This window comes from Macaca mulatta, chromosome 8 (assembly GCF_049350105.2).
Source record: "Macaca mulatta isolate MMU2019108-1 chromosome 8, T2T-MMU8v2.0, whole genome shotgun sequence".
Classification (NCBI taxonomy): domain Eukaryota; kingdom Metazoa; phylum Chordata; class Mammalia; order Primates; family Cercopithecidae; genus Macaca; species Macaca mulatta.
Genome location: NC_133413.1, coordinates 128,555,763 through 129,132,478, shown reverse-complemented (window position 1 = coordinate 129,132,478; position 576,716 = coordinate 128,555,763). Strand labels below are relative to the sequence as shown.

The 576,716-nt window shown below is 39.5% G+C and overlaps 1 protein-coding gene and 1 long non-coding RNA gene across 10 annotated transcripts; one reads left to right on the top strand and one right to left on the bottom strand.

The window, feature by feature from the left end:
* Nucleotides 1-105,606: 105,606 nt before the first annotated feature.
* On the top strand, nucleotides 105,607-572,886 carry SAMD12 (sterile alpha motif domain containing 12). Of its 9 annotated transcripts, none has more exons than XR_013396953.1 (6): nucleotides 105,607-105,777; nucleotides 148,634-148,812; nucleotides 284,920-285,049; nucleotides 340,119-340,259; nucleotides 478,312-478,574; nucleotides 519,385-527,570. XR_013396953.1 is itself a non-coding variant. In XM_077942863.1 (6 exons), the coding sequence occupies exons 1-6, from the start codon at nucleotides 105,765-105,767 to the stop codon at nucleotides 519,405-519,407; spliced, it is 603 nt and encodes a 200-aa protein (XP_077798989.1). In that variant the 5' UTR covers nucleotides 105,607-105,764; the 3' UTR covers nucleotides 519,408-527,570. The 9 variants fall into 9 exon arrangements, 8 of the variants coding, with proteins under 8 accessions (XP_077798989.1, XP_015001395.2, XP_077798992.1 ...); XM_077942863.1 differs by having other exon boundaries at nucleotides 284,920-285,019; nucleotides 478,428-478,574; XM_015145909.3 differs by having other exon boundaries at nucleotides 478,428-478,574.
* LOC144330627 (uncharacterized) lies at nucleotides 423,144-449,881 on the bottom strand. Its single transcript, XR_013396954.1, has 6 exons — nucleotides 436,907-449,881; nucleotides 434,714-434,863; nucleotides 434,550-434,621; nucleotides 428,800-428,936; nucleotides 424,602-424,720; nucleotides 423,144-424,029 (listed from the first exon to the last, which is right to left on the bottom strand). It is a non-coding gene; the product is annotated as an uncharacterized LOC144330627 (long non-coding RNA).
* Nucleotides 572,887-576,716: the final 3,830 nt, after the last annotated feature.

Here is a 576,716-nt window from a genome sequence, read left to right as displayed (position 1 = left end):
TAGAAAACCCTATTGTCTCAGCTTCAAATCTCCTTAAGCTGGTAAGCAACTTCAGCAAAGTCTCAGGATGCAAAATCAATGTGCAAAAATCACAAACATTCTTCTACACCAGTAACAGACAAACAGAGAGCCAAATCATGAATGAGCTCCCATTCACAATAGCTTCAAAGAGAATAAAATACCTAGGAATCCAACTTACAAGGGATGTAAAGGACCTCTTCAAGGAGAACTACAAACCACTGCTCAGTGAAATAAAAGAGGACACAAACAAATAGAAGAACATACCATGCTCATGGATAGGAAGAATCAATATCGTGAAAATGGCCATACTGCCCAAGGTAATTTATAGATTCAATGCCATCCCCATCAAGCTACCAATGAGTTTCTTCACAGAATTGGAAAAAACTGCTTTAAAGTTCATATGGAACCAAAAAAGAGCCCGCATTGCCAAGACAATCCTAAGCTAAAAGAACAAAGCTGGAGGCATCATGCTACCTGACTTCAAACTATACTACAAGGCTACAGTAACCAAAACAGCATGGTACTGGTACCAAAACAGAGATATAGACCAATGGAACAGAACAGAGCCCTCAGAAATAATACCACACATCTACAACCATCTGATCTTTGACAAACCTGACAAAAACAAGAAATGGGGAAAGGATTCCCTATTTAATAAATGATGCTGGGAAAATTGGCTAGCCATAAGTAGAAAGCTGAAACTGGATCCTTTCCTTACTCCTTATATGAAAATTAATTCAAGATGAACTAGAGACTTAAATGTTAGACCTAAAACCATAAAAACCCTAGAAGAAAACCTAGGCAATACCATCCAAGACATAGGCATGGGCATGGACTTCAGGTCTAAAACACCAAAAGCAACAGCAACAAAAGCCAAAATTGACAAATGGGATCTCATTAAACTAAAGAGCTTCTGCACAGCAAAAGAAACTACCATTGGAGTGAAGAGGCAACCTACAGAATGGGAGAAAATTTTTGCAATCTACTCATCTGACAAAGGGCTAATATCCAGAACCTATAAAGAACTCAATCAAATTTACAAGAAGAAAACAAACAACCCCATCAAAAAGTGGGCACAGGATATGAACAGACATTTCTCAAAAGAAGACATTCATACAGCCAACAGACACATGAAAAAATGCTCATCATCACTCGCCATCAGAGAAATGCAAATCAAAACCACAATGAGATACCATCTCACACCAGTTAGAATGGTAATCATTAAAAAATCAGGAAACACCAGGGGCTGGAGAGGATGTGGAGAAATAGGAACACTTTTACACTGTTGGTGGGACTGTAAACCAGTTCAACCATTGTGGAAAACAGTGTGATGATTCCTCAAGGATCTAGAACTAGAAATACCATTTGACCCAGCCATCCCATTACTGGGGATAGACCCAAAAGATTATAAATCATGCTGCTATAAAGACACTTGCACACGTATGTTTATTGTGGCACTATTCACAATAGCAAAGACTTGGAATCAACCCAAATGTCCATCAGTGACAGACTGGATTAAGAAAATGTGACACATATACACCATGGAATACTATACAGCCATAAAAATGGATGAGTTCGTGTCCTTTGTAGGGACATGGATGCAACTGGAAACCATCATTCTCAGCAAACTATCATAAGAACAGAAAACCAAATACCGCATGTTCTCACTCATAGGTGGGAATTGAACAATGAGATCACTTGGACACAGGAAGGGGAACATCACACACCGGGTCCTATTGTGGAGAGGGGGTAGGGGGGAAGGATAGCATTAGGAGATATACCTAATGTAAATGACGAGTTAATGGGTGCAGCACACCAACATGGCACATGTATACATATGTAACAAACCTGCACGTTGTGCACATGTACCCTAGAACTTAAAGTATAATAAATAAATAAATAAATAAATAAGAAATAGTTATACAGCATGAAATATGCAAGTATGAGTATGTATTGTGAAAAATTTTCCATTGAATATAAACTTGTAGTTGTCAGGGATTAATGATATAAAACTTTGCATTGTGCCAACATCTACAGTGACCAGGATTGAGTCTATTTCTATAGGATAGAAGCTCTAACATGATGGTTAGAAGTTCAGCCTTAGAGTCAGACTAGGATTACAATATCAGCAATGCTACTTCTAACTGTCACTTTGGAAAAGTTATTTTATCTCTCCACATCTGTTTTGTCACTTGTAAATGCAGAAAGTAATATCTCAGACTGGTTGTAAGGATTAGTAGTAACAAATTCAAAACCTCTGGCATATGGCATGGAGCCAATGGATGTTAGCCGCTGTTGTCACTCATGTTGCTGTCACCCTTGTCCACAAGCAAGCCAGCACTACAATGCTATTCACAATAACAATCATGAAATCAGCCTAACTGTCCATCAACATTTGTAGTAACAAGTGAACTGGATAAAGAATTGTAGTATATATACCACGGAATACTATTCAGCCATAAAAAAGAACTAAATCATATCTTTTACAGCAACAGGGAGGCCATGATCCTAAGTGAATTAATGCAGAAACAGAAAACCAAAAACTACATGTTCTCACATATAAGTGGGAGTTAAACAACAAACATGGGTACTTACGGAAATAGAGATGGAAACATTAGACACTGGGAACATCAAAAGGCGGGGAGGGATGGAGAGGAAAGGGTTGAAAAACTACCTATTGGGTGCTAGTTTCACTATTTGGGTGATGAGTTCAATAGAAGTCTGAATCCCAGCATTACACAATATAACCATGTAACAAACCTGCACACATGACCCTGTATCTTTTTTTTTTTTTTTAAGTTTTGGACTACATATGCAGGATGTGCAGGTTTGTTACATAGGTAAACATGTGCCATGGTGGTTTTCTGCACCTATCAACCCATCACCTAGGTATTAAGCCCAGCATGCAACAGCTCTTTTTCCTAATGCTCTCCCCCCACCACCCTCCCCAGACAGGCCCCAGTAAATGTTGTTCCCCTCCTTGTGTCCATGTGCTCTCATTGTTCAGCTTCCACTTATAAGTGAGAACATGTGGTGTTTGGTTTGCCGTTCCTGCATTAGTTTGCTGAAGATGATGGCTTCCAGCTTCATCCATGTCCCTGCAAAGGCCGTGATATCATTCCTTTTTATAGCTGCATAGGATTCCATGGTTTATATGTACCATATTTTCTTTATCCATTCTATCATTGATGGGCATTTAGGTTGATTCGGTGCCTTTGCTATTGTGAATAGTGCTGCAATGAACATACACATGGATGTATCTTTATAATAGAATGATTTATATTCCTTTGGGCATATACCCAGTAATGAGATTGCTGGGTCAAATGGTTTTCCTGGTTCTAAATCTTTGCACAATCACCACACTGTCTTCCACAATGGTTGAACTAATTTACACTCCCACCAACTGTGTAAAAGCATTCTTATTTCTCTGCAACCTCACCAGCATCTGTTGTTTCTCGACTTTTTAATAATTGTCATTCTGACTGGCATGAGATGGTATCTCAGTGTGATTTTAATTTGCATTTCTCCAATGATCAGTGATGTTGAGCTATTTTTCGTATGTTTGTTGATTGCATGTATGTCTTTTTTTGAGATGTGTCTGTTCATATCCTTTGCCCATCTAGGCAATACCATTCAGGATATAGGCATGGGCAAAGACTATGATGAAATCACCAAAAGCAATTGCAACGAAAGCAAAAATTGACAAATGGGATCTAATTAAACTAAAGAACCTCTTCACGGCAAACAAAACTGTCACCAGAGTGAACAGACAAGCTACAGAATGAGAGAAAATTTTTGCAATCTATCCATCTGACAAAGGTCTAATATCCAGAATCTACAAGGAACTTAAGCAAATGTACAAGAAAAAAACAAACAATCCTGTATCTTTAAAAAAATAGTGCCACAATGATATAAATATGGCCATAGAAGACATGATGGCGTCATCAGCCTTGGAAAGTCAAAGCACTTCTGTGTAATCATTAGGGATGTATTTTAAGCATTAGAGTAATAAACGCCTCCTTGTATGATGAATTTAATGCAGATTACAGTTACATGAAATACTACCCCAACCCTCATTTGGGCCACATAGGAACTGCTTTCCCTTTGAGAGAGAGGCTGTTGTGGTGGAAGTTTCTTGTTTTTTGTTATTCATAGTTGTGTTGGTTTTGGTTTTCATTCTTTGTCTTTTTTAATGCCCTGGATTTGAAGTCTAGAACCCTAGTTTTGAATTCCAGCTCTGTCATTGACAACTTGTGTGACCTTAGCTGCTAAATCTCTTACCTTGCTAGATCTCAATTTCCTCATCTGTAAAATTGGGGGCCATTTTGAACATGAAGGAACTTGAGCTTTTGAAAGTGCTTCGTAAACTATGATGCTAGTTACAATGTGGATTAAGAAAAAGCCACCAGAAAGATGTTACTACAATACAACTGTGTTACCAAAGAAGGGCACAGGTGCCCTGGGGCTTCACTGTCTTATCACATTTGCCTGTTCTCACTTTATTTATTTACTTATTCACTCACTCACAAATATCTATTGAATGCCTACTGTGTGCCAGATGCAGCTGTGGAAGTTGGAAATGCAGCAGTGAAGAAAGCAGATGAAGTCCTTTTCCTGAAACACACACGCTGGGTGAGGAGACAATTACAAGGTAAACGAATACATGCTGTAATCCCAGGCAGTGGTAAATGCAATGAGAACAAGTGAAGCGGCTAAATTAGCGCATTAGTTTGTTTTTGCGTTGCTATAAAGAAATACCTGAGGCTGGGTAATTTACTTTTCAGAGAGGTTTACTGGGCTCATGGTTCTGCAGGCTGTACAGGAAGCATGGTGCCAGCATCTGCTTCTGGTGAAGGTCCCAGGAAGCTTCCAATCATGGTGCAAGGTGAAGGGGGAGCCAGCATGTCACATGAGAGAGGTGAGAGAGGAAACCAAAGAGAGGGAGCAAGAGAGAGAGAGGCAGAGGTGCCAGGCTCTTTTTAAACAACTAGGTCTCGCATCAACTCAGAGAGAGAACTCACTCATTACCATGGGGATGGTGTCAAGCCATTCTTGAGGTATCTACCCCATGACCAAAACAGCTCCCACTAGGCCCCACCTTCAACCCTGAGGATCACATTTCAACATGAGATTCGGAGGGGACAAATATCCAAATTATGTCAGCAGCCTTAGGAATAGTTTGGGCAGAGTCTTCTGTGAAGAGGTGACATTTAAGCAGAGACTTATATGAAGTGAGAGAAAGGGCCACGTGACTGTCTCAGGAAGAACATTCCTGGCAGAGAAGACACCAGTATAAACACATTGAGGGAGGAGCATACTTGGAATCTTGGAGGAACATCAAGGAAAACAGGGCATTTGACGCCTAGTAAGCCAAGAGAGGAGTTGCAGGAGAGGGAGCCCAGAGCATTTTGTACTTGTAAATCATGGTAAAAAGTTAGGATTTTATTTGGCTATGTCAAAAGATCCAAAAAGCAGAGATCGGAGGGCTAGAAGAGGAGAAATTTGGGTGAGGGTGGGGAAGGGAGATGGAAGGAAATACAACACGGTGCACAGAGGAAGAGGGTAAATCAAAAATGGAGCCACAGCGGGCAGTCCTGGACTCCCAGATCCCTCAGAGCTTGGGGAGTGATCAGGTAGGTGCAGACAAAGGCAGTCCTTCCCTAGGCTGGCCAATGCCTTCGGCAGGAAGCATGATCAGCACTGAGATCTAGTACAACATTTGCAGAACAACATTTGACACAAGTATGGTCAAATAAATTAGCATTCATATTTAAAGTGGCATTTGGCAGGAATGAGTTCAGATGATAACATGAATGAAGAAGAGGCCACACGCATTCACAATAAAGAAAAATTAAGAAAGACATTGTATATCTCCCAAAAGGTGTAATAAAGCACAATGTTTTCGAGATGGTGTTTTATTATTATTGTTACATCTCTAATCCCACTTGCCCACTGTCTATCACATAGTAGGCACTGAAAGTTTTGTTGAGTGCATGAGATGGTAGGAAGGAAGTAAGGGAGGGAGGGAGGGAGCGAGGGAGGAAGGAAGGAACGAACGAAAGAAGGAAGGAATGAAGGAAGGAAGGAAGGAAGGAAGGGAGGAAGGAAAAAGGGAAGAAAGAAGGGGAGAAAGGGAGATAGGAAGAAAGAAAGGAATGGGTAATATATTAGTTTCCTAGATCTGCTGTAACAAATTACCAAAAACTTGGTGGCTTTAAACAACAGTTATGGAAGCTAAGAAGTTCAAAATCAAGATGTTAGTAGAATTGTTTCCCTCTAGAGGCTCTTAGACTATATTCCATGCCTCTCCTAGCTTCTGGTAGCTGCTAGAAACCCTTGAGAGTCTTGGTTTGGGGCCATGTAACTTCAGTCTCTGCCTCTGTCTTCATATGGGCTTCTCTCAGTGTCTGTGTCTTCCCTTCTTACAAGGACATGTGTCGTTGGATTTAGGGTTCACCTAATGGTCATATCTGAAGATCCTTAATTATATCTGTAGATACTCTTTTATAAAATATGTTCCTACTCAACAGGTTTCAGGTGTAGATGTCTCCTGAGAGGGCACCATTCAACCCACTATAGATGGTATATATATTTCATATGAGGAAAACCACTGATAGGTCAGATTTTTATATTGGGAGTAGCACCACGTTTATTCCTATAATTTTTGCTAATTGATACATAGTATAAAAATTTTATTCTATGCAAGTACATTTTCAAAGGAAGAATAATATGTTCTAAAATATTTTGGTATTCTAGTATAAGATTGCCCCAAAAATGATTAATTAGATTCGAAAGGTTTAGTTCCTAGTTTTAAAAGAAATTGAAGACATTGATTAGTATCTCTCCTCTGAAGTATTCTACCTTTTGTCTGGTCCAATTTAAAACAGTTTAAGGATGTTTATATTCTGATTGCTATGTTAAAAAACCTTCTATTAGTCACAGATGCATGGGAACAAGTTTGCATAGTATAAATATGTAATAGTCAATAAACATTAACTATCACAGATACATATTTACATTCTAGAACAAGATATATAACAGTCCAACAACCACTTGATAGGCAACATATATCAATATGATTCTCAGGTTGGTAGATGCGACTCATAAACAATATTAAACATAATGCTTTCATGCGTTACATGGTCTCTTCTGCAACTTCTTGACATTCTTTATATGGAATATGTACTGATACATTAAAATAAAAACTACATGTATACACATAGTTTAACATTATAATATAGTAATATAATAATTTAGTATTAATAGTACAGTTTAATATTTCTTTTTTAAAAAAATGTTTATGTCCATAGGTTACTGGGGAACAGGTGGTGTTTAGATACACGAGTAAGTTCTTTAGTGGTAATATTTCTTTCAGACCTATTTATAATGAATGTTAAAAAGAAAAATACGGCTAGCATTGATTTCTTAAAACAGAATATCTAATAACATACTTTAGAGCAGTTTGAGAAATGTTGGTCTGGGATAATTCTGGAGCATGAACTGCCAGTTGGATAAACTTTAGGGATGTGCTTCCAATGGAACAAGACCTCCAGAGTTAGCCCTAGGGCACCAAAGACTTTAGAAATTCCACAGGACTGTGAACTTAACGTACCCCTGGATACATCCAAAAATAGCCAAAGGCATCGAATGAGCAATTCCAACTCTTCCACTATTTTCTCAACAAGAAACCTTTCTCTCCAGCTGGGCAGATACATAACATGCTCATTTTCATATTGCCACACTATTTCCAACCCAACCCAAATAGAAATATACTTACTGTCTCTTATTTCTCTCTATTCTGTTTGTTTTTATCCATGTTTTCTTTCTTTCTTTCTCTCTCTCTCTTTTTTTTCCCCCCTCAGGGTGTCACTCTGTTGCCCAGGCTGCCTCCCCAGGCTCAAGCGATGACCTCATCTCTGAGAGGCGGGAACTACAAGGTGGGCACCACCACACCCTGCTAATTTTTGTATTTTTTTATAGAGATGGGGTTTCACTCTGTTGCCCAAGCTGGTCTTGAACTCCTGAGTTCAAGCAATCCAGCCACCTCAGCCTCCTTAAGTACTAGGAATACAGGCATCAGCCACCATGCCTGGCCTTCATTTCTATTTCTATTGTGAAGCATTTCCCAGGCACATAGCCTCTACTAGACTTCTCTAGGTTTTATTATCACTGTCACTCAAATGGCAAATTTTCTACGTTTCTACAATTTTCTGCTTATACTGTTTAGATTTTCATTTGTGTCACCCTTGTTCCCCCAATGAGTGTAAGCTTCTCACTTATGTAAACCATGTCTTATGTCTCTATGGCCATCCCAATTAACAGTGTTTTGCACATAGTAAGAACTAGAAATATGTGTGAAATTAATAAAAGAATTAATATACTAGTTTGTTCCTTATTAAAATGTCTGGAAACATTAAACAGTACAGAACTGGCATAAAAGAATTAATGAAACTCTCCAAGGATTAGTTGGTGATTAGGTATCCACCATGAAACCTACATCCATTACTCACCAATGTCTTTCAGCAATAAGTAAGTCTCCTCAAAGGAGAGTTTATGTTTAGGATCTTGTGGGTCTGAACTTATAAGATACTGGCTATGGTCTATGTAGAATTGAAAAAAGAGTGCTAATAATTTCCTATGTCAGATAAATTAAAATGACTTTGTATTCAGCTTCAACCAGTGTCCATCAGCCAAACAGATATGAGGAATTCGGGGTGGAGACAGGCTGCATTAGGAAGTCCTCCTTTTTCCTAGGACATTAGGGAACGTCCACCTTTATGCAGTTTCATCTTAGAAAAGATCATTTCTTAGCACCAATTGAGAGCCACATCCTAAATCAGAGAATGATAAATTTGTGGCATCTGTTTGTTTCCCTCACCTTCCCGAACTGTGGCAGCCATCATTAAGTGACCACAGGATGCTTTCTAATGAAATGTGGACTTTGTCTCAGAATCTATCTCAGGCCAACTCCTCAGGGCCATCACCAATCAAATAGATTTGTAAGTCTTCATTTCCATTCCTGGGTCTAAAGCACCCTCAAAGTGTTAATCTTCTCTTCCAGTTTTAATTCTTGCCAAATTATGACCATTTGACCATAGCTATCTGACATTTTTGCCTCAATTCTTCTGCTTAAAGTTTACTTTTGCTGCTGTTTTTTCATCTCTCAGGTTCAAAAGGAAAATACCACTCTTTCTGATGGTAGTCTCTCTTTCAGAGTCTCAGAAGCAGTACAGCATAAACCCACTCCCTGCCAACACTTTCATCTGCAGAAATTTTCTTTTCTTCTTTAAAGGACATGATGTGTCACAGACTCGCACCAAAAGAGGATCATTAGTGAAAGGGGAAACCAAAGGGGAAAATGAGAACCAAATACCATTAAGAAAGCCCTAAAAGTTATTTTTATTCAAAATAATCCACCTTAGCATGCTCTTCATACTTAAAAGTGTTTGTCCTCTTCGATGCAGAGAGAAGGAATTACCCTAACAGGCTGCAGTCTCCCACTTGGTGACTTAGTCATTTGTTCACATGCATACGATCTTTCTTCCCCAGACCTAATATACTGAAACAAATGATTACCCTTGGAATATAAGAGGGGCAAAGTAGTGCCAAATAAAAGTAGTACTGAAGAGGGGAGTATTTAGGAAAATTTGTTAGTCAAAAGAGGAGGTGTGATAATCAAAGACATCAATATACAGTTTGCAAAAGAAGAAAAAACAACCAGTAAAATACAATAAATATTTTGAACTCAAGAAATGCAAATATAAACCACTATTAATTTTTTTTGTTTTGAGTATTACTTTGCCAAAGTTGAAAAATATTGACCGTACCTACCAAGCCCCAGTGTAGAGGTACCACTCTGATGTACTGCTGTTGTTGGGAGTTTCTTTAGGACATATTTCCTGAACAGCAATCTGGCGATAGATGCTATATCAGTCAAGGTTCAATCAGAACAGAAGCCATTCTAGGAAAGAAGAGGATTGATAGGGAGTATTTATACTGAGGCTTACACAACAGCTTGGAGTCTGGAGGAATGTAGATTGGGAAGGCTCCTTTCAAGAAATCTAGCAGTGTAAGATTACAAGGCAGTCACCAGTTATATCTCAGCTCCCTGCAACACTGAAACAGGTGATTCTCCAGAGAGCACCTGGAGACACGGATGACCTCACTGATGGCAGTGCTGATGTGTGGAGTTCTCATGAGGATGCCCAGATGCGATTGGAAAACTTCGTGGTTGAGTTGACCCACGTGTCAGCCCTAAGTTGCTGCCAGAGAATAACAGCTTTTCCTTCTCCATCTCACAGGAGTGCCTCTCATTAGCGGATTCGAAACTGAACTTTAACCCAAAGGAGTCTGGGAAACATGTTCTCTGGGCTTTAAGTCCCTATGTTACATGGGAGAAGAGCATGGATGAGCAGTCTAGGTCCAGAACCTATATTAATATTTTAAATATACTTTTGACTTATTGATTTCTTCTCCAGGAATCTAAACTGAGAAATTAATGGGTGAGAGTATCTAATACATGTGGAAGGATGTTCATCAAGTGTTGTTCATAAAACAGAAACAATGGTAACTATGAATCCAGAGAAAATTAGCTAAATAAATGATACATTCCACAGAAGAATTCTTAGGTGGGAGACATTACCAATTTCTGGTTCTCTTCACCTTCCCTGAGACACACAGAAGATTATATATCCCAGGCTTCCTGAAGTTAGGTGGCACCATGTGACTACTTCTGGTCAGAGGACCAGGAACAAAGTGTTTTGGCTTTATTTTTAGACCAAGGCCATGGAACCCTCTGTGTAATGTTCCAGCACTTTTCCCCTGCTGGAGTGACTAGAATTCCCTCAGCAAGATGAGAACCATAAGATGGAAGAGGTATGGATCTGCGAGTCACCACTTAGGAACACTGGACCCACAGCCACCTGTGTAAGCAAGAAGTAATTCTTTTTTCATTAAGCCACTGAGTTGAAAGGGGTTAATTTGTTACTACAGAATAACCTTGCCTATCCTGACTACTGCGACTTATTACCCATAAAAACATTGATATTTCTGTTCATTGAAATAGAAAAATGAACACAACATATTGTTTCAAGCATATCATTTGATAAACGTTAAGCTTTCAATAAGTATTTTGAATGAAGGAATGAGTGGATAAAAGCAAGTTACAAATAATAACTATAGTAAGATTCCATTTTCCTAAAATTATATGATTGCACATACGGTACATTCATTAAATGCATAGAGAAAGTAAATGTAAAAATACTCACCAGAGTATCAACTATGGTCATCCAAGACTGTGGGGCTTCTGATGATTTTCACTTTCTTCATATTCTTCTATATGTTGGTTAATCTTCATAAGATGCCTGTGTATTATCTTAGTAAATTAGAAAGTACACATACATTAATACCAATAATAGAACATAGTACATTCTAGTTATCATTAGTATTATTTTATAACATATAAATGGGAAATATTTTAAGCAGTTTCCCAAAACATCTAAACTCATAATTTATTGTCTATTCTTTGAAGTATAAACACTGACTTGGGTGACAGATCCAAGTGTGCTTTTAGGCTCTGCCTTCAGCAGTAGTGTGACCTTGGCAAATGTATCCCTTAAAGATTCAATCGCTGCTATTAAGACAGGCTTTTGACCCTGAATAACTGAATGTGAATTCATATTCTTCATATTCTCCCCGTTAGCAGTGGTATGATTTCAAGCAAATACTTAAATGCATTGGACCTCAGTTTCATCTTCTGTGAAGTGGAGATATATTACTTTCCTCCTAGGGATGATTAAATGAGGTGCATTGTTCATGAGTAGTAGATGTAGAAGTAAAGAGCCTTAACTCTGGGACCAGACTGTCACTGTGCAAACCTGAAGCCTGCCACTGGTTAGCTGTGTGACTCTGGACAGTTCTCTTTACCTTTTGGGCCTTAATTTTCTTACCTGGAAAATGGAGGTGATAAAAGGAGTACCTCTGTGAAGGTTTTTTGCAAGAGTGCATGAGTTAATATTCACTGAATTCTTAGAAAAATTTCTGGCACTTTTAAGTATTTGTGACTAAAAATAAATAAATACTATATGTGGTGTGTTTGAAAAAGTACCTGGCACATAGTAAGCATGTTCTCTTTCAATTTCAGTTATTTGACATAAACTCAGCCTGATGGAAAGTGAGAACATCATAGAAATGATGTGTTTCTGTTAAGAAAAACTAAAATGCATAAGAGGACTTCCCTATTCTTTGAGAACGTTATTTAGAAAGTGGATGCCTCGTAGGAATCTTCTTTCAAATATTCCACAGTTCTGTTACAGAGGGCACCAAAGTTGGCCAGCTTGGTAATGGAGCTGCTCCTCTTTAGCCATGTTTACATTCTTAGGTCAAAATGTCATAATAAATGTGTGTGGATATGAAAAGACGTTATCAGAAATACCAATTTTAAATGGTTTTAAAATTGAGATCTATAGATACCACAACTGCCTGCCACCCACCAGGGCTCCTGGAGGTAGTTGAGGAACCATCAAAAGTTAGGGGGATGCTGGGTTTGAGGAGGGCTTCTTGCCACCAACCATATCCATCACAGCATCTCCAATTCTGTCTATTTTCCATATCAATAGGCCACATATATGCGGTGATTTGTTGAAAAATTAATGTAATAAGACTGCTTATTAAAAGATTAAAGAATGGTACTTTCTTTTCTCCTAGATAATCTCCTATGAAAGAACAAAAAATGTATTATCCCCACACCTCAAAAGAGTGACGGGGCCTAATCCTTAGGTCTACATTCCAGGTTGCAGAGTCAAAAGAGCTTGCACTGTTGCTTCCTCCATCCACCTCTTCAACACTCAGAAGCACGAGAACTCCCTAATGATAACTCCTAAAGAGACACTTAAAGTTCAGAGCTCTAGCATGTGATGAAACTAAGTTAAATGAACTAAAGAGGAGAAACATGGAGATATGGTGCGTCCTGATGACTAGGGAGGGAAGCTCCAAGGCTTCTGAAAGAGTGAATCCCCTGAACTTAAATAAAATAATGATGCTAGATGCCCTACACGAAATCGAATCACTCTGAGACAAGCCGGTCCTCAAAAAGCCTGGCAACGTGGGCACTTACAAGGACTTGGTGTTGAGCACAGAACCTTGGTAACCTCAGCAAAGACACTTCGTGGCAGAGATGGAAAAGTGGAGCCATCTTCTCTTGATGGATCATGAAACCATGGCAGGGAGCCAGGGCCACAGGGACTATTGTGCACTCATGACTCATGCCTTGCCAGACATAATAGACCAAGAGGAGGCAGTGAAATGAGTGGACTTCCCATTAGTATTGGCAAGCAGAGGCCTGGAGCCAGATCTGATTTGGTTAAACAAATATATAAGTATGATATCATCTGTATCCCAAGTGTCATGTAGTAAATAAAAGTGTTAATTTCATAAGATTTTCAAAAAAATAATTTTCCTGCTTTAAAAAAATGTTAGAAAAGCACTATTATTGGAACCCACCACTCCCTCTAGCCACACTATGCTTTACCTACCCCAGGAAGGATTCCAATGAAGGAATTCTTAGTTCTCGTGGGTTTAACATCAACACACAAACAACCTGGATAAAGTCTAATGACATACTCCATGATGTACATCCCAAGCCACCACAGCGAAGAAGAGAGGAACATTCAGGAAAATGGAAAGATCAGAGTATCAGCATCCATAAGGGTATTGAATATTATCTCATAAGGGTAGCTGAGTTTCAGTAAAATTGTAGAATAGCTGCTTTCCATCCTTCATCTAACTCCCCACTAAGCCTTTTTTTATGTACCCCTAGACTTTTCAAAATAATAAAAATATACCAGATTGCAGCTGAAAAATATGGCGAACCTAGGATTTTTACCCTCTGATTATTTCCACCCCAGGGAAGAGCTACCATGAAAGTGCTGTGTCTAGTGGCTGAAATTGAGGCCCTGTAGGATTTAAAACATTCCAAGGAAAATAAAAAGCTGATGGCACAAGTCTAGAGATTAAACTCTCATTATCACTTTTCTCTGAGAGTTCAGAAAGAAATGTGAAATAAAGTCACTGAAGCAGAGCCAAAAGCCACTCTCATTTTGGTACAAGCAACTCCAGCTGCCTTTTTTTTTCTGTGCAATTTATCATGAAAGCATGGCTTCTATTCCAGGGCATAGGGGAAGCTGGAAGTCAATTTCATCCACCTCTTTTGAAGAGTATCATGGGTGACATGGGAATTAAAACAAAAGAAAAAAAATCACATCCTATACCAGGAAAAATAATAGTCAGCAGCATAAAGGAGATAAGTACCACTATTATGGTCTGGAATTAATGAGGACTCCAGGCAGCCTGACAAGCTTTTCTTTCAGAAAACTCAGTGGTGTGTTTTCAGTGCCCCTCTGAATGACAAAAGCAAGGTGGACACCCCTTCTCCAGCATGTTGAGCACTAGGAGAGGTGGTCTTCCTTGACAACTTCTTCCTTTGTAATGAATTATCTCCATTTTTGATGCAACTCTAAGGGCAATGGAGAGTAGGGGGCTGGAAGTGAGAAGCTGAATTATTTTGGGAAAAATATATCAAGTTAGATACATGCATCACACATACATCAGAATGAAATCCAAATGGATTAAAGTATAAAATGTAAAAAATAAATAAGACCCAGAGATAATTGATTATTTACTGGATATCATTAGAGAAAGCCTTTATAAGCATAAAAGCAGAAAGTGCAAAGGAAAATGTTAATAGAATTTGTTATATGAAATTTAAATTTTTATATACCATGAAACATTATAAATAAAATGAATAGGCAAATAAACAACAGAGCAAATACTTGCAATATTTAAGATGGACAAAAGATAAGCATCTGTATACTTAGTTTTTTTGCTTTGTTTTGTTTTGTTTTGTTTTTTGAGACGGAATCTCGCACTGCCGTCCAGGCTAGAATGCAGTGGCATGATCTCGCCTCATTGCAAGCTCCGCCTCCCGGGTTCACACTGTTCTCCTGCCTCAGCCTCCCAGGTGGCTGGGACTACAGGCGCCCGCCACCATGCCTAGCTAATTTTTTGTATTTTTAGTAGAGACGGGGTTTCACCCCGTTAGCCAGGATGGTCTCGATCTCCTGACCTCATGATCCGACTGCCTTGGCCTACCAAAGTGCTGGGATTACAGGCATGAGCCACCGTGCCCAGGCAATTAGTTCTTATAAAGCAATAAAAAAAATCTTCAGTAAAAAAATAGACAGCATACTCTACTCTCAAAAATACAAATTATCAATATGAACAAAACTTTACCTCATAAAGAACCCAAGTGTGGAAATAATAAATAACATTCTCATCAAATGGCAAAGTTGCTTTTTTTCCTTTTTTTTTTTTTTTTGAGACATAGTCTCACTCACTCTGTCACCAAGGCTGGAGTGCAGTGGTGCAATCTGGGCTCACTGCAATCTCCATCTCCTGGGTTCAAGCAATTCTCTGCCTCAGCCTCTCGAGTAGCTGGGATTATAGGCGCGCACCACCACGCGCGGCTAATTTTTTTGTATTTTTAGTAGAGATGGGGTTTCGCCATGTTGACCAGGATGGTCTCAAGCTCCTAACCTCAAGTGATCCACCTCTCTCGGCTTCCCAAAGTGCTGGGGTTACAGGCGTGAGCCACTGCGCCCCACTGCAAAGTTGTTTTTTCATGACAAATCCATGTTGATAAAGCTTTGACTCTTTCTCAAATAAATTGGACAACGTATAGTCTAACAGAAGCCTAATTATGATGAGATTGGCAAAAATAGGTCCTGCTAGATCATGGAGAGCTGGAGCCATAGAGACTTTCTCTGTGTACACTCAACCAAGCCAGTCAGAAATTCCAGCATCACTACCACCCTGCTAGGAAGGACATATTTCTAGGTTTTTGATGTAACCTCTTCCCTTCCCCCAGGATAGCACTGCAACCTAAGGTCAGATCACGAAGTAAGGGAAGGAACTCACATACACCCAGTGCTATAGGAATTTTATCATAATGAACAGTCTGCAGGTACTTCATACCATGTGTCTGCTGTGACACCAAATCTGGGGCCACTAAGCTCGGTAGGCCCAGCCATGAAGGTCCACAGCAGGGCATATCACACATCTTCATATTCTTTGACTCAACCATTCTACTTGTAGAAATATGATGTAGCAAAATAGAGACGCATACAAATTCTGTCCAAGGCTATTTGTGGAAGCATTTTTTATTATTGAGAAAACATGGAAATAGTTTAAATGTTCTATACCTGAGGGATAGCTAAATTATGGAATCCTCAAATGATGAAAAGTAATATTTCTAATAAAGTTTTAATGACTTGTGAAAGTTCTCAAGATATATTAAGTGAAAAAAAGTTGAAACAAAACTCAGTGCCACTGCACTCCAGCCTGGATGACAGAGTAAAACCCTGTCTCAAAAACAAAACAAAACAAAAAAATGAAAATCAAATGCTTCCTATGGTTTGATACAGATGTTTTAAAAAGAAATGCCAGAAGATAAAATATTAACGCTGGTTATTGTTTTGTTTAATTATAAATTTATAATTAAAAAATATTTGTAACTAAAAAGTAGAACATAATGGTGAAAATTAAAACAATCTACGAATGTGTAAAGCACAAATAAAGCCCCTCACATGTTTCACTCTTCATCACTGACTTACTTAACACAAGATTGAATTGGTATATGCTCTTTTTGATGTTTTCCTAGGAGGATTTACATTTACTTATTTTAGGAAAATTGAGTCATATTTAGAACACATTTAGTGTGCTAAAACTTTACTTGCATCATTCAAAAGGATATCGTGAATGTCTTCCATGTGCTCACATTTAGGTGGATATTCTTGGTTATGTTTTAGCAGCAAACTAAATTTATTTGACTATTTTTTATTTCTTTAACTTTTCATAATTCAAATTTCTCCAAAATGTTCAATAATTCTATAATAAGCATATATTACTTTTAGGATCAGAAAAAAAAAAGTACATTTTTTTGTGTGTGTACTTTGTGAAGAAGGACTGCCTGCTGCAGTGAAGACAGGGAGGGGGGCAATTCCTTGCCAATATCCCCTCATTATGGGAATGGGAGAGCCACCTACTGGAGAAGCATACCTTTGTTCAGCTTTGTAACAGACAAGCACTGAGGACCTGCTGTGTGTCAGCCCTGCAGGAGGCGCTGGGGAGACAGAGCTCACTGCCCTCCTGCCCCGTGTCTCATCTTGTTGTCGAGATCTAAGCACCTGCCTCGGAGTCAGCTCTCAATAAATGACAAAACTGAACTGTGCTCCTGCTGCTGAAATGGAGCAAGGAGCTCCCCACCAGAAATAAGAACATTAAAGGGGGAGAAGTGACTTTGGGGTTCCCTTCAATTCATGATTTTCTGTTAATGCCTACCAGGAATGGAATAAATGCTTTTCCGTGCCCCATAGCTGTTCTTAATCCAGTGGTGAGACAGACAGCCTCGTACGTGGATGATTCTGCCTTATAAAATAAAATGTCCTTAACCCTGGAGGCAGACAGACTTAGATTTGAATCCAGATAGTTCATGAGTTTTAAAATAAGAATGATAAAACTGTCTTATAGAGATGAATAGGAATTAAGGGAGAACTTGGGGGAAATGCCCGGCCAGCACACAGCACAGGGTAGATTTAATAAATGAACCTACTCAGAGCGGCCATCCATTCTCTGACTGTCTTTTCCCTGCATCGCCTGGGCAGGGAAGATCAGCATCTTTATCTAGACCCAAATAGCCACTCTGATGGTGGCTAAAGGGCCATGTTCTGAAGGGTCTGACACTGTGTCTAGGTTCCGTGCCTAAACTCTGCCACAGGCATCAGGGGAGGGGGTGGAGCTGTTGCTTGTCCTCCCTAAACTCAGGTATTTTCAGAACTGCATGATCATTTTTAAATTGCCCCAAGGCAAATAAAAGCAGGAAAACAGTTCTGTTACTACTAAATAATTTTAAAACATAGTGACAGGATGTGGGATTATCTGGGATTTCGCATTCTAGACATCATCTCTCCTACCCTGGGAGGCATGTTTCTCAAACCCATGCCTGATTGTGCAAAAAAAGAGAAGAGCAAAAGAAAATATTGAGTTAGAGATGAGCCTAAATAAGACTAGAGAAAGTGGTCTTCGTGTAGCTTTGAAATAAACCTACTGTGGGTCCTGTGGTTTTTTCCTACCTGCCATTAACAAAGCAAAACAGTTGAGCATTTTATGAGCAACTGTCATCCTTGTTTAAGAACACGACCTAAACAGGAAAGAAGCAAGTTGCCACACTCAAAGTGATATTGTCTCACTAGGTTGCAAATGAACCCTAAACAAGATTTTTAAAAGCAGCATTTTAAAAGGATGTAATCATCACTTGAGGTCAGGAGCTTGAGACCAGCCTGGCCAACATGTTGAAACTCCCCCCATCTCTACTGAAAATACAAAAATTAGCCGGGTGTGGTGTCACACCTGTATTCCCAGCTACATGGGAGGCTGAGGCAGGAGAATCGCTTGAACCCAGGAGGCGGAGGTTGCAGTGAGCCGAGATCATGCCACTGCACTCCAGCCTGGGTAACAGAATGAGATTCCATCTCAAAAAAATAAATAAATAAAAGAACATTCAGCATCCCTGGATACACTTACTTTGTGTGTAAAGATATGTTTGCTGAAGTTAAGGTAAACTGAACCACTCTGCAACTAGAGTTCTGACCAATTCAATCAAGAATGGTCTTGCCTGGGAAACATACTTATATCAATGGAGTTTACCTAGGATCAGATGTTTCTGCATGAACCACTACCTGTATGAAGATCTGGAATCTCTAGGGCATTTAAAAATAAGCCCACTAATTTAAAAAATAAACAAATAAATAAATGTCTCCTCTTTAGTAAATGCTTCTTTCAAGTTCCCTCGGATTAAAGTGATGTCGCCCTGCTCTGAGTTCCCATAGGTCTGCATTGACATCACATTACACATTGTATATAAGTGATGTGTGTGCATGTGGCATAGTTCCTTCAGAGCCTACGCTCTTTGAGAGCAAAGCCTAGGACTGCTGTCTTTAGCTTTCCCAATGAATTCAGCTCAGTACATAGTAGGTGCTTGGTAAACGTTTGTGAAATGATCAAAGAATGAAAGAGCACACATACACACACAAATTATTCTAGACAAATGATATACAAACTTTGTTACAATCACCTCAAGCCAGAGTGTCCTTCACCAACTCGAATGGCTAAGAAGCCACGTGGCTAAGGTAAGGGAGTGAAGCAGGTCTGGGACGGGGCATTTATTTGGTGAATTGGTGAAGGGTGTGTTCTATCTAAAGACAGCAGCTGCCACTCAATTCCATGTACTTGTTGCTATATAGAAATTTGCAATGGATTTCCCAAATCCTTCTTTTTCAGGTGCCAGAAATCTTGACCTATGTGAAATATTTTTGGTTTTAAAATCTCATCACCTAATTAATACATTTTTAAATACAGAGCAGAACAAATAGAAGCTACCTGTGGGCCAGACACAGGACAAAGACTTACACTTGTAAGTCAGGTATGTTACAGATTCATTGCACCATGCCCTTCCCTTGGGATGTGTTCTTGTTTAATCTCTCTCTGCCAGACATAAGTATTTCCCTTTAGTCTGTAAACCTCTACCCTGGTCTTCACTGTTCTTGTGATCTTACTGGGAGGATTTTCTCTAAGACTGGGTTTATTGCTGTTTGTCTGTCTTCCCCCGGTTTTGTTGACTCTTATTAGGACAAACACAATTTTCCTCCCCAAACCTGGCCCTTTCTACTATCTTTCTTGTGTTTTTGCCAAGTGAAGGCCATTTTCTCTCTTTGTAATCCAAACCACTGCACACTTTTTCATCTCACCCTCTTTGAAATTCATTGATCTCAACTCAGCTAAGTTTCTTTCATTCTACTTGCACTTGAATTTCCTTCTCTTGTGTCAATCAATTCCCTTCTACGTTTTAAGTCTGGGCCTTCTCTTTTGACATTTTTCCTTGTGAATACAGTTTAGGCTTCATGGTTGTCCGGGAAACTATGCCTTTGACTACAGAGCACTGCTTTCCTTTTTTCCAGTGGACTCACCAGTCCATGTTGGGGATCCTTTGTGAGCAGCCACACTGACTTACATAGGATGTCATTTAATACAATGTATCCTGATCAGCATTTTATCAATACCTTGTGACTCTTGGGACACAGAGATGACATTAATCTATCCTAATCCTAAAATGTCACTGAAATTCTGGTCTCTTCTCTTAACATGCTGGGAGTTGCTGTTGATTTTTATTCCATAGTTTTTAGCAAGAAAGAAGTTTCTGGGGAAAAAAATATAATACACAGATACTTTTTTTCTGCAGAATAAAATTCTTCCTGTAAGACCTCCTCTGATTTATCTTTTCAAAACCTCTCCCCTGTTCCCAAAGCCATAGAGCCAACACAACCTGACATACTTAAATACAAATACTGATGTTCACATTCAGACTGGTGCTACTCAGCTGAAAAGGCCTCTCAAGCTGACTTTTTTTTTTTTTTTTTTTTTTTTTTTTTGAGAGCGAGTCTCACTCTGTTGCCCAGGCTGGAGTGCAGTGGCGCGATTTCAGCTCACTGCAAGCTCCGCCTCCCGGGTTCATGCCATTCTCCTGCCTCAACCTCCCGAGTAGCTGGGACTAAAGGCATCTGCCACTGCACCCGGCTAATTTTTTTGTATTCTTACTAGAGACGGGGTCTCACCGTGTTAGCCAGGATAGTCTGGATCTCCTGGTCTCGTGATCCACCCACCTCGGCCTCCCAATCACGCTTGCCTTTTTAACTATTCTTGTCCTCGTCTACATGGGCTGTAGACCCCACTTTAAAATCTTATTTTTCCAATCTGTGAAAGGTAGATCTCTTCAAATGATTGGGCTTGAAACTGAAGAGGATGTTAAAGAAGATAGTTGGGGTTTTTAAACTATAAAGAACTGGAGATAAGCTAAAGACATATTTCAGGGCATTTTATAAACATAAAATAATAATGGCAATAATAAAGATGTCATTAAAAGATACATGAAACTACTATGCAGGAAACACACACATTCAAGAACAATCTTCCTAGGATACCTACAGGATAATCAAGTTGAACTAAAATGTGTTGCATATTCACTCCGCAATTAGTCTGAACTCAGTTAAATGATACTCTTTACAATTTTAGTCAAAGAAAAACAGATAATGCTAGAGTAAGATTAAGGGTGCTGACGGGCAAGGGATGGAGGGGGTGAAAATTAACCAAAATTAACCAAAATTAACCCTCAGACTTCTAAGTGGCCTGGTGACCTTCTGAAGGTTATCTGCCAATATCTGAGCTTGAACTCAAACTTGAGTTTGATAAACAGAATTGTGGTTTTGTGTAAATTTCCAAATCAAATGTCCATTCAGAGGCTGTGTATTTTTCAGGTGTTTCCATGGTTACATAAAAAGAAAATTGTAATTCACATCTTACTACCCTAGGCTTTTAATACTAAAATCTTCAGAAGTCTTAAAATTGTAAGCCACTAATGTAATTTATTTGCCCCATTTCATTTCTGGTCATATAGTCTGAATTATAGTGGCAAACTACAGTAGCTCATTATTGCTTAATACCAACTCTAAATCTGATTGAGTGGTTCAAAGAATTCCCTTCTTAGACAAGCTAGAACCACCAGAGACAAGCTAGACCCACCACTTGGTCTAAACAAACTAGATCCATCCAACCCCAAAATGTTGCTGGGTTCAGTCCTGAGATTCAGAGTACCTGAGTCAGTACTCAAGTACTGACTATAAATGTTGCTTTATTTGTTTTTGAGTTTTTCCACCATTTTTTTGCTCCTTAATATGACAAAGTAACAAGGTTTTAAGAGAACAAACATTATCCATATATAAAAATATATTAAAATATTCAAGCATCAAAGCTATGCCTATTTTCAGGCAACACAATGCTCTTATTTAAGCATGACTCTATTCCCCAAACTGTGTTACTTCTAGATTTTGGTTTAGAGATTTTGTGTTTGGTATTCAAGGTTAACTTCCTAGTTGATTCAATTATTAACAGCAGCAACTGCCACTGTGAAAATGAGATGCTACACAGTATTTGGCCTTACAAGTTAAGAACCTATGAGTTAACTAGATGATCTAATCTAGCTTCAAATTAACCACATTAAAATAAACTAAATGCTCTTTCCTCTTCATGTTGCAAAACATTAAAATGTCATATTCTGTAACTTAAGAATGACTGTTCTCATTTGATTCAGGAGATGGTGTGGCATCTTTAATTCCTTTATCAATATCATCTCAGACCAACAGATGGAAGATCAGGCAATTAAGAAGAATGAGCATGCAGTGTACTTATCATGCCTCTCCCACTCCCCTGTGAAGTTTGCTTACTGAACTTTGTTTTACCTTAGCCACCAAATAGGGATTTTGGAGCCAAAAATTATTAAGAAAACATTAAAGAATTTAGGGAAATTAATGATATATTATAGAGGCAGAGACAGAGAATAAATTCACCACTCTTTTCTCAGCCTATTTCTCTGTTGCAAGATTTTATTCTAACAGACAAGTATACAATATTCCTTGTTCTTTGTTCTTATATAGGGAAATTGTGACATAGATTTTTGTCAATAGTAAGTTAGTCAATAAGCATGTATTAAGCACCTATAATATACTAAGCTTGTAGGCCCTACAGACACATTGGTGACAACAGATACTGGCCCTGTCCACTCCAGAACCAGTAAACTCACAGGAAAACAGGCAATAAGAAAATTACTTCATTTATTAAATGTAAAAGAGTTGAATTTTAGATCATAGCTCTAGGGATCAAGACATGTTATGTGCTGTATCACTTTTGGTTCCAGCAAGAAACAGATGGTAAAGTCAAGCAAGTAAATGGGAGGTTTTAATAAAGGGAATATTTATAGAGTTGTGGGCAGGATTTAGTCTCCTAAAAGTAATAGTGTTATACTCCAGTGTGGTAACAAGGAATGGTGGAGTCCCCCAGGGCAATAACAAGGAATGGTATGGTACCCTAGGTCTAGTAACAGCAGGGAGCCAGCTGTAACAACCAGGTTCCTCCCTTGCCTTCACTGGCCATCCCTTTACCCCCACCACACACACGCACTGAGAGAAATAATAAGGACAAGGTTGAGGGACCTGGAAGAAGAACTGTATGGAGAAATGTGCTGATAGAAACCATTGCCTCAGTGGAAGAAAGCAACAAACCCTCATAAATCCAGCAGAGAGGAAGCTGGGGAATTAATACCGCATCATCATTCTCTTCTATCCTGTCTCCTATTGGTGAATACAGGACCAGAACTAGACATACAATTTAAAGAGGCCCTCACAGTACCCTGGGGTCCTCATTCCTTTTACCCTAATCCCAACCCTGAGCAAAACCAATTAAAGCTGGAGGACAAAGCAGCCTGTTGAAATTTTGCAGGGCACACAAAAAGTCTGAGAGAGTAGAGAGAAAATTGATAGGAGAGCAAGTAGACTACTTAGCACACCTCCCTTTATTTTTCTAAATCAAATTATACCTAGTCTAAGTTTCCATTCTTCTGGTTGCAGAGAAAATCAATTTCAGTAAATGTCTGGCTCCATTCACTTCCTTCATGGGATTATAATAATAGAAACATCCTGAAAATTTGTGGCAGAAATACTGGAAGAGGTGCCAGGTCTTGATGGTTGTAGCCTCCTCTAACTTTTTCCATTACAATACTTGATATTTCTCTACTTTAGGAATTTATGCATCTAGGTACTATCTACACAATGTTATTTTCTTGACATGTTCTTCAAATTCATTTAGTTAGTAGAAAAAAAGGAATAGCCATTCAACCACAGTTTTAACATGTGAAGAGTATATATATTCCCTATGCACATTAAAATAAGTAAGTAAATGGCTGCTTAAAATTAGTCCACATTGTTTGAAGTTGGGCAATATGATGCCCCAGATATATTCTTTTTGCTTAGTCTTGCTTTGGCTATTGGGCTCTTTTTTTGGTTACATATAAGTTTTAGGATTGTTTTTTCTAGTTCTGTGAAGAATGATGATGGCATTTTGATGGAAATTGCATTGAATCTGTAGATTTCTTTTGGCAGTATGGTCATTTTCACAATATTGATTCTACCTATCCATGAGCTAAAGTTATCAAAACAGCGTGGTACTGGTATAAAAATAGGCACGTAGACCAATGGAACAGAATAGATAACCCAGAGATAAAGCCAAATACTTACAGCCAACTGATCTTCAACAAAACAAAAACATAAAGCAGGAAAAGGACACCCTATTCAACAAACGATGCTGGGATAATTGGCTAACCATATGTAGGAGAATGAAACTAGATCCACATCTCTCACCTTACACAAAAATCAACTCAAGATGGATCAAAGACTTAAATCTAAGACCTGAAACTATAGAAACTCTAGAAGATAACATCAGAAAAACTCTTCTAGACATTGACTTAGGCAGAGAGTTCAGGACCAAAAACCCAAAAGTAAATGCAATAAAAACAAAAATAAATAGATGGGACCTGATTAAATTAAAAAGCTCTGCACAGCAAAAGAAATAATCAGCTGAGTAAACAGATAACCCACAGAGTGGGAGGAAATCTTCACAAACTGTGCATCCAACAAAGGACTAAAATCCAGAATCTACAAGGAACTCCAACAAATCAGCGAAAACAAAGCAAAACAACTAAAAAAACAAACAAACAAAAAAACAAAAAAACCCCACAAATAATCTCATTTAAAAGTGGGGAAAGAACATGAATAGACAATTATCAAAAGAAGAGATACAAATGACCAACAAATACATGGAAAAATGCTCATCGCTAATTATCAGGGAAATGCAAATTTAAAAATACCACCTTACTCCTACAAGAATGGACATAATTAAAAAAACAAAAAATACTAGATGTTGAAGTGGATGTGGAGAAAAGGGAACACTTTTACACTGCTGACGGAAATGTAAACTAGTATGACTACTATCAAAAACAGTGTGGCGATGCCTTAAAAAACTGAAAGTAGAACTACCATTCAATCCAGCAATTCCACTACTGCATATCTACCCAGAGGAAAAGAAGTCATTATATTCAAAAGACACTTGCACACACATGCTTATAGCAGCACAATTCATAATTTCAAAAATATGGAATCAGCCTAAATGCCCATCAACCAACGAGTGGATAAAGAAAATACCACTCAGCCTTAAAAAGGAGCAAAATGTCATTCACAGCAACTGGGATGGAGTTGGAGACCATTATTCTAACTGAAATAACTCAGGATGGAAAACCAAATATCATATGTTTCACTTATAAGTGGGAGCTAAGCTATGAAGATGCAGAGGCATAAGAATGACATAAAGGACTTTAGCGACTCCAGGGGAAGGTGGAAGAGGGGTGAGGGGAGTGAGGGATAAAAGATTACACATTGGGTACAGTGTACACTGCTCAGGTGACAGGTGCACCGAAATCTCAGACATCACCACTAAAGAACTCATCCATGTAACCCAAAACCACCTGTTCCCCCAAAACTATTGAAATAAAATAAACTATAAAAGAATATTTAAAATATTAGTACACATTGTGATCCTTGTTTGAATATTTTTGGCTTGCTCAATATTAAAGTCCACCTTCCCAACCACAGCTGCCCTGGACAAGCCCAGGGATGCATCTCATGGGAGTTATTTCCAGATACCACTTTTACAGCTTCCTTCTCCCCACTGGGGCAGAGTAGGGCCTGGTCTCTGCCACCTTGACCTTGTTCTCAGTCTCAGCAGTCATTCTGACACTGCCTCTAACTCTGCCTATCCAAGCACTCTGCCCATCCTTTCCCTTCTCCACTGAGGAATCCACAATTAATCCTCCTGGATGGACCCAACCCTTAAGAGCTCCTGGCTCTACCAGTTCAAGAGGACTCAGAAATTTAGAAACACAGTACTGGCTTCTCTGTTACAGAAAGAGAGAAGGGAATCACATCAGTTATAAGATATGTTCTTCCTAATAATTCACACTGTCACTAAATAATAACAGCTGTTACAACGAAACAAACAGTGGTAAAGAAAAGTGTCTGCAGGGAGGGAGGATATGACCTGCAAAAACTTGGAGAGAATTGGCCACAGGCAGCCTAGAGAAAGGTGTGCAGAAGTCAGAGTGCCTGAGCTTGGCAGGCATTCTTGCTAATTTTGCAGGAGACCTTCCAAGCTTTCTAGGTACCTGCCTTATCACCTCTGCTAATGATGATAAACTGTTGCCTCAGGATTCACAGCCACACTTTTACACTGCATATGGATTTATTGCTATCAGCCTTAAATGGTAGATAGCAATTAAGGGAAGATGAGTATGTGGTATAACATAAAAACTCACAGGTGTTGCTTTGATCCTGAGTGACATCCAAATCTAATGGAATTTCTAAGGGCAGATCTCCTGGAAACTATGTATAGTAACAACGCTATTGATCATTGTCTTTTTTAAATGGAAGAATAAAATTGCCCATGTTGGCATGCCCTGTAATGGCCCATGTGCTAATGCTTCCCACCTTAGTACAGCACCGAAAGAGATGAACTAGTGTAACTGGAGCCCAGTGAGAGCTGGGAACCTGGAAAAGGGACTATCTGGCTGAGGTTGTTACCACAGGACACTGCTACTGTCAAAGAAGTATCACTGACACATGGAGACAGCAGGGAAGAAATTCTCCAACCTTTTTCTCCTTCAACAAGCCCATTTCTTTCTTCTTGCCTCCCATCAGCTTAACCCAATGAGAAGCTAGCCAGAAAGGGAGGAGAAAAAATGTCAACCCCAAGGATCAGCTTTGCAGGGCACAGAGCAGAGCAGAGAAGAACAGGTTCAAGGTGGATGGGCAGAGGGAAGGTGATTTCAGTTATTTTTATCTTCTCTATTTTAGAGTCCGGAGATCCACTTAGCTCATGTGAACCTGACAGAATCAGGAGGAGGGCTAGGAGAGGGCAGAAAATGGTCATTCCCCCTGAGCAAACTCTACAAAAGTCATCGTTTTTTTCCAACAGTTTTGAGGTAATGTACTGACATGGCTGCAAGACGCTGATATAAAGACATAGGAAAAGTGTGTAATTGACCATGAGAGTCATAAAAAAAGTATTAAGGACACATTTTATTATGATTTTATCCCCTTAACCACTAATAGTATAGGTATTGAATACTGAGTTAATAGAGAATATTCCATAATAGGATAGCAAAACAGCATTCCTAGAAAATTACCCTTCTATAAGCACCTTTTTTCAGAATATGTGGGGCACAGTGACACACCATCAAGATTTCTCATCAGAAATGAAGATACTAGTTCTCAGCTGTCTGCACCATCCAGAGATTGCCTTACCTTGACGAGAACCACTCATCCAAGGTCACACACCTTGTCCCAGTCCCAGAACAGCCCACATCCAGTGACTGATTAACACAGGCCTGTAAAGGACCAGCCTTTTCATTCTAACTAGGGACCCAGGGGTCATGCCATCTTCAGAACTCCCCATAGGAATGACTGAGGTTTCCACTGGACTGCATCTCAGTCTAGCCCCTTTCTCTGCACAATCCTACTTATCTTCCTCCCTTTCACAAGTTGATCCCAAGAGCACTCCCTAACAAAAGCCCTTTATGTGGATCTCAGCGTGTGTTTTCCTGGGACTCAGCTGGCATCACAGAGAGATCCTAACAAATAAACATTTGTATTTCCCTATATTGTTCAACATGCCTCCTGTTGTAAAACTGCAAAACAAAGAGATTATCTTCCTGCCAATATTTCACTAACCCTCTACACATTAGTTTCCCTTTTCCTTTTTTTTTTTTTTTTTTAGATGGAGTCTCACCCTGTCAACCAGGCTGGAGTGCAGTGGTGTGATCTCGGCTCACTGCAACCCCTGCCTACGGGGTTCAAGTGATTCTCCTGCCTCAGCCTCCTGAGCAGCTGGGATTACAGGTGTGCGCCACCATGCCTGGCTAATGTTTTGTATTGTTAGTAGATACGGGGTTTCACTGTGTTAGCCAGGCTGGTCTCAAACTCCTGACCTCATGATCTGCCCATCTCAGCCTCCCAAAGTGCTGGGATTACAGGTGTGAGCCACCATACCCAGCCATTAGTTTCCCTTTTCTAAGATTTTAATTTTCCTCTTGAAAAGCACTTGAGAAAATGAATAGACCTGGATTCTTTAAAATAAAACCCCAAATACACCAAGTCTTATACCAGAAAACCAGAGAAGAAGGCAAAAGGAGAACCAAAGACCAAGTTAAAAAGGGATGGGCTCGGTGTGGTGGCTCATGCCTGTAATCCCAGAACTTGGGGAGGCCCAGGCAGGCAGACGACTTGAGGTCAGGCGTTCGAGACCAGGCTGGTCAACATGGTAAAACCCTGTCTCTACTAAAAGTACAAAAATTAGCTGGGCATAATGGTGTATGCTTGTAATCCCAGCTACTTGGGAGGCTGGGGATTAGTTTGAACCGTAAAGGAGAGGGTTGCAGTGAGCTGAGATTTTTGCCACTGTACTCCAGCCTGGGTGACAGAGTGAGACTCCACCTCAAAAAAAAAAGGGGGGGGGGGAGATGAATGAGAATGTAAGAAATCTATTTACACATCCAATGAAAAAAATGCATTGAAAATGGCAGGCAGATGCCTGGTCTCACAGACTTTTTGCATTGGAAATCTACTAAGTGCTTTAATAATATCTTATTTAATGGAAAAAGAGGAGATGCTGATGACTATATGTGTTGTGTTATGGCAGTTATTAAATGATCATATATGTCAAGAAAAATGATGAAATCAAAGAGGAACTATAATGGCTTCATAATGTGTTAACTTACTTGTTCTGGCTGATCTACATTTCTCCAAATTCCTTTCTTGTATGTTTCAAGTTAGAGTAGGCTGCACAGGAGATTCTTAGGAGAGACTTGGAGGGCAGCAGTGAAGCATCAGTCCTTCCATAGCTCACATACATCATTGCCAATCTGTGGCTCATCTTGTCGGCATGAGATAGTGACTGGGGTGACAATTGCTCCACTTTCTTTGGCTCTACCAGCTCTATAATGGCCACACACAGAGGTAGGATGGGCCCACATGAACCTAAGTTTTGATTCAAATGTTAAGACCAATGACACTACACATGCATCAAGAAGTTATGAGAAGGTCTTACCCACATAATAAGGTTTTCTGGGGAGAACAAGAGAGGTTCTCAAGCAGAATCTGTAAAAATGACATGGGAGAAAGCAAGAAAAAGAGACTGGCTTGGGTGCTGAGGATAAGGCTAGGGCTGATGTAGCTTGGACTTCCTGCCAGTGCCACAGGAGGGAACATTCAGGTTTTCTTATCAGCCTGCCCAGATGTGGAGCAGAAGAGGAAGGAGGAGTGGTGGGACTTGAATGCTTTCAGCAATGAAACAACGTGAAATTGGATTCAGCAATGAAACAACAAAAATGGATTCAATGTTTAATACAAGCTTTTTTGATTCATGCACCAGAATAATTTTGTCTGGGTTTAACTTCAGGATGAAGGGCCTTGGCTTCTGAAGCATACCTCCACCACCCAGATCAGAAGCAATAAAAGCACACTTGGGTTTCAGTTTATCCTCATGGGCTCCAGCTCATGCCTGTGTGTTATAGCTTGATCCCGCTCTCCCCTGCTTTACTTACATATTTTCTTCAGGACTGCCTGTGCTGTGGACTTTAAGCTTCAGTAACAGGTACAAAGACAGCAACTTCACACTAACTACTTAACCAGCTCCCATCATTGCATATAGCCAAATCCCTGCAACAAGTATATATGAGTGTGTGTCTGTGGGTCTCCATGTGTGTATGTGTGGGTACACTTATCAGTGGCTTTTCAGATTAAACTCTGACACAGGAACGCCAAACCCTACTTGTCTGGAAGATGGGAATATGGATTAAGAAAGGTTTAGAAATCCATCTCGGACCAGACGATATTCCCATTCAATAGGTTGAATGGTTCCCAATGGACTCCCAATTAAGTATTTAATTCATCCAGGTGTTTAAGATCCTTGAGCCTACATCTGTACCCTGAACTGCAGCCAAACTGAACTGCTGGAATCTCCCTAACCAGACAGCCATATTCACATACACAAAATGCAATAGTGTGGGAAGAAGGCCCAGGACACAGTCTCAGTTTTGCCTCCACCTAGATGAAAGATCTTGGTCAATCTTACCCTGCTAGCCTAGATTTCCTTATATGTACAGTGGTATGTGTGGTCATCTTGGATAATTAATCACCTCTATCAATTCCATTTTGAAAAGCATGAGATCACATGTGCAAATGGTGAGGTTTGTTTTTTCAAAGAAAGAGTCTATACACTGAGACTGTCTTAAATACTATTTTTGTTATAAACAAGTTCTCAAGGCCCTCATCATATAGTGTACTTTCTAAATTTTAGATCACAGGATCTAACTGTGTCAGTCATGATAGCTACACATGCATTAGTTTCCTTCCTTTCACTCTCTCTCACTTCCCTTACTTAATATATTAAATGTCATCACAATTTTCCATCATGCCCAATTTGTGCCAAAGTGCAGATTTTCATACCTGCAGATAGGATTTAAAAGTGCCAGCATTTTAAAGCTTAAGTTCTTATTAAGGCAAATGATGGTAGTCATTTGTGTAAATCTTGTTGAGAGTTTTCTTTAACTTTGGTCTCTAAGTCATAAAAATTAATGTCTATAATTTGCTTTATAGTCCCACAGAGAGGGACAGTGAAGGAAAGGGGAAAAATACCTGCTCTATTAGAGAGTATGAACAGAATTGATCATGTGAATAAAAATCCAGAATTATAAAATTATTGCTACTCTTACGCAAAGAAAGGAAGTGGAAAGAAAAAAAGGATTAAACAAATATACCAAGAGAAATATAAACACTACAGAAGACAAGTCTGCTAATAAAAAGACAGAGTACTAAATTATTATGGCTCTAAACTTAACTAAATGATTGTAGTCATTTTTCAACTCCTGTTTACCAAGTCAAATTAGAAAAATAAACTTGCACAATAAGAATAATGGAGACAATGCAAAATAAGTATTGGCAAAGTGCAGGTGGGGAGTGCTTTGAGTCAGCATGAACATAAACATTTGGTCTGAATGATATGTATTGTGACATAATAAGAAAATTAGCAAACTTCTATTGAATTGCTTATAATTGTCTTTAAACAAAGCACTCAAGACACGCCATATGATTAGAGGAAAACAGATGGGGTATCATTCCACAGAGCAGGTAGGAATGGCTGAGCCAGTTATTATAATTCAGAAATCGTACCTTAGCAATATAATGAAACAAATATAATAAGATGAAAAATCTTTAAACAGTTAGAACACAATGGGATCGTAAGCAAAAGATAAGACAGCCTTATGAAGAAAATATCACTTTAGACTGAAGTCATAGATTTCTGCCAACAAATTAGAAAATCAATGGCTGAAGGAAATGAAGTAGATGTTTCATAATTGCAATGCCTTTGGTGAAGCTTGTAACAAAAATCACATAAAATGTTATTTCTTAAATTGGTTTGAATTGGCTTAAAGATGAATATAGTCACCTGAATGGAAAATTGTTTGCCCTATTGTTTGCCCTATCTAGAAATATGCCTAGAAGATGCTGACAAGGATGAGTATTTACTTATTTCAATGCACCCAAATTTTCCTTCTTCTTTGCAAGGTCTTGATGAAAATGAGGATAGATGTACAAATGCAGGCACTACTCATATGCAAATAGTAAATTATGTATTTATTTTTAGCCAACTAAGTGATACAGCATCCATTTAAAGAATAAAAAATGTAGAAGAAAATGAAAGAATAAGGTAAAATGAAATATATCTAATACAGGCATAGAGTACAAAATATTGGCTATTTCTGATAATACTATGTAAATAAATGGAAGTGCGGTTGTTTGGGGTTTTGTTTAACTTTGGTTGAGTTATCATCTCTACACATTTTGAGGTGACTGCATCTCCATGGGAGGTATGCCCTGTGGGCTCAGGTTTGCATGACAGTTAGAGCCTGTTCCTTCTCTAGATGGAATGACAGCATTCCTACAGATGAACAGAAATGGCTGTCTGCCGAGTGTGGTGGCACATGTTTGTAGTCCCAGCTACTTGGGAGGCTGAGGCAGAAGAATCGCTTGAACCTGGGAGGCAGAGGTTGCAGTGAGCCGACATTAGGCCACTGTACTATTCCAGTCTGGGCAACAGAATGATACTCTGTCTCAAAAAAAAAAAAAAAAAAAAAAAAGGCTCTCTAATTAATCTGAATACCCAGAACACTGCAACAAGGGTGTGATAAGGCGTTGGATCACTTTCCTGCCAGCCTGGTAGTAAAGCTGAGGCATCTCCCTCCCATCCCTCTGCAAAGACGTCAGTACATTTCACCAGGAGCTCCCTCAGCCAATTCCATCAGGGCTAGGACATTTCCCCACCATTGCAGTATTGCATACTCCCACCTGCTATAACTGTAGCCAGCTCTTACCCACGGTCACTGTCCACTAGCATGAGAGCTGAATTGTTCAACCTAGTAGAGAAAAAAGACACCTGAGGGAAAAAAAGTGGAAACCACTGGGGAACAAAAAAAGCTTCATGAGATCTCTGCCATCCTAGCCTGACATGGTTTGGATTTGTGTTCTCACCCAAATCTCATGTCATATTGTAATCTCCAACGTTGGAGGAGTGGCCTGGGGTAGGCAACTGGATCATGGGGGTGGATTTCCCACTTGCTGTTCTTGTGATAGTGAGTTTTCATTAGATCTCATTGTTTAAAAGTGTATAGCACCTCCCTTTTCTTTCTCTTCCTGTTGATCCAGCCATGTAAAGTGTACCTGCTTCCCCTCTGCCTTCCACTATGATTGTAAGTTTCCTGAGGCTTCCCCAGTAATGCTTCCTGTACAGCCTGTGGAACTGTGAGCCAATTAAAATTCTTTTTTTATATAAATTACCCAGTCTTAGGTATTTCTTTACAGCAGTATAAGAACAGGCTAATACAGAAAATTGGTATCTAGCAGTGGGGCATTGCTATAAAGATACTCAAAAATGTGAAAGCAGATTTGAAACTGGGTAAGAGGCAGTGGTTGGAACAGCTTGGAGGGCTCAGAAGAAGACAAGAAGATGAAGGAAAGCTTGGAACTTCCCAGAGACTTGTTGAATAGTTTTGACCAACATGCTAATAGCGTTATGGACAGAGAAGACCAGGCTGCTGAGGTCTCAGATGGAGATAAGAAACTTATTGTGAACTGGAGCAAAGGTCACTTTTGTTATGCATTCACAAAAAACCTGGTGGTATTGTGCCCCTACTCTAGGGATCTGTGAAACTTTGAACTTGAGAAAGATAATGTAAGGTATCTGGTAGGAGAAATTTCTAAGCAGTAAAGTGTTCAAGACATAGCCTAGTTGCATTTAAAATCCTATGCTCATATGCGTGAAGAAAGAAATGACCTGAACTTGGAACTTCTATTTAAAAGGGAAGCAGAGCATAAAAGTTTGGAAAGTTTGCAGCCTGGCCATATGGTAGAAAAGAAAAATTCATTTTCAGGGGAAGGAATTGAAGCAGTCTGTAAAAATGTGCTTACCTAAAAGGAGAAGTACGAATAGCCAAGACAATGGGATAAAGACCCTGAAGGCATTTCAGAGACCTTTGTGGCAGACCCTCCCATCAAAAGCCCACAGGCCTAAGCAGGGAAGAATAGTTTTATGGGCCAGGCCCAGGGCCCTGCTACCCTGTGCAGCCTTGGGACACTGCTTCCTGCATCCCAGATGCTCCAGCACCATCCATGGCTCGAAGGCGCTCAGGGGCTCAAGCTGCTGCTTTAGAGGGTGCAAGCATCAAGCCTTGTGGGCTTCCACATAGTGTTAAGCTTGTGGGTATGCACAGTGCAAGGGTTGAGGCTTGGGAGCCTCTGCCTAGATTTTAAAGTTATATGGAAAAGCCTGGATGTCCAGGCAAAAGTCTGCTACAGGGATAGAGTTCTCATGGACAACCTCTACCTGGGCAGTGCAGAGGGGAAATGTGGGGTTGGGGCTGCCACGTAGAGTCCCGACTAGGGCACTGCCTAGTGGAGCTGTGAGAAGAGGGCCACCATCCTCCAGACCCCAGAATGGTAGGTACACTGACAGCTTTCATTGTGCACCTGGAAAAGCTGCAGGCACTCAACACCAGCCCTTGGGAACAGCTATGGGGGCTGAGTTCTGCAAGGCCATGAGGGCAGAGCTGCCTAAAGCCTTGGGAGCCCATCCCTTGCATCATTGTGACCTGGATGTGAGACATGGAGTCAAATGAGATTATTTTGGAGCTCTAAAATTTAGTAACTGCCCTGCTGCATTTTGGACTTGCACAGGGCCTGTAGTCTCTTTATTTTGGCTAATTTCTCCCTTTTGGAACAGAAGTATTTACCCAATGCCTGTACTCCAATTGTAACTTGGAAGTAACTACCTTGTATTTATTTTATTTTATTTTATTTTAATTAATTAATTTATTAATTTATTTATTTATTTATTTATTTTACAGGCTCATAGGTGGAAGGGACTTGCCTTGTCTCACATGAGACTTTGAACTAAGGACTTTTGAGTTAATGCTGAAATGAGTTAAGACTTGCGGTACTGTTGAGAATGAATGACTGTATTTTGCAATGTGAGAAGAATATGAGGTTTGGGAGGTGGCAGGGGTGGAATGATATGGTTTGAATTTGTCCAAGCATCCAGGGCCGAAGTTAAGCAATCACATCTCAAAAGGGGGGAAAAAGCCACTCCAATCAAAAATAAATTTAAAAATATTAAGAAATAGTCTATCGGGATGAGATTCTGGCAATATGAAAAAATAGAGCTTTACAACACTCCTAGTGGATCACATTAACTCTCCAGCAGTGGATCCAAACCAAAATGAAATCCTTAAAATAACAGGTAAAGAAATCAAAATATTGATTACAAAGTTGCTCAATGAGATCCAAGAGAAAATTGAAAACGAACATAAATAAACTAAAAAAAAATTAAGATATAAATGAAAAAATTTCTAGAGATAGTAAGAAAAAAACTTCTGGAAATTAATATATTTAAGAGACTGAAGACAAAGTTTTCAAAATAATCAGACAAAAATAAAGAAAAAAGAGTTTAAAAAAATGAACAAAGTATCCAAGAAATAAGAGCTTATGCAACATAACCAAACCTAATAATGTAATCATAGGTATTCCTGAGGGAAAAGAAGAAAAAGCAAAAAAAATTGGAAAACATATTTGAGGGAATAATTGAGGTTTTACTAGAGATTCAGACATCCAGATACCAGAAGTTCAAAGGACTACTGGAAGGTTCATTGCAAAAAGAATATTACCAAGGCATATAGTAATTAGGCTATACAGTCAATGTGAAGGAAAGAATTCTAAGAGCAGTGAGACAAAAACATAAAATAACTTATAAAACATAAAATAACTTAAAAAACATAAAATAACTAACAGCAGACTTCTCAGCAGAAACCTTATAAGCCAGAAGGAATTGGGATCCTATCTTTAGTTTCCTTAAACAGAATAACTGTCAGCCAAGAATTCTGTATTCTGAAATCTAAGTTTCTTTTTTTTTTTTTTTTTTTTTTTTTGAGGCGGAGTCTCGCTCTGTCGCCCAGGTTGGAGTGCAGTGGCGCGATCTCGGCTCACTGCAAGCTCCGCCTCCCAGGTTCCCGCCATTCTCCTGCCTCAGCCTCCCGAGTAGCTGGGACTACAGGCGCCGCCACCACGCCCAGCTAATTTTTTTGTATTTTTAGTGGAGACGGGGTTTCATTGTGTTAGCCAGGATGGTCTCGATCTCCTGACCTCGTGATCCGCCCGTCTCGGCCTCCCAAAGTGCTGGGATTACAGGCTTGAGCCACCGCGCCCGGCCTGAAATCTAAGTTTCATAAATGAAGGAGAAATAACATTTTTCCAAAACAAGCAAAAACTGAGGGTACTTGTCACTACTAGACTGATAGATCCAAAAAGAAATGCTCAAAGGAATTTTAAACATTAAAATGTGAGGTCAATATGCACCAGTATAAAAACACTCAAAAGAGGAAAACTCCCAGGGCTTAAAAAACAATGCAATGGAGAATACAAAGCAACCAGGTAACAATCAACATGATGACTGGAACAGTATCACACATATCATTACTAACTTTGAATGTAAACCCACAGTCAACATCACACTGATTGTGGAAAAGTTGAAAGCATTTCCTCTCAGAACCAGAATAAGACAAGGTTGCCTATTTTCACCACTTCTATTCAACGTAGTACTGAAATTCCTAGCCAGAGCAATCAGGCAAGAGAAAGAAATTAAGGACATCCAAATTAGAAAAGAGGAAGCCAAGCTCTCTCTGCTGACAATATGATCTTCTACCCCTTTTAAAAGATTCAGGTTCACAAAGCTCAGGACTCCTCAGTGGTGACACAAACTCACTGCATGTACAGCTGCACTGGCACCCCTTCATGTTACCTCTGTGGGACTTTGGATGGGAGTGGAGGGGTGGCTGATGCAAACATGCAGCTCCTGCTACTTGCTGTGCCATGAGTAATAGAGTCTTTTTCTCTGACCCTGCAGTCTCATATTGTCTGCCAGCCTCTCTAAAAAGGTAACAGGCTAGCCTGTTTGTGTGAAAATAGGATAAAATCTCACACCCTTCACAATTCTTGATACACTCACACTTTCTGAATTCTGGTTATTCTAGCTTTGTTTCCATTTTTTGAAAGTGTCATGTTCCTGGCCATATGTCCCTTCTTTATAGAGTGCTCCTTTGCCCTCCTTGCCAAGTTAATACTTATCCATCCTAAAGATCTCAACTCAAGTATCACTTCCTCCGAAAGCCTTCCAGAGCCTTTTCCCCATAAGCATAAGGCACCTACCTAACCCCTACAGTGTACCTTTAACTTATAACATCAATCACAGTGCAATAGGATGATAAATAGAAATTTCCTCATGTTTTCAATTTTCATATGAGGCGCTGAAGTTTAACACAATACATGATGAATGTCCTATATATTGTAAAGCAAAGTGCTAGGCATATAACCTAAGGACTTGCTTAGAATAACCAAAATTGGCTCATCCAACTCCTGCCTGTATAAATAAAGCCACAGACTTCATCTAGAAGAAGACAAATATTTATTTGACAGGAATTTGCAGATGAGCTGTAGAGAATGTGGGCTGTTTTCCCTGTTCCGTCCTTTTCTTTGCTCTCTGTCTCCAGCCAGGTGAAAGGTCCCCAAGAGAAACTTTCACAGAAATTAGGATTGTTTAAATAGAGGAAATTACCAGCCAGCTCCCTCGTTAGTTGCTTACTTGGCAGTAGAAAGTAGAACTTGCCCCATGCTGCTGCTTAATGGAGCCCATGTGTTCTTGCATAAGCCTTACATGTGTTTTCTGAAGTCAAAGAAAGAAAGTCAAAGATCTGAGCCTGATTCTTCTGGAAAAGCCTGGATGAGAAGTTAGTTGGAGCTGTCCCTGGACCAAAATGGTAAGAGAAGATAGCAAGAGAAGAGTCTTGAATGCCTAACATTTGGAAGGGCAAGGATGCATAGTATCTTTCCAAGGGTCAAATGGATGTGGTTGAAGTTAGCTAGGCAAGAATATTGCTAAAAGAACTTGCTCCACAGGGCTACCTACTGAACCATGGGGATACAAGAGGAAGTTTACTAGGGAGCAGATGTTATAGATCAGTCTACCGAGAGGGAAGGAATTAAAAGAAGCATGCTACCAAGGACAAGCTAGAGAGGAGAGAGGGGAGCAAGGAGAATGAAAGAGCACATCCCTTCCCCACTGCTGGTCTGGGGAGTCACAGGTCTGGTCCAAGCTGGACAAAGAGAAAAAATATATCTTTTAACTGATTAAGAGGGTAAAGTTTTCATTGAGATTAGTACAGACTTCTTAATACCTGAAAACAGACTTTTAAACATGCCTACATGTTTTAAAAAAAAAGTTTTGAGCAATATAAGGTAAGGTCAAATAGATAAGAAAGGAAGAAATAAAGCATCCCTATTTGCCTATGACATGATTGCACAGAAAATTTCGAGAAATCTACAAAAAAATCTCTTAGAACGAGGTGAGTTTAGCAAAGTTGCAAGAGACAAAATTATACAGATATCATTTGTATTTCAATATACTAACAATGAAAATGTGGAAAAACTTAAAAACAGTGAGATTTACAAATGCTCTAATGAAAATTAAATTCTTAGGTATATACTTAACAAAAGATGTGCAGAATGTGAAAGCTAAATGTATTTAATACAAAATTCTGATTAAATAAATCAGTAATATAAATCAATGGAGTGACATATTGTGTTTATGGATTGGAAGACGTAACAAAGTAAGGATGTCACTTCTCCCCATATTGATCTATAAGTTTAGTATAATTCCTATGAAAATCTCGGCAGGGTTTTTGGACAATAGACAATGTTGTCTCTATCTATGTAGACATATACAATTTTATTCTAAACTTTATATGGCAAGGCACATGTCATAGGACAGCTAAAACAATCTTGTCAAAGAAGAATAACGTTGGAGGAATTGCTCTACCTGATATTAAGACTTATTATAAGCTATAGTAATCCAGACAGTGTGGCATCAGCAGACAGACAGACTCATTGATCAATGAAATAGAACAGAGATTTCAGAAATAGGCTACACAAATATGCTTAGCTGATTTTTGACAAAGATGCAAAAGAAATACAATAGAGGAAAGATAATCCTTTCTCAATAAATGGTGTTGGAGTAATTGGACGTTCATAAAAACAAACTTCAACCTAACCCTCACATCTTATACCAAAATAAGCTCAAAATGGATCATTGACTTAAAAACTTTTTAGGGGGATATAGGGGATACAAAACCTTCTAGGGCTAGGAAAGAATTCTTAGATTGGACAACAAAAGCACACACACACAAAAGAAAATGCTGGGTGCAGTGGCTCACCGGCTCACGCCTATAATCCCAGCACTTTGAGAGGTAGAAGGAGGAGAATTGCTTGAGGCCAGAAGTTCGAGATCAGCCTGGGAAACAGTGAGACTCTGTCTCTACAAAAATTTAAAATTTTTTTAAAAAATTAGCTGGTGGAATGCACCTGTAATCCATGCGCCTCAGGAGACTGAGGTGGAAGGATCACTTGAGCCCAGGAGTTTGAGGCTGCAGTGAGCTATGATCATGCCACTACACTACAGTGTGAGTAACAGGGTGATATTCTATCTCTAATGATAAAGAAGAAGAGGGAGGAGGAGGAGGAGGAGGGGGAGGAGGGGGAGGAGGAGGGGGGAGGAGGAGGAGGAGAAGGAGATTATTTATGAATTGACCTCATCAAAATCAAAAAATATTGGAACTCACCAAAATTGAAAAAGTTTTCCTCTGAGAAAGCCCACATGAAGAGGCTGAAACGAAAAGCTACAGTCCGGGAGAAAATGTTTGCAAACCACACATCCAACAAAGGACTAGTACCTAGAACATACAAACTCTCAAAACTTAACAGTAACAAACCAAATGATCTAATTAGAAAATCGGCAAAATACCTAAATAGATATATTCAGGAAGAAGACATAGATGGAAAATAAGCATATGAAAGACATACAACATTATTAGACACCAGAAAAAATGCAAATTAAGACCACAATGAGGTATCACCGCATACTTATCTGATAGCTAAAATTAAAAATAGTGACAGCACTAATTGCTAACAAGGATGAGAAGAAACAAAATTACTTATCCTTTGTTGTAGGAATGTGAAATGGTACAGCTACTCTAGAAACTATTGCAGTTTCTTAAAAAAATAAATATGCATTTACCGTACCACTCAGCAACTGCACTCTTAGATATTTATCCCAGATAAATAAAAATTGTGTTCACACAAAACTAGTACACAAATGTTTATTATACTTTAATTTGTAATGGAAAAAAACCTAGAAATGGTCTTGATGTCTTCCATAGGTGAACGGTGAAGCAATCTGTGGTATATCTGAACTGTGAATGGAACTCAGTGTAATGCCTACATGACATCACTGAATTTCTACCCTGCCCTAATTCTGCTTATCTTTAAGAAAAATTGGAAAAATGTTCCATTTGTAACCAGACCAGCTAAGACTGGTTAAAAATCAAGATACCCAGATAGCTGACCAACAACTTCAAAAAGACTCTAGCCTTCATTATTATCTCATTTCCATTCTAAATGACACTCCAGTCATGCCATAACAGTTGATAACTGCCATGACAACAAGCCTAAAAGAAGCGATAAAAGGGCAAAAAGGAAGGTGACACTCTGGTTCCAGAGAAGTTCACTGCTCATTTTCAGAAAATATATGAATATTCCTACCCTGACTTTTAATGTCCAAACCCTTCATTAGAGAAATCCTATATTTTAGCCCTGTCTCCCCTAACTAGTCCAGAAGTTGATTTGTGAGCCACACTCCTGTTTCTCCATTCCCTTGGCCATGGAATAAAGCTTGCTCTCTACATGATCCTCACTTTCAGTTTCATGTATTGGCTCTGGGACACTGAACAGGAAAGAGCCCATCTTCTGGGGCTACCGAATTTAGAGGTAACATGAATACTACTCAGCAATAAAAACGAATAAACTATTGAAAAGAATCAACTTGGATAAATTTCCATAGCATTATGCTGAGTGAAAAAAGCCAATCCCAAAAGATTACATATTGTACTATTCCATTTACATAATATTTTCAAAATGACAAAATTTCTAGAAATGAAGAACAGGTTAGTGGTTTCAAGGGGTTAGGGATGGAGGTGAGAAACAGGGAGGGAGGTATATATTGTTATAAATGAGTGACACACAAAAAAAATCCTTGTGGTGATTAAACTGTTCAGTATCTTGACTATGGTGGTATATATGTGAACCTATACATATGATAAAATCACATGGAACTAAATACACACACACATATGCACACATGGACACACAAATGAATGTAAGTAAAACTGGAGCAATATGAATAGAATTAGTGGATTTTATAGTGTCAATATCCTGGTTGGGATAGTGTTCTGTAGTTTTGTCAAATGTTCCCATTGGGGTAAAATGGGTAAGGAGTACATGGGCTCTCTCTGTATTTTTTCTTTAAACTATACATAATTCTAATATTATCTCAATAAAAATTTCAATTAAAGACACATGGGACATGCCAAAGATTCCTTATTTGGATAAGAAAGGTAATTTACTAAAGTGGATTTAAAGGCAAAAACAAAAAAGATTAATTACTTCCAGTTTATACCACCTCAAGTTTAACCAGTAGCACACACTCTTGCAACATTACATAATTTCACACTTAGTTTTATGTGTTTTGGTGGATGTTTGTTGCCTTATTGTACTGTAAGCCTCTTCATAGCTGGATCATACCTTGATTGCACATTATTTTAGCTCTAAATCCTGACAGTTATTTATTAAGTAATCAAATAGTACTCAATAAATTAACAAAGGAAGTTTTAAACAATAATGTTAAAAAAACAGAATTTAACAATCATTAATACCATATATTAAGCAGCAATAATGCAAAAAAAAGTGCCAGGACAACAGTGAAGTAAGTACTTCCAGGTGTCAGACTGGTCAGAGTTCATGTTCTTCCTCCGGCACGTGTCTCATAGGTGAATAGGCAAGTTACGTGGTTTTCTATGCTTCAAACTCCTCAACTGCAACATGAAGGTATTAATAACATCCATCCTAGAGGGTTGCTATGAGAACTGAGATTTTATAGGTAAAGCATAATAGTTGGAACATAGTAGTTGCTCAATAAATGCTGTTTCCTCTACTAAAATTACTGTTACCACTGCCAAAACTCATGTCACAAAACCAATTGCACCAATTGAGGAACAACAATTGTTACAAAAAGACACTGGCCAGAGGGCAATAGAGAAAATAGTGAAAGAGACGTTTTACATGTTTTTCAAAAGTAAAGGTGTTCTGTAAGTGCATTTTTCTAAAGAGAGATAAAAGTAATAAACATTAATAAAATGACTTTAAAAATCTCATATTTACAAGATACACTACATTCTAGGGCCTAAAATATACCCTAACAAATTTTAAAAAGTAAAAATTATACAAGATATGTAAGAACATACCCCAATAGAATTAAACTAGAAATCAATAATAGAAAGCTGAAAAATTGCCAGATATCTGGGCATTAAACAACACAATTCCAAATGACCCATGGGCTAAAGAATAAGTAAAAAGAGAAATATAAAAAAACTGGGAACTAAAAGAAAATGAAAATACAACTCATCAAAAACTGGGATGCAGTGAAAGCAGAGCCTAAAGCGAAATTTATAACATCCAATGCATATATTAGAATGAAAGAAAGACCTAAAATTAATCATCTAAGCTTCAAGCCTAGAAAACTAGAGAAGGAAGAATATAAGCCTAAAGCAAACAGAAGAAAAGAAATAATAAAAAGTAGGAGCAATAAAATTGAAAACAGGAAAACAGTAGAGAACATCAATAAAACCAAAAGGTGGTTCTGTGAGAGCAATATAATGAATAAGCCTCTAGTCTTAATCAGAAAAAAGGAGGAAAGATACAAATTTATCAATATGAGAGATAAAAGAAAGACATCACTACTGATACCACAGATATTAAAAGGAAAATAGAGAAATATTATGATCGACTTTACGTTCACAAACTTCATAACTTAGATGACATGTAACTATTCCTTGAAAAATACAAATTATTAAAACTCACACAGATTAAATAGACAATCTGAATAGGCCTCTATCTATTAAATAAATTGAATCAATAATCGATAACCTTCCAAAACAAAAAAAAAAAAGAAGAAAACAACAAGCCCAGATGGTTTCACTTGTGAATTCTATGAAACATTTAATCAATATATGATACCAGTTCTCCACAATATCTTTCAGAACATCAAAGTGGATAGAACACTTCCCAACTTATTCTATGAGACTAGCACCACTGCAGTACAAAACCAGCTAAAAGCATTACAAGAAAGGAAACCTAAAAACCAATCTCTTTCATGAATAGATACAAAAATCCTCAACAGAATATTAGCAAGTAAAATCTAATGATATATAAAAAGAATTACACCACGACCAAGTGTAAATATGCAAGGCTGGTTCAACATTCAAAAATCAATTGATGTAATCTGCCGCAATGGACAAAAATGGAAAAATAATATGTCAATATAGAGACAAAGAATTTGGTGAAGTCCAACACCCATTCATGATAAGATCCCTCAGCAAACTAAGAATAAGAGAAGCTTTCTCATCTGATAAAAAAAAATTTATTAAAAACCTATAGCTAATATCATACTTAATGGTGCATATTTTCCCCCTAAGAAGGGGAACAAAACAATGATATCCTCTCTTCCCTATCCTACTTTGTATAACACTGGAAGTCCTAGCTAGTGTAATAAGACAAGAAAAGAAGACAAATAGTATACCGATTTTAAAGGAGGAAATAAACCTGCCCTTATTCTCAGATGACATGATTGTCTATGTACAGAAACCCAAAGAATACACAAAAGGACTCCTCAGACTAATAAGCAAGTTTAGCAAGGTCACAAGAAACAGCATTAATACACAAAAGCTAATTGCTTCCGTATGTATCAGCAGTGACCAATTGGAATTGGAACTTTAAAAAAATATACATTATTTACAATGGCACCAAAAAAATGAAATACAGCTGTCCATTGGTGTATACAGGGGGATTGGTTCCAGGATCACCACGGATACCAAAATCCATGTATACTCAAGTCTTGCCATTTTCCCTGTGGAACCTGGTAATGCAAAAATTCAGCCCTTTATATATACAGACTTCATTCCTCGTGAATACTGATCTGTGTCTGGTTGGGAAAACTGAATATAAGTGGACCTGTGCAGTTCAAACTCGTGTTGTTCAAGGGTTAACTGTACTTAGGTTTAAATTTAACACATATACAGGGTCTATATGTGGAAAATTATAAATTATAAATTTTTTGAGAGAATATAAATCTGCTATACTGTTTCACTCTTCTGTACTCACCAATTTAGTTTCTCTACTTCCTTTCTCTTTGTTCACACTTCCAAGTGTCAGCCCCTCTATGAAACACTTGATGAAATTTCAGGCCATTCTGTAGAATTGACCACTCCTGCTTTTGTGCCCCACTGAACCCAGTGTATGTTTGTATCATGGCATATACATTATTGAATGCATTTAGTTGTTTAAATATATTTATCATTTTACTAGTCAATAAATTATTTTTAAAACGTATTTTTTACTTAAGATAATCATTTTATTTTATTTTTAAATTGACAAATAAAAATTATGTATATTTTGGTGTACAACACAATGTTTTGAAACATGTATATATTGTGAAATGTCTTAATCAAGCTAATTAACATATTACCTCACATATTTATCATTTTTGTTGTGAGAACACTTAAAATCTACTCTCTTTGCAACTTTCAAGTATATAATACATTGTTAACCATAGTTACCATGTTGTACTATAGATCTCTTGAAGTTATTCCTCCTGTCTAATTGACATTTTGTACTCCTTGACCAACATGTTTGCAACTCCACTGGTTCCCCACACCAGCCCCAGATAACCACCGTTCTACTCTATGCTTCCATTAATTTGACTTTTTGGAATTCTACATATAAGTGAGATCGTGCAGTATTTGTCTTTCTGTGCCTGACTCATTTCACTTAATGTAATGTTCTCTAGGCGAATTCATGTTGTCACAAATGACAGGATTTTACTCTCTTTTAAGGTTGAATAGTATTCCATAGTGGATATGTGCCACATTTTCTTTATGTATCCTTTGGTGATGAACACCTAAGTTGATTCCATATCTCTGCTATTAGAAATAGTGCTGCAATTAATATAGGAGTGAAGGCATCTCTTTGATACACTGATTTCGTTTCCTTTGGCTATATATACTCAGTAGTGGGATTGATGGATTATGTAGTAGCACTATTTTTAACTTTGAGAAAATTCCGTACTATTTCCCATAATGGTTATACTAATTTACGTTTTCATTTTCACTAACAGTGCACAAGAGTTCTCTTTTCCACACATCCTCTCTTTTCTCCACAAGTGTTATAATTTTACTTGTAAACAGAAATATACAGAAATTTTAAATTCTGATGAAAGAAAATCTAAATACATATTGTCCATGTTCATAAAGTAGAAAACTTAATATTGTTTAGATAATACTGCATAAATCAATCTATAGATTTCATGAAAACCCTATTAAAATCCAAGCAACTTATTTTATAGGTGTTAACAAAATGATTTAAAGTTTATACGGAAATGTGAAAGACCTAGAATAGCCAACACAATATTGAAGAACAACAGTGAAGGACGCACCCTTGCTGATTTCAAGTCTTACCATAAAACTACAGTAATCAAGACAATGAGGTATTGACTAAACAATAGACATAAGCTACTAGAACAAAACAGCTCAGAAAGAGATTCACACAAATATAGTCAACTGCTATTTGTAAAAGGAGCAAAGGCAATGCAGTGGAGAAAAGGATCATCTGTTCAACAAATGGTGCTGGAGAAATTGGACGTCCATATGCAAAAAAAAAAAAAAAAAAAAAAAAAAAAAAAAAAAGGAGAGAAACATAAAATAAAACACCTAGACACCAATTCAAAATGAATTTACATGTTACATGTAAAATGCAAAACCATACAATTCCTAGAAAAGAGCAAAGCAGAAAATCTATATGAACTTGTGTTTGGTGATGAGTTTTTAGATGCAATACTAAAAGTATAATCCATTAAAAACTTGGTAAGTTGTACTTTATTAAAAATAAAAGCATGTGCTCTCTAGAACACACAGTTAAGAGAATGAATAGGCAAGCTACAGACTGGAAGGAAATATTTGTAAAATACATATCTGACAAGGAACTTATATCCAAAATATACAAAGAAATCTTAAAACTCAACAATAAGGAAACTACCCAATTTTTAAAAATGGACAAGAGCAGATATCTCACCAATAAAGATATACAGAAGGCAGGTGACCCTATGAAAAGGTTCTCAACATCATTTTGTTAGTGAATTTCAAATTCAAACATTTGTAACTTTACAATGGAGAAACCTGACAAACACAACCTCAGCCACATAATCAAGGTCAACATCAATAATGTCAGACTGATAGCATGTATTCTGACCCAAGTCCAATCATAAGAAAACATCACATAAATCCCAAATGAACACACTCTACCAAATACCTGACTAGTACTTCTCAAAACTGTCAAGGCCATCAAAATCAAGGAGTCTAAACATTTGTCAGCCAAGAGGAACCTGAAGAGTCATGTGAAATAAATGTAATGTTGAACCCTGAACAGATCTTGGAATAGAAAAAGGAACATTCGGTAAAAACTAAGGAAATCTAAATAACGTATGGACTTCAGTAAACAATAATATGTTGATATTATTAACTTCAGTAAATGTACCGTATTAATGTTAGATGCTAATAATGGAGGAACTGGGTGTGGGATACACGGGAATTCTCTGTACCATCTTCACAATTTTCCTGTAAATTTAAAACTGTTCTTTAAAAAGTTTTTCTCAGAGGCTTGTTGGATGGATATGGAGTTTTTATTTTATAAGATGAAGAGTTCTAGAATCCTGTTTTACAACAATGTAGATATGTTCAACCCTACTGATTTACACACTGAAAAATAGTTGAGATGGTAAATTTTCTGTTATTTTCCTCCATGATTAAAAATAAAATATTTTTTGAAGTCTCATTTTTACTTTTAGTAAACACAAGTTTCTCAGTCTCTTCAATTAGCTTAACATTAAATACTAATTATTATTATAATATACTAATTATTGGTATATCTTATGGCATCAATAAAATGCTTTATGTATGTAGGCACTGTGCTAAGTGTTTCACAAAAACTTACTGGAAGCTTTACAACAACTCCATTAGGTGAGTACTATTATTATGTTTCCCATGTTACAAGAGGTAACCATGAAGCTCAAAGAATTGAAGTGAATTGCTCTGGTCACATTGCTAGTAAGTAGTTCTAATTCCCAGAGCAATCTGCCTCCAGCACTCCATATTCACAACTACTTTGTTATATTAGCGAATTTCCCTTGCAGCAGGAAGGTATCAGAACCCCAAGGTATTAAGACAAAAAAATCCAACAACAAATACATTCAAAAAAACACAGGAGCAAACAAACAAATAAATGCTAAGCTAGCAGAGCAGCCAGTCACTTAAGTCAAGTGGCTTTCCGTTTCTGTGCATTTCCCATGGCAGCTTTATACCATTTTATAGATGGCTAGTCTCCAATTGGAATCCCATTACCATCAATATTGGCTGTTGTGATGTAATCTATGCTCCCTATCACTCACTAATACTCATTTATGAAAACTGGGAGGAAAAAATATGCCATACCTTACAGACCCAAAAACTCCTAAAGGTTGCACATTTCTACAAAAGTTGTATTTGTAGAGAAATTAAACTCCAAAAATCCATCATAAATGTCAATTCTTTTAGAGGGAGGAAGAATCTTTGAATAAAGAAGGGAAGTAATGTTGCTAAGAAACAGGTTAATCTTTCATTTTGTTAAAAGAAAAGAAAAAAGACCTGCATGTTGCCCATCTGTTAAACTACGAAGCCCCTTGCACATGTCAGGCATGGGCCGTGACTGATGGAAAAGCAATCTCTCTGTTTGCGAAATCTCACATTTCTCTCCTGGAATTTAAAAAAGGCAGAAAGCTCATATGAGGCTAAACTGGATAGTTCCTTGGAAATTAAAGTTGGAAAACTTTGAGGAAAAATATTCCAATCTCCATCTGATCTAAAAATCAGCACCAATGCTTACCTTTAATGTGGAAAATCATAAATAGCCAGAATAGATCCCTGTTCAGGATGGAGCAGGCCACGTGAATGGAATGTGGAAAATACATAAATAACTTTGAATTGAAAATGTGAATACATTTTCTAACTTCGAAAGTGCTATGAAATGTTAAACCAGGGTTCAAACTCTATGATTTTCCCCTCCATCAACTTTCACTAATTTCAGTTCCAAAGACTCTTACATAAAAGGAAGGCGTAATCTCTATTATTAGTGTTCAAGTTTTATAAATATTAGCTTTAACTTATTGGTTATGTTGAGTCTTCTCTATCCTTACTAGCGTTTTATCCTTTGACTTTCCTAGAACTGAGAGAAGTATGTTAAAATCTCCTACTATTAGTATGTCTCTGTCTATTTCTAGTCTCCAGCAGTTTCTGCTTTTTGAAAGTCATTTCTGTGTTACTGGAAGAAAAGATAATTTTTGAATCATCTTTGTGAATTTCTGACTGTAGTATTATAAAATATCCTTCTTTATCTATTTTAATATTTTTGGCCTTAATTTAAACTCCCCTATAAGAAGACCCCTGATTTTTTTAAAATTTGCGATTGCCTATTCTTTTATTTTTAACCTTCAAAATCACTTAATTTTAGGTATGTCCCTTTTAAATATTATAGAGCAAGCATTTTCTTCTTTGGGCACTCTGAAAATATTTTCTTTTCTCTTTGTAATAAGTAAGGTAAGCCTATTTGCATTTGCTGATATGATCTATGTGTTTGGTCTCTGTTCTGTCATATGTTTTATGATATTTTTTATTGAATATAGACAGTTGTTCGCTATGTGGTCCTTGTTCTTGCCTCCTTCTTTTTTAAGAGGCATAATAAAGTATTTGATAGTCAAATGATATTTTACCATTTTACTATAAATTACTTTAAAATATTTCAGCCATAAAAAGTGGTGTTTGCTGGGGGACACATAAAATAAATACAGTAAAATATTGGTGGTTATTCAAGCCGGGTATTGGGGTTCATTGTAGTTCCTTCTTTTATGTATGTTTGGAAAATTTTGTTTTTAAAAGTGCCTTGCTTTTTAAACAGTTACAAAAAAGAATGTCATCTGTTTCGTCTATTATACAAAGTCTGAATTTTTAAAATTTGCTTTCACAATAAGCCAAGTTATATCTTCATGAACATAGACCTGAAATAATTAACACTTAAGAGCTTCATGAAAAGAAGTATTAGTCTCTAAATCACATAAAGACCCTCTCTATTGCCTCAAGCTCTGTACTAAATTATACATACTGTAAATGAGCACAGCTTCTTTTAAACTTATAAGAAACAATTTTGTCTTTGTGAGAGTTTTATAACTACATCCAACAGCCTATAAAAAGCCTGTCTTGATGTGGTTCCCATGGTGACAGGACATAATATATGTGTCCATTAAATTTGGAAATGTAATGAAGTGTAATAAAAATCTACTTCAGAAAAATACACTTCTCAGCATATTTTTATTAATTAAAATATTACATTGAGCATTTTTCATGTCTGCATGCCTTACAGCAAATAAAAGCTTTGCCACAGATTAACTGTGACTCTTGAGTTCCATCCAATATTAATTGGTACAAAATAGGAAAGGCATTTTTGCAGAGAAAATATTTTGACTGGTGGCCCAGAGTGATTAATGAGTAAACAGTAATGCTTCCTGAACTGTGCATATACCATTTCAAATGCCACCAGCAAGACCGATTTTGATATTTGTGTCCACAGGGACAGGAACAAACGAGAAACTGGATGTCTTCCATTCTTGTGGAAGAAGAGAAGTTCCTTATTGGTGATTCCCTACCCCAGCCCTGCTGAGAATATGAGACCATTTTGCCTGTTGGGGAGGCATAGTATCGTAAAAGCAGTTTAAGCAAACCTCATATAAGCTCAGCTATCAATAAAAGCAAAAACCAGCTCAGTACATCATTGGAAACATATCAGTTTCAAAAAACAAAAAAAAGTGAGGGATGGAGAGAAAACCAAGGAGTAATGGGCTAAATCACTCTCACATTCCACTTTGAATAGTTAAAATTCTAAGCAGAGTAAGAGGAGAGGAGACCATCTTATTTTCAGAATGGTTATCTTCAAGTGAAGAATAGAAAATTCTCAAGTATATTCAAATATATTATCTGTGCCTGTCCTCCCAAATTAAGAATATCTGAATGAGTTTGATATATTTGAAATCACATGAAAAATGTAACTGGGGAAAGAATGCATAGTTTCTTACCCACTCCAAAAATCAAGATGAGCATGAATTTCCTCTCATATATTAAATTAATCTGAGAGATACTTATATTTTGAATGATTGTGCCATACTGCAAAGCAATAACTGTAAGAGTCTTCACTGTCGTGTTTGTTGTTCCATGAAGAACCTGACCAATTAAACCACACTGAGCGACTACTCAACTGAACAACAATGTGCTAGAATTACAGGATTATAAACCCTCCCAAAGATACTTTTTAATATTCTTACAGCATTCCTTTACTTAACCACACCTCAGGACCCTCATCACATTTTTGGAATTATGGAAAATACCTGAAAATCCTCTGCTCCCACTGACATTGTGCCATGCTCAAAAATGAAAAGATATGCTTGAGCACGGTATGTATACTAGACCCATCATTCAGGGCCGAATATCAACATTATATTACTACTTAATAGTAGAGATTCGCCTTGCAGTTGCAGTGAAAAAGTAATCAATGGCATCTCACAAATATTTGGAAGCTGCCCAAAGCAAACGTTTCTTCCTTACTGGCTCAGAAGGCTTTTTGAAAATAGGGAACTCTAGGAGTGCACATATTTCGAGGCAAAAATAGAAAGCAAGAGAAGTGAAGAAACCAAAAGCCTTCCAAATCTGGAGGTTCCTGGGGTGTTGAGCTCAGATCTTGCCAGCAGCTCCTTCTCATTTGGTGAGGTGGGGATTTATAAGCACACTCCTTTTACCAAGTGGAGTGTTTCTGTATCAAAATACATAAGAGGACTCTTTAAGAGTTAGCACTCTAGTCAGGGTTCCTTGATTTTTAACACATACACTCCAGCATCTGTCCGTCCCAGGGTTTCTCAGGTACACTGCTAGCTCCGGATCCTTCATTTCACATTGAAGCACTTATCAGACTCTCTCTAATGATCTCCTCTTCCATGCCTCTGGCCCGCCCATTGGACTATGAGCCCCTTGATGGAAGGAAATGAATCTTGCTATTTTCAGCACTTCACCCTTAGTGACTACTTAACACAGAAATGTTGGTTTATGTGGATGGAAAAAGTCTAGACCTATTTGTAAACTACTATATACATATGAACACTGATTCTGTCAAATATGTAATGGCACCCTTCATCCTTTGCAACTCAAGATCACATTATCTGGATAGTAGACACATAAGGTTGTATTTCTTTGTTCTCTGCCCTTTTTTGACTATCCATAGTATTACTGAATTGTTGAAGTGTGAATACAGAAAAAGAGAATATATATATATAGTGTATGTGTGTGTATATATGTATGTATGTGTGTGTATATGTGTGTGTGTGTGTGTGTATATATATATACCGAGTCACTGCCTCTGTCTAATTTTACCCATTTATCTATTTATTCATTTTTTTTGAACATCTATGAAGTGTTAGGCTTTATCTTAGACATTGGGCAAGGAGTAGTGAACAAAGTAGAAATGCCCTTTTCACTCAAGAAGCTTACATTCTGCTGTGCTTGAGAAAAGACAATAACCCAGTAGACAAATAAACGTACCAGGTAATCTTAAGTTGTAAAACATGCATATAAACAAAGCAAACCATATAATATAATAGAGTGACTAGAAGAAGGGAAAGGCTGCATTAATAAGTGGCAAGAAAGGCCTGTTTGAGGGGTGGCTTTGATCATGGTAAATTGAGAAGAGGGATAGCTGATGAGACAGAGTGGATTGGGGTAAGATCCTGGAGGGCTATATAGGTTGCCACAGGAGTTCAGATTTTACTCCAGGGCCACAAGAAGATGTTGGATATTATAAGCAGGGAAGTGGCAAGACCTTATTCTTAGGAAACACTACTCTGGTTATTGGGTAGACAATGGAACATGGCCTGCCACAGGTCAAGTCGGGGATCCTACAGGAAGACTGAGCCACATTTACTCCAGGGTTCTCAGTCAGGGGTGATTTTGCCTCCCAAAGGACATCTGACAATTACTAGGACCATTTTTGGTTGTCACAACTAGGGAAGAGGGGTGCTACAGGCATCTAGTGGGTACACCCCATAGATGCTGCCAAACGTCCTACAATGCACATTCATTCAGTGATGCCATGACTGAGAAACTTTGATTTACTCTACACATATTTGCTCTTTGGCTTCTGGGAAGTATGGTAGGAGCAACAGAAAAAAAAAAGTTAAATAAATTCTAAGGGGTGTGTGTTCATAGGACATAAAGCAGTAAACTAGGGAAAAACAAAGAGCACAGAGGAAGCCATAAAGCTAGACTTACAGTCACCTCAAACAAGGAGTCATCTACTAGTGTCATCTCTTGTATCAAAAGCAAAGAGGCCTTGCTCTAGAGACTAGCTGAAGGCTGTCTAATTTTTTATTGCATCCTCAGCATTGTGACCACCATAGATGAAGAACACAGAATTATTTTTTTATTTTCCTTTTGTTAAATTAAATAGCACTCGATTTAGATTACTTTGTAGAAACACTGAGAAATAGTTCACAAATAGCACATCTTGGCCTTAAAAGTGTCTTCCTTTCAATAAGTTAATAATTTGCTTTCAGACATGTGAATCTTTTACTAATTAGTGATTGAGATAGAAAATATTATTTGTTGTGACATCTGGAACTTTTCTATCAATATGTCTAGAAACAGAGACGGTAACCCACAATGGACACCAAAGTCAGATAGCTTGATCTAGGGTAAGCTCATGAAGAGACTGACGCACCAGGATTCCCCCAGCAGGATTCCCCACTAGCAGATGATTATGCTAGTCTTAGAGAAGGTTTCACACTCAAAGGGAACCCCTGGGATGCAGCTATTATTCTTTGAAGGACACTTGACTTTCACTGAACATCTGCCTTGCTTAATGTATATACCCTACTAAACCTGTGCACCTGAACTGAATGCTAACCAAGGAAAAAAAATGAGCAAGAAACCATTTTGAAAACCCCAGGACCTCTGCTAGTAAGCTAAAATACAACTTGGATCAAAAAAAAAAAAAAAAAAAAACCCTTACTAAAGGATTTTAGGGGTTTCCTACCAAAGAGAAGTTTAAGTTTATATTTCCTGAATAGCCACATTCCATGAGAATCAATAAAAAAATTAATAATGGAAAAACAAGATTATATATTTATATAAGAATATGAAAGTTACACATTCTAGAATAAAATAATTCTAACATGAGGCAATATATAGGCAGATAAATATATTCCTTGGCGAAAATGCAAGTTATGCCGGTGAGAGTTATAAGATGGGTTCCTTCATACACTGATGGAAATTGGGGTTTATAAATCACTAAAAGTACAAAATTGTTTGTTTCATTATGATCCAAATTCTCTTTAAAAAAGTACACACACACACACACACACATGCATACCTACATATATATACCCTGACTTAGGTCTAGAAAAAGGCCTAGGAGGAAAATACACACAATTATTTACAATGGTGATCTCTGGGTGGTAGATTTGTGCATTGTTTTTGTGTCCTTTGTTTCTTTATTTTTCAGATCTTCTACAATACCAGTTACTTAAATACAATTAAGTATTTATCAGTGCTGTAATCAAAAAGAGCTATATTTTTAAGTGGAAAGACAACTGCATACATTAGAAAGGTAAGTCACTATTCTTTTTGGTGGCATTTCCCACTGGCCTTTACTTCATTTCTCTATTGGATCTCTTGAGTGTATATGGGATCAATCAGTTAATTTAGTTTAACAAACATTTGTTGGCTGGACATGGTGGCTCACACCTGTAATCCCAACACTTTGGGAGGCCAAGGCAGGAGAATCACTTGAGCTCAGGGGTTCAAGAGCAGCCTGGGCAACCTAGTGAAACCCCATCTCTACCAAAATACAAAAGTTAGCCAGATGTGGTGGCACACACCTGTAGTCCCAGCTACTTGGGAGGCTAAGGTGGGAGGATCACTGGAGCCTGGGAGGTTGAGGCTGCAATGAACCCTGATCACCCCACTGCACTCCAGCCTAGGTGACAGAGTGAGACCATATCTAAAAAAAAAAAAAATTAAAGTAATAAAAACAATAAAAGAATAAACACTTGTTGATGCCCTATTAGGTGTCTGTCTAATTTGGGGAGACATAAATGAATAGTATACCTCTTACTATTAAAGATATTATAGTTAATATAAAATATGTTATATATTTAATATAAAAATAATACAGTGAAGACACAACTAAAGAAACCTTTTGAGTAGTTGGAGCCAGTGCCATAAAGGAAGTAAGTGGACATAGGTCATCACGGGAGCAAAGATAGGAGTGCCTTCCCCAACCTGGGAGAGATCAGAAGGAGCAGTTAAAGCCATACGCAGAAAACAAGGAGTGCACAGGATTCCAGAAGCCAAGAGAAGAAAATGGGAGGAGGCGGCCAAGTTGTCAGGCTGCCAAAAAATTGAGTAAGACAACACCTGAGATATGAAGTGAACAGACAGCCTGGGTCGCTTTGCTTTGGGGTGTGTATTCTTGTCACATCTTCATCTCTACACAAGGGGAAATGATAAATGGCATGTCTACGGCCTCCTCCAGCCTCGAGGTTAATTTACCATCATTCAATCTAACTCTCATTTGTGAGTGAACCTCTTTTCTCTTGGTTATACCTTCACAACCTCAATCACTCTATTCAACACTCTTTCCACATCTCATAACTTCAAGCTTTCTTCCCAAAGAAACACATCCCATGATGCTTAAGAGATTTAAAGACACTTGAAGACAGGGAGCTTATAATTTAAGCTGCAGAAGAGGGTCAATTCAAAGGGGAGTTATGTAACTGGTAAATGGTAACTTTTGAGCAAGATTGGTAGTCCTTCCCTGCTTTTTATCAATTTGGGCACTAAAGATGGATGTTCTTACTGCCAAGTCCCTTGCATTAATAAACACTGGGTCCAAAGGGAGTAGCCCAGAGCAAAACCTCATTTCCAGTGGGGTTCATGTCAACATACACTTTACTCAACAGCTACACCGATGTAAAAATTACCGATGTAAGACCATATGACCAAGAACAGCTTAGTCCATGTTTGTGGTTTAATGTCATAGATAAGCAATGCAAGTGGGAATTTTATTTATTTATTTATTTATTTATTTATTTATTTATTTAGAGACAGAGCCTTGCTCTGTCGCCCAGGCTGGAGTACAGGGGTGCAATCTCAGCTCACTGCAACCTCCGCCTCCCGGATTCAATCGATTCTCCTGCCTCAGCCTCCCAAGAAGCTGGGATTACAGGCACCCGCCACCACACCTGGCTAATTTTTGTGTTTTTAGTAGAGATGGTATTTTCACCATGTTGGCCAGACTGGCCTTGAACCCCTGACCTCAGGTGATCCACCCACTTTGGCCTCCAAAAGTGTTGCGATTACAGGTGTGAGCCACCGCACCTGGCAGGAATTTTATTCTTAAAACACAGAGATCAGAAGTAACTCAGCAAAACATAAATCTGCTAGTGAATGTGTGAGCCAAAGAATGCTAATTTTATGAAATTATAATAGCTGTTATAAAAAATAAAAACCCTGATTAAAAATTCTGGGAAATACTGGGTGAGAAATGCTTTTACCATTGTCTTTTATGTGTGTGCGTGTGAGACAGGGTCTCACTGTCACTCAGGCTGGAGTGCGGTGGTAAGAGGCTTGCACCACTGTGCCTGGCTAATATTATTTTTCTAATTTTTTATAAGGACAAGGTCTTACTATATTGCCCAGGCAGGTCTCAAACTCCTGGGATCAAGCAACGCTCCTGCTTCAGTCTCCCCAAAATACTGGAATTACAGGTGTGAGACCCCATACCGGGCCTACCATTATCTTTAATGTGTCCAGGTGAATTAGATTTTTCCAAAAGGATGATAAGATATGTAACACTTTTCAAGTTTATTGGACCACAGAATCTCTTGCATAGAGTAATTTTCAGGTCTAGGGGTTTCTTTAGAGAGCATAGCTTTAAAAATCATCAAAGCATATTAGAAGAAATTGCTAATTTTGGTTAGATGAGATTTTAGAACAGCTGTCTTCAACTGTGACTGCATATTAGAATTACCTGCGAAACTTTAAAATCCCAATCCCAAACCATACCTCAGACCAATTAAATCAGAATGCTTGAGGCTAGGACACAAACCTCAGCATTTTTTAAGCTCCCCGGGGGTTCCAATGGGCAGTATAATTGCAAGCCAGTGCCATCGAGTCTCCCACCAATGGAGGAAGCTCTTTTTCAGGATCCTTGATATCTTGTGCTCGCTCTTCAATTATGGGGAACCTTGATGCTCCCATGAGACAGTAAAACATTCCTCTGCTATGTTTAACACAAAATGAAGCACTTTGTGTCTGAGATTGCATTTATCTCAATAATATCTTATATTGCTAAAACTGTAGAGCACACACTACATTCCTATCTTCTATCAAAAAATAAATGGCCAATATTTTTTCCTTAGTTGTTTGAACATAGTGTTCCCTATAAAATTCACACATAGAGAACAAAACAGGCTTCAAATTTATTAATCAAGTTCTAGCAGCAAATATTGAAAAGTAGATATCTAGACAGAGAGTGCAGAATATTAACTGTGACATGTAATATTTAAGGGCAGAAAATTTTTATTAATATTTATATACCTAATATGTACAATCTAGAAATCTAAATAGCAGAGATGCTTTTTGCATTATGCAGACATAGGCCTAGTAAATCTAACCAGCCTCCTGGGTACAAAGGAAGACTATCTTAAAGGTAGAAACTGACACCAAAGATTTTGCCAATCTGCATTGGTAGGAGCTTTAATTAACTTTACTTACAGTTCTCCCAAGTATTACTTTGCTTCTTCTCGGTAAATTCTTTGGAATCCATGTTCTATTGTAATGCACTGCTTTCAGTTGAATAGTTAAAATTAAAAGACTTGAACTCCAGCAACTCTAGTCATACAACCAACCAGTCAAAATCAACCAACCTAGAAAAGACAAAGCACTGATTGAATCCACCAAAAACCAATTTCTCAAGTGACACCTCAAAAAGCAGTGTTCGGGCCGGGCGCGGTGGCTCACACCTGTAAATCCCAGCACTTTGGGAGGCCGAGGCGGGCGGATCACGAGGTCAGGAGATCGAGACAACCCTGGCTAACACAGTGAAACCCGGTCTCTACTAAAAATACAAAAAAATTAGCCGGGCGTGGTGGCGGGCACCTATAGTCCCAGCTACTCGGGAGGCTGAGGCAGGAGAATGGCGTGAACCCGGGAGGCGGAGCTTGCAGTGAGCCGAGATCGAACCACTGCACTCCAGCCTGGGCGACAGAGCAAGACTCCGTCTCAAAAAGAAAAAAAAAAAAGCAGTGTTCGGCTAGGCACGGTGGCTCATGCCTGTAATCCCAGCAATTTGGGAAGCCAAGGCGGGTAGTCACTTGAGATCAGGAGTTCGAGATCAGCCTGACCAACATGGCAAAACCCTGTCTCTACTAAAAATACAAAAAGTAGCCGGGCATGGTGGTGCATGCCTGTAATCCCAGCTACTTGGGAGGTTGAGGCAGGTGAATCAGAGGTGGAGGTGGCAGTGAGCCGAGATCGCGCCATTTCTCTCCAGCCTGGGCAGCAGAGTGAGACTCTGTCTCAAAAAAAAAAAAAAAAAAAAAAAGCAATGTTCATGATTTGAAGTGATTTGATATGTTATAGGTCATTTTGTTAAAATGCATAATAATTTAATCTGTTGCTACTCATGGATTTCATGTAAAATTCTCATCAAACAAACAAAAATACTCAGTGCTTTATCTTTAAAATTGAAAAGGCTTATGACAAGGTAGTTGCATTGTTTATCTAAATTATAAAACTGAGCCCAATTTCAACCTGACTTTCTAAAATCAGCTATCTGATCTTACAGTCACCAATCTTTACTTCCTTTGTAATCCAATTTCCTTTATTATTTGCATTGCTAATGACGGTTTTGATTAAGGAATTAGGGATAGAAATGATAATGTTGCATAATTAAGTATGCAGATTTGGAGCTTTTTGCCTTTAAATGCAGTGTATTCAAAGAGCCAGATCTTGGCACTAGGTAATTTGTCAAATTATGTATTATATTATCAACATATTGGGATAATCGAGGAGCTAAGAATTTTAGGATTATCCCCTGACCAACGGCTGGTGATACATAAATATAGCAAATGAATCTAAGATCTTAAAAATAAAACTTATTGAATTAAGTATTAGGTTTAATAGCCCCATAAAACATCACTGAAAGAAAAATATTGCAAATTACATTGCCCGATTTCAATACAGCAATTCATCAAATTTTATCTCTCTAGGAAAAATAAATATTGCAATTATTTATCATGAAAAATTTGAATCTAATTTAAATGATACTCCTACACAAAACTGATAGTTTCTATAAGAATGGAATAATAACATGGTCTGTTGTTTCTAACACAGTTGGTCAGATATTTTGAAACTTTGAAACATAAAAACGGCCTTAGGGAATGTTTGGCATTTATGCTAAAGAAGAGGAAACACAGAGAAAGAAGCTGAGAGGACAGAGGAAATCTGCTGCTGTGTTTATTTTTGTGGTTGGGCTGCTGTCCTTGCAGAAGGGGGACTAGACCTACTCTGATGTTTCTGAAGGTTAGAGACCGTATAAAGATAAACTGTAGAACAACATAAGGAAATATTTTCTAGTAGCAAAAATTATTTCAAGATGGACAGCCTCCAAAAGGAAGTGAGCCTCTCATTAAGACAATCAATCCCAGGCTTCATAACCACAGCAAGAATATTGAAGAAGACATCTGGCATCAGAACTAGAGCCCAATTGGCTTACTTTTTAAGTTTGTTTCTACCCTGAGAGCCTACAATTGCATGTGATTAACTACAGTTAATTGGGGCTTGTTAAAAAACAAGGTATTTAGTTTACATAAATCGTTTGAAATATCAGAACTCAAAATAAGTCTAAAATAAAAACTTTTAACCCAAGGAGCAGCCACTAAGAGACACAAAAAAATGTAAAAAACATTTTTTTCTTTCTTTTAAAAAAAATTTTTTTTGAGACAGAGCCTAACGGTGTCACCCAGGCTGGAGTGCAGTGGCACAATCTTGGCTCACTGCAACCTCCACCTCCTGGGTTCAAGCAATTCTCCTGCCTCAGCCTCCCAAGTAGCTGGGACTACAGGCGTATGACACCATGTCCAGCTAATTTTTTGTATTTTTAGTAGAGACGGCGTTTCACCGTGTTAGCCAGGATGGTCTTAATCTCGTGACCTCGTGATCTGCCTACCTCCGCCTCCCAAAGTGCTGGGATTACAGGCGTGAGTCACCATGCCCAGACTGTAAAAATATTTTTTATTAAAAATATGTACCTAGGTCAAGCACGGTGGCTCATGCCTGTAATCCCAGCACTTTGAGAGGCTGAGGTGGGAGGATCACTTAAGCCCAGGAGAGCACAACCAGCCTGGGCAATATAGTGAGACTCCATCTCTACAAAAAATAAAAAATTAGCCAGGCATGGTGACATGTGACTGTAGTCCCAGCTACTAGGGAAGCTGAGATGGGAATGTCACTTGGACTCAAGGGGTGAAGGCTACAGTGAGCCATGATTTCATCGCACTCCAGTCTGGGTGACAAAACAAGACCCGATCTCTAAAACAAAAAAAGTTAATTAAATATGTACAAATATGGTCATATTTTTCTATATATAGTCGTGACTTTTGAAAATCTGTACAAATATGGTCACTTTTTGATAATTCACATTAAAAAATAGAGTATGATATAGTTACATGCTTGTTTTCTCTAGATTGCGTGGTTATAGATAATTTTTATTTTTTGCTTATGTTAATATATTTGTTTTCTAAATAAAGGGCACAGTTAGTTGAGAAATAACAAGTTTTTAGTAAACTATTAGAAGTATATTTTGACATATGTGTACATTCATAGAATACAGTTAAAAACTGAGACAAATAATTCTTCATCAAACCTCTCTTTGAGTCAAGCACTATGGCTCACACCTGTCATCCCAACACCGTGGGAGGCTGAGGTAGGTGGATTACTTGAGGCCAGGAGTCCAAGACCTGCCTGGCCAACATGGTAAAACCCTGTCTCTATTAAAAACAATAAATAAGTAAATAAATATAAAAATTAGCTGAGCGTGGTAGTGTGCGCCTGTAGTCTCAGTTACTCAGGAGGCTGAGGCAGAAGAATCGTTCGAACCCAGGAGGCTGAGATAGCACCGCTGCACTTCAGCCTGGGTGACAGAGTGAGGCTCTGTCTCAAAAAAAAGTAAAATAAAAAAAAATTTTTAAATGAAAAAAGTAACATAGAACTTTCCTTTGACATCAATTATCTGGCTATTGTAAAAAAAAAAAAAAAAATTACATTCCTAAATTATAATTCTCTAAATTTGTCCTTTCATTTCTCGGAGCAGAAACAGCCTATGTATTTCATCATCTAAAAGTTCACACAAAATAACGAAATACAGCATTCTGAAAAAATTGTATTTAAACCGAGAGCATTACATTTCCCAGTATGTAAATGTGTTCTGACGAATATTTTAAATGTTATAGTATTTCAGCATGAAATTAAATTATTATTGATAATTAGTGTTATAATCTCAATAGCTATATTAATCATTGGTATAGAAAAGTCCCCAAATTAATTCTGGCAAAATTAATCATTTTTCAAACTATTCAAAATCAAGGTAATAACCACATGGTACAAATACAGGAAAAAAAAAAGATAATTTATGTTGCTACTGCCTGCTAGTATCATGCAATAATACCTATGAAAAAATTCACAATATTTGCTGTGTACGTACCAGCTATGGACACTATTTTAAAATCACAGTTACTTTCATTTAAATGCTATGACTGAAAGTTAAAAGCATCACAGATGGCATTAGGATTCAAACTTCACATGTTTGAGATTATTTGAAACTTCTAGAAACCACTGTGTGAGATAACTCAGCTTTGAAATAAAATTTCTAGTTCCTATCAGCCTCATCCAATGTATGACTCAATTAATTGTTCTAGAAGGTGCAATTTTGGTGTCAGGCCAAATAAATTAGCATGCCATTAAGAAACATCTGATTCCCCTCTCCAGGTTAGCATCATATACACAGGTGGGCAAACAACTAGAAGCAGCTACTTTTGGAAAAATGGTTGTGATTGTCAAATGCTTTTGCCACCACTTGCTTGGTTTCCCGCATTCATATTCTGTCTCTCGTCAGTACCTGGGGCTGCCTGGTTCCCTCCTGGAAGCTCAGCTCTATTCTCTAGATTCTATGACTAATTGGTCCTTCATCAGAGAACACTGAAAGAATCCCAATTTAGAACTCAATAACAACTATGGAGTCTGCTCAACTCTGGCCTGTGTTTGGTCTTTTGCCCTAGTTTTGATGTTCAGTCTTTCAATCAAGACGCCCATCTTTCATCTCTGTCCTGACAAATGATTCCTGTCTTGTTCTTCTGCAGCTGATTATCTGCTTGGATGCATGACTGGGAAGCCAGTCTCTCTGAGGCTGGAACACAACTTTGTCCTTGTGCTTGGTAGAGGTGAAGTCTCTTAGATGTTTAAAAAATGGTGCACACATGCAATTCCAAAAGAGTTCTTAAATTGTGATATTCTTTAAATGTTTACTTTGAACAAACTGATGTTTTTAACATGCAAAAAGTTCAACAGTTCAACACAATATGATTGTGTTAGTCACAAGAAAATTATAGAATTAATTTCTAAAATCAGTTCAAAATGCATTACAAGAAATGTAGCAGGAATGGGACTCCGATATAAAGTGATACAACCAGTGACTACACTCTGATCACCTATGCTTGTGTGTGTTCTCTTTTTAAACTTTTTTCATCTGCTCATGTATTTTCTATGCATGTATTCTCATTGGGAGATGTACTGGATGATGTTCTTTAGTCTCTGCAAATCCACTCTTCACTCCCCTACCCCGCTCTGTGCTGAGGCTGACTTGTAGAAACAGTTCACCATGCTCCCTTGCCCACAGCTTCCTGTTGAGTTTGCCAGTGCAGAACAGTAGCAGGAGGTTGGGGGCTAGTGAGATTGGGGCAGAAATATTTGCCCATGGCTCTAATCTAGCTGGGTCACCATGGGCTGTCTGCCTCTCTCAACCTACACTCAGAGCTCATACAGGGTTGTCTTCTCCGCACAGCCTCTGTCTCCAAGTTTTGCTTACAGCGCTCCCCTGCAACTCTTCAGATCTGTGGATGGTAACAGCTCCTCCACTGTTCTAGCTCCAGGGAAGTGCACTATCTTTGCAGTATCTCTATACGTGGCCCACACCTTAATAATAGTCCTCACCTTAGGCTCTCCAAAAATTATTCAATTTGACAATGCCATTTATTTCCTGATACAACTCTTACTGATACAAGAGATAAAGCAAAAATTCTAAACTTAAGGTTCTACATAAATGTAAGATCAAATTACCTTCCTGGCTTTGTTCCAATAGCCCTGGGTTTCCATTCCTCATGTCCTAAAACTGGAGTACTGGCTCTGACCCAGGCTTGTGGCTAACTACTTCCAAGCTAGAACTCCCAGTTTCAACTTTGGCAAGTTTTGGGCTCCTGGTGCCTCCTTTACCAGGCTTTGCTGCAGTCAGTGCACAACTGTAACCTATGTCATCCTTCAACTGCATGACCATCTACCATTATTTGTCCACATGCCCTTAACATACCTGCCTGGATAGATGTTCTCCCACCTCTGGCAGCACTTTGCACTGCATGGACCTGCTGCAGCCTAGTGGAATATATCTCTGCTTTGTCCTTCCATCCTACTGAATCAAATACTCTGAATCTCATCCACATCTCAATAGATTCTATTTTGGAGACTTGGTGTAGAAACAGTTTATTTGTTCCCGGTCACAATTACTATGAAATCTTTTCTTCATGCATAAAAGTTACAGTGGAATACACATGTGTTCACCATTCACTTTCAGACATATGGTTCACTATGCATTCTCTTACTTGCCTCCCCTAGTATGGGGTATCCACAGCTCTCCTTTCAAGCCTCTGCTTTACTAAATAAACATTTAGAATAAATTCCTATACTAAAAGTCAGTATGTCTCTGGGGCCTTGATCAGTAGCTACAATTATGACTGATAAGAATCCAGGAACACACTTGTGATGCTGGTAGATATTTAGGAGCAATGGGCATTCTGAATACACCACCATGTGGTTGGGCCATACTGATTCATTTTATAACAGGTAAAGCAAGAAAGCTGCTCAGAATTATTCTGTTGCTGTACAAAGTCTACCATCTGCTTTGCTGTTCTCTATTAAAGCTCTTAGAATTTCAGAAAAAAAGATTTGTAGTTAGCTTGAGTGGCACTTAACTTTAAATTGTTTTAGGAAAAGCATAGAAACTTTGCACCCTTGGAAGGGATGGAATGAAAGCAAAACATGTGGGGGGTTTTACACCAAGTTAATAATATAACTGAACCCCTTGAAGAGACAGATCAAGAACTTGTGTTCTACCAACACTGACCTAGATGGTTTTATCTAGTCCTGTGGATTAACTACAGGCTCATGAATCCCAAATTCAAATCTTCAGTACAGACCTCTTGCTGACCTCCAGATTCACTACCGAAGTGTCTCCTCTGCAACTCCACACAGATGTCCACCACATATCTCACACAGATGTCCACCACATATCTCACACTGATATCCAAACCTGAGATAATGCTCCCCTACCCCCCATCTGTTTCTCCTGAAATCTTTCCTGTCTCACTAAATAACACTTCCATTCTTCCAGATATACAGGTAAAAGAAATCTGGATTACTCTCTTTCACAGCCAACCTCTTAGCAAATTCTAACAGCTCTTTTTTCTAAATATCTAAAATGAAACCACCACTGGCCATCTCTATCCCTACAACCCTGGTCTAAGCAGCAGCATGTCTTGCCTGGATGAACACAGCCTCCGACCTATGGCTGCTTTGCTTTCACATCTGCCTCACATTGATTATATGCAGAGCAGACAGATGTTTGAAAAAGGTGAGTCAGATCACATGACTCCTCCACTCAACCCTCTGCAGTGGTTGTCCAATTCACACAGTATAACATTTAAATTCTTTACCAAGGGCTTATCTGAGGCTTGATGGCCCGACTCAAACTTTCCCTGCCTCTCACCAGCATCTTCCTAATGACATCTCCTGTCATTCTCTCTTACTCTCTCTGTTGCAGCCACAGGGGCATCCATGCTTTTCCTTAAAAGCACTCCTACTTCAGGGACTTTGCCATGATTGCCGGAAACACTCTTCCCCTGACATCTGCCTGTCTTGGTCAATCATTTCCTTAAGATATCAGCTGAGATGACACTTAGAGAGGCCTTTTCCTACTCATTCTATAAAACAGTATGACTCATTCATATCACTTCTTATCTCCTATCCCACTGAATTTTTTTGGATATAATTTAATATATTTTTGGTTTACTATCTGTCTTCTCTCAGAGAATGTAAGCATGTTGAGGGTAACAATTTTGTATCCTCAGCACCTTCAACAGTGCCCGATACAGAACAGGCGCTCCTTATATATTTGTTGATTGACTAAATGGATGAATGATACACTCTTCTGTTCCCAGTCTTCCTCCCAATGGAAGCCTAAGTATTTATTTATTCTAGCATCAGCTGGAACATATCAGACCTTGATCCAGGCATTCACAATGCCCCAAGAGTGTGAAATCTGGAGTTAATCATCCTTTAAAAATTGGCACCGCCCCATGGGCATTTTATCATTCCTTATACCAAGAATGCTGGAAAATCCAGATTGAGTGATTACAATGTTCTCCTAAGGAGCCATTTGCTGTTCATAAAATTCTTTAAAAAACAGTATCTATGGAACAAAGAGGCTGATGCAGTGTAGAGATACATTATCCTGAACAGCTTAAGATGGCTTCCAGGAATAGGCTGTACCACGTAATAGCATAATAACCTGTCCCTTTCTCATTAAAAGGGGACCAAGAGTGCAACTGACACCACATATTAATTTTTAAAACTCTTTCATGAAGTTGTTCTCTTAGGCTCCAACTGTGGACTTCAAAAGCAAATATAAGATTCTAAAAGAGAATTTCTAATATCTCAGCAAATAATCAAAATATCCCATGCTTTCTAAATGTGGAATTAGAAAATGAGGTAGAGGAAAACAGGGAAGAAATTGCTCCAGAGAAAATAGCCCATGAATTTTAGACAAGTCTTTACTTTTTAAGTATTAATGAAGTAAAAGATTAGGGACAGAGCAAATATCTCATCATATTTGTTATGTGTTGGGTAAAGTGTTTGACTCTGAGGAGGCACTGAATATTTGGTATTCTTTAATCTCCATAAAATCAGTTAAGATGATACACTTTTATGTCATATACACATGGGATTAATCTGGACTGTTAGTAATTAGCTGTGAGACTTGACCAGTCACTTAGCCTCTTTGATCTGTCATTCTCCTATCTAGAAAGTGGGGGTAATAATAGTCTCCACAATGGAAGGATTAAGGAGAATAAACAAAAGTATGTGTGTGGTGTGGTGTGTAGCACATACATAATACTAACAGTAGATAAAGTAGTATGTGTTACAGGAGGAGAATGAGAAGGAATAGAGGGGATGTCCAATGTATTCAGTAATTACTCTTCCACTCCTTCCAGTCTATACTGTCTATGGTATGTGATTCAAAGAGTTGCTGACAAAGTGAAAGGCTTTGGACTCTTGTTTCTTATGCAATATGGAGGGAAAATTATTTTCCTCTATTTGTCAACTGATTCACCACTTGACTTCACTCTGAACTTAGGATCCCTTCCAGAGTTTGATAATGCCACTCTTTCCCGGGAGCACACGCTCGCCTTCTTAGAATTAAGGTGGATACATCCCTTGGTCGTTCCTCTACTCCTGCCAGATCCACCCCTTGCATTAGATTGGCTCTTGTACCCTTGATACTCTCCATTCCAAGCACCTCGGCTGCTTCTCCCCTGCACTCTGTGTTCCACTTACAGGAGAATCCCCACCACTCCCTGAAGAAAGAGGCCGGGACATCTTACAGCTCATGGCACTTGAACGTGCTGATCCCTCTCTGTGTATCAGATTTATTCTTCAGAATCACCTCCCTGCAAAGATCCTGCTGTCCACACCCACAAACCATGAGAAGATAACTTCTGATTCCTTTGTGTCATCTGTATGCCTTATTATAACTTCATTATGACTTTTAGAAACTGTATTGCAATGACTGATTCATGAATAGCAGAGGATTAGGGTCAGACATAATTTCTAATTTCAACTCCTCACTTACTATATGACCTTGAGGATGTTATTTAATGCCCTTGATTCTCAATTTTCTTGCCTGTGAAATAGAAATAATAATATGTCCCAAAGGATTATTAATGAGATTTTGGAAATTAATGTGTTGCCAATGCCTGCCACATACTAAGTATATTAATGCACAGTGCCTGGCACATAGAACTAAGTCATTCAACAAAAATATATTTGTACAACAGTTGTTATATGTTGGGCTTTGTGTTAAAAGCTGCAGTTCAACAGGAGAAGTAAGACCCAGTTCCAACACTCGAGCTCAGAGACTTGTTGGGGTAGGTTAAGGAGTGTTGGTTCAGGGACACGTATGGCAGAGCAGGGCATGAAGTAGGTGGATGGACAAGGAAACCTGTAATCATGACAGAGTGTGGTAGGTGCTATGATGGAGTGGGATTACATGTGAGTGCACCCATTCACTTCTTGGAGGGGCAAAGTCTTTACAGAGGCTTTGGGATCCAAGCTGAGACCAGAAAGGTGAATGGGAATTAGCCATTCAATGTTGCTAAGAGAGGTGGTAAAGTCAGTGAGTGGGATGGTGCCAGGGAAGGCAGAGCATGGGGAACGTTCTTGGCAGGCAATGTGCAGGGCTCTGGAAACAAAAGAGACCATACTTAAGTTTAAAGAGCCAACAACATTTCAGAGCCAACTCCATTTCAGCCGGAGACAATGAAGATAACCAATAAATACTGAATTAATTAATCAGCTAAGTAATTGATTAACTGGATTCTTCACCTTTCCTACTCTTGCGAAGCTCTTACAGTACTTTTCAGCTACTTGTCACATGCATTTGAAGACTTATTCACATCCAGGATACTACAGTGATTAAGAACAAGGGCTCTGGATTCAGGCTGCCTAGGTCCAAGGCTCACCTCTGTTACTTACTAGCTGCGGGACTTGAGTTACTTATCTCTAGTTTCTTCTCTTGTGAAACATAGATAAAAACAGTTGACTCCTCACAGATGGTTACATGGATTTGGTTAATAGTACGGTAGAAGGAACAAACCAATTATTCAATAAATGTTAATAACACGACATGTATTTATTCATAAGTTTTTCCTGTGTGCACTTCTTGTCTTGTGACCAGATTGCAAGCTCCTTAGGGCCAATGTCACAGTCTCAAACATGTTCCTGATAGGACAGGGAAGTGCTGTCCAAAGATGCTCAATAAATATGTACTGCCAATTCTATTAGTACAGGCAGTGTAGCATTGTGCTTAAGAGTGTGAAAACTGGAGCCAGATCTGCCTGAGCATAGATTTGTAGTTCTGCCATCTGATTCTGTGATCTCGGGAAAGTTACTTAACCTCTCATTTTCCCAGTTTTCTTATTTATAAAATGGGGATAATCATAGTAATGACCTCATTGGTTTGTTAGAAGCATTCAATGGGTAAACATATAAAACTCTTAGACCAGGGTTGGTATTTAAGAGCTAGTATTATTATTACATTGTTTGTATTTGTAGCATTAGAACAGGAAATCAGGGAATACAAGATGTCTAATGAGGCAGCCAACCTAGAGCTATAATGGCATAGAAACATGTAATTGTGTAAAATCACCTGTGCATATGCACAAAGATATATTCCAAGCTCATTATATTAAAAGTAACAGTGTCTAATGTAACAGGCCATTCCCTCTGCCCTGTATCTGATTTTGTCACCTTGATCTTGAGTCCAACAAAATCTTGGCTTTAGTCGAGCCCAAGTAAGAGACTGGCATGCTTTCCAGAAATAAGAAGCCAAACAATAAAAGAAGTCTGCATTTTAATATCCTGATACCAATAAATGCCTATAATTATGGCTTTAAAAAGTTAGATATTAATGATTGATCCAATCCTAAGAGACTCAATGCAATTTGAACCATCAAAGTCAGTTCTAAAGCTGGATCAAATCCACTTACCCATTCCTGATTTAGAGCTTATGGATTTTATTCTTCTAAGGATCTGTAATCCAGATATCTCATTTGAGGCTCACGAGGGAAGATGCAATAAAGTATGCAGAATGCCAGGAATTCAAATGGGAAAATTCCTAACTCCTTAATTAAAGTTGCAGGGATAATGCTTCCTGCATGAATCAGATTCATAAAAGTATAATAACAACTACAGATTTATAGCTGGACAATGGATATATGTCATGCTCCGAGATACAGCTGAGAACAGAGTTTGTTAAAGCTGAATTATGGCAAATGCCTTCAACTGAAAAAATGTATGCATAAAATATTAGCTATGATACACACTTAGAATACTCTGCAGTATAGTAAAGACAGTTTCTTTTAAAGCTTATAAATTAAGACTGCTTTCTTTCAAGTGAATTATAATTACTGCGTTCTTTTTTAAAGTGGGTGAGCATTTATCTCATGCCTATTTCCTATAAAAAGGATATGTCTTTAACCTTAACATTTTCCTATGTAACGTTCTCTAGTTCTTGGACTACAGGCACACCGCTACTATAAAAATGAGAAAGAAATATACCTTAGCCATTACAATCGGTAATTATTATGTTAGCCACCAAGTGCTTCTAGGTATTCTTTGATTCAGTGGGCAGGTTTACAAGTGTTCAGAGCATCTTTTATTTTCCTTTCCTATTATTTTAAGAAAATCCAGGTAGCAATTGCCTAGGCTGTAAATATTCCTTGGACACCCACCATGAAGACATACTTTATTTTCCTCCAAGCTAGGAAATGAAAGGAGAAAAAATTTTAAAGCATTTGAAGGTACATTTTCATTAAGAAACTTGGGGATTTGAGCCCATAACTCACATCTCCAGGAGAGGGAGGCCATTGGGTGGAAAAAGTAACCCCGTAGGGCTGCATGGGGATCTGTCACTTAGCTGGCAGATGACGGAGTGACTTTCATTTCTGCCATTTGTCAGATTTGCAATAATATTTAGCCTTTGTAAATTACCAGCTCCCAAGATCATACCTCTAGTTTTTGGTTTTTTTCTTCCCTGAAACTTGGCTTTGAGTCCTACCAGTCTACTGACTTCAGTTATAGTGAATTTATCCAAAACTCATCAGCTTTTGCTTCATCACCCCTTGGCCAGAGCATGATTAATTTAAGCTTCTTAATCATATGTATATACATCCCCCTTAAAAAATATATACCCCTCTGTGTGTATGTATATACATATATACACACATATATACATGTATTTAATGCTGTTTATTAAAGGATACTCTCCAATAATTAGATTTAAAATTATTTTTTATTGAAAAGTTGTTACTCTTTGGAAGTATTTGAGATTCCCATTCTGTCTACTCAGAAACTCAGAAAAAAATTAAAATTTATTAAAGGAAATAAAATTCATTGATTACCACTTTTCTCTGTATACTTCCTTAATATATATTTTTCCTTCTTTTTCTAAATGTAAGAATAATGTACATGTTTGTGGCAAATTTTGAAACTACAGAAAAGATAAAAAATAAAATATAAAATTATTCCTAATTTAGTACCCTGAGATAATCACCGTTAATATTTTGATATTTTCTTTTAGCACTTTGCTACATGCCTTCTAAGAGCATTAGGATTATAATACCTATAGGCAATTTTGGATACTGTTGTTAAAACATAACATTGTATCTAAGAATTTCTCCATTCCCATATTCTTTGAAAATCTAATTTTTCATGGCTGTATAATACACTCTAATATGAATATATGCTAATGAATTTAACCATTTCTATCTTGTTTCACTTTAAGATGTATTTAATTTTTCCTTCTTATGTCTAAATTCTTTTTCCCATCTCTGGTTATTTACTCAAAGTTTCTATAAGCCCAAATACTGTGTCAAAAGATATTTTAGAAGCCTTTATAATACATATTATGTGGCAGATACTGTTAACTTTAATAATATTGGTTTATTTTATCCTTATAAGAGATCAGTACTATTATAGGTTGTTATAAATTATTTTACAGTTGAGAAAGTTGGGGCAGTGAGATTATGTAACATCCTAAAATCACATGGTGAGTATGTGATGGGATTGAGATTTGAATTCAAGTACATGCTCCTAACTAGTATTCCAAGCTATCTCTTGAGAAAAGTTGCTGGGCTTTTGATAAATATTGTCCAATTTTATTAAGATCATACAAGACACTTGGGAGAGGACTTATTTCACTTAACATCCCCTTTCATTTGCCAACAAAGAATATTATTTTGTTTCATATCTGTCCCCAAATTGCAGATCTTAAATTGGTGTTTATGCGATTCAGCCATTTTATTCTAAAATACGTTCTTTGGGAAAACAGTACTTTGAACATAGTTGGAGTTCAACCAATATTTGTTGGTTGGTTGATTAACTGATGGATTGAGAAAAGGGAAGAATTAATTTGAGTCAGATCAATAAGTATTGATTCAGTCTATTTGAATATAGACTAGCAGGCCTGAGACAGTCGTGTGGCTACCTGAGTTATTACAAGCAAGGCAAATATCTGTATATTCAGGAACTCAAGCAGCCATTCTTCTGTTCAATGGAGTTCCTTTTCTAACTTAGATACAAGCTGATAGATGCTCCCTCAAGATGCCTACTGTTCCTGAAGGGTCAGACAGAAAGCAATTAACAAATAATGCAAGATTGTATTCAGTCATGAGCTAAATGAAACACAAATGTTATAGTGAATCTGAGAGGAGAGAAAACTTAAAAGTACCCTGAACTGAACCCCAACAAACACGGTGAGACTAGTCTTGTATAACTGTATTAAATTAGTTGAGCACTCCATCTGAGCAATGGTGAGCCCACTCTTTTGGATAAAATCTTAATATGGGAAAATAGAAATATTTTCAAATGGCAACACTGTTAATGCCTTTTATTTTTAAGCAGGAAATGCCATATCTACAACTGTACCTAGTCATTTTCCTTTCCACTATCATAATTTTATTTTATGTCAAAAATGTAGGAACTACATAAGTAGCCTGAACTATAGTAAGATTATATGCTGTGCTTTTGAACATATTTTGAGTTGGAATAAGGTAGATTGATGCCGTGTGCATCAGCTAATCAAGAAATGTAGCTTTTCTAGTTGTCCTTTATAACAAAGTATTCTTAAAATTAGAGGTTAGTTTTCATTGCACAGACTATTAACAGTAGCTTTATACAGAACTACTTCTTATGTTTGTGGGAACATGGGATTACTTCTAGATACTTTTCTCGAGTGCAAATATTGCAGCCTTTTAAATACTACACTACTTCTTAATTATGTTTTGTAGTTGCTAAGAGAAACATAATTATAGGATCAGTAAAAATTTTTAAGTATTAAGATACAAACAAATCCATTTCTTCCACTAGATGCCAAAAGCACAATGTCTAGGGCCTATAAAATTTTCACAACACACATGCACACAAAGCAACAAAAAAAGTATCTGCTTTAAAATTGGAAAAGAAAATTGCAAAATAGGAATTAGTAAATGCTACTATTAAATCTACAGAAAGTATCATTTTTAACTATTCAAAGACAAATCTTAAGACAGTTATATATAAATTAAAATGTTTCATTTCCCTTATGAAAATGTATTTGATACGATGTGGGCCTCCAGAAGTATGACAGCCTAAGGCTTGCAAAGATCTTAAATTGGCCCGGATTTTAAGGAGATAAATATGTCTGATGAAGCTGTTTTCAAACACTGCTTTATTAAACATGGTTTTCATTTCTCCGTTAAGTAACATAGTAAGGTACACTTACAATATCAATAGGTATTATAAAATTCCTACATCTGTGTACAGCCTTGATTAATAAAGGTCAGTTGCTTCAGGTATTTGCTTCTGTTCGAGATGTTTGCTTTGTGGTTTCCTCTACTTTAGCCACTGCTTATTTTTCATTGAGTATATAGTTGCAATCTGCTTTTTGCTCAGACCCTGAAAGAAACTAATCACTGCTCCTCTCCAGTAGCCATCCAGCTTGTGGAACTTTGTTATGGCAGTCCTATCAAACTAACACATTTTTCTCTAGGTTGAAATTTCAAATCCCAGGAAGAAGGAAATGGATCTATCTTGATTCAGATGCCTTTAATCAACTGTGATCACACGGGCAGAATTATAACTTCCGCAGACCAAGTGTATATATGAGGTAAAGGGATGTCTTTGCTTGCTCCCTAGAAAATTGAGCCAGAGGAAATAATTAAGAGCTGATGCTTTATTTATAAAACCACGGCAGCGAGGGTGAGGACAAGGTAGGGCTACCAAACATCCCCATTTGCATTAGTCCTGGTTTACACCTGGTTGTCCTGGTGGGTTGCTGGGAGGTGATGAGCAAATGCATCCATGGAAGAGGGAGGCCTTATGATCTCCCATGAGGAGACACAGGGTGATACTCTACAAATGGGGCAGCATCCTTTCCTTCAAGAAAGACTATGCAATGTCAGGTGACCCAGGGGTTCACAGGACTACGGGTCAGGGTCCCATATACATAGTTTTGTTTTGTTTTTTTGTTTTTTTTTTTTTTGAGACGGAGTCTCGCTCTGTCGCCCAGGCGGGAGTGCAGTGGCTGGATCTCAGCTCACTGCAAGCTCCGCCTCCCGGGTTCATGCCATTCTCCTGACTCAACCTCCCGAGTAGCTGGGACTACAGGCGCCCACCACCTCGCCTGGCTAGTTTTTTGTATTTTTTAGTAGAGACGGGGTTTCAGTGTGTTAGCCAGGATGGTCTCGATCTCCTGACCTCGTGATGCGCCCGTCTCGGCCTCCCAAAGTGCTGGGATTACAGGCTTGAGCCACCGCACCCGGCCCCTTGGTTTTGTTTTTGCCTTTCATTTGGCTTAAGAGTTTCTATGGAATGCTAGGTTTCAAAGACATCTAGTTTGGGGTTTACCGACAAATGTAAGTTTTTTATAGTTATGCTTTTATTTTAATGTGTATTACAAAAAATAGCATTAAATATGCAAAATAAATGTATCTAATAAGAAATGAATTATTTAAAGAAAAAGATTCAGTAAATAATAGTACAGAAAGCACTGCTGCAAACATTGTGGGGGTGGTTCACAAAAGAAGTTCATTCATAAATCTGCATGCAAAGTGGGAGACTGGCCGTGGGCAGTGGTTCAGCCTGGCCTACAACAGCTCCAATGACTATAGATTCTTGTGTTTCCCTTCTCCTTGTGCCTCAGCCGGGTCTTTCCTCTTTTTCCTCCTTGCTTTTTCCCATTAGTCCTGTTTAAATCCTGTGGGGTCACATAGAATTATTCTGTTGCTCCTGCTTCATATCTGTCCTTCCTATATTTGAAGACAATCACGGCCTTCTTCAAACATTCTTTTTCTCAGGTTAACTATTTCTGTGGCCCGTCCTCATTGAGAATCTTTTCTCTTAGCTGTCATTTTCTGAATAAAGGGAGAGGATGCCAAATGTCAAGAGCAAAGATTTCTCATGAAACCCACTTGTGTAGAACTCCAAGAGACTAACAAGTCTCCACTTTTAATGTGACTCAAGTATTTAAAATTCTTGCATAAAAATTATTTCATTTGATCCCCTCGAGTTACAGATGCAAGATGGGCAGGTGACACTAACCCTATTTATTAGACTAGAAAACTGAGGGATTAAAATATTAGTGATTTTACTTTAATTAGAAGACCAACATTCCTCAGCGTAAGACGGAGTCTCCACACACATCTGTTGCTTTTTTTTTCTGCTAATCTATTTATATAGTCTCTGCTGTCATAGAATTCACAGTACAAAATACAAGATAGGGCAGATAGACCCTAAGATAATGGGGAATAAGAAGAAAAGAAGTAAAGTAGAAAATTAAAAGAGAACATGTAAGGGATATCGAGTGGGTTGGTAGGCAAAGCAGAGGGAAATGGGTATAAAAGAGAAATAACATTCTATTTGAGTATTTTATAATGGATTGTCTTTCTTCATATTGGCTGTTGAACTTGATTTCCCTAAAGCAAGGGCCTGCTGCTTCTGTGATACTAGGGAAGACGCTCAGAAAATGCGTATTTTCCCCAGAAGGAGCAGCCTCAGGTTTGATCATTTGCTAGAAGGATTTACATGACTCAGCATATATTTGTACTTATAGCTAAGAGCTGTTACAGTGAAAGGATATAAAGCAAAATCAACGAAAGGAAAAAGTGTGTCATACAAAGTCTGAAGGAAACCAGACGCCAGCTTTGAAGGAGCCTATCCTGGTGGAGTCACATAGGACGTGCTTAATTCCTCCAGCAACGATTGTTACAACATGCCTGAACTGTCTACCGGGGAAGCTCACCAGAGACTCACTGCCCAAGGTTTTTACTGGGAGATGGGTCACTTAATAATTCATTGCCTAGCATGTACCCAATCCAGAATCCCAGAAGGAAAACAGGTGTTCAGCATGAATGAAATTGTACAAACAGTTCAGGCACACTGACATTCTTATCAGTGAGGGGCCACTGATATCAGTGCAGGAAACTGTTTACCTAAGTTTCCAGATGCCAGCCAAGGGCCAGTCTAATCTAAGGATAGCAGTCTCAGGTCTGCTTTGTTAACTTTTCTGCACAAACAGTAAATACTCCATCAAGCCAAAATGTTCACTATACTCTCAAGTTGATTACAAAGAATTTCTTTTATTCTCTTGGGAGAAGGGAATCCAGACTGCCCTAATACAGAAATGTAAGTCATCAGAAATATACTGGGATAGTAGATAGAGGAAAACGAGTGATACCAAGTAAATAATGAGTAAACCCATGAGATGGATGCACAAATCTGTAGTTTCCTCAATGATCCTTAAAGAATGTTATTTCCCAATCCCACACGACAGCTAGTGCTTGCAACTGAGATATTTCTGCCCCTGAAATCTAACCTAAATCTTTCCTTCTTATTGAACTGGGTCTTTCCATTCCCTGTGGAAGCTCAATTGGTGACAGCATTACAGATCATCAGGATCTAGGATGACATTTATACTGGGGTGTATCCCTAAGAAGAGAACATTTGATCCTCACATTTCAAGAGTTTTTAAACTTCTGCACATAGAATATAAACATAATAGATTCAGAATGCTTGAGGAAAGCGTGCCAAAATCCAGTTTCTTTCAGAGAAAAGTTAGGCACTGATTAGCTGTGTCTCCTTGAACAATTAAACCTCCAAGCCATCCTGGCCAGCGTGGTGAAACCTCATCTCTACTAAAAAAATACAAAAAATTAGCCAGGCATGGTGGCACATGCTTGTAGTCCCAGCTACTCAGGAGGCTGAGACAGGAGAATTGCTTGAACCTGGGAGGTGGAGGTTGCAGTGAGCTGAGATCGTGCAACTTGCACTCCAGCCTGGGCGACAGAGTGAGACTCCATCTCAAAAAACAAAAACAAACAAACAAAAAAAACTCCAAGCCTCAGTTTTCTCATCTGTAAAATGAGGGGATCAAACTACGTGCCCTCCAAGATTTCTTCTGACTGAAATTCTCTGAGTCAATGGCTTTTTATGATTCTGTCATGTAGACTGCCATTGGCATTGTTTACAAGTCATAATGCTTTTGATTCAAATGTCTTTCCTCCCATTCAGATCTAGGGATAGGAAGGACAGAGGGGCAGAGGGCTGGGGGTTGGAGCTGGGGAGCAATGACTTCAAAATAAAAAGTTGTGGGAACTCAAAGAACTTCTAAGTAAAATGAGTCCTCCAAATATCCTCCCTACTCAGAAACTTGTATTTGGATCACATAAAACTATTTCCTGTGCTCCAGCTGAACTTCCCTTTCTTGGTTTTTAATAATAAAGAAACCAGCACATTAATTTTTAAAACAGGAAATAATAGGGCAAAGACTCCATAAACAGCTGAAATGTTAATCACACAAAGCCTCCCGAAGCAATTTCGCTCTGGACTCTTCATGGTTATGCATTACAATAGGAATTTTCATCAGTACACTGACCCTAGGACTGGCTGCTGGGCAAATGGCACCTAAGGCAGCCTTTATCCCTGTGCCAGCTCTTGAAAGAACAACCAGGGCAGAATATTTCAGAAGAGCCATTGCTTAAGATGGTGCTGGTGGGCTGGGGAATGAGAAACAGTGCTTAAACCATGTTGACTAGGTAGCCTGCTTATATTATCACATATTTCAGTTGCTGACGAGGGAATCTTATTATCATGTTTGTTTTACAGACAAGAAGAACGAGGTATAAAGAAGGTAGGTAACATCCCTGACGTCACACAATGACACAGTGTATTCTTTTTCTATTGCTGTGTTCTTGCTGCATAACACATTACTATAATCTCAGCAGCTAAGGGCCACACACATTTATTATCTCACAGTTTCTGTGGGTCAGGAATCCAGGTACAAGTTATCCGGGTCTTCTGCTCAGGGCGTCATTGGGCTGAAATTGAGATATTAGCCAGAGCTGTAATTCTAACCTGAGTTTGATGTTCTTTCAAGCTCTTTGGTTATTGGCAGAACTCATTTCCTTGCACTTGTATTACTGAAGTTTCTTGCCAGCAGTCAGCCTGGGACCCTTCTCAGATAGTACAAGTCACAAGTAGTCCTTGTCAGGTGACTCCCATGCACAGTTTACAGCATGGCTATTTGCCCCCAGGCCAGCAGGATCGTATCTCTCCAATGTGTCACTCTCTTTAAAGGCTCTTCTGATTAGTCTGTTCTCACGCTGCTAATAAACACATAGCTGAGACTGGATAATTTATAAAGGTAAGAGGTTTAGTTGACTCACAGTTCCAAGTGGCTGGGGAGGCCTCACAAACATGGTAGAAGGTAAAGGAGAAGAAAAGTCACATTTTACATGGTGGCAGGCAAGAGGGTTTGTGTAGGGGAACTCCTATAAAACCATCAGATCTCATGAGACTTGTTCACCACCATGAGAATAGTATGGGGGAAACTGCCCCCATGATTCAATTATCTCCACCTGGTCCCACCCTTGACACATGGGGATTCTTACAATTCAAGTTGAGATTTGGGTGGAGACACAGTCACACCATATCACCCACCCAGGATAATCTCCCTATATTAGTCTGTTCTCATGCTACTAATAAAGACATACCCAAGACTGGATAATTTATAAAAGAAAGAGGTTTAATTGAATCACAGTTCCACATGGCTAGGGAGGCCTCACAAACAAGGCAAAAGGCAAGGAAGAGCAAAGTCACATCTTACATGGTGGCCGGCAAGAAAGCGTGTGCAGGGAACTCCCCTTTATAAAACCATCAGATCTCAAGAGGCTTATTCACTATCAGGAGAACAGCATGGGAAAGATCTGCCCCTATGATTCAATTACCTCCCACCAGGTCCCTCCCATAACACATGGGAATTACAGGAGCTACAATTCAAGATGAGGTTTGGGTGGAGACACAGCCAAACCATATCACTGCTCTTTGGTTAATTTAAAGTCAATCTCCCACACATAATTGCCCAACCCATCTTTCCATAGCCCCTGCACCCCCCCCACACAAATGCATTAATAATTCTTCTAATGACTATTTATTCTTCAGTTCCTATATTAGGCATCACTTCCTCTAGAAAGACTTCCTCCGTGCCAAAGCTTTGATTTAAAATGCTCATCCTAGATGTTCCCATAACATTCTATGCATTTCCTAGCACAGCATTTAGCACACCCTCTCGCACCTTTCTTTTTTTTTTTTTTTTTTTTTAAGCTACTGGAAGATACAATATAGCCAGTTAAGGGAACAGGATATCTTTTCATTCTTTCATCTCCAGTGCTTTTCAGATAGTATGCACTCAAAATATATTAGCTGAACAAATAGATGAAAGACACAGAAGCAACCTTTTGTCTATGAACACTGGAAGAAAATTAAAGGCACCATAGGCTCAATAGAAACTAAATTACCCATGTGTTCCACAGGCTAGTGCCTTCACTGGGGCACCGGATATAAGCATTCTCACTCACATGTGGGAGCTAAAAGAAAAAGTTGGGCTCATACAATTAGAGAGTAGAATTGTAGTTATTAGAGGATGGGAAAGGTAGTGAGGAGAGACGGATAGAGGGAGGTTGGTTAATGAATATAAAATTACAGCCAGACAGGAGAATAAGTTCTGGAACTTTATAGCTTTACAGGGTGAATATAGTTAACAGTAGCTTGTTGTATATTTTCAAAAACGCTAGAAGAGAGGATTTCAAATGTCCCCAACACAAAGAAATGGCAAATGTTTGAGATTTTGGATATGCTAATTACCCTGATTTGAAAACTACACATTGTATGCATATATCAAAACATCACTCTGTATCCCATATGTACAATTATTACATGTTGATGAAAAAAGAAAAAAAGCAGCAGAGAATTTTTGAATATATGAATGTGGCACTGTATCCTGAACTGGTTCCTTCCGGTGGGTTCTTGGTCTCGCTTACTTCAAGAATGAAGCCACGGACCCTTGTGTTGAGTGTTACAGTTCTTAAAGACGGCGTGTCCGGAGTTTGTTCCTTCAGATGTTCATATGTGTCCAGAGTTTCTTCCTTCTGGTGGGTTCGTGGTCTTGCTGACTTCAGGAGTGAAGCCGCAGACCTTTGCAGTGAGAGTTATAGCTCTTAAAGTTGGTGCATCCACAGTTGTTCGTTCCTCCCAGTGGGTTTGTGGTCTCACTGGCTTCAGAAGTGAAGCTGCAGACCTTCGCTGTGAGTGTTACAGCTCATAAAGGTAGTGCAGACCCAAGAGTGAGCAGCAGCATGATTTATCCTGAAGAACCAAAAAACACAAAGCTCCCAAGTTGTGGAAGGGGACCCAGCGGGTTGCCGCTGCTAGCTCCTGTGGCCTGCTTTTATTCCCTTACTTGGCGGCACCCACATCCTGCTGAGTGGTCCATTTTACAGAGAACTGATTGGTCCATTTTACAGAGTGCTGATTGGTCCGTTTTTACCGAGTGCTGATTGGTGTGTTTACAAACCTTTAGCTAGACACAGAGCACTGATTGATGCATTTACAATCCTTTAGCTAGACAGAAAAGTTCTCCAGGTCCCCTACCCGATTAGGTAGACACAGAGCACTGATTGGTGCATTTACAAACCTTTAGGTAGACACAGAGTGCTGATTGGTGTATTTACAATCCTTTAGCTAGACAGAAAAGTTCTCCAAGTCTCCACCTGACCCAGAAGACCAGTTGGCTTCACCTCTCAGCACTACTTAAATGAAGATGAGAATAAAGAGTGAGATACTTCATAAAATGAGTTTGTAATTCCAATTTTTTTGGTTGGAATCATACTCCAGAAATCAGAACTGCTTTCATTAGTTGGCCATTTCTAGAATGCAGGTACATCAGTCAGGAGAGGTTAGGTTTTGCTGCAGAAACAAATGATTCCCAAAATTGCAGAGGCTTAAAGCAAAGGTTTATTTGTTGCCCAAAATACACAACCATTAACTGTTCCAAATATTTATCATTCCAGGACTCAGGCTGATGGAATATCTTCTATCTCAGATATCATCTATGGCCATCAAAACAAACAGAAGAGACACAACAAATCTAAAATATTTGTTCATCTTTGAAGTAACATCAATTCCATCTACATTCCATTGAATAAAAAAGGTTCATATGAGCAAGTTCACTCCTGAGTACAACAGGGCAAGGACATGTAATTCCCACACAAGAAGAGGTTCTTCAAGGAAGAAAAGTAAATTTTTGAGAAACAGTAATATGATCCATCACATTAGAAATCATCAGGCTGCAAACTACTGTTCCACACATTTGGGGTTTCCCTTTTCATTTGTTAGAAATTAAATTTTATGACCGGGTGTGGTGGCTCACACCTGTAATCCCAGCACTTTGGGAGGCCGAGGTGGGTAGATCACGAAGTCAGGAAATCCAGACTAGCCTGGCTAACACAGGGAAATGCTGTCTCTACTAAAAAATACAAAAAATTAGCCAGGCGCGGTGGTGGGTTCCTGTAGCCCCAGCTACTCGGGAAGCTGAGGCAGGAGAATCACTTGAACCTGGGAGGCGGAGGTTGCAGTAAGCTGAGATCATGCCACTGCACTCCAGCCTGAGCAACAGAGCAAGATTCCGTCTCAAAAAAAAAAAAAAAAAAAAAGAAAAAGAAAGAAAAGAAATTAAATTGTATAATACTTCCCAAAAGTTGGAGAAAATAATACAAGTTAGCATTTTAGAGGAAACAGAAATAAAGAATGCTCAAGTTAGAAAGGTCCTTACAGTTCATGTAGTCACAACACCATATTTTATGAATGAGAAACCCAGCTCAGAGAAGCCAATTGAGTTTCCCAAAGCAATCCAGCATTATGTAGAGAGCTAAGACAAATTCCCAAAATACTAGTCTCAGAATTTACAACCATTCTTCTGTTGTCTATCCATGGGATAAGCCAACTTAGTGTCTGTGAGTCAGATCCAAAGCTTCACGTAGCGTAGATGTGGTTCCCGTGCTGGAACCTGATTTATGGTCCTGCTGAGAGAACACCCCAGTGCAACGAGTTACAATGGGCTTTTCTCAAACCAATTCTCCTCGCTCTGTTGAGAGAGGCTGTAATTATACTCACTTCTTTCCTTGTTTTATAGCTTGGTACTGACATAGTGAGAACATCTACAATAAAAATGTCTATGGGGTTTTGTTTCCTTTTGTATAAATTCATTGTCTGGAATCTAGCAGCCACATGTCTTGGTGATTTATCAGAATTAGTCCATTTAGGAAGTAATGCCTTGCTCAACTGAAATCTGTTCTCTTTGTTTTACCCAAACCCTAGTATTGTCATGAAGCTTAAACTAAGCTCTCATGTTTATTTTAAAGTAAAACAACAATAACTCTTTGATCCTTGGTCAATTCTTATCCTAAAGCCTCTCTGTTCAAATCATTTTTGTGCTTTATGATTGTTAATGAAAACTATTCCTTTATCATCATTTTATCTTCCACCACTGACATTCCATCTAATTTGACAACATAATCTGATGGCCGTCTTCACTTATGAATTGCTCATATCTTAGAGATGGCAAAATATATACAATGGAAGAGAGCTATCTTTGATATATAAAGTACGGTTTATCTAGTCTTTGGTCCTTACTTTTTAATATAAGCTTTTTAATGTATCTTGAATTTCATATTTTTAAAATTTTAAAATAGGGAGCACATAATCTAATGTTCTCAAATCTTTAAGAAAAAGATATGTGTATATCAATGCACATTATCAGCATTTTGTTCTCTCTCTGAGTTTGAATCCATTACTTGATCATCTCATGTTTTCTAGTTTTTATTTATTAAGGGTTACATTCTTTTCTTTTGATATAGTCATGGTATAGGTATACAAGGTTTAGTGCTAAGAACTGAGCAAATGATGAAGAAATTGTAGGAGAGATTGTAGTATTCTAAGAAATAAATGCATACATACATACATACATACAGTTTCACTACCTTCAGGGAGGTTAGAATCTAGGTTTTTTTTTTTTTTAAAGAGTTCTCGAACTTTCAGGGCTGGCATCTGCAATACTGTTTAGGGTCCCCTATCCCTCCAATTAGATTTTACCTGCTTGCTCCTCATTTGCTGACTCTAGCAAAGTATACATAGTAGTTTATGTGGTTATCTTAGAACAGCTCCAAGGACTCAGAATTTGATGAGTGAATACACTTTCTAATGATTTGTTGTTCTGCATTTTATATCCACACACATACATATAACATAGGTATAGTATTTTCCCGAGAGTTCTCCAACATAAATAAACTAAATGATGTCAAGCCAGACAAGGGGTATTTTTTCAAAGTAAGCCAACTTGACATACAGAATTCAGACGTGGGGAAGCACATTTGAGCAAATAGACAGACTCTGTGTCTGAAAAACTGTCTCTCTACAATGCCAGAATTGGAAAAGCTAAACAGTTTGGTTACTTGAATAGGAATATTCCTAGAAGACATTACTGATGACTGGACTAGCACGAGAAAGCCATAATTATGCCATAGAGGTCTAGGAACTTAGCCTGCTCCATTGCATAATCTGTACAGCTTAGCTTGGTATGATTTGGTCTTGACTATGAGACCTACACTATGACCCTTTCTCTTGTTACTAAAAAACTGCTGAGATGATATTAAGTCTACTGCTCCTGGTAGTCGAATTTGTGTTGCCATAAAGGAATACCTGAGGCTGAGTAATTTATAAAGAAAAGAGGTTTATTTTGGCTTATGCTTCTGTAGACTTTACAAGAAGCATAGAGCTCACATCTGCTTCTGGAGAGGCTGCAGGAGGCTTAGGATCATGGTGGAAGGTGAAGGGGAGCAGGCATGTCACACAGTGAGAAGGTAACAAGAGAGAAGGGAGCAAGTTGTTGTAGGGAGGTCCCAAAATTTTTTAAACAACCAGATTTCATGTAAACTACTCATTACCACAGGGAGATCACCAAGTCATTTCTGAGGAGTCTATCCCCATGACACGACACCTCCCACTAGGCCCACCTCAAACATTGGAGGTCACATTTCAACATGAGATTTGAAGGGAACAGGACATACAATCATATCACTGAATATTGGTCTCCAGATATGTCCACATCCTAATCACAGGCTCCACATTCCAGAACCCGTGAATGTTACCTTATATGGCAAAAGGAACTTTGCATACCTGATTAAGATAAGGATCTTAAGCCTAAAAGATTAAGGCTAAAAGATGGGGATATTATCCTGAACTGTCCACAAGGGCTCCATGAAATCACACCAGGCCTTATAAAAGGGATGCAGGAGGAGTTGGAGTGAGAAGAGAAGGCAATCTGATGACAGAAAAGACTGAATTGATGTACTTGAAGATAGACGGGGTCACAGGCCAAGGAATGTGGGCAGCCAATAGAGCGAAAAATGGAAAGATAAAAGCCATTCCCTCAGAGCCATTAGAAGGACCCAGCTCTGACACTTTGACTTTAGCCCAGTGAAAACCTGATTTCAGCCTTCTAACCTCCAGCATGGTAGGAGAATAAATTTGTGTCATTTAAAGCTGTGAGTTTTAAAGTAATTTGTTACAGCAGCAACAGGAAACTAATACAGATATTTAGGGTTTTTCTTTCTCTAATTGTTTGTTGTTATAATGATGCTGTGATGAAATTCCTTCTACAGATACTTTCGTCTGCCTTTCCAATGAGTTCATTAAAATGGATTCCTAGAAGGAGAATTCCTGTAACCTTGTATCTTCTTACAATGCACCTGGGAGTGGCTGGGAAAGTGCTGAGCAACTTGGCTGTTTTAGAAGAGTATGATATTTTGGGGGTTTTTGTTGTTGTTGTTTTGCTTGAAATGGGGTCTTGCTGTATTGCCCAGGCTGGAGTTCAGTAGCCCAATCGTGGCTCACTGCAGCCTCAGCCTCCTGGGTCCAAGTGATTCTCCCAAATAGCTGGGACTGCAGGCATGTGCATCACACCAGCCATTTTTAAAAAAATTTTTCGTAGAGATGGAGTTTTGCAATGTTGCCCAAGGTGGTCTTGAACTCCTGGGCTCAAGCAATTCTCCTGCCTTGGTCTCCCAAAGTGCTGGCATTACAGGCATGAGCCACCACATTTGACTGAGTTTAGTAATAATTTAGTACAGAAAATTGTGAATGGTTAACTTTTGTGTTTTCCATGTTTTTCCCCTTTTACCCTCTAGAGTCTTGCAACTTAAAGTGTGTTTTGTGTACGAGCAGCATGGCCAACACTTGGGAGCTTCTTAGAAATCCCAGCACTTTGGGAGGCCGAGGTGGACAGATCACCTGAGGTCAGGAGTTCGAGACCAGCCTGGCCAATGTGGTAAAACTCTGTCTCTACTAAAAATACAAAAATTAGCCGGGCGTGGTGGTGGACGCCTGTAATCCCAGCTACTTAGGAGGCTGAGGGAGGAGAATCGCTTGAACCTAGGAGGTGGAGGTTGCAGCGAGCCGAGATCGTGACACTGCACTCCAGCCTGGGCCACAAGAGCAAGACTCCATCTCAAAAAAAAAAAAAAAAAAAAAAAAGCAGAATCTCAAAGCCTTATGAAATTAGAATCTGCATTTTAACAATATATCCACATGATTCTTAGGCACATTAAAGTTTGAAAACATAAGCCCCACAGCCTAAGTTGCATAAAAGCAAAGTCTTTGTTGGTTTTGTTTAGTGATGTATTTGTAGTGCCTCAAACAGTGCAATGGCATTACTTGGAGGGGCTCAATAAATATTGGTTTAATGAATGATTAAATAAGAAAATGCACTAACGCTTGCATGTTAAAAGATGAATTTGAAGATGGGAATTACCTGTGGATTATTCTCTGTACTTGATACACATACACACACACACACACACACACACACACACATTTTAAATTAGAGAATGTTTTTTATATCCATACCTCAGGTTCATTAGCACAACCTGAAAAAGTGGCTGCAAGTTGAACTATTTCCCTGGCCATTGTGAAAGGATACATCCAGGGAAGAGTTAACACACACAAAAAAAACTGGAATGAGATGGGAGAAGTGACACCCAGTAACTAGTGTAAGAAGTCACACTTCTTCTTGGGAACAAAGGGACCAAGATTCAGAGGGGAATGACCATGCAGGAACGTCGTGGGGACTGAGGGAGGGTTGCCCTTACCATGAGTACCACAGACCTCCAAAAAGATTCCTGGGTCCAGCTTTGGCATAAATTACTTACTTCTTCCTAAGGCTCATTCATGCCAAATAATGACTATATCACTTTGAACTAATGGCCTGAAGATTTTGAGGGTGCCACATAAGACTCCCATAGTGTTGAGTTACCCGAACGAGGAGACCACTATAATGACTGAGATTAAATTTTCCTCCAGCCTCATAATATGTGAACCAGGTTTAATTTCATGTAAGGAAAATAAAGTACTACGATATTTCCTCTTTTAAAATTACTTTTAAATTCTTTTATCATCAAAATTTCAAATATCCACAAAGGGTGAAAAGGAAAACTTACAATGAACCCTCAATATCCATCATCCATTTTCAAGAACTATCAACGTATTACCAAATTTGTTCCACTTATTCTTCGCACTCTCATTTTTATGCTAATTTTTAGCAGCTTTATTGAGGCATAAAATGTATCAAATTCATCCATTGTGAGAATACAAGTTAATGATTTTCAGTAAATGTTTACAGATGTGCAGATATCATCACAATCCAATTGTAAAACATTCTCATCTTCCCCAAGTCCCCGTGTGTCTTTTTGCAGTGAGTGTCTGCTTCCATCCCCAATCCTAGACAACCACTTATTTGCTTTATGTCTATAAATTTCCCTCTTCTGGATATTTTATATAGAGAGAATTATATATTATGTAGTCTTTTCTTTTTGGATTCCTTCACTTAGCATAATATTGTTGAGGTTCATCCATGTTGTAGCATATGTAAGTAGTTCGATCTTTTTACTGCTGAATATTATTCAATTATATGGATATACCACATTTGTTTATGCATTCTCCAGCTGATGGACAATTGGATTGTTTCCACTTTGGAAATTTTACATTATAATAATGCTATGAACATTCATTAATGAGATTTTTGGGTACATAGTTTCATTTATTCTTGGGTAGATACCTAGGCGTGGAATTGTTGGGTGATATGGTAGCATTTTTAAAATAAAACCTGTTTTCCAAAGTGGTTGCACCATTTTACATTTCCACCAGCAACGTGAGAGTTCTAGTTTTTCCACATCCTCCCCAATACTTGCTTCTGTCTCTTTTTAATTATAGCCATTCTAGTGCTTATAAAGTAGTATCTCAGTGTGGCTTTAATTTGTAAATCCCAAGTGACTAATGATGTTGGACATCTTTTCTTGTGTTTATCGGCCCTTCATATGTCTTATCTGATGAAACGTCTATTTAAGTATTGGCCTCATTTGTTAACTGGGTTGTTCATCTTCATATTATTGAGGTGCAAGAGTTTTTTGTGATATATTCTGGAAGTCTTTTTTCAGATAAAAATTTCCAAGTTTTCGCAAATCAATCTGTGGCTTGTCCTTTCATTTTCTAAATGATGTGTTTTGAGCCCCTCTGACCATGGGCAGTTATAATATTTGCTTACTCAGTAGGTGCAGGGGCCTCATTTAGCTACATTTAGTTTATTTGGCTACAATAAAAAACCAATTTCAATGGAAACATTTCAATTTTTCCTTAGCACAAAGATACGCATCTGAGGAAACCAACCCTGGCCCAGCTCTGGCTAACATGATGGCCCAGAGAGTGGATCATAGGGCTTCTCATGAAGGCAGAAAACTAATCCCAGTGGGACACACACTGGGATTTTGAGAGCAATTGAGTCGAATCGGTAGATCAATTTGGAGAGAATTAACATATTCCAATTCATGAACATGGAATTTCTCTCCACTTACTGAGATCATCTTTTATTTCTATCACCAATGTTTTACAATTTTCACCATACAAGTCTCACGCTCCTTTGGTTAAATTTATCCCTAAGTATTTTATTCTTTTTGGTGCTATTATGAATGAAATTGTTTTCTAAATTTCATTTTCAGATTGCTCATTGTTAGTATTTAGTTACAATTGATGTTTGTACATTGATCTTGTATCCTGTGATCTTGTGAACTAATGGATTATTTCCAGCAGTTTTTAAAACATATATTCCTTAGGATTTTCTACATACAACTATGATTTTTTTTTTTGTGCTCATGTGTTTGTGGAATAAGATTCATGGCAACCTAATTTTAACTTAAACAAAATAAGAAGGTACTCAAGATTTTTCCTACTACAGTGGTGCCTGTGCCTAAGGAGCAGGGTAGGAGAGATGCCATCAGGGCTGTGCTGGGAAGTAGGCATCATCTGCCACCTGGCCTATCTCTTCTAGACCCATACAAGACAGCTTTGCAGTTGAGGCTTTTGTCAACATATGCCTTCTCCTATAGGAATGTGTCAGAAGTGGGAAATCACTCAGAACTGGTGCCTTTGGAAGATTGCTTGACCTGAAACATGACCTTGGGGAAGGTTCTAGGAAGACGGAAGAGATCTCCAAGAACAGAAGCGGCATGAGAAAGAAACAAAAGAGACATAGACCTGAAGGCAATGCATTAAAGTGTAAGAAGGGGCATCTTCTCCATTTCACAGAGGGTGTAGGAGATGTTGCAAAATCAGCATTTTGAGTCCTGCACAGAATGTCCAATTCAGAGATCAGATAAAGGCAATGAAAACAGAGAAGGCATGGCAATGGATAATTGTTGCTACAAAAGTGGCAAAATCCTTGTGTTGTAATATAATTTTATCTCAGTACATTGAGTTAGTGTATGTAAAGAATTTAGCACAGAGTTTGGTTAATAACAAATATTTGATAAATGGTAGCTGTTTATATCATTATTATTATTACATTTTCAGCTAAAATTAGAAGCATTCTGTGATTCCTTACAGTCAGTATTTATAAATGCCAAAGGCAGTTTCTTGCTCAATTTTTATTGTCATTTCAGAGAAAATATCATGGGACTCAGGAAGTAGATAAGGCAGCCCAGGATAGAGGCAGATTTCAGAGGAGAACGTGATAAGAAAGAAGACACAAGAAACAAAACTTTGTATTAACCACCCACAGCAATCAAGACTACGAAGTGCTTGTGGAAATATTAATGGATATATCTGAAATGCATACATCTGTACATGTATGTTTACAGCCAGAAAATCTATTTCAAGCTAATCTGCAATCATATTTAATTGCATCTTTTACTTATACTTATCAGATGAAAATATAAACTCCCTTATCATTGTATTTGAAAACCTAACACTGGATGTGCCTGCCAAATGGCAGACCATTGTGTGGCCAGGGACTGCAACCTGAAGGCCCCCAACAGAGGCAGTTTCAAAATGAGCCTCTCCCCTCTACTCCCCTCCCCTCGTTAGTTGAGGGTGGAGTCATCTGCTCCTGCATGGTGACAATATGGCTGGCTTAGGGAGTCATTTAGTTCATGTGGCTACAACATATAACTCAGGACCTGGGTAAAACTGAAGTTTTCAGATCCTACAAAGCATAGGAATCTGTATCTGGAGAAACCACTTCTGCCTGTCCTGCTCTGCTTCTGTGCTCCGAGTAACCCAAACACAAAACCTGGCCAGTAGGAAGTTCCAGGGAAGGGACCCCAGCAGCAGCCTACATGCAGTCAGGAAGCAAGAATGCTCAGGTGTGACCAGGCACAGTGGTTCATACCTGTAATTTCATCACTTTAGGAGGCCAAGGTGGGTGGATTGGAGCCCAGGAGTTTGAGACCAGTGTGGCCAACATAGTGAGGCCCTGTCTCTACAAATGATTTTTTAAAATTAGCCGTACCTGTAGTCCCAGCTACTTAGGAGGCTGAAGTGAGAGGATTGCTTGAGCCCAGGAATTTGAGGCTGCAGTGAGCCGTGATCATACTATCGTACTCCAGCCTGGGTGACAGAGCAAGACTATAACACACACACACAAATGCTCAGGTGGCCAGTACCTCCAGGGTACATGGCCTATGACAGGTAGCTGAGGGTAGCAAGGCAACATCTGACCTCTCAGTTTTCTGCTTCTAAGCAGACAGACAAACCCAGACCTCGCAGACAGAGAGAACCCTAGGTTGATGTAGGAAGCAGTGAGCAGTGAATGGGATGAACAATCTTTTTTTTTTTTTTTTTTGAGGCAGTCTGGCTCTGTTGCCCAGGCTGTAGTGCAATGGTGCGACCTCGGCTCTCTGCAACCTCTGCCTCCCGAGTTCAAGCAGTTCTCTCCCTCAACCTCCCAAGTAGCTGGGATTACAGGCTCCTGCCACCATGCCTGGCTAATTTTTGTATTTTTAGTAGAGATGGGTTTTTGCCATGTTGGCCAGGCTGCTCTCAAACTCCCAACCTCAGGTGATCCACCTGCCTTGGCCTCCCAAAGTGCTGAGATTACAGGCATGAGCCACCACGCCTGGCCGGAATGAATAGTCTTGAAGCAACTTTGCCACTAGGGAAGTGAAGTTATTTCACTTCTGTGAGCCTCTGTTTCTGCTTCATAAGTTGGGAATAGAATAATTCCTACCTGCAGGATTGCATCCAGGTTAAAAAGAACATGCTCTACAGCGCTTTTTTTTTTTTTTTTTTTTTTTTTTTTTTGAGTCATTGCCTAGGTTTGTCACCAGGCTGGAGTGCAGTGGCGCGATCTCGGCTCACTGTAACCTCCGCCTCCCAGGTTCAAGAAATTTTCCTGCCTCAGTGTCCCGAGTAGCTGGGATTACAGGCATGTGCCGCCACGCCCAGCTAATTTTTGTATTTTTAGTACAGACATGTTTTTACCATGTTGGTCAGGATGGTCTCAATCTCCTCACCTCGTGATCCGCCTACCTCAGCCTCCCAAAGTGCTAGGATTACAGGCGTGAGCCACCACACTTGGTCTAGAGTGGTCTTTATGGGGTCTAAGCACTATGCAAAGAGGGACCAAAATCACAGACAAGCTGCCTCAGGAGAGTAGCTGGGACTACAGGTGCATGCCACCATGCCCAGCTAAGTTTTGAATTTTTAGTAGAGACGGGGTTTCATCATATTGGTCAGGCTGGTCTCGAACTTCTGACCTCAGGTGATCCACCCTCCTCGGCCTTCCGAAGTGCTTGGATTGATTACAGGCTTGAGCCACCACGCCCAGCCCATAATAATATTTTAGTGGCCAAAAGCAGGGCCAATTTTCTCATTGACATTTTTCTTAAAAAGGTAATTTAAGCTGTAAGAATGCATATTTTATTTTCTTAGAATTTTATGTTTTTATTATTTGTATGAAGAGTATGATTCATAAACCTTTCTCTTTTGTTCCTGAATGGGTCCCTGTATAAAAAGATTTTTTTATTTTTATTTTTATTTTTATTTTTTATCATGACTCTAATTGGTTCCCTGGTTTCAGTCTGACACTCTGAGCTCTGTGCTTCACACCACTGCTAGCCTGCTCTGGCTCAAAGACAAATCTGAGGTTGACTCCTCTTTTTCCCTAATGACCCATATCCAATCACTCAAGTCTTATGGATTCTGCCTCCTTAATGTCTCTCAAATCCATCCATCGCTCTGTCCCACCTGACATACCTCCATTTTAATCACTATCATTTCTCACCAGAAACTAATGAACCAGCCACCGACACGGTCACTCTTAGGAGTCCCCCTGTGTTAGTCTTTTACCTCCAATCCTTTCTCCACACTGCAGCCAAAAATGATCTTCCCGAAGTGCAGAATTTATCATGTAACTTTCAGTTGGAAACAGTGACTGTCAGGACAATCTAGATAAAATCCCCCACTGTCATGCCTGCTTCTTCATGTCCATCCTTAAGGTTCAGGGTGTGGCTCAGCTCCCTGGCCTCCCCTTGCACCACTTCCTCTATTGCACTTTCCACTCCAGCCATTCCTCACTCTGTAAGAATTTCCTATGCCATGTTCTCACATTGCCTACCCTGTTGCACATGCTGTTCCCTTTATCAGGAAGACTTTCCCTTTAGCATTTTGCACAACTCCCTTCACATACCCACTTCCCCTTTGCAGTCTCATTACTGACATTGCCTCATCTGGGAATCCTTTTCATGACCCCTAAGACTGGGCTAGATGTCTTTGCTGTGTGTCTTCAGATCACTTCCCACACTCTTACACTTATCTCTCTGCACTTGCTTTTGCCCATTTGTTGCTGTGGCTCCTCAGCTGGACTCTCAGCTTCCTAAGGCATGCATGGATCCTTGCCCTATTATAGCCCAATAGTGGATGTTGTGTTCTCACACAGATTTCTCCTAATCTCCCAGCTACTAGGAATATCAATGGCTGATAGTTCAAACCATATCCCTCACTCAGCATTGCCGAGGCTTCAAAAACCTGCCTTGTTCAGGACTATAGCCCTTCTCAAGGAGAATGTGCCACCAGTGACTGGATGGCATGGGCGTATGAAGGCCTGGCATGCTTCCCTCTTTGGGACAACTCCTATTAGGACTGGACAAGGTCTCAGTTGTAACTGCATTAATCATCAGTTCTCTCCCTGTCCAGTTCTGTCATCCTCACTTTTTTTCAGGTGCACTCCTGAAGAATATTCCTCAATAAACCTTGCACACACAATTCACAATTCTCAGTCTCAGAGTTGAATTCCAGGGAACTCAGTCTAAGGCATTCCCTACCACTTAACATAGTCTCTGGCATATAGTAAGTTCTCAGAATATATGTGACGTAGAACAAGTAAGTGGATAAATGCCTTTTGAGGTCAGCTCTCAGTTGGGGGAACTTGTAGTATTCATATTTTCATTTCTAGTGCCCAGCATAGTGCCTACTGCTTACTTGTCTGAATAGTCCTTCAAATGTTCTCTTCACATGACTAAGGAAGCAATCTTTATGAGGCATATGACTCTTTTACCATCAGGCCCAAAGTGATACATGCTGAAAGCACTGAAGGAATGTAATATTACTCTGCATAATAATGAAATCTACTGCCTTCAAAGGAAGAAAAAGTTATGTTGTAAATTACCAAGTAGTTAGAAAATACTTTGCTTTTCATTAGGGTTTAGAGAGACTGTGCTCTCCCTGAGGATTAAAATAATTTTAGAGTAAGTTATGTGCTGTTCTAACCAATCTAATAGTTGGGGTTGGGTTTTTTTTTTTTTTTTTTTTTTGGTGGGGGGTATATCTTCAAGAAAATCTCCAAAGAAATCTACCTTGGAGTTGTGACCAGCCTGGCCAACATGGTGAAATCCTGTCTTTACTAAAAATACAAAAAATTAGTTGGGTGCAGTAGCACATGCCTGTAATCCCAGCTATTTGGCAGGCTGAGGAATGAGAATCATTTGAGCCCAGAAGGCAGAGGTTGAAATGAGCCATAATCGTGCCACTGCACACCAGCCTGGGTGATAGTATGAGATTCTGTCTCAAAAAAAAAAAAAAAGAAAGAAAGAAGGAAGGAAAGAAAGAGAGAAAAAGAAAGAAAGAGAGAGAGAGAGAGGGAGGGAGGGAGGGAGGGAGGAGAAAGAAAGAAGGAAAGGAAGGAAGGAAGGAAGGAAGGAAGGAAGGAAGGAAGGAAGGAAGGAAGAAAGAAAGAAAGAAAGAAAGAAAGAAAGAAAGAAAGAAAGAAAGAAAGAAAGAAAGAAAGAAAGAAAGAAAAGAAAGAAAGAAAGAAAGAAAGGAAAGAAAGGAAAGAAAGGAAAGAAAGGAAAGAAAGAGAGAAAGAGAGAAAGAGAGAAAGAGAGAAAGAAAGAGGTCTACCTTGGGTGATACATGCATACCTGGATGCTGCTGCAGAACCTGCAGTACCAAGAACCTTCATCCTGTACCATTTTGCAACTCTTGGGTTATCAAAAGAAATCACTAATTATTTAAATAAAAACCACAGGATGCTACTCTAAACTCAATGATCTGCATTTAGGAAACTGTCTTAATATGGGAAATTACAATGGGCCCTGGAATGACTCAGTGGGTAGGTATTGGGATTTTCCAGGATATGAACAGAGTTTTACTGGGAATGTCTAGAAGATAAGTCTCTCTGGGATAAAAGGGCAAAACCAGTAAATGGCAGTGCAGTCAGATCCAAAACTGTGGATGTGTTCAAAGAGGACCCATGTAGTGAAGGGTTGACTTCTCAGTCAACGCACATACACACAGGCAAACACATTTTTGGACCTGGGGAAGTTATATTTTTAGTACATGATTTTTAACATTTTTTTTCCTGTGAAGCAACACGCTTTTAAAATTAACCAGTCCTTCAGGTTTACAGCAACACAGATGCAACTGGAAGCCATTATCTTAAGTGAAACAGCTCAGACACAGAAAGACAAATACTGCGTGTTCTCACTCTTAAGTGGGAGCTAAATAGTATGGTATACATGGAAGCAGAGTGTGGAATGATGGACAATGGGGACTTGGAGGGGTAGGGGATGGGATGGGGGTAGATGATTGGAGATTGCTTGGTGGGTGCAATGTGAATGGCTCCAGTGATAGGTGCTCTGAGGGCCCTGAGTTCACCACAATGCAATAATTCAATGTAGCAAAATTGTACTTTTATCCTATGATTATATACAAACAAAAACAAATAAATAAGAAGAAAAAATGAATAAATAAAATCACCCAGTCCTTCAGTAAAGAAAGCTATGTATATGTATACACTCACAAACATACGTTGATATTCTGAAGTGGTGGTTCTGGGACACTGAGGGTTAGACAGTCAAAGAGAAAGAGAGCAACAGCCTATTGAGCAATGACTTTCTGGACTTTCACGTGTTAAGGTACAATACAGTGAGTAGGGGCCTCATCACCAAGTGAGAAGTGTCAGGGAAGAGACATTAGTGATAAGAAACAACTTCTAAAATGACAACCCAAGGGAATTTTATGACCTGAAACCTGTGCTTGCCCACAACAAGCCCAAGAGAGAAAACCTTTTGGTTACATTATCTCTCCTTCAGGAAGACTCATATTGCACATTAGCATATCAAAGTCACCTTGAAATTCTATTAGTAAAGGAAAAAACTTAACTTTTTTTAGACTGTATTCTCCAAATCATGTCTATTGATATGTACTCATATCTGTGGGACCCCCATGTGAGAAATGCAACACAAACAATTGAAGGGTTGTGTTTGAACAATGGAGTGGCAGAATGAAAGAGGACATTCTTGAGGATTTATGTGGCCACTGGACACAAGATAATTTGGAAGTGAGAGTACTGGCCCAGTTAAGGGAATGCTACATTGTGTCGATTTCGGTTCTTATCAGATTCGTAGAATGAGGACAGTGGCTAAGGGACAAGAAAGGGAGAGCCAAGAGAGCAATTGTTGATGACAGAATTGACTGGATTTGGTCACTAACTTCTGTACTGATGGGGAACAGGGAGGACTCATGTGCTCATAAGACGGTAAAGCAGGAAATGACTTCTAGAGATGATCTAATTTGGCAGTTTTCAAACTCTTATGTAGCCACAGGAAGAACAACAAAGTTTCAAGGAGAAGCCTAAAGTATAGAACAGAAGAAAGGAGAAGGGCTGTGGGTGTGTTTTATCAAATGATGGAAAAAAGAAAGAATGAAGGAGAAATTCCTGTCCCTCACATTGTAAAATTTTGGCTGGGAATGATTAAAGTAGTCTAAATCTGAAAGAAGCGCTTCAAGATATAGGCATAACCATTCAGGCATTATTTCTCCCACCTCCAAAGTAGTCCTAGACAAGTAAGTTTCAGAGGCAGGAGTATTTCACATGAATAATTCTGGAGGCCTTGATTGGTGTAAACACCAAGAGTAAGGCTGTTAAAAGCTGCATCCTAGGGTTGATTGCTTGAGAGCAATTCCTGGCTCCATCAAGTCCTCCATGTTAATATCTAAAAAAAATTATTTAACTTATCTGTGCATATTTCAGTTTCCTCCTCTGTAAAATTGGGATACCAATTGACTGGGACCCATTTCCCAGGGCTATTGTGAAGGTGAAATGAGCTATATCATCTAACATGCTTAGCCCAATGCTTAACACAAGAACAAGCAATACATTTTGTTCATTATTTAAGAAGGGCTGTTGGCCGGGCGCAGAGGCTCATGCCTGTAATTCCAGCACTTTGGGAGGCGGAGATGGGTGGATCACCTGAGGTCAGGAGTTTGAGACCAGCCTGGCCAACATGGTAAAACCCCATCTCTACTAAAAGTAAAAAAATTACCCAGGCATGGTGTCAGGCGCCTGTAATCCCAGCTACTCAGGAGGCTGAGGCAGGAGAATCGCTTGAACCCGAGAGGCAGAGGTTGCAGTGAGCCGAGATAATGCCATTGTGTCCAGCCTGGGGGACAAGAGCAAGAAGGTCTGTTATATACCAAGCACTGCTACTACTAGAGGGGAACAGTAGAACAGGATACTATTTAAACCTCCAAATAATAATCAATTCATTTACTCCACACTTATTTTGTTACAATAATCTTACATATGTGGCCTCTTGTGCTGATTCAAAATACGTCCACAAATTCCTATACACCCTCTTCAAAAAGTTAAGCCTCAGCAACCAAAACAAAATGGACAAGTGACATCATATCAAGTTAAAAAGCTTCTACACAGCAAAGGAAACAATCAAGAAAGTGAAGAGAAAACCCACAGAATGTGAGAAAATATTTGCATACTATCCATATGACAAGAGATTGATAGCCAGAATATATAAGGAGCTCAAACAAATTTGTAGGAAAAATCTTATAATCCAATTAAAACACAGGCAAAAGATCTGAATAGACATTTCTCAAAAGAAGACGTGCAAATGGCAAATAAGTATATGAAAAGGTGCTCAATATCATGATCATCACAGAAATGCAAATCAAAACTATAATAAGATATCATCTCACCCCAGTTAAAATGGCTTTTACCCAAAACAAAGGGAATAATAAATGCTGACAAGGATGTAGAGAAAGGTGAACTCTCTCCACTGTTGATGGGAATGTAAATCAGCCACTATGAAGAACAGTATGGTGATTCCTTAAAAAACTAAAAATAGAACTAAAACTAGCAATCTCATTGCTAGGTGTATATCCAAATGAAAGGAAACCAATATATTGAAGAGATATCTGCACTCTCATGTTTATTCCAGCACTATTAGCAATAGCCAAGATTTAGAAGTGTCTATCCAGCAACAGTTGAATGAATAAAGAACATGTGGTACATACATACAATGGAGTACTCTTCAGCCACAAAAAAAGAATGAGTTCTTGTCATCTGCAACATCATGGATGGAACTGGAGAATATTATGTTAAGTGAAATAAACCAGGCACAGAAAGACAAACATCTCATATTCCTACATATTTGTGGGAACTAAATATTAAAACAATTGAACTCATGGAAATAGAGAGTAGAATGATGGCTACTAGAGCATGGGAAGGGTAGTGAGATGAGGAGGGGAAAGTGTGGATGGTTAATGGGTACAAAAATATAGTTAGATAGAATCAATAGGATCTATTATTTGATGGCACAACAGGGTGACTACAGTCAACAATAATGTTGTACATTTTAAAATAACTAAAAGAGTATTACTAGACTGTTTGTAACACAAAGAAATGATGAATGCTTGAGGTGATGGATACCCCAGTTATATTCCTATGATTATTATGCATTGTATGCCTGTATCAAAATATCACATGTACTCCATGAACATAAACACCTACTATGTACCCACAAAAATTTTCTTTTAAAAAGTGGAACTTAATTCCCATTCCCTTGAGGGCTGGACTTGGTGGCTTGCTTGTAGCAAGTAGAATAGCTAGAGGTGACAATGCATGATTTCCAAGACCAGGTCATAAAAGGTACTGTGGCTTCCTTCTTGCCCCCTTTGGGTCACCCTCTCTGGGGCAAGCCAACTGTCCCTCTATGAGGACAATTCAGCCATTCCATGAAGAGGTCCATGTTGTGGGGGCACTGAGCCCTCCTGCTAACAACCAGCACTAACTTTCCAAGTGCATGAGAGAGCCACCTTGGAGCAGATCCTCCAGCCCCAGTCAAGCCTTCAGATGAATTCAGCCCTGGGTGACATCTTGACTGTGACCTTATGAAAGACACTGAGCTAGAACCACCCAGCTAAGCTGCTCGCAGACTCCTTGAGCCACAGAAATTGTATGAGATGATAAATGTTTATTTTAAGCCACTGTTTATCAGTCAGAGTTCTCCAGAGAGACAGAAATAATAGGATATATATATTTCTTTTCATCTCTCTCTGTATGTGTGTGTGTATATATATATATCTATACACATACACAGAGGTGACTACAGTCAACAATAATTCATTGTACATTTTAAAATAACCAAAACATACATACATACATGCACATATATATATATATGTGTATATATATATGTGCAGAGAGAGAGGAAAATTAATTAAGAAATTTATTAGAAGATTGGTTTACTAGATTATGGAGGCTGAGAAGTCACGATAGGCCATCTGTGAGCTGAAGAACCAGGAAAGCTGGTAGTGCGGCTTAGTCCTAGTCTGAAGGCCTCAGAGCCAGGGAAGCTGATGGTGTAATTCTCAGTCCAAAGCCAAAGGCTGGAGAGCCCATGGGTCCACTGGTATAAGTCCTGGAGTCCAACAGCTGGAGAACATGGAGTTCAAATGTTCAAGGACAGGAGGAGAAGAGAGGGCAGCTCTAAGGGCAGCTCTAGAAGCAAGTGAATTAGCCCTTCCTATACCTTTTTGTTCTATCCAGATACCCCACTGATTGATTGGTGCCCACCCACAGATCTTTCCCACTCAGTCCACAGGCTCACATGCCAATCCCTTCTGGAAACACCCTCACAGACACACCTGGGGCAACCCAATCGTTCGAATCAAATCCCAAACCACCTGGGTTTCCATTTCAGCAGATGATGGACAGGCTCAGTGTCTACTGAAGGCCTGATAATAAATAATGCTTTAGCAGCTATCTGTGCATCTCTTAATCCAGTCAAGTTGACATCACAAATGAACTACCACAGCCAAGTTTGGCATAATTTATTGGATAGATAGATAACTTGTCCTCAAAAAGACCTGGTGAGGGATATTGTCCATTTTATAGATAAGAAAACCAAGGCCGGAAATGTTAATTCTTTTGCTTTAGTTCACCCAGCTGGTTTGTGAAGAGACAGATTTTAAACTCTGATCTATGTTTCCAGGGTCCAGGGTATTTCTACTCTATCACTGTGTGGTATCAATTAATATATCCAGCACATGTAAGGCAGCATCCATAAGAAACCACAGCTTCGGGGAGGCTTTTTGTATGTTTGTTATTGTTTTTCATTTCATTTTATTTATTTATATATTTATTATTTTTTTTGAGACAGAGTCTCACTCTGTCACCCAGGCTGGAGGGGAGTGGTGTGATCTCGGCTCACTGCAACCTCCACCTCCTGGTTCAAGCGATTCCCCTGCCTCAGCCTCCCAAGCAGCTGGGACTACAGGTTGGTGCCACCATGCCCGGCTAATTTTTTATATTTTAGTAGAGATGAGGTTTCACCATGTTGGTCAAGATGGTCTCTGTCTCCTGACCATGTGATCCACCCACCTCGGCCTCACAAAGTGCTGGGATTACAGGCGTGAGCCACTGCACCCGGCCTATTGTTGTTGTTTTTTTTTGAGACAAGCCCAGAGGAAGAGAATAAGGAACCTCTAAGCATCCATAGAAGGGTTCTCCAAGGAAGGCAGAGACGACCTTAACAAATGAACCACCACATCACCTAAGACACCTAACAGATACTACTCCATTAGCGTTGAAAACTGTGGGGCAAAAATTAGCCAATAATTTTCCCCAGCACCACAAGGTTCATATTTCCAGCTTTTAGGATCCCTGAATAAAACTAGACCTTGCAGATATACCTTTTGATGCCACATTTTTCACTAAAAGTTATCACAGGCCAGAAAAGGCCAGTCAAAGGTGAAACCCAGGGCTGCACCATGCTGATGCTTGCCTTATCTCACAAGGCACATCTTGGGTGTGCTGCGTCCTTTCTCTCCCAGCTGCAATCTAAATTATCTCCTAGGTCTCATTTTTCTTCTACTTCTTCGAGTTTTCAGACATTAGGATTGAGCCCTAGATCATGCCTTCAGGTTTATGAGGACAGTAATCTGTCATCAGCACCTGCAGAGCCTTTCGTCTTGCTCTGACTGCATGAATTCCCCAGACTCTTACTTTCTGACAACGGATGGACTTTTCTCATCTCTACCCACAAAAGCCCAACTCCATTCTTCCCTTGTGCAACACCACAACATGTGGGTTTTTTATTCTCCCACAGGGAGAACAAGAAAGCATATGGTCTCCTAAAAAGAAAAGGTTCTTTAAGTTTTTGGTCCAGCCTCTTTCCTTTATAAATTTCCCAGTCTCAGGTACGTCTTTATTAGCAGCATGAGAATGAACTAATACACCTTGACTTTTGGATTGGCCACATGACTTGATTCAATAAGTGATGTAAGAGCAGTGAAAGTGCTACAGTTCTGAGGCAGGCCTTAAAAGCCTTGTACATTTCATTTTTCTCTCTTGCTCCTCTGCCATTAGCTGTTGTTGCCCCTTTAGCCTGGGGCAGAGCTCCCCAGCTTACTCAAAAACCTGTAGTGAGGAGCAGAGCTGCCCCAGCCTCCTTGACTGAAAGTTCAGCCACCAAGCCAAACTGAGCCCAGAGCAACGGAAATCTCTCCCCACCACACCCTCCAAAAACAAAAACAAAAATCAAACCACCAACGAAGAACCTTAGCCTGAACCTGGATTCTAGACATTGTTCTGCTATGATGTGACTCTGGCAAGCTTTTTTCGTTTTCTGCCTCAACTGTGAAATGATAGGACTTAGAGTAACTTGCCTCTAAGTCCTTTCTGAACAGATTCTAGATTAGAAAAAAGAAGGCTACTTATAAGAGTATAAAACATTAACACAAACAAAACCAAAATATTAACTTACAGTTTAATCGGGAAAAATAAACACATTTATGATCAAGTAGTTTACTCATTTGCTCCTTCAGTCAGACAGTTCTTATAGACACAAAATACATGTATTAAGTTTGTGGGCCAGATACAGTGCTAGTGGTTGGAAGATCAAAGGGGAGCAAAATCAGAGTCCTTTCTTAATCCCATGGAATCAATGGGGGTACTGACACTATTTAAATGAAAATAATAAATATATTCCCACAAACTGATATGAGTGTTGTGGAGAAAACTAACCCAGAAAGGGAGCCTAAGAAAAACTTTGCTATGGCTTATAGACTTTAACCAGAGAGCAAAGGGATGCAATCAAATGACTTCAAATTGGAGCGAGATGATGAGATTTGGGTCATACCATTCTGTTTGCTCGTGGAGAAAAGCTGCACTGGGGAAGAATTGTATGGCAGATAGACTAATTAGTAAACTGCTGAAATGGTCTTAGTGAGAGAAAACCGTAGCTTAGACTTAAAGAGTACTGAAGATGAATATCTTCCAGCTAAATTCTTCCATTAAGATCACTGTACTTTAAGCTCATTCAAGAAAAGTTTCACTCTTAGAGAGTTCTTTTGCACAATTAAGGTGGGATTTTGTTGAAATGCCTGGTATCAAATGAGATTCTTCATGTCAGAGTGCATTTCAATGTATTTTTGGAAGCCAATAGGGTAAGTTGCAATTTTACACCTGATGAGAAAGTGCACTGAGATGGAATGAAAAAAGTACTGAATGCGGAAGTCTCAAGTGTTGAATTCAGGCTGTCTGGGTGTATAAATTTGGTCTCATCATCTATCCTTGCCCTGCCTCTGTTTCATGCCTATAAAATGAAGTAAATACTATCCACTCACAGCCATTATAAAGATAAAATGCAATAATGTATGTGAAGGCTTATTGTACCCTATATAATGGTTAAAATATAAAGTATATTAGATAATTATTAACAGAGGAACAGAAGGGAAGGGAAAGGACTGGTGAAATAACTACAGTAAGCGGTCAGCTTTAGCATCTCTGCCTAGTAAAGATTTCTGGTCATTTTGGAAGTAGTAGTACAAGGGAGCCCATCACACCTTAAGTTTTTAACCACCTGGCATAGAATAGTTCAGTTGTGAAAATAAGTAGCATCTCTTCTAGTGTTCTCTTGTGCTGATGTGTACTGATGACAAGTAATTCCAGATGACCATTCCTATGCTTTTACGCACAGTTTATAATTTCCCCTGGTTGGGGGAAGTAGGGACAACTCTGCTCAGAAGAGCTGCTGCAAATTTATTAGGTTGGTGCACAAGTAATTGCGGTTTTTATCATTTTTAAAAAAAAGGCAAAAACTGCGATTATTTTTGCACCAACCTAATACTTCAGGGTAGGAAATTCAGAACACAGAAAGATCGTATGCAGCTAGCTGCTACAGCCCACAATAATCCCACACTCTTTTCTATCAACAAAACCTATTTAAAAAGGGACAAGGATCCAGGACACTGCTCTTCCATGGTACAGCCATGTTTTCCTGCCTGTCAGAGGAGGCTCTGCATTGATCAAGTTCATTCTGTGACTTAACTACAAGTCAAACTGGGCAGACTTACTCCACACCTGGCAAGTATCCTGAGGCCCTTGTTACTGCTTAACTGAATTATATTCATGTTCTTTTGGAATGGCCTCTCAGGCTTCCACGGATGATGAAAAGAACAAACACTTACTGGGTGTCCATTATATGCCAGGATAGCTCACAACACTGTATATACCCTCTCAGTCACTGCTGAGCACCAAACTGCGAGCTAGGTAACATATACATTACACAATTAAGGGTATTATGATACATGTGGGAAAACCAAGACACAGAACTGTCAAAGAACTTTGCTAATAACCAACATCGAGTAAATGAGAGTCAGGATTACAATCTAGCTCTGTATGTCTATGAAGCTTGAGTATGGAAGCCAAATATTCAGATAACCAGTTAATACAAAGGTAAATAGATTTTGCTCAAATTTTGGACTCATAATTTAAGTCCGATTTTGAAAGTATAGTTTAGAAGAATGATGCTATAGAATATCACCAACTTATCAATATACAGATAACACACAATGTGGTTTAATTGTACACAATGTGATTTAAGCAAAAACAACGAGGCTTTTGCTTAAATCATGTTCCCTGAAATATGCTTACTTCCTCCAACGGAAGCCTGATATAACTTGAATGGTTGGCACTTTTTTCATGACTCAAGGATTACAGTTATTATTTTTTATCTTAATTACAAAAAAATTTTTTTTCCTCTCAGTTCCTTCCTGTAAAAATTTTAGTCTTTAGGGTTTGAATCCTTTTGGTTAAGTTTAGACGATCTCCCTGAACAGAATAGAAACATAATCTATTTACTTTTTGAGATTTATGAATGTTTTCTGTAGAGGCTTGTGAGTATAGCAACCTAGTTAGAACAACAAATATAGTAAAGTACTTATATGTACTACTTTAAATCTTAGAATCCAGTGAAATCTGTAGCCTCATCTCAATATTTCTTTTTTTATTTAATTCACTATAAGGTAATGGGCTTTTCCCTCCCTTTCTGTGCTCTCTGATATATTCAGAAATTTTTGAATCATTCTAAATATCACAATTTCTGATATTAAAATATTTTAAACCCTTCGTTTTATTAGTAATGACAATTCCTATTTGGCCAAGTGCTTATGAATTCAGATTTGTGATCATGTAATCAGTATTGAAATCTGTATAGACTAATATCACAAAGTTCTACACTTAGGTAGACGTCAATCCCCTTACTACAATTCATGTTTTGGGACATGGGGCAAATTACCTACACTCACTGAGCCTCAATTTCCTCATCTGGAAAATAGTGATATCTGACAATATTGTAGTGATTAAAGGAGATGATGTATGTCAAGGTGCTTAGACAGAGCTTGGCACTTGCAATTTCCCAACAAACGCTACTTATAACAATGATTAAAAACATAACAATAGTAATAATAAATGATTTATTGAATACTTACTATGTAACCACAATTGTGACCAAAAATCTGGAAGATATGAAGCATAAGACTCAGTTCCAGCACTCGAAGTGCTTATATACTATAAGGAACAAATAATAGTATCATAATGAACACAGAATTTGGCTTATGAGAGGTAGGGGATGAGGTCTGGACTTTGCCCCTTACTAAAATTGGGTGTAACTGTTAGGAACTGTACTTGGCTGTTGATTAAAAAAAAAAAAAAAGACTAAAAATAAGTCATTTAAACAATACATGATTGCAGTCTGTGAAAGATACTAAAGCAAAAGCTAAGCTGTGCCCAAATTACTGACCCACAAAAACTGAAGTAATACATGGGTATTGTTATAAACCACTAAACATTGGGATAATCTGTTAACAACAATCGATTAATATATGTGGCTCATCATGTTGTTGTATACAATTGTAATTCCTTCATTCTCATTACTTTATAGGAGGGTTTGGAAAGCTTTTTTTTTTTTTTTTTTTTTTTTCCTGTAAAGGATCAGGTAGGAAATATTTGAGGCTTTGTAGGACAAGAGGCAAAATTGAGGATATTATGTAAGTATGTCTATATAATTTCCAGGTTTTGAAAATTATACCTTTTTGTATTTTCCCAACCATTTAAAAACATAAAAATCATACTTAGCTGGTGAGCCATAAAAAATAAATGTCTCATTGCTCTTAGTTTGTTGGCCCCTGCTATATGGAATTATTTGTTTATACCAGAGTTCATCTCTCCAATCTGTTGTTGATAAATATTTGAGCTGTTTTCCATTTGGGAAACATTAAAATAATACAGCCACAAACATTCTTGCATGTGTCTTTTGGAGAACATGTGTATGCATATTTGTTTGGTGTAAACCTAGGAGTAGAACTACTGGGTCACAGCATAAGCATATATTCAGCTCAATGTTTCAGATGGTTTTCCAAAGTGGTTTTGTGAATTTGCACACCACCAGCAATATATGAGTCTTTACTGCTTCACAATCTTGTCAAGAGTTGGTATTTTGTGTCTTTTTCTTTCAAACATTCTCGTGACAAATGTAATTTTTTTTCTTTAGCACTTCCCAGGTGATTCTAATATTCAGCCAGAATTGAAAACCTCTGCACAACTATTGTTTATCCCTTATTAGGCAGAACCACATGAAACTGCTCTATTTGTAGGTTTTAAAAATGTTCAAACATTGGCTATTTCATATGGTTGAAACTAACATCTCCTTCACATTTTATTTATACTAAAAATAAAACTCGTCTAGAATGCACATCACTGGGAAAAATATTAAAGACTTGAGCTAAGCTGAAGTTTTAAAATTAACAACAGATTTCAGTGACTTTTATATTTTAATATCACCCACATATTTAAAAGCTTGGAAACAGACCAGTGGTTTTCATCCTCAATGAAGACTGGAATCACCTCTAGGTTTTTAAAACCTAAGTGCCTCTACCCAAACCCCCATAAGCCCTGATTCTGTGAGACTAAGATAAAGCTTAGGAATATTTATAAAAGGCTGATGCACAGCCAAGGTTGAGAACCATTGATACTACCTGTCCTATGGTTTTCGTTCATATTCATTCAATCTAAGAAAATACTTAATGCTTTGGTGATTTTATATACATAAAGTAGGTAAGCACCTGGATTTCAGTTTTTTCCAGGTTTTAGAATGCTTGGCTGTGTATAAGGTTGGAAAATTCTTTTTCTCATGGAAATTATGTCTCACTGAATGGGTCTCTCTCTACTGTACCTAAAAGGGAGGCTTAGCTTTGACTTCTACACAGCTCCATGGACTCAGAATTAAAGTATCAACAAGAGCATTTAATGGTTATACGCAAGTATTCTTTAACATGCCTATACACGTGTTATTATTATATATTACCCAATAGGAGGACTAGGCATGTAATTAGTGACCAGAACAACAGGTGTGCATGTATACGCCCAGAAACAAAATTGTTTTGAGATTTTTTTTTTGCTAATGACCAAGACAGACAAAAATGTCTAAGTAGTCATCATGGGAAGAATCCGATTTTTGCACTTCCTTATTTTACAGAGATTAACATTATATATGGGTGACTGGGTGGATGTGGTACCAAATGCATTTCCAAACTGAAGGCCTTTAAAAGTCAATCCAGTCTTGAGCCAGATTTATTCCTGAGGCTATTCCCTTACCCTTTACAGCCACAACTGTATCCGTATTTTCATATGCAGGAAAAAATGTTTAGAAACTTAATTTTTACCAGCTGTCGAATTGTATTGCTATCCACGTGATTCCCCTTATCCTGTCTGCTTATATCATCCCCAGCACCTACAGCTAGGACGTAGTTTTCAGAAGTTGAAGGAACGTGATTCTCAGGCACTGTTAATTATTAGGCCCTATCAAAGGCTGTCAGCAGGCTCCAAGGCTAGCCAAATTGAAAGCCTCCTATCCTGGAAGCCAGGCAGGCTTTCATCTGACCTCCTCTGGTACAATCCTGGTTCCGACTTTGTTCCTAACAACCCCTTGGGGATGTTGCCTATTGGGGTTTAAGCCACTCCTCCTCCCCTACACCCCCATGCCAAGTATTTAGCCACCTGAACCACCCTGTAGGATCAGAAGACGGCTGTATCAACCGGCGGAATTCCCTCACAAAACCCATACATCTCAGGGTGCGAAGGAACAAGTTTCAACCTCAGCCTGGGCAGCGCTCTCTGGCCCAGGTGGAGAACCACAGGCGGACAGTGGTTCTGCTCTCCCTACTAAATGGTGGTTCAGGAGGTCAGGGGGCGGTACCTGCGGCAGAGGCCCGCGGACGAGCTCGGGGGAGCTCATCACACTGCTGACCGGCACCTGCCCACCTCACCACACCTGCTACGTGCCAACCCCCTTGTAATGGACAGGGACGGGCTCAATCACGGGTCCCTACTCTTAGCACCGAAGCTATCTCAGCGCACGGCCTCCTGGGAGATGTAGTCCACACCGCTTCCCGGGACCCCCCCCCCCATCCCACACCCCAGGCGTCCTGGGTCCCCTCACAACTTCCCCAGGAGAGATTACTCGGTCTGGTCAGCTGAAGCTGGAGCTGCTGTCCGAGTGTGGGGGCAGGCGGCGCCTCCGCGTTGGAGTCGGGGTGCTCTCCCGAGTCCAAGTGAAGGGAGGGAACTACACTTCCCAGGACGCCCTGCGCGAGCCAAGCCCGGAGCCGGCTGCCTCGCTTTGCGTGACCGCGGCAGGTTGGTCCTGGAGCAGATAAGCTCAGAATATTTAGGCGAAAGCGAGAGGAGTGGGGGGAGCGCGGGGCAGGAGGAGTACCTCGGCCAAGAAAATTATGCATGCGTTAGGGAAGCTCTGAGAGAATGGCTGTGGAAGGTAAGGGACGCTTGGGGCATTTTTAAGCTCCTTCTTAACCCGCGCACCCCAAGCCACACATCCCCGATGAAGCTTGGCGATCGTGGGGAGGCGAGGAAAGGGGGTGGCGGAGAGCGGGCCCCTTCCTCCTCCACCTCTTGGCACTCACCTGCGCCGCCAAGGCCAGTAGGCGCTTTAATTCAGTTGCTTTGGAGAGACGTGAAGGGTAGGTGCGCAAGACTTTGAGGTAGGAGGTGTGGAGAGGAGTGTCCCTGATGCGAAACGATATCCTGGAAATGGGGGGAAAGCCGGAGGATCCGGCATGAGGTTTGGCCCCAAGATGCCCTTTTTCCCTGCCCCTTCCCTCCGGAGCGGGCTGGGTGGCCGCAGGGCTGGGGATGCTTGGTTGGCCCCCTCACGTGGGAGAGGTCCCCGGCCCAGGTGCGTCATCCGGAAGCTTGGACTGGGATTGGGTCGAGGGCCCTTCGTCCTGTGCACCCAGCAGCGGCGGCCGCAGATGTATCCAGAGGGTAGAGGTGTCCCTACACCTGTCTCTGCTTATACAGCCAGCGCCCCGGGCTTAGCAAAGTTTACAGACATGAAATGTAATCAGCCAGGGAAAAGAAGTGCAACAACCTCTTCGATTTGGGTGAATCCTTTTCTTTGAAGACCACTTTCTTCTTACAGTCTTGAGCTTCGACTTTGCAGTTTTGACCGTACAGTCCTGCCTCCCTTGAACTTCCTGGTTGAAAGCAGGGTCGGGCTGTTCGTGAGGGATCCTGAGTTTTTCATTTCCGATTCTCTTACCTTGGTACACAAACTTCCTTGTTTAGGGTAGTTTCTGAAGAAGAAAAAAAGATTGTGGACCAGAAGCGTTTGTGATGTCACATTAGAGGTCAAGCTGTACCTAAATGATGAAATGATTGTGGGACAAAATGGGAGCCTGCATTCACCTACAGAATTTTGGTTTCTGAGTGCGGTCAGGTCAGAGGGGGTACTGAGGTAGGGAGAGGAGGCATGCTTGCCAGCTGCTTCAGGCGCCTTGCCAAGGGGAAATGAGCCTATTCCTTGTAGGCTAGAGACCAGAAGGAACCACAAGGGCTGGCTTGCTCCTCCCTCTGCTCCCTGCCCCAAGAGAAAGAAACTGAACTAATCTGACTCTTGCTCCCCTTATAACGACTGTCTTAAGAACCCGAAGTAGCAACAACCCAGCTCCTACACTCAGCGCCCATAAACTCGGGAAACTCTTGCCTTTGGGCTATCTCAGGTTCAGAGATCCTCAGCCAGCCACTTCCAGCTTTCCTAACTTTATTAACAAAAATGAAGTCCTCTCGCTTACAACCAAGATTTTTCTAGGTTTTCTTGTCGGTGCAAATGTACCAGTAGGGTGAGAATCTCTCTCTCTTTTTTTTTTTTGTATCGTTATGATTGATAGTGAGTCAAGACTTAAGATGCCAAAAGAAACAAAACAAAAGCCGAGATAAAGTTCATCTTGAGCTTGAGACCAAGGATATGTTGACGTACTCCTTAAATATCCCTTCTACGTCACCCATCAGGTGGCACTGATTATGATCTCTCCTCTTCACCACTCCTGTGTCCCCAAGACAGGGACACTCCCCCTTGTTGCTAGTCCACACTGTTCTCGAAAACAATTTCTTGTCCACTGTAAGAAGTATAAATTCGTCTTATTTCTTGCCTGATGGGTGATTATACCAGTGAAGCCAGACTTTACAAAAACAAGAACTTAGGAAGGAAGTACATGTGGACTATGGAGAGTTTATTTTCTAGTGACTTATTTGGTTAAAGTACCTGTCTAGTAAACAGGAGATCCTGAGTTTGAATCACAGTGAGGTCTCAAAGAATGAAGGAAGTATTTTTAACTTTAACTGCAAATATGATTCTTATCTTTTGTCTTTGCAAAGAGGTCAGCCTGGACCAGTCTCTTCCTGGTTACTCCTACCTGGTCTTTCAAGCCTCAGGGGAAATGTCACTTGCTCTGGGAACCTGTCCCAGCCCTCCTTTCTCTTCTGCCTTCTCAGCACTCTTTCCAGTCTATGGGAGGTGCCTCCTGCTCACATTTATCTTAACACTTATCATACTTAATCTACCTCTTACTAAACTGTAACCCCCTTGCGGGTTAGACTTGGACTTTGTATTCCCAGCTTATAGCACAGTACTTGGCCCATAATAGGTACTCAGTGCTCATTCATTGCATGGCAAATATATTCATGGAGGTTTTGTAACTGGTTCTATAAGGGTACATGGGGCTTTCCTGGAAGCCTAAATGCCTTACAGTTAGGGACTTCTGACAGATTTGAAGACGGGAGGTTTTTTTTTTGGTTTTTTTTTTTTGAGATGGTGTTTTGCTCTGTCACCCAGGCTAGAGTGCAGTGGCATAATCTCGGTTCACTGCAAGCTCCGCCTCCTGGGTTCACCCCAATCTCCTGCCTCAGCCTCCCGAGTAGCTGGGACTACAGGCGCCCGCCACCACGCCTGGCTAATTTTTTTGCATTTTTAGTAGAGACGGGGTTTCACCGTGTTAGCCAGGATGGTCTCGGTCTCTTGACCTCGTGATCTGCCCACCTTGAAGTGCCCTTCTCTTCAGTCTTTTGTCTTGATGCCCAAAAAATCTTTTAGAGCAGTAGTTTACATCTACTGCTGAGTGACATTGTCTCTGGGCACATTTGGGATATGTAGGAACTGCGGCTGGGGGCTGCTATTGGTATTTTGTGCCCATGGCCAGAGATAATCATGGCCTGCAGTGCATGGCCTTCCCATATCATGTTGCCAAGCCATGGTCAAGCAATGACCAGTTTACCCAACTCATTGTGAAATGCTGCTTCAGAGAATAAGGAGTTTTGCCAGAGGAACTGGAATAGAAAATACAGTTCGAATTACTTAACATCTAAGCTTTAGTCTCCACATCTGGAAAAAATGGGCTCACTACTGGTTACCTCCTGGGAACACTGTGAGGATTAAATAAAGGAGGGGGCTTCTGGAAGGGTGTCTGGAACCTGTATCCTAAGTAAATCTCACTCGTACTCACATCCCTTCTCTTAAGAAAAGCTATACTAATTGGCATGTGTTTTATATCCTGAATTTTCACTTATTCATGCCAGCCAGTTTTTCTAATTAGTAACAAATTAGAAGGTTTTTTACTATGTGTAACATTTTTCTTAAGTAAACTTGAACTTGAATTTGTAAAAGTGTTAATAGCAAGTAGTTCTCTCATTCATTTTGCTGAACCTGCAGCTGTGTGATTAAGGTGAAAAAGAGGTGCCCTTTGTTTATTGTTTTGTAACTACCCTGGGTTATGTTTTCTTCTTAGTTTAATTGCAACGTCCTATCTATGTCTCCTAGTCTGGTTGCGACCCATGCTTTGCATTTATGGGCAGCTTACAAGTGTGCTTTCCAGCCCCAGAACAGGGTACGATCTTATGGTCTGCATTTGGATTAGGATTATACTGGCATCCATTGTCTTTTTTAAAAAACAAAAACAAAAGCAGTGTCTTGTGAAACAAATTAGCAGGACTAGGAACTAGGACCTCTTGGAAGGAGGTAGCAGGGACCCCAAACTATTCCATTCTCTATGGACAGACTATGTATAGATGGTTGCGCCTATTGATGTTTTCTAACGGAAGTGGGTTGCAGTATTATTCAGGGAGAAGAAAAATGTGGATTCATTGGGGACAGTGTTGTATTCATCTTTGTATTCATCTCTGTATTCCAGGGATGGTGCCTGGCACTTAGGAGGCCCACAGTCATTTGTTTCATGAATGACATATAAATGCACGAGTCCCTAGATCTAGAGAAGGGTTTTTTACCCCTCATCCCCAATTCCTTTTCTTGCTTCATCCTCAGAGATTTATGAAAAAAGTAGGGAGGATGGACATTGTACATGGTAATTTCTATTCCAGGTCTAACAGAATAGCACCTCTCACATGGCAGAAAAATGATTTCCAATATTCAGCACTCACCTCTCTCCCCAAGAAAAACATGTCAAATGCAAGACTGTATGCTCTGAATGACATCTATATTAAGAAATCTGAATTTTCCATCATCAGTGAACACATTAGCTTACCAAATATCTTCTGATAAGTCATTCAGTGCTCAGGTTCTATGTTTTTTATCCTGTAGGAGAGTGCAGAAACTACCCATCGCCAAAATATTGTAAGGCTAAGTAATAATAACAGTGACTGGGAAAATGGGAAGTGAGATCGCGTCAAACACTTGTGACAAATAGAAGCAGTCATGGTAAACACTGGGCTTTGCAGCCCCATAAATGATGACTTTGTACCCAACTTGAATTCAGAACTGCATCACAGAGAGTAAAAGGAGTCACATGGGAGATAAAAACATCATTTTTATCACAAGGGTATAGTGGGTAATTTTTTCTGACTTTGGGTTGGAGAGTAAGTGGGCTTGCTAATATCGTACCCAGCAGTGAACTTACCCGTCACAGGGATGCCTCCCTCTACACTAGTGGCCCTTAACCTTTTTGGCACCAGGGATAAGATTTATGACAGACAGTTTTTCCATGGGGGATGGTTTTGGGATGAAACTGTTCCACCTCAGATCATCAGGTATTAGATTCTCATAAGAAATGTGCAACCTAGATCTCTCGCATGTGCAATTCACAGTAGGGTTTTCACTCCTCTGAGAATGTAATGCCTCTGCTGATCTGACAGGAGGTAGAGCTCAGGCGGTAGCGCTTGCTTGCTCACTGCTCACCTGCGGCTGTGTGGCGCAGTTCCTAAATAGGCCATGGACTGATACCAGTTCACCACCCAGGGGTTGGAGACCCCTGCTCTATACCACTGACAGCTGGAGAGCAGAGATAACTTGGGCTCCTGCAGCAGGCAGGTGGGACCCAAAGGAAGGGGGGGGGAAGCTATGCTTTGTGCCTTTTCACAGACTTGATCATCAGAGAGTTGACTTCTCCTCTCCTGAGGAGGACCCGGAGGGTGAAGAGGGAGACCAGACGTGTAATTCTGATGGATTTCCCTTCATAGAACACAAGCAGCTCTGTCCTGCCTCTGTGTGACTCTCTTGGTGCTAGCTTACCTATGCTTTGCTAACTAGCTTACCTATGCTTTGCTAACTAGCTTACCTCTGCTTTGCTAACTAGCTTACCTATGCTTTGCTAACTAGCTTACCTATGCTTTGCTAACTAGCTTACCTCTGCTTTGCTAACTAGCTTACCTATGCTTTGCTAACTAGCTTACCTATGCTTTGCTAACTAGCTTACCTCTGCTTTGCTAACTAGCTTACCTCTGCTTTGCTAACTAGCTTACCTATGCTTTGCTAACTAGCTTACCTATGCTTTGCTAACTAGCTTACCTCTGCTTTCCTAACTACCTTTTCTTCTTGAGAACATCATTTGAATGTACCTCTTCTGGTGGCACTTTCTAAGGGCAAGGACTATGTCTCATGCCTCATCCATGAAGCTTGAATGAATGAATGAATAGAGACAAATGAAGGAATGGGTGGGTTTATGACTGCTTTTGATTTCCGCAGTAACTCCCATACACACTTAATGAGAACTTCCAACGGTGTTCTTCTGTAGAGCAGATGTCGTGAAGGCAGTGAGATGATGGACAAGTTTCCCTCATAGGTACTTAACTCTGGGGCAGCTTCATGGTGTGATTGTTAAACTAATTACTCCCTGATTCTCTCCCATTCACTTATTCCTGAGGGTCTTTTTTTCTTATTTTTATTATGTTCTCTAGACCACCAGATTTGACTTTCCTGCATCAGCAGTTTCTGTTGATCACTTTGTTTTAGGAAGGAGATTGACGGCTAGAGGTTCGTCATTGAAAATTCCTGTCCAGTGACTGTGTGAACAAGAATTGGGGCCTCCAACCTAGTTTGAAACTTGCTGTGGCAGCGGTTCCTGCCACCCCCATCTCTTTTGTAGCCCTCTTAGCTAGTTCAGACAGGGCTTCAGTCTAATCGTACTGTTGTATTGCCTAGCCCAGCCCTTCCTAATTCCTTTTATCCCACCCTTTCTTTCTCATCTGCCTTGCTGTTCTCTCATGCCTGAAGAAACAAGGGCTGGTGCTGAGAAGCAGAAACTGGGAAACCTTTGCTGGTGTAGCTGTGTTTTGTAATGCTGAGTCACAGTGGATGATGTGGTGACATGTTACAAAGGTAGGGGGAACTGGGGATCTGAAGCCCACGCTTGAACTCTGGCGAGTGAGTGTCAGATGTTGTGTATTTAATTATGAGAAAGAGGGGATATTGTAAATGCTCATCCACAGGCATTCAGGCAGATTGTGTGTATCTGTTGATAAGCAGTAGAGTAGCACCCATGTACAAGGAACTCTATGAGATGTGGTGGGGAGTGTAATAAGGAAGGGCGCTTAGCCCATTCTGCCCTCTGCCAGCCCAGCCCTTCCCTGCAGCCTCCACTGGGGGAAGGAGACAGAGAAGCAGATTAGACTGAATGATATAAGTGCTAAATAAAAGTACAAGCACCATAACGTGGGAGGTCTGAGAACAAATGGAGCATTTAGTTCTGAGCTGGATGGGGATAGCCTAACGAAAGGAATAGCATTGAGTGAGCTTTTGAGTAGGATTTTGATGGGTGGGAATCCGGGAAAAGGCACAAAACTGAGTAGTGTATGTATAATGTGTGCTTCCTGATGGATTTCCCCCACATCCCAGGGATGTGGTAGTTTAGTCCTTTATAGGAAGGGAAGTGAATGGGGAGCCTCCTAACTCATGTCTGGTAAAGTCCTTTTCCTAAGGGCTGTATTATTTGCCTGGCCAAACCTGCAACATTCCCCACAGTCCAGTTGGATCTTGCATATGGTCCTTTTGAAACCACAAGAGCAAGCGTGGAAAGCTGCTCTCTTATAAATCAAGTTGATTCCTCCCCAGTTTTCTGAAGTGGAATGTAGCAGCACCACCCGCTCTGAGCTGGCTCATGAGAGCAAACTTGGCTATATTTAGTCTGATTTTTCTAAAGTGTGGGTGCAAGAATCTGCTTGTACAGCTTGCCTCCCGTGTGAAGGGCAGGACAGGACAGCAGCTGTCGGGTGACAGCGGTGGCCCACCTCACTGCCTTCAGCAGCCTCCTTCCCAGAGCGCTGGGGCTGGGAAGAGCCCATTGGCAGGTTTTGTTCCTTTGCTCCTCCTTGCTTCCTGCCCTTGCTGCTGCAGAAGTTGTTTGCAAATCCCGACTCAAGTGATTTGACAGATGCTTGTGGATTGTCTATGGGGTGTGGCTCTCAGAGCTACAGCTGCCCTGGAGACCTGGGGTACAGAATGGGCTCAGGCCTGCTCATGGTTTGTCACTGCCTCCACAGTGCACGACTCTTCCCTGGGGATCATAGCAGTCACAGTGTTGTCTTTAAATGCTTTACATGTGCAACATCTGCAACCGGGCTAGATGTGAACCCCAGCTCCTCCCAGGACCTGCTGGGTGCCTGGGTAATTCACTGAACAGCTCGGAGACTCCTTTGCCTGTCTATCAAACGAGAATATTAATGGTAATGACCTCATGGGCATGTTGAGAAGGTTAAATTAGTATAAGGGAAGCTCTTAAGACCTGGTTTGTGGTAGGTGCTCAGTAAACACTGAGTAAGATGTTAGACAAGATGATGGTGATGATGCTGTCTGTTTCACCTTGTCTTCCTGCCATACTTATCAAAGCATCTAAGCCATTTTTATAGCATTTTTACAGTCCTGTGATATTACAGTCTGGCATAATAGTGCATGCTCAATGAGGGAATGTGGGTTATCAGAGTTGGAAGAACACCAACAAAGTGTCATTGATAAAATACAAGGCATCCTCAGCTTAAAATGCATTATTTGATGTATTCATTATCTGACTGTGCAGTTATGAGGCAACAGAGGGAAGTAAAAGTTATGATTATATTCACTAAAGACTCATCACTTACATAATTTTTCTCTACCACAAATTTACTTGCCACTTAACACCAGCAGTTTTGTAGGCTGGCCTTTCTCTGATTGTCTGATCATCATCCATCCATACAATATGTATGCAAAGTAAGTTGATTACAAAGAGAAATTTCAGATCTTGCAAAAGAGAAAATAGTTCATGGACTCTATGAAAGTGACATTGGGAAACTGCTGGAATCATGTGCCATGGCCCAATTAAGATCTGACTGAGTTAGGCCAGATAACCATTAAAGAAGAGAAAATTGATTAAGATATTGACTTGATAGGCATTAAAGAGAAATATTAGGACCTTTTAGGGATTAAGAGAAGTCTTTAGTGAAAAGAGATGCTCTAAATATTTTGGGGAAAAATGATCTCCTTTATAATCGTGCTATGAAAAGTCAAGTATGAAATGAAAGATATTTTGTCCTGCTGATGTAAGTCCTGTTGCTGAAGTTATATAACAAATAAAAAATTGAATCTTTTTTTGTTCTAAGAATTAACACATATTTTCAATTATAACCTAAATTTGGGTAAATATCAGATAAACTTCTCCCTTTTTCTTTTCAAGGTAAATTACCATTGAAACTCACTATTAAATTTGAAACTCTAGCCCCCATTTCAACTATATTCTTTTTCTTCCTTTCTCTTTCATGGTTTATTTATTGGTATTTAAATTGGTTTTAAACCTTGGGTTGTTTAGATACAATTTACATACAGTAAAATCAACTATTGTAGTTCTTTAAGTTTTGGTAAATGTAGTCTTGTAACCACTACCACCATCAAGATAGACAGCAATTTGAACACCTTGTAAAGTTTCCTTATGCCCCTTTGTGGTCAGTGGTCAGGCTTTCCCTCCACTCACAGCCCCTGACAAGTACTGCTCTAAAGTCTGTGCCTAGACTTTTGCCTTGTCTAGATTTCATGTAAATGGTGTCATACACTGTGTTGCCATTTGAGTCTGGTTTCTTTCACTGAGTGTAATGCATTGAAATTCTTCCATGTTGTTGCCTGATTCAATAGTTCAGCTCTTTTCATCGCTCACTAATATTCCATGGAATATCTATACAGCAGTTTATTCACCAATTGAAGTACATTTAGGTTGTTTCCAGTAATTGGTAATTATGAGTAAAACACTAAAAGCAGTTGCTTACAGGTTGTGCAAACCTAAATTTATTTCTCTTGTGTAAATAGCTAGGAGTGGGATTTTCAAGTCATACAGTGAGTATGTTTTACCTTTATTAGAAACTGCTGAATGGTTTTCCAGATTGACAATGTCTCATATGTGTTCTCTTTTATTTGGATTTTTCCCCCTGTGCTTATCTTCTGATAATGACAACCTCACAAGGACAAGAGAGTTAGATTAATGGGGCTATGCAGGTAGTTGGGAGGGAATAGATCGACACAGTTTTCCAGAGGTGAGTTTCTTGAGCTACACTGCTACAAGATTGGGCAGTATTACTATGGCAGATTACCCTTGATTACCAGTTCAGTACAGACATCAAGCATGGATATAACCCACAAATGCCACTTGTTTTGGCATATAAAAGAAGGCTTCTAAATTTTATCTCGTAATAAGAATTTGTCATCAAGTTCTGTTTTGTGATTTTGCTGCTGTTGTAGAAAAACAATCAGATAAGGAAGACAGGTCAAGGAGAGCTTATTTTGGAGGAAAATTAGGCAAGACAGGAAAGGGAATACTAACAGGTCACACAAGATGAATTTAGCTAGAAAGGGAAAAACTTACCTGTCCCTGAAAGGAATTGGTCTTGCCTGCCAAGGTTGGTTATGGACTCCATCTCGTGAAGCCTGAGAAAAGGTTAGTTGACCATTTCACCATTTCTGGTATGGTTAAGTTTTGGGGATGGCAGGGATGAGGCTTATATTTTGCTGTGCTGTGTGATTCTGATTTAGAACAGTGTCTTGTTCTAATGATGTCTAATCGGATGTCCATTTATACAATGGGAGCAGTGCTTGGTTCACTTGCGAAGGCCACATTTTACCCAGCCACATATTGGGTATGGGGCCTGATAGTGGGATTGCTTCTAAGTGAAAAGACTATGTAATTTGGATACTGACGTATTGGGATTTTCCAGGGCTTACCATTGGTCTCTGGGACCATAGAATGGAATATTTGAATTTAGAATTACCACAGAACTCCCAGACAAATGATTGCCCTAATACTTGTTGTCTGAGATTGTAAAATGTGAACATTTCAGTTGAGGGTTTTGTTTTTGTTTTTGGAGAATATGCCTGTGCAGTCCATGGAGGGAAAAACATGATGTTATTAACCAGGCTCCCATAGGTGTACTTTGTACTTGATTTTGTTTGAAGTTTATCTATTTCCTGCTTGATGACCAGTGATGTTTTTGGTGGAGGAGAAGGTGAAACTAGGAACCAAGAAATGGGGACAGGGAAGGGATGGTTGGAGCTGGAGATGGGGCATCCAAATCCTAGCCTCAGTTGAGTCATTATCCTTTTGTTCTCTTTCCATCTCTGAGAGTAGCACCAGGTATGTATCAGTGCTTTGTGATGCCTTAGCTCTTGCCTTTCATTTTTTTTCTGCTTTCTAAGCCTTTTTACATTGTGGTCGTTTAGTAGATACATTTTACATTGTGGCCTGGATAAACTATGGGACTGATAATTTTGTGTTAGTCATCTAGGGAAGTATATGTGGGTATAGCATTCACTTCCCATCACTTAGAAGTACACTGAGTACCTACTATATGCCAGGATCTAGAAGAAATTTGATTTATAGTTAGATAATAGGGTGGATAAGCTTAGGAAAACCAAGTGTGCCAGAGTCTGACATCTTAGGCAGTGTTTCCTTATTTGATAAGATTCTCCTGGGACACTTGATAATATCCATATTCCTACTTCTCACCTTAGGGTAATCTTTTCAGGTAAATCAGAAATGGGGTCCTGAATCTAATATGCATCCTGATTCATTCTTACTAAACTTATTTAGGAGACCCTGACTGATCTAGGGATAGAGTAAGATCACAAGAGGGAACTGCAGGATTTCATGAGATCCTTGACTGCCTTGCAACTGCAGGCATAATTTGTGTTTGGAAATGATGTGTATTTTCATGGGGAGAGAGACTGGAGCTTTTATCCTATTGTCACAAGGGCTAAAGATAGTAATCTCTGGTCCATGAGCACATGTATTTGCCTTTTTTATTCTCTAATCTATCAGCAGTGCCTACAACCATATCTGGCTCATGGAAGGCACTCAACTGTTGAGTAAACACAAGAAATAATGTTATTTTGTGATCCCTCTGAGCCAGGATCTTTATGCCCACTCTCTAAAACTTGGTTTTCATAATGCAGTGAGCTATATGAGTTTTTCTCCCACCTAATCATTGAGAGAATTTAGGTCCAGAGAATATAAGTAATTTTCCTGAGTCCACACTGCTAATTTGTGGTAGAACTGGGCTTTGTAGCTATGTCTGCCATATGCCAGAGTCCTTGCGTTTTCACTGTATTGTGTTGCTTTCTGGTTTGTCCACGTTTGATAATTTGGTTCTGATTTACTGGTTGTCTTTCGGAAACCTTGGTTACTTAAGAAAAACAGCATTATAATAAAACAAAAAATTGCTTAATTGGGCTCTGCAATGGGGAAAATTCTTTGGAGTTTTTAGATCAAATTTTCAGTAAAGTGTTTATCTTGGTATTAGCTTTCTCCACTTTTGCATTCTCTCTTTTTATGGAGCTCTAGGTCTTTGGGTTTTTGTTGTTTTCTCATGCTGCCGTCCAAATTCACCTGTGCCTCAACACAGAATTAGTGTAAATTGCTATTTTATTTGGACAGTAAGTATTCACTGTGCACTTGCCATAAGCTCAACACCGTGAATGACACTGGGAAATACAAAAGAATCTATGGATGTTGAACTTGCTGCTCTTGGAACTTACAGTACAGCCAGAGCTTCAAGACTCCTGTCATATCACGGCAAAAAAGGTTGGAACATGGGCAGGGCATGTGGGCAGGAAGGCTGTCTAGGGGCTCTGCTCTGTCTGTATCAGAGGGGAGCTGCCATACCCACAGCAATGGTCCTCCCACTTCCCTGGACTCCCCTGGAGAGGTTGTATATGGATTTTTTTTTAATTTATTTATTATTATTATACTTTAAGTTGTAGGGTACATGTGCATAACGTGCAGGTTTGTTACATATGTATACTTGTGCCATGTTGGTGTGCTGCACCCATCAACTCGTCATTTACATCAGGTATAACTCCCAATGCAATCCCTCCCCTCTCCCCCCTCAACATGATAGGCCCCGGTGTGTGATGTTCCCCTTCCTGAGTCCAAGTGATCTCATTGTTCAGTTCCCACCTATGAGTGAGAACATGCGGTGTTTGGTTTTCTGTTCTTGTGATCGTTTCCTAAGAATGATGGTTTCCAGCTGCATCCATGTCCCTACAAAGGACACAAACTCATCCTTTTTTATGGCTGCATAGTATTCCATGGTGTATATGTGTCACATTTTCTTAATCCAATCTGTCACTGATGGACATTTGGGTTGATTCCAAGTCTTTGCTATTGTGAATAGTGCTGCAATAAACATACGTGTGCATGTGTCTTTATAGCAGCATAATTTATAATCCTTTGGGTATATACCCAGTAATGGGATGGCTGGGTCATATGGTACATCTAGTTCTAGATCCTTGAGGAATCGCCATACTGTTTTCCATAATGGTTGAACTAGTTTACAATCCCACCAACAGTGTAAAAGCGTTCCTATTTCTCCACATCCTCTTCAGCACCTGTTGTTTCCTGACTTTTTAATGATCGCCATTCTAACTGGTGTGAGATGGTATCTCATTGTGGTTTTGATTTGCATTTCTCTGATGGCCAGTGATGATGAGCATTTTTTCATGTATCTGTTGGCTGTATGAATGTCTTCTTTTGAGAAATGTCTGTTCATATCCTTTGCCCACGGGGTTGTTTGTTTTTTTCTTGTAAATTTGTTGGAGTTCTGACCTCTTCAAGGAGAACTACAAACCACTGCTCAGTGAAATAAAAGAGGACACAAACAAATGGAAGAACATACCATGCTCATGGATAGGAAGAATCAATATCGTGAAAATGGCCATACTGCCCAAGGTAATTTATAGATTCAATGCCATCCCCATCAAGCTACCAATGAGTTTCTTCACAGAATTGGAAAAAACTGCTTTAAAGTTCATATGGAACCAAAAAAGAGCCCGCATTGCCAAGACAATCCTAAGTCAAAAGAACAAAGCTGGAGGCATCATGCTACCTGACTTCAAACTATACTACAAGGCTACAGTAACCAAAACAGCATGGTACTGGTACCAAAACAGAGATATAGACCAATGGAACAGAACAGAGTCCTCAGAAATAATACCACACATCTACAGCCATCTGATCTTTGACAAACCTGAGAGAAACAAGAAATGGGGAAAGGATTCCCTATTTAATAAATGGTGCTGGGAAAATTGGCTAGCCATAAGTAGAAAGCTGAAACTGGATCCTTTCCTTACTCCTTATACGAAAATTAATTCAAGATGGATTAGAGACTTAAATGTTAGACCTAATACCATAAAAATCCTAGAGGAAAACCTAGGTAATACCATTCAGGACATAGGCATGGGCAAAGACTTCATGTCTAAAACACCAAAAGCAACAGCAGCAAAAGCCAAAATTGACAAATGGGATCTCATTAAACTAAAGAGCTTCTGCACAGCAAAAGAAACTACCATCAGAGTGAACAGGCAACCTACAGAATGGGAGAAAATTTTTGCAATCTACACATCTGACAAAGGGCTAATATCCAGAACCTACAAAGAACTCAAACAAATTGTTTTGTTTTTTAAATAGAATGAACTAACTGAAATGGAAAGTTTGTTCACAGTCTGGAAAGATTGAAAAAGCAAGGGGGAAGCTAAAGCAATGTAATAATAGGGTGATAAGGGAAAATAAATGGACAGGGTGGGCAGATGTTAGAAATGTTTCTTAGGTGAAAATGAAGATACGAAGATACGATTTGGGATTGTTTAGTTCTAGGGAGCGGTAGACACATAATTGCTTCCAACTCTTCAGGACTCTCCACTGCCAATAAAATAAAGTCCAAACCTCTTAGCATTCAGGGTCCTTCCCAGATTGCCAGGATCTCCTGCTCCAGGCTGATGTCCCATTCCTTCCCCTTAGGGCTCTTCCTAGATCTTCAGCCAAGCCCAGCTACTGTTTCCTGGGCTTTTGGTGTAAATTTGACTACAGATGATAGTAAAATAAAAATTCGTAAAGTAGACCGTAATGAAACAGATGTGCAACAGTAAACTGCGGTACAGAAGTGCTCAGTGAACCCACTTCATTTGTTCTCCTTTGTGTTTGACCTGCATGGTGGCCAGAGGTGCTTCTGACAATTTTCACTTTGTATACTTTTGTTCCTTGATATAGCCCAACACATTATGACCACCCTCACTCACGGATTCACTGAAAATTTGGGTGAGTCATTATCTTACTTGTTTTTATTCTATCTTTTAAAATGTATGTATACATACTAGGAAAAATGTAAATATAGCTCACATTGATTTCAATGTTTATATTAGAAATGTTTGGGATCTTTAGAAGTTTAGGTTTTTAGGACCAGAAATATGCTGTGGGAATGTAACTCCTGTTTATATCAGTTAACTTACGGTAAAATTGGGTTCATAATATGTTGTGTCACTTAAAGGTGTCATTTCCAGGAACCTATTGAGGACCATTAAATGAGACTTCCTGTACCTTGGATCCCTCCTGTCTTTGTTTAGGCTGTTCTTCCCATCTCTCGTGCCTCCCCACCACATGCTCACACATGGTACCTTTCATATCCTTTCAGCACTTTGGGAGGCCAAGGTGGGCAGATTACCTGAGGTCAGGAGTTTGAGATCAGCCTGGCCAGCATGGTGAAACCCCATCTCTACTAAAAATACAAAAGTTAGCCAGGTGTGGTGGCATGCACCTGTAGTCCCAGCTACTCGGGTGGCTGAGGCAGAAGAATTGCTTGAACCAGAGAGGTGGAGGTTGCAATGAGCCGAGATCATGCCACTGCACTCTGGCCTGGGCTACAGAGTGAGACTCCATCTCAGAACAAAACAAAACAAAACAAAACAAACAAACAAAAAAAACAAAAAACACAAATCCTTCTATCCTTCTACATACACATCTAAGGCAAGAAGAAAGGTGAGCAAGAGCAGGAGATTCCCTCGTGTAAGAAAAGCATGGCTGCTAGGCAATGCAGTGCTTAAGAAATGGGACAGGAGGAGGAAACTAGGAAACTGAAGGAGACAAGCAGAGACAGCCAGTGGTGGTAGACATCCCATTTCCGAGTGGGGTGTGTCATTGTGACAAGATGCACAGCCAGCCAGCAAGGTGTGTGCTGGGAAGTACCCCCTGGGCTTGGCAATCAGTAAAAGGCATTCTGATGAAATGGGGAGGCAAATCCATATCATAATGTTTTAAGGATTAAATGGGTGATGAGAAAGCTACTCTTGATGCAAATTTATGGAAATGAAAAGAGGGAAATGTATTGAGGTGGAAAGAAGGGAGAAATAGTTGTAGCAAGAGAGAGATCAAGGTCAAAGGGGCTGTAAATGTGGCAAGATGCTGAAAGAAGGAAGATAAAGGGTTATACCTAGGCTAGAAACATGTTAAAGGAAGTTTTTGTAAAAGGTAGAAAATATTTGAGAGTGTTTATAGACTATGCACATTGACTTAGTGGAGAGGAAGATTTTGAAGATACAAAGGATAGAAGAGATGACTGATAGAGCAAGGGCCACCAGGAATTTAGATGTAGTAGCCCTTAGAGAAGGTACTGTTCCTGCTGGAAGATATAGGTGCTGGGTAGGACAGATAAGGAGAGTTATAAATACAAAATATGAAAAAAATTCCTGTACTACATGATAGGCACTGTTCTAGGTGCTTGTCATATTAACTTGTTAATCTTCAATCAACCCTTTCAGGTAGGTATCATTATCATCCCTATTTACAAATAACAAAAGAGACTCAGAAAGCTTAACTTGCTCATGGTCACACAGCTAGTAAGCAGCAGAGTTGAAATTTGATAAAGATGCTGCCTAACAAAATGTTCATCCAATTTCCTAATTAGGACATTTGGCCAGATGCGGTGGCTCATGCCTGTAATCCCAGCACTTTGGGAGATCGAGGTGGGCAGATCACCTGAGGTCGGGAGTTCAAGACAAGCCTAACCAATATAGAGAAACCCAATCTCTACTAAAAATACAAAAATTAGCTGGGCATAGTGGCACATGCCTATAGTCTCAGCTACTCAGGAAGCTGGGGCAGGAGAATCAAACCCGGGAGGCGGAGGTTGCAGAGAACCGAGATTGCGCCATTGCACTCCAGCCTGGGCAACAAGAGTGAAATTGCGTTTCAAAAAAAAGGATATTTGGGGAATATTGGATCAGGACTTTATCATCTTCAGCATTTTCTTTAAAATTGTAACAAAGAATGACTTATTCTTTCTTGTGAATTCATTTGTTTTACAATAACTAACTCCAGGTAGGGTAGGAATGGAATAGGAGGACTTCTATTCTCAAATGTCAGGAGAGGATATAATTTTCAGAATATGAGTCATATTCTGGAGAGGTTAGGCCTTGGTAGGTGCTTGCCTATGGAGTAGGGGTTGGGTGTACCAGCCAGCCAGGTGGTACCATGAGAGTGCTCTGACACTACAGCCTGGGGTTGGGATTAAGTGAAACAACAGAAAGTAGAGGGAGTGTCAGAAAGGAAAGGTAAAAAAGATGCTGAAAATAAACCTGGTTAACTTCACAATTTTGCTAAGACAGACACATGATCTCCCTTTCCTTCTCCTATCTCCTGCCTCCTTCCTGCTCTCAGAGGCTTTAAGATTTAGGTTTCTAGGGTGTTCAGGTTTTTGTCCCTGATTTTAATGGTAAGGGAGAGCGATTCTGCTTGGCTGATGCTCAAGTCTATTGCTTGGTAAGTACCACTATACTGCCTTATGAATCCTGCCTCCTCTGACTGCTTTGCCTGGCCAGGGTTTGTTTGTTTGGTTGGTTGGTTGGTTTTTAACGGAAACTCAATAGCTGATGGCTTTGGCACCTGCATGTTTTCTGGGGACACCCCAGGGCCATCATCACTGAGATCATGCCACCCTGGCTTTACATATACTCTGTGCTTTCCAAAATACAGTTTCTCATCTGAGCCACCATTGATGCACTGGCAGCTGGAACGTGCTCTTCTTCCCCTTTCACAAACAAGGATGTTAAGACTCCCTTACCCAAGGTCACATAATTCATTAGTTGCAGAACTTGGATTTAGAACTTGATATATTGAGTCTTTTTCTTGAGGCTTTTATCATTGCTGCCATGATTGGAAGGGATGGCACAGAGCCCACTTTACAGGGGTTTGCAAATGGGATATTAAAAGGGATCGAGAATCTTTCTTAAGTTATGGATGAAGGCAGCCAGACTAGGGCCAAGGTCTTGGGGCTCTCCAAGGTGCCTAGTGCGTGACTCAAGTAATGAGAGTTTTAAGTTCCTTTTGTTTTTCCCAGCATTTTGTTAATTGACTCTCCAGTACCAGATCTTCTAAATTTCCCTATTAAGCTAATATTTTAAAACATTATTATCTGGTCATGAAAATCCTTTGTATTCAGCAGAGCAAGAAAGAAATCATAAAAACACAAATAAGAAACTAACAGTACCAATTGTTAACATTTATTAGGTACTCACTGATATTAGCAGCCAGAATTGCTCTTCAGCCAGTGAACCCTGGTACATACAGCTATACTGGTTGTTGATGGTCAGTGTGTGTGTGTGTGTGTGTGTGTGTGTGTGTGTGTGTGTGTGTGTGTATGTATTCTGATGGGTTTGTTTGTTTTCAGGCCATACTGGTTGTTGTGTATTTTGAATATCCTACTTGCTCACAATAATCCTATGAGATGATTATTAATATTATCTCCATTTCCTTTAAAAAAATTTCATAGCAACATCTTAGAAAATATCTCCTTTCTAGATGAAAAAATTGAGGCCTAAAAGATTAAATAATTTTTCTAAGGCCAGTAGCTGGTAAATGAGAGAGTAAGAATTCAAACTCAAGTTCAGATAACTTCAGTGTTTGATCTCTTGCCACTAACCGAGCCTGCTACTCTGACATACCCCATAGTTACCCCAAGGATTATTAACATTTCCTTCTAGGCTTTCTATAAATGACTAGCTATACCTGGAGTAACGTAAGCTATTCTAGCAAATCTTAATCGTTGTTGATAAAATATTTTTTTAAATAATGTATTTTTTCACTTTCTTTTGGTAAATGTGTGTAAGTACAGTAAGTAATCTCATTTTCCTTAGATACAGCCCTTAATGAGGCCAGTGATGGGAACTTGGGAAAGCAACAAATTACTGTCCAAGTTTGAAAAGGTACCATCCCTTTCTGTTCTGTACCTGGGACTTTTTGATGGTTGTTGTCGAGGCTAGAGACTTAGAAAACACTTAGCTTTTCTAGTGAAAGGCATATCTGTGTTGGACCAAATGAGGGGCCTTTGCAATATGAAGACAGTATCTAAGTTATTTGTAAACTCATTGTTATATTTCTTAACCTATGCTCATCTATCTTTATCACAGCTTACTGATTATCCACATGCATTACTTTTACTTGATTATTTTCATGATATTTTATTGATTAATTGATTGATTGATTGAGATGGAGTCTCGCTCTGTCGCCCAGGCTGGAGTGCAGTGGCGCAATCTCGGCTCACTGCAAGCTCCGCCTCCCGGGTTCACGCCATTCTCCTGCCTCAGCCTCCCGAGTAGCTGGGACTACAGGCGCCCGCCACGTCGCCTGGCTAATTATTTTGTATTTTTAGTAGAGACGGGGTTTCACCGAGTTAGCCAGGATGCTCTCGATCTCCTGACCTCCTAATCCGCCCGCCTTGGCCTCCCAAAGTGCTGGGATTACAGGCGTGAGCCACCGCACCCGGCCGACATTTTATTCTTGTAATCATCAATATATTCTTTTAACAAGGTTTTCCATCCATCATTTTCTTTTGAGATTTCATGTTGATCTGGTCTGTCTAGTCATCCCCCTAATGTTTCATTGGTCTTTTCTTTCTCTTGGTATACTGTGGAGGCTGTTTAGCTCTTTTTATCTTAAAATTTTAAAATCCTTGATTAAACATTCAGAAACACTGCAGCTCTTACATTCAACCACTATACTTCTGTGACCTCTTAGTGTCATTATTTCTAAATTAGGATTCTGATTTTAGGCAATAAAACATCTTATATACAAGTATTTTATATACAAACATTATATATAAATTTCATATACAAATATAGATAAATATTCTCTACCATTTCTTAAATGCTTACGTGTATACCAAGTATTGTGGCTTATAAACATTCTCTCTGATGCTGACAACATTGTAGTTATTCTCATTTTATATATAAGGAAACAAGCTCTAGGTAGGTAACTTACCTGGTGCCATTTAGTGGAAGAAGCAGTTGGAAGTGAAGCCTGATATGTATGTATAGTTGAAATCATCATTAGAATAGTGGCTAAATGTATCAAGTACTTTATGCCAGAAAGTATAATAAGCACTTTATATAGGTAAAATTTAGATTTTATTTTTATTAAAGTTATATGTGAACATAATTTTAAAAATTAGTCATTGTCTTTTAAAACTATGCTTAGTAATTTTTTGTTATATGCTAAGAGTTCTATAAACTTATCACTAATTTAAATAAAAAGTTCCCGTGTTTGTTAAATTTCCTTCCAATACATTCATATATTAGGGATCCTATCAATTTTTTCTCATTGAAGAAATTCCCCGCAAATAATTCTGAAATTTGTTCCAAATAGGTCATTCTGTTCTCTTGACTTGCTCCATAGCTGTTGCCTTTGGATTTCCTTTCACTATCGTCCATGGGATGCCTTTCTTGCTTTTGTGTTAGTTTCGCTCTAGGATCCTGAGTGTTCTTTGTTTTCACCTTGGTTTTGATGGAGTACATCCTCCTGAGAAAAGCTACCTGGGAAGCATAGTTTTGAGAACTTGCATATCTGAAAAAGATTTTATTCTACCCTTGTACTTAATTTATAAGTTGACTGGATTTCAACTTTTTTTTGAAAGTTGGAAATTATCTTTCCCCACAATTTTGAAGTGTCTAATATATTCTAGTTTCCAGTCATGTTTTTGGGAAATCTAAAGCCATTCTGATTTTTACTCCTTTGTATAAAACACACTTAATTCTTCTTGAAATTATTGAATCTTTTCTCTAGTCTTAGTGTTCAGAAATTCCATGATAATATGCCTAGGTTTGAGTCTATTTTTGTCTACTGTGTAGTGTATTTCATAGTGTTTCTGAATGGAAACTCATGTTGTTCATTTCTGGGATTTTTTTTGAATTATTTATTTGATTTTCTTTTATGTATTTTCTTCTTTCTCCAGCTTTTATTTTTGAGATGATAAATTGGCTGGACTAGTTCTTATTTTTTAAAGTATATGTTTGCTATTTTTCATCTGTTATTTTTTATTTGTGGGTATATTTTATTTTCATGTTTCTCTGGCATTTACAATTTCTATATAATTTTTAATTTTTAAGACCTTGGTTTTTGGAAAAAAATTCAGCATCCTATTTTGTGAATGTAATGTTTCTATGTTTTATTGATTATCATTTATTAATGATATTTTTATTTGCTTAAGTGTACTCTCTTCATAGTTCTTTCTTCCTAATTGTTTATTGGTTTTGGTTGTTCATTCTGGAATATTTGACAATATTAGAGACTTTGCTCATATTTGAGTGGCCCACTTTGAAAAAAGCATTGAAAGTTCTCTAGGTATGAATGGGGCTTTTTGATCACAGTCTTCATTGTAAGATGAGTTGACTGATTATATTTAGGGGCAGAGAGAGGGTCTTCTTACATCAGACTGTTTAGGTCTTTTTTAATAGACTGGTTAGTTACCCAGAGAAAAGTCAGTCTTTGAACTCTCAGTTTCTGATTCCAGAGTTTGTACTTCGTCCACACATTTTATTTTCAGATATGTTTCAGTGTCTATGTACATTTTATTGTGTTGTCTCTAAGAAAGTTAGCAATTGAAATGTAGATTAGGCATTCTCATTTCTGAAGATGATTCCTTTAATCAGGGATTCCCTTCTATAATTGTAATTTTTAAAAATTGTGTTTGAGCACCTAGAAGAATGTCTGGGGCACAGTAGGCACTCAGAAAATAATTGTTAAATGAATTCAGATATTGCACACAACATTGGGCTTTCTGAATCATATATGATAGGAAGTAGAAGAAAGCCCAAGAGTCCTAAGTCCCATTCTAGTGCTGTACTGCATGTGTACACACTCAGATTTGACAAAGGCAGTTGTGCAAACCAAAATACCTTCAGCCCTGAAACAGAGGCTTCCTCTGTATGGAACTTCTTGGGGCAAGCATATTTTTTTTCTATTTGGCAATTGGGAGGTATTATTGAAGTGGTACCAACCATAAGTGCGCCTGAAAGGATCAAGCAGAAAAAGAATTTGTGGGGTACAGAACTATTTTGCTTAAGAACTCTGGGGGTACTTGGGCGTGAAGATTGCAGCCTTCTGGATCTTGATTTAAGCATACAGTCTGCTGACTGCTTCCCAGACACCTTCCCATCTGTCCATCTGTTCCTTTCTGCTGAATGGGTCTTTTTAAACTTAGACTGGAGAGATGTCCCTAAGGGCCTCTCCACAGCTGTCTCTTTCCTTCCCTATTAGCTTTCTTTCCTCTCTTTCTCTGTGCTTCTACCCACCAATTCTTCATCTTTGGAGTAGGGATGGGGGTAAGAGATAGTTAATGACCTGGATTTTAGAGGAGCCAACTGCCAAACTAAACAGGCTCAGCTATTGGCATGGCCATTTGCTCTGTGATATTGCTTTTGACATCTGGGTCCCCATTCTTAGGGCGGGGTCAGTGGAGTAAGGCTTCCCCAAAAGAAGCAGGCAGAGGGCAAGACCACAGTATTTCTACTGTTTCTCTTCTGATCATAATGAGTAACGATGTCTGAACTTAATATACTCAGTCTGCCAGCCATGTTAAGTTTTTGTCAGTGAGTGGGATAAAAGGGAGTTGTAGTAGAAAATAGAATAATAATGAGGAGGGTATGGTGTCTGGAAATATTTAAACAAAGAAGAGTCACTGTCTAGGCATGGAGAGAAAAATAATTTATTGCTTTAAGCTATATCATATATTTAGACCTGAAAGCATAGTTTGTTTGTAAACTTAATTTTAACCTAATTTAATATATTCTGGTAATATCCTACAGTAAGATACAATTAGAAATTTAAGATTTTTTTTAAATGCAACATAGTAACATTTCCCTACCTTTTAAATTAACCTTTTAAGATGATTATAATTACATGCCTATTATATATACCTTTTGGAAAATAGGGAAAAAAAACTCCATGAATTCACCTTCAGAAGACGGCCATTGTTAGTATTTGGCATATTTTCTTCAAGCCTTTTTCTTTTTGTATGGTTTTTTGTTTTGCATAGCAGTCATAAGGCATTTTGCTTGCCTTTTAGTGGGATTTTTTGGGTCTTCAATTGGAGTTGACTATGGTTATGTTCTGATAATGCATGTCTGTGATTTATTCTTTTCTTGTCATGAGTCTGAATAAGGAGTGCCTTAGTTCTTGGCTTGAATAAATTCTCTATCTTCTTTTAACATAACACATTGTTCAGATTAGAAAAGTGAATAATTGTTAGAGCAAAGGAGTGTGATGTATGTTTCACAACCACTTAAGAAAAATCAGATCTAAAAAAAAAAGCACAAATGCTTGGGGGAAATGTGCATTACAAAGATAAGACTTTAAGGCTCTTGAGATGGGAGACAGTCCTTCAGAAGCACTAGGACACATTACTGATGTCTAGTAACATGTATTACATGTATAATTATTATTACATGTAACATAGTGGTCTCGAGGCTGAGAGAGAAATATCTTTTCGTCTAGAAGCACGGAAGAGGGGAATGTAGTGCAATAGAGGTACTAGTGATACCAGAATTAGAAATTATGATCTTGTCTGCACTGCTGACTATTAATAGTTGCCACCTCAAAGACACCTTTCCTCAATATCATCACCAATAAAATGGTCTGCAAAGCCTGAAATATTTACCATCTAATTCTTTATAGAAAAAGTTTGCCAACCCCTGATCTAAATGATCCCAAAACCTATCTTCTTTCATCCTCATTATCTTTGTCCTAACTTAGGCCTTCATTTCTTCTCACTTGGAAAACCCAAGAGACTCTAAATATAGTTTTTTTTTTTTTTGACACTAGTTTTGAACCTCTCAAATGTATTGTGTATGGAGACAGTATCATTTTTTAAAATTTTGAAACACCATTTTTGCTTGCTTCAATTATTTGGGGCACCCTGCTGCACTCAGGATAAAGTCTAAGTTTCTTACCTAACACACAAGGCTAGAAAACTAGCACACTTTACTGACATCTAAAGACCCTTACAATTATGAGAGACTAGGTTTTCTTTCACATGACATATGCTATATGAATTGCAAGTCTCAGAAAACCCAATCCAACTCTACCAGGCCTAAGTCAAAAGAGGTGATCTGTTGTCTCCCATACCTGAGAGATCTACGGGTTTCTAATTGAGTCGCCTGGGCTCTGTTTTCTTCTGTTGGCTCCCCTTTTGCTCACATGGAGGCTTTCATCTTGAGAGGTATGGATTGCTGTAGCAGTTCCTGCCTCAGGTTTTTCCAGGTTTACATATGGTGAGAGAGAGAACAGTTATTTCCCACTAATTCCTACACAAGTGGTAAGGTCTCTCTGATTGGACTGCCCAGGTCTTGTGATCAGAGATAGCATGTGCTGTAGCCCTAGAGTTAGAGGGGAGATCCCACCTGAACCATAAAGACTTTATCCCCAAGCGAGCATTGAATTGTTGTGAAAGTGGGGTGATTGGAGGTGAACTGGGACAAAACTACCAGTATTCCCTAGCATCCCAAGAATGGGAGTCTTTTGACAGAAGCGGTACCAGTAGTGAGTATTTGGGGCTGCCTGCCATGGTCTTGTTGACTGCATTCTCATGTGCACATGGTTGTCACTTGGTTCTTCTGAGCACGTGAGAGAATGTTAAACTCGGAATGGTAGAACTGAAAGGAAGTTCACACGTTAAGTTTGTCTCCCTTATTTTGTGAAAGAACAACATGTGGTGCAGAGAGGAAGAGGGGTCCTAACTGTAGGTATCTGTATTCTGGCAGTGGAAACGTGGACACATTGCATCTCTGCTGCAAGATATGCACACCATGCCAAACTCCAAAGTACATGCCATCCATTTTGAGTTCAAAATAGAATTAGGTGGGTGCTTCGGCTGGCCAGGTGGTTGAAGCTTAGTGTATACCTCATTCCTCCTGAGTGCTCAGTAGGGCCTTGCCTGGGATAATTAAAAGTAAAGCAGAATTGCCAAGTACTTTCTCCTTTTCTTTGCTAACACTTTAGTCCAAGAAAATCAGACTTAGTAAAGAATGGATGGCAGTTTCAGACAGAGATCACACGGTTTGGGGATTGTGGGTGCCTTACTCAGTGGTTCTTAATTCTGGCTGCCTATTATAATCACCTGATGCCTGGGCTATATGAGGATCAATTGACTCAGGATTGCTCATGGTTGGCCAGGGAAGAGTGATTGTATACATTCTTCAGATGATTCTAGTGTGTGGCCAAGACTAACTATTGACTGGATTCGGTCCTGACTTCATTGACTGGTTCAGTGACTTTGGGTAAATAACTTAATCTCTTTGAGCTTCAATTTCTTCATCTGTGAAATGGGAACAATCCTATTCACCCAGAAGGACTGTTGAGGGGAATAAATGAAGTGATTTATGTAATGTATACAGCCAACCTATGTGCTCCAATAAATAAGTAGTTTCTTATCAGTGGTTCTTAACTTTACGGGGATATTGTGTTAGTCTGCTAGAGCTGCCATAACAAAATATTACAGACTGGGTGGCTTAAACAACAGAAACTGAATTTCTCACAGTTTTGGAGGCTGGAAGTCCAAGATCAAGGTGTCAGCAGGTTTAGTTTCTCCTGAAACCTTTCTACTTGGCTTGGAGATGGCCTTTGTTCTGTGCTTGCACACTCTGGTGTCTCTTCCCTTATTGTAAGAACATCAGTCATATTGGATTAAGACCCCACCCTTATAACTTTATTAACTTTAAATAGCCCTTTAAAGGCCGTATCTCCAAATGTGGTGACATTAGGGGTTAAGGCTTTCAGCATATGAATTTGTAGGGATGGGGGGAGACACAATTCAGTTCATAACAGATGTGGCTTCTTTGATTCTTGGATGAAAGCTAGGTTTCCTTTAATCAGAAAGATGCAGAGATACACATGTGTATCAGACCTTGCATACATTTACTGGACCTTAAAGAACCTTTTAGCAATAGCTAAAGCAGCCTTACAGAAGGAAACAAATATGAGAGACAGAGGGATGAGAGAATATGTATAACACAGAAGAGGCATCCTATTCTCATTTATTCCTTCATTCAACAATTACGTACAGCATGCTGCCCACTTGCCAGCCATTGTGTGAAGATTATGAAACTGGCAAGGTCCCTGCTCTTAAGTCTTACAATTTTGTTGGGGGAGATAGACAGGAAACAAACACATATGCCATTAAATAACAGAGTACCAACTGCCATGTAGAGAATCAAAACAGAAAGATGTAGTGCTGTTTGCCTGGGAAGCAACTTAAATATCCTCACTGAGATGATGATGGTTAGGTGGAGGCTTGAGTGACAAGGAGTCAGCCATGCAAATGAGGGCATAGGGTTTATGGCTGGTGAAATGCCTGGTACTCTGGTTTATTTTAGTATCAGTTGTCAGAGCCAACTCTTCTCGCACCAGCTGCTTCCCAGATTCAGTTCTGCTGCCTGCAGGGTGAGACTTCAGGGTTTGCTCTGATAGGCATGGCTATTGGGGATTGCATCCCTAGCTTGCAATCCCTAGCTTGTGTTTGAAGGGGCCAGACCCATCAATTCAAACATCTGTTTCTCTAAATCCTCACTGACATTACCGGAGTTTCATCACTATTGTCTTTAGCCTGAATTAAAGCAACCATGGGGGTGAGGGGACGTCAGCACTTGTGGTGTGGCAAATGCACAAGGAATATTTTGCACTGCAGTACATCCTTCTACAATGGTCTGATAGGGCCCTGAAGAATCCAAAGGGACCCCAAACAGCAGGTGACAGGACAGGAAGACTTCTAGAAGCTGAGCCCTAAGGAGACCCCATTGGCTTTAGGATAAAAAGCAAAATCCTTTTGTGGCCTGTAGACTCCTACAGATCTGGAGCCTGCCACCCTCTTCAGCCTTGCCTAGTACTACCTTCCCACACCCTCTGTGCCCCATGCATGCTGAGGGCTTCAGTGTATCACTGTCCCTCCGGCTTTGCACATGTGATTCCATCCACCTAGCTGCCTCTTTGCCTGGTGGATTCCTGCACACTATCAGTAAAGCTTTTCTAGACCCCTGTACTAGGTGGGGGTTTCCTGTCTCCCAAAGACTCTTCTCACCACACACAAGCCTGTCAATGCTCTGTGTGCACTTTTACAATTTAGAGTATCTGAAACCATTCTGTTTGTGTGATATCTGTCTTCTCTGCTAGTTTCTTAGTTTTCATAGGCATGGACCACATCCGATTTACTCACTAATTACTCTTCAGTGTCCGGCAAATTTCCTGGCAAACAGAAGGTGCATATTCAGGAGGGAAAAAGAGATCTGGGAGGTAATAGATGGAGGAGGAAGAAGACAACTGAGAAAGGTAAAGTGCCAGATGCCAAGGGAGGGAGAGCATGGAGTTTGCCAGTGATCAACAATGCCTAAAGTAATTGAGTTGTCGGGCCAAAGGCTGACGCTTCCTCCAGAGTTAGTATTAAGGGGTCATTGGTAGAATCAGAAGCAGGTGGAAGAGCCAGATTATAATGGATTGAGATCTGGGTGGGAGGTGGGCATTAGATATAACAGGTGGATAGGGTTCTTGAGAATGGAAAGATGGAGTGCTTACCAGTACACATGTGGTTGCACTGCTTGTTTCAGATCCTGCCTCTGCTACTTGTAGCATGTGAGTTGACAAATTACTTCAACCTCCTTGTCTCAGTCTTTTCATCTATAAAATGGGATCCTAATGCATCTAGTTCCTAGAATTTAAGTATTCCTGGCAGGTGTATTGGCTATTGTGTGGAATCTGAGCAGCTAACAAGGACACATGTATTTTCTCATTCATAGTCTTCAGTTGGGCACAGCTTGACTCCAGGCTTCTGGCTGGGGTCTGCTCTGTAAACAAAGTGTGTGTCTTATTCTGGGGTCCAGGTTTACAGAGCGGTTGTTCAACAACAATCGTGGGTATGCTCTTCCTCTGGTTATCAGAATTACGTAAGGGGCTGAATCAAACCACCTAAGCATGTTTAACTCCCCTGCTCACATCTTGTCCACTTACATTCATTGACCAAATTCACGTGGCCAAGGCCAAAGTCATTGTATAGGGACAGACACTCTGCCCTAAGGGGAGGGTAGTGAATATTTATCAAACACTAATGTAAAATGCTTAAAATAGTGCCCATAGAGGTCTGTCTGCACTGCAAAAAATAATGTCCATCTGACAGTGTTACTATGGGGAAGGAGGAAAAGAGGGAGGAGTTTTAAAATAAGTTAATAGTCAAGTGGAGAGATTATTATATAGGGCAAGACTTGAGCATGTTAATTGACTCATGGGAAGGAGCCAGTGGGCTGGGTGAAGATAAAAGAGCAAAGCAGAAAAACTCAGATGAGGTTTGGAAACATGAACTTAGAGTGCTGCTGTCTTCCGTATGGCTTTTGCTATCAGCAGTAGCCAAAGAGGCAAATGCTTGGATTGATAGACTTTCTCTGATCTGAGCTTTGTGTACTTGACTTTTTTTCCCTTCTCCCTAATCTTAAGGAGAGACTTAGATTGTAACAGTTGGTGTTTACAATGTTTTAATGACTGTCATATTGAGAACTGACTGGAAGCATCTTTAGAAATAATTTACACCACCATAAAATGAATTGCTAATCTTTCCGAGTGGATTCTTTAGCCTTTTTTGTTTGTTTTTTTAATATACCAGCCAATGAGATCTAGACCAATGAGAGTACTGGTAAAATATTTTAGAAGCATTGTCTGATTTGAAAAGCTAAGTAGGAATATAAATCCTTCCCTAAATATGCAATCACACTGTCTGCCATTTGCTTGATGTTTTGTTTCTTCACTTGTTTCTTAGAGCAGTGTGGATGTATGTGATTAAGAGGTCTGTAGGATGCACATCCACCAGTGCTGGGCTGTAGGATGCATGGGTGGGAACATGAGGGATATGGGATGCGTGTTGATTTGAACCAGCAGTCATTATGTATCTTCTCTGATGGCCCCGGAGTCTAAAGGGATGTAGGTAATGGTATTGATGAACAACAACATTATTTATGGAATGTCTAACTTTATGGCAATGACTTGAAAAAGTGGAAATGCACTGCCCTGGGTAGTGCAGATAAATACTTTAGGAGATTAAGGAATACAGGTCTATGTTGGAATAGGAGAGAAGGTTTTAATGAGACAAATTGCATCGCGAAGGATGCTTGTATATCAACATAGGAATATTGCCAGCCTGTGTTTATTCATCTATATTACTGAAACCACATGGGCTAAGTTTCTCCCTGCTTTAAACATCTATTAACTTTCCACCTGCTCAGTGAAAAAAATTTCACATTTCTTATTCCAATATCCAAGTCTCCATGCACTCATTGTAATGGGTCCTGTATTATTTTTTTCTTGTAGTCCTTCCTGATTTTCTTGGCTTGGAGGTAAACATTTCCTTTTTCAATTTTGCAGCCTCTTATTGTTACTTTCTCTGCAGCTTTTATTTCCACCTTCCCTTACCGCCATTATCATCTGCAAACATAACTATTGGCTAGCTTATTTTTTGGTCAGTTGCATAGACGTACTCAAACCTGTAGCTTTCATAGTTTTCAAAATAGGGGACATAGAGTTTCTATAGATTTTTTTTCTTTTGCTAACATTAAAACTCATGTGCACAGATACAGACACACTTAATGTATCTTATCTAATTTCATAAAATTTGGTTATCACCAAAAAATGCGGACAAGACAGTAGAAGAATAAAGAACAGATCTTCACACTGAAAACATTTGGCCAACAGAAAGCTTACAGAGCTGTTTTTTATTTTTTATTTTTTCATTTTTCTGAGGACCACTGAGAGCTTCCTCACATAATTATTTCTTCTCTGGGAAGACATTTGTGAGCCACTATTTTAGGAGACTGTGAGCTTTACCAGAGCTGATTTATCTCTGAATCCCTATTTATCTCTTCCTCCCTCATAGATAATCTGGGGTCTCTAAAAGCTTGTAACAAGAAAATAACTGTGATTTGTGACACAGAAGCAATCAGTTTGGGGGACAGATTATTCAAAGATCTGAGAGTTGTCTAGAATAAATAGGAAGTCGTTTTTATAAAACTATGTCTAGAATGTATATGAAAGTCAGGACAGTAGACAGGTTATGAAACTGTTTATTAAAGAGCTAAATTTTTAGAATAAAATGTGTAATAATTGCATTTTTTTTCCTAATTCTGAAAGTGTAGATGTGGTTACTTAGATCATTACAAACAATTACATAACTATAGAAAAGAAAATAATTTTCTGAAGTAATTTCTGACCTCAAATTCTACTTTTCTCTGTTCTTTTTAAAACTAACATTTACAGAACAAAACAAATTGACTTTAACATTGGGTTTTCCCAGTGCTGTACACATATGCTGTACACAGCCACCTGTGACTACAGAAGTGTGGCTAGTACAACTGACGAACTAAATTTTAAAATAAAAAACATAATTTAAAATAGTGACTACTGGCTCCTATATTGGACAATGTTATGTCAAAGGATTGACCAAGGTACGTTCAGAAGTATTGAACCATTATTAGTAACACCACCTTTGATGGTATCTTGTCAGTTTTCACGGTAAAATTGATACATGTGAAAAGGAACTTTTTTTTTTTTTTTTTTAAATTAAGGAGTCTTTAGTAACTTGTATACTTATCAATGGCTCCATTGAACTTTGAACTACTTTTAGCCTTTGGACCACCGCAAATTTTTAAAGTGCTAATTCTCAATTCATGAATTAAACTTTGTCCATTTCCTTCATCATTATCTCTCTCATTTTAGAGAACATGATTTTTGATTATAAAAATAGATATATATGTTTTATGCATATATACACACACATATATAGACATTTGTGAAGATCAAGTGCAATAAGGGATGGAGTTCGTTAAACTTGAATGTTCCTTTAGTCTGAATGTTACTATGAATAGACAGAGTAAGCAAACAAAATTGCCTGCTAAGTTTGTCTTGCCCCACCCTCTCTGAGAAGAGAAATGCTCATGTTCATTAAGTCATACCAGAACCTCTCATGCTTTTACATATTTCTGTGGTTTGATAGATACTTATGTTTCTGCCTGGAATTTTCTTATTCTCATTTTTTTTATTTCCAGACCAAAATCTTCAAGAGAATTTTAAGTTTCTCTTTTTCTTCCTGGAAGCCTGTGTCTGACCTTTGTAACCTTCTACCTTTCCTAACAACACTAATCACCTGTTTCTGTTAGTGGAGCTGTGTGTACAGGTATATGCAGATGTATGTACAAATGATCTAGGTATTTGATTTTTGAAGAAATCAGTATCATTAAAATGATACTAATAACAGTAAAGGAAGTAATAATTACAGCAGTGGTTACCGTTTGCTGCGGACTTTCTATGTGCCAGGTATTGATTAAACACTTTTAATATGCTTTTATTTAATTATTCTAAAATCTTATAAAGAAGTTATTATTCTAATTTTATAGGTAAAACAACACCCACCTAAAGGGAAGTAACTTGACCAAGGCCATACAGCTAGTCAGTGGGGACAGCCAGATTTGACTCCAAAGCCCATGATTTACCTACTAAACAATAATTAAAATGCAGAGGAAAAAAAAATCTTATTCCCCAGAGTAGCATGAGAACTATATGGTGTCAAACAGTCTGAATTTCATTCATTTCCCCTTTGTCATTTTTTTTTCTCTATTTGCCTTTCTTTTTTTTTCTTTTTTCCCGAGATGGAGTTTCGCCCTTGTTGCTCAGGTTGGAGTACAATGGCACCAGCTTGGCTCACCACAACCTCTGCTTCCTGGGTTCGAGTGATTCTCCTGCCTCAGCCTCCCGAGTAGCTGGGATTACAGGCATGCACCACCACGCCCGGCTAATTTTGTATTTTTAGTAGAGACGGGGTTTCTCCATGTTGGTCAGGCTGGTCTCGAACTCCTGACCTCAGGTGATGTGCCCACCTTGGCCTCCCAAAGTGCTGTGATTACAGGCATGAGCCACTGCACCCAGCCTTCTATTTGCCATTTTTATGGTGGCCTTAAACATGTTGCTTAGCATCTCTTAGTCTTCTTTTTTTTTTTTTTTTTAAATAGGTATCACCACCTTCATGTTAGAGGATGAAAAGTCCTTTGAATATGTTGATTCTGTACTTTTTCCTTCTTCCCTCCCAAAGTACCCAATTGTCATATGTAAAGACTTCCTAAATGATTAGCGTCACCTTTTTTTCCATTAGCTTGGTTTCACAGAGAATGCAGTCAGCTCGTCAGTAGAAACTCTGTTATAAGGTGGCAATATTTGCTTTTATGTCTTATTTTTAACCTCATTTCCCAATTTGCTCCCAGATTTTTTTTTTATGTATTTGAAAAGCTGTTTTTTTTCCCCCTCTTGTTTTCTTCCTGAATTATACTTTAGTTTGTCTTTTCCAGGTAGGTTGCATTTTTATGTCTATGTTGTATTTATCCTTTAAAAGTGCATGGTACTATTTTGTTTATTTAACTGTTATTAAAATTGTTAGCATGTAATATTTGTCTACTGTGATGGACGAGGACAATGGGTAAAAGTGGAGGATTTATGTTCACTGAACACATTGGTGGTGTCAAGAATTTTATATGTGTTATTTCTCTTTATCAACACAATAATAATGTGAATGTAAAAAGTAGGTAATATTAGTATTGCCATTTTACAGAAAAGAGATGATATAACTTGTCCATACTTGAAAATATATTGTAAGAAAATGGTAAAGCTTGGATTTCAATTAATGTGTGTTGGCCGAAGATAGAATTAGGAATGAAAACATGTAAGCCAAAGGTCATTTATAATATCTTTTGAAAAATAAAATATATCTAGTGCCTGTATTTAATTCTGCTTTGTTATATTTTTGAGATTATTTTATATACAATAAAAGTATATAAGTGTTAAGTTCGATCAGTTTTGATACTTGTATCATGTAACCAAAAGCAAGGTGGAGAACGCTACTGTTCTCCAAGTGCCCTCTACCCTTGCCAGTTGAATTATCCTTTGTTTCTTCCATTCTGCTCTTGAGCCTATCCACTGGAACTTTTAATTTTGTTTATTGTATATTTCAGTTCTAACATTTCCATTTGGTTATTCTTCATGTCTTCTATTTCTTTGCAGAGACTTTATTTCTCAAAAAAGCTTATTTTTTTTTCCATTTGTGTCAAGTGTAATTGCTTAGTGAAGCATTTTTAGCATAGCTGCTTTAACAGTTTTCTCAGATAGTTCTGATGTCTCTGTCATCTGGGTGTTGGTGTCTATGGAATGTCTTTTGTCTTTCAGTTTGGTATCTTCCTGGTTATGAGTGATTTTTTATTGAAGCCTGGATATTTACATGTTGTGTTATGAGATTCTAGATTTTATTTAAACCTTTTGTTTCAGCTTGCTTTTTAAAATGCCAGTCTGGCCAGGGAAAAGAGGCGATACCACTTACTTACTGCCAAGTAGAGTTATAAACCCAGGTTCCCCGCTCAATCTCAGTTGATACCTGAAAGGCAGGACTTCTTCCTTATGGCTGGGTAATAGTGAAAGTCCTAACTGTCTACCTGACGCAATCCCAGGAAGGAAGGCTCACCTCTTATAAACTGGTAAAGGTGAAAGTCTAGCCTTGCCATATCATCTCAACTGACATTTTGGAGATGAGGAGGTATCCTCTTTACCAACTGACAGAGATGAAAACCTGGACTCCCTACTTGGCCTTCTGTGGCATTCTCCTGGGAGTATTGGGGTACCTGAGTGCAGCCTGCTGAGGGTGTGAGTCTAGGCTTTACAATCAGCCTGTACTGATGTGGTGGTTGGGTCACATTTCTTTTCTGTAATGTTCGAGTAGAGCAGTTATTGTCTACATGTTTCCTATCTTGCTACGCTGTCTCTTTCCTGGTCCTTTGGCTAAAGAGAGCAAGCTCTTGTTGTGTATTATTTTTTGTCTGTGCTCAGAGGTGTTCCCAAATTGCAGGCTTCTTTAGTTCTAAGTCTGGGATCTACGAGGCAAAAGGAAGCTGAAAGAACTCACCACCAGGTTATTCAAGGTCCTTCAAGGTCTTTAGATGGTCTGCCTTCTCTTTACCATTCAGTTGTCTTATGTTTGTCTCATATATAATGTCCATCATTTTTAATTTTACTAACTGGGATGAATTGAGAAAAGTATGTCTATTTCTTTTTCCCCGAAGGATGCAAGAGGAACTACTTTATTTAAAAAAATAAAGAGTAGATGATATGTAGTAAAGGAAAATAATGTTTCATAAAAACATGGTTCAATTCATATACATAAAGATGACTGGTCATGGATTCACACTGTGAAATCTGTTTCTGTAGTATCATAGTTAAAAATATTTTTAAAGTCACCAGTGTAGACCACTTATCAGTCTCTCAAAATGATACCTGAATCCCTCGTCTAAGCATCATAGAACCTCTGCATGTATCTGCCCTTGTATTCTCCTCGTGAATAAGAAGAGTTAATATTCATGCCTTGGACATCTTCCAAAGTCTGTCCCCACTTTACTGATGCTGCAATACCTAAGTTAAGCATTATTTTAATTTCCATTGTTTTAGGTTGTCTAGATATCAAGTGTAGGACAAGTGAATATTTGATGTGGTGATTAAACTTAAGTAGTCTTTGGAAAACTGGATTCCATTATAGCCAACTGTTTTTGCAAAGATGAAATTGTTTCTGTAGACAAGTAAACCGGAGTGAGTGAGCATCGTGGGGTCCAGAGAAGACCATGTCCTTACACTGTTGCATGTGGTCTGAACGTCTGGCACTGCTGAACAGTCACGTAGGTCCAGCTTGGGCAGCCACATCATCATTGTCAGGCTACTGTGGGCAGACTTGTGAGGACAATAGCATGAGGTTTGTGGGTTCAGTCTTTCAGTTTCCATTTAGTTTCTTCCCCTGTCTTTCTCATTGCTGTAATAACTTCGTTCTTTCTAGTCTCTTCTTGCATGGAATAGGGGAGCCATCTATTACTGGCCACTTAGACTTGCTGGGGGTGGACATGTTCAGCTTTTAATGCTGCTGAATTACCCTTCTGGACATTTATATATTACCCCTGTTTTTGATAGTGGGAAAAGGACCTCTATAGAAATTTTCATCTTCAGCAAGTATATGTAATATCACATTTAGCTGACCAAGGAGAAATTTGGAAATCATATTCTGTCTCCTCGTTGCCTGACCCAAGTGATAAAATTCAGCATAATTTAGCTCATTTAAATTACCTGGGAGTGGGAAAGTACAGAATAACTCAGAGGCTAGTCCTGCAAAGACCCATAAGTTCTTTCTTGATGTTGCTAAAGGAGGCTGGGGTTTTCAGGTCCCAGTGCCCTTCAGGTTATGGTTATACTCTACCCTAGAACAAGGGCCAGCAAACTGTTTCTGCAAAGAGCCAGCCAGCAAATATTTCAGTCTTTGCAGGCCACATGGTCTGTGTCACAGCTACTCACTGCTGCCATTGTAGCACAAAAGCAGACATGAACACTATGTAGATAAATGAGCATGCCTTATTTATTATTTTCCAATAAAACTTTATGGACATAGAACTTTGAATTTCATATAATTCCCATGTGTCATAAAATGTTTTTTCCAATCATGTTAAAATGTAACAACTCTTTTGGGGTCACAAACCACACGAAAACAAGCAGCAGGATGGATTTGGTCAATGGGCTATAGTTTGCTGACCCCTATCCTGGAAGATATCTGCTGGGCAGATTCCTTTGCCCAAGGAGATAAATTGTGCTCCCTTTCTATTAGCTAAACCAAGCCTGTGTTCCTGAGACATACTTTCTGGTACAGTTGTTATATTTTTATGTTGACACATTAATGACCAGATACACAGGAACACATTCCCATCCCCATTCATGGATGCAAAAGTTTTCATGAATGATCTGGGCACTTTTCTGGGTACCTTAGGACCCCAGCTAAGCAAGAAAGTTCCATCCTCAGGACTTCACAGTGTCATCTGGATTGATTCCACCTCTGATGTCAGTGTTTACTCATAACAACATGTATTGCTAATGTATATCTTCCTTGCTAAGCAATTATTCATACTAAATCATCTTTTTAAGTCATAATAGGAGTTGTGAAACCCAGACCAGAAAATTTTGCTAGGATTTCAGTTTTCTCTTTTTAAAAGAGGAGCTAAACAATCCTATGTTGTTGGTTAAAATGGAAATGTGTCATTTTGCAGTGGTTCATCTGAAAGTTGTAGAAGACTTGACTAACCATGGCTCAATAAGCAGGGAATTACTTTTCTCACAGACTGTCAAGTCCAGAGGGGAACAATGAAGAACAAAGTTCGAGTAGCCCATAATTTCAGAGCCAATGTGACTATTATTCTCTTGACTTTTTTTCATGTTTGTAGCCCTGTGGTCACAGCATGTTCTGTAGCAGTTCTAGATATCACATATGCATTTAAGGCAGAGAGAAAGGGGAAGAGTGGTGTTAAGATCTTTCCTCTTTTGTCATTTCCAGAACTGTTTGTTTCCCATCAAACTTCTGCTTATGTGCCCTAGGGAGGAATCTGTCATCAACCTCACTTGTAGCTGCAAGGGAAGCTGTGAAATATGCTATTTGGCTTTGTAGCCATACTTCAGTAGGTGGCAAAAATGAGAGTGTTGAGAATGTGTAGCCCATCAGAAGTGTCTGCTACAAAGAGTTACAGACTTTTTGTGGTGTTCACATTACTTCTGGAGGGTAGTCTCTGCTGAATTTGAATCCAGAATACGATAAGTGAAGCACCTATAATAATTAAAACAATGAATTAAACATATTGGAGAGTGTTATGTGTATATTATATGAGGGAAGTGTTAAAGAAGGAACATATCTTTCAGGAACTTTAGCTAGAAACAATATATAAACATGAAATTTTAAATAACCTGTCTCAATTCTAATAACTAATGGTGGGGATTGGAGTATATTTGTTTTTAAGGTCATTGATTCATTTAGCAACATTTATTGAGGGTTAAGTATGTACAACTGTGTAGGCTTTGCACGTGCAAAGATGAGTAAGATAGCCTCTGCTTTGCAGGTGGCAGTCAAGTAAATCAGTAGTTTCAGGATAGCTTTATGGTTTTGTGATTTAAAATTTTTGGTGAATTACATAATTAGATTGGAAGCAACTTTTATTTGCTTTTTTGAAAAATATATGTTACGCATCTGTACTGAATGGCAGTGAGTAGGATTGAATCAGTATCTTTCCATCATATCTATGCTCAGTCTATAAACAATGATTGAACACCTACTGTAAGGTTGTTATATGGCTACACACTACATTTGTAAAGCTCAATAAGATGTAGTCACTTCTTCCAGGGGCTCCCAGTCATAGACTTAGCAGACCTGTCAATAAATATTTGCAATGCATGATACATACACACACATGCAGATCATATAAGAAGAAGAGGTGGGCTGGGCATTGTAGCTGATGCTTGTGTTCCCAGGACTTTGGGAGGTCGAGGTGGGCAAATCGCTTGAGCAGATCGCATGATACCTGAATCCCTTGTCTAAGCATCATAGAACCTCTGCATGTATCTGCCCTTGTATTCTCAAGGGCAGATATAGCTGCAGGAGTTCAAGACCAGCCTGGGCAACATGGAAGAACCCTGGAGTTCAAGACCAGCCTGGGCAACATGGCAGAACCCTGCTTCTACAAATAATACAAAAATTAGCTGGGTGTGGTGGTGCACACCTGTAGTCCCAGCTACTTGGGTGGCTGAGATGGAAGGAACACTTGAGCCTGCGAGTTTGAGATTGCAGTGAGCCATGATCACACCACCGCACTCCAGCCTGGGCAACAGTGCAAGACACTGTCTCAAAAAAAAAAAAAAAAAAGAAACAAAGAAAAAGAGGGGAATTGTCTTTATTGCTTAAGAGGATATACTGGGTACAAGACTAGTTAAAGCTTTACAGTAGAAAAAAGAGAAAATTTATGTTTCCTGAAGCAGTTATGTATGCAAATAAGGGAAAGGAAGAGCATATGATGTTAAAAGGTCAGTTCTGTCAAGGCAGAGAAGCACAACACATTTCAGGGCATTGCTAGCAGTTTCTATGTGGCGGTTCCTTGGTTGGGGAGCCAGTTCATTCTGAGGGGCAATTCAGAGTGTTTTCACAGTGTCTCTATTCAAGGCCAAACTCAGATAGAGGAACATTAAAATTTAATAAGTCTCCATCCCTTGTTTCATGACAGAGAGTGTCTGGCGTGGGTGGAGATTGGAAGAACTGGAAGTTGGGTGGCTTCCTGGAGAGTAAGATGCAGTTGTTCTTGGGAATGACAGCGGATGCCAATGCATCCCTCAACTCTTCTTGCATCACTGTGAGGAGAGAAAGCAAGGTCTGGCACTTCATTCCAGATAACCTGTTAGTGTCACCTAAATCACATGAAAATGGCATCCCTCAGCCGCAATCCTTGGAGAGTCCAGGCTCATTTCCAGCAAGCAGCAATCCAAGCCCTGCTTCTGCTGATTAGGATAAGACCTGTTTTGGAGAACATTTCCCTTCCAGGAAAGTTCTGAACTAATCTAATACTTTTGAGCTATAATTTTTACAATTTTATTAAAAAATAAAACCAAATAACATTCTAGCTGAAAATCACGATATTATTCATAAGTAAACTCTCAAACACCTTTGAATAAAAATATCTTTGGAACCTCTCTTTCCATTTTGGGAGGGTATTAGGGAGTTGAAATGAGAGGGAGTGGGTTTTAAAATTTTTATTTTTTAGTGTGACAAAATATACATTAAATTCATCATTTTAATCATCTTTAATTATATGGTTCAATATCATTAGGCACATTCACATTATTGTATAACCATCACCACCATCCATCTCCAGAGAGTTTTCATCATCCCAAAGTGAAATACTATACCCACAACTCACCGATAACTTCCCATTTTCTCTCCCACAGCCCCTGTGTAGCCATTGTTCTATTTTCTTTCTCTGTAGATTTGACTAACTCATATAAGTGAATCGTCCAATAGTTGTCCATTTTTGTCTGGCATATTTCATTCAGCATAATGTCTTCAAGGTTCATGCATGCTGTAGCATGGATAAGAATGCCATTCCTTTTAAAGGCTGCAAAATATTTCATTATATGTATCACATTGTGTTTATCCATTCATGCATCCACAGGCATTTGGTTTATGCCTGCTTGACTGTTATGAATAATGCTGTTATGTACAAGAGCATACAAATATCTGAGTTCCTGTTTTCAGGTATTTTTTTGTGTGTATATATACCTAGAAGTTGAATTGTTTGATCAAATGACAATTCTGTGTTTAATTTTTTGAGAAACCACCATACAGTTTTCCACGGGGGTGTATCACTTGACATTCCCACGAGCAATGCAGCTGGTTTTCAATTTTCTGGGGAAGTAGGTTTTTACATATGAAAAAAAGATGGTGCCTTCAAAGGGGCATTTCAAAACAATGCTAAAATATGTGCATTTGCAGTGAAACATTTCTCTCTTAAATTTTTTAAAGAGCAATGTTTGTGAAATTAATTTTGGTTTTTAACTCATTTTGAAGAATTCAATATTAGTGACATTCAAATTAAGTAAAAGTGACAGCAGCAGCACTTCCCATAAAGACCACAAGCTACCTGCAGTGTCAATTCAATAACTAGGAATCTGTTAGGCACAGGAGTGGTGGTGAAGATCAGGGAAACAAGAAGAGGGCCTCGAAGCTGACCAGTGAGTTGCCAAGCCCATTAGATTAAGTAAATAACTTTAGTGAAAACAAGAAAGGGCAATGATGAGCACAGAAAAGAGAAATCAAATGGGGACACCTTTGACACAAGCAAGGAGATGGAGGTCATGCATTGTAGGAAGCCATTGGAGAGGTGTTTGATTTGTAAATATTAGGGACATGAAATTTCAGGGAAAACAAAGCAAAGTCTGTCAAAAATGGTTTTAAATAAATAATTCTAAGTACAAAAACCTAAATCAACTATTGCGTTTGCAGTGGAGGAAGGAACAGCTATGGAGGATTAAAATATTTGTGTGAAGAATAAGGCTACGTGTGTGGAAAGTCAAAAAACTGTATTCTGCCTCCTGTTTATAGATACCTTACATTTTGAATGCCAAGTATTTACTAGCAGAGAAAGGCTTCCTTCTGATTTAAGGATGATTGTGTAAAGGAAGGGAATTGCTGGTTCATTCTGCAGCTGAACAAGTGTTTCCTTAATGTCTCTTATGTGCCAGGTCCTGGACTCAGGAATGGAAGTCATGGAGATGAAAAGCAGATGGTACCTGCCCTCCAGGAGCTTACAGTTGTGCTGGGCAAGGCAGATAGATCAATTACATGGACATTCTCAGTACTGTGAGGAAAATGAAGCACCAGGGGACTGTGTGCAAGAGGGAGCATAGGGAATGGGTTCTTGCTCTGGTAGCCAGAGACTCCTAAAAGACTTTCTGAAGAAGAGGTCTGAGCTGACATGAGATGAATAGGAGTTAGCCTCCCGAAGAGCAGGAGGTAGGATTAGGTTGGAGTAGGACCAGCATTTCTAGGTAGTGGGACCACCATGATCAGAGGTGAAGGAAGTATGAGAGTCAAATTTGGTGGGGAGGTGATAGGGGAAGAGAATAGGAGGTCTACCAGCAGCTCAGTGGTATTCCTAGGTCATGAATTTCAAGGTAGGAAGCAGCAGAAGATAAAGCTAGACAGAAAGATCAAAGCTACACATTTTTCTTTTCTTCATTAATGTCTGAATCCATCCCATGCCAATCCCCCATCTCCCTACACAAGCACACCTTTTAAAAATAATCACAACTCTGGTGTATTTAATTGAATAGTCATTGTAAGTAGGCTAGTCTTTGGAGATGGAGAAGCTGATTGATATTAACAGTAATTAGCTTCAAGCTCTCAGAGGCTTTGGCTATGAGTTCTCTTTCCAGCACTGCCTAAAGTGGGCATTGTGGTTGGTTTCCCAGCATCCATTCTGCTATAGCCCTGCAGAGTAGCAGCAGTGTGGTTTGGGGAATTGACCTGAGCTGGTCAGTTGGTTTAAGGGTAATCCTATTTCCACTGCCAGGGTGTTAGTTCAGTAATAGGCATGTAATTCACTCCTGGCCAATGAGAAAAGAGAATAAAATTTGAAAGTGGTTTGGGAGAAAAAGCCGTAGTCAACCAAGCCCTTTCTGCTTCAAAACTAAAAGCTTATAGTCTAGATGCTACAAAGGGACCCAGGTTCAGGATAAAGGTGATGCTATGGATAGTAGAATGGAGAAAGAATAAAAATCACAGTGCTTGATGAAACAACCAATAGGCAAATCAGCTAATTCTGAACTTGTGCCATTACTGGACTTCTTATTCTGACAGCTAATAATTTTCCTTACCGTTTAATCCAGTTTGGATTTTTCCATGTGTGATATGAAATCATGTATCCTAAATGATTCATAATTTTTGTGACTTTTCTGTATATACCAGTATAGAATGCCCTTTTGTGAACCTAACCTCTTCGAGCCTCATTTTCCTTATCTGTGAAATGAACATAGTTATGTCTCAGAGTTTTTCATGAAGATCATTTGAGATTCAGAACAAAGCCCAAAAGGGAGATATGAACTAATACATGTTAAGTGCCCAGAATGTACCACTAAATAGGAAGCTTAGAGACTAGGAGAAGAGAAATTCATAAATAGTGTCCACATAAAGTGGTAGAAATAAGATCACATGCATTTGGACCTTTGTGCAATCAGTTTGTTTTTTTAAAGAAATATCATTTAATATTTGAGCAGTATGTTAGGTGTAGAGCTATTGGATTTGCTGATAGATGGAAGGGAAGTGATGAATCATAGAGTGATGTTATGGACGTCTCATCAGTTTCTGTGTAATTTGTGAAGACTGGAACAGGCAAATTGTTTCTGCTGCAGTTTTACTTGTCTGACATTCATAAGAAAGGTCTGTCTAGCCTGCAGTTAATATTTGGAAGTCACCAGAATGTTGATTGGGAACATGGGAATAGATGGTACCTGTTAAGGAGAGAGTGGATAGTGGGAGGAAAACACCACTTCTTTTGGGAAGCCTACCTCATCCCTCAGGTCTAAAGTACTCATCAGAATCCTGGCAAAGATGAGGCAAAGAGGAAACTGTGGCCTGAATGGAGTGCCGAAAGAAGGGTTGGGCTTTCTGAGTCACAGAAGCTGGTTGGAGGGAAAGAATGCTGAGAAAGGGGAAAGCCTAAAAATGTTGGGTAAAAGGAGATTATTGATGAAGTAGAGACCTGGGGAAGATGGGGGTATTAAGTATCTGGCCTTAACTTCTCTGTGAATAAAGGAAAGGGGATGAGGATAGGAGTTTACCTGAATTTGAAGAGTTGGGGTAACAGGGAAATGAAATAATTTACTACCAGAGAAGTCAAAACACATATACCTGCCATCTGCACACAGACATACATGGTAGTTCACGTAGTAGTGGAATGCATATCTTTTTTTTTTTTTTTTTTTTTTGAGACGGAGTCTCGCTCTGCCGCCCAGGCTGGAGTGCAGTGGCCGGATCTCAGCTCACTGCAAGCTCCGCCTCCCGGGTTCATGCCATTCTCCTGCCTCAGCCTCCCGAGTAGCTGGGACTACAGGCGCCCGCCACCTCGCCCGGCTAGTTTTTTGTATTTTTTAGTAGAGACGGGGTTTCACCGTGTCAGCCAGGGTGGTCTCGATCTCCTGACGTCGTGATCCGCCCACCTCGGTCTCCCAAAGTGCTGGGATTACAGGCTTGAGCCACCGCGCCCGGCCTGGAATGCATATCTTACAACATTCATTGCTATTTATTTGATAATACAGAGTACGTAGCGGGGACTCAGTAAGTGTTTGTTAGATGAATAAATATCCCCAGAAAATCAGCTTTAGATTTTATGTGTGGAATATCTATGTTACAGGGCATGGAAGAGAGTAAGATGCAAAAAACTGGAAGCCAAGGGGCTTGACGCCCTTGAGCCCTTCACTCTGGGTTTTTCTTTTTTGTCATGTAGAAGTGACAGTTCTGTTTGAAAATCACCAGTCCTTTTGTTTGCCTCCTTTATTACATTGTGAGTTCTTTGAAGGTAACATCTGTAAATCCATGTTTCCAGGATCTAACCCAGGGATGGCACATAGTAAGTGCTTAAGAAATATTGCTTGAATGAATGCAAGAGAGTGGACTTGAGTGGATTCTTAAATAATAGAGAAGGTCCAGAAGGAGAGAGGGTGAGCACTTTTCAGATGGAAGCAGAGATATAAACTAAACTGCAGGGTTGAAATAATTGCATGTGTGAGAAGCAGTGACAACGTTGCCCGATTTGGTATTCTCATCTGTAATGTGGGGATTCGTAACTTGCTAAAAGTCAAACAACTTGGAATTGAGGGCTTCTGGATTTGCACCTAAATCTTGCTGATTTTCAAACTCAGGGTTTCCCACTATACCATGCTCCCTCCTCACCATATTATTTATCGTAGTAATCACACCACTTCTTGACTCACAGATGCCTCGTTTTTTTCCGACTTAGGCTTGATGAAATATTTTCTGTCATGGACACCGTCTTTATGTGGTTTGTTTTCTGAGTTCTATTTGTTGCTTTTTCCTAGCTCTTCACTGTGGTTTGAATCCACGGGGCATTGATCACCCTGCCCATGCTGAAGGTATTAAACTGCAAATTGAAGGTGAAGGTGTGGAATCTCAATCCATTAAAAACAAAAATTTCCAGAAGGTGCCTGACCAGAAAGGAACCCCCAGGCGACTGCAGGCAGAATCTGAGACGGCTAAGGTGCGTAATATTCCAGTTAATTACGGAGATTTGAAAGCTGCAGCCTTGATATGTTGTAGTCCAGCCACAGAGAAGAGCTGAGTGCTTTCACTAATTACCGTTGTATCTGTGGTCAAATGAGCACTGTATCTTGCTGATAAATAACTATAAATGAAAATATTAACTGTATTCCCTTTGGAATGAAATTGAAACCCATTTGTGGCCAGTCTCAGAGCATGAGGCTCTGAGGTTATAGAGAAGAATGCCCTGTACTTAAAGCTAAAAGATTCACCTGCCAGGCTCAGACTTACTACTCTATGGTGTTGGGCAAGTCATGTGACTTTCTGAGTTGCACATTCTTCATCTACACAAGGGAATCATAAAATGACTTCTCTCATCAGGTCGAGTAAGTCAAATGATTGCATGCTTTTGGAAGCATTTTATAAAAGTCCCAGTACTGGCCGGGCGCGGTGGCTCAAGCCTGTAATCCCAGCACTTTGGGAGGCCGAGACGGGCGGATCACGAGGTCAGGAGATCGAGACCATCCTGGCTAACACAGTGAAACCCCGTCTCTACTAAAACAAATACAAAAAACTAGCCAGGCGAGGTGGTGGGCGCCTGTAGTCCCAGCTACTCGGGAGGCTGAGGCAGGAGAATGGCGTGAACCCGGGAGGCGGAGCTTGCGGTAAACTGAGATCCGGCCGCTGCACTCCAGCCTGGGCGGCAGAGCGAGACTCGGTCTCAAAAAAAAAAAAAAAAAAAAGTCCCAGTACTTCATGAGTATGAGAGGCTTGTGCTTACAGGTATTGTTAATTAGTAATAGCTGATATTTTATGAAATATGCATGTATATCCCAGGTACTATTTGAAGGACTTAATGAAAGAGAAAATCATTTTATTCTGCTGTAGGATACTTAGTTCTTTTCAGTCTTTAACCTAAACATAGGTACCAGAGAACTGACAAAATAGGCATTGGTGAAGTTGTGTGGAAACTTGGGTTCTGTGGGGTAGGTAATATTTTAGTAAGGACAGCCTCTTCTAAAGGCTTCCTCCAGTGGAACTGGCACTATCCGGGTATTTGTCTGAAACCAGTGCAGATGTTCATGTTGGGGGCACAGTGTTGTTGAAGATACTCATATTTGTTTTCCTCTTGGACATGGAGGAAATTAATCTTCATATAGTTTTGTTTCTCCCTTTGTGTATTCCCTGCAAGACAATTTCCTTTCAAATGTTGGTTGAGCAAATGAATGTATGCATGCCTTGGAAAGCAAATGTTGTAAGCACCCAAGAAAAATCTTAAGGAAAAAGGTCACCTTACTGTTGTACAATAACCACCTCCCTTCTCCTCCAAATAAGGTCTTCCAAAATCAGACGTGAATTTTTTGCTTTATCTACAGTTTGGAATAATTACTGTTATTGCTTCTCTTCTTTAGTGTGGATAATTAAAAATTGTTGACATTAAGTACGTGTGTGTTGTAGGGAATGGGGAATGATTACCAAGAAATATATTGCAGGTATTTTATGCTAGACATTTTAGCTAAGAGAAATGGCAAAACATAGCATATTTCTTGGCTGATGATCAATGAAGTTTGGTTTGTGAGCAGCATTGGAAATGAGTGAACGCTGTTAAGACAGCTAAACCTGATCAATCCATGTTGCTACATGGGCATCCTGAAAGAGCCGGGAAAAAAACGCCCTAAGGGTCCTTTTTAGGAAGATAAATAGACTTTCTATGAGTGAGATATTTTCTAAAGGATGCCTAAAATATTAAAAATTAGAGTAGAGATAAAAGAAAAGTTAACTATTGATATTTGTCTGATTTAAATTCAACTTTAAACATTTCTAGTGTGTATCTCTTATATTCGTAGAGATTGGTAATATACAAAATTTGATTCAAATCTGATGTGATTTTATTTCTGAATTATCTTGAATATGTGATATTGTTGTGAATCCTGAAATTTTGTGTCTTTGCCCCTGAAGCATTTTATAGTTGCTTTGCTGAAAACATACTTCAATGAGAGTGTGGATGTGTATAATGAGCCTTTCCTCTGGAACAAACTAATACTGGAAACCAGATTCATTTGAGTTTATGCAAATCATCTACAGTGAATACCCATCCCCAATAAATGAGGTTGAAAGGAGATTCTGGGTTTTTCACACTACCATCATATTTAGGGGTGAACAGACAAGAGGCTTTAGTAAAGCTTAGACAAAGAATTTGTCCACTTGTTTAAACGGAGGACGAGGGAACAACAGTGGCTGCTGGGGGAACAGAGTTAAAATTACTGTAGTGTGATTACTATGGATGGCAGCAGCATGACTGACCCTGACGCTTTTGTACATTAGACAACAGGCATTTGTTTTGTGCAGGTACAAACACACATTTACATTTTCCCTTCCGTTGCATTTAGAGGACTAGTAGAGTTGTGAGCCTTCTTCTCTTTTCTTGGGTGTATAATTGAATCTCTGGTAAACTGACCCATTCTAAACCTACCTTAAAAAACCTGTGGCTAGGAATGCATACCTCTAAAGCCATTCAGTAATGTAAATTGGTACAGCTTTTCTGGATGACAAGCTTGATAATAGTTATCAAAATTTTAAATGTGTGCAATTTGGGAGCCAATAATTTCCTCTCTAGGAACTTGCCTAAGGAAATAATCATCCATATGTACAAAGATGGCTACAGGAGAACACATTGAAAATAGCCCACATGTTCATTCACAGGACACTGGCTAAAGAAACTGTGTATTAATGCAATGGGATATAATTTTTCCTTTGTGAGGATGCAGGAGACCTATAGGTATTTATGTGGGAAAATGTATGTGATAATATTTTAAAGTAGAAAGGGAACGAGAAGGGCAGGTTATGACACAGTAGATATAGTTTGTTTCCATTTATGTAAAAATGTCTGTCTCTGTATAAAGGCATCACTGAGTCTGGGAGGGTTTTCCACAGTTTGAGCAGCAGTTTCTATCTGAAGTTAAAATTATGGAGAAAACGTTTACTCTCTGTACTGCTTTGCTTGAATTTTAAATAAGATGTGTATTATTTTAAGTGCATTTATTTTAAAGCCATTTTCAGATTGTCCCATTAACTTTAGTAGCTCAACCATGATTGTTGGGTTACTGTTTGCTGGGTTAGTATTATGCTTTCAGGGTGCTGAATTTCCTCACATGGCTTCTAATTCTTGCTGGTGGTTTATCTGCCAGTTAAGTGAATTATCGTGGGGTCTTTTTGGCCATGTGTGCCTTGAATTGTAGAGCCTTCTGGTAAGGGCTTTTGCATCTACCTTTACCTAAACTCTGGGATGTGAGAGCTCTGACCAGGTATTACACTAATGTTTCAATTTGGTGTTCTCTCTGTCTGCTTCTGACTGATTATGCAAATCAAGTTCTTCCATATGCAGACTTCTTACTGGGAACCTGGTTGCAGCTCCTTAGTGTGACTTTGGGCCCTGCCACACTGAGTCCTGCCATGTTGGGATTTGCAACCAATCCCTCAGCGCACCACCTGTTCCAGAGGAGCTTAGTGAGCTTATCTTTAATCGGCAGTGCTAGAGTCTGTGTGTATATGTGGATTAGGGGAGGATGGTAGCATGTGCTTAATCTATCCTGTTGACACTGAAATTTGTATGCTTTCATAATTTTAAAATGTGTGTGTGTATCTGTATTCATTTTGGGCAAAATAATACTCTATCTTACAAAGTGACATTTTGGGACCCTTAGCCCCAATTCCTCAAAAGACTCAGAACCCTTATTCCAGAAAAAGGTCATCTAGCCGCAAGCTGCCTCCAGCTCTTATAGACCAAAGAGAAACCAGTAGAGTACCCAGATCACTTGTAAGTCTTATTGGGAAGCATACAGTTTAGTTGGAAATAAAAAATGAATCCATTTGAAATGTGGATCCACAAAAAATACTTACCAATATGAGTCCTAAATTCTTGTGAGTACTTGGAAACTCAGAGGGAATATGCATGCCATGCCATGCCACAGCTATAGTTACCAGTTTAAGAGTAAAATACTCTGTTTACTTAGCTTCATAGGAGGGTACAGGCAAGAAATACAGTTGGCAAAGCATTTTCATCTCATTGGGAGGTCCAGAAGTCATCCAAGTACACAGCTTCTTTTGACCCATCACCCACACAGCTGTCACAGTTGAGAGTCCAGGTGAGGATGCGTCTTTTTGATACAGAGAAGGCACAGCCTCTTTTTTTCACTGTTCTTTTATACCATTCTAGTCATGTAGACTCAAGACAAAGCCACAGCTCCTAAAGACCAGGAGTGGTTCCACGTAGCAGTTTCCAAAAAACCAGCCCTATGGGAGACTGAAGTCCTTCTCAGACAGGCCAGCCCTGAGATTCATTAACCCTTTACTCACAGAGCAGTCAGAACAAGACTGCGAGGGAGCGTACTCTAGCCCAGGAAGAACTTAACCTGTGCTGTGAAGTATGGATAAATTCCAATAGGTAGCCCTAAGAATGGAGGGTGCCTTTAGCCATGACGTTTAAGCACTGTGAGCCAAGGTATGGTAGCAGAAATGCCCAGGTGTGTTCACCATCAGTCTCTTCGAGTCAGAGTTTGTGTGTCAGAAAATGAGTCTGGAACAATAGGTTGGGGCCAAACTGTGTGATGGAATTTGAATGCTGGAGTGAGTAGCATGGATTTACTTTCCACCTCCATTGTTCAATACAATAGCCACTAGCACATGTGGATATTCAGAGTTATTTAAATTGAATACAATGCAAAAATTGATTTCTTTGGTCATGCCAGCCACATTTCAAGTGTTCATTATCGCATATTTCCAGGAGCTGCTGTTTTGGACAGTGTGGACATGGAACATGATCATTGTGGCAGAAAGTCCTATTTGACAGTGCTGCTCTAATCTGTGGGAAACCATTGAAATTCTCTGGGTATAGAAATAAGATGAAAAATGGAATTGTGTTGATATTCTATCTGATCCTCATCCTTGGACCTGAGTGGACAAGTGCTTCAGTCATTTTAAAAAAATATCAAAATACTCAGGAGTTTCTTTTGAAATTGATGTTCCCAAATGCTCTGATGGTTGGAATTTGAGTTTCTATGGCAATTCTGGCTGTGGAATAAGATCAACCCATCAGCCTATCAGTATCCTATCTGTTTCCTATCTTGGAATTCTATAATGTGTCCTTACAAGTGGCCTAAACATGACATTGGGAATTCCTGACTTCTAGACTTGATTTTCTAGGTGTTCATGAGGAAACTTCACCTTGCTGTGTTTTTATGCCTGTCAAATAAGGGTTTCATAAGGTTGATAATCCCTTTTTTTTTTCCTGCCACAATGCTAATTCCTGGAGTCAGAGCTTTGAGTGTTCCTTATATTTGCATGCCTCCCCTGTACCTTTCCTTTATAAAAATGTATCCCCATTTTACAGCTGAGAAACCCAAGGATGTAAAATGACTCACTAAAACTTAGTTTCTGGCTAAAAATCTGGAGGAAGATGTAACTCTCTATGTCTAATGGCTCTAAATTCAAGATTTTTAATGCTCCTAACAGGAAATATACAAATGATCTATTTATTTCAAAATAAAATATAGTCTGTTAAACTGAGAATCTGCCAACTAGGCAAAAGAAGAGGTTAAAATGCTGCATGTATTCATTACTCCTCAGGGAGAAAACAGCAAATCTCGATTGCTGTATTATATAAGGGAGAAGCAATGCCAACATCTAAAACAGTGAATAATTGCTTGCAGTTGGCTTTGGGATGCATTATGTGAATCTTTGGCAGGAGATAGCCTTTTCTCATTAGGCTAATATTAGATTTAGTTTGTATTTCTTTGGCACAGAGTTAAAGGAGCTGGCCTGGAACTTGGTGCTGGAGGCAGGAGGAGGAGAAAGCTGGGTGCTTTGGATAAGCCACAGGCAGATAAATGAGAGTTGACTGAAGGGCAACTTGTGGACATTTGTAACAGTAAGCAGGAACCATTGATCTGGGATTAAAACAGAGAGCAAAAAGAACTTAGACTTAGGTTAAAAGATGAAGGGTTGACTGTACTTAACCTTGATCAAATTACATTGCTTAGCTGCCTTTGAGAAGGTCTGTTGCAATTTAGGGATAGAATGATCTAATTCTTGGCTATCTGTATTTCTTGGCTCAAGGAGCAAAAATGTCTCCAAACGAAGCTGCCAACCCAATATAATGTCACCCATGATAGGAAAGGACACAATGCATGCGAAACATAATGAGCATGTACTTTCTTAAGAATTCTCATGTGAGTCAGAACAAGAGACAAGCAAATATGACTTCATGCTATGTGAGTTTCAGGACCCCAGTACATGTACATTGAGTTCTTGGACAGGGCTCAAATGAAACTACAGTAAACTTATATCTGAAGAGGTAAGCTTTTATTACTAACATGTTAAGCTCTGAAAAGTATGACAATTAATAGGATACATTTAAGCCATAGGTTCATTGTATGATGAACAAAGAAGAAAACCTAGAGAGCATTTGACCATCTAATTTATTTTACAGGTTAGGGAGATGAGACTCAGATGAGACTGAATGACTTCACAAAGATCTTGAGGCCAGCAGTGACACAGTCTACCTAAAACACAGTTCCTCCAACACATGAACAGTGCTTTTCCCTCTTTCGTGCTGACAAATCTATAGGAAATAACAAGTGCTTGGAGCCACTTAGTTAATAGTATTTGTCTAGTGGACGAAGAGTACAGGATATGCCATCTGAAATGTAAAAGGAGGGCAGTATTCAGGCGAGTGTATCAGAGCCCACCAGATTCATTTGAGTTTATCTACCCAAACTACTAAATTACTAAAGTGATTATCTTTGGAGATTATTGGTACTTGCCATCCCTTCTGCCTATAATGTTCTCCCCTTGATCATTGTTCAGCTAGTTCCTTGTCATTTAGGTCCTAGCTCAAATGTGCTTCTCCAAGAGGTCTTTCCAGACCACCCTAACTAAATGAGTCCCCAGTCACATTCTCTGACATCACTTGGTTTGATGTCCTGCATTTAACTTTTTCTGGTCTGAAGTAATCTTGTTTGTTTTCTGTCTCTCCACAGAATTTAAACTATTTGAGAGCAATGATCTTGTCTGCCTTGTTCACTGCTGCAATATCAATGCCTACTACTGTGTCCAGCACATAATAAAAAGATTACATTTTTGATAAATGAATGAATAAGTCAGTTCATATGATACAGAAGCTCCTTGCCTCTGGGTTTACGTCTGTTGCCTCATAGTTATTTCATTATCTTTAGCTCCTCCACAAGTGAGCAGAGGATGTCTTATTGAGTTCTATAGTGGTTGATGATATCAAGGGAATGCTTTTCTGGGTTGGTACAAGTGGCATATTATCCACACAATGGACAAGGGATACTTCCAAAGCCATTCCATTACCTTTCACCCTTCAAAAGTTCACTCTAGGTTGTCACTGAGACCAAGAAAATTCCTTATTATAGTCTGTGGCAGTCATTCTAAACTTCACTTAGATTCACTGTGGAAGACATTATGGATTCCTCAAAGACCAAAAAACAAATACCATTTGACCCAGTGTGTTGGTCTGTTCTCACATTGCAATAAGAAAATACCCAAGACTGGGTAGTTTATAAAGAAAAGAGGTTTAGGCTGGGTGCAGTGGCTCACGCCTGTAATCCCAGCACTTTGGGAGGCCAACATGGGTAGATCACTTGAGGTCAGGAGTTCGAGACCAGCATGGCCAACATGGTGAAACCCCGTCTCTACTAAAAATACAAAAAATTAGCCTGGCGTGGCGGCAGGTGCCTGTAGTGCCAGCTACTCAGGAAGCTGAGGCAGGAGAATCACTTGAACCAAGGAGGCAGAGCTTGAGATGAGCCAGGAACATACCATTATATTCCAGACTGGGCAACAATTGTGAAATTCTATCTCAAAAAAAAAAAAAAAAAAAGAGGTTTAATTGACCGACAGTTCTGCTTGGCTGGGGAGGATTCAGGAAACTTACAGTCATGGCGAAGGTACCTCTTCACAGGGCAGCAGGAGAGAGAATGAATGCCAGAAGGGGAAATGCTAGCTGCTTATAAAACCATCAGATCTTGTGAGAACCGACTCATTATCACGAGAAGAGCATGGGGGAAACAGCCCCCATGACTCAATTACTTCCCACCAGTTTCCTCCCACAACATGTGGGGATTATGGGGATTACAATTCAAGATGAGATTTTGGGTGGGGCATAGCCAAACCATACCACCTGGTGTATTGGTCTGTTTTCAGGCTGCTGATAAAGACCTTCCTGAGACTGCACAATTTACAAAAGAAAGGTTTAATTGTGAGACTTCCCTAGCCACGTGGAAGTGTAAGTCCAATCGTGGTGGAAGGCAAAGAGGAGCAAGGCACGCCTTACATGTTTGCCAGCAGGCAAAGAGAGAGAGCTTGTACAGGGGAACTCCTTTTTTTTAATACCATCAGGTCTCATGAGACTTATTCTCTATCATGAGAACAGCATGGGAAAGATTTGCCCCCATGATTCAGTTTCCTCCCACTGTGTCCCTCCTGCAACACATGGGAATTCAAGATGAGATTGGGTGAGGACACAGCCAAATCATATCATCCTGCCCCTGGCCCCTTCCAAATCTCATGTCCTCACATTTCAAAACCAATCATGCCTTCCCAACAGTTCCGCAAAGTCTTAACTCATCCCAGCGTTAACTCAAAAGTCCACAGTCCAAAGTCTCATTAGAGACAAGGCAAGTCTCTTCCACCTATGGAGTCTGTAAAATCAAAAGCAGGTTAGTTACTTCCTACATACAGTGGGGGGACAGGCACTGGGTAAATGCAGCCATTCCAAATGGGAGAAATTGGCCAAAACAAAGAGGCTGCAGGCCCCATGCAAGTCCAAAATCCAGCAGGGCAGTCAAATCTTAAAGTTCCAAAACGCTCTCCTTTGACTCCATGTCTCACATCCAGGTCACACTGATGCAAGAGGTGGGTTCCCATGGTCTTGGGCAGCTCCACCCCTGTGGGTTTGTAGGGTACAGCCTCCCTCCTGGCTGCTTTCATGGACTGGCATTGGGTGTCTGCGGCTTTTCCAGGCCCATGGTGCAAGCTATCAGTGGATCTACCATTCTGGGGTCTTGAGGATGGTGGCCGTCTTCTCACAGCTCCACTAGGCAGTGCTCCAGTAGAGACTCTGTGCTGGGGCTCTGACCCCACATTTTGCTTTCTCACTATCCTAGCAGACGTTCTCCATGAGGACCCTGCCCCTACAGCAAACTTCTGCCTGGACATCCAGGCATTTCCATACATCTTCTGGAATCTAGGTGGAGGTCGTCAGACCCCAATTCTTGACTCTTGTGTATTGGCAGGCTCAAAACCAAATGGAAGCTGCCAAACCTTGAGACTTTCACCCTCTGAAGTGACGGCCCAAGCTCTGTGTTGGCTCCTTTCAGCTATGGCTAGAGCAGCTGGGATGCAGGGCACCAAGTCCCTAAGCTGCACACAGCATGGGAACCCTGGGGCTGGCCCACAAAACCATTTTTTCCTCTTACACCTCCGGGCTTGTGATGGGAGGGGCTGCTGTGAAGCTCTCTGACATGCCTTGGAGACATTTTCCCCATTGTCTTGGGGATTAAAATTTCTTTCCTTGTCATTTATGCAAATTTCTGCAGCCAGCTTGAATTTCTTCCCAGAAAATGGGATTTTTCTTTATATCACATTGTCAGGCTGCAAATTTTTTGATGACTTTATTGATCACTATCAACATTTTTGTCAAAGCCATTCAACAAGTCTCTAGGGAGTTCCAAACTCCCACATTTTCCTGCCTTCTTCTGAGCCCTCCAACCTGTTCTAACCTCTGCCTGTTACCCAGTTCTAAAGCTGCTTCCACAAATTTGGGTATCTTTTCAGTAGTGCCCCACTCCTACTACCAATTTATTGTATCACTCCTAGTACCAATTTATTGTATTGTATTTATCCAATACAATTTATTGTATTTATACAGTACAATTTACTGTATTATTGTATGTTGCTGATTAAGACATACCTGAGACTGTGGAATTTATAAAAGAAAGAGGCTTAATAGGACTTACACTTCCACATGGCTGGGGAAGCCTCACGATAATGGTGGAAGGCAAGGAGGAACAAGTCATGTCTTACATGAATGGCAGCAGGCAAAGAGAGCTTGTGCAGGAGAATTCCTCTTTTTGTAACCATCAGATCTCGTGAGACTTATTCACTGTCACAAGAACAGCATGGGAAAGACTTGCCCCTATGATTCAATTACCTCCCACTGGGCCCCTCCCACAACATGTGGAAATTCAGGATGAGATTTGGGTGGGGACACAGCCAAACCATATGACCTGGGAATCTCATAACTGGGTATAATATACCCAGAGGACTAGAAATCATTCTATTATAAAGATAAACATATGTTCATTGCAGCACTATTCACAACAGCAAGGTTATGGAAGTAACCTAAATTCCCATCAATGGTAGACTGGATAAAATGTGGTATATATACCCATGGAATACTATACAGCCATATAAAAGGATGAGATCATGTCATCTGCAGGGACAAGGATGGAGCTGGAGGCTATTATCCTTAGCAAATTAATACAGGAACAGAAAACCAAATATAGCATGTTCTCACTTGTAAGTGGGAGCTGAATCATGAGAACACATGGACACATAGAAGGGAACAACACATACGGGGCCCTGTGAGAGTATGGAGGATGGGAGGAGGTAGAGGATTGGGAAAGATAACTAATAGGTACTAGGCTTAATACCTGGGTGACAAAATAATCTGTACAATGAACCCCCTGATACAAGTTTACCTATATAACAAACCTGTACATGTATCCCTGAACTTAAAAGTTTAAAAAAGTCTCCAATTGCCTGAATAAGGCCCTATGACTTCTGCTACCCTCTAGCATTGGCCAAGATTGGCCAAGATTTCAGATGGTGTGGCTCTTTCACCCTTCTCTGCAGCTCTATTCAGGGTCCCTGGTGTAAGCATCAGCTGGCTCCCGTGATTTCTACCTCATCTCCCTGATCTGGCCCAAACTTGAAGGAAATGGAAAACAGCTTCTTCTCTTTATTTTTAAGTGATTAGGAACTCCTGACTTAAACTGAAAAATTGGATTACCAGGTGCCAAGTAAAACCTGAAATATTACTTCCAAGGCTGTATGGATTAGAAATCGTTTTCAAATGTTGATATCACACATACTCTTAGATATATGCTGTATTAGTCAGCCTCAGCTGCTGTAACAAATTACTGGAGACTTGGTAGCTTAAACAACAGACATTTATTTCTCACAGTTTTGAAGACTGGGAAATCCAAGATCAAGGTGCCAGCTGAGTCGATTCCAATGAGGATGCTCTTTCTGTCTTGCAGAGATCACCTTCTCACTGTGTTCTCATATGGCAGAGAGTGAGCGAGCTCAGGTGTCTCTTTCTCCTCTGTATGGATGCCATTCTCATCATGGGGCCCCCCACCCTCATTGACATCATCTAAAACCCTGATTACCTCTTAAAGGCCCTACTTTCAAACACCACCCTATTGGGGGTTAGGGCTTCAACCTATCTATTTTAGGAAGCACACACATTTTGTCTAATGTGTACAGATTAAGCATCCTGTATCCGAAATGCTTGGGATGAGACATGTTTTGGATTTTGGATTTTCTTAAGATTTTGGAGTATTTGTATATTCCAAGTTCAATATCTCATCCAAATGAGATATCTTGGAGATGGGATCCAAGTCTAAGCATGAAATTCATTTATGTTTCATATACATCTTATATATATATAGCCTGAAGGCAATTTTACATAATATTTTAAATAGTTTTGTGCATGAAACAAATTTTTGACTGTATTTTGACCTATAATATGAGGTCAAGAGTGGAATTTTCTACTTATGGCATCATGTCATTGCTCAAAGTTTTGGGTTTTAAAGCGTTTTGATTTTGGATTTTTAGATTAAGGTTGCTGAACCTGCACCAAATTTGTATTTCGGCCAAATGCCAAATGGCTGAGTGTTAAATTACTATTGACTGAAGTTGAATATCACCATCATAAAACGAATGTCTTAGTATACAAGAATAAATCTGAAATATTAATAAGAATACCTATTTACTACAACTTAATTAAACTTAAACCAAGCAGAATTTTTTAAAACTGGCATTGTAGAGCAGTGGTATTAATTTCTCAGCTGTCAGCTCCTGTGGTTGTTCTATTGCATATTTATGATACTGAAAATATGCTCTTTTTCAACTGAGGTCAGTGAAGGAGCAAAATATGCTTTCTTCAAGCTCTGGCATTACTGTAGTAGTGTTAATGGTGATATTCCCCCGAAGTCAATAAGCTTTCCTCCTCTCCAACAATAACTGACTAAAGTCTTTAACTTCTGGACTTGTCATCTTGCTGGTGGTCATGATGCTATTTCATTGAAACAGTCCCATAAACTAAAGCTTTGGGTTGTGCAAGATGATTTTTTTAAATTCTCAAAATCAGGCTTAATTTTGCTTTTCTCACTTGAGGGTTTGCTTCTTAAGTGATGTTTTCACGATATTCATTGTAAAACATGACCCTCAATTCAGCAACCGGAATGATCTTGTTAATGTGTGAGTCAGATCATGTCCCTCTTCTGCTCATAATCCTCTAATCACATCCTGTTTTCCTCAAATTAAAGCCAAAGTTCTTGATGCCCTACCACGTCCTGCATGATCTGTGCCCTGGCAAGTCCCTCCTGTCGTCTGCTACTAGGCTCTTCTATGCTCATGCTGCTCCCAGTTCAAACCAGGTACCTTCCCACCTCCAAGCCTTTATACTGGCTGTTGCCTCTGCCTTGAATCTTCTTTCCTTGGGATACACAAGGTGCACCCCTTCATTTCCTTCAAATATTCGCTCTAGTATCACCTCCTTAGTGAGACTGAAATGGTCAGTTCTACTACAATAGTATCCTCTCTTCCAAGGCCCCTGACCCCTGACTCTGTCCTGTAATTTCTTTAGCCCACTAACACACCACTTTCTAAAATCATATGTAATTTATGTTTATCATTATTTTAGGTTATCATCCACTGGAGTATGAACTCTGTGAGGCAGGACCCCATGTTTAGTGACACGTCTTTGACACTGACCGCCATATCTAATACATGGAAGGACTCAACTATTTGTTTGAATGAATTCTTATAATAATTAGGATACATTTAGTCTTCAACTGGCTGGTAGGGTTTTAAGATATAAAAAAACTGGAAGGATTTTGCTGTTTAAATCACACCTACAATATCTACATTTATTAGAAAGGGAATTTTCATAAAGCAACAGTAAAACCAAAGGGCACTGCTATTTGTTATTGATAATATTACAATAGTTAGATATGATCAAATGATAATTAATTGCACACAAGTTCAGGGTTGCCACAGATATAGTTGAAATGGCATCTGGCTACTTGGCCTGCCAAAAACCAAGGCTGAAGCCGAATCCTAATAGCAGATTTTTGGCTAAATACCATAACTAAAGCTGAACTTCAGTGCCTCTTTGTCCCTTAGATAATTCTTCAGTTTAGGTAGTAGATATTCACATATCTAACTTGTGTATTGTGTAGCTTATCTATTTTGAGAGATGGGAAGAATCTGATAGCAGCCTTTTCTCATGTTGTACTGAATAGATGAGGAAGGATTAACCCTACACGTGCCTGGGTGATAGTAACACCTTAGAGATTGTTAGTTAACAGGTCAGAACTAGAACACATGGATGACAGGAAAACATCAAAGCTTGCGTTTTATATCAAGCAGAAGGTGTTTGTAGAGGAAATGTGATTTCATTATTTTTGACTTATCTTCAAATACCATAGTAAAGAACACAGGCTCTGGGGTCTGATATCTGCTCTGCCACTTACCCAGGGTCAATTTCTTACCTCTCTCTGCTTTAGTGAGTGTCTTCATCTGTCCAGTAGGAATAATAATAATATCTACCTCATGAGAGAGATGTCATTAGGATCATTGGAGTTTATAAGTGAAGTGCTTAGAATAGCATTTGACATGCAGTAAGCACTATATAAGATTTTTACTATTGTTATTTTTGCTATCATCATTATCCTCAGGAAATGTTTTGGCAAGGCGGTTTGGAAAAAAAACATGTATATATTTTTAGCACAGGATTCAAATTGGCTGCCTGTAACCATCTTGAATCCACCACCAAGTTTTGTTGGTTCATCCAAACTGAAAGTTTATTTTTTAACGGTGGAGAAATCCAGAAATTTTTCTTTTAAAAGCTCTAGATTTCTCACTTCTCTTGAAAAATTAAAAGATCTGGAAATGATAAGCCTAAATATATACCTAAATGATAAGCCTAAATTTGGAATTGTCAAGGAGCTGCCCCTCTTGAACAGTCGCTCTGGTTTGGATCTGCCTATGTCTGATGCTCTTCACTCATGTTTCTTTCTAAGCTTCTATGGGCAGTTTAGTTTATGACCTGTGTTATGCAGGATCCTGACGTGGTATAAAATATATCATTTAACCCCTTTTTATTTAGTGAGAGTGGCTTTTATGTCCTTGAAAATGCACAAACCGTTCTAGATTCAAAAGTGTGTATTAGGCCCCTTCTCTGGTAATAACTATATTGAACAAGACAGAAGTGGGTTCTACCTTCACGGGGTTTCTGTTCTATTTGGGTAACCATATCTCAAGTACTATAATGCAAATTCTAATATATATTTGGAAGGAAACCAACTGAGGTTTGAGAAATTGAGATCGAAAATAAAGATGGAGTAGAGGACAGGGGAATGAAAGAGGAAGGGTGTTTTCTGAGATGAAACCGAAATGTTAAAAAGGAGCAGCTGTGCGGGAAGATGGGCGCATGGTCTGCCTTTATAAATACGCTGAAGTAGGAATATAGCCTACTTAGAAAAGAAAGAAGATCGTTGTGGCAGGTTTCCAAATGGTTCAGAATGATGTTGGGGAGATCATGTGGTTTCATCTGAATTTTATACTTGGTGCAATGGAAGAGCAATGAAAGGTTTTACACAGAGGAGGGACTTAGAAAAAGAAGACTCTAGCTGCTCCGCAGAGAGCTGATTAAGAGCTAGCAAGCACAAAACAGGGAGATGAGGAAGGGATTTTTGTAGCTTACACAGTTGAGAGATCATGGTGTCTTGAGCCAGGATGGTGTCAGTCGAAATGGAGAGAAGTGGAAAAATTTGACGTCTATTTTCAAGATGGAATTAATAAGACATGATTAGGTGTAACCTATGGAGGCAAAGAGAGGAATAAAGGGTCATTCAGAAGTTTCTGGTTTGAGCAGCTAACTGGATGTTGGTATTATTCAGTGAAATAGGGAAAACTGGTGAGAGAGAGAGGGAGAATAAGGGAAGCCTCAGGGTGGTGGGGGGAATCACAAGTTTCATTTTGACTGTGCTAATTTTGTAGTTTCTTAGTTATATCCAACAGATGTCAAGTAGTCTGTAACTTGTAAATCTAGGCTTCCAAAGAGATCTCAACTAAAGATGTACAGATTAGAGGTCACACTTGTCACATGAGGTGTGTGTATGTGTGCATGTGATGAAGAATGTAGAAACCAAGGAGTTTTCTGCTGGTCCTTGTCTCTAGGAGGTGTTGGTATCCCTTCAGTTTCCCTGCCCCTGCTGGTGCTACTTCTTTGATGATTATTATCTTTGCTCTGTCATCATTGGACTGTGAGCGGCCTTAGGGCTCAGCTGTTCAGTTTGAAGGGTAATGGTACAACATGAAAGGACTTGGCTAGAAATAGGTCACCTGGCCTTTCTTTTTCAGTCTAATTTTTGATCCTGCTCCCCAACCAGGTTTACCTATGGCTAACCATTTTATACATCAAGTAAAAGGAGACCAATGCATTTCGTAGGCAGTTGGAAAAGAGGAAGAATAGGGCTACTGGGATGAGCTGGTACAGTCTTGGCTTTAAGGCTTATTAATTTCCTGTAGGAATATGAGGGTATATTTGCTTTTCACCAGCGCTGTCATGATAGCTATTACTGGAGTTCACCAACATCCCCTTCTCCTCCCCTTCTGGATTCTTGGGAGACTGTACTTTTCAATCTCCCGGAATGACTAGTTCTAGATAGTGGCCTGTGAGAGAAAGTGGCATGCTGCATTTACAGGCTGGGGCAGCAAAAACCCCAGTGCAATTTCCAACTACCTTTTTCTCTTTGGGGAGTATGGTGGCCACATGTTAAGATGGCAGAACCCAAAGTCAAAAGAGCTTCAATCACCAAGTCACTGCATGGAGGATGGCTGTTCAGAAGCTGACTTATAGCAACCTTTGTTTAAGCAAGAAATACACTTTCATAGTGTCCCTAGATTTCAAGGGATGTTTGTTACTGCCCCATAAGTGTAGCCTAACTAGATTAATCCAAGTGGCATCTGGAAACACTGCAATGCTGCGTACTCTTAGGCTGTAAGCTCTTCATAGGCAGGAATCTTGCTGAACCTCAGATCAAGTGCAAACCCCAACAAAGATGGGTATGCTTAACTGTTACTCTCCAGTCAGTATTGATCATGACTTTCTTTTTACCAGACAGAGAGACTGTCAGTGCTCTTTTCAGTCTGAACTACTGAGCTAAAATTAAATTGCCATTTGAAGATCTTAGAACTTTTCTCCTGGGTCCCAGCAATTGTTCTGATGTCAGGACATTCTAGGGCATGCATTTCTCTAGTGCCCCATTTTGTGTTGTATGTAAGTGATAGCAATTAGCCACTGCTTCCATTTACTTTCATGTGGCTCATGCTTTCTTCTACCATGTGTTACTGGGTACTCAGCACCTGTACCTGGTCTCAGTTGCTGGGCTTGAGACTTAGAGGTAAATGTTGTTTTACCAGCACCATTTGTGTATATGTGTGTGTTGAGGAGTCAGCGGGCGGGTGGCAGTGGGGTGGGGGGGATGGTTAATCTGCTTAAGCAATTATTTTGTTTTGAAGAAGCCGACCTATTTTTACCTCCTCTATGCAAATCTGGTATATATGGCTTACCATTTACACATCAACTTTCTGAGACACAAGTGCTTCTCCTTGAATGACCCCTTCTCCTCTTGAGCTTACTTGGCTAATATTTATCAGCAACATCTGGGGTTTAGCACAATGAAGTTATTTACAGCAGTGCTTATTAGTGCACTTCTGTGAGTCATGGCTGTTTCTAGCCAACTCTGCCATTTTGTTGAGGATGGCACCCAGTGGAACCCCAAGATTTGCAGTCACTTATCAGGAAGCAGAGGCTTGTGTGCATTGATCAACACTCACAGATAATAGAGGGAAAAGGAACGGTTACAGGTGAAATCATCTAATCCAACCTGCTTATTTTACTTCTGAGAATACTGACAGGCAAAGAAATGAGTTGACTTGCAGTAGCCTGCAAAAAGTGAGTTATAGAGATGCGAATAGAAACTAGAATGTTTCCTTCTCAGTCCACCATGTCTTTTGTTTCTTGGGACTTGATTCAGTACTTTAAGCAGGATATTTATGAGGGAAAGGCTTTGTTTGTAGATTATTTCTTAAGTATTTTTTTCACTTAGGGAAGAAAAATATGACAAATTTCAAGTTGTGTTTGCTTAGTTATTTTCAGTGCTCTAAGAGTTTCCCACCCTTCCTCCTGGAGTCCTCTTTAGAGCTATCGCAAGATTAGGCAGAACAGGCCTTTAGCTTTATATTCTGGATATGGATGGTTCCTGCTGACAATGGAATGAGAAGGGAACTGGCATCTCTGACTGCTGTCGAAAGTGATTCCCAGGGTCACACATATTTTTGTACTCAAAAAGTATATGTGATATTTGATCTATATATAACAGTAATGTAACATATGTTTGTATGACCGATAGTAAAATTAACACTGGTGAACCCATCACCAAATTTATGAAGTAGGCTGCTTGCTCTTAAATTCATCATCTCGTGTGTTCTCTGGATGTGACTGACTGACTCAGTTATATCCTTTTCTTTTCTTGGTTTGCATTTTGTCTTTCTATAAAATGTTGTTGTCTAAACATATGTACAATGTCTTCTATCTTTAAAATAGCCACAATTAAAGGCAACCTTTTGTTTCTGTTTTTCACTTCACTCCTTAAATATAGCGATTTATAAGACTGTCAGCAGCCTTTTTCTTATGTTTCTATCATTCTCCTCCTTGGCAATCTCCATGAAGATGACAGCAAGCTCCTTATCTCCAGGCCTGACTTCTCTCCTGAGTCCTCCCAGTGGACAGGTTTATTTGAATGTACTCCAGTTACATCAAAGGACAACATCAAAAGGAGCAAAAGAAATGTGCTTTCTCCTTTGGCCACCATCCTAATTTTTAAAACATCCTTCATTTTAATCCTAAATAAATATCTTCAGGGAATAATTTGTATATACTTCCAGTATTTACTGTATCGTGCACGCTTGTGATTTGATCTGTGGCTACACTGCTGAAACTGTAGTCTGTAAAGTCAACAATGAGTTATGTTTTTTCACCATCATGCCCCTTTTTTTGGTGCTTGTTCTTTGTCACTTTTCTGCAGAGTTTTACATTGTGGATCAATTCCTGTTTTGTGTGTTTGTTTTTGGAAGTGCGCTGCCTTCCTTCGTCTATGAGGTGCTGCTGTAACCTGGTTTCCTGCCTATCTTTCTGACTTTTCCCTCTTTTTTTTTTAATGACCTCTTTTGTTTTTCTTTATTTCTCAAATAGAGTGACTTTTGAGCCTTTCAGCAGCCATCTTCTGGTGTTTCTTACTATCCCCTCCTTGGCAGTCTCCATGCAGGTGACAGCTGATCCTTATCTTCAGGCCTGACTTCTCTCCTGAGTCCTCCTCCTTCACTTTCAGCTGCCTGGTAAACATTTCCACTTGGATGTGCTGCAATTATGTTAACAGGCAAAATAAAAGGAACACAACACAGGAAAAGTTATATCCCTTCTTCAGGAACTCATAAGCCTTTGACACAAAAATCAAGGAGGAAAATCCAATGTGTATTGTATTAGACAGTAGTGAAGCTCATTTCTCATCTATCTTGTCATTCTCAGGGAAGGTCCTTTTTAAAAATGCTGCACATCTAAATTATTTAACATTATTTTTCTAATTTTTTTCTTTTATACTCAATTACTGGATATTGGTTTCTGTATTTGTGGACTCAATAGAGATTTATTATATTTTATAGCTTTCTGAACAAAATTTATTAATCAGATAATTCCATGAACCATAAACTTTAACACACTAATTACTTTTACGTCTAGTCAGGTTGAGAGTTGTAATTTAACATTTGGCTTCTTTTTTATTGGCGAAGGCAGTGTTAAGACTGATACGGTTTGGCAGTGTCTGCACCCAAATCTCATCTCGAATTGTAGTTCCTATAATCCCCATGGGTTGTGGGAGGGACCTGGTGGGAGGTAATTGAATCGTGGGGATGGTCATATCCATGCTTTTCTTGTGATAGTGAGTGAGTTCTCACAAGATCTGGTGGTTTTATGAGGGACTTTTCCCCAACTTCCCTCTGTACTTCTCCTTGCTGCTGCCATGTGAAGAAGGACATGTGTGCTTACCCTTCCACCATGATTGTAAGTTTCCTGAGGCCTTCACAGCCATGCTGAATTGTGAGTCAATTAAACTTCTTTCCTTTTTAAATTACTCAATCTCAGGTATGTCTTTATTGTTGCATGAGAATATAAGAATGGACAAATACAAAGATAATGATAAAGATTAAAGTTTTAGATATTTCTATTTTAAATTAACTGTACAGAAGATCAATGCAGATAAAATTTAAAATATAGAGATGTGATTTTCCTAAAAATTTGTTTTCGCCAAATAGATTTATTTGCTATACGTTATCAAAAGTTTAAATTTTTGTAATATTGTGGTCAAAATAGCATTACTAAATCATTAAATATGTTCATTTTTTAGTCTGTTTTCTTCTGTTTTTGTTTTGCACCCTGAGGAGAGGGTTTTGGGGGGTTTAAAGTTTACATAGTTTGGGAAATTTTCCTACAAAATTTGAAACATTAAAATAAGTATACTATGAGTATTACTTTAGAATAATAAAAAATACACATTTAAGAGACCTGACAAAATACAGAAAAATAAGTTTTTATTATCTGAGTGATATATCCCTATAAAATTTTTTGGCCTTCATATTTTGACTGTTTGCTCATTAACTGTCTCTTTCTAAAACAATAAGTTTGTATTATTTTTCTATATTAAGAACAGATAATGCAATCTTTCCTCTATTGTGTTTGACTAAAATTTCTTGGTATTATTGATATTTGGATTAATGTGACATCTCACATGCACATATTCACTGGTTTTAATAATGATATAGGTTTGAGCCCTAAAACAGGAATTATCATACATTCTACCTCCTACTATTCTGTATAAAATAAAAAAATAAGATATGTTTATAATTGTACGTGCTCTCTTGTCAAGTATGTTCCACATTTCTCTTTTGTTTTGTTATCTATGAGAACTAGGTTTTTAGCTTTCAGTTTTTTATGTCGAAAGGGGAAGGATCTCTCAAAGCCTAGCTCCTGCTTCCTTACATTTCAAAGATTTTTTTCCTCCACTACACACATTTCCATCCACTGTCTCGTGACTCTTAATAAATCCAAATGGGTGGAAGGGTAGTGTAGAAGTATTCTTGGAAGTCATTCATACACTCAGACAGCTAGTAATAACTCTACATGGGTGTCAGTGAACTATATCATATGATAAAGACTATATAAGTACATCTCACTAAACTCAAACTAAATGTGATTCTACCTCAATTTTTCCTTACCTGGGTCCCCAAAATGTCTGTGGATTCTCTAGCATTGCCTGACAATAGGAAGGCATGACTGAGAAAAGTGGGAATTGAAAGAAACAATTATCCTAATTGACTGTGGATGAAATATCTCACTTTTGAAATTTTTGGAAATTTTAGAAATTTTGGAATCCATTGGCAAGGCCCGTTCTCAGCCCTGAGCAAATGAGGGATCTTAAGGCTTAAGTTCCCCTGAGCCTCACCATGTATTTGCTCCCTTTATCATAAATATATATATAATGATTCCCAAAAAGTGTTAGATTTCTGAATCTTCTTTAACAGTTTCTGATATAGTTTTAGTTTACATTATTTTTGAAACTTTATTTTTAAATGTGTATTTTTAAATAAAAATGTTTTGTTTATTGGCATCACTCCTCTCAATAAAGGGCACATAATCAATTTCAAATTGAATTTTTACAGCATCCCACTAGATTTCTCTATAGGAATATACTTTAATTTTAAAATGCATAGTTTTGTATAACCATTCAGTGAGTGTAACACACTAGACTTTCTATGCATGTCACCTAACTTCTACCCAAAGAAGAGAAGAGGAGAGAATGTTTTTAATTACAGCAAACACTTGTAGCAGTTATCAGAGACCAGGTGCTGTTCCAAGTGCATGTCACATGTGTCTCCACCTCTAGTTCTGGCAGAATTGCACAATAGATAAGCGAAAAGCCCTCCCACTACAATCTCAAGAAATGCTAGATAAAATAAAAATCCTAATAAGTGTGTGATGAGCCTTGTAGGGAAGTAAAACAAATCAACAGATGCTTAAAACAAAAGGGAAACTGCAAATCAGAGAGGTAGGTATGTAGGACTGCCCCTGTGGAGCCCTAATATCAGAGGGCTGATATTAGGTGTTAATACTCATTTGCGGTTGGAGGTGGGACAGTTGGAACTGCCATCCCTGCATAAAATAGGAACTCTCAGAGGACTGTATTCTATGGGAAAGAATGGTCTCAAGAGAATGCCCTTGAGTACAGGAAAGCAAAAGGAAATTTATCTGTCTTAATATGGGTTCTAGGTGGGGGAGAAAAAAAGGTCTTCCTGGAAAAACTTGAGTTCATGCACCTGTCTTCCTATGTACTCCAGGAGCTATAAGCTGAATAATTAATTCCTAAATTTGTGTTGTGCTAGTGATAGCCTTGGGACAGATGCCAGAACCAAAATCCACTCTGGTGGGGATCCTTTTGGGATATTAGGGAATCATTAAATATATCTCATTTTTTCTCCCCCTGAATTGAGACCCAACTAAAATGTAAAGTGTTGAGTCAGGCAGATATGAGTCAGAATTTCTATTCCTGATAAGCCTGGTTGAACAATGAACAGCATGAGCTTGCTAGCACTTGGGCCTCAAGCTTGATCCCCTTCTTCATTAAGTCTTAGCTCAGTGTCGGCCGGGTGTGGTGGCTCACACCTGTAATCTCAGCACTTTGGGAGGCCCAGGCAGGCAGATCACGAGGTCGGGAGATCGAGACACCATCCTGGCCAACATGGTGAAACCCTCTCTGTACTAAAAATACCAAAAATTAGCTGGGCGCGGTGGCACGCACCTGTAGTCCCAGCTACTCAGGAGGCTGAGACAGGAAAATGACATAAACCTGGGAGGCGGAGCTTGCAGTGAGCCGGGATCACACCATTGCACTCCAGCCTGGGTGACAGAGTGAGACTCCATCTCAAAAAAAAAAAACAAAAACAAAAATCTTAGCTCAGTGTCACTGTCTCAGACCCCAAAGATTGTATGTGGTCTAGCAGTGCATCCTTGATAATATATAAGAATAGATGTTATCAATATGTTATATCTTACTGGTAAGATGTAACAGTTCTAAAGTTCCATGCACCTAATAACCTCAAAATGTATAAATAAATTGAATGGAAAAATTGACAAATTTACAATCATAGAAGAAAGTTTTAACTTCCTTAATATTTGAGACCTAGGTAGACCACATATAGAAAATATGAATAGAAAATAAAGAATCTTGATTTATTGGGCAAAGTTAAAACCCTGGACTAACAACTAAAAAATATGCAGTCTTCTTGTGCATACAAGGCAATAAATTTCAGGTGACAAAACTAAAGATAAATATGCCATAACCTAGAGATTCCACTTGCATAGAGATCCTTTTTGATATGGGAAAGAAGATATTTATAGAGATGTTAATTGGAGAATTATTTGTAATGGCAAAAAAAGTAAAAAATAAATGAAATTTTCATGAGTAGAAGACCAGATAAGTGAATTATTTTATTCATGCAAGAATACTAAATATTAGTTAAAATTATTGAACTAGAGTTATCTGACTCAAAATAGGTTGGTCTCAACCTATTTTGACAGTCTAGTTGTAGAATAATATATGAAACATGATATTTATGCCAAGCTTTAAAAGGTAGAAAATAGAAGTTACAGGAACATGCTAGAATTTATAAACAACAATATTAGGATTTTATTTCTAGAGGCAGGGTAATATGGAGAGCACAGGCTTTACAAAGGTCCTTGTGTTTGAAATGTTTTATTTCTGTTTTTAAAAGATCTTGAATTTCATTAGGTATAATCTCAAAATTTGGCAAATTTGAATGAAACCACAAAGATGCAAATATACATATTAGCTACATGAAAAGGTCTGTGCGCCACTAGAACTCAGGTCACAATCTGTCTTTGGACTCAGATATACTTTCTGCCCTTCCCTACCTACTGTAGTTGAGATCATCCTTAAAGACTCATTTCAGATGCTCTTTTTCTTTGTGAAAGCTTCTCTGATCTATTGCAACCCCAATCAAAATGAACCTTCCTAAATGTCCCCTGTATTAGTTTGTTCTCACACAGCTATAAAGGTACTACCTGAGACTGAGTAATTTATAAAGAAAAGACGTTTAATTAACTCACAGTTCTGCATGGCTGTGAAGGCCTCAGGAAACTTACAATCATGGTAGGAGGGGAAGAAGCACGTCTTACATGGCAGCAGGAGAGAGAGAACAAGCAAGAGCAGGGACAACTACCTTATAAACCATGGGTCTCTTGAGAACTCACTGTCACTAGAACAGCATGGGGGAAAATGCCCCCATGATCTAATCATCTCCCACCCTGTCCTTCCCTTGACATGTAGGGATTATGGGTATTACAATTTGAGATGAGATTGAGTGGGGACTTAGAGCCAAGCGGTATCATTCCCTCGCTCTTTGCTTGTTTCTCTGCTATGGCCCTTATATCATGAGTAGCTAGACCCATGTCTAGTTCTTTCTTTCTTTTTTATTTTTATTTTTATTTTTTGAGATGGAGTCTTGCCCTGTCACCTAGGCTGGAGTGCAGTGGCGTGATCTTGGCTCACTGCAACCTCTGCCTCCCAGGCTCAAGTGATTCTCCTGCTTCAGCCTCCCAAGTAGCTGGGATTACAGGCACCACCACCACACTCAGCTAGTTTTTTGTATCTTTAGTAGAGACGGGGTTTCACCATGCTGGGCAGGCTGGTCTTGAACTACTGAATTCGTGATTCATCCGCCTCAGCCTCCGAAAGTGCTGGGATTACAGGCATGAGCCACTATACCCGGCCCCCATGTCTATTTCTATCACCAGATTGTGAGTTTCTTGAGCATAAACTCTGTGTGGCTTTGTCATCTCTGGCTATCAGTACCTTCACACTTATTAGATTCTGAAAATAACATATAAATTATATTGACAATTGCAATTCAAAGAATCTTGGAGCCCCCAAATTACTCATTGGCGATAGCCAAAAGGGCTTATATAAACATGTCATTTGCCAGTTGGAAAAGGTAGGTCAAAATGTCTAAAATACTGTGATTCATAAGTGGTATTTACAAGAGAGTCCTGACCTGTTCTGTCACATGAGTTATGAATAATGCCACCCTTTGTTCAATACATCGCGGCCATATTAGCAATTCTAGAAGACCATGCTGAGAGTATAGGGGTGGCATTTTCAGTTCTAGAATTTGAAAGGATGAACGTTGGATTATTGAGAATACTGAAGAATCATACTCTAAGTGGGATTGTTTTCCATTTAAATCTTTGACACTTGTTTATTAAGGTCACTGCTTGATAAATTTCTGTTCTTTAACATTTTAAAGATGAGAATACAGGGGAGGCATAAGAGTGAGGACTCCAAATATAAATTCCAGACCTTGTGTCCAGTGCTCTGTCCATAAGTATTTTGCTCTGGCATCCTCCAGTTCCCCATTCTCAGGATGTGACTTATTCGTCTTCTTTTTTCTAAGCCAGTTTAATAGAACATCACTAACAACTAGGATAGTCACTGAAAAGCACCAAATACCAAGAACTGGTAATCGTGCCTTAAAATTCACTTTACTAAGTGCAAATTGACACACTCCTCAAGGATCCAATTGTAACCATTACCCAATTTTACATTGCAATTGGAAAGGGGCTTCACTGGTTGTGGTTGGGTTGCCTACAGTATAATAAATACTTTCTGATGGTTTGTTTCTCTGTTCAGGAAGTGTAAGGATAAACATACAACAGAGCCAGGAGCTGGTCTGCAATTCATTGGCGCTATAGATTATTTAATAGAAACATGGAGATTTATAATGTGCTGATTTGCAGAGTGGAAGAGACCTCTCATTTAAATTTTATGATGTGAATATTTTTAAAATATTGATTTGGTTGTCACTATGGGCTATAGAATTCATTGGCTTCTTTGATTCATTAATAAAAGGCTTTGTACGTAGTGTCCCTGGGATAGTGTGGAGGAAGATAAGCCTGTTGTTGCATATCAGTAACACAAAGTATTGCACTAGGAGAAATCCTGCTGGCTTCATTTGTAGGGGAGATGAAGAGGATGAATACTGTTGTTTTAGAGAAATGAATTCAGTATCTTTTTTACTGGCACCCACTCAAAAAGAGAGAAAAAACCATCAGAAAACTGTGAAACTTGGGTAGGAGTGTTTTAGTTGTTTTATTAGCGATTTAAAGAAAACAAAGAATGGAAATCAAGTGTAAAGAAAAACAACATCAGGAAAGGAATTCTTCAGTATGTTCCCTGAAAAGGTTTTTGTAAAAACTAACTTATAATTAATTGATTTGAAGAGGTATGCTGTATGTGGCTTACTTTTATTCTCACATTTGCTCTGCTAACCAATAACAGATGAATATTAACCCTTTTGTGGTTGTTGAATTATTATTTTCCTTAATTTTCTTTCCAAACCCCTAACTGGTCATCTTTAGGTGTAAATGCCTTTCTCCCAAATGCACAAACATGGAAAAATATGGCATATTACTCAGGGTTCTCCAGAGAAACAGAGCAGTTAGAGATCCAAATCTAAATCTGTCTTTCTCTGGATTAAGAAAATCTGGCACATATACACCATGGAATACTATGCAGCCATAAACAAGGATGAGTGCACGTCCTTTCTAGGGATATGGATGCAGATGGAAACCATCATTCTCAGCAAACTGTCGCAAGAACAGAAAACCAAACACTGCATGTTCTCACTCATAGGTGGGAATTGAACAATGAGATCACTTGGACACAGGAAGGGGAACATCACACACAGGGGCCTGTTGTGGGCTGGGGGGAGGGGGGAGGGATAACATTAGGAGATATACCTAATGTAAATGATGAGTTAATGGGTGCAGCACACCAACATGGCACATGTATACATATGTAACAAACCTGCACGTTGTGCACATGTACCCTAGAACTTAAAGTATAATAAAAAATAAATAAAATAAAATCTGTCTTTCTATTGAAAGACTAATTTAAAGAATTGGCTCATGTGGCTGACGTGTCTGAAATTCATAGGACAGGCATGCTGTCTGGAAACTGAGGCAAGATTTCTATGTTGCATTCTTGAGGCAGAATTCCTTCTTTGGGAAACTTGTTTTTGCTTTTAAGGCCTTCAACTGATTGGGTGAGACCCACCCATATCCTAAAGGGTAATCTGCTTTAAAGTCAATTGGTTGTAGATGTTAACAAATACCTTTAGAGTGACATCTAGACACATTTGATCAAACAACTAGACACCATAACTTAAGCAAGTTAACACATTAAGTTACCCATCACATGGGATGGGGGGATGTGTGTGTGTATGTGTGTGTGTGTGTATGTGTGTTTTTCTTTTCAGTATAAAGGGTATTATGAACACATTGTAAGTTATTAGGAGACTAGGAAAGAGAAGGAATCATATATCTATTACTCCACCAGAGCCTTTTTTATTTTCTTCCAGTGTTTTTATAAAAGAGTATCTTTTAAAATATCTCGAACATATTTGCTGTATGTTACAGGTGTGAAAGCTTTTGTCTCTTGCTTATATTTGTCCCAGTTGTCAAAGCAAAAGCACTAACACGGGAACTTGAGGCCCTGGATGCTTGTCCATTCTCTGTGTAATTGCATTCTCTGTCCATTCTCTTACTAATTTCATGAGTTGAGAAAGAAATAAGGTCCTCCTGGGCTGTGGTTTCCTTCTCTGTTTATGAAGAGTTGGGTTTGGTAATCTCAAGTGACCTTTTCAGCTTGAAATTTTATTAATCCAGGATGTCCTCAAGTGTCTTACATGTACCCCTCTATTACTATATGCCAGAAGGTTGGAGGTCGTGTGAGGATGAACAATGTTTGATTTAGTAATTTAATATTTTGTATATTTGAAAAAAAATAGAGTTAACACTCTGGTTATTTCTTAGGACAAGGTGAAAACTAATAAAGGGAATTACTTTAAAGAAAAATACTAGGAAAATACATATTTTAGATTTTGTAGAAAAACGGAAATAACCAAAGTTTGAGATGTACACTATAGTGATCTGTGCATCTGATTCAGTATGCTCTCACCCTGCTTTTCAAGAAACCCATAAAGACTGGAATTCTCTTAATAGACAGCAGTGTAGATAGATCATTGCTCAGTCAATACTTTGCCCAACCTGTATTGTGCACATCCTTGTGCTAAGTACTGTGCCAGGTGCAAGAATCTTTGGGTAAATGAGATGTGGATTTGGCCCTTGGTCACTTAGTCTAGTGGGGCATTAGAAGTGTAAATGATTAATTACAACGCAGTACTTTATCTACAGTAAGAGAAGTATGTTCTAGGGACCAGGCTGGGGATAACAGAGGGGAGAGACTAGCCTTACTCAAGGGACACCAAAAAAAAGCCTCACTGAAGTCATTCTTGATCTGGCCAACAAATTGGCAATGGACATTCAGGTGCAAGGAACAGGGAAGAGGATGTCCACAGAATTTCACCAGACTCGTAGGTGTTTGCTGCTACATTTTTTTTTTTAAAGGAAGTGCCTGTGGAACTTGCTGTTGTAAAACTTTTTCCCTGGTCATGAGTGGCAAGCTCGCACTAATCTTTTCAGTATTCACGGGTTAGATTCTGGAATAGTTGCCATCTCTGCATTAATCTGTTACCTAACTTGCACCTTCTATTTCTTTACTCCTGAATGAGTCTCAAGCAAAAGTCTGAATATTCTGTAAACATTCTTTTTCAGTATGGCTTTTGTCATTTTTTTAAGAAAGAAAAGAAAAATGCTTTTTAATGATCTTGGATGAGGGAAAACTTTGTATCCTTAATTAAATGCCTGAGTTTGGTTTTGTGTTCGCTAGGAGCCTACTGTAAAGCAAACTGATGTGGCCTTCTGTTCTCTTCCAGGCACCAAGTGTTTGCTGGGCTCAGTTCCCAATGAGTCTGTGTAATGCATTCCTTCTGTCCCACCCCATATCGCAGATCTGTGGAGGCTGACATCACCACCTTGAATAATAAAGCTATTCCCAAATGTAACAAGTTGAAATGCCTAAATGGAGGAATGGGGGTTAGGGAGGTGCAGTGGGGCTTTCCAATGAGTTCAACATTGTAATTGTGGTTTGCCTGCTATTAAAAATAATCTTCTAGAAATGTCTCATTGTAATTAGGAGAGATTAAACATTTAAATTTAAAGTATTTATAGGGCTAATTTATTGCTCCATTGCCATCTGCCCTGCAAGCAGATCTGTTCATCTGTTCCCTTGACAGCCAGTGAGATTCAAGTTTGCCTCCCCTCCCAGTGGGCCCCTTCTCGACCTTGGAAGCTGATAAGAATCCTATGGACAAAGCTCGGGTGGGCTGCCAGGAAAAAATGTTGGATTCAGTGTTATCTCTGATTGAGAGCAGAATAATGTTCTTCTTTTCACATCAGGGCTAGGATTTACAGAAACCCCTCCCCATTCCACCTCTTCATTTGATGCTAAGTGCTACTCAACATTGTCCAGGTCTTGGCTTAAATGTTAATTGGTCCAGGAGCCTTGCCTGACCACCTAAGGCTTGGTTTAGTTCCCTTATTCTATTCTCTGATACTACCCTGTGTTTTCCTTCTCATCACACCTGGGTTTCTCACTGCACTGCAAGCTGTGTGAAGGCAGGAATGATGGCATTTGTTTAGAGTTTGCTTTGAGCCAAGAACCGTTCTAAATGTTTTATGTGTGCTCCATGGAGAGGTATATGACAGGTTAAGAGTCCCTGTTTCAGAGCTCAACTACTCATGTAAGCTCTGTAGAGTAATTGAAGGCAGTACCTGGGCTCTGGCTTTGCAGTTGGGAACAATCTTAGCTCCGTCTCTCACTAGCTGTGTAACTCAGGGAATTTCACCCCACTTGCCAGGCATGTAACCACAAGACTCCAGCGGAAGCTTGACGCATGTTAACTATATTTCATCTGTTCAAAGATGCATCTTTTTTTTTTTTTTTTTTTTTTTTTTTTTTTTTTTTGAGATGGAGTCTCGCTCTGTCACCCAGGCTGGAGTGCAGTGGCCGGATCTCAGCTCACTGCAAGCTCCGCCTCCCGGGTTCACGCCATTCTCCTGCCTCAGCCTCCCGAGTAGCTGGGACTACAGGCGTCTGCCACCTCGCCCGGCTAGTTTTTTGTATTTTTTAGTAGAGACGGGGTTTCACCGTGTTAGCCAGGATGGTCTCGACCTCCTGACCTCGTGATCCGCCCGTCTCGGCCTCCCAAAGTGCTGGGATTACAGGCTTGAGCCACCAAGATGCATCATTTTTAAGCCTTTTAACATTTCTGAAATTGGGAGGCATCTTACAATTGCTTGCATATTATGATTTCATTACCAGTGGTTTTTTTTTGTTGTTGTTGTTGCTTTTTCTATTCCTAAGGAAAATGTAAAATAATGATGTCTTGAGTTCATCAAGATTCAGTAAAGTATGGTATCTCTTTCTCTTTCCTCCACTTTGGACGAAGACTATGGTATTTAGAAGAAGAAGTAGACACCCTAATTCAGGAGTCCTAATGATGACTTATGCATAAATGCCTGTGTGGTGTTTAGAATTGCCTGGGCTTCTTGTTTTTTGTTTTGTTTTGTTTTGTTTTTGAGATGGAGTCTCACTTTTGTCGCCCAGGCTAGAGTGCAGTGGTGCGATCTTGGCTCACTGCAACCTCTGCCTTCCAGGCTCAAGCGATTCTCCTGCCTCAGCCTCCCAAGTAGCTGGGATTACAGGTGTCTGCCACTACACCTGGCTAATTTTTGTATTTTTAGTAGAGATGAGATTTCACCATGTTAGCCAGTCTGGTCTCGACTTGCTGACCTCAGGTAATCCACCTGCTTCGGCTCTCCCAAAGTGTTGGGATTACAGGTGTGAGCCACTGTGCCTGGCCTGGGGTTCTTCTTTTAAAATACATGTGTATATGTTTATACATGTATGTGTATACATGCACACACACACACATTTATATAGTTTTTGGCCTCATCCAAGGTCTACCGACTTGTAGTTATTTGACTGAAGCCTGGGCACTGGCATTTTATCAGTTACCCTAGAGGTTTCTGTTGCAGCTAGCATGCAACAATTTGAGAAGAAGTGCTCTCATTTGTTTGCTGTTGGCTTTAACTTCCAGTCACTACTTTGCCTTTTTCTATTTAGTTTCTTCTTCTCTTATTTATATGTTGAATCACCTAGCACAATGCCTGGCACATAGAATGTTCTCAAGAAAACTAACATGTTTCCTTAGTCTTTTACCTTAATGTTTCTGAAATTGTAGGGAGGCAAGAGTTGGAGGATGTGCTGAAGAAATAGTGGTGTGGTGAGATGAGCGCTACTGACTGAACTTTCTCCAAGTTATTAGCAGGGAATGAAGGTTGAGAAGGAGGCAGGAAGCCAGACACCTCTGCTTGAATGGTTTTTGGCTATCCCTGAATCTTGGCTGTTTTTCCCTTGGGTCTCTATAATGTCTATCAAGTACTTTAGTTTCAGTTTGATTTTCAAGGAATGTGACCTGGGGTGAAATCCCTGGAGCAACTGTGTACCCTCTTTGACTGACTTTCAGTCCTCACAAATCTAAACATCTTGTGCTTGGAATACCCAGACTATAAGAAGGCCTTTTGATTGGCCTATTCCTGATTGTAGGAAAGTGTGACTCTTACCTCTGAAGCCCTAGAGACACTTCTTATGTGCTCTCGCCACTTCCCAAGCTACTGCTTCCATTTAACCCTATTGTGCATCCTTCAATACTTCAACACCCTTTGCTGAAGGTTTTTGTGGAAGACTACTTCACTTTAACAAGCCCTTTGAGCCTTGTATAGCTATTATTTTGCACTTAAACTATTCCAATGTATTGTGAAAGTGAAATATGACTCATTTTTGTGCTACCAGATGCCTAGAACATAAATGATGATATTTAGTTGAATGTATGACCGGGAAAAGGTTGGAATGAGTATTGCCATTTGGAGAAGAGCTGATGGACTCGCCTAAACCATGGAGAGTTTCAGTTTTGGGGGGGATGGGTAGGGTGGGTTGGAAACAGATGGTGAAAGACAGGACACCAGACCCATGAGCTTATACTTTGTTCTGTATGCAGAGAGAGTCAAAAGATTTTTTTTAGCAGGAGAATGGTGGGATGAAAAGGATAATTGGGTAAGATTCGTTTAGCCCCGGTCATTTGGCATGGGGAGACCCTGGAGATAAAGGAATGAAAGATAAAGAATATAAAGACTATTCTAGAAATTTATGCTTGCCTAAGATTTTAAGTGGTGTCAGAAGGAATGGAGAGTGAAGAATGAATGCAAATACATGTTCTGAAGAAAGACTTTATTGGTGAAGGACAGGGGTATCTAAACTTTTGGCTTCCCTGGGTCACATTGGAAGAAGAGTTGTCTTGGGCCACACATAAAATACATTAATGCTAACGATAGCTGGTAAGCTAATATATATATATACACACACATACATACATATATATATATATATCACACAAAAAAATCTCATAATGTTTTAAGAAAGTTTATGAATTTGTGTTAGGCCACATTCAAAGCTGTCCTCAACCACACGCGGGCCGCGGATTGGACAAGCTTGTCATAGGATGTGGACTCAAGATTCCTAAGGTTTCCACGGTGAACTGAAGTAGAGAAAGAAAAGCTGGCTTTAAAAGCTGCGTTTTTGTTTGATCACATTAGGCTTTGAAATGAAGGGAGCTCTTCTACAGAGAAATACCAGGCAAAAATTAGAGACTCAAAATGAGTGACCAATAGATGGATCAGTAATTGAGATAAGAGATTTGGAAGTTGTACACAAAGAAGTTTAATTGGCATCATGAGTGTGGGAAGCAGGTTTAGGACTAAGTGCACAGACTCTGGGGAATGTCCAGGGTGAGGCGGGACAGGCGAGTCAGCAAGTCTGCAGGACCTTGGACATGGAACAGACCTTTCAAGGGTCCATTTCCTCCCATCCTCTTAGAGTTTTCTTTGGAGAGAGAACTAGGCTTTCAAAGATAACCCGCTTTTCCTTCATTTTAGGGTGTTTAATTCTTATTTTTTCTCATCTTTTTCCTTTTTTTCATCCTCCCATCCTTTTTCCTTCCTTTCTCCCCTCCCTCTTTCCTTCACTTCTTCCATTCCCTCTTTTATGTCTATGTTGGCTTGGGAATTTAGCTGTAGGCTAGGGACAACCTTGCATGTAAGACGGTAGTGTAGACAGAAAGGAAAATATAGACAACCTTGGGAAGTCTGTGGTTCTGTTCTTTATATTACATGCACAAGACTATTTTGTCCCTCAAGGGCAAATCATTCCTCAAAATAGAAATAAAATGCATTTTGTTAAATGGTATTTTACAGGCAGCTTATAATTACCTGAATGTGTACATGTTTGGAAATTAACTTTCACTTGGATCTAGTTATATGTAATCTCATAAAAATGATTGTCATAAAATTGCCTTTCCTTGTTCTCTAGTTTCTTAGTTCTGGAAGACCTGGGAAAGCTTCTCACATTCCCATACAGTGATGTTGGGAATTGAAATCAGAGTGCTCTCCCCATCTCCAAATGCCCTTAGAACCACATTCCCTTAGAAACTGGACTTTAACAGGTATATTTAAGATTATACCATTTTTAGTACACTATTTTAAATATTCACATTTGTTGCAAATATTGTGATCTTTTGGATATTTTAAATTATATCTAAGACATTTCATCATAAAGGTATTTTATTTTCAAAACCAAATACTATTTGGAAAATTAATGGAAATAGATGTATCTGTTTTTTTTTTTCACTGAGAATAAGAGGATCTAGTTATCTTCACAGATCTCAAAGAAAGAGTATCTTTTTGGTGCTCTTATCTTGCTATTTGAGTTTCTTATCCTGCTATTATCTGCAAGTCCCTGACACTTACTTATTGTTTATGCAGCCAGGGTGGCCTATTTCTCACTGGCTTAATAGTTTTTTCATCCTTGCATGAAGTAAAATAGACTGCCCTTTTCAAAGGACATATGCCTACCCTCTAGGATTGCCTGCTCATCTCACCTTTCTTTGGTCTATCCCCACTAAGACGTTTGGCACAGTCCTTTTCAAGAATCAAAATATTGCTGGGCACCATAGCTTGCAACTGTAATCCCAGCTACTCGGGAGACTGTTACAGGAGAATCACTTAAGGCCAGAATTTCAAGACCAGCCTGGGTAACATAGTGAGACTCCATCTCAAAAAATTTTAAAAAGAAAGGATGAAAATACTCAAAGTCAGCATGAGTTAACACATTTCTTGCCTTGATCAATTCGTACCTTTGTGTATTTTGTTTGTCAATTACTGAAATAAGTATGTATATGTACTTGGTCATTGGTAAATTATAAAATAATGTAAAATTGTTTTAACATTTGGAATTTGTCTATAAAGAATTGACAATGTAGTTACATGGTGAGTAATAGCTTAGAACAGCAAGCTTTTCCTGAAAGGCCAAATTCTGCCTCTTCCCACTGTCTATTCCATAAATAAAGTTTTATTGGAATACAGCCACACACAGTCACTTACCTACTGTCTATAATTATTTTCATGCTACAGTGGCACATTTAAGTAATTTTGGCGGAGATTCTATATCCCACAAAGCCTAAAATGTTTACTGTTGGGTCCTTTATAAACAAGAGTTTTCTTGACTCTTAGCTTAAAAGCACTGATGTATAAGTCAGCTGATGCCAAGGACTTGCCCAAGGTATTGTGGAGAGACAGTTTCAGGTTAACTACAAATATATATAAATTATTGTATGCTTACTTGAGGAAGAGTAAGGCTTAGAACCAGAAAGGCATGGATTGAGATCTCTGCTCTCTCTTTCATTCTTATATGACTTTGGACAGTGGCTTAAACTCAAGTCCCCAGTTGCCTCATCAGAAAAGGGGTCTCACTAGCTATCTACTTCCTGGGTCATAAAGATTTGAGGAAATAACACACAATATAGGTACACAATATAGGTACAATATAGGACCTAAACATACCACTATGTGGTAGTTTTCCTTGGCTGGCTTCATTCTCTGGGAAAGATAGGTTCTTGTAGCTCTAGGTTTATGCAATTCTGCCAGTTGAGATTTAAGAAAATCTTGTTCTCTCTCCCAGCATAATTTCAACCTCTGGAAAAGGATCCTGATTTACCCTGTTCAGGTCTCATGTTCACCTCTGGGCCAGTCACAGGATCCTATGACCTGATGGAAGGGTGTGTCCCATCAGAAAGGAATGAAGACAAAAAAATGACATTTCACAGCAGTGTACTTAGCTTTGTTTGATCTTATCATTTGGCTCCTACCCAATCTTTGCATATATTCCAGCTTGAGATAAAAATTTTCAAGGGCTAAGGCCTAGAACATATGTGGCATTTTTATATGGCCAATTGCAATGGTGCAGGCTTAAGGAACAGAAAGGCCCCTTTATGTAGCATCAATAGTGGCAACAGCAACAGTTTATTTAATTCCTGTGATATGTTTAGAATTCTGTAAGAGACACAGCCTGTGAGATTCTTAACTTTCCATCAACCTTGACAAACAGTAGGGATGATTTTCACATAGCTAACACACCCCTGTGTATGTACACACCCAGGGTTATGCACAGTTCACTGCATGCTGGTATATTAGATCTCTCTTCCACTAAGAAAGCATATGGGAGTGCAAGGGAGACTGACAGTATTACAGATGACCTTGAATCTGCTCAGGAAAAAGCAATCATAAAGTGCTAGGCAACTTTAGCACTTTATTATAATTAAAAAATTACTAATGACATACCTCATCACTGATCATAATACTCTGGGGACCTGTGTCATGGCAGTTGAGAACCACTACCCTGGAAGAATTTGGAGTCACCTTAGGATGATGAGAGAGACTTTTAAAATGAGTGACAGTACAAGGTTGAGTGCCTATGAAATAGAACTGGCATCTGGAACAGCCGAAAGTGTGAGATTCTCATAGATAGAGGATTAATGTGTTTCTGGGCCTGTATTAGTTATGGGTCTCTTGTTATAAGAAGTAGAGACACCTGCCAGTTAACATAAACAAAGAGGGACAACTTATTTTAAGGATGGAGCGGTATCCTATAGTACTTCATCATCTGAAATAACATCTTGCACATATTAAATGTGTAGTAAATATTTGTTGAATAAATGCATCATCTCAACCAGAAAGTCATTAGAAAAGAAACCCAGAAAGTATTCTGTTTCCAGGTTTTTCCTCTGCTTTTACATGCATATATCTCTTTTCCCTTTGCTTCCCTGCCGCTGGCTTCTCTGTTTCCCAGTCCACATAGCAGCACATGGCCACCCATGGTGCCTGAGTTTATACTATTCAGTTTTAGTTGTATAATGAGGCTGACTTGACTTCCTCATGCCCAACTCTAAATTCTGAAAGAGAGAGAATGTGATGGCCTGATGAGAACTAGTGGCCCACCTTTGGAAAATCACCCATGACACAAATATGGTGACCAACAGCTCTTCCCCAGGACCCTGTGGCTCTGGGGTGGGGGTATGGGCAGCATTCTCAAATGCAAAGAAATTAATTTCAGACTAGGAAGAAACTCCCAAAAGTGTCCGCTATGAGCCCAATCAGATAGATGTCATAAAGAGTACTAAAACCAACTCTCCATGCAGCCAGACAGGATTTTCTGGGGATTGGTGATTGAAACTGGAGTCAGAATAGTTCAGTCTCCTGATCCTGGGTAGAAGTCAGCCATACTCTTCTTCTAGGGTTATTATTACTCATGTTCTATGCCAGCCAAGAGAACATAGAATTGTCGTTAGAGAAAGTGTCAATTTGAGGCTCCCTAATTTTCATGATAGCAGCTACTTGGTTCTGAATAATAATGGAATTCTATTCCTGGACTTCGTGATTCCATCTCTGAGCAAATGCAAAGCAGATCTTGGCAGGTATATCTATATATGATCAGCAATGCCAAGGCATTTCTTGCTGCTAAAGCAATGCAGCAGACGTGAGTGACATTTTTAGGCCGTTTGTGCTGAATGTAATAATGTTTTAATGTGGAATGTATCACACATTACTCTTGGGAGATGGCTTGAATTGCTAGAAAGGGTCAATAGGTTTATATCCTAGTTAGGTAATTTGCTACCTCTGAAATATCAGGCAAATTTCCTAACCTTTCTGAGTATGGGCTTTGTTATTTGCAACATGGATATAATGATATTTTGGGAGGAAAAAAGAAAATTCAAATAGCTGCCTTATATACTATACACAAAGATAAATTCCAGGGGAGGCAGAGCAAGATGGCTGAGTAGAGACTTCCACCAATTATCCTTCCTTCAGGAACACCTAATTGAAGAACTATCCACACAAAAAGCGCCTTCATAGGAACCAAAAGTAAAGTGAGTTGATGACAGTACCTGATTTTGACTTTCTATCACTGAAACAGGCTCTGAAGTGGGCAGGAAAGACAGTCTTGAATTGCCTACACCACTTCTCTCTCATTCCCCTGAGGTGCCCATGTGGTGGGGAGAGAGAATCTGTGCCCTGTGGAGAGGGAGAGCGCAGTGATTGTGGGACTTAGCATTGGAACTCAGTGCTGCCCTGTCACAGTGGAAAGCAATGCCAGGCAGACTCAACCAGTGCCCATAGGGGAGCATTTAAGCCAGCCCTAGTTGAGGGGAATTGCCCATCCCAGTGGTCAGAGCCTGAGTTCTGGCCGGCCCTGACACTGTGAGCTAAAGGGCTCTGGGGTCCCAAATAAACTTGAAAGGCTGCCTGAGCCACAAAGACTACAGTTCTTGGGCAAGTCCTAGGGCTGTGCTGGGCTGGTAGCCAGTGGACTTGAGGGGCATGTGACCTAGGGAGACAACAGCTGAAGCAGCCAAGGAAGTCACCACCCCTCCCCAACCCCAGACAGCACAGCTTGCAGCTCCTAGAGAGACTCCTCCCCTCTGCTTGAAGAGAGAAAAGGAAGTAGTAAAGGGGACTTTGTCTTACAACATTGATATCAGCTTAGCCACAATAGGATAGGGCACCAGGCGGATTCCTCAGGCCCCCATTCCAGGCCCTAAATAATGGACATTTTTGGATATAACCTGGGCAAAAAGGGAACCCGCAAACCTGCTGTCTTGAAGAAAAGGACCCAGTCTTGGCAGGATTTATCACCTGCTGATTATTCAGGGCCCCAGGAGGCTTTGGATGTGAAAATGCACATTCCCAGCTATGGTTATTACAGGAAAGCACTCCTTCTTGAGGAAAGGTGAGGGAAAAGTAAAGGTGACTTCGTCATGCTGCTTGGTTACCAGCCTGGCCACAGTGGGATAGAGCACCAAGCAGAATGTTGGGGTCCTTGATTGCTCTTGGATGGCATTTCTGAACCTGCCCTGGGCCAGAAGGACCCTTCAGGTTCCTTCTCTACCTGGATGGGAGAGTCCCAGGCACGAAAGCATTTGCCACAAGCTGACTAAAGAGACGTTGGGTCTTGAGTGAACATACTGCCCTGTGGTAGATGGACAGTATTTGCACAGGCCTGGGGTGGTGGTGGCCATGAGGTGAGATTCCTCTGATTGTAGAAAAGGGAGAGAAGGGTGGGAAGGACATTGTCTTGTGGCATGGGTGCCAGCTGAGCTGCAGTAAAATAGAACACCAAGTAGGCCGGGCATGGTGGCTCACGCCTGTAATCCCAGCACTTTGGGAGGCCAAGGCGAGTGGATCACGAGGTCAGGAGTTCAAGATGAGCCTGGCCAACATAGTGAAACCCTGTCTCTACTAAAAATACAAAAAATTAGCCAGACGTTGTGGCAGGTGCCTGTAATCCCAGTTACTCAGGAGGCTGAGGCAGGAGACTTGCTTTAACTGGGAGGCGGAGGTTGCAGTGAGCCAAGATCGTACCATTGCACTCCAGCCTGGGTGACAAGTGAGAGACTGGGTCTCAAAAAAAAAAAAAAAAAAAAAAAGGATAGAACACCAAGTATATTCCTAAGATTTTTGATTCTAGGCCCTGGACAGCACCTATGGACCTATCTGAGACTGAGGGAAACTTGCCACCCTGATGGAAGAAGGACACAAGTCTGGCTAGCTTGACCACCTGCTGACTGTAAAGTTCTAGGGCCTTGAGCAAACATAAGTGGTAGTCAGGGTGTAGTTACCACGGGCCTTGGGCAAGACCCATTGCTGGCTTCAGGTCTGATCCAGTACAGACCCAGTGGTGGTAGTCACAGGGGTGTTTGTGTTACCCCTCCCCGAGCTCCAGGCTTCTCAGCAGAGAGAGAGAGAGAGAGAGAGAGAGAGAGAGAGAGAGAGAGAGAGAGAGAGGACTCCATTTGTTTGGGAGAAAGTAAGAAAGTAAGGGAAGAGAATAAGTCTTTACCTGGTAATCCAGGGAATTCTTCTGGATTTTACTCAAGACCACCAAGGTGGTACCTCTACAGCAAACACAGCATTACTGGGCTTGGGGTGCTCCCTAGCGCAGATAGGGCTGCAGTGATCCAAAACTTAGATTCAACACTTAAGTCCCCTCCAATAAATGGAAAACCTGCCCAAGAAAGATGAGTACAAACAAGCCCAGACTGTGAAGACTACAACAAAGATGTAACTCTTCAGTGCCCAGACACTGACAAGCATCAGTGTAATCTAGGAAAACATTACCTCAACAAAAGAACTAAATAAGGAACCAGGGACCAATCCTGGAGAAACAGAGATTCCTGGTAACTAAGAACAGACATGTACGTGACCTTTCAGATGGAGAATTCAAAATCGCTGTGTTGAGGAAACTCAACAATATACAAGATAACACAGAGAAGGAATTCAGAATTCTATCAGATAAATTTAACAAGGAGATTGAAATAATTGGAAAGAATCAAGCAGAAATTTTGGAGCTGAAAAATGCAATTGACATACTGAAGAATGCATCAGTGTCCCTTAGCAGCAGAATTGATTTGAGCAGAAGAAAGAATTCGTGAGCCTGCAAACAGACTATTGGAAAATACACAATCAGAGGATACAAAAGAAAAAAGAATAAAAAAGAATGAAATACATCTACAAGATCTAGAAAATGCCTCAAAAGGGCAAATCTAAGAGTTATTAGCCCTAAAGAGAAGGTAGAGAGAGAGGGGAGAGAAATATTATTCAAAGGGGTAATAACAGAGAACTTCCCGAACCTACAGAAAGATATCAATATTCAAGTACAAGAAGGTTATAGAACACCAAAGAGAGTTAACCCAAAGACTACCTCAAGACTTAATAATCAGAGTCTCAAAGGTCAAGGATAAAGAAAGGATCCTAAAAACACCAAGAGAAAAGAAACAAATAATATACAAAGGGGCTCCAACACATCTGGAAACAGACTTTTCAGTGGAAAGCTTACAGGCCAGGAAAGAGGGGCATGACCTATTTGAAGTGCTGAAGGAGGAAAACCTTGTATCCTAGAATAGTATATCCAGCAAAAATATCTTTCCAACATGAAGGCAAAATAAAGACTTTCCCAGACAAACAATAGCTGAGGGATTTCATCAACACCAGACCTGTCCTACAAGAAATAACTAAGGGAAGCTCTTGAATCTGAAAGAAAAGGACATTAATGAGGAATAAGAAACCATCTGAAGATACGAAACTCACTGTTAATAGTAAGTACACAGAAAAACACAGAATATTTTTACACTGTAATTGTGGTATGTAAGCTCTTATCTTGAGTAGAAAGACTGAGAGGTGAACCAATCAAAAATAACTACAACAACTTTTCAATACACAGTACAATATGATACAAATAGAAATAACAAAAAGTTAAAAATGGGAATGGGGTGGGGAGTAACCAAGTTAAACTATAGTTTTTATTAGTTTTCTCTTTGCTTGTTTGTTTATGCAATGAGTGTTAAGTTGTCATCAGTTTAAAATAATGGGCAATATCATGATAACCTCCAGTCAAAAAACATACAACACACATCAGGAGGTACATAAAGTCTGGGCCTCTGTATCCATTTATGTGTGTGTGTATGTGTGTGTCAGTCTACATAGCTCAATCTAAACTGTTAATAAAGTGGAAGGAACATTGTAATATAATGCCAGGTATTTTTAAATATATTACAGAGGTAACTAAAAATAGTAAATAGTATCTGCGAAATCTAAAGGTAGAGAGAAAGGCAAGGAAGCATTTTAAAGTTTTTATCTTATATTGGGAGAGGAGGAAAGCTATAAGGGGAAAGAAAACAGATAGAGGTGGTGTAGGCAGGGAGTAAGGGCATATTTGGTATCCTATTTTCATTTAATAGAAAATTAGCATGGTTATCAGGATAATCACTAGTGGAATGGAAAAAGAAAAGTAGAACTTAGAAATTAACTTGGGTATGAGGGAGGCAGTGAACGGTAGCTTGATCAAGCCAGGAACAACAAGGAGAAAAGGAAACAACGAAGTAAAGTAAGCAGAAAACAATGATGATACAAAGAATATAATTAAGAACATAAGTTGCTTCATTATTATGAATACACCATTTCCTTATTATGTTACACAAATTCAGTTAACAAAGCCCAACACCATGAAGCACTTTTCAATCAAAGAGATGAAAAATGGTTTAAGTTACAGGTATATGCAAAGATCAAACTTATGGTAATTTAAGGTTAAAACAATGAACAGGATAAATAGGGATATTACTTGATTATAACAGGCATCATATAAAACAAGATATACTAGTCATAAGCATAAACCTATCAAATGAGTGAAAATGTAAAGCAAAACCTATTAAAATTCAAAGGAAAATTGATATTATTAAAATTTAACTGTGATATCTCCTTATATATCTATCTGTAAATATCTCGCAGATACAGGCAAAATATGCGCTATAATATACAAAATTTACTATATTTTTCTTTGATTTCTATGAAGAGTCTTTTAGAGGAGTCTTTAGGGTTTTTTAGGTATAAGATCATATCATCAGCAAGCAGAGATTATTTGATTTCTGTTTTCCAATTTGGATGCTGTTTATTTTTTTCTCTTGCCTGATTGCTCTTGCTAGAACTTCCATTACTATGTTGAATAGGAATGGTGAAAGTGGGCATCTTTGTTTTGTTATAGTTGTTAGCTACAAATAAAGTAAAATATCTATGAATACATTTAACCAGGGAGATGAAAGTTCTCCTTTAAAGAACTTTACAAGTTCTCCTTGTAAAGAACTGAAAAACGCTGATGAAAGAAATTATAAACGATACAAACAAATGGACAAATATCCCATGCTCATGGATTGGAAGAGTCAATATCATTAAACTGATCATACTGCTCAAAGCAGTCTACAAATTCAATGCAATCTCTATTAAATTACCAATGTCATTTTTCACAGAAATAGAAAAAAACAATCCTAGTATTCACATGGAACCAAAAAAAGCCCGAATAACCAAAACAATCCTAAGTAAACGGAACAGAACCCATGCCACATACCTACATCCAGATGATCTTCAGCAAAGTTGACAAAAACATACACTGGGGAAAGGACTTCCTATTCAATAAATGATGCTGGAAAAATTGGATAGCCATATGCAGAAGAATGAAACTGGACCACTGTCTTTCACCATATGCAAAAATTAGATGGATTCAAGACTTAACTGAAGGTTGAGCATGGTGGTTCACACCTGTAATCCCAGTGCTTTGGGAGGATGAGGTAGGAGGATCATTTGAGCCCAGGAGTTTAAGACCAGCCTAGGTAACATAGTAAGACTCTGTCTCAAAAATAATAATAATAATAATAATCATCATCATCATCATCATCATCCTGGTGAACATGGTGAAACCCCATCTCTACTAAAAATACAAAAAATTAGCTGGGCATGGTGGCAGGCGCCTGTAGTCCCAGCTACTCGGGAAGCTGAGGCAGGAGAATGGTGTGAATCCGAGAGGCAGAGTTTGCAGTAAAGCAAGATCGCACCACTGCGCTTCAGCCTGGGTGACAGAGCAAGACTCTGTCTCAAAGAAAAAAAAAAAATAACCAGTGTAGTGGCATGTGCCTATAGTCCTAGCTACTTGGGAACCTGAGGCAGAAGATCCCTTGAGCCCAGGAGTTCAAGGATGCACTGCACTCCAGCCTGGGCTGCAGAGTAAGTCCCTGTCTCTAGGGAAAATGACTTACCTGTAAGACCTGAAACTATAAAAATTCTACAAGAAAACCTAGCAAAAGCTCATCTAGATATTGGCCTGGGAAAATAATTTGTTACTAAGACCCCAAAAACAAATGCAACAAAAACAAAAGTAGACATATGGCACTTAATTAAACGAAAAAGCTACTGCACAGCAAAATAAATAGTCAACAGAGTGAAGAGACAACCTACAGAATGGGAGAAAATACTTGCAAAGTATGCATATGACAAAAGACTAATGTGCAGAGCTTACAAGGAACTCAACTCAACAATAAAAAGAAAACAAAACAAAAAACCTAAATAACCCTATTAAGAAGTGGGCAAAGCATTATCCTAAGTGATCTAATACAGGAATGGAAAACCAAATACCACGTGTTCTCACTTATCAGTGGGAGCTGGACATTGAGTACACATGGACACAAGAAAGCAATAGACCCTGTGGCCTACTTGAGGGTGGAGGGTGTGAGGAGTGTGAGGACTTAAAAACTACCTATCAGATATTATGCTGATTACCTCAGTGACAAAATTATCTGTACACCAAACCCCTGCAACACACAATCTACTCATGGAACAAACCTGTACATGTACCTCTGGAACCGAACATAAAAGTTGAAAAGGAAAAAATGAAGTAGGCAAAGGACATGAACAGACACTTCTCAAAAGAAGACAAACAGCCAACAAACATATGAAAAAAATGCTCATCACCACTGATCATCACAGAAATACAAATTAAAACCACAATTAGTTACCATCTTACACCCATCAGAATGGCTGTTACTCAAAAGTCAACAACAGATGTTGGTGAGGATGCAGAGAAAAGGGAACACTTATATGCTGTTTGTGGAAATGTAAATTAGTACAATCTCTATGGAAAACAGTATGGAGATTTCTCAAAGAACTAAAAATAGAACTATCATTTGATCCATCAATCCCACTGCTAGGTATCTACCCAAAAGAAAAGAGATCATTATAGCAAAAAGATACCTGCATTCTTGTGTTTATTGCAGCACTATTCAACCTTAACAACACAGTGAGACCCTGTACACATGCACACAAACACACACACACACATACATGCATACATACATACATATCATGGAATACTACTCAGCCATAAAAAAGGATAAAATTATGCCTTTTGCAGCAAGATGAATGGAACTGGAAGCCATAGTCTAAGTGACATAACTCAGAAAAAAAGTCAAAATATCACATGTTCTCATAAATGGGAGCTAAATAATGTGTATGCATTGACATAGAGAGTAGAATAATAGACATTGGTGACTCCATGGAGTAGGAGGGTAGAAGGGGGATGAGGGATGAGAAATTACCCACTGAATATAATGTACACTATTTGGGTGATGGTTATACCAAAAGCTTCACCAGTATACAATATATCCATGTAACAAAACTGCACTTATATCCCTTAAATCTATTAAAATAGAAAATAAATATAAGAGAATGCAGTCTCAAACCTTGTGACAATAAACTTGAAAGCCCAAAGGAAATGTTTAGGATGCAAATTATAAGTCATTTCTGGTGCTGGCCAGGATAAAAGGCCCACCAAGAGGATTTCTGCCCTGATTATGACTAAAAGTTCTGGAGAAAATTTTGAAAAGCAGCTGAGGCCTCTGAAAAATGAATGAAACAGATTGAAAGGGAGGCAAAAACTTAAAGTACTGGTATAGTGGTAAGTTCCTGATTTTCTCTTGTTTCAACCTTGGCTGTGACATATGGGCAGCCCTAGTTGCTGAACTGTGCAGTGGTTGTCTGTGGCCACAATTTCATGGAGAAATCTCCAATTTCTTCCCAGAGGACCAGGAAGGGGTACCCTTGCAAGCTGGAAAGTGTGGGGGGGAATCTCTTTTTATTTTTCTTCTTCTTGTCTTTTTTCTCTTTCTGCCTTACAAGGGGGGTGGCCCCTCATGACACCATATTGAGGTCACAGAGACAGTGCAAGCACCTAAAACTTTGAAAGAAAATTGTCTCTGAAATTAGGAAAAGGAGACCCCGTGGTCTGCAGAGTGACTGGGGCCAGTGGAGGGTGGTAATCTCCATTATTTCTTTCTTCTGGTCTTCCTGCCCCAGTTGCACAGAAGTGCAGATAGGAGAATGTCAAAGTCTGAGAGACTCATCTTTCTGGGCAGAGGAAATGAGAAGACAGACTCCTGTCCTGATAGCTACATGGTTCTGGGCATTGGCCAAATCTCATAGATGCCTACACCAAAAAGGATGAAATCTGCTCTATATGAATTCAAAATTAGGTAACCAGAAAAAATATACATGTATCAAGAAAATTCATTCAGGAAGAAGAAAGTTTGCATAACCTAATTATCATTGAAGATATTAGAACATGATTAAAGGTTTACCATTTAAAAAACACATGGACCAGATTGTTGTACAACAAAGTTGTCTACATATCAGGAAGAAATTAATCCCCATGTTACTATTTCAGACTATAGAGGAAGACAGCCTAATGTTAATCACAAAATATGATAGAAGTATTATAAAGCCTGGGCATGGTGGCTCACGCCTGTAATCCCAGCACTTTGGGAGGCCAAGGTGGGTGGATCACCTGAGGTCAGGAGTTAGAGACCAGCCTGGCTAACATGGTAAAACCCCATCTCTACTAAAAATAAAAATAAAAAATTAGTCCATTATGGCGGCGAATGCCTGTAATTCCAGCTACTTGGGAGGCTGAGGCAGGAGAATCACTTGAACCCAGGAGGTAGAGGTTGCAGTGAACTGAGATCACGCCACTGCATTCCAGCCTGGGCGACAGAGTGAGACTCCGTCTCAGGAAGAAAAAAAAAAGTATTATAAACAACAAAAACTGTAGGCCAAAATCACATGATTAAAAATATAATCTAGCATTGTGTCAGTGAATAAGATGCAATGACTAAGTAGACTTTATTCCAGGAATGGAAAGATATCCCAGTCAGTTTCAGGAAAATTATCAATATAATTCATTTTTCTAACTACTTAAAGAATAATGTCAAATAATGTCAAATTATCATTCTCAAAATCCACTTTCTAAGCTTCAGCAGATATCCCTAATTAAACAAATTAACTCAAGGTTAAGTAGGAATAAGTGGGAATTTCAAAAATATAATAAAGGCTGCTTACCAAAAACAACAAACAAACAAACCCAGTAACTAATATTGTCTTAAGTGGCAAAACAGTCAAATCATTTCAGCTAAAATCAAGAAGTAGGCAAAGATAGCTACTATCGCTATTGTTATTCAGCATTATTTTGGGGATTGTAATGTAGTAAAGAAAGAAAATATAGTTTGTTTAAATAGTAGGAAAAAATACAATTTTATCATCATTGCTGATTATAAAGTTGTATGCCTAGAAGACCTGAGACAGGCTGGTGAAACAAAGTAGCAGAATTAACAAAGGCTTGATCCATGGTAAATATACAAAAACCAGTAGTTTTTCTTCTCTGTTAATGAAATGATATAGAAATGGAAATAAGGAAACACATTGCATTCCCAGTTGGTGTCTGCACTTTACCTGTATGCTGCGTGGGGAGCTCCTGTGGGGTACTAAGCCTGAGAGAAATACGATCAGGATTGCATTTTGAAAGAAAGCTTTGGCAGCTCGGAGGAGAATAGTTGGAGGGTTGATACAGGAAGCACAGAGGCCAATTACGAGGCTCCTGCAATGATCCAGACAGACGATGTGGCCTCAAGCCAGTGACAGGGAGAATGAAGAGAAGGGAAGGATCAGAAATATGAAATAGAGAAAATAGAGGATTCATGATTAACTGATTGGAAAAGAGGGGATATATGAGTATTCAGCTGGCAGGTGATTATATGGTTTGGAGCTGAGAATGAAGGATGCATTCTGAAAGACATTTGGATGTCTTCAGTGAGTTTGTTTGATATGCCTAGTGCAGTTGCTGGACCAGTGTCTATTTCCATAGGAAACTGACTCTCAAATGCCTGATGTGTGGAATGTTTTCCTTTTAGCCCTGCAGATCAGCATACCTCTTCCTTTTTCTGTTCCATGTCTCAGAAGGCTGTGTCTATGGACTGTATGGAGGCTCCTTCCCCCTCTGGCTTCTGATTGCCTTTGACCTTGACTGAATGTTAAAGCCCCTGCCAGGCTGTCTCATCTTGAAGTCATAGGTACTCTGCACTTTCTGATAACTGCTCCCTCACCTTGTCCCTTTCAGCCTAGTGGTATGGACATCTCTCTGCTGGTGCTCCACTTCACCTTATCCCTGCCAGCACCTTTCTAAATAGTCTTTTCATTAAATTCCTCCTAATCATTCCATTTGATGTGCTGTTTCCTGCTTGCTAAACTTGGTCAGTGCATTGACTGCATCAGAATCACCTGGGTGCCTGTTAAAAATACAGATCTCTGGGCTTCATCCCAGAGCTACCAAAGCAGAATTTAGAGAGGTGAAACCAAAGACTCTGCAATTGTACAATAGCTCCGGTGATTCTGATCTGTAGCAAGGTTGGGGGGCTGTTCCTCGTTTTCTTGGTGACTCTTTAGAGACCTCTTAGTATCATGAGCCAGATGGTTGAAGTGAAGGGGCTCTGCCATTCGCCATTATGTGACCTCCGGCATAATTATTTACCTGTACAAACCTTGAGTTCCATAACGTAAAGGGAGTTAATAGTTTCTATCTCATGTTATTGTAGAACAGCTTAAATGAGGTAATCCATGTAGAACAGCAGGGTGCTAATAAGCTTCCCGTAAGTGTTATTTATTATCTATGGGTAGAATTCATTTACTCTTCACATACTCAAATTTTTCCAGCTTTAGGACAAATAAGACTTGGTGTCTGTAATCAGTCTTGTGAAGGACACAGAGAAGTAAAACAATTACAATAAAATATAGTTAGATCCTTTGGTATTTATAAACTTCTAATTTACGGACTTTCACTGATGTCAACAAAGCTGGGTGACATAACAGATGTGCACCAACTCTGTCCTCCGTCTATGGGGTATGGTTAGCAGATGCATGTACAGTGTTGCTTTGAACATAGAAGCAAATGGATTTCTGAGCCTAACTTCAGAGAGACATGTTTTCTTATGAGCTGCTTTAGGAGTACAGAAGAGGTTGGGAGGAGCAGGGCAGGTCATTTGTGAAATGTCAAAGACATTTCAAGCTTATCTGTCCATTGGACAAGTAGGCGGGGGAAGTGTTTCAATCCCAGGGAATAGCATATGGAGGTCCCTGGATTGTGAAAACATGCAGTGACTGAGAATGGGCAGTTTGGTATGAGGAGAACACAGTGTTAGCAGCACCTGATGCACTTTTGGGCCTTTCTTTCCTTCAACTAGTATTTGTTGAGCTTCTATGATGGGCTGGGCACTGCTCAGGGTGCTGGGGACATGGCCAAGTACAAAATAGTGTCTGCTCTGTTGACACTTGCATTCTATAGGGGTTTGAGTCAATGAACAAAGATGTAAATGTCTAATGTGAAATGGTGATAATTGCTGTGGAAAAGTCTTATAAAGCAAGGTAAGAGGAAAAAGGTGTATGGGGCTGGGGATGGGGGAATGATACAGAGTCCCCGGGGAAAGCCTGGTTAACAAACTAACATTTAATCAGAGATCTGAAGGAAATACAGGAGGTAGCCAAGGAGCTATCCGGAAAAAAATCATCACCACAGAGGAAACACAAAGACCTTGAGGCGGAGCATGCTTGATGTGCTATAGAAACAGCGAGGGGCCTGTGTGGCTTCAGCAAAAAGAAAATGAGACACGGAGACAAGATCAGAGAACTGGGTGGGGCTGTAGCTTATGCAAAGCCAGGGAGACTGTTGTGAGCAGTTTTGCTTTTACTCGTGAGGGAGTAAGGCACCTTTGGGTTTCGATATGATTTGATTTAACATTTACAAAAGATCACTCTGGCTGCTGTGCTGAGAACAGACTATCAGGGGACAAGCAGGAAGTAGGGATTCCACTAGGGAAACTGTTGGAATTATCTACAGGAGAGTGGTGACCCAGCATGGAAGTGTAGAAAGTGGTCAGATACTTGATATGTTTTGAAAATACAGTAACATTTTTCAATGATGGATCATGAGGAATAAGAAGCAGTTGACTCAAGGTTTTGGCCTGAGCAATTGGAAGGTCAGTTATTAACTGTCAAAGAACTGCAGGAGGAATAGGGTTGTTGTGTGATAATGGATATCAGGAACTCTCTTTAAGACGTTTTTAGTTGGAGATGTTGAGCCAGTGGCTGAGCGGGTAAGTCGGAAGTTCAAGGGGAGAAGTCCAGGCTGCATGTATATATTTGGCAGGCATTGGCACATGAATGGTATTTAAAGCCTGGAGACTGGGCGAGTTTTCTTAGCGGGAGGGAAGAGCAGAGCTGCAGGGACTGAATACTGCAGCATCCAATATTTAGAAATCAGGGAGATGAGAAAGAAACAGTGAGAAGTCAGAGAAGGAGCAACCAGTGTGGTAGGAGGGAAGGGAGGTGAGTCATGTCCTAGATGCTAAAACAAGAAAGTGTTTTTAGAAGGAGGGATGGTGGAATCAAATGTTCTTGCTTTGTTAATTACAGTACCTGAGAATTGCCCATAGGATTCAGCAATGTGGAGTCATTGGTGACCATGAAGAGCTCTCTCAGTGGAGTGGTCAAGGGGAAAAAGCCTTATAGGAGTGGTTCAGAAGGGAGCGGGGCTCGTGGATTTGGAGAACAACAGCAAGAACAACACTTTCCAAGTTTTTTACTCTAAATGGGGTGGGGGTAGAAAAATTGGGTAGGAGGTGGAGGGGTATTTGGGGTGAAGGGTATATCTTTTAACATGGGAGATATAAAAAGATGTTTATATGCTGATGGAATGATCTCATCAAGAGGGAGAAATTGAGGATATGAGGAAAGAGTGAACATGTTGCTGGACAGTTTGACTTAAAGGAGCATCTACAGTTACAAGAGAAAAGGCAGAGTAAGTGGGTTCAGGGACAAGACAGGTGAGTGGTAGAGATGGTGGTGGAAGGTTAGGAAGTCTTTTCAGATTGCTTCTCTGTTTGCAGATATAATGAGTTTCCATTCAGCAGTGAGGATGGAGAGTAGATGCTAGAGAAGAGAGCAAGAGTGATTGCAGTAGGGGCAGGTATCAGAGATGCCTAGAATACTAAGGTGCCCTTGACTTACTGGCTCTGAATTTCAGGGGAGACCAGTCGATAGGGTTGTGGATTATTCTGTGACCTCTTTCAGTTGAGTAGCTGTAGGTTTTGAGTAGCGACAGCTGAGTTTATGGAAGATTGGGATTTTGCCAGGTGTAGATGTCTACAAAATGAAAGAGGCATGTATGAGAGAGGAAAGTATTCCATATAAGTTTAGCTTTATTCCCGAAGCCCTGGGAGTTACCTCTGATTGTATATGTCATTTACAGAGATAAGCGTGATAGCAATGAAAAGGGGGGAGCACTACACACTGTTATGATAGATTATGGGAGCTGATTCATGATTGCTTCTATTTCAGCCCCTCTGACACTGGTACTTACTTTAAATTTTGTGGGCTATTACAAGTCTGGACCTATCAGTAGACTTGTATCCTTTTGTCCACAAGCAAAGAACAACTTCCATTTCTGCAGGAGGTTGAGGGAGTGCCCCCCGCCTCCCTCCTCCCAACAGTCTTCGATAAACCAGGACCGAGTCACAGTCTCTGAATGGTTTGCGACTCCCAGAGCTAATTTTCAAACTGTTGTGCATCACAGTGCACACATGTTTTGCCACGCCTTTGGTTCAAGTGGGCCACCTATTTTCAGATATAAAATATATTTCATGAGTTAGATATATATCTAAAAAGTACATTTTGTAAATCCCAATAAAATTGCATTTTCAGCTTGAGAAATATCAAATATCAGAATGATCTCCAAGGACCAAAGCAGCCTGGAACATTGTGTATTTTATTAAGTAGAGAGATCTAAACAAAAGCCATTGTGTGGATATGTATAAAATGTCCTTACACCAAAATAATCTATCTTGCAGTTTCTTTTTGGGATAACCTTCTTATGGCTATTTGTTTATGCCCCAAGAAGCAACAAGATGTCTTGTTTTTTGTTGTTGTTTTTATAATTTGTGTAAATAAGAAAAAAGAAGTGAAAAACTGCTTGCTCCGTTAAGCCATGTTGAGTTTGTTCAGATGCATTGCATACTTGATGATACATTTGTTTCTCAGTGTAACAAATCTGGAAAGACATGCTGACAAGGTTTACAATTAAACTGGATATTAACTTATTTTATCTGGAATTGTCCCAAACAGATTAAAACCGCAGTAACTTTGTGGAAAAACTGTCTCTTTCCTTGTGAAATGATTGTTTTCTGTTTTTCTTTGACAACTCCATTAAAGCTCATGTTTGCTGACCGAATGTGATTATTTAGTACCGAACATTGCATCAGTCTTTCTGTGTGGGCACTCATTCTTAATTCAGTTTGGTACGTGAGTTTCTGTGGCTGTGAACCTAGCATCAGTATGCTTAGGTCTCCCAAAATACTGCCAAAAACACCTTTTTCCCCTGCCCACAAAGCCATTTGGAGTGGCCTCTGCAACTTGAACTAAAATCAAGTTGGATGATGTTCTTGGATCCTTCTGGCTCATCCTATCTCTTGCTCTCATTTTTTTTCCTCTCTCTTTTTACCGTGTGTGTGTGTGTATGTGTGTGTGCATGTGTTTCACTCAATCCATAGATATTTAAGCTGTCACCACTGTGCTGGACACTATAAGCAATGCTAAGTTATGGGAAGATATAGTTCCACCCCTAAGAGCTCACAATTTTGGGAATGCTGGACAAATTGTGGTATGGTGATTACCATATAGAATGGAGACCTTGTTAGTTAACCAGTACTTCCTTGGCACACTGTATTTTCTGTTGACAAATATATATACTTACTGACTGTAAGGTTCCTTGTTGAGTAATCCAATGTGAATTTGAAAAACTAGGCAAAAATCTCCCTACACAATGAAGGTGGAAAGCTTCTCTTTTGCATTTGCTCTATAGCTTCTGAGTCTGGTTGAATGCCAACAAAATGAGGTGGCTGCAGGGATATGACATTTAATTACCTGGGAAGAAAGAAGCTTAATAAATTCTGGGCCTTATCACTTAGCATTATTATTACCGTTAAGGAGAATAAGGACCTGGATAGAGATCGTCAGCACAGCCCAAACAGTCTTGGAAGAAGCCCGAATGTGTGTATTAAGCACAGAAAGTGCTGAAGGTCACGCATCAGTCACTTCAGCCATACATGTGCATATCTAGTAGTATAACACTATCAGCAATGGCATTGTCAAATATGCAGGCGGCTGGAGGATAAATATGGAAGTAGTGTGAAAGGTAAAAGCGAGAATGGAAGAATAAATGACAGTGAGCACTTATCTCTCAATAAGAGAAATGATTTCAAATGTACCCTCCTTCAGGCCAGCTCTGACAGGTATCTAATACAAAATCCTACGTATAACACAGCCAGCATCTGAGAGTGAGAGCCCCTGTGCTCAGCCTCCTCTGCTAGCAAAGGGATGAAGGAAATAGACATGGCAGCTGGTGTTAAAGGAGCTTAGCTTAAAGGGAGGATCAAGGGAAATGTGACAGACAGTGAGTGCTGGGTAGAGATAACAGCTGGATGATGGATGTTTAGAAATGTGTGAAGAATTGGTCAATGCAACAAATAGAATGGAGAGAGGGGAAAAACACTACAATTTTTAGATCACTGTGCACAAGGATGCTAGTTTAGACTAAACAAGAAACAGGCATTCTCACTGACATGGACTAGATGGCATGAAGGAAGAGAAATGTATATGTATGCATTTAATATACATTTTAATTATAAATCGACACAGAGTCCAACAAATCTTTAGTGCCTGAGCAAATAAGATTGACGAGACTGATGGCAAATCTGTGCTACATAATAGGTTTACCCTTGTCCTAATTATTTTTTATGGATCACTACCCAGAATACATATAAAAAAGAATGGCTTTAACCTTTCTCTCAGGCTGATTGGAGTTTTACTATCTATCTTTTTACTCTTCTCCTTTCTAAATCAATGAAAAAAAGTTTCTATAAGAAACAGTAAATTGAGCCACTCTGACCTTTGATATTTGGATAAAGCAAAAATGTAAGTGATTGTCCGTAGACATCTTATTGATGAGTCTCCCAGAAGAGAAACATAAGCCACCTGATTTTCTGATTACTTTTCCTGGGCATCCAGTCCTTTATCTCTTAACATTCTGCCATTGAGAGCCTGTATCTTCTCAATTGTGTTATGTTTTCAGAAACAGTTAATTCATGTACATTCCTTGGGTGAAATGTATCAGCATCTAGATTCCACCGAGCATTTGTATTGTAAAATTATCTTTTTTACCCACTTTATCCTCATCTTAATAGTGCGGAGAAAAACAGACTTCTGAAAGTGATTTTTCCCCCGACAGAAGTAATGGCTATGTTTTCAAGTATCTCACACCCGTACAGTATGATCTCTTACCATGCCTGCCAGTTCAGACCTTCCCAGTGTTAGAATGTTCAGGTAGGCTTCTAAATGATTTAAATTGACTGTATTTTCTGAAAAGTCAGGAAATTGAAGATGGAAAGATATTTTTATATGTGTTTTTTTCTTCTTTACTGAAAGCAGATATTGTACTTCAGCATACGGTTTTATGAGAAAATTAAATCATATTCTAGTAATGTATTTTAGAGAATAAACCAAGCAAGTTATAGTAGGAATGAGCTCACTCTCTCCTTCCTCAGTTCCCCTCTCAGCTCTGTGATGCCTTCCTTATGGCATTGTCTAGTGTGGGACCACAAAAAGCTCTTTCATGTTACTGACAATTACCTGCAATTATCAGTAATCACAGAAGAGGCAATTATAACTTATGGAAGCACCAACATAATTATTACATTTTTTTCAATGCTCTGAGCTTAAAGGTTCTCTTATGGCTTGATCATAATGTTGCTGTGGCTTTATTAGTCAAATTATCTAGAATACACAGACTAGATGTTGAGTCATTTTATTTAGTTGTGACCAGTAAAAGCAAGTTCTAATTTTAAAAGTGTACTGCTTTAGACAGTTTGTGGTTCTCTGTTTTAAAAAATGGCAGCATGTTCTTGAAGGCCATACCACAAAGCAGATCATCTTTAGGCAGAGCTGTGTTATTATAAGGGTCGTACACATAGTCATGCGTCAGCATGCCCCGACTCAAAGATACAATCATCCAATGATGTATATCACTTGCAAGCAAAGGTACAGTCATTTAACCTCCATAAGTTACCAAAAAGAGTAAACTTATGATCCATGTACTTTAGAATGGACGTAGATATATTGCACTACATTCATTAGCAAAATAGCCTCAGAGGACTTTAATTTTCTATTAGAGAGAAAAAATGTGAGAATGTCAGCCAGACCTGCATTGAAATTCTGGTATAAGTTAGGCTCACTCTTAAGCTTTTACAATTTAGGGTCCTCCTTGTTAACAATCAATATAATTTAAGATGTCCAGTGCCTGACAAAATGCCTGGAATGTAGAAGGTGCTCAGTAAATGGTAGTTCATCTTATGTGTTGAGTGTAGCTGGAAGACATCCCCCTAGGTGGGAGGGCAGAAATTTAACTTAGGCATTTGTAGAGAACCACAGACCTCCCAAAGTTCCAGAAGGGTGTTGAACACTGAGGGTGTGATTGAGGAGAAAGCAGGCCAATGCTATCCCTCAGTTGGGTTTCTCTCATTCCCACAAGGCTTGCTTGTGAGTATAAATCAGGTTGCTCCTCAGTCCCCAATAACTGTTGGCATTTTTTTCCCTCCTGCTGCTGATACTTAATCTGCATTTCCACGACCCCTGCCTCTTAAATCTAGCTGTATCATGCAAAGCTACCATCTTAATCCCTTGGTTTCCACGTTTTCTTTTAAGAGCTCATACTTTTCTTTTTTTCACAAGTATTTATTGAATGCATGCTGTGTATTCTTCCCTGGTGCCTGACACTGGGGAAATTGAGATAAAGAAGACACAGCTGTGCGTTCCAGGAACATGCATCTCAGTTTGGATGTCTCAGAAAGACCTGGTGGTACTTAAACATGCTTGAAACAAACTTCCTATGCTTTCTTCAGGAGGTCAGAGATGCTCAGCATGATGGTGGTGCAGTAGGGTATGAAAAGCTTATTCCGAGGTGTGTATTATGTCGTCAGGGCTGAGAAGTGTGACTGGGGCTCGTATGTTGCTAGGTAATTCCCCTTTACTCCCAGTTTAACACAATAAACATTTATTGATAATGTAGGAAGTATTAAGCAGGCACTGTGCTAAATGCTTGAAATACGGAGCTGAATCACAATCTTTGTCATTTTATAACCTTTTGGGCATTGGGGTATAGGGGAATATTGGAAGAAGAGATGAGATAAAAGAGGTTATTATCCAGTTTATCAAAATACAAATACTGGCCCCATAACTAACAGAATGTAGATTTTAATGTGAAGGGATATCACCTTTGTTACTTCCTATCACAGGTTCTTGCTTTGCAGATAATGCTTTTTCTGTCTTACCTATCGAAAGAACCCTCTCTTGGCTTATCTGTTTGTCATCCTCCCACTTGTTAAGTAACATGGGACCTCAATCGTATAGGAAACCCATTCTGTGTATTTTGGTGCAGTCAAGTGCCCCCCACCTACAGTGGTAGGCATATGATTTATGCCTGGTTTTTCAAAGAATGCTATCCCTTTGTCCACAGTGATTGCTTTTGGGGTAGACATAAGACACAAGCTGGGCAAATTAGAAATCTTTATAGGAGTTTTTGCCAAAACTATTGAAAGATAATTGCCCCTTTTTCCTGGGGTTTCTAAGTCAGTAAAGAGTGAGTCTGAGCCTGTTGTTGGATGTCTTATTTGCCTATTGGAGAGAAAGAGAGAAATAGAACCTGAATGACATTGTTCAAGGTCCCAGATTCAATCGTGAATGAAGACAACATTTCTAGTTACATGTGTGAATCAACACCCTCCTCCCCCAGCCCATTCTGGAAGTAGTAGGAGTTGATTTAGAGGGGGCTGAGTTGCAACCCAAATATATCTTATAAACTCACCTATTCAAAAGCTAAGACATTACCAAAAAACGATGGTCAATCTTGTAATATCTCCAGCTCTCCAGGTCATATTGCCTTTGGAAGCCACCTAATGTGTGTGTGATTGCTTCTGATCTTTTATATGACAGTTCACATCCTCCTGATGGGCAGCACTAGCAGACTGCATGGACTATTGTGGTTTTGTTAATAATCCCATGTTCTGTCAGCACTTGGATGATCCATTATCTGCAATTCCAACAGGTTGCCCTTATGGATGTGATATACTTCCCTTCCATTGTTGTTTTAAACATTTCTCAGTCACTTATGCACCAAGAACTATTGTTAGACATTGGTATCGTAACCTTTAAAGCAGTCTCCAGCCCTGCGGGGGATGGTACTTTTACTATCCGCATTTTATAAACGAGGAAATTGAGGTATAGAGCAGTGGGATAATTTTTCCAGTTAAGCAGGTAAGTGCTGCAACTGTGATTGACCTTTGAACCCGACTCCAGAGCACTGCTGTAGTCTGTCTGTACCCAAAATGGTTTCAGTTTATCTTTATTCAGACACAGTTCAAAGAATCTTACCCTTTGCTTTTTAACTACTTTATTCTCCCTGGTGACTAGGATATCTTATGCCCCCTTTGATCTAGGAACCATTTGGAAATGAAAATGATTTTTTCCCCACTGATTATTTGTAGGGAGGGCTATTTACCCCTAGAAGGAGAGTCAGAGTCAGCCAAAAAAAGGAAGATTCTCAATCTTCTTAGAACTGTTTTGGAATATGGAACTTGTAGAAATAGCACCTCTACACAAATCCTGTTAGAAAATCAATAGATTTGTCTGAAACAGAAAAATATCGGGTGGGTGCGATGGCTCACGCCTGTAATCCCAGCACTTTGGGAGGCCAAGGTGGGTGGATTGCCTAAGCTCAGGAGTTTGAGACCAGCCTGGGCAACACGGTGAAACCCCATCTCTACTAGAATAACCTCTACTAAAAGGTTAGTCAGTTGTAGCAGCATGGGCCTATAGTCCCAGCTACTCGGGAGACTGAGGCAGGAGAATTGCTTGAACCTAGGAGGCGGAGGTTGCAGTGAGCCGAGATCGCACCACTGCACTCCAGCCTGGGTGACAGAGTGAGACTCCGTTTCTTAAAAAAAAAAAAAAAAAGAAAAAAAGAAAAATATCAATGATAGCAAAGAGTCACAAGTTAGATTTGAGGAAAAATGAGTCAACAGGAAAAGATTACTGGAAACAGAACATTTACAGTCTAAGAAAGGAGAAATAGAAACCTCTGGGCCCTTTTAAGGACTAGTCTGCCCTGCTGTACCCAGGATAGAAATCTATGTTCCCAGAGCTCCTAGGTTTCCCTGCATTGAGCAACTATATCCATTTCATATGCACAATGCATTGTAATGTTGTATAATGTAAACATTATACAACTTCTGTCCAAAAAATTTATACAAAATTGAGATATCATCACAATAACCAACGCCAGCACAAATGAAACAACTAGTGAACTATTGTAAAGCAGTTTTTAGACAGTGCATAATACTAGGATATAAACTGTATAAGTAATACTCGCAAGGTAGGGGGCAGTAACTAATAAGTGTGTGATACAGGTAAGGAAAGGTTGAAGAAGTCAGTGGCAAAATGAAAGATCAAACAGGAGATGGCTCTGGAGATGTGAGTTGCTGTGCATTTGAGCTTTTCTGCAGGGCTCCCTAGAGAGCTCTCTCAGCAAATTCACAGGTCCCAGTGAGAATGGGGAATTTGGGAAGGCCACTGGAAACCACAGTTCTCACATATATCTCCGTGGCTTACCCTCTAGGAGAGCAGGAATTTGGAACTGCTAGTCCTTTCTTAGGAGAGTGCCCAGAGAAGGATTCCTCATTTAAATAGCTTCAGGGCTCAGCAGATCATGGGACTGAAGGCTGCAGAGAGGGCTGGGGACTGGAGTCTACCAGAGAGTCCAAGTCTTGAGTGAAGGTATTCAAAGTACCATGCCAGTTAAACACAACCTCCTGTGGGCAGGATTTGGGATTTGCCAGTTGGTGGTGCCATGCTAGAGTGAGTTAAAAGGGATGGAGGTTTCATATACCAGAATATGAAGGATGGGAAAAGTTGGGATTGAAAAAGGAATTTGTCAGTGAGCAAGGTGTCTGGGGTGGGGGTGACCTAAGATAAACCGTGGTCCCTCAAAAGACCACTGTTGAGTGTCCCTCGCCTTTAGTGAGGACAACTTGAGTATGTCAAGCTCTGGGACTTAGGAGTTGTCTCTGTAATATCTTGCTACTCTCATCTGATGTAAGCAACTGTGTTAGTCCATTCTTGCATTGCTATAAATACATACCTGAAACTGGGTAATTTATAAGAAAAGTTTAATTGGCAGTTCCACAGGCTGTATGGGAAGCATGGCTAATGAAGCCTCAGGAAACTTTCAATCATGGCAGAAGGTGAAGTGGAAGCAGACACATCTTACATGGCTGGAGCAGGAGGAAGAGAGAGAAGGGGGAGGTGCTAAACACTTTTAAACAGCCAGATCATGAGAATTCACTGTCAGGAGAACAGCAAGAGGGAAGTTCGTTCGCATGATCCAATCACCTCCCACCGGGACTTTCCTCCAACACTGGGAATTACAGTTTGACATGAGATTTGGGCAGGGACACAAATCCAAAGCATATCAGCAACTAACCCGAAATACAGATGTCCTTTCCTCAGTGCACAAAAAGACTAATTTACTAACACTGTTTTCCCAATGTTAAGATTTTTCTCTCACAAGCTGGTTTTAATCTTTGTTATTAACCACCACTTGTCCATGCTACAATTTAGTTCAAGGTAGGCATCTAATATTACCTATAATTGTCTCCATTTAATTATTTTATGTGGACTAAATTAGCATTTCATGTGCGAAGAGCATAAGGATTCACAGATGGTATACAACCTAAATAATTGGTGAACCACTTTAAATACGTTATAGATAAAAAGAGAATGAATAATCTTTGAGAATTTGTTAGCCTTCCCCATCCTGTAGCAGTGAAGAGAATAATGGAATGAGAATGTCTGACTTATAGATAGTGCTCGATAAATATTTGCTGTGAATGAATGGAAGTAGGAATATGAAAGGCCTATGGGACCCCTTTTTGCCTTCTCCAGAGCCTGCTGTAAAGCTGATCTGAAAATGGGAATAATAACAGCTTTCTTCCAAAACTGCTTTAAGGAGGAATTGAGAGGAAGCATTTTGTAAACGTAAGGCACTATATAAATGTTTAAAATTTCTATTGTGGTCCCTCAGCCCATCTCAGGGAACTTCATGGTTAACCCATTAGAGAATTGTATGGAAAATTAAAAACCCATTTTAAATGCCGTGTGAGTGGGGAGGGTTGCTGATCTCGTGTACTTTACACAGCAGAGGCTACAAATTTGAAATTTGGCAATAAGTGTGTTTGCCTGACCTCCCCAGTGCTTTAAAAGTTTTATGCAAATTATTTACCAGTATTTAATAATTTAAAAATCCTCTTAAAATATGCATTTTAGCTGTTTGTTAGAAAATCAGGTTTTCTGGAATCATTTGACCTGAATTCCCACAAAGAAATAATAGGCTGGGATGGAATAGTGATGGCTCCCTGTAGAACACTATTCCTTTTTGGTTAGCAATGATTCCCACTACTGCCCATTTTTCCCCAAAACTGAGGGCAAGTGCCATTTGCTGTTGATAGTGGAGCTTTGTTTTCCCTCCTTTTGGCCTCTCTGCTCATTTGCATTATCTGTCTAGTCCCCAGAAGACAATAGAGTTTGTGACCTCTGCCAAAGGTCTCTGTCACCACTACATCCACCCCTCCCCACATTCTCCCAACCCCAATTGTCTGTACTTGATTGAAATACTTGCCTTAGGGGCATTTTCTTATTTTCTCTCTGAAACAACCAAATTATTTCCTTTTTAAAGCAGAAAGAGTCAGCTTTAAAGACTGCTCTGTGTTTGATTTGGTCTGTAACATGTGTATAGGAAGATGTATGTATTTAATGGCTTGTTGGTTTTTCTTTGGGAGGGTAGGTGGCTGTTTGGGGAAGCATCTTCTTTAACAGGGTAGTTATAAGTTTACAGCTTAAGATGTACTCTGTTGGCCTTTGCAATCCCCACAGCTTTTCCTGCATCCTCTAACTTTTAATATGTCTTGATCAATGTATTCAAACACCATTTCCTTTAAAATGTTTTCAACTCTATTTGTCTTTTTTGGGTTTTTAAAATATTTTATTTCTAAAATTTCTCAAATCTCTCTTCTTAGGCTAGTTGCATTTGGAATGGGCTGGTGATTTAATTTGTATGGGTTCTGGTTTTGCAAGAGAAAAATCAAATGACTAGCACATGTCTGAAATGCATCAACTATTTAGTATTTATTTTGCCAGGACAATTTACTGGGCTGTGAGAAAATAAAGATGATCCCTGCCCTCAAAGCTTTCCCAGTTTAGTGAAAAAGATCCACATATATGACATAACTGTAAGAAAAAAAAAAGCCAATATAAGAATTCAGTAATACCAAAAGTAATTGACCTTTGTATGACTCCCAAGACTGCACAAAACATCTTTCACATGTGTTACTTGATATAAGCAAGAGCTTTGCAGAAGAGGAATCATTAAAACTGACTGGAAGACTGGGAAAAGCTTCACAGATAAAATGATACTTAAACTTTGCTTTGAAGGATAGTCTATAGCCTGAACAATGGAGAAAAGGGTTAGAGGTAACGTTTCAAGCCAAAAGAATGACATGAGCAATGTCCAAGAGGCACAAAAGGGCAAGGTATGTTTGAGTGTAGCTAGTAGATTAGTATGAATTGATCTTAGAAACAAGGGGACAGTGTTTTAGTAATATTATTGCAAAAATGAGTGGGACTAAGTAATGGACAACTCGGAATGCCATGCTAAGGATTTAGGGACTGAAATGGAAAACTCAGTATTTCTAACAACCGTCTGATTTTATTTTTCTTTGTTGTGGTTTCATAAAAATATCATTTATTAAGTATCTGGCATGACCGTATTTTAATGCAAGCTGATATATGTTCAAATTATCCAGAATTTGTTCAACTGTAAGTGTCATAAAAGTAACTCAGTCTACTTTATGCAATCATAAAATAGATAGATATTTATTGGCTCACAAAACTGAAAAAGCCAATAGAGCTCAGGCATGGCTGAATTCAGGACTCACTCCATGTCATGAATCCCATTTCCTAGGTCTGTTTTGTCTTTCTTTGCTTTACTCTCTGCTGCAATCTCTGCATATGGTAGTCCCCAGCCACAAATTCAATAGAAAAATGTCTCTTTCCTGGAAGTTCTGCCAAAGTCTTCAAAGTTAAGGAAACATTCTGATTGTATTCACTTGCCCAATTAATATACATGCCTGGGAGTATTAGATAGGTGCACCAAAAACAATGTAGATTCTATTTCCAGATGAGGAGGAGTGGATGCAGAGTTGAAAGGTAAAAAAAAAAAAAAAAAAAAAAAAAAAGTCCTTTATAGTGCTCCAGTTTCCTTTCTTAGAAAAGTCTAACTACTGATTGATTGATTGATTTACTTATTTAGGGTTGGAGGTGCAGATTTCATTGACAATCAGAAAGGGCAAGTTTGATATTTCTGTCCATCCTAAAAGTAGCAACAAGTGTTTGCAAAAGGCTGGTTCTTTGTTCAGTGCAGATTTGTATATGTCCCTCTTGTGTGCTTTTACAAAATAAATGGGCACCTTTAATGTCAACCCAATGGGAAATGATTTGACTACAATCACATTGTGTCTGTCGAATTTTCCACTAAATGATCTATATGCCATTGTGAAGCCCCATGCAAACCTTTATTCCATTGTGGATTTTGTGTTGCATAGTGTTGAGAAATATTTTAAATGGTCTTTTCCCCCCTTTACTTTAAAGCTTGCTATAGAAGCTTGAATGTAAGAAAACTCCTCTTCAACCAGAACCATAGAGTTGCTAGGGCCCGGCCATTATAATTGACAGCAGAGGTTCAGCAAAGTTAGCTCTGAGGTTTGCATTATCAAATCTACCCAGATTTTCCAATCCACAAAACATCTATTCATGTATATTGGGGGGGAAAAAAAAAAAAGAGGTTACTAAATTTGTCAATTGACCTGCTAGACATGGCATAATATGTTGCCTAAAATAATACCATAAACTGTGAAAAAAGTGGAATTGTCAAATCACCTACAGTTTTTAATGGTTTTCTCTTTCATATGAACATTTCAATTTCAATTGCTGTCAGTTCCTCTAAATAAGAATCGATCTTTCTTCCTCTTCCCATTCCCATCATTCTGAGTGCTTTCCAGGGAAGTAACCAAATTAAATTAATCTCTGCAGCTTTGAGTTTGTGTTTATTTATTTATTCTTTTCTAATTTGGTGAATATATTGCACTGACATCCCTTTTGTTAACAGTTCAATTTTCTTCTACCGTTCTAGATGAGTTGTCAATGATAAGCAAAGTAATATTTGAATTCCAAGAGGTTCTTTGTAAAGAAAAATATAATATCCCAGACTGTCACAGTCAGTTTACTTTTTAAATGACAACAGTGTTGTTATACCTTTTAACTTGAATTTCCTGAGAAACTTCAAGCTGTAATAGTGTTAAACTTAGTAGTAAAGTCACCACATTCACAATTTCTTTGCTTGGAGGAAATGCATTCTCTCTACTTAATATTGTGCACTTTTAACTGTTGAGCCAAGCTCTTGATAGGAACTCTGTGAATAATTGTTTAATAAATAGTACTCTTTGCCCCAGCATTTTGTTGGGTAGAGGGGTGCTGGACATTGGGTTCCTAGTAGAGCTAGACTGTGATACCTAAACATGACCAGTAGGTGCCACTCTCCAACAGATGATGCCCCCTTTGCTCACTGACTATGACCATGCCAAGTTTACACTGCATAACCCTGGGGGAGGGTGTTGCTTTCACTTGATTTATGATAGGAGCGGCTCCTCCTGGAATTGTGTTGCCAAGCCCTGTTCTCATAGTTCAAGATTGAGTTGTGTAAATGAAATTATAAACCTACTTCATGGACAGTAATGGGACATTATAAAAGAAACCTCTATAAAACATGTGTAGTTCCCTTTCCTGTTTTTAAAAATTATTGTGGTCCTGAACAATTAAATGAAATACCTCCTTGTTTCTCAGAGTGTGATCTGTATCAGAATCACTTGAGATGCTTGTCACTGATCGTTCCTGGACCCTATGCTGAGCCTACTTTGGCAGATTGTGTGTTTGTGTGTGTGTGTATGTGTGTGTGTGTGGTGGGGGTGTTGATCACCAAGCTTCTCAGAGATTTTTTTGTAAAATGAAATTTGAGAGCAACTGTTTTAAAAGATTACTGATGATTCTTAAGTATTAGCTCAGCATACATTGGAAAAGCGGCTTTTCCATTAAAATGAGGGGAGTGCAAAAAGGAAAGAGTATGCATGTGATTGTGTACTCTAGTGTGCACAGATAACTCTGACCCTCAATATTATCATCTTTAAATATCAAAAGTATGCACAGATAACTCTTACCCTCAATATTATCTTTAAATATCAATAGCAATATCCTTTACTATTACTAAAATCTGTTTTACATTAACTATTACAACGTTATGCTTTAGAGTACAATCATGCTTTATTACACAGACATCACCCTTCCATCAACATTTATAATCTAAGACAATAGTGTTGGATATTTAGGACACATGTGAAGGACACAAATCAAATAAATTAAACACCTAAATTGTGTGTAAATGTTGAGACAACTTAAAGCTCTTAATGATGTAAAATTTTCATTGAAAAATAAACTAATCATAATCTAGACTCCACCATACAAAAGGAATGAAGCAAGGGGTATTATGTGTGTGATGCTCCATTTAGAGTTTTAGGGAAGTAGTGTCCAGGATTTTAGCAAATCATATACATCTACACTTCAGAAGTAGAACCATTTCAGAAGCAGAACATGTATGGATATGTTCCTTCCTGCCCACAGAGTCAAGCCTGTTTCACGAAGACACATAATTTATGTTTCTCGGGGAAGTGGTTTATGAAACCCTCAAGCTATTTTGTTGCATTTCTGCTGCCAGCCAGGCAGGCCCACCCCAACTTCCTGGCCCACCTGTACCTGGTCTGGCCTGTGAGTTTAATCAACTTAGATGTGGCAACTCTTTTGGCTGTGAGTCATACCTTGAAAGTTAAATAATATTAAATTTTGGAGAGTTGGCCACATTCATTCACATAAGAACTTTCAAGGCTTTAATGTAATTATTTGGCACTTATGGGATATAAACACACGCCGAGACACACATTTGACTAGACACATGATCTTTTTCCCTCTTCAGAATGATCAACTCAGGATCACCCAAGAAAGTGATACATTTCTTTTACCAGGCAATTATTGAACCTTAAGGGAAGAAGGCTAATATTCTTGGTATATTTTTTTATCATCCTCTTGCCTCCCAAGTGGCAACTGACTGTCAATATTTAGACTAGAGTGTTATTAAGCATATGAAATGTTATTATAGAGCAGATTTTGTGAGAAATTTGACCCATCACTTCGGTATGATACCAGACTCTCAATCATGTTGTAACATTAAAGTTCCATTTTTAACATTGCCTAGGCCTGGAATTATGTTCAAAGTTAAAGGATAAAATGAGTTTTGAGAAAACGCATTCATTCATCCTTTTCATATCTCCACCTCCGTCATACTCTGCCTACCTTTTTGACTGCTCATGGGAATTCGGTTGAAAATAAAAGACAGTGCATATTGATTCAGCTCTTGCCGTGTGCCCAAAACTGCCCCATATTTGATAATAATGGAAATAAGCACCCCCTCTGCTGCTCAAACTAAGAAAGATTAATACAAATAAGCAGGAATTATGCAAGTGATATGGAGGTGAGACTGTAAAATGACACGAAGGTGTCTTTCTTTATCTTCTCAGACATGCAGAAATCATGGGTCATTTGAAATGACAGTAACAAGTTAAGGCTTATTATTAGTTGTGAAAATGGTCACTTCCTAGACGACCAAAAAAGAAACAAAACAAAACAAAAAAGAAACTTATGAGAAAAGGCTGCTTTAGTCTTTTGATTCCTTAATTTTTAAGAAAAGGGAGCCGGGCACAGTGGCTCACACCTGTAGTCGCAGCTACTCAGGAGGCCGAGGCAGGAAGATCCCTTGAGCCCAGGAATTCAAGGCGGCAGTGAGCTATGATTGCACCACTGCACCCCAGCATGGTTGACAGAGCGAGACCCTGTCTGAAAAAAAAGGAGATTGTACTATCTCGGAGTTTGTTCAACCAGTCATCGCCTTCCCTTTGAAACAAGTAATATCTGGCCTTAAAGAGTACCATTCCCCCATCAGTGTACTGGGGATTGGTTCCAGGAGCCCCACGTGTACTAAAACCCACACATACTCAAGTCTTGCAGTCGTCTGTGTAGAACCCATATATACAAAAAGTCAGCATCAGCTCTTCTTAGCCCCGAGTTTCACATCCCTCAAATACTGTGTTTTTCACCTGCGTTGGGTTGAAAACAAATCTGCATATAAATGGAGCAGTTTGGCTCAAGGATCAGTTGTACTACTCTCATAAGTTTAGGTTGTTTTTCACTTGTTTTGGGGTCTAGGTCTCTGTACAACAGCTAATGTACAATTCACTAATTATTATTGATATTGTAGTTCAGAATTCGAATCCCAATTAAGTCTGAGACCTTGGACAAATTGCCGAGCCTTTCTGAGCCTCAGGGGTTTTTTCCATGTACAAAATAGGAATAATAGGGAGTGAGATGAGGTCTTACCATGCTTGGTATCAGGCTTGGTACATAATAAACCCTCAATATGGGCTTTGTGGTAGATATTGTCATGTTAAATTTACAAGGAGTTTCGAATCTAGTAATTAATATGGGACATGTATTCAGGTGGTTATAATTTAATGCATGGTAAAGTTCAGAGGAGGAAAAGATCACTGTAACCCAAAATACTTAGAGGAGAATGTGTCATTTCACCTGAGCTTTTAATAAAATGAGTAATATTTAAACAAGTCGGGGAGACTTTCTAGGTGGAGGAAATTGTACAAGCAGAACTGGAAAGGTGAGAAGGTACAAGGTATCGGTGAGGTGCTCGGTGCGTGACTGCATTGTAGAATTCATGAAATGCAGTGACGTAAGTCATGACCGGGAAAAATGAAGTTGGTTATAGCTAGACTGATTATGTAAGACATAGAATGTCTTATGTTCCAAAGTTTGGTCTCTAAGCCATGGAAAATAGATTTTCACTCTAATAATTTGGAGGGGTACATCACCTCTTTATTTATGACCACCATACCCTCCCATGAGTGACAGTACTACTCCCAGACAGCTTCATGATGGCAGACAGTATATGCCCGTGATCCAGTGGTTGAAGGTTCTTGATCAGCTGTGGACTTCTACATCACCCAGCCAGTCACACTTTCCACCACACCAATGTAGTCATCTAGTACGAGAAACCATTATGTTTAAGGCTGAGTTAAAGGCTAACATGTTCTAAATTGGCTGTGGCTGATTATTTTGTAAACGGTGTCAGCCTAGGAAACTAACATTGGAATGTGACCGTGGTGCCTGTCAGGCAACGTTGGTGATGGTATCAAATACACATGACTCTTCATGCCTCAAGTCATTTACCAGGTACTTTTTTTTATCCATTTATGATTTGATAAACTCAGGCTAAAAGGTTGTGTAACTTTTTCTAGTTCTCGTAAACATTGTTGACATAGTAGGAAGATTAATCTATCCCAGTTTCCCTTTTCCCCATGGAAAATTGGGAATTAGCACCAATACTTGCAAGACAGAGACTGTCAGAAGGGAATGGGCCCCTTCAAAATGGCTCGTAGTTTTACCCAAATTAGAATTCAGGAGGTGTTTTACTCACTGAGGACCAGAGCTAAGTAGGAGTCCTAAGCTCTGAAGTACTCAAGCATAGGAAAATGATTAAGTTATTAGGCTTCATAAATAAGATATCAAAAACTAAAGATAACAGTGCAAAACCATTGGTTAGCATGTAGATATAACCAAAAGTAGATAAGGAGTTAGGAGTTTAGGAAAAGCAGGCTGCCGACCTTCAAAGCTGGAACCTGGTCTCTGTCATGTCAGTGCCTCCTGATCCATACTGCTAGTGTATAGGGACCAGTGTTCTGTTAGCAATTAACAGAGACAATGAGTGTGACCGCAGGTATGGGTACTAAGTTCTGTTAGAGACTAGAGCAATAAGCAAGGGAGCTAACCTTTACTAAAAGGTTCATTTTAGGGATGATAATCAGACTGGGATGATAATGGATGATGCCCAGGGCACCAAGGAATACCCAAATTCTGTTCTGGGGCCTGAGGAAGATATCTCAGCAACTAGAACATGGGAGGCATAGTAATACATCCCTGATGGTTGTGACTTCCCCACAAATCCTGATGTGGAGAGTTCTAGTAATTAAGTGAATTCACAAAAAGCATTCTGCTTTTCAAAGCTGGTGGACATACTAGAATTACATCTGGTATAGTTACAGAAAACCCAATTAAACAGTGGCTTAAACATCTCATGGGATATGAAGCCCAGAGTATGTAGTGCAGGACTGACTCACAAATGCACAGTATCTTCAGTGCCACAGGCTCCTTCTGTCTTTCTCCTCTGCCTTCCTTAGCATGTGGCTTTTACATTCCCATGGTTTCAGTTCAACTCATCATATTTGCATGTCAAGTCAGAAGAGAGGGGTGAGACCCAAGGGCCAAAGGTGAGTGTCAGAAGAGTCTGCCCGCTTTCCAAAGGGTTTTCATGGAAGCCAACCTAACAACTTTACTTCAGTCTCTCAGACCAGAGCTCAATCACATGGCTAGTTGCAAAGGACCCTGTGATGTGTAGTTTCCATGATACTGCCCGGAAAAAAAAAAAAAAGAACTCTGCCCATAAAAAAGGAGAGAATAGATACTAAAGAAGCCAACAGCACCAATTGCCAATGTGAGTTAAGTCTGAGTAACAGCAGAATAAAGTCAGCCCTGAGACTTACTGAGCCTGTGCTCTTGCTTCCCAAAACCCAATCTCAGATTCCATCATGATGCCATCTTATTCCAACTAGTGCCAGATACAGCAGAAGTTGGAACCAGAAACAGAAAGAGGAAGCACATGTATGCCTTTGTATAAGTTTTCTATGCCTGCCTTATCAAGTTATCACAAATTGGGTAGCCTAAAGCAACAGAAATGCATTACCTCACAATTCAGGAGGCCAGAAGTCCAAAGTCAATGTCTGGCCAGATCATCCTAAAACTTTTAGAAATAGCAAGTCAAAGCCACATGCCCCAGATAGTCACACCAGTTGTGAGAGAATGATTAACAGCCAGGCCCCCTGTGCTTGTGGCTGGACCTTGTAGGGCTACACTGTCTCTGGAGGCTCTAGGGGAGAATCTGTCTCTTGCCTCTTCTAGTTCCAGACCCTGTTGGCCTTCCTTGGCTTGTGGCCATGTGTCTCTCTGTTCTGTCTTCACTTTGTCTTCTCTTCTATATGTTTGTGTTTTCTCTTCCTTAGTCTGTCTCAAACCTCTCTGTGTCTTTCCCCCACAGAGACACTTGTCATTGGATTTAGGGCTCATCAGGACAATCCAGGATGGTCTCATCATCTTAAGGTCTTTGACTTCATTGTATCAGCAAAGATACTTTTTCTAAGTAAAGGCACACTTGCAGGCAACAGGGATTAAGACATGGGCATAGCTTTTGGGGGTCACTATTCAACCCACTACATCCTTTGCTAAGCGCTGAGTTTTGCCAGGTCACCCGAAACCTTTTAGAAATAGCAAGTCAAAGACACATCCTCCAGACTGTGTCACCATCTGTGAGAGAATGATTGACAGCTGGGTCCCCTTGGCTTGTGGCAGGACCGTATTGGGTTGTTTTGAGGATTAGATGGACCTTGTACTTTATGTATTTATTAAAGAGAGCCTATCCATTATTACTGTGTTGTTTTTCTCTGGGCTTCTTTATGATGCCTGGCCTAGGAGAGGAAGTCACAGAGAAGAGTTGGATGTGTTGCTGTGGGCTGAAGAAAATAGTGCAAAAGTTGTTTGCAGTTGGCCTTTTCTTCCCACTCAACTGTGGTTTCAGGATATAGGTGACAGTGAGTATGAATTTCATAATATGCTGGCAGGAAAAGAGGGAAGAGTAAGGGAATAGGGGATGCCTGATTTAAAGGAAACAGGAAATAGGAGTAGGGCAAGGAAGTCGTGTGACACAGACTGTTACTAGGGGGTGGTTAATCTACAAGACTGTTACAAAATTTAGCCTATGAGATACCCCAAAAAGAGTTTAAATAAGCAGGTTTGAGGTATGAACCCTACTCAATATGACTGATTTGTAAAATGAGTGTTCTTGTTCTCAAACTCTGCAAAATCACCTCTGGTAACCGTTTTGTGATGGGATTAATTTTTCTTTTAGTTCCCCTTTGAGTGTTTAACTGGATTTCGCCTGCGCAGAGAAAGGGGCGGTGGTTCTAACAGAGGATTGACAGAGAGAATGAGAGAGAGGGGAAGAACCCAAGGAGGGAGATGGCGGCAGAGTTGTAATTCCTTCTCCTGACTCCAGGTGGCGCTTGGTTTCTGACCAAGGTTTAGCCTCAAAACACTTTCTCAATTTCCGTAGAAAGGATGAAAGGCAACGTAATCCTGAAGCAAGTGGCCACCTATCTGTGAGTGAATTCTTTATGCTTTCGGGACGCATTTCAGCCTCACTTGAAGTTTTCTAGAGGGTCAGAAGGGCTTAGCGGGATGAACCTTAGAAGTGCTCTTGCCCGTGAAAAGGGATCCCTGAGCACTGTTCAACTCTGTGAATGTTTGTTAAGTGAATGGATGACTCTAATGCCTTTCCATTAAAAAACCTGCCCCATTAAAGACCCATTCCCAGCCCCAGAAATAATCACTTAAGTTTCTTAATTTCTCTTCATAATGCACTACTGGTAGGAGAGCTCATTTTCTAGTATTAAACCAAACTGCAGTGCATGATACATTTCCTTTTACTTGCAAGAAATCCCTACAGACGGCATTAATGGATTTATTTTAAATTGCTGTTTGTAAACTCCAAATAATTATATAAAATTGTTTTTTAATGTTTGCATAATTTTTTCATCATTAAAAGCCACTAAGCTCTTTAATATTGAGGCAGAATCAACCATCGAACATAAAAAATGGTTACCTTGATGTTTTTAATATCTCTGCCTCACATACACAGACATTCTTTGCCTGCATGTTATTTATAGTACTTGTCACATTAGTGGCTTTTTCTGGCAAATGTATTATTTTGGCGTGAACTTCCATAAGAGGGGGAGAAATCCTTATCCTGAAATTTCCTGGAAGCCAAGCCTAGGTACTTGGCTGACATAGAGAATTGGGCAAAGGTACTCTTCTCATTTTATCATTTGAGAGAGCCTTGCTACACTTAGCCATTCCTCCCATTTTCAAAATCATCCTCTGCATAGGCTATAGCTCAGTGCTGCAAAAGCCTACAAAATCTACTTATTAGGATCAGGGCATGGTTTTAAGATGTTGTCTTCAAAATTATAGCGGTGGCTGAGGAGTTCAACAGATGTTTGCTTTCAATTTAATTTTACATTTTTATTCATTGAAAAATGTAATGAAAATGTGCTCTTCAGTATATTCCAGGGTTGAATCCACTGGAGACCATTAGTGCTTTAACTTGCCCTGACTTTTACACAGTTATTAGAAAAAAGATTTTCCTGTCATTTCTGTTTCATTAACACCTAACCTAAGATTGTAAGACCGGCTGGCACATAGTTGTAAATGATTTTTTTTTTTTTGTCCTGTGAATTAGGACATTCATCAGGGAAACAACATGCAGAAATAAACTACTAATGCTGATAATATGCATTTGTCTAACATAACCTGTGATTTCAAATTTTGTATTCATCAAAAGTCTCACTGTTCTTATGAATTGATTGGTTTTAATAATAAAAAGATGTTACAAGTTCAAATTTCTATTTATATGTTGAACCTAAAAGATTGCTTCTCTCTGTTATAATATAGTCCCTGGAAGATATAGTTTTAAAATAGCCTCCTAATAAGTACACTAACAAACAGTTAAAAATGTAATCTTAGTACAGAAAGTGAGGTCTGTACACCAGCAGCTTGGAAGCTTGTTAGAAATATACAAGCTTGGCTCTCACCCTAGCACTACTGAATCAGAATCTGCATTTTAACAGGATCTCAGGTAATCTGTATGCATATTAAAGTTTGAGAAGCACTGCGCTGCAGTAAACAATAGAAGTCTCTGCTAATACACTTGTAGTCTACGGGAGTCACCCATCATCATATGTGGTCACATATGGTGAAGGTGCTTTCCAAATGCCACTCAGAGGGCTGATGTCCAAGCTGGAGAGATTCCTAGGCCACATCCACAAAATAATGATGTAATAGGTCTCTTGGAGATGAGACATTTTAAAAAAAATTCTAATTAATTTATTTTTTAGTTGAAAAAATTTGTATATATTTATGGAATACAGTATAATGTTTTGAAATATATACACATTATGGAATGGCTAAATCAAGCTAATTAACATATGTATTACATCACAGACTTATTTCCTGTGGTGAGAACAAATAAAATCTTTCCGAGTTTGTATATATTTTAGAAGGCTTCCCAGGCAATTGTTATGAACATCTAGTTTTGTGGAAAGTAAGAATTGAGAGAATAAAGCAAGATATTGGGATATAAAACTGACAGTTTTTAAAGTTTTGGTGAAGAGAGAATAGGTAAAGGGAAGGTTCACACTAAGTAAAACAGCTCATGCTAGATTGGCTTGCAAATACCCAGTGCTAGTCAGGGGCCGTATGAAGACAAGAGAAAATGGAAATGACAGAAAAAAGTGACTAGAGAGGCATCCCTCCATTCCACATCTACATCTTCCACACAGACCACCATGCCAGGCATTGCTGGACAATGAGGTGAGTACCCAGACCCTCTGTCCTCTTACACTCTCTAATGTACTAGAGGAGACCAGAATGTCAACAACTCTAATCCAAGCAAGAACTAAATACATATAAATACAAGGTAAAATAACTGTATTCTGATCATAGATGAAGGAACAATTGATTATTTATTTATTTATTTATTTATTTATTTGAGACAGAGTCTCCTTCTATCACCCAGGCTGGAGTGTAGTGGTGCAATCTCGGCTTACTGCAACCTCCACCTCCTGGGTTCAAGCGATTCTTCTACCTCAGCTTCCTGAGTAGCTGGGAGTACAGGCATCTGCCACCACGTGCAGCTAATTTTTGTATTTTTGGTAGAGACGGGGTTTTGATATGTTAGCCGGGCTGGCCTTGAACTCCTGACCTCAGGTAATCTGCTTGCCTCAGCCTCCCAAAGTGCTAGGATTACAGGCGTGAGCTGCCGCGCCTGGCAGGAGCAATTGATTTTGATCAAAAGAATCACGAATGGCTTCACAGAAAGGAACCCATGTCTCTATGTCCTAGGTATGGTTCTAATCACATTTGAGAACAATTGATGTGGAAGGAAAAGATGGAAGAGGAGATTCAAGAACAAGTGCAGGCCGGGCGCAGTGGCTTATGCCTGTAATCCCAGCACTTTGAGATGTCAAGGCGGGTGGATCACCTTAGGTCGGGAGTTTGAGACCAGCCTGACCAACATGGAGAAACCTCGTCTCTACTAAAAATACAAAATTAGCTGGGCGTGGTGGGGCATGCCTGTAATCCCAGCTACTCGGGAGGCTGAGGCAGGAGAATTGCTTGAACCTGGAGGCAGAGGTTGCAGTGAGCCGAGATCACGCCACTGCTCTCCAGCCTGGGCGACAAGAGTGAAACTCTGTCTCAAAAGAAAAAAAAAAAAAAACAAGTGCAAAACTCAGAGGCATGTATCCTGGGGAACAGATCAACATATTATTGCATGTGGGGGGACCATAAAAGGGCACTTTGTTGTCCCGGCGTAGAGGACCATGAAGCCATATTAAGGACAGTCTTCTGTAGATATTGGCTACCCCTGATTAAGAAGTTGAGGAAGTGAGCTTTAATTTTTTTCATTACTCAAGGAAAGAGATCCTTGAAGCTCTTGGCCTTCAACTTGGTAATCTTGGAGTCCATGGCCAAGATTTATAAATTATGTGTGCTTTATCCACACTGGCTTCTTATTTTTAGCAGCCTCCAGTTTCCCAAATTTTTTCACTAGCCCTGGCTGACTGTGTTCTCCTTGAACACATAGATACATGAAACTATTCTGAAAGCCTACACTTGCTCTAGAAATGTAAACCAGTATTAAACAATATCTGCTTCACTGAAGCTGCAGATCCACTCTCTGAGATAGGCAGGAGAAATATTATTACCATGTAACTTTGGCTTGAGGAGGTTACATGACGTTGTGAGCATGTGGCTAATAAGTCTTGGAGCTGGAAATAGGTTGTGTTAATTGTCCTTGCCACAATTTTTTCACTTCCTCTTATTCTTTCCAGTAAATCACTGTTGTAATCATTAGCTCTAGGTAACAATATTTGCTCCTTCTCTCCTTCTGGGCTTGTAGAAAACTGAACTTTCTGTTCAGTCTGGTTGGGTGGTTATGGCAAATGAGATAAGATGTGCGCCACACTCAGGCTGGAGCAGTCAATTACCAGTTTGAGACCAAGTACCCCCTTTCTCTATTTGTGTTCATTATGGAAGCCCATGTTAGCATGAGCCTCTGGCAGTCTAAGTCCCCAAGTAACTATGATAAGGTGAGCCTCTACACTGGACATGTAGTGTCAGCAGGAAGTAAACTTGTGTTAAGTCATGCATATGTGGGGGTTGTTCCTTACTGCAGCAGAACCTAGCCTATTCTGACAGATAATAGCCTCTATCAAATTTCTATCTAGATAAGCCAGCATGTATTCACTGGAGAGTGCAGGGGGTGTAAAGTGAACTTGGTGGGGAGGTAAGGCATATATGGAAAATACTTCATAGCACAAGACACTATACTGTCTGAGGAAAGGTTCTGCATTTTGACCATCCTCTAGTCCTATCTACCATTTCTGTGATATATGTCACACCTAATAGGTGCCATGTCTGTATTTGTTGAGTGAATGAATAAACATATACTTTTATGTTAACGTGAACTCTGTATGTTCTTTCCATCAAGACATGTCTCGGCAATATCATGTTTCCTAATCATTTCTATTAATTTTCATATTTTTTATGCTATACACCATAAGCCATGAAAATTCTAGATGTGAACACTGATCTTTTCCAGGAATTTAGTTTGGGTAAAGTATATCTGCATTATTATTAAACAGCTAGCATCATAGATTTTAGAGGAAGGAGAAAGGGGTGCAGTCGTGACGTTGTTAGAAATTCAGAGCAGTGATTTCCCATTCTCATTTGGTGATAGGCCTGGAGCTATCACATGCCTCTAGCAGTGTTGCAAAGTAATAAATGCTACAGGCATAACATGCCAACAAGCAGATCTTAAATAAAATATATTCGTGTATATTAAGTTTTTTATTTTATATTTCATTGCAAACACAATCTCATTCTTCTCTATATTTTTTATACCATAATAATGGACCTGTCTTCAAGGGAACAACGTCTTGTTGTGTACACAGGACCCTTAAACAGAGACTGTTTCTGTGACTCGGCTGTCATTGAAAGGATTAAATGGGTTGCAAAACAGCATCATTAAAAATGAAGGTAAATTTGTCTCAGCTGGAATCAGAAGCCAGCTGGGCCTAAGAATGGTGTCTATGTCTACGTAGTATATCCTGATATAACACATGCCTTGCCTTGTTTCAGTTCGTTAATTATCTGCTTCCTGTTCTTCTGTTTAATTAGTCCTGTGTTGTTTCATTCTTTCCACTTCCTGACTTTCTTCCTTTCTTTCATATTCTCCATCTGTTTCTGCCTTTGAAAATTTCATTTTGGTTTTTAAGTTTAATTGATGTCTCCTCTGACATTTCAGATTTCATTAGCATTTCTTACCAGATTTGTTACATTCAGTTTAGCCATTTTTACATGTCTGAAAACTTCTAAATCCCTGATTAAGTGTATTCATCCTCAAAATGGCATCTTTTTTAAAAAAGTAAATAAATGTTCTCAAATGCTGGTGTTCTTTTTTTTTTTTTTTTTCCCCCCTACAACTGTTATTTTAGATTCCAGGGGTACATGTGCAGGTATGTTACATTGGTAAATTGTGTGTCACTGGGGTTTGGTGTACAAATGACTTTGTCACCCAGGTAGTGAGCATAGTACCCTATAGGTAACCTCCCCATCCTCCCACACTCCCCTGTCAAGTCAACCCTGGTGTCTGTTGTTCCAATTTTTGTATCCATATGTAGTCAATGTTTAGCTCCCACTTATAAGTGAGAACATGAGGCATTTGGTTTTCTATTCCTGCATTAATTCGCCTAGGATAATGACCTGAAACTGCATTCATGTTACTGCAAAGAACGTTATTTCATTTTTTATGGCTGCATAGTATTCTGTGGTGTATATGTACCACATTTTCTTTATCCAGTCCTCCATTGATGGGCATCTAGGTTGATTCCTTGTCTTTTCTGTTGTGAATAGTGCTGTGATGCACATATGGGTGCATGTGTCTTTTTGGTAGAATGATTTATATTCTTTAGCGTACACACCCAACAATGGGATTGCTGGGTCCTATGGTAGTTCTGTTTATATGTTCTTTCAGAAATCTCCAGATTGCTTTCTACAGTGGCGGAACTAATTTACATTTCCACCAGCAGTGTGTAAGTGTTCCCTTTTCTCCGCAATGTCACCAACATCTGTTATTTTTTGACTTTTTAGTAATAGCCATTCTGATTAGTGTGAGATGTTATCTCATTGTTTTGATTTACATTTCTCTAATGATTAGTGATGTTGAACATGTTTTCATATGCTTGTTGGCTATGTATATCTTCTTTTGAGAAGTGTGTGTTCATGTCCTCTGCCCATTTTTTTAAATGGGGTAATTTGTTTTTTGGCTTCTAAGTTTAAGTTCCTTATAAACTCTGGATATTACACTTCTGTCAGATGCATAGTTTGCAGTATTTTCTCCCATTCTGTAGGTTGTCTGTTTGCTCTGTTGATTGTTTCTTTTGCTGTGCAGAAGGTCTTCAATTAGGTCCCACTTGTCTGTTTTTGTTTTTGTTGCAATTGCTTTTGGAGACTTTGTCATGAAATCTTTGCCAAGGCCTATGTCCAGAATGGTGTTTTCCAGGTTTTCTTCTAGGGTTTTTATAGTTTTAGGTTTTATATTTATGCCTTTAATCTATCTTGAGTTGATTTCTGTATGTGATGAAAGAAAGGGTTCCAGTTTCAATCTTTGGCATATGGCTATCCAGTTACCCCAGCACCATTTATTGAATAGGGAGTCCTTTCTCCATTGCTTTTTATTGTTGACTTTGTCAAAGATTAGATGATTACAGGTAAGCACCTTTATTTCTGGGTTCTCTAACATGTTCCGTTGGTCTCTGTGTCTGTTTTTATGCCAGTACCACGCTATTTTGGTTTCTGTAGCCTTGTAGTGTAGTTTGAAGTCAGGTAGTGTGATGCCTTCAGCTTTGTTCTTTTTGCTTAGGATTGCTTTAGCTACTTAGGCTATTATAGGTTATTATTTCGTTCCATATGAATTTTAGAATAGTTTTTTTTCTAATTCTGTGAAAAATGACATTGGTAGTTTGATAGGAATATCATTGAATCTGTAAATTGCCTTGGGCCGTATGGCCATTTTAATATATAGATTATTTCTATCCATGAGCATGGAATGTTTTTCCATTTGTTTGGGTCGTCTCTGATTTCTTTCAGCAGTGTTTTGTCATTCTCCTTGAGAAAGTAGGAAGAGTCAAGACATTTAATGATTAATCAGTAATAAGTAGTGATTAAACAGGTGAATAAGAGAAAGGTGTTTGGGACTGAGGGAGCACTATGTACAGAGGCACGATGTCCTTGATTGATTAATTTGACAAATATTTTTGGTAAGTATTTCAGTGAAGACACTAGGGAATGCCCTTATGGACTCCGTACTCCAAACATGTAACAGCAATGAATGTAATTTCATGAAATGCATGATACATTTAGCACATAGCTACTGCTGGTGTTTGTAAAGTGAAGACAGGTGAAGCTGTTGTATATATTTTCCTATTGCTGCTATAACAAATTGCCACACACATAGTGGCTGAAAACAACACAAATTTATATCTTACAGTTACAGACATCAGAAGTCCAAAATGGGTCTTTTAGACTAAAATCAAGGGGTTGAGAAGGCTACACTCCTTCTAGAGGCTCTGGAGAAAAATTGACTGCTTTGTCTCTTCCAGCTGCTGAAAGACACTTCTATTATTTGGCTTGTGGCCCCTTCCACATCTTCAAAGCCAGCAACATGGCATCTTCCGATCTCTCCTGCTCTGACACTCCTGTCTCCTTCTTATAAGGACCCTTGTGCTCATGTTACCAAGCAATCAGCGAGCTCACTGCCCAATACACATAGAGGCCAATACGATACCATGGCACCAGCTTTTGAGAAGAGAAAAGCTTATTGTGAGTAGTTGGCAAGGAGACAGGAGAAAATACTCAAATCCGTCTCCTTGAGCTGAGGGCTAGGGTTGATTTTATTATAGGCATGGGGCAGTGAGGCGTGATCTAACTGGTTCCTGCCATCGGGTGATGCCAGGGTTCGGTCTGATTAGATCCTGAATTCTGCCATGTGATGTCCACCTCCTATTTCAGTCCTTCCTCCTTGGTCTGAGTGTTCCACCCAAGGTTGCACACCTGGTTCATCTGGGCATGTTCAGGTTATGTGACCTTCAACTTGTGGGTCTGTGGCAACTGAAAGCAATTCACAATTTTGTTATGTAAGGGATGAACCAGAATGATCTGGCGCAGCTACGGTCACATTGGACATGCGTAAATAATCCAGGATAATCATGCTTCCACCTTGATCACACTTGCAAAGTCCTTATTGCTCTGGAAGGCAACACATTAATAGATTTTAAGGAATAGAACATGGATATTTTTGAGAGACTGTTATTCTGCCTATCACAGCTATAAAGAGGGGTAGAGGCAGACGATGAGCTTCCTTTCATTTATGAGAACCTGGGCTTTATTTAAGAGAATCATGAAAAATGAGCAGAAGCAAAAGTAGGCCAGAAAAAGGAAAGAATGTTGAGAGTTTTGTGCTGATGAGAGCTGATGAGGTCTGAGTAAGGCAGTATTCAGTAGAGGTAATTGACTTGAGAGAAATTTAGCATATACAGCACTTGGCAATTAACTGGATAAGTGGATGAAGAAGAGGGAGAATTCAAGGGTGACCCTGAAGTTTTTCACTTGGTCAGCTGGGAATAAAATGTTCTTAATTTTTGGCTTAAAATAATGTTTTCTGAACTGTTTTGGTGTCAGCATAAATATTCATACAAGTACAACATTAATTGTATTGACTTCTAACAAATCACTGGTTTTAGGCCATCCAGCTGGTTATTCATGTTCTTTGTTTCATATTTTTCTTTCCCCTGTTGTAGACTATTGTTTAATATACTGGGTATGTAGCAGGCAGAGATGCCTTCTCCAGTAAATTGCATTTTAGTGTAGTATCTTTGATTGGAGATTTTAAGGTATGATAATGCTTGACACACGTCACGTTTTCTGGCTCTTAATACATTAAGGGAAGTAATTTCTATAGGTACTTGTTTTATGTGAATAAATCAATTTGTCTAACAGTAGAATATTAGCTTTCATATATGGTTTATATATCATAATTTGAACATACTAGGATCTGAAGAGCCTACCAGAATCAGTTAATTAAGAACACTTTTCAAGTTCCCTCTTTATGTCCTGTATCATTTTACATACTTTTGTTGGGTAAGAAAGAAGTTTGTTTCTCTTCTTAAATAACTGGGGGATATACTGGGCCCACTGTAATAATACAAGTGACATAGCTGAAGAGATATACAAAAACTATTAGTCATCTATGAATAGATGTGAAAACAGCAGAGTGAGCATGGCAGCAAATGGAGATAGCATGAGCCAAGAAATGGCTTGTTCAAATGAGTGAATGCCCCCATCACTACCATATCGAGTAACTTTTATCCCTTCTAACTTAATTTAAATATTTATTAAATTCTTATGTTAAACACTTTATTTGTACAGCCTGAGAAGAATATGTGCAATGCATGTATCTGTCAAATAACTTGTATTCAGCATATATAAAGAAGTCATACAAATCAATTTTTTAAAAGTAGAAACAACCCTTTTTTTTCAACTGGCAAAGATTCAAACAGACACTTCTAAAAAGAAGGTATTGAAATGGCCAGTAGGTGTATGAAAATGTGCTCAACGTTATTAGTCCCCAGGAAAATGCAAATCAGAATCACAATGAAATACTACTTGATACAAACTAGTATGACTTAAAACTTAAAAAAAAAAAAAAAAAAAAGGAAACACCAGTATCAGTGATGTGGAGCAACCAGAACTTCATACAATGCGAGTAAGAATGTAAAATGATACAACCACTTTGGAAAACTTGGCAATTCCTCAAACTTAAACACACAGTAAATCGAACTTAAATAGATACTTGCCAAGTGACTCAGTGATTCTACCACTAAGTATTTCCAAGAGAAATAAAAACATCCACACAAAGACTTGTACATGAATATTCACAGCAACTTTCTTCATAATGCTCCCAAAATGTAAACAACTCATATCTATCGATAAGAGAAAGGATCAACAAATTGTGGTGTATTCATACAATGAGCTTCTCTACAGCTTAAAAGAGAAAAGATTAGTTATATACACAACAACATGATTGATTCTCATACACATTGTGTTGAGTGAAGGAAGCCAGACACATGCATGTATTTACTGCATGATTCCATTTATATGATGTACAAAAATAAGCAAAGCCACTCTATAATGATAGAAAATAAAATAGAAGTTACTATGAGGGGTAGGGATTGATTAGAAGAAATAAGGCAACTCCTCAGGGGGATGGAGATGTTTTATATTTGATTAGGATATTGGTTGCATAGGAGAAAACACTTAGGATCTATGCATTTTACTCGAGGTAAATTTTACCAAAAAATAAAAATACTGTGTGAGATAACCAAGAATGCAATGATGAATAAAATAGATGAAGTGCCTGCTTCCATGAAATTTTTAGTTGAATGGGTAAGAAAGTCATTAAATAAGAAATCCCTTGTGGCATGGGTCTTATGATGCCACAGATGCATAAAGCAAGGGGAAACACCTAAGGGATGTTAGACCTCCTGAGAGAGGTGGCATTTAAGCAGATTGTTTCAAGATGAGGAAGAATGACTTAGATAAAAGAGCAAAGAGGGAAAAAGTTTCCTAAGGATTTGGAAAGTGAGAAAGAATTCACTTTCTTCAAGGAGGTGAAGAAGTCCAGTATAACTGGAGCACAGGGAAGGCTGGGAAGAATGACAGAGATGATGCATTGGACAGGTGGACAGGTGCCAATCTGGGAATAGTCATGTTCATTCCATTAAGAGCTTTATATTTTTCCCTGGGCAATGGGAAGACAGTGTTTGGTTTTACTTTGTAGAATTATATAACTGGTGTAGCAGAGCTTGCCAGTATTCCATCAGGGTTCTTTTTTTTCCTTCTTTAATTGTAATAAAATTTTTAGCTGGACATAGCAACCCAAACAAAAGGCTTCATTTCCCAGCCTAACTTGCAGCTCTGTGTAACCATGCAGATAAACTCTGGCCAAGAGGATGCAGATGAAAGTGTTCTTTGGCAATTTCTGGAGGCCTTCTCTAGGAAAGAACTGGCGTATGCCCATTTTCTTCTTTATTTCCTGCTTCTTCCTGCTTCCAGAAACTTAGATGTGGCCTTGGGCCTTGAAGATGCTGGTCATACCTGAGGTCAGATCCTTTGGACTTCATGGAAAGGAACTGACATGGTATTCCTGAGATCCGAGAGGGAGAAAGAGAAGAAAAGAGAAAATTACCTTTGGATTTTTTTGTTGTTGTTGTTACTCTTAGCTGAACCTAATACTAACTAACATGGTCAGATTTGCATTTTTAAATGACTATCCTGGCTTTATTATTATCCCTGAACACAAAAACTTTATTCACATTTCCATGATATTTTGCTTTCTCTTTTCTTTGTCATTAGGGATGAAGATGATAAAAATGAAGCAATCCTTTATCAACGGGAATAACACTTGGTAGTTTTCACTTTCAGTTCCTGCTAGTGGCTGGTTTGAAGTATAGGAAAATGATAGACATGACCCATTGTTATAAACTAATTGCCAACAACATGGGAACTACATCTCAATAAATAGGTTCCCTCCCTTTTAACTTGTATTGAGAAAAATTGATTAGCATCTTAAATAGGAAAATTACATGACTCTCATATCTAAACAGCTGAAAAATGTTAACATATGATAATGATTTGCTACATCAACATATCAGACTTCTTATTTTTTTTAATGCTGTGATAGTAAGAATTTAACACATTTTACTCAATAAAGACCTTTCCTATCTGCCTTTTTCTATAGGCATGGGCTGTGCAGGGAAGTGGTATGTAAAGAGAAACATTCCTCCCTCGTATTAATCTGAATTTTCTAGGATGTTTCAGGAGAGCAGAGCTGCTTCCTTTCCTTTTTTTACCCCCCACCCCAGAGTCCACCAGGATCTCAATATCCTAGTAATAATGAATAATTTGTGTAGTTGTTTTGAACAATTAAATCATGCTACTCCCTTTCAGTTAAACAAAAGGAAAAGCCAACATAAGAAACAGTAAAACAGAAGCCATTGTAACAACTGGGCTTAGAACAGAAGGACATTACGAGCTAAAAATGTTTTAAATTAGTTTTTAATGTGAAAATTGGAGGCATTATAAATCCATCACATGAACAGGTTATAATTTCCAGTCGACATAAAAAACATCCTGATAGGAAGGATTTTAAAGCACCGGAACAGGCTACTGAAAGAAATTTATCAAGGTGGTTTCTCTAGAGGTCTTTAAAGGGGGAAGGAAGCTTATCTATTTTAGTTTGTTTAGAGGAAACTTAGGAGGAGGCTAGAGGCTGAAATTCTTGGCCTTTGCAGATTCCTTATACTAGAATGTTTTTAAAGTTGCTTACAAAGGGAATAACTTCATGACCTCAGATTAGGCAAAAATTCCTGAAACCAAGCACAGAAATGACTAACCACAAGAAAAAATGATAAAGTAGATGTATTAAAATTAAAAACTTCTGATCATCAGAAAACATGACAGAATAAAAAGGCGAGCCACAGGCTAGCTGAAGATATTTGCAATATATAAATCCAGCAAAGACTTATATCCAGAGTATATAAAGAAGTTCTATAAATCAGTGAGAGAAAATACAAACCCCCCAATTAAGAATGGTCAAAAGATTTGAACAGGCACTTCACAAAAGGGGGGTATTGAAATGGCCAATAAACACATAATCGTTACTTATCACAGAAAAGCAAATTAAAAACAGAAAGAGATACCACAACCTCCTCACCAGAATGTCTGTATGGAAACAAATGCCAATACCAGGGTTTGACCAGAACCAACTGGAACTTTCACACATTTTTGCTAAAGTGTAAACTGGTACAACCTCTCCAGAAAACTGTTTGACAAGATTTTGGTTTTTGTTTTTATACAGGTAAACACTTATCTTATGACTAAGCATTCTGCTCCTAGGTATTTACCCAAGAGAAATGAAAATGTATTCAAAGACTTGTACAAGAATGTCACAGTAGCTTTACTCAAAATAGCTACAAACTAGAAATAACACAGGTGTCCATCAATAGGAGAAGGGAGGAAAAAACTAAAACCAACTTTGGTGTAGTCTTTGCACAGTAAGAATGAATTACTTGTGCATGTAATGATATGGATGTTGTGCAGAACAAAAGGAGCCAGACACAAAAGAGTTTATACTGTATCATCCCATTTTTGTAAGATTCAACAGAAGGCAAAAACTAAGAGAGGTACCAGAATAGCAGTTACCCTGGAAATGGGGGTTGGTGGGAGGGGATTGGGTGCCAAGAAACATGAGAGGAAACCTGGCATGATGGAAATTCCCAAGGTCTTGATGGAGGTTGTGATTGCATGGTGTATACATATGCAAAATATTATTGCACTGTACGTTTAAAGATTAGTGTACCTTCCAGTTTTCATACCTCAAAAAAGTAAAAGCAACAATAAATTAAAATAAATTGTATATGGTGGTTCTGAGTCTCTCTGGAGTGTTGTCCAGTATTTCCATTAGACATACTCTGTAAAATATTTTTCTTTGAGCACTTCAGATGATGCACCTTGTCATTTAAAAAAAAATAGTAAAATTAATGAATGGGTGGGGTATACACAATACATGTCTTATTGACTGTGTCCCAAAGAACAAAATGTGTTTGGGGTAAGGCTCATCGTTATTGGTAATGATTATAAACCCACGTTTGATAGTCTTGATTTTTTTTTTTTACTTTTCTGTACTAACTGGGTATCTGAGAATCCAGAGACCTGCTTTCACATACTTATGGAAGTAAGCATACTTCCATTTAAATTCACCAGCTGTGTGTCAGACTGCACAGTGCATAAGTTGCTGTTGGGAACAATGGATTATATTAAGTATATGTCACTGGTGGAATTAATCAGATTGCAGGAATTGAAAATCATAGTGAATTTTGTCGGTCTGTCTTTCAAGTTATGAAGCCATGATTTATCCAGCCATGCTGGACCATATTGTGATAGAGAGAAAAGTAGACCTAGAATTGAAAGGATAGAGGTCAAATCCCAATTCTGTCATGCATTATCTCTGAGCAAGTTACTTTTCATCCCTGAGTTCCACTTTCCTTTTCTCTAAGAAGTAACCAATAATCCCTAGCTCAAGAGGTCATTTGGGAAACTGAAACAAAGGAATATTTGTGAAAGCAGTTAGCACAAAGCATAATAGTTATTAGGTTAAAGGCTCAATAAAACTGCAGTCCTTCCTTTCAGTCCTTTCAGAAGCAACATGAGGCATCCAGATGTGGATTTCTTCTTTTTGCTAAACCACTGTGTTATTGGCCACTCCCAGTCTAAGTAGCAGAAGCCTGGACTGGTTTAAACCTTATATGACTAGGGGAACTCTGAAATAACTAAGGTATCTGATGTACATTGGGTGTGGCCTGGCTTGTCTTCCAGCCCCTCCTGGTGCTGGTCTTAGTGTGTCTTCCCCTGAACTCCTTTCATAGCTTATAGTCTTTTAAACTGAATACATTTCCCAGGGGAGCTGAGTGCTCAAGTCTTATATTATGTGCCACATATAACACGATTGTATAAAATTGCTGGAAAACAACAACAAAAACCTATAGCCACTGACACCCTAAGGTGGTGGAATGGGCTGCCTTGGTGGGAAAGCTAACATGTCCCAGCCCCACCCTAGGTCCTTTACAAATACTTGTGCTGGAGATTCTGTTTGCCCCACCTGAAGCCACTCTACACCCGTCTTTGCCCTACTTGGACCCTGTTAAGACCATGTCACCCACACTCCCCTGCCCTCTGACTTCCTATTGGGAAACAGCAGCATGGGCAGAAGGAGAAAGAGGTTGGAATATTTATTTCCCTTACTCTACCTCTGTTGGGCTGAGGTTTGACAGTGGCTGTGTTCTGCTACCTGTGGCCATGGGTCCTGTTGGAGGGCACCTCTGCTCCAGCCATGCTTCTCTCAGAGCCCTGCTCTTCGGGCCTAGATGGGTTGTCTGCCTCCCACCATTGCTAGCACAGAGATGCTTCACCTCCCCTTGTTGCTTTCCTTAAACCTCACTGTACCTTGGTCAATACTACCTACTTTATTAATTTTTTACTTTGTATAGAAAATTACCACAAATTCTGTTGCTTAAAGCAACACTAATTTGTTATATTATAGTTCTATGTGCGCAAGTCCAACATGGGTCTCCTTGGGCTAAAATCAAGGTGTCAGCAGGGCCACTGGAAGGAATCTGTTCTCTTGCCTTCTCTAGTTTCTAGAGAATGCCTGCATTCCTTGGCTCCTGGCCCCTCTTCTGTCTTCAAAGCCAGCAATAGCAGGTTAAGCCTTCACATCACAGCTCTCTGACCCCATCTTTTGCTACTCTTTCTCTTTTTTTTTTTTTTTTTCTTTTTTGACAGATTCTCGCTCTGTCACCCAGGCTGGAGTGCAGTGGCACGATCTCGGCTCACCGCAAGCTCGATCTCCTGGGTTCATGCCATTCTCCTGCCTCAACCACCCAAGTAGCTGAGACTACAGGCGTCTGCCACCACGCCTGGTTAATTTTTTTGTATTTTTAAGTAGAGACGGAGTTTCACCGTGTTAGCCAGGATGGTCTTTATCTCCTGACCTCATGATCCGCCTGCTTCGGCCTCCCAAAGTGCTAGGATTACAGGCGAGAGCCACCGCGCCTGGCCTACTCTCTTAAGTTTGGGCCTCCCCGATAACAGGAGAACTTCTTCATCTTGAGGTCCTTTATCTTAATCATGCCAGCAAAGTGCCTTTTACCATACAAAGTAACATTCCCAGGTTAGAGGGTTAAGGATATGAACATTTTTGGGGCCGTTCTGTTAACTGCCTTCATGAAATTCTCGTGTACCTCACTGTGCCATCTGCTTCCTGCCAGGACCGTGATTGATATAACATTGTTCGATTCCATCCCATAGTGACTCTGTGATATGTGTTGTTTCACACATGAGGAAATTGAGGATAAAAACCAGTCAGCTGTGTTTGGATTTACCATACCAATATTGAGTAATTGTAATGATTCGGTTAGTTTTTGTTTTTTTCCATTTTATCCTCAAACACTACTTTTAGTTCCCTATTCTTTGTCAAAATTCATATTATCGAAATCAGAAAATTCAAAATTATTTATGGATTTCAGCTGCTAGAACTGCCCATAACATTCTTTAAATGTTGCTTAACTCAAGGCAAAATTACTTAATTTATAATATGTATATATATACATTTTGCAAGTAGACTTCTATAGCACAAATGTCATAGTCCAGAATGAAGTTTATAGAAAGAAAAAGGATTAAGAGGAAAGAGAAAATCTCTATCAAGAACTTTCAATTTAGGAAAGCTATGGAATAAGGTGGGTAAAATTGTATTCTTGTTTCTTTATCCTCTCTTCCTTCTCTTATCATCCAGTCCGCCTACTTAGTGTTTCTTCCTCCTTCCCCCGTCTCTTCCACCTCTGTCATTTGCAGGAGAAAAGTGTATTTATGTGTCATTGCAGATTTTGCATGAATTGTTTTAATACATTGCCTCTCCCAGGAGTACTGACTTGGTGAAATAAAAAAGTAGAAAGTCCTAGGTGTAGAGTGTGAAGGTGGGGGTCTTTGCAAACCAGGCTGTCTGGTTTGCTTACAGAATATTAGTGGATATCTTTGGCCCAGGCATTTTCAGTCCTATCAGATAGGGAGTCATGGGTCTCCCTATTGCTGATCCTGTGTCATAGGCTAACCAATGTATAATAAAATGTATGCTATGAAAAAGCACATAGAAGAGGAAGGGCTTGGGACTGCAGATCATGATGGTGCAATTGTCGACAAACAGGAACAGATTTCCAGCTGGGTGGTCAGGACCACCCACAAGCATCACTGGGTAGATCCATTACCATGAAAGCTGCATACATTCAAGGATCATTGGGTTCCTTGACCTCCATATTCTCAATGCCCAGAACAAATATTTCATAAATATTTGTTAAATGAATAAATCAAAGAAAGAGAAAGAAGAGAAACATGTGACATTTTAGAGTTTGTAACCACCCTTCTAGCGACAAAGGCAGACTGTTGTTTTCTGGCCATCTTCTGCTTCTGTGAGAGCAAAGCACCCAAGAATTGACAGAAATGTGCTGGCAACAGAGAGAGGTAAGTCTCCTTAGGAAATCGTAGCTGTTGGTTTTGTGAGGGAATCTCAACTGATTTGGTGTTCTACTTGATAAGAGGACAGTGGTATTTTTTAATCACTTTTTTGAGCTATTATTGACATACAAAAAGCTATACATGTTTAATATGTACAGCTCGATGAGTTTGGAGATACGAAAATGCAGAATATACCTATGAAACCATCACCACAATCTGTGCCATAAACATACCTCCCAGTTTCCTTCAGCCCTCTCTCATTTTTATTATTTTGTGATAAGAATACTTAACATAAAATATGCCCTCTTAACAAATTTTTAAGTGTACAGTACAGTATTGTTAGCTAGGCACTGTGCTGTACAGTAGATCTCTAAGACTTACTCATCCTACATAACTGAAACCATGGGGACAGTGATATTTTGAACTGCAAAGCTGTATCAATAATACATTTGTAATTTACTTGTAATAGAATATCATAGATCAGTTACGAATTCCACCTGGCTAGCACACCTAAGCTCATTCTTCAGATATGCACATGACCACCTCATCCACATAATTGACTTCATTGGTGTCTCTGCTCACATGTTCCCTTATCAGATAAGGTCTCCCACCCCTTCCCCTTACCTTACTCCGTTGTCCTCGTAGCATGTATCACTGTATGACATATCACAGGATGATTTTTAATTGTCTATCTCCACTAGAATGAACTCCATACAGCTAGACATTCTCTCAGTTTAGTTTCTTGTTGTACGCCTAGTACTGAGAACATGACATAGGGTTGACATAGGGTTACTTGACATAGGGTTGGCACTTGGTATATATTTGCTGATTGAATTAATCTGACTTTGAATCTATCTGGGTGACCTTCTGCAGGTTAATCGCTCTGAACCTTGGTTTTCTTGTCAGCGAAATGGGGGTAAGAATTACAATATGGTGTTATTCTAAAAAATTAAATCACAAATAGTATGCCAAAGATCCTCAAATGTGAATTTCTGTACTGTTGTCTATTTTAATTGTGTACTTTCTTCAGGCATGTAATAATTTTTTGATTATATAAAGGTATTAGTAGGCATTTAGGAAATTTGTTAATAGTAGTGATCTATATATGCATTGTAATACTTAAATTTCATCTTATTGACACAATCAAAGTTGGCTACTGACTACTAAATAAAATGTCATAATTAAATTCACTAGATGGCAACCTTGGTCTCAGTACTTGAATGACTGACAGAAGTTCTTATTTGTTAAAGCAAACTGTAAACGACCACATTAGATGACACAAGCAGGGCAATAAATGTAGAAAGTGATTTAAGATGAGGTTCTTATAATGTCAGTCTTTTTTGGTGTACAAATCGAAGTGGTATGTTTCTCCATAAAAAGTACATGTTAATGCAAAATAGTGTCTCCTTAAAATGTCAAGTGCAGTAAATTACTAGGATGCTGTTGATGGTTTGTGTTTTAACCTCGAACACTCCCGGTTATTGTCTTGATTGTTACAAATAGCAGATATGCTTTCTGACATGGTTATTACTTTATTAAATAATTTTGTTTAATGCCCTTATACCTCTTCCATGTCTCTCTAATAATTTATTCACGAGGCTCATCATATTCTGCATAAAGCTAGCATGATTATATTTGCACCTGAAATTTTTTTACATTGAGATGCATGGCAAAGATCAGATACTTTAAAAATACTTTGCAGCACTGTCCTCTAATTGCCAATTTTACTGAATATAAAATGTATTTACTTTCTCTTCCTTGTGGCTTCCTTGGGAATAATACTCAAAAAGCTAATGAAAACACTTAAGTACAGAGGAGGCTTCCAGGTAGATCCTTTTTGGGCCTTTTCTAGAGGAATTTCATCACAAAAGCATCCGAATGTCCTCATTATAGGGTGAGGTGACCTCTTCGGGTTCCCCGAATTACTGATCCATGGACAGCTTTAAAGCAAGCAATAAAATAAATACAGTCATCCTTCCATACCTGTGAGGGATTGATTCTAGGACCTCCCACAGATATCAAAATCTGTGGATGCCCAAGTTCCTCATATAAAATTGCATAGTATTTGCATATAACCTATGCACATCTTCTGTATACTTTAATCCCTAGATTACTTACAATAATTACTGTAGTGGTAAATAGTATATAAATAGTTGCTATACTGCATTGTTTAGGGAATAATGATAAGGGGGAAAAAGTCTGTACATACTTAGTACAGACACAATTTAAAAAGAAAATATTTCCCATCCAAGGTTGGTTGAACCCACAGGTGTAGAACCCACTGATATGGAGGGTCAACTGTACCCATTTTCCTTCCTTTCCATTTGGCAACCATTCGGTAAAAGTTGAAGTGTATGAAATGAAGTGAGTTGGGACAAGTTAAAATGATTTTCTCTTCCAAAAGTCTCTGTAACTCTAGAGAAAAGATTGAAATGACTGATAATGCCCGTTTGGGGAAGGTAAGTGTCATCTTATAGCCAGGGTCCGACCTGCTGCATTAAGCGCTCATTTCATGTCTTTAAAATTATAGGATTCGGCACCTATTGAATTAAAAAGATGCTCGTGACCTTTATTTTTGGAATGAACATAATGGATGGTCATTTAACAGATGTCATTGGGTGTCATACTTTGAGGGGTAGTACTGCCTGGATGTGAATCCCTGCTCTTCCATTAATTAGCTGTGTAATCTTGCCTAATTTGTAAAATGGAAGTAATTGTTGTAATCTACCTCATGGGGCTGTTGTGGAAATTAAACGAGTTAATATAGGTAGAGGTCTTGGAACCTTGCCAGACTCAGAGTAAGTGCTTCTGTGAGTGTTTTCCAAGGCGAACTGCAGGTCTCACTTCCTCTATGGAAGCTTCCTGTCTCTCCCTTAAGTGATTTATTGTCCAAGCCCTGTATTTTGGAGTTTTATTATTTTTAATGGAACTCTTTTTTGTGCCTCTACTATTTTTTTTTTTTCATTTAGGTAAGTCAGTTGTGCCCACACATTGATAATATCATTGAGGGAAGGGATTATGATCAACCATTTTTAAATCCCTCCTGTGTCCCCAAATCATCTAGCACAGGGCTGGTTAAGTCTTTGACTTCAAATCATTGGTAAAAATAGATCAAAATGGCCTCCTCTGCAAAGCCTGTTAGGATCTTACTTTCTTATTCCTTGTAGAAAATTAACTGGTTCTTTCTTAGTCTTCCTTTGTCCCCTGAACTCCTCCCTCCCTTTCTCCTTTCCTTCCTCCCTCTTTTCCTTCTTCCTACCAGTTTACCAACCACCTAACCTGCTATTCAGCAAATATTGTTTTAGCTCCTACTATGTGCTAAGAACACTGCTAGGTGTTAAGTATTCAAATAGTGACATAAAAAGACATGGCCTGTGTTTTCATGTAATTTATATGCTGTAAACAAATAGTTGAGTACGAAATTAGAAATTGCTGTAGAATGGCCGGGTGCAGTGACTCACGCCTATAATCCTAGCACTTTGGGAGGCTAAGGCAGGTGGATCACTTGATGTCAGGAGTTCGAGACCAGCCTGGCCAACATGGTGAGACTCCATCTCTCTACTAAAAGTACGAAAAATAAAAAATAAAAAATAGTCAGGCTTGGTGGCACATACCTGTAATCCCAGCTACTCAGGAGGCTGAGGCAGGAGAATCACTTGAACCAGGGAAGCAGAGGTTGCGGTGAGCCAAGATCATGCCACTGCACTCCAGCCTGGGCAACAGAGTGAAACCCTGTCTCAAAATAAAATAAAGTAAAATAAACTGAGATTTGAAAGATGAGAATTAATTATTTTGCCAAGATCAATGGAGAGGTTGAGAAAGGCCCGGGCAGATAGAGGGAATTGTATGGAGAAGGTGGCAGGAAGGGGCCTTCAGGGAACTTGAGATGCCAGTGCCGCTGGAGCCAAGTCCAGAGGTGAAGGTCATCACATGCAACTTTGCAGGCCTCATTAAGGGGCAGGATCTGAAGCATGATGGGAAGCCAGGGAGACATCTGAAGGGCTGCAGTTTCTGATGTGCATTTTTAAAATCATTCTGGTTGTTTCCAGGAGAGTGCTTTTGAGGAGACCCAAGTCAGTGAAGGGGGACCAGTTAAGAGACTATTGCAGCAGTTTATACCTCTGTCATGGTATTGAACACATTGGGTTACTTAAAGATTAATTTACTTGACCCCGTTGTTTGCATTACTGGGTCCAAACATAGTGCCTGACCTTTGCAACTGCACTTACTTCAGTTAAGAGTTTTATAACTTTGCAGTACAATTCAGAAATTGCATAATCAACTTACACCACAATATTTGATGATAAATCTGTAATTTTTAATACATGTGGTGTGAGATATGGTAGTACAGGATACTCAGGAGTGCAAGGAGTGCTAAGGAGTGTTGGGGAGATGCATGCTGCCCCTTGTGCGATTCAGGAGGATTGCTTCTCTTCCTGTAAACTTATAATTTGCTCACCATACTCTGGTCACCCACTGCTATCTTTCACTTAGGACATGTGGTATGATGCTGCCTCTCTCCACAGGCATCAGTAATCAAGTACAACGTCCCTGCTACTGAAGCTGGAATGGAAGAGAAAACCATTTGCTTCTCCTTGCCTAGAAAATCATTAAATTACCTAATGCTGAAGTTTTCCAAAAGTTCAGGCCTAATGTTTTCTTCATTTTATATGCTTGGCTTTTGGTGTTATTTAGATTCTGCAAAGACCTTGCCTATTGAATCTAAATATGATGCTGGTATTCTGTTTATATATAGTTTTCTCCCTCTGCCCTCCTTCCCTCTTACATTGTTTTCAAGAGATAATATGTGCAGCTGTGAACTAAGAGGGCCTCTGATAGTGTCCAGGGATGTAGCAGTGATCACAAATGACAAACATACCCACTTTTGCAGAATTTACTTTCTAGAAGCAATTATATTTAAAAAAGAAAAAAAAAAGGAGGTATCATGGTGGGGAAAGAGTAAGGGAAGGATTGCTGGTGCTGGTGGATGCGGTGATGGTCAGAGAAGGCTTTGCTGAAAAGGTGACATTTTAGTAAATACTTGAAAAAGAATTAGCTATGAGGATTTTGGAGGAAACTGTGATGATATGGTTTGGTTCTTGGTCCCCACCCAAATCTCATTCTGAGTTGTAGCTCCCATAATTCCCATGTGTTGTGGGAGGGACCCGGTGGGAGATAATTGAATCATGGGGTTGGTTCCCCCCATGCTGTTCTCGTGGTAGTGAATAAATCTCACAAGACCTGACAGTTTTATAAGGGGTTTCCACTTTCACTTCTCATTCTCTCTTGCCGCTGCCGTGTAAGAAGGGGCTTTCACCTTCCGCCATGATTGTGAGGCCTCCCCAGACATGTGGAACTGTGAGTCCATCAAACCTATTTTTCTTCTGAGTCTCAGGTATGTCTTTTATCAGCAGTGAGAAAATGGACTAATACAGTGATCCAGGTGAGGGGAACAGCCAGTGCAGAGGTCCTGAGGCACAGTGTGCGTGGCAAATCACAGAAAGAGCAGAGAGGCCAGTGTGGTTACAGGGTAGTGAACTAAGGTACAGTGGTAGGAGATGTGATCAGAGACAGCAATTGAGACACAGATTGGGAAAGACATTGTAGTTTGCTGTAAGGACTTGACTTTTACTTTGAGAGAAATGGGGAGCCAATGCCACGTTTTGTGCAAAAGAGTTACAAATGTATTGACTGCTAACTCTTCATCAAATGACAGAGGGAAAACAACCTACCAAATCCATTTGTCTTGAAAATGGTGGCCCAGGTGTGGAATAGAAAATTCTGACACTGGCCTTGAGTAACTATGGCATATTTTCATTACTTGGGTAGCTTAATGTCAAATAATGGAGTGTCAGCTCTTCTCTAATGAGTTCCTGGAGCTCCCACTCACTGCTGGAGAGAAACCGCGCAGATCATGAAAAGCAGATCAATGCGGTGGAGACTGCGATGACAGAAACTGCCCCAAGCAGCTGGTCATTAGGAAGAGACTCAACCATAACTGACATAGAGAGGCAGCCCAGAGTGGTGGTTAATAGCAGAGAATCTTGGGCCAGACTGCCTGGTCAGTTCGGCCATTTGCAAGCTGTATGATGTTTGCTAAGTTAACTTATTTGCACCTCGCTTGCCACAACCCTGAAAGGGGAACAATTATGAGTTGTCGTAACTAGTTACTGTATCTAATGTGCTTTAGAAATGTTTTAAATAAAATCTACATACACTCCCTCCCTTTCCTTAGGTTTATACAGCAGGTTCATTACTTCGTGGCCTAAGAAAATGAGATGGCTCTCCACACAGCCCTGTTGGCTCTTCCCTGGTTCCTGATATTTTCCTCTTTGTCTTTGGGTGGTCGGGGGCTCTGCAGTTAAGCCTGATAATTCAGGTCTCTCCTCTAGTCCTGACTGAAAAGTGAACAGCAGCTTTCCCTTAATGGGAACACCCTGAGGGAAGAAAATATTTTGGCCAAGCCATCTTGCTAATTATCTAAGGCTCAAAGGAATTAAATTTCTGGTAGTTGTTGAGCTCACTGCCTTTTTATAAATAGTTTATTAAATTAATTTGATATAAAAGGATTTATATTTAGGTAATTGGATGGTGATTAGAATATGAATGAAGGCATATTGAGAACTAGAGGTGCAGAGTTAGGCAGGCAATATATTAATTCTTTTTTTTTTTTTTTTTTTTTTTTTTTTGAGGTGGAGTCTCGCTCTGTCCCCCAGGCTGGAGTGCAGTGGTGCAATCTCGGCTCACTGCAAGCTCTGCCTCCTGGGTTCATGCCATTCTCCTGCCTCAGCCTCCTGAGTAGCTGGGACTACAGGTGCCTGCCACCACGTCCGGATAATTTTTTGTGTTTTTAGTAGAGACGGAGTTTCACCCTGTTAGCCAGGATGGTCTCGATCTCCTCACCTCGTGATCCGCCCGCCTCGGCCTCCCAAAGTGCTGGGGTTACAAGTGTGAACCACCGCGCCCGACCAGTTCCCTGTCATCCTTTTAGGTCCCCACGGCCAATATTGTAGAATCCACTTGGAAAAAAGTCCCTGTGCATATCCTGTTCCCAATGTCCATTGAGACTTACAAACGTTCAACTGGCATTCAAATCAAAGTATCATTTGAGCCATACATATAAATTCAAATGATTAGAAAAATGGGAGAGCCACCAGCTCAAAATAGGAAAATGGAAAAAGTAAATAATTTGAGCCAAATGTATCTGGGTTGTGTTAAAACAAAGGATCTTTTATCTTCACCTAATTATGTGTCACTGTCTCAGGGAACAAGCAGGAGTTGCTGTCTAAGGACTTGTGAAACAGCCATTCTGAATTGAACATCAAACCAGCCGCAGAGGTCGAGCGTGGTGGCTCTCACCTGTAATCTAGCACTTTGGAAGGGCAAGGTGGGAGGATCACTTGAGGTCAGGAGTTCAAGACCAGCCTGGCCAACATGGCAAAACCCTGTCTCTAGTAAAAATATAAAAATTAGTCAGGCATGGTGGTGGGTGCCTGTAATCCCAACTACTCAGGAGGCTGAGGCATGAGAATTGCTTGAACTCAGGAGGTGGAGGTTGCAGTGAGCCAAGATCGCACCGCTGCACTCCAGCCTGAGCAACAGAGCAAGACTCCACCTCAAAAAAAAAAAAAAAAAAAAAAAAAGGCCTCAGAATCAGCCAGTGCTCCCTCTTGGTGCTATAATTCACCCCGGTGAATAGAGAGGCCTGCTGAAGTATGCAGGTACAGGAAGTGATGTGTCTGGATTGGAAACAGTTCATGATAGGCTCTCTAGAGGACTGCGTTTGTACCGTTGCTAACAGTTGGGAAGAGACAGTGGGCATTGCTCCAGAGCTGGCAGAGAACTACTTGAGCTAAAGAAACAAATGCCATTTTCTGAGCATTAAGGTTACTTGGCAGAAATCTTTGATATTCAGGCTGCCAGAATGCAAATGAGGGCATGAAATAATTTTGGTATTTATTTTTAGTAATTTTAAGAACATGCCTACTATTGTCATGTTCCTAGAGCCACCTGTTCAAATTCGTTGAATTGAGATGGTAGCAACACAGGCATCTTTAGTCTCCTCTATCACTGTAAGACCCTCCATGTGATTTCTGTCGTTTCTCTTATATTCTTGTGATGATGTCAGCCATGTGATATTTTGAAACTGGAATCTGGAAGCTTTGGAACTGTTGGGGGCTTTGGCAGAATTAAAGATGTCTCATCTTTCTGGACTAGACTCTACTTGGATTCTTTATTTATCTCAGCAAAAGAAAAATTTCAGGCACCAAAGGACAGGAGCCATCGAAAATAAATGTATTAATCCCTCCTTCCCTAAAAAAATGGAGAGTCCCTAGCAAAACCCAGACTCTGCCCACGCTACTCCTATCCTCTGTCTAAAGATGAGTCTCTTCTCTTAATCGCATGGTCCAGGATGTGAGAACTGGCTCAGTTTACCCAGGTTTTGAGGGGGATGGCAGAGGACATACCTGTAACATGCAGCTAAGATTGTGTCTTTCCTAGTGGGTGGTCAGTCTGGTCTGGGGAAGTGTTTTGACTCCTCTTTTCATTCAGGTCAGGAAGTGTGGACTCTGGTGACAAGTCATAATTCTCTTGATGTTTGGGGAACAGATTTAATAACGACACCCAAGCACAGCCTTTACAAACGCGTGGTATTTAGGATACCATGTAGCAGATGTTTTATACTATTATTTAAAGAAATGATTCCTATGAAAAAGAGGGATTTTCACAGGAAATTTACAAACCTGACATTGCCCCTACCTATCTTGTTGCAGATACAGTTAGTCTTCTGGGAAGGGACATTGAGATCCTAGCAGTGCCTTGCTTGGAAACAGTGAATAATTTGTTAATCTGTTGATCCCATCTGCTTCTCCTGCAAAGAAGGAAAAAATTGCATGGTGATGCTAATGGATCTTAAGCCCAAAAGGGGATTTTCGCAAAAGTCTTCTGTAACTAAATCTAGCCATACTTTCCTATTTTTTTATTCCAATTTTGTGTGTAGTAAACCTCACTAACATTTATTAAATAATCCAACAAATGTTATTTAAGTCCCTTTGAGGGGCAGTAGACCACGGAATACAGACTCTGGAGGTAGACTGCTTGGATTTCAATCCTGGCTCTGCAATTTATTAGCCTTATGATCCAGTCAATCTTCTTAAGCATACTATGCCTCCATGTCAACACCTGTAAAATGGGGGTAATATTAGTGTCTTAGTCTGTTTGCAATGCTATAAATGGATACCTAAGGCTGGGTAATTTATAAAGAAAGAGGTTTATTTGGCTCACAGTTCTGCAGGCTGTACAAGAAGTATGGCCCTGGTATCTGCATCTAGTGAGGGGCCCCAAGCTGCTTCCACTCATGGAGAATGGCAAAGGGGAGGCAGCGTGTGCAGAGATTACATCGTGAGAGAGACAGCAAGAGAGGGGAGGGAGGTACCAGGTTCTTTTTATTTCTATTTTGTACTTTTTTGAGATGGAGTCTCACTCTGTCACCCAGGCTGGAGTGCAGGAGCATGATCTCAGCTCGCTGCAACCTCCACCTCCCAGGGTCAAGTGATTCTCCTGCCTCAGCCTCCTGAGTAGCTGGGACTACCGGCATGCATCACCATGCCTGGCTAATTTTTTGTATTTTTAGTAGAGCGGGGTTTCGCCATGTTGGCCAGGCTGATCTCAAACTCCTGACCTCAAGTGATCTACCCACCTCAGCCTCCCAAATTGCTGGGATTACAGGCGTGAGCCACTGTGCCCAGCCAGCAGGTTCTTTTCAACAACTAGCTCTTGCAGGAACTAATAAAGTGAGAACTCACTCATTACTGCAAAGACAGCATCAAGCCATTCATGGGGAATCCACCCATGACCTAAATGCCTCCCACTAGTCTCTACCTAGAACACTGGGGATCAAATTTTAGCACGAGGTTTAGAGTGCTAGATATCCAAACTACAGCAATTTATCTGTCTTATTGGGTTGATGGGAATAGTAAATGAATTAATACATGGAAAAACACTTAAAACATTGTTTGACAGCTGGGCATGGTGGCTCATGCCTGTAATCTCAGTCAGCACTTTGGGAGACCAAGGCAAGTGGATCACCTAAGGTCACGAGTCCAAGACCAGGCTGACCAACATGGTGAAACCCCGTTTCTACTAAAAATACAAAAAAAAAAAAAAAAAAAAAAAAAAAAAAGCTGGGCATGGTGGCAGGCACCTGTAATCCCAGCTACTTGGGAGGCTGAGGCAGGAGAATCATTTGAACTCACGAGGTGGAGGTTTCAGTGAGCCGAGATTGCACCATTGCACTCCAGCCTGGGCAACAAGAGCAAAAACTCTGTCTCAAAACAAACAAAAAAACATTGTTTTATTGTTTGTCTCATAATAAGCACTCGTTTAGATATTCATTAGCTGATGAGGATGATGACACTTACAATATTGATGATGATGATAATTATGTTGGGCTTTGAATAGAAATAGCTCTAGACCGGGTACAGCTGCTCATGCCGATAACCCCAGCACTTTGGGAGGCCGAAGTGGGAGGATAACTTGAGGTCAGGAGTTCGACACCAGCCTGGCCAACATGGAGAAACCTTGTTTCTACTAAAAATACAAAAATTAGCCAAGCATGGTGGTGCGTGCCTATAATCCCAGCTACTCGGGAGACTAAGGCAGGAGAATCACTTGAACCCAGGAGGCAGAGGTTGCAGTGACCCAGGATCACGTGACTGAATTCCAGCCTGGGTTATAGAATGAGACTGCGTCTCAAAAAAACAAACAAAATATCGCTCTACTATCAAGTGGCTAGTAATACTGGGTGGGGATGTAACCAAGTCAGCGAAAGTTTCATCCCAGATTTGTTGTTTGGATAGACCTGTGCAGTACTATAGGAGGATGGAGGAGACTTGGTGTGGGATGATGGGAAGAATTCTAGAGAGCGTGCCATGCCAGCTGCATCTCATGGAATAAGCAGGTTATCTAGAGAGAGCAGTGAGAGCAATGCGTCCCAGGCTGAGGAAACGGTATGTATGGAGACCTGTGCGTGAAGGTGCATGATAAGTCGGAGAGTCACAATTAGCAAGCATGTGGAGTGCAAGTGAGGAGGGTGAGGGATTACCCTGGAGGAAAAAGAGCACGAAAGTTCTCATATGCCTGGGTGGGCACTTTGGATTTTGTCTGGAAAGCCCAAAGCATGGAAATAACAGAGTCAGGGTGGCAGAAAATCCAAAAAATGAAGATTGGTGAAAACACCATTGATTCGTAAAGCATTTGGATTTTCTCTATAAAGATGTGGTTGTGGGACTACAGGATCAGGGACTGTGCCGTGTTTTTAAGTCCAGGAGTGCACAGAACATTTTCTTTTTTTTTTTTTTTTTTTTTTTTTTTTTTTGAGACGGAGTCTCGCTCTGCCGCCCAGGCTGGAGTGCAGTGGCCGGATCTCAGCTCACTGCAAGCTCCGCCTCCCGGGTTCCCGCCATTCTCCTGCCTCAGCCTCCCGAGTAGTTGGGACTACAGGCGCCCGCCACCGCGCCCGGCTAGTTTTTTGTATTTTTTAGTAGAGACGGGGTTTCACCGTGTTAGCCAGGATGGTCTCGATCTCCTGACCTCGTGATCCGCCCGTCTCGGCCTCCCAAAGTGCTGGGATTACAGGCTTGAGCCACCGCGCCCGGCCAGAACATTTTCTTTAGATTCTCTATTACTAAGGCAGGAAACAGATGGCATACTCACTAGGATTTTTTTTAAAATAAATGTTAAGAAAGCGACTACTTAGAGGTAAAGGGAAGGTTTAGAAAACCACCAGGGCACAGAGCGGGACCCAGGAGGTAGCTATAGAGGAGGGAACAGTGTGACAGAGCCTGGCTCAGAGCTGATGCCAGGAGGAGGTGCCGCCTGATAGAGGACAGAAGCTGGAGGGAGGAGCCACTGCCAGAACTGCTTTGAAGCAGGCAGAGAGTGACATACCTTGGCCTCTCCCTTCTCCCCACTGTCTTACCTCCTGCCAGTGCTTTCCATTGGTTGACCCCCACTGGAAGCAGGAGGGCAATATGTAGAGGTCAGCCTCCTGGGGACTCAGAGAGGGACTGAAAATATATCAGGTGAGCAAATGGGAAATACTGGGAAAACCTAGCACTCTTAGGACAGACCATTTTGAGACAATTTTAAGCCTTTTTTTTTTTTTTTTTTTTTTTTGCCTGTCAATATCTACAGCAAGGCAATAGCTGTGGATAAGATTGGCATTTGTGGAATTTTTCAAATTACCTTCTATTCTGAGTCAGCAGCGTATACCAGGCTTTTTTTTTTTTTTTAGTGTAACCAGCCACTTTCTTCTATTAGGATATTCCAGTGGAAAACCACTGAATAACTAGAATCCCTCCTGCTCTTCTTCCTTTTTAATTTTTTTTACATTTATTATAGAAAGGGCCTCATTCTGTTGCCCAGACTGGAGTGCAGTGGTGCAATCATCACTCACTGAATCCTCAGACTCCTGGGGTAAAGGGATCCTCCCACCTCAGCCTCCCAAGTAGCTGGGAATACAGGTGCATGCTGCCATGCCCGGCTATTTTTTTTCTTTTTAGAGATGAGGTCTTGCTGTGTTGCCCAGGCTTGTTTTGGACTCAAGCAATCCTCCCATCTCAGCCTCCCAAAGCGAAGGGTTTAGAGGCATGAGCCACCGCACCAAGCCTCTTTCTACTCACTGAACTCAGCTGCGTGACAGGCTTTCGAGACCCATCACCACACCTGACAACGATCTGAAAGGTGCTTGGTATTACTGCATCCTTTTTACAGATGAGGAAATTGAAGCAGTAATTTTCTGATGACACTACAGCTAGTAAGTAATGAAACTGGGATTCAGTCTCAGTTTTGTTTTTTGTCTATATCCCACTGCCTTTAGGCAGTAGATTTTCTTCAGGTAGATCTACCACTCTGCTTTGTGGACGGTATCGGGTAGCTGGATCTCCATTGTCATCACCATCACCACCACGGTCACCAACACCACTGCCATTACTATTGCCATCACCACCACCAAAGCAAAAACAGTAAATAAATACCTAAGACCAAGAGCAAGTTTCATGGACACTGCACCCAAACATCCTAAAGATGAGTTATTTTTGCTGAACTGTAGTTTTACGTTTTAACAACATGTTTTCATTTTGGCTTTGCAAAGGGATTTTTATCAAGCTTATTTGGCCTATTCTGCTAATGTGTTCAGTGGTGACATTGGTTATAATTTGGTGCCATCAAACATTTCAATGGCGTTATTGGCTTACCCACTACTTTAATACTGTTTTGGTACAACTAAAATTTCTGCAATAGAGTACACGATGAAATTGCTTCATGCTATCCTTCCCCCTCACCAAATAATGGTGGCTGCTAAAAGTCCTTACAACTGCAGACTAGGTAATTGAATAATTTGTATATCAAATTAAGGTCCAAATGATGCTTTTAATAGCATAATTACTCATCATAAGGAAAAGGTCAGCATTCACTAGTAATTATCTATTCTCTATAATTTTTAAAACATGAAAAAAAATGCTGTGACCAGCACATCCAAAGGGGAAAAGGCACTGTAAAACACCATTGGTATGAGAAAATCATGCTTTATTATTAAATTAGTAATTTCATTTGAGAGACATAATGTATAATTGATCAGCTAATTTGCCCGAAGCCTTTCATTTAAATACTGTATTTCACAGATTTTTAAATGCACATATTCTTTCACATTTTCTAAATCAGGCATCATTGTGTGACATAGTTTATTTAGCATCATTCTTTTTCTGTCTTAGTTGTATATAAAATTAATGCAAGTCTTAAAATCATTGCTATCTTAAGTCAGATGAAATACAGGATTCAGATCTTTTTATTTTTTCCCAAATAAGATATCCCTAAAAGACTAAAAGAACTCTTTAGAGGGAGCTAATGCTGAATGAATACAGAAGAGTGAATTCACATATTCTAATATGGTCATTTATTTCCCTAATTTATATTATGTGCCTTATCTATATGAGACACTGTGTTAGCATTTTATGGGAGTAATAATCACAATGATAAATAATATCCCCTACTGCATTTGGATAGTGCTTTATAGTTGATCAGGAACTATTACATGCATCATGTTACTTATTCTCAGAGTTAACCTTGGAAGATAGACATTATTTCTATTCTCTGGCTAAAGAATAAGTGACAACCCTTCTGCAGGTTGGGTGACTCCGCTAAAGTCATTTGGGTCAGTGTTGACAGAGCCAGAACAAGAGTCTTGCAACTGCAGGTCTGCTCTTTCCTCCATAAAAAGAGAGGAAAGTACAAGTGAAAGGGAAGGGGCTTCCGAAGCAGCTAGGTTTAGTCCACCTTCTACTTCACAACCTAATACCTAAGCCACCCAGACCAGGTTATCTATCTCTTTCCATGTTATTTGTTTTTATTACATAAGTAATACATGAACATAAATCTCCTGTTTTTTTAAAAAAAGATAACATATTGAGTGACAACACACTCTGTGTGTATGTGCATGTGCAAATAGCCTTATAGCATAAGTGGAGTCATATAATAGTGTTTAGAGATTTGCTTTTCTTATTTACACTATATCTTCATGATCTATTCATTCATTCAACAAGTATTTACTCTTAGCACTGAGAGATATTCATGTGTAGCTTTCTTTTTCTGTCTTACTCTCCAAAAGATGAGGAATATTCCATTATATACGTGTGTGTGTGTGTGTGTGTATGTGTGTAAAATTATGGTATCCATATCATAATTTATTAAAACACTTCTCTGTCATTAGACATGTGGCTTCTTTTGAATGTAATTTCATTACAATTAATAATGAAATAACTACATAAAAATTATAGTACAGGCCGGGCTCGGTGGCTCACGCCTCTAATCCCAGCACTTTGGGAGGTGGAAGCAGGTGGATCACCTGAGGTCAGGAGATTGAGACCAGTCTGGCCAAAATGGCAAAACCCTGTCTCTACCAAAAATACAAAAATTAGCCAGTCATGGTGGTACACACCTGTAATCCCAGCTACTTAGGAGGCTGAGGCAGGAGAATCGCTTGAACCCGGGAGGCAGAGGTTGCAGTGAGCTGAGATCATGCCACTACACTCTAGCCTGGGTGACAGAGTGAGACTCTGCCTCAAAAAATATATATATATAAATATAAATATAAATATATATATATATATGTATATATAAAAATACATGCTCGTCTGTGTAAATGTGTATACTTGTGGGCCAGATCCCTAGATGGGAAGGTTAAAGACAGGTGTGCTTAAATTTTAGTTGTTTTTGCTTAACTCTGCAAAGGAAACTGAACCAATTGTGTGTCAGGCTAGGCACCTAGAATCTCCATGAACTCCATTTATAAAATGAATGAAATAACACCTACCTCACAGTTCTGCTGAAAATCCTGCAGAGTAGAGCTATGGTAGCTCTACTAGAGCATTTCATCCTCTTCTATGGATAAGATAGGTCCACAAAAAAAGTACACAACTAGGCAGTAAAGGCTAAGGGGCATCTGAATGGCGTGGGTAGTTTTTAAAGGTCAGAGACGACAAGAGGACTTCTGGCTCTGTGTGGAGGAAGGGCAGAAGACTGAACCTTGACTTACTAGTGGACAGGCAGAAATGTGCTGGACTGCCTTCCAGGCAGAAAGAATAGTGCAGACCAAGGCAGAGAAAGGAGATGAATGTGATGGGAAAAGAGTAAAATACAACAGAATTCTGTGTGATAAGATGAAGCAGTAGCCTCTCACTACAGCTTAATACTTTTGGATTAAAAATTTGCCTTTGCATCTCATTAGTCATCAGCAAAATAAGCCACCATGCTGTATCTCCTCAGCTTGGCAATTGCTTTTTGTACCTCCCTTCTCTGCACAGTGACAAGAATTAATACACCCATGGATAAACTACCAAAAGTTGTGCATATTCCTCTAGCAGGGCATAGTATTCATAAAAAGGTCAGTGATAAAGTTGTAATGGAGGTGAAAAATGTAGTATGTTGCCCCAAGGAAGCCACATTTCAGTTGAACTCATTCGAACAGCTATGTGCCCAGCATTCTGCCAGGTGCTTGCGTCAAGGAGAGAAAAGAGTGAAGGGGACGATAAGGTTATAAGATCAACTCCCAGCTCACTGAAAACTTTCATATTAAAAATAGAACATGGCTTCATATCAACAGAGCTCTATGAAAAACCGTGTGCCTTACTGGCTCTCTCTTTGCATTGGGTTATCTACTAGAGGCATTCCTGAGCCAATGGCAATAAGAGCAGGGTAGTTGAAAGACACTTTGGCATTTTTAGAGAGGATGCTGCTGCCAAGAGGAGTGGGTTTTTTGTGAATATAAGAAGACTGGTTGGTTTACAGAGGCAGTTGGCAAACAACCCATCTCTCCTTGCTAGTTCATGTTACCACCTGGTGAATCTGCCAAAGATTATGGTGATACACTTTTTGGCCAGCTTGCTGCAGCTGTTTTTCCACCATTCATGTTGTTCATATTGTTAGGAGTGGGCCTGTGATGTGTATCTGCATATACACTTCCTGTGCTAGGGTACTCTGCTGTGTGTTACAGTTCACTGATTTCCACATTTGTACTGTTGACAGACTCTCTTGTTACTTGCTACAAAGTAAGATGTGTGGTTTGCAAGAATGAGATTACTGAAGGGAAAAGAGGTGGTGTCTTGTAGCAGGTCTCAATCTCCCACTGGATGGATAAAATGATCTGTGGCATGGTGCCACATTGTCCCCATCTTTATGCACTCATGGTCCATAATGCCGTGAGTCTTTTGATCTTGTCAAAGTCTTTTAGGCTCTTGAATTGACAGAGTGTCTTGGCGATTTCAATGTGTAATCTGAAGAGCAACCCTAAGTCGTAAATGGATTGGCCCTGTCATCAACATATTGGGAACCATCTACTCTACATTTTTGTCTTAGACCATAATTGACAGAGAAGGATTCAAACAGATCCTTACTAACTAGCATGTTTGACCTGTGCCAGGCTCCAGATTGATTAGGAGGTGCCAAGTCCAAGGCTTTCCTAGAGTGGATATCTAACAAGCTTGTAAGGTAAATGGCTGCTGTCTAGACATCTTGCTATTGTGTATTTTACGCTGAGTCTCCATTGTGGCAAAGATCGTGGCCACATGTTCTACAGGGGAGCACAAAAGATGGCTTTTCTAACAGAACCTGGATCAGAGGGCTTAACTTTAAAGTAGAGGTAGCCCAGCTTTTGAAATATGAAACAAAAGCAATAATAAAAATAAACATTCATGTAAAATTTTCTGTGTGGTAGGCATCAATCCAAGCACTGTATGTGGATTATATCACTTAGTTCCTCAACAATCCTATGAGGTAGCACAGTTGTTCCTATTTTACAAAGGTAACAGAGGCATACTACTAAGAAGATTTGTTCTGAGTCATATAGATGTCAAGCTGGGATTTGAGCCCAGGTAGTTTGACTTTAACATCCCCAAGCTATAATTGGTCGTGAGAGTCTGAGGGGGCCCAGAAGTAGTTGTAGAAATGAGAAATTCAGGCAGGAGGCAGAATCATTTCATGGTTGGACCACTGCCTCTGAATAGATATTCAAGAAAATGCTGTCCTGTCATTTTTTTTCTGTTCCCAACTGCCTGGTATCCTCTTTTGTGACTACTACTAGTAATCATTGATTACCGAAAATGGTTTGTGAAGCAATCCAATTAAGTGAGCCAAGAATTACATGTCAAGTGTTACCATCTTTATTTGCTTATGTCAAGTGGAGTCAGAGGCTTTCTGTGATCAGCAAAGCAAGTGAAAAGTGGTTGATTAATTTCCTTTAAGATTTGTCAAAATTTGTGGGCAGGGAATCTAATTTTCAGTTTAATTTTCCTTCTTAACACACAACACATTTTTTTTCTCTCTCCCTATTACTGCTAGCCAGAACACATCATTTGTAGTTTCACTTTACTTGAGTGTTAGACTAATAATATTAATATGAATCCTTCTCTCGTCTTATCTTTATTTTAAGTAATTTGTAAAGGATGGTCAGTTACAGACCTGCTTAAATAGACGTCAGCCATTTTGTAGAATACCTGAAAAAGCAAAGGATTTTAATTAAATTGTCTTTTAAGATATTTATACTTACCCCACTTGAGGTTTTTTGTAGTTAATACTTTTGTGTTATTTATGGTATGCCTACTATAGGCTGGACATGGAGGAAGTGAATAAGGATGAATAAAAACCCTAAACAGCTTTGAGTTTTCTCCTATGTAAAATGAATAGAATAACTACATATAATTATGTAATGTAATAAAATGAATATAGTAATTATATTTATTTCATAGAGTTCTGGTTAAATCATATAATCTTTGTAAATGTCTGAGTCTAGTGCATGTGCTAAGTACTCAACAAATGTTAGCTGTGGCCACATGACTTCGAGTTTGTCTTGGCTCCTGATCCCATACACTGGATCCAGCTGACTGACCTGGTTCAAGGCCTCTCCTTGTTCTATCGGCTATTGGACCTGCATGGAGATTTCCTTTTTCTCTTTTACATTGCCCATGCCTGAACTGTGACTGTTTTCAGTCCTATACTGAGATTTCATCTGTGATAGCACTATGCTAGGTGTTAGTTATGAGTGTAATAGAGTATTTGTTTGAGATGAGATATGAGATGGAGATGTGAGATGTGAGATGGAGAATATCTTCAGTTCCTCATCTAATATGCTTATTTCCTTTTAGGTACCACTAAGTGATCAATGAAGCCTCTCTTAAAAAAATAATAACGATCCATCTTAGAAACTAGGGCTGTACGTAGGATGACCAGCTAATCCCAGATGGATTTTGCGTTGAAAGTTTTGAATCCCAGAAGCTCCCTAAGGTATCCCCAGGACTGTCTCACTTTTAAAACTGAAAGTCCTAGATTCCAAGAATGTCCTTGGTCCTGGGCAAGCCAGGATGGATGGTTATCATATGCGTGGAATACTAAGGCAGTCAAGAATGTGACCCTCACATCTTGTTTGTATGTAACTGTTTGCCATAATTAAAAAAAAAAAAAAAAAACTATTCCATTTAACATACAATAACTGCCTTTAAAGTTTGGTAAAAGAGATGAAGCTGTTACATAGCTTCTCATAAGGGCAGCCCTTGACAGGGTCATGAGAAATCTGTGTCTTATCCTTTGCTGTGTGTATGTCCGAAGTCATGTATAATTAAACAGATCTAGAGACTCTGCAGGACTGTTTGAGAATAACAAGAAGACAACTGACAAATGAGAAGTCCCTTTTATTGATTTAAAATGAGAAGCATAACTGGCAAGCAGACAGATGCCTTCGGTTAGCTAATCACCTTCTTTTAGCCCCTATAAAAAGTTTCAACCTAGAAAATAAAATAAATGTTGCTTGTTCATCATGGTACCAGAGCAAAAAAAGTTGAGTAATCATATTAGGAAGACATCAAGTTTTATGAGTTCCACTCACCCATCTGAAGGTACTTCCCAGTTCAGTGGTTCTCACCCTTGGCTGTGAAGTGTAATCATTACTCCTGGGTCAGCTCCTCCCTTCCCTCTTCCCCCACCCTACCCAGGATTCTGATTTAATTTGGTTGGGGTATATTTTAAGATTGAGGTAGATTTGCTCCTTTTAAGAAACCCTTCAGATTATCCTAATTTTCAGCCAGGGTTGCAACTAAGGCCTTAGGGATCACTCACCCTGCAGGCATGGAGAACCTCCACTGGACCAGGCACTGAAAACCAGGCACATTGCCTCTGCTTCAACTCCACAAAGACCAAACCATTTAGTGAAGACAACACAGCAGAGTATAGCATCTATTAATTTATGTTTGCAATCTCATGAGGATAACCCAGACCATTTCAATAGGACTTGGGAGGAGTTCCAAACTATTTCTTATGGTGGGATAAATCTTTGAGTGGCTAATATCCTCCATTTATAATTGATTATTAACCCCAATTTTAGATAATTTCATTGGGAAATCTTGCCTGAATATTTTAGTCTCTATAAAAAAAAAAAAAGAGTTGAATTTTAAAGGGACGGCCCATTAGGAGCCTTTAACAGGAACTATGTTTGCTGAAAATAAACCAAATAATAGCAAATAGAGTTTTTCCTGTGTATTCTTTATGCTACTTTCAAAGGCTTTCTCTTTACCTTCTTGACTTTTGGAAGAAGCGTATTGTTCTTAGTAAAGTAGTCAGCATTCCACTGGTTAGGTTTAAATTAGTACCATTTTCCCAAGTATAAATAGCTCTCTTTAGTTAACCGAATTATTTCCCTGACTATGGGAAATAAGGTTCTGACTATAGTCAACCTATAATACGCTTTTCCTGGACCCATCTTTTCTCTAAAGTGTTCTCTGTAGTGGTTCTGGTCCAACTGTCGTGGGCGAGTGGAAATAGAGTCACTCTGCCCCTGCCATTGCTCATTTACAAGATTCTTGAAAGTGAATGACTCAGTCATGTTACACTGTTTTGCAACACAACCAGTTTAGGTTTAGCAAAGTTAGCCCCATCACCTATATAAATATAAAGCAAGCGCATTTATTTACAATGGTTATCTGAGGAGACTTCTCCCAGCCTTTGTTTGTTTGTTTGTTTGTTTATTTATTACAAGACCAGAGGGTGAAGGACAGTATATAATTGAAGGATCAGCTGAAATCCTAATCCTTTTAGCAACACTGTTGCTCTTATGAGCTTCTCCTGTAAGCTGCTTCTGAAATATTATTTTCATTTTTCAGTTGTGGAAACTCAAACATAGTCTCACAAAGAGATTAAACGACCTCCCTAAGGACGTTCATTGCGAGTCAGAGGTTGATCCAGTAATCTAATTAAGGCCTTATAATTCCAGCAGTGTTGCCAAAACCATACTTTTCCCTCCTCCTCCTGCCAAACCCAGTAATTGAGTATGATGACCTGCCTGCCCCCTTGTGCTGGAGGCCCTCTGATCCCCCCAGCTGAAGCCATTTGACCACATTTAAAGGTTCCACCCAGGCTAAGGGTGTGGGATGTTGGTCGTTAATCAGAGAGAATTTAAGGGACCCTCATCAGGAGTCACATCTTGCCACCTGGGTTTCTTTGGGCTTAGCCTTTGTTGGAGCAGCCCAGCCCCATTTTGTAACATGGTACTTGTAATGAGTAAGATCACTTTTCTGTTCCCCTTCGCTGGGATTCTCCCATTCATCTTCCAGTTCCTGCAAGGCTGGGAGTGCCCTGGCTTGGTGCCTGTCCTACCTTCCCAGAGCCCATGTCCTTTCCCCAAGCCTGTGCCAAGCAGTGGGAGCTGGGTTTTCTCCTGCCCACTCGCCATCTGCTCAATTTCCCACACGATGCTGAATGTCACATGTGCCACTGCTGTGCTCTCTGTGATTCCTGGATGAGTCCTTGTCTTGATCCTAGACCTCCTAATCTAACGCCTGCCTGAGCCATGGCATCTCACCATGCTCCTAGCACCTATGCTGCACCTGCCTGCCTGGACTTCTCCCCATTCCCTACTGCTGGGTCAGCCCCGCACCACCGAGTTCAGGGTTCTAGCTCCACCACCTGGGAAGTTCTAGTTTCTTGGTCTGGAAAGAAGCCATCCATTCCCCACACCAGTTGAAGATTCTATTTGGGTTCAGCACTTTCCTTCACTTTTTATCTGTTTCTTATACAACTTAACTTTTTTATCCTAGCACCTGGGGATAACCAGAAATTGCCTTTTTGTCTTCCCATGTGGTCCTTGGCCTCTGTACTTTGGATTTTGAAAATGGTCCTCATTTTTTGTCCTTACTTTCAGCTGTGGTGTCAGGTTTGCTTGCTTGCATCCTTGCTTTTTTTCCTAGTTTGATTTTGTAGAAGATTCTGTTTGATCCATCTTTCACTGCATTGATCTAGCCAGCAGATGGATGGATATATGAACAGACAGACAAACAAACACACAAACATTCTGCTTATTTCCTTTTTAATGATCCATGGTTGCCAGAATTAGAATATATCTGGCTTGTGTGAAACTGAATGGTGTATCTGTGTATGTTACCACTATCCCCTCCACAATCCCTTAAATATAATTGACATTCAGCACATGCCTATTATTAGTAATAAAGCAAAAACTACTGTTGTCATGTGGAATTCAAGTTTGGTGTCAAAATGAAGGACAGGATGTGTACAAGTTTAACAGAATAACCATATCATTTACTTTGTGCAGGAAGAGAAGCAAAACAGGCTATTAAAAATCTCTGGAAATAAGTAACATCTTTAAAGGAATCATATTATCAGATGTGCATGTAATTCTGAATTGCAGTATTTGAAAATACTAGAAATGAGAGAGATTTGAAATAAAGGAGGCTTAGGAAGGAACAGACATATGGGACTATAGTAAAATTATAATCACTTAATACCGTGTACCCAAGACTGACAAAATCAAATGCAGGTATTCCACCATTTAGTAAGTCCTTATGGACATGTAGGATGTTTCCAAGTTTTTGCTATTGAAAATACCATAGCAATGAACACCTGTAGTGTGCTTTTAAATATATGTGCCTGTGTTTCTACAGTATAGAGGCCTTGAAGTAGAATTGCACATTATAAACTTTTAGAAAAACACTAATTTGCCCTTCAATAAAGCAAAACTAGCCCTAACAGAGAGCGTGTTTCCCCACTGGGTATTCTCAGTCTTCTCAGTGCTTGCATATTTCTTAGGTGAAAACTCAGTGATTGTTTTTCTTTGCACGTTTCTGTTTACTAGTGAACATTGTACATCGATTGAAAATAAGGAGGTGAATCTATATGTTTCAAGATATAAAATATATCTAAAACTTATTAAGTAACAACAAGTTGAAAAGTACTATCCCATATTTATAGATGGCCTGGACTCATAGAAAACTGTACATTGCTATTTTACCTATGTACATGTGTAAAATACAAAGGAAAGAAAATGTGCATAAATGTGTACCTCAAAGTCATGATAGATGCTACCTCTGCTGAGAAGAATGGAATTGGGAGTACAGCATGAAAAGAGTGTTGAGGTTCTTTGTACATCTTTGTTGTTTACATTGTGACAGTGAGAATACATTCAAGAATTACTATGTATAATTTTTAAAATACTAATTGAAACATCCATAGTATAATGTTTTCTGTCTTGGCTCTCTGAACTTGTGTTAAAGGACTGCCGGAATAACCAATTATATAAAGCAAACATTTATATAATCAGCAACTGCTATTTGGCAGACCATGTGAAGTGTAGAAATGATGGATAGAACTGTCTGTACGCACAAAATGCTCAGGGTTCTGTGTTGGAGCAGACAGTTATACAGATAATTAAGTCTAACTGGGAAGGGCACTCTAATTGGAGATTTTTACCAAGAACTGTGAGAACAAGGCAGAGGGAGCTGGGGAAATCCTCTAATAGAGGTGTTATTTAATTTGGAGCTTGAAAAGTGTGCAGGAATTCTCCAGATAAAGAAGGTGGAAGTGACATCCTAGTCAGGTAAACCATTATGTGCAAAGGCAGAAAAGGGGCAGGCGTTTTTGTGGCTAGAGAAACGGTTCTAGGAAAGTGATGAGTCACGTAGCTGAGAAGGTAAGTTGGTGCCGTTATGTCAAGTTTGCCAGATGGGACCATAGAAATGGGTCCCTTTCATCCTTGCATCACCAGTACCCAGCCAAGCACAGTTTGAGAGAACGCCTGTGTGTGTGCATGTGGGCAGCTTTGTTATATGTGAGCCAAACAGTCTCACTATTCATGGCCTCATCATCTCTGCTCTACTCCAGCTTTTTTCCCCCGCCTCCTCTACACTTCTCCCTCCAATAATGTTCCCTTCTCACCATCTTCCAACTCTCTCAATTTTGTGGTTTCTTATTTTTATTGCATTGATATTCTCATGCACCTCTGTCCTAAAGATACCCTGTTTGTCTACCTCCTCCCTAATTCCATGTCTGCACTTCACATTCGCTTGTGCAGACAGCAGGTTGGGTGCCCAAATCATCTGATGCTTTTCACCATCCTTGCAATTCTACTATATACTCACTACTCTTAACTAATTATGTTTCTCTCTCCTCCTGTCTCTCTGAGACTCTAAGCCCCAAGCCTTGATTTTTCATCTTTGTGTCCCAGCAAATTGCATAGTTCATGGCAAACAGTAAGTGCTTAATAAATGTTAAATAAATGAATTAAATTGAATAAATGAAACTTCCTTCCATTTAATGGTGGATTTTTATACTTTACCCATCAAACAGTACAATGCCACGTGTGATCATAGGACATGACAATTATGTGGTTATAGGACCATGTGAATTATAGTAATTCATAGAAGAAAAAGAATAGTGGGAGGGGGAATGGATCATTTGTGAGGGACAATATTATATTAGAATTCAGAACAGATCAGAGGCCATGTTATCCTTGGAAGTAGAAGCTTTTCAATAGAAATGTGTAGTTGTGATAGGAAGCAACCTTAACCACTTCATTTAAAAATAGCCCCTCACAGTGCCTCTCCCATTGGTCCTGGTCCTGGGATTTCTCATCACCCAATTTTATTGCCTTCCATGGCACTTGTCACCATTGGGTTGTTGGCTCCTTAGTGTCTGCTCTTGTGTTAGAATATAAGTCATGTGTGAGCAAGTGTCTTGTCTGTGTTTCTTACCAGTGTATCCCAAGGTGCCTTGCATGTAGTAGAGACTCGATTAAATATTACATAAGTGAATGAATCTTCTAGTTATTCTATAGGGAAAGCTACCTAACCATTTGTCTTCTGACTGATAATAAAATGTCATCATTTTAAAGTTTGCTTCCTTTAAATTTCTTAGGAGTTAGTAGGGGCCACTTATTAAACAAATTCAAAAGTCTTTGCATGTACCTGACCCCAAATAGTCACCCATAGTTATTAGTAATTGTTTGCTTGTTTTAAGTGGCTTTTAAATCATTTGAATTATAATATGCAGCAGCATATTACCTGCTTTTAATGCTACCCTTCTATCCATTCCTTCACTTGGAAGTAGTTTTTTAAAGTAGAAAATGAAGAAAATGTAGAAGTGCCACTGAATATGTTAACCCTGTAAATCAGAATGCATTGCAAGTAAGAACTGCAAAGTTAATGTGATGGATTAGAAATTATTCTTTGAGGCCAAGTGTGATGGCTCACATCTGTAATCCCAGCACTTTGGGAGGCTGAGGCAGGCAGATCCCCACTTGAGGTCAGGAATTTGAGAACAGCCTGGCCGATGTGGTAAAACTCCGTTTCCACTAAAAATACGAAAAGTAGCCAGGTGTGGTAGCAGACACCTGTAATCCCTGCTACTCAGGAGGTTGAGGCAGGAGAATCACTTGAACCTGGGAGGCAGAGGTTGTAGTGAGCCAAATCATGCCACTGCACTCCAGCCTGGGCAACAGAGTGAGACTCGGTCTCCAAAAAAAAAAATTGTTTGACACCTTTCCTGTGTAGCAGATTTTTTTTTTAAAAAAGCAATATATTAACATTATAAAAACTGAAGTCATGAACTGAATAAACACACATGCACACACACACACGTATATAGCTGAAGACTTTACTATTTGCTTTGAACAATGGTGCAAACAGAGCATGAAATTAAGTGTCAAGCACTTTAAATCTACAGATTTTAAACTTTTTATATGGTCACTTTAGAACGAATAACAGTAACTTGAAAACTAGTTTGACTCTAAAACGAATTATGGCCTAAAATACATTTGATAAGTAGAAATAATATGATTGAAAAGCTAGCTAAAATAGAGGCTGGCATCACCTTGCTTGCAGTGTGAAAGATTTTTGCTGCTTCATAATCAATAATCCCAAATGGCTCTGAAATCCCAAATGACTTCGCTGATGTATAAAAGGTACAGAAAAATAATGTAATGGAGGAACAGAGAATCGGTGGAAAATTAGTTTGGAATCTTTTTCTGAGCATTTCCGTAAAGCATCAGAAAAATGTCCTGCACTTGGTTCTTTCTGGTCTGTATATCAATGTGTAACCCAGATATTTTTATTATTAAGGTAATGTGCTTTCAAATCAAAGGGGTCAAGAAGTGCAGAAGATGCACGTTTGAACCTGCAGTCTTCTTTTGCACCTGCTCAGAATGTCAAATGGCCAAAGGATAAGAATTAGGCCCCAGAATAGAAATGGAAAATAATGTGCATGCAAAGACAGAAGATGAGCGTTTTTAATTTAACAACCTGGCTACATTCAAGGGGAAAATGGAAATGGAATTAAAAAATGAAAAGGGAAGCTTATTAAAAAGAAAAAACGGGAGCTAGAAAGGATGAAAATGTGAAAGAGGATTTTAGATGGTGTTTTGTGGAGAAATGTGATTTAGTTAAGTAGGAAAACTGCATTTGTGGTGTGCCTTTTAGTGTCATTGTTCATTCACATGGACTCTGGGTGATGTTTGTCAAGCGGGAGAGTTTTTCTCCTTCTGGGTTTGTTAAGCACTTCCATGGGATTCAAGATTTCATTTCCACAAATAGAATTCAAGAGCCAAGTGAACATTGCTCAGTGAGATTCCAGATTTCTATTTATGGTCCTGAATGATCCTCCCTGGAGGAGGCCGGTCACCCTCAAAGACCCAAAGGACGAGTCACATTGGAAGAAAAGGCTGAGCAAATGAAAATGCTTCCACTTGGCCAAGGCATGTATGTGCTGATTGGGAGCTGAGATTCATGTTTAATTGGATATTTGTGCCCCATCAGCATGGATGCTGACATTTCTCTTTCTAATAATAAGAGCCAGTTTCATGCCCAGGTCAAAGAAATGACCAGGATATTGTACAGTGTTTCTTATCTTTTCATACTGTTTTCTGGAAAGGAGCTATCAAGTGGGAACCATCAAATCCTACACATTTTTGCCTTCCTGTGGGTCTGAGTGAATTAGGCCCCAGGGAAATAACCAGTCTGAGTTGTGTAACTGCCGACATAATATTTCTAAAAATACATTTTAATTCTGATTTCCACCTGCCCCATATGTCTTCAATAAAAGAATGTTAGCAGTGGGGATGATTGCTTCAGACAAGGGGTTCAAGCCTAGCCTGGGCAACATAGTGAGACCCTGTCACTATTAAAAAAAAAAAAAAAAAAAAAAAAAAAAGCTGGGTGTTGTGGTGTGAATCTATAGTCCTAGCTATTCAGCACGCTGGGGTGTGAAGATTCCCTGAGCCCAGGAATTTGAGGCTGCAGTGAGCTATGATCATGCCACTGCACTCCAGCATGAGCAGCAGAGTGAGCCCTGTCTCTTAAAAAAAAAAAAAAAAAAAAAAGAGAGAGAGAGAGTTAATAGCAGTAGTGGAAGTGGCAGCTGTACCAGATGGAGGACTAATAATATAATAGTAATAGCAGAGAATACTATTTATTAATTATCTTTAATTGTCAGTAGTATCAGGAATTAAACAGCATGTTTTACATTTATTGTCTAAGTGAATTCTCATAGCAAATGTGAGATAAATATATTTATCCCCTTTATCTTGGTGGTGAAGCAGAGGCTCAGAGAAGTTAAGCTACCTGCTTGTGAGTAACACAGCTAGTGAATGGAAAAACCAAGCTGCAAACCCAGATCCATAGAATGCCATTTGAGCAGAGTCAGACTGAGTATGCAATGTCACAAAGCCTTCCTTATTAGATTTATTGGTCTGTTTAGCTCACACTTGTGAATAAAAAGTATACAGTGACAGAAAGCCGCCTTTTGTATTATTCACACAAAACTCCATACCTAATACAATGCTAGGCTTTGAACAAGTATCCAGTAAATGTATTTGAATGAACAAATGAATGAATGAATGGAGACAGAGCAGACATATTCCTATATTTTAATACAGATCCACAAGGCCACTCCTGGGCTTTTCAAGTTGCTCGCCTTTGTCTTAACATGAAAACCCTGCTCTACTATCAAATTGGGACACGAACAGATACATGCAGAAAAGGTTTTATTCTGTACTCTCACTTCTAGAATTTATATATCATTAAGGAAACATTATGGACAATGGAGAGAGCGCCATACTTATTGTGTAATTCATTCATTTGAAGAATATTCATTGAGTGCCTACATGCTAAGTGCAGAGAATATTGTAGTAAATAGGTGTAGGAAAATATCAGATCACCGTAAGGGATATAGTGAAGATGGGATGTGTTAAAAACATCTTGGGGATTACTTAAGATCACATGGTCAAGGAAGACAACCCTGAAGAAATGATGTTTAAGTTGAGATCTGAATGATGAGCTGAAGCTAGCCATGAGAACATCTGAGAGAAGAGCTACCTTTCATTACTCACCCTAAAGTAAGGGTGGGCTGCATATGTTGGAGGAACAGAAAGAACAGGACTGTCTTATTCTTGGAACATCAAGACCAAGACAAAGAAGAGTAAAAGAAGCATTAGGAGAGAGGGCCTTGCAGGCTTGGAGTTTGGATTTTATTATAAGTGCAAGGGAAAGCCACTGAAGGACCCAATAGGTTTACATTTTTATAAGTTTACTCTGACTGTGCTGTGAACAATAGACTCTAGGTGGAAAGTATGGAACTTGGGAAATAGGAGGTTATTGCCAGAGTCTAGGTGAGAAACAGTTGCCTTTGAATAGGGGTGGAAGGAGTAAAGGTAGAAATGAATGTATGCATCCTAAAGATATTTTCTGGGTAGACCCCACAGTCTTGTATATACATGTATGTATGTATATATGTGTGATGTATGTATGTATGTATGAGGATGATTACTGGGCTTTTGGTCAGGATCTACCAGGATGTAGAAACTGGTGGGAGAGCAGATTTGAGGGAAGTCATGAATTCTGTTTTGAGCATGTTACGTTTGAAAGTTCTGTTTGTTGGACAGCCAACTGTGATATAAAGTAGGCAGCTGCTAAAGATGGAGAGGGAGTTAAACAGAGATATTGAGAAAGAATAATCAACTTGAGAGTCATTTGATTTATTGACAATATTTAAATCCAGTGGGACTTGAAACTACCCCAGGAGAGAGTACAGATAGGAAGTAAAAGGGATTCCCAAACCAAACCCCAAGGCACACCATTTAGGTCAAAGAGGAAGGTGGGACAAAGAAAGAAGGACTAACTAGTGCAGTAGAGAGAAAACCATTTTATGTTGTGTGTAGTTTATCAAACTAAAAATAAAAACTTTTTTAAATGAAGATATCTAATCTGGAAGGTCCAATATTTAGTAATAGGCATTCTAGAAAAGAGAACAGAGTAAACAGTAGAGAGAGAGAGGTGTGGAAGCTAGGAGAAGAAAGTATCTCAAGAAAGTGTGTTCCATTGTGTCAGAGGCTACCAAGAGGCCACAGGAAGGAAGGTGTGGTCTTGGAAGAAGTAACACTGGAATTAGCAACCTGCATGTCTCAGTGGCCATGACAAGAGCATGTCCAGTGGGAGGATGAGGAAGGAAGCCAACTAGAGTGTGGGGAGACAGAGTGAGGTACTGAAACAGATTCGGTTAGCTCATACAACTCTTCCAAGATGCTTTCCTATGGAGAAACCAGACAATGTTATTCATCCTCAAAAAGGAGGGAAATGCTGACACTTTTTCCAACATAAATAAACCTCTAGGACAATAGGCTAAGTGAAATGAGCCAGTCACAAAAAGACACAGCATGAATCCACTTATATGAGGACAGAGTAGGCAAACTCACAGAAGCAGAAAGTAGAATGATAATTGCCAGAGGGAATAGGGAGAAGAGGGGATAGGGAGTTGTTGTTTAATGGGTGCAGAGTCTGTTTTGCACAATGGAAAGAGTCCTGGAGATCAATGGTGGTGATGGTCATACAACAGTATGTAGTTAATACTACTGAACTGTACAATTAAAAATTAATAAGATGGTAAATTTTGTGTTATGTGTATTTTACCAAACTAAAAATAAAAACTAAATGTAGATATTTAATCCAAAAGATCCAACATTTAGTAACAGGCATTCTAGAAAAGAGAGCAGAGTAAACAGAGTAGGGAATATACTTTAAAAACTAATAATGCATGATTTGCCAAGGCTTGATCTTTAAATTGAAAGGGACTACTGACTGCCTCTCAGAGAGAGTGAAAGAAGACCCATATCTAAGTACATTCTCATGAAATTTCAGAATATCAAGAATAAAAAGGTCCTTAAAGACTTCTAGGGGAAAAATATAAGATATCAAAAGAATGAGAAGCTACTAGATTTCTCACAGCAACATTTGGAGGTAGAAAACTGTGGAGCAATGCCTTCAAAATTGTGAGGGATTGCTTTTTCAGCTTAGAACTCTAGAGCTAGCCATTTTATCAATCAAACGTGAAGGTAGAATAAAGACTTTTTCTGACATGCAGGGACTGAGAATGTTTACCCCCAAAGCCATTTCTTAGGAAGTTGCTTATGAATATGTTCCAGCAAAGAGAAGACGTAAACTAAGAAAAAGGAAGATTGGGATCCAGGGAACAGTTTATCCATCCATGCATCTATCCAGGGTGGTAATAGAGGGAAATACCAAATGGCCCCTTTGTAGCAGGTTTGGGGAGCAGCCAGTATAATCCGGGGTCAGGAGAACGTAGATCTTTGGGAAAAACAGGGAATTTGGTAAATAGATAATATGATTAAAATCTTTGAAAAAATTGATACCAACAAAACAAGAGAAAAAGAAAGGAAATCAAATACTCCAAAGTGGCCAGGCATGGTGGCTCATGTCTGTCATCCCAGCACTTTGGGAGGCCAAGGCAGGAGAATTTTTTGAGCCCAGGAGTTTGAGACCAGCCTGGACAACATAGTGAGACCCTCATCTCTACAAAAAAATAAAAACATTAGCTCCATAGGGGCATGCACCTGTAGTCACAGCTGCTTGTGGAGCTGAGATAGGGGGACCATTTGAACCTGAGAGGTTAAGGCTGCAGTGAGCCAGGATCACACCACTGCACTCCAGCCTGAGTGACAGAGCAAGACTCTGTACCAAAGATAAATAAATAAATATCCCCAAAGACTCTAACATTGCATAAGAATATTTGCTCCAAATATGAATTAAACTAAACTGTGGCATGAATTTAAGCAACTGCTGGCGTATAAGAAAAGAAAGTCTATTTACTTTTAATGCTGGGAAACTTGTTTGTGATTATTAGTAGATATGACATTGGACCACTGAGAATGTGATAGAATAAAAAATCATCCAAACCAGACTAATTAGCCCAGCATTGGAATAGTATATGTAATATAATCTAAATGCTGCTTATTAATTTGTTTATCTGTGACTCAATTTACAATCATACTTAGCATAGCAGACCAAATAGAGCTCTTAGAATAGAAAATATTGCTGTTAACCTTGACAATATATAATAAAAGTAATATTGTAGATGACAGAAGGTCAGACTTTCAAGGCAAGGAACAATTATAGGAAAAAAATTTTAAAACCTTATTTGGAAAATCATATAGATTTAAATATATCATTTAAGGTTAAAAAATAATAGATGAACTAAAATTAGTAATACTGTCACAGACATTCAGAAGAAGAGACAAGAGGAGGAAGCTAGCACGTGTCTGCTAATTCTTGATCTTTCTCATTGTGATATCAATGGATAATCCTCTGAGTCTGATAAATCAGAGACTAATAAGATAAACCACTAAGAGATTACCCATGGAAATTGCACCTGAAGTTGGAGAAGAGAGATGTTTGAGTTAGGACCATGTTCAGGTTATAATTTGAAAACAAGATAGCTTCCAGTCAGAAGACATGGGACAAGAAGTTTGTGTTTTTTACCCTGAGCCCTTTGGGATAACTTTTTTTAAAACCATGTGCATACTTTCTTTTATAGCAACAAAAGGGTCAGAAATAAACAGGATAAAAAATAAATAATAGAATGACTCTATAAAAATTACTTAAATTATTAATCAAATGAGGGCCCATTATTATTTAGTGGGAATGTGGTTGTAAAGATATGTGCATGGACACGGATTCTGAAAAAAGTTTATACAAATAAAAGTAATTATGTTAATGAGGCAAATTCTCAGCAAAATTTTTTTCTAATTGTATAAAATCTTGTATTTGAAGAGTAAATGCAAATGTATGAGAATATGTATAAAGTAAAAAATCTATTCTAATTCATTTAACCTCTAGCTGATGTTCTTCCCACTTATATGTTGGTAGTGAGATTTTCAAAGCTCTGTCAATCTTAGATTGTCAGACTGTTTTGTCTGAATTGAACAATCCATCTGAACTGGAGTTTGCTCCTGTGTTAATCACCTCTGGCTCATGATGAAGTACCACAGACTGGGTGCCTTAAACAACAAAAACATATTTTCTCCCAGTTCAAATGTCTGGCAGTCTGAGATCATGGTGCCAATGTGGTTCAATTTTGTTGAGGGTCTCATCCTGTCCTCTCTTGCACAGGGGCCACCCTCCCTCCGTGTGGTGGAGAGAGAGTGAGCTCTCTGGGGTCTCTTCTTATGAGAACACTAATCCTATTTATCAGGGAACTACCCTTTATGAATTCATTTAACCTTAATTACTTCCCTAAAGGCTCTGTATTGGAATACAAGTTGGGAATTAGGACTTCAACATATTAATTTTGGGGAAACACAGATATTCAGTCCATACCAGCCCCGTCAATTTATTCATCATTTGACTGAATTAACAGATAGATAAATTGTTTTAACACCAAGAAATCATGGTGTTAAACCTGGGGTTGGGGGTGGCTAACTTTTAAAGCCCAAGAACGCTAGTATTGGAAACTTTATATAGACCACCCTACCCTAATGGATTCCAGAGTACATAGGCTCTCCAAGCCCCCAAATCCCTACTCTGCCCTACTAAATACAATTGCAGCAATATTTTGTAGTGTTTCTGTTTTTAACACAGTGCCAACAGCATGGTGACCGTAACATCCCTTGGGCCCATCAGCCCTCTCTTTTCTATAAAATGATCCAAATAAAACACTTAAGACTTTCTATTATTTGATCTGATCTTCACAACAACTTTGTAAAATGGGCAGAGTATGTGTTTTCTCATTTTACTAGTGATATAATTGAGAGACAGAGATTAGCATTGCCCTATTGTGTGGTATAGAAAATACCCCTCCTTCCACAGTAAGGTGAGTAGAAAAAGTCCTTGAGTAGGAGTCATGTGGCCGGTCCAGCTCTGCCTTTGGCATACCCAGATTAGGACAAAGTCAGAGTCATCTTTGATCAGGTTTATCTTAATTCATTAAGGAAGCGAACTAGCCCTGGAAACCTCAGTAAGATAGCTCACATCTCTAATCCTCATTGTTCCCTCCTGTATCCATCAAATTAGAGTGATACCATGAAGTAAGCAAGAAGTTTGAAATTACTGCAGACCTGGACTGAATGCAGTTCTGAAATTCGCTAGCGGTGTGACCTTGGATAAGTTACTTTACCTTTCTAAGCAGGTTTCTCTATCAGTAATACCTACTTTGCAGGTTGTCAGGAAAATTCAAGATGATTTATCTAAAGTTCTTAAGACAACTCTTCCCATGTTTTGTGGGAAGAATATCATTAGAATGATACCGAACCGAACATGATGTCTGGAATGGCATCAGTATACTTTTAAGCCACATCCCTGAAGCTAATTTGGTCAGGCTTGACCACACACATTCTCAGAATGATTTCAGAAAAGCAAGAGAAGAGCGCAAATGCATGCCAACCCTCTTGGAAACACATCTCAGAAACCTGGCCCATCACCACCTCTGCCACATTCTTTAGTCAAAGCAAGCCACATGGCTCTCTTCTACCCCCCAGACTCAAGAGGTGGAAAAATAGATGCCATCTTACGGCAGAGGACCTCTAGTCATATTACACAGGGGCATATTTGCACTGAGGACATTTTTGTCATCAATCTACCACATTGTTATTCCAAAGTAATTGTTGTAGAAATGACATGATGGTGATGATCAATAACAATTTCTATGGTTCATTTTTGTTTTCAATTTTGCTTTTGTCATGCTTTCATTCATCGAACATTCACAGAGAGATCTGCCCATAGGTACGTGCTCAGGGCATACATATGCCTTTGTGTCACAGCACCTCCCATAGAGTGTGCTTATCTATGTGGATGAGTGATAGGTTTTCCTGCTGTACTAAGACAGAGCAGACACAAAGTACAGTGTGATCCTCTCCCTCCATATTTCTCTTGACAGGCTGTGCAATCTGGGCTGATAGGAAGAACAGGCCTTGATAACCAGAGCCATCCAGGCTGCCAGGATGTCTTGTTTCCTGTTGAGTGCCTGAGCACATCTGCTTATTCCCTCTATGAGTTTTTATTGTAGACACCCTGATGCACAGCAGCCTGTGTTTAGGGGCCAGCAGATCTTACCAGCATTGCATACGAGCATCCGCTTCACAACTTGTGAGCAGTGGCGTTTACACATCTGGATAGTGTGCTTTTATAAATAGCTCCATGAGGTGCCTGGGGAAGCTGGGCTATATCTTTGGCATGGAATTGGGACACTTTGTACATGACTGTCCCTGGAAATAGAGGACTGCTGATTCTGAGTTTCAGAGGGAAATAAATGACAGGACTTATGACTGGAAAACACGAGGTGATACCGTCATTGCAGCAAACCCGGGCCTGAATAAAGAGAAACATACCTTTTCCCCTCTTAATTTGGTATCTTTGTTTTTCCATTTTCCCCCTTTTTCTATATTTTCTCACTTTTGTCCTCTTCCTATGCCTGTGGTTTTCACTGGTACCTTTTAATCCTCTTCCTTTCTTAACAACTGTTTTTCTTTGAATCTTAGCTGAGTATACCTAACGCCATCTCACAATGCCTACAGCTCAAGTCAGCTGGACTCCAAAGACTCTGCCTCTGTAGGCCGACGTGGTGGCTCACACCTGTAATCCCAGGACTTTGGGAGGCCGAGGCGGGTGGATCACGAGGTCAGGAGTTCGAGACCAGCCTGGCCAACATGGAGAAACCGCATGTCTACTAAAAATACATAAAATAACTGGGCAGGGGTAGTGGCAGGTGCCTGTAATCCCAGCTACTCGGGAGGCAGGAGAATCATTTGAACCCAGGATGTGGTGGTTGCAGTAAGCCGAGCTCACGCCATTGACTCCCAGCCTGGATGACAGGGCAAGACTCCATCTCAAAAAAGAAAAAAAAAAAAAAGACTGCCTGTGTCCATGGTGATGCCCCACTGCTTCCCCACGCCAGGCTTGAGAATCCAGTAGAGGAGGATGCCAGTGCTATTCAGGAGATATTAAGATACGCCTTCTGGAAACATAATATGTAGGAGGCACTATTTAAAGTGCTTTAGTTAAACCATTTCTAATCCTTCCACAAACTATAAGATAGGTATTATTTGGAGTGAATTTAGAAATATGTTTAGAAAGGTTCAGTGACCAGCCCAAGGCCCACAGTGCTAGTGAATGCCAGAGCCTTCAACCCAGGTCTGCATGATTCCAAATGCCAAGTCTGTTTCATCACATCACTCTCTGTGTCAGTTGAAAAAGAAAAAAATTGAGGATCAGAGATGTGAGCTGTCTTGCTAAGAATTATAGTGCTAGACTGGCTCTGCATTTTTGGCTCAATATAAGAGAAATCTAATCGGAGGAAAGGCTGTTTTAGTCCCAACCTGGGAATGTCAAGAGCGCAGCTGGGACCTGAACCAGTTTTCTGACACTCAAAGATGTAGGATCTGTGATATATGATGGCAGAACAGACAGTTCTTTCATTTGTTCAACAGATAATTATTGAGTTCCTGCTTTGTGCCAGGTACTGTTCTAAAGTTTGAGATTCTTTGCAAATTAAGAAAGACCCTTGTCCTTGTGCAGGTCAAGGGAAGAGACATATAATAAACAGTAGAAAAAATAACTGTATAGTGTGTTAGATGATACTTATGATGGAGAGATAAATAGTGGAGCAGGGAAATGAGTATAGGAAGCTCCAGAAGGGAGTCTTGCATTTTTAAACAGGGAGATCAGGATAGGACTTATTGAAAATGGAGCATTTGAACAATTCTCAAAGGCTTTGAAAGAAGTGAGGGAATTAGCCACATAGGTATCTGGGAGAAGGGTATTCCAGCAAAGCAAAATGCAGGCATAGTTGGCATTTTTGAGCAATAGCAAGAAGACTGGTATAGTGGGAACAGAATGTATTAGGGAAAGAGGAATAAATATGACATCAAAGAGCTGGGCAGCTAGATCATGTGAGCCTTTGTAAGTCATTTTCAATATTTCAATTGAAGGCCAGGCACAGTGGCTCATGCCTGTAATCCCAGCACTTTGGGAGGCCAGCAGGCAAATCACGAGATCAGGAGTTCAAGACCAACCTGGCCAACATGGTGAAACCCCATCTCTACTAAAAATACAAAAAAATTAGCTGGGCATAGTGGCAGGCACCTGTAATCCCAGCTACTCGGGAGGCCGAGGCAGGAGAATCGCTTGAACCCGGGAAGTGGCGGTTGTAGTGAGCCGTAATCGCGCCACTGCCTGGGTGACAGAGTGAGAGTCAGTCTCAAAAAAGAAGAAAAAAAGAGATTTCAATTGAGGGGAAGGAAAGAACAGGATGACCCGTTTGTTGTATTAGTACATAGATGCAGGAATCTAGGTGTGGCATGATAGTTTTTCCAATCAGGATTGTAGCAATGTTGGTGATGAAGAGATTGACATCTGGATACATTTGAGAGTAGAATCATCAGGTTTCCCTAATAGATTACATGTAGAATACAAGAGAAAGAGGAAAGTCTATGATAAATCCAGGATTCAGGGCCTCCACAGTGGGAGTTTCTATGATATGAAATGTAGGCTACAAATGAGGCATTTTTAGGGAGCTCAATTTTGGACATGTTGAGTTTGATATATTTATTTTATGTACAAATGAAACTGAAGTCATCAGTTGCATCGGCATATATGATTCTGTAGTTCAGGAAGAAAACTGAGCTGGAGATACAGTTTTGGATTCATCAGCCTTCATCATGATAAAAGAAAACAAAAAAGCAAGCCACGAGACTCAATGGAGAGCCCTGATACGATGTGTGAAAAGGAGATCAGTACAGTGGGCACTGAGATTTGTCTTACATTTATCCAAAGCCAAAACTCAAGAATTAGTAAAAAGATGATGAAGATCTGACTTTGGCTTCCATTTGAAAGTACGTTTTAAAGCATTAATGTTTATTAACAATGGTATGGCCTATTTCATAGGATACATTCTAGGATGCTGTGGATTTTCAGGGAAAGTGCCGAATCTAGATCAGCACTTTTCCAAATTTCGTGTAGCTCAAAAAAAAAAAAAGAGAAGAAAAAAAAAAATAATCATTTTCAATTAGGAGATTGACATTTTGTCTTTACCCAAGTAAAGTTGTTTACACACACAAGCCTTGATATATTCATCATAGTTTAGGTTTACTAACCACCATCTTAGATGTCTTAAAGTGGATTGGACTCTTGCATTAGGTTTAAACTTGAACCCGCTAACTACTGAGAGTCCTTGACAACCTTATGAGTCTGTGGTCACAGCATGTAGAAATTTTAAAGTCCATTAATAATACTCAATATGGGCAAATTAAGAGAAAAAATCCTCTAGTCTTATCTCCTTAAAAAAAAAAAAAAAAAAAAGACACTACAACAGTGATGCCTTTAAACAGTGGTTCTCAAATTTATAGTCCCAGGACTTTGTCGCACTCTTAAAAGTTTTCAAGAACCTCAAAGAGCTTTTGTTTATGTAAATGATGCAAATATGGGAGAATAACTAATACATTGGTTAATAAGTATTTCAAATGATGAACTGACACCTGTTACTTGTTAATAATAAAAGTTTAAGCTTTGATCATCTATTCCATTTTCGTTGTCAACACATTGAGGACACTGCCTTTTGAAGGAAATATGAATAAGCTATAATTCCCAGTGAAGAAGACTAGGAAATGAAGGGTCTAAAATAGATCCCCTGTGCAGAAGAGATGAAAAAACTAATAATGCCTCTCTATATGTTTGGAAAAGTTATCTAAGTTCCTTATACATTACTGGTCTTTAGGGGCTCTTACACTATCAGAAGAGATTAGCATCAAATTTAAAAAGTAAGAAATAATCCAGGTGACATTAAAGCAGTGGTTAAAGATAGAAGAATGTGAAATAACACTATGTGCATTTAATCATTCTACTGCTTAGCAGAAAAGGTTTAAGTTTATTTTGGAGAACTTAAAACTTAATGTTTAAGAGTTCTTTTCAATTAAATACAAATGCACTGTGTATATTTATCTTTCTTTCACCTAAGGGGATGTGTATTCTTCTTTTACGTGGAAACTTTCTGGCAATGAGATGTCTTCCCCTTAGGAGGCATGAAGTTTAAGAGTCTTCTCTGTCATAAAATATGTAGGTCCAAACCCATGAATAATCACTCATATGTGGATTTTATAGACCATTCTGGAAACAGCATGCAAAAGACAAGATATGCTTTTAAAAATTTCTAACCACCTCTTTCCATGAAAGGAATAAGGTGACAGAAGAAGACATTATTAGTACTTTAATTAATTCAAATATCAAGTATTCTATGAGCTAACCATTTTTCCTGATATTTAGTGACCTTTTTTGGGTGAATGAACATTAAAAACTGCTAAAGTAGACATTAATGGTTTGTTGTGTATATATGCGTTTCCTCCTTTTTCTTCTTCCTCTCTGTAATCTTGAGTAAAATGACACAATAGAAGTCAATAAAACAGAGGACTGGGAACTAAAGAAAGGACATTGCAAGACAGTAAGGGAAGAAATAGGCAGTTCTTAGTGTCATGAGAGTCCGTGTGAAGAGACCACCAAACAGGCTTTGTGTGAGCGATGGAGCTTGTTAATCACCTGGGTGCAGGCGGGCTGAGTCCAAAAGAGAATCAGCTAAGGGAGATAGGGGTGGGGCCGTTTTATAGGATTTGAGTAGGTAAAGGAAAATTACAGTCAAAGGGGGGTTCTCTGGCCGGTAGGAGTGGGGATCACAAGGTGCTCAGTGGGGTAGCTTTTTTGAGCCAGGATGAGCCAGGAAAAGGAATTTCACAAGGTAATGTCATCAGTTAAGGCAAGGACCAGCCATTTTCACTTCTTTTGTGGTGGAATGTCATCAGTTAAGGCAAGCACAGGGCATTTTCACTTCTTTTGTGATTCTTCAGCTACTTTGGGCCATCTGGGCATATAAATGCAAGTCACAGGGGATGCAATGGCTTGGCTTGGGCTCAGAGGCCTGACATTCCTGCCTTCTTATATTAATAAGAAAAATAACATAAAATAGTATTGAAGTGTTGGGGCAGTGAAAATTTTGCGGCAGTGGTATGGAGAGATAAAGGGCAGTGTTTCTCAGGGCTGCTTCAAGCGGGATTAGGGGTGGTGTGGGAACCTAGAGTGGGAGAGATTAAGCTGAAGGAAGATTTTGTGGTGAAGAGGTGATATTGTGGGGTTGTTAGAAGGAGCATTTGTCGTATAGAATGATTGGTGATGGCCTGGATGCAATTTTGTATGAATTGAAAAACTAAATGGAAGACACAAGGTCTGAATAAGAGAAGGAGAAAAAGCAGGTATTAAAGGACTAAGATTTGGGAGGACCTAGGACATCTAATTAGAGAGAGCCTAAGGGGGTTCAGTGCAATCACTTTCTTGGTTGGTGACTTTCCAGGCTCCATCCAGGTTTTTGGGGTGCAGTTCAAGTTGGGCTGGTGTCTGGAATGAGACTAGGACCTAATAAAAGGTCCACTGTGTGGACCTGTGTCCACACAGGAGCTCAAATGGGCTGTACCCTGTAGCATTCCAAGGACAGGCCTGAATTCTGAGAGGGGAAGGTGGCAAAAGCACTGTCTAGTCCTTTTCAAGTTGGTGACTGAGCCTGGTGAGGTGTGCTTCCAAAAGACCATTAGTCCGTTCTACCTTTCCTGAAGATTGAGGAAGGTAAAGGATACAAAGGTTTCACTGACTACCAAGAGCCTGAAAAACTGCTTGGGTGATTTGACTAATAAAGGCCGGTCTGCTATCGGACTGTATAGAGGTGGGAAGGCCAAACTGAGGAATTATGTCTGACAGAAGGGAAGAAATGACCGTGGTTTGCTTCTCGGACCCTGTAGGAAAGGCCTCTACATATCCAGTGAAAGTGTCTACCTAGACCAAGAGGTATTTTAGTTTCCTGACTCAAGGCACGTGAGTAAAGTCAATTTGCCCATCCTGGGCGGGGGCAAATCTCTGAGTTTGATGTATAGGGAAGGGAGGGGGCCTGAGAAATTCCTGAGGAATAGTAGAATGGCAGATGGAATACTGAGAAGTGATTTCCTTGAGGATAGATTTCTAGGATGGAAAGGAAATGAGAGGTTCTAAGAGATAGGCTAGTGGCTTGTAACCTAGATGGAAGAGGTTACGAAATGACGATAGAATAGAATGGGCCTGTGAGGCTGGAAGGAGATATTTTCCTTGGTCTGAGAACCATTTGCCTTGTGTGGGAAGAGATTGATAGGTGGAAGTTTCAGCAGGGGAGTAGGTGGGAGTGACCGATGTGAAGGAGGAAAACTGCCATGAGGGATAGAAGTTGGAATGCTAGCTGCTTTTTTGGCTGCCTTATCAGCATAAGCATTGTCTTGAGTGATGATGGGGGGAAGAAAATAGATTTCAGAAGTTATGAGAACTGTAGAGAGTGAGTTGAGCATAGTTTGTGATTTTTGGGGCCTCTAACAGTGTTAAAGCAGTGGCAGCTGCTGCACGCAGACATGAGGGCTAGGCTAAAAGAGTAAGGTCAAGTTGTTTGGACAGAAGGGCTACAGGACGTGGTCCTGGCTCTTGTGTGAGAATTCCAACTGCACTAACCATGCTTAGGAAGGAAAGGAGTTGTTTTGTAGAAGTGATTGGGATTTGGGAGATTAGCCGGACATGATCAGCAGGGAGAGCACGTGTGTTTTTATGAGAATTATGCTGAGATAGGTGATAGATGAGGAAGAAATTTAGGCTTGACTGAAGTAATGGGGGCTGTCTGTGAAGCCTTGCAGCAGTACAGCCTAGGTAATTTGCTGACCCCGATGGGTGTCAGGGTCAGTCCAAGTGAAAGCGAAGAGAGGCTGGGATGAAGGGTGTAAATGAATAGTAAAGAAAGTATGTTTGAATAATGGGTTGTGGAGGGAGGTATCGAGGATAGGAGAGTATATGGCTTTGACACCATGGGGTGGATAGGCAAAACAATTTGGTTGATAAGGTACAGATCCTGAACTAACCTGTAAGCCTTGTCTGGTTTTAGGACAGGCAAAATGGGGGAATTGTAAGGGGAGTTTACAGGCTTTAAAAGGCCATGCTGTAGCAAGTGAGTAACAGGCTTGAATCCTTTTAAAGTGTGCTGCGGGATGGGATATTGGCATTGAGTGGGGTAAGGGTGATTAGGTTTTAATGAGATGGTAAGAGGTACATGATCAGTCGCCAAGGAGGGAGTAGAGGTATCCTATACTTGTGGGTTAAGGTGGGGGGATATGAGAGGAGGATGCGAAGGAGGCTTTGAACTGGGGAAAAGGGAGCAATGAGGTGTGGCTGTAGCCCAGGAATAGTCAGGGAAGCAGATAATTTAGTTAAAATATCTTGACCTAATAAGGGAACTGGGCAGGTGGGGATAACTAAAAAGGAGTGCATAAAAGAATATTGTCCAAGTTGGCACCAAAGTTGGGGAGTTTTAAGAGGTTTAGAAGCCAAGCCGTCAATACCCACAACAGTTATGGAGGCAAGGGAAACAGGCCTTTGAAAAGCAGGTAATGTGGAATGGGTAGCCTCCATATTGATTAAGAAGGGGACAGACTTACCCTCCACTGTAAGAGTTACCCTAGGCATCTGTGATGGTCCAGGAGGCTTCCAGGGTGATGGGGTAGCATCAATCTTCAGCCACTAAGCCGAGAAGGTCTGGGAAGGAGTCAGTCAGAGAGCCTTGGGCCAGAGTTCCAGGGGCTCTGGGAGTGGCTGCCCGGTTATTTGGAGAGTCTGATTTCCAGTGGGATCCTGCACAGATGGGACACAGCTTAGGAGGAATCCCAGGCTGTGGGCATTCCTTGGCCCAGTGGCCAGATTTCTGGCACTTGTAGCAGGCTCCTTGGGGAGGAGGTTCTGGAGGAACCCCTGGTAGCTGCGTTTCAGGCATTTGGAGTTGTGTGCTGGAGATGTGGCTGGTGTTTGTCTCACAGTGGAGGTAAGGAATTGCAACTCAGAAATAAGTTGCTCCTTGGCTGCCTCTATTATTGTACACCTTGAAGGCGAAGTGCATTAAGTCCTGTTGCGGATCTTGAGTGCCAGAATTAAATTTTTGGAGCTTTATTTAATGTTGGGAGCAGATTGGGTAATAAAATAAAATGTATATTAAGAATAAGATGGCCTTCTGATGTTTCAGGGTCTAGGGCTGAAAAGCGTCTCAGGGTTGCTGCTAAACGGGCCATGAACTGGGCTGGGTTTTTCATATCTGATGAAAAAGAGCCTAAACACTAACTGATTTGGGAGAGGTCGGATAAAGAAAAAGGAGCATTATACTTGACCATGCCTTTAGCTGCAGCCACCTTTTTAAGAGGAAATGTCTGGGCAGGTAGGGGAGGGCTAGTCACGGAATGAAAGTGTAAGCTGGACCGGGTGTGAGGAGGGGAGGTGATGAAAGGATTATAGGGTGGGGGAGCAGAGGCTGAGGAAAATTGGGACCTAGCTTAGCCTAGCGAGGAGGGGAGAGGTCAGATGGGTCTGTAGAAAAGGAAGATTAGAAAGACTCAGCGACACTTGGGGTTGGGACTGAGGGGACAGGCGGGAGGGAAAGAAGGAAGATTAGGGACAAGTTGCATTGGCAACAGAGACTAGGGAGGGACCAATGTGTAAAAGAATGCATGGACGTCAGGCACCTCCTATTTTAGGCACGCCTATTTTACGACAAGAATTATTTAGATCTTGTAGGATGGAAAAATTGAAAGTGCCATTTTCTGGCTATTTGGAACTACTGTCGAGTTTGTATTGGGGTCAAGCAGCATTATAGAAGAAAATAAGGCATTTAGGTTTTAGGTCAGGTGTGAGTTGAAGAGGTTTTCAGTTCTTGAGAACACAGGCTAAGGGAGAAGAAGGAGGAATGGAGGGTGGAAGGTTGCCCATAGTGAAGGAGGCAAGCCCAGAGAAAAAGGAGAGTAGAGACATGGAGAGAAGGGGTTGGGGGGTTCTTGCCCTCTAGAAAAGTGGGAAAGGGGTCGGGACGCAGAGATAAGGAGTCGGGGCATGGAGATAAGGGGTCAGGGGGTTCTTGCCCTCCAGAAAAGCAGGAAAGAGTGCAGACATAAGGGGTTGGGGCACGGAAATAAGGGGTCAGGGCACGGAGATAAGGGGTCAGGGCACGGAGATAAGGGTCGGGGCATGGAGATAAGGGGTTGGGGGGTTCTTTCCCCCCAGAAAAGCAGAGAAGGGGTAGAGACAGGGAGAAAAGGGGTCGGGGGTTCTTGCCCCCCCAAGAAAAGTGGTGCTTGCTGCTAAGGGTGAAGGACGAAGACAGGCGTCCCTGCATGGTCAGACACCTCTGAAACATGGGTGAATTATCAGGCAGGAATCTCCACGTGATTAAACACCAAGGGAAGACTGTCTTCCCAAGTCTGTGACCGGCGCCGGAGTTTTGGGTCCACGGATAAAACGCATCTCCTTTGTCTCTACCACAAAAGGAAAGGAACTGAAATTAAGAGAAGGAAAAGATTGAAGTGTGGCGTCAAGATTGAAAGGAGAAAGAGGTAGAGGGATAGTGAGAGAGGTTGGAGAAGAGAGTAAAAAGAGGCCACTTATCAGATTTAAAATTGGTGAGATGTTCCTTGGGCTGGTCAGTCTGAGGACATGAGGTCGTAGGTGGATCTTTCTCATGGAGCAAAGAGCAGGAGGACAGGGGATTGATGTCCCAAGGGAAGTCCCCCAATCCAAGTCACAGCACCAAAATCTTATCCCGGGTTTTGGCACCAAAATGTCATGCGCGTTCCTGTGAAGAGACCACCAAACGGGCTAAACGGGCTTTGTGTGAGCAATAAAGCTTTTTAATCACCTGGGTGCAGGTTGGCTGAGTCCGAAAAGAGAGTCAGCAACGGGAGGTAGGGGTGGGGCCATTTTATAGGATTTGGGTAAGTAAAAGAAAATTACAGTCAAAGGGGGGTTGCTCTCTGGCGAGTAGGAGTGGGAGTCCCAAGGTGCTCAGTGGGGGAGTTTTTTTGAGCCAGGAAAAGGAATTTCACAAGGTAATGTCATCACTTAAGGCAAGGACGGGCCATTTGCACTTCTTTTGTGGTGGAATGTCATCAGTTAAGGCAAGGACAGGGCATTTTCACTTCTGTTGTGATTCTTCGGTTACTTCAGGCCATCTGGGCATATACGTGCAAGTCACAGGGGATGCGATGGCTTGGCTTAGGCTCAGAGACCTGACACTTAGAGCTTGCAAACACTTGCTTATAATGAGATACTAAAAATATGTTTATACTTTTTGAAATTTGGCCATAAAGCTTACTTTGTCCTGCCAATGAAGGTAAACAGTCTAAGCATTCTCTATTTTATAATCAACCAACTGGGCTCACCTAGTTAAGAGTTTGTACAACCATTGGGATCTTACAATTGTAGTGTTCTCTTATAAATCAAAGCCCAGTAAATTAAAAGAGAATTTATATTGTAAAGCAGATAAGCTAAGGGATAATTGAATCACAAAATAAAAATTTAACTTTAAAGGCATTTTGCAATAGTTCTTTCAATTTCAAACTTCTTTAAAGCATTTAATTATTCTGTTACTTAGCAGAAAAGCTTCAAGTTTACCTTGGAGAACTTAAAACTTCATGTTTCAGAGTCCTTTCCAGTTAAATACAAATCAGAATTACTGTAAAACATAACTGAATTTATTATATAAGAGTAAATTAAAATAGAAATCATTTGCCAGAAAAAAGTAATTTGCAAACAACCTTTCTCTCAGGAATGTGTATTTTGCATAAAGTGAGTTCTTCCTGTAAAACAGAAAGGCATCAGAAAGGAAAAGCATCTGAAATGCACTTTCAGTTTGTCTGTAGCAAGGCCAGGACCAATTCAGAAAGGAAATGTCTGGAATTCTGCTTGGTGTCACTATGCATAGGGGTTAAGATAACAAATTGCCTCGGGCCTGTTTCAGGGCAGCAAAATAAACCAAAGTTGTCTCCAGGGTTGTAAATTCAGAGAATGATGTGGTAGACATGAACATGGAGAAAGAGAACTGGGGCAAATGTTTTTTTAATGTTTGCCGTTGGGCAAGATGTTTTTTTCTTATGAGTTTACTGTTTCTAGTAAATGTGAAATGCTTTATTTCTTTGCTTTATGAACTATTATTATTTAGGCTTAGGCCCCTACAGCGGGGAAAAAAAACCCAGCAGCATATCAGAGAAAGTCATTGTCTAGGGATGGCTGTGAATAGAGTGTAGGGGTTGGATGTTGAGGAAAGGAGGCGGTTGAAGGCGTTGACAGCTCTGCCTCTCCTTTCCCACCTTCAGTGGGACAATATGTTGAATTCAACTGGCATGGTTTAACATGTACTTCTTGTTGTTCTAATTGCACATGGAAGTAAAGTGTAAGCTCTTTAAATGAATCAGATTATGACATTCACTCCCAACATTTGGTAGCTGTTGGGGATGGAGGAAATGTTGATGGAAGGGGGAGTAACTGAGGTTGACCCTGGATGCTACAAAAAGAAGTTCAGGCAGAACAAATCAAAGTCAGCTCTGAGAATCCCAAAAGAAGAAGCAGACTGGGGTAACTGGAGTCATTACAGCTCTTAAGGTGTGGCAAACTAACAGTAATTTTATTAAAATACCAAGGCTAAGAATCACCTGATAAATGGTATCAATACTTTTATTACCATCTGATTAAGAAGAGACAAAAGGTAGGAATCTTTATTCCCCTCATTTTACTTATTATGCCTGTTTACATGGAGTCGTTTCTGTAGGTTCATACCATCTTAACTTTTTTTTTTTTTTTTTTGAGACAGTGATTTTTATTTTATGAGACAGTGTCGCTCTATCACCCAGGCTGGTGTAAAATGGCACAATCTCTGCTCAAGGCAATCTCCACCTCCCAGGTTCAAGCAATCCTCCTGCCTCCCAAGTAGCTGGGATTACAGGTGCATGCCACCATGCCTGGCTAATTTTTGTATTTTTAGTAGAGATAGGATTTCACCATGTTGACCAGGCTGGTCTTGAACTCCTGACCTCAGGTGATCTGCCTGCCTCAGCCTCCCAAAGTGCTGAGATTACAGGCATGAGCCACTGTGCCCAGCCTCATACAGTCTTAAAAATCTATGCCTAAAGTTTTGAGTATATGCTCTTACTAGTATATGCCTACTAAGAGCATATGCTGAAGGATAAAGCAAAGCAGCTCCTTGAGTGTTAGCCTCAGAAGCTCTGAATTCATGATAAAAGGAAAACTTAGAACAAAAGTGTCAGGCCTCTGAGCCCAAGCCAAGCCATCGCATCCCCCGTGACTTGCACGTCTGCCCAGATGGCCTGAAGTAACTGAAGAATCACAACAGAAGTGAAAATGCCCTGGCCCGCCTTAACTGATGACATTCTACCACAAAAGAAGTGCAAATGGCCCGTCCTTGCCTTAAGTGATGACATTACCTTGTGAAAGTTCTTTTCCTGGCTCATCCTGGCTCAAAAAGCTCCCCCACTGAGCACTTTGTGACCCCCACTCCTGCCCACCCTTTGACTGTAATTTTCCTTTACCTACCCAAATCCTATAAAACTGGCCCACCCTTATCTCCTTTCGCTGACTCTCTTTTCGGACTCAGCCCGCCTGCACCCAGGTGATTAAAGAGCTTTATTACTCACACAAAGCCTGTTTGGTGGTCTCTTCACAGGGATGCGCATGACAAAAAGCATACAGGGTGGGCTCGTGAGGATGCATTCTGAGTCAGCTTGGTGTGTTTGGGTAAATCTCCACCTGAAGCCCAGTTGAGGCTGAGTGTCCTCCCTTTCCCAGGAAATGAGCAACTTAAAGCATGACCTTCCAAGAAGGAAAAAGTTTAGTATATTAATGTGTAAGCAACTTTATCCTTCTGCCTTTCCCTTCCTTGCTTATAGCCTTCTGTGACTGGTTGACAGGAATTTTCAAAAGATGTGATTAGCTTTACTTGCAAGAGTTTCAGGGTAATGATGTGTCAGCTATAAACTCATTCAGCTAATCTGAAGGAACATTTGTAGAGCAGGAAAGAACTAGATTCAGAGGTGCTGACTTGTGAAACCTGGTGGTAAGTGATTTCTAGCTAAAAGATCTAAAATTCTAGTTTCCTAATCGTGCAAAGGAAAGGACGTGATGATGAGCAAAGAGAAAAAGAAAACCTAAACATCATCAACGATAAAAATATTTATTCATTTATACCCTCCATGCCCAACGTCTTCCTCTCTCATCAAAATTAGGCAAAGTCAGTATGGTTTCCCACAGAGGTTAGAGGGAAAATGGCTGCAGCCCATTACCCTAGTATGAAGGGCTGCAGGCATGTTTCATTAGGAGCCATGTAGGCACAACACACAGCAGTGTAGAGAAGCAAGGGCTGAACGTGAAAGTCACTGCTGATTAAATAGCAAGCTATGTCTGTGAATGCTGTTTCATTCATTAATTCATTCACTTAATCCTTGTGGATATACACGACATCTGCTGAAAGCAAAACACTCTGGGGAACACAAAATTATAACAGAGCTCACCCTCCCAACATCACCACGTATTCCATTTACTAGGATTGCAAAACAATTTACCCCAGAACTTAGTGGCATTAGACAACTGTTTACGATGCTCATGGATTATGTGGGTCAGGGATTTACTCAGGGCACTGCAAAGATGGCTTGACTCTCTATTGTGGTATCTGGGGGCCTCGGCTGGAAGATTTGAAGGCTGGTGGCTGGAATCATCCGAGGCTTGTTCATTCATTTGTCTGGTCATTGGTGATGACTGTCAACTGAGACCTTAGCTGGCAAATTGGCCAAAACTCCTACACATGGTCTCTCCATGTGGCCTGGGCTTCCCCACAGCATGAAGGTGGGTTTCCAAAGGTCAGTGCCAGAGAGCGAATCAGGCAGAAACTGTGTCTTTTTTATGACCTAGCCTCAGAAGTCACATAGCATCAATTCCACTGTACTACATTGGTCAGGAAGGTCACATACCCTGCTGAAATGGAATCAGAGGGAGCATCAACCCCACATGTTAGTGGAAGAAATAAATGTCAGTCCCGTTGAATGAAAAGCAGATACATATGTATGTGTATATATGTCTATATGAAAACATACATATATGAATATATGGACATATATAAAATCATCTTTGGAAAACACAATCTACCACAATTAATAAAAGAAAAATATCACAGTACAAAATAAAAAGTGATCTGCATTGTGATTATTGTGAAAGCTATGACCTAAGGACTCATATGACTGGAAATATACAAATAAAAAAAAACACATGAGCGTTGTGCTTTCCAACCTTGAATCGCTTCCATATTGCTTCCACTGTTTTCACTATGACTCTCTCATCATCTGCACCATTGTTTCTTTTTTTTACTAAAAATTGGCCTCTGGGATAGTTGTTTCTTTAAACTCAAATTTGTTTAGAAAGCTAAGAAGATATTGCTACAGAAAATAAAATTTATTTTGCCATAATTTATTTGCCATCAAATAAAGGGTAACTTTAAATGTACTAAAAAGTTTTTAAAAGTTATTAGATGCTAGATATACTTCTTTTTTTTTTTTTTTAAGATTCTGAGACTGAAGCAAGCCATTTCTTTGCCAAGGAAACAACAACAACAAACATGTCAGCAGGTGTTACAATCACACTCCTACCAAATGAAGGCTCTCCCCTTGCCTTAATCTGAAAGATTTGATAGAGAAGTGGAAGGAAATGATGCCTATGGTGAAGTGCAGGGATAATAATGGCCACGTCCTTGTACCACCCAGGAGCCTTCAAACAGCTTCCGATAGGATGGCTTTACTTTCTTGGCAAACACTGATCCAGCATGATAAAAATTCCAGATAGTGAAGCATTAATCTGTCCAAAACCAAATTCCTGGGATCTCTGAGGGAGACCATCATCTGGCATGAAATTGATGCTTATTCACTAATAAATGTATTTGTAATCCATCATTTGTCAAAGGCTAAGCTCTTCTCACTCCCTCTGTGTGTGTGTGTGTGTGTGTGTGTGTGTGTGTGTGTGTGTGTGTGTGTTTTCCTCATTAATACTTCCCTGAAAAATCCAATGAACAAAAAAAAGACCTTGACTAGTTGGCTTCTGTATAAAGCCTAACTGCCCCCATTATCTTATTACTGCTCTCCACATCCTGGTGGAATTGACTTTTTGCTTCCCCACTTTGGTATAACTAATGCTCCTGACCATTTCAGGGCCACCCTAAGTCCAGAGCCCCCAGGCAGACTTGCAGTTCTTAGTATGCAGTTATCTAAATCCAATAACATTCATTCCTAAAATTATTATTAGCACTTCCTGGAACCAGTGTTGTACTAGGCTCTAGAAAAGTCAGGGACAGCAAGAGATAAATACCTTCTTGGAATACAAAGAAACGCACTTGGGGCCACAGCTATTTCTCCCCTATAATGTAATTAATTGCTTAGCAACCCCTTGTTTTCTGCTAGAGTATTCATTAAAAAACACTACTTCCTAGGGATTCCTTGGCATTTTTTCTCAGCAGAGATGGTTAGATCATTTTCACAGCTTCTCCACCTGGACCTTTTCTTTGTACTTTACAGCAGTATTGAGAAGGTCTGCAGAGGTTAGGAGGAAGACAAGAACTAGATATTTATCTTTGGGGAATCCAGTCTGTAGCCTTTAACACATTCTTAAGACTTTTAACTAGAGTGTCTTCCTAGGCATGAGGCCAGCATTGACAGATCTTCTTTTCCTTCTTTATTTATAGTCAGCTACAGTGAAGCTGTCTAAACCGGTGGCTCTATGGACCCAGCAGGATGTCTGCAAGTGGTTGAAGAAACATTGTCCGAATCAGTATCAGATCTACAGTGAGTCATTCAAACAGCATGACATAACTGGTAAAGTATGCAGTATCCCAGATATTTCACTCCCTTTCTTTCTCCCAGTCATGATGGCCTTTCCCATACCCTTACCAATGAAACAATATCTTCTTGCTGAAATTTTCTGACATGGGTTTACTTTCAAAGGGGTGATAAATTCCAGATCCATGTGAGCCATGCTATTTAACAAACATACATGGTTATTATAGAAAACTGTGAATTTTGAGCATCCATTGTAAAAGTATATGAGAATCAGGGTGCAGGATTGGGGGATCCTAGAGGAAATAAGAGCACACCAATCAGAGAGAAAGGAAAGAAGGAAGTCTTTCACATGAACTTGGCTATGGAATCACTATGTAGATCTTCTAAGGAGAAAAGGATTCTAAGTAGGAAAATGCTTTTTAAAAAATGTTTAAGAAAAAATGTTTAATGTATATTGACTTCTTTGACTGGGTGAGCTATATACCTGTATCCAATCACGTGAAAGAGTCCAGGGGAAAAGTCAGTTTCCCTGACACTCCTGTCCTCTGGGCATCTGTTTCCCTGTTGACCATCTTCTAGTATCTGCACCTAGCAATGTTGCAAGTTTCCGAAATGGAATATAATAATACTAACTCTCTGCCCTTGGGATGAATACTTTCAAGGCACAGATTACGATTCCATTTAGATCAAGGGTGTTCAAATATTACATGTGGAGGTCAATAAGTACTTGAAAGCAGAAAATAGAACAGGATAGTGAACCATAAAGGACCTTCAGATCAAGTCTCTCAATTGGGGGACAGAGTGAGCAAGATGGAGCAAATATGCCCACTGTGGTAGCCCATCAGAGTAAGGGGGCTTTTCCAGACCTTGCCTGCCCTTTCACCCTAAGATTCTATTTGTATGTGGCCAACACTTCTCTTTTCCTTTCACAAATGGTGCAGTGAAAGATAGGACTGAGGATACACTCTGTAAACCAAAACTGTATAGCTTCAAGGGGGAACTAATGTTAAGAAGTCGTTTCTAGTCCAGATCTTTTTTTCTGGGAAAATGATTTCACTCTGGTGGTAAAGTGACTTGTCATGAAATAGCTGAACACTCTAGATGACAAACCTCTTTCCAAACCCATACGTTCTATCATGACAAATCCTAATCTCTCTTGGTCTGTTCACCCCATTACTATGAAAAGGGACTTGTTAAGCAGAAAGTATTTATTTTTGCAGTTCCGCTCTTAGGCTGTATCTGTGAGATCTAGGGCAGGTCAGTTCACCTTCTTAGAAGAGGTCTTAGTCGGTGGTCTTCTAAGTGTGTTTCATGGACGTGGCCAAAGGGACATGGGTGTGCTTTGGGTAGAGGCGGGTGTGTGAACCAAAGCCGCTCCCTTTATGTCTGTTGTATATATTTGAAACACACAGAAAACTTGATTGATTTTGAAAACTTGATTTAAAAAAAAAAAACTTTTTTAAAACATTTAAGCACTAAATGTTTAAAAAAATGCTGAGCTAGATGATCCTAGATTCCTGCCGACCACATTGATATGTCTAAATATATAGGGAAAACACCCAATTGTAGCTGAAGCTGAGTTAACAAACAAGAGAGTAAAATCCTTCTATTTTAAATATAAAAAGGGTCCTTTATGCATTTCTTCTCTGCCACTCCCAACTAGAGCCAATGGCCCTTTTGGATGAAATCTATGAAATTCGGAAGGCAGCGTGGGTACTTAGTTTCGATTCCAAGTGTCTACATTTCATTTTCTTAGTTCCTCCCTTAAGAGTATAAGAAAAGCCCATCTAGGGTCAGTTATTCTACTCCTAAACGTAATCAATCAGTTAGTAACCATTTGCCTGATTATGGTAGCCTTCATCAGATAATGGCTGCTTAATGTTTCTTAATGCCTGTGCGATAGTAATGGCAAAGCCTTTTTCATGATCTTATTTGAAAGCAGTGTTATCTTTTATTAGGGGTGAGAATTATGAGGTCCCCTTGAGGGAAGGATAAGCATTTATAATGGTTTGAAGAGGATGAGCCTTACAGTCCTCAGAAATAAAGATTCATGCTTCAGTGCGTATGGAATAAATGGTCCCACTTCCCAAGGTTTTCTGCTAAGTGACATGAGGACAGGAGTGTGGAAATGAGGTATGTATTTCAAACAGTTGTCATATGTTTTTGGTGGCAGACTTGGTCTTCATGAAACACACCTGGTATTGGGAAATCATAACTTTCTTGGGATCTTGGCAAGCTGCTTAACCTGGGCAAGTTACTTAACCTCACTTCCTCATCTCCAAAATAAAGATGATAGTACCTGGCTCAGAGAGACATTGTGAACATTAAATGAAATAATATAGGTAAACCACTAAGCTAACCGTTGATTGACTCCTTTTCCATGCTGGCATTGTGCTATTATTCATGTCAGGACTCACCTGGAGGTGTCGAAAAACATGCTGTTATTTCCTTTTAAGGGCAGCCTATTTTCTGGCAAGAAGAAGAAAGCAGGGAATTATTTGGGGACTTAGGGAACAGAGAGAATGATTTCAGATTAACTTTTGGTCTACATCTTTTTGACATTCACCTGTTTGAAACCTCAGAAGACCACTCTCTTCCCCTGTTCTCTGGCCCCTGCCTCTCTAAGAGTGAATGCAAAATACCCAAATGATCACAAGTGCCAAGTGGCCAGAAAATAGCTTTCAGGACTTCAGCCAGTGTGCATTTACCAGCCCTATGATGCTAGAAGCTGTGGGAATCCCAGTACTCTTGGAGGCTGTGATGAAAAGGGCAAAGAGGTTTGTAAAACTCAAGATGTGATGACAGAGCAAACCTCACCAGGCTATGCAGACAAGAGAGTGGCTTTAGAGAGGACAGGGGAATGGTTACAAGTACCAGGTCGCAGCCCAGAGCTGCATCATAGCCTTGTGATTTTGTAAAGGTTGCTGGGTGCACGTCAGCTTTCTTCACCTGCAGAGGAGGAGATGCTAATAGTATCTACCTCATAGTGTTGCTGTGAAGGTAGTCCACAGTCACAATGAGCATACAATGCATGTGAGCTGCTGCTCTTTTCCAAGTGTTGTCCTGATGGTATCTGTGATCACAAAACGATACACACAATGTTGAATTCATCCAGCTTCATTATCCTGGGAAAGGAGGGAAAGGAGCATCTATGGGAAACAAAACATTCTGGGCTGGTAAATGTCCTGTGCTACTCTTTAAGGCTGAAGAAAAGATTGTTCATGTGTCTCTTATTTATGCTTAGATTCTCTTGAGTGCTGCTGTTCTTTTATTTTTCTTAAAGCAAGGATCTCCTATATCATGCTCATTGAGGAAGCATGTTATATCAGTGTTGTATACAAACATCTCTTGATTTAGAGGCACGTGGTCCAGTGATGGTAAATAAAAAAGACATATATTAAATGGAGAGAAAAAGAAGAAGAAAACAGAGAGAGGTTTTCTGCACATAGGTCTGAGTCAAATCCTGCCTGCCCTCTACCCCAGCCTTTGACATGTAATAGAAACATGATGCCACATGATGCCACACGTTAGTTTCTTGTCAGTAAAATGATAATATTTATCTTAAAGAATTTGGGGGAAGATTAAATGGGATGATGAATGTGAAGGGCCTAACTTAATGACTAGCTTAATGACTCATATAGTGGACATTCATTCATCCTTTTAGCAAGTATTTATGGACTATCTACCATATACCAGGTTTTCAGAATATAGTGGTAAATAAAATAATCATGATCCATGTAGGGAAAAAATTGTGCTTCCACGGAAAGCTATGCATTGTCATCTATAGCACAACATTTGGGTTATCTAATTCTTTGATTCTAGGGAGCAACTTTATAACTCTGTGAGTTATAGATAACAGAGAGTAATACAATATAATTTTTGTCCATTGACATGTAAATTCTGTTCCATAGAGGTTCAGTTGACTTCCCTAGCCACTGTGGAAAAGGTGAGTTTTACCTCCCATTTACACATTTATTTCAGTCTTCCTGATCTATAATTGTGTGTGCTGTTCAGATTCTCCTTTGAGCTGGTTTTAACATCTTGCCAGTTTCCTCATTAATAAGTTAAATTAAAATCTTAAAGATGTGTTCACTTCCGTATTTGTATGACAGTCATGATTTTAACCTTTTCTGAAAATTACCCTTTAACCTCAGTTGTTTAAATTGTCTGTATTTGTTTGTACAAAGAGTTCTACTATATTAACATTTGTTTCTGTGTTTATTTGAAGAACCTTAAATTCTAAACAAAATTTTCCCTTAGGTGCTTCAAAGTCTAAGAAAACTTTAGACATATTTTAACCTATCAGTGTTCAAAATCTTTTGCAATATCAAAATTTTTGGTAATTTTATTGTGCCCAGGAGATACCTGCTCTTTGGCGGCAGATGTGTTTAATCAGAAGAGAAGCTACAGTAGACCCCCCTTATCTGCAAGGGAGACATAGCAGGACGCCCAGTGGATGTCTGAAACCATAGATATTACCAAACACTATTTATATAGTGTACACATACATACCTATGATAATTTTTTAAATTAGGTACGATAAGAGATTAACAAGAACTAATGATAAAATAGAACAATTAATAATAATATACCACAATAATAATTAGATAAATATCTCTCTCTGTCTCTTGAAATATCTTATTGTACTGTACTCATCTATTTTCAGACCACAGTTGACCACTAGTAACTGAAACTGCACGAAGCGAAACCTTAGCTAAGGGGGGTGCTGCTGTACTAGTAGCATGAACTCCCTGCAGAAGCACACTTTAAAAAGAACAAGATGGTTAGAACACTGGAGAAGCATTAGGATATATAGACTGAAATCATGAGATTAGGTTTGAAGCAAAGAAATTTGTGTATGTTTCTGTGCTTGCAAGATTCTGTCCCTAGTTTTCTGAGGCCTGGCTTGAAATGCTGATGAGGAGACTCTACTGGGGCCAGGTGTAAGCTCACAGGCACTTTCAGATTCTTTTATGCACAGTCGAGCATCTCTTCAGGTTTGAAGTTTCTTCCTGTGGTGGTTGCTAACATCACCTCATCTCGTTCGGCTTCAAATCCTCTGTCTGTGAAGGGTTCCTTCCCCTGCCAACTTTAAAGACTTGTTTTCAGAGGTGAAGCACTCAGAGCTCCCCAGAATATAAAATATTTTTTAAAAGCTGCTTTGAATGTATAAAGGGTTTCCTTGGTCTACTTCATGGACAAAACATGGGTATCCTTTAGATGTCTGCAAGAATAAATAGTTGTCATATGAGTATCGCTTACAAATGATTCCTATTGATTTATCATATTTCTAAATGATCACCTGCAAAATAGATGTATGCCTCTGGTCCATTTTTTATGCTGCAACTATCACCCACTTGTACTTCTTTTCCTTTTAAAAAATATTCTGAGATGTAGCACCTTGAAATTGGACAGTTCTGCATATGCTATTGAGTAAAGGGAAAAATCACTATCATTTTAGGACCCTTGGAATGTGGCTCCATGCATTTGCTTACACTGTTCTCTTCAGTGCTGATTTTTCTGAGCTGTTCTATTCCTTGATCCTTCTGCGATTGTCTTCCAAGTCTTTTATTATGGTTAGAGTTCCCTGTAGAGACCAATGGGGTCTGTAGTTAACAAATGTCAAAAGAACTAGAATAATTACTTTCTGTAATGCACTTAGGAGAATACTACTTAGTAGAATCCAGTATAACCAAACAAAATGTAGACATATTTAACTATCCAGTGCATTATCTACACATTTTCTCATCTTTATCACTTCCCGTCTGGATATTGTGTTCTGCTTTCCTATATCTTTGTATTTGTTTTTTCACATTTCTTTTTTGTGTGAACTGCTCTATACTTTTTTTATATATATATATATACTTTAAGTTCTAGGGTACATGTGCATAACATGCAGGTTTGTTACATATGTATACTTGTGCCATGTTGCTGTGCTGCACCTATCAACTCGTCAGCACCCATCAACTCGTCATTTACATCAGGTATAACTCCCAATGCAATCCCTCCCCCCTCCCCCCTCCCCATTATAGGCCCCGGTATGTGATGTTCCCCTTCCCGAGTCCAAGTGATCTCATTGTTCAGTTCCCACCTATGGGTGAGAACAACTGCTCTATACTCTTATTGAAACTTGAGCATAATTTTATATTTACATAGTAAAGTTTCTGATATGATTAGAGCATAAGTTGTTTCTCCTAGTTTTCCAATAGAGCCATTGATTTTTCATTTTAACCCCTTTTAATGGAACACTTACTAGCTTTCCAAATTATAAACTTACTAACTTTAAAATATATAATTTATTTCTCAGCATTCTTAAACCAAGGGTACTGAACTTTGTTTTCTTGATGATCCAGGGGAAAAGACCTCTGAGTGTTGGAAACAACTTTAGATGTCATCCAAAGATTTATGGGGTCAATTTAAGAAAAAAAAAAAACCCTTTCAATGAGAAATAAACACAAGTGGTAGGTCAATGGACCTCAAAATACCAGCTCCATTCCTGATAAAAGTCTTCGGAGAGTGTAATTTATATCTGTAGACAAATTTATTTACTAAGAATGTTTCCTCTCTAAATGGATCATCCCAGTCACCACCACAACTGAGCACTGCCTCTTTTAAGGCTTGGCAGAAAGCAGACTAGGTCAGAACACATGTCTCAAGTGAGGACAGAACATGGGACTGGGCTGAATGAGTACCAAATGGAGGGCAGGAGAGAGGCCAAGAGCATTAGTCAGGAAGTCCCTCCACAAGGGAATAGGAAGAATGGAGGCTGAGTGTCCCCCTTACAATATAGCCGCATGTCCCCCTGTGTACCCTTTCTGACATCCCTACTGTGTGTTTGGACAGCCTTTGCTTCAACACCTCCAGGGATGAGCATTTTATAGTTTTAAAAAGCAGTCTGTTTTTCTGTTCAAGATGTTGGATTATTGTGGCGGTGATGGTGGCAGTGGCAGTGGCAGTGGTGGTAGTGGTGGCTGTTGTCAGTGGTGGTGGTGATAGGGGTGATGGTGATGGTGTTTGGTATTGCCTGTACTCCCTCCTCCTTCAAGCTGAAGGCCCACTGAACTACTTTGAAGGGTTCGCAAATGTCATACTCACTACCATCCTGACACCCACCCATTCACCTGAATAATTCAGTTTTCCTTCTGGCTTGAGTTTTAGATACCACCTCCTATAGAAAGCCCTCCTTAGTTCTCTTCATCTGGGTTAGGTATCTCATCTCTAGTTCCCAGGGTAAGGCTTTATGGTAAGACTTATCACAGTAAGTTGGTAGTTGAAAAGTTTAATAAGAAAGTTTATGTTGAAGTTTGACTGAAACACACCCCTAGGTCCTGCTTAGGTTCCCAGGTTAGAAACTCTTGCTGAAGAAAGCTCCTGATGACTGCCCCCATTAGATTCTTGCTTCCTGGCATCAATGAAGCATAATGCTATCTTCCAGTCCCTTCCTTCGTTCTAGTGGACTATTTATTGGATATCCCCAAACGCCTCCTCCCAAGTTCCTATTACCAAATACAACATGTCCAGGTTTCAGACACACACAAAAAATTACAAAGCATGCCAAGAGGTAAGAAAATAACAAACTGAAGAGACAAAGTAATCATCAGAACCAGATTCAGATATGACACAGATGTTAGGTTTATCAAATAGGAAATTTAAAGTAAATATGATTAATATGTTAAAGGCAGTAATGCAAAATGTAAACTATATACCAGAACAGATGACTAATGTAACAGAGAAGTGGAACTAATAGACAATCAGAAGAAAATACTGGAAATAAAAAACACGGTGACAGCGAATAAGAGTGCCTTCAATGGGATCATCCGTAGACTCAACACAGCCATGAAAAGAATCAGTGAACTTGGAGGTAAATCAATAGAAACCACCAACACTAAAATGCAAAGAGTAAAATGAATGAAAACAGCAGAGCAGAACGTCCAGGAATTGTGGGATTATATTAAAAGATGTAACATATGCATTACTAGAATGTCAGAAGAAGAAGAGAAGACAGAATAGTTCAAATAGTAATGACAACAAATTTCCAAAATTAATCACAAACATCAAAGCACATATCCAAGAATTTCAGATAACACCAAACAAGATAAATATTTGAACTGCTTTACACACACACACACACACACACACACACACACACACACCCCAAAGGTAAAATTTTGAAAGGAGTCAGATTTTAAAAACAAACAAACATCACATACCTTAGTTACAGAGAAAAAGAGATAAGAATTACAGGACACTTCTAATGAGAACCTCTTAAGCAAGAAGAAAATGAGTGAAAACTTTAAAGGGTTGAAACAAACAAACAAAAAATTAGCCAATTCTATATCCAATAAAATTATTCTTCAAACATAAAAGAAAAGTAAGGAAAGACTTGCCCAAACAAACAAAAACTGAAGCAATTCAGTGTCAGCAAACTGCCCGGCAAGAAATAATAAAAGTTCTTCAGGCAGAAGAAAAATGATACAGATCAGAAACTGGAATCAATAGAAAGCAAGGAAGAATGTCAAAAATGAATAAATGAAGGTAAAACAAATTCCTTTTTTTTCTTATTAATTGATCTAAAAGCTAACTGGTTAAAGCAATAACAACAATAATACACTGGATTTTATACCATAGAGTTAAGTAAAATGAATAACAGCAATGTCACAAGGATGGAAGGGAGGAATAGAGAATGCTTTGTTATGAGTACCTGCAAATACATGTGAAGAGTAGTGTTATTTGAAAGTGGACTTAGATTACTTACGTATATTGTTAACTGTAAGGCAAATACTAAAAATTTTTTTATAAAGGAAAGATCACTGGTGTGTTGAGAAGATAAAATGAAATGGCATCAAATACTCAGTTAAAATCAGAAAAGGTCAAAGAAAAAAGAGTGAAACAAGAGCAATGAATAGAAAAGTATAAAGATGGTAAATTTTAAGTCTATCAATAATGACCTTAAATGTGAATAGTCTTAACACAGTAGTTAAAAGACAGAGATTGTCAGATTAGGAGCAGAAAAACCTAACTATATGCTCTCTAGAAGAAACACACTTTAAGGACACAGGTTAAAAGTAAAGTATTGGAGAAAGATGTATTACACAAACACAGTCAAGAAACTTATATTGAGTTGAGACAATGCAGACTTTAGAACAAGAGTTAAAAGAATAAAGAGGGCAATTAGGCCGAGCGTGGTGGCTTATGCCTGTAATCCCAGCACTTTAGGAAGCCAAGGCTGGTGGATCACAAGGTCAAGAGATTGAGACCATCCTGGCCAATATGGTGAAATCTGTCTCTACTAAAAATACAAAAATTAGCAGGGCATGATGGCATGCACCTGTAGTGCTAGCTACTCAGGAGGCTGAAGCAGGAGAATCGCTTGAACCCGGGAGGCAGAGGTTGTAGTGAGCCGAGATCATGCCACTGCCCTCCAGCCTGGCAACAGAGCGAGACTCCATCAAAAAAAAAAAAAAAAAAAAAGAGGCAATTACAGAATGATATAGGGTTACATTCTCCACGAAGACATAACAATTCTAAACATTTGCACTCTTAACATAGAGCATCAAAATACATAAGGCAAACACTGATAATATTCAGGTAGAAATTGATAAATTTACCATTACCATTGTAAACTTCAACATCACTCTCTGATGATGTGAACAGCATTGTCAATCAACGAGACCTAACTGGCATCTAGAGAACACTTTATAGTATGTATGTCCAATATACATTCTTCTCAATAGATGCAGAGAAAGCATTTGACAAAATTCAGTGTTGATCTACAATTTTTAAAAAAATTACCAGAAAAGTAGAAATAACAGAAATCTTGATAAACAGCATTTATGGTGAACTTACAGATAACATCACCCTAAATAGTTTAAAAAAAAATTCTCTATAGAATTTGACAAGGACATTAGCTTTTCTTACCTTATTTTTTAAAATTTATTTTTATGTGTGTGTGACAGTGTCTTACTCTGTCACCCAGGCTGGAGTGCAGTGGCATGATCTTGGCTCACTGCAACCTCTGCCTCCCAGGTTCTCGTTCCTCAGCCTCCCTAGTAGCTGGGATTATAGGCATCTGCCACCATTCCCAGTTAATTTTTTGTATTTTTAGTAGAGACAGTGTTTCACAATGTTGGGTCAGGCTGGTCTCGAACTCCTGACCTCAAGTGATCCACCCGCCTCAGCCTCCCAAAGTGCTGGGATTACAGGCATGAGCCACCGCACCTGGCTACTTACCTTCTATTAAATATTGTTCTGAAGACCCTGACCAGTGAAATAAAGCAAGAAAAAGAACTAAAGACAAAAAGATTAGAAAGGAAGAAGTGAAATTATTTTTATTTATAGATCAAATGGTTTATATAAAAAACTGTATGATCTAGAGGTTGAGTGTTATCTAAAATACATGGAACCAGAAGTGTTTTCAGTTTTGTATTTTTTTTTTGGATTTTGGAATATTTGCAGAATACATACCAGTTGAGCTTCTCTAATCTAAAAATTTAAAATCTGAAGTGCTGCAGTGAGCATTTCCTTTGAGCTTCATGCTGGTGTTCAAAAAGTTTTGGATTTTGGAGCATTTCAGATCTTGGATTTTCAGATTAGGGATGCTTAACCTGTACGAAGAAAAAAAAAAATCCTACAAGTACTAATAATATAACTTACTACACGAAATACAAGATTACTATGTAATAGCTAAACAAAATATATCTAAGACTCTACACAGAAAACTGTAAAACATTGCTAAGAGAACTTAAAGATCTAAATAAATGGTGAGATATCCCACACTTGTGGATTAGAAGATTCAATGTTAAAATTCACAATCAATATAACACCAGATTTTTTTTAATTTTACTTTAAGTTCTAGGGTACATGTGTACAACATGCAGGTTTATTACATATGTATACATGTATAACACCAGATTTTTTAAAATAAAGTGAACACATTGATTCTGAAATTTGTATGGAAGTGCAAAAACGTTAGAGTAGTGAAACTCGTATGGAAAAAAGAACAAACTTTTGAGGACTTGCCCACCTAATTTTAAGAATTACTATAAAATAACAATAATTAAGATAATATGATACTGGAATAAAGACTAACTTGTAGATTATAACAGTAGAACAAAATAGAAATGCCATAAATATACTCATATATATATGGCCAAATGTTTTTCAAAAATCGTGCCAAAGCAATTCAATGAGAGAAAGGGTGGTCTCTTCACTACAGGGTACTGGAATAACTGGATAAATGAACTTCAGCTCCTGCATCACACTATACACAACATTTAATTCGAAATAAATAATGGACCTAAATATAAAACTTAATCCTATACAATTTCTAGAAGGAAGCATAAGAGAACATTTTCACACTTAGGGATAGGCAAGGAATTATTAGACATGTCCTCAGAAGCACTTAGTTTAAAAGAAAAACATTGATAAATTGGTCTTTTTATTTCTTTTCTTTTCTTTTCTTTCTTTGTTATTGTTTTTGAGACAGGGTCTTGCTCTGTTGCCCAAGCTGGACTTGAGCTCTTGGCACAAGAGATCCCATGGCTCCAGCCTCACGTGTAGCTGGGATTACAGATGCACACCACCACAATTGGCTTCTAAATGGGTCTTTATCAAAATTGAAAGCCTTCTGCTTTTCTAAGAATCCATCAACGGAATGAAAAAGCCTAGCCACAGACAAGAAGAAAGTACTTTTATTATATATCTAAAAAGAACTTGTATACAAAATACATAAAGAACATTTAAAACTCAAGAAGATAACCAATAATATGGGCAAAAGATTTGAAACCATACTTCACAAAGAAAATATAAGAATGGCCAAAAGGCACATGAGAGTATGCTCAGAAATATTAAGTCATCAAGAAAATGCAAATAAAAACCACAATGAGATAATACTTTTCACCCAGTAGAATGGCTTAAATTCTAATACTAAGCCATACCCATTGTTGCTGCGGACGTGGCACACATGAATCTCTTGTATGTATGTTGTATGTGAGTATAATATGGAGTCACCCGATTTGAAAATGTCAAGTTTCTTATGAAGTTAATCACAAACTTATGAGATGATTCTGCAATTCCACTCTGAGGTATCCACCCAGGAGAAATGGAAACGTATGTTCTTAAAAATTATAGTCCAATAATTTCAAAAGTATCCACCCAGGAGAAATGGAAAGTATGTTCTTAAAAATTATAGTCCAATAATTTCAAAAGAAATTAGAATAGCCAAACATTCTAAACAACCCTTATATCAATCAAGAGGAGCATAAATGAATTGTGTGTTCATACCAAAACCTCTACTCAGCTATAAAAAGGAACCTATTACTGATGCATGCAACGTGAGTGAATCTCACATTGTGCTCGGTGAAACACGTTAAACACAAAAGGGAACATAATATGTGATTCTAGTCATATGGAATTCTAGAGCTTGCAAGATTAACTTGCAGGGATAGCAGTCTAATCATTGGTTGCCCAGAGTAGGGGGTAAAAGGGAGATTGACTGTAAAAGGGAGTGAAAGAGGTGAAAATGTTTTGTATTTTTGTCAAGCATCATCTACTTGATATTTCAAATATGTGGGATTTATTGTATATAAATTATGTCTCAGTAAAGTTAGTTTATAAAAACTTGTGTACTTTTACATTTTTTAAACTACATACCGTTCTTAAAATGAAAAGATAAAAGTGTTATCCTACATTTTTTCCATTCTGTCTATAGGATCGTTTATATTAAAGATGGATGGACAGATGGATGGATAGATGGATGGATGGATATGGTTTTATATTTATCCATAATATAGATAATTATAGATAAAGTTTGAAAATCCATGTTTGCGTTTTTTTTTTTTCACTGAAAGGATAATCTGGAGGTACCAAAGCATTCTTATAAAGAAAGGCATGGTGTTGCCTGTTGTTGAGAGATGACTGCTGACAAAAGAACAATACTCTCTTGTCTTCTCCTTGAAATTCTGCTCGTCTGAGTCTTCATCAGTGCATCCAAGACTTTTGGATTTCATAGACAAGTTAAATTACAGAAAGCGTTTTTGCAAATGACATACAGTTGCCACCTTTTGTATTTTGCCGATTAATATTTTTTAATTAAAAAGTACCCTCACCACCATTTTATAAACCAAAGGAATTTTAACACAAAATACTCATGGTTTCAAGACAGATTTTTGCTTGAAGAAAAAATATACATTATTTTTATTTCTCCCATTTTCATCACAGAACAGCACCAATTTGTAGGCTCACATAAGAAAACCACTGCTCCAAGGACACATTTACTGATACTCTAAATTCAAAATGTATTTAGTGATAATATTTGACAGGAAAAGAGTGGAAATTGTCACTAGATGAACTATTTGTTTCATAGATCAGAACTAGCAGGAATATTCTTACTATGGGAGCAGCCTTGCTTTAGAAAATCCCTGACATCCCTAATAATGCCCATCGTTTCTTGGAGGTTTTCTATGTGCAGGATGCTCTGCTGAGAACCACATGGACTCTAGTTCTGTCCAGTACATGTGATGCCTGTCCGGTGCCTAGAACTGTGTGTAGAACTCCTCAGTACTAAAGAGTTAGTGGCTTTCAACAATCTCGCAAGCTATTGCAGGTGAAGAAGTGAGGCTCAGAGTTCAATGGGTGACTCAAGGTAATTAGAGGAGCTGAGCACTTACCATCAACAGAACCCACCACACAGGCTTGTTGGGAGGATTAAGGAGTTGAAACCCAGACAATATTTAGAACAGTGCCTAGCACATCAAAGGACATCAAGAAATATTACCTATTATCATTACTAGTCAATCATTAGTGAATTGATAATCATTTAATGACACCACTATGAGCCAAACAGTGTGCTGAGAGAGATAAACCGTATCCCATTGCTGTGAAATATTATATAGAAAAGCAGGGCATCATGATGTCATGTTGCAAGGGACCTCCTGTCTCCTTCTTTTCACATGAATAAACAGAAACCCAGAGACTAAACTGATTTGTACAGGGGCACCAGAAAATGTTCAAAGCTTGGTGACACGGCTGTGGAAGAACAGGAGACTCATTCTTATGAAAAGTCCATTAAGTTACTTCACTTAGAAGTAACCAGGGTGGGGTTCTGAAATGGACAAGACATTCTTTTCATGGGTGTGTTTTTCCAACCAAATTCGAGGAGCAGAATGAAGCCCTTATAGCAAGGGACTTGATCTCCTACTGCCTCACCTTTGACCAGATCCAGTTGTGTGTTTTTTTTGTTTTTTTCCCTGTCTTTATTCCACTCTCTAGTCTCCTGTGATAATCACGATACTAAATCAAATATGATCAAACATCTACATCTGCCTCCATTGTGAATGTTGAGCTTTATACCCTGTCAAAGAAACTAAGTCAATTAAGCATGATCCATTCTGTTGTCCCCATTTTAATTAACTCCTGTTTCCATTTGATTTCTTTCTTTCTTAGACAGGGCAAGGGTCTCACTATGCTGCTATGCTGCCCATGCTGGACTTGAATTCATGGGCTCCAGCAGTCCTCCTGCCTCAGCCTCCTGAGTAGCCAGGGATATAGGTGTGCACCATCATGCCCAGCTCTGATTTCTTTTTTATTGATGACTTGTTAATTACTCTGTAAGTTTATTTTTTGGTTTTGGAGTCCAATTGCAAAGCAATCAAAGCAAGCACTGGAGTCAGACTGCAAAATTGGAGACGCCCTCTCCTCTTGGTTTTGCTCCCATTTTCTGTTTAAAAATTAATATACCACAGCCAGGCGCAGTGGCTCACACCCATAATCCCAGCGCTCTGGGAGGCTGAGGCGGGCAGATCACAAGGTCAGGAAATCAAGAACATCCTGGCTAACATGGTAAAACCCCATCTCAACTAAAAATACAAAAAAAATTAGCTGGGCATGGTGGCAGGCACCTGTAGTCCCAGCTACTCAGGAGGCTGAGGCAGGAGAATGGCGTGAACCCAGGAGGAGGAGCTTGCAATGAGCCAAGATCCCACCACTGCACTCCAGCCTGGGCAACAGAGCAAGACTCCATCTCAAAAAAAAAAATTAGTATACCACATGCTCTCTTCCTCTCAAGTCAGAGTTCCCATCCTTACAGAGCCTGCATGTTACTAGGAGATGAAAAATTAGACCTGTTAAAGGCAATCAGCTAAGTAGACCAATGACTCTTTTCCTTTAGATGACATCATTTATGGTGAGGAGTCTGATGTCATGCGTTATTGTTGGAGGAAACTGAAGCCCACACATGTGGGATTGATGATATTTACAATCCTGTGGCACTATTTCAATAAAATACAACTATCTTCAAGAGATCTTGGCCAGCATCCTTTTAGGACACTGTGTTTGATCCCCCATGTTCCCTGTTGAAATTCTTATTAGAGATATTTTTCAATTCTCATATTAACTGTAGGGTAATGTTACTCTTAGATGTTTAGAATACTCTTGGCAAGCTTCGTATCTTTGATACCTATGAAAGATTAGAGAAAGATTGGACTGTGGTGACCTGCAATAGAGTACATTCCATTCATTATTCACGGTGTGTGACCTTGGCCAAGTATGTTTAACCTCACTGAGCCTCAGTTTCCCTTTCCCTAAAATAAAATTATGATAATAGGTATCTTATACAGTTAGTATTGGCTATTATTATTGATCTGTAGTTGTAGGGACCCCACATCAAAGTTTGTGAGACAGCACTTTGCAAGTGGTAAAGAATTATAAACATATATGTGTTACAGATATACATTTGTATGTAAAGAATTATATAAATGCATCTATATACACATATACTTACATGTGTAATTTTTGTTTTTTATTGTTTAGAAGCATCTCAGTAATCTAGTTAAGGCCCTGAAACCTAGCAATTAGTGGTAATTTCTCCAGCCCATGAAAACTTCTCCTTGCCCAGTGTGTTTTTCAGTAATAATGATTATTGTAAATATCAACCCATTTCCTAAACATATACTTAGCATCGAATACTCCCAAAATATTTATCTAGTAATTCAAGGTATAAAGAATTCAGAAATGTGCTTCTTTCCCTTCCTTAAATTATCACCATGTTGGGGAAAACCATATATCTTAAAAAATATGTATTGAAGGTTTATATGCCAGGCAATCCAGGAAGTGTTTTTCATATGTTGTTTAATTTTATCTTCACAATAACCCTTTAAGGTTGGTGTTACTATTAATATTATTATCATTTAACAGATGAGGAAAGTGAGGTTCCAAGACCTTAGATAGCTTTTCACATGTCATACAAGCCCAGAGGTGGCAAAACCAGTATTTTAACCCAGGGCTGTCTGAATCCAAAGCTCATGCTTTGACCTGTACACTCTGAGAGATGGTATCTTATACGTGCAGGTAAGTGATACAGAATATAAGCATTGGGGTGGACATGCTTATAACCCTAGTAAGACATGAGAAGGAACTCTTGTCTATAAGCCTGGTTGACTGGGAAGTCTGCTTAGAGAAGGCTGGATTGATGCTGTGAACATTTTAGAAGGTAAAGCCTCTCAAGATAAATGTAAAACATCTAAAATCTCAAGTTGTGTGTATGTATTTTGTTTACCTCTCAGTGAATTTAAAAAGAAAATATAACAGCCTGTGAGCCATGGACTCACCACTTCAGGGCCTCAGACCCTGCCACTTCACCCCCTTGTGTGTTAGCCACCTGAGTCCCGAAGCTGTTTGGGTTTGTAAACCCTCAGGAGGGAAGAATAAAGGAGGTGAAGATGGATCAGAAGTATAGGTTATAAGCTACATTACAGAATGCTTTGAGGGCCAGGCTAAGGAAATCAGATTTTTGCTCTCTTGGGTATCATTCATTACCCTTTAATGACGTGACATGTGACATCATGGCTTTCTGCAGCCTCGATCCCCTGGGCTGAAGCCCCAGAGCCTCCACACACAGCCTCCCGAGTAGCTGGGACTACAGGTACATACCACCACACTTGGCCTATTTTTTTTTTGTATTTTTCTGTAGAGACAGATTTTCACCATGTTGCTCAGGCTGGTCGAGGAAAAAAAGATGCTCCCTTTCCCAAGGCCAGTGACCTAATTGTGGTCTTCTCCTTGCCTACCATCCCTTGCTCCTCCCACACCAGTACTGTTTTCAGCTGTGTCTCTTCCGGGTCTTCAGAATGTCTCCCTCCACTTTTGCATTTCAGTTTGAAGACATGCTGCATCCTGTATCCATCTCCTCTTCTCTCTTCTGGCTGCCACTTTTCTGGTCTAAATTTTCAAAAACAGAACCATTTAGTCTCTCTTCTTCCTATGATCCTGCCTCATGGCTCTCTATGAAAGTATTCTCCAGTCTTTTTAAACCAGACTGAACCAAGCTGCTTCCTGATTATTGAGAATTAATGCCTACTGAATAAAGTCACAGTTCCTAAGTTTGGCTTATGAGGATTTTTGTCAGCTTCATTTTAACCATTACACCAATCCATCCTGTCCTGAAACCACAGTACATCACTCTCATTCTTGCCTCAGTATTTGCTTGGTGAACTTTTGGTCATTTTCAGGTCCTGACTGTAATTACCCCCCCTCCTCCCTACCCTCTCTGGACCTCTCCAAGCAAAACTAATTTTTCCATTCTGTGTTTGCTTTACATTTTACACAATTAATAAATGAAAGCTATTATTGTTAGGATTATAACACTTCTCACATGATATTAAAGTTATTTGGTTCCATGTTCATCTCCCTCCCACCAGCCCAGAAACTTCTCTAAGGTAGAAATTATGTCTGATTTATCTTACTATCTCTAGCTGTGTTAACCCAGCGCCTGGCATAAAGTAGGCATTTAATAAGTGTTGATTGGATTAAATTGGGTTTGTTCTTCCTTTGATAGTTATAGCATTGAACTTAAAGCCTTTCTTCATTTCTGTTGATAAGAATACTTTGATTCGTCTTTCGGTTTCCTGATTTTGCATCCTTTTCATGAAGCTCATCCTATACTTCCCTATCTGCAGCTTCTTGTAATTACATTACATTGATGTTCCAGTGGGTCTTCCTGTCTCATTCTTGGAGAAGCCCCATTTTACTTTTTTAGAGAACTCCTATTTTGGATCTGTACTAAGCCCCAGAATGTCATCTTCAAGTGCGGCTGAATGACACTCTCCAAATTCTGAGCCCCACGTTCCTTTCGGCAGGTCTTCCCAGGATGTTGTGGTAGACTGTGTCAGAACTTTGCTCAGTGCCAAGAGTGATTGTCGCAGTGCTGTGGAAGCTCACTGAGTCTGCTGAAATTTAAGTCAGGTGCTACTTTGTAGGGTAGAAGCAAATATCCTTTATCTAAAAAGCTTCTATTTAGGGCAGCAGGAGAGAGGCCCTAATCTGTCACACCATAGGTGCATTGAATGCAAATTTCCATGTGCTTCACAAGTAACAAAGTGCAATACAAATACAGTGTTTTGTTTCAGACACCCAAAGTGTCCAAATTTGGATAGAATAATGCTATTAATAGATTTGGGTTTCCAGTCCTTTGTGGCAATTTAGCTAACCCTAAAACTACCTTGGTGACATTGATAGATACAAGCTCAGCAATTACAGCTTAAACAGGAGCAATGAGAATAGTAACTGGCTAAAGTATGATTCCATTAAGCCATATAAAATTGCCAATATTGAACAATTTTTACTAACAAAAGTGGCAGTTTCATTAGTTTGCCATGATAGCAGAATAATGCATTTTATTTATAGTAAGTAGAAAATAAGTAGGAGCATAATATTTATTGAGCATCTACTATGTTCCAAACACGATGTTTAGCACCTTTTATGTATTGAATCATTTAATTTTGATAAAATCTCTAAGACGTGTTATCCATCTCATTACACATGAGGAACCTGACGGGTGAAAGTTATGACTTCCCTAAGCTCACACAGCTAGTAAGGTAAAATAGATAAGACCATATTAGGAGGATTCATCTAAACTGGGTTTTTGCAAACGTATTTTGTAAAGGACCAGATAGGAGAGCCGTTTGGCTCTGTAGGTCATAGGATCTTTGTCACAATTGCTAAACTCCATATTTGTAGTATGTCAATGAAAGAGGTGGCTGTGTTCCAATAAAACTTTATTTACAAAAGCAGGTGGCAGACCAGATTTAGCTCAGAGGGTTGTAGTTTGCCAACCCCTATTCTAACCTTTTCTTCCCTTTGCCCAAATCAAGTCTGTTTCTTCAGTGATATTTATAAAAGAAATTTAGAATTCTTTTCTAAAAATGTGCTACTTTTTTTCCTTTTTACATACTAAATGTAGGAAAATGAGAAACTGTACATACACAAAAAAGAAAAAATATATAAAATTCCCCTCTAATTCTTACGTCCAGAAATAATCTCTTATGTAAACATTTTGACATGTATCCTTTCAGATAGTTTTCTCTATATGCATATTTATTTCTAAGAATGGCATCATACCTTATAGGGGTGGCATAGCCTTCTCTCTTCCACTAAAAAGTATATTGTGAATGAATTTCTGTGTCAGTGGTTGAATACAAAATATGTTATTTGACTGTTTGCAGTTATTCTCTGGATGTTGTCAGTTATTCTCTGGATGTTGTATATGTGTCTGTTTTCCAGATACATTGTATATCTAGTCCCATATGCTTCTCCATTCAACCCATGTCCCCCCTTCTTTGGCTGCGTCCATGGCCCAGGTTCTTAGCTTGTATTGTGAATTCTTCTACTTCCTACTCTCCTACATACACACACACACACACACACACACACACACACACACACACACAGGCACATGCAAAACATAGCACCACAAACCTTCCATCTCTACATCAATTAGCCCTTAGTTGTAAGAGTCCCAATTTTCTTTCTCTAGCATTTGTACCTTGATATTTATCAAATTTCTTTACTTTTCCCATGATTGTGGCCAGTCACCAGAGTGAAAACAGACCTAGGTAAATGAGCAGCAGAAGAAATCATACATCTCCAAGGCCCTGTCACTGTCCTCTGTAGATGCCACCCTTGAGGGCAGTGGAATTTCTTTGAAAGTTTTCTTTCTGTCTGCCTCCCTCTTCTCCAAGGTTCTTCCAAAAGAGAAGCTTGCACAGCTTTTCTTCAATTCATTAAATTTTCAGCATCTTTCCTCGGTGGTAGGTACGTAGCAGGTAACATAGACAGGAGGACATTAGAATTCCTTCCAAGGGAGCGGTTTCAAAAGGTCACATGTTGCTACGGTGTCCTTCTTTATAAATCTTTCAGGGGATGGTGAAGCGTGTATCTAGTGGGGGAAGATAGGACTTCTGTAGTTATTCCATAAGGATCTTAACCCTAAAACTTCCACTTAGTGATGCATTCACAGTGATGATCAGTTCAGCACATAGAAAAATGGGGACAAGATATGCTTGCCTTTGCAAAATGAGCTCCCACTAGTTCAAGTAAAAGAATAGCCTCTCTCCCAACAAATGAAGAAAGCTACAGAGCAAAGGATGAAGTGATGGTTGGGGCTGAAAAACGGTACGGCTATAGACTATAAAGGGGAAACCACTTAGTGTCTCTAAACAATTTCCTGAACATACTCAGTTAACTATTCTGAGGAAGTCCCCAGAATCTTACAGGTTTTGTTCACAAAAAATTTCCCACTGATATTTGTATCACACTTGAAATTTATAAAGTTATATTTCACACACATTTTCCAACCTCAGAACCCTGTTGATAGAATATTAGTGTGAAACTCTTTTCAAATGAGAAATCTAGAAGCTCAGAAATATTAAAGAACAAAAAATTGACCCAGACACCATAGCCAGCAGATGGCAGTACTCAGCTCCTCTGACACCTAAGGCTTTTCTTTTTCCCCCTCCAGTTCAAGGAAAAGTCCTTACTTCCATCATTTTTGCTTTGTTAATTAAATACTCAGGACATTCACATTTGACTAGAATAGAGCCTTCTGTGCTGTTAACATGCAAACTAGAGGGGAAGACTTTTGACACCAAGAAGGAGATTGTCCTAGGAGAACCAGGAATCTAGAATGATGTAAATTATCTCAGGCATAGTCATTCGTTATTAACCTGGAAGATATTAATCACCAAGAGAAATTGTTACCTTTAATTAGAAATAGAAGGGCAAGGAAAATTATATAGTAATCCTTTTTTGAGATAATTAGCAAAATGTCAGGGACAAATGGACTAGAAACAATGGAGAAACATATGTTTTACTGATGTTTCTCTTTGATCATGTATTGGATGCTATAGTGGCAAAAGCATTTCCTGGTTGGAAAAATTATTCTTGTCCTTTCTTCTGCTTTTTATTTAAGAAACTGGTTGGCTTTTCTTTTGGGGAGCTTTTGCAGTCTATATCCCTTCTTTATCACCTCTGGCTGCACACATTTGAGTTGGATGTTTTTGGTACATTTAAAAAGAAGGGCTAGGGAATAAATTGAATCTACAAACAGGTCTACTCTGTTTCTTGTAAAAGGAATCAGTAGAAAAGACTGCTGCATAAACCACTAAGGGTGAAACCAGGTCGGGCTCAGAAGGTAATCAATAGTATAATGCTTTGAAACTTCATAGTTTAAAAAGATAAATGTTACAAGTATGCACTCGTTTATTTGGATGCACTACCTCAGATTTTACAAAAATTGTCCTATTCCACAGAAACCACACAGAGGGTAGGCACGAAAGAATAGGGATGAAGTTGATGATGGGCAGAAAGAATATAAGAAAAGAAAGAACGAGCCAACTGGAAGTCAGGTGTGCACCAGCCAAGAATATTCTATCAGGTTATGCATCTGAAATGGGGCTCAAAGGCCTCATGTCCAAAACAATGGAGTTTTAATGGAAAACCAACCTCTCAAGTATGTTTTAACACTAAGATTCTAAATTGGGCATTTAGGAATTGAATATTAAAGAAACTGTTGTTAATAATAGATTATTATACAAGATGGCATGGTGAATTGCCCTACTCAGTAATTGATCTAATTTTGTTTCAGTGCCCTTTTATATCTTACAGTGTTTGAAAATAATAACATTTCTTTCCATTGCAATTGTTCTGTGGTTTGGATCTTTAATTTTTAGGGGATTTTCTTTTTTTATTCTGGGCATGTGTTTACTTACTGAATATTTTATCATTATCTCTATTGAAGTTTAATTATTTACTGATTAGCTAAATAATTTGTAATTTATTATAAGTTGCTAATTTACAGATCATTCATTACCTACTAATTGTTCAATTATCTTTAAATTAGTGTTAATTTACTCAATAAACATTTGCTGCGCTATTACTAGATGGCCAGCTCTATCTACTAGAATGGAAACACAAAGAAGCCTGAGAAGGAATTTGGGCTCCTTCTTTCAAAAAGCAACTCTTTCTGGGCACAGTGGCTCACAACTGTAATCTCAGCACTTTGGGAGGCCAAGGTGGGAGGATCACCTGAGACTGGGAGTTCAAGACCTCCCTGAGCAACATAATGAGACCCTGTTTCTACAAAATAATTTTTAAAAATTAACTTGGCATAGTGGTGCACACCTGTTGTCCTAGCTACTCTGGAGGCTGAAGTGGAAGGATCACTTGAGCTTAGGAGTTTGAGGTTACGGTGAGTTATGATTGTACCACTGCACTCCAGCAATAGAGACCTTGTCTCAAAACGACAAAAAACAAAACTATTCTTCTGGAAACAGTATTCTTTAGCACAAACACATATGTTCACTACATTTCTTCATTAACCTAGTTTCACTTAGCTCCATTTATAAAAATTTAAAAAGGGGGTGATGTTCAGAAATTTTTGTCTGCTGCATTTTTTTCTCTAAGTTTGGTCACATGGAAAAAAAACCCTCTGGAATATCTGGAAACACTTTGAGAAACGAAAATGCAAAAAGTTAACTGAATCATCAAAATCAGATTATTGCAAAATCACAAATAACATATGGTAGATTACTCTTCAAATACATATAGATGCTAAGGATTTATGGGGTAGAAGAGAGCTGGATGAAAATACTGGAGGAAAACAAGCTTGGATGCCCTGAATAAGGTTAAATGGGGTTCAGGGATTATACTTGGGTTCCATTGTGCTGGTTATCATGAGTAATACTGGTCAGGCTAATCAAGCCCAAATGAATGAAATTGTATACCACTGAATGGTTTGATTTTCACATAGGACAATTCCTTCAATCTGGAATTTTGGCAGCGGCAATATTTATTTCAACTAGCAAAGTGTTATTTCAGATGAAACTAGTCTTTATTATTTGGTTTTGCTCAAGTTTGAAGATTTTCTTGATTCCACCTGACTCCCTAGGGCATGTTAGAGATATACTAAGTAGAAGTGTACTGTTATGGATTATCCTTTGCCAGAATTTGGGTAATATGCCCTGAAAAAAAGAGTTGCCTGTTAGCCTAAATTCTTTCCCAGGTCCAATTAACTTATTGTAGTAATATTAATAATAATAACAATAGTTAATATGGTTAAGGATAATGTTAATTATGAAGTTTATCACTTCATATAACATATTCTCTGTTTTCCTCTACATCCAGCATTTAATGTTACGCTGTGATTTAGATGGGTGGTATATACTGCCAGATGCCTCCTTGATTCTGCTTCAGTAGGAACTGTTAAACTATTATTGGAACCCAGCTTCCCTAATCTGATAAAAACTCTATTCTCCTTTTATAACACTGGGCACTGATGTCTGTTATTTGCTGTGCTGTGGGAAATGTCTCCAAACACTTTAAAGAAAAAAAAGGGGGAAAGCCACACTAGATAAATGAGAACATCAAAACACTTTTGTTTAGACAATTTTAATGGAAGATCCATATGAGTCATCATCTGAGGCCTCAGGCTCTATTAGTCTGTTGAAACCCTCTCTTCAGTTTAGCACCTAACAGGCAGATCCCAACCTGTGAGTTGCCACTTCTGCCTGTGGAATGTGCCCCGGAGGTTTGCTTATTTGACTTACGTGGGCAGATTAGATAGCTCATTCTTAAAACATACTCGGAAAAGGAGCCTGTTTATCTTAGAGGAGAATGGTTACTTAAGACCATAGACTACAAGGAAATCTCCTAATTCTTTCAAAACCTCAGTAAGAGTCAGCTGCATGGTATGCTTGTCTTGAATAAACACTAGAATCTCCAGATTCTCATGTAGTCAAATAAATCTTTTTCAATTAATTACAAGGTTTTGTCAAGAAGTATCTTTTTCTCCTTCATGTCATTTTTGGAATATAAAGCAACTAATTGTTGGCAGTAGTCTACACACACACACACACACACACACACACACACACCCCTTAGAATAAGGTTATTTATTTAGTTTTTTTACACTGGCATTTCCTCCAGTTGGTTGAAGGCGGTAAGTCCTAACTACAACAGGGCTCGCATGGTGGTGTGGTTCATTATCTGTGTCTTATTTCATATTGGAGGTGCCAGTTGAATAAGAAAAGATCTTGGATGAAAGCAAAAAATACTTTTGTAAAACAATTTTTGGCAGAAATGTTTATGAAGAGTTTGTTCCATTTGCCTTTTCTTCTGAAGGACAGGAGCTGGTGATGGAACCTTTCAGTTGTGTTGTGCAGTTGTTTTGAGCTCCTCTAGGGGGAGCCTTCACACAGGCTAAATGTAGGATACTCTCCTTGGAGGCATGACTTGGGATTTCAGTGGGTATCCCTTATCCACCCAGTTATCCCTGGGAGAATTCTCCTTTTGATGGGCAAGCTTTACTATTTTAATTGTCACGAGGAGGAGGTGACAGATGACTAATCACAATCTTTTGAAAAATTATATCAGTTTGTATGTGAATGTAAATTAATCAGCTTCAGTATTAAGTGTCCCACTCTGTGCAAAGGGAGGGGTCCTTCTGGTTAGTGTCACCACCAGGTCAGGAGAACACCAGAAGCTGGGCTTTAGACATGCACTTTTAATTAGACAATTCTTTGGATAGGGTTATTCAAACCTATCTCATACTGCCATACAAGCAATGCCAATTTTTTATGACTAATATGAAAGGGATTACTGCCATCCTTTACTAGGCTTCAGAAGATAATCCCTACCCTACCACCAAACTCTTCCCCTTCATCACAAGTCTATTACAATGATGGAATACATATTTAGCCTCATTTTAAATTTCTGGATATAAGGACTGACTAAATCCTACTCAAAATGAAGAGGAAAGATAAATTAATAAATGTGCTTACCGTTCCTTGAAGGTAAAATTAAAGTAGATTTGGTATAAAGAAAACTCTCTTTTTTTCTCAACAGATGCTAAAAGATCATTTCCTATTTCTCCTTTTTTAAAAAAATTAGACGAGGTACATTGTCACTAAAACATAATTTTTGGCAGGTGACTGCTCTAATTCAGCTTCCCCATTATCCTCAGAGGTAATTTCCATGGAAGGAAAGATGAGACAAAAAGATGCAGAGTAACACTTCTTATGATTCTTGGAAATGCAATGCCCTTTCATGAGAAATACAATCATTTAAAGGAAAATGATTCTTCTTTTTCAAATGTCTAAATATAGTGGGAGGATTTCTGTGGACTATAAATATTTGCTAACTCTTTATATAAGCATGTGTTAACCAAACACCTGGTAAATGTTGCACAGTTTATTAATAACTTGCAAAATCTCCAAGTTGGGAAATACAGCTATGCCATTATGATCAGTCATTTGGCAGATAGTCAAGCCTGACAGCAATTGTTTAATACCTTTTTACCCATAAACACTGTGATTCACTGAAAATATTCGAGATTTCAGCAGATTTTCCTCCCACCCCCTGACCCTGTAGCAAATTGCTCAATTATCTTTCATAACGGGTTCTATTATTCTTTCAAATTTGAAGTAATAGAAAATGACTATAAAGAATGTTATAAAATGTGTATTTTGTGGTCTCTCCCTGTCTAAGCTCCTTTCAAAAGCTATAGCTTATTCTTTGCCTTCTTTCTATGTTTACTGAACACCTATTATGTGCTCTAAACTGGGCTACATGCCATGGAGCCTGGGATGAAGGGTGAGAAGTAGTATGACACAAGACACTTGTCTTTAGGGATCTCAAAATATAGGTAGGGAGAAATGAAACCCAGAAGTAAGTTAAATAGATCTCAAAGCAGTCTACAGTTAATTGTCATATATAAATTATATATAAAATGAATTCTACAAGAATCCAGAGGTAAGACCATTGTGGATGGAGTGCTCTAGGCTGATTCTAGGGTTGCAGAATTTAAACTAGGCCATCAAGACTCTATGTAAGATTAGGAAAGGCAGAAAGAAGGTAAAGGACATTCTAGAAGGAAAAGGCATGCTAAGATAAAATAGCAGATTAAATATGCAAAGTGTATTAGAGATAGTCCATGAAACTCTATGATTAGAAACAAAGTGTTTTTTATGAGGAAAGCGCCTTGCAATAAAAATCTTTATTGTACTATCTATTGCTACTGCTACTGACATGGTACATAACATGTACACACCCTCCACAATGAATGGCTTAAAACAATAAATAATTAGTTAGCTCACAAGTTTGCCTTCTGGTGATTTAGGCTACATTTGCTGAGTGGACCTTCTGATCTTGGCTGGGCTCACTTGTCTGTGAGGCAGCTGGCTGTTGATTTATGTAGGACAGACTCCACCAGTGTGTTGGGAACAACTGGGGTCCTCTGCTTTGCTTCTTACCCTCCAGCAGGCCAGCCTAGGTATAACTTCTCATACCAATGGTGTAGAGGTGCCAGAGAAGAGAACCCCAATCTTGCATATCCTTTTCAAGCCTCTACTTGTGTCACATTTGCTAGCATTCCATTGGCCAAAGCATGTCACATAACTAGGGCCCCAGTACCACCTCACTGCTGAGTATATTCTGTACATCCATAGTGAACTGTTTCACCTACCTATTGCTGCAAAACAAAACACTCCAAAACTTAGTAGCTTATAATGACAACCATTTAATTATATTTCCTACATTCTGTGAGTTAAGATTTCAGGAAGGATTTGGCTGAGGAATTTTCTCATCCTGATGATATCAGTGGTACCTCAGCTGGTAGATGGGCTGCCCTGGAAGGTCCAAGACAGCATCCAGAGCAGAATTAGAGAGAAACTGCAAGGCCTTTTCTGACCTCGTCTGGGAACGTATGCAGTAACCTTTGCTATACCCCATATGTTAGAGCAGACACAAATCCTCCCTGCTTCCAGGAGAAGGGACACAGACACCACTTCTCCATAGAAGGAATATAAAAGAATTTTAAGACGTTTTCAAATCATTGCTCAAGCAACAAACTGTTTCTATTTTATGTATAAATTATTCTCAGCTCCTGGGAAGACCCACCCACCCAAAGACCCAGCTTATTAGTGTATCAAGTTCAGACACAAGGTCCAGGCTTGTTATCTAAATCAGGTACAGGTTGAGATGAAATTTCTCATAAGATGCCATTCCTTAGATATAGTTCCTCTCGATCTGAATATCAGTGAACTAAAGAGATTAGTTATCTGTCCTCCAACATATAAAGAAGGAATAGGCATAGGTTAACCACAAAAGACACAGGTCTGTGTTAATTCTGAAGCCTAGCCAGGCCCAGGCTACCAGCGATGATCAGGGCCCATTACTGCTTCCTGGGAATGATTCTCTGTGCTTCTTGGTTTTACTCTTTAGGTGAGGGCTAGTCAACTTTTTCTATGAAGTGCCAGATAGTAAATGTTTAGGCTTTGTTTGCCACATATGGTCTTTGTTGAAATTTATTCTTTTTAAAACAATTCTTTAAAAGTATACAAACATCCTTGGACCACTGGACACGTACAACCAGAACACTGCCCAAAAGGGCCCATAGGCTGTAGTTAACCAACTCTTGTGGTAGACTTGTGGTTCTACCATTTGAGTCATTTTTCCTTTTTCACAAGAAATAGCCCATGTTTACAGCTGAGTAATTGTCGCAGAGTGTTTTTAGCCCTCCCCATAGGATTTCAGGAGTTCAAAGCCCTCTTTTATTCTGTATCTAACCCTTTTAGTCCAAGCTGTCAGTATACTCTTTCAAATACAGTTCTCCTTAAAACTCAGTGGATTTTCTAGGAATCTTATTGGAATTCACTCTATTAGACAAAGAAACATGCATAAAAATCTTCAAAATATGTATTCCTATAACTATTGTGGGTCCCCTGTGAGACTGCTGTGGGACAATGCCCTTAAGATTTTTCAAAGCCCTACTTTTAAAACATAATTTATAAGGCACACTCTTTTCGATGCCTGCGATGCTTTTATTTTTACTAGAATGATCAGTGACATACTACCTTAAATCTTCTGCCATGTTCAAAAGTAGTTTCATAGTCACAACCTGAGTCCACACTCGCTGTGACCCTACATCATTCTCACAACATCCTGGATTTGATCTTCATGCCCTTAATTAAACCCTTTCTTACTTTGATAATGTTTGCTGGGAAGCCGTGGAGTTAAGAAATATTTTTATTTTTGAACTAAGCAAGGAGTAAATGGCTCCTTTATTTTTTTGTCTAAATTAGGCTTGCAAATTGCAAATTTTCCTTTTTTAACTCATCTATCTTTTCCTGTAATGTACAAACCACAGTTAAAAGAAACTTTTGATATTCTTCTGGAAATGTATTTAGATTCTTCAAATCATTAGCACATTTTATGTTTTCCACAATACTATACACAACAGTGTTTCTAAAATGTCTACCATTTATAGTATGAGTCTTCTTTCCTCTAGCCTCCAATAATATTTTTCTTACTTTCTAAGGACATTTCCCTCACTTTTCTCACTGAAAGATTCCTCAAGTTTTCTCATCTTTTATCCACTGCCTTGTGTCAAAGTTAATGCCACCTGTTTAGTTTTATTAACACATCACTTCTGATAACAAATTCTGTCAAAGTTATTTATTGCTATTTAACAGGGAACCCCAAAATGTTGTAGCCTTGAAAAAAAGCCATATTTTCATATTGCAGAGATTTTTATCAGTAAGGAACTTCAGATAGGCTCCTCTGAGTGATTCTTCTGAACCTTGTAATTTTAACTGAAGCCGGTATTCACCCAGCTGACGGACTAAGGCCTGAGTTAGCTATATGGCTCAGAAGATTTGACTTAGCCAGAAACATTTACCTGCACATGGCCTCTCACACGTGGCTGTTTCAGGATAATTGAGCTTCTTCCATAGTGGGTAGCTTCCTCCTAGCATTGCAAACACCTGCAAGTAACAGGAAGATGGTGATTGGCTTTTGTGGACAACAAAGTCTAATAGTAAAAACACAAACCCACTCAGATCCAAGAGACAGGAGATATCGTCCCTTCCTCTTGATGAGAGAAATGTCAAAGTATTCAGGTCTGTGTTTTAAAACCACTGTATGGACCATTAATGCAGGTAATATTCCATATGAGAAATTTTTCATAGCCTTGGAAAAATATCTGGATTTGAGCTTAAACTGACCCTTTGCAGTCAGTGAGAAATAGGACAACTCTCTCCCTTTCAATCTTCATTTCCTACAGTCTCTCTTTCAAGCATTTTCATTTGTTTATCACATATTCCAGTGTGTAAACAGTTTTGAACGTGTTCCCTTAATATGTGTAAATAGCCTTAGATATACTCTTTATCAATAAATAACCTCATTATTATGTTCATGGAAAAACATATTTCTAAATAGAAAATATTCTTAAATATCTTGCAAATTGTGATGGCTTTATATTATTACCAGCTAATGTTTTAAGCCAAAAAGATATACGTGTACTTTAAGGTGACATCCATAGTTAACGATGATGGATAAAATAAATATATAAATTAGTCTTTCTTGATGATTTTGAATGCAGAGGCCATCTTCTTAAAGAGTGGAACATTATTGTTTCTTTTACCTCATTAGTACAGCTAATTAAATGTTTTACTTTGTAGTGAAATGTGCCAGCTTCATTATCTTATTGGTTTTCAAGAACTCTTTTAACTTTGAGTCTATTTTATGTGAGCCAATTTAGTCAAAACTAGATATTATAAGCCATTTAGCCAGGTACATGTAAGTAGTGTATCCCAGTACTGATCAGGAGCCAGTGTGTGTGGCCAACACTGCCTTTGCCTCAAGCCTATGGATTTATCACCTCTCTTGGGAATACTTTAAATACATCCTGACCTTCCAACTAATCTTATTTCTTTAGATAAAAGTAAATAAATTTTAATATACAGTCTATTTCCTTGTCATATCCTAATGAATCATCTGGCACTCTCGCCCCTGACCCCTAACTCCAGGGTGCAAATACACACCATAATGAAAGCAGTGAAGCAGTTGACATAGGGGACATTCAATAAACATATGTTGGGCCAATAAATCTTTAAAAACCAGAATGACACAAGTAGGTATTCAGTATTTGCTGAATGAACAATGAAATTGCTCCATCTATAGCAAAAAGAAAATTGTAGAAACACAGTTGTTCTCAACAACTCATCCCGTCAATGATCTAATCAAAACATTGTGGAAGATTAGGACTTATTTTCCTATAAATTGCATTTCCACTGGAGGCTGATTTGAAAAATTAACTTTCTGTATCAGTGAAGATTAACAGTTTTTCCTCCCACCACACCGTTCCCATTTGTAACTTCATCTTGATTTCTTGGGTATTACATTTCATAACAGCCCCATAAATAATTTAATTTTTTTCTTAGCCAGGCATGGTGGCTTGCACCTGTAGTCCCAGCAACTCAGGAGGCTGAGACAGGAGAATTGCTTGAACCCGGGAGGAAGAGGTTGGAGTGAGCCAAGATCGCGCCACTGTACTCCAGCCTGGGCGACACGGCAGGACTCTGTCTCAAAAAAATATATATATATTTTTTCAACAATTAGCTAAGTTGAGTTAGCAGGATTAATATCTTCTTTGCTCTTTTTAGTGGGAGAGCGAAGGCAAAGTGAGCTAAAGACCACATGGAGAAGACATAACTATACTGGGATTAAATTTAAAAATTCTGACGCAGAGGCTTTTCCTGTGTTCCTTTGAGCCACTATGGCCTTTTGATCTTTGTTTGAAGTAAAATAATTCTTGATGTTAACTGAGTGGACTGTTTTTTAAATCAGCAAATAATGGAGCTTTTAAAACTAAAAGCAGTTAGTATAGCAAATTATTAAGAATGATGTTTTATGGAATACAGTTGCTAAACAAGTTGGAAGAACCAAGATAGCAGGCTACCTTGCTTCTTCCAGAATCCTTATTAAGAAGGTGAAAACTTGACTATTCTGTCTACCTCTGTCCCAAAGCAGAACACTTCTCTCTGAAAGCGATGTCGGATAGTGGTTACATAGGGAGGTTGATGATCCTGTAGAATCTGGAATAATGTTGCAGAGTTGGGAAGACACTCACAGAGAACTGCTGAGCAGGTTTGACATCTAGGTAAAGATAGAGACCATGACTTAACTTGTACTGGCAACAGTCTGCACACTAGTGAAATTTCTCTCCAGTCGTGTGTAGATTGAGAAAGCAGATGGTGTAATCTTTGACCATCTGGTTTAGCTGGTCTTTTGTAGTATGCATACAAGGGGCACTGAATTTAAGGATACTATCAAGGGAGTCTGGTATGGAGTTAGGTGTAGGACTGGAGTGAAAAAGTGAACTCGGGAGGAAGTGTATAAACTTGGGTAAAGAGGAGGTACAAGGAACTTGAGCATGGATACAGTCAAAGGACGGGATTAGCTGGAGTGAGAACAGCTGGGCACATAGGAGGTTGTGATAAAGTTTCAACTTTAAGAGCTCAAATAATTCACAGTGAGAGCAAAGTCCAGAGTATGGCTATGGAGGTGGGTGGTTGAAGAGGGGTAATAGTGATATAGTAGGTTCATTTGTATGATAGAGAGCAGGATTTTAGATTAAAATAAGTCTGTGATCCATGTTCCTCAGGGAATGTGAGTGACTAACTGAAAAGCTGGCAACTGAAAAAAGGAGCAAAGGTGCAATTGGAGGAAGGCGTAACACCAAAGGGAAAGGATGTCTTTTATGATAATGGGGTAATAATCTGGAAGCAGCAATGGGAAACTGTCACCAAAAATTACCCATGACCCACTTCACTGACTGTCCTTCCAAATGACATTTGTCAAAGAGGAGGAGATTCCTAGTTGGTTAGGGTGAAAATAAATAGATAAAGGCTGAGGCATTTGTCCATACATAGTTCTTCCTAGCTTAATGAATGCAAAAATAGGGCTAACCTACTTCTTCTACCAACATTTTCCCCTCTGGGTTTACTTGATCATTGTGTGATTTATTTTCCTTAAGAATGCATAGTGTTACCAGCATATGAAAAGATGCTCTCTATATAACACTAATCATTAGAGAAATAATAATCAAAACATTGATGATATATCACTTCATAGCCATCGGGATGGCCACTATTGAAAAACAGAAAATTACAAGTGTCAACAAGGATGTGGAGAAATTGGAAACTTTTTCTATTGTTGAGAATGTAAAACAGTACAGCTGCTATAGAAATCAACAGGCGATTCCTCAAAAAATTAAAAATAGAATTACCATATGATCCATCTATCCCATTCTTGAATAAATATTTAAAAGAATTGAAACCAGAACCTTGAAGAAATATTTGTACAGCCATGGTTTTGTTATTGTTGCTGTTGTTGTTGTTACTTAATAGTTTTTTTTCTAAATTTCAATAGTTTTTGGGGGACAAGTGGTTTTTTGTTACTTGGATAAGTTCTTTAGTGGTAATTTCTGAGATTTTGCCATGTTTATTTCAGCATTATTCACAATAGCCAAGATGTAGAAGTAACCCAAATGTCCATCAACAGATGACTAGATAAAGAAAATGTGGACACACACACACACACACACACACACACACACACACAGGAATATTGTTAAGCTTTAAAATGAAGGAAATTCTGTTACATGCTACAACATGGATGAACCTTGAGGACATTATGCTAAGTCAAATAAGCCAGTCACAAAAAGACACATACTGCATGATTTCACTTATATGAGGGACCTAGTGTAATCCAACTTAAATAAACAGAAAGTACAATGGTAGTTGCCAGGGCCTAGGGAGTTGTTATCCAATGGGCATAGAGTTTCAGTTTTGCAACATGGAAAAATTTTGGGTATTTGTTGTACAATAACGTGAATATAGTCAACACTACTGAGTTGTCCACTTTAAAATGGTTAAGAGGTTGGGCATAGTAGCTCATGCCTGTAATCCTAGCACATTGGGAGGCCGAGGCGGGTGGATCACCCGATGTCAGGTGTTTGAGACCAGCCTGGCAAACATGGCAAAACCCTGACTCTACTAAAAATACAAAAATTAGACAGATGTGGTGGTGGACACCTGTAATCCCAGCTACTCAGGAGGCTGAGACAGGAGAATCGCTTGAACCCGGGAGGTGGAAGTTGCAGTGAGCTGAGCTCATGCTACTGCACTCCAACCTGGGTGACACAGCAAGACTCCATCTCAAAAAATAAATTTTAAAAAATAAAAATAAAATGGTTAAGATGGTAAATTATGTTTTTTTTTACCATATTAAAAAAAAATCATAGTGTTTGAATCTAATTTCCTGATAAGAAATATTAGAGACAGGCATGGCAGGGAAGGTCCTATGTATTTATCCTGTTTAAGACTCTTCTCTTTTGTAGTCGGAGGAAAATACTTAGATTCGGTTCAATCCAGCTTATATAACCTGGTTAAACCAACATTCCTCAGCCTCCTGTTGTCATTGAACCTTGTCATATTCCTGGAATATTTATATTCCTATAAATATTTTTTATAACTGGCCATAGACAGAAAACCAAAAAAAAAGTAAACAAGATTTTTCTTGTTATCTGTTTGCACATATGATTTCCATCTACTGTTAACATTTATTTACAGAAAGTATTATCTCCACCTAGGCTTTCTTTATAGCCTGGAAATATGATAGCTGAGAAGGGACATCATAAAGTCTGTGATGCCATTAGGGGCAAGGACCCAAAGGGGTTTTAAACTTTTTCACGTTTTCAAATTCTAGGAAAATATTCTTTATCTTTCCTTTCTATTTTTCTCCCTCCTTTCTCTCTCCCTCCCTTCCTTTTCTTTCTTTGTTTCCTGGTATAACTTATAAATAGTAAAGTATACAAATCTTAGGTGCAGCTCAATAAATTTTTACAGATGTGCATACACTTATGTAAACCTTACTCAGATCAAGACATAAGAGTATTTCTAGAACCCTAGTGGCTCCCTTGTGCATCCTCCCAGTTGACGTCTTCCAAGGTAACCACTGTTCTAACCTCTGCCACTGTAGATCACTTTTGCTTTTTTATTAACTTTTTTATACCTGTTTTTTTTTACTCAACATTTCGTCTGTCAGATTTATCAGTGTTGAGTATAGCTGTAGTTTTTGTTGTTCATTGTTGAACCATATTCCATTGTGTAATTATATTTTAATTTCTCCATTCTATTGCTGAGGGACATTGGATTATTTCCAGTAAAGCTGTCATGAACTTTCTTGTACATGACTTTTGGTGAAAATGAGCACTCATTTTAGAAATGGAATTGTCAGGTCTTGTGTATATTTAACTTAATAGATACTCCAGAGTTTTCAAAAGAGATTATTTCAGTTTATACTTTGACCAGTAGTGTAGGATAGTTCCAGTTTCTCTACATCCTTGCCAACACTTGGGATTGTCAGTGTTTTTAATTTTAGCCATTCTGGTGCAGTTGTAAGAATAATCCATTCATGAATTAAATAATAAAGTTTTAAGATGAATGAAAAAAAGTACAGGTTCAGGAAGAGTTTATAAGGGTACCATTAGTAGGCTGGGCATGGTGACTCATGCCTGTAGCCCCAACACTTTGGGAGGTTATGGTAGGAGAATTACTTGAGCCCAGGAGTTCAAGACCAGGCCTGGCCTCACATGGCAAGACCCTGTCTCTTAAAAATAATAAAAACATACAAAACGTATTACAAGTAGAAAAAAAAATAATGGATTTGTAGAGCTGACATTTCTCTAAGTAAAATCCCCAGATGACCCTTTCTCAGCCTCATTTATGGTGCTTGTTAAAGATACATTTTCTCAGGCCTCACACTAGAGTCACTTAGTCAGAATTCTGGCCCATGAAATCTGTATATATAACACTCCTTTGTTAACTCATGGCATTAATGTTTGTATGCCACTACTTAAACTTTTTAATAACAGAAACTCCAAATGGCAATTAAGAAAAAGTGGGTTCAATCTATGATGACCGAATTTTCAGACAAACAATCGAGGTGCTTTGAAATCAGGACTGTCTCAGACCATCTCAGCCACTTATCACATCAAATGATCTAGCATATGGGTAATTGGAATTCCAGATGGAAAAAAGAAAGAATGAGACCAAAAAAGTATTTGAACTTTCTTCAGGAGGCCAAGAATTTTGCAAAATTATTGCAGTTACCAAAGCACAAATCCAAGAAACTCAGAGAATACCAAACAAGATAAGTATCAAAACTCAGCTGGGCATAGTGGCACATGCATGTAATCCTAGCACTTTGGGAGGCTAAGGTGAGATAATCGCTTGAGCCCAGGAGTTCTAGACCAGCCTAGGCAATGTAGTGAGACTGCATCTCTACAAAAAGTTTTAAAAATTAGCTGGGCATTGTGGCACATGCCCGTCGTCCCAGCTACTCGGGAGGTTGAGATGGAAGCACTGCTTGTGCCCTGCAGGTTGAGGCTGCAGTGAGCCAGAATCAGTCGTACCACTGCACTCCAGCCTGGGGACAAAGCAAAACCCTGTCTCAAGAAAAAATAAAGGTACCAAAAATCTATCAAACAAAACACGTGACACTGAAACCTATATTGCTGGAAACAAAAGGCAATATATTGTCTCTATTCCAAAGATATGGAAATATCTTTGTCATCAAGAATTCTATGGCCATCTAGATTCAAGTTAATCGCTCTTCTTTGTACAAGGATGACAGTGTTGTTTCTCTGCCTCGCCAGAGCTTCCTCTCCCTCTGATTTATTTCTCTGGTGCACTTCATTGTATTATGTCATGATAGACCTGACAAATCCCATTCTTTAAAGTTGACCCTGTAAGGTCGTGTTCTCCAGATATTCACAATCTATTTTAAGAAACTAGGGTTTGGTTTTGTTTTTGTTTTTAGTTTAGTGCAGTTCTTACTAGGGCCTTCCTGTGTGGCAAGTTCTAAGTGTATATGGATCATCGAATTGAATCCTTATTTTCATGACTACCTTGTTAAAGAAATACTACTATAATTTTTTTATTTTAGAAACTAAGGATAAAGGAGCTTAAGATATTGTTCCAATTTACCAAGCTAATAAGTGAAACAGGTAGAATTTAAATCCAGGGATTCTTATTCCTGAATCCTACTCTTACCCACTCTGCCATACTGCCTCTTATTAAAAAAAAAATACACCACACACACACAGACTATACATAATATTTATAAAAGTATAACAGACTTCATTCCCCCGTTTCACTGAGAATTAGCCCAATTTGTGCAAGTTAGGACATATTTTTATTCCTTTATCTTTGTTTTTATTAGCCCAGTTGCAACAGTGACCTGGTTGAAATTAGGAAATACTCTTGAATTTGAAGAAACTGAACTGGGAGGCTGTCATGAAGATGCAGCATTCCCTACACAGACAGATGTTTGTGACGCCTTGTTTGTGTGAAGATATGTGATAAATCACGAGAGCTTAGTACCCAATTCATAGTGCAGGCTGTGTAGGTACTCTTGACAGGGATTTGGGTAAGTTTTAGATATTGCTTATCAGCAAGTTTTTACCCAACTTCACTATGTATTCTGGCTATTTTGGGCAACATGTAGCAACTAGTTTTTAGCATCAGACTTTTGTGTGTGTGTGTAAAGAAAAACAATAAAAGATCAAAATCCTTACCAAGGATTTGTGTTATCAGAGGTCATATGGTAGAATCTGAAGATGCTTAATGTTTAGGGGTAATTCTGCTCTGATTATCTTAGTAAATGCCAGCATCTGCTCTTTCATGCTTTTGCATTATCAGACCAGAGCCCCTTCTGCCATATCTCTCCCCTTGCTTTCTCCCAAGACACACAGGGGAATATTTATGACTGCCCATTGCTCTTAACTGGAAGAAAAACAAGGCCAGAAATCTCTAAGGGTTAAATGACATTCCATAGATAAAAGGTTGGGATGTTACCCACACAGTAACAGCCTTCAGCCTTTGACCCCTCTAAGGGGCTTTTCTGGCTATAGCAGTTCCCTTATAAGCCTCAGTCCCTGGACATTTTGTCAATGTTTACATTTCTATGCAGAAAACTTGGAAACAGTGTTTTCTCCAAGATGTTTCAGTGTTATTTCTGCATCTACCTTTTCTTTGCATCTTACGTATTTCTCTCTCATATTTCGATCTTGCCTTTTATTAAGGGCTCTGCTCCTTAAATGTTCTTTTTTAGTTTCTGTACTTTATCAAAAGCTTAGAAGTACCTCCGGTGACCCAACCTCTCTGGCATATTAAATCTGAGTATCAAATGCATGTACTTTCTTTGATATATGACCTAATAAGTCTTTTCTATCTCTAATTTCAATGATTTTGTAATACCAAATTATTTCCTTTTGTCGTGTGTGATTTTTTTCTTCTCGTCTAACTTCCCTAAGTTCAATAGGTTTTCATAATTAAATGCAGTGGATTGTTTAGAACCAAACCTTGGAAACATGCCTTTTTCTTATGGAAAGACAAGGAAATTGAGCTCTGTAAATCAGAATATTAAGCTTAACATATAATTTATAAGGAAGAAATGAAGGACATGTAAATCTCCCTCAAGAAAGGCTCACTTTCATCTTAAAAATTAGATTGAAAATTATGTGGGTACATTTGTAAGTGATGAGAAGACATTCTGAAAATAAAATCTCAAGGTTAATTGTAGAAGCATATTTAGTAGATATTTGAGCAATCTCCAGTATCTTAAAAGGTTGTGTGTGTGTTTGTGTGCAATCCCAGCAATGCATTCTATAACTTTACTCATTTTAAAAGTGAGTTCTCATAGATCTCAAAACTCCTCATGAGTTTTTAATGTTTTGATCTTTTACATGAAGCCCTTGGCTGGACACGGTGGCTCACACCTGTAATCCCAGCATTTTGGGAGGCAGAGGTGAGAGGATTGCTTGAGGCCAAAGTTCGAGACCAGCCAGCGAAACATAGTGAGACCCTGTTTATATAAAAAATAAAAAATAAAAAGGAAGAAGAAGAAGGGAGTTTGTGGCACACACCTGTAGTTCCAGTTACTTGAGAGGCAGAGGCAGGAGGATCAATTGAGCCTATGAGTTCAAGGCTATGGTGAGCTATGATTGCACTCCAGTCTGAGTGACAGAGCCAAACCCTGTCTCTAAAATAAATAAAGCCCAGATCTGTCACAATCCAATGCAGAAATCTGTAGGACCTGAGGCAAAAAGGAACCAGTAAGGCTATTGCTTTACTATCAAAGAAAATCTGAAATGTTATAAATTCACACTTTCAGCCATGTTCAGTTTTCAAAGTACTCTATGAATAAGGGAGAACTCTAGGACTATTTTCTGCAAACACATTTTCGTTTCGTTAGAGGCAAGATACAAAAATGATCTGGATGCTTTGTACTGGGATGATTTGGCACTGGAAAATACAACTCAAACCAAACAAAATTTGATATTCAATTAGAAATTTGTGATTTTAGACCTAACAATTCTATAACATCATTTTAAGGATAGTGCCATCTAATTGTTCAGTTTAGGCACATTTTGAAGCTATTCTTCACTGTAATAGTGAAGTTGTAACATTTGACATCTTTATGTGGAAGACTTAATTTAACCAATATAGTTTTCATTGAATTCAAGCTGTTGATGTTATGATAGCAATACATTTACCAATTATAAGATTTTTTTTTTCCAATCTCAGTTCTGTTTTTAATGGCTGATCAGTATTCATTGGAATTGGCCATTCTTTTGACAAAGGCTGTCTCCTGGCGTGTGAGGGTATGTGTTCTCACAGTCACAACATGGTGGAGTGTGTGTTGATTTACAGATTGTTGTAGCTGAAGGCATGTATCCTGCTATGCTCCATTACTCTGCATGCAAAGGAAAACATTTCAATTGTAAAAAGCAAGCTCACTTCAATTGTTGAGAAAATGTAGTTTCTGCAAAGGTCAGAGGACAACAATACAATTCTCTGTGACTTTATTGTCTAACTTTGACTTATTTATATTTCCAAGTGTCTCCTGATTTACAGAAACTCATTACACACAACCTCCATCTACAAAATGAGAGATCAGTGAATTACTTTGTTTTTGTTACTCTCTTGTCCAATTCACACATTTTTGTAAGAAAATTTCTTAAAATCATGTTATGTGTCATATAGTGATTAGAAGTATAAGGTTTGAAATCTGGTGGTCCTAGATTTGACCCAAGGTATCGCTTCTTTTGGCTGCGAAGTCTTTATCAGGATCTTTAACCCGTCTGTGCTTTTGTTTGCTCATCTGAAAAGTGAGAAGAAAGTGATTGTGCCTACCTATGAGAATCTGATGGGATAATTCGTGTCGAGCACTTATCACAGTGCCTGGTATAGAACAAGCCCTCTGTAAAATAGATTATACATAAATGTTTGTGTGTGTGAAAATATATGCACGCGTATGCATACATATGTATTTATTTATGATTTACATGATGCTCAAGTACATCATGCACTGTGATTATACAGTGCTCATAGTGTTTTATGGAAAATGAGGCACACATAAAATCAATAGATGATACACACAGAATTTTTAGCAGCAGATTTATCTTTCTAATTATGTATTGCAGAGGCCACTATTCAAAGTCTTTCATTCCTCTCACACACACCTAGTAACTATAGAGATAGGTAACCTAGAAGCCTGCTAAAGGGTACAGTGAAGCCACCTGGGCTGATTTAAAACCATCACAGTCAACATGGAATGTTTGTGTCAGATAATTGATTGGGTACCCCTTGACGCAGTGAAACCCTACCAGAGCTTTGGTTCCCCATGAAGCAGGCTCAGAGAAGGAAATCTACCTTTCAGAAGTTTGTTGGGTGGTGTCCTCATGTTCAATACTTGTGAGGGAAATGAAGGAAGCAGGACTGGGCAGAAGAAGTTGGGCTATGATTCAGCCACAACGAGACCTCTGCCAACCCCATAGGGAGCTCTGAAGCTAAGATCGCCCTTCAAAGTTATCCTGAGTTGGAACCAGGTATCTGGGGCAGGTACCTTCATACCTCCTGCCTCCCTCATCTACCAGTCGTTGGATGCAGGCTACTCGCAGAAAAAGAGGCATGACCTTGAGCAAAGTGGCTCTTCTTAGATCCGGGAAATTCCCAGAAGGACTGTCAGCTGTCAGCAGCAAGCAGCTGGGGAGTTCCTAAGTGGCAGTGCATGAAGTCCATACCAATCATTAGAACTAATTATTGTTGGGAATTGTGGTTTGATTCAGCCTAAGTTATCAGAATTCTACTTTTCTCTTGTCTTTCACACTTTTGCATTCTTTTCCAGCCTTCCACAGCCATTCATTAAACAAAAGAAAGAAAGAAAAATTTACTGGGCCCGGTGTGATGGCTCACACCTGTAATCCCAACACTTTGGGAGGTAGAAGCAGGAGGATTGCTTAAGGCCAGGAGTTCGAGACCAGCCTGGACAACATAGTGAGACCTCATCTCTACTAAAAACTTTAAAAATTAGCAGGTGTTGTGGCCTGTGCCTGTATTCTCAGCTACTCGGGAGGCTGAGGTGGGAGAATCACTTGAGACCAGGAGGTCAAGGCTGCAGTGAGCTGTGATTGTGCCACTGTAATCCAGCCTGAATGACAGAGTGAGACCCTGTCTCAAAACACACACACACACACACACACACACACACACACACACACCTTTATTGAAGTGTAACTGATACACAATAAACTGCACATACTTAAAGTGTATGATGAGTTTTGACCTATGAATATACCTGTGAAACGATTACTACAATCAAGGTAATGAGCATGTCTATCACTTCCCAAAGTTTCCTCATTTTATTTTTAATCCAACTCTCTCTTCACAACCTTTCTCCCCCAATTCCCATGATCTACTTTGTCAAGCAGTTAAGTTCGGTTTTTCTAGAACTGTGTATAAGTGGAAGTGATGGTACTTTAATGAGGGCTCGAAATAAGAAGATAAGGAAAGATTCTCTTTCTTTCCAAAAGTTCTCTTCATATAAGCAGAGAAAGACCGGGGAGCAGAGGGGGTGGAGAAGATAAGCTTTGGATTTGGAAAAACTGTAATCCAAAATTCTTCTGTCCTTTGCTACCTATATGATCATAGGCATTTTATTGATTGATTGATTGGTTGATTGAGACAGATTCTCATTCTGTTGCCCAGGCTGGAGTGCAGTGGCACCATCTCGACTCACTGCAACCTTCATTGGCCGGGTTGAAGCGATTCTCCTGCCTCAGCCTTCCTTAAAATATAAGTTATTGAACACATTATTGCTGGAAGAAGAATGAATGGACACTGAACTGAAGCATTTTATAACCAAATCTAAATCAGAAGAGAAAATTATACAAAAAAAAACTCACTTTTTTCTTCAACTTTTTCTTTTTTTCTAACTTTTTCTGGGTCTATTTTTATTATTATTTATGATCAATAGGAAGAGTCTTATTGATTACAGTATGTACTTATTGGTACCCACAGTAAACAAAGTGTTACCTAAAACAATGACTTAAACTCTTTAATGTGGGAGAACCTCGTACATGACATATTGGTCCCTGAACACTGGCCTCAGGGTGTTGGCTAAAGAAAACCTGAGTGAACATTGCTTTTACTTTCTTTTTAAGTACATGAAATTTTTAGTGGCATCTTGGAGTTCTTAAGAGACAGCTCAATTTGAGAATTACTCTACATGTCTGATATACACGTTCTGTAATAATAGAATTATGAAAAGGGAAAGAAGGACTTCTAAGTGGCCTGGGCCTTCAAGCATAAGTCGAGAGTGAGCCCCAAATGTCAATAATCCTCTGTTCTAGAGAAAGTGAAGCAGAAAAGTTTGTCTATTTGCATATCATGTTGATGACTTTTGAAATTTGGCATGTAATAAATAGAATTTCCATTTTCTTTTTACCCCTCTATTGTTAGAAAGATTTCCCAGGGTCACCATCAGTATCCCATCCTTTCGGGTGCTCCTATCATAGTTTTCGAGAGAGGTATACCACTCTCTATAGGGTCTTGGGGTGACCTCTTTTCTTTAGTCTGCTTCCTGAAGACAGTGATGGTATTTTTTTTTTATTTTTTTATTTTTTTTTTATTTTTTATTTTTTTGAGAATGCAGCCTTGCTCTGTGGCCAGGCTGGAGTGCAGTGGTGCAATCTCTGCTCACCGCAAGTGAGCTCTGCCTCCCAAGTTCAAGCAATTCTCCTGTCTCAGCCTCCCGAGTAGCTGGGACTACAGGCACGCACCACCACGCGTGCCACCAAAAAAAATACATGCTAATTTTTTTGCATGTATTTTAGTAGAGACGGGGTTTCACCATTTTGGCCAGGATGGTCTCGATCTCCTGACCTCGTGATCCGCCCACCTCGACCTCCCAAAGTGTTGGGATTACAGGCGTGAGCCATCGCGCCTGGCTGGCAGTACTTTTTATCGTGCTTACCGCTGTGAGTAGTTACTCAGCACAACATGGGGAGAGAGGGTGTCATATTATTTCCATTTTGCCAGTGAAGAAAAGCAATCCAGAGAGGTAAATTATCATAACAATGACCACGTAGTTAATGACTGGCTAATCCAGCCCTGGGCATTCAACTCCAAACCCAAGACCTCTTTTTTAAAAAAAAAAAAAAAAAAAAAACCCAGAACTTTCCTAATTATCTCATGGTCTTCATGGCCATGGCTACAGAGTTTTATCACATTACTGTTTTTGTAGCTGTGTAATGCCTGCTGGTCTTACATTTCCAGGTAATTTTTAAGCTCCATGAAGGCAAGAGTACTGTTACCGTCTCTTCTATTGAATATATCTGAAGCTGTGACAGTACTTGTTAATTTTTCTACCTAAGAAATCCCTGATACTTTTAACATTTATCATTTAAAAGTTCAAGGAAATACAAATCCCTCAGTATTAGAAAAAGAATGTCAAAGTAGACTTAAAACTTTTTTGAGCAGTACTTTGGCTGTATGTACTGGCTCAAATTAATTCACATGTAGGAACCAGCATGCCCCAGTGCCTGTTCTCTTTGGCATGTGAACAGTATGCTTATGTGTTTGGTTGTTATGACCACGAAGTAGAATATTGAGGGGCAAGAAGATGCTTGTTAATAGATACTTTACATGCTTCTTGGCAATTAATTTTAAAAGATACCACATGCCCAGTGGGTTTCTCACCACCTAGTGACACTTAATAGAGAATCCCAAACCAGTGTGTACAAATGCTGACAAATAAAAGTACCAAGAGGTTTGCTCTACCTATCAAAAACAGAAAAGACCTTGAAGGTTGTTTATTTTATCATAAATCTTCCCTTATAGTCTCTATTATGTTGGTACTAGACTTCCTTGCTTGAAAAAATCTGCTCGGAGGTACAAGGCAAGTAATTACTGAGTCTTCCCAGGGACTAAGACAAAATTCCCAAACAAAATGTTTTAGGGTTTTTAAAAATTAATTTTTGGATGGGATGTGGTAATTACATGTACTAACAAACACTGTAGAATATTTAACCTTTAACTTACTGTTTGTGAGCTGTGTATTCCTTCTTGGAGAGCTAAAAGCAATGCAGGGTCACATTTTCTGTTTGAAAAGCACTATAATATATTTCTTTCTGAATTTATATTTCAGGTGGGAATTAATGTTATTCCAATTTTCTCCTATTAACATCAGCACCTGAATATATTCAGTCAAAATAATAGATTGTCTAAAATAGTCTTTTTACCCAAGACAGGTAAAAAAAAAAATCAATATACAGTTCCCATCAGTACGGTAAATTACAGTAACCGCAGTGCAAATTTCCATTAACCCTTCTCTTCCTTGGCCTAGAGAAGGGGCCTTCAATTAACTGCTAATCATCTAAATGTAACCAAGTGAGTGACCAGGCTTGACGGTGGGCTGTGCTCTCAGGTAGAAGTGAGAGGAGACTTATTGGTCTTGGAAGGTTTTGTGTGTATTCTTGCCAGGAAATGAGGCAATGTGTTGGCTGACCTTTGAATCCTCGCTAGCTCTGGTATTGGGTGATTCGTAGTCACCTTCAGGAAATCAGACTTTGGGATGGGGGTTACTTAAGAAGCTGGATTTGCAATGCATCTCTAGGTTATGAAAAATGAAGGGCTAGCTCAGTCTTGGTGTTGGTTGGCTATTGATTTAGAATAGGCTGCACAGAATGGAATCACAGAACTTGGAGTCCATTCCTAAAGTCAGTCAAAACCCTGCGAACAAGGCTGCCTGAATTCCTTTGCACTGAAAGTTGGAGGGACATGGAAGAAGGAGGGTTAAAAGTTAAATTTGGGCCAGGCACGGTGGCTCATGCCTGTAATCCCAGCACTTTGGGAGGCCAAGGCAGGCAGATCATGAGGTCAGGAGATGGAGACCATCCTGGCTAACACGGTGAAACCCTGTCTCTACTAAAAAATTTAAAAAAAAATTATCTGGGCGTGGTGGCGGGCACCCATTGTCCCAGCTACTCGGGAGGCTGAGGCAGGAGAATGGCATGAACCCAGAAGGCAGAGCTTGCAGTGAGCTGAGATTGTGCCACTGCACTCCAGCCTGGGTGACAGAGTGAGACTCTGTCTCAAAAAAAAAAAAGTTAAATTTGAAATAGCAACTTGTAAGCCAACTATGACCCATATATACGTAATTTGTTTGGCTCTCATAGTATGGAAAAAATTAGCCAATTTTAAATTGGAAGATTTCATAGAACTTCTGGATTTTCACTTGTACCTAACTTAAAAGAAGTAGCAATACTTAGCTTGTGTTCTAGCATAGCAAGAATGGATTGGAATTGCCCATTTTAGGGGAAAAAAATTGTCCAGTCCACTACCGTCTATCTTTTCTATTTTTTTTTTCTTTTTTGAGTTGGAGTCTTGCTCTGTCACCCAGGTTAGAGTGCAGTGGCATGATCTCAGCTCACTATTACCTCCTCCTCCCGGGTTCAAGTGATTCTCCTGCCTCAGCTTCCCCAGTAGCTGGAACTACAGTTGTGTACCACCATGTCTGGCTATTTTTTTTCTTTTTTCTTTTTTTATATTTTTAGTAGAGACAGGATTTCACCACATTGGCCAGACTGGCCTCAAACTCCTGACCGCAGGTGATCTGCCCGCCTCAGCCTCCCAAAGTGCTAGAATTACAGGCATAGGCCACCGCACCCGGCTTCAGTCTACCTTTTCTTAGTCATCCCTTAGAGCAGTTCTCTTTACACAATTATATTTCCTTACAAGAGCATCTGAGTTTATAACCTCTGGTATAATTTGATAAGGAGGTTGCCCTGATGCATCAAGCACACGTAAATATGCAGTCAGATTAAGGTACACTTCAAATAATTTGTAAGAAATTCTAACTAAAATACATTTACCGATGATTAACTTTTTGAGAACCAATTACTATAAGTTCATATCATTCTTACCCACTTATACCATGATAGACTTTTGTGAAATGGGGAGAGGGATGGCAGTACTGTAACTTAACTGAGAATCCCTCATAAACTAGGATGTTTAAGTCAAGATTCTCTTGGTGCAAGTGGTACAAATGAGCTCAACTAGCTTATCCCCATCCGCTGCCATATATTGACTTACATAACCAAGAGTGCAGGGGTATCTGACTTCAGGCCAGACTGTATTTGAGAAACCAAATAATGTTCTTTCTCTCTTTTTCTCTGCCTTTCTCCTCTCACCCCACTTTTCTCTTTCCCAGCTCTGGTCTCTCTGTTGGCTTAATTCTCTAGGAAATTTCCTCCATAGGGTGGTAAAGACATCCATTAACAGCAAGGCTAGCATTATATTGTCCCTTGGGACATAGTTGAAGAAAGAAAGAATTTTCTTCTTAGTGGCCATAACGATCCCAGCAAAGAAATGTATACATTCTGGTCTGGGTCACATACCCAGGAATAATTTAACAAGTATCTTTTTGCTGCCTACATTGAGTAAGACTCTTGCGAGATGCTTGAGAACCTCAAGGAAGCCCTGCTTTCATGGAGCTTACTTACATTATGGGAAGGGGTGGGAGTGAATCCAAAGATAAACATAAAAAGCAAGAAAATTATATAGTATTTTAGAAGTAAAAAGTACTACAAGGACATTGCTTTTAACTGTTAAAAACCCCACCGGGTGAGAAAAAGCAGCTCTCAAAAGACAAAAGAGAGCTGCTTTTATCAGGAATAAGCAGAATAAGCAGAGATGTAGTATAGGCAAAAATAAAGTGTGTATAATATTAGTTCTACAAATTAGTTTTACTGTTGGGAATATCATCACTTGTATCTCACGTCTGCAGCTTTGGAAGGTAAAAATAAAGGAAGAGACTAACACCAAGCATGAAATGGCAAGTATAGCCCTGCAATAACTCCTTGCTGCATGTTTCACACACAGCCATATAGAGCTTCTGTTTCTTTGGTCTCCGTCTTTGCCTGTGCTGTTTCCTGTGCCTTGAATGCCCTTCATCTTGATTTTTTGTTTTTGTTGAAGGTCCCCAGATGAGTTAAATGCCCCTCTTATGGGATTGCAAAGAACCTATGTTTGTCCCTCTGGCAGGGAAATTATCTTGTTTATCCTTGTCTACTAGTTTCCAGGAGTAGAGCAGGTTCAGTCCATGGTACGCATACAAACAGTCTATGAATCTGTTTGATGGCTGCTTTCAGAGACCCATCATTTCCCTGTCATTCTCCACCAAGTGAACCATTACGCCTTTGTGCATAGTGATGCCATGACAATGTTCCCACAGCTTGCATTTAAGCCCTCAGAGATGAAGACGTTTTCCTGACCCTCAGCCTCTCATTTGCTCATGAGTTCTGTTCCCTATGCAAGAAGTGGCCTTGAGGAGCACGTAGGTTTGTGTAAAGAATCTCTGGGTGGCAGTTTAGGGAGGTGGTTGAGAGCATGGTTTCTGCCTATATTTGTATCCCAGAACTGCAGGTTAGTAGGTATAAGGCCTTTAGCTGTTTTATAGCTCTTAATAATAGATAATAGATAATAATAATAGATAATAATAGTACCTTTAGAAAACTGTTGAAAATGAGATAATCTATGTAAAGCTACTAGGATAGTATTTAACAGAGTAACTGCACCATAGGCATTTGGTATTATTATTACAGTTATGAGGAGGAGGAGGAGGAAGAGTAAGAAGAGGTGGTGGCCAGTCAAGGAACAGTAGTATCCAAATTGTGTTATTGTGGTTCCAAGTTGCAAAAGTCCTGTGTATGTATTATTTCACTTGACTCTCATGGTCGTTCTATGAGATAGTGTAGTTTTCATCCCCATTGTAGAGTTGAGTAAATTAAGACTCAGATTGTGCTTTCCTAGGCATTTATCTACACCTTTTAGCTGTGATCCCATGCTTTCGTGATTTTGCCTCTTTGTTTCTTTGTTCCCAAAATTCCAATTTTGGAGTAATGGCATGATTGGAGAAACACCAATTTGGTCTATGGGACCCTGCTTGTATGCCCCGTGCCTGTTACCCTGGCCCAGCCAGGACTGGGGTGGAGCCAGAGGCATTTGCATAGTGCATGACCCAGGCCTTTACCTGAGAGCAGTTTGGGAGCTAACCCAGTGCACAAAGGGCCATTTATTTGGGGAACTGTCCAGTGATCTATTTCTGGCAGAAAAGAGGCCTTATAATTCATCCTATTCTGGGAAAAGTGGCACCCCCCCAACCACATGCAGTGGCACTGAGATTTCCCAATAGAACAGGGTCTGAAGCCACTCTTGGCTCACCTCCACCTTCCCCTGTCATTTCCAATCATGTCTTATGACATGCAGTCATTTATCTTGAAAAGTTGTGCCAGGCTGTCTGTTGCAATTTTCTGAGCAGAAGATGAAGGGCACCTGGAATAGAGACCAGCGACCAGGCTGGCCTTGAAAGTCAGAGACATGATCTAGACCTAAGTCTCTACCTCATCTTCTTAGGCAGGAAGGACACTTTCTCTGTGCCTCACTTCTCCATGTGGAGCACAATGAATCCTGTGCGGTAGTCAGAAACTCAAATGTCCCTTTCAGCTATGATAGGCTGAATAATATCCACCCAACAGCATCAGGTCCTAATCCCTGAAACCTGAAAATGTTACAAGGACAAAGGGTCTTTGCAGATGTATTAAGTTGAGGATCTTCACAAGGGAAGATTATCCCCGGTTATTCAGATGGGCCCCAAATCCAATCCCAAGTGCCCTTGTAAGACAAAGGCAGAGTGAGATTATACACACACAAGAGGAGAAGGTGATAGAATGGAGGCAGAGATTTGTGGCCACGTGCAAAGGGGTGCTGGCAGCTGGCAGAAACAGGCATATCAGAGAATGTATTGTGCCCTACAGGAGTGTGGGCCCTTCCGACACATTGATGTTAGCCCAATGGAACAGATGCTGAACTGACTTCCAGAACTCTGAGGACTAGATTTCTATTGTTTAAAGTGCCTGTGTTTGTGATAGTTTGTTATGGCAACCATAGGAAATGAATACACTGCGCTGTGACTCAATTATCCCTCACCTTTCCTTGCTGCTCATCTGCTCAGCAAGGGTTTGTAGTCTCAGTTGGTGTGTGTTCAAAAATAGAAAAAGGCTCTCGTCTTTCTTTAGGCCTCATTTAGTCTCCTGTTCTCTATTGCTTTCAATTGGCATGTATGTGTTTCTGTGGTCACCACAACAAAATGGAGCATCTTCCCTCTATTTGTTCAGTTTCTTGTTGTTTTACCAGACAGCTTCTAATCAAGTCTTTTACATCTTTTCTGATATAAGTAATTTAATAGTCTTGAGAGCATCAAGTGGTAAAGAAGATAACCTTTATGTTAATTTAACAGCACTAAGGATATGTACTCAATAAATACTTATGAGCACTACTGTATGCCAGCACACAGGCAGCACTAGGGAATCCCGGGGGTAGCAGGGCACCTGACAGGAGAGACCCCCCTCAGAATGATAGGGTTCTCCAGAGAAAACCAAGAGGGTATATACACAGTATGAGCATATGTATACACATATATACATATACATGTATCTACAGCAGGAGATTTATTTAAGAAATTGGCCTATTTAATTATGGAGGCTGGCAAATCCAGAATCTGCAGAACCAGTGTCCCAGTTGGAGTTGAAAGGCCAGAAGCTGCTGTAGAACCAGGAAGAGCTAACATCCTAGTTTGAGTCCAAAGGCTGGCAGGCTGCTATAAAATTAAGAACCAACGTCCCAGTGCAAAGACCATCAGGCAGGAGAATTCTCTCTTCGTCTAGGAAGGGTCAGCATTTTGTTCTACTCAGGCCTTCAACTGCTTAGATGAGGCCCACCCACATTATGGAGGGCAGCCTGCATTATCCACTTCACCAACTGAAATGTTAATCCGATCCCCAAACACCCAGAATAATGTTTGACTAAGTACCTGGGTACTTCATAACCAAGTCAAGCTGGCTTACAAAAATAACTGTCACACTTGCTCTTGTGTTGCTGGCATTCTAGTGGAACACACACAGTCATGTTTTTCTATGTATGCTCAAGCTTCCAATTGCAGCAAAACTCTAATTTTCCAAGATTGCTAGCAGAGTACCATGTTCCTGCTGCGGGAACATCCTCACTGAATATTCCCTGGCCCAAGCCTCTACAAGGAGTTCTGGGGAATGTTTTTAGCTCTGAGGGCACCTAATAAGGTTAAACAATACAGAGCTGGGTTGTAAGAGGTCCCTCTGTTAAGTTCCGCCAGGATATGCCTATGCTTACGTTACCCCCAGTCAACTCAGAGCTTTGGGGTTCGAGGAGAGTATTGAAGGAATAAGAGCATTCAAGAAAAGAAGAATATTTTAATTGTTTTTCTTTGTTTAATACTGTCGTGTTTATTCTTCTCCATATCCCAAGTGCTCTCTAAAGAAAAAAATAGCAGTAATACTGCCAGGATTTCCTCCTTCCAATGCATCCTCTCTTGAGCAGTGACTCAATTCTTGCTCGGAAATGGTGCCCCCAGACATTGGTGGCTCAGGTTGAAAATGTGAGTCATCTCTGATGTCTGTCTTTCCCTCAGACCCCACTTCTGGGCATTGTAAAGCTGTTAAAAATATATCCAGAATTTACTATTTCTTATTACTTCTTCCCCACCACCCCAGTACAAAGACATTGTTACCTCCTGTTTAGATCATTTTGGTAGTCCACAGACTCCTCCTTGCTCCTACACATGCCTCTGCCCCGAATCCATTCTCCACATAGTGACCAGAGGGATTCTTTTTAATACCTGATATCATGCCCAAGTTACCCTTGCTCAGAACTTTTCATATTCAGAAGAATAAAATCCAGAGTCCTCTCCAGGGCTTCCGAGGCCCTGTTTGATCTGACCCTGTCTTCTCTGAGACCTCATTTCTGACCATTCTCTTATCTCACCTGCTCTGCCCTAGTGACACTAGTCTCCCTGTCATTCCTCTACTTGCGTTGACACTTCTATTCCCTCATTCTCCTTTCTGGTTCCAGCCTCATCCCTTCAGAGAGACCTTTCCTATCCTAACCACCCCAACTACGATAGCCCCATATTTTTAATAGGGGTCCCTGTCTGCCCCTTCATTCTGCTTTCTCTTCAGAGCACTTACGACTATCTGGGATCATACATCTATCTCTAGATCTAAATCTAGTCGGTTTATTTGTATGTCACCTTCCTCCTACGCTAAATGGTGAGCTCCCTGCAGGCAGAAGACACTACTCATCTCCATATCCACAGCACCCCGAATAGTGGCAGGCACGTAATGGTGATCAATAAATACTTGTTAAAGGAAAAGAGTAAAAAGCGGGGAGTAAGAGCAAGTGAAAAACTTTAAGCTTCTTCTAACCCCAAGGGTCTGTGAGTTGGTAAAGGGCCCACCAGCCCAAGTCACCTAATTACTGTTATAACAAGTTTGATTGTATCAGGCAATTCAGTTGGTGCTTCTTGTTTGAGATTGAGTTGATTTTTCACTCCTTGGCCCTTCTCTGTATTGTCAGAGGACTGCAGAGCAAGGTGACCAAGAGACCCCTGTGAGCAGAGGCAGGGAATGTTCAAGTTGGGACGGTACTCCTGTGTTGTCTGTCTACAATGGCAGCCCCCCTCTTCATTCATGTGGCAACTTTAAAAAATATATGCCGGGCGCGGTGGCTCAAGCCTGTAATCCCAGCACTTTGGGAGGCTGAGATGGGCGGATCACAAGGTCAGGAGATCGAGACCATCCTGGCTAACACGGTGAAACCCCGTCTCTACTAAAAAATACAAAAAACTAGCCGGGCAAGGTGGCGGGTGCCTGTGGTCCCAGCTACTCCGGAGGCTGAGGCAGGAGAATGGCGGGAACCCGGGAGGCGGAGCTTGCAGTGAGCTGAGATCCGGCCACTGCACTCCAGCCTGGGCGACAGAGCCACTCAGTCTCAAAAAAAAAAAAAAAAAAAAATATATATATATATATATATTTGCTCTATCAGTAGGTTTTGTCTAACTCTTGCTTCCTCCTTCAGTCCTAGCATTTCTTAGCATTCATCACATACTCATAGACGTTTGCCATGAGTTACCTTCCTTGTCAGCCTGAAGGCTTCAAAAGTGACTCTGTCTGCTGTGTTCATCGCTGTATCCAGGGGGAGTCACAAAGTAACAGAGGCATAGTGAGTGCTCAATAAGTGTTTGTTGAACTAACAATTGAATTTTATGATAAACAACAAAAATTAACATAAATGATAAAATAATTTGATGATTGCTTACTTACCACTTTCTTGATACCTCATCAAAATAGTACCTCACTTATTTGGACATTTGTTTATTTTGTATTCATCAGGAGGTGGTGGACTAGGAGATTGATGGGATATTTACTCCTAGAAATAATTTAATTATTACAGAAATTTTCCAGAACCATCAATCCATAGAAACCATCCAAAGAAGACCATGAATCAGATTTTGTTAATAAGATTTTTGGTGTACAGATCATGCTCTTCTCTAGAAGTGATTCTATCAGGAAATTTTAAAAGAAATTTTATCCTTAATCTTTCTTGAAAACTAACCCTTTCATTATCCTACCAAGGAAGATAAAGCACGACTGAATGTAGAGTGGGGAAAATTAGGACGAGCGCTCATGTTTTAGATATTCTTTAACTTCTCAATTTCTCTTCCAACAGAGTAGAAATAATTCTCAGGATTTGGATTAAATAATTTGAACAGTTGGACATTTAATATGTGAAATGTTCATAAGCATGATTGTTTGTATCACACAGTCAGAAAATGAATAGACTTCTATAACTGACAGAATTTTCTGACTCGTATATTTAAACCCAATGCAATTAACCCACCAAAGTAGAAATAACATTCTAGTAGGGCTATGTATCTTTACTTTGACCAATCAGATGCATTTATGAAAAGGCTGGGACTACAGGTTTACAGGAAGGCATCAAACAAAGGAAAGTTGAGCTGTATGCGCTGGAATAAAACCCTGCCTCTGATGCCTTAACACTGTGTTCTAACGATGGCCCAGCCAGCTTAAGACAAAAGCAGCCGCGTGTCTTATCAGTGCCTCGGCAGCTCTTGCTAGGAAATGCCACAGCTTGCGAAACCACAGCCCAAATAATTGGGAACAGAAATGAGGGAGGGTGATCTACATTTTTATGTTGGGAAGGATTAAGATCATCAGAGCTTCAGGGAGTGTTTTATGCAGTATTTGTAAGTTTATGACATGTATAAAGATGTAGATGTCTGTTATTTGGAGGCCAATTATCCATATAAATGATATTTAAGCCCTATTCTTTGTTTTCTGAGTGAAACTTCTGGACTAAGGTCTGACAGTGAGCACAGCATTGGACTGCAGGGCTGTCCTGGAAGCCCGGCACTCAGGCTCACCTCTCCTTAGCACTCCTCTGCTTTTTACCTTTGTGTGTGCCAGCAACCAGAAATGGGGAAAGGAAAGGAAATCTAAAGCCATCTGTTTGACTTCTTAAAAACATGTAAATTCCAGTCACAAGGCCAACTGCTGCTATAACAGATTATCACAAACTCCCATGGCTTAAAACAACACAAATTTATTGTCTTACACTTACAGGGATCAGAAGTCCAAAAATGGGTCTCATAAGGCTAAACTCAGCATGTTAGTGGAGCTGTTTTCCAGAGGGTGTGGGAGATAACTCATTTCCTTGCCTTTTCCAGCTTTTAGAGGCTGCCTGAATTCCTTGGCTCTTGGCCACTTCACTTTGACCTCTGCTTCCATTGTCACATCTTTCTCTGGCTCTCCCATCTCCCTCTTTCACTTCTAAGGACCCTTGTGATTAGATTGGACTCACCTGGATAATGAAGGTACTCTCCCATCTCAAGATCCTCCTTACCTTAATCACATTTGCAAAGTCCCTTTTGTCATGTAAGGTAAGAAATTAACAGGTTCCAGAGATAAGAACAAGGACATCTTTAGGGGCCCATTAATCCACCAGCCACAGAATGCAATGGAAATTACTGGAGTCCAATTTTGTCCTTTCCTTCCTTTTCTCATGACCACCACCATCTGCCTGGTGTTGCCAAGCCTGAGCTGTAGTTATGTAGGATTCCTCTCACAAATGCAGGTTCCACTGAAGCTTCAGACCTCCACCCCCAACCACTGCAAACATGCACACGTCGAAGAACTCACTTTCTGTCTAGCCTTTTGTCCAGGGCCACATCTATATTAGCATAATTCTCACTAGTGCTGCTTATTAAGCATCTCACTTTTGGGCACATGTTGGGAGTACAACTAGTGGCCCTTTTGTGGGTGGAAATGTTCATGCAACTAGTTCTGGCCAATGATATATAAATGACTCTAAGCTGAGCATTTCATTGATAGCATGAAGATCTTCTAGAACCTTCTCTCCTCCCTCTTGTTACATTGATCAGCAGTGTTCAAGATGGGTAGACTTGTAGTTTGGCATGCAGAATAAACTGGAAGTAAAGTTTGTTGTAGCCACTGATATGTTGGAATTGTTTTTACAACAGCATATAAACTAACTTATCCTGACTGATGCACTTAGCAAAGGTTAAAAGGAAGGAAACTAGAAGCATAAACAACACAAACTGCTGCTAACTGGTTTTCTCCATTCACCTGTCTCCTCGTGAGATGTATATGATAATATACCTGAAGACATCATTCATCACATGTAGTTGACTCTATCTCTTCTTCATCTGTAGAAATGAGAAAAGATCTGCAGATGTGATGAGTAAGAATGTTGGAGAAGAGTAGAGGTGGTGCTATGGGCATTTAGCAATGATCACTCTTTATTTCTTGCAGTAAACCCTCAAAATGGAAATATACTTATTTTAGGGCAAGCACAGAGTGGAGGAGAATTTGATGGAAATCACAGTAGGAAGAGAAGTATACAGGGAAAGAAAGATTGAAGAGAGGCCATGCCAGCTGACCATAGCCCAGGGTGTCTGCACATTGTAGGCATTCACACCTTGAGGTGCCTTGTTTTTCAACTCTTTGGATACTCTTTTACCCTGCTCTTCTCCCTCTCAGCCCTGCTAGAACCCTTGCATTAGGCCAGTAATTGGGATTAAGGCATAGCTCCCACCAGCTAGAGATGGAACCTCCAGCCCATCAGGGGTACAGCAGGAGTGTCAATTGCCTGCAGATTAAAACTGGACTCTAAATGCATGTTTCACAGAAATGTTATTATACCCTGTGTTACACATTACTAGAGTTAATATATGTACCACTGTTAGAGCATCCAGTTCTTCAGCTGGGTTGTAAGTGAGTTGTCAGTGACTTGGGCTCCTGTGGGCCAGCCTGAGAATCCATCCCCCGATGAAGAGCATTGTTTCTATGGAAACCTGCAATTTGTGACCCAAATATCCAGGTTAAGGTTTTCCTATTTTATCTAACTGAGTGTATGAGTCACACATTCTAACTGAATGTGTGAGTCAGTGGGGTTTCCCAATGTTCAATTAAAAGTTAGGGTTCTCTTTTAAATATGTATATATTTTTTTCACCCAGATAATCCATTTGTGTCAGCAATAATAATGGAGGACTTTTATTCTAAAAGTCTGTGTTTAGGTAGAAACTTCTGTGATGGCAGGGTTAGTCAAGACCAAAATGGACATCTTTCTTCAGCAAGTAGTTCATTTGCTTTTCCTTTTATTTCTTAAAACCTTGCAGGGCGAGCCCTGCTGAGACTTACTGACAAAAAGCTTGAGCGAATGGGGATTGCCCAGGAGAACCTCCGGCAGCACATCTTACAACAGGTGCTCCAGCTGAAGGTGCGAGAAGAAGTCAGAAATCTACAGTTACTCACACAAGGTACCCTGTTGCTTCCTGATGGGTTGATGGAAGGGGAGATGGGAAGAAAGAAAACCTTACTATTAGGACAGATGGAAGCCGGGGAGAATTTGTTCTATTTCTTCGCAGAATTTCCTTCCTAGAAAATAGTACACAGATTTAAAGATTACTTCCCTTTGAAAACATTTTTCATAGCTCTCTAGAGAAAAGGATGCACAGATAAGTAATGGATGAGCAAACAGAATTACCTGAGCTAACTTCAAGGTCGTCACATACAGTTGTATGGATTGTATACTGCACAACCCCAAAGAATACCAGTCACATCAATCGGGGTACGATTGCACTCACTAGAGTTGTATAGTATGCAGCCTGCACAACTGTACAGTCCAGCTCTAGCTATCTTCACCTGCACCAGTTGTGAGGGTGCTTTAGAATTCGAGTGATTCTATAGTTATGATGACCAGTGATATAAGTGGAGTTTTTGTTGTATTTTTATTTTGCTTTTCACTAGTTACTGGGAGAAAAACATTTTAGATATGTATAACTATATGTGAATGTATTATACACACACACTTTAGAGATTGTAAGAACCCCATTTAGCTTCTTGAAAGAATAATTTTTAAAATAGACTATAGTGAATCTAGGACCAGACTGTTAAGCGTATATAATTCTTAACAGGAATTATAAATAACTTCAATATGATGAGAGCACTTAAGATCTCAATAACTGTGGAAGTAACAAAATAAAACTAGAATTCTAAGAAAGCCGTAAGTTACACTATATGTAACTTATATGTCTACATAAGATTTGGATACTATCAACCTTCATTGGCTATAAACTTTATTTGTTTTATTTTAGTGTCGATTGTACACCGTTTTAAATGAAAGGATGATAAAATATGTGTTTTTGAGAGCCTTGAGTATTTGTCATTCTGCAGAATATTGTAATTGCATGCGTACTGATATTGGAGAAATCTGGGTCAGCCAAGTTTCATGTTATTGCATTTAGATTAACCTAGTAATAGTCCATTTGCCTAGAGGAAATAATGTGCTCCCTGAAAGATGACTATTCTAGAAGGATAAATATAGACTTCAAGTGAGCATAAAATAGTATTGTTTGTTTCATATGCATTATTTGCATTTTGTCCCCAGAGACTTCCAATGGTGAATTTACTGGTATACTAAGTGATTTAAATTTGAATGTGAAGTACTGATATGCTTTTAAGTTTCTTTTAAGAAGTAGATAGAAATATGAAGATTATGATAAGAAAGTTTATCACAGTGCTATTTGGAAAACGGAAAATTTACAAGAGACGTAGAGGTCCAGCAATATGAAAATAATCATGTAATTCTGCTTAAATTCATAAGATTCAGTATAATGCCCAGTTATGAAAATTACATCTTTAAAGAATACACGACAACATGGGAAATTACTGAAGTCATACAAGGTGGGGGAAAAGGTCATGTGTAAAATCGAATGCATAATATAAGCCCAATTTTGTAAAAACCATATATTCTTATATCTACAGAAAAAAAAGACTGCAAGTAAATATGCCAACCATTTTAATAAGGGATCTCTCTGGATTGTGGGATAAGTGGGTGGTTTAAATTCTTATTTTTTCTATATTTTCCAAATCTTCTGCAAATTCATATTACAATTACAATCAGAAAATACAAACATGCATTTTTTTAAGCTTCAACCACAAGCATAGCTGCCCAGCTTCTGTTTAGTGTCTATGGTTTTCACAGCTCATTTTTTTTTCTCCCTCTGGTGATGATCTATAGAATGAGACCTAAACTCACATGTGATGTTTTGTGTGTACCTTTGACTCTTTTCCTCTTCTAGTGTCAGCTTGTAGTGTGTTTGCTTTGGAGAATCATTTTCTACAGCTCTCATTGCCCTAGATGCATAATATATAAGATTTTTCCTAAGATAGTACTCAGGTTTATTAAACTAAATATACATATGTGTTCTGGGAAGTTAATGCCCAGTTCGGCCCTTTCAATTCAGTTGTTGTCACTTTCTTTAGCTTTGAAAAGCTGTACATTTTAAATTCTTCCATTCAGTTCCCTTTGGAAGACCGCATTGTTCTCTACCTCTTGGAAATTTTGTCTGTGCTGACATTACCTTTCTTATTGCTTGTTCTTCACATGTTTTCTTTTTGGTTTTGGTTTTTTCGAGACAGAGTCTCACTCTGTTGCCCAGGCTGGAGTGCAGTGGCACAATCTTGACTCACTTTAACCTCTGCCTCCCAGGTTGAAGTGATTCTCATGACTCAGCCTCCCAAGTAGCTGGGATTACAGGCATGCACCACCACACCAGGCTAATTTTTTGTATTTTCAGTACAGATGAGGTTTTGCCATGTTGGCCGGGTTGGTCTCAAACTTCTGGACTCAAGTGATCCGCCCACCTCGGCCTCCCAAAGTGCTGGGATTTCAGGCATGAGCCAGTTCTTCACATGTTAATATTCAAATTCATGTTATGTCAGGCATCCTTCAGAAAATACATAGCCTTATTGAAGCATTAGTTTCTTTAAGAAAAAAAAAAAACAGGAAACAAAATTGACAAGTTGTTTTTATGTCTTATGACTGATAATAGAAGTTCTAAAGACAGTCGGATAAGTGTAAAATATTTTGGGTCTAGGTTTGCTATAATAAAAATATTAGAATTTCATTCCACTCAGGTGAACTGATAAGTTTAAAATATATATCATATAGAAATTCACCATAGAGGTAATAGATAATTCAGTAATGAATATTTGATTCTTCATCTCTGTAAATATTATTCAGCAGAAATAATACGGTGAATAAGTACAAACAAAGACTTTGGAATGTTTTTGGAAATCCTTGGGCTTCCCTCTTCAAGAGGGTGAATCACAGTTCTTATCCATAGAGATGGAGTATCCTTCCATGGCTCATGTGGGGCTGTCACTCTGGTGTAATGCATTTAATTTTTTGTTGCTGATGATTATCTAACATGTTCAGGCTGCGGTAACAAAATACCATTACCTAGGTAGCTTATAAACAACAAAAATTTCTCTCTCACAATTCTGAAGGCTGAGAAGTCCAAGATCAGGGCATCAGCAGATTCAGTGTCTGATGAGGGCCCACTTCCTCACAGTTGGCCTTCTAATCATTGTAACGTCATGTGGGGAGGGATCTCTGTGGGGCCGCTTTTACAAGAGCACCAATCCCATACATGAGGGCTGTACCCCCATGACCTGATCACCACGCAAGGGCCCGCCGTCCAATACCATCACCTTGGGGGTTAGGATTTCAATACATAAATTTTGAGGAGGCATAACATTTAGACCATTGCATTGATATTTAACAAATATTTACTAACCAACACATTTTAAGAAGAGTTAACACTTTCAAAGTAGTCCATTTTTGAGGAAAGGAATTTATTTTAAAAATGATTGCATTTCTTAGGAGTTTTCTTCTTGCCTTTGGAGGCAATTTCAAAATATAGTTTCTTGGAAACAACTTAACTGTCCATCTCTAGGGGAATAGCAAATTAAATTTTGGTACATCCAGGCACTGGTGTACTCTTAGCTATAAATACGAGAATGAAGAATACTAATATGGCAGGATCTCTGGGATACTATGAGATGTGAAAAAGCAAGGTGCAGAACAATGTGTACTATATTTGAACAATGCGTATAGTATACTACATTTGCCAAAGAGGGGGAAATAAAAATGTATATCCATATGTGCTTTGTTTTAAGGAAATGCTGAATGATGTACAAGAAGCTAATACAAGCTGCACCTGTGGGAGAGGGAAGATGGTGGATGGAGAGAGGGTGTGTGCCTTTTATGTCACTTTGTTTTATGAAATGTATGAGTACATTAACTATTTAAAGGAATACAGTTTTTTAAAAGAAACAAGAAAGAAAAAGGGTGAATTTTGGCATCAGGCCCAAATTTTAAATCCTGTACCTAACACATTTTGCTGTGCTCACCAAATAGGGATGTTGTAAGAATTAAGGGAGCTAAGATACATAAATCACTTGATACAGTATGATAGTAAATACAGAATATTGTTGGTTATCAGTGATAGAAGCCATGCAATTTAATCAACCTCATATATTTATAATAATCCTTATTTTTATAACATCTTTATAGAGATATAATTCATATGACGTACAACTTACCCACTTAAAGCTTAAAATTCAGTGATGTATAGTATGTAAAGAGAGTGGTGCAACCATCACAATAATTGTTAAAACATTTTCATTAACCCAAAAAGAAATTCTGTACCCATTAACAGTCATTCCCCATTTCTTCCCAATGCCGCCAACACCAGCTCCTGGAATCCTAATTGCTTAACAACAGGGATATGTGCTGAGAAATACATTGTTATGTGATTCCATCATTATGGGAACATGATGGAGTGTATTTAGACAAACCGAGATGGTATAGCCTGCCACACACCTAGGCTAATTGGTATAGCCTGTTGCTCTTAGGCCGCAGCATGTTACTGTACTAACTACTGTAGGCAATTGTAACACAACAGTATTTGTGTATCTAGACTTACCTAAACATACAAAATGTACAATAAAACTTTGGTATAATCATCTTATAGGACCACCGTCGTATATGTGGTTTGTCATTGACTGAAACATTATGTGATGTGTGCCTATAATCTACTTTCTGTCCATCTGCCTATTCGGGGCATTTTCTATAAATGGAGTCATACAATATGTGGTCTTCTGTAATTGGCTAATTTCAGTTAGGATAATGATTTTAAGATGCACCCATGTAGTAAGCATGTGTCAGTATTTATTTTCTTTTTATTGCTGAATAATATCCCATTGTATTACTATACCACATTTTATTGATCCATCGGTTGATGGATTGTTTCTGAATTTTGGTTATTAGTAATGGGGCTTTGAACATTTTTGTGCAAGTTTTTGCATGGACCCATGTTTTCATTTCCCAGAGATAGATATGGAGGAGTTAAGCTTCTGGGTCGTATGGTAACAACTCCATGTGTATGAAAGCCAAGGTGACTTCACCGTTTTACATTCCCACCCACGGTGTATGAGAAATCAATTTCAACACATCCTTGCCAACACTGGTTATTGCCTATCTTTATTATAGCCATTCCAGTATGTGTAAAGTGGTATCTCATTATTGTTTTGATTTTCATTCCCCTGATGACTAATGATACTGCACACTTTTGCGTGTACTTACTGCTTCTTTGTGTATATGCTTTAGAAAAATATCTATTCCGATTCTTGGCTTGTTTTTTAAATGGGGAATTTGTTTTTTCCAAACTTTATTTTTTATCCACAGTGTTTCAGTGCTTGATTGTCCACCTTAAATACAAGATCTGGAGTTAAATGTTTGGTTACCATTTCCAAGGAAGAACTACATCCTTAAAGGATGCAGTAATTCCCATACTGAAGACATTCAAAGCAACCTGCCACAGAGTTGGAAATCAATCCCAAAATGAACAAATGAATGCACGCCAAGATTTTCTCTCAAGGAAACAACACTCTTTGGGATGTAGAAATTAAACGTACACACACACAAACACATCAAATTAATTGCATCGGTTTGTAATCAGAACTTGAAATTACATATGATCATCTGAACGCTCATGCCGTAGTATTTCTAGAGGCAATAAAATGACAGATAATTAAGCCTACTTTTCTGTCTTTCAATTGCTGTTTTAAAATGTGTCTTAAGCCTTCGATTCCACACTAATTGTTTTTACACAGTTGGCCAGGAGCTCCATGACAGTGGCCAAAATGGTCACAAATGCACCGAAAGAGCTCTACCTAGCCACCGTGGGTTATTTGAACACGGAAAAGAGGAATTCTTTGCCCCCTTTTTTCTTGCTTTCCTCGTTCTGGCTGCTGACAAAAACTAAGGCATTTGAAAATTTTTGTATGTTGCATGCATAGTTGATATATCAGTATATAAGCACTAGCACTGAATCATGACAAAAATTCCTGAAACAGATCATCATCTAAATCCAGAGCCATCCTTAAATTGAAATCCTGACCTCTGATTCCCCTGCTCTTATTCTCAATGGCCTGCTTACTATGTGATATTTGCAAGTCAATGCTTGGACCTGCTTTCTTGTCATCCCTTTGGTGCCTTTAAGGTGATTCTCTCCTCTGTGTAGCCTTTTAGTGTTCTGTGTTCTGTCCATGGAGTGGCCAGGATGTCAATCTGGTTGGTTGTTTTGTTTTTGGTGTTTTTTTTTTTTTTTGCTTGCATGTACCTGCTGGAAACTCAGCTATGTCAGAGTACTTCTAGTTGTCTCTTGGGAAACATGGAATAGAACTGAAAACATCATTATGCTTTCCTTCTGTTTGGTTCATGAGAAATGGGGGAAGGTGCCTTATGTAATATATGGCAGTGGTGCAAATTATATTTTGGGATCCTTCAAATTAATCCACAATCAAGGACACAAGGGGTATCCTTAGCTTTTTAATAGTGGACAATGTTTCTGGTAGGAAAACCCTTCCAGGAATATTGAATGCTGAATGTTCAGTATCAGCTATGTGACTCTCATATAGCTAACGAGTGATAAATGTTTACTGTATACAAAGCATGCACTAATTGTCACATCAGCTTCTGACATTTATGCTACCATGTTCAGTCCTGTTTGTTAGCCCCAATTTTAATATGGGTATAAGAGAGGATGAAGAGGTTAAGTAACATACTCATAGTCAGACAACTAGTAAAAAGCATAGCACAGGTCTGTCTGACTCCACCGCAAACTTTTACCCACTCTGCTTTATTGCCTTTATTATGTCAAATGGGCTAATAATTTCCATCTCCAGGTGGTGGTTAAATGAGATTTTATGTAGAAACCATATAATAGAGTTCATTGCATATTCTATGACAGAGGTTGGCAAGCATTTTCTGTAAAGGACCAGTTAGTAAGTATTTTAGTTTTTGCCAGCCATATGGTATCTGTTGCAACTACCCCCACTAGGCAAAACCCAACCATAGACAATACTTAAATGAATTAGGCATAGCAGTGTTCCAATACAATTTTATTTACAAAAAGAATTACTGATACACATCAAATGAAACAACAGAGTGAAAAGACAACACAGAATAGAATATGTATATAATATATATATAATAGAATAGAACATATATATAAATATATATATATATAACACAGAATAGAACATATATATAAATCACCTATCTGAAAAGGGGTTAATATCCAGAATAGATAAGAAACATCTACAACTCAACACAAGGGAAAAAAAAAACAAACCAAATAATAAAATAAGCAAAGAATTCAAATAGATAGTTCTCCAAAAAAGGTATACAAATGGCCAATAGGCGTAGGAAATGATGCTCAACATCACTAATCATTAGAGAAATGCAAATCAAAGCCACATATCATCTCACACCCATTAGAATGGACACTACCCACAGAAAATAACTAGTGTTGGCAAGAATGTAGAGAAATCAGATCCCTTGTATACTGTTAGTGGGAATATAAAATTGTATAGCCATTATGGAAAACAGTATTGAGGTTCCTCAAAAAACTAAAAATAGAGTTACCATATGATACAGCCATCTCATTTCTGGGTACATATCCAAAAGAATTCAAAGCAGGATCTAGAAATAATTGTACACCCATGTTCAGTGCAGCATTATTCACAATAGGCAAGAGATAAAAGTGACCCAAATGTCTAACAACGGATGAATGGATAAAGAAAACATGGTATATATACACAATGCAATATTATTCAGCCTTTAAAAAGAAGGAAATCCTACCACCTGCTGCATGATAAACCTCAAAGACATCATGCTAAACAAAATAAGCGAGTCACAAAAGGACAAATAATGCATGATTCTACTCATATGGAGTATCTAAAGTAGTCAAAATCATAGAAACAAAGTAGAGAAGTGGCTACAAGGGCTTGGGGGAGGAGGAATTTGTGTTTCATGTACAAATTTCAGTTTTACAAGATGAAACCTTATAGAGATCTGTTGCACAACAACTTAGATATACTTAACATGACTGAACTGTATACTTAAAAATGGTTAAGATAGTAAATTTAATACTATGTAGTTTTTACCACAGTAAAAACAAACAAAAAAAAAATGCTAGCCCATTGTTTGTGGACCCCTGCTTTACAAAGTAAAAAAAATGCAAAGCTCTTAAAATCATCAAGATTATTATTTTTATTCTTTTATTTTCTCATGCTGTAGTGTGGAGCTATTTTTGGGGTGTCCCTTTTAGTGACTTTCTTGGCTGCAAATACGTAGAAAGTATAAAAATATCAGCAACTAAGGGCTGGGTAAATTCAGGCAATAGAAAGCAGTGTCTCAACTGCGAGTAAGGCAGATGTGGGTAGTAGATGCTACCATCCTCATATAATTAGTGCCTATAAGATGAAAAAAGAAGTGTATGTTTGTTTACCAGGGCCAGTTACAGCTCATTAAACATTAGTGTTTCCTGAAGAACTTTTTTCACATTGTCCAAATATGTGTGTCAAATTTTACTCGGGAATTGCATAACCAGATGGACTTTCCCAAAGCTCCGTCTTTTGGAACAACAAAAATTAGAAACACTACTTTCTAATCCAAGAAGACTTTTTAGAACTGTATGTACGGACTAGCTATTTTAGTCTAGTCACCTCCGCAATGATACTTCAGCAACTCAAGTAGGCCATCTGAACTGAAATAGGCCATCTGGTCCACCACCTTGCTTAAAGAAGGAAGTCTTTGTAGAATGGAGCAATAGACTTGTTGATAAATTGTCCAGTCTCATTTTGCAGATTTGGGCACCAAACCCCAAAGAGGATTCGAGGTTTGTTCATAGTTACACAGCTTGTTAGTGGCATAACTGAAACTAGGTTGCAGTTCTCTTAATTCCCATGCCAGTATTCTTTTTATCTCATTGTTTTCATCAAGGTATGTACTGTACTGCGTACAGTAAAATTCACCAATTTTAGTGCACAGTTATGCAAGTATTGGCAAATGCACGCAGTTGAATAACTACCACAACAATCAAGATAGAAAATTTCTCTTACTCCAGAAAAAACTCTCCCATGTGCTCTTTCGTTGTCAGCTCCTTTTATTACTACCAACCCCTGGCAACCTATGATGTTTCCTATCCCTACAGTTTTGCCTTCTCCAGAATGCTATATAAATGGAGTCATAGGGTCTGACTTCTTTCACTTGTGGAGACGCATTTAGACTTATCAAAGCTGTGATGTGTCATCGTTCCATTCACTTTCATTGCTGAGTATTCCACTAAATGTATTAGATTGGTGCAAAAGTAATTGCGGTTTTTACCATTAAAAATAATGGCAAAAACCACAATTACTTTTGCACCAACCTAATATAACCACAGTTTGTGTATCCATTCCTCAGCTGTGGGACATATGAGTTGTTTGCAGTTTTGTTTTGTTTGACACAAAGCTGCCGTAAGCACTCACACACAGGTTATTATAAACGCTGATTTTTATTTCACTATAAAAGTAAGTATCTAGAAGTGAAATTGCTGATTGGTATCTTAAATGTATGTTCGACCTCAAAAGAAACTGTCAGATCAGTATTCTTAAGATGGTGGAACGAGAAGAAAAACAGAATTAGAGACTGGCTTTAATGCATATAAAAACAATGGGAGGTTTTCTGGAAAACAAACAAACAAACAAAACACTGCGTCTTTGTAGAAGTTCTACCTAGTGCTTCCTGGAGCCACCAGTATCGTTAAGGGCCCCAATTTCCTGAGAGTCTTTTGTAAACTGTCTCAAGGTAAGTTGAAGTCAAACATGTTTACCATTAACTCATTTATTCAAAACAAATTTTCTCAGTATCTATTGACCAGGCAATAGGATATGTCTCTCTACAAGTGACACTGAGAAACGCTTCCTTTTGTCTCTCTTCTGAGGAAAAGAATCTTCTTGCTCCTGAGAAAGAAACCATGAGCCAGTCAGATTCCTTTTTATGCATATGTGAAGAATGTCTGATGTTCTAATTGTCTAGTATGTCTCAAACTATGCTATTTGAATTTCCAGACTCTTTCATGTCTTTTATTTAGTTGAGGCTTTGGTGTTACAAATCTGATGTTCACATGCCAGTTCTCTTCAACACAGTTCTTCTCCTTTATCATTGGATAGCAAGAGCTTTTCCTTGCCTTGGTGCTCACATGTTCCATGTACATGATATTGATTCTCTTGGTTCTCTTTCTAATGGCCTCTCTCAGGCTGTTGGCAAACTGCCCTCTTCTGACACTTCCCAGATGTTGATTCCTCCTGGGGGTAGGTCCTTTTAGTTGTTGGCATTTTGCATGCTGCCTGGACAATCTCACCCTCTGCCACTTCAGCATCCCCTACATCATAGTGACTCTCAGATTTACATTTTACACCTCTCTGAAACTACAGATTCTTATTTTTCTCTCTCTAAAAGATGTGTACCCGGGCATATTCCTCTGACATCTCAAATTTAAAATATCCAAATCTAACCCATTATCTTTTCTACCATCTCCCCAGTCTGTTCTTCCTCCTGTGTTGGTTCTCAAGGTTAATACCTCCATGACTCACGCTGTCACCTGTCATAGAAGGCTCAGAGCCACCTGTGATTACTCCATTTTCCTCATCACTCACATGGAGTCCATGACCAAATCCTCAGAGTTCTGCTTGTGAAGTGAGTTTCCTATCTTTCCCAGCCTTATCTCTACCCTAAACCACTGTGTTAATTCATTCCTCTTCAGCTCTTTCCCAGGCCATTTGAATAACCTTCTAGTTATCATTTGATCTGAAGTCTCTGTCCTGCTCCCTCAATTCTACTTCAGTTAACTTCCCACTTCTATTGCCAGAGTTAAATATACTTCTGACAACATTATTTCCATCCTTAAAACATTTAATGGTTCCCAATTACCTACAGAATGAAAATCAAACTCCTGAGCATCGCCTAGCCATTCTAGACATTTCATGGATGTATTAACTTTGGGCAAGTTGCTTGTCAGAAATTAAGATATCTTCATTATAAAAATGGAAATAGGATCTATTTCACAGGATTGTTGTGAACATCGTATAATAAAACTCATGAAAAGACATAGCCTTGATGAGATATTAACTCTTCTGAAAAGGCTTACCTCATCTTTCTGGCAGAACCAATCATTCTCCCATCCTTTTGCATTTCTTTTTTCTTTTTTAAAAATTTTATTTAAGTTCCAGAGTACATGTGCAAGATGTGCAGGTTTGTTACATAGGTAACCGTGTGCAATGGTGGTTTGCTGCACCTATCAACCCATCACTTAGGTATTAACCCTGGCATGCATTAGCTATTTTTCCTGATACTCTCCCTCCCCCTACCCTCCACCCCAACAGGCCCCCAGTGTGTGTTGTTCCTCTCCCTGTGTCCATGTGTTCTCACTGTTCAACTCCCACTTACGAGTTAGAACATGAAGTATTTGGTTTTCTGTTTCTGCATTAGTTTGCTGAGGATAATGGCTTCCAGCTCCATCCATGCCCCTGCAAAGGACATGATCTCATTCCTTTTTATGACTGCATAGTATTCCATGGTATATATGTACCACATTTTCTTTATCCAGTCTATCATTGATTGACATTTGGGTTGACTCCATTTCTTTAATATTGTGAGTAGTGTGGCAGTGATTATATGCATACATGTGTCTTTAAAACAGAATGATTTATATTCCTTTGGGTATACACCAGGTAATGGGATTGTTGAGTCAAATGATATTTCCACTCCTAGGTCTTTTGAGGAATCACCACATTGTCTTCTACAATGGTTCAACTAATTTGCATTCCCACCAACAGTGTAAAAGCATTCCTATCTCTCCACAACCTCACCAGCATCTGTTGTTTCTTGACTTTGTAATAATCCCTATTATGACTGGCATGAGATGGTATCTCACTGTGATTTTTATTTGCATTTCTCTAATGATCAGTGATGTTGAGCTTTTTTTCAAGATTTTTGGCCGCATAAATGTCTTCTTTTGAGAAGTGTCTGTTCATGTCTTTTGCCCAATTTTTAATGGGGTTGTTTGTTTTCTTCTTGTAAATTTGTTTAAGTTCCTTGTAGACTCTGGATATTAGACCTTGATCAAATGGATGGGTTGCAAAAATTTTCACCCATTCTGTAGATTTTCTGTTCACTCTGATGATAGTTTATTTTGCTGTACAGAAGCTCTTTAATTAGATCCCATTTGTCAGTTTTTACTTTTGTTACAATTGCTTTTGACATGTTTGTCATGAAATTTTTGCCCGTGCCTATGTCCTCAATGGTATTGCTCAGATTTTCTTCTAGGGTTTTTATAGTTTGGGGTTTTACATTTCAGTTTATTTGTTTGTTTGTTTTGTTTTGTTTTGTTTTTAGACAGAGGTTTACTCTTATTGCCCAGGCTGGAGTACAATGGCATGATCTCGGCTCACTGCAACCTCTGCCTCCCTGGTTCAAGCACTTCTCCTGTTTCAACTGCCTGAGTAGCTAGGATTATAGGTGCCCACCACCATGCCCAGCTAATTTTTGTATTTTTAGTAGAGATGGGGTTTCACCAAGTTGGCCAGGCTGGTCTTGAACTCCTGACCTCAGACACTCCTCCCGCCTCAGCCTCCCAAAGTGCTGGGATTATAGGAGTGAGCCACTGTGCCCAGCCTACATTTAAGTTTTTAATCCATCCTGAGTTAATTTTTGTATAAAGTGTAAGGAAGGGGTCCAGTTTCAATTTTCTGCATATGGCTAGCCAGTTTTCCCAGCACCATTTATTAAATAGGGACTCCTTTCCCCACTGCTTGTTTTTGTCAGGTTTGTCAAAGATCAGATTGTTGTAGGTGTGCACTCTTATCTCTGAGTTCTCTATTCTGTTCCATTTGTCTATGTGTCTGTTTGTTTTTGGTCCCTCTTCTCTTTATTCAGACTAATAATGTTGTATTCATCACATAGTATCCATTGTTCTTCCATCCAGTGTGCTCCACGCTTTATGTGAGGTACTGGGGATAAAATGGGAGTGTCCATTCTAGCAATAAGAACAGAGCGATGTATGCCATTATAGAGACACTGATAGTATAATGACGGCACAGAGCTGGAACTCAGCCTTGCGTGGGAATAGGTGGGATAAGGAAGACTTGCCAGTGCTACAACAAATGAGCTAGCTTTTAAGGGATAAAAATGTTAACAGGTGCACAAAGACTGTCAGAAAGGGAAGCCTGTATAAAGGCATGGTGGTGTTTTGTCTTCCTTGTAGACTATGAGCAAACCTCAATTGTGTTCTAATTTTGCTTTGCATAGTGCTAGCAGGAGGTGGATTCTCTGTATGTTTTTTCTAATATAAATTTAATTGTTGCCCTTTTCTCTCATTTTCTTCATCTATTTCATTTTCCACTTAATCTTCTCAAAGCAGTGAATGCAGTATCAATTTTTTATGGATTCATAAGAAAATAAACGTAGCTACAAAGCCATTTTGAATCATCTTTCTCCACGAGCAACATTACCTAGAATCTCTTTTTTTAAGAACTTCTTTATTCCCTTGTGATCTTTTTCTATTGACCCGACAAGTAAAGACAATGGCAAGGGCTCTTATGTTTATAAGCCACTCACCTGCTTTGAGTTGTTTCATCTAATATTTTTGGTCCTTAAATGTTCTCCTGAGTGACACTCTCAAGTGATTGCTAAGTGAACCTTCTCCTATGACCATGAGCTCAGCAGCTCATGGTAGATAAGGATTTTGGATGAGTAACTTAATAGGAATCTGAAGAGATTACTCTTCTGTAACTAGGGTCTTTTATTACTATTTCTTCATTCAGCCTTATTTGATTATCATCTACCAACCACGTGTCCCTTCTCAATTTCCTCCAAGTCCACATTTTCTCAAACTGCTACCTCCTTAAGATTTCCCCTGACACATTTCAAAATCTTCCCACTCTTGCAGAAATGTTGTGGCCAGGAATATTTCTAATTTTATCAAGTCTTTAAGTCATCAGAGAAATTCTCCTTAGAATGAGCTTTATATTTAAAGGCCGAAACACAGATTTTTTGAGGGGATTATTAAAATCATATGTCAGTTTATCAGTAGTGGTTAGAATTATGAGATGTATATCCTGGTTAGCATCTATCCCTGTTTCATTTTTATTCTGGAAATCCATTATGATCATTTAATCCAAGAAGGAGTTTTGTTTAAGGCTTGACATGGACTCATGATTCTTGTCTGTTACATTGTCATGATAGAAAAATATCTGCCTATTGTAGCACCCCAATGGTTCCTCTAACCAGCATATGGGAGACATGTCTACACATTATTCGTCTAATTTGGACTTTTTCTGTCAGGAATGATCCTTGTCATTGCTGCTTCACAGCTCAATGTTTTAAGTCATTCTTTGCATTGTGATGAGTAACTTTTAGGGAATTTCAGAGACTTCAAAAATGTTTCATGTCTGCCCCTGCAGAACTCACCAACCTCAAATGCATTGACCACTTTGCATTTAAATGTACTAGATGAAACAATATATGTGATATCTCTTGTTTGGACAATTTAAGATGGTCATAAGGTTGCATTGTTATATCGCCTTGACCTTGTGGCTTGACTGTGGATTTGAAGGGTCTTAAATTACTAATATTGCTCTGAAGAAAGATGAGTTATGGGCATTCAACAATTGATATTTGTTTTATTCTTGAGGATAAGTCTAGACCCTACAATCCAATATGTGTGGTGTTCAAATGTCCTATGGGCTCTTTAGAGAGGCAGTTGAATTAGAACATTGCCACGTGGACTGGATAAGAGGAAATCACAGCCACTTTCAGAGATGCACTGAGATGTTCTGGATTTTCTAAGAAGAAACAGAAAAATATGCCATCTGTGTGCTTTAGGACTTGTATTACATATTAACTAATTTCTCTGGCCTTTTTGCGGGGGACCACCAATTCTCAGTATCTGGCATAAACCCCTGTGCAGTGTAGATGTTCAAGCCTCCCATTGCATCAGAATTTCTACATGCCAATTCTAGAAGGTACCATGTGCATAGACTACACTGTGAACGGACTCTAAAGTTGTACAGTCATTGGTCCAGCCTTGAGCCCCAGACAAGAATAAAGCCTTCTTTCCTTATCCTTCTCTGAAATAATACTTCCATTCTTAGTATCCCCTTTTTCATTTTGTTATTTATTTATTTATGAGGTGGAGTTTAACTCTTGTTGCCCAGGCTGGAGTGCAATGGAGCGATCTTGATTCACGGCAACCTTCACCTCTTGAGTTCAAGCAATTCTCCTGCCTCAGCCTTCTGAGTAGCTGGGATTACAGGCATGCGTCACCACGCCTGGCTAATTTTGTATTTTTAGTAGAGATGGGGTTTCACCATGTTGGTCAGGCTAGTCTTGAACTCCCAACCTCAGGTGATCCACCCACCTTGGCCTCCCAAAGTGCTGAGATTACAGGCGTGAGCCACCACGCCCAGCCCTCATTTGTTTATCTTTTTACAGTAGCAATTACACAATCATTTGTTTAGTAATTCAAAAAACATTGAGAAGCTAACAAGTGTCAAATACTGTTTATATGCTATATGTTAGGGATACAGGGATGAATATTAAGTTCTTGCCCTTGAAGTCGTGTGAAGGAGACCTATATGTAAAATGTTATAGCACAGAAATGTCTGCAGTGTGACAGAAGTGTGGATGTTTGCAGTGTCATGTAGGAAGGGTATCCAATCTAGAAGAAATGTGTCAGAAAAGGTTACAAGGAAAAGTGACCTCTGAAATTTTCCAGCTATACAGTTAGCAAGTTGTGTTTATTTCCTCTTTAGTCATCAAACAAATATAAAATTACCAAAGTGATAAGAGCTCTAGAGAGGTACAGCATGTTGTGATAGTATATTTACTATAAAACTGTATTTACTGAGAGCCTGCTTTGTATCAGGCCTTTACTAGCTTTTGGCAAAATATAATAAGCAAAATAGATATGGTTAGTTTATACATGGATTTTATATTTTAGTGGAGAAGACACTCATCCACAGGGAATCATAGTAACATGGTGGATGATATGAATGGGGTCATTAATTGTGCTTTGGAGAGCAAGTAAGCAGAGGGACTTCTCTGGCTCTGAGGGATCAGGAAAATCTCCTTCAGGAAGCTGAGATCTAAAAGAGGAGGAAGAGTTAGGCAGATTAGGTGGTGCTTGGTGACTATAGAAAGAAAATGTCCCAGTTGCAAGGAACAGACTGTTCTGAGGCTGTATTAGGGTTCTTCAGAGAGAAACAACCAATAGGGTATATATAGACATATAAGAGGAGATTTATTATGGGAATTGGCTCGCATGATTTTGGAGGCTGAGAAGTCCCACGATCTGCCATCTATAAGCGGAAGAACCGGGAAAGCTGGTGGTATAATTTAGTCAATTCCGAAGGCCTGGGAATAGAGGGAGCTGCTGGTGTAAGTTCCAGAGTCTGTAGGCCCAAGAACCAGTAGCTACGGTGTCCAAGGGCAAAAGGAGATGGATGCCCCAGCTCAAGGAGAGAAAGAAACAAGTTGTCCTTCTCCACTTTTTTGTTTTGTTCATGTTCTCAACAGACAGGACAATTCCACCTACATGGGTGAGGGCAGCTCTTCTTTATTTAGTATGCTGATTTAAATGCTAATCTCTTCTGGAAATACCCTTGCAGGTACACTTAGAAATAATATTCCACCAGCTATCTGGGCATCCCTTATCTCAGTCAAGTTGAGACATAAAGTTAACCATCGCAGAGGCGAAGGTTGAAGAGGAAGTTTGGTGTGTTCAAGGAGCATGAAGAAGCCTAATATAGTTAGAGGGTTAGGAGTTGGTCAGAAGGCGGGTGGAGATGGCAGAAAGTGAGATTGGAAGAGTAAGGAAAGGTGAAGTGAATGCCTTAAATGTTTGCTTTTCTCAAGGAATCTAGAATTTATCCTGAAGACAGTGGCAACTACAGAAGGGTTGTGAATCAGAGACTGTCCTAATCAGATTTACATAACAAAAGATGAGAGGATGCACTGGAAAAGCAAAGACAGGAGGAAAGACGTCTAGTTAGGAGGCTGTTGTGGTAATCTACGCAGAATATGATGACAACCTGGATGAGGGTGGTGGCAAATGAGGATGAGGAAGTCATCCTCATCCCCAAGAGAAGAGGAGACTAGACAACCTGTGATAATAGATTGAAAAATGGTAAAGGAGAGGATTGTAAAGATTCGTCCTTCACTCTTCTTCACCACATTCTCCTCCCCCAAATTCATGACCTTCTTGCAGCAGAATTGTTTTGTTCTACTTATTCCAAATGGAGATTCCTGGACCTTACCTTGAACCTGACAAATTAGACCCTCAGGCCCAGGCATTGGTATTTTTCGCAGCTTCACCGCAGTTGACTCCTGTGCATGTGAAAGCGTGAGGGTCTGCTGTCAAGCTGTATGCAGATTCAGAGCACATAGCACTCTAGGCATGCATGCAGCTCTTTAATAGTGTCTGAGTCAAACTCCCTTTGGCCTTAAGGAGCTCTCTTGTCATAACCAGGTGAATTCAGAAGGAGTTTTCAGCTCTTGGGGTACTTAAAGGTATCCTATCTTAAAACCCAAACTAAAATGGAGCCCATCTAACACTATCACCTAACCTTGCAGGTGATGTCTTCAAGACCTAAGAAAGTAGCCCACCCTCCATAGTTCTCAGGAGACAGCACTGCTGAAATCTCACCTCCTATTTCCCCAGAAATATGAAATAAGTTTTCTTAGGCAGCCCCCAAAGGATAATAAACAAGTTGCTTTATACAGAGACTCTACAATTTCCTGTGCTTGGCAGGTATAAGGGCAAAGTTATCATGGTTCCACCTCCTGTGAATATAGAAGAGAGGAAGAAGAGAAAGAAAGATAGTTGCTTCAGCTCTAAAAGGTCAGTTTGGGGATTCATATTGGAAACCATTAAGGTCTCAAAGTTAGGTAGCAGTTTTCTAAATTATTAATGTCTAACATTAGCATTAGATACTAGTTTTTATTTCTATAAAGGTTTCCCAAATCTTCACTTTATCACCAGTGGAAATCTGGAGCTAATACTGATTGTGTACCTGTGTACACACTTCACATTTTATTAGTAAACTCTGCATTTAGTTCACACAGTAATTTTGCAAAGTAGGTGTCATGGACCCCATTCTACAGATAAAGAAAAGGAGGCCCAAAGAGCCACAATGCCTGCCCAAATCCACACAGGTAAAAAATGTTTCTATTAGTCTGAATTCCTGGAGAGCCAATAAGATGTATGTATACAGAGAGAAGATTTATTATAAAAAATCTGCTCATGTTATTATGGAAGCTGACAAGTCCCAAGATCTGTAGTTGGCAAGCTGGAGACCAGAGAAAGCTAATGGTGTAGTTCCAGTTCAAATGTAAAGGCCTGAGGACCAGGAGAGCAGATGGTGTGAATTTCATTCCAAAAGCTGGCATGCTCAAAACTCAAGACAAGCTAATGTTTAGGTTCAGGTCTGAAGACAGGAAAAAAGACCCAGTGTCTCAGCTCAAGGCAGTCAGGCAAAAGGAGTTCCCTCTTACTCTTACTCCTGGGAAGGCCAGCCTTTTTCTTTTAGTCAGGCCTTTAACTGATTGGCTGAAGACCATCCACATGGGGAGGGAAGTCTGCCTAACTCTATTTACCAATTCTAATGTTAATTGCATCCATAAACACCCTCACAGATACACCCAGAAAAATGTTTGACTAAATATCTGGGCACCCTATGGCCCAGTCAAGCTGACATACAAAATTAGCCATTGCAGTGAGTAAGATGACTAATTACCTCCGAAGCCCATGTTATTTCCACTCCCCTATCTGCCTGCTGTGAAGTATTTCTTATTTCAAAAATACATTTTTTTCTTTTGCAAGAAACTCATGATGCACTTTAAAAAAATTAACACTTGAGACTATTCAAATAAAAGATTTGATAGCTTGCTTATCAAAACACAGTTATCACCCTCCATCTTCCATTTTGCATTTTTTGGGCTGCTAGGAACACATGGTGTGTGGTTTTGCTGAGATGCTTCCTGCATACCTGAGCTATTGGGTCCCTAAGAAATCAAATTTGTTTTTCAACTTGGCATCATAATGAAGGAGAGCTGTCAGCATAGCATTTCTTAGTGCTGCCAATATCTTGAGTAATCTTAACGTTGTTAGATCAATAATGTGAAATTTTGCTAGTTATCATTTTAATTGATTTAATTGAAATTGATTTGGCATAAATGAGTGGACAGAAATTTATTAACAGTGACTGTGATGGTTTGAAGTATCTGCTATGTAAGAAGTGATGTGGCTTTGATTTATACATCTAAAGATTCCCTCTTTCCAAGTTCTATTAGAGAAACAAACCTAATGTTTAGTGCTAAAAACTATCAAATGTTCGTGAAGGTAGTATATGGAGATTCTGAAAACATCAGTATTTGGGTATGCCTTTCAGTTTATCTCATTTCTATCATGTGATTGGTTGTTATAATTCAGTTACTTTTATAAACTACATATGTGTGCATTTATCCTTATGTCTATGTATCAGAAAATTTGATTTTTCTTTTGTCATTTGTGTCCCTAAAATTCAGACCACACCACAGAAAGGAGGAAGAGATGAAATAATAGAGCAAATTGTATTGACCTTTGTTTTATATATTTTTTAAATTCATTCTCTCCTAAGACTTGGATATTTGTTTTGTTACAGAAAGAGTTTTACTATAATAATTTTGGTCTATCAGGATTTGACATGTATTAAAGCACAAATAAATGGTCTCTAATTTTCTTGCTATTTTTAAATTTTTTAATATGCACTACCTTTTGTGCTTCCCCATTCCTTCTCTTCCTTTCTTTCCAATTTCTCTTCACCCTCCCTCCCTTCATCCCACTCCCCACCCCCACCGAAGTACTCTATCACTGAAGACCTTCCTCAGCCCATGGAAGAGCTATTAGAAATTTATTAAGAACCACTTTCTGCTTCTTTGTCAGGGACAATCATTTGTTTTAGAGCTGATTTTCTGCCTTAATTAAATGAAAATGTCACTCTGTCAAATGAATTCATTTATATTTATTAATCCAGTTCTCTAGGCTTGAATTTCTTAGTAGGGACTTGGTCTCATCACATTTGCTCACAGAATAAGCTGAAAAATGTCTCTTACGTCAGTTTAAAAGACTCACAAATTATTACTCCACCCTGTAGAAGTACTATATAAACAAATCTGTGATTAACAAATGTGTGAATGATATTCTTGTGTAGATGCTATCTAGGTGCATATAAATATATATATTTGGTTATGTTGGTGCACACACATGCATCTGTGTGTGTTAGGGCAGGAAAGTCATGAATATCCGTTACTACGGTCCCTTATTACTTTAAGAAACTGTCAAAGGTAATATTTTAGCCACCTGTGTGTTTTTATTTGCCTTTTCAAAATGCTAATTGATGATGCAAAGTTTAAATGCTACCCAGTCTTTCCCTCCAAAATATTAAAGGATTGCTTATGGAGTATGGTCTTTGTATCTAACATTGTAATAGGTACTTAAAAAAATTAAAATGGAATAAACATATTCATTCACCATTGAACAAGTTTTTTTGAGTTACCTACTATGTGTCCGATGAGGTAGTGGGAATCAGTGATGAACAGTACATCCTGAATCCATGCTTTTATGGAGCTTACAGTATCTAGCTCATAGTAGGTACTTGGCAAAGTATTAGCAAATAAGTGAATTAATTAATCTTGCAAGAGAAAGAGATAGCAGACTGATAATTATTAAGTTACGAATTGCATTAAGTCCTCAAAGGAGAATGTACGGACTTGGGATTGTATAGTTGGGACTAACAAAGTCGGGTTTGGAATTAGGGAGAGTATTTACAAAGAGGAAACAATGTTGTTAAGATATTTTGCTCGAACAGGGGGTAGTTGTGAGGTGACACTGGAGAATTATGCCAAAGCTAGACCGCCAGAACATTTAGGTCATATTAAACATGTGGGCCTTAACCCTAAGAAATTTAGACACTCATGGAAGAGCTTTAAGCAGAGATGTGACATGATCAGGTTTCATTTTGAGCCCTAAATACTTCCAGAAGGCCAGCACACTAGTTCTTTTAAGCTTTCTGCTCTGTTTCTCGAGAACACATACTGAAAGGGGTAATATTACCTTGAATTATGTAAGAAAAAAACAAATGCAATTAAAGAAATTCTTACTGAAATGGTAGAAACCGGCACTGATGACTCCCTAGCACAGCTAGAGTTTGCTTTAGACTTTCCGGCCATCTCACAACCATAAATGTGAACTCCTTAATCATCCACCCTTTGTGGCAAAATCCCCGTGGATACCCACGGCACCTTGGAGGTCCCTTGTATACACATTACCATTTTTCTTCCTATAAAAAGCACACTTTCAACTCTACCTTGTTTTGTGTTTTGTTTTGTTTGTTTCTTTTTTTTTTTTCTTTTCTTTTACCTCAAGTGGTCTGGAGACAAAACTTGTTTTAAAGGACTGTAAAATTGAGTTTCCAACAATGTAAAGAGTGACTTCATAAAATAGGCAGTTTTAATCTTTAAATAAACCATCCTTTTGTTTTCCTTTCTGTATCCTAATAAGAATTAAAATTATGGCTTTGCAGCTTCCATAGTACTGGGAGTCGATTGGTCCCTTGGGTTAACCTGGCATTTGGGTCAGGAATTGCCAGTACTTTTGTTTCCTCATCTTCAGAATAGCTTCTGGTAGATACTAAGATTTGTTACACTAAAGACATTTGAAATACTTATTACTTAGGCTCCAGGGAGCCCATCCTATTCAAGCCTTGGTCTTAGAAGGAAAAGAGTGAGAAAGAGTTGAGGAAGTCCCTATTTATCAGTGGACTTCATTGCGTATTGATAAAGATGACCACTGCCCAGGTGGAGCAAAAAGTGATCTCCTGCGCAGGGTAGGAGAATGACTTTGACCCAGAGCTCCATCGCAGACCCTATAAGGTCAGCTCATAGAGTATTCAGTTGAATAAACATTTCCTGAACACTTATTGTATGCCAAATATAGGACCCTTCAGCCCAGTAAGTATTGCAAAACCTTAGAGCTTTAACTTCCCCAGTTTTTATCAGAATTGGTCCATACCCCAGGATACTTAGCCACACATGAGGCCAGGGCAAATAGCAACATCAGTGATAATCACTATCATTTATTATATGCTTATTATGTGTTAGCACTGTTCTAAGCGCTTTTTTAGCACTGTCATTTTATCCCTACAACTCTATGAGATGGGAGCTGTTATTATCCCTTTTCCTCTGCAGATCAAGCAACTGAGCCACAGAGAAATTAAATTATTTGAACCAAGTCACAGTATAAGAAGTGATGAAGCAAGGATTTAAACACAAGCTCTCTCCAGGAGCGTGATACTCTTAGATACCATGCTACGTTTGTTGCTATAACTACATACATTGGGAATATAATATCTCATCATTGCTTTGTGCCAGGTGCTAGAGTTACAACTGGGAACACAATATAAATGGTCCCTGTCCTAACTGGGTTTGGAACCTGGTGGAAGATAGTATTAGTTGGCTAGGGCTGCGGTAACAAAGTATCACAGACTGGGTGGCTTAAACAACAGAAATTTATTTGCTCACTGTCCTGGAGGCTAGAAGTCCAAGGTCACGGTGTTGGCAAAGTTGGTTTCTTCTGAGACCTCACTCCTTGGCTTGTCTATGTCCAACTTATCCCTGTGTCTTCACAAGGTTGTCACTCTCTGTGTTAGACCCAAGTCATATTGGATTAGAACTTATCCTAATCACCTAATTTTAACTTAATTCCCTCTTTAAAGACCCTATCTCCAAATATGTTACATTTTAACATACTAGGGATTAATGCTTTAACATATGAATTGGGGAGGGGGCAGGGAATAATTCAGCCCATAACAGAGATAGTTGTTAAAGAAGGCAAATACACACACACACACACACACACACACACACACACACACAGAGTTTAATGCCATACCCTGATTAATGATCCATTATAACTACTTCTTTCTTAAGTGTTTTCTTTAAAGACTTGTTTTATATCTATAATGGTCTAACATGGGATGTGTTAACACATTTTCCTTCTCTGAATACTACCATTCTCTCTCATCCAATGATTTGGATATACTTTCATCCGTGGAGCATCCATGTACTACTCTGAACATGCTCAGCCAATTAGCAGTCTTTCTTAATACTCGACTGTGTACTCCCAGGTTATATTTATTCTGCTTTGGCCTCTCTTCCTGTCATTTATTTTGTCATCTGGTGATTGGTTTTGACACATAATGACAGAAAAGGTGTGCAGGGGATAGTGCTAAAACTACAGTAAAGAAACCAAAAAATATGCATAATTATGGGATGTTAAAATTCAAGGCTTATAGAGACTCAAATTTGCTTTTAAGGTAATGACTAAAGAAGCAGAAGATAATGATAAGTAGGAAGTTAGGAATGATCTGGACTTCATGAAAGGCAAGATGAGTATCACTACCATCTGAAATTGGCCACTGGTTGTTGGAAAAAAACCTATGGTGAGAGGGGTGTGAGACTTAATGGGATTTCAAAGAGTGGTTACCATTGTCCAGTGCCAGGTTGTGTTAATACAACCCACATACTGCTAAGTTGTATTAAGGGCAATACAGGAAATGTATAAAATGCAAAGAGAGGCTCTAAGTTAGACTGGGGAGTAATAGTTAGCTTTAAGTGGTAGTAAGAAGGAGAAATGTGGGCTAGCCAGATGAAGTATAGGAGAAGAGCAAGCACATAGTTGGAAAAACACATACTAAGCTCTAAGGCAGAAGAGTTTTGTTTTGTTTTGTTTTGTTTTGTTTTCAAAAGATAGGGCCTTGCTCCATTGCCCAGGCTGGAGTGCAATAATGCAATCACAGCTCACTGCAATCACAACCTCCTGGGCTCAAGCAATCCTCCCACCTGAGCCCCCTGAGTAGTTGGGACTAGAGATGTGCACCACCACACCTGGCTGAGTTTTTTTTTTGTTTTGTTTTTTTGTTTTGTAGAGATGGTATCTCACTACATTGTCCAGACTGGTCTCAAACATGGGTTTAAGGGATCCTCCCACCTTGGTCTCCCAAAGTGCTGGGATTACAGGTGTGAGCCACTGTGCCTGGCCTGAGTTTAGCATTTCCTAGGAACTGAATGAAGGCCACAAGTTGAATCACAGAGCTCGAGAGAGAATCATGTGGCTGGGACACTGGCAAAGGCCAGGTACCGTGGAGCCTCAAAGCTACATTAAGGATTTAGAATAGGATCCAAGAAGTGCAATGAGAAGCCATTAAAGAATTTTTTTCAGTTTCATTATTTTTGACAATAATATTTATTTTGGGAGTACAATGTGATATCCATGTATAGATTGTGGAATGATTAATTAGGCTAATTAACATATCCATGTCACATACTAATGGTTTATTTGTGATGAGAACATTTAAAATCTACACTTTTAGGCCAGGTGCAGTGGCTTACACCTATGCTCCCAGCACTTTGGGAGGCCAAGGAAGGAGAATCACTTGAGGTCAGGAGTTCACCTAAAGTAATATAGTAAACCTTGTCTGTACTAAAACTATAAAAATTAGCTGGACATGGTGGTGCATACCTGTAATCCCAGCTACTCGGGAGGCTGAGGCACAAGAATCCCTTGAATCCAAGAGGCAGAGGTTGCAGTGAGCCTTGATTGTGCCACTGCACTCCAGTCTGGGCAACAGAGCAAGACCCTGTCTCCAAAAATATAAATAAAATCTACACTTTTAGCAACTTGAAGTATACATCATTATTAACTATAGTTACCAAGCTGTGCAATAGATCACAACAATTTATTCCTTCTGCTTAGTGGGAACCCTTTGATTACTTCCCCTTTCAATTTAAACAAGGGAGTGATGAGATCCCATTTACATTTTCAAAAGATTATGCTGACAGCTTTGTGGAGATGGATTGGATAAGAGCAGAAATGAAACCAAGGAGGTCAGATAGTCCAATTTTGCAGAAATGCAGAAGAGAACAGGCGATAGTTAGAACTGAGGTCATAGTCAGAGGGAATGGGAGTGGATCTGTTTGTGATAGGATCAATAGAACTTGGTACTGGACTGGATTTGGGAGGAGAAGGGGGCTTTAAGAGTGAATGCAGTTGGTTGGCCTGAGCAGCCACAAATGTGGAGGTACCTGTGCTGAGGAAGAAGAAGCATGAAGCAGAGAGTTGTCCTGGAAATGAGAGAGGTTGGTTTGGGACATGTGAAGTTTGAGGTCCCTTTGAAACACCCAATAAAGCAGTCAGATGTCTGACTATGACGCTCCAGTGAGGGACCTGTATGAAAATAGAAACTGAGGAATCATTAGAATTTATGTGTCAAGTATGCCATCGGAGTGGTGCAGTCACTTGATCACTAGACATTTCCTCCCTTCACTCACATTAGGTTTTGTTTATCATCAAGGAAGAGAGCTGAAGGTGCAGGTTCAAAGTGTCCTGTAGTTGCTTCCCTCCCTGAGCTGCAGGTGGGCATATATATATATCATGGATCTCTTCTCATGAAGGTTTGTTCGCATGAATATCAGAAAAGGGCTTGAGAGGGACAAGAAGCTGTGCTGAGAAAGACTACAAAACAGCATTGCAGGGCCAGGTGGTGCCCTACACCGGCTCCCATTTCCAGCATTACTTTTGTCAACAGTGGAATAAACTATCACAGAGTGGCTCACCATGGTCTTGGGAGTCCAAGAATCTAAGTTGGCCTCCCAGCTGTGTCCCTCACTGCCTGTATAACCTTAGGCAAATGACAGATCTCTCTGAAAGTAAGTTTTCTTTTAAGTAAAATGAGAGCACATATACCTAGCTCAGAGAGTTGCTATCAGGATTAAAAGGGATATTTTTGCAAAGTAATTATTAGCACAGATCTCAATAAATAGCATATAGTAAATGGTTCTACTTCTAAGAACACGTTCTTTGCAGAGATTAATGTTAAGGATGGAGAACATATTTTATAAGGCTATTCCAATAAATCAAACACTGAAATTTTGTGAAAATTCTCAAACCAGCAAGATAAGAGAGGGGACCGTTTAGGATATATAGCTTTATCACTTCCATTAAATTGCTTCAGACACAGGGTAGTTTTTTTGTCAACCAGAATCACAGTCAAAGGTGTACCAATATCTAAAGACAGTTTTCAGCTTTTGTGAACAAGTCTAGTGGATGGTATATGTAAGCTTCTATATAGAGATATGCATTTGCATCTTTTTAATAATTTCCTTTGATCAGACTGTATAGCTTGTTGGAGAATCATTTCTAATGTTTTAGAAAATTTCTTTCTGTGTACATAAAGAGGATGTTTTACAGGATACAGAAGTTTTTTAGTTTTTTTCTGGGACTGGAAGAATCCCCACCACTACTACCTCCAAACTGTCTAGTCTATCCCCTTGCTGTATACCTTTGCATTAATTATTAATAGTTCCTTAATTTTTAAATAATTTTTATTTCTATAAGCTTTTGGAGAACAGCTCGTATTTGGTTACATGAGTAAGTTTTTTAGTAGTTATTTGTGAGATTTTGGTCCACCCATAACCCGAGCAGTGTACACTTAACCCAGTCTTTTATCCCTCGTGCCTCCTACCCTTTCCCCCAAGTCCCCAAAGTCTATTGTGTCATTCTTACGCATTTGCATCCTCATAACTTAGCTGCCACTTATGAGTGAGAACATACAATGTTTGGTTTTCCATTCCTGAGTTACTTCACTTAGAATAATAGTCTCCAGTTCCATCTTGCTGCAAATGCCATTAATTCATTCCTTTTTATGGCAGAGTAGTATTCCATTGTATGTGTATACACCACAGTTTCTTTATCCTCTTGTTGACTGATGGGGATTTGGGCTGCTTCTATATTTCTGCAATTGCAAATTACACTGCTATATGCATGCATGCGCAAGTATCTTTTTCATATAATGACTTCTTTTCCTCTGGGTAGATACTCAGTAGTGGGATTGCTGGATCAAATGGTAGATCTACTTTTAGTTCTTTAAGGAATCTCCACACTGTTTTCCATAGTGGTATTTTTCAATGTTCTACTGAGAAATATGCATGGTTATTATCCAGGTCAGTATTTTTACTAAGTACCTGCTGGGTGCCAAGCACTCTTTGGACTCAAATGAACAAAGCAGAGCAGACTCCTGTTATTTCTGGACTCTGCAAATGTGATTTAACTAGAGAGCAATACAAGGATATCTATGATTTAATTCTCATTTGAGCCATATATAATTAAGTGCTCTGGAATACCTCTGACCAGTAAAACTTCTGAAATGATGGAAAGGTTCTAGTTCTGCACTGTTCAGCACAGCAGCCACTAACGACATGTGGCTATTGCACACTTGAGTTGTGGTCAGTGTGACTAGGAACTGACTTTACAATTTATTTTAATTTGAATAACCACAGGTGGCTTCCAGCTGCCATACTGAACAGCATAGCATCAGTAATTCTGAGGAGAGATGGTGTGGACTCCAAGAATTCAGGAAGGAAGAAACCTGAGCTTGGAAATAAGGAGGAAACTGGAAGAAAACTCCGTTTACGGTAGTAGCATGAGCAAAGGCTGGGAGGAAGGAAAAGGTCTATGGTTTATGAAAATTATGGAGGAAAGGGAATTGAGGGAAACAAGATGAGAGAGGCTTTCTGAAGATATTCAGGAAGAAGGTTCTAGAATCTAGACCATTCCTCTACTTTACATGTGTGTTATATTTTGCTAGGACCAAACCTCTCATTATTTGGAATAGGGGTTGCATAGTGTTTAACTTTTTTATGCCTTTTATAAATGAATGTTTTCCACAGAGTCATCATTTGCAATATACAAGTTGTTCATTGAATGTTTTAATATCAGTCAGATGGGAATCTAAAGAGAATTCAAAGAAGCCATTACTTAGCAGAGGTTAAAGGAACTCACAAGGGTTGTTAAGTCACCCAGGAACAAGCAAGGCAGAAGCCTAAGTGGCAAAAGTGTGGGAATGTGTTAAAGAGCTCTGAGAAGAGCTGGAGCCTTGGAGGAAGGATCAGATGTCTGCAGGGAGGAAGGAACCATTTCAGAGCGGGCAGCCAAAGCCAAAACCATCAGGTACAAGCGGGGTGGGGAGAGGAAAGGATAGCCTCACCTCTCGCCTCCTGCCTCCCACTGATACCACTCACTGGCTAAATGCATCCAGAAACTAGAGGGCGAGGGATGGCAGGCTGCATAGTCCACAGAGCCCAGCACTTCATTGGCACAGAGCTGGACTGAAGAGACAAGAATGGATAGTGGGGGGGGGGCAGGGAAGGGAAATGGAAATAAACAGCACTGTTATTTCCCACCCTTAATGTCTTAGTTTCAGCAGCTATAACAAATCTACCATTTTCTGGGTAACTTAAACCACAGAAATCTATTTCTGATGGTTCCAGAGGCTGGAAAGTCCAAGATCAAGTTGCCTGCAGATCTGGTGTTTGGTGAGACCCCTCTTCCTCATTTGTAGACAGTTGGCTCGTGCGGAGGAGAGTGGGAAAGGAATTTCTCTCCTGTCTCTTCTTACAAGGGTGTTAATCTCATCCTAGAGACTCCACCTTTGTGACCTTATTACCTCCCTAAAGCCCCATTTCCAGATACCATCACTTTGGGAATTAAGGCTTCAACATATAAATTTTTCTTTTGGTGGGGCACAAACATTAAGTTCATAGCAAATACTAAAAGGAAAACCAGTTTAATATATAGTATGTTGGTTAAATTATGACAAAACCATATAATGGTTTGAGATACAGCATTGAAATTACATGTAATAACAAGAGAACATGCTCACTAGATATTAAGTGAAAAGAATATGGAAACATCACATACAAAAAGATCAAAATATTGTAGTTAGTAGTATATATACAATAAAATATAAATATATATTATTTTCACACAAAAAAATCTGAAAAGATACAGCAATATTTTAACAGTGGTGTATCTGGATGGTGGTTTAAGGTAATTTTTATTTTCTTTGTATTCTCTCAGGTTTTCCCAATTTTCTAAAGCAACATAATTATTTTTATGATCCGGAACAATGTTCCTGTTGTTTTTTGATATACCTGCAGGGCTGTATTGAGTAGAGAGAGGTATGTGGCCAAGTTCCTTTTGAACAGTCATTTGCTGGCCCTACGGTTAGCATAGCTCTTTGTGTGTACCCCTTTCTACAATGACCAGGCACCTTAGCTGCATTTCTTAGTGCATTAAAAATGAGACAAGTCAATAAAATGCTCTTCTTTAAAAATATTCCTTTGAGAAACCCTGAGGTACTGGAGAGTGGCCTGATTTCCTATTGATCTTTTTATTGCCTCAATTATTTTCTCAAACACGGTTAGTTAATTCAGATCCCCACCAACCACTTTTCCCCATTGTCTATTACATTTGGTCTCTGTTAAATATGAATCTTTGGTGACACTTCCATTACCAAATTGACAGTTGCATAATGCTTTATTGACATCTCTAAGAATGGTACATATTTCTTAGGAACCATGGAGATGGTAGGCTTTTTTTTTTTTTTTTCTGAACCACCTAAGCATAGCCGGTTGTGTGTGCTCTTGTAATTTTAATCTTTAAAACAGCAATCCATCTGTTTCATGGTTTTATTCTTTCCTAATAGAAAGAATTTCCCCTTACCGTCTTACTGATCTACAACCATTTGACCATGATGGACTCTTGTAAATGGAATTATCTCAAGTGATTTGATGACTTCTCATATTACTTTTCATTTCAGTAAATCCACTCCCTCTTCCTGGCTTGCTTTTTAACCTCCAGCTGCTACCCAATTATTAGTTCTTGGATGACTGCTTCAACAGCATTACTGTAGTACTTCCTTGTAGCAGATATTAATAATACTAAGCAGTTTGTAAATGTGCACAGTGTTAAATGCATATAAGGATTATTTTTGATAACTCTAATTATAGTTTTGCTACTCGTAAGTTAGGATACTTGTGGTTGCAAGGAGCAGAAATCAACTTAAGGTAGCTTCAGCAAAACAATGGGCCAAATACATTGGTTGGATAAACCTAATACACATACAGAAGGAATCTTCACCAGGGCTTCAAGTCAAAGAGCCAGCAAGGCTTCCAGAAGAATGAGAACTGCGAACTGGAAAACCAACAAGAATTCAGACAATCTGCTCTCATTTTCTCTTGTTTCTGCTTTTCTCACAATCTACTTCTTCATTTTTTAGACACACTCTGCAGGTTGATTCACAGAATGGCAGAAGATGACTTCCTACTCTTTTCAAGTTGACTGGCTATGGCTAGAACCCTCAGAACTTGCTTAAGTTCTCTCTCAATTTCTCAACTTTCTGCTCCCAGAAAAAGAACTTGGGCAAGTTCCTTTCTTTTCTTAGTCTTGCTAGTGTATGTCAATCCTTCATACACATACATAACCTGATAGCCTTGCTATCGGGTTAGGGTTGACATACACTAGTGAATGGTTAAACCATCACAAATCACAGCACGGTGAGGTAAATGCTGTGATTGAGGTAGCTGGAGAGGAAGTTCTGCCACTCCCTACTATAGGACCTTGGACAAGTTCCTTTCTTTTCCTAGTGTCACTCTCCCGTAAAATAAAAGGAGTATGTTCTGCCCCAATTCCATCCCAATTCCCATCCCAATTCCAAATTCCCTGGACAGGAACTGTAATTGACCCAGCTTTGATCCAATCAGCAACAACTGGAGGCAGAGTTGAGAGGTACGTCCCTCACTACCGGCAGACATCCCGTATCCCCTGTGATCATTTTGAGAGGATCAGACCATTTTACGAAGTGTCGACCATAATTAATGCGTAGTTGATGCCTTCATTGTATTTAATAAATTACAGAGATACAGATTTGCCAAAGTAAACATCTTTTTTGCATTAATATTTAGAATAAGATGAACCATATAGCTCGTAAAGATGTAACCAGAGAAGAAGTAGATTTTGGAGACTCATGTCCCACGTGGTGAGAAAGAGTAGATTTTGCATTCTTCACTTAAGAGATTGTCATAGAGATATTTCAGGGAGATGATGGGATGTGATCTAAAGAACTGAAGTAAAATATCAGAACTAGGAATGATACTGAGAAAAGTAAAATAGAAAAGGGTTAGCTCGTAAGAGACAGGCAGGTTTCCCATTATGAATATGGCTGTTTGGGTACCACATTTATTAAGAATCTACTATGCTGTGGTCTATACACCAAACCACACATATTTTATGAAGCTTGACTCCTGGACATGAGAATATCTGTTTTGAAGCAACTAAAATATGATTAGCCTTTCTGTGTGGGCCTTATTGCTTTGTATTCCCAAATAAAGACATATAGGTAGTCATTCACTTAATAGACATTTGTCCAACATTGCTAAGCCTCAGGCAAATCCTAGGCACTGTGGTTATCAAACAGACCTTTAAATGAGTATTAGTATTAATTCAGCTCTGTGGCAGGCACTTAGGTCAGCACTTCACATTCTTTTAACTCATTATTCTCAGAACACACACCGGGAAGTAGATTTTTCTGTAATTTCCATTGTATCGAGAAGAAGCAAGGCACCAAGACACAGGAACGACAGGGGCTGGAGCCTGACGTCAGATCTATCTGACTATAAAACCCTTGGTTGTATTGATTTAGTTAACATTGCTATCAAGTTAGGCTTGACATACATTAGTGAATGGTTAAACCATGACAAACCACAGCATGATGAGGTAAATGCTGTGATTGAAGCAGCTAGAAGAGGAAGTTCTGCCACTCCCTATTATGACACCTTGGGCAAATTCCTCTCTTAGCCTCACTGACCTGTAAAGTAAAACGAGTAAAGGACTAATCTTACAGGTGATTGTGTGGAGTAAGAGAGCTGATAATAGATGAAGCGCTCCCACAATGGTAGCTTTTGTTTTTGAGCCAAAGTCTCACTCTCTTGCTCAGGCTGAGTAACAGCTCACTTGCAGTCTTGACCTCCTGGTCTCAAGCAATCCTCCTACCCCAGCCCCTTGAGAAGCTGGGACTACAAGCATGCATCACCACACCAGGCTAGCTTTTCAATTTTTAGTAGAGATGAGATCTCACTATGTTGCCCAAGCTGGCCTCAAACTCCTGGGCTGAAGCAATTCTCCCAGTTTAGCTTCCCAAGGTACTGGGATTACAGGTGTGAGGAACAATGCCCAGTAGGTGGCTCTTGTTACTACCCAGTGCTCTGTACTCTGAAAACAGGTACTGCCCGAGTCCCCGAGGACTCAGGGAGGAAACAAGCTTTGATGCATCTGATGTTGCTAGGTAAAGAGACAAAGGTTGGATATTCGATGTAGAAGAATCTGTAAATGAAGGCTCTTCATTTATTCAATACACATTTATTGAGCATATACTATGTGCCAAGCACTGAGCTCAGTGTGTTAGTTAGGGGTGGATAAGCACAGCACCATGGAAGCTTGTAGAATGTTCTAGATCCTGACTTTAAACAATAGAAGAACCTGAGGAAAGTTGCCACCAGGAAATATCTGGGAGAACAGTTATGGACATGACAAACCTAAGATTGTCTCAAGGAGACAGCGAACCAATTTCTTCACCAAGCCGTTTCAAAGTTCTGTATTCGACAACTGTTTTATCATACTTTGTGCACTGAGGGGTTCCCCCCCCCATATTTTTTGCACCTACCTGTGTCTACATACTACAAAATAAATCACTGTCCTTCATTTTTCAGGATGACACAGCTGACTTTTCATATATCTCGATGAAGGATTATTCAGTTATACAGAACATTCTTCAACTGGAGATAGCTTGAGAAGGGGTAAAAAAAAAAAGTGTTAAGGCATATTAAAAATTGGCTTATTCTAGTGGCAGTTTGTCATTTTTCAATTTGGCATCTTTCCCTATTCTTTTTTCTACCAGGAAGATCTGTATGACTCTTGATTCAGAGGGGATTTTCTTGTGAGGTACATTTCTCCAAGCATATGGATAAAATTGCCAGGTTTAATTGAAGGCTGTTTAGAGTCTTGCTCTATTTACAGTCAAAAGCAGATCACTTCTGTTCTTGGCCTTGGTCCTAGACTCCCAGGAAATTAATGGTGCCTCTTGGCCTGTGACAGTCTGTGTTTAGTTCCTGGAATTGGCTTCTGGCTTTGACTGGCCTTGGGTGTCAGGGCTTCCTTGGCCCAGGTGGGCCAACTCCACCTGGTGCTATTCTGGTTCCCTCAGGCCACCCTTGTCTGACCAGCTCACCCTATAGTCTCTGAAGCCACAAGATTGTTGTCTGTGCCTTCCTGTGATTCGTAGTGTGGAACAAAGGATCAAAACGGCTTGTGCTGGAAAGAACTTCATTTACTTTTTTAAAAAGTAATAAGCAGTCAGGCACAGTGGCTCATGCCCATAACCCCAGCACTTTGGGAGGCCGAGGCATGTGGATCACTTGAGGCCAGGAGTTTGAGACCAGCCTGGGCAACATGGCAAAACCCTGTCTCTCCAAAAATTTAGCTGGGCATGGTAGCACATGCCTGTAGTGCCAGCTACTTGCGAGGCTGAGGTGGGAGGATCACTTGAGATTGGGAGGCAGAGGCTGCAGTGAGCTGAGATGGCACCATTGCACTCCAGCCTGGGCAACAGATTGAGACATTGTCTCAAAAAATATAAGAAATAAAAATGAGTAATAAACACATTTATAGCAGTTAGTGTGTACTAAGCACTATTCTCGTTTTACAGGTGAGGAAACTGAGACACACTAAGGTTAAGCAGCTTGCTACACAGCTAATCACTGGCACAACTGGAAACTAGCCCCAGCAGTCAGATTCAGTGCGTGCACTGTTAACCCCTGACTGTGCCACTTTGCCCTGCTTTGAGGTAACCTAGTTCAACCTCTTAATTAGATGAGTTATTGTATAAAAAAGCTCTTAACACACAGTAAGAGTTATGTAAGAGCTAGTTATTATTACTAGTGTGTTTGATGATGGTGAAAACTGAAACCAGACAAGTGATGGAAGCTTATCCATTTAGTCCAGGATTTCCCAAATTGTATTCTATAGGACATTTGTATCAATAGGATGTTATAGGTGTTCTTTTTAAAAAATATATTATTATAGTCAAATAGGTTTGGAAAATGTACGTTTAAAAAACAGCCTTTTATAGTGTAGTACTTCTCAAATCCTTTAACATGCTAGTGTGCATTATTAAGCTTCAAAAAGTAGCCATAGTATCCAGACTTTTCTCACCTTTCCCCACATTTTACACATATTTGAGACCATTGTGGAGAAAGCAGTTAACGTAGCAGGCCTTAGATTGTTTTCCTTAGAAAGTTCTGTTTGCAAGGTTGGCCCCGGCTGGTGTCTAGAAACTTGGGTTTCAGGAGGGTTCCCACACTCCCTGACCAGAATTGTTCATGGTGCCTGAACTGTTTGTATAAACAGTGTCATTTATGCTGAACACCTGCTTTTCTTCTGGGAGCCTAGAAGTTTGGTACGTGCTAGGAAGGATCCCCAGTAAAAACCTGGGGCACTGAGACTGGGCCCAGTGGCTCATGCCTGTAATCCCAGCACTTTGGTAGGCCAAGGTAGGAAGATCACTTGAGCCCAGGAGTTCAAGACCAGCCTGAGCTACACAGCGAGACCCTGTCTCTACAAAATAGTTTTAGAAAATTAACCAGGCATGGTGACGTGTGCCTGTAGTTCCAGCTATTCAAGGTGGGCCATGGGGGTAAAAGGGTACTGAGGCAGGAGAATCCCATGAGCCCGGGAATTCGGGGCTGCAGTGAGCTGTCACTGCACCACTGTACTCCAGCCTGAGCAGCAGAGCAAGACCCTGTCTTTGACAACAACAATAGCAGCCTTGGCCACTGAGTCTCTGATGAGCTTGCCTGGTAGACATTTCACATGTGTTGTCACAAATCCTTGTTGGAGGAATTCAACACATCCTGTATGACTCTACTAAAGGAAGGACTTTTGTTGGCTCATGCCTAGTTTTCTCTGGACTCTGCCCAAGGTGCCTTTTCCCTTTGTTGATTTTACTTTGTATTCTTTTGCTATTGTAAATCTTAGCCATGAGTACAACTATATGCTGAGTCCTGAGAGTTCTCTTAGTGAATCACAGAACCTGGGGCTGCTCTTAGAGACCCCCTGTCACATCCAGAAAATTATTTCCCTCTCAATGCCTTCTCACATCTCATGGGTCATTGGTTCTACAGCACGCAGCCTGGAGGAGCTAGCTGTTCAATCCCATGAGTTAGAGGCAGAGATTAGCCCACATAATTATTCTGGACTTTTGGTGAAAAATGTTGGGGTTCTGAAGGCTCGTGTGGAGTAGCACTTTCTTCCTGCCTGGGACACATAGATTGAATATATATTGAGAGAGCAAACTGACTAGTACATTTCTACCATCTTTCTGGAATATTCAGTTGAGAAGGATAAGCATGGAAACAGTAGCCTCAAGACATAACCATCCTTTATGTTCTTCCATTTTTAGATTTAGCTCTTTAGCCCATATTAAAATTATTTGTATAAATCTATATTAGCATGTGTATGAAACTGTAATAGAATTACATATATATATATTTATATGGTTTTATAAAGTTTGTTTACTACATCTAATCAGAAAACCCTACTAAAGGGATTATATGGCTTTTGGGACCTCATGCAGGAGCCTGTGACATCCCTCGATAATTATGATTTCCCTGAGTTCATATTACAGAATAAACAGATGCACCAAGGGTCTCTGGAGAGCAGGTAGGCTGCTGTGGTGCAGGACAAGCTGAATGTAGAGTGGTTAGCCCCAGCGTCCCTTCTCTCAGCACCTTTCCTGGTGCTCCTCCTCCTCCACATTCTTCATGGCTGACTTGTCTTCCTTTTATATGTTTGCCAGATGCCAAAAGTTATATTTGCATATCCTCTACCATGGGTGGGGAACTGTGTCTCCTGCAGTCCAGCGGCTCCAGTTTTCTCCCCTACTTTATATGCCTAGAACCACCTACCCTGTCCTTTGACCTTGTTTTCACTGCTCTTGACCTGTTTCCAGTTCATACAATCTTACTCCAACAAGCCACCAGGGAGGATTGGTTTAACTGGCTCCTTGCGCTACTGGCTAGTTGGACAGATAATTCTCTAAGCAGTTTGTTTTCCTCACTGTCTACACCCCACGCTTATGCTGCATCATGCCTTCATTTATGTCTTTCTTCTACATCTTTGTCCTGTTTGACCTCTCCAAATCCCAGCTCAGGTTCCACTCTGTCCTCAGAGAAATTGGCCCTCCTCATTGTACCACTACCAACCTTTCTGGACCTGTGAATTCTCACCAACATCTCTGTCTCTACCATACACCTTAGCATGTGTCACTTTATTTGCTTATATAGTCATACATCGCTTAGTGACAGGAATATGTTCTCGGATATGCATCATTAGATAATTTCATTGTGTGAGCATCGCAGTGTGCGCTTACAGAAACCTAGATGGTATAGCCTATTACAGCCCTAGGATATGTGGTATAATCTATTGCTGTAGGCTACAAACCTGTACAGGATGTCACTGTACTGAATACTGCAGGTACTTTCAACACAATAGTTAGTATTTATATATCAAAACATGTTTAAACCTAGAAAAGGTAGAGTATAAGTGCAGGATAAAAAATAAAAAATGGTACCCTCGTATAGGGCATTTACCGTGAATGAAACCTGCAAGACTGGAGGTTGCTCTGGGTGAGTCAGCTGGTCATTGAGTGAGTGGTGAGTGAATGTGAAGATCTAAGACATTATTGAACACTACTGTCGACTTTATAAACACTGCACACTTAGGCTACACTAAATTTATAAAAATATAATAATTATACTGTAATGTTACAATGGTTATGATGTTACTAGATGATAGGAATATTTCAGCTCCTTCATAATCTTATGGGACCACCATTGTATATCGATTCATTTTTTACTAAAATGTCATTATGTGGCATGTGACCGTACATCCAAGACTCAGTGATTGAGCTCCTGCTGAGAGCCTTTCATTACACTAAAAAATGGAGATACCAAAGAGAATAAAACACGTCCCTGCCCTCAAGGAGTTTATTGTCTAGTTGAGCTATGACATGGTGTGTTATCCTGTTCTTTATCACATGCTAGTGCTATTCTACATGAGAGCTTGGAACTCTTCTTGTGTTGTTTCCATTTCCAGAGTGATGAATGATCAATAGGACACAATGGTTAAGAGCTCAGGAACAAACCCAGTTCATATCCCACTTCTGCAGTTTACTAGCCATTTTAGCCTCTATTTCCTCATCTTTAAAGTGGGAATAGTTATATCTACCTCTTACAATGTTGCAAGGGCTGACTTTGATAAAGTTTATAAAGTGCTCAGAACTGGGTCAAGCATATACTAATCACATAAGGAAAAGGTTGCTATAATTCTTACCAAGTTGGCCTATGACACAAGCCTTTGTGGTATTTTTCCCTGGAACTCTGACCTCAGAGCAGCCCTGGGAGATGTTTCCTAGTGGGCAAGGTCCCAGCATTGTACTGTCAACCTTCCCACATTAGTTTAACCTGAGCAGGATAGGGGGAGTTAAAACAGAAAGCAACAGTGAGTCAGAAAGTCAACAATGAATGCAAATACGTACAGGGCTTCCTCTGCACAAGGATATGGATTTCCACATCCATGTTTGGCTTGAAGTTTGCTGTCTCTAGTTTGCTTCATTTCCTGGCAGTCACTAGAGGCAGAATAGAAGCTGGAAGTCAGGAAGGAATTTCCATGTAATGACCACATACTATGTGCCAAGTGCCGTATATGTATGCACATTCTCTTTACAACATCTCTGCCAAGAAGATATTTTTATTCTCACTTTACAAATCAGAAAGCTGAGACTAAGAGGTTAAGTAACTTAACCAAAGTTGCACGGCTAACCCAATGCAGCTCCAAAGCTTGTGTCCATTATATTGAGTGCCCCTTAGTAAATCAAATCCATGGAAGTCCTGACCTAGTCCAGCCTGATCTGTTTGCATTTCCCCCTCTACACAATACACTCCTTGGCCCAAGGGGTCTATGGTAGAGATGGAAACTTCAGTGAGCTTGCAACTCTATTGTTCTAATACACCTCTTCAGGTCCAGGATGAGGTAAGGCAAGCAAAGTGCTTGGCACAAAATGTAGAGGCACTTACTCTCAAGTTCATATGCGTACAAGACCACAAATTTGCTCACCCTAATCCCAACCTAGCCCCTCCTGTTGATTGTCCTGGGATGTGGCTAATGGGATACTCTAGAGGAAACCACAAAGATCTTCATCACCATGTTAACCAAAATAAGGCTGGGACTGGCTTGCAGGGTGTTTTATAATACTCCCCTGTCAATTTTTGCATGTTGCCATTTCTGGTTAGCGTCTGTCCCCAAAATGATTCCCGCCCCCCCCCCCCCCGCCCACAAAACTACTTTTTATTATTTTTTCCACCAGATTTTCTCTCCAAAACTACCATGTAGCCATACAAACAAGAAGAGAAAGAGATCACTGAGATCCTCCATCAAGGCTAGAAAATTGGTTTTAACCAATTTGCTAACTCCACTCTGTTGGAAGTGTCTGAGTAGAGGAGAATTGGGGAAAGATTGGTGCATGGGATGAGCAGGACCTACCTCCTTCTTGAGATGTGGGGAATTGCACTTGCCATCGTTGGAGCCCAGGCCAACCCTCCTTATCTTACAGATGAGGAAACTGAAGTCTTGAGAGGGTAAATGACTTCTGTGAGCTCACTTAGTTGGCCAATACTCAATTAGAGCTAGAACCCCTATTTCCTACTCCTAGCACTTTTTCCACACTGAGTCAGGGAAATGGGGTCCACCATGTACATCCTTATCTTGACTGCATTGCTACCACCTCCACCACCAACTCCTCAAAGGAGGCACCATCCTGACTATAGCTGTGCCCATTTTTCTCTCTGTCAAAAGCCTGTTGATGTAATTGAATACCAGCAGTGCAGTACATGGACCACCTACATCAGAATCCTTTAGAGTAATTAATTGAAAATGAAGATTCTTGGGACATTTCCTAGTTCTTCTGAGTCAGAAGGTGATTCTATCACTAGCATTTGGGAACTACTGATCTGGATTTGGGGCTATTTATATCAGTGACTTATTCCGTTTCTGGGATTCCTTTTGTTTTTCTTTCCTTTGGGGCATTAAGTCAGTATTGTATCATCATCTTGTATTTCTAGTTCTCAGTCAAATTCAACAAGAAAGGAAACTCACTATATTCTTCATCAGACTATAATTCGGCCAAGATAGAAATGGGAAAAGGGAAATTTCAAAGTAGGAGATACTCGATTTTCTCCTACTAAATCGGGCATGATAGAGTTATGTAGAAAGATCCCTTTTCTACGATTGGTGGGTTTCAAGTCTCTTCTCAAAGACAGTGAAACACTTTTAAGATTGTTATTTTAAGTTGTAGCCAAATTATTTCCAAATGTATTTCAGTAGTCTCTTTAAAACTTTTTTTTTTTTTTTTTTTTTTTGAGACAGAGTCTTGCTCTGTCGCCCAGGCTGGAGTGCAGCGGCATGATCTCGACTCACTGCAACCTCCACCTCCTGGGTTCAAACGATTCTCATGCCTCAGCTTCCTGAGTAGTTGGGATTATAGACGCCTGCCACCAAGTCTGGCTAATTTTTTTGTATTTTTAGTAGAGACGGGGTTTTGCCATGTTGGCTGGGCTAGTCTCAAACTCCTGACTTCAGGTAATCCGCCCACCTCAGCCTCCCAGAGTGCTGGGATTACAGGTATGAGCCACCACACCAGGCCTCTTAAAACTTTTTCATGAGAATTTTGTTTAGTGCTTTAAGCAAAGGGTACATAATGGTGGGCATGGGCCATTTCTGTGAATATGCATGTCTGCCACTCAGAGGGTTTCAGAAAATTTGAATTAGTTGCCAATATTTAAAATCAGATTTCAACAATTTAAAATATAAATGTTTATCTTCTATTTTAAACATTTAAGCTATTTTCACACTGGGCCTGTCACATACTGCCTGTTTGTGCCCTCCTGAAATTGATACGTCGAAACACCAATCCCAATGTGATGGCATTTGGGGTGCGGCTTTTGGGAGGTGATTAGGTCTTGAAAGTGGAGCCGTCATGAATGGGATCAGTGCCCTTATAAAAGGGGTCCCAGAGAGCTCTCTCACTTGCTTTCCACTATGCAAAGACACAAGGAGAGGTTGGCATCTGCAGCCGGCACCAGAAACTGACCATGGTGGCATCCTGACACCAGATGTTCAGCCTCTAGAACCATGAGAGATAAATTTCTGTGGTTTATAAACCACCCAGTCTGTCTACGGTGCAGCCTGAACAGATTCAGACCGGGCCACAGCCACACAATGCAATAATCTGGTGCATAGAGGTGCTCTCTTAGGCTATGGCATATTAAAGATGTTTGTAAAATATTTAACATTTCTTTTTTTTTTTTTTTTTTTTGAGACAGAGTCTCACTCTTCGCCCAGGCTGGAGTACAGTGGCGTCATCTCGACCCACTGCAAGCTCTGCCTCCCGGGTTCATGCCATTCTCCTGCCTCAGCCTCACGAGTAGCTGGGACTACAGGTGCCCGGCACCACACCCAGCTAATTTTTTGTATTTTTAGTGGAGATGGGGTTTCACCTGTTAGCCAGGATAGTCTCGATCTCCTGACCTCATGATCCGCCCATCTCAGCCTCCCAAAGTGCTGGGATTACAGGCGTGAGCCACCACGTCCGGCCTATTTAACATTTCTTTTCTGAGAGGTGGGGTCTAGGTATGCTCCTCTTGGATCTGGGAAGTCTTAGTGACTGCTCTTATCAGTGAAACACAAGAGGCGAGGCTAAGCTAGGCATACACTGGCTCATTTTCTATCTGTTGGGACACGTGTTCAGGGCAGTGAGGCACCATGTCACACCAAGGCCAGCTACCCTGAGAAGGGTATGTGACATGAGAAGACCAAGACCATGCTGTGAGAAGACCAAGCCACGTGAAGACGCCCTAGAGAAAGAAACACCATGTAGAGAAAGACAAAAAGGTCAAGGAGCTCTAAGGTGCCAGATACAGAAATGAAGAAGCCATTCATTTTTCATCCCCATGAGGTGATGTCATAAGGATCAGAGATAAACCACCCAGCTGAGCCCTTCAGGATTGCCTCCCCCACAAAAGTATGACCAAATTAAAATGATTGTTTTAAGCCACAAATTTAGAATGGACAACTGAAACAAGAGATGTCTTTCCAGTGCGCTCTGTTCTGACCCCCGTTCCTTCCTCTGGCTTTACTTCAATTGTTTTACATCCTCGCTCCTATAGGAATTTGGGTCATAATCTTTATTTAAATTTCAGTCTGGAGAGCCTTGAATTATGTAAACTTTTGGAAATTAAAATTTTTTTGAGACAGAGTCTCACTCTGTCGCCCAGGCTGGAGTGCAATGACACAATCTTGGCTCACTGTAACCTCCGCCTCCTGGGTTCAAGTGACTCTTCTGCCTCAGCCTCCCAAGCAGCTGGGACTACAGGCATGCACCACTATACCCAGCTAATTTTTGTATTTTTAGTAAAGACAGGGTTTTGCCGTGTTGGCCAGGCTGGTTTCCAGCTCCTGGTCTCAGGTGATCCACCCACCTTGGCCTCCCAAAGTGCTGGGATTATAGGCATGAGCCATCATGCCTAGCAGGAAATTAAAATATTTAAAATAATAATATACATATATACGTATGTGTATGTGTATGAGTATATACATGACAAAATTAAGTTGTAAGGTCAAGAATGATACAGAGAGCAAATAAAATGTCTACTTGAAATACTTTACCTCCATGAGCCCTCTTGCTCAAGGTAAAGAGACCATAAGGTCAAGAATTGGTCATCCCTGGCAATTGGTTTTCTTATCTATATAAAGGCAGCTCCCATTCGTCTTTGACATGGGTCAGTCTATCAATAAGACAGCCCAGCTTTTGTGTTTTTTCTTTTGGGTGTATATTTATGTATCTTGTAATGTTCTTGAAATTTATTCCAAGGCAATACAGCCTGTGGGGCAAGTGAAATGTCTTCTTTGTTGAAGCCTGTGCCTTATTCATCTTGTTCCTCCAGCTCTCAGTAAATGTTTGTTGAATAAATGAATGAACAAATGAATGTGTGTTAGTCACTGAGGGTACAAAGACAAATGAGACACAATCCCTGCCCTTGAGGAGCTCACAGTCTATTGAACACAGGCAGCAAATTAAATGCTGGTCATGCCTCCTGGGTAGCACATTCTTTTATTCAGAAACACCATTTCATCTGTGCTTGGCCTCTGTTCACACCCATATCCAGATGAAACTACAAGATGTGTGAAAACGTGCCCTGGCGGAGCCCCGACTGGGGCAAGGGGCTGCAAACCACCTGCTCTGAAGAGACAGCCTCTCAGTGTTGAAGTGAGTGCATGGGGAGGACAAAGAGAGGACCCACCCATAGCAGCTGCAGGAACAGAGACACAATTACTCAGAATCACCCTCAGGGACCCATCAGAAAAGCAAGAACAAAATCACTGCCGCATCATTCCATCAGGCTGTACTTGCACAGACCACAGAAATGCAGCGAGGCTACTTGATCAGCACCACTCCTCAAAGCTGCGGCTACAGCCAAAAGATTCAGGACAGACACCAGAGTTTTGCTTCATTTCTTAAAAGAGATGTGAGGAAGGCCCTGATTATAATCAGCCTGCTCCCCTCCCAGCTACCCTTCCCATGCATTTCAAGGAATTGTCTTTTTTCCTTCTCTAGTAGAGCTGGCAGAGTGTCAGCTTGTGCATTTTTCTTTCTCTCTTTCTCTTTCCTTTCCTTTATTTTCTCTTTCCTTTTCTTTATTTTCTCTTTATTTTTTAAGACAGGGTCTCACTCTGTGGCTCAGGCTGGAGTGCAGTGGCGCAGTCACAGCTCACTACAGCCCTCACCTCCCCAGCCTCAAGTGATCCTACTGCCTCAGACTCCCAAGTAGCTGGGACTACAGGCATGCACTACTAAGCCTGGCTAATTTTTTAGTTTCTGTAGAGACAGGGTCTCCCTATGTTGCCCAGGCTGGTCTCAAACTCCTGGCTGGGCTCAAACAATCCTCATACCTCAGCTTCCCAAAATGCTGGGATTACAGGTGTGAGCCACTGTGCCTGGCCCCCTTTCTTTCTTTATGAGGTTGTTAGTAAAGTAGGACAGAGGGGAAGCAAAGATCTTTGTTTAATCTTAGAGATAGGTGGTGGCTCATTCTTGATTCTCCCAGTGAGTTAGGGTATCAATGTCAATATATTGATATGATCAACATTTTACAGAGTATTGATTAACATTCATTTGGGTTTTGAAGGTTTCTATTTGTTTATGTTAAATAACAAAAACATGAGGTTGTCAGGAAATTGTTAGGGAGGGATGCCTTTGCTGTCCTGTCAATTTCCAAGCAACAGGGAGGCTGAGCTATAGGCAGAAATGACTTTCCGTGTGCAAAACAGAACTTGATGAAATACTTAACCAGTAGTTGCTGCCTTTGCTCAATAGATTCTGAATGCCTTCAAATAGAAATCCCAAAAGGTAAAAACAACAGCAATGGCAACCAAACTCCTCTCTTCCTCATAGTCTAAAAGTTTATCAGCATCTTAACATTTTGAGGAAATAACATTATCTTTATCAGAGTTAATTTTCTTCTTTAATATGTTGTTTTTTAGTCCATTTCCACATTGGAATTCAAAAAGTAGACACAAACTCACTGTCTTGGTAATTAGGCAAAAGGATAAGAATTGATATCAAATATTATTAAAATTAAATAGCAGCTGCAGAAACTATTAATAACAAGTGGTTATTAACTTGCACATCTTATGTACTGACTGCATGCTTCATCCAATTCTAGCTGAAGAGATACACTTTCTAAAAGGGAAGAATCTATGTCTTTGGGAAAACATAACTTGCTTGCTAATCTTTGTTTCTGTCCTTTTAAGTTTCACAACCTTTCTTGGATCTGTAGAGTAGTTATACAATATGCTTAGCTGTTGAGTGTTTTCTGTGTGATCTGCTATCCTGATGATTTCAGTACATTTAAATCTAGAATCTCATGGCCCAAGACTTCTGTCTTTAGACACGTGCTACAATGTTAAGTGAGTAAAAGCTGCACAGTAGTCTCCCCTTATCTGTAGGAGATACCTTCCAAGACCCCTGGTGGAAGCCTTAAACTGGCATCCTATGTAAAGTATGCATGAATTTCTTTTTGTTTCTTCACAATTCAATGGATAGAAGATTCGTTCTTACCATAGATCTTAGCAACCTCAGCACACATTTTTGTTGTTGTTGTTTCCTTATTAAGTTGAGAACTTTCAGTATTTCACTTAAAGGAATCAATTTACAGCTTCTCTTTGGCATATCCTGATTGCCAGCATCACTACTCTTGAGCTTTGGATCAATTACTAAGTAAAATAAGAGTTACTTTAATAGAAACACTGCAATGTCAGGACAGTCCATCTGAGAACCAAGATGGCGAGTAAGGAGGGAGTGTCTGCAGTGTGGATACACGCTGAATTTATGTCCCTCTTTGGGACAGCATGTGGGAGGGCATGAGATTTTATCATGTCCTTTAGAATGGTATGCAACTTAAAATTGTTTATTTCCTGAATTTTTCATGTGATATTTTTAGACTGAAGTTGACCCTAGGTAACTAAAATGGTAGAAAGCGAAAATGTGGATAAGGGGGCACTACTGTATTGCTCGCCCTGCAGGACATGACTAGAAGGTGAAATAAAGAAAGCATGTCAAGACAGCATGCTTGGTCTTCCTGCTTTGGAGGGGTTTGAATCAATCAATACCTTAAAACCCAGGGCATGTACAGGGACAGTGATGTGCAAAAGCAGAGCTGGCATGCGACATGGATTACTGGTTCCAAGCCAGCAATTACTAGGACCTGCTTGGTTTGCATAATCTTGTCCCTTAATCTAGAGCGCTGAGAATTTCAAATGGAGACAGTATGGGTAGAATTCCTGAAGCATAAGGCCCTTTCTTCCTCAATTCATGAAGATAATTCTATCATGATAAAAATCATAGACTCAAAAGAAACTTTGAAAGGTTGTATTGTCCATGCTCCTGATTTTAGGTAAAACCATGTATGACCTATCCATAGAAGAGAGAAACTGTGCTTGTTTTTAAGCTTTTGAGGAAATGATCATATTGAGCCCTCTCTGATAACATATCCTGAGGTTTAATTACCTTTTCTAGAAGGAAAATCCTGGTATTGTTTTAGAGTTAGTCAGTGCTGGGTTCAAATATCTGCGCCATCACTCTCTGATCATGTGATTATCATCAGATTACTGATGCCAAATCTTAATGAACTAATTTGCAGCATGGAAATAACATCTCCTTAAATCATGAGGTGGTTTTAAGGAGTAAAGAAAAACATGTGGCCTGGGCGCAGTGGCTTATGCCTGTAATCCCAGCACTTCCAGAGGCTGAAGCAAGCGGATTGCTTGAGCCCAGGAGTTCAAGACCAGCCTGGGCAACCCCATCTTTACAAAAGTACAAAACTTAGCTGGGCTGGTGGTGTGCACCTGTCGCCCTAGCTACTAGGGAGGCTGAGGTGATTGCTTGAGCCAAGCAGGTCGAGGCTGCGGTGAGCCATGATCATGCCACTGCACTGTAGCCTGGGTGACCCTGTCCCAAAACAAAATACAAGTGCAGTACCTGCCATAGAAAAGGTCCTCAAAGCATGTTACTTCCCTGTTCCTATTTACCTAACCTGACATCTCATATTGCGTTCCTAGTGCCAGAATAAGAATGTTCAATGGCTAACCACTCCCTAGGGTGGTAGATAGCATGGCAAAACTGAAAGAGTTGGCGTACACTTTAATGATAAACTGGCTTGCCACCCTCAGAATAGCAAGATAAAAGGGGTAAGCATTTAGTGTGTCACACCAGGTTGTGGGAGACTCAGTAGTTCCTGAAAATTCTTTGTCCCTGAAAATTTGACATTGTACTTAGGACTTTGGACAAAGTAGCTTTATGTCAACTCCCCTAAATAGTGAGGAAAGACAATTTCTTGGAAAATCAACCTCAACTACTTTGCAGTATTGGGTGAGAGGGCGGGAAACATGATCCTGGTGGAAAGCTGCAAGTTACATACACAAATGGAAGAGGAGGGAAAGTCTGGATTTGTGGGTGAGACAACGATAACAGTCCTGGATGAGCCACATTGGGAGCATTGCACAGTAGGTAGAGGAGCTTTGAGGTCTTGGCTATGTACTACCAACAGATGCAGGAAGTTCCTCCTTTAGTGGTGGCTGTACCTTCATTAGGGCTAGGATGTTTCTGGACCCACAACTGCAGTGTGATGAAAAGACCTTCAACATGACACAGGAGAACATATTTTAAAAAGAGATCTAGACTTGAAAACTGGTCTCCATGAGCACAGTAAAGTTAACTTGAACTCTCACACCACATTTTTGGGAAGTGGGACTGGCTGAGAAAATGTTCGAATAATTTCCAAATATATAAAGAATTACAAAGAACAATGTTTGCAACTTCAAAGAAAGGGAGAGCCGAGCATGGTGGCTCATGCTCAAAATCCAGCACTTTGAGAGGCAGAGGCAGGAGGATGGCTTGAGACCAGTTCGAAACCAACCTGGGCAACATGGTGAATCCCAATCTCTGCCAAAAATACAAAAATTAGCTGGGTGTGGTGGTGCATGCCAGTAGCCCCAGCTATTCTGGAGGCTGAAGTGGGAGGATCACTTGAGCCTGGGAGGTTGAGGCTGCAGTGAGCCATGATCGCTCCACTGCACTCCAGCCTGGGTAACAGAACGATACCCTGTCTCAAAAACGAAATAGAGAGATTCCAAGTGATGCTCAAATTATGGGAGGCGTGATTCCGATTTGATTTGAGAAGAACTTCCTGACAGTAAGAGTAATTTATTAAAAATAAAGAGGAGGGGAAGGGAGGAGAAGGGGAAGGAACAGGAAGAGGAAGAAGAAATTGTGGTGAATTTCCTACATATCTTAGATACAAAGGCAGGTATCTCTTTACTATAAAATGAGCATAGTCATTTCTGAATATCAAAGAGCTGGGTTTTATCTTTCCATCATTGTTTCATGCACCAAAGAGATATTGTGTACATAGCTTATGCCAGGTACGGTGTTGAGGTCTAGCATGATAGGATACAGACACAGGCCAGGTACTCAAAGAGCTCACTGACTGGTGCCTGATGCTCAATAACTGGTTGTTGAATAAATATGTAAATAGAGATGTGTAAACAGATAAATGAGAATACAATGACATAAGTATTAATAGCTTCTTCCATAGTACTTTGTTTATATTTCTAACTATGAGAGTGCTTTGCAGAAGATGTGCTGTTTGGGCTGCGTCTTGAAAGATTATTGGTTTGCAGAATGGGCACTGAAGGGATGGGACACACAACCGCCCCGCCACACACAAACACACACATACACACACACACACCAGAGGCATGGTGCCTGGGCTGTTTGGTCACTGAGTACAGGGTAATTGGATTACAGGTTATATGGTAAAGGTTAAGAAGGTCAGTGATCAAAGGGGAGGTTAGAGGAGAATGGAGTACATAAACCCTGGTCCTTTAAAGTATCTCTTGAACTCCTAGTGACTAACACTTTACTATAAGTCAAGTCCTTCTGTATTTAATACTCCCTTGATCTGTCCTGAAAATGGGACACTCCTTCTTGGTCCTAACTTGTAAGTTTAAAAAAAACAAAAGAATCATAACTTATTCTAAAAGATAGGTGTGGGTGAGGAAATTCTTCAACTAGGGAATATTTTTAACATCAACAGCAGCTATTCATGAACATCCCTTCTTTTTCAGAAGTGATGCACTTGGGAGCATGATACAGAACGCTGAGCAAGCCTGGCATAGGCTTCTACCCAGAGAGTGGTGGAACTTGGTGTAGGAGGTAGATGAGAAGGATTTTCAGTGAGGTTGGAGTCCCATAACACAACAAACTTGTCACTGAGCCCCTGTCAACTTACTTTGTTGCATAAAAATCTCAACTGTGCACAGGGAGGAGGTGACTGTTGGAAATCAGAAGTTCAGGGAACAAGCCTCTGGCAAACACTGGCTTTTAGAGCTTAGGTTCTCTCCCACCAGGAAAAGATATGAGTGAGAGAAGAAGAGGCTGGGAGCTGGAGTAAATCAACTCAGAAAAGCCTTCCCTGCGATAACTGTGTGTGAGTACCTTCTGTTTTTCAGGCACCATGCTAATGCTGGAAGACAAATATCACACATTCCCTGCCCGCAAGAGTCCCATGTTTTCCTCATGAGGCAGACATTTCCTCGGGGAGACAAATTACTAAGCATGAGATAAATATGAGGTCACTAGAAGGGCCCCTAACTTCCCTTAAAAGGGAGAGGTTCAGAGGTCAAGAAGCAGGGGACTCCAGAGCTGAGACTTAACAAGGGAAAGCATTCCAAAGATGGTGGTGAGATTCAAGAAATGGACTCGTTTGGTATGACTGGAGTTTGTTGTTTGTAATGGGGCAAGTATGAGGGCTAAGACCAAAGTAGAGAGAAAAGCAGAAAAGCATGTTACAATGGTATTGGAATGTCAACAGTAAACCCTCACGGCCCTGTAATGGTTGACGCTATGGCAGAGCACCCGGTGTCATGCAGCTGTGAGTCGAGGTCCCACGTCCTCTGCATACACATGCAGGGCATCATCCCAGGGCTCCTTCCTATCACTGCAATGCTTATGCTGAAAAAAGCAGGGATGAGCACAATTGTAAAGAGTAATCAGTGTTGTGACTAAATAAACGAACGACACCTGCACATCCTGTTTTGGGAAATGAGTCAAATTAGTGAAACAAGTTGAATAATCACTGCCAATGCCAATCTCAGCCACTGCAGGGACACTGGTCATTTCTAGTTTTAATGAGTGGCTTCGTGATCAATGTTCATTCATATGAGTGAAGGAGAATTTTAGGTTCGTGTTTTATTTTCAGTCACACATGTAATACATCATCATTGTCAGGGAATTAAATAGTTTTGCAAAAATAAAAAACCTAAAGTTACTCTAAATGTAGAAACGATCATTAATATTTTGGTGTTATACACTTTCAGGCTTTCAGAAGTACATATATTTACAAAAGCTATTATTTCTTCTCTTCGTTTACATTTGACTTTTTAAGTTTTTTCCCTTTGTCCCCCTTTTTTTGAAGGGGGAGCTAGTTTTGCTATATGGCCTGAGTTTTTGTTTGATTCCTTTTCCCCACCCCACCCAGGGGATTTTGAAGGTGTGGTACCTGTCTTAAGTTCCTCTGATAGTTACTATCAGATGTTTAAGTAATACTAATACATGTTTAAAATCTATGTTCTAAACCTCGGGCTTCCCTAGTTATGAATATTGAGGACAAACAATCCATTCATTCACCCCTGTGTCCAAATAAGAAATTACCATACTTTCCTCCTCCAGCTTCCCACACATACCACCCCAACCTCCCAGTTTTTGTTATTCTAGTTTAAGATTGTTGTCCCAGTCTAGTGTAATTGAGTTATTAATTCTCATATGTGGACCTCTTGTTTCAAGATTAATATTTACATTCTTCTTAGAAATTGTTGTTTTAAAATGTTTATGTTCCTCCATTTCCACACTCTTGATTAATCTCAGTTGTCACGGAGGACATCGGCACTCTAGAGTCCTTCCCCGGCTGAAAATACCTTCTTGCTGCCTTCACTTACTATGGACAGCTGGGCTGATACAAGATTTAGGAATCATAAAATCACCGTTCTCCCTGAAAACCACGTAGACAAATGTCATTGGTACCTTTGTTTTCCAGGGGTTCCATTTCTTTGTCCAAGATTTTGAGAAGTGTCTTTTTCTTAGAGTTAATATTCAGTAGATCCAAGTGTTCTTCTCTTTTCATTAAGTCCATAGTAAAAGCCTTTGAAACTGGAGACTTTTTTTTTTTTTTCATTTAAGGGAAATTTTCTTCCATATAAATTTTCGAAATGGTTTCTGTTGCCTTGGTTCTAATTTCTTCCTCATCTGCTTCCCCTTGTGCATCTGCTGTGTATACTACGTCCGTGTTCTTAGTCCATCTTTTTTTCTTTAATCGCTATCAGTTGCCTTTTTCAGAGTCCCTCTGAACTCTGGTGAATATCTCAAGTTTGTGCTGATCTTATGAGTTTCTAAACCATCTTACGAGTTTATGGCCTTATGAGTTTCAGCATCATCTCAGGATATATTTGCAATTACAGATTTCTTAGCCTGACCCAAGACCCACTGCATCAAAATTTCCTACATTTGACCCTGGGAATGTATATTTTATGCATCTTTCCCTACCTTTGTATTTCTTCTTTTTTTTCTATTTTTATAGAGTTGGCAGGTACACGTGCAGATTTCTTACACACATGAGTTGTGTAGTGGTGGAGTCAGGGCTTTTAGTATACTTGTCCCCCAAATAGCGAACACTGTACCCAATAGGTAATTTTTCAACCGTCTCCTTCATATTTGTCATGATCATGTCGCTTAGGGAACCACTGTCCCACTTTTCTAGTTTAATCTGCTTCATTAAGGGATGATTCTCTTCTTTACTGCTTTTCATTCAGTTTTAAATTCTGCAATGAAATTATTTGCTTACTTATATTCCTTTTATAAGGTACCTTTTTTTCTCAATCTGTTGCCTCATTACCTGCCTTTCAGCAAGTTTGTGGTTTGAATAATTACTTTGAGGATACATTAAACTTTTGTATTTCTCTTGTGATCAATCTCTTCCAAAGTATATGATTCTTTAATCTTTTGTATGTTATGTTTATTTCCTCCTTTTGTGTTGAGGAACTTTCTTCATTCCATGTTTGGGACCTACTTTATAACTCACTCTTCAGTGGTATCTTAGGTAACGTCTCTGCATTCCCAGGCTCTCTTAAGCTGTGACCTGCATGATATGTATTCACACAATAAGTTTTGTCATTCAGCCCAAGGAACATGGAGAAGAGCCAAGTCTGTGAGCAGCCCCAGCAGTAGAACTTTGCCTTCGCGTTTTTCTACATATCCGGGAACTCTTGCATCAGGGCCTGTATCTCCATGTCTTCTGTATACTTAATCCAATGTAGCTACGTCTTGTGTCTTACATGAAATGTCTACCCATGCAAATTAGCTAGAACTTGCATGAGTTGGGACGATATCCTGTCTAGTTCCAGAATGGTGGTTTATTTCTTTTGGAATGGCCACATTGGTGACAGTGGGGTTAGAGAAAAAAATCCCCATTTTCATTGGAATTTTGTGTGGTTGAGCCATGTGCATTTTATTCCCTACACTACATGTTCCATGTTGTAGTGAGTTCTTCCTCCTCCTACAAACTGCCGTTACCCCTCCATCTTAGCCCTTGTGAATATTCTTAGTATGAGAGAAATTCTTAAAATGAACCTGTCCCATAGATGTTGGAGGAGGTTCGCAAAAAAAGTCAAGTAATAGCCAAAACTATACATAAACCCATCATTCATCTGCAGTTACGATGACATAAATTGTTCTATATCTGTGCAATGGAATATAAGCCCTAAGTAGCCACATGAATCAATATGAATAAATGTTAAAAAGAAAGTTGAGCAAAAGGGTCAAATAATGGAAAACATGCAGCAATGACCCATTCACTTGAATTTCACAGGCAAAGCTACACAGTACATTGTTTACACTAGAGATATATACATAGGTGGCAGAAGTGTTTGTTTTTCAAGTGGATAATGAACACAAGTATAGCATAGTGATTATCGTAGGTGGAGAGTGAAGGGCGGGGATCAAGGAGATGCACTCTAGACCTTTGAAGATGCCACTGTGTTCTACTTCTTAAGGTCAGGAGCTAATGCACAGGTGTTTGTTTTCTTGCAACTTTTCATAGTAATACTAATTTTTAAAATGATTTTTACGTTTTGATGTCACTTAATTTTATTTATAATTTTAATCAATAATTTTAATAACTCCTTTATATATATATGATCATTTATAATACGAAAAAAAACTAAAAGTAAAAATAAACCATGTAAGAATTTGCCAAGGCTGGCCACTCACTGTCCCTTCTGTGGGCCCCTCCACTGTGGCCTTAGATGATCTTATGTCTAAGATAGGGAAGGGGTTTCTGCAGAGTACCATGTTCCTTCCACCCATCTATGTTGCCCAACTTCCTAATTTAGTGATTTTTTGTTTGCTTTTCCAAAATTTCTTCCTTTTAACCTTTAGCAAACAACTGTGCTGTACTCTTAGGAGGTGATGTACGTGCCTTTCCTCAATTTGAGGCTGTTTACGTGGCATCTGATGCAGGTTTCTAGATGCTTATAAAATGCCTTTGTTGAGCAACCTACTTCAGCACTGAGGAGAAGCTTTTTCTTATTCCTTCTCCTCTTTGGATTACTGAAGGGAGGAAGATGGGATGCTTGCTTTCATGTGAGACCTTCCCCTAGAAACAAAAAAGATGGTTAGAGTTACACATAGGACAATATGACCAGTGATATGACTATGAACAAGGAAGAGCATCATTTCAGGCAGCACTGTGTGCATACCATCGTACCTACAGATGAGAACAGTGAGGCTCAGTGAGTTCTATGACTTCTCACTCTTGATGTCAAGGGCAAAAGCTAAATTCAAACACAGCCCGAGATCCACCTGCTGTGCACTACATCGCACTGCCTGATACTTTAAGTCTGTGGTCAACTGAAGTTGAGGCCACTTTCAGTCATTCAGCATGTATTTGTTGAGTACCTCCTATGTTCTGGGCCAGATTATCATCACACTTAAAATATAGAATAGAACACGGGCATTAAAGAAAGAATTGCACAAATAATTATTAAGTAACAGTTGTGAATAAATTGCTTTATAATTGTACATAAGGGAGGAACCTAGATTACCAGGTTATGGAAAGGATTTATTAATGAAGTTGCCAATAATCTGAAATAATTGAAAAACCAGGAAAGCAGAGAAGCAGGGAGAATAGCAACGTAATAGAGGGTACAACCCATAGGAAGAACCCAGAGACTAGAAATAAGTTGGTATGAAGAAATTAGCAGAAGCACATAGTAAGGAAGGCCCAAGATGTGAAGTAATATAATTTGTAACATCTCCTAAAGCTACAATTAGGATTTTGGTTTCATCCTAAAAGTAAGGGCAAGTTTCTGTGGGGTTTAAAGAAGGGAGGAGGCATGGTCATGTCTATTGGTTGTCTACTAGAAGAGGTGAAGAGAGCAGACCATGTTATTCCTGAGCCAAAATATAATCAGGAATTACTGACATATATGAACTATTTGTTACATTATTATATATTTGTTTATAAATATATAGTATCTATAGTAAGACTCTTTAAAACAGATGAAAATATGTCACCCACAGTCTGCATTTTGAAGATCGAAAACAGATCTGGCAAACCTTAAAAGCAATCCCTGGCATTCACAACTTTTCAAGCTGAAGATTTCTCTTCTGAATGGGAGATGTCAGGACCTTGGTGCAAGCCCCATCAATCAGGCCATCTTTGCCAGTCAGACTTTCCTGCCCTCCTGCCAATAAACGGTTGGGCTTTGAACCCTGAATATTACTTAAGATCTTCAAGGGGCCAGAGATATGTACCATATGGCAAAATAAGTGGGCTTTTATTTTAAATCAACGTTTTATTATTATAGAGTCTTATTCCATGATTTTAGAAGGATCCATTTAGAAGTTATTTTTAAGTATCAGAGGATTAATTTCAATGAAACTTCACTTGATTTCCCACCATGTTTCCCCTCTTCCTCTGACATTTATCCATTGTTCTTCCATATACTGGGAGACTGCTGATTATTTTCCAGAACAATCCCACATGGAGTAACTAATGGTTTAATTGGCACCTGTGTATGGGGTATCTATGGCATGGGGATACTATCCATGTCTTATGCTTTGGATGTGAATGACAAAGACAGATGAGTCAGATTTTCTGCTTTCAAGAGACCTCAAGCCTCAGAAGAGGAGATCAGAGCATCCGAAAACACTGTGATGAAGGGCCACAAAGATGGAAAACACATTCTGGATTTTCAGAAGCAAGAAAGAAGCCAGGAGCACTTTCAATTATTTGGATCTCTGTCAGTAGGAATTATTTTTTCAGGAGGTCGTTTACACACGCACACACACACACACACAGAGAGAGAGAGAGAGAGAGAGAGAGAGAGAGAGAGAGAGAGAGAAACAAAAAGCTGCAAGCCCATGCTCCTGAAAAATCAATCACATCAGAATTCTGGGCAGTCCATTCTTGTATTCCCTATGTAATTCCCTCACTGAGTCCATCTTTTTGAACAAATCTCTGAAGTAGCAGTGCATCTGTGGGGAATCATTCATGTGCATGTCAGCAGGCCACTGCATGGTTACTTTACAGAAGGGACCAAAGTAGCTATTTTCTAGTTGCTTTCATTGTTGATTCGCTTCACTGTAAATGGGATATAAAGCTGGCTATGTTAAGCTAATTATACCCAAGCATTTATATTCTGCTGCTAAATGGAATCATGTAGGAGGCATCCCCCTGCCCCAAAAGAATGGAACATGTAACCATAATAAGCATTTTTTAATTAGATGAAGCACCTTGCTGCCTTTTATGGAGAGTGATTTATTAGTCCAATTTTGCACCCCATTGCCATAAAGTATCTCACTAACCAGGGAAACATATGTGGGTCCTGCAGGATTAAATTGTGTTTAATACTCAGGATTAACCCCCAGATACCTTAAAGTAACAACTCCTTCGTTGGGGAACTAGAGAGAGGATGGTGATCTCTACTAAGCATCAATTTGTATACAGATTGATAAACTTTTACATTCCTCACAGATACACATTCCTAAATAAGCTGAAATGACTCTCTTTCCCTATTCTTGGTACTTGTCATCCTCCTGGAAATCTAAAGCAATGTAAGTCACTCCATCATCAGAGCAGACATACAGTATAACCTGGGATATACTTTGGGTGTAAAAATAGATAATCTTCCCCAAGCCTCCCCCTAACTTGGGACCCTGAGTTTTTGGCTTCTTTTAGGAGGTGACATTTCACTTTTTTCCCCTAAGTCATGGTAATTTTATGTCAATCCTGGTCCTGGAACAGTTGCTCCTGAGTTCCTTATGAGAAAACTTAGTTGTCATTTGCATTTTAGATTCCTGCAATGGATTGGCAGGCATTAGAGAGTTAATCCATCCTCTAGCGATAATTCATAAATATATACATATATCCATCCAATTCAACAGTGGAATAGGGCGCTATTATTAAGAAATTGAAGCACCAGGTGTGATTAAGTAAGATCACACATTTCATTCTCTCTTTAATTTCACATCAGTCTTCAGTAGCTGAATCCATGGGCTCCCGGCATGAAGTCAGCCAGCACCATGCATTTTTAGTATGCTCAGCAGAGCGCTGGCAAAATGTTTCCAAAGTAAGTCACCCTGCTGGGCTGTTGTGAGTCAAATTTGGTTTTTGCCTCCAAATTATTCAGTATTGCTAGACCCGGTTTATTAATCCGTTCATCTCCCTAGAGAGTAAGACTTCTGCTACTTTTGCATCATTGATGTTCAATTTCAGCTAAAAATACTTTCAAAAATAGGACTACAATCAAAGATAAAGAAACAGTTAGGTTTCCAAGGGCCTTGAGTTGGTAGCAATGAAGAAACGCTGGTCAAAGGGCACATGCTTTCAGTCATGATAAGATCTGGAGACCAAATGCACAGCATCATAACTATAGTTAATAACACTGCATGGTGTACTTGAAATTTGCTAAGAGAGATCTTAAATGTTCTTACCACACACACACAAAAAGATAACTGTGTGAGTTGATAGATATGCTAACTAATTTGATTGTGGCAAGCATTTTACAAGGTACACATATGTCAAAACATCACATTTTATACCTTAAATGTATTCCATTTTTACTTGTCAATTGTACCTCAGTAAACCTGGGGGAGCAAAGAAATAATTAGAAGTCTTCACAGCTTCCCTCTCACTCTCTGCTCTTGTTTCTTCTGCAGTTCTCTTTCCACCCCAACTCTGCTTCTAGGATTAGGAGTTAGAAATGGCATTAATACTTTTCCTTTGCAAGCATGTCCCAAGAAGCTACCTTTGTGGCATTCCCGATGCTATTTAAAAAATGAAATCAGGGTAAGGAGGCAATTCTTAGATTAGGGTTCCATTGCCGCATCTCTGCTGTTTACCAGCAAATAGCTTGGGCTCATGAGACTAAAGCAGCATCCCTGTGTTGAAAAGCAGGCAGTGGTCACTTGCATACCCAGCAAAGCAATAAGCACTGGCACAGATGCAGGCTCTGGAGAGAAGAGTATAGCCATCCCTTCCCAGCCAGGTTTGCTCTTCCTTTGCAACAAGAGACAAATCCCTACGACCAGTTGCGAGTCAACTGCATAGCATGGTGTAGGTTAATTCGTTCCACAAATACAGATTGAATACCCGTGTGCCAGGTACTGTTCTAGGCAGCACTGAACATACATGATATCACTACTCTGATGAAGTTTATCACTGTCTATGACACGACCTCCGCTTACTGCGCCATTCTCATCTTCTCCCCCAGTGGACTCTGTTAACATCCAGGCGCATAGAATCACTTGCAGTCCCATGAGCACCATGCTCTTTCCTGCTTCTGTTTATTCTGGCCCATGTGACTGGGCAACCTCCCTTCTACCCCTTTGTCTGTCTAACTTCAAGCCAAATGTCAGGTGTCACTTCCTCCACATGCCTTCCCTGGGCTTACCCCTACTTTAAGTTCACAGCAATATCTTCTTGTTTTTCATCCCTACTATAACCTTTTCAAGGGTAGGCATGGTGTCTTATTCATTATAGTTCACCTTCTGTTTGAGATATAGTGGGTACTCAATAAATATTTGTTGAATTAATTATTAAATTCATTTATATCCTTGAATACAGTCCACATGCACTCATCTGCCCTCCAGGTAATCCTTGGAAGACCCACAAGATAACTCTTAAATAGAAAGCAGGAAAATTGTGACATTTATAATCTTGATCACCTTAATTGTAGTCAGAATTAACGACTCCATGTATTTTCTTATGAAAATCACCTTTCCTCCCTGGCATGCTTTGTAATAAGAATGGAACCCCTTGGCAAAATTAAATTGGAACTGTTAGAAATATTAGGTGGTTCTTTGTTGAAATCTCTTCTGGAGAATTACTAAGCCTGTGCCTTCCTTACCGAATACAAATTAAAATTTATTTTAAAATAAGGAGAAGAAGAAACAGACTTATAACTATCAAAAATAGACATGCACATAGATAAAAGTTAGAAGGAATGGGCAAAAATGAATGAGCTTTCTTTGGGTAGTGGGATTAAGGGTACATTTTCCTTTTGTCAAAATATTCTTTAGTATTTTGTAATTTTTAAGGAAAAAGTATTAAAAAGAAAACAATAATCTTCTTGAAAGAAACCTATATGTATAGGAGGTTTTTATTTTACTCATGTGAGTCTAAGTGAATTAATTAAATGTTTCTACTGTGCAAATATTGCCAGTGGTGTTGTGTTGTACAGATTTTTTTTTTTGAGATAGGATCTCACTACTATTATCCTCATTTTACAGAGAAGGAAACTGAGGCATAAAGAAGACAGGGTCTCACTCTGCCGCCCAGGCTGGAGTGCAGTGGTGTGATCTCAGCTCATTGCAACCTCTGTCTCCCAGGTTCAGGTGATCCTCCCACCTCAGCCTCTTGAGTAGCTGGGACTACAGGTGTGTGCCACCACACCCAGCTAATTTTTATAATTATTTTTAGTAGAGATGGAGTTTCGCTATGTTGCTCAGGCTCATTTCAAACTCCTGGCATCAAGCAATCCACCCAACTCGGCCTCCCCAAGTGCTGGGATTACAGGAATCAGCCACCATGTTCGGTGTAGATTTTTTTAAATCTCAGGACTTTTTTCAGCAAGATATCCGTGCATTCATTCAACAGATATTAAACATGTCAGACATTCTACCTGACACTTGTTTTCTCTGTATTAATAATATGATGACAAATGCATGCAGCACTTGTCACCTCCCAAAACTGTTCATTCCCATACATTAGATCTATCTCTCACAATTTATAATATAGATAGGGCATTTGTATTTGTTAAACAAACACTAGCTGCTGTAACAAATATATTTCAAAAAGTTAATGGCTTAGTTCTTTCTCATTTAACAGTCCTAATCAAAGGTTGCAGGTCAGTGGGTGACTCTGTTCCACACAGTAATTTAGGACTCCAGTCTGACAGCAGCTCTACCATCTTTAAGGCACCATTTTTGAGATTGCTCCAGTCCTTGCTGCTCCAGCCTGACTAAAAGGCCTTGAACAAGTAAATACAGGTTATAAACATCACTTGTGTTTATATTCTGTTGGCAAGACCTGAATCACACCTGCCTCAAGGGAAGTCTCGAATTATGGTCTTCTCTTATGAAGGAAAGAATGGATTTTGGTGAATAGCTAGCAGTCTCTGCCATAACAAGTATTTTTAAATTGCCATCTGTAAGATGGCAAACCTGAGGCTCAGAGAGATTGACTTGCATAAAATCACCCAGCTAAACATGAACAGTTAAACAAGAACGGAAAGTGTGGTTCCTGAATGCTAGATCAATGTCTCTTCTATCACTTGGATAGTAAAATACTGGCTTGGTGGAAACTTTACGCATGGATACCATGTGTACTGCCTACACAAATGTGAACGGTTATACCACAGTCCAGGATTTTATATTCAGGTCTCGCTTTACTTGGTTCAGCCTAGGACAGAGAGAAGGATCCTTTTAGTACATGAAGAAAAGCTAAATGCTATCTTGTAAACATTTTAATGTAAGCAATGTGTTTGGCTTTCCACCAGCTCCAGAACATGACTGAGAACAGACTAATGAAATCCATACCCACGTCAAAAGCTGATGCACTGCCCACAAGCGTGTAGCCAGGGATCTCCCTTATAACTTCAGTTGCTCCCTATTCAATGGTCCCTTTAATGAATCTTTATGAAGAACTTATTATGTGGTGGGCACGCAGCAACAGAGGGGACCCAGACAGACACAGCCCCCATCACTATGGAGCCCACTACAGACATAAGAACTAATAAAATGATCACAAATTGTGACAAAGAATGCTGAGAGAGAGAGTAATTGTGGGAGGCCTATTTCAGAGACACCTCTGAGAAGGCAAAGGAGGGGGTTTTTAAGCTGAGTCCCAAAGAGTCGAGGAGTCAGTCAGGTGAACAGGAGGGAGAATCTTCCATATTGAAAGACAGTTTGAATGGCAGCTCTCGGGGAAGAAGAATGTGGCACATTGAGGAACTGAAGGCATTCTGTGTGGCCAAGGGTATTGAGTGAGTGGAAAATGGTCAAGATAATAACTATTTATATTTAAACCTCACAATCACCTATGAGATGGCTTATTATTATCATCGTCATTTTACAGAGAAGGAAATTGAGGCATAAGGAAATTAAATGGTTAAATAGCTTGCCTAATGTCACATAGCTTATAAATAGGAAGGCCAAGATTTAAACCCAAGGAGTATAGCTCCAAAGTTTACCCCTACACACTGCATTATGCTGTCGTACTGCCGTAGGAAGACAAAACTTTCCACTATCCACGAACAACTTTTTTCTTTCTTTTCATTTTTCCTTTTGAGACAGAGTCACACTGTTGCCCAGGCTGGAGTGCAGTGGTGCGATCTCTGCTCAATGCAACTTCCATCTCCCAGGCTCAAGCAATTCTCCTGCCTCATCCTCCCCAGTGGCTGGGATTACAGGCATGTGCCACCCATGTCCCACTAATTGTTGTATTTTTAGTAGAGATGGGGTTTCACCATATTGGCCAGACTGGTCTTGAACTCCTGACCTCAAATGATCCGCCCACCTCAGCTTCCCAAAGTGCTGAGATTACAGGCATGAGCTACTATGCCAGGCCTACCTTTTCTCTCAAAAAAAAAAAAAAAAAAAAAAACAACAAACAAAAAAACACCTCTCTTAGAAGGGATTCTTAACCTGAGATTCCGGGATCCCTTTCTTTCTTAAGGAACCATGGAAAGAATTCAGGAGAGCTGATGAATTCAGATAAGAAATATAAAACTATATATATATGTATTTCTTATATATGATATATATGTTATATATATGATATATGTATTCATAAGCTTCTTGCTGAAATTCAACTTTTTTCTATTATAAATGTAGGGTACAAAACTCAATACTCTTAGCAATACATGTGACTTTGTCACCAAGTCACAGGTGATTTTTTTATCACATAAAGGTTGCTGAAGATATCTAGAAATATTATTTGTTTGCGCTCATCACTACTTCCAAATATGGTATTATTTCTGCCAATAATTAATACATTGACAAAGACACACATGCATTGTTCTGTCATAGATTTTTTAAAACTATTTTGGCTAATGATTTTTCAATGTAACGAGTTGATTTTTGTAATTTTCTATTTTCCTTTTTGCATTTAAAAACATTCTTGAAAGAAACAAAAAATAAAAACATTCTTGAAAAGAGACCCAGAGGGTTCAACAGGCTGCCACTGGAGTTCATGACACAAGAAAACATTAGGATCCCTTCCCTTAACCCTTTCTATATTTAAGCTTTTGCCCTCCTTTCTCACAATGCTAGATTTCTAGAGTCGTCCACGTGAATTGCCTGTACTCTGTCATGTCCCATTTGTTCCATAGTCTGCTGTTTTTGGACTTTCAATCCCAGCTTCTTTTCACAAGATAGCCATTCTAATATCACTGTAGTTCTCTGAAGTTAAATCAATACTGCTCAGTATTTCCTTTCCATGACATCTGTAGAATTTTGCCACAGTTGATCACTTTTTTTCTTCAAAGGACTCTCCTGCTTCAGCTTCAGGAAATTCACTCTTTTCTTTTCCTTACCTACTCTGCAGTTCCTTTACAGGCTCCTCCACTAATCTCTCTTTTAAAAGTAATGATCCAGTGTTCTCCTTGGTAAACCACACCTACTCCTAAGACATCAAGTGCACCAATATGCTGATGATTCTAACCCTAGCGAGTTCTAAGCTTTCTTCCTGATGCCAAGCTGTCCAATGAAGAGTTTCACTTTTCTATCCCAGAGGCATCTCAAACTCAGACACCAAAGTTGAACTTATATATTATCTCAACCACCAAGCCTGCTCTTTTCTCCTGCATCTGTGTTTTGATTATTGCCATCAGCCTCTTCCTGATCACTCAGGATTACCCTCAATTGCTCCCTCTTTCTCACTCCTACTTCTGCTGAACTCACACCTCTTATTGGTCTCCATTATGGAGGAAGGGGGGCTGATCTGGCCTGAGAATGCCAGAAGGGGGGCTGATCTGGCCCTGGGAGAGAAGCAAATATTCTAAGTATAAGGGTTGGAGCATAATATCAATTTATAACCCCTTGAATTTTCTCTGTAGTTTTAATTATCTGGGCCACAACTTCTGCTAGGAATTTGATAGCTCAGTTATGAATGAAAATTCAAATGTTAGTGGTTTCCTCTCTTTCTCAGAGTGCAACATGTTGAAAAACAATCCACGTTTTTCAGCCAGTGTCACACAGAACTCCTTCCCTTGCTGACTAGGAGTTTCTGACCTTTTCATGATTGGAACAGGGTGAAGGGAGGGAAGTGGGTCAGGAAAGTTCTTACTTGATGAATACAGTCATAAGCTGACCCTTGCTCTTGAGGGCTGGCAACCGTTTGCTCTTTGATGTTTCTTTAGACACTGCCACCCTCCCACCATCCCCATTACTGGAGGTGACTCACCTATGGCAAATGCATCTGTGCCTTTGTACAAGTTTATGTTTCTGGAATACTCATGGTATATATTTTTGAATTATGCTTTATGGTTTATACTCATAGTATTCCAGCAGTGCTCCAGCTTTATGACTGAGGTGTGTTTTTACTTTTAAGGGGCCTCCCTGGATAGCCCTTCACTTCTCCATACTAACTTTCTCATGCAAGATGGCCCAGCTCTTACCCACAAGAAATGCTACTGTAGCCCTTGCCCTGACACACTTGGGGGCAAACTGTCCCCAGCATCAAAATCTCTCATTTAGTCAGCCAACAGAGCAGTTAGCTAACCACAGCTTCAGGCTCTTTAGATTTCTCACTTTCTCCCTCAAGCTCCTGGAGACACATATCACCTTGTTTGAGGGTCCTTTGAAGCCCCCTCCCCAGAGTTGGGGTCAGAAAGGAGTGCCGCCTTCTCTCCCTCAAGCAAATACAAGCAATTTAATATTTTTTTATTTCAATAGCTTTAGGAATACAAGTGGTTTTTGGTTATATGGATGACTTATATAGAGGTGAATTCTGAGACTTTAATGCACCCATCACCCAAGTAGACTACACGGTATCCAATATGTAGTTTTATATCCTTCACCCACCTCCCACTATCCCGAGTCTCCAAAGTTCTTTATATCACTCTGTGTGCCTCTGTGTATTCATAGCTTAGTTCCCACTTATAAGTGAGAACATATGGGTATTTGGTTTTCCATTTCTGAGTTACTTCACTTAGAATCATGGCCTCCAGCTCCATCCAAGTCGCTACAAAAGACATTATGTCATTCCTTTTTATGGCCGAGTAGTATTCCATGGTGTGTGTGTGTGTGTGTGTGTGTGTGTGTGTGTGTGTGTGTGTGTGTATAGGTAGATAGATACACATACACGTCCCATATTTTTTTAATCTACTCATTGGCAATTGTGAATTGGGCTGCAATAAACATGTGTGCCTGTGTCTTTTTCATATAATAACTTCCTTTGGGTAGATACCCAGTGGTGAGATTGCTGGATCAAATGGTATATCCACTTTTAGTTCTTTAAGATATCTTTATACTGTTTTCCATAGAGGTTGTACTAAATTACATTCCCACCAGCAGTGTGTAAATATTCCCCTTTCACCACAACCATACCAACATCTATTGTTTTTTGACTTTTTAATAATGACCATTCTTACAGGAGCAAGGTAGTATCTCATTGTAATTTTAATTTGCATTTTCCTGAAATTTAGTCATGTTGAACTTTTTTTTAATACATTTTTTGGCCATTGGTACATCTTCTTTTGAGAAGTATCTGTTCGTGTCATTTGCCTGCTTTTTGATGAGATTATTTGTTTTCTTCTTACTGATTTAATGCAAGCAACTTAAGAGATGAAGGACTCTTGCCTACTTTTCTTTATTGAAAATCTCCCTCTAAAACTTCTTCATTGAAGTATAACACAGGAAAGTACACCTATATTAATTGTACAGTTCACCAAACATTTACAATTTGAATACCTACGCAACAAGCACCCAGATCATGAAATAGAACATTACTAGCACACCAGAAGCCTTTCTTGTTGTACCCTTCCAGCTATTATCCCCCAAAGATAAATGCCAGATTCTAATAATAAGAGTAGCTTCAACTGCTTTTGTACTTTATATAAACAGAATTGTACATTATGTACTCTTTGTATCTTCCTTCTTCAACAATTTCATCATGAGATTCATTTATGTTGTCTGAAGTTCTAGATCATTTATTCGTTACTCAAAATTATTCAACATGTGAGCATCCCATAATTTATGCATTCCATAATTCTGATATTTAAGTAGTTTCCGGTTTAGGACTACTCGACTATAACTGGACATGTCTTTGGGTGAACACATTTATGCATCTCTGGTGGCACATACTCAGGGTGGGTTTGCTGGGCCACAGGTCAGGTAGATTGTATTAATGCTAATTTGCTTGGGCTACCACAACAGAGTACCCTAGACTGGATAACAAGAGACATTGATTTTCTTACAATTCTGGGAATTGGAAATCTGAGATCTAGGTGTCTGTAGAGGTGGTCTCTCCTGAGGCCTCTCTCCTTTGCTTGTAGATGGCCGTCTTCTCCTTGTATCCTTATATGGCCTTCCCTCTGTGGATGTTTGTGTACAAATTTCCTCTTCTTATAAGAACATCAGTCATATTGGATTAGTGCCTATCCTAATCACCTCATTTTAATTTAATTACCTCTTTAAAGTTCCTGTCTCCGCCAGGCATGGTGGCTAACACCCGTAATCCCAATGCTTTGGGAGGCCAAGGCAGGAGGATCACTTGAGGCCAGGAGTTCAAAACCAGCCTGGGCAACAGAGTGAGACTCCATCTTTACAATAAAAAAAAATTTTTTTTAATTAGCCAGGCATGGTGGACAGAGCGAGACCCTGTGGGGGTTAGGATTTCAATGTATGAATTTTGCAGGGAGTGGACACAATTCATTCCATAACACATATGTTCAGCTTTAGTGGATTCTTCCAGTGCCTCCAAGTGGTTGTACCAATTAATACTCCTTCCAGGAGTCAAAGGGAGTTCTAATAGTTCCACATCCTCCCCAAATACTTGATATTTTGTGTTTTTTGTTTGTTTGTTTGTTTGTTTGTTTTGAGACAGAGTCTTGCTCTGTCACCAGGCTGGAGTGAAGTGGCACGATCTCAGCTCACTGCAACCTCCGCCTCCTGGATTCAAGCAATTCCCCTGCCTCAGCCTCCCAAGTAGCTGGGACTACAGGTGTGCGCCACCACCCCCGGCTAATTTTTTTTTTATTTTCCTAGATGCAGGATTTCACCATGTTAGCTAGGATGGTCTCGATCTTCTGACCTCGTGATCTACCTGCCTCGGCCTCCCAAAGTGCTGGGATTACAGGCATGAGTCACCTCACCCGGCCAACCTCCGAACTTTTATATGCTCTTGATATGGCTGAGGGTCAAGATAATGGAACTGGTTTTCACACCTCCCTTACAAACCTTGTGTGGTAGTCATCTACCTCCTTTCAGTATGTGGTATCTGTTGCCTTCAAGTATCAGGGAAACTTCCCTTTGAACCAGCACGTGAGATAGTTCTAGAATTTTTGCTTGTTTTTAATGCCATTAGACAGAAAAATAAGCTGACAATGTTTGTATCGTTCATTTTATTTTTGAAATTTGTCCCTTCTCCAGCATTTCAAGAGTAACTCACATCAAAAAGAAGATGGTAACAGAAATCTGTAAGCAGTTAGATCTCTTCATTCGGATGTTAGGACTGCAGCTCTCAGGGGGAAAGCTGGTAATAACTCCATTCAGCAGATGCTGCCCCCAACAACCGGCACCCCCTAGGAGTTTCTAACAGTCCCACAGTGGTGGACGCTTTTTCAGCCTGCAGCAGTTTTTCCTTCCTCAGCCCCTTCCTAGGTGGGTAGATCAGCTTTGGGTTCCCTGCACTGTCCCTAATGGGAGGCTTCTGGAAGGTTTTTTTTTTCTAACCTTCTGATGGCATCTAAAATGCTGTGAGGTTTATTCCAAAAGAACTATTTTAGGACACTTATCCCGAGTCCTCAAGGAACCACATATGAGTTACAAGTCTATGGTTCATCACTCTCACTTCCCATGATCCCATTCCCAGTGCCTAATTCATGACAGAATCCATGGCTCTCTCTTGGCTCAGAGAAACTTCTTCACCCAACAGATGCCTTACAAAGGGTAAGGTGATGGATCTTTCACTCTCTCCTGGGAAAATCTAAACTCAGGAATGTAGGAGATCTGGGGGAAGCTGTTCATGCAAATTAGGGTAATAGCCTATAATTTCAAGGTGAATATCTATATTGACCTGATATTTTGATTATGTGTGGTTAAGTTTATCTTTAGGTTTCAGAGTTTTAAAACTCGAACACAGGAATAAGACTTTCCACTTTTTGGGAGTCTTGTTATTGTTGTTTCAGATGAGATACAAAAAGCAGTTGAGAAATTCACCAAGAGTAAATGGCAGTGGTTCCATGTGAGCATGTCTCCATAAGAATGAAACACCAAATCAGTCTTCTAAAGATTTTGGTCAGAAAACAGAGGACAAGAATCTTTCCGAGAGGCGAGATAACATAGTTATCAACTAAGCATGGGTAGGAAGACACTTGGTAAATATGTACATGAAATTAGTTTTATTAATCTACTTACTGCATAAGGCAGAAATAAAGTTTTTAAGAAGTTTCTTTTCTTTAAAAAGAATGCTGTTGGGCATTTGTCCCAGAAAAATAAAAACCTATGTTCATACAAAAACCTGTATAATAATGTTCATAGCTGCTTTATTTGTAATAGCCAAAGACTGGAAACAATTCAATCTCCTTCAGTGGGTGTAAGGTTAAATAAACAGTGGTACATCCATACCATGGTGTACGATTTTGCAACAGAAAGGAACAAACTACTGAAACATGGCAACAAACTGGAAAAATCTCACAAGAACTATGCTGAGTGGAGAAAAAGCCAATTTCAAAAGGTTATATACTCTATGATTCTATGTATATAACATTCTTGAAATAACAAAATTATAGAGATGGCAAAAAAATATTATTGGTTGCCAAGGGTTGGGGATGGTGAGTGAGTGATGGATGTGGCTATGAAAATATAGCACAAGGAAATCCTGTAGGTAATGGAACAGCTGTGTATCTTGATTGCACAAAACCACATATGTGATAAAATTTCATAGAAATACACACACGTACACAAACACACACACACAAGTGCTTGTAAAATTGATTGATTATACAAATGTGAGTTTCTTCATTTCATATACACAGGACCTCCCTGTACATTTATCTGCAACTTCCTGTGAATCTATAATTATTTCAAAATAAAAAGTTAAAAAAAGAAGAAAGCTGGTGTATTTTATATCTTCAGGTTTCCACTGGCAACCACTGAGTCACATTACCCTGCTTAACAAATGGTATTTCAATTTTATTTTATGCTATAGAATTTATGAATTAAAATAGTTTAGCAGATACAGAAAAAATATATAGAAAATGCCAAGCCTATATTTGTTCCTTGATTTTAAATTAATGAGGATAGTGAGATCTGGAATTAGGAACATTTAAAGACGTTTAGAATTACACTTTATTTTACATTTGAGCAAGATTAAAGACACAAATCACCTCCTCAAGAACCTTCACTTTAAATCTCTTTCAAGTAAAAATTCAGAATTATTCATCAGCATGAGATCCCCCTCTGTCTCCTCTCTCTCCTCTACACACACACACACACACACACACACACGCACATGTCAAAAAATAGCCAAATTTCAATACTAGATAATCACTAAATTTCTATCAGAAATGAAAACCTTTATACATTTCAATGTTTGTTCTTTCCATTAAATCATAGAAACCAGGGTAAATATTTAAGACTTAGGAAAAAATGCAAAAATGGGATCACAGGAGATGTTCTCTTCAGAGGTGTATAAACTAACTATCTCTGGTTCACTTCTACCCCCAGTCACCACTATCTGCTTGGAGGAACCATATTGCTTTTTTTAGTCTCTTGTTATACATTCTGTCTGCTGTACCAAAAGGTCCCAATATAGCATGCTTTCTATAGACAGAGAGAATTCTTTGTTAATTTCCACATACTTCTTGATAAACTTTAGCACTTTGGTGTTGCCAGTAGAGTCACTGCAGGCAGGTACCTGCAGGAAAGGAGTAGGGAAGATTGGCAGGTCTCACATTCACATCCTGGAGGAACTCCAAAATGACCACTGCAGCTGTTGCTTTGTACTTGGCCAAGTGGACACATAAAAGTGAAGAAAATCCAGAATAAGTTCTCTCAAATTATAAATTAGCAAGTTGCCATCAGATGATCTAATTTTCCTGCCTGATGCTCTCACAACTGCATGCCATCAGAGTTTTGAACTAATATGTCAATACAGGGGCATAAAGTGGCTTATATTCCACATGGATTTCTAGTTTGGATGTGTGAGTGTTTTGAAGAGAAAATACCTTCCTTAAATCCCACAGCAGACATGTGACAGAGAGGGCATCTCTTAAATACTTCCATTCATGGTTTTGTACCAGTGGCTCTTGATGGAGGGAAAACTCCCATTTTGAGACCTATATAATATAATCTCCTCTTTGTGGATGCAAATTCTCAGTTTTTTTCTATGGTTGTCTCCCTACCAATGTGGTTTTGTCATCTTAAGAAAGGACAAGATTCCTTAGTAGTAGCTATGGGAATACTGTTATTTCATTTAATACCAAGTCAAGGTAACTAAGTTTCCCTTGCTCAGTCTCTATGTTATCTGTGAGTTTAGTCTGGAAAGATCAGGGATTTTGAAGTTAGCCCTTTGGACCCAGCTCTGATTCTTACTAGATGATTCTTACTTGGACTCACTATTAACCTTTCTAAACCTCAATTTCCCCAATTGCACACTTTAGATAAAATCATTATCAAAAAGGTTGTTGTATTAGATATAACACATTAAAAATACACAGAGCATGTCCTGCATGGATATTCACTCTACAAGTGGTTTAATAAAAGCTGTAGTTGCCGATGGTCATGGTGGGGATGGTAGAAGCATATTTAAACGAGGAGGAGAAAAGACTACCCCATATCAAATGATATTCTAAGACAATATATAAATAAATGTTGTAAAGGCTATAAGAGTTTAGACAACAGAACAAAAGAGAAGAGGAAGAGGTCCTGTAAATACTCATAAGATGGGACGTGATCTGGGCCTGGAAGGATGTGAAGATCAGAGGCACGGAGGGGATGAGGATGGCCTTTCAAGTAAAAATCGGCAACAGAGGCTGGAACTGACAGATTTTGTCTATGAACTTCTGAAGCATTCAGAGACAGGCATAGTGTAGAGCAGCAGTCAGAGGGTATTTATATTTGATGCAAGAACAGATAAACAGCCAAAAGCTCTGCAAAGCCATATAACATGATAAAAGTAGCAATTGCTAAAGATTAAGAGGGCACTGCAGGGTGTGTAGGAAAAGGGAGAGACCTCTACATGGTGATGAAAATAATCCAGATATGAGATGGTGAAAATGTGTAAAGGTGTAGTGATCCCAGGAATGAAGAGGAAATAGCAAGATGCAGGCACATTTCTAAGGCAAAATAAGATGGAGGAGGCCAACTGATGTCAAGCCCAAATATGAGAAGAATCATAGGATGGCAGTAAAGACAGAACACTGAAGAGAAGATACATAATTAACTGCCTTTTGGACCTATTGAGTGTGAGGTCATAGTAAAATATAAAACCAGAAGTAATTGACACACTGTTGGAGATATGATTGGAGGTGTTTAAGGGAATTAATTAGAGAAAAAGCCTTTGTGGTCAAAAAAAGGATGGTGATTATTGAAATCAAGTGAAAAAGTAGCTTTTCCAGGGAGAGAAAATAAAGAGCTGAGGAAAACAGAGTTTCTGAGAAGGATGGGTATGGTGCAGAGACGGAAGAAGAAAAATAAGCCAACTAAGAAAACCAAAAAGAACATTCTTTTCTGAGAGACTTAATAAGGCCAAGGACACTATATAGAATCCAAGTGCACATGAGCCTCAGAATTTATGTCTTGTTTTTTCAATCACCTAGGCCTGCTTCAAAATTAGTCTGAAACTTTGGATAAGCCTAGCATAAGTATATCTTACAGAGATGCTCTAAACAGGGATCAGCAAACTTTCTATAAAGGGTTAGATAGTAAGTGTTTCATGCTTTGTGGGCCAGAGAGTTTCTGTTGCCACCACTCAACTCTGCTGTGGTAGCACAAAAGCAACCGTAGACATATGTAGATGAATATGTGTTTGGCTGTGTTCTAATAAAACTTTATTCATCAAAAAACGTAGTGGGCTAGATTTGGCCACAGGCCATAGTTTGCTAGCCCTTGCTCTCAAATGTATATGACCCTAACCCAAGTTTCATTTTTTTTCTTCTGAAATCCTTTTATCATATAAGGAAGCAGTGCTATATTAAAAAGGGTAAGGATTTCGAAGGCTGCAGATTTTCCCTGCAATCTGATAACAGCTACTAGATCCTGTATCAGATGCTTTGAGCAGTTTGCTAAATCTTTCTGAGCCTCGCCTTTGTACTTGTAAAATGAGACTAATTATCCTGACTTCATAGAGCTGTTGTGAGAATTAATGAGGTAACAGACAACATTTAGGGCATGGTGGAGACTAGCCAAATGCTTATTCCTATAAACATGCATTAAAATATTTCTGCTATGTCATAGATGCCATTCAAGACAGAGGATACAAAGATAAAAAGATACAGACCCTGCCCTCAACAAACTTTGTATCTGGTAGGAATATCAGTCAGGGCTCAGGTGAAGGAAATAGAAACCACGTGAGTTATTTTCAACAGAAAGTAGATAATATAGGGAATTAGATGCTTACAAAATTGTTGGAAGGGCTAGAGGAGGTCCAGGTTCTTTTCTGGCATTCTAGAAATGACTTCTGAACAAGACCACCCATCTGGCATTGTGAGGACAGCAACTCTCTCTCTGCCTCAACAAGGGAAGGTAAGAATTCAAGAGAGTACTAGGGAAATCATTGAAGTCAAGAGCATACCCACCTAAGCAGTAATCCAGGGATCAGAAAACCACCACTATTGCAACTGCCTCTGGATACTCATGTAGTCCTGGCTGTTCCTCAGAGCTCTGCCACAGAAAACTTAGTGTCTTCACAGCTGTGGATGTGCAGCCTCCACCTCACTTTCTCTATCCAAATATCAAAAAAGACGATCTAATTTGCTGAACCTACAATCTAGCTGCAAGGGAGTCTTGCGAATTTAGTTTTTGGCTTTACAGCCTCTTCAGTACAATGAGGCACACTAGAGACAGACTAGAACAGCTATTGAACACCACATACTCATCAAGGTAGAAAAACAAGCAGATAAACCAACAATATTAGGTCTGAGGCATGAGTGGGAAAAAAAGGAGACCAAAGGAAACAGCACAAAGGAAGGAGTGATTTTTTTTGTAATTACAGAGGCAATATCTGGGGTTGAAGGATAAATAGAGTCTCAAGAGCACATAGTAGAAAAATATCCTGAGCAGGAAAAACAGCATCGGCAAAAATGTTAGTGCCTCTTCCTGTGCTTATTCTTGAAAGTGACAACAAACATCTTGGGTGTAAATTTCTTGTTCTATAAGGAAAGTAGGGGAAGCTTTAAAGCTTTCTTTCCTTTAATAATTATTAAGTACCTTCAATGGTCATATATATATATATATATATATATATATATATATATATATATATTTGTGTGTGTGTGTGTGTGTATATATATACCATTGAATACTACTCAGCCATAAGAAAGGACGAAATAATGGCGTTTGCAGCAACCTGGATGGAATTAGAGACCATTATTCTAAGTGAAGTAACTCAGGAATGGAAAACCAAACATTGTATGTTCTCACTCATAAGTGGGAGTTAAGTTATGAAGATACAAAGGCATACAATGGACTTTGGGGGCTCGGGAGAAAGGGTGGGAAGGGGGTGAGGGATACAAGACTACACGTTGGGTATAGTGTACACTGCTCAGGTGATGGGTGCGCCAAATCTCAGAAATCTCTACTAAAGAACTTATTCATGTAAAGAAGCACCACCTGTTCCCCAAAAACCTATTGAAATAATTATAATAAAAGATTTAGGAATCAAGAAAGATCTTATCCTTGAGGTCTTTGTATTACTTAAAATTTGGGTTTTTCCTAGAAGTAATCACTTGAATTATATTGATTATTTCCACAAGCATGACCATAATCAAAATAAATTTTAAGAACATTTATAGGATGGTGTGACTAGCAGGATACAGAATAAAATGGGGAGAGGCTGGAGGCGTGTTAAGCAGCTATTAGAACTTGCCATCTGTGCAGTAGAGAGGTCTGAACTGAGTTGTGATGGAGAAAGTAGAAAAAAAATATGTGTACAACATATTCCTTTTTGAAATGGAAGACTTTTTTTCCTATTCAAGCCTGAAAAATAAGTGACATCGACTTTTCAACATCTTTATTTTCAAGAATTTTACTCACACATTTAGCTGGGAATATACTGTGTGATGATGGCCCTGATGCCTGGTAGAAGGAGTGAGTATTGCTCATATCTCAGCACCAACATTTACCAGTTCTGCTGGGGTCAATTACTTAATTTCTGAAACTCATTTTCCTCCTCTGCAAAATGGGAGTGAAGCAGTGCCTAATGTGAAGCAGTGCCTAATATATAGGGTAGTTGTGGAAATTAAGAGTATTCATGTAAAGTTCTCAGCACAATACCTTGCGCTCATACAGTAAGCGTCCTGGTATCATTGCCATTGTCATCATCACCATCATCACAATTATTATGTGAGGAAGGTGAAGTGAGGGGGTGTAGAAGAGTGGAAAGAGGAAGACTCAGAGCCAAACAGCCTGTACTAGGTTCCTGGCAAGAAACAAATGGAATGCTCAAATGACTGAGTGATTTGGAGAATTTAATGAAGAAATGGTTGCGTTTACAAAATTAAGGACAAGCCCTATAGAGAAACAAAAGGTTAGCATACTACCTCATCCTAGCTAGAGAGGAAAACAGGAATTACCAGTTATCAGCATGAGGCCTGATGTTCTCTCTAGCAGAAGGGGAACAGTTACAGGAACTTGGAAGAAGACAGTCATATGGAAAGAGGACTGTCACAAGGGCTGTGACATTTGGTCAAGGACAGCAGCCATGGCCACCTGCAGTGAAGGAGTCTGGGGGAAGAAATACCCTGACCTTGCCTTTCTCCTCCTTTCCAGTCTTCTCCCAGCACTTCACATTGGCAGAACCCAACCCAAACAAAAGCCAGAGGCAGAGCATCCCTTGAGGCATTCTGTACAGGTCAGCATCTAGGAGTGCAAAGCATGATGAAGAAGGGTATAGAGCCAAACTCTACAGAGAAAAACAGAATGTATTTAGCACACACACCCCCAGCTTTGAAACTGCATTGTAACTTTAGGCAAATTGCTTAATTTCTCTGAGCCTCAGGTTGCTCACTGTAAAACAAGGGTAACAATAATAATTATGCAGGTTTATTGTAAGCAGAAACTAAGATGATGTCTGAATTATACCTAGCAGAGCCCCAGGCATGTGGTAGACATCAATTAATGTTCTCTAATCCCACCCCCAGCTGATGACAGCTCTCTTCACTTGTGGCTGCTTTATAGCCTTTATGAGCTCCCCAGAAGCAATGTTTCTCATCATGTGGTCCATAGACCATGTGCTTTAGAGGCATCTGGGGTCCTTTTGAACAGACAGCTTATGGCCCCCACCCCATCCTACTAAATCATGAGTGGAAGGATATGAATCTTCATTTCAGACAAACTTCCCCAAATGATTTTCACACACAATAACATTTGGGAGCCACCATTCCAGAAGTCCACATTTCTAATTGATGCCCACTTGAGTAAAATATAGGTGAGATTTATGTATGCTTGGCAGTCATTAGGTGCAGTGACAGCCCATCAGCTCTATGAAGAGGGGCTAGCAGACTAGGACACTAATGGCCTGTTTTGTGATGTTAGGTCATGCTGGTTCTCCATTTTACTGACTTTATTAATACCCAAGGAACAATGTTCCCAGGCTTTTAATTAAAAATTCCCTAACATTCAGGCTTTAATCATTTTCTAGGTTGGATATCAGCTTGGTCAGTGGCCAGATCTTACCCTGCTTTCAGAGAAAACTTAGTAGGTAAAGCAGAAGCTGTTAAAAGGATTAAAGCTTTTTGAAAGCTTCACAGATGAGCATACATCGATTCCAAATATAAACAGGAGAAGGCAAAAACTTAGCATAAGATCGGAAGATCAAGGACCTTGCTTTAATGAAGTAAGGAAAGGTACAAGAAAGTTCATCAGCAGTCTAGGACAGACACAGAGCTCATGATTTGGATCCTGAATTGGTTAGGATTCAGCTGCAATAAGCACAGACTCAAAATAGCAGCAACTTAGACAAAAGAGAATTTTATTTGCTGCTCATGTAAAATTGCAAAGGTAGGAAGAGCAGGGCTGGGGTGGTGGCTTTACTCCACAGAGTTCTCAAGGACTCAGGTTCCTTCTAGCTTTTGGTCCTGCCCTCCCTAGAATGAGGTCCTTGTTCTCATGTTCCAGGATGGAGCTCCAGTGGTCACATTTATGCTCCAAGCCACAGGAAGAAGAGGGGAAGAAGGTACAGAGGGTATGGAACAGCTAACTTTTAAAGAAGGTTTAGAGTCGTCCATCCAGCACATCTGATTCCATCACTTTTGCCAGAACTTGTTCACATGGCCATGCTAAACTATAAAAGAGGCTGAGAGGCAGAATCACAGCTAAATATTATTATTAGATGGATTATATATTGAGGACAACCAGGAGTTACTACCACAGGTTCTATGGCCTAAGAAACTTTGAACCTTCTCTTTCCAGTAGAAGATTCATCAGTGAGGTTCTAGTCAGGAACACAGATGCCACTCCAGGTGTTTTTAAATGAAGGAACATAATGCAGGGAATTGACAGCACAAATGATAAAAGAGCTGAATATTGAAACTGCGAAAATGAGGCAGCCCAGAAATTAGCAACAGTAGGAAGTTTCTACCTTCCCTGAAGCTAGAAGGACAAAGGACAAGGCAGAAGCTCGAAGTAACAGGCTGCCTGGCAGAACTTGGAACCCAGTGAACTATTGCAGTAGGAGCTGGAACCAGGAGGAGATGCAGCCACTGCCGAAGACGCCACCAGAAGCAAAGTGACATATAGAGAGGGATATTCCCTGTTCTGCTCCTTGGCTTCCTTCCAGTGCTTCACATTGGCTAAAACTACCCGGAAGGTGTAGCACAAGGGAGTCTAGGCAGTGTCATCCCGTGCAGACATAGTAGGCAAAGAAGGAAAAAGCACGGATCTAAAACCAAACAGGTAAGTGACTGGAGCAACACCCAAACCTACGTTGTGGACCTGGATAGATTAGTAATCACTGGGACCTTTCTAGACATTATTTCTGGATGAAGTTGATACATTTGTAAACAAAAGAGGGTCCTTCTATGGAAAGCAGGGACTCAAACTTGTACACCAATGTTCACAGCAGTATTATTCACAATAGACAAAAGGTGGAAACAGTCCAAATGTCCATCAACAGACAAATGGGTAAACAATATGTGGTATATACATGCAATGAAATAAAAGTCTGATTCGTGCTATAACACAGATACATCTTGAAAACATGCTACGTGAAATAAGCCACACACAAAAGGACAAATATGATTCCACTTATATGAGGTACCTAAGTTAGGCAAATTGATGGAAACAGAAGGTAGAATACAGCTTGTCTGGGGCTGAAGGGTAGAGAGCAATGGAGAATAATTATTTAACAGGTTCAGAGTTTCTACTTGGGATGAAAAAGTCCTGAAAAGGGATAGCAGTGATGGTTACACAACAGTGTGAACGTACTTAATGCCACTGAACTGTACTTTTTTTTTTCTTGAGGTGGAGTCACCCTTGCCCAGGTTGTAGTGCAGTGGTGCGATCTCGGCACACTGCAACCTCCACCTCCCAGGTTCAAGCAATTTTTGTGCCTCAGCCTCTCGAGTAGCTAAGATGATGGGCACCCGCCACCACGCCTGTCTAATTTTTGTATTTTTAATAGAGACAGGGTTTTATAATGTTGGCAATGCTGGTCTCGAATTCCTGACTTCAAGTGATGCACCCACCTCAGCCTTCCAAAGTGCTGGGATTACAGACATAAGCCACTGCACTTGGCCTGAGCTGTACATTTTTGAAAGGTTAAAGTAGTATTTTTTAAGTTCTAAAAGATGTCTTATTTATATTTTTTTAAATTTATTTACTTTTTTTTTTTTTTTTTTTGAGACAGAGTCTCATTCTGTTGCCCAGGCTAGAGTGCAGTGGTGCAATCTCAGCTCACTGCAACCTCCACCTCCCAGGTTCATACCATTCTCCTGTCTCAGCCTCTCGAGTAGCTGGGACTACAGGCTCATTCCACCACGCCCGGCTAATTTTTTTGTATTTTTCAGTAGAGACGGGGTTTCACTGTGTTAGCCAGGATGGTCTTGATCTCCTGACCTCATGATCCGCCCTCCTCAGCCTCCCAAAGTGCTGGGATTACAGGCGTAAGCCACCGGATAAGTCATTTTTAAAAAGAGGTTCTTACTCTTTTCAAATGTATTTACTGATTGAAAAATGCTTCTGGAGAAGATGAATATTGGTAATGAAATAATAGAAGCTGACTAACGGACAAAACAGTGGGATCAAAAGACTAGGAAGACTTAAAGACCAAAGCAAAACCCATCTCTGTTTCTAAAAATTGTTGTGACGTTTCAAAACACTTTCTCACAGACGAAATATTACCTCCCCCTCTCCCAAATTGAGCTTGATATGACCATGAAGCATAAGCATAACTTACTGTGAAAAAGCAAAGGCAAAATAAAAAATTCAGGAAGAATCTAGTGTCCTGTCTTTATAGGGAGCACCTGAAGACTTGGAATACGTAGCTTCACCAAAGAACAGGAGAAGAGCAGAGAACCCGGGCCCACAAGGCGTCCTTTGAAGGATGGAGACAACTAGGAAGGCTCGATTTCTGGGTACCGTGTGAACAGGGAATAGAGGGGAGTCAGGAAATACTCAGTTGTGTCAAAAGCAGCCCATAAATGTCATCAAGGATAAGCACTTGAACTTGGTTGTTGGCTTTTATAGTCAACAATGCTGAAGGTCATTGCCTGCTAAGGCGATTTCTGTGAAAGGAAGAGGAATTTAAACTGGAATGGGATGAGTAGAGCAGTCTTTTCTGCATTTCTTCCTTTGCTGGCTCAAGAGAAGCTGTAAACAAACCCTATTCCCAGAACTATGCTGACAACATTGATGATGGCGGCACACAAATTAGGAGGTAAACAAAACGCCATGTTAATTTCAGGCTCCATTAGAAACACAGTCAGGAAAAAAAAAAAAAAAAAAAGTCGACGTCTGCCAAACAGAAAAGGTCAAAATTAGAAAAGAAAGAAATTTTGTTTTTGAGATCCTAAGAACGCCCTGCCAACAATGAAGACAGAAGAGGATTTTGTTTCCTCTTTCTCTTTTGTCAATCAGAATTCTAAAACAAATGTTCTTGGTAATGCCTTCTCTAATCAGATACGTAAAGTAGAATATGGGCAGCATGTTCTTTCTTTCAGTAAATGAAACCATACAGTATTTGGGATATCACCACAGGATTCCATTCCAGAACCGTCTTCTATTTGTCCCTAATGTACAGTTGTTGATCTTGTTTATAAAAGCCTCCAGTAATGCTTATGACTTTGGCAGGATGCATAAGTACCATTCATCTGAAGACTCCACAACTTAAGTTGTCTCTGACATGAAATTGGCACATGTCTAAGAGACCTCAGGCCCTTTAATCCCTTTGTAGAATGTGTTGCATGCTCCAGATCAAGTCTAGGAAATGCACACATATCCTTCTCTTGCTTTCCTGTGTTGAAAGGGATGATACACAAATGAAAACAGATATCTTTTGTAAGTTATTTTTAATGTGATGGCAGTGAGCATTCTGGGTCTTTGATGATGGTTGAGTCTTCATTTGTAAATTTAAAGCCATATGTATTAACTTAGTTTCCTTCCAGGCATTTTATATTAGTGAATATCACATATGGCTTTATAATGCTCCAATACCAGATGCCTAGTTGCACTTTGATTTAATATATGCTGGGAGAAAAGATATATGAGAATTTCACTATAACTTTTTGCCTAGATAATAGGTCAGAGACTCTATCCCACCTGGAGGTAAAGGATTGGTCTTACTGATTTCTCAGACTTCTCTCTGGATTTTATGAGTCTATGCTATCTTTTTCCCAGAAGTATTAAGTTTGAAGGCTCAATCACCAAGTGCAATCAAAGCTACTTTTCCTCCCCCCAAAATTAAATAGACATTTTTAAACACACATACACATTTCAAGATAACAGAATTCCCTTTTGAGCGTGGAAATACAGCCATTGCTAAATTACATTACTGGACTGAACTCCAGGTATTAGTTACAGAGGAAAGTGAGAGATTGTAGGAGACTCTTTTCTTAGAACCGGGACATGGATTTCGGCCTGGATTTAGTTAAGTGTTGCTCATGGCACCATGCAGGCTGACATTTAATTATATTCGGTTTAGCCCTTTATTATATATCATCTCTTGTTATTCTCCAGATGTTTTAAATATGCTGGTCTTGTTTTCTCTAGCTCTGTTGTAAGCTCTTTGAGATCAGAGCTAATGTCACACAGCACATACTCAATAAACACATTATAAATGAATTTATGAGCAAAGGACTAAATGAATGTGGCTACAGATTCGGGATGCTACTGTTCACAATACAAGATGTGACCTTAAAAATTCAAGAAAAGTAAACAACTTGAGGGGAGGGGGTTTCCTTGTTGTTCCCTGAAAGGCATCCAAATTCTCCTGAAGCTCCCATGAATAAGATGGAGGTTTAATTTTTCTCTCTCTGGTCCTCTGCTCCTTTAATCTGCTCCAGAAAAACAGAAACAAAAACAAAAACAAACCTCTCAAACAAATCTCAAAGATCTGGTGCTAGAAAATGTTGTGATGAGTTTTACCTGAATCTAGTATCTGTGTATTTATATACTGGTCTTATTCTTAGCCCTAGCCTGAGCTTTTTAAATTTTCTCAGTTTTCACTGTCATCTTCTCAGTGTATTATCTTTGCCTTCTTTGTGACAGCCTATTAAGATACCTGTTGGAAATGAGATGTTTCTAAAATACCGGTTGTGGACTCTACCTGTAAGAATACCATACAGAATTAGTAGCAGTGATTCCATCTGAGAAGTGTGGAAATGCAGAAGAGTTTACTTTTATTCTGTATGTATCCATATGGATCACTTTTGTTCAGGAGCCTGTAAGACTTTCATAATTTAAAAACTAATGAAAAATAAAATATATCCATCATGACAGATGCCATTTTAGCAGGTCTGAAGAATAATTCATGAACTATTAGACAGTTTGCCTATGCATACGTTTACCGTAAACAGAAGTACGACTTGATTGTTTTAAGAGACAACATTTAATGAATCTAGTCCTCCAGGTTTCAAAGCAACTTGTGGGTGTCCGTGATTAAGTACTGCTTAGTGATTCATCCTGACATCTATTTATGGGCATATGATAGCTGAGCTGCTTTTGTATCTGTACCTTTTGCCTTTGAATGACCCACCCTCAGTGAGCATTTTAGTAAGAAAGAAACTGTTTCAGTCAATGGGTTAAGAGAACCATTTCCATCATGACAGCTTTTTGATTTTTCCGTCACTTTTTATTCTATATGGTGTTCACGGTTGTATAATAACACACATTGCATATTATAGGTCCCCATATTGACTATAGCTTGCTAATTATTCGCATCTAGTGACCCCACCACGTTTTGCTCTTTACATTTTCAAAAAGTTTTTCTTTCTCCTTAAGGTTTTTACGTAGTTTTTGTCCCAGGGTTTTATTCCCATCTTAGTCTATATAATCCTGCTTCTAATTTGTTGTTAGCATTTCTGCTCTGGCTTGTTTCGAGTTTCTGCAAATGGTTCAACTATTGCCAGTCATCTTTAAACCTTTTAACCTTTAAGAAATGCTTACAAGTACATAAAATTATTTGACTCCATAAATGAATGCTCAAAAATGCATACACTTTTTATAACCATCTTTATGCATCATGTTAAAATAGGTAAGATGTATTTACATTTGCACATTGTAGAAATTGAAGGTTTAATTCCCGGTAGACTAAATGCATACATACTCAGAAGAATATACAATTTTATGAACATGCACTACCTATCAGTAATGTGTAACATTTAAGAATTAACAAAAAAGATGTGAAAGAGACTGGCTAGATAATCACTTATGCTGGTAGTTCTCCAACTCTAATGTACACTGGAATTGCCTGAAGGGCCTGTTGGAACACTGATTGCTGAGCCACTGATCTGGTAGGTATTCATTGGAGCGTATGAATTTTATTCCTAACAAGATCCCAGTAGTTTCCAATGCTATTGATCTGGGATCACACACTGAAAACCACTGCCATCCTATTTCTCATCCTGAGCACTCAGAAAGACTACATTTCCCAGCCTCACCAAGTCACTGGGTTCTAGCCAGTGGTATGCATTCACCACTTCTCAACCTGACCATAAAATTCCCTGCATGGTCCTTCACTCTCTGTTGCCCCTTTCTTGGGCACTTCCGAAGGCCATGTATTGAAGATGGCAACTTGTCAAGACGGAAGGGGTCTAAAGATGTCTTAAGTTGATTTCAGAGAAACAAATATTAGAACAGAGAATATGAGAAACTACGAATGGTAGAAGAAGGGAGGGATAGGGAGAGATTTGTTAAAGGATACAAAATTACAGGTAGATGGGATGAATAAGTTCTAGTGTTCTATAGCACTATGGAATGACTGTAGTAAACAATAATATATAGTTTCAAATAGCTACAAGGAGGATATTGAATGTTCCTAACACGAAGAAATTATGAATGATTGAGATAATGGATATGCTAATCATGTATTGCATCATCTCTGTGTACCCCATAAATATGTACAGGTATTATATGTCAATTTAAAAAAATAAAGAAGGAAAACAAGGAATAAGCCTTTGTATAACAAGGAACTGAGGTGTAGGGGCAGCATTGCCAGACTTATCCCAATACACATGATTTTCATGTTGTAATGAGACGAACCATGCCCAGCTTTGAGGAAACTTTTATGATGAAAATTTGAGACGAGAATGAATCAATCTACCATTCACTACCCTACAACAACAACAACAAAAAAACACTAAGTTGGTTTAGATAGACTCAGCCTACAGCCATATGTCTGTAGGTCATGAAGAGATTTTTGCCAATTCTTGCTAAGATCTCCTAAATCCATCTTAGTATATTTTTGGATCATCTTTCATCTGAACTTTTCCAACTGCCTGCTCCTTAGATTCCTATATTATTTTCTCAAACTGGTGCTACTCACATCTTTGCTCCATGTTGGAAAAGAGACCCAGACACTTTTCCTCTCATTCAAAATCCATTCATTACCAGACAGCTCTGCCTTGCTGCCCTCTATTCCCCCTTTACCTTGTTCTGCCAATAAGGTCATCCCAGAACTTCTGACCCTATCTTGATTGGGACAGAATTTCCCCTTAGGCATCTTCAAAGTAAAACCAGTGGACGTATAGAGAACCGCATCTTTCATCACAGTCATATGTTGTTGAGAGCAGAGAGCCTGCCACATAATCCCTGTTTCTTAACCCTATAGCAAGTACTGCTTTTGCTGAATCTCTTACCCCTCTGCTTTCTCTGAACCCTGCCTAAATGTGCATGCTCCTCTTCCCTGCCTCCACCAACCTGGCTAAATCTGACCACTAGCCTACCTGGGGACTCTGAGCTCCCGGGCTCTGGTACCCTGTTAATTTATCAGTTCCCTCTAGACCTTCCCATGTATCATACCCTATGATTACAGGAGTCACTAGTCAAACTTCCTTCTGTTATGCAAATACATTATCATCACCTCTTTTGATGTCTCCCACTCACAGATGTGGACAAAAGGCAATGATTTTTCCCAAATATAAGAACATGTACTTCCTTTAACCCCTTTACTGCTCCACACTACCTTATATGAAACCAAAGCCCAAAGAATATATTAAAATAGACAAAACAGTGCTTATTATTCTGTTTATAAGCAAACACGTAAAAGAGAATTTCAATGTTAAAAAGAATATACCAACAAAATGTTTCAAAATACCAACTACTGTTCAAATATCATCTCAATATTACATATCAATTTATAGTTATTTAAATATGTTAATATTTGCCTGCTTACTCTATTGTACATTTATGGTTCATTTATTGAAACAATTCAAGCAAGTGTTGCTTGCAATTTTTGTTATTATAAATGACAATGGGATGAACATCTCTATGCCTAAATCTTTGTGCACATACCTTATATTTTTAGGTAGATTCTTAGCAGGTAAATTCCTTGATAAAAGTATATAAACAATTCATGTAAATGCTGCAAGAAGTAGCTAAAATAGTTAGAAATGGTTATGTCTGGGTAGCAGTTCACTAGGATAGGCAGAAATGGGGGATCAGAATCAACTGGGATTATCTAGCCAGTCTCACATCCTTTTAAAAAAAAATTCTTAAATGTTACAGATTACTGATAGGTAGTACATGTTCATAACATTGTATATGCCTCTGAGCATGTACATACTTATTCTACTGGAAATTCAGCCTACAATTTCTATAATGTGCAAAGGTAAACACATCTTACCTATTTTGATATAAACACAATGCATAAAGTTGTTTATAAGAAGTGCGTGCATTTTTGAGCATTTATTTATGGAATCAATTTTATGTACTTGTATTTCTTAAACGTTAAAAGGTTTGAAGATGTCTAGTAACAAATGAACGATTTGCCCATTTCCTATGAGCCATGCATTCAGCGAGGAACTATGCATGTATGTTTGACATTCACAACCAGGTAGGTGTGACCACACCCCACCTCTTGGGTAAGAAGGCTGAGGGCCAATGGGAGTATCACAAGGCAGGGAGCTGAAAGAACCTTCTCTCCAGCGTCATCTCACTGCTTTCCACTGCATTTGGGCTTTCCCACATTCGTTTTTTCTACTTCTACAATGCATAATGCTGTTTTCTATTATTACCACTGCATTTGGCTTGTTCTGTTTCTGTATTATGATAAAAATAAATATTACATTATTTTCAAAATTAATTTTTTTCAAAAATTATTTGTGAAAATTATGTGATTGTTTTCCCAAGGCACAATTACACATGTAAAAAAAAGTATATGAACATTTTAGAGAATCCATATTCTATACACATGAACAAACTGCCCTTCTGAAAATTTATAATAATTTACGAATCTCTCCCCTCAGGAGTATATAACATTGCCATTCCTGTGACAGCCTCTACAAAAAAAATTTTTTTAATCTTTTCTATTAGAGAATACAATTTTAATTGGCATTCATTTTACTAATAATGGCAAATTGTTTTCACATCTTATTTACTGGCATATATGTATCTTTTAAATGAACATACCAAAGTGTGTTTATCCAATGTATGCTGCTCCTGTGAAATTAGTCCCTTTGGAAGGTGGTGTCTCTATTCTAGTGACATGACCTTCTCTTAAACATTTGGGTAACTCTTCTTTTTGAGTGGCCATCAGGGCTTTAGTGACATTCTTTTGGATAGTCTTAGGATCAGTTATATCATCAAGTTGGGGACAAAAATACAGAGCAACTGCGTAGTGATAACCTGTTTTCTTCTGTGGCACATAAACCAGTCATGAAATCAATGTCAAAACGGTGTTCTAGTTACATAGTGAGCCATGGTGAATATGAATGAAATAAATGCCTGGCTCCTGAAAAGTACCACTCATTTGAATACATCCATCATGGAGGGCTTATCTCTACACTCACCTCATCATTTCATAGACAGGCTCCATATTTAATATATCTGTATTAATTAATAGTTGTCTGTCAGTCTGCACGTCAATATGCCATGCAACCTTAAATATGCAGCCATATACATCAGACACTTAGAAATCGGATCAAGATGTTCAACTAGCATGTTTTAGACCAGAATGTCATTCATTCTAAGAACTTGTATCTGTTTTGTACACTGTTGTATCCCAGGCACTTAGAACAGTACCTAGTACAGAGTAGGTGGTCAACAGATGGTTGTTGAATATGATGAACAAATGAATGAATGAGTGAGTGAATGAACCAACATTTAATGATTAGGCATCAAGACCAGAGCTTAGTTTGCCTTATTTTGTAGGATAACACAAGATGGCAAATGCCTTTGGATAATAGTTGATGAATACACAATAAAGATAAATTGGCATGGTGGAAAGGCATGTTTCTATTCCAATCTTGGCTGTGTCAGCAAATAGCTACTATGTCATTCTTTCCACCAATGTTGACTGGGTACCTACTATATGCCTTGCACTTCACCAAGTGCTGGAGATACGTGAAGAGTGTAACACATGCAGGCTGTGCCTTCAGAGAATTTACAATCCAGTGGGAGAAAAAGACATTAATCAAATATTACTGGAAATAAATAAGGAATTACAGATTTTGTTAAGTGCTAAGCATATACGAGAAGAGGCCAACCTGGCATGAATGATCAAGAAAGTCTTCCTTTTCTGAGGAGGGGATATTTCAGCTGCATCTGGAGGCAGAGAGAACATTTTGAACACAAGTTCAAGCAAAAACTGAAAGCATTGTGCATTGAAGAAATTAAGAACAAACAAATGTAGGGCATCACAGAGAGGGTTTGGAGAGCAGTGAGATAAAGCTGGAGAGAAGGTTGTTGTAGCTTTTTGTTTTGTGATGGTCCCACTGGCCTTCAGTCTTCTTACCAGTGATGTGGGCATGGTTACGCTTACCTGGCAGGTTTATTGTGAATGTCAAACCTACATGTGTAGTTCCTTGCTAAATGCATACCCACAGGAAATGCTCAGTTAGGGTCATTTTACTATTTCTTCTGTTACCTATATTTTGACTTCATAAAAGCAAGATCTAGGTCCTATATTTTAATGAATTGCCTTACTTGCCATCCCAGTGTGAATTGGTTAGAAAATGCTCAATTGACCAGGCGCAGTGGGTCATGCCTGTAATCCCAGTGCTTTGGGAGGCCAAGGTGAGATGTACACTTGAGGCCGGGAGTTCAAAATCAGCCTGGTCTATATTGTGAAACTTCATCTCTACAAAAGAAAAAATTAACATGATTTGGTAACACACCTGTAGTCCCAGATACTGGGGAGGCTGAGGTGGGAGGATTGCTTGAGCCCAGGAGGTTGAGACTGCAGTGAGCCATGATCACACCACTGCATTGCAGCCCTGGGTGACAGAGCAAGACCCTGTCTCAAAAAAAACAAACAAACAAACAAAAAAAAAAATCAGTGACAGCTGGGGTTATCATTGCACTTATTAAGCAGTCTTCTGTATGCTAGGATATAACTTATTTTTCTTACCCGGGCTTTTATTTAATAAAAATTGCTGTGGATTTACAAAACTAAATTGAGTTTCCAGTATTTGATACTTTCATATGTAGAATTATGCATATTTATTATACATTGATGTTTCAGATTTGAATGTGCAGTTTGGACATGATTCTATTTTCATAGTGGCAGAATATTGGTTAGTTCAGAGGTTCAAAGCATCTCTAAGCTTTAGAATGATTTAAAAAATGTAATCTATACATATTGGATTGCAATAAATATTTGCATGACAGCATTTTTTGATAGCAATGAGAAAAGTATATACAGAGATTAAATAAATGCATAAAAGTAGCCTTTCATCAATAATTTGCAGCTCAAGCAACAAAGCAATAATTTAGAGTTCTGACCTTGTAATTCAGCTGATTAGAAGAAACCAATTCTTTTTAGTTCATGTTGTGTTGTCGTTAATTGATGGAGAATTCTAAGTGAATTGTATGCCAAAAATGGACGAGTTCCAATCCCTTTGTATCTAGATGACTTGTATGTCCTGTTTTCCCAATTTTCACGTAAAAAAAAATAAGAAGTTTGTTTTCTTCTTTCTAACTGCCAGCACTGTGAACTAAAGCGGGATCCTCCCCATTTCCTTCTCACATAATTATATAATACAGTTCCTGCTTTCTAAACTTTGTGGACAATTCTGTTGACAGTACACATAACAGAGTAAAATGCATCCCAGTCTTCCTTAACTAGATGAGCCTAATCACTTGTAAACATTCCCGTTAATCAGGTTAATGTCCCCAGATCCAAGCAGATGCTCAGAGAGCACATCACAGAAGAATGTACAAAGTATCGCACTTTGGGAGGCTGAGACGGGCGGATCACGAGGTCAGGAGATCGAGACCATCCTGGCTAATATGGTGAAACCCCGTCTCTACTAAAAATACAAAAAACTAGCCGGGCGAGGTGGTGGGCGCCTGTAGTCCCAGCTACTCGGGAGGCTGAGGCAGGAGAATGGCGTAAACCCGGGAGGCGGAGCTTGCAGTGAGCCGAGATCCGGCCACTGCACTCCAGCCTGGGCGACAGAGCGAGACTCCGTCTCAAAAAAAAAAAAAAAAAAAAAAAAAAGAATGTACAAAGTATCACTTTTCGTTGCATGACCCTACATGATTCTTTTTTATTTTCTGATTATTGACAGTAGATGTGAGATAATATTTATACTCTGTAATTACAGGAATTTAAAAAAATATTTTACTATGTATGTTTTCATCCTTCTGCTTTTACTAAGAAGTTAAGTTCCTGTTTATCCCACCACTCAGTCCCTCTTTCAAATACAGTTTTGTGTGCTGGCCTATTCATAAATTATTAATGTCACACTGAAAAATACCTTTTAGAAACAGAACCCCTGACATATAATTCTTGGTGATTGAAGAGATTCAGGGCACACGAAGCACGCCCAACCCTACTGGTGAAGGAAGCTGCTGAAGCTCTTCTATCTCTGGTAAAACAATTCACTTTCTGTTCCGTTTGCTGATGATGCCGCATGCCTAAATTGATCATGTTTGTTAAACCCATGCCAGTCTTTTCAGCGTGCTCAGCTCAGGGGAAAGGCAAGCTGTACATTCAGGCTCCAGTGCTTTTGGGGAGGAGTGAAAAGATTTGCACTCATCGAACAAGAAAATGGCATTGCTGGCTGTCAGTGTGGAAGGAAGGGCTTTTCTCTCCAGTGTGGCATGGCAGACTCTCTGCTCTTGTCCCTGAATGTCAGCTTATGCCTCATTGCTAAGTAAGTTTTTTCCCCACCTAACCTGACAGGTAGATGTGTCTGACATGAAAGCAGACTGCCGTCACACTGGGGAGCAAGGATACCCCAAACTTGGGGCCAGTCTGCTAAGATAAGTCAGTTTTGCTAAATGTTACTTCAATTTGGGTGTATCATTAGCTTTGAGATATGCCTTTAGTGCCTTAGAGATCCAGTGGAGAATGGTTCACTGGAGCTGGCTTCTGTCTGATGACTGGTAAGGGGTACCACATTTTTCCCACTGGCATTTCAACCCCTTCATCTCTTCCTGCCACATCTTATCCACCAATGGGAATCAGGATTTGCCAACAAACTGGTTATGAAAGGAGTTGGGATTCCTTGAAGAAGTGGGCTTTGAGCCCCAAGAGTAGGGAATATCACTTTGAGATCTATGACCTGCCTGTACATTGGGAGTATTTGGCATTTTGCATCTTCAACTGGCTTCCAGCAACATACATCTGGCTCCAATTTTCGCCATAGTGTTAAATTTTTTAAAAATAAATGAATAAAGGCAAATTGGCTGTGGTAATCCTAAAGAAGATACAATTTCCTAAGAACATAAATTGCTGAGGAAGACCATGTACTTTTAAACCAAATAAAAATTGACTTCATTGTTCTGTTTTCAATGTTATATATTGTCTTTTCATTCACAAATATTGATTAAATGCCTAGCCTGTGTCACCACTAATGTGAGCCAAAAAAAGACATTTTTCTGGCCCTCAAGACGGTAACCATCAAAGTAACTTTTCCTTCAGGCATCATGAATCATCAGAGTTGGTTGTATTAAAAATCCACAGCTTAACACTTCACACTCGCTATTTTATCTTGTCTAAATCTCCCTGCTCTAAATTTCAGCATCTCTTGTATAAAATTAGGGGAATGGGTCTGGGTAGTCCTTAATGTATCTGGAAAACATTTAGCTTGTTTCTGCCATTAGCACCTATGTGGTCTTAGAGGTGTTGTTTAACGTTTCTGAGCTTCAAACACAGCATAGGAAAAAGATAATGCCCAGTTTGCAAGGTTTATTGTTGATGATGTTTTTTTCATGGAACGAAGACTAAATAAAGTCAAGACTAGCCAAGAAGTAGTACTAAATAGAGGTAGCTATTATTATATTGTTCTTTCTATGAATCTGTGAACACTGCCTTTGATCCAAGGTCTCCAGAATGTGTGTGGTTTTTTGTTTGTTTGTTTGTTTTTGCAGTTTTGGACATTATTATTATATTGTTTATTTTTTCATAGGTTATTGGGGTACAGGTGGTGTTTGGTTACATGAGTAAGTCCTTTTTTTTATGAGTAAGTTCTTTAGTGGTGATTTGTGAGATTTTGGTGCACCCATCACCCAAGCAGTATACACAGCACCGTATTTGCAGTCTTTTATCCCTCGCCCCAACCCCCTCCCACCCTTTCCCGCAAGTTCCTAAAGTCCATTGTATCACAGAATGCATTTTAGTAGGCTTACCAAGATCCCCTGATTCTAGCATGCAGCTGTTTATAATGGGCAATAGAATTCAATTTCTAAAGCATCGCCTTGTAGCACTTTTCCTCTTTTATATATTCACAAGGAGAAGCACAGATAAGAAAAGAAACATATATTTGCTTTCACCAGGTGAAACAGAAGCATGCTTAGGATCCATTACTGAGTGCCTAACAGGTTGTCAGCAATGAGTCAGCTGCTGCTTGTTACCCTGATACCTCCTTCCAAAGTCACTTTATGGAAGTCACTCTATGAAAGTAACTTTGGAAGGAGGTATCAGGGCAACAAGAAGCAGCTTGTGGTTTCAACCAAGAAAACACATGACAGTTTACACGGGTCTTTCATGTTCCTCTAGCTTTTTTCGTCTGTGTTAGAAAAATGACAGAGATTTTTCTGTGAACTAAATAATAATAGATGATAATAGGGAACCTTCAGGAAGTTAGCAAATATTTCCCTTCAGAGCTGAGGACAGGCAGAAATCAGGGCCTTGAAACATCAGCCAGACCCTGGAAACTCGCCTGATTGGGACTCAGTAAAGATACGAAAGAATAATTAGACCATAAGGGGAATTCTGTGTTCCATTCCCCAAGGACAATGATTACTGACTTTCCATGTCATTCTTTTTTCCACTTCCTGTTTTTTCCCCCTTTGAGAACATTGTTTACTAAATGATGGAAAAGAATAGAATGGGGGCACCCAGACAGCCTGGGCCATAGGACTGACCTGAGGAATGCCTCTGCTTTTTCGTTTACATCCACCAGTTCTCCCTCTCCTGCAGGCATGGACGGGGACTCTCTCTTTTCCCTTTATCTCAAGAGCCAAATGAAAGAAGCTGAGGGTTTTTCCTGTGTGTTGTTAATCTAAAGAAAAAAGAAAAGGTGTATGTATACAGATAAAGTGAAGTTTATTTGTTAGTGTCCCTAAAAATAAACACAGTGAAACACTGTCAAAATAGGAAAAGACTTTTAACGTTTTCATTGTACTAGGAACTGTACACAATTAAATTGAAATATAAATTTGTAAGCCAACATTTCAGTTAAGCTGCTTATGAAAATAATTAGGCCAGTGAAGCGAGGAGCAAGCCCGCCAAGGAAATGGTGGGTTTGGTTAGAATGTTCTCTCTGCAAGTGTCTGTTCTCTCTATAAGAGTTGTAAAGGCATAGGTTTAGTAAACAAAACAGTTCTGCACTGAAATTGAAAAGACACTGGAAAAAGACTAATTATTTTTTATGTTTGTATATTTGCAGTCATAGAAATCCTGAAATGGAAGGGATTTTAGTAAAACCCTTTCCTAACTGGTCACTACCAAGTTCTCCTTATGAGTTTCACTTTTTGAAAGATTCTCTTTACAATTTGAACTTAAGTAGTAATTAACTTGATTTCTCACTAAGTAGAAATATGATCCCCAAATGGGAGCACTGGATTAGCATGAAATAACTAGTGTTACCTCTTTCAGTTAGTGTAATTTAAACAAAAAGCAAATAAATGTGATGTTTTGACTAATTTGTGAATCATATTGTGGGTAAATATGGTATCTTGGGTTTTTCTAAGAAGCAAAAATAGTGCGAGGAGACCCACTGCTACCTTTGAGGGTGACCAGTGGGTTGCCATTGTTTATTCTAGCCCACTTACTGTATGGTGGGTTCCATGGTTCAAGACTAAGACACTACAGTTTAGGACACAGTCAAGGCTAGAGTATATATCTCTCAATGTCTAGTCTAGCACTCTTTTTGTTTAACTACACTGCTACTTAATAAACTTGTGAGGCTGGGGAGTTTTTAATGCCATTAATTCCAAGATTTTGGAAGTGTGACTCCCTTTGAAAGACCATAGACATAGCACTGTGGTAACCCATTTTCCCCTCTGGATTTCTCATTACATTTTCTTAATATCAAATTGGGTATTTTTTATTTTTGGTCTTATATGCAGTGCTGTTATATAAGGGTTATAATTTTTACTTAGCTGATCCTTTGCAAACTTTCAAGTCATTGAATCTTTCTTATTTGAGTCTTTTAGTGTGAAAAGTGCACACCCAAACCCTTCTGTTTGATCATAGAAACAGACAAGACCTAAAAAGGCTCAGAAGATATCTCTCTTAAATGAATAGTTTTGTAAATTTGCTTCTTTCTGATTTGGAAATGTAGTTAGATCTTTCTGATCCAGTTACATTTGGAACCCAAGTCTTTACTCTCTGTATCTCAAAAGAAGCTGGCAGGTAACTCAAATGCACAGTTGGGGACTTAATAAAGCATATTTTTTAATTAAGAGCACACTAACTTTAGAACTATGTCCTTTCAGAACTTTAGGGAGAATGCAGTTGGCATCAAAAAAGTGATAACAAAAAATGCAGTTACTAACAATTAGAACAGGTGACAACAACTTAAGTAGAGTGTCAGCAGCCCTGATTCTGGTTAGCAGCGCTGTAAGCTAGAAGCCAGCATGAATGATTGGTCCATCACACATGGCAACATCATATTTTTAAACCACCTGAGCATGCAGTGAATGTGAAGAATGTGTTACCTTTGTTTTTAAAAGTCCTTTGGAGAATGTAGACCCTTCATATCATTCAAATTGCATTTGGAAAATAGAACATTTAACTGCCTGCCATTTGGATCTGCTGCTGCCAAGGAACCTATATGCTGAGGCTGCTTCAGGGGGATGTTTGTGTGATCTAGCGGGTGTCTCTCTTTCAACCTATTAATTAGGAAAAGAGCAGAGGCAGATGTGATATATTAGTTGGCCCTAAGATGGATTGCTCTGAAAAATCTCATATTGGCAAGGGTGATTCAAGTTGCCTGGAATCCAAAGTTTGCTGTGTGACATCCCCAGAAGTCTGATGGGGTTTGACTGGTTTACTCCACTAAATGAAACTGCTGAGATGACTGTCTTGAGGTGATTAATAAAGTGCATAAATCTTAACTATGGGAAGAAAAGAAGAGGAATTGATGCATGCACATATTGGAAATGTAATGAAACCAAATTGAAGTTACCAGGATTTGCTAATATATTACAGAAAAACAATACTGTGTTTATTGTTCTTTGCTGGTCTTATTTTGTTGGCCTCAATTCAAAAATAACCAGGAAGACATGTTGGGTTTTATTTTTCATTTTTCTAGCATGGGAGACCTGAACTGACAACAAAGTAGGAAAGTAATAATGGCATCATGTATATGTACCCCTGGTATTTATTATTTTTTATTTCTCTCATGTTAATGGGGTTAAAACATTTTAAAAAGATTGGTTCGACTTCCATCAGAGCTGCTATTGAATGCTGTTAGTAATCATATATGAAATTTCAGTAGTTTTTGAAGTAATTAGAACCTCAGAGCAAATAAATACTAAATGGACTCTCATCTTCAAAGTTATTTTTTCTAACTAAATAGCTCTGTTCTTGTATAATTATATACTAGTCATTATGAAATTAAAAATCATTTTAAATGACTAGATGCTTTTTTTAGAAGTGTTTGTTTCTTGCTAGTTATTGTGGACTAATTGTAGTCTATGAGGGTCTTCAAAAAATCTGAAATTGCTGCCTTAGATTTCTAGTCTCCAAAGCTTTCAAACTGTAATTCCAATAGAAAAATAAAATGATGAGGAAGAGTGTGTAAGGCAATCAAAATTAGAATTTTTGTGATTTTGAAAGAAATCTAACTTTTCAAAGATCATAACAGACAGCTGTGCAGGGTGATGGCATAAAAAAAGCTTTATTACCACATGAACCTGTATTTGACCCCAACTCCACTAGACACTGTGATCTTTGGCATGTTATTTAATTTCTCTGAGCCTCAGTCTTGACACCTGTAAAATGGGGATGATAAATATGTATATTGCAGTATCGTTTTGAGAATTAAAGATAATATCTACAAAATCTTTAGCACGGAGTCCATCATCATAGTTAATAACTAGTATTATCACTTCTTTTCACCACCATTGTAATTTTATGATATAAAAATTTACTGCTCATAGGCCCACACTTGGTCTTCAGGACGGTCAGTCCATGACCTCTTGTACCAAGGTTCTTTTTTCCAATGGCAAGTTTGTATCTATCAAGAACACGGGATTTAAATTAAACAATCCAGAAAAGCAGAAGCTTTCCATGTCATTTTCCTATCCTTAGGGGCAGCCGTCAGGTTAAGCATGGGTAGAAAGTATGACTGTTTAGGCCACATATTTATTAGGGGCTTTCCCATGAACCAGCAAGCTCTCAAGAGCCCAAGCACTCATAAATTCATGAAGGTCCACACTTTGCCAATATCTCCCTGGGGCAACAAGGAAAACAAACGAGGTAAACAACAATCACAGAAAACCAAACCATGAAATAACAAGGAAAACCCTCGAGATGAGCCTCCTAAATGTCCCTTTCCCCTAGTCCTTTCTTTCTTTTCTCTTTATTACAAATTGATATCACGAGTTATACAGGTGAGTAAAAACTGGGCACCACGTGCTTCTGTCAGGAGGCAGAGATGATGAATACCATGTTCAGAATTTCTTTTTAAGTCCCAGCACTATCCCAACTATTTTTATCATTAAAAGATTTTCTTTTACTCTCCCTAGCTCTTTGCTCGGACTTCTTATTTTTCATTTTGCTGTTGGTTTAAATAATATTCTTCCTTACTCAGTGTTTTGGTTCTAGGTAATAAGTTTGTTGTTTCTTACATTCCAGGCACTATATATATATATATATATATGTGTGTGTGTGTATATATATATGTATATATAATCATATATAATCTTAAAACAACTTAATTTTACAGCTGAGAAAAAATGTGTAGGGCCACAGGAATAGTACATGCTAGAACAAGGCAGGAATAAGTGAGGTGCTTCAGTGCGCCTTCAGGCACATGAGAGCGGGCTACCTTCCTAGATGTAGTCAACGTGATGGGTACAGATTTGTGATTTCAGATGAAATTCCTATTACAGAAACCAAATTTTGATCCTAAATGTAGAATGCTGTGGTGGGCCTTTAAACTGTGTTTCCTTAACCTGACTTCTCCAAACCTCCTTTACCATTCTCAATGGAATCTACCTTGTCCTATTAGCGCATAGGTGTTGATCAAGAGACACAAATCCATCTACCTCTCATGCTTGTTTTCTTCCTCCCCTGATCAATCCTCCTCCTACTCAAAGCTTCATGGTCCCACCATGCTGGCTTCCCAGCTAAAGGGAGCATGGAGAACCCTGCCAGTTTATGACACATCGCCACAGGGGTAACGGAAGAAAATGTTCTCATCTCAATAGGCTAAGGGAGTGGTAGTATTAGCCTTTTTTAGCTTTATTAAGATGCTGGAAAGAAAAAGAGGTTGGAAGGATTTCAGAAGAAAGAAGGAAGAGAGATTGCTGAGAAACAGGAAACAAACCATGCTGAGAGATGAACAAGACCCAACAAAGAAACAAGCATTGCCTAACTGCATCTCAAAGAGAAGGGCCCAACACAGCTTTTTAACCTATGTTCACCCCTTCTCCCTGTCCAGGCTCAGCAAGGCACTTAGATAGCCAGCTAACTCTTCAGTCCTTCTCTAAGTATCAAAGGTTCTCACAGGGTCAGACTTTTATAATACTAATAGCTACCAATTACTGTAGACCCGTCATGCACCAGCTATTGGACTAAGTCCAGGACATATAGTCTCCTATTCTCTCTGTTCAATAGCTCCATGAGATTGGTAAATTATTTTCCCCAACTTACAGAAAAGAAAACCAAGTTGCACAGTTAGAAAAGGACAGATCTGGTATCGAAACTGAACCCTGTTATTTCCAAAGACCATGTCCATTTCTGCTATGCCACAAAAACTATCTGAAGCGAGACAGTTTTTCAAGCATGCTGTTGCACAATAGTGGGACTTCATTGAAGGGATGGCAGTGAGGCGGGAAAGAGGTCATTTTAAGGAAGACTGTTGATGCCACAGTGACCTGAGAAAATGGCATTGGTTCCTTATTTTTTAATGACAACATTCATATTTTATTAAATATAACAAAGCTTCAAGCTGTTATATGCATTATTTAGCTTTTTCTGTTTACCTATTTCTTATTAAAAAAAGATTCCTATGTAGTCTCCAAAGTTTATATGATCACTATAACATAGGGACTATTGGATCTCTCATAGAAAGTTGATTTCAGACTCATGAGTACCCACTGTGCAATGTGGGTAAAATGGATTTACAAACCATTCAGAGTTAGGTAATCCAACCCAGAATTCCACCCATGCAACGCATAATCTAGGCTTTTTCTTCTGGCTAGAAAGAAAGAAAGAAAGAAAACGTGGCCAACAGCAGAAAAAAAAAAGTTGAATAGGGACTCAAGAGGAGCCTGCCTGGATATAACAGAGTATAAAAATGAGAGGGAACTTTGGCCAGGTCATTTGTCTGCCTGGGACCATATAGTTTCCAACAACAGATGAATTTTCATTCACTGCTTCTTTAAGATTCTCCTGTAGTCCATTTTCCAGAAAACAATGATGCTGTATGTATATATGTCACCTCTGGCAATTGCAAGAGCATTTAATGAATTTCACATCATCATTTCCAGTCAGTCTCGATGTTCCATTTTGTCTAGATGGAAAGAGTAAGAGGGACTATTTCAGATTCTTTGTGTAGGAAGATTAATGGGGACAGGGATATATCAGGCAGTCAGAATCACTCACTTGTCAATCTGTGCAGATGTTCAAAACAGGGTATTCTGATTCTTGTCCAATTCAGTGTGAAAATGTACAGAAACATATTGTTATATTGTTGGAAGGGAAGTTATGAAGCCATCCCAGCCAGTTCTGCTGCAAGCCAGGTGCACACCCAAACTGTAAAAGACAAAGGGATTGGCCAATTGTTTCATCTGCCTTTAAAAAGTGCAAGAAACCTGGAGCTTTCTTCATTTTATCATTAAAGGGGGCAAAAAAGTGACCATCCGGTCTACTCATAATGAATCCACAAGAATATTCATGGAAGGGCATTATTTAATGGAATTGGAGGAAGGAACATTTGGCAGTCTTTGGAAGTTACCTTTATTTTACCATTTTACCCATTTTATTATTGCGAAAGCCATGACTCAGACTCATCTTTGTTCTTTGAAAATGAGTTCACACACCTTCTAGAATGTGATACAGTTTACTTTAGGGTGCCAGAGGACTTCTATAAGCCAGAAACCATTATTTCTTCACTCTTAGTATTTTTGAATGGGACATGCTGTAATAGGTGAAGTTTCTGAATGAAGCTCCCAAATAATGAGAATAGAACCTTACTCTTCAAGCCCAAGGTCCTCTGTTTAATGCTGTATTCATCTGCTCAATCTCCTCTATGCATACATTTGCTCTTTGAAGTCTTCGCTCATTCTGTTTCCCTCCATCTGCTTAAGTTCTAGCCATGGTACAAGCCACAGTGGAAGCCCTTCCTCTTTACAGAAGCTTCATCACCAGAGCCCAGGATGGATCTCCCTTCCCTGGATTCAGCACTTGCTTGTTCTCACTCTTGTATTTAGCTTTATTTTGCAAATTAGTTCAGGAATGGCTTCATCTTATGTGCCAATTCAGATTGGGAATGGCCAATTAGAGGAGGTTTACAAGGCCACTTACAGAGTTTGTGGAAGAATGCTGTGATGGATTAGTCATGTCTCTCTTGGGCATGGCAGCAAGGAATGGAATATTAAGGCTATGTACTCCCTTCTAAAAGTAGCTCAGAAGTGCCTAGAAAATAAGAATCTCTCGCCTTGGGTTTTATATCTCATGCATGCCTAATTGTTCTGACCTCATAGTGGAGGTTCAGATCATATTCATTGATTGATGAATATGACCAAAAGGTGCCATTAATGCATGAGGAGTAAGATCTAAATGAGTCTGGAAAGCAGTGTCTTGGTTCTGTTAAGAAACAATATTTCTTTTAAGAGTAAAGTGCCAGAGAAGCCCTATGTATTTGCCTTGGTGAGTCCTGGTCAAATATTGAAATCATGTGAAATTCCACGTGCCATTATACTTACAACTAGATTTTATTTGTGATATGTCTAGGCCCATTGGAATTTTTCTTATTTCTGTATTTAATCCATGAAAGCAATTGTAAACTTCATTCTACCAATGTCTAATTTGGGTTTAAATGATGTATTTAAATGAATAAAATAAAATATAAATAAATACGTATACATACAGCTACACACACAAACATGTATGTGTCTATATATATATATATATGGCTGATATAAAAATAAAATGAAAAGATTGCAGGGAACCACAGCTAATAAAAACAGTCTCTGTGATAAAAAGCCATAATTGCTTTACAACCTGTACGTCTTCCCTGTATTTCCAGTCTGAACAACTGGATGGTGTCAACTTAAGCAGCTGTATCCTGATCCCTGTCCAGTTTTACCAAATTCTGATCACATTTGAGGTTCATTCTCATTTCAAAAAGAATAACCACCACCACCACCCCCAAACCCCCTATAGTTACAGCAGTCACTGCTGAGGTTAATTGCAATTTCAACTTCAACAATTTCTTGAAGCTTAAAGCAAGATATTGTGTGTTTGAAAAGCAAGAGAAATAAATTACAGGAGACCAGAAGGTAGGGTTTACACAGAAGCTACCCTTCCTTTGGACTGCAGAAGGAATAGGCAGGTGCTGGAGCTTAGCTTTCAACCAACAGCAGCCTATACAGGAGTGTTGAGAAGGAGAAAGCCTTTACCTACCTTGAGCCCCATGTCCTTGGCAAAATGGCAAAAACAAGGGACTTGCACTTAGATGACCTGAGTTCAAAGTTCCTCTTAGATATTTGACCTTAGATATATGGTATAGCTGCTCCAAACCCAGATTTCCCCCTCTGAAGAAAATAAAAAAGGGAAATAATCATTTTTACTCACACCATAAGGTCATGATGGTCAGATGAGAAAATGGAAGTGAAAGGACCTGATGAACTGTCACTGAGGCAAATTAAGTTATTACCATCCAATGTCATTCAGCTCCACTTGCTTACCCTCTTCTCCAAATAATTTGCCTTAAAACAGAGATCATTAATGTCTGTCTTCAGTAGTTATCGAGCTCATTTCTGCAGAAAGCACCTGAGGGATGCAACCCCTGTCCGTAATAGTGGCTTTCTATCCCTAGCTGGGGGAAGCAGAGATAGAGTTTGAAATGACCCTCTGGTAAGAACCAGAGATCTTAATGTAAAGAAAGTAAATGAGCAAATTTTGGACAGGGTAAAGGACATATTAGTTTAGGACTTGGAGAAGGGCTTTTAACCATTCCTGGAATCATACTTGGTAGAGGACCTGCATTTAACTTGACCATGACTGAGGCTACTCAGCACTCTACCAGCTTGTCTCAGCCTGGTTTAGAACTGTTCCCCACACCCACACCGAAGCAGGTTTTGAGCAACTTCTGGATTTATCGTGCAATTTAAAGGGAAGACTGGCATGTAGATGACACATTCTCACTACTTTCTGGTCTAGGGATTGTCACTTTATGCCAAATGTCAGCAGACCTATTCCTAAAATGCCTAATATCTATTAAAAGTCATCCATTCATTCAGCAAATATTGATTGTATACCTGATCTGGAGTCAGCACTGTGTTAGACGACAAGTCAGGGTGAGCCACATGGAAACAGTCACTGCCTCACAGCATCTGCATTCCAGGCCTCGGAGCCACTGCACACGGAATCACTTCCTTTGATCCCCATCAAAGGAAGGGGATCTCCTCCCCACTAGACGCATACACTGCTACAATTTCAAAGAACGCTGGGTTCTAGACTTCATGGCATCTCAGTTCTTTCCTTCTTACTACTCGTCATGTGATTGTTCTCATTTTCTAGTTCATAATCTGTAACTTTAAAGGCAAAAATGAGTTATCTAAGGATCCTTTGAATTCCAGAATAACATAATTTTTTGACTTTAGGAAAATGTTTCTCGGTTTCCGTATTTCTAAAAGAGAAATGATGATATTTTCCTTGCTAGTACAACTAGCTGTTTCTGAAATTGAATTCAGATAACATGTGAATGAGTTTTAACTATATAAAGAGTCCATGTAAACTTAAGATTCTACTAAGGCTATGATTAGGATGTCATCATTAATATGGGACAAACAAGGGCAGCCTTGCCATTTCTGCTTGAGGATGCACAAAACACTCTGGCCATTTAAACTGAAACCATGGAGATACTTGCCCCTGTGCAGGTGGCTGACATAGCCTGCAATTATTAATAACTCTTTCTTCTAGGGAACCTCCCCCACCAAAGTGCTGGAGGCCCAGTGTATATATAGGAATACAGTTGAGAAAAGTCTCAGTTGCCTAATGAGAAAATCATTACCATCTATATGTGTTCCCTGGAAGCTAGACTCAAACCAGTTTCTCATTTCTGAAGAATGCTTTTCTCCTTCCCTTTTGCTGCTGCTTGGAGCTTGCTTTTGGAGGGTAATGTCCCATCGTTTTATTTCTCCTAAGTTTGATAGTCCAGAGTCATGGCTCCGGACTATCATGTATCATGTATGATAGTATTTAATGGCTCACTAAATACTATCAGCAACATTCAGGCCACCTTCACCATATTTCTATTAATACAGAGTCTCTCTGTAGGCATCAGTGATGATAATTTTGTCCTTGATTCTATCTCACATTCAAGCTTATTCTTGCCCATGTAGCACAGAGTGGTCAAGGCAGCTGATTGCAGATAAGTTCAGTGCACTTTGAGTGACTGTGCTCCTCTCCAAATTGCTTGGCAACAAAATGGCACTAAGGGAATGTTGTGTATTTACTGTGACACAGTAACAACTGGACTAAAAAGAATATTTTGACTAAGAACAAGGACATTATGCTATAATTTACATAGGGGTTTGATTTTGGAATTCCTTGTTCAGCTAAAGAAAATGTTATGGCTACTGGTGTTCTTTTATCTGAGCAATTGCAGTAGAACAAAGCTTAAAAGCATTTATTGGACTCTGTCTCCCAATTCCCCACCCATCACCACCACCAAAAGAACACAATTGCCAGTCCCATTTGTAAGTGGAGAGAATGTGCAATAGTCAACTCTGAATCTCAGTAGTGTTCTTTAGAAGGGAATCATTTGCAGACCAAGAAACTTGCCAACATGGGGCATATGTGTCCTTGTGTTTTTGTGTGTTGTCTGAACTTGGGTAACCTACTTCACCTTCTACCTCTTCGGTAAAGTGAATCCCACAGGGCCAGGCTTTTCATCTCCCATAATTTGCCCCGTAAAGAAACATTGAAATCTCAGATGCATGGGAAACAAGATTGTGCTGCATGGAAATCAGCAACAATGCATCAAATATGCATGTCCAGATTATAACATGAAAATAGACTTCTCACTCATTTCCTCTTATGCATATAAAGCACTGACAATGCACACCACAATGTCAAAACAAGGAAGTGGTGGGCATATTCACGATTTCAGTTCTGTATGTGACAGCTGTATTCCTGGCTACAGTTCAAAGCATAATTCAAATGTGGGCCAGGAATGAGTGATTCAAATAAAGTTTTAAAAGATACAGCATTTGCATCACTTCTCACGTAACCATGTCTTCTTAATGTTAATCGCAAACATTAATGAGAATATGGTGATATCTGATCATTACCTCATATTAAAAGACACCCAGGCACACCCAAGTTTGATCTAGATTTCCATTCCAGTAAAAAGCATGGGAAGGTGTTAGGGTATTCTTTTTTTCATGTGTACTCAATTAATAATAAAAGACTATTTTTCTGACCAGTAGAAAGTTTTTAAAACAGCAGAACTAAACACCAGCTGATTGTAATTTATATTTCAGAAAAATAATTGTTATGCTTTCTACTCTAGCAAAGGGAAAAATTGTCAGGGGTGAGCAATTGAGCTTTTTGACCACTTGGAATTCATCTTCATTTTTGCATCGGAGACTGAAGCAAGCCCAGACCCAGATGTGCAGTTGGTTTCTGTTCAACTTCAACTCCTTTGGGGAAATTACACTGAATTGTGTAATTTTTTTCCTGAATGCCCAGATTATGTAAACACATCCATTTCATTTTTAATAGCAGAGCTAGGGAAGCCCATTGGGAAAGCATGTTAATCTTTTTTTCTCTAAATTGTATTTTGGGGCAAACCTTACACAAAGAAGGATTTAGAGCCTTCTATAACCTCGAACATAACAACATCTTATATGAGCCACTTTGCAAATACACATGGCTACATATAATGGAAACAAGGCACCTTTACTTCCCTTCACTATGTACTGCCGTATTGGTCTCTTTGATCATGTATGAAGCCTCAAAATAGAAAACTTGCCATACTTAGTTTTGCATGTTTCTTCACTGACCCTTTAATTTTAGTCATGCAAACTCTAACCCCTTCTCATATGGCTTGAGAGTGAGCTGGCTCTAGGTATGTGGCTTCCAACCTGGTTTTGAGCAGAAATGGTTATGTTCCACTGGTGAGCACTTAAAAGCAGCAAATAGTCAAAGACCAATGAAACTGGCCAATCTGCACTTAACTGCAACAGATAGACAATGACCAATGAAAACTGGCCCGTGTCCATGGTTATGGTTTGTTCTCTAGGCTTCCCAGATGCTGAAGCTTTCTTGAATCCACTTTAAACATTCACATTCAGCTAGAGAAAGGAGGACATATGGAAATAGAAGAAAAGAGAGCCGTTTTCTTAACCCTTTGTCAGTGATAAAGCACAGTGATAAAATGAGGTTAGCTTATCCATGGCACTCTTGGGTTATTCATGAGAATTGGCAAGGTAGTTGCCTTCAATAACAGTTTAGGCCCAGCCTGCAGGGCTACATGGGCTCTTGGATAAATAGGTGAACTTCATGAGATTTATTATGTGAACCAACATTAGGAGATTTTTATGAAAGGCTTAATTACTCTCACATGTTTAAAGACTGTTAAATCTGAGATATTTGGTCAAAAGTAAAAATGACAATTAATAAAAATTACTTGCCACTAGAACCCAACAAAGACTTGCTTTGAAAGCATTTGTGTTATCACTGTTTATGTTTTCCCACAATCTGGACCCTTTCTGGAGTCAATAAATACCATGTTTGCTAACAGAATGTGTGCTACCAATTAGCAGAATTCTAACCAATGCTGGGTAAATAACTGCATTGTTTGCTGTGGAAATTACCCTGAAAGAGTAACCAGGATTGTCTTTCCCAGCTCTGAGAAGAATTACTCAGAGCTCTCTATCTGGGGAACAACAGCCTGATTTAGGAGAGAGGGCATGGACTATGGAATTAGATGGGCAATGCAATAACCTCAACATGTAGTCTCAGGTACCTCATCCATAAAATGGCAGTAATAATAACTCTTTCATGGAGTTATTATAAGGATTAAATAAAGTCAGTATATGAAAACTATATACATGATGGACGGAAAGTATTTTTTAGGATTAATTCCTTTTGTTTCCATGATTCCTAAATAATATCATTTGAGAGTAGAATTCTGTTTTTGTTTTTTGTTTGTTTGTTTGTTTGTTTTACTCAGGAGATGTACAAATCAAATATATTACTTTTTCCTCTTTCTCCCAGACCTGCATAAACCTGTTAAAACTACATAAGGAAATAATTGCATCAAAACCAAAGTATAGTCTTCTGTTTCTAGAGATGAATAACGAGATGTTTACAGAAAACCTTTCCAGTATGCACTTAAATATGCTAGACCATAGATAAGATGACTATGATGATAAAAGATAGATGGCAGATAGATAGATGATAGATAGAACAGTCAAGTCAAGAAGCATCCATAAATTTCTACTTCACAGAGATAACAAACACTGGAAATAGCATTTTGTGACCGAGGTTTTTGAACTTGAACTAGGCACCATGTGGGAGAGAGATGAACCAGAGTTAAGGCCTGAGTGGTGAGTGGAATAGCAGGTTGAATCAGCTGTCCTTCATGAAAGCCAGAAAGCTTGGAGTCCAAAGGGTGACATATAGTAGGTGAATTAGGAAAACAAAACAAAACACAGAATGCTTGTTTGTCATGATGCCAGATGTGGAGGGTGCGTGTAGTCTAATTACTAAACTTTGTGGGAAAAAAACTGGAGAAAGGGAAACTTCAAAAACAACGCTCAAAAAGTCATGAAAGAAGCCGGGTGCAAGTGGCACACACCTGTAATCTTAGCACTTTGGGAGGCCGAAGTGATCACCTGAGGTCAGGAGTTCGAGATCAGCCTGGTCAACATGGTGAAACCCTGTCTCTACTAAAAATACAAAACTTAGCCAGGCGTGCTGTCACATGCTTGTAATCCCAGTTAATCAAGAGGTTGAGGCAGGAAACTCACTTGAACCTGGGAGGCAGAGGTTGCAGTAAGCCAAGATCACACCACTGCACTCCAGCATGGTTGACAAAGCGAGACTCTGTCTCAAAAGAAGTCAAGAAAGAAAGGTGGCAATAGAAGAAATATAGAAAAATGAAACAAATACTACAAAACAAAGTTATAAAAACAAATCCAGATATTTCAGTCAATAAAATCAATCCAACTGTTATTATCCTCTCCCATTAAAAGACAAAAGTTGTCAAACCAGATTAACCCACATATGCACAATCAGACAATATCCAGCCAAATGTTGTTTATGGGACACACAAAATGGTTGAAAGCAAAGGGTAGAAATTTTGTTTTCCAACAAATAAAGAACCTTCCTTAATATAATAATATCAAAAGACAGAATTAAAGGCAGCAAGTAGTATACTAGAGAAAAAGAAGTGTACTGTATTTTCTTCAAAGTTAACATTCTTCAGGAAACTATAATGTTGAATTTATGTGTAGTGAATCACATAGCTCCAAATATTTAAGGCAAATTAACAAAATTACAACATGTAAATAAATGCACAATTCTAAAATATAGTAGGAAATTTTTATTTTTAGTAGGATATAGAAATCCAGAACAATGCAATGAAGAGGGTTGGCCTTATATGGAACACTATTCCAACAACTGGAGTATAGTTATTTCTCTGAGGGGGATGCAGAAATTTTATAAAAATTAATCATGTTCTGGAGCATTAAGTTTCAACAAATGTTGAAGAATCTATTTTATATACACATGTACTCACATTTTTATCACAGTACTATTTACAATAGTGAAGACATGGCATCAACCTAGGTGCCCATCAACAGTGGATTGGATAAAGAAAATGTGTTACATATATACCATGGAATACTATACATCCATTAAAAAGAATGAAATCATGTCTTTTGCAGCAACATGGATGTAGCTAGAGGCCATTATCCTAAGCAAATTAATTCAGAAACAGAACCAAATATCACATGCTCTCACTTGCAAGTGGGAGCTAAAGACTGGGTACTCATGAACATAGAAATGGCTACAATGGACATTGGGGATTACTAGAGAGGAGAGAGAGGGATGGGGTCAAAGACTGAAAAATTAACTGTTGGATACTATATTCACTACCTGAGTAATGAGATCATTTGCATCTCAAAACTCAGTATCACATAACATATCTGTGTAACAAATCTGCACATGTACCTCCTGAATCTAAAATAAAAGTTGAAATTCCTTTTTTAAAAAAGCCATTTTTTGCATGTGAGTGAGTTTTATCAAGTATTCCATTCCAAAGCACATAAATTATTTTAGATAATAGAAAAAGAGAGAATTTTCCCAAACTTACCTTAAACAAGGGCAGTATTAACCTTGGATCCAAAACTTAACACAAGCAGTGTAAGAAAATAAAATCACATATTATTCAAATACTTAGAACATTAACAAGTAAACAGAATGTTAACAAACCATCCTAAAAATTGGTTTTTTTAATGATAGAGCTAAATTTGGGGTTATCCCTGAAAACAAAATTAGAAAATTGTTCATCGTATCAACTTACTAAAGGAGAAAAACTGTGTCATCTCAATAAACATAAAAAGAATTCTATAAAGTTCTACAACCATTCATGATAAATTTTTAGCAAAACTATGAATAGATTGGAACTTCCTTAACCTGATAAAGTATGTCTACAATAAGCATATAGCAAACATCACTCTCAATGGTGAAATATTTTTAAAAGCCCCTTCAAAATTAGGAACAAAACAAGGATGCTTGCTATCACAACATAGCATAATATCAATGTAATTTTGAAAGTTCTAGCCTATAGAAACATGGGATAGAGCATAACTTGTATACCAGGAGACATGCACAAGAATATCCATAGCAACTCTGATTTTCATAGCTGTAAACTGAAAATTACCCAATTACCCTTTGACTTAGAATAGATAAATCAATTGTGTTGTCTTTATGAAATGGCCTCCTATACAGCAGGAAAGCAAATGGACCATATCTATGTGTGTGTCCACATGGATGAATACTGTGGAGCAAAAAAGCTAATCACAGAATACACATACAGTAACATTCCATTTATATGCAGTTTATATACAAAGTTTACAAGCAGGAACATTTTAATGTATATTTGGAAATATATACATATGTAAATTGTAAAGAAAAGTAAATCATTAACACAAAATACAAAATCTTGGTTACATCTAAGGAGAGCATTGAGGGGATGAAATCAGGGAAGGGCTCATATACAGTTTTCTCTATGTTAAGCTAATAATAGACACACAGGCATTTATTATTCTTAGTTAGACTCTACACTCTACATTTTGTATTGTCTATCATTTCATAATGTATAAAACAAAACATCATTATGAATGTGGATGGAATACACATTTTTCCTTGATATGCTGTCGTGTTTCTCTGTCAAAAGCATCATTTCTAGAAAATTGCCAAAGCCATATGAAGGAAACCTCACAGAGTAATGACTTAAGTATTTTCCTTTTGTACTTATTTGGTCTAGGGCCAAGTTCTCCTATTTTATTTTTCTTCACATTGTTCTGTGTTCACACTTTCACCTATAATGGAATCATAGGTTCATGTCATGCAGCACTCTTATGCTCAACTTGGTCATTTACAAATTTCTTCCCTGAGCCACTTCCTCATCTATAAGGCAGAAAATGTAATACCTGCCCCATACTACGGGAGTGAAAATTAAACAAAATGATATCGGCCTGTAATTTAGTGACCACCAAATAAACGTTAACTAATAATAAGAAATGCAATAGCTTATGTAGAGTACAGCACAATTATGGGCGCAAAGTAGACACTGGATAGATCACAGTCACTCTTAGTGTCATGGATCCAGGCCTTGCTTGTTTTACTTTTATCGTGATCTCCTGGAGACAACTGTTCCTACCTGAGGACTGTACTTGTTTCCATGATGCTATTTCCATAGGACACATTCCTTGAGGCAGGTTCTCTAGTTTCCCATCTGTGTGCCTGTACTCACTAATACAACTCACTGTTGCTGGGGTTCAGAACATTCACTGGATTGAATCAACCCCCACCCCGCGTCCCATCTTCCTTTAAGGTCATGTATTGACAGTCTGTTTCAAAACAATCCTTATCCAATGTCTCAGAGTTCATCATGGGGCCACTCTGAGAGGGTCTCCTGACCCCTGAGCTGTACCCTCCTCCATCTCTCAAGCTGTTTAACCAGCTACTTTGTCCAGTCTGTTATTATGGATCCTTCTCTTAAATAAAATTCACTGGGGAAACTTATATAAAAGCTGTTATTACACAAGTCACATATGAGAGATCTTCAAAAATTATTTTTGTTTCACTCCCTGATACGCTTTGGCTGTGTCCCCATCCAAATCTCATCTTGAATTGTTGCTCCCATAATCTCCATGTGCCATAGAAAGGATGTGGTGGGAGGTAATTTAATCATGGGAGTGTTTACCCTCATGCTGTTCTCATAATAGTGACTGAGTTCTCATGAGGGTTGATGGTTTTATAAGGAACTTTGTGCAGCACTTCTCGTTGCTACCACCGTGTGAAGAAGGACGTGTTTGCTTCCCCTTCTGCCATGATTGTAAGTTTCCTGAGGCCTCCCCAGTATGCTGAACTGTGAGTCAATTACACCTCTTTTCTTTATAAATTACCCAGTTTTAGGTATGTCTTTACTAGCAGCGTGAGAACAAACTAATACAGTAAATTAGTACTAGTAGAGTGGGGTGCTGCTATGAGGATACTTGAAAATGTGGAAGCAACTTTGGAGCTGGTTAACAGGCAGAGGCTGGATCAATTTGGAGGACTCAGAAGAAGACAGGAAAATGTGTGAACACCAAGTGAATACTTGGAGGGCTCAGGAGACAGGAAGATGCGGGAAAATTTGGAACTTCCTGGAGACTTGTTGAATGGCTTTAACCAAAATGCTAATAGTAATATGGACAATGAATTCCAGGCTGAGATGGTCTTAGGTGGAGATGAGGAACTTGTTGGGAACTGGAGTAAAGGTGACTCTTCCTATGTAAATGGACTGGCAGCATTTTACATCTGGCCTAGAGATCTGTGGAACTTTGAATTTAAGAGAGATGATTTAGGGTATCTGGCAGAAGAAATTTCTAAGCAACAAAGCATTCAAGAGAAAGCAGAGCATAAAAGTTTGGAAATTTTGCAGCATGATGATGCAACAGAAAAGAAAACCCCATTTTCTGGGGATAAATTCAAACCAGCTGCAGAAATTTGCATAAGTAACAAGGCACCAAATGTTTATCACCCAGACAATGGGTAATATGTCTCCAGGGTAAGTCAGAGACCTTCACTGCAGTCAGCCCCTCCCATCACAGGCCCCAGGCCCAGAGGCGTAGGAGGGAAAAATGGTTTGGTAGGCTAGGCTCAGGGCCCCCACTGCTGTGTGCAGTCTTAAGACTTGGTACCTTGTTTTCTAGCTACTCCAGCTATGGCTAAAAGGGGCCAAGGTACAGCTCAGGCTGTTGCTTCAGAGGGTGTAAGCCCCAAGCCTTGGCAGCTTCTACATGGTGTTGAGCCTGTGGGTACACCGAGATCAAGAACTGAGGTTTGGGAACCTCTGCCTAGATTTCAGAGGATGTATGGAAATGCCTGGATGTCCAGGCAGAGGTTTGCTACAGGGGCAGAGACCTCATATAGAACCTCTGCTAGGGCAGTGTGGAAGGGAAATATGGGATCAGAGTCCCCACAGAGTCCCCACTGGAGCACTGCCTAGTGGTGCTATGAGTAGAGGGGCACTGTCCTACAGACCCCAGAATGGTGGCTCCACTGACAGCTTGCGCTGTGAGTCTGGAAAAGCCACAGGCACTCAATGCCAGCCCATGAAAGCAGCCAGGAGTGTGGGCTGTACTCTGCAAAGCTACGGGGGCAGAGCTGCCCAAGGCTGTGGGAGCCACTTCTTGCATCAGTGTGACCTGTATATGAGACAAGGAGTCAAAGGAGATCACTTTGGAACTTTAAGGTTTAATGACTGCCCTATTGGATTTCAGACTTGCATGAGGCCTGTAGCCCCTTTGTTTTGGCCAATTTCTCCCATTTGGAGGTTGTATTTACCCAATGCCTGTACCCCCATTGTATCTAGGAAGTAACTAGCTTGCTTTTGAGTTTACAGGCTCATAGGTAGAAGGGAATTGCCTTGTCTCAGATGAGATTTTGGACTTGAACTTTTGAGTTAATGCTGAAATGAATTAAGACTTTGGAGTATTGTTGAAAGGATATGTTTGTATTTTCAAATGTGAGGACATGAGATTTGGGAGGAGCCGGGGTGGAATGATATGGTTTGGGAGTGTCCCCATCCAAATCTCATCTTGAATTGTAGTCCCCATAATCCCTGCGTGTCAGGGGAGTGATCTTGTGGGAGGTAATTTAATCATGGGGGCAGTTACCCTTATGCTATTGTCATGATAGTGAGTGAGTTATCATGAGAACAGATGGTTTTATAAGGGGATTTTGCTCAGCACTTCTCTCTCCTGCTACCATGTGAAGAAGAACATGTTTGCTTCCCTGTCTGCCATGATTATAAGTTTCCTGAGGCCTCCTCAGCCATGCTGAACTGTGAGTCAGTTAAACCTCTTTCCTTTATAAATTACCCAGTGTCAGGTATGTCTTTATTGGCAGCATGAGAATGGACTAATACACCCCCTCTTAGCCTCACATTCTTTCTATGCATTCAAGCAGTTTGCAGAATTCCAGCAATGAATTCTGTAAGAAGAGATGTAATAACTTCCCCATCCTCCATTTGGTTTAAACTTGGAGCTCCTGTGACCCTATTTACCCAATAATTATATTTAAATGATGCAGTAACCCCTTGGACTTCTCATGGTATAAATATTTTATCTTATCTCTTCTTTATGCTTGTTTGTTCTCTGTTCATTTGCTATACATTCCTTCTCACTGTGATTTAGGATATATGTGTTGTCGTCTTTTGGATTATAAGATCAAATGTGTGATCTAGAATATGGTCATAGATGTGTAGATGAGATCACTAGGAAAGATTGTCTTATGACTGTGTCATTAATATCCCCTTTAATATCCAATCACTGAAAAGCACTAAACGTCAGCACACAGTATGTTCTGTGACTCCCCAACTCCCCCCAAAATAGCCTAAATAAAAATGAGGAATGTTTTCATTCAATGTGCTATGTGTACAGCAAAAGTAAAATCCAAATAAACATTTAGAAGAGAAGGCTGAAAACTCAAGACTATCATACCCTGTGGGGAATTTACAATCTAAATATAACAAACATGTAGAGTGAGACAGGAGAAAAGAAACGGGATGGTAATGATATTGCTGGTACTAAAGTCTATTCAGGAAATGGAAATATATAGCAAGAGGAGTCAGCTACTTCTTGGGCACTGATCAAAGAAAAATACACAAACATACAGAAGGAAAGAAAGGTCATTTTATCTTATAACATTTTCCTTCTGATTCTAGGTGATTATATAACTAGTCTACTCTTCCACCCCCAAGATTCTGGGGTATTTTGGTTAATGTTATTTGCAACGTCCATAAACTCAGAAGAAGTTAGTATTAACGGGGATATGAAAGAACCTCCAGTTATTGTGCAAGAAACCTCAAATACATTTAGGGAACAGACAGTTCATAGGAATTGTGAAGCAGCCCAGCCATGGTTCTATAATAGGAAGTAACAATTACTGCAGAAAACTCTAGCTTATTTTCTCCTCTTCCACCATCATTAAAAGCAATCACCTTCAAAAAATAAAATTTATCGTGGCAGGCACTAAATATGTCTGCTGACCCCAGTTTGCAAGCCTAACAACTCCCATTGCACAGATGAGATATGCCTATAGTAGTGATGACTTACCCAGCCAGGGTTGCACACACTGGGTGGAGATGAGTCTTGGATCCAGATCTGTACACAAAGATGGATTCCATCTGCAACTAGTAAGTAAGGGGTGTGCAGGTGTTTTATGCAAATAATTCTTGCTAACTGGAATAAAACAAATTAGATGAGAGGAATACAGAAGTTTTGTAAACACTACCAAAGTATTGGGGTCAATAAAAGAGACCAAAAACTTGATTGAATAAAACATCTTGCTTCCACCTCATTGCATCCTTGTCCATATTGATCAGCTGTAATAGAGCATGACAGAAGGTATTGATTGACTGAGGCAGTTCTCAGGTATTTGGAACCTGAAAGCAGCCGTAGACTATCAAGAAAGCAATGCTCTATGGAAGCCTAAAATTAGAAAGGTTAAGCGAAAAGGGAGCCTGGGCATAAGGTGTTCAATGTCTACATCAATCTGGCAGATGACTTACTTGAAGCAGAATAGGCCTCATTTTCTTCACATATAAGCTACAAATAAACATATATTGGTTATTGTCTTATAAATAGCTGTTGATAAAATGCCTGCTTAAAGTATTTGCCTAGGTTTCTATGATATTGATTTCTAAAACACTCTCAAAAACAGTGAAAGCAGATCGAATGCATACTTCTACATTTGTTTCCTGCTGAAGCACACACACACACACAGAACAAAAGCAAAGACAAATGTGAAAGGCATAAATTCACCAAGACATGGAAAATAATAGGAAAGAGGACAGTACAAAAATTTGGAGAGCTGGAAGGAAATAGATCCATGGTTAATACATTAGCAAGATAATGATATCTGAGCTAAAATAAAGAAGATTGTTGGAAAGTTTGAGAAACAATCAGATCCCCACATCCTTTCTTTTACTCCCTATATTCAGGAGACTGCCACGCTGACACTCGGGTTGGTGGCTGAATATTTATCCTAAAGAAGGTAGAGTAGAGTCTCTGAGAATGGAATTCACCAGTCATATCTGAGAGCAAGGCTCCTGGAGAGACTTCCCCAGGAAGATAAAATTGATAGAATACCCGAATTATGGAGCATGGAGCATGTTCTTTTTTTTTTTTTTTTTTTTTTTTTGAGACAGAGTCTGGCTTTGTTGCTTAGGCTGGAGTGCAGTGGCACGATTTCAGCTCACTGCAATCTCCACCTCCAAGGTTCAAGTGATTCTCATGCCTCAGCCTCCCAAGTAGCTGGGATTACAGGCGAGTGCCACCACGCTCAGCTAATTTTGTATTTTTAGTAGAGATTGGGTTTTGCTATGTTGACCAGGCTGGTCTTGAACTCCCAACCTCAGGTGATCTGCCTGCCTTAACATCCCAAAGTGCTGGGATTACAGGTGTGAGCCACCACGCCAGGCCCTGAATTATGGAACATGTTGAGAGAGAATTTAGACAACTGGTATAGAGTTTGAGGCTGGGTTGGTGATAAGTATCTAGAAACCAAACAAATTAAAGAACAATATTGTCATTGCTTCCCAGGAAAACAATAGTCATGCAGGAAAGGAATTGTGATGATAGTTTACTTCATTCTCAGCCTTGGATAACATTTAAATAGTCAACGCTGAAGAGTAAACACTAAATATTGTTATAATGAAAATTACTGTATTGAGATGAAAGAAGGGGGTGGGAAGGAGAACATGTGTGATAGAAGTGGAGGGAGGAAAGTTAAATCCTCTGCTTTCATAGTGGGAAGTAGCAATCATTTAGAGATGTGGAGAGATAATGCCAAAATAATCAGTTAACTAGGTTAGGGAGCAGAAGGAGGGATGTTACAGGATTTCTTTCTTTTTGTTGTTGTTGTTTTGTTTTTTGTTTGTTTGTTTGAAATGAAGCCTTGCTCTGTTGCTCAGGCTGGAGTGCAATGGCATGATCTCAGCTCACTGCCACCTCTGCCTCCTTGATTCAAGCTATTCTTCTGCCTCAGCCTCCCAAATAGCTCAGATTACAGGCACTCGCCACCACACCCGGCTAATTTTTGTATTTTTAGTAGAGACAGGGTTTTGCCATGTTGGCCAGGCTGGTCTCGAACTCCTGACCTTAGGTGATCCACCAGCCTCAGCCTCCCAAAGTGCTGGGATTACAGGTGTGAACAACCACGCCCAGCCTTTAGGATTTCTTTATAGCAAACCTTGTAGAGAAATTTGATTCTTTTAAACTATGGTCTGTATATCTTTAAATACACACACACACACACAATAGATGGGAAATGCTGGCAAACTGTATAACATAATAAAGGTTTTCAAACTTATTAATAAAAATAAGATGGAAATATGTGCTAAAAAGCCAAATCAGTGAGAATATTTGACTCAACAGCCAGAGGTGAGGAGGAACCAAGAATTTTTTTCTCCCCATCTCATCTTTCCTAGCAAACTCACTCTGTCCACATGCTGTTGAGGTGATGCCTTCATGTTGAGCTGACGAAATGATGTACCCCAACTTGGGAATGGTAGGAACCATATACCTTTGGCCTTCTTAGAGCATCTTTTTTTTTTTAACAGGTTTTATTTATCCTCCACTCTTGGTTTTATTTCTTTAGGTTAATTTTTGAACTTGCTGGTAGCAAAATTATATTCTGAGAATCATGGCATCATAAAGACTTGAGAAATTCTTGGGTGTTTATGAAGTCCAGTAACCTACCTTCTTCAAAATGAATAGGGTATATATATATGCCTTTTTCTTAAAAAGGCTGAGGTGGAGTAGGGAAGAGTCAATTGCTCATGTACCCTGGTATCTTATATTATATGATTTTATGGTCTTCAGTATGGAGCTCTATGGGTTTTGGCATTTTAATTGACAAATACAAGATGTATATGTTATGTACAGCATGATATTTTGATATATGTATGCATAATAGAATGGCTAAGTCAAGTGAACTAACATGTATTATCTTACAGTTACCATTTTTTATGGTGAGAATGCTTAAAATATACTTTCTTAGCAATTCCCAAGGATACAATGTATTGTTATTAACTGTAGTTACCATGTTGTACAATGGATCTGTTAGATTCATTTCTCCTGTTAAATTAAATTTTTTTATCATTTGACCAATATCTCCTCAAGCCCTCCACCCCCAACCTCTGGTAACTGTTAGCTTTTTACTCTCTACTTCTATGAATTTCCATTTTTTTAATTCCACAAATAAGAGAGATCATGCAATATTTATCTTTCTGTGGCTGGCTTATTTTACTTAATGCAATGTCTTCCGAGTTCATCCACATTATTGCAAATGACAGAATTTTCTCCTTTTTTAAAGATGAATAGGATTGTGTTGTGTATATATACCACATTTTCTTTATTCATTCCTCACTGACCAACACTTGGTTTGATTCCTTATCTTGCCTTTTGTGAATAATGCTGCAATGAACATGGGAGTGCAAATATCTCTTCAACATACTGGTTTAATATCCTTTGAATACATGCCCAGAAGTGGGATTGCTAGATTATATGGTAATTCTACTTTAGATTTCAAGGAAGTTCCATACCGTTTTCCATGCTGGCTGTACTAATTTACATCCCACCAACAGTGTGCAAGGGTTTTCCTTTCTCCACATTCTCACCAATATTTATCTTTTGTCTTTTTAATAATAGTCATTCTAACAGACATGAGGTGTGATATGGTTTGGCTTTGTGTCCCCACCCAAATTTCATTTGAATTGTAATCCCCATGTGTCAAGAGAGAGACCTGATGGGAAGGGATTGGATCATCGGGCAGTTTACCCCATACTCTTCTTGTGATAGTGAGTGAGTTCTCACAAGATCTGATGGCTTTTTAAGGGGCTCTTTTCCCTTCACTCACCATTCTGTCTTGCCTGCCACCATGTAAGACATGCCTCTTTCCCCTCTGCCATGATTGTAAGTTCCCTGAGGCCTCCTCAGCCCTTTGGAATTGTGAGTCAATTAAACCTCCTTTCTTTATAAATTGCCCAGTCTCAGGTATGTCTTTATAGTGGTGTGAAAATGGACTAATAAAAGGTGATATCAATGTATCTTATTGTCTTATATTGCATGATGTCATACAGTCTTGGATATGCAGCCCTATGGTTCTTAACCTTTTTTTCAATCATGTGACTTTTAATGTCATTAAACCTGTAAACCTTCCCTTCAGAAAAATTCCTACATACAAATTTTACATATACTTTAAGAGGATCACAGGTTCTCTTGATGTCCATATATGGACCACTTAAGTATCCATGAGTCTATTATGAGTCTGATCCATATTATTTATTGTACTAGATTCTAAATTAGTGCTGAAATAAATAACCGAATGATCCAAAGAGAGGGACTCTACTTCAAACTGATTTATTTGATGAAAACAAGAAGGACACATAGCCAATACACTATTTTATCTTACATCTTTGATATTCCTCTTGGAATAAGGGTAACTCGTTCTGGATCACTTTCCTTTCTTGCATTTTGGATTGTGTCTGTCCTTGTATTCACCTCTATTCATCCTGAAGCCATACATAAAGTATGTCTTTTCTACTGTTCAAACTTCTAAATTTCCATCCTCAACTTGTAAAAAAAACACCCTCAACAGTATGTCTGGCCATTCTAAAATAAAGAAAGAAAGAAATAATGCTATATTATGCCTCATTTGTTCTACATATTCAAGACTGCCATATGGCTTCAATGGATGTCAAGTGAAAATATATCTAATATCTCATAAAACCTACATAAAGATGTCAAATGCCCATAATTAAAGATGAATCCTCTTTGAGATATTGCTTTACCAATTAGCCACCTGGAGCTGTCTGACCAAGTCCTAATCAATTAGCCGGTTGTGGGTGTTTTGAAGATGTACAAGTCCTAAGGAGAGTTGGGAATACTTAGCAAGCTTAGTAGCAATGATAGTGCTAAGATAACTGAATTCAGGATGTTCTCATTATGAAAATGCCTCATTGCAGTGCAGTTCCACTCCCTCAGGAAATCACCATCTATTGGAAGTACCTGAGCAACATTACCTGAGCCCTCCCCTTCGCAGGATAAGAGAACTCGCACTGACCATGTAAGGAGCAACAGAGCAGGTAGAGGTCATGAGAAGGTGCTTGATGAATTCACCTTGCTCTCTCAGTGATCTCTTCCTTTCTATAAAGGACAATCATGTCTCAGTTTAGGTTCTCTGCTCGCTATGCTGTCACGTCCACAAAATGTCATTGTCACTCCCTTGTCCATCAATTCTCCAGCCAGGTAGGAGCCACTGAGGGATATGTAACCTTTGCTGTGCCTTGCCTCTGGGAGCATGTGTAAGACAATGCAGATACCTGGTCCCATTCCCAGAGACTTACATCCTCATTCTAGCACATTTATTCCATGTTCTGTTTTCCCCTGGCATTTCACCTTCACCCGTTTCACTCTTGTGCATATGGCAGCAATATTACTTTTCTCTCTAGTGGTTTTCCCAGCCAGCTTTAGAGAGCAGTCAGCTCTGAGTATCCCAAAGACTCTGTAACAGTTTACCAGGGCTTGCAGAATGTTTTCTATAAAAACAATTTTGTCTTCCCTTTTTGGCTTTAAAATCAAAAACACTACTCCAGTACATGATTATTCATGTCATTAAAGTGGAACATGAGAACATTCTTTAGTGCGAAAATTTTTGTAAAACATGGCTAGCAGTCCAGGATTTGAGAATATCCTTTAGTGGGACTTGGGAAGGACAGAGAGAGGTAGAGGAGGATGTATGAGTATTTGTACTTCATAAACACATCAGAGGGTAGTAAAGATGCCAATACAACAAAAGCTACAGGGATGGTTACCCAGGAACAATTTGCCTTATCTTTAGAGAGTTAACTAGAAGATTGTGTTGATGCTTGCAAGTGTTCTTAAGAAAAAAAGTAAGAAAGTTGGACATGAGACCAAAAATAAACCTAAAACTTATGTTTAGAAACAACAGAATGTTGTACTATTTCAATTGCAATGGAATACAACTGTGCTTTCACGAAGTAAAGGAGGTCTCAAATTGTATGATGAAAACCATCATCCCATGGCTAAGAAGAGGAGCGTTGGGTGCATTTGCAGTTTGTGGAAGCTTTTTAAGGACTGTTTATGTGTTTACTGTCAGCACCTTGACTGAGAATACCGTTTCCATCTCCACTGCCTGACCATAGGGCCAATTGCTGTCCACATCACTAGTGCTGCCTATATGTGAACAAGAGTGATTATTCAGCATCTTCTGGGCACTTACATATACAATTCTTCCATTGTATTTTTACATAGGCTCCTCTCATGTTTGTTGGAGTCTTTCTTCTGTAATTGCTCTGCCTTCGCCATGGAATTCTTAACGTTCTAGAAGCTAGCAGCAATGTCTTTTTTTTTTTTTTTTTTTTTCATTTTTTTAATTCCCCATCTTTCAGTGACATTTAGGGCAGTAGTGTGAGTAAAAAGCCAGCCTGTAAATATAGATATTGACTCACTAATAGATTTTTTTCTGGGGTACGTGTATCTGTGCCTCTAAACCGAAATCTGTTATTTAACTTCAGTAACACGTGTGTCTGAAGAGTTTCACATTTCCCAATATCCAATACTTAAAACAATGCCAGACCCCTAAAAGCACCTGATTTTCTTGTTCTAGTTTTGTTCTACTACATTTGACAGTGAAAAATCTCATCTTTCTATACCCTCTGTTATTGTTTTTATGTGTCCACACATAAGGATTAAAATGAACATTTATTTGAATACTTCACTTTTGTGGGGTTCTAGTCTTAAAACTTTACAACTTTTATTTTAACTGTCGCCTAAAGGAAGTGGAGACATTTTGCAAACAGGAAAACTAAGAAAGGGCATTTCACCTGAACTGCTTAAAAATATCAAAAAATATAGCTGGAGAGAGAATAAGAGATAAAACAAGGATGGCAGACACTGATGGCTGTTGAAGCTGGGCAATGGGCAGTGTGGGTTCATAGTACTATTCTAATTTTGTGTATGTTTGGAAGTGTCTATAAAGCCGAAGTTTTAAAATGATAAAAATAAAACTAATGAATTAAAGAAAACTTTTCAGAAGAAATAAACCTCTTCTGTGCCTAATCTTGGGTTAAAGTTATTTGAGTGCCTCCCCCTAGTATGGAAAATACTCATAACAACTGAGCTCTATTCTAGAAGCCTATTAAAACCTTGGGTAGCATGTTTCCAATGATTATTACCTACCATGGCCCTAAAGTCTTCAGATCTCCCTTACTTTTCCTCCTGAGTATTCCACAGAAGCCTATTTTGTACCCCAGAAAGACACAAGGGGATGTCATTTCAAATGCCATAAAATAATCTTTGTGTTCTGTTCAGTTGTGATTTTTCAGTTGTGTGTGTTTTTCCAGTAAATTTTTTTCATTGTAAACTGCTTGTTTTCTATGTTGTCTGTGCCACCACCTCATTTTCTTGTTGTTAACTGAAGAATTGCTCGACTTTATTTAGACTTCAGATGGGCATCTGCTTTATACTGTTCCATCTGTTCTGCATTGTAGTTTCTTTGTAATACATTAGGTACAGGGTAACATTTAAAGAGACAGTCAAGTTAGCGTGGTCCTTGAGCTTTCTATCTCTTATGGGGAAGTTTCCTAGACCGTTAACAGAAATGTAAATGGTGTTCTGTTTCCATGCTGAAATCACTTTGTATTTGAAAATTTGTGAAATCGTTTCTCTTTTAATCTTTTATTCTTGCCCTTGGTGTCATGTCAAAACTAAGTGACTTGGTCTCCCTGGACAGACTGTAGAAAGTCAAACACCTCCATGCTAAAATAACTGGTATATAGTGGGTTGAACATTGAAAAGTTCCTATGGATTCACCTGCCTCCCTTTGAGACTAGTAGTAAGTGGCTGTTGATCAGATGAAGGACAGTTCCAGCCTGTGACTTCTGAGTCAGCACACTGAGATTCAAATCCTGCCTCTGTCTGTATTCACTTAATTTTATATCCTCCAGATTTGTCCATGTTGTTGCAAATGACAGGAGTGCACTATTTTTTAAGGCTGAGTAGTATTCTATTATGTATATATACCACATTCTCTTTATCCATTCATCTATTGTTAGATACTTAGGTTGATCCCCTATCTTGACTATTGGAGAAAAAAAGAAAAAAAGATGTCAATTTAGAAAACAAAATAAATTACAAATCCTGCCTCTGCCACTAGACTCTACCAGGTTCAGCTCTGTGCTCCGTAAAATGGCAGGACTAATACCTGCTTTGCAGTATTGTTGTAAAGACATCCTTTGAAAAGGTTCCAGTATAGGACTTGTCACCTATTTCAAAAACTTTATAAATGGTCAGTAGCTATCATTACTATTAACTCTGCCAATCACTGAGAGCATGGGAAAGTACAAAAAAAAAAAAATCATGTGTTTTCTTGGTTGCCAAATTAAGTTGAAACCAATTTTCACAGTAACAGCAGGCATTTGCTAACTTAGAAAACACAGCTACCAACGATGTTCTAAAAGATGGTCTTTGAGTCTGACGATCATTTAATGTGTCATATCCACTTTGGGTGGAAACTTTTGCTGAAATGTGAGAGTCTTGTTGAATTTAATTTTTCCTTTCTTGTCTCCCCGAGTGTCATTATGTGTATCCTCAGAGGTAGAAGTTTTCTGACTGGGGCTTGGTGGGGACAGAAATTTCATGCTTTGATTTTGCTCTGTGTTTGAGGTTAGCAATGAAGAATTCAGGAGAAGAACTGTGGGATGCTCTAGGGAAAAGTATAGACGTCACTTTATTTCTGTTGTCTGTAAAATTGAAAATGACAAAGTACAGCAGTGCTAATAAGTGGTACTGTGTCTAGTTGAGCTAAAAAAATAATAATAATTCGCTACTTCTGAGGAAATTGGAGCCTTTGATGAAAACAGCTTTTGGACAAATGAAAAATTTTAAGACTAAAATTTTATTGTAACATCTGTATTCAGTCATTTACACTTTTAACAAACATTTGTTGAGCATCTTCCCTTGGCCAGGCACTTTGTTAGAGACTGGAATACTAAAATGAGTAAGACTATTGTGAAAGGAAAGAGAAGTCTCAATTTAATTCTATAATTTGATAAGAGTTTCAGAAAGGGGCTAATTGCAAATGTGGAGACTGGATTTAGGTGAAGTCACAAAAGATGGTGCAGTACCTCAGGGGTCACAACAGCAGGGAGCTGTTACCACTCCTTGGTCTAACTAAACAAAGGGAAGAGGTATGTCATTAAACCTGGAGAGAGACCAATATGAAGAAAGTCGCCTCTGGGAGATGCAGGCAACACAGGATATCCTGCCAACGAGGTGACCAAAGAGGATAGACTCCAATGTCACTCTTCTCCTGCCTTCTGAAACTCCTGCTGGTACTGCCCATCAGCAAATCCCCACTGGGAGGTAGAAGGAAAGGGTAATCATTAGTACATTTCACAGAGATCAGGCCTCCAGGGCATGGAGCAAGGTGGAAAAGCTGGGGAAGGGAACTGGAAAGAGCAAAGGGAAGAATCCAGCACAACTAGGAACTCCCTCAGGGTACTCTATACTTGGTGCAATGGTAGAAGACTGACACACAAGCAGATACCTTTTAATAATCAATAATAATTAACATACTGATATTTACAAAATAATGTAAGAGCCCAGATAATAAAGCTACTAGCTTCAGTATTAGAGGGCTTTTATTCTGCATCTCAAAAGATGAGTATGAGTTTTTCTGCTGATGGGAGAAGGAAGAATATCATAAGGGACCAAAAAAAAGGCATATACATAAATCACATAAATATATAAAGCTTATTTAGAAATCATCAGCATGACCAAAGCATAAGGTATATGGGACACAGGTATATGGGTTTGGGATTTTGTGAGACTTTGTTCTGATTGTTGGAGAATATTACCCAGAACCACCACCACATGTTTAATAAGCAAGTATAAGATACTTCTGACCTGCCAGCTTCCTGAGAGGAGACATCCGTTTTGACCACCACTGTGCATGCAGTACCTAGAATAACATTTGGCATATGTTAGGAGGTCAATAGCTACTTGGAAAATAGACGAACTGGCAAACAAAAGAACTCCTCTATCTGAACCTAAGTCCTATGTATTTATTTTAATGTATTAACATTAAACTTGAAATGTACTAGCACACAGTACTACTTTGATCCTTCCTTTTTTGTTCTAGAAATAAGCATGTCTAAAGAACAGTGGTTTTGTGAAACAGGCACAAAGGGGGGAGTAAGGACATCCCTTCTTCACTGGAAACATCATTTAGCCTTCTGTTTCTCAGCTATCCTCATACAGTAAAATTGTGCTCTCTCCCTCAGCTATCTCCTGAGGTAATCATGAAGATCAAATGAGATCAAAGGGACCTTGACGGGTAAAAAGTGCTGGAGAGATAGGATGCAGAGATGCCTCCTCCTCCTGCAACAATAGAAACGGAGAGGGGCCACATAAGCGCATTTTTCAAATGATTAAATTGTGTTCCACTCAACCAGGGTTTCTCAATCTCGTCACTGTGCGCACTTAGGGTCAGAGACTTCTGTGTTATGAGGACCTGTCCTGTGCACTGTAGGATGTCTTACAGCATCCCTAGCCTCCACCCACAAGATGCCATTGGCACTACCACCACTGCCATTCCCAGTTGTGACAAGCAACCATGTCCCCAGGCATTACCACATGTCCCTCGGAGGGTAAAATTGTCAAACCACTACATTAAGCATTCTTTTTCAATCTTAACCGTTCTATGGAAATCTTTCTAGAATATGTTGGTCACATTTCTGGCCTGTTAGACATGGGTTCCTGGATTGTTAAGCTAGAATACTGGCTGTAACACTTATAACATCTTTAAGACATGTTAGAATGATTTGCCTACATCTCTAGTCCACTGTGCTTCTGTAGACCTTGTGTCTGTGTTCCTGGTTTTTTGTTTTCGCTCTCACTCACCCTCTATGGCTGATAGCTGTCATTTCCCTATAAGTATCACAGTGTACTAATTTGCTATTTCTAGTCTGCTGAGGATTTTTAAAGTGGTCAGCCAGCTTTTCATAGAACACATCTAAAATGAGAATCCACAGTCCCTGAGTTTGGGCCTGGGTGGGCAGGAGCCTGGCAGACGAGCTTGGTTTACTTGAGTCAAGCAGAGGCCTTCTCATTCCTCAATTCTCAACTCCTTTCCTCTGGCTTCTGCCAGGCAAGGCTGGTATCACTGTGATTACTATTAATGTCACTTTATGATGTTACCTATATCAACTTTCCCATATCCTCAATTTAGAGTAAGGGAGGGATGGAACGTCTGATAATAGTTCAAACATTCACATCATTTGTAAACAGACCTTTCAGGGAGTAATTAGTCTTGTTTTGCCACCATCCTTTTTACTCCTGCTTCCATTTAGAAATCATATCGGGGGGGGGGGGTAATAGATCATGTATATGATCTATGAGGCTACACAGAGTCTGGTATAATCCAGGCCAATAAGATATTCTTTGATATGTTAAGTAAAATTCAGTGTATTAGCACCTAACGTAGTGGCATGGTGCCAGGCACATAGTAGGCACTCAAATAATAACAATAATTGTGAAAGAAACATATGAATGAATGACAGAAATATAGTCAGATTGTCACCAATATGAATAAACTCATGTAAGGTGTGGCAAGCCACAGATAAGGACTTCAAAAATCCAGATGAGGAAAGTGGTTTATAATGAAAGCACAGGCTAATCTTTCATGTTACAGATAGAGAGAGAAATGTAATAGTCTCAGAGGGAGGGAAAATGAAATGACTAAACTTCAGCCCATTTCCTGTTCTGCTGCAGTTCTCTTTTAAGTTCACAGATTGGGAATGGCCCAGTACATTCCAGCTCTTAGCACATATTCACCTCCTTTTATTTTCTCCATTGCAAATGCTTGTGCCTTTCAATGGACAGAGAGAAAGGTCAAGACTCTCAGCATCTGCCTGACACCGGTGGATAGAATCTCCGGTATCGCTAATGGTCTGCTTAACCAGGTTGTTAGGCTATTTCTGTCTGCCGTAGCAAGGAATATTCCCTCATGCCATAATAAAGCAACCTGTAGTGGAACGCTTACCTGAATGGTGAGCAAGGTCAGGAGAAAGCATTTTATTTAAAAATGGCTCTGTACATAATAAAAAAGGGATCAGTGTCTAATATGACTCTGAACATCGGGAGAAGAACAGCATTTGATTTGCTGCATTTTTTCAAGGTTGTGACTGTTCTTGACAGTCCCTATTGGTGACAGACTTCCAGATGGTGATTCTGGATCAGCCAGGCCTTCCTCTGGAGAAAGGAGGCTAAGACTGATCAGTTTCCACCACCCAGCAGTATGAAGCCTGAGACCATCTTGGTAGCAGATGATCCTCAGAGCTGGGCCCAGAATGCAGGCTAACCTGTGAGTGTCCCCTGAATTGAATGAACCAGGGATGCTGTAAGTTGTACTTGTGGATTCCGTATGGTCATTTCAGGGAGGAGTTCTGTTGAAGAGAAATCGAGGCAATCTGACCTGACCAGAGTCAAGAAAATAGCCAGTCCCTAAAGATAAAGAAATTCTTAGAACACAGTAACCCTCTATTGGTATTTTGGAAAAGGCAACATTAGTCGCAAAAGATCTCTGTGTATCTCTTGGATTCTGCCACCTCAACATTTCAGAGAGGTCACTGGTTAATTGGGCTGGGTTAATGGTTCTTTTTTATTATGGTGACTTTTAACCACCTTTCTGGCAGAAGGTGTCTGATTAAATCATGGACAGCTGTGGGTGAAAGATATCACTTCTCTAGCATTTAGTTCCCCTTCAAACAGAGCAAGAATGACAAGGAGTGACTTTGGAACATGGTGGGTATTTAGCTTTGTTTTGTATACATTCATAACAGAGAGCAGCCATCAGTGGTTCTGAATGTCTTTTTTAATTGGATGCCTACAGGGTCTGGGATGCCTACAATGTCTTGAGGCCAGTGTGTTTGCAGCATGAGCAAGCAGTAGAGTGTAATAAGATGACTTGGGTTCAAGTAGAGCTCACGATTAGTAACCTAGTAGGAAATGAGGGATGCAGAAGTTTAGCAAAAGCAAGAGTGTTACAGCTACTAAATTCTGGACTGAATTCTTACAATCTGCTTGAATCCAAGGTATCCTAAAAGACTCTATGAACCAAGAATTCCGTAGCTAAAAAGAATGTGTGTGTGTGTGTGTGTGTGTGTGTGTATGTGTGTGTGTCTTATGCAGATATATTACATTAAGAAGGTCCTGCTGCCCATTTTATAATCATTTATCAAGTACTGCTAGGAGCTGGCCATTTACATATATGTGATTTAAGAGTTTTTTTACACTCTTTTAAGATCTGAATTATTATCTTTATTTTAAAGATGGTAAAATGGGAACTTCTTCCCCATTAGTACTTTACGCACTTTGAACTGAAACTTGACCTATACTGAGGCTTTATTTGAGAGTGGCAGAACTAAAATTGGAGAATGGTTTTTCTGATTCTCTTTTGTTCGTTTTATCCTAAAGTTCTCACATTTTATAGGTTAAATTAATTTTTGAGGGGTAGCCTGGGAAACTAAATACCAGGACTAACACTGCTTCAATGAGGAAATATGTTCTCACAGCAGTGTGAAAAGGAGTCATTAAAATATAACCCATTTGTAACTTGTAGACTAATCACATGTATTTACACTAGTTATAAAGAATGAGCTCTGTAATAAGTAAATATATGTGCACATATCTAGGTATATAGTTTATTTATGTACTATTTATCCACCATACCCAGAAAAATTTTGTGAAAGAATAAATATTAGAATGTTAATAGCAGCTGTCTCCAGAAGAATTCAGGGTAACTTTATTTTTTGTTGTTGTTGTTTTTGTTCATCTAAATTTGGAGGGAATGGAGCATAAGTTATGTTTTTTTAGAAAGACAAGAAATAAAGGATAAGGTCCACACCTGGCTCTTTTTAGATTCAGAGATGTATTTGATTTTTCCCTCCCTCTGTAGTCTGCCCCCGCGATCTGTATTGGTTTCATCACAGTGATGCAGCTTAAGCTATGATTTGAAGGTGATTCTGTGAGCTTATTAATTTAAAGTCTGTGCAGGTGTCAGGATTCCAAGGCATCGACTCAACTGAATCAAGCCACATCATGATAATTAGGATTGAGGGAACATTTGGGAAAGGCAATGGGGAAAGAAATAAGGGAAACCAAATGTAAGGAATAGAAACGCCTGATCTGTAAGACCCTCAAGCAGGAGGCATTGGTGTTAGGGAGAGGGTGAGCAAGTAGAGAGGTGAAATCAATGTGGGAGAGGAACAAAGGGCAAATTTCAGAGCATGAGAGGGCCCAGAGAAAGATGGAAAGTCACAGGCCAAGGAGACCAAGGAGGGACATGTCCTGAACTGAATGGTGGAAAGCTGGAGGAACAGCACGGCCGTGCAGTGGGCCCCGGAGTGTTAGAAAGGCCTGTCATGTGGTGTGGCCATATAGGAAGCAGAGGGACTCTCATGACTCATTTGTCATGGGAAGAAATGGGGTGAGGAAGGGGGAAGTTTGTGTGGGAGGAAGGAGTGAGGCCCCAGGACAGAGGGAATGGAAACAATTTAGATGCATGTTATTAATTATTATCTCCAAAAAGCCTGGTGTGGTGAGATGGATGATGACACGGGAGATATGACTTAAGATCACTTCCAGCATAGCTCGTTGTGTCTTTCTACGCGGCATCAATCAAAATCTCTGGAACTTTCTCGTTTCCAGCAAGGAGGCTGCAGCACTGATAAAGGCTATTGGGAAGATTAAGTGTTACATCACTGCCATTTTTGCAACTGTTCTTCACCCTCCTGTCAACCCCCGGCTGAAAGACCCCAGGGTGGAAACGTTCACTGCAGCCTAATACTTGACAGATAGGGAATTGACTCTAGAATGATTTTTCAAAACTTAAGTTATATTCTGAAATAAGTGGTTAATGGACCCATTCCCATCACCCTCCTCTACGTCTTTCATCTTTTGTGCACAACAGATGTGGCCAATTTTCACATGGATGAAATCTGCTTTGCTTGAAGGAGCCTATGGTTTAAGTATTATTATTGTTATAGTGGTGGTTGCTAGTGTCATTTAGAGTTCACCCGTGTCTAAAAAGTGTTGGAGACAATTTTCTTGGATACAATAGACCCTTTCAACAAGAGTGAAATGTAAGAACTTTTTAACAGAAGAGATAGTTATAAATTGAAAGCCCAAGTGTTACATTTCTCATTCTGGGCATTTTCTTCCTAGTGCTTAGCAGGCACTCAGTAAATATGTTGGAATTAAGAATAAGTGGGTTTTGATTTCGCAGAAATCACCTGTGTGTTGCCTTTCAGTGTTATATCCATTGATAAGATTGTCTTTCTTTTCTGGGACCTGACCTTGGTTAAAGGATAGTTTAGTTGGTTAACTCACATTTACATAACTAACTGAACACATGCTAAACTTCAGAGATCGTACTGAGCACTGAAAATGCACCACTCTGACATGCCCTCATCTTAACAGCAGCAACATCAGGAACACAGTTTCCTAAAATGCCTGCCATTGTCAGCATTGATACTAAAGACACACGGATGACCTGCTGTTTACAAGGCAGCTCACTAGGCCCTGAGATACAAAGAGTTTATAATATATCCTCATAAATAAAAAAAGGTAGGACATTCTATTTAAACATAACAGTACATAGCACACAATATTATAGTTTAAGATAGTTTACTGTAGATTATTTAATCATGGTACAGAAATTGTACAGAATATGTATTGCCGCTATTCCCATTTTGGTAGTAAGAAACCCAAATTCTACAACTCAGAACTTAGGAACATACTTACTCTAGCACTTCACCTTCATGCAAAGAGAGAGCTAATAGTACACTGCCTTTCTGCAAGTTTCTCATTGAAATACCAACCATACCTACTCTACTTAGTTTTGCTAGACACAAAGAGTGCATACATTGGATGTGTGTGATCTCTAGCTGGCTCATGAAGAAATATCCAGACAGTGTTCCATCTCTCACTAAAGCAACCACATTGGCCGAGACATTCTCCTGCCTCTTTAAGGGGCTTCAGGTATCCCCAACCAAGGCTGGCTGTGGTGGACCCTGGATCAGCTCAGATTCTCTCTACATGGGCTCCCTCACCACTTCTCAGCAATGGTACCACACTCCACTCATCTCACTGCCATACTCAGTAGGAATGCCCACAAGCCTGGGACTGCTGCTGGGACTGGCAGAGAAGCCAGGTTCTTACAAAGGATAAAAGGTCAGACTTGCCTTATCCCCCACCGTCGACTTACATTTCAGCTCTTTGGAGGGAGGACAGACTGCTTGGGCCACCAGTGAGCTCCCAGCGCCTTCTACACTCACTGCCCATAATAGGCAGTAAATCTGTGTTTGGTAAATGAAAGTTAGGGAAGACAGGAAAGAGTGGGAGAAGGAGATAAAGTGGGAGAAAGAGAAAGAGGGAAGGAAAAGAGGGAATGAGGGAGAGAAAGAAGAGAGGGAGGAAGAAAGAGAAATGGGAAAAACAAGAGGAGAAAAAAAGAAGGGAGCAAGAAAATGAAACAAGCAAACAAAGGCAGCTAGCAGGAAGTGCTGAGCTGGATGCGGAGCAGAGATGACTGCTAGTCAAGATAAGAGAGCACTACCACAACAGGAGAAAGATGATAAGGTGCTTCTCCTGGCTCTGCCAATGACAAGCTGTGGGACCTCGGACAAGTCACTCATCCTTTCTGGACCCCAGAGTAAGACCTCATTTGTAACACAAGGGATCAGACCAGATCTTTGGACAGACCCTTCTCTACATGAGCGTCCCTGTCTCCATCCTGGTCCTCCAAGCATTAGCAAAATTACCTTGGATTCAGCACTCTGGCCCAGACCCTCTGCATTTTCCCCAGCCTTCATTTCTTATCAGGCATAGAAGTACTCTAAATGAACATAAGGAAGAAAACACAACTACGGTTTTATAGGAGCTAAACTGCAGAACACAGAAAGGATTCTAGAAGGACAAATCTTATTTCATTTAGCTTCTTCTTAAAGCTAAGATACCTGCAAATGCAAACCTTAGGTTCTGCCCTCTGCAGCACCCAGGCAGAGCCTGACTAGGAAACTTCAGCGAGGAGAATGTAAAAGGAAATGTAGATATTTATAATTGAAGTATCTTTCCCCTTGGGTATTTCTTTTTTTAATGAAAATTTAGTCAACTGAATATTTTGATTCCCCAAGGAAGACTCCTCAGCTGTCGATTACGCTGAGCACACGGGAACAGCTCTAACAGAAGATGACGCCCGCTCTTGGCTAATGATCACCTTGCTTGGTATCAGTGAGAGACAAGGTCTTTGAGGCTGGCCCCCTTTCAGCTGTGAATTAAGTATTAGGTACAGAGTACAGCTAAAACCATTTTGTGCGAGCCTGCAAACCAAATGGTTGCTGGATCCAATTTTGTACAGGTATATCAAATAAATTTAATTTCCCCATTTAAGGTGCTTGCTTTTAATTCTGGGGCCAGCAATGCAGAACAGTTTTGCAGATTAAATTTCCATTCCCAGAAAGAAGTAGTCGGGGATAGAACTTCTAAAGCACGTGTAACCAAAAAGCAAAAGGTTTACAGTGCACGCAGCAAAGGTGGGGGCGTAAAAAGATCTAGTGAGCACTAGATGGTATAGAAAACTTCAGGTGCAAGATTACCTTTGTCACCTCATTTCAAACCAGATAATCACCTTATTTATAACCAAAGCAGGGTGGGCTTTGATGCCCTGATTGCAGCAGCGGGATTCTGCTATCATTTGAGATGCCTGGTGCTTCTCTGTGTTATGTGTGGACTGAAGCTTGGCTGCCCAATTCTACAACCACCACTAGAAAATGTACCTGAATAAGGTTTAATTCTAAGACTAAACTCAAGGGTTCTTAGTAGTAATCATAGATCACTTCCCTCAAAAAGCCTTTCTTGATTTCTACCCCTCACCCACTACCACTTGACCACTCCTCCTGTTTCTCACTCACGACCCCCTATGCACATATCTATGACCACAACGATATGAAGGGCTAGTGTTGCCCCAGGATTAAGCTGTGCAACCTTGGGCAAGTTACATCTGTGCATCGTGGTTTTTGCATTTTAAATGACAGTAGTAATAGGGTGGTGAGGAGTGGGTGTGAAGGACTTAGAACACTATAGAACAAGGTAACTAGTAAATATGGCAGGCCTGTGTAGGACAGACTCTCTTTGACTCCCTAGGATTTACCCCAGCACCTAGCATGTTTCACAGCTTAGAGGAAAACATTTATTGACTGACTTTTGATCTCCATTTTTTGGTGAGACGTGGTGGCTCACGCCTGTAATCCCAGCACTTTGGGAGGCTGAAGCAGGCAGATTACTTGAGGCTAGGAATTCAAGATCAGCCTGGACAATATGGCAAGAAATACTAAAAATTTTTTTAAGAAGTAAAAGAAATTAGCCAGACATGGTGGCAGGAACCTGTGGTCCTAGTTATTCGGGAGGCTGAATCGCTTGAACATATGAGGTGGAGGTTGCAGTGAGACAAGATTGCTCTCCAGCCTTGGTGACGGAGTGAGACCTTGCCTCAAAAAAAAAAAAAAAATCCATTTTTGCCTTCCTGGCATTTTATATTTTAATCCTTTGTGTATTTAGGGGTATTCACCACAATTAACAAGTTTAGATTGGTCCTATTTGAGTGTCCATGCTGCAAGCCAAATACTCTTTCAGGTGCTTTGTATAAAATATTCTATTTCATTCTTACATCACTCCCTTATTTTTCCCATTCTTAATATTAGGAAAGTGAGGCTCTGAGAGTTTAAGGAACTTGCCTAAGGCTGGTAAGCTGGTATTTGATGAGCCAGGATTCAAACACAGGGCGTCTTATCTCTATTCCATGGGGCCCCTGAACAAACCAGGGATCTGGTAATTCAATGATGTGTTGGTGTGCCCTGCCTGGCTCAGCCTACCCACGCAGACCACTCTCACATGATCAGGGAAATTCCTAATTAGCCTGACTGGCTGAGCCTCCCATCCCAAAGGCCAGAAACTCGGGCTAAGTGAAGACCCAAGTGAGATCTGCTCAGCCTGATCTCCAGCCTCCCGTGCATTCCCCCACACCACACCTGGGGTGTGGATTCACCTGCATTCACTCAGAGGCTGCTGCCTGCTCACAGTCACCCAAATAGTGATTAGGCCAATAGCACTCTGGATCTTGCTTCATGCCTTCTCCAGGAACATCCACCTATGACTCCATGAGAAGTTCGTGATGTTGTTGAAAAATAATCCCATTTACAGTTTACATTGCATCTAAAATCATTCTAAGGGCCTGTGGCTGCTGCTTAGAGCAAAAGCAAAGGAGGCCTGTTTTCTTACAGACAATACACAGGAATCCTGGAATTATTGCATGTCTTTCATTAGTAAGAAGCTGCCTGCCATTAGAATTACCCTTCTTACTTCCTAAAATACAAAATCTTTTAGAAGATACTATTGTATAGGGTATCTAAAATAACTTACGTGACCAGAAACCACAGCTGAAGAAAATTGTGTGTGATACATACATACATAAAGTCAGCTCTTCAAATTCGTGGCTTCTGCATCTGTGGCTTCAACCAACCATGAATCAAAAATATTTGGGAAAACTTCCACAAATTTCCAAACAGCAAAACTTGAATATGCTGTGTGCCAAATACTAGGTGGAATCCAGGTGAATGAAGTCGTGTAGGTATTGGATTAGGTATTTATTATAATCTAGAGATGACTTAAAGTATATGGAAGGATGTGCATATACTGGAGGATGTGCATAACATAAAGATCACAGTGAGCAGTAATGGAATAGTAGTTTTTAGTGTAAGAAAATAATTAATCATTTGGAATTAGGCCATATTTGGGGTAAGCAAGCACAGTTGCTATAATATATACATTTCATGCCTTTCATTTCCAAGTACTACATTGAATCCACATAAATGAAGTGATATGTAAGCATTGTATTAGATATCATAAGTAATCTTGAGATGATTTAAAGTATACAAAAGGATGTGAGTGGGTTATATACAAATACTGCATTGTTTTATTTCAGGGACTTGAGCATTCACAGATTTTGGGATCCATGGGGGATCAAGGAATGACTCTACACATACACACACACACACGCCTTTTATTTTATAAAATGAAATCACTGTTAGTTTATGTAGTATTTTGGCAATGGCAGCAGTTCTGTTCAGCTGATGGTCCTTAAGCATGAACAGATTCTCATAAATAAAAAGAGCTCATGGCTGTATTGATCTTACACTGCATTTGTTTTAGAAAGTTGAGTATTTTAAGGTGGTGTATGTTAACAAATTGAAAGAGTGCTTTTATAAGAATGCTTTCTGGGGCTTTTTGTCAGTTAGCGCTGACCATATTTTAATTGGCTTCCATTTGTTCCGTTTGTTTTCAGAAGAGGGTGTACATCTTCTGATGTATAAAAAAATAAAGTCATCTACTCAGTAATCATTTTTTTAGATAGTGGCCAAAACAGACAGTGAGCTAATGCCTGATGAGCAAATATATACTCATGATTGCCAGAATATCCTTCCTGTGCCCATGTCAGACATCAGACATCAATCTGAGCAACATTAGCATTCTTCTCAACACCATCCTCCATCTAACCTCCTCCAATCCATCAGTGTTGACCACCAGCTTGACTGCTGGAATTTGGAAAAGGACTAACAATCCTTTTGTCTCTCCACAGTCAGTGCCAATGTTTGTATGAGAGTAGCCAAGAGTAAGAGCAGGACTCCACGTGTAATGTGGCATAATGAAGATAGAATTATTTGCTGTGGAAATCACACCACATGATCCCTATATTGGGAACAGAAGTGGAATAGTAGTGTTTGGTGTAAGAAAATGATTAAGTATTTGAAATCAGGCTATATTTGGGGTAAGCAACGCACAGTTCCTACAGTGGAAGAAGGTCATATCTTCTGCTGGTTAAATGACCCTACCAGTCCATTTCCAAAGACCCTGTCCCTTTCTGTAGTGTCTTTATCTCTTATCTGAACTTTTACAGCAATCCCAATTAACAGTGAACTCTTTGAGAGCAGGATCTGTGTCTGTTTTCTTTATCCCTGTTGTATGTGAATGCCTGGCACCATTTGGCATAGTGACTGAGCATGAATGAATTAATACCCCCAATAAGTTTCCTGCTTCTAGTGTCTTTTTCCCATTTTAATCTGTCTTAATTTATAAGATTAATAAATCTTTTCTTCATTTTTAATCCGAGCACTTTGGAAGGCCGAGGCAGGCAGAATGCCTGAACTCAGAAGTTTGAATTTATCCTGGACAACATGTAGAAACCCCATCTCTACTAAAATACAAAAAGATTAACCAGGAGTGGTGGTGCATGCCTCTAGTCCCAGCTACTCAGGAAGCTAAGGCATGAGAATTGCTTGAGCCCAGGAGGCGGAGGTTGCAGTGAGCTGAGATCGTGCCACTTCACTCCAGCTTGGGCTACAGAGTGAGATTCCATCTCAAAAAAAGAAAAATAAATAAGTAAATAAATAAAATTTTAAAAGTTTCATTTTATTTTTAATTGATAGTAATTGTATATATTTATATAAAACAATGTGATGTTCCGATACATGTATACATTGTGGAATGAGTAAATCAGGCTAATTAACATATCCATCACTTCAAATACTTATCGTTTCTTTATAGTGAGAACATTTAAAATCCATTCTTTTAGCTACTCTGAAATACATAATACATTATTATTAACTATAGTCACTATGCTGTATAACAGATCACCAGAACCTAATCCTCCTATCTAACTGAAACTCTGTATCTTTTGATCAATGTCTCTCCTTTCCCCATCCATACCCCTCCTCCTCCCCAGCCTCTGGTAGCCATCATTCTACTCTCTGCTTCTATGAGTTCAGCTTTTTTAGATTTCACATATAAGTGAGATCACACAATATTTATCTCCCTATGCCTGGCTTATTTCACCTAGCATATGTTCTCTGGGTCCATCCATGTTGGTGCAAATGACAATGTCCTACTTTTTAAAGCCTGCCTCCAGTCTTGCTTCCTGTAATCTTATCCTCCACATTCAGCCATATGCAAATCTAGACACATCACTCTCCTGCCTAAAACTTTGTCTCCTTTTCGCCTACTGAGGGAAACCTAGGCTCCTCTTTAGTCACATTGCCAGCCAGCAAAGCATTGCACATTACTATCTAGTAACAACACATTTGTTAAAATTTCTCATAAACATGTAGTTCCTGCCTTTGAACTTCTACGCGTGCTGTTCCTTCTACCTGGAAATCCTTCCTCACCGAACTCTAGTTCATCTTTCAAAACTCAGATAAATCATCATTTACTTAGAAATCCTTCCCTGTATCCCAGAGTTGAGGGTCAATGCCTCTTCTCTAAAATCTGATATCACTCTACTCATATTTATATCATAGCACTTACCAAATATTAGAATGATCTATTTTTAAAACTCCTTGAAATGATATGATGTTTTTTCTGCATGTTACAGAAAATCCAACTCAAACTGGAATATATGAGTTACATAAATGAAAAGAGATAATGCAGGCTTAAAGTACAGTTTGATTTAAATTTTCCTAGATTATTGGGGTCTCATTTTTCTGTGTTTCTCTTGACCCTGTCTTCCTGGCTAACTTAGATTAATGCCTTCTTGGTATCAAAATGATTCCTACAGTTCCTGCACAAGTTTCTTCACTGATGTCTTAATGAAAAGAAAGAATGTCTCTTTCTCTTACAAGCAGACAAAAGTTCCACACTTCCTCTCACAAGATCAATGAAAGACTGGTGCCCATTCCTTAACCAATCACTGATGCAAAAGAGATAGGCGTGCGATGATTGCCTCAGACTTTATGGCTGGAAAGTTCAAGTCCTTGCAGGATGGGGAAAAGAAGAAAAGATACTTTGGAGGCTACTGACAACTCTCCCATTAGACTAGGCCCTAATGATCATGCATTTCCTGCCATATTCATCTATGGGTTCCCAGCATGTAGCACAGTGTTTGATACCTGCATAGTAGATAATCCATGCACATCTGCTTAGCTGATGAGAATTGAGCCTGCCTGGAACTGAAAAACACATTCTATATCCATGTTCCCCTCTCCACTTTAGCTCTAAGGTGCTACCACCATGCTGCCTACCTCCTGCAGCTGCTTCTCAACCTTCTAAATGAATCCTTCTGCCTAAAATGGGTTTCCATTTCTCTTAGACTAGGTTACATTTTTCTCAATCAAAATTCAACTTACCCCCTCCCTTTCCAATCCCAGAAAGATCTGCCTGTTTAGAGGCACTCTGAGGCTTCCCTTACAACTGGAAAATTCTGTGATAAATGCAAGAAGCTATCACCAGAAATGATGCGAACATCAAAAGAGAATGGTTTGCCAGTTAGTCCCTTTTTATTAAATATTCCCTGAAGGCAGCTACTATATATCTTTTGATTGTTCCTATATAAAAGATAGAATATAACCAAGTAGAAAGAGACTAGACTTTGGAAACAGGTCTGGGTCAAATTCTGGTATCACTACTTCTTCACTCTATTAAATGTTGGCCAAATGATTTAATCTCTCTGAGCTCAGATTCCTCCTGTATAAACAGGAATAATAATCCCCACATCCCAGGATTATAAGAGTTACATAAAATGGACTGTGTAACGTGGCTGGGACAGTTTATGGCCAAACTGATACACTCCCTTCCTCCCTTTGCAGCATCCAGAGTGTATTACTGGTAGGCCTAATGTTTTTGGTTCCGTAATTACCAACTTTAGGTGATCTTGGCTGTTGAAGAAGTTCACTGTTACTGGAGAAGCTCTTTTGAAAACTGCTCTGGCCTCAGTGTCTAATCACAGAAACTTGAGGCTTCTTAGTAATCTTTGATATCTTGTCTCCAAAAAACGTAATTATCTGCCTACCTTGGCATGCCCTGGTTTTGTTTGCCTGGTGAAGCAGAAAATAAATGGCTTGCCAGCTGTGGTCATGATGCAGACCTAGATATTAAATAAGATGGGTGTGAAAGTCAGGATTCCTGTGGATTCAAAGAAGCCTTAAGTATTCTCAGAGTTCCCTTAACTCTGGGCTTCCACACATGCTGCCTCTGTGATATAAAACTCACCCTCCTCTCCTATTTCCAAAAATAGACCCTATTGAGAATGTGTGCCAGGAAGAGAATTTGTCTGTAAACCTTCAGATTTATCATTGGACATCCCTGTTTATAAAAGCCTACACAGGGCTAGTATCTGGTATTCCTTTAGATATTTATGCCTTCTTTTGGTTTATCTCTATAAATTCTCCTCCTTCTCCTTTCCTAGTTTTTACTCTACTTTCCTTCTGGGCACAAAACAAAATTCCTCTTACTATCTCACTCAGGGCATTTTATCATCAACTTTTATGATTTTGACCACTAGTCCTCATTCTACCCTGTAGAGCTCATCACAAAATTTTATCCAACAAAGATGGTTCCCTCTTTCAGAGGAATTTTAATTTTAGCTATGATAATCATTATTAACAACATATGTATTTCATCTATCAATGTGATTAGATTTTATTCCTTGTAAAAACAAATTTACAGAAAGGGCCGCACCATGGAAAGGACTGCAAATGTTTCAAAATCCCAGTGATTAAAAAAGCCAATGGCATTATTTGACACCTGAATGGAAGAAGACAGATATTTAAGTGTTCCTTGCAAATGGATTTCTAGCAGGGGAAAAAAGATCTGGCAGTTCCTAGAGACAATGGTCTTTAGCCACCCACTACGACTAGGTTCTGAAGCCAGGCTGGGTTAAATCTTCAATCTGCTCCTTACTAACTATGTGAATTTGGGCAAAATTTTAAACTCTCTGTGCTTTAATTTTCTAACCTGCAAATATTGATAACAAGAATACCCATCTCAAAGGGTTTTTTGGGAAGTTAAATGAATTAGTACCTTTATATATGCGCAGTATGTACTCCAACAATGGCTGCTGGTTGAAGTAAATCAGGCATCAAAAAGTCATGATGTGGTCATGATGAAGACCTGGATAAGATGGATGTGAAAGTCAGGATTGCTGTGGATTCTAAGAACCCTTAGGTATTCTCAGGGTTCCCTTAACTCCGAGACATAAAACTCGGCTTCATCTCTTATTTCCAAAAATAAACCTTGCTGAAAATGTGTGCCAGGGAAGAGAAGTTGTGCATCTTGTGGGAGCCAATGAAAGAAAATCATTGTCCCGATGTGCCATTTTCTCTCTCTTCGTGCAGATTTCTTTCTTTTGGTAAATACAACTGCCAAAAGCTCAGCTCTTTAAAGTTTTACACCTCTCCATTTCCATGAGAAGAACAACCAGAAGGCTTGTGTCATCTTTCAGGGACATAATCCTTCAAAGTTTCACACTCCGGGTATGTGTGCAGATTACTGAGACAGGAAAACATGACACATATCTCCAGGGTTTTTAAGTAATTTTATATGAAGTTGTTTCCTTCATATAAGTGGAATGCAGGTCCACTGTAGAAAGTCTAGAATATGCAGATAAGCAAAATAAGAAAATAACAGTCATACCACAGGCCAGCACTCAGAAATAACAACTGTTAATATTTCATTGCAAATGCCTTTGATCTTTCAAATGTATATGTGCCCCTGAGTATATAGATTTTTTTCAAAAATGGAATGGTACAGTGCATGCAAGTTATCTTTCTGTACCTCAGGTGCACAGAGTTGAGTTAGCAGTGCTGCTTGATTCATGGCATACCATTTTTTCATCTCTTTCAAGGGACTCTTGTGGATTTTTCCCCTCCTTGTTTTCAAATTTCACATCTGTTCCCTACCCACTAATGCAAAAGTGCTAATACATTTGATATATTTTAATATATACTGTTCTTTTGAGTGTGGATATATTTGTAATCCATACAAATGATATTGTGCTCTAAGACCTCATCGTTTTTCATTCTTATCCAACACTGCTTCTGAAATCTAACCATGTTGCTATGTGTACATCTAGCTCAAGGTTCTACTTGATGCCTAGCATTCCATCACATTTTACTTACCTACTACCCTAGTGAAATACATGTGGGTTGCCTCATATGAATAACTGGGAAGAATTTATCTGCTTTAGACCAAGGATGGAGCTTCCTGGATCATAGAACACCTGAAGGCCTCATTTTACTCCATGCTGCCAGATTGTAGCCCAGATGGGAAAACCATTGTCTACTCTCTGTAGAGTGCATGGCATTATCCAGATTTCTAATTTTGGCTCATCTGATGGATGTAAAGTTGGATCTGACTGTTTTAATGTGCATTTTCTGATAATTAGGGACTTTGAGCATAGCTTCATACTCCTTAGCCAGTTAGATTTCTCAGTTTGAGAGTAACTTGTTTAAACCCTTAGATTTGGTGGCAGGAGTGGGGATGTGGCAGGCGCAGGGAGGGGGGTCATGCCTTTTTTTTTCTGTTTATAGCAGTCCTCATTTGTCTGTGGGAAATATGTTCCAAGACCCCCCAGTGGAGGCCTGAAATCACAGAGAATATCAAACCCTATGTTTGTTCCTAGGCATACCTACCTATAATAAAGTTAATTTATAAGTTTAGCATAATAAAAGATTAACAACGACTAATAATAATAAAATAGGATAATTATAGCCATATGCTGTTATAAGAGTAATGGGAATCTCTCTCTCTCTTTCTCTGAAAATATCTTATTGTGCTGTACCAAGGTTAACTGAAACCATGGAAAACAAGGCCTCCGATAATGGGAGACCTCTGCTATTTGTCTGATTTTCTTGCAGATTCAAGATACCTACTTTCAGTTTTTCTGGCCTATCTTTTGACAAACTGTCATCTTTGTGTTAACTTTCTTTAGTGTCTTTTGCCAAATGTAAATTCTTAATTTTTCTTTTATCCATACATTTTTATTATTTACACTTATGGGGCCAAGCGTGGTGGCTCATGCCTGTAATTCCAGCATTTTGGGTGGCCAAGGAGGGTGGATCACTTGAGCGTAGGAGTTCGAGACTAGACTGAACAACATGATGAAACCCTGTCTCTACAAAAAAAATACAAAAGTTAGCCAGGTGTGGTGGCATGTGCCTGTGGTCCCAGCTTCTAGGGAGGCTAAGGTGGGAGGATAGCCTGAGCCCGGGGAGGTCAAGGCTTCAGTGAGGCATGAGCGTGCCACTGCTCTCCAGCTTAGGCAACAGGGCGAGACCAGTCTCTAAAGAAAGAAATAAATAAATAATTATACTTACAGCTTATATCACTCAAATGTAATCGTTTTGTTTTGTGTGTTGGAGAAATACTAGTAAAACCTGGTTTATTTTTTACAGAATTTCATATAACTGGAATGTTTATATACATTGAAGTTATTTAAATTATTTTCAGAGTACTTTGTTGATACCATACCATTTGATTTTTATGAAAACTCTGAAGAGTAGGTGAGCAGGTATCCCCATTTCATGGATGAAGAAACTGATTTGACTTAGATGGAGTGACCCTCCCAGGTTCACATAGCTCATCCGTTGCCACGCCAGGAGCAACAGGCAAATCCCTTGTCCCCCAGGCCAGCAGAATACCTATGGGGCTTATCAAGAGTCAGGATTATTTCCAAAAAGGTATAATCATCTCAAACTTCTCCATGAAAACGTCACTTACCACCTAAGAAGATAGTCACACCAAAATGTTTGTTTTGATAAGTATGGATTGACTTACTACATTGGTCTAAGAAGTAAGCTCAATGGTCTTTAAGAAGTAAGCTCAATGGTCTTAAAAGAGGCAGAGGTGTTAGTGTGCTAAAAGACAACTCACCTCTTTGAACACTGTTGTGGGAAATAAGTTTTTTTTAATGAGTCCTGTTCTGAAAGTGATGAGTACAGATAATTTATGGTTTTCAAGGTAAGCCATTTTCTACACCTGCCCTCAGATTACAGAGATAGAACGAACCATTGGGCAAAGAAGAACAGAAACTTGAATATGAAGAATGGGAAGTAAGAAGTTTCTAATCACTCTCGCATCAGGAAATATCCTCCAGGAAAATTAGTATGTGGTTAACTTTGACCTCGGTGCAGACCATAAAGACAGATGGGAGAGAAATATTGGACTCTGGCCCCTAAAATCAATGAATACTATCCCAGGGATGGGACTAATGAGCCAGGGGTCAGGTGGTTGTTTGTAGGGGAAGGTAAAGCCAAGCTCTTGGCTCCTGCTGGTAAAGGAAAAGGTGATTGAATGACGGGGTGATAGAGGGCTGATTTTTCAGTGTAATCTTAATTACATTTCAAAATGCTGTTCATCAGCATTTTGTGGACAAGGAGAAAAAAGCTCAGTCAACTGCTGGTTGACTCTTTAATCTTGGCTTGTCCTTCAGCACCACGAGCAATCACAAGCAAGACCTGTGTTCTCTGACTGTGCATGTCTCCCTCGTAAAAAATCCTTTTGCATAATCCAATTGAGCAAGGCTAGCAGTCGGCACTTTAAGAAGAATCAGTATTTTAAACAGTTGCCAAATGAGCTCAAAAGATTATAATAACAATAATTATAGTTTCCACTTACTGACTGCGTACTAGGTGCCAAGCATTGTGTTTAACAAGCACCATTTCATTTACTCAGGGGGAAAAACCCTAGGGTACAAATACCATTATTACCTCCATTTTGCAGATGAGGAAATTGAGGCTTAGAGATGTGGAATGAGTTGCCCGAGGTTACAAAGCTAATAACTGGCAAAACCAGAATGCAAATCCAGAACTGTCTGACTCCAAAGATGAATTTCTATATTCTTAAATTTTGTATGAATTATCCACTGCTGCTTAACAAGGTACTTGAAAATTTAGCCACTTAAAACAACAAACGTTATTATATCTCATGGTTTCTGAGAGTCACAAATCTAGGAGTGGCTTAACTGGGTGTTTCTGATGCAGTCGTTCTTGACGTTACAGTCAATGTGTCAATCAGGGCTGCAGTCATCTGAAGATTCCACCAGGGGTAGAACATTTGCTTCCAACATCACTCACGTGGCTGTTGGCAAGAAGCCTTAGCTCCTCATCATGTGGGCTTCTCTACAGGGCTGCCTGAGTTTTATCTATAAATAAAGATATCCTACAGGGATTTTAATGAGGATCACCTGAGATAACCTATGAGCTAGTGAGAGGTAAGCTGAAGCAGGCTGCATGAATTTGGGATAATATTATTAATAAATGAATTCATTGCCATCTTGCATAGGATATTCAGGAATATGGAGATATCCCTGACTCCTCCAAAAGAATGGCCAAGATCATGCCTAATTAACTCCATGTCCTGGGAAAGCCCTGCTCTAATGGAGATGACATCTTCTCCAGTGCTCTATAGGGTGGAGAAGATGAAGAAATCTGCACACAGCCCCCATGAAGATTCCAGTGTTGTGGCTGGGAATCTCTGTCTCCCTTTATGCTGGCTACATGAAAAAAGAGTGTTTTTGCTTACAGAGACCTGGTGGCCATTAGAAGGTGAGCACCCAAACCCTTTGGTGTCCTAGCCCACATATCGAGATCCCAACCCTTGATGGGAAGAACAAATCATCTGGGTAGAAAATAAATCCAGGGCTAGCCTAAGAGCAGAGTATGATGGAAAGGTTTGGTGTAAGACAAACCCATCTGTGCTCATATTTGCTGGGAGGAAACTGGTGCCCACTAAGATTCTGTAACCTTCAGAACAAAATATTTTGTATGTAAAGCACCTAGAAGAGTGTCTGGCACACAATAGGTGCTCACTAGTGGAAGAGTCTTGGTAGTTTTATTATTATTGTCATCATTCCAACTTCATATGGCTGTTTTGAGGATTGCTATATGCAATTATTTGTTTAAAACCTTATCATTCATTAGATTGTAAATTCCATGAGAACAGGAACCTTGTATATCTGTCCTGTTTACTACTGTATTCCTAGTGCCTAACAAAGAGAAGATACTCAGCAAATATTACATGTATGAATATATCTAAATGTAGAGCCTTGTATGCACTAGGTGATCCATGTTTGATAATTATCAGCATTATAATCATCACCATACCATTCTCATTACCATCATCATCATCACCATACCATCCCCATTACCATCATCATCATCACCACCACCACCACCACCACCCCCACCTCATGGCGTAAGAATACCCTGGTGTGATATTTCAACAGTGTTCTCAGTGTTATGACAATGAGACCTAATTTCCTTTTCCGCTTCAGGTTCTTTTAGTTCACAGAAGAATCTGGGTGTTTTCTTTTTTCCCATGGTGACAAAAGACCTGCTCCACCATATTGGTATAATGATGTTATGACTTGAGGAAAAAAATTATATTCCTAAAAAATCTTAACAAGCCCTGTAATCAGATTCACCACAAATCTCTTGGAGTGATGGTCCACTGGAGGTGAATCCCATCTTCACTATTTTCTATGTGGCCTTGGAAGAGGTACCAAACCTCTCTGGATCTTCATGGCCTCATTTCTAGAAGGACAAAAGTAAAAACTACCCAAAATACCAATAAGGCTGTTGTAAGAAATAACAGATGCTTTTTGTCTAATCTCTTGCATGTGTCCTTTCCATGGTAGATGCTCAATAAGTATTCATAGAATGAATGTGTTGACTAGATGAATGATATAATTTATGTCTATAGCTTCACTACTCATTCCAGCAGCTGAGTCAGCACAAGAAGATAGCCTTTGAAATTCTAGGGAACTCTGAAGGGGTGGAAGATGTAAGTTCCAAGACTCACCGTGACTTTGGGCAAGTCCTGAGATGTGATTCAGGGTCTCAAGGGTCTTTTGCACATAATAGGAGGAAATTCTGTTTGCACAACAACGAGAATGTACTTACTGCCACTAAACTGTACACTTAAAAACGATTACAATGATAAATTTTAATTGATTTTATCACAATAAGAAAAAGAGGAAAATTCTGGCTAGCTAGAGTACTACTAGCTTTCTGGATCCTAAGACTTGAGACCAAAACTATTGGCTGGCATGTATAATACTTTACTTATGCCAAACACTGCTAAAACGTCAGATGCATGATCTCATGTAACCCTCTCAGTGGTCCTATGAGTGAGATATTATTACTACTCCCATTTTATAGATGAGGAAACAGAAGCTTAATGAAGTATTTCTAGAGCTGGAGTTTAAAGCCATGTGTGTCTCTTTAGAGAGCTCTTGTGCTTTCCTACTTACTTTTCTGAAGATTGTTTGTTTGTTTGTTTGTTTGACAAATAACCAAATCACAAATGTAGGCAGCTCAAACTTGGTCATATGAGCTTTGATAGAGAAGGTGGTACGGAGACCTGATACAGTTGAGAAAGGCCTTGTCTACTTCCATTCTTTGAAGCTCCCAGTGTCTTGGAACACTGGGGAGGCAGAAAAGGAAGGAGGAGATGGAAGAGAGGCAACAGAAGAAAACAATGCCAAGCTGCAGTTACCAATATATTTCTGAATATTTTTAATGTTTACATTTGATTCTTATATTTGCATGATTTTAATAACAAAAAATACTTTATTGGGCAAAGAAATCAAAAGTCCCAGTCAAGTTCCTACAAGATTAGAAAGCCTGGGCTAATGGCTTTCCAGCCTTCTGCCTCCAGCTTCCCACCTTCCAATTCCTCTCATAGTAAGAGGCCCTGGGTGGCATTGTGATATAACCTCAGCTGGCTCTTGGCATCCCCATAGACAGGGCTTCCAGGCTTCTCTTCTTATAGCTGAAGAGAGGAACAGAAAATCCAAGGCTCCCATCATATTATTGGTTTGACAAGACATAGCTATTAGGACCACAACCCAGGAAGGGTTACTCCCCCGAATCCTCTCCCATGGACTTGACTGATTCTTGAAATAGTTGCAGTAGTCATAGTTATAACAATAGCAGCAGCTAATACATAGAGAGCTGATAAATGTGCTCTACATAACTCATTTGTTTATCCCAACAATTTGGTAAGGTAGGTACAATCATTAGTCCTTTTTTTTCCATCTTTTTTCTCTAAGAGACAGGGACACCTAGAGTAATTTGTCGAAGGTTACAAAATTTTTAAGACACAGAGGTGGAATGTAATCATGGACAATGTCAACCATTTATGGAGCATTTACAATGAGATTGTTGCAAGAATTGAATGGAATAATTCACATAACCGTCTAACCCAGACCCTCACACCAATCCTGTGGACATGGTATCCTAACCACCATCCTCAACTTACAGATGGGAAAGGCAAGACTTAGGGAAGTCAAGGAACTGACTGCTATTACACAGCTCAGAGGTGGCAGAGCCATGGGGTCAGTGTTGTGCCAAAGCACCAACAATGTCCCTTCTGCCCTTTGGTCTTCTCAGGGACTGATTAGAAAACAAGAAAGTAGATTTCCAACTTTTTGCAACATCACTTTACCTGGTCTCGTTAATGGTTCTGTGCTGCGAGTTTCTGTTGTTTCTGTTTTCATCCAAATAAAACATAAGAGAAAGTTCCAAGCTCCTAAAGCATAACATCACATCTTAAGGGCCAAATTTGATAATAAAATATATTGTTCTATTCAGTCTCCATATCAAATTTCTTACAGAAGGTGGATATCATTTGTGCTGCCTTTTGTAGGCACAGGTTGCAATTGCTTTTCAGCAATCATTTCTTATAACAACGCAAAACAATTCCAGCCAGCCCAGGTGAGGTTTTTTTCATAATTGTGTCTGTAATAATCCATTATTTTATGTTTATTTCATCAGTTTCAGCAGTTCACAAGAACATATATAATCTTAGATCCAGTAATCAACTGTTTCTGAATTGCCCCATCCTAAATTTAGGTTTCACACTTGGTAATTTAGCTAGAGAGTTTCACTGGTGAGTGCCACTCTTTCACGGTTGAGGGAAAGTGCTACTATTTGGGCTTTATTTAATTCTTAATGTTTAGCAAGTTGAACTGTATACCATGGAGTTTAATAATGCAGGGTGTAATTGCTCTAATGCTATGAAGGCACATGGCTGCTGATTTCCTCAGTCTTCACTAGGCCTCGCTGGCAAATGAGATGTTGCTGCTTAGTGGGGCTTCTTCTCTACTTCAGTATTTTAAGAAAACAAATAGCATTGCAGTGTGGCATTTGTAGAAGAATCTGTTAAGAGCTGCTCATAATGGTGAATATTCGTTGATTGAGGAATTCCTGAGTGCTTGACACTGTATATTAGCTTATTTAATCTCACAACAACCATAGAAGGTGGGTACTATTACTACCTCATTTATAGAGGCTTAAAGAGATTCGTTTATAGCATATCACATAGTCCGTGGCAGAGAATCCCTGCTCCAGGATCAAACTTTGCAAACACTATTGCGTTGTCTTCCCAGGACTACTTTCAGTTATTTCTGCAGAGCATTAAGGAAAGAATGAGAAAGCTCCACATGTTCTTATGAAGAATAAAGAAAGTCCCAAGTGAGTTGTGAATTCTGGATGTCTATTTGCCTGTTTCCCAGGTGGACTGTCATGACACTAATCACCAGTCATGGTGGTCCTTGTTTCTTGTGCCCCATCCACTCTTCAAATATGATCTCAACAACTGAGAACAAAATGAATTTCACTCTGAAGTATAAAGTATCTTATGAAGCTTTATGTATTCCCACTGCTAAGATCTCTTTCACTTTGTAGTAAGACTGACATTTGATTGCATGATGAAAACGACTCCTCCTTTATCAAAATATTTAAGCTCTGAGGGCACCAATATACATGTTTTTAAAAATAGACTTACCACGCTTGTAATCCCAGCACTTTGGGAGGCCAAGGTGGGCGGATCACAAGGTCAAGAGATCAAGACCATCCTGGCCAACATAGTGAAACCCCATCTCTACTAAAAATACAAAAATTAGCTGGGCATGGTGGCTTACGCCTGTAGTCCCAGCTACGTGAGAGGCTGAGGCAGGAGAATTGCTTGAACCCATGAGGCACAAGTTGCAGTGAGCTGAGATCATGCCACTGTACTGCAGCCTGGTGACAGAGCAAGACTTCGTCTAAAAAAAAAAAAGACTTATAATAATCATATGTATTTAAAGACCATATAAATATATGTTATTTGTTAATGGACTGAGAATGGCATCTTACCCAAAATTTGAGATGTACACATCTGAGACAACAGAGCAGTTTTCAAAATAATGACGCAGAATTGACAGTTTATTTGGATTATACCTTCTGATTACCAGGAAGTGGATAAAAATTCTAAAATGTAAGCATACTTATCTAAACATAACTTAGAATTCATCAGCCAAACAATGAACATTTTGAGAGTACTTATGTAAGAAAAAGTGGATAAAAATCAATTCTGCTTCTAAAAATATTTACAAATCCAAAAAACTTGAGCATAGCTGCTGAGAAATTATTCATTTTTAATATTTCATTTTATGAAAATAATTAAATTTTATTATGACTTACTTATCCTTATCTCTAAAAAACAACAAAAATAATCACTATATATAATATGTATTATTTATTGCTTCCTTCAACAAATATTTCTTTTTTTTTTTTTTTTTGAGATGGAGTCTCCTCTGTCACCCAGGTAGGAGTGCAGTGGCTTGATCTTGGCTCATGGCAACCTCTGTCTCCTGGGTCCAAGCGATTCTCCTGCCCCAGCTTCCCAAGTAGCTGGGACTATAGCCACCTGCCACCACGCGTGACTAATTTTTGTATTTTTTAGTAAAGATGGGGTTTCACCATGTTGGCCAGGCTAGTCTTGATCTCCTGACCTCAAGTGATCCACCCACTTCAGCCTCCCAAAGTGAAAAGTATTTCTCAAATGCCACATCAAGGAGACAGCAGCAAGTGAGACGCAGTAGCTGAGTACATTCCACTGGGGAAGACAAGTTCTAAACACAAAACCAAATCAGTATGTGTAATTTCAGATGATGGTAAATATTATGACAAACATAAAGCAAAGTTAGGAAATAGACAATACCTCCTTCAAGGAGAAAAGTTGTCAAGGAAGGCCTTTTAGGGAGGCAGAATCCAAGCAGAGACTAACAAATGAGAGAGAGTGTTTTTATCTTTTTCATGCATAGTCTTCACCAAAAAACATTGGGAAACCACCAGTCTTTTCTAAAGGAAAATAATTATCTCCTAATTTCTGCCTTGCCATGGTTTTTCTAGTTTGTTTTTCTTTGGAAAACAATTCTCTGTCTAAGATAAAAAGATCTCAGTTCATCTTTCCTTTAACGTTACTCCCAAAGTGAGGTCAAACCATTTCATTTGTCCCAAAGGTGAGCCAAATTTGAGCGGCTCTGCTGTGAGAACCTGTTCTACTCACAACTAGCTAGCAGCCTCTGTTTTTGAAGGCTCCTATTTGAGTTGGGTTGCCCCATCCTTTGGACTCATCAGAGACCCCTGTTCTCATGGGAAACAACTTACCATTTCTCAAATCTACATGATTCCCTAACCCCACTGTTTTACCAGAATGATAAAAGTGTTATGTGGGCCTTTCCCATTCTCCACACTGGGAGTGAGGAGTTTATATGCTAACCTAGAAATAATACCTTGTGCTGCTATCTCGGGCTTCACAACCTCTTTTCCCAGCCTTTAGGGAGAGGAGGAGAAGGCAGGGAAATGCCATTGAATGGGATTCTCCTAAAAGTCAGACACTGTCCCAAGCACTTGATACCCTTTATTTTGTCTAATCTACCTGGGAGCTCAGGAATGTCCTCACTTTACAGGTGAGAGAAAACTGAGGCCCACAGTGCTTAAGCCACTTCTTTTAAATTACCCAGTTCATAAGTGGTAGACCTGAGATTTGATCGTCCATTTCAGGTTCCAAAACCATCTCTCTTCTTTCTACTACAGAGGTCCAGGAAGATGTCAATTACTTTTGAATTCCAAATAATATATGGAACTCTCCACTGCTCAACATATCCAAAAACTTACCTAAATCTCATGCTCAGTGCCTTGCATGTGGGACATCAAAGCTACAAATTAAAGTCTCCACCAAAGAAAGTTACAGTGTCTAGAAATATAATTTCCAATAGGAGAAGATATTTCAGGCAGTAAACTGACTGCCTTAACAGTGGGTGCCAAAACCCTATGAGGGATTTATTGAGAAGTTGAAATAAGAAACAAGACAAATACATTTAGACTTCACTGAATTCCTCGCAGTTTGGGAGGAAGAAAAATATTATTCTCTGGGAATGGAAAAAAAATAGATTCATTCCTCTCTGCTATTACATGGGTCCAGCTGAGCAATAATGCACTGCGAAGCCAAATGCTCTGATCGGTTTCTCTGAGCTGTTATTAAAGTTTGCAAAATATTGCTCAGATTCTTTCTGGCAGAGTTTCAATATTGTCTATTTAAACTGGAATTGGGCTGGTACTCTTCATTTCTGTTAAACCTGCCAAAGCTGGTGATCCCACTGCACAAATCTCCCGGCGCCACAGCCTTCATCTAGCAAGGCTGGCGACACCCTGAGAGCCTACACCCTCTGTTGGCTTTCTGACGTGACTCAGGTCAAGAATGACTGAATCAACCTTCCTCCCCTTTCTCTTTGCCTCCCTTCTCACCCTCAGCACACCACACACACACATACACACACACACACACGTGCACATGCACACTCTGGCCCTTCACTTGCAGCAGGAAAGAAAGGAGCTATGCAGAACAGTGCCTCTGTCTGGGAAGGTGTTAACTCTACTGAAGCTGGAGCCTCTCAGCCTGATGTTCTAACAGGGACATGAGAAGTCTTTTCCTCTGCTGATATGGCAGATACTATTACCCTCCAACAACCTCCCTTACCATTCCCCAGCTTTGCCCTCTACCCTCACTTCAGCCCAACTGAACCTGTTCCATGTCCTCAGATACCCCATGTTCTTTCCTGCCCTGTGCCTTACTTCTGCTGATCCTCTGATGGGAATACATTTCCTCTCCCCCCTTCTGATAAACTCCAGTTTACCCTCTAGGTTGCAACTTGGGCAACATCCCTCTGATCCCCCAGGATGGTTTAGATGCCCCTGTTATGTGCTTTTATTGGGGGCTTAAGCTTATCTCATCTAATCACAGCCTTGATTTTAAGTAAATGGTCTCCTGAACACAACCACCAGCTCTAAGACTCAGGAGGAGGCCTGTCTTATCCTCCTCATGTAGAACAGTGGGCTAAATGCTATAACAGATAGACTAAAAAGATATATGAAAGCTCTAATACACTATACTTTTATTTCTTGCATAGATAACATTACTAGGCAAGTTAACAGGTAGGCAGGATGGTCTGAACTTCTGCCACCATCAATAAGTGGCTTTCAAAGGCTTCCCAGAGGCTTTCCCCATTCAATCCAGCCAGAAAGTAAGAGTATGAAGGAGTGCCTTGTGGAAGGCTTTTTTTTAAGACCAGGACTAGAAGTGTGTTCATCACTGTTGTTCACATCACATTCTCATGGCAAGAACTCAATCACATGGCCATACCTAATTGCAAGCGATGCTGGGGCATGTAGCATCTGGCAACTACTCCTAGTAAAAGGTATGTGGAAGGAGGAGCATAAATGTTGGTGGACAGGTAGCCTCTTTGCTACATCCTTCTATCCCCAGTGCCTGACACACAGTAGCCAAAGAATAAACAGTTGTTAAATAAATCAATAGACTAAGGAGTTTAAAAAAAAAAAAAACTTAGGGCAAAGAACATCACCTTAATATACTCCAAGCTGGGATACAGGACCACATTCTCACAACTGCTTTGAATAAAAAACTGCAAACTACCAAAGGTCAGACAGGCAGTAAAAATCTCAATTTCCTTAGCCACTTTTAATGTTCACTAGTCGAATGACAGTGCCTGGCACAATACCCAGGATATAGGTTCTGCTCAATGAATATGGGTCAAATGAATGAATTATTGGAAATCATAGGTTATTGAGATTAGAAGTGACCTGAACATAACCATGGTTATATTATGCTTGCCAAGTGATCTTTCAGTTCCCCCATCCTAGGAAGTGCATCACTCCCAGAGTTAGCACCTGCCATCTTAGGTCAGCCCTGACTCTAGGAAACTGCTTTCTTCCTTTGATCTAAAACCTGGCTCCCTGCTGTAGCACAGAGTTGAAAGAAAGAAATTCAAATATTTTGTCATCCGCTCTGTGCCAGGCATTGTCCTGGGTGCATTTATGTTATTTCATTTATTCCCCATGACAGCTCAGAGAAGGAAATTACTGCTGTGGCTCAGTCCACCCTCTTCCCAGCCTGGGTTGCTGCATTATTATTAATAAGTTTCTAATTGTGCTCCTTGCTTTCACTGTTGCCCTCCTATGATAACTCTGAACCTAAGATTATCTTTTTACATTGTAAATCAAAAGTCATCGCTTCCCTGCTTAAAAACCCCACACTGGCTTTCCATTGCACTTGGAATAAAATCCAAATTGTTTGTCATCACCCACAAGCCCACTCGATTGGGCTCCTTCCTGCCCCTCTGATTTGGTCTCAGCCACTCTCCCGCTCGCTCACTGTGCTGCAGGCACACCAGCCTTCTTTCCTTTCTTGAATACCTCAAGTTTATTTGCACTCCAGGACCTTTGTACTTGCTATTTTTTTCTGCCTGGAGCCCTCTGCCCCCAATTCTTTCTTGGACTGGCTCCTTGTTGCCATTCAGTTTTCTGTATAAATGCATTTTTCTCAGTGAAACCTCCGATCATAGAATGTAGAATAGTTCTCCATTCTCAACTTGTCCTTCTGTCCCTATAGGTCACACAAATTGTGTGTTCTCCAAAGGAGCTCAAACCTGACTGCATACATCAGACCTACCAGGGAAGCTTCCAAGAAACATCATTATCCCGGGAAGCTTCCCTAGAAATTCTGATTTCATATGTCCTCTGGATTGTTTAGGAATCAGTAGTTCGAATAGCTCTCCTGAATGATCCTGACGTGTAGTCAGTCTAGAAAACCATGTATCTGATATTTCTGTCTGGGATAGACCCTGTTTCAATATCTGATTAGCTCTGCACCTTGTGCAAGCCACTTAGCCTGTTTAATCCTCATATCTAAAATTGTGACAAGAATAGTATCTATGTCACAGGGTTATTGTGAGCACTGGAGGAGCATTTCAAGTGAAATGCTTAGCATGGTGCCTGGCCCACCGCAAGCCCTCATTAAACATTGGCTGCTATTATCATTGTTACACTCCTACTCCTTTTACTCCCTCTCCTCCTTCTCCTTGGCAGCTCTTCAGGGATGTCAAGGCAACCATCACAAAATACCTCTCTTCCAGGCCAGTTACCCTCAGTTTTCTTTTTTTTAATCCTTTTCCACATGGCAGATTCATATTTCTTCTCTCATAGACAGATCACATCCCAGGAGGAGGTGTAATATTTCTGCACCCCAGAACTCATAGGGGTTGAAGCCTCTGATGCAATAAATGTAGATAATTGGGCTCCAGCTCTGAACTTCGGATGGCACTCATTACTGGCCCTAGTGGGGCAGCTGTGTGTGGCCTCTCATTCCGGGGAAGTCTTCTTATAGGGGAACTCTATGTGAGAGTGTCTGTAATGAAGGGGGAGAGAGGGTTTGGGAGTTTCGTTACCTGAATGCTTTTCATCCTGACATGCTTAGTTGAGAGTCAGAGCCCAGCCCACATTAACTCATTGAGTTCCTGGAGTTTGTTGTAGATTTTCAGCCTTTTTCATTATAGTCAACACCATAGGAGCAAAAATAATAAAAATAGTGTTTGATGAAGTGGGAAAAGCAGGTCTCAGTGTCCATAGTGAAGTTAGAAAGGAGAAGGAGAGAAGGCTAAATGTAAAAAGCAAAGTGTGCATCAGTTAGTAATAAGGCATAGTGTGGACTTGGGGGAACACGTAAATAAGTCAGGGAGAAAGCATTCTAGACATTGTACAGGAGATACAATTTTCCTAAGTCTTCTTTCTTTTTTTAATTGCTGTTTACCTTGCAAAGGCAAGATAAATAAGTTTGATATTTTTATTTATTTATATATTTTAAAATTTTTATTATTTTATTTTTCCATAAGTTATTGGGGTACAGGTGGTATTTGGTTACATGAGTAAGTTATTCAGTGGTGATTTGTGATTTTGGTGCACCCGTCACCCAAGCAGTGCACACTGCACCATATTTGTAGTCTTTTATCCCTTGCCCCCTCCCACTCTTCCCCTCAAGTCCCTGAAGTCCATTGCATCGTTCTTATGCCTTTGCGTTCTCATAGCTTAGCTTCCACATATCAGTGAGAACACATGATGTTTGGTTTTCCATTTCTGAGTTACGTCACTTAGAATAATAGTCTCCAATCTTATCCAGGTCACTACAAATGCTGTTAATTCATTCCTTTTTATGGCTGAGTAGTATTCCTTCATACATACGTACCACAGCTTCTTTAACTACTCATTGACTGATGGGCATTTGGATTGGTTCCACGATTTAGCAATTGTGAATTGTGCTGCTATAAACATGCATTTGCAAGTATCGTTTTTGAGTAATGACTTCTTTTCCTCTGGGTAGATACCCAGTCATGGGAGTGCTAGATCAAATGGTAATTCTACTTTTAGTTCTTTAAGGAATCTCCACACTGTTTTCCATAATGGCTGTACTAGTTTACATTCCCACCAGCAGTGTAGAAGTGTTCCCTGATCACTGCATCCATGCCAACATCTACTGTTTTTGATTTTTTTATTATGGCCGTTCTTTCAGGAGTAAGGTGCTATTGCATTGTGGTTTTGATTTGCATTTCCCTGATCATTAGTAATGTTGAGCATTTTTTCATATGTTTGTTGGCCATTTGTGTATCTTCTTTTGAGAATTGTCTATTCATGTCCTTAGCCCACTTTTTGATGGAATTGTTTGTTTGGTTTTTTTTCTTACAGACTTGTTTGAGTTCATTGTAGATTCTGGATATTAGTCCTTTGTCAGATGTATAGATTGTGAAGATCTTCTCCTACTCTGTGGATTGTCTGTGTACTCTGCTGACTGGTCCTTTTCCATGCAAAAGCTCTTTAGTTTAACTAGGTCCCAGCTATTTATCTTTGTTTTTATTGCATTTGCTTTTAGGTTCTTGGTTATGAAATCCTTGCCTAAGCCAATATCCACAAGGGTTTTTCCAATGTTATCTTCTAGAATTTTTATAGCTTCAGGTCTTAGGTTTAAGTCTTTAATCCATCTTGAGTTGATTTTTGTATAAGGTGAGAGATGAGGATCCAGTTTCATTCTCCTACATGTGGCTAACCACTTATCTAAGTACCATTTGTTGAAAAGGGTGTCCTTTCCCCACTTTATGTTTTTGTTTGCTTTATCAAAGATCAGTTGCCTATAAGCATTTGGGTTTATTTCTGAGTTCTCTATTCTGTTCCATTGGTCTGTGTGCCTATTTTTATAATAGTACCATGCTGTTTTGCTGACAATGGCCTTATAGTATAGTTTGAAATCAGGTAGTGGGATGTCTCCAGATTTGTTATTTTTGTTTAGTCTTGCTTTGGCTATGTCTAAGTCTTATTTCTTAGTCATAGGTCACTTTGCTTTCTCTTAAGGTTGAGATCTGCTTTTGTGTGGTGAGGTACATTTGGGGAATGGGGAAGATGGGATCATAGATAATCATAATATTTTGTATTAGTTGAATATTCTTCAAGCTCTATAACATGCTCCATCACATCCCTATGAGTAAGAAGTAAACCATATATCAATATTCTTGCCTAAGCAATGAGGAAAGTGATTCATCCAGTATCATATTCCATGTTATACCAGGCCAAGGAGGAAAACCCATGTCATCTTTTTAAAAAACTTTTATTTTAGGTTTCTGGGTACATGTGCAGGTTTGTTACATAGGTACACTCGTGTCATGAGGGTTTGTTATGTAGATTATTTCATCACCTAGGTACTAAGCCTAGTACTCAATAGTTATTTTTTCTGCTCCTTTCCCTCCTTTCATCCTCCACCCTCAAGTAGGCCCCAATGTCTGTTGTTCCCTTCTTTATGTCCATGAATTCTCATCATTTGGCTCACACTTATAAGTGAGAATATATGATATTTGGTTTTCTGTTCCTGCATTAGTTTGTTAAGGATAATGGCCTCCAGCTCCATCTGTGTTCTCACAAAAGACACGATCTCATTCTGTTTTATGACTGCATAGTATTTCATGGTGTGTATGTACCACATATTCTTTACCCAGCCTACCACTGATGGGCATTTAGGTTGATTCCATGTCTTTGCTATTGTGAATTGCGCTGCAGTGAACATTCACGTGAATGTGTCTCTATGGCAGAATTATCTATAGTCTTCTGGGTATATACCCAGTAATTGGACTGCTGGGTCAAATAGTAGCCCTGAAAGCCTATGTCCTCTAATTCCTGGTCCAGTGTCCACCACATCTGATGCTATCAAAGGTTTATGGAATGTTCTACTCATGCACCCTCTCACTGTTCCTCAGTTTTCCACACACACACATCCAAAGCTACCATGTTCTTCTAAGCAGCTCTCATCCTAGCCAGATGGCCCCTTTGGAAATTCTTGACTCCCCCAAGCTGCCTTAATACCTTCTCCGTGCACCCATGGAAATTTGCTCCTATCTCAGTTGCTACACAGAGCTTACTGGATTCTAATTATTTTTTCTTTACAATACTCTCTCCTCATCATGACTTTCTCCAGGGCAGGAATATGTATATACTTATCTTTGTATTCCCGGCTTCTTACAAAGTGCACAGCATATAGGGGATCCTCCATAAATGTTTGTTGAATAGTTGGACAAATGGATGGATGGATGGATGGATGGATGGATGGATGGATGGATGGTCAGATAGATGGACAGAAGTTCTTTCAGGGTGAGTTTTAAAGAAATATATGAGAAGCCAGCTTGCTATGAAAGGAGGATTTTCCTGACTTTCTGATAAAGATAGGATCCATCTGATGCTTTTGGTCTAGAACTAACACCATAATTACTTATCCATGTTCTGCTAGAAATTTCATTGCTGAAATATGTGTTTGGTATGAGGCTTCAATACTCCACAGAAAGAAGTATCTTGTCCCAGGCAATAGTGTAATATGAGTAGTGTAGTCTCCAGATGGTGAGAATTTTAATCCTGAGTTATTGAGTGTATGACTTCTTGCTAGCAATTTAGCTTCCTCATTCCTCCATGTCCTCATGTGTTAAATGGGGACAACGTTGGTACCTCGTATACAAATGGTTTGTGAGGATTAAATGATAAAATAAATATAAAACACTTAGTATGCACCAGCACTTTGGACAGTGCCTGACACAGAGTAAGCACTCAATGTGCCTGAGTCCTTTTGTCTTCCTACTGTGTGCATATGTAGCTCTGTGACCCAGAAAGTCTAGCTGAGTCAGCTCTGTATCTTGAGACTCACTTCCTACAGAGCCGGAGGAGGTGATTGAAGCTGCTCTGGAGACTGAACCAGGTGTAATTCTTAGACAAGTTACTTCCCATCTCTGAACCTCAATCTCATTATCTGTCCTTGGAGAGTTACTTGGATGATTTTGTAAGCTCAAGGTCATACGCTGAGTATCCTCACTGTGCTTGGTCTGTCCCTGTGTATGAATTGGACTGTAAGCTCTTTGAATAGGGGGACTGTTTTATCCTCACCTTTTCACTTCTGATCCCAACTTGCTCTTTAGAAGACCCTTGATAAAGTTTTGCTGAGTTGGAATCAACTTCCCTAAATCGCTTAACATGCTCTTTTGGGGACTTAGTTGAACTCCTGAACGCTAAGCTCCAGAAAGGTTCTGGCCCATTAACCCTATTCCCCTGCAAACAGTTGGGAACTTAATGATCCTGCTGCCCCCAGCATGGTACAGAGCTCACCCCTTTGCAGATCACTCTCAGATCCTTTCTAGGAGCCAGCCTCCGAAAGCCCTGCAGCACAACTTTGCTGGCAGCATTTGGGAAGTGAGGCCATGTCCTCTGCAAACTTAATGGAGTGGCCTTTTTTTTTAGGTTCCAGACAACAGCATTGTATTCAGAGGCAGAAGGCTGTCCTTGGAGTTGTAAGCTTTTTTACACCTGTGCCTAAATAGCACTGCACCTGGCACATAACAAACTTTCAACATAGGAGGAATAAGTGAATGAATGAATGGGGCATAGTTTTTTGGTAGTACCAACTTCAAGATGTGTAGCATTTAATACAGGAAGAAGTCTAGGGAGAACTACTTTTACTACTTTGTAATAAAAAAGTCTTGTCCCATGAGTGATTTTATGACCTCTATAAGCATAGGGCAGGAGAGGATGCAACAAAAGCTTTTGGTCATTTCAATAAACACTCTCTCCAACTCTTTGCCCTTTTCATGAATTCCCAGTTGAGAAATATCGTAATAGGTGAGCAATGATAATGTCATTGAATAAAGATTGATGGAAACAGATATAAACCCAAAACATTTTTAGTGCCAGAAATACTGTTTGCTCAACAATAAGTTACATCAAAGGACTTAAACATTTCCCACAGAGGTCAGCAATTCTGCAAGTGATGCACTGAAATTCACACCTCTGCCAGAAGCGCTCTGTTCCTGGCATGAAAAAGAAAAAATCACATCTGTTAATGTCAATATCCTGAGGAGGCAATTTTGCCTTTTCTGATTATTGTTCAGGTGCTTCATTCTCCAAAAGCCAGCCTCTGGAAGCTTCTTGAAATATATAAAATGTAAAAGCTTTGTTTTAAAATTTATAAATCCCTTTTATTTGTTTTCTTTTCTTTCATTTTTGTAAATCCTTGAACTAAAAATACAGCCTGTGGATGTCTAGGTACTCCTGCTTCAGCAAACATCACTGTTGTTCACGTAATTGGCCCCATCTTTAAACGAACCATGTGACCAAAACTACATCTTTAGTTTTCTTTGTGATATTAAAATAAAATTGTCCTTTGCCATTCCAGTATTCGTTATTTGAGATTCATGATTTTGGAGTCAAGGTATTTGGAATTAGAAAATAAGGATAATAATGGTAATATTTGCATGCTAAGTGGATTTTCTTTCGTTACTTCATTGAACCCTTACAATTCCTATGTGACCTGAGGGTACTATTATTTTATTGTAATGAGGGAAAGGAGCCACTAGTCAAAGTTAGAACCCAGACCTCTCCAAAGCCTGCAACCAATGTAGTCCTCAGCCACTCTCATGATCCAAATCCACTTTACCTGTTCTGTGTGTCTTACCACAGCACCTATCAACTTCCAACGTACAATTTCCTTATTTATTGTGTGTTTTGTTTATTGTCTCTTCCCTCACTAGAATCTGAGTTCTATGAACACAAGAATTACTTTTTTCTGTTCTATTCATGGATCTATCCCAAGCTCAAGAATAGAGCCTGACATGTCAATTGCACATATATTGCAATTGTTACCCTTACTTGTTTATTGATGGTCCCATGCCACTCTGTGTTTCACTGGTGGAAAAACTGAGGCCAAGAGCCACCTGGTGACTTACTAAAGATGACACCATGAGCAGCTTTGCAAGTAAAACAAGATCTCCTAACTGCCAGCCCAATTCTTTGCCTAAATCCCAACACTGTCTTGCCCTACTTTTATTATGCTTTAAAATGAATAACTGTTTATGAGTTCATTCTCAGGCACATTATTGCTTTTATATTACATCAAAGAACTTGAGATGGGCAAAAGATATAGCCCTATTGATTGTTCTCAGAAACTCAACTTTTCCATCCCACAAGGAATCCTTGCTTAAGGCTCATTTTGAGGACAGGAGCCAGTCTCTAACAGAAGACTGTCTCCAAAAAGTCTACCTCCCTATCAGGGCAGGGTCAGTGTGGTGACTGGTTTTAGAAATATTGAAATCAATCATCTGAAGTTTTCTGTTTCTATCCACCAGACTCCTACAGAACCTTAGAACTGACCAAATGTCAAAATGCTAAGATGTTTTTGGCTCATGGTTGCTCAGTGAGTCAGTGTCTTCTAGGGAAAACCCAGAAGCTACAGGAGATAGCATGGGAGTGACTTAGTGTGACTTTGAAAGAGACATTGAATCCATGGGCCTAATGTATAGGAGGCAAGTCTTGGATGAAATCTGAAAAAGAAAGTGACAATTCTAGAAGTAAGAGTGTATTAAGATAAAAGAGTTTGTGTTTGGCTTTCAGAAAAGAACACTCCAGAGGCTGTCAAGAGAAGATATTTTTTTGAGCATAAGTTGTTTTTACATCACCAGCAACAGAGCATACCTCCTAACCCTCATATTAATATCTCTCATTCTGCTTAAGTTGGAATATATCACTCTTAGTAGAAGACTTAGGTAGAGAGATTTTTCTACTTCTGATGGTAAGTGTAGTCTACTCTGCTGTCATACGTATTCTCGAGGCTGTTGGCCTCGAGACTTACTCGTGGGGACTTACCTGTAGTTTTAACAAGTCAGATGGCCCCTGTGCATTAAACTTGTGATCTGGATTTGACCTGTCCCACGCTCTGTTGAGGGATGCATCACATTCAGTGCAGTGATGATGATCATAACTGGGAGTCCACCAAGAGCTCTGTGCACTTTAAAATGCACTTCCTTGGCCGGGAGCCATGGCTCACACCTGTAATTCCAGGATTTTGGGAGGCTGAGGTGGGTGGATCACTTGAGGTCAGGAGTTCGAAACCAGCCTGTCCAATATGGTGAAACCCCGTGTCTATTAAAAATACAAAATTAGCCTGGCATGGTGGTGCACGCCTGTAATCCCAGCTACTCGGGAGGCTGAGACAGGAGAATCACTTGAACCCTAGAGGTGGAGGTTACAGCAAGCTGAGATTGAAGCATTGCACTCCAGCCTGGGCAACAGGAGCAAAACTCTGTCTCAAAAAAATAAAATAAAAATAAAAAGCACTTCCTCACACATTTTGAAATTTTAGATTATTATAAAATCATCCTGACATAATTATGGCAGAGGTTCTTATTTCCACTTCTAAATTAGAAATCTGACTTCCCAGAGGTTCATGACACTCTAGGTCACATAGCTGGTAAATGACAAAGCCCAAATCCAAGGTCCTCTGCCGCTTTGTTCTTTCTGCTATGACATTCTGTCTCCTGCCCACATGGATGTCCTGCAGGCATCTATAATACATATCTGTCACCAAATCTTTATCTTCTGCTCTTGAAGAAAACCCAGTCCTCCTCCTCTTGCTTTCCCTGCTGATTTAATAACTGCCCTTCCCTTAATTACCTACTTTAGAACCTTGAGGTCCTTCTGTCGTTTCTCCTGCCACATGTCTTAGAGTCAACCCAGGATTTTCTTTTTTAGATGTCAAACAAAAATGTCTTCCCTCTTAATTGTTGTCACTGGTACTGCCATGATTCGGGCCTTCATTACCACTTACATGGTCCACATGAATATTCAGTAGTTTAACTCATTCACCAAATCATCAATGAAGCTCTTCTCTGCTCCAGGAACTGTGCTTGGTGCGAGGGAGACTGTTCTGAGCAAAAAGCAAAACATGGATCTTATTTTCATGGTGCTCTGGTCTCAAGTAGTAATCAAATAATCACTCCAACAAATGTAAAAACGGCAGCTCTGACAATTGCCACGAGGCAAGCCATATAATCCCCTACCTGCAGAACCAGTATGGACTAAGATTTCTAAACCATAACTATGACCATGGCACACCCTCTGCTATAAAACTTTCCTAAATGCCCACTGCCTGCATGATAAAATCCAAACCCATTAGCCTGATATACATGTCTCTTCATGATATGGCTCCAAACACTAGATTAGGTTGCAAGCCACTACAACCCCATTTCTCTCCCACCCCTCACTCAATTAACTCATCCTATGACTAAGCCACATGTAATCCTTTTTGTTTGTGTGTTTGTTTTACTTCTTACCATTCCAGAAACAGATCTGTTCTTTCATTTTTCCACATCTTGGCTTAAGCAAAACTCTCTTCCAGAAATGCAGTCCCTCTAGCAATACAAGGAAATAGCCTACTCACACTTCAGGCTGAGCTGAAATGACCCCTCCCACTCACTCTCTGGATGTGATTAATTATTCTTCACGGTTTCCAACACGTTTTCCACACTACTAACGTAGCACTTCTCCCATTGTAATCTAATTACTTACTTTTTCCATTCACCCCACCCCCATCCCCCAGATTTTGAACCACTTTTGGGGAGAAATCATTTTAATTAATAGAAGTTTGAATTTATATTTATTTTATTGCATAGAGCCAGACCATAAATACATAATAGATGAGACAAAAATATTTTGATCCCTTATTTCTTTTCACTATGAGTCTCTGATTTCTCATAGGCACTCCTTTCATCCTAATTGAACATCAAGACGTTTTCCCTTTAGTTACCTTTTTTTTTTTTTTAGAAATCATATGAAAATAATTCCAGAGACCTTCCTATCTTCGTATTCCACCACAGGTCTTCTCAGCTCAATGCATAATATGTCCCCCACCCCTCCTGCTTTTTAAATCTCTCAGGCCGTTGGCACAAGGACAGGTTTTGCATATTTGCATAATCACTGGTTCAATGATTACAAAGTGACCGTATCAAAATATGGAAAATGTGTTCTTTGGGAAAGATTTGATGTGTTTGTTTTTTTATTTTTGTTTTTGTTTTAATGTTTGCAAAGCATCAGGAATTAATGAAGCAACTGTCAAGTCTGTTTCCATTGCCTTTCCAAGCTTGGCCAAGTCTAGATCTTGTTTCTCTGCTAAAGTGGCTTGAATCATGATTTTTAGCAACTAGCTCCTGGGGTTTGTAACAAGAAATTGCGAAACACATGAGAATAGTGAGAACAGCTTTTGAGAAACTGATTTTATAACATGATAGAAATGGTAGAAGAAAAATGTAGTGATTAACTAAATTCTTGGGAAGGAGGTAAGCTGTTACTTAGAATGTACACTTCTTAAGGGCCTATAGATTCCTAGGATCTGGCAACTGAAATGATCATTTCTTAGAGATGATCACATTTCCTATTCTACAACCTAACAGTCACAGAAGTCATGAAATACAGAATCATGGCCAGATTATTTATGTAGATTTAAATAGTGGATAGATATATCTTTGTAAAGTATATAGTAAACGAATAACCCAGCAGACTGTGTCTCAGTCCGAGACGCAGGACTCCCAGGTTGGTCCCACCATTCAAGAGCAGCCTCAACCATTTATCCAGAACTCCAGGTGAGCGTTATCATTTTCAATGTAAGCCATAGCTTTAACAAGAGTAATAAGTACTTGAATGTTGATAATAAGGATATCATTTGGGTAAACAGTGGAAACTCAGGGATGAATTCTGTCTCATTCATTACTGTGTAATGAACTCCCTCAAAAACTTAGTGGCTTAACATAACAACTGTTTTATTATATCTCACAATGTTGAGAGTTGCACGTTAGGGCAGAGCTCGGCTAAGCAACTCTCCAGCTTCACATGGCATTGCCTGTGGCTCCTATGTGATATTAAGCTGGTGTCAGGGCTGGTCCAAAAAAACTCTACTCACATTCCTATTGCCTTGGCAGGGATGGCTGGAAGACTTGGCTCAGCTGGGCTCTCCCCATCTCCATGTATTGTCAGGATGTCTCCATGTGGTCTTTCCAGAAGGGCAGTAAGGCTTCTCAACAGATCAAATCCTAGCTGACAATTTTCTGACAGGCCAGGCCGAGAACTGGCATAGCATCATTCCCTCATTCTCCTGGTCAAAGCAGTCAGAGGCCAACCTCCACTCAAAGGGAGGGATAATAGACCTCCATCTCTCACTGGGACATGATATGAAAGAATTTGTAGCTGCCTTTAATCCACCCAAGTGTGTTCATAAAATTACCTCGTATGTTTGATTTAGGATTTGTACTTTAGATTTATAACCTAGATGGAATAGATCATTTGTTCATTCCATTATTTAAAAGGTATTTATCAAGCATTTGATAATTGTTGATATAGCTCTGTGCTGTCTACTGAAATAAACCAGGAAAACACACAGGGTACAGTCTCTCCCCTGTAGGAATTTGCATCTAGATGTGAACACAAGACAAACCACCCAGCAAGCAATTCTAGTATATAATAATATAACTACAGTGGCAAAATGCACGTCATAGACGTGTATGGGCAACACAGATGCCTACAACGTTCAGGCAAACATAAAAAAAGAGTGAAGTGAAGTGAGCTGGCCTGTGAACAGTAGAAAGGGTGTTGGGGGCAGTGGAGACCCAGACAGTTCATGCCACATCTAAAGGGGCAGCTTTGCTCAGCTCCAGCCTTTTGTCGCTTTAGAGAATGTGAGACAATGATGTTACAACTACCAATTTTTCAGAGAACTATAAATCTCCCAATTATCAAATGTTGGTAATTATTCAGATTTGGCCTACTGACCACCAGTTTTCAGCCCCTAAAATAGACAGTAAGTGCTTTAGGATTCATGGAAAGAGGAGATGAAGGTCAACTAGAATAACACTATTTACAGTGTGGGCTGACAAGATATGGAATCAAGCTAAGTGTCCACCAATGGGAAAATTGGTTTTAAAAATGTGGTATATATACACAATGGGATACTACTGAGCCACAAAAAAGGAGACACTGTCATTTGCAACAACAAGGATGAACCTGGAGTACGTTATGCTAAGTGAAATAAGCCAGGCACTGAAAGACAAATACCACATGTTCTTGCTTGTAAGTGGAATCTAAAAATGTTGAACTCATAGCAGAGAGTAGAATGGTGGTTGCTAGGGGCTGGGGATGGCAGGGGTGGGAGTGGGGAGATGTTGGTCAAAGGATATAAAGTTAAGAGGAATAAGTTTTTGAAATCTATTGTACAGCATAGTGATTAGAGTTAATAATAGATGGTTGCATATCCAAAATGTATAAAAGAATAGATTTTAAATGTTCTTAACACACACAAAAAATGTGTAAGGTGATGGATATGTTAATTAGCTTGATTTACTCATCCCACCATTATACATATATCAAAATATTACATTGTATTCCCATAAATATATACAATTATTTGTCGATTAAAAATAAAAATGGAAAATAATAATAAAGTATGATCTGAGCACCAGTACCATGATGTGAATTGTTTATTATCCGCAATGGATAAGTAAATAACTTGATAATAAGAGTTTAAGCCCTCGTAGCAATTTAATATCCAAGGCTGTAATCAGTGTACTTGTCTTCTTGAGTACAGACCAACTTGGGTGTTGCAGAACTTGGGCTGTGAGCTATATTTGGTGTGAGCTGCATGCTAGTCAGGTGCAGTAGGACCACATGTGACCAAGCACTGGAATAGAGAGGCCCATGGTGAGGCACCATGGAGAATTTGGACCTTAAATAACAGGCAGGATTGGGATTAGCACAGAGGACAGAAAGCTTTTCTAAGTATTAGGAACAGCACACCCAGAAATCAGAGTCAATAAGGCACTAAGGAAAATCAGGGGAGAGCTGATTTGTGAAGCGCATTATGGAGGGTGCAGATGGAGATTATGGAGATCCTTGGACTTAGCCTTGTAAAATTGAATTTATCCTCTAAGAAATGTGGAGCCACAGGAGGTTTTTGAATACAGATGGGCATCACTAACTTTCTAAAATACTCTTTCTCCTTTTTTCCTCCTCTCTTTCAAGGCCTGATTCAAATTCCACCCTCTCCAGGACCAGTTCATGCAATAGCAATCACTCCCTTTATAAAATCTAGTAAACCTTTTTTTTTTTCTTCTGAATCAACAGATACCTTATACTGTTAATTATTTTTCTGTAAAGATACTGTCTTTTCTTCCAAATATTTTAAGCACTCTGTGGACAAAAACTCCCTTACCCAGTTCTGAATCTTCCTCAGAATCTAGCACAATCCGTCACCCATACTGATATTCATTTGGTATGTGCTAATGAGCAAGAGAGGTTTTGTAGGGATACTGATCGGTAAAAGTGTTTTGAATAGATGGGAGCAGAAAGTAGAAAGTTAGAGACCAGGGCCGGGTGCGGTGGCTTACGCCTGTAATCCCAGCACTTTGGAAGGCCGAGGTGGACAGACCACAAGGTCAAGAGATCGAGACCATCTTGGCCAACATGGTGAAACCCTCTCTCTACAAAAAATGCAAAAATTAGCTGGGCGTAGTGGTGCGTGCCTGCTGTCCCAGCTACTTGGGAGGCTGAGGCAAAAGAATCACTTGAACCTAGGAGGCAGAGATTGCAGTGAGCCGAGATCACACCGCTGCACTTCAGCCTGGTGACAGAGCGAGACTCCATCTCAAAAAAAAAAAAAGAAAAGTTAGAGACCAGATGAAGATACCACAGGGGCCTAAACAATGAATGCAGAGACCAGGGACTGGCAAGGAAAAGCTGATATAGAGGGTGGATATAGGGAATGAATATTTTCAGAAACGTGTTATGCACACAAAGTCACATTAGCAGTTTCCTGAAATCTCACACCACATTCATACATGGCTAACATTTTCTTTGTCAAGAAATGTTGAGAATAAGCTTCACTACTTAAGAGTTTTCCAGATTTCTGAAACTTACTGTTTTAAGCACCTAGATTTTCAAAATCAATCATTATGTGCATCAGTTATTTATTATGCTGTGATACACATATCCCTACCCTAAATAGCCCTAGACTGTTGTAATGTTGTGTTTTTTCTGTTTCTTCACTTCTCTACCAACTACTGGTAATTGATATTATCTGTAGGTCTTAGCTGCTTCTATGCTGCTACTTACTTCATAGAACTTGTTCTGAGTGAAGATTAAAATGTAGATCTCTGGAGTAGAAAGCACTCAATGACAGCTATTTTTCTTGCAATGCATAATAAACTTCTCAAAGTTTTTTCACTAATATTTAGATTTATTTTTGATATTACATTTATTTTATAGGGGTTGGCAAATGTTTTTGTAAATAACCAGATGGTAAATATTTTGGAGTTTGTGAGTTATATGATCTCTATAACTGCTCGGCTCTTCCGTTGTTTTGAAAGCAGCCGTAAGACAATACATAAACAAATGGGTGTGGCTGTGATCCAATAAAACTTTATTTTCAGAAACAAGAGTGAGCTGGATTTGTCCTACAGGGGCTATAGTTTGCCAATACTTGTTTTAGATTATTAAAATTGCCAGAGCCTGACTTTTGAAATAGAGGGATTTGTCCTTAACTTGATTTATAAAGAAAATAATAGATTTTTTTTCATGTCTATATTCCTCTAGCTTAAATATTCTTATTCAGATTTTTAAATAGTGCTGCAAATAAATTCTCCTAACATGTAACAACTGCAGTAGCAGCCTGGCCCCCTTGTTTAACCTTCGGTCTGAGGATTGGTCCTATCTAACCTCTGCCTTCACCTCCAGCCATTGTGCCACTGCACTTTATTCTCCTTTCTAATTTGTTACATCCATGTGCTACCCTCTCCTAAGCCCCTGATTTCTGTAGAAAGCAAGAGCTTTGTCATCAGTCAGCAAGTCCTGGGAAAGAATTACAATTTCTTTAGAGCAGAGATAACAACAGTTATTTGTATTGAATTCAACACTAAGTTAACTTAAATGACTTTCCCCTACCTTCTGATTTCCAAATTAAATTAAACACTGAGTTTCTAACATCTATACCCACAGTAAATAGCACCTTGCATACATGCCTATGAGAATGCTTCCCTCTTCAGTGATATTAGGAATTTTCTTGAGACAAAGAAGACATGGATATATTTCCTTAAGCCTCTTCAGCTGAACATTGCACTACAAGAAGAAAAGCTTCACACTGTTGCCTGTTTTGGTGTAGATAACACTACCAAGGGCACATACTATGACCATCAGCTAATGTGCTGCAGAAACCATAACCTGGGCATGCAGGCTGCTGCATGTTGAAACAAAAGGTCTTGGCATCCTGACATAGAAGGTGAACAACAGTGTGAAATACACTTGGTGTCTGTCTAAAGTGACATTGTAGTTAACCAGATAGATTTGTGCCTCCATATGGAGCCTTCCTCTCAGAAGAAAAGGATCGATTCTAGTCCCTGTATTTTATTCCATTGACAAGATATTCTGTTTCTTCTTCAGATGCCATTCTGAATAACCTATGACTGAGATCAATCAATCCACAGTGATTCTTGCTTGTTTCCACTATGATATTATTCCTTGAGACCACCAATAGATATCTAACAAAGCTTGACAGTATCACAAATATATTTCCAAACTCATGAACTCTACTCTCAGTTTCCAAGTAGGGTACAAGACCTTGTGTGTTTATGGGGAGTTGGGGTGTGGTCAATAGGTGGGTGTGCTATGCTGAAACTTTTTTTCTCTTGAATGTTTTTTTAATTCTCTAGCTTTCCTGAAACCACCAGAATTGACCTAGACTCATCTCATGATATAGTCCTATGAGGGCTAAGGAATAAGACTTTAGGAGCTCCATAAGCCTTGCTTAGCCCTTAATAACTTCAGTGTGTAGAATAATTATGCAAGAGTTTCAATTCAGGAGTCAGCAGATCTAGGCTGTCTTCCAGGTTCTGCTCTTTGAGATTCTAGAACAAGTCTTGCTCAGAGCATCTGTGAAAATTAACAAGGGAGTGAATTTTGATGATCTGCTGCATGGCAAGCCACCCCATACTGGAGAGGCTCAAAACAATTATTATTTGCTCATGATTTTGCAATTTGGGCAAGGCTTAGCAGGGACCTCTTATTTTTTTCTGTTCATACTATCATTGGGGACTGAAGATCCACATCCAAGATGTTTCACTGAAATGGCTAGCATGTTAGCACAGGCATTTGGCTGCTTGTTCAGCTGCGGTGGCAGCTGATATTTGGAATAACCTCAGTTCCCCTCCATGTGGGCCTCTCTGTGTAGCTTCATGGCTTATTCACAGCATGGCAACTGGGTTCAAAGGAAGAAGAAACAGAAGTTTCCAGTCCTAAAGATTAAGCTCAGAACGGGCACAAAGAAATTTCTATCATATGCTGTTGGTCCAAGAAGTCTCAGGCCTGTCCCAGATTCAAGGAAGCAGGAGGGGGAAAAAGACCCCATCTCTCAATGAGAGGTAGGGAGAAAGGCTATGACAAAATATTTGCAGCCATCTGACATAGGATATGGAGATCATTGACGGTTTTTTATTTCCTGTAATCTAAATTTTACCCAACAAGATTCAGATTTAAATTCAGTATTTTATATCTTTGCCAAAAGATGAGGTCCAGTCTCCCTCCACCCTTTTATGCTTCATTGTATTCTCATTCTTTATTAAAAGGGAAGGGATTTGAGGTTTGTTAGGCATCTGCAGGATACAAGATCCATGATATATGCTCTTTCATTTACCATATTACATTGCATCTGAGATCCAACTTGTCTCATATTTTAACATTTCTGAATTGTACCTCTTACAATCTAGGAAGTCTTATAATCACTGTAGGTCACATGGCAGTCATGCACATATAAGTGATCTGTGATTGTGCATATTTTCATTACTTCACTCAAGTTCACCTGTTGAGTTTAATCACTATTGAAAAACATCTTCAGAAATATTATACTATAATTTGGCATTGAAGGAAAAATGTGTCTTGTATGCCAAAAGTCAAAGGAACAGTGCTATTAGTGAGGCAAACTTTTGACATTGGAGGTGTAATTACAACTTCCTATATTTTTGCAAAGCAGCGAACTGAGCTTTGCACTAAGAGAGAAAGATATTACAAGTAGATAAAGGTGTGTTGTGTTTTATTATGGAGATACATCCAAAATGATTACTTATCACACATGAAGTTTATACCAGAAGGCATAGACATTGTCAAGTTCCTTAGAACAGGTTAAAGAAATCTCTAAGCTATAAAAGGCTAATAATTATGCCTGATGCAGGACTGTAAAAAGCATTGTATCATAGTTTAACCAGCATTTTTCTTTCCTTCTTTCTCAGTGGCACATTTTTCAAAAATGTACTTTGGGTCAGACATGGTGGCACACACCTGTAGTCCCAGCCACTCGGGAGGCTGAGGCAGGAGGATCACTTGAGCCCAGGAGTTTGGGAATATAGTACACTATGATCTTGCCTACAAAGGGCCACTGCACTCCATTCTGGGCCACATAGTGAGACCTCCATCTCTAAAGTTTTTTGAAAAAAAATATATCTCGGATTTGATGAAATATAGTAGTTCTCACCAAATTAAAAAAAAAAATCTGCAACAAACACACAAATCTTCTCCTTTTATACATGAAGAAGCTATGGTTCAGATGGCTCATAGAACTTAAACAACTTGACCAGTCTCAAAGCTGCCAAATGGAAGAATTTGTTATCTTCCTGATCCCACACTGGTTCCTTAAAATGGTAGGGCAACACAGGTTGGTGGTTCTGGAAAGATATGAATGTTGTGTAGTGACAGCCATTCCACCTCCTGTCTCCAGCGAACTTCAAAAATATGAATGAAGTGCTGTTGTAGTCCCCCCAAACCACACGCTAACCGTCTGGAGGGAAAGCTTTTCATGGGGCTGGGCCACTGCCCAGGACTCCCTCGCAATCCTGTTCAGAAGAATAGCAAATTAAAAAAAAAAAAAAAAGCCAGCTTACATGTAGACCGTTTTATAAGGGCCTCATAATTTTATAAAATCAGAATCACTGCTCTGAAATGGAAATAATTTAAAATAAGAAATATTTTCCAACTCTTCAGAACAGAAGTAGGTTTGAGGAAGACTTGCCCAAATTGTTATTTTAAAGCAGGACATTAAACATTTCCTGGCCCCTTGCAAAAGAAAGCTGTGGTTTAGGTCATTGCTATTCGCTCACCCTAAGGAAATGCCAGGCGCTTCCTCCTCCTCTCCCTTTCTGGGCCAGCTCCATTGGAGGGCCACTGTGGACAGCAGCAAGGGCCTGCTTTCCTCTTCTTTATTTCCACTGCAAAGATGAGAGGAGAGGCTTGTAGACTGCCCCTACCATAATGAGGGAGATTCCATCACTTCTAATACAGTCCTTCATTATTTATCTTAACATTTGTTTAGTTTAGGAGACTATGCTGATTACTTGGGAGTTGTGCAAAGATGCATAAAACACAATCCCTTCCCACGTGAAGTTTCCATAACTAGAAGGGGGGATAAGGCTTGGGCAGAATTCCCAGCCATATCTGTAAACAGCAAGGAGAGCTCCTCCCGCTCCCTTCTGCTCCCCTGGAATCTTGCCCTTCTATAATAGCATGCAGGACATCGTGCAGTAGTGGTTTTTCTGTGTGCAAATCTCTCATTAGACTGGGAGCTTTCTGAAGGCGAGGGCAGGAGTTATTTGTTATTCATTTTTATATCCCTGATGTTTAGCACAGTGCCTAGGATGGCAATCAGGAGATGGTGGTTATTCCGTTTGTTCATTCATTCAACAAAATCATATGGAGGTTCAGAGCAGGGAAAGATAGGCTTTGAGAGAATATGTGAGACCTTCTTTCAGGAGTAGCCGGTGCCAGTAGCACTCACTCTTACAGAAAGGGGTAGAATTTGGGCAAGAGGATGAGGAAAGAAGTAGAGACCATAAACAAGGGTAGGGCCATGTAGGACAAATTTAATCAGTTACTGTGTCTGGAATGCATTGTGGATAAGGATGGAAGGAGAGGTTGAGGTTGCCATCGTGAATGTCCTGGAATATTAGGTCAAGTGTTTTTCTTTTTTCTTTTTTTCTTTTCAAATGAGACAACAATAAATAGAATCCCTCTCCAGGCTGTACTGCTCTGGAGGAGAGCAGGGGAAAATGGTATAGGTAGCTTCTCATTAGAAAATGTACCTGGGATTTGTCTTCCTCCTTGCAAATGATGTACAAAGAATCCTGCTTTAACAACAATGATTCTAGGTCTTGGCTGTGATGCAGACGACACTTCCTTAGGTAGGTGGAAGTGCATATAACTACGAGCCACAGCAGGTTTCATCCTGGCTCCATCAGTTCTTAGTGGTGTGACCCAACCTCTTTGTGCTCTAGTTCTCCCATTTCAAAGTGGAACTGATAATCATATCAACTTCAAAGCTGTTATGAGGCTTAAAAGTAATAATGCACATAAACCCCAGGGAACAGTACTTCTTGGCACATGAGGGTTTCACAAATGTTAGCTATTATTATCCCTTGTCTTCTGTGTACCTTGGTTTCCTCATCCAAATAGAGATAATACCTGTCCCAGCCCATTTCTCCTGGACCCTGACAAAATAAAATGCAATTAAATGTGTGAAAGCAATCTGGAAGTTCAGTGCTGCATAGCAGCAAGGTGGTGGTAGGACTGTTAATTACCATATCCTTGGCTGAGAGGTTTGGTAATTACCATATCCTTGGCTGAGGGGTGATCCCAAGAGGTTGGGCTGAAAGGTAGGGGGGTGTTGGCTCTCTGGGTTCTCCAAGGTATTGGCCACAGGTGTGTGTTTGTGAATAGCTTCTCTAGATACAGTATGTCAAGGTGAAGACCTTATTTGACTGGTCCAAGATTACATAAAGATGGGAATAAGAAAATCAACTAAGAAAGAAATAAATAAGGTTTAAGCCCCACAGCCTTGTAAGCAGTGTAATTTCAAACATCGTAGTCTTGGACATCTGGGCTCTATTACCTAAAATCTCATTAAACCTTCAGTTTCATAATTCTGTGTAGAACCTGGTAAATTGCAGGATCCTGCTGATGGCCACCAGCCAGTTCAAGCAGTTAATCACAAGGGTCCCCAAGCAGGTTCATTACTTATGCCAAGTGGATTCTTTAAGGGGAAAGTGTGTACACAAAAGAAATAGCCCAATTCACAGTTTTATAGCAACATGCTTTGTGGCTCTGCCCACACAGAGAAATTATCTTTTATCATTAAGACATCTCATAACTCTTTCCTCGATGGAAATTAGTACTCACCAACCCAGGGAAGATCTCCAAACCTCGCTAACTGCAATATAGATTTTAACCTGCTGAGAGCTGACAGCTGTAGTTCATATAAAACCAAGCCCTACCCCATCACCACCCTCAGCACTTTCTCATTTGGGGGAACTCAACTTGAGCTGTTTTTTCTTTTAAACTTTTCTGGAATGTCCAGACATTCCAGAAATGTTTGCATTTCCCTCTGTGTTCCAGGCCAAAGGGCAAGAACCCACAATATAATAACCTTGGAGCCTGTCTTCAGAATCCTGCCCTGATATGACCCAAAGGGAAAGAGCTCGTAACAAAGGAACTATTTCTCATAAGATTTCTTGCTTGATTTTGCCAATTCAAAGAGGTTTATGTAAACGAGATAATTGTCCGCACTTCAGAATGTTTATAAAGCCTTTTCTAATTACTATTTTGTATATAGAGTGATTCTGGGAACATGATGGAGAACAGAGGGGAAGCCTTGAGCCCTCCCTGCATACAGCAGGAAGGAGAGTGAGAACAAGAATATATTTACAATATGGGTGAGAGGATTTGGAGCTTCACCTTGCTGTTTAGGTTTCTTCTCTCTTAACTTTTTTTTTTAACTATATCGCTGTCTCTCTCTTCTCCACTACAGAGTGGTGCTGTCAAATATGGTAGCCACCAGGCATACATGACCACTTAAAGATATACGAATTGAAATTAAATAAAATTTAAAAGTAATTTCCTCCATGCACCAGCTACATTTCAAGTGCTCAGTAGCCACATGTGGCTAATGCCTGCCATGTTAGACCAGATCTAGAACATTTCCATCATTGCACATAGTTCCACTGGACTGTGTTGCTATAGATTAAGGAACTCAGTTGCCTTCCTACTCAAAGTATGGTCCACACACCAGCAGCACTGGTATCACCTGACAACTTGTAGAACTATGTGATCTGCATTTTAACAAGATACCCAGGTGATACATACATACATCTTAAAATTTGAGAAGCATTGTTTAAAGATACCTTCCACTCTAAGATTCCTTATGATAAAATGTCATCACTGTTATAAGTATTATTCATTAATCCTTTATTTTTATTTTATTTCATTTTTGAGACAGTTTTGCTCTTGTTGCCCAGGCTGGAGTGCAATAGCACAATCTCAGCTCACCGCAACTTCTGCCTCGCGGGTTCAAGAGAGTCTCCTGCCTCAGCCTCCTGAGTAGCTGGAATTACAGGCATGCACTACCATGCCCAAGTAATTTTGTATTTTTAGTAGAGATGGGGTTTCTCCATGTTGGTCAGGCTGGTCTCGAACTCCCGACCTCAGGTGATCCGACTACCTCAGCCTCCCAAAGTGTCATTAATACATTTTTATCTTGCATAGCTTTGTTTGCAAAAGAGATATTTCTATCTCCTTGAGAGGTGACCAAAAAAAGGAGTGTTTAGACAGACCTTGTATTCTCCTTTAAAAGTATGCTTTTCTTTTTCTCTTGGAAAAGCTGCAGGATCTGGAGATTTTTAAAAAAGATTTTATCTACAGTAGCAAATCTTAGAGAACATTGTTCCAATGAAGAATCTGTTGGATCAGTCAACAGAGAAGCTCTTGAAATTAAAATAAGATTAAAGCAAAAGACAAAGAGGAGAAAAGATAATTTTTTAAAAAAGAAGAAGAAGAAGAAGAAAGGAACTTCACTTATTCATACAGTTGACAAACGCACAGGGCTCTGTGCTCTGTGACTAAGAGAGATGGGGTATAGAAGCAATGAGAGAAATTAGAAAACAATCCCTCAGAGTATAATCTGCCACTCAGTCTAACATTGTGGAGATGGAGGGAAATTTCAGTGGTATCTTAGATTATTCTTCAATAATATGTTCTTATGCTGTCTTGTGAGATTCACTGTTGTTTGTGCCAGTGGACAGAGTTTTCTTCTGGAAGGTTCTATGGGCTTTTAGCTGGCTGTCAGAATGTAATGGCTTGAGATACTTGCCTCTGTCCAGTGCAAAAAAAAAAAAAAAAAAAATGGAATCACTGAGGTTACCACTGACTAATTGGCTGTACAAATGCATCCCTGCTGAGAGCATCTGGCCTGATGATACTTCTCCCAGAAATGCATCATCCCATATTCATGTGGTACAAGATGACAGTCCACTGTTGTCACCAGGCTTCTTGTTCAAGAGAGCTATAAAGCTGGGTGAGGCCTTGCCATATTTCTGGGGAAATCTTCCCCAGAGACTAGAGTTAATAGATATCCTAAATGATCACACTGAATGTATAGAGTTTCAGATACTTGCATATACTGAAATTTCTAAACCAGTTCTCATTAGAGAACAATACCCCGGCCTCCCAGGAAATTCTGCCCATACTTGAAAACTGCTCATTTCATTCATGTGACTTTCTTCATACATTCATTCATTCATTCACTCACTCATTTGACAAACATTTCAAGAGCACCTTTAATAGTCCAGACATTCTACCACCCACAACAGAAAGAAAAGAATAAGACAACACACAACAGAAAGAAAAGAATAAGACATACTTCTTGCCTGAAGGAACTTAAGGTTCACAGCAGTAGTGCTTAAAGAGAGGTCCTCAGACTGGCAGTATCAGTGTCCCTGCAACATTATTATGAATTCAAAGTCATGGGGTTCTCCCAGATCTACTGAATCAGATTCTTTTCATTTGGTGCCCAGAAAACAGCATTTTACCAAGCTCTCCAGGGCATTTCTAAGCACAGTAAAGTTTGAGAAACACTCATGTAGAGACAGATAGCACATCAGTGATTCTAATAGATTATGATACAGACTCTATGTAATAATATAGTAATGTGTAATTATACAGATTTGAGACTCTTCAACCCCTGAAGCCCCCAAGGCAGTGCAGGATATTTTAGTGTTTAATAGAATACATGTTGTTTGATTGATGTATGAGAAACCTGTAAACAATCCAGGAATGATGGACCATGCCTGTATTCCCAGGACTTTGAATGGGTTGAATAGCTTCTCCTGTCTGACTCACTCTAAATATTTGGATCACTGCACTGTATTATATCCAGGATTTGTGGTATTTTATTATATGAAACAAACAAGGCTATAAACCAAATTTTCCTGTGGTATATACCACTTTTCTCTGTCTGAAGGACAAATAACTACTATTTAAGTACTGGGGGAAAGATGTAGGTGTGTTCAAGGACTTTTGCCAAGTTGCTTTCGAGTGAATTCTCAAGGCTATGGTTAAACAGAGTTTGCAAGTCCTCCCCTGAACATTCTGAATCCGAAACGGAGACAGGTTGGACAAAATAAAAATGTTAAGAAGCTCCCTCAGATGAGTTTGAGGCAGTCAAGTTTGAGAGTCTCTGGTCGAAATGTCAGGGTTCTTAAACCTCGGAATCTAGAGATTTAATTTAACCTCCAGGTTTCAGAGTCAGTTTCTGAGAGGTTTTTCAGGCTCATAGTGTAGTAGACTAGCAGCTTTACTTGTAGAATAACAGTAAGTGAGCAAATACGATGTCCTTCTTTTCCCCCCAGGGGTGAGGAAAAGGAGAGAGACAGTTTGCACCCAAGGGCATTCTTTTTCTCTCATTTTCTCAATGTGTGTGTTGGTTGGGACCTTCGCGCGTCACGAGAACCCTTCAAAACTCCCCAGAGAAAGGTGACCATCCAAGCAATGAGGACTGCAAAGCCAGGCAGCAGAACTACTCCTCTGATAGTGTCAGCAGCCAGTTACATTTTAATAGAAACAATAACACCAAGGGGTGAGAGGGTGAGGGTGGAGGTCAAGGCCTTCCTATCCCATCTAGGTATTCGTCTAAAAACGTTGCCATGGGGCCTTGAGACCTTGTATTTCTCACTTAACATTTCTGGAATTAACAAGCCCCTGATATTTCATAGTCAGATCAAAGATCATAGCCTAGCCTAAGACCACAGCCTGTGTTGGATCACTCACCCCTCCAAGTGTGGCTTTCTGCACTTGTGGAGTAAAGGTCATGGTACCTACCTACTTTGGTTGCTGCAAAGTGAACACAGGTTCTTAGCATGATGCTAGGCACCTAGGAAGTACTTGGTGAATGATAGTGCTGAGTGTTATGGTCATTATGTTGTCTGTAGGCTCTGTTCCTCAAGGTTCTTCATAAAAAGAACTAATAAGATGCATAGGCCTGGCGCGGTGGCTAAAGCCTGTAATCCCAGCACTTTGGGAGGCCGAGGCGGGCAGATCACGAGGTCAGGAGATCAAGACCATCCTGGCTAACACGGTGAAACCCCGTCTCTACTAAAAAATACAAAAAAAAAAACTAGCCGGGGGAGGTGGCGGACGCCCGTAGTCCCAGCTACTCGGGAGCCTGAGGCAGGAGAATGACGTAAACCCAGGAGGCGGAGCTTGCAGTGAGCTGATATCCGGCCACTGCACTCCAGCCTGGGCGACAGAGAGAGACTCCGTCTCAAAAAAAAAAAAAAAAAAAAAAAAAAAAAAAAAAAAAAAAAGATGCATAAACGTATATAGAGAGATGTATTATAAGGAATTGGTTTACTCAATTATGAAGGTGGAGAAGTCCCAAGATCTGCAAACTGGAGAGCCAGGAGAGCCAATAGTATAGTTCCAGTCTGAATCTGAGTCCAAAGGCAGGAGATGGCAGTCAGGCAGAAAGAGTGAATTATCCCTTACCCAGCCTATTCTCTTCAGGCCTTGGATGGATTGAATGGGGTCCACTTGCATTAGGGAGGGCTATCTGCTTTATGAAGTCTACCAATTCAAATGTTCATCTCATCTACAAATACCTTTATAGACAAACCCAGAATAATGTTTAACCAAATATCTGGACCCCCAGTGGCCCAATCAAGTTCACACATGAAATTAACCATCAGAGACTTATTGTGGTTTCCAGTTTACTAAGGATAATGGGAAGTTACCAGCCAGTATATATGCATCTCTGTTTTATTACACTTAACCCAAGTTCTCTGCCATCCTGATACCTATCTCGTTGGAGATTCTTTTATTTTTTATTTTTTTATTTTTTTATTTTTTTATTTTTATTTTTATTTTTATTTATTTATTTTTTTTTTTGAGATGGAGTCTCGCTCTGTCGCCCAGGCTGGAGTGCAGTGACGCTATCTCTGCTCACTGCAAGCTCTGCCTCCTGGGTTCACACCATTCTCCTGCCTCAGCCTCCCAAGTAGCAGGGACTACAGGCGCCCGCCACCACATCCAGCTAGTTTTTTGTATATTTAGTAGAGACAGGGTTTCACCATGTCAGCCAGGATGGTCTCTGTCTCCTGACCTCGTGATCCACCCGGCTCAGCCTCCCAAAGTGCTGTTATTACAGATGTGAGCCACCACGTCCGGCCTCGTTGGAGATTCTGGCTTTCATCTTCATGCAGTCAGAGAGTTGATTCCTTAATCATGCTCTCAGTGGGAAACTCCCTCTCCCCACGCCCCCTTCCCTTCGTCAAACTCTTGTGGGGCAGAGAGTGGCAGATATGGGACCAGTGCTGCTGAGAATACATATGACTTCTCCAACCATGAAGTAGAAGCAAAGTTTAGCTTTATGGCCACATAAATCCTCCTTTGTCCTTCTTTTATCTTTTACCTCTCCCATACATATTAATTAATTAATTAATTAAGCATACCTCTCTAAATCATCCAATCTTGATTCTTATAATGGTAATGCCTATGAGGGTTCTAAAAGTTAGAAATGATTTAATACTAGAGGTTTTGATTACACTGAATATAAAATCACATAAAATGAGCAAATGATGAGAAGAAGAGGGGAGTGAGGTTTGAAATTAGCCTTATTTCCTGTACATACACGAGGCACACTTACGTTGGTTTTTATCTTGGCCTATTTTGGGAGTGATATATTTGGCTCACAACCAGGAGTAGAAAATAGAAACAAGGACCTGTATCTTCCAAACCAACCTCAGTACCACTGACATTTTGAGCCGGATAATTTTCTGTTGTGAGGGCTGTCCTATACATTCTAAAATGTTCAGCAGTTTAATGGGTCTCTACCCATTAGATGCCAGTAGTACCTGTCCCCCCCACACACAAACACACACAAGTTGTTACCACCAGTGTCTCTAGACATTGCCAGTTGTGCCGTAGGGGGCAAAATTATACTCAATTGAGAACCACTGCTCTAAACATAGGAAAGATCTTAGACTGTTAAAATAAAAATGTACTGGTTTTCTCTAGGTCAAACCTCTTATTTATGGCACTCCATGTATAAGATTCATGTTTGATGAGAATTATTTTATGCAAACAGAGTTACTTGATTTCTCTCCTCCATTCTTGTTGGAGAATTTCTTTTCCCAATAAACATGTTTTATTGAGTCAGGAAAGCACTGTGGTGAGAACAGATCTGGGTTCTAGTCTGAGCTCTATGCATTCTAGCACTGTGGCTGTGACAGCTAATGACCCTGCTGTCATTTTCTCTGTGTGAATTACAGGAATAATGAATCCAAACCTCAAAAATGGCAGTACAGATTCAATGAGTAACTGCCTATAAAAGCTTTGTAGGCATATTGTAGTTGTTCAATAAATGTGAGCTCTGCTTATTGGCTATTCTGCTGGGGCAACCATGGATCTCACTTTTTTGGAATATGCATTTCACACCAGAAATAAATTGTCCCATATTGAAGTTGCAGTTCAGACCCACCCCCAAAGTCCTTGAAGTCATTACATGAAAGACACTTTCATATAGAAGATATGGACCCTTCTTTCTGAAGGGAAGACACTAAACAGCCCTTTTAAAGGATGAAGTCTTATTTCCCCCTTGGACCCATGAGATGTGGGGCTGCCTAGATATAATATCTTTTCTTCTTCTCCACACACAACAATCCTTCAGCCCTCTGCTGCTGGAGTTAGGAAAGGTGGGGCGGGACATAATCTGTCCTATATCTGTTATTGAACCTTTTGCCAAGCTGGCCACTGCCTCCTGGGCCAGTCACTTCCTGCCTTTGAAGTATTTCAGACTCCCTTTCTCATGGAACTGTCTGTTAAGGGCTGCGCTAATCTGGGAGAGAGCAGAAGCCAAGAGTGTGCCCAAAGTGGCCTTGGCAAGCAGGAAGACAGTTATCTGCCTCCTGGGCGTTGCAAAGGCTTGACGTCTGGGTATTTTGTTTCTTTTCCTGGCCCCCAGCTATAGCATTAGAACATTGACATTTAGCATTAAAACACTGATATTTAGCATTAGAGTTTTGACTTTGATTTCTCAAAGGAATTTTAGGAATTCATGATAGCAATAATAATAAAACAATAGTAGCTATCATTTAGTTATTTGCTGTTTACTGAACACCACGCAAAATGCTTTTCCTATGAGCCCTTTTTAACATCACAACAGCCTTGTGAGGCAGGAATTTTGACTGCTATTTTAAAGGTGAAGAAAAGGAGATTGTGTTCAACATCACATAGTTGGGAAGTGGTGAGCCTAGGATGTGAACCCATATCTGCCAGAGCCCATGCTCCTGACCACTGGACTCCAGTGCTTCCCTCCTCATCCCAGACTCTGAAGCCATAGGGCTAAGTATGATGGTTGATTCCAAGAACTGATTCCAAGAATTCTTGATTCCGAGAATTCCAAGAATGTCTAAACTCTTAATAGTAATGGTGGCCCATCAAACAGAGATTTGAAAAATAGGCTTTTACTATTTGTTAGCTGCAAAATTGATACATGGACAGCCCCCAGGAGGTACATCTTCCTTGAGTAAGTAGTTGATAAAGCAGAGAAAGAAACCACAGCAATCCCACTCTCCACATGCAGACCAGGATTGAATCTCATGCAACATCAGTTACCAAATTAAACAGAGAAACAGATTCTCCTCCAACATCATTCCTTTCTTTATGAACTTTACAACTATTTAATAAGCACTTTCTGTATACCTGACATTGCACGTTGCATTAGGAGAATCCACAATAATAAGACATGGCATCACCCACAAAAAAATTAGGAGGAGCAATGGATACATTAAACGGAAGTGTTCATTGCGGGTTTGTTGGTAAAAATTTGAGATGCCACACTCGCACACAGGAGAGAGTTGTTAGCTGTGTCTAGAAGGAAAGAATACTTCATAAAGGATGTGACACTCTTGGTGGTTGTGAAAGAGGGAGGCGTTGGTGTTCACTAATGCTAGAGGGTATATAAAGAAGACACCCTGGAAAAAAGAAAGGATCAGCAAGACCAGGAACAACCCCATGCATATGCAGAGCCAGAAAGAGGCTGGGATAGCTGAAGCACAGCGGATGGAGCCCAAAGAGCCTTCTATATCAAAGACCACATGTTTCCCCCTTTTCAGAGCCAGGGCTGTCTAATGCAAACTTCCATTTTGCATTTTGACCTCAGGTAGATTTACATACCCGAAGACATGATTCCTGTTGCACATAAGTCTCTAGCAAAGTGATGATGACAGAACCCATCACTATACATATGTGATAGAACAATTAAGGTTCAAGGGTCCAGGTGTGTGTAGCCCGGTGTAGTGGTGCACGCTGCACCTGTGGTCCCAGCTACTTGGGTGGCTGAGAAGTGAGGGGATCACTTAAGCCTGGGAGATCGAGGCTACAATAAGCCGATATGGTGCCACTGCACCCCAGACTGGGCGACGAGAGCTAGACCCTGTCTCCATAATGGGAAGAAGAAAGACTAAGGTTCAAGGCCTACTTTCACCATGTGTCTTACACATACAGCCTGAGCAAATGGGGACCTCTTGTACTCATATAAAGCCCATCTCAGCCTGGTGACCCATTCAAAAGGAACACAATACTAACTGCAAAAACAGCAAAGAGCAATGAAAGATCACTGACTACCATGGAAAGATTTCAAAGATGACACTCTGCCATAGCACACTCTTTTCTTTGACCATCCCTTTTCCCAATGCCCTACTCATTATGGCCACCACTGTCCCAAACCTCCTATGTCACCATCTAAACCTTCGACTTGTCTCTCTGTGGCCTCTAGTTCTATTTGTATTCATGTCTTGCAGGAGTATCTTGTTGCTCCAATATAAATTCATTTTAGCCTCTGAATTTTTTTTTTTTTTTTTTTTTTTTTTTTTTTTTTTTGGTGCTCTAACAGGGACCCTTGTCGTGCTGATTGGGCTTTTGGATAAACACAGAGGCCTGCTCAGAAGATGGGATGGGAAAGGCTCAGAATATTTCTATGTTCCTCCCTATCACTCCTGTATGTCACTAGAGGGTTACACACCTAAGTCTGGTGTATTAGTTTGTTGTCATGCTGCTGATAAAGACATACCAGACTGGGTACATTATAAAGAAAAACAGGTTTAATGAACTCACAGTTCCACGTGGCTGGGGAGACCTCACAATCATGGCAGAAGGTGAGAGTCATGTCTTACATGGTGGCAGGCAAGACAGAATGAGAGCCAAGCAAAAGAGGAAACCACTGGGTTCTCCCCACAACACTTGGGAATTATGGGAGCTGCAATTCAAGATTAGATTTGGGTGGGGACACAGCCAAACCATATCACATGGATATAGCTTTGATCCTTACTAGCTGTGTGACCTTGGGTTAATAATACTTCTGGGCTTCAATTTCCTTATCTATAAAATGGGAATAATTCTACATCTCCTAAGAAGAGGAGTGGGCAACCATAAGGGAAAGCGCTCTAAAGTATACTGCACTCCACTTACATCCATGGTTATAAGTGCTTTTTTAATATGCTAAGATTAGATATATCTGCTTTCTCTCAGCTACTAGAGACCATTGTAGGAAACACGGTTATTTAAAGAAGCAGTAACTATGATAAACCTACTTATCAACTCATGACTCAGGTTCCAAAGTATAATAATTAATTAGGGCTTACTCTTTATTATCATTATTCTTTTCTTAAATTGTATTTTATAGATTATTAATTATTTTCCAAGATCACACATTTTCTGGATCTGATTTTAGCCAAGTATCAAGGATGGTACACTGTGTTACGTTCCTAGAAATCAATGTTATTCTTTCAGGCTGTACTGCCCTCCTCGCAGGTCAACCTGGACAGGATTTTACCCGCATTGGTTTTTATCCCTCTTTCAAAATACTGAAGTGTTTCTCTTAATGAAATTACAAAGTATTTGTTTTCACAGTAGTATTAGTGAGTGAAAACAATCATGATGCTTTAGTTAGTCATGGGGCAATCCTGCAACCTTGTGAGCCTAATTGTTGTTGTTGTTTTGCAAAATATTATGATGACAGTAATAAAAATTCTAGGGCCTTCATTTTCACATACAGTTCTTTTCTATGCATATATGTAAGCTTTATATTGTAGTATATCATAACTGTTTCCATGTTGCTACATAATCATAATCATCATAATTAGTATTGTTTTAATAGCCATGTAATTATCCATCTTGTTAATGTACCATAATTTACTTAACCTAAATCTTCAACAGTAAGAGAGTGCTTCCAATTTTTCCTCTATGATAAATAACTTCTAGTTTACATATTTGTGCATATAGCTTCTTTCATTTTTTTTTAGATTATTTCCTTAGGATATACTCCTAGGAATGGAATTACTAAGTTTAGGAATATGCATTTTTAATAATTTTTGAATAAATTGACATTATTTTTCCAGTTGACAGTGCCATCAGCAATAATTAATATTCTGCTTTCAATACAACCTGTCAGAAGTATTATTATTTGATATTTAATACACTTACATAGTACCTTTTGTTTTTTCATTTTCTCAAAAATAGCAAATGTTAATCAAACACTTGCTTACAAATTATGTGTTCTGTCATGTTTTGAAAAGCCAGTTAGTTAGATTTGAGAGCCAGGTTTGAAAACTGAGGTAGATTTTTTTTCTTCTGCATCAAGAATGCCTGCTGTGCTTCTCTCCCATTGTCTGATAGTTTTGTGTATTAGAAACTAATACTGATATTTTTCTGAGCAAAACATTCCCTTGTACTCATATAATAATTAATTATTGAAGACCCATGTATAAGGAACTGTAGGGAGTACCCAAATAAAATAACGGGAACATTAGACAATTTAATTAGAAAACTCAGGAAAATACATTAATATTTTTATACCAGCACTCCCAAGCCCAAAAGAGGGGTTGCAATTCAAGTAGTTTAATCTCTGGTCCGATTTAATGACTTTCTCTATCTAGTCTAGACAAGGTCACACATTTTCTGTCTAACCTTCCCAGCTAATCTGACTTCGCAACTGACAAACCCAAGAGCTCCAGCCATTCCACTTCCAATATTTTTTTCTAGATTTCATCCCAAGAAATCTTTCTGATAAATGAAACCCCCATCTCTCTCCCACAATAAAATGCTTCACACCATCCCCAATCTTACCTTGCACCAGACCAAGCAAATGCATGAACCTTCATAATACATGAAATGGTTTCCCAAACTGCAGCCCCATCCTAGGACTGGATGCCAATTCCAGAGATCTGGTTTTGCCCTCCCTTCCGGGCAACTTCACCTATTTCTCAGTTGGGTGTCTTCCATGCCTTACCAAATGGTAGAAAAAAAAATTTTATGAATATAAGCCACTGTAAATCCATCCTGGCATTGAATAACCATTCTGACTAGAGCTTTCTCTTTGGCCTAGGGGTTTTAGGGTTTGTTTGAATAAGATAATTGCTACATATCAGTGCCTGGGAACATAAAGGAAAGAACTTACCATATTTCCCCCTTTTTCTTCTTGCAGCATCAGCCGAGGGTTCTCCATAAACACGGTTAGCCTTCCAAGCTGCTGTCCTGCCAGTTGATATGAACATGGCCCGTTCCTCACAGAAAGACTAACCCATGGCACTGCCAGAAGATATCCTTGGAGCATGGACAGATTAACTGGATTAACTGGAAAAAAAACACCCATTCAGTCAAGATTATGGGCTTTGGAAAAAATCTTACTTTGCTGTGGATTTAAAATGAGGTGCATAATATAGTGCCAACTCGTTCCAAGTGGTCATGGGCAGACCATTAGCTGGAAAATTGCTTCCAGTTTTCATCACTGTGCATAACTCAAGTTCCCTTTGGGGAGCTGTCTGTGCCCTTCACTAGAAGTCCTGTTTTAGCATGGCAACTACTGGATTATTTTATTATGTGTGCAGATGGCATGATGTTTTAGAAAAAAAAAATTACAGCAGTTCTGCAATCTCAGTGGAAGTGTTCACAATATTATGCCCTGGTAGGAATGTAAACATGTCTCGATTATGTTAGTTATGACGTCTAAAGGTATTCCGTCCAACTCTTAAGCACTTTATATGAGAACACTACACCAAGATGAATCAGCACGTTCAGCACATGTGAGAAATCAAGTATTTTTATTTTTATAAATCTTGGTGGGTTTTTTTTTTCTGGCTCAGACTGTCCAAGACAAACTCCACTACTAGCATAACCCCAGTTGTTTGTGGTAGGTTGATGTAAATATGGCCACAATACTGTTAGACTTCACCTCCGGATACTTTACTGAACAACTGGTTTACTTGTAGCGCCAAAGGGAAGCCCTAGGGGGTCTAGTGATTGTGTTAACTTAGCTTGCTTCTTTGTTCGCAGGCACAATTGACCACATGCACATACAGGCACTCAAATACAGGAGGCTTCTATTTGGCTAATGTAGATATTCCTTTATTCTGTAGAAGAGTTCTTCCAAAGGAAAAAAGGGGATGGTATTCTTTTAATCAAAGACCATGGTAGATGGATGGTAAAGGCAACAGAATGCAATTCTTTTGTGTGGTCTGACTTTAACACTTCAGAAAAACATCCTAAGTCAAGTTGAAATCGCCATTCTTTCAAGAGAGAAACATCAAGTGACCCTACTATGTGCCTAGAGAAGAAAAAGTGTCAAGTCCTATACTAAGTTCCCTTACTTAGTGTAGAACCTACCAGTCCCTTGTTAATCCTTTCTGGGATTATACCTGTGACTAATTGTTTTTTGTTTTTTGGTTTTTTTTTTTTTAACTACGTCTTACAACAAAGCACAGTCCTGGGAAACCAGTCAACTTAATTATTGCTTGTCTTTGAGCATTAGAGACATGTTCATATTGACTTGCTACATAACAGTGTAGCATGTTTTTTCCTGAAAATATCAAGTTGACTGAATGGAAAGCTCAGCAAAGTATGTTCTGTGTGCCCACTGTCCCAGCCTGGGACTGACGGGCATCAGAGGCTTTGCTTTAAAATATAGTGTAACCACTTCTGGAAGACTTCCAATGCAAGCAAGCTTAGTGTTTTAGGGTATCTCCAGATACATAAGCATTGTCTGCCTCCACTCAGGGTCTCAGGAAATACACAGCCCATTGGAAACCACCCCTGCCTGAAATTTGGAAACCTGACAGGGAAAGGGAGGAAGGTCCAAATGAGTCAGCAGCAGGATGACTCACCACAAGCCTGGCAGGCTTCAGAGCCAGAGAAGGGGGCTTACAACAAGGAACTCAGAGAAGTTTCAGTCGCCACCAAAATCTGGCCCTTCGACAGGTCAGCACCAGGACTGCCAGGCCCTCTGCAGACATAATTCTCCTCACATCTATAATTAGGAGACCAAACTCTGGCTGCCAACACCCTTGGACACAATATTCCCGTCTCCACTGCCCATCTCATGTGGTTCAGTTCTAATAGCAGGTCTTCTTCTTCCTTTCATTCCTTCCTTTATTCAGCAAGCATTTGTTGAGCATCTATTGTGTGCCAAGCATTGTGCTTGGGCAACAACAGTCCACAAAGCAGACTCCCCACCTGCCCTTAGGAAACTGTATCTCCTCCTTCCAAACATTATCACTACCCCCACCTTTTCCACAATGAATACTTAATTCAGACAGCATTCTCCATTCTGCCAGAGTAACCTAGGAAGAAGAACATGGCAGCAGACGGATCCTCAGGGAGCAGACAGCAGACTGAGAGATAGTAAACCGCATCAGACCACATATTTGCACCTTTCAGTTACAGCCAACTCTTTGAGGGCCCAGATTGAGCTGGTTGGAGCTCCCCAAAGCAGCATTCAATTGCTTTTCCTTGATATCCACCCTGGCTACCTATGTTCCCTTTCTTTATACAGGCACAACCATTCACCTCTACACTGAATTATCTAACACTCCAGTTCTATAACTAATCCAGGGGACACACAGTTGAGTCTGATGAAGCCTAAGAACTGCCATGTGCTGAGATATTGTAACTGGGAATTAAGATTTAGCCAAAGACATCGTGAGGCTACTGCTGACTCTCTTGGAAAACTGGACATGCTTTGTAGTGCAGATGTTCACTAAATGATGGTGGTTCATTGTTACTTACTTTGACCTTCGCAAAATATTCTGAACAATTCAATAAGTAGAGTTTCCTAGTTTGTTTGTTTTGTTAAGTCAAAGGAGTGCTGTAAAATTTTTGAAAGATGATGGGTGAAGAGGGACCTAGCAGAAGGCAAAATGAAGACCATTAAAGAGCCCCGTTGAAGACTGTATCTCTAAAGATGCCTTAATGCCTGGCACATACTCCATGTCTGCATACGAACTACTACTCTTTTCCAAACTGTCAACCTCTGTTTGAAATTATTTGGGGGGATAGTTTTGGAAGCATGGTGGCATAAAATCCGAGCAGTCAAGAGCTAAACCAGCAAAAAAAGAGGAATTACTTCATTCGCAGGCTTTGGCTTCTTTATTACCTGGTGGTCCTCTGTGATCTCCCATGGTTACCTTCAACTGTGCTGTACTTTCTTCCCAAGATGCATGTTTGGAATGTTACCTCCTAGAAATCCAGAAATGGCTGTGGTGAGTTTTGTTTAGTCGGAAGCAAGAGGTGGGGAAGTAAAGGATACATATTTTTATGTCTAAGGACTGTAAGCTGTTGATGCTTGACTTTTCCTTTTACCTACACCTGTGCTACACCTTTATTAAAAGGCTGACACCCAGACTTGTGCAGGAAAGGCACTCTTGGGAATGAACAGAAATGAATAATTATGAGACTTTCTTTCTGTGGTGCCAAGGGAATTCGCTTATTTCCACTCCAGAACTGAATAGGCAGAGCATTGCCAGTCCTGCTAGTGTGAAAAGCAAATCACTTCAATAGTTTGAGACGTACCTAGGGGAAGAGAGATCCTATCAACTTTCTTTGTGGGTAGTGGCGTACCTTCAAATCCCTGCTCAGGCTCTGTGAGGTGTGCACCCGCAGATTTCACTTCTACCTCCGGAATCCTGGCAAACAAGCCAGGAATCTCTCCAGAGTCACTTCGCAGTTGCTCAGATAGAGGCCAACAGTCCTTAGTCCTGAGGAAATTCTGCCATTTTTAACATTCAAGGAGAAAAGGAGTATCAGCTGTACCTGAGAATATCAACTAAGGCTAAAAACCTCTAATGGATCCCCCTTGTTACTTGCAAAAGCTTTCTTTGTCTGCAAATGTCACATAATTGATTTTAGATAGGAACAACAAAAGTCTCAAGGAAGTGAAGTTTTTAAGACCCCCCTTGGCACTTTACTTTCACCAAAACCTCCTCTTTCCAGTACATTAGCAGTTTTGTTCTTTGTGATGTTTTCCTCTACATTCTTTAGAATAATTGTATTACTTGACAACTAGACTTGTCAATCGCCTTAGACTCTTTTTAAAAATCTAATCTTTTGAAAATGACACAAATTCCTTTATTGCTTTAAGGCTGTTTTTATTCACCCCTCCCACAGCCCCCTCCACTGCACTTTTTTGTTTTTGGGTTTTTTTTTTTCTTTCATCTCTCTTTCTTTTAACATGATGCTGTGGGTTGATTTCAAGAATTCTATAAAGAACTCAACAAAAAACGTAGTCGTTACCTTTTTTCCCCAGTCCTAATATTTCTTCTTAAGCTTGATCTTGGTGAAAACGTGTTGCCCAAAAGGCAGTGAGGTAGGGATTAATAACGCTGACCAGTCACCTGGAAGATTAATGCCAATGCAGCCCTGAGATCAGGAAGGAGGACAGGCCAGGAGATGTTTCTACTCCGGGCACCATTAAGGACTCTTTTCCAAAGGCAGATCCTGCTCCTTAGATCTGAATCTAATCCTGAATCCAGAAAATTATCCTATGAATTCTGGTTTATCAACGCACATGATTCCTGGCACCATTGCATGGCTTCAAGGTAAAAGAGAGCCGTGTTTCCATTATTTTGCTATGGTGATTTTTGGGAAGACAGACAGCATTCTTTTGAAAGCGGGAAACTTGAGGAAAAGTTGGCCAAGTGCACAGGAAAGTTCTACCACACCTTAGTATAAGGAACAAAATAGATGCTACTCATCTGGGGAACATAGCTAAAGGGACAGTAACAGTACTGACGGCCTTCTGGCCATCAACTTAGCTCCACAGGGAAAATTCTGGGTAAGAGCAAGCACTGTTTCTAAAATCTAAATTTTTTAGGGTGAAATTTACCAGCACCAAATGTAAAAGGGAAGTGCCATCAGGCATAGGGCTGGTTTTATACTTCCTGCCCAACGGCAAAATGACTGAGACATGACTTCTATGGAACAGCAGAAAATGGATGCCAAAGATATCATAAAACTGAAGTTCAATTTGCCACATAAGGCTATTTAAAAACTCTGATGCACTCCAAGAATTCTTCCTTCAGAGCTTTCCTCCTACCATTATATCAAGCACAAGAATACACCAACAGCACATACTTAATGTAATGTAAAAGTAACCATATGACTTGTGTTGAATTACCATTGGCTGGTTGACATGATATTAATAAGTGTCATAGATATTTAGACATTATTTCTGATCGTACAAAATTCTTTTCATAATTTGGAGCCAACGGTTTGGGAGGTTTTTTGTTTGTTTGTTTAGTTATTTGTTGTGTTGTTGTTTTCCAAACCTCAGATATTTTGAGGAGCCTTAGAAAGGCTCTTAAGCCCAGGCCTTTTTGCCTCATGTGCAGAGTATTAAGAACAGCCCTGCTGATGTGAACCTCAAGGAAGGAGGCTATTAAATTAATCCAACACTGGAGATACTAATACCTCAAACAATTAAAACACTGAAGACTCTGCTGGTCGCCTTCCACATTGTTTACAGCCCTTTTAAATTCAGTCATTTGGATCAAGAGAAATAAACGGTTGGTTTCACGGGGCTTTTGCCAGATTAGCACAGACACAGCTACCAAATGTGGACGTCTAGACTGAGTGGATGCATGAGAGCAAACAGATCTGTTTTATATGATTGCACTTAATCACCACCACCGCCCAAATTCTGTAAAAGTATATTCAAATACTTAATGCTAAACAAAACTTCAAAACAGGAGACTCTTACTGGATCATGCTTTCACTTAGGGTAGGATAACTGATCTTGAAGATAACCTTGTAGAAAAATTGCTGGCTGGAATGCCCCAAGCACCTGGGAATTGGTGCTGTCCTATTCCACAGACTGATCATGGTCTTCTCCCATCTCCTCAGAGGAGTTAGCCTGGCCTCTAAAATAGCACAAATGCCATGAAAATATCTTTCTAAGCCATATAGAGACTTCCTATCCAAGTATAATTCCAAAAATATGATTTGAGTTTGAGCATGCCTGTGGTCCTTGATTCTATGATCCCTAAATCAGTTCTACTTCTCTCTCTGTCTCTCTCTCTCTCTCTCTTTCTCTTTCTCTCTCCCTCTCCCCCCAGTATTTTTTTTTTAACCACAATTAAGTGCATTTAGCGTGTTTACATTGGGAACTGCCTGCTGGCTCTATGTCTACTTTTGACAATGCCTATGTCCAGATACCATACAGTGCATTTGAGAGAGGACTAAGGTTATGTTTCCCCACATACCAGCTGCTGCAGAGGTTTCGAAGTGCCTGACCCAGTTCTTTTTCACATCAAAAAGGCCTTCGGTTACAGATGGCAACCTCAAATATGAATGTAAAGTGGGGGAGGAAATTCATGTTTGAATGCTGAAACACTTGTGTTTTTTATTTTTATTCAATACCCACCTCAGATCACCAGAAAGGGAAGCCTCTTTGGTGGGTGTTGGCCCCCACTGCGGGCAAAAGGGGTTCTATTTGCTTAAACTCATACTCGTAGGCAATTTTAGGGCTCTCTGGTTCTCTGAATGGTTTCTCCACCACTACCTTTCTTCCACCAATAGAAAGATGCTGTCCTTACAAGGCCATGTCTGAGAAGACCAGGTTTTAGCTAGTAAAAGAAGCTCACATTGCAGAGAGTTGAGTAATACCAGGCTCTTGACTTTGCACTGTGTGTCGCAGTCATGATTGGGACAGAAGGAGCCAGTCTGCTGAAAAGCCAAGCCACCACAAATATTTGGAAACTAATTCCACTGAAACTCTTGTATCATTAAATCATACTACTGTAGTTTCAGTTAAAGTAATTATTTAATATAATTAGGCACTAAATTAAATAGCTTTGCACAAAATTTTAGAAAAGATCAATCTTGTAACAAAATTTAATATGAACAGTAAAAAGCACCTGAGAAAAGAAAATATCGATCTGTTGTGGTTTATATACTTGAGTTATTCTTAGAACTTTGTGGAGATTGACACTGCTCTGATAAAAAGGAAGAAAATGTTTTGAATTCAAGAATGCTAGACTACTAGAAATCTCCCAGTATCTCTGGGCCACTGCTCTTCAGTATGGGGCGCTCTCTGTCCCTCCTTAGCAGATGGGGTTGTTTGGAGGCTAAAATGAGCTAAGGGAAGAAGCTATCCTGTGCCTCCAATATCCCTTATGTGTAATTAGAGTGCTGATCTGGGTTGCAGGCTTTATTCAATGATTCCTTTCCCTTACTTGAGGCTTTCTCCATGGAGCTGTTATTTCTGAGCCTCCATTCTGGGATTTACAAAGGAAACAGAATGATGAAGAAGTAACAATCAGCATTGTACACACACACACACACACACACACACACAACTTTTTCTAATATGTGAGGTTAGTCTGCAGAGTCCACAGCCCAGGTGTCCATTTATTTCCACTTCTTCACCTCCCAAAGATTTAGAGCTCCATGACCTACCAAGGTTAAGACTGCCAATCCCAGGTTGGAGAAGACCCATCAGAGCGTGGAGGTGCCAAACTGAGAGGCACAGGAAGCAGACAGCCACATCAAACTTTCTGGATGAACTACTGCATACTGGTGTTTGTTCTAGGAAAGAAAGAGGAAGAAAAATTACACAATGTGAACTGAACATAAGAGCAGTGCTCTTTATAGAGGATGAAAAGGGAGCATGGGGGAGAATCTGATTTAAAAAATGATTCATTCCTTCACAAACACTAACAAACATGGCTAAAAAGCACATGTCAGAACACAGAAGCCTAGGTAGATGATCAACATTTTTATAACTTCCTTAAGTGAATAGTTAAACCAGCAATCTGAATTCTGTTGGTCTCCCAAGAGTGTTTAATTACATAAGTATTACCCATATTCATTTCCCACAACTGTTGGGTTTTTCTTTCTTTCATTTTTTCTCTCTATGCATCCTAGAAAAACTCCCCCGACTAGACTTAGCGGGAGGCAGTCAAGTTATGTAGTAAAACAAGAGTGCCTTTTCTGTTGGATGTCCACTTTAGTTTCCTGCCTTCCCAGGGCATAAGATGTTTAGAAACGTTTTTTCTCTAAACATAAGAATTATTGTGTACCACAATTTTGAACCACCGATTTCCATATCTTCAGCAGCTATCAACTCGCCAATTCCCTTTGGGTCTCCTTTGTATATTCTTATGTTCCCTTCTGTTTCCAGTTGTCCTCAAAAAGAGTTGAGGGGGGCATAACTCTTATAAAATGGATAAAAATGAAACTGTACAGATGTTTGCCCCCCTTGTATCTGTGAGCATGATCTCTATCAGGCTTGAAAATCTGCTTTATCATTTTGTATATTTGACTATTTTGTATTCAGCATTACTTGACTCCTTATGTGCATGGCAATGTATTAAAATGTGGGATTTCTATTACCGTGTAAAAGCGTTTTGATTCTGATTTTCAACATATATCCTTGGAAAAAAAATTACATTAAACTTTTCTATTTTCTTCAGCTCATCAGCTTTGCAGAAGAAAAAGAAAAGTTAACAGCATTTCACTTTCCCTGTGTTAGCTAATGATGCAATTCATGGTGGAAAATTGTCCTCAATTATGCTGTGTTTCCTAGAGAAATAATATGTGTGAAATGAACTGATGGCCTCCCTATGGCTCCCAGCACACAGAATTCCCCCAGCACCAAATCCCACCAGCGTAATTGCAGTGACTGGTGAACTCTTTAGTGTCGAGCACAGCTGGGCAGGAGACACAATTCTCTTCATCCCTCAGACATGGTAACACACTAGGAAGAGATGGGGCAACAGATCTTGGCCCACCGATTTCCTCTCACCCCAGAGAGGGTCTTATGTACTAATAATAGTATGATTGATGGTATTTCCCAGCACCTCCTGCTTCATCCATCTCTCTGAGGTGGTAACCAAATGTAAGCTATCTGTATTTTATCAATAGAAAGACTGACCTTCAAATAACATCTACCCAAGAGACTTGGATTAGAAACCAGTGCTTCCAAACAGATTTGGCATAGCCAGCCTCTAGTGCGGCAAACATCTGCAATACCCTCCACACACCTCCATATATTTTTAAAGGGACATTTTCCTCAAACTTAAAAAAAATCCCCTGAATAATATGATACACCAGATATAAACAATTGACCATTTTCCTGCTCTAAACTACCATTTTCAGCCTTCCTTTTCTCAAGGAGACATCATAATGAGTACTTATAGACACTCTGACTTTACTTAATATGATGAATTGCCTCAACCAGTACAGGAGAAACACTTCTTTCCCAGAAAGGAAAAAGCACTTAGAAACTGCATTAAAAAGAAAGGAGGCACCCATTGTCTTTTTTATTACATGCTTACTGTAAATCTAGTGTTTGTTTGGTTTTCTGAAAAAGGTTTTCAAACGTAAAACCTGTGATAACCTTTTAGGTTAGCTTACTGACTCAACGTATAAACCTAAATCTTTTGATATACCTTGCAACCCTAAAAGCACAATTTTCTCCTACTTTCTCTGCTTAAAGATTTTGAACACAGAAAATGGAACCACCTCGTTGTCGGTTAACCTTTTTAGAAGATGTTAAAGCCAGAGCCCCCAAACAAAACATTCTCTTTGTCTTTACCTTTTGGGATCATTTCTAACTATTTCTTCTCTTCCTGTCTCTTTCTCTTATTATTTTCTTCCTTTTCCTTTGTTAGTCCTCTGCCTTTAACTTACCTCTCTCTTTTGTAGGCTTGTCTTAAAACCTTTCTCCATGTGCCTTCCTCTTCCTCTATCTCATCTCTACCCTCCCTTTTTCTCTCCCATCTCTCTCTCTCTCTCTCTCTCTCTCTCTCTCCCCCAACCCATTTACCCTTCTCCTTTCTTCTTTTTAGGGTAGAGCAGTTATCTGTCTTTGTATCCCCATCTCTTGGCACATTATAGTTGCTCAACATCATAGTTACTCAACAAATGTTAGGTGAACTGAATTAAACTTGGTGACCTGTTTTTCCTGGCTTATTTTCTTCCTGCCTACTGAGCCTAGCAACCTCTACAAACACTTCATTACACAAATTAACTCATAGTAATAAAGACTACACCAGATGTGTTTTCTGAGGTAGGTGAAAGCTTTAGTTAACAGGTTCTCCCCAAACGAGGAGTAGGCAGATTCTCCTATATACCACTTTGCCAATACAAAGAAAAGCCTTCCTGCCATCTCAGCATTTGGGTAACTCATGATACCTGGGGCAAACATGGTAGCTATATTTGGATCAAGGACAGTGATGTCTGTGAGAAGTTCAGTTGAGACCACCAAGATAATTTTTCAACCTAAGATTATTCAGAATCTTATAAAACTTTTTTGTGAGACCAGCAAACGTGAAGTGCAGTACTGGGTATCTTGTGCTAGAGGAATCCTTAAATGCATTTTAGTTTCCTATTTATCTTTTTTGCCAAGAGCTGGCTTTGGTTGAGGTTTTCTCTGTTGATGATGAAATCATTAGAATTGTTAAAACTTTCTCCAATTTCTATTTGTAAAGCATATAGATGTATGTACATTGTAAAATAGCTTTCCCTTATTTTTCACAGACATTGTGCAAATATTGAAAAATTAGCTAAAAACAAGCTTTAATAAAGACAACTACGATCACATTTTTGTGTAGCACTGGAGAAATACAAAGTGGTACTAGATCATGAGAAATGTTATATAGTTGTTTTACAAGTGATGATGTTCCCTTTCTCATGAGAAGTGGAAAAGTTGACAGGGTTCTATTTTTCTGTCATATTTCTCTCCTTTTAGTAGTGTAACCCAAATATTAATTAGGTTCCCATGGTCCAGTCTCTGCAGGAAAGTTCAAGAAGGGAATAGGAATGCATATGAAAACATTGTGAGATTTTACTTTGTCCTTCATGATACTTCCAAAACTGAGTGTGTGGGTGGAGGTGTGGGTATGAGTTACTCAGAAAGTATCTTAAAATCCTACTTCCCATCTATGCTACCCTCATTATCCTCCACCCAAAGGCAGCTGCTTCCTTCCATTTTAACTCTTCTCTCTCTCTCGGGAAGAACGCTTCTAAATCTCAACCCTTTTCCATATAACTTTCCCACTTCTGCCTCTCCAGCTCAGCTTTTCTATCCTTGTCGTGATTCTCCCTTTCAAAATCATTAAAACAAAACTAGTAAACGTTGAATTTTTCTTTAGTAAGAAAAGAAGAAAAAGGGATATGATAATACAATATTTTTCTTAATGATTTTCTTTAAGAAAATCAATTTTTCTTGATTTTTTTTTAGTAATTCTTGCCCCAGAGCTGTGAAATTGATGACTCAAAAAACAAAAAAAGGAGAGTAACAGAAGATTAATTTGGTTGCCGTTGATGGTTTAAATTCTAGTTCCAGTAAGTACTCCTTGTGGGACTTGAAATCTTTTCATGTTTTAACAAACATAGGTGGATCTTGTGCCATTTGTCCTATGTGCCAAGAACTGTTCATGGTACTGGTCTAAGTATTATTGATTCAGAGATGAATGACATTTTTCCTGAGCTTAGAGGTCTTACACACTAAGAGAAATAAGCAGCTCAACAAATAACTTCTTCTTAAGTAGCCTATATTAAAAGGAAAATATCTCTGGAAGGATAACTTAATACCCATTTGTTCCGAGATGCTGGGGTTGGGGAGAGATGCAAGAATGTTCCATAATCAAGTCAGCTCTAAAAATATGATAGATGGGCCGGGCGCGGTGGGTCACGCCTGTAATCCCAGCACTTTGGGAGGCCAAGGTGGGCGGATCATGAGGTCAGGAGATTGAGACCATCCTGGCTAACATAGTGAAACCCCGTCTCTACTAAAAATACAAAAAATGATCCGAGCGTGGTGGCAGGCGCCTGTAGTCCCAGCTACTCGGGAGGTTGAGGCAGGAGAATGGCGTGAACCCGGGAGGTGGAGCTTGCAATGAGCCGAGATCGCGCCACTGCACTCCAGCCTGGGCGACAGAGCGAGACTCCGTATCAAAAAAAGAAAAAAAGATAGATGTACTTTACCCTTGTCCTAGAGACTTGGGATGCCTATTAGCACATTAAAGGCTCTGAGAAGTCTTGCAGGAAATAATCATACACATTTGTTCAGTGTAGCACTTTCAAAATTCATTCAAGCATCAACTGTTTTCCCCAAGAGAATACCAATTTACAGCCCATAGAACAAACACTTTTGGAAATACCGTTCTAAGCCAACCAGTGCTTCATGGCAATGTTCTTTCAAGCAGGTGAGTGTGCAGACCCTCAGGAAAGAGGTGGTGCCACAGATGGATCCCCTGAGAGAGAGATAGACACCTGGGGTATAAAAAAGTGGGCTAAAAACAAACCTGCCACTTTCTATTAATGAAAATAATTACAAACCAGTCACTACATGTTCAACCCAATTAGCCTATCACATCCAAGCCCTTTCACCAGCCATGAATGGAGAAGGGGGAACAAGTGCATAACCTTGGCCAAGGCTCACATCTCTCTATATTTTAACATTCTCTTCTGGAATATTAGGGGTTTGGAATAGACGGACTCCTGTAATCCCTTTGCAGCACACTACTTCAGTTCAGTTCTAATTTTGTACAATCTTATCCTCAGCTTTGCTTTTAAAGTAAGCACATAATTCTTTTGCAGCAACTCGGATGGAGCTGGAGGCCATTATTCTGAGTGAAGTAACTCAGGAATGGAAAACCAAATATCATATGTTCTCACTTATAAGTGGGAGCTAAGCTATGAGGATGCAAAGCCATAAGAATATATAATGGACTTTGGGGACTTTCAGTGGGGAGGGAGAAGGGGGTGAAGGATAAAAGACTACATACTGGGTACAGTTTACACTGCTCGGTTGATGGGTGCACCAAAATCGAAGAAATCACCACTAAATAACTTATCCGTGTAATCAGAAATGACCTGTACCCCAAAAACTTTTGAAACAACAAATTAAACATAATTTAAAATAAAGTAAGCACATAATTAGAAAATCTAGAAGCTTCTAATACACCATAGTTCACTTTCCTTCTTAATACTAAAGAGAATGCTTTCATTTTACAAATATTTTTGTCTCCCAGGTGTTATAGAAGCAGTTTTTCAAAGAAAACAAAAATTTGGACTAGAATTTGAGCAATGACACAAGCACACAAGTCCGCAGTTGGTAACTTCATCAACACAAACAGGTATTGATTTTTATTGGTTAAGCCAAAAATCTTTAAAGATTATTCTTGGATACAATGGAATCAGGAAAAAAGAAGTCTTTCAAAGACTTCAACAAAAAGAACAAATGCTATCAAACTTGACACTCCCTTTGAAGACACTCTATTCAAAAATTAAATTAGGGGAGTTAGAGAGAGGGTGAATTCAGAACTATATTTTAAAGAAGGAGCCCGGCGCAGCAGGCTCATGCCTGTAATCCCAGCACTTTGGGAGCCCAAGGCGGGTGGATTACCTGAGGTCAGGAGTTCAAGATGAGCCTGGGCAAGATAGTGAAACCCTGTCTCTACTAAAACTACAAAAAATTAGCCAGGCATGGTGGTGGGTGCTTATAATCCCAGCTACTCCAGAGGCTGAGGCACAAGAATTTCTTAAACCGGGGAGCCGGAGGTTGCAGTGAGCAGAGATTGTGCCACTGCACTCCAGCCTGGGTGATAGAGTGAGACTCTGTCTCAGAAAAAAAAAAAAAAAAAAAAAGATTCAGAAAGATCTTCTGCCTAACTCTTAAATAATGAAATTTCTGAGAGTGTGTTTTTGTGTTTGTATGCACATGTGTGTACATACACACAGTGATGGAGGTGGAGGTGGAGGCAGGAGGGAAGAGGGAAGAGACTGGGAGAGTTTCAAAGACCTAATTCCCCTTTGGTCAGGTATACTTTGTCTCTGAACCTGGACAAGACAGATACATCCCTGCCTTTGTTTTCCTCTTGCATTCATTTCTATCACATTGCAAAATCATTAAATGATGCTGCTCTGTGAAAATAAAATCCTTTTTTAAAGTAGATGATAGGTAGATAGATAGATAGATAGAGAGAGAGAGATGATAGATAGATGATAGATAGATAGATAGATAGATAGATAGATAGATAGATAGGTAGATAGATGATAGATAGATTTTATTTCATTTTGAAAAACAAAGGTTGTTATAATGAGAATCAGTCCTGGTGAGTATGTGATATTGGTCTCTGAAATACGATTTAATTCCTCTACCAAAGATAGTAGCTCCATTAATTGAGTGCTTACTATGGGTCAAATATTCTTTACATCACCTCATTTAATTGTAACAATATTCTGTTGGATATTATCGTTTCCCTGGAGGCCATTATTCTAAGTGAAGTAATTCAGAAATTGAAAAACAAATATCGCATGTTCTCATGAGTGAGAGCTAAGCTATGGGTATGCAAAGGCACACAGAGTGGTAATGGACACTGGAGATTCAGAAGGCGGGAGGGTGGGAGAGGGGTGAGAGATGAAAAACTCCCTACTGGGTACAATGTACACTACTTGGGTGATGAGTACATTGAAATTCCAGACTTCCCCATGATACAGTTTATCCAGGTAACCAAAACCCGCTTGTACCCCTAAAGCTACTAAAATTAAAAATAATAATAACAGTAAGATATTGTATTTCCCATTTCACACATAAAGAAATTAAGGCTTACAGGGACTCGGTTATTAGGCTATATCACAGAGCTAACCCAGTTATTTCTGACTGGGAAACATAAAAATCTCAACCATTAAACTGTATATCCATGTACTGGGCACCCACTATACACAAAGCACTACACTAGACAATTAATCCCTTGCCTAAGTGGTCCTTAAACTCTTCAGGATCACAAGTTCTTTGAAAAACCACTGCTGAAAGCTATGCATGCTCTTTTCAAAAAATGTACCCAGTGCACAAACTTCGGCATACCTTTTCAGTGGATTCAAGAACTTTCTGAACCCATCTCATCTTAAGAACTCCTGCTTTAAAGAATTGCACAGAATTCAGTTGGTGAAGAAGATATGATAGAAGAAGACACATAGCCAGCAATGACTTAGCTGTCAAGATGCAGCAAAGTTCCTCTCACAGGAAAAGGGGAGGTGGTCGTGATTCATTCTACAAGTACTTACTAGGTGCCCCCCAATGTGAGGCCCTGGGAATACAACAGGAGATTGTACAAAGTCCAGTCTTCACGGAGAATACTGCCCAGGAAAGGACATAGGTAAGTGAGCAGGCATTTGATTTGTAGTCCGCATTCTGCATTTTTCTATTCTTTGATGCTTGTAAGGGTATCCAAAAGACCAGCTAATTCGATATTGGGTGTTTATTTTTAAAGTACAGATATTGCTATTGCATAATTTCTGTCCTCATGTGTGAAGCTAAAGATATAATGAACATTTCTGTTAACAAAAATATTTTTCCTATTCCCTTTGGTGAAAAGGAAGCAAATAGACCTGTTCTTTCAAACACTGTTCCAACATCCATCTTCCAAAATTGGTATTAATGTATGCTACATCTTTTTGTGCTGTTCATCTCAAAATTTTAAACATTCTTTTTTGTTCAATGTGTTATTCAATTTAACTTAAATTGGGGTGAGATGGCTTTAGTAGGAAACCAAGCAAATACCCAGTGCCCTCATATGGTATAATTTCAGGCTCGTCAAGTGTTTTTTTATGTTTATTCAAGACCTTTTTTATTCACAACTCATTTATTTCCACCAAGTAGCTGTGGCAATTCATAAGAACATATACTATAAAATATAAAGTTATAAATAAATAAAATTCAGGATCAGAGAAAATGTAGTACCATTAGAAGATTAAGACAAGGGTGTAGCCATAGCCTATACACTTTGGTCATCATTATTAAAAAGAAGCCATAAATTTCATGCCAACCTTGAGGCCATCATAGTGATTTGATACAGGATTTACAACATCCATAAAAATAAACATGAATGTATAATGGAGAATAATGCAAAAGTCATGTGAATGTTTAAGAACTGTGCTGAGGGTTATGCCTTCAATACCTAAGAATATAAGCTCAGTCTTCTCTGATGATGGGGGTGAAAAAGTTGGAGAAGTATCACCTTAGGAGACATCAAGCTTTCCTTCCCATGTAAGTCTGAGAAAATTTTCTTAATGTCTCTTTATAGGTGGAACCCCGAGTAAAGCAGTAGACAATTTCCCTGCAGCATATGCAATAAAGGTTTTCAAATATCTGTTTCTTATGATGCCCCTCCAAGGCAGCAAAGGACAGAGATTATTGCAGCCAAGTGGAAAAAAAAATCTGTGGGGTCCAAAATAATGTGATCTCAGTTTATGAGCTCATCAAATCTTAAGGTTACCTAAAGGATTGAGAATAAGGAATAAGCAAGATAACATGCTCATGACTAAAGCCCTCTAGCAACCAACCTCAGCTAGAATAGCAATTACGTTTAGAGCATTTGTAATTTGGCAGGTACTTTAATATACTGTTTTATTTAATCCTTCGAATAACTCCAAGGCAGGGGCATTGGACAGGACTCTTTCAGCTGCTAGTGACTAAAGCCCAACTCAAACTACCTTAAGCAGAGAGACAGAAAGAGAAAGATTTGATGATGTAATAGAGAAAAACCGGGACTGGATGGGCTGTTTAGCTCAGTCTCTTAGTATTCACAAGTGCTGCTTTCTTCCATGAATAGCAAAGATGACGTCTCACAGCCCCAGGCTTATGCAGAAAGGGACCCTCTCTCATGACATCCACCTGTCCTGAAAATGGACCTCTGATTGGCCATTTTGGGGTCACATGCTACACCTTGGCCAAATCAGGGTGTCCAAGAAGATGTGGCTCTCTAATTGGCTGCCCTGTTGTGGGCAAAGTGGATCCCCAGATTGACAGCAAAAGGATCTCATGGAATTTTGAGGTAGGAGCAGTGCTCAGAAGGAATGGATGCAAGGCAGACAAAAATATGACAGTCCTTGCAGTAAGTCTTATGATCTCCATTTTATAGATGACAAAATAGAGGCCCAAAATAGCAAGTGGCAGAGCCAAGATGTTATTGTGAATCTGACATTAGTCATAATAGGTTAGATTGTGCTATGGTAACCAGAAATAAAACTTAAAATTTCAATAGTTTAGCTGAATGTGGTGGTATGCACCTGTAGTCCCAGCTACTCCAGAGGCTGAAGCAGTAGAATTTCTTGATCAAGGTTGTTCAAGTCCAGCCTGGGCAACATAGCAAGACCCCCATCTCTAAAACAAACAAACAAAAAATTAATACAAAATTTAAAACGTTTTAATAGCTTAGTACACTAAACCATTTATTCTGGTTTATCTTACATGCCTGACTCAGGTAAGGGTGTAGGGGAATCTGTTCCCCACAGTACTCAGACTGACAGTGGAGGCTCTAAGCATCTGGAAAACCTGGATTCCAGGCCCATAAGCAAAGGAAGAGAAGGGCATGATGTTGGGTGCAGTGGTTCGTGCCTATAATCCCAGTACCTTGGGAGGTCAAAGCAGGAGGATTACATGAGCCCAGGATTTTGAGTGAGTCGGGGCAACTTGATGAAACTCTGACTCTACCAAATAGCTGCATGTGGTGACACGTGCCAGTAATCCCAGCTACTTGGCAGCCTGAAGTGGGAGGATTGCTTGAGCCTGGGAGGCGGAGGTTGCAGTGAGCCACTATCACACCACTGCTCTCCAACCTCGTCAACAGAGTGAGACACTGCCTCAAAAAAAAAAAAAAAAAAAAAAAAAAAAATATATATATATATATATATATATATATATATAGAGAGAGAGAGAGAGAGAGAGAGAGAGAGAGAGAGAAAGGCACGAAACACTCACAGCTATCGCCCGCTAGACAGAATGAGCCACGTGGCTCTGCCTAACTGCAAGATACTTAGGAAATGACCCGGGGTCAGTGGGTTGTGGGCAGGAAGGAGGTAGAAGAGAAGGGTCGTGGTGTGTACATGGATATTTGTGAGTATTACATATTTTTGGCATATAAGTGTCTATAATCCCAAACCTTTGGCTCTCATCAATTGTTTGTCAGACCCATATTCCTTAAGTGCCACAGAAGCAAATGTGAGTAATCAGAATTTCTGGTCAGCCTCTCCTCTCGCTTGGCCACAGTGGATGAGACAGGGACAGATATTCTAGTTCTCCAGCTGATCCTAGGAGAAAAGATAAAGGATTCAGAACACAGCAGGCTTCCAAAGCTGGCTAGCCCTGTGCAGGTGTCATTTCAGCCCCCTCAGGAGCCACAGAGAAGGGAGCTGACATATTGTTAATTCAACCCCGTCTACTGGGCACTGAGTCCAGCCGAGGGAGCCGGCAACTGGGCTAAACTTCTAAAGCAACTGTACTTTGATGCCGAGTGTTGTTTCTGAATTTAGTTCTTCACATGATTTAAATTGTCACCTTCAGTGGCCACGCTAAGCTGTGATAGTAGATGCTGGTCTGGACTCTGAATGCTGCCTCATGGCCTTTTGCTGTTGCAAATATCTGATAGTATGAGGGGTAATCCAGATTAATCCGGGCTTTTTAAGTACCCACAGTTTTGATCCAAAAATCCTGCCTAGTCCCGTACCTGCATGAGCCAGATAGTGAACCGCAAACACCCGCTTTTGCCTCTTCTGGCCTAAGCCAGAATATGACCTAAGTGCTTGGTTGGCATTAGGCCTCTTTCACCTGGGCCTGACTCTAGTAATGACTTCATCTTTAAAAGGTAAGGGAGAAAACGTGAGGCCAGGAGGAAGAGAAAAGGAAGTTTTCCGAAAGAGAGCTCTAAAAGAAGATAGTGCTCTTAACTCCTCTGCATCTCCTACTCCAAATACTACCCTTCGTACCTGGCCAGCCACATCAAGCATCCATGAAGACTTCCTTGTTTAGAATTCTTCTGCTTTTTTGGGGCGGGGAGACGGAGTTTCACTCTTGTTGACCAGGCTGGAGTGCAATGGTGCGATTTCTGCTCACTGCAACCTCTGCCTCCCAGGTTCAAGCGATTCTCTTGCCTCAGCCTCCTGAGTAGCTGGGATTACAGGCATGCACCACCAAGTCTGGCTAATTTTGTGTTTTTAGTAGAGATGGGATTTCTCCATGTCGGTCAGGCTGGTCTTAAACTCCCGACCTCAGTTGATCTGCCCGCCTCGGTCTCCCGAAGTGTAGGGATTAGAGGCCTGAGCCATCCCGCCTGGCCCCTTGTTTAGAATTCTTTGCCTTCATGTATGATAACTGTAAAGAAATTACTGACAGTCCCCAAGAATTCCAAATGCTTGCATCCATTGCCAGCCATGGGGAGGAGCGAGTCCTATGGACTATAAACTGAAGTGATGATGCCCTCCCAACCCCCTGGGCAGAAGCATGAACAGGCAGACGGCCTCATTCTGTGCTTCTCTTCTGAGTATCCAAGGCTACTTTCAGAGCCACACTTGCCAGATGGTGAGGCTACAAAGAAAGAGGTGTCCCACGTACATTAGACTTTGCATGTGCAAGAAATAGCTTTTTGTGTGTGTAAGCTGTCGAGCTTTCAGGATTTGTTTGCTGTGGCAGTTAACATTAATTATTCTAACTAATTCAATATAAGAAATGTGTGGCCAGGCATGGTGGCTCACGCCTATAAAACCAGAGCTTTGGGAGGCTGAAGCAGGCGGATCACCCGAGGTCAGGAGTTCAAGACCAGCCTGGCCAACATGGTGAAATCCGTCTCTACTAAAAATACAAAAATTAGCTGGGCATGGTGGTGCTCGCCTGTAATCCCAGATACTAGGGAGGCTGAGGCAGGAGAATCACTTGAACCCAGGGGGCGGAGGTTGCTGTGAGCTGAGATTATCCCACTACACTCCAGTCTGAGGGAGACTGTCTAAAAAAAAAAAATTTTTTAATTTTAAAAACCTAGTGTTTGAAAAATCATGCAATAGGTTTTTATGCTTTACAGAAAGTACTTTGTCCAAAAGAGCCAAAACTTAGTATGTAATTCCTAACTGTCCCTCACTTTTTTCAGATGTTTCTTGTATGCATTTCCATAAGTGTGACTATGGTCTTTAAGCTCCTTTTCCTTTGCAATTGAACAAAACGTTGCTTGGCTTAAAATAAGATTTACCACTTTCGACTGATTAATAACCTCAATTTAGGTTTTAACTATACTAAACGTATTTGGCTTATGCTTCTTAACTCTAGTCTCAAACATTTAGTGTTTTATTTTCCATTTGTTCTTATAAAATAGTAAGATAAGAAAAACATTTAAAAAATACTGTACTCAGAATTACCCAAACATACCTGGATAGCAAAACTAAACTGCTGTTTGACAAATTGGGCCACCGTGTGACGGCTTCAGGTTTTCAGATTTATGGACGTTTCAATTCAGCATAGGAACAGTGGTTGAAAAGTTTCAAGAGAAGTGTATGGCAGTGTGGTTAGACCAGATGGGAGCAGATAAACCTGTATGTGTATCAGCCACCTGGGATTCTGAAAGGGCCTCTTCCTACCACACACTTGCCCAACTCAGTTTTTTCTCCACATGGCACAGAGAATGATCTATTCAAAACATCAGTCAGACCACATTGCTTCTCAGTTTTTAATTTCTAATGGCATCTCCTTTATGTTTATTTTTTATTTTATTTTATGTTTTCAAAAACAGGATCTCACTCTGTCAGCCAGGCTGAAATGCAGAGGTGTGATCATAGCTTACTGCAGCTTCAAGCTCCTGGGATTGAGCAATCCTGCCTCGGCCTCCCAAAATGCTGGGATTACATCCATTTATGAGCCACCGTGCCTAGCTTCCTTCCCAGGTATTAATCCTTAGTGGTGGCTGGGCACAATGGCTCATGCCTATAATCTCAGCACTTTGGGAGGCTGAGGCACAAGAATTGCTTGAGCCCTGGAGTTTGAGACCAGCTTGAGCAACACAGTGAAATCCTGTATCTACAAAAGATTTAAAAAAAAAATTAGCTGGACATGGTGCATGCCCATCATCCCAGCTACTCAGAAGGCTGAAACAGGATGGTGGCTTGAGTCCAGGAAGTAGAGGCTGCAGTGAGCTCTGATTGCACCACTGCACTTTAGCCTGGGTGACAGAATGAGATCTTGTCTCAAAAAAAAAAAAAAAAAAAAAAAAAAAATCCTCTGTGTCTTCCCCTGTAGACTTAATACAAAACTCAACTCAACTCATGAGCAGCTCCATAAGCTCTGCATCGTCTGCTACCAACTGCCTCTCCAACTTCTCTGACCAACACGCTCCCTCTTGTTCATGCGCAATTTTGTGATATCTGAAACGCATCCTGTCATTCCCACCTTGGGACCTTACTCTCCTCCATGTCTAGGCTTATGTACTACATCACCACACAACTGTTTCTTTCTCAACGCTCTTGTCTTTTCTCAAAAGCCACATCTGTAGAGAAACTTTTTTTCATCACCCAAATAACCACTTTCCCACACAAACAATAGCAAAAACAACTATGAAGGACATTTATGGGAAAATTGAGGAAAAATCAAATTTCACTCCATGTTAAATAATGTTGTTACATACAATAGTGGTATTTTTTTTTAAATTTTAGGTTTAAGGGGTACATGTGCAGATTTGTTACATGTGTAAATTGTGTGTCACAGGGGTTTGGTGTACCAGTAATTTTGTCACCCAGATAATCAGGATAATACCCAATAGGATGGGTAATTTTTCAGTTCTCACCCTTCTCCCATCCTTGAATAGACCCCATGCTCCTTTCTTTGTGTCCATGTGTCCTCATTGTTTAGCTCTCACTTATAAGTGGGAACATGCAGCATTTGGTTTTCTGTTCTTACGTTAATTCACTTAGGATAATGGCCTCCGGCTCCATGCATGTTGCTGCAAAGGCCATGATGTCATTCTTTTTTATGGCTGTGTAGTAGTCTATGGTGTATATGTACCACATTTTCTTTATCCAGTGCACCATTGATGAACATCTAGATTCATTCTATATCTTTGCCATAGTGAATAGTGCTGTGATTAACATACACATGCACGTGTCTTTATGATAGAACAATTTATATTCTTTTTTATATTCTTTTTTCTTTTTACTTTTTTTTTAATTATTTTTTATTATTATACTTTAAGTTCTAGGGTACATGTGCATAACGTGCAGGTTTGTTACATATGTATACTTGTGCCATGTTGCTGTGCTGCACCCATCAACTCGTCGGCACCCATCAACTCGTCATTTACATCAGGTATAACTCCCAGTGCAATCCCTCCCCCCTCCCCCCTCCCCATGATAGGCCCCGGTGTGTGATGTTCCCCTTCCCGAGTGCAACTGATCTCATTGTTCAGTTCCCACCTATGAGTGAGAACATGTGGTGTTTGGTTTTCTGTTCTTGTGATAGTTCGCTAAGAATGATGGTTTCCAGCTGCATCCATGTCCCTACAAAGGACTCAAACTCATCCTTTTTTATGGCTGCGTAGTATTCCATGGTGTATATGTGCCACATTTTCTTAATCCAGTCTGTCACTGATGGACATTTGGGTTGATTCCAAGTCTTTGCTATTGTGAATAGTGCCGCAATAAACATACGTGTGCATGTGTCTTTATAGCAGCATGATTTATAATCCTTTGGGTATATACCCAGTAATGGGATGGCTGGGTCATATGGTACATCTAGTTCTAGATCCTTGAGGAATCGCCATACTGTTTTCCATAATGGTTGAACTAGTTTACAATCCCACCAACAGTGTAAAAGTGTTCCTATTTCTCCACATCCTCTCCAGCACCTGTTGTCTTTTTACTTTTTTTAGATGGAGTCTCACTCTGTCTCCCAGGCTGGAGTGCAGTGGCACGATCTCGGCTCACTGAAACCTCCGCCTCCCGGGTTCAAGCAATTCTCCTGCCTCAGTCTCCTGAGTAGCTGGGACTACAGTCGCATGCCACCATGCCCAGCTGATATTTTGTATTTTTATTAGAGATGGGGTTTCACCGTATTAGTCAGGATGGTCTTGATCTCCTGACCTTGTGATCCGCCTGCCTCGGCCTCCCAGAGTGCTGGGATTACAGGCATGAGCCACTGTGCCTGTTGGGTATATACCAAGTGATGGGATTGCAGGGTCAAATGGTAATTCTATTAAGTTCTTTGAAAAAATCTCTGAACTGCTTTCCACAGTGGCTGAACTAATTTACATTCCCATCAACAATATATATAAGTTCCCTTTTCTCCAATATCTTGCCGGCATCTGTTACTTCTTGACTTTTTAATAATAGCCATTCTGACTGGTGTGATATGATATGTCATTGTGGTTTTGATTTGCATTTCCCTAATGATTAGTGATATTAAGCATTTTTTCGTGTTTGTTGGCTATATGTAAGTCTTCTTTTGAGAAGCATCTTTTCATGTCCTTCACCCATTTTTAATGGGGTCATTTGATTTGGCTTGTTGATTTGTTTAGATCCCTTATAGATTCCGGATATTAGATCTTTGCTGAATGCATAGTTCGTAAATATTTTCTCCCATTCTGTAAGTTCTCTGTTTACGGTGGGGATAGTTCCTTTTGCTGCACAAGAGCTCTTTAGTTTAATAAGCTCCCACTTGTCAAATTTTATTTTTGTTGCAATCGCTTTTGGAGTCTTTGTCATGAAGTCTTTGCCCAGGGCAATGTCCAGAATGGTATTTCCTATGTTTTCTCCTAGGGTTTATAGTTTTAGGTTTTACATTTAATTCTTTAATCCATCTTGAGTTGATTTTCATATATGGTAAAACTAGGGGTCCAGTGTCAATCTTCTGCCTATGGCTATCCAATTATACTTATCCCAGCACCATTTATTAAATAGGGAGTCCTTTCCCTGTTGCTTGTTGTTGTTGGCTTTGTTGAAGATCAGATGGTTGTAGGTGTGCAGCTTTATTTCTGAGGTCTCTAATCTGTTCCATGGGTCTATGTGTCTGTTTTTGTACCAGAACCCAGCTGGTTAGCCTTGTAGTATAGTTTGAAGTCAGGTAATATGATGCCTCCCAGTTTTTTCTGTTTTTGTTTTGCTTTACTACTAAATTTTTTGAAAGTCATATGGCATTGTGGTCACACAGGTAAATATCCTATTCTTTGGAAATATTTGCTGAACTATTTAGAGTTAAAATTCCGTGATATTTATAACTTATTCTAAATGATACAACAACAAAAACCCACACATGTGTACACAAAGAAGTACATAAAGACATGCACACATACAGGGGAGAAAGAAAGCAAGTGTGGCGTTATGTTAATAACTGATGGATTTGGGTAATGAGAAAATGCATATTCGTTGCATATTATTATTTTAACTTTTCTGTAGATTTGAAACATCAATATAAAATGGGGAAAAAATAAAGAATGTCTTCATCCCCACTTTTTACCCTTTTGTCTTGCTTTATTTTGTGCAGTGGGACTAAAATTCTCTGAAATTGTGTATTTCTTTATTTCATTGATTATTTGGATCATCTTATTCCACTGGAATGTCAGCTCCTGGAAGTGGAGCATTTGCCAGTATACTATAATGAACCACTTTTTCCCAAGCACCTAGACCCAAGCAATACTCAATTATTGGTTATTGAATAAGTGAATGAATGAATGGCCCACCCAGTACACTCGACCCATGCCATGTCCCAGTCTCCTTAGAAGTGAGTCAGAAAAAGGGCCTTGAACACCTCTTGTCTCCCAACAACCAGAAGGCCCTCAAAACAACCAAAAAAATCAGCAAATCTGAACTGAGTGTCCTCACTCATCCTGAGGATCTGCAAAACCAGGGAGCCTTCAGTCTCACTGGGGACGTTAAACGGTCCACATACAACAAGATGACTATGAGAGCCCTTTTAACTTTACAAAAGCACTTTGGCAAACATTGCCCCATTGAATCCTCAGATCAATCCCACAGGATAGGTAACATTATTAGCCTATTAACAGAGGAGGGGGCCAAAACCCAGAAGGAGCTTGCATGATTTTCCCGAGGTCCAGCACTTTTAACTGGTAGGACCAAGATTTGAATCTTTCTGACTCAGAACAATTTTTTCTTTTTACTATACATCAGCCCATCTAAAATATTATTTACAATTGCTAACAGGCAGTATTTTTAATTGCCAAATAAGTTATGAATATATATATATATATATGTAGGCTGGATATGGTGGCTCATGCCTGTAATCCCAGCACTTTGGGAGGCTGAGGCAGGCAGATCATCTGAGGTCAGGAGTTCAAGACTAGCACAACCAACATGGTGAAACCCTGTCTCTACTAAAAATACAAAAATTAGCCAGGTGTGATGGCATGTGCCTGTAGTCCCAGCTACATGGGAGGCTGAGGCACAAGAATCACTTGAACCCAGGAGGCAGAGGTTGCAGTGAGATTGCACCACTGTATTCCAGCCTGAGCAACAGAGCAAGACTCCATCTCAAAAAAAAAAAAAAAAAAAAAAAGTTATGGATATGTATATTATATAACACAATAAATATAAATATGTAATCTATAGTTAAATATATATATGTATTATTAGATAATGGTCAAGAACACATCCAAAAATAGTCCATCACATAAAAGAAAACAGAGACTGCTTGTCTAAAAGACAGGGCCTTGTAATGTACAATGACAGCTACTTGCTTTGTCAATAAGATGGAGGTTCCAAGGGCACTGATTTTGAGCTAAGCTTCTGGGTCCCTTAAGGCAAGTGCTTCTGTTCCTTAATCCACCAGCTTGCCCTTCTGCTCTCCACCTCCATAAAGACAGTCAGCCCATTACAGCGGCGGGTCTTAGAGCTCTAACGTGACAGTCTGACAACACCTAACACCTTGTAAGTTACACAGAACCCTGACTCGATCAATAGTTGGATGGAAGGCAAAGAAACAAAAAGAAATTTCAGGCATGGCAAGGAATAGTGTTGTTCACTCAGGAGGTTGCACTCTAAACTGTGCATCAATACTGTACCACTTGTCCAACAGGAAAGGGGAGCTGGTTGAAAAGTATGATTCCTATCTTATGCAAGGGACAGAAAACCCTATTCCTAGGAGCTGACACATTATGGTAAGTGAAATAAGCCAGTCGCAGAAGGACAAATATTCCACCAGCATGAGGACAAATACCGTCAAATTCCTAGAAGCAGAGAGTAGAATTCTGGTTACCAGGGGCTGGAGGGAGGGGTAAATGGGGAGTTGTTGTTCAAATGGTATAAAGTTTCAATTCTGCAAGATGAATAGGAGAGGTCTGTTGTACAGCAGTGCCTATAGTTAGCAAAACTATATTGTATACAGAAAAATTGTTTAAAAGGAGCTCTCAAGTGTTCTTATCACAAAAAAAAGGAAAGAGAGGCAGAAGCAAACTTTTGGAGGTGATGGATATATTTATTACTCTGTGGTGACGGTTTCATGCATGTGTGTGCATGTTCAAGCTCATCAAGTTGTATACATTAAATATATGCAGATTTTTTTGTATATCAATTACACCTCAATAAAACTGTTTTAAAAATCCAATAGTACCTTCCAGTTAGAACACAGTGCCTTTTGGCCAAGGTTCAACTCAGCTAATTACTTTCCCATCCAAATTTCCAATGGTCTCCAATTTGCTCAAACAGGCATGCAGACTTCAACTGCTGTAAAATATAGTGTTAAGCAGAACCAAAGCAAAGATCAAATAGATATCCTATATGTTAAAAACCTATACTGAGGAAACTGACTATGAGGTCTAACATTCAAGACATGTTTCAGGTTTCTTTTTCTTTCTTTTTTAAAAAACAACTATATTGAGATTAAACAATACACACAATTCATCCGTTTTATTTTATTTTATTTTATTCTTTTTTAAATGTTACTTTACGTTCTAGGGCACATGTACACAACATGCGGGTTTGTAACATATGTATATATGTGCCATGTTGGTGTGCTGCACCCATTAACTCATCATTTACATTAGGTAAGTCTCCTAATGCTATCCCTCCTCACTTCCCCCACCCCATGATAGGCCCTGGTGTGTGATGTTCCCCTTCCTGTGTCCAAGTGTTCTCATTGTTCAATTCCCACGTATGAGTGAGAACATGTGGTGTTTGGTTTTTTGTCCTTGCAATAGTTTGCTCAGAATGATGGTTTCCAGCTTCATCCATGTCCCTACAAAGGACAGGAACTCATCCTTTTTTATGGCTGCATAGTATTCCATGGTGTGTATGTGCCACATTTTCTTAATCCAGTCTATCACTGATGGACATTTGGATTGGTTTCAAGTCTTTGCTATTGCAATTCACCCATTTTTAAATGCACAATTCAATGTTTGAAATATATTCGAGGGGCCAAGCAATAATCAGTCTGATTTTAGAACAATTTCACGACCTGACCAAAAAAAAAAATCCTGTACCCATTAGCAGCCACTCCCCATTCTCTCCAAGCCTCCTTTCCTCCCAGTCCCTGGCAACCACTGACCTTCTTTCTGTCTTTGTAGATCTGCCTATCCCAGACATTTTGTACAAATACAGTCACACAATATATGGTCTTTTGCTACCAACTTCTTTCACTTAGCATGTTTTTCAGGGTTCATTCATGTTGATTCATGTATCAGTACTTCATTTCTTTTTATTGCCAAATAATATTTCACTGTATGGATATACCACATTTTGTTTAGTCACGCATCAGTTGATGGACTTTTGGGTTGTTTCTACTTCTATGTTATTGGTAACACTGCCATAAATACTCATCTACACATTTTTGTGTGTGCAAATGTTTTTATTTCTCTTGGATATATACTAAGGAGTATACTAAGCAGTCTAATCACTGGGTCACATGATTAACACAGTATATGTTAATCATTTTAAGGACCTGCCAGAGTGTTTTCCAAAATGGCTGAACCATTTTACATTCCCACCAGCAATGTGTGAAAGTTGCAACTTCTCCACATCCTTGCCAACATTTGCCATTTTGCAACCTTTTCATAAAATCCTAGTGTTTATGAGATGGTATCTCAACGTGATTTTGGTTTACATTTGCAGAATGACTAATAATGCTGAGCATTTTTATATGTACTTCTTGGTCATTTGTATATTTTCCTTGGAGAAATGTCTATTCATATCTTTTGACCAATTTTAAATTTAGTTATTTGTCTTTTTATTGAGTAGTCAGAATTCTTCATGTATTTTGAATATGAGTCCCTTATCAGATATAAGATTTGCAGATATTTTCTCTCATTCCATCTTGTCCTTTCATTTTTTGATGTTATCATTTGCAGTGTAAAATTTTTAATTTTAGTGTAGTCCAATCTATTTTTTTCTTTTATCATTTGTACTTTTATTGTTCTAGTCAAGAAACCATTGCCTAGCCAAAGTCACAAAGGTTTACTCTTATTTTATCTTCGAAGACTTTTACCATTTTAGCTTCTACATCTAGGTCTTTAATCCATTCTGTGTTAATTTTTGTGTATGATTTAAGCTAGGAGTCCAATGTTATTGTTTTGCATATAAATGTTTAACTATCCCAGCACCATTTGATGAAAAGACTCCTTTTCCCCATTAAATTGTGTTGGCACTCTCGTCAAAATCAATTAATCACAGATGCAAGAGTTGGATTTATTTTTACAGTAGCATGCTTTACATACTTCTCAAAAGTTACAGTAAATAAAATTGATCTGTGTTATTGGTTGAGAATTATGTGTTCCCAGAAATTTGCAAAGAAGATAATTTGTAAAGTATGCATATAGTATAGAGCATGACATCTTAAAGATCACTTTAAGTCCCCTCCACATTTTATAAGAAGTATCAGTTTTCAAGTCAAAATATTAAACTAATATATCTACAATAATAATAATAACTAATACATATTGGGCCTGGAACTTTGACAAACTCTTTAAGTATGAATGGCATTTAATCTTCACAAGCACTCTGAGTTTAGTGTACAATCGTTTCCCCAAATGAGAAACTGAGACTTAGAGAGATTAAGTAACTTGCCTCACACAGCTAGTAGTCACTTGTGCATTTCCAAGTCTATAATAAACTGATCACCCTATGTATGATGTATATAATTTATAGATATTGCCTAATAGCAAATGTAAAAGTCTTAGCGTTCCCGTAGGGTCTGAGACAATGATTCAATGCAGCCCACCACAAACCTGAAATTTCCTTGAATGTACCATGTCTAATCTTCAAATTCATGCAAAATTTTCCAGCCCCCATAATGTGTGTATTTTATATAAACACATTATATAAAATAATACTTCATATGAAAACACTTAACCACAAGTAGGGGAAAAACAGCTTTCCTCAGTCTTTGAGAAAAATTAACCCCAAAGAAGAGCCTCCAGGTAGCTTTGCCGACTCCTGGAGGTAGCACTTTAAAAGCAGGAGATTCTTTTGTTGTCCTTCATCTTTTTTATTTTTCAATTACAATTAAAATGTTTTAGAAACTGTACACATTGCCTCTTGTAAATATCTCTAGAACTATCCATAAGTCTCCCTGAAAGAAACATTGGGGTCAGTGAATTTCTGTACATAACATTGGTACAGCTGCCTGATAGACTACAAGTGGTCCTGAAGCATGGCTGGAAAACGATTTTCTTCAAGCAAATCTTATTTTCATACTGACTTACATTATACAAGTAAAAATGTATTCCCACAGGAACAAAGAAATGTAGCCCCAACATGCAGTTTTGAAACAATTGCATCTGTAGGGAAAGTTTTTCAAAATCACATATTTAAAAAGAATATGTGGTAAAACAATAATAGCACCAAACTTAAGCCAGGAGAAGAACAAATAGTTTGCTAAAACTTAAAACATGATGTTAGGATCGGCATTTCCTTGCAGAGTAGCTTCCACGGAAGGAAATTTGTCTACTGTGTCTCTTGGACTTTAATCTGTCTGTGGTTAGTTTTGTTTTATTTTAATTTTTATAATTTCAACTTTTATTTTAGATTCAGGGGGTATATGTACAGGATTGTTACATGACTATATTGCATGGTGCTATGGTTTGAGGTACAATTGAGCCTGTCACCCAGGTAGTGAGCATAATACCCGCTAGGTAGACTTTTCAACCCTTTCCCGCCTCCTTCCCTCCCCACTATAGTATTCCCCATTTTCTATTGCTGTGTGGTTGGTTTTAAAAGAAAAAATAAGCATTAAAATGCTAAACATCTTTTAATGTGTTAAGGGTGATCTCTTAGGTAATTTATTGTTAGGGTCATTGATGTGTTTGATTAATATTCTTTGTTCTTTCTTTATAGTGAAAATGAGTTTATTCTTGAATATATACATCTTCATACCCCTAATTTTTTTTTTCCTCTGGGATTTGATTTCCATAACTCGTATGCAATTGCAATTTTCTGACATGGTAGTCAGAAAGAAAAGTCCTACCAATCAGTTGATCTTGAAATTTAATAATTTCTGAAGATTTCTTTCCTAAGCTTATCACTTAGGTTAGGGCAGCAAAAAAGGATAACTTGTCCAAGCATAATTCTGCCCTATCTGGATTGTGCCTGGCAAACCAGTGAGGCAGACAAGCCAGAGGCCTGTTTGCATGAGGACTGAAAAATATTCTGGGAAGAACACAGCCTAAGAGAAAAGGGTCAGAATGTAATGAGGAGAATCTAATAAGGAAGCTTTGGTTGTTGCTATAAATTGTCAGCACTCTCATATTGGTTCACTAAACTTTTAATAAACAGATGCTATACATGTGGTCAGAATGCAGGGAAACCAACAAGAGCTGATGAAGTGTCTCAGGGCTAATGACACAGTGGGATCTGTGTGGTCACTGGTATGTGGAAAGAGAGGACACATGTTGCAGGAGGGAGGGAGACGGGGGAATAGCACCCTGACCCCATTCTCCTCTTACACTCCAATCGTCCTTCCATTGGCCAAACCCAGCAAACATCAGAGGGCAATAGAGCCATTGTGTATTAGTCTGTTTTCATGCTGCTGATAAAGACATACCTGAGACTGGGAAGAAAAAGAGGTTTAATTTGACTTACAGTTCCACATGGCAGCAGCATGAGAAAATGAGGAGGAAGCAAAAACAGAAACCCCTGATAAACCCATCAGATCTCATGAGACTTATTCCCTATCATGAGAATAGCATGGGAAAGACCAGCCCCTGTGATTCAATTACCTCCCACTGGGTACTTCCCACAACATGTGGGAATTCTGGGAGATACAATTCAAGTTGAGATTTGGGTGTGGCACAGTCAAATCATATCACATTGTTACGTCCAGTTGGATTTCAATGCTCCCCAGCCAACAACCCCCAAGAACACACCTGTAGTTGAACATGTTGGGTTTGTTGCTCATTATAGCGGGCCAGAATGCTCACCATAGAGAACCGTGGGGAGTCTCCATGAGGGGGTGTTAGGACTTAGTCTTTCTTAAATTGGGATGGTGGAGGGTAATCTGGGGAAAGGCTGAAGGAAGGAAGGGGCTTCATCCTGGATTGACTGCTGTCAGCAAAGGGAGGCCAAAGCAGCTTCTTTAATCTCATTGCATTGCTCCCTCATTCTAGATAAGATTTACTAAGATACCTGCTTATAGAATTTCCCCACTTCCCAATATCATTTTCCACTTCTAGTTAACTAGTTGTCCATTTTTGTGGCTTGGACAACGTTCATGTTTTTGTCTGTGTTCCAATATGACACTGATGGGTATTGTTGTCTTGATCCATTCTGCTCATGGAGGAGTCTTTTATGACATTGAAGTTCTGTGGCAGTTCCATGTTCATCAGGAGAACCTCCTGATTGTAACAGACCAGGTCCAGGAGTATACAGTCTGCGTTCCTCTTGCTTACAGGTCAGCCTCCTGGAGTGCACACCAGGGGGCATATGGTGGAGCAGGCCATGGTGTTGAGCACACAAAAGCCACTAAGCTCTGAGTCTGACATAATGTTCAACATCAGACCACATCTCTGAGCCCAGCTCTCCATTGTGGTGGTGGTGGGGCGGGGAGCGGGGCGCGAAGTAAGAAGTGACAGAACTATCTTCCTTGAGAGGAAACGCCACTTGCAAAACGGTGGAGTTCAAGATGCTTCGCCTTGGACTGCCTCATCATAGAAGATTACAGGCAGGGAAGAGTATCCACTCTCCCACATCACTACAGGTCGGTAAGCACCTAAGGGGCATGATTAACTTTGTGAGAGTGTCTGGCTGTGCAATGGAGGGAAACTGCATTCCAGCTCCTGATTGGAAACTCTGCCGCTCAATGAAGCAGAGGAGGCCCAGCAGGGATGGACAGCTCTTGAGCATGGGAGAGATGCCTCCTAGGGACACCCAGATATACATAAGGGGCTTTGCAGGAAGCTGAGGTCTTACGTCACGCACAAGGAGAGAAAAGCCAGGGAAATTTGGGTTTACCATTGTTGTACCTTTGTTAATATCTGTAGTCTGTTGAGGCCTAGAGAAACATAGTGTGCACACTCTTTAAACACCAAATCTACTAATTTTACATGCATTAAATTAAAATGAACTTTTTCCTGAGCTTGGAAATAATGCACAATACACTTTTAACAGCTTTGTGCATCATTCCCACCCTGTAAAGGTGAATAATCATGCTTACTTATTTATAAAGTTCTTTGAGGTTTTTGGATGAAAGGCTCTTTTAAAGTACAAAGCATTAATTTTTTGTGACAGAGCAATATATGGGAAATGAACATGAAGCGATATAAAAATTTTTGTGTTCTTTCTTGCTTTAAGATTTTAGTCGCTGTTTTTACAGAGCCACAAAAAGCCAGTCTCCAACAGGAGATCTGGGGTTTGAGATAACAGAACTAATAAAGGTACTGTAAGTATAAAATCCTAGATAGGCTTGAATCAGCTACTCCTTTTGAAGATGTGAGAAATAAATTGATAGACAAAGTGTTCTGTACAAATGAACTCATTTCAGTAAGTTGCACTGATAATCTTGAGAGTATGTAAATGGTATCTATTTATAGACCCCTTATATCCATTTTTGACCAAGACGAGCGACTGAAGCTACAGCAATAGTCAATCATTACAAGTAACTAGACCACAAGAAAAAAATGTGCCAGTTGCTAGGTGATGACTTTCAATCTATCATTTTAGGCAATAAATATAAGATGAAGTTATGAGGAAAGAAGCTATTCATAGCTAAAACTCTAGCTAAAATGGCTATTATTTATTACACGGAACTGAAATCAGATGAAGTTGAGAAACCCAGTGTACCAACCTAGAAGCCAAGATGCCATACAAAAGCAGACCTTTCTCAAGGACAAATGCAAAGGCAAATAGAAACCAAGGGTTTAGGAGGCAGGTGAAGAGGATAAAAGGTTGGGAAAAACTGGACTCAACCATGTTACTTATTATCATGTGTCAGATCAGACATTGTGGATCTGAAGAGAACATTTTGCGAACCACTGGTCTAAGGATTCTAACAAGTAAATGTAAAAGCATGAGAAAGGACACTAATAACAGCTAGCATTTACTTTTCACTGCTATGCCACTGTTAGGTTATATATATATGTATATATCATATATATGTGTGTATATATATAGTGATTTGTAATAAGAAATATATATTTTGAGGGCTGGGCATAGTGGCCCATGCCTGTAATCCCAGCATTTTGGGAGGCTGAGGCAGGTGGATAACTTGAGGCCAGGAGTTTGAGACCAGTCTGGCCAACATAGTGAAACCCTGTCTCTACTAAAAATACAAAAATTAGCCCGGCATGGTGGTGGGTGCCTGTAATCCCAGCTAATCAGGGGGCTGAGGCATAAGAATCACTTGAACCTGGGAGGTGGAGGTTGCAGTGAGCCATGATTGTGCCATTACACTCCAGCCTGGGTGACAAAGTAAGACTCTGTCTCAAAAAAAAAAAAAAAAAAAAAAAAAAAAAAAAAAAAAAAAAGAAAAAAAAAGGAAGGAAAGAAGGAAGGAAGGAAGGAAGGAAGGAAGGAAGGAAAGGAAAGATAGATTTTGGTCTTTGGCCCCCATTCCTGGCACAGAGCTCCTAAAATCCTGTAATTTACTGAGCAATAGGGAGTAATAGGAGAATTTCTTGTTCTGATATTTGTTCTTTGACCCTGCTTCCTGACAAAGATATTTTAATCTATTGGAATTTCCTGGGTAATATGAATATCTTTTGTTGTAATTAGGTGACATTAGGAGTGGGGGCTGGTCATCAGAAAGACCAAGCTGTAATTAGAAGCTTGGAACTTTCAGCCCCATCTGCCACTCTTTGAGAAAGGGAAAGGAGCTGCAGATAGAGTTAACAACTGATGACGCCTATGTGATGAAGCCTCCATAAAAATCCCTGCACTGTGGGGTTCCAGGTGCTCCCAGTTTGCTGAACATGTGGAAGGTGGCTTGCCCCAGGAGGACATGCAAGCTCTGCATCCCTGTCTCCATACCTCTCCCAATGCATCTCTTCTGTCTGGCTGTTCCCGAGTTGTATTCTTTTATAATAAATGGGCAAACAGGTAAAGTGGTTCTCTGAGTTCTGTGAGACATTCTAACAAATGATCATACCCAAGAAAAGGTGCATGGGAACCTTCAATTTATAGCCCATCAGTCAGAAGCACAAGCCACAACCTGAGACTTGCAGTTAACATCTGAAGTGAGGTCAGTCTTGGTTGTGAGCCCTTAACCTGTGGGATCTAATGCTATCTCCAGACAGACAGCGTGAGAATTGAGTTAAATTATAGGATACCCCTTGCTGTCTGCAGAGAATCAATGTATGGAAAACACACATCTAGTGTCAGAAGCAAAATATTGACTGTGAGTATGAGTTTAGAGTAGGAGAAAACAGGTGGTTTTCTACTACATTCCATATATGCATATGTATGTGTGTGTGTGCATATATATATGTGTATATATTTACAGAGAGAGAGAGAGAACAGCTCTAATTTTCATGCATGCATGACCAAAAAACATACATTATTTATTTCTTTGTTATAGATTAAAAAACTAAAATTAGGCTTGATGAAGTTTAAAAAAAAAAAAAAAAACTTGCCTATAGCTGTAAAGGCCAAAGCAGAGACATGAGCCCTCGTCAGTCTCCATCAAAGCCCATGTCTTTCCCACCATATCATTATCCATCTCTGCTAGAGAGTTAGTCACCTACTAATAGCAAAAAATAAAATAAAATAAATAACAGCTTACGTTGGAAGAGCTTGCAAATAAACTAAAACCAGAAAGAACTCAAATGCACAGCAGCCTGAGGTCGTTTAAAAAAGACAGTATAGCCTGACCCCCTGCAGGCTGGAGACAGAGCACGAGTGTTGGATGGCACCATTTTATTGCTTGGGGCAACCCTTGACAGTGGTGTGGGTGGCTAACTCAGTTACAGCTGAAGCACAAACTGCCTGGCGTGACCTTCAAAATCCAGAGAAGGCAAGAGGAGATGCTTCAAAATTACATTTTCTCTTTGAAGTGCTCACATTTCTCTCACTGACTTTGACTCCAAATAATAATTACATGTGGAAGCCAAGGGGGTAAAAGTCATAGAAAGTGTCTCCTGACAGCAACAAACAACAAAACATCAAGGAAGGAGTTCTGCCTCCCCTTCCTCCTGATGCTGCTCTCCCTCCTCTTCCTACTCCTCCCTCCTGCTCCTCCTGGTTGTCCTCCTCCTCTTCTTCCTCTTACAAGGAAGAGCCATTTGGTTCCTATGCCAAAAGCAAGTGTGTAACGTTGGAGGAGAAATCTCGCTCCTACCGATACTCTTGCTCCTAGCAATGTTTTTCCTCCCTACTTGGAAAAGATTGAAGCTCCCCAGGTTTTGCTCCAACCTCAGGTTCTGCTTTGACTCCCCAAGGCATGGGTATTGCCTAAGCCTCCCGCAGGTGGTTCTAATGTGTAGCCAGTATGAATACCACTGTGCAATAACTTAACGTGGCTTTTATCTACAATCCCTCCTGCTGCCTTTCTCCTCCTTACCTCAAATCACGTTCCTATTACCCAAACTCTAATAGAAAACACTTTTGGCCAGTTGCAGGCTCACACCTGTAATCCCAACACTTTGGGAGGCTGAAGCAGGAGGATTGCTTGAGCCCAGGATTTTGAGACCAAACTGGGCAACAGAGGGAGTCCCCATCTCCACAAAACATATAAAAGTTAGCCAGGTGTGGTGGTGTGTTCCTGTCGTCCCAGCTGCTTGGGTCAAGGCTACAGTGAGCTGTGATCATGCCGCTGCACTCCTGCCTGGGCAACAAAGTGGGTCCCTGCTTCAAAAAAAGAAAATACTTTTATTGACCATGAGTCTTCACAAACTACCTTTCCATCTGTATTCTTTAAAAAAATGGCAGGAGGTTATGTGCCTCTGTTTATTCAAATCCATGCAATACTTAGCCCCTCAAAATCAGGTTTTGGTCTCTAATATCCTTCCAAAGTTGTTTTGTTTGTTTGTTTTATTTTTGTTTTTACCCAGATTACTGATATCCTGCCACTTGTTTGCCCAGTCTTCATTTTCCTCAACTTTAATGCTGTGTTTGATACTAGAGATTGTTTAGTCTTTGAAACACTGTCACGGCCTTCAGTTTGTGACCATGCTCAATTCTGCATTTCATAATTTACCAACCATTGCCTCCATTTTCACTCTTTTCTTGTTCTCTACGCCTGCAGGTGTAGATATTACTCGAAGTTCCACACACTTCTATTTCCCTTTAGCAAGCTCACCTGTTTCCAGCAATTCAGTAATCACTTTTGTGACGTGGTCTCTACCCTTTTTAAAATCTGCAGCCCATGCCTCTTGAGAAGTCTAGACCTAGATTTCATCTGTCTGTTGGACATCTCTACCTGAATAACTCATCAGGATCTCAAATTCAATATGTCTCCAATGAACTCATCATTATCTCTACCAGTCTGTTTGTTCTCCTTCTCATTTACAGAAACACCACATTCATCAGTCACTCAAAGTTGAAATCTTGACAGTCTCTTGTCATCTTTGATTTCTTCCTTTCTTTCCTGCCAATAAGATTACATTCTCTATAATCATGTTAATGTCTTTATTGAGGTACAATTTACATTACAATAAACTGCACTTAAAGTATGTAATTTGATAAATTTTGACATGGATACATCTATGAAGCACACGAGATAGAAAACATAGCCATAACCCTTAAAAGTTGCCTCAGGCAACTTTGTCCCCTTGTCCTCCCTATTCCCAAGCAACTACTATTTGCTTTCTTCTTTTTTTTTTTTTTTTGAGACAGAGTCTTGCTCTGCTGCCCAGGCTGGAGTGCAGTGGTGTGATCTCAGCTCACTGCAACCTCCACCTTCCAGGTTCAAGTGATTCCCTGCCTCAGCCTCCTGAGTAGCTGGTACTACAGGCACATGTCACCATACCAAGCTCATTTTTGTATTTTTAGTAGAGATGGGGTTTCACCATGTTGTCCAGGCTGGTCTTGAACTCCTGACCTCAGGTAATCCACCCGCCTTGGCCTCCCAAAGTGCTGGGATTATAGGTGTAAGCCACCACGCCCAGGCCACTATTTGCTTTTTTTCTATCACCATAGGTTACTTTGCATTTTTCAGAATGATGTTGATCCTTTCCTTTGCTTATATGCCATTTGCCGCTTGGAGACATGGCTCACTGCAGCCTTGAGCTCCTGGGCTCAAGTAGTCCTCCCACTCACTTGGGGAGGACTTTTGCCTCCACAAGGTGCATTTGCCACCACACCCAACTAATTTTTTTTTTTTTTTTTTTTTTTTTTTTTTTGTAGAGACAGGGTCTCACCATGTTGTCCAGGCTGGTCTCAAAGCCCTGGGTTCAAGCGATTCTCCCACCTTAGCCTCCCAAAGTGCTGGGATTATAGGCACAAGCTAACACACAGTGTCTTTTGAAGAAGAGTTTATAATACTGATAAAGTTCACTTTCTTCTTTTATATATCATGCTTTTGGTGTCATAAATGAGAAATATTTGCCCAATCCAAGGTTATAAAGATTTTTCTCTTATGTTTCTTTTATAAGTTGTATATTTATATGTTTCACATTTAGATCTATGATCCATTTTCACTCAACTTTTGTATGTGGCTCAAGGTAGACCAAAATTTCTTCTTATTTGTATTTGCAAATTGTTTGGCACCATTTGTTAGAAACTTGAATGAAACTCTTTCTTCACTTTGTGAAAAATCAGTTGATCATATATGTGTGTTGGTCTCTCTACTTTGGTTTCTGGATTATCTGTTTTGTACCATTGATCTATTTCCCTATATTAACATAAGTCTGACACTGGGTTGACTACTATAACCTCATGATAAGTCTTAAAATCAGACAGTATAACTTTTGTTTTTCATTTTGAAAATTGATTTGGCTAGTATAGGTCCATTGTATTTCCCTACAAATTTTATGAATTTTCACTGGTATTGCATCGAATCTATAGATCAACTTGGAAAAAATTAAAAATATTTAGTCTTCAGATCCATGGACATAATATATCTATCTCTCCATTTGTTGAAGTTTGTTTAAATTAACTTCAGCAATGTTTTATAGTTTTCAGTGTACAGGTATTATATATCTTTTGTCAAATTAGTCTTTAAATATTATGAGTTGTACTTTGTTGGATGCTATATATTTTTACATTCTTAGAAATATTTTGAGATTTGTTCCACAATATATTTAAATTACTTGGAAATTAAAAAATTTGATTCTTTTGGGTCTTGTTATAAAGTTTTGTTATGGGCCAGGAGCAGTGGTTCATGCCTGTAATCCCAGCACTTTGGGAGGCTGAGGCGGGCAAATCCCCTGAAGTCAGGAGTTCGAGACCAGCCTGGCCAACATGGTGAAACCCTATCTCTACTAAAAATACAAAAATTAGCCGGGCATAGTGGCAAGCACCTGTAATCCCAGCTACTGGGGAGACTGAGGCAGGAGAATCGCTTGAACCCAGGAGGTGAAGGTTGCAGTGAGCCGAGATCGCACCATTGCACTCCAGCCTGGGCGACAAGAGTGACACGCCCTCTCAAAAAAAAAAAAAAGTTTTGTTATGTAGGATCAGAGAAGCACTTTATCTAGGATTAATTTTTCTCCACTAGTAAAATAAAGCCCTTCTGAGTACTTTATTGATGCTTTATGAATTATACTGTCACAGGATCCTTGGGGTGTTGCTCTGCCAGCTGGAAACCTCTGTGGCAATTGGCGCCTTTGCCCAAGTTTTGCTCGGGCCCACTGAGCTTATTCCGCTCACTCAGCCTGGAGGCTGCACTTGGCTCATACTTCCAGCCCTGATCCCATGTTTGCCAAGGGCAAACCAGGCTCAGAGTGGCAAGCATGGTGTCCGGCCACTGTGCACAGCCAGGCACGCTGACTGTAGTGGGGCAGGCAGCTCCAGGCACTGGCACAGGTGCCAGCTCTTTGTGAGGCTGCAGCTGGACTGGGCGTACCACAAGCAGCTTCCACTGTGGGCACTGGGGAATGTGGTGGCACCTGGGAGCTTGGAGACATTAGGAACCACAGAGCCCCAAAGATGAAGTCATAGCCCTGGCTCAGGGAGTTTCTAGGTCTGGGCTCCCCGAAGGGCCACAGTTCTTCTCTCTTCTCTCCTTCTCATGCCTGAAATGTGGCAAGTGGGGTGGGGGTGGGGAGGAGAGCGTATTTCAGACCTGTTTGTGTTACAACTCTTTCAGTCCCACCATTCGGCAGGTCCCAAGTTCTTGTCCCGCATCCAGGAAGAGTGAGGTACATGGACAACCAGAGGGTGAGCAAGGCAGAGGTGCTTTATTGAGACCTGAAGTGGGTAGCTCCTTTCTGCAGGCAGGTTGTCTCAATGTCTGTTCAGCTCTCAACTGGGAGGAGACCCACAGTGCGTAGCTCCTCTCCACAGGTAGGTCATCCCATCATCTGCCCTAGTCTGGCTAAGTCTAGTGGTTTTATGGGCTTCAGAGGGGAGGAAGTTCAGAGGCATGCTGATTGGTCCATGGGCAGCCATGGGCAGGCCTGGAAAATGCACCGTAAGTTCTCACTCTGGTCCACAGAACTGGAGACCCAGCCCCCCGGCTTAGACAATCCCTGGTTTGAAGTTGGGGCTTCACCAGGGACCCACCGCTTTCTGTCCAGGAGCCTGTCCACTTTCTACCTCCGTTCATGGTGCCCATGCTGTTTCTGCCAAGGGGCACCTGCAAGCCAATGCCTGCTGCAGCTGTGCCTGGGAGAGCAGGGGTCCTACCCCTCCAACTCAGAAGGACGGGGGACTTCCACCTGTCCCCAGCTTCCACCAGCTCCACGGAACATGCCATCCTGGCAGTACCTCCACCACTGCAGTTGGTGTCTTTGCAGCAGCCATTCCAGATAGGCCACTGCTGCCATCAGTACTATTTTCTGTTCTTGCTGGTGTAAGCAGGCAATCTTCATGGCTTTGTGTGAAATCTTAAGGGCTGTTTCCTCTAATCCTTTTGGATGGTTGTTTTTCTGGCATTAGGTAATGTCCTTACATGCATATGCTGATTATTACTCAGGTGAATATGCAAGATGTACTTTCTAAAAATCTCCTAGAGTCCTCTGTCTCCTAGAGTCCTCTGTCTGGGCAGCTCTCACTTCTCCTATATTCTGTCCTGCAAACTCTAGGTGCTTGAAAGCTTGGCCTCCCTGGACTCTCACCCTTGTCTCCTCAACTTACAGAGACCACTGGGATCCACCTGACTTCCCTCTCCTGCTCCAAGCCCAGGAAACTCTTCAGTCAGTAAGCTGGAGCATTTATAAGACTCACGTAATTTGTTTCTCATCTCTCTGGGAACACCGCTCTTCATTGTCTGATGTCCACAATCTTGAAAAACTTTGTTTCATACACTTTGTCCATGTTTTAGGTGGTTTTAAGAAAGAAGGCAAGCTCAGTCTCTGTTATTCTATTTTGGCTATAAGTGGAAGTACTCCATGCCCTACAATTTTATTTTTTTTGTTGTTGTTGTTGAGACAGAGTCTCGCTTTGTCGCCCAGACTGGAGTGCAGTGGCCGGATCTCAGCTCACTGCAAGCTCCGCCTCCCGGGTTTACGCCATTCTCCTGCCTCAGCCTCCCGAGTAGCTGGGACTACAGGCGTCCGCCACCTTGCCCGGCTAGTTTTTGTATTTTTTAGTAGAGACGGGGTTTCACCGTGTTAGCCAGGATGGTCTCGATCTCCTGACCTTGTGATCCGCCCGTCTCAGCCTCCCAAAGTGCTGGGATTACAGGCTTGAGCCACCGCGCCCGGCCCATGCCCTACAATTTTATTCCACCACTTCTCTTTCATCCTTTATTTTCTGTTTCACTGCCCTAATTGCAACATTGTAAAAACAATAACGAAATAGCTCCTATTTATGAGATACAGCCACGTGCCAGGGCTTTCTCACACTTGATAAATAGTATGTCCTGCAACCATGGCTACAACTTAGGCTTTTTAAAATATATATTTATGAAATATTTCAAACATTTAGATACGCTTAAAATAATATAAATGTTTTTACATGGAGTTGATAAATAGTATGTCCTGCAACCATGGCTACAACTTAGGCTTTTAAAAATATGTATTTATGAAATATTTCAAACATTTAGATACGCTTAAAATAATATAAATGTTTTTCACATGGAGTATGGACAATGCTCACCTTTTGCCATTTTTGCTTCAGCAACAGCTGAAATCTCCTTTGTCCTCACTTCACCAATCCCATTCCTGACCTTCTGTCCCTGGAGATAACAATTATCCTGGTATTGGTGTTCCATGGATTTATACATTCATGGTGGGTTTATTATCTTCATTTTACTGATGAAGAGTCTGAGGCTTGGAGAGATTAAGTTACCCACAGAGAGCTAACTGGTGGCACTAACATTCATGCCTAGGTCTCTCTGGTTCAAAGTCATGTGGCCAAGATTACATCCATCTTCCTGAAGTCCTATTTAAATCATATCATTTCCCAGTTTTGATTGCTACCCCTGAATTAAATATAAGTTTCTCATCTTAACTTTATAGTTCTAAAAAAGCATGACTTCAGTGTACTTTAGTGACTCCAATTCTATGTAAATCTCTTCACATCCAACAAAACCATTTGGTGTTTTTTTCCTCCCCAGTATTGCTGTGTTTTTACTAGCTGTTGTATTATTGCCTGTGTTTTTTCCTCTGTCTTGAATATCCAACCCTTCTAATTTCCATAGGGCAAACATCATACTGACCCTGCATAATTTATCTGACAAAATACATCATTCATTCATTCACTTTCTCATGTCAAACATTGATAACTGCAAAGAGCATCTGACCAATGGCTGTTTGAATCTTTCTTCCTTCCTTCCATCTTGGAATGTCACTCTACTCAGAACCCTTTAGCAAAGCATTTTGTATATATTCTTCCAACATTTTGCCACATTGTATAGCATTTGTATGCTTTTTCTCCCTTTTCATGATAACTTTGTCCTTGTATTATCATGAATGTCTAGCACAGTGTATAATAGATGCCCATTGAACACTTACTAAACCGAATTATGCATTTAAAAATGGATATCCTGGGACATATAAGAATTGGCAAATATAGTAGTATTTGTTTTTAATTTACATTCAGCCAGTTAAAACATACTGAGTACAAAGGTTTTCTTAGATGAGTAATGAGTACCTACATAGAGCCCTTTCAAAACATGCAGGGTCTGGCCCACATGGAGCCTTGATATCTAATGTTTCTCCAACAAACCTCTGAAACACAAAAGAAAATCACAATTCCATCCTTCCACCCACAGAAAATGGCATTAACATCTTAAATCAAGTTGGCTGAAAGACATTTGGATCCAAGCAAGCAATATTAGGCCAAATTTTCACACTGATAAAATCCGATGTTATCTTATACCACAGATATTTTGTTCTGTGTTGGCTTGAGTTATCATGTATTATCATTGCCATGTAAAGTGCCACTGCAATGAAAGGGGTTGCTATCAATGGGTCTTTTTACAGTTATTGAGCTGCAGAGCAATTCTGCTTGAGCTGGAATAATAGATACAGCAGATTCCCCAGCTAATTCCATGTGAGTTTGGTGCCATTTTATAGTTTCCCTTGCCTTCAACTAAAACAGGATAGTGACTTTGAGATTATTCATTGCAAAAGACTGAAAATAAATCATGCAATAATGCTACATATTATGAAAAAAGGTATGCTTTATGATACAGAAAGAATTTAATGCTGGATAGAAATGCTTGGATTTACTTCTATGCCTGTGACACTTAATTTCACTAAGCTAGGTGGATTAACAAAAAAATGAGAAAGCAAAAAAATATAAAACCAGAATAAAAATTCCAGGCTGCTTCACCTTATTCAACTCTGTGTGCATGGACACTGCTGATTCAGACACGTACCATTTCCTTTTAATTATTCATCTTCCTAGAAGCTGGACAGACTAGACCTGTGCTAAGGTGTGTTGTGAAAAAGTAATGAAATCTCTGCCATAGGCACCCTCCTCACCTCGCATTCTATTCACCTGATTTAGCAACAACACAGTAATGCACTGAGGCTCTTGTCCAGAATGCTAGGAGCACCCTAGCATTCTCCTTCCTTGGAGCACATCAATTTCCAATACAGTCCAGGTTACATCAATAGGCATCCTTCTGGTGCCCATGAAATTTATATCGGTGAGCACTGATTGGGCACCTGTGATATACCAGAGACAGTGATGAGTTTTACACTGGATACAATATGAGCTCCTGCCTTGATCCTCTCATAACTGAATAAAACCATAAAGAACTTTAAGATACTGTATTATAAACTATTGTTAGATATGGCCCATCCCCCCAAAAACACCGCTAATCGACCACATTCTTCAGTGATGTATCTGGTCTGTGTGTTCTGAGCATTAGATAGTTATTTTAATTTAGGGTTGAGTCCATTCTAACTTTGGCAAAACGCAATAGCATTTCCTCCCCAGGACTTAATAGAAATAAGAAAAAAGATTAAACAGCTTGATTGAACCCACACTTTATAATTCATTAGATATAATATACTAAATAGATACAAATAAATACATATATGTGTATTCATTACACAAACATATATATACAGAATTAAAGTTTAATAATGAAGCCATAACCAATATGCAGATATAACTAAAATTTAATTACAGTGTGAGCAGTCTTGCTAACAGTGTCACCCAAGGGAATGTCGCCATCATGGTGGGACCTAATTCTTCTAGTTTACCTCCTGGTTTTATGCCTATTTGCTCCATCCATTTGCTGCCCCAAACTGGTCCCTTTTGCTGTTTGCTTACTTTTTTATACCAAAGCTGGCATAGTGTTACAAAGGATTGTCATTTTCTTTTTCTGTCATTGCTCTCAAGGTTCAGGTTTTAAGTGTTTATTGGATATTTTACTGTAACTCATGCTATTATTATTCCTAATTTTCTATTGCACAAATGTTTGCACTGCTGGGCCGTAGGATGCACAATGCCTATTCTGCAGTACTGCCTATTACAGCTATATAGATTGCTGGTGTATACTAAAATTTAATGGTATGAGCTCTATAGAACACCCTGGACCTCTGAAAGAGAAAGAACAACTTCCAGGCTAAGTGCTTCCTGAAAAGTTTTCTGCATTGTACAAAAAGTTATTTATGCTCTTCTTTCTTCCTGGGGCTTCTGTGAATAATTGATACATGCACATTTATGTGAGATCCGCATTATGATAACATTATGAACAGCGTGTCATGGGAACACAAAGGAAAGAATGATTAATTCTGAAAGAACAGTGATGTTTGATTAGAAATTTTGGTCTGACAGAGGCTGTCTGGAAGGGCATCCCATGCATGGTGAATATCAGCTACACATACAAGAACGTATTGAAGTGGATGGCATGTTTAAAGAATAGGTAGCTCAGTGTGATTAGAGTACAGGTGGGGTGAAATGAAATAAAGCTGAAAAGGGAGCCAGATTTTGGAGACCCTTGAGTGTCATGATAAAGATTTTGGTATTATTCTTTATTTTGTGTGTGTGTGTGTGTGTGTTTACGTGTGTTTGTGTGCACTTGTGTCTGTGTATTCTTTGACTTTTGCTTAAGCAGGCATTGACATGATCTAGTTTGCTTTTTCCAAAGGTAATTGGCTGCAGTGTAGTGGATGGACTGGGGAGATCAAGGATAGTGACAGGAGACCAGTTAGGGTCACAGTAGTAATCCAAATAAAAGACAAAAGGGATCTAAACGGGGAAGGTAGCAGAGATACTTGGAGAGAAATTCATCTCAGATGTAGATTAAAGAGATTTAAAACAATTGGATGACGGGATGAAGAAAAAGAGGAATTAAAGATGAAGCCCAGGTTTCCAAATTGAATGACTGGATAGATTGTAAAACCATTAGTTCAGATATGAAACATAGAAGGTAGATAGGTTTTTGCTTTTGAAGGATATAGAGGAAGGAGAAAGGTGGAGATACCACTCCAACCTAGAGTAACCCTCAACCCATGGTGTAGCCTCTGGTCATCTCCCGTCTACAGCAGTATCAAAGGGCAAGTTCAGTTATAAGACCAACGAGGGAAATGAAGCTTAAGACAGCCAATGCAAAGAAGAATGTGCCTGGAGCATGGACCAGTCTCATAACTGGCACCTTAATACCGAGCCACTTGGGTTTTGGCTACCTGTGTAAGTTGGCTTTTTCTCTCTTTGCAGAGGGAAGTAGATTGTATGTTTGACCTCATTTTTTTTTCTGCCCCTCTCTGTCCACATGCTTTGAGTATATTTTGCAGTTCCTTCCACAAAATAGAGTGTATTTTCCTTTCCCTTGACTTTGAGCTTGACTAATGAGATGCTAGTGGGTTTGACATGAGCAAAGGGCTGAATTGTGCTTGTGCAGTGGGGCTTGCCCTCTGGCTCTTCACTCATCCCTATTACGACTACTTTCCTTCAGGTAGCTGTTTCCCCTTTACCCAGGTTCTACAGCAAACACTCAGACACAGAGCCAATTCAGCAGCTACCACTTGAACCCAAGCCACCCAACCCTACATGAGGAAAAATAAATAATTATTTTATGGCACTGAGTTGTGGGATGTTTTGTTATGCAGTGAAAACTAACTGACACGAAGACCAGGAGAAAAACATGCTTATGAGCAGTGATTCTCTGGCTTCCCTTGCCAGCTCTCTTTAGCCAGCCAAGGGGTTAGGAATGTCTGGCATAACCCACAGCTTATCAAATGTGCAGGTATTAAATGGATCTATTCACAGTAATTATGTAACATTTCATAGACTTTCAGTCACCATTTTAAAACATTCACTTCTGATTATGAATGGTGTTGTACTTGTGTTGCATAAAGCACTGGGAACAAATTCCACTACCAGTGGTGGACTTTTCCAAACCTTCATGTCTCCTGAATCAAGAAATTCTTGCCCAGGCACAGTGGCTTACGCTTGTAATCCCAGCACTGTGGGAGGCTGAGGGGGGTGAATTGCTTGAGGCCAGGAGTTAAGACCAGACTGGGTGACATGATGAAATCCTGTCTCTACAAAAAATGCAAAAATAATTAGCCAGGTTTGATGGTGCACACCTGTAGTCCCAGCTACTCAGGAGGCTGAGGCAGGAGGATTGTTTGAGACTGGTGAGCAAAGGTTGCAGTGAGCTAATCTTCTGCCATTGCACTCTAGCCTGGGCACGAGAGCAACTCTGTCAAAAAAGAAGGAAGGAAGGAAGGAAGGAAGGAAGGAAGGAAGGAAGGAAGGAAGGAAGGAAGGAAGGAAGGAAGGAAGGAGGGAGGGAGGGAGGGAGGGAGGGAGGGAGGGAGGGAGGGAAGGAAGGAGAAAGGGAAAGGGAAAGGAAAGGAAGGGAAGGGAAGGGAAAGGAAAGGAAAGAAAGGAAGGCAGGCAGGCAGGAACGAAGGAAGGAAGGAAGGCAGGAAGGAAGAAGGAAAGAAAGAAAGAAAGAAAAAGAAAGAAAGAAAGAAAGAAAGAAAGAAAGAAAGAAAGAAAGAAAGAAAGAAAGAAAGAGAAAGAAAGTCAGAAAGAAAGTCAGAAAGAAAGAAAGAAAGAAAGAAAGAAAGAAAGAAAGAAAGAAAGAAAGAAAGAAAGAAAGAAAGAAAGAAAGAAAGAAAGAGAAAGGAAGAAAGGAAGGAAGGCAGAAAGGCAGAAAAAAGAAAGAAAGGGAAAAACACAAAACAAACAAAATTCTTGCTATTTTGAATCTCAGTTGGTTATTTCAATCCTAAATCTTAAATGTTTTACTTTTTTGGTGGGGGTGGTGGCAGCTAGTTCTGTGTTCTGGGGATGTAGAATCTAGTCAGATTCCAACTTTAAATTCTTGAAAACAAGTATTAAGTAGAACTTTGGCCTTTCTTTTTCTGGGTAAACAACCCAAATTCATTTATCCTTTCTTCAGAGGTTCTATTTGAAAATTATTTGGCCATCTTTCTGCTCTTTTCTGAACCCTTTTCTGCTTTGTTATATGTCTTCTAAGTTGTAAAGACCAAAATTGGACATGCTTTTTATATCTGAGTTGGTGCTAAATCTAATCTCTTCACTCTTGGGTCTTTAGGAAGATGGCAGGTCAGATGTCTTAAGGTTGGTCTGGCTTCCATTTCATTGTTACAGAGTCTGTACGCCCCGTGGATTTCCCAGCTCCCACTAGAGCTCCCCATGTTATATCTTTTGCATTGATTTTTGGTACTTCAGTATCTTAATCTGTCTTTGGTTCCTGCTATGATCACTCCAGGTTTTTGATGATTGCTGTTTACTTTTTAAATTTCTTCTTCTTTAAAAACAAATAGAGTATTACTGAGCTGTGGGACAACATCATAAGTTAAATATAAATGTAATTGGAGGCCCAAACAGGAGGGGCTAAAAAACATTTGAAAAAGTAATGGTTAAATATTTTCCAAACTTGATAAAAAGTATAAACTTATACATCCAAGAAGCTCAATAAAACTCAAGTACAAGAAACATAAGAAAGAGCCGCCAATGGTGTACATTGTAACCAATGTTATTAAAACTAGTAATAAAGAGAACAATTTTTAAAGCAGCTAGAGAAAAAAAGACTCATACAAAAGAGCAAAGATAAGGATGATAACAGATTTCTCATTAGAAATAACGTGAGCTAGAAAACAGTGGAGAAACATTTTAAGATACTGTAAGAAAAAATCCGTCAAACTAGAATTTAAAAAAATGTTTTAGAGATTGGTCTCACTATGTTGCACAGGCTGTTCTTGAACTCCTGGGCTCAAGTGATTCCCCCACCTCCTCCCAAGAGGCTGGGACTACAGGTGTGTGTCACTATCCCTGGCTTTCCAACAATTTGAAAAAATACTCCAGAAAACTACCTTTCAACCTGAAGGCAAAATAAAATTTTTTTCAGATGTATATAGAGCTAAAAGAATTCATCAGAAACAGACTTTCACTTAAAACACAAGGAAAATAAACACGTGGAAATTTGGATCTACACAAAGAAAAGAAGAACCTTGGAATTGGTAAATATAAATACTCTTCTTCCTATTTTAATTTTTAAAGAGATGATCAATTATTTAAAGCAACAATAATAATGTCCAGGAGTGGTGACTCATGCCTATAATTTCAGTACTTTGGGAGGCCAAGACAGGAGGACTGCTTGAGGCAGGGAGTCTGAGACCAGCCTGGGCAACATAGCAAGAACCCATCTCTACAAAAAATTTAAAAAAAAAAATAGCTGGGTGCAGAGGCATGTGCCTGTAGTACTAGCTACTCGGGAGGCTGAAGCAAGAGTATCACTTAAGCCCAGGAGTTCAAGGCTGCAGTGAGATGTGACTGCACCACTACACTCCAGGCTGGGGGACAAAACAAGACCCTGTCTCTTAAAAAAAGGGAAAAAACAATAATAATGATGTATTGTAATATTTATAACATGTAGAAGTAAAATTGCAACAATAGTATAAAGGCAGGGAGAATATACTGAAGTAAGATTCTTATACTACAGGTGAAATAATATAATACACTTGAAGGCATGTGATGAGTTAAAGATTTATATCATAAATTCAAAAGCAGAGTTTCTCAATAGAGGCAGTATTGACATTTGGAACTAGATAACTCTTTGTTTTGGGGACTGTCCTGTATTTAGAAGGATATTTAGTAGCATCCTTGGCCTCTTCTCACCATATAGCAGTAGCACCTCTTCCGTTAGAACAATAAAAATGTCTTCAGACTTTATTAAATATCCCCTGGTGATGGGAAGGGAGGGGGGCAAAATCACTCTCAGTTGAGAATCGCTGGAATTAAAGAATTCAAGACAATGTGGTATTGGTTGCAAGATGAACAAATAGGTCAGTGTTACAGAATAGAGTCCAAAAATAGACCTGTATGTATATGGTCAACTAATTTTCAATAAAGGAACAAAGGTGATTCAGTTGATAATGATGGTCTTTTTAACAAACAATTCTGGAACAATTTGCTGTCCATATGCAAAAAAAATAAAAAAGTAAAAACTTCATAACTCACATTATGGTAAAGTAACTAAAAATGGATCATGGGCATAAATGCAAAACTTGAAACTGTAAAACTTCTAGAAGAAAATATAGGAGAAAATTTTTGGAACCATGGATTAGGCAGTGACGTCTTAGACAACGCACCCACAAAAGAACACAACCCATAAAAGAAAAAAGTTATATTTTTCATCAAAATTAAAAATTCCTGTTCTTTGGAAGACTCTGTTAAGAGAAAGAAACTGGGAGAAAGGACTTGAGCCCAGAAGATATAAAGAATACTCAAAATTCAGTTGTAAGAAAATAACCCAATAAAAATGGGCAAAATATTTGAATATACAGATGGAAAATAAGCTTATTTACAAACATTGAACGTTATTGGTCTTTATGTAAATACATAAAACCACAATGAGCCATCACCTCACATCTACCAGAATGGCTAGAATAAAAACATGTATAACTTCAAGTGTTGGTGAGAATGTGGAAAAGCTGGAATCCTTGTGAACTGCTGATGGGCTCATGCCTGTCATCCCAACATTTTGGGAGGCTTAGGTGGGAGGATTGATTGAGCCTGGGAGCTCAAGGTTGCAGTGAGCTGTAATGGTGCCACTGCACCCCTCAGCCTGGGCTGCCGAATAAGACTTTGTCTCAAAAAAAAAAAAAAAGTTAAGCACACATTTACCATATGACCCAGCAATTATACACTTACACATATACTCAAGAAAAATAAAATTGTATGTATGTCCACACAAAGATTTGCAGGCAATGTTTATAGCAGCCTTACTCATAATTACCAAAAAGTAGAAACAACCCAAATGTCCATCAACTGGTAAATGGATAAGCGAAATGTCATATAACCATACAATAGAACTACTATTCAGCAGTTAAAAATAACAAACCATTGAACATGCTGTAACGTGAGTAAAGCTCAAAAACATTATGCTAAGTGAAAGAAGAAAGATGTAAATAACCACCTGTGACATGATTACACGCTGTACAGAATGTCCAGAAAGGCAAATCTGTTAGCAAGAAAGTATGTTAGGATTGTCTGTGACTGGAGATGGAAATAGGGATTAACTGCACAAAGGTATGAATGGTTTTTTGAGGGGGGAAGATGATGGAAATATTCTAGAACTGGATTGTGGTAATGGTTGTATTCTGTAAATTTTCCAAAAATCATTAAATTATACACTTGAAGTGGGTAAATTTTATGGTGTATATATTATACCTCAATGAAGCAGTTTTTTTAAAAGGAGATCATGATGCTTGTAAGATTTTACATTCCACTTTTTTCACTAAAAATCATAACATATATATTTGTTAATGTCATTAACGACAACTTGAAAACATTTTTCTAATAACCACTTAATATTCCTGAATATATACATACCCAAAATTAATAGTTTCCCTCTAGGTCATTTGTAATTTTAAAAAATAATGCTGAGGCAGGAGGATCTCTTGAACCCATGAGTTTGAGACCAGCCTGAGCAGCATAGAAAGACTCCATCTCAACCGGGCAGGGTGGCTCATGCCTGTAATCCCAGCATGAGGTGGTTCATGCCTGTAATCCCAGGCCCAGGCGGGTGGATCACTTGAGGTCAGGAGGTCAAGACCAGCGTGGCCAACATGGTGAAACCCCGTCTCTATCAAAAAAATACAAAAATTAGCCGGGCATGGTGGTGCGTGCCTGTGATGCCAGCTACTCCGGAGACTGAGGCAGGAGAATCACTTGTACCTGGTGGCGGAGGTTGCAGTGAGAAAAAATCACACCACTGCACTCCAGCTTGGATGGACTCCATCTCAAAAAGAAAGAAAAAAAAAATCTCTACCAACACACACACACACACACACACACACACACAAACACACACACACACACACACACACGGCGAAAAAAATCAGCAAGGAGTAATCCTAGCTACTTAGGAGGCTAAGTCAGGAGGATCTCTTGAGTCTAGGAGTTTGAGGTTACAGTGAGCTTATTGCACCACTGCACTCCAGCTTGGGCAACAGAGCAAGACACTGTCTCTACAATAAAATTGAAATTAAAACAATGCTTTGTTTAACCTTTCTGTGCATATTAACTATGTGACCTTGGACACGTTCTTTAACCTCTCTTAGCTTTAATTTTCTCTTAGGGGCCGGGCGTGGTGGCTCATGCCTGTAATCCCAGCACATTGGGAGGCCGAGGCGGGCGGATCAAGAGGTCAGGAGTTTGAGACCAGCCTGACCAACATGGTGAAGCCCTGTTTCTACTAAAAAGACAAAAAATTAGCGGGGCATGGTGTCACAGGCCTGTAATCCCAGCTATTCGGGAGACTGAGACAAGGAGAATCACTTGAACCAGGGAGGCAGAGGTTGCAATGAGCCGGGGTTGTGCTATTGCACTCCAGCCTGGGCAACAAGAATGAAACTCCATCTCAAAAAACAAAACAAAAAAGAAAAAAATCTAATAGGAAAAATGGGCACGATTAATAGTTCCTGTTGGCTGGGCATGGTGGTTCACGTCTGTAATCCCAAAACTTTGGGAAGCCGAGGTGGGCGGATCATATGAGGTCAGGTGTTCTAGACCAGCTGGGCCAACATGGTGAAACCCCATCTCTGCTAAAAATACAAAAATTAGCCAGGTATGGTGGTGTGTGCCTGTAATCCCAGCTACTCAGGAGGCTGAGGCATGAGAATCACTTGAACCCAGGAGGCGGAGTTTGCAGTGAGCTGCGATCGTGCCACTGCACTCCAGCCTGGGCAACAGAATGAGACTCTGTGTCAAAAAAAAAAAAAGGAGTTCCTGCCTCTTAGGTATAACATGGCTGTTCTAAGCATTATCTAAAATCAAATGTGAACCATTTCGCATGAAAATGGCAATCACCAATTCGATTTTAGCCATCATTACTGCCCTCAGCAATCATTATAAATCTTCAAATTTATGACTATTTTCTCAGAATAGGATCATATAAGTGAAATCCCAGGGCTCATTCTAAAAATCCTTCTCTCTAAGTTAGAAGTAGCACAAAACATTCTCGGCTCTTTTCCGGTCCCTATTCTGATACTCGGAACCCAGTGTGGTTCGCCAGCTTTTTGCTCTGTTACCTTGGCCTGATGCTTCTGAGAGCTCCCTGGCTCTGTGCTTCCCATTCTCTCCAACCAAACCGATCAGTCTTGTGATTTCTCTCCTACTGGGAGATGGACTGTGTAACCTTGAATAAAAAGAGTGGACAAAAGAGCAATGGGTAATCATGAATGTTATTATTCCTCATAGGTAACATAGCTGCCTTTTCCTATGGATCACTAGTATCTAAACAGAGAATTGGGATATGGGGTCTTCAGGATTCTCTACAAAGTCCAATGGGGAAAAATTGTTGGTATTTGTATTTTCATATCTACAGGCCGTGTTGTATGTGGTTATGCTGCCTGCATTTCTTAATGGGGTGGACAAGGCCCTCCGTTCTTTACCTCCATGTACTTCTCCAGTTTGTCCCTTGCTATCACCTCCCTGCAATGTGATACTAAAATCATACAGCAGGTCTTGCTATTTTCTCAAATGTGCCATGCTTTCTCTCCCACAAGGCTTTGTATATCATGTTCTCCAACCTTGAACACTCTCTGCCTACTCCTGCCTCCTTCATTTGGCTAACTCCTACTTACAATCCAGGCATCCTCTTAAACCCTACTTCTTCCTGGAAGTTTTCCTGTCCTGAAGTTGGAGTTTGGTGCTCCATGGCTAAGCTCCCATGGCACTCTGTCACTACCCTTACTGGATCTAAATTGCCTGTTTATTTGCCTTCATCCTGATCACACTATGTGGCAGCCATGGGGTTGCGTCGCTGTGATCTCCCTTCAAGAAAGAACTGGCTATTTAGCTGCAAGGAGTGCAGTTAGCTGACAGCCTCCAGCTGTTAATGCCTTCGAGTTCTGCCTGAGCTTTGAAGCTGAGGCCATGATCTTTTCGGGCAGCCCCAGCCAATGACTGAGTATAACAGTGGCACCAGGGCCAACTCAGGACTCCTTTAGTAGGGAATCTTTGGGTTGGCTAAGACTTCATCAGATCTGCATTGTAGTCTGATGCTCTGTCTTCCTCATCCTGCCTCCTCCCTCTTTCCTTTGTCATATCCGCTTTTTGGCATAAAGGATTCCCTTGTCCAATCCTGCTTCCTCACCCTTTCACATTCACAGCTTACTCTCCAATAAGCCTCCTGAAATTCTTACTTTGTCATATGCATCTGCTTTCTGGAGAATCTGGGTAACATAGACAATGAGCCCTTTAAAAGTAGGGACTACATTCTTATTCAAATTGCACCTCCAGCTCCCAGAACAACACACAGTAGGATCTCAATAAATATCTATGAAAGGATTGAATGAATGAATGAATGAATGAACATTCAAAATAGTATTCAACATTGAATGACGTTTTGATCTTATATAATTCACAGGTGCTGGTCAACATTCAAGAACATTCTGATTTGAAGACTCAGATTTATTTATAAAATGCACCGCAAAAATGACATAATTGTGCATTTTTCAAGTGAGTATTTTCCAGCGGTTGGATTTATGCCAAATATATAATTTACCCCTTAGGATAATCCCGTGGGCTAATGTAGTTGAGCATGAATCATAATAGATATTTGTACTTGAAATTACACAACAGCTATAAAACTGCTATTTACTATCAAAATAGCAAATTTTAAATATTACTGCTTATGCCTGGAAATCCCATCTAAATGTTGTTTTATAGAGTAAAATCCAAAAGCGTTAAAAGCTTTTCAAAATCTAGGCTCTATTTATTTGGCACTTGCCACACTATTATGTATGTGAAATATCTAGCTAGCTAACTCCCCCACTAGATCATAAACTCCTTGAGGCAAGCAAACTACTAATTTAATAAAATTAAAACCCATTTTCATCAATAAATTAATAATATATAATAAGAAATTAATAAATTTTTATTAACCTACCAAATATCATTAAACATCTACTATGTCCCAGGCACTGTGCTAGGTGCTTTGGGAGCAGCAGTGAGTGAAACAGACAAGGCTTATGGCCCCCATGAACTCTCTCAGTGTGGATGAGGGTTGTCAAAAATAATTACCCAAATAATGAATATGTGCAATAATAGAAGTGGGAGAGTGGCTAAAAAATAATGCCTCCAAAGAATATTCATGTCAAACACTGGAACTTGTGATGTGATTTTATTTGGGAAAAGAGTCTTGGAAAATGTAATCAAAGATGAAGAGACAATCGTGGCTTATCTGGGTGGGGCCTAAATGCTGTCCAGAGATCCTCACCCGAATCCTTATAAGACACACAGGGGAGAAAACACACAGAAAGGGAGGAGGCAACATGACCACGGAGGCAGAAACTGGAGAAATGCAGCCACAGACCAAGGAATGCCTGGAGCTACCAGAAGCTGGAAGAGGGAAGGAGGGATTCTCTCCTAGAGTTTTAGGAGGGAACATGACCCCGCCAACACCTTTATTTTGGATTTCTGGTCTCCAGAACTGCAATAAAATATATTTCTGTTGTTTTGAGCTAGGAAGTTTGTGATAATTTGTTATAACAGCCACGAGAAACTAACACAAAGGAGTAAATAAACAAGGATCTGGGGGTCTGGGAAATGACTGTGCATAGGCCTCAGTCCTCGCCATGTTTTCCTGCTTTCCATATTCTATGGCATGTTAAGATATTGTCTCATTTTCTGGACTTTGCATTTTTTCTTCCCTGATTGATATACTCTCACTTTGCCCGTGCCTAGAAAGTTGGAGATTAATTCCCGCAGGTTTAATTTTAACCCCTCTTGCTGTGGATTCTCTGCAGTCTATGCTTCACATTCTTGGAAGAACACCACTGAGCTCTATCAGGCTGGGTATTTATAATGACAGATAGAGAACGGCTTCAAAGGCACGCTTGCAACTCTCTAACATGCTTTTACACTTTACTGTGATGTGGCGTAAAGTACACAGGCAGACGCCATGAGTTCTGCATTTCAGCTCAGCTTCTGACACTCACTGATTGCCTGATCTTTGACAAGTCATTTAGGGTATTTATGCTTCAATTTCTTCATGTGAAATCAGGATTTCTCTGGCTTTAAAAATAACCATAATTCCATAGTCAATTTTTTTTACATTTGTGCAAAAACATTTATGTAAATTGACTTGGGGTCCTATATAACGAATTCAGTAAGTAAAAAGTTCTGCAGTACATATTATCTAAAAGGAGGAGAATCTATACTCTTCGATACTGTGCCTCTCTTGGTTTTGCACAAATCATTCCCCATAAATCAGATGTACAGGTAATCACAAGTCTTGACTGTGTCCCCAGAAATCACAACTCAAAAGTCAACCTTTAGGAATCCTTTAAAAAAAAAAAAAAAGTTATGTTTCATGACGGAATTTCACTTGGTAAGCTTAAACAAGTAGTATAAGCTAAGTTATTCAACCAGAAGAGGTTTACCGTTATACTTTCTTGATGAGTTTGGTAATAAACAGGCCCTGGCCGGTGCCTGTGGTTTATTCATTATTATTATTATTACTCATTATTCTAACACATCTCTGGGTCTGTGCTCTAGGCAAACCAAGTCTAAACACATCCCTTCCCTCACTCTTCCTCCTCACCCCCATTAGTTCTATGACACAAGATAATATTAGTCACTTACATAAACTAGTAGATATTCATCAATTAGCCCACTCCTTTGCTTGGCACTGCAGAGATCAGAAATGTGTGACACACAAATGGCTGTCGACATCAAAGAGCTTATCTGCACAAAGATAGCCAAGGATTCATGTCAGCAGCATATTGTGAGGGCCAATGTAGGAGTACTTGAATTTGTTATAGAAGCAGATAGCAGGAAGCAAATACTGTGGTCTGCTAGACTGGAAGTTAGCCCATTGATCTGAGCTTTCCAGTTCACCATTGTGTCCCCAATGCCTAAGACAGTTTCTGCAATAAAGCAAGCATTCAATAGATGTGAATTGAATGGTTAAATGTATGGTCTGAACTTGGAAGGGATGGACAGGGGAAGGTTCCCAGAAGAAGAGAAACCCTGAGTTAGGGTTTGAAGAATTGAGAGACATTAGGTGATAGAAGGCAAGAGGGAACTTCTAGAGATGCTATAAGCCAAGTTGCAGAAATAGACTTTTTGTAGAGGTAAAGGGAGAATGTGGATGCTAGATTAATGCTGAGATTGATTCTTAAAAGGTTAATGTTGTTTCAGTTTATGGCTTACACATTGTTGAATAGTAAGAGTCTGCTTCTAACATTTGTTAATTTTGGCACTGGAAACAAGAGGTTCAAGGACCTGGGAGAGATGCACAGCCTCCCTCTGAGGCCGACTTGCAACAACTTTTCCAATCAGGTGCCAAAGTCTCTATGTGGCTCTAATACCTCCAGTTATGTAGTGGTAATCTGTAGTTGGGACCACAACATTTGTGTGGTTATTAGCTACTGAGTCTAGAAGGTATCATTTCATGTTACTATGAACTGGGCCTATAATCCTAGAACATATGCCTTTGATAACTGTCCCAAGGAGAAGCCATTTTCCAAAATTTTCCAGAAACTATCACAGGGGATGGCCAGGACTAAGGTGAGATCCTAGCCCTTCCTAGCGCTCTGTAATTCTTCTCCCTGCATTTGATTCTGAAGATTTAAATGTCCAAATCTGGTCTTGCTTCTTTGCTTACTTCCTAACAATTGCCATGGAGTCAGGTGGCACAGCAAAAGGTACATTAAATACAAAGATGCTCTGTTTAAGACCTATGTGGCTTCTATTACTCACTGAGTCAGAACTAACATTTTTACTCTTTACGTCAAAACTATTCACCAGAGTTCTTTGGGCTACTCCATTTCTCCCTCCTTAACTTACGCCTCAATGTATCAGGCTGTCTATTAGCAGGAAGCTTGGTGTATGGGACATTGGCTCAAAACAGCTTCAGATTTGATTCTGTTATTTATCAGCAATGTGGCTCTCCCCTGACCAAGTTTCATTTTCCACCAGGGTGAAATGAGAGCAATCATACCTCACATATCATCCTCACAAACTTATTGATAAACTTCTCATGAGACCATGCATTTCTAACAGGCTTTGTAAATGTGAAGCACATAAACATGTAAGGAATAATTATTTTCATTTTTTGCATCTTCTCTACACATATGGCAGTCTCAAATTACTTAGCACTTCTGTTCCATTGAACAAAGAGCTACTGAACTCCGAAGATTTTCATAAAAGCTGAGCCAGAAAAGTGTTGACAATTTCCTTTGAATTTCATATCTCTTAGAATTTGCTTCTATAGCTGCTTATCTTTTTGCCAGTTCCTAAATGCTCTTGTGACTAACACTCTGGAGCACTCAATAAATGTCAGTTGAATTAATATATGAATAATGC

Excerpts from the sequence above, each read along its gene's own strand:
- SAMD12 (XM_015145909.3), top strand. Across the intron at positions 285,050-340,118 it reads CAAACAGCATGACATAACTG|GGCGAGCCCTGCTGAGACTT; the intron begins GTAAAGTATGCA and ends AAAACCTTGCAG. Across the intron at positions 478,575-519,384 it reads GACCTGGTGGCCATTAGAAG|CATCAGCCGAGGGTTCTCCA; the intron begins GTGAGCACCCAA and ends TTCTTCTTGCAG.